The 572,083-nt window shown below is 41.2% G+C and overlaps 28 protein-coding genes, 2 long non-coding RNA genes and 1 other non-coding gene across 68 annotated transcripts; 20 read left to right on the plus strand and 11 right to left on the minus strand.

The window, feature by feature from the left end:
- Window positions 1–28,618: 28,618 nt before the first annotated feature.
- On the plus strand, window positions 28,619–37,574 carry lbh (LBH regulator of WNT signaling pathway). The gene is made up of 3 exons (XM_075447681.1): window positions 28,619–28,888; window positions 33,367–33,469; window positions 35,814–37,574. The coding sequence occupies exons 1-3, from the start codon at window positions 28,860–28,862 to the stop codon at window positions 36,027–36,029; spliced, it is 348 nt and encodes a 115-aa protein (XP_075303796.1). The 5' UTR covers window positions 28,619–28,859; the 3' UTR covers window positions 36,030–37,574.
- A 5,877-nt stretch (window positions 37,575–43,451) lies between these two features.
- Window positions 43,452–56,741, plus strand: lclat1 (lysocardiolipin acyltransferase 1). Its single transcript, XM_075447680.1, is given in 7 exon segments — window positions 43,452–43,767; window positions 50,535–50,702; window positions 51,139–51,337; window positions 51,779–51,904; window positions 51,907–51,924; window positions 53,310–53,426; window positions 54,328–56,741. Coding segments are annotated over 6 exon segments (1,155 nt in total). The 5' UTR covers window positions 43,452–43,767; the 3' UTR covers window positions 54,855–56,741.
- A 2,001-nt stretch (window positions 56,742–58,742) lies between these two features.
- On the minus strand, window positions 58,743–63,642 carry LOC142366298 (protein yippee-like 5). Its single transcript, XM_075448134.1, has 3 exons — window positions 63,489–63,642; window positions 60,896–61,074; window positions 58,743–60,782 (listed from the first exon to the last, which is right to left on the minus strand). Exons 2-3 carry the CDS (start codon window positions 61,034–61,036, stop codon window positions 60,558–60,560), a joined length of 366 nt encoding a protein of 121 aa, XP_075304249.1. The 5' UTR covers window positions 61,037–61,074; window positions 63,489–63,642; the 3' UTR covers window positions 58,743–60,557.
- Window positions 63,643–67,094: 3,452 nt separating this feature from the next.
- plb1 (phospholipase B1) lies at window positions 67,095–80,355 on the plus strand. Its single transcript, XM_075447925.1, has 41 exons — window positions 67,095–67,146; window positions 67,285–67,348; window positions 67,503–67,537; window positions 68,948–69,014; window positions 69,113–69,161; window positions 69,338–69,403; window positions 69,498–69,563; window positions 69,656–69,711; window positions 69,841–69,913; window positions 70,015–70,122; window positions 70,253–70,306; window positions 70,681–70,749; window positions 70,889–70,975; window positions 71,059–71,119; window positions 71,216–71,274; window positions 71,606–71,679; window positions 71,791–71,834; window positions 73,321–73,429; window positions 73,533–73,584; window positions 73,684–73,764; window positions 74,075–74,140; window positions 74,259–74,359; window positions 74,438–74,519; window positions 74,687–74,791; window positions 74,885–74,980; window positions 75,053–75,124; window positions 75,203–75,280; window positions 75,377–75,437; window positions 75,524–75,582; window positions 76,050–76,117; window positions 76,206–76,249; window positions 76,383–76,482; window positions 76,584–76,635; window positions 76,764–76,844; window positions 77,587–77,652; window positions 77,772–77,866; window positions 78,217–78,298; window positions 78,391–78,495; window positions 78,634–78,729; window positions 78,875–78,949; window positions 79,051–80,355. Exons 1-41 carry the CDS (start codon window positions 67,095–67,097, stop codon window positions 79,303–79,305), a joined length of 3,165 nt encoding a protein of 1,054 aa, XP_075304040.1. The 3' UTR covers window positions 79,306–80,355.
- A 1,032-nt stretch (window positions 80,356–81,387) lies between these two features.
- On the plus strand, window positions 81,388–92,467 carry ppp1cb (protein phosphatase 1, catalytic subunit, beta isozyme). Its single transcript, XM_075447572.1, has 8 exons — window positions 81,388–81,469; window positions 84,628–84,759; window positions 88,888–89,118; window positions 89,208–89,312; window positions 89,421–89,492; window positions 89,747–89,898; window positions 90,368–90,502; window positions 90,615–92,467. The coding sequence occupies exons 1-8, from the start codon at window positions 81,418–81,420 to the stop codon at window positions 90,717–90,719; spliced, it is 984 nt and encodes a 327-aa protein (XP_075303687.1). The 5' UTR covers window positions 81,388–81,417; the 3' UTR covers window positions 90,720–92,467.
- Window positions 92,468–92,710: 243 nt separating this feature from the next.
- On the minus strand, window positions 92,711–121,255 carry LOC142366478 (uncharacterized). The gene is made up of 5 exons (XR_012766830.1): window positions 120,998–121,255; window positions 114,141–114,198; window positions 111,338–111,395; window positions 93,070–93,227; window positions 92,711–92,970 (listed from the first exon to the last, which is right to left on the minus strand). It is a non-coding gene; the product is annotated as an uncharacterized LOC142366478 (long non-coding RNA).
- On the plus strand, window positions 93,655–99,085 carry manea (mannosidase, endo-alpha). 2 transcript variants are annotated; one of them, XM_075448108.1, is made up of 5 exons: window positions 93,655–93,790; window positions 94,854–95,469; window positions 95,913–96,022; window positions 96,147–96,223; window positions 97,065–99,085. In XM_075448108.1, the coding sequence occupies exons 2-5, from the start codon at window positions 94,956–94,958 to the stop codon at window positions 97,696–97,698; spliced, it is 1,335 nt and encodes a 444-aa protein (XP_075304223.1). In that variant the 5' UTR covers window positions 93,655–93,790; window positions 94,854–94,955; the 3' UTR covers window positions 97,699–99,085. The 2 variants fall into 2 exon arrangements, with proteins under 2 accessions (XP_075304223.1, XP_075304224.1); XM_075448109.1 differs by lacking the exon at window positions 93,655–93,790 and adding an exon at window positions 93,809–93,918.
- Window positions 102,364–130,907, plus strand: fut9a (fucosyltransferase 9a). The gene is made up of 4 exons (XM_075448373.1): window positions 102,364–102,677; window positions 121,237–121,472; window positions 126,939–127,156; window positions 127,427–130,907. The coding sequence occupies exons 3-4, from the start codon at window positions 127,057–127,059 to the stop codon at window positions 128,512–128,514; spliced, it is 1,188 nt and encodes a 395-aa protein (XP_075304488.1). The 5' UTR covers window positions 102,364–102,677; window positions 121,237–121,472; window positions 126,939–127,056; the 3' UTR covers window positions 128,515–130,907.
- Window positions 130,908–154,108: 23,201 nt separating this feature from the next.
- On the plus strand, window positions 154,109–158,451 carry fhl5 (four and a half LIM domains 5). The gene is made up of 6 exons (XM_075448359.1): window positions 154,109–154,218; window positions 154,394–154,574; window positions 154,789–154,963; window positions 156,894–157,063; window positions 157,436–157,622; window positions 157,740–158,451. The coding sequence occupies exons 2-6, from the start codon at window positions 154,413–154,415 to the stop codon at window positions 157,889–157,891; spliced, it is 846 nt and encodes a 281-aa protein (XP_075304474.1). The 5' UTR covers window positions 154,109–154,218; window positions 154,394–154,412; the 3' UTR covers window positions 157,892–158,451.
- On the plus strand, window positions 157,933–161,180 carry LOC142366702 (transforming growth factor-beta receptor-associated protein 1-like). The gene is given in 8 exon segments (XM_075448657.1): window positions 157,933–157,954; window positions 159,486–159,669; window positions 159,671–159,771; window positions 159,774–159,912; window positions 160,048–160,253; window positions 160,337–160,422; window positions 160,424–160,534; window positions 161,097–161,180. Coding segments are annotated over 8 exon segments (933 nt in total).
- A 20,165-nt stretch (window positions 161,181–181,345) lies between these two features.
- Window positions 181,346–186,235, plus strand: col10a1a (collagen, type X, alpha 1a). The gene is made up of 3 exons (XM_075448069.1): window positions 181,346–181,436; window positions 181,805–181,928; window positions 183,758–186,235. Exons 1-3 carry the CDS (start codon window positions 181,431–181,433, stop codon window positions 185,590–185,592), a joined length of 1,965 nt encoding a protein of 654 aa, XP_075304184.1. The 5' UTR covers window positions 181,346–181,430; the 3' UTR covers window positions 185,593–186,235.
- A 3,083-nt stretch (window positions 186,236–189,318) lies between these two features.
- Window positions 189,319–192,231, minus strand: marcksb (myristoylated alanine-rich protein kinase C substrate b). The gene is made up of 2 exons (XM_075447675.1): window positions 191,859–192,231; window positions 189,319–190,870 (listed from the first exon to the last, which is right to left on the minus strand). The coding sequence occupies exons 1-2, from the start codon at window positions 191,952–191,954 to the stop codon at window positions 190,307–190,309; spliced, it is 660 nt and encodes a 219-aa protein (XP_075303790.1). The 5' UTR covers window positions 191,955–192,231; the 3' UTR covers window positions 189,319–190,306.
- A 2,574-nt stretch (window positions 192,232–194,805) lies between these two features.
- Window positions 194,806–212,812, plus strand: fyna (FYN proto-oncogene, Src family tyrosine kinase a). The gene is made up of 12 exons (XM_075447624.1): window positions 194,806–194,959; window positions 201,913–202,176; window positions 204,114–204,210; window positions 205,558–205,656; window positions 205,861–205,964; window positions 206,241–206,390; window positions 206,500–206,664; window positions 208,172–208,351; window positions 208,680–208,756; window positions 209,448–209,601; window positions 210,760–210,891; window positions 211,298–212,812. Exons 2-12 carry the CDS (start codon window positions 201,930–201,932, stop codon window positions 211,504–211,506), a joined length of 1,614 nt encoding a protein of 537 aa, XP_075303739.1. The 5' UTR covers window positions 194,806–194,959; window positions 201,913–201,929; the 3' UTR covers window positions 211,507–212,812.
- An 836-nt stretch (window positions 212,813–213,648) lies between these two features.
- On the plus strand, window positions 213,649–218,329 carry LOC142366544 (E3 ubiquitin ligase TRAF3IP2-like). Its single transcript, XM_075448457.1, has 8 exons — window positions 213,649–213,751; window positions 215,137–215,278; window positions 215,395–215,600; window positions 216,243–216,331; window positions 216,430–216,498; window positions 217,089–217,193; window positions 217,509–217,583; window positions 217,697–218,329. The coding sequence occupies exons 1-8, from the start codon at window positions 213,739–213,741 to the stop codon at window positions 217,865–217,867; spliced, it is 870 nt and encodes a 289-aa protein (XP_075304572.1). The 5' UTR covers window positions 213,649–213,738; the 3' UTR covers window positions 217,868–218,329.
- Window positions 218,330–219,283: 954 nt separating this feature from the next.
- Window positions 219,284–252,739, plus strand: LOC142366043 (uncharacterized). 21 transcript variants are annotated; one of them, XM_075447826.1, is made up of 38 exons: window positions 219,285–219,704; window positions 222,022–222,219; window positions 222,317–222,400; window positions 222,485–222,589; window positions 222,681–222,836; window positions 223,008–223,151; window positions 223,280–223,423; window positions 223,864–224,007; window positions 224,099–224,218; window positions 224,360–224,479; window positions 224,600–224,644; window positions 224,760–224,807; window positions 224,902–224,928; window positions 227,856–227,939; window positions 228,023–229,048; window positions 230,353–230,505; window positions 230,744–231,148; window positions 231,239–236,467; window positions 236,904–236,990; window positions 238,977–239,033; window positions 239,122–239,190; window positions 239,289–239,336; window positions 239,543–239,584; window positions 239,687–239,755; window positions 239,898–239,945; window positions 240,216–240,266; window positions 240,747–240,797; window positions 245,035–245,067; window positions 245,663–245,725; window positions 246,349–246,395; window positions 246,619–246,670; window positions 247,904–247,966; window positions 248,589–248,635; window positions 248,859–248,910; window positions 249,796–249,837; window positions 249,978–250,019; window positions 250,245–250,274; window positions 250,384–252,739. In XM_075447826.1, the coding sequence occupies exons 1-38, from the start codon at window positions 219,695–219,697 to the stop codon at window positions 250,467–250,469; spliced, it is 9,321 nt and encodes a 3,106-aa protein (XP_075303941.1). In that variant the 5' UTR covers window positions 219,285–219,694; the 3' UTR covers window positions 250,470–252,739. The 21 variants fall into 21 exon arrangements, with proteins under 21 accessions (XP_075303936.1, XP_075303947.1, XP_075303941.1 ...); XM_075447816.1 differs by having other exon boundaries at window positions 230,744–236,467; window positions 246,349–246,396; window positions 246,629–246,670; XM_075447815.1 differs by having other exon boundaries at window positions 230,744–236,467; window positions 248,589–248,636; window positions 248,869–248,910.
- A 1,822-nt stretch (window positions 252,740–254,561) lies between these two features.
- Window positions 254,562–255,764, minus strand: LOC142402551 (fatty acid-binding protein, brain-like). Its single transcript, XM_075488079.1, has 4 exons — window positions 255,623–255,764; window positions 255,351–255,523; window positions 255,157–255,258; window positions 254,562–254,881 (listed from the first exon to the last, which is right to left on the minus strand). Exons 1-4 carry the CDS (start codon window positions 255,693–255,695, stop codon window positions 254,831–254,833), a joined length of 399 nt encoding a protein of 132 aa, XP_075344194.1. The 5' UTR covers window positions 255,696–255,764; the 3' UTR covers window positions 254,562–254,830.
- A 583-nt stretch (window positions 255,765–256,347) lies between these two features.
- On the minus strand, window positions 256,348–269,980 carry usp40 (ubiquitin specific peptidase 40). 2 transcript variants are annotated; one of them, XM_075447560.1, is made up of 31 exons: window positions 269,300–269,980; window positions 269,154–269,221; window positions 268,941–269,054; window positions 267,852–268,016; window positions 267,531–267,677; window positions 267,274–267,417; window positions 267,047–267,175; window positions 266,749–266,865; window positions 266,527–266,634; window positions 266,224–266,418; window positions 265,933–266,068; window positions 265,646–265,727; window positions 265,273–265,444; window positions 265,109–265,193; window positions 264,953–265,023; window positions 264,436–264,845; window positions 264,208–264,358; window positions 264,020–264,080; window positions 263,191–263,244; window positions 262,867–262,955; window positions 262,619–262,705; window positions 262,476–262,512; window positions 262,232–262,296; window positions 261,703–261,777; window positions 261,414–261,605; window positions 258,939–259,057; window positions 258,764–258,829; window positions 258,437–258,647; window positions 258,237–258,332; window positions 258,042–258,136; window positions 256,348–257,852 (listed from the first exon to the last, which is right to left on the minus strand). In XM_075447560.1, exons 1-31 carry the CDS (start codon window positions 269,493–269,495, stop codon window positions 257,768–257,770), a joined length of 3,822 nt encoding a protein of 1,273 aa, XP_075303675.1. In that variant the 5' UTR covers window positions 269,496–269,980; the 3' UTR covers window positions 256,348–257,767. The 2 variants fall into 2 exon arrangements, with proteins under 2 accessions (XP_075303675.1, XP_075303674.1); XM_075447559.1 differs by having other exon boundaries at window positions 265,933–266,071.
- A 460-nt stretch (window positions 269,981–270,440) lies between these two features.
- On the minus strand, window positions 270,441–277,879 carry LOC142402575 (thrombospondin-type laminin G domain and EAR repeat-containing protein-like). The gene is made up of 13 exons (XM_075488111.1): window positions 277,513–277,879; window positions 276,163–276,386; window positions 275,410–275,726; window positions 274,948–275,038; window positions 274,692–274,848; window positions 274,467–274,598; window positions 274,310–274,380; window positions 273,818–273,979; window positions 273,534–273,729; window positions 273,198–273,430; window positions 271,601–271,779; window positions 271,345–271,446; window positions 270,441–271,082 (listed from the first exon to the last, which is right to left on the minus strand). The coding sequence occupies exons 1-13, from the start codon at window positions 277,595–277,597 to the stop codon at window positions 270,929–270,931; spliced, it is 2,103 nt and encodes a 700-aa protein (XP_075344226.1). The 5' UTR covers window positions 277,598–277,879; the 3' UTR covers window positions 270,441–270,928.
- Window positions 277,880–279,242: 1,363 nt separating this feature from the next.
- Window positions 279,243–283,682, minus strand: sumo3a (small ubiquitin like modifier 3a). The gene is made up of 4 exons (XM_075488112.1): window positions 283,537–283,682; window positions 282,125–282,253; window positions 281,893–281,964; window positions 279,243–281,726 (listed from the first exon to the last, which is right to left on the minus strand). The coding sequence occupies exons 1-4, from the start codon at window positions 283,555–283,557 to the stop codon at window positions 281,664–281,666; spliced, it is 285 nt and encodes a 94-aa protein (XP_075344227.1). The 5' UTR covers window positions 283,558–283,682; the 3' UTR covers window positions 279,243–281,663.
- Window positions 283,683–286,188: 2,506 nt separating this feature from the next.
- On the minus strand, window positions 286,189–294,139 carry pttg1ipa (PTTG1 interacting protein a). Its single transcript, XM_075447988.1, has 7 exons — window positions 293,902–294,139; window positions 293,133–293,185; window positions 292,726–292,834; window positions 289,785–289,887; window positions 288,923–288,988; window positions 288,456–288,502; window positions 286,189–286,890 (listed from the first exon to the last, which is right to left on the minus strand). The coding sequence occupies exons 1-7, from the start codon at window positions 293,981–293,983 to the stop codon at window positions 286,853–286,855; spliced, it is 498 nt and encodes a 165-aa protein (XP_075304103.1). The 5' UTR covers window positions 293,984–294,139; the 3' UTR covers window positions 286,189–286,852.
- A 612-nt stretch (window positions 294,140–294,751) lies between these two features.
- On the minus strand, window positions 294,752–342,036 carry myo10l1 (myosin X, like 1). The gene is made up of 43 exons (XM_075447967.1): window positions 341,523–342,036; window positions 330,088–330,186; window positions 319,935–320,093; window positions 316,231–316,418; window positions 315,785–315,919; window positions 314,984–315,108; window positions 314,811–314,824; window positions 314,605–314,689; window positions 313,977–314,083; window positions 313,575–313,704; window positions 313,357–313,475; window positions 313,095–313,241; window positions 311,978–312,078; window positions 311,795–311,861; window positions 311,560–311,652; window positions 311,378–311,446; window positions 311,203–311,285; window positions 310,707–310,809; window positions 309,064–309,144; window positions 308,847–308,971; window positions 308,565–308,682; window positions 308,340–308,446; window positions 307,961–308,243; window positions 306,925–307,752; window positions 306,613–306,736; window positions 305,076–305,214; window positions 304,321–304,425; window positions 304,111–304,206; window positions 303,927–304,020; window positions 303,672–303,727; window positions 303,389–303,531; window positions 302,867–303,061; window positions 302,453–302,610; window positions 302,233–302,353; window positions 301,889–302,037; window positions 301,555–301,703; window positions 301,258–301,465; window positions 300,799–300,935; window positions 300,545–300,668; window positions 299,795–300,145; window positions 298,430–298,606; window positions 298,134–298,325; window positions 294,752–297,766 (listed from the first exon to the last, which is right to left on the minus strand). Exons 1-43 carry the CDS (start codon window positions 341,541–341,543, stop codon window positions 297,662–297,664), a joined length of 6,210 nt encoding a protein of 2,069 aa, XP_075304082.1. The 5' UTR covers window positions 341,544–342,036; the 3' UTR covers window positions 294,752–297,661.
- A 9,422-nt stretch (window positions 342,037–351,458) lies between these two features.
- On the plus strand, window positions 351,459–361,781 carry atg9a (ATG9 autophagy related 9 homolog A (S. cerevisiae)). Of its 3 annotated transcripts, XM_075447771.1 has the most exons (20): window positions 351,459–351,664; window positions 351,955–352,062; window positions 352,820–352,964; window positions 353,072–353,115; window positions 353,233–353,297; window positions 353,461–353,610; window positions 353,738–353,879; window positions 354,024–354,164; window positions 354,290–354,410; window positions 354,564–354,739; window positions 354,829–354,951; window positions 356,284–356,471; window positions 356,801–356,954; window positions 357,472–357,651; window positions 357,753–357,959; window positions 358,066–358,289; window positions 358,476–358,593; window positions 359,522–359,792; window positions 360,140–360,282; window positions 360,380–361,781. In XM_075447771.1, the coding sequence occupies exons 3-20, from the start codon at window positions 352,862–352,864 to the stop codon at window positions 360,386–360,388; spliced, it is 2,559 nt and encodes an 852-aa protein (XP_075303886.1). In that variant the 5' UTR covers window positions 351,459–351,664; window positions 351,955–352,062; window positions 352,820–352,861; the 3' UTR covers window positions 360,389–361,781. The 3 variants fall into 3 exon arrangements, with proteins under 3 accessions (XP_075303886.1, XP_075303887.1, XP_075303888.1); XM_075447772.1 differs by lacking the exons at window positions 351,459–351,664; window positions 351,955–352,062 and having other exon boundaries at window positions 352,857–352,964; window positions 353,077–353,115; XM_075447773.1 differs by lacking the exons at window positions 351,459–351,664; window positions 351,955–352,062; window positions 353,072–353,115; window positions 353,233–353,297 and having other exon boundaries at window positions 352,875–352,964.
- Window positions 361,782–361,955: 174 nt separating this feature from the next.
- On the plus strand, window positions 361,956–362,028 carry trnak-uuu (transfer RNA lysine (anticodon UUU)). Its single transcript has one exon. It is a non-coding gene; the product is annotated as a tRNA-Lys (tRNA).
- Window positions 362,029–362,829: 801 nt separating this feature from the next.
- pcnt (pericentrin) lies at window positions 362,830–397,803 on the plus strand. Of its 6 annotated transcripts, none has more exons than XM_075448401.1 (61): window positions 362,830–363,021; window positions 364,348–364,377; window positions 366,960–367,136; window positions 367,653–367,802; window positions 368,813–368,962; window positions 369,063–369,970; window positions 370,095–370,448; window positions 370,874–371,291; window positions 371,419–371,835; window positions 371,924–372,139; window positions 372,273–372,368; window positions 372,479–372,622; window positions 372,814–373,069; window positions 373,245–373,324; window positions 373,418–373,706; window positions 373,881–373,981; window positions 374,165–374,276; window positions 374,498–374,624; window positions 374,831–374,950; window positions 375,041–375,107; window positions 375,251–375,355; window positions 375,445–375,556; window positions 375,665–375,705; window positions 375,809–375,943; window positions 376,084–376,294; window positions 376,370–376,520; window positions 377,331–377,784; window positions 377,948–378,145; window positions 378,256–378,327; window positions 378,761–378,865; window positions 379,170–379,322; window positions 380,181–380,327; window positions 381,962–382,122; window positions 382,411–382,553; window positions 382,729–382,910; window positions 383,013–383,175; window positions 383,355–383,597; window positions 384,028–384,260; window positions 384,485–384,592; window positions 385,164–385,184; window positions 385,536–385,772; window positions 385,868–386,041; window positions 386,346–386,498; window positions 386,683–386,862; window positions 386,965–387,990; window positions 388,824–388,994; window positions 389,109–389,298; window positions 389,462–389,790; window positions 389,904–390,006; window positions 390,515–390,687; window positions 390,768–391,046; window positions 391,247–391,395; window positions 392,350–392,479; window positions 392,571–393,362; window positions 393,510–393,698; window positions 393,855–394,070; window positions 394,214–394,437; window positions 394,541–394,620; window positions 394,695–394,815; window positions 394,952–395,079; window positions 397,355–397,803. In XM_075448401.1, exons 1-61 carry the CDS (start codon window positions 362,974–362,976, stop codon window positions 397,384–397,386), a joined length of 12,474 nt encoding a protein of 4,157 aa, XP_075304516.1. In that variant the 5' UTR covers window positions 362,830–362,973; the 3' UTR covers window positions 397,387–397,803. The 6 variants fall into 6 exon arrangements, with proteins under 6 accessions (XP_075304516.1, XP_075304517.1, XP_075304520.1 ...); XM_075448402.1 differs by having other exon boundaries at window positions 394,698–394,815; XM_075448405.1 differs by lacking the exon at window positions 388,824–388,994.
- Window positions 397,804–398,537: 734 nt separating this feature from the next.
- Window positions 398,538–405,597, plus strand: senp2 (SUMO specific peptidase 2). Of its 2 annotated transcripts, none has more exons than XM_075448214.1 (17): window positions 398,538–398,874; window positions 399,704–399,765; window positions 399,868–399,980; window positions 400,082–400,148; window positions 400,250–400,331; window positions 400,452–400,626; window positions 401,512–401,618; window positions 401,737–401,819; window positions 402,110–402,158; window positions 402,247–402,319; window positions 402,438–402,590; window positions 402,679–402,810; window positions 403,394–403,618; window positions 403,747–403,826; window positions 403,931–404,015; window positions 404,099–404,194; window positions 404,675–405,597. In XM_075448214.1, exons 1-17 carry the CDS (start codon window positions 398,699–398,701, stop codon window positions 404,735–404,737), a joined length of 1,821 nt encoding a protein of 606 aa, XP_075304329.1. In that variant the 5' UTR covers window positions 398,538–398,698; the 3' UTR covers window positions 404,738–405,597. The 2 variants fall into 2 exon arrangements, with proteins under 2 accessions (XP_075304329.1, XP_075304328.1); XM_075448213.1 differs by having other exon boundaries at window positions 398,539–398,874; window positions 402,435–402,590.
- Window positions 405,598–406,241: 644 nt separating this feature from the next.
- On the plus strand, window positions 406,242–410,762 carry LOC142366258 (transformer-2 protein homolog alpha-like). Of its 2 annotated transcripts, none has more exons than XM_075448090.1 (8): window positions 406,242–406,467; window positions 407,653–407,786; window positions 407,865–408,024; window positions 408,201–408,389; window positions 408,469–408,584; window positions 409,600–409,803; window positions 409,934–409,998; window positions 410,134–410,762. In XM_075448090.1, the coding sequence occupies exons 1-8, from the start codon at window positions 406,453–406,455 to the stop codon at window positions 410,142–410,144; spliced, it is 894 nt and encodes a 297-aa protein (XP_075304205.1). In that variant the 5' UTR covers window positions 406,242–406,452; the 3' UTR covers window positions 410,145–410,762. The 2 variants fall into 2 exon arrangements, with proteins under 2 accessions (XP_075304205.1, XP_075304204.1); XM_075448089.1 differs by having other exon boundaries at window positions 406,242–406,423.
- Window positions 410,763–411,476: 714 nt separating this feature from the next.
- On the plus strand, window positions 411,477–416,059 carry LOC142365936 (obg-like ATPase 1). Its single transcript, XM_075447686.1, has 11 exons — window positions 411,477–411,573; window positions 411,883–411,980; window positions 412,070–412,213; window positions 412,322–412,449; window positions 412,601–412,776; window positions 412,889–412,969; window positions 413,293–413,390; window positions 413,513–413,656; window positions 414,230–414,326; window positions 414,699–414,821; window positions 414,957–416,059. Exons 2-11 carry the CDS (start codon window positions 411,883–411,885, stop codon window positions 415,056–415,058), a joined length of 1,191 nt encoding a protein of 396 aa, XP_075303801.1. The 5' UTR covers window positions 411,477–411,573; the 3' UTR covers window positions 415,059–416,059.
- Window positions 416,060–417,306: 1,247 nt separating this feature from the next.
- On the plus strand, window positions 417,307–424,340 carry LOC142366573 (transcription factor Sp3-like). Of its 3 annotated transcripts, none has more exons than XM_075448505.1 (9): window positions 417,307–417,475; window positions 417,758–417,855; window positions 418,468–418,698; window positions 418,803–419,402; window positions 421,350–421,604; window positions 421,692–421,896; window positions 421,994–422,183; window positions 422,410–422,606; window positions 423,016–424,340. In XM_075448505.1, the coding sequence occupies exons 2-9, from the start codon at window positions 417,787–417,789 to the stop codon at window positions 423,264–423,266; spliced, it is 1,998 nt and encodes a 665-aa protein (XP_075304620.1). In that variant the 5' UTR covers window positions 417,307–417,475; window positions 417,758–417,786; the 3' UTR covers window positions 423,267–424,340. The 3 variants fall into 3 exon arrangements, with proteins under 3 accessions (XP_075304620.1, XP_075304621.1, XP_075304622.1); XM_075448506.1 differs by having other exon boundaries at window positions 421,395–421,604; XM_075448507.1 differs by lacking the exon at window positions 417,758–417,855.
- A 1,148-nt stretch (window positions 424,341–425,488) lies between these two features.
- Window positions 425,489–451,685, minus strand: uggt1 (UDP-glucose glycoprotein glucosyltransferase 1). Of its 4 annotated transcripts, none has more exons than XM_075448502.1 (41): window positions 451,624–451,685; window positions 448,614–448,752; window positions 448,269–448,348; window positions 447,845–447,975; window positions 447,647–447,759; window positions 447,378–447,552; window positions 445,876–445,972; window positions 445,681–445,759; window positions 445,318–445,418; window positions 441,821–441,920; window positions 441,641–441,701; window positions 439,231–439,322; window positions 438,566–438,716; window positions 438,108–438,227; window positions 437,941–438,026; window positions 437,469–437,604; window positions 437,195–437,326; window positions 436,072–436,236; window positions 435,107–435,227; window positions 434,589–434,687; window positions 434,354–434,377; window positions 433,199–433,290; window positions 432,554–432,760; window positions 432,281–432,412; window positions 432,068–432,198; window positions 431,872–431,967; window positions 431,559–431,661; window positions 431,360–431,439; window positions 431,089–431,278; window positions 430,422–430,580; window positions 430,174–430,259; window positions 429,962–430,046; window positions 429,333–429,421; window positions 428,905–429,009; window positions 428,687–428,771; window positions 428,242–428,424; window positions 427,792–427,952; window positions 427,568–427,682; window positions 427,156–427,272; window positions 425,952–426,096; window positions 425,489–425,871 (listed from the first exon to the last, which is right to left on the minus strand). In XM_075448502.1, the coding sequence occupies exons 1-41, from the start codon at window positions 451,652–451,654 to the stop codon at window positions 425,852–425,854; spliced, it is 4,614 nt and encodes a 1,537-aa protein (XP_075304617.1). In that variant the 5' UTR covers window positions 451,655–451,685; the 3' UTR covers window positions 425,489–425,851. The 4 variants fall into 4 exon arrangements, with proteins under 4 accessions (XP_075304617.1, XP_075304616.1, XP_075304619.1 ...); XM_075448501.1 differs by having other exon boundaries at window positions 433,199–433,293; XM_075448504.1 differs by lacking the exon at window positions 434,354–434,377.
- Window positions 451,686–460,274: 8,589 nt separating this feature from the next.
- hs6st1a (heparan sulfate 6-O-sulfotransferase 1a) lies at window positions 460,275–511,148 on the minus strand. The gene is made up of 4 exons (XM_075488123.1): window positions 510,285–511,148; window positions 465,621–465,843; window positions 464,446–464,694; window positions 460,275–461,680 (listed from the first exon to the last, which is right to left on the minus strand). Exons 1-4 carry the CDS (start codon window positions 510,782–510,784, stop codon window positions 461,357–461,359), a joined length of 1,296 nt encoding a protein of 431 aa, XP_075344238.1. The 5' UTR covers window positions 510,785–511,148; the 3' UTR covers window positions 460,275–461,356.
- A 32,140-nt stretch (window positions 511,149–543,288) lies between these two features.
- LOC142366186 (uncharacterized) lies at window positions 543,289–544,400 on the plus strand. Of its 2 annotated transcripts, XR_012766738.1 has the most exons (3): window positions 543,289–543,472; window positions 543,549–543,608; window positions 543,999–544,400. It is a non-coding gene; the product is annotated as an uncharacterized LOC142366186 (long non-coding RNA). The 2 variants fall into 2 exon arrangements; XR_012766737.1 differs by having other exon boundaries at window positions 543,549–544,400.
- Window positions 544,401–572,083: the final 27,683 nt, after the last annotated feature.

Below are 572,083 nucleotides of genomic sequence, written 5' to 3' on the forward strand. Positions count from 1 at the left end.
TAAGGCGTTGGTCCCTTTATCGGATTAGCTGTATGATGACAAAAGCAAACCCACACTGTCATATATTTCAACTCGACTATCAGAAATTTGGCCCAAATTGTATCCTACAAACATATAAAAACAGCTAAATTCTCGGCTGTGAAAAATTGTTGCTTATCTTCAATGGAAAGCCAAAAAGGAAAGGCCGTAGTCATTTTTGTAACCTCACACACAATTCCCCCCCTTTATGCACCTCTATCTCTGGGGTGCTGAGAGCAGAGATTTTGGTCCATCATCAGTGGCTGCAGACAGGAAGTGCTAGCCCATCTGTTGAAGTAGTTGTACTGTTACTACTGTGTACGGTGTTTTTTAACCGCTGTTTTAGTTGCCTAAAATTTAAGACGTTATTTTTCAGTTCAGCGCAGTTCAGTCCAAGGTGTGCTTTATTGGCATGATAGAATAGATGACATGCATATTTGCACACAAGAGGTGGGTACAAAATCGTAAGCATCTGCACAATCTATGCAAGCTACTACAACTGCTGTATTTGTGAGGCTTTCTAATGTTGATTCTTTGTGTCTATGGTAACTTTTGTAGGCAAAGTCTGCTGTTGTGTGGGATTATATAACGCGCGCTTTACTCAACTGACACATCTAACTATGAGTTGAGTAAACACAGAATACCTTTACTCTAAAGCAAGGAAATAATATTTCGGGGGCAGCCATGCCGCATACCCCGACACCACAATGAACTCACACACATACACAGTCAATACGCATGTACATAGACTTCAAAGGATGCAGAAATTATAGCCTGCATACTAACTGGGGCCTGGCATACTCTCCTTGGCTTTCTCCTTGGCTCTCCTTCGTCTGAAATAAATGCACCCACAAATACAAAACAGGCAAATACGAAACCAGTGGAACACATGTTTTCTTTACGGTCCAAAGCCATTGTTTTTCCATTCATTTCTAAAGTAGATGGGAGAATTTGATTTTCTTTTAAAAAAGGTAAAATATGCACAATTCTCCCTCTGATTTATAAATTGTTACACGCATACTCATATTTCATCCTTTAACTTTATCTTGTTAAGTGCCAGGATACCCACATGCTTCAGGATATCTGACACCTCTGCTTTACCTTCTGAGATTAGCAACATGCATAGTGCCAATCCTACATGTTGAAGACAAGATAACAGCTTGTGAAGGTTCAAGCTGCGCTCTTACCATCCCAGGCCTTATCATTCCATTGCAAAACGTTACTATCGCGTTTCGGTTCTTAAAATTTGATAGAGTGATAGTTTCACTGTGGGTCCTCTCAGATAGCAAGCAAATATGGGCATCATGTTTCCAAAGATCGTCATAATATATTATATTCTCCCAAGAGGCAAAGTTTAACACAACCATTCCAGGGATTCCTGTGCTCTGAGTATTATCTATTTGGACCACCATCCAAGAGAGCAATAAGCAGGCAACCTATAACCTTTTAAAGATGAACATCTAAGCATTTGGAGCCACACAAAACATTTTTGACTTGTAAAGTGAAAACCTGAACCTAACAACTGGGAGGACGCTATGTTTTTTGGTGCAGTGAGTTTATAAAGTACATCTGCTTTCTTTGTTTAGAGAGAAATGTTCTCTCTCATCTTTTTCTTCCGCTATAAATCAGAAACCACAATGGCACAGAGAATGAAAGTCAGGGACAGGCTGGCTCTGTTGTACATCTTAGGAGCAAAAGTAAAGTCTCTGTTTATGCTTTCATACATTTGTTTGTGCTGTTTCCTTGTCTGTCTGTCAGCCACATCTATTCATCATTTAAAATGTCTTTGTTTTCAAAACACTTGCTTGCTTTAGGAAGAATCTCGCTGCAGTGGAGTGATGGGGAAAAGCATGCACTTGGTAGTTCCAATGATTACATTCATTCTCCTTGTTAACCAAATGTTTTAGAGAAATTGCAGTGGATATCATTAATTTACCCTCAGTCATTCCTCCTCTCTGACTTTGAACAGTTTGCCCCTGACTGATTGGTATTAAGACTGCGGAAAGATGTGGTAAGCTGTTATTTTGGTAGTTTCTCTCTTCTCCTCTTTTTCTCACAAAGGGCTGTTTCCAGAATAAATTCTCTTACAACTGTAACCAAGTCTGTTCCACATACAAACACACGCACAAATCGAGCTGGATGAGGCCCACCCCGCAGCCTGATCTTGTTAGTGGTGCAATGGAGAGCGCAACCACACCTCAAAAGAAATGAAAGAAAAGATGGGGCAGAAAGAGAGCAGTGCTCTGGATTCGACCCCATGTTTCTGTCACGTTATGCTCATGCATGGAATGAGACTGTGGGGTTTCTTTCTCTTTTTGACTGCAGTGTTGTGAGGATACCCCCCAGTGATCAGAGTCATCCCCTCTGCCATAATTAGGCACAAAGTGTGCATGCTTCGATTCACTCAGATTGCTGTCTATTGATGCAACATTAAGACAAACAGCTTCTTTTTTTTTTTTTTTGCTTTAAACTCCATTTTCAGAAAGGTTGGAAAGTTTTGAAAGGTAATAAATACACTGTCATTTTCTCATTTGTTTGAACCTTTATTTACCAGACAATACAAAGGAATGAGCCTTCACTGCATTTGACCATTTTCATTGTATTGAGAAGATGTAAACAAACCAGAAAGATATTCAAAAAGATTGGTAACACTGTGCTGGCAAATTCTTCAACCAGCAGTTAAATTGGTGACAGGTGAGGGTGTCAGGATTGGGTATAAAAGGAGCACCTACCAATGACTTTGTTTTTACAAGATGGATTGGTTGTGGCTCATCGCTTCACGTCAAACCCGGTAATAGGATCATAAAAAAGAAAAAAAGAAACTCATTCTAACTGCAAGATTACTAAGAATGCAGTTTGTTGACATCTACAGTTGGTAGTGCTGTTAAAGCAGCACTATGCAACTTTTTCATGGTCATAAAATTGCTTGGCAATCATCAGATAGCTTGGCTGACCCGTTCTGATGAAAACGGTGACATTTCCATCTCCATCTGGTGGCCCTAGCCCGAAACAGCGCTTGCAACTTTGCCTGTGGCGCCGCGTGCTTTGTTTACCTCTGGAAGTCTCGCGACACACGAGAGCCGAGAACTACTGCTTCACGGCAGGTCTAAAGGGCTCTGAGCCGAGCCAGGGAGCCTGATAAGACACACCTCTCTCCATTAGCTGTCGACGGCTAAATTGAATGTGGTTAGCTTCTAGAGTAGTAATATATAATATGGCTAGACTGTCGCCTTATTTTCTACGGAGCTCCCCCTACAGCTTTGGGGTGTGTATTGCATGGTAAACAAACCCCGTATTACTGAAAGTTGCATAGTGCCGCTTTAAAAGATTTTCAATGTGGAGGTTTTAGCTTTTGGAGAGATCAGCTGAAAACTTGCCAGAATTTAGAAAGACAATCCAGGCTGTCACCACCAAAAGGTGCAAAAGCCTGTGCTGCGAGGGGTGCATCAGTTCCAATGCCATAAGTAACTTGTGTATGAGTAAAGGTAACACTGATGCAGTGATGTATATATCAATCCAACACAACTACCATGGACTGTTGAGCAGCTGAAATCTTGAAGCAATACTTCAGATTCCAGTTCAACCTTAGAGTAGAGTAATACATTTGCATCACAAAATCGTTCATCCAGAAAAAGTCAGACCTCACAATCGCTTGGCGCTATTTCCTCTCCTTTCGTATCACTGCTTGCTGTGTAGACCGTGCAGACTGAGCAGTCCCCTGCTTCCGAGCAGTGAACACCGTAACAGGCGCGGCTATCGACAGGTGGCTATCACTGAGTGATACAAGGGAGAGAAAATAGCGCCAAGTGATTGTGAGGTCTGACTTTTTCCTGGAGAACGATTTTGTGATGCAAATGTATTACTCTTTTGAACGCATATTGTTTTGAGAAGCAATCTGCTTTATTTTTGTGGCCCCAGCCAACTAGCCGGACTACTTTCGTCAACACCAAAACGAGGCTGGAACTCGGCTCACAGGACGCAGCGGGGGGGGGGTAAGTCAATGTTCATAAATTATATTGCTAGTATGGGATGTCATACAGCTTCATGTCAAAAGAGGCGAACTATCCCTTTAAGTACAGATCAGATTTGCCAGTTTACAATGATAACTTTAAGTATCTTGCGTCTGACTTCTATGTCAACATGACTACTGTGAACTACTGGAATGACACACAAGTGCGCTAGAATATTTTTGACATTTGTCTTTTTTTCAACAAAAGCAGAAAATGTCAGGAGATTAAAGCATAAAGAATTCTCAAATGGAAGATTTTGCAACAAATCTGTGGAAAACATTTAGTTCTAGAGGACGGCAAAAATTTGCAGCTATGTATTTGCAGCTATGTATGAAAAGATTGAGAATGAAATGACCAGCTAAACAGCTAGCTTTTCCAGTTTTAACGACTAAAGCTAGCAGTGTTACAGTATTCTGCAGGCGTATATCAAAACCAAAACTCAGCCCATGCGTAGAAGTAAAAATGAGCCTCCTCACACATATTCCATGGTGGCGTATTGGATAATTCACTAATATAAGACCCTATACTGAAGTGACTTGGAAAAATCTAAAAATCGTAATGAGTTCTCTGTCCTCATGCCCTGAAAACATCAAAAAAAAGTCACATCAACGGAAAAAAATTTTATTTGAGTCACTTTCACTCATGTGAACTCACACTAAGTCTACAAGTAGTTTTACAGACCGGATTTCCCATCTGCAAAGTCAGAAGGTCTCACAAGGACACACTGTCCTTTAGACATTTGTTCTTCATTTGCTTTGACTGTTTGGAGAACCGTTGTGTTTTGGAAGCAACCCGAGCTAGAAAAACAACCAATAAATTTCAGTGTTAATTAACTTCATCCAACCAAAACTAAGTGGCTAATGTTAGAGAAAGACTGCTTGACAGGAGGTGTCAACACTTTGTAGCTTGCATGGCATTAATCTGGCTCCATATCATACTTGTCAAAACACAGGACCTTTGATGCAAGCCTACACACCAGTGGCATCGTTAAAAATCTTTGTATCTGTCTTATTTCAAAGCACCAACATGCCTCCACATGTTCATCACAACTTCTAACCACCTCTTATCTTTGTGTCACATCCAGGTGGCACACTTGCACTGACGCATCGTTACAGTGGCATATCTTGCAGTTGAACACTTACGTTGTAATTCCATTGGAAGTAAAAAAGGTAGATGAGTTATCTCGTGATCTTGTGTCATTACACAAGAAGAAATTGCGTATTTTCAGAGCCAAACATGATCATTGTTATGCAAATTTGATGGGTTTGTTAGAAAGGACATTTTTCTATCATTTAGGATAAGTTTGACTTCGTATAAACTAATGTTATGGCACTCTGGAATCTCTTTTCTCACGTCTCCCCATAACTCTGAACAATATTAATTGCAGGTATAGAATTGATGGCCCTAGCTATAAAAACAAAACTTAAGTTATAATAAATTAGGGATTTTTGGGGAGATTGTGTGCCTTTCCAGCAATGATAGCAATGCTGTAATGGCTGTGCTTTGGAGAGGGAAGAATTATTTGCATGACCACAAGAGGACGCTTTTCAAGAAAAAAAACATCTTATTTTCAGTGTCTGAACAAAACAGGCGCCGCTTTTGTTTCTCTGGAAAGGGCAGTCTCCTTAGCGCATGTGTAAGCATAATTTACAGAAATCTGATTTAGATTAGGCTGCATTAATGCATGCAGGTTACAGTGGAACACAGCAGAGAAACATATTGCCTGAGAGGGGGGTAGAAAGGGCTGGAGGTAGTGCAGTGTAGAGTGTGTGTGCGTGTATGTGTGTAGGGGGGTGGGCTGGTGCAAAGCTCACAGCTGGGAGAATGGTGTGCTAACTCTGCCAAAGCCTCAGCACATGACTCCCACCACTTGTCAAAATCACCATGTGTGCAATAATGTGATTACAGTCTGGTTACTATTATGATTTAAAACAACAGCTTGTGTGGAATGGAAGAAACGCACTGCCCCACAGAATGTGTGTGTATGGTTTGGAGGGTATGAAGGGGTCTGGAAACGGAGGGGGGGGGGGGGGGGGGGGGGATTTATGCCATCCCTGCTTTTTCCCACCTATGCCCTGCAGGGGGACATTAGGTGGGGGGTATCAGGGTGACTGTCTGGGTGTTATCATGGATATACAAGTCGGGGGAACACTATATATTGTTTTCTCCCCCTCTGTTGCCCCTTACACCGTCCACAGTCTCCCCTTCCTTTCATTTCAGGTTACACAATCACTGTACTGCACAAAAGGGGTTGTCATCACAGGTGCAGCCGAGATTGGCCAGGATAAAGGAACACTTCCAGCTCAAGATGTTTTCCCCCCTTATTTTTCTTTTCCCTAAACCAGCTCTTTTACTCTTCTCTCTTGTTTACCCCATTCTTTTATTGTGTATTCTGAATCTTCACAGTTTCAGTGAAAGTAAAACGTTTGCGTACTTATCATGTTTTCTCGAATCTAATGCTTTTTTGAAAAAAAAATTTTGTCCCTTTAATCACATCAAGTTTGTACTTAACCTTAAAACTGCTTTCCGTCCCGTCCAACTGAACCCCTTTCATTCAGGAACCCAGCCCAAACTTGTATTTGAGTCTTAATGGTGCCTGCCCCTTGGCTGACTTCAGGGATAGGCAGAGCAAGGTTGTGACATCACCAATTTGCCGAGATTTTAAATGTTTGTACGTTTGTAATTACACAGGAAGGTCTTACCCACAGAGAATGATGAGCCTCCTTTTTGGTGGTACAGCCTAGGCTGGCAGGCCAGATGGAAAAGGCAGAGGGAGGGAAAAAGGAAGGGAAAAAGGGAAGGAGCAAGGGTGGAGTGTAAACTGTAACCAGACAACGCAGCATGTAAGAAGCTGGACCTCGTCCACACGATGCCAGCCGGGCATGAAGGCAGCTCTAACAATTCCCTCCTGGGCATCTGGAAGTGGGAGAGAGAGAATGAGTGGGGCCTTGAACCACAATGCCACCCATCTCGGAGCTCAGCTAAGGAAAACAAACGAGAGAGGAGTCACAGAGAGGGGATTTCCGGTTAGAGTCACCTAATACCTCCCTGGAATCTCTTAGTTTTGGAATCCAGAGTTGTGGAAGAGCCCGGGCCGCTATAAGCCGCAAAGCAGCAATGTAATTCCACTTTTGGGTTTCACCTCTCTGTATTAAACTCGGCTTAGTGTCAAGCTATATCCCTCTATCTGCCAGCTTAGCTCAGATAAAGGAAATAACAGAGGATTTTTCTTACAAGAACGGAAAGATAAAGTAAATTATTCAGTTTTATAAATGAACAAAGGCCCCAAGCATATGACTTACTCTCTTGCATTTCAAGTAATGCTTTTCTCATGATTGATCCTCATTTGTAATAAGTTTGGGCATTTTTCCATCAACTCTTGGCCAGGCAGTTGGCACAACCTTTCCTCCTGAGACAAGACTGCAGTGTGAAGCAGGTCAGGTGTAGAAGGCCTCAATTCTTGTTGCAGGACATGCATGATGTGTGTGAGACCTAAGCTGCCCAGGTGGCGCGTCCACTGCTTGTAAGCACAACGGTTCAGTAACCCTGGTAGCCAGGAACTACATCCAGAGCCCCGCCTTAATTCTTTCACCAAGTCTGTTTTCACAACAGATGTTGTTAGACAAACAAAACCCAGACTCCTAATAGAAATAGTTTCAAAAAATCCCTGTTGGCTTTTTAGGAAAAGAACTGACTGCGAGGCATGTGCAAGGTCGTGTGTGCAATGGGTTTTGGTCCAATAGGTTTTATGACCTCTTTTGTGTCTTGTGATAAAACATCTGTTCAGATTTGAGGACAGACTGCAGCTGAGAGCACTGGGTGCATACATGTCTCGCGTGTACTAGGTGTGGCCCGAGCTGTTTAGATCTTAGATGGAGTTCGTACGGTGTTTTCACCAGCGTGGTACATTTCCTGTGAGTACTGCAGCCTCTCTCGTCTCGAAGCACTTCAGTCAAAGGTTTACGAGTTCCAGGGACCCTGCGATGAGACAGCTGTGCGAAGGAGTGTGCGTGCACTAAATGAAAAAAAAAAAAAAAAAAAAGGTGAACATGTGAGCAGGCTGCCTTGGTGCTGCTCATGTAGCCCGTGTGAACGATAGCCCTGACACTGTGTGACGGTGCGAATGAGCAGGGTCACCGGGCGCTACACCCTGATGGGAGTTGAAGAATCTGTCTGCTCTGATGAATAGCAAGCACCTGCACAACTCACAGCAACCAGCAAGACTGAGAGACGGAAAGGGAGGGAGCAAAGAGACCAAGTGTCTAGCTCGGAAATTGGCAACAAGAGACCTCACCTGCTACAAGGCATGGAAGAATAAAAAACAACCTCCCTGCAAAACCCCTTCTTGCCCCCTTGAGAGCTCCAGGCCCCAGACACACACACACACACACACACACACACACACACTCACTCTAGCAAAACTAGCTTTATTTGAGATGTTTGTCTTGCTAATGTGCAGTGCCTCAGGGAGAATCAGACTTAATGCAAGGAGAGCACAAACTCTGTGCACTATGGACTTAATAAGGACTAACACTCGCTGAGGTTGGCCACAGCTGGAATGGGAATCCAAGGGGAGAGGACCAGAGAGAAAGGAGAAAGAGAATGAGTGATGATAAAAAAGAGAGTGCGGGATGGAGGAAGGGAGCGTTCGGGATGGCAAGAGTGAGGGGTTGGAGATTGTTTTACAAACAGAATTCCTTTAATTAATCACCCTGTTTGAACAGCTGGCCTTCTCAAGACAGGTCGTAATGGGATCCCTTCATGGAAGTGCGGATTACAGACGCGGATTTGGCAGAAAAATATTAGCTGTCAAATGTTGCAGTCGAGAGGTGCAAGAGAAGGCCCCTGTTTCCTGGTGCTGAGAGAGCCACAGACAGGGGGGGGTTGCTTAACATGGTTCCCCAAGGACCAAGGCTATTCAAATCAATTCATGGGCCTGTGGAAAGAGGCCAGGGGCCAGCCACCAAGGCCAGAACTCATCCCATAGGACTAAGACCAGTGCAACAGTCTGGGAATGGGGTTCAGTTTTAGGGGTCAGGCTTCCATAAGGACTAGAAACCTGCAGAAACCCAAGCAGGCATTTATTTACAGGCTGCACATAAACAACTGAGAGCAGCTGTCAAGAGAGAATGCAAAGTCGTTGTGGTACATGTTTATTATCAATGTCCCTGTAGAGGGCTTGACATCATGGTTAAGAATGTGGCTGTGAAATAGTTGGCTACCTACACTTTGTAAATAAATATATTCTCTATGTAGGTCAGATTGTGGACAGGTCATTGGCATTCTGAAGGAATTACATTCATTCACAAATATTCGACTGTGAATGTTTTGCATTCATCTCTGAGGGGTCCATTCTTTGCGTCTTTTTTAAAGGTTCAGTTCACAATGGAATACATGCAGGCACCGTGTCAGACGGTAGCAATCAAAAGACTATTTCTTGCCAGCAATGAATTTCTATGTTACTTTTGCACAGGGGTCATTTTTGATCAACTCTGTTATCCAAAAATAACCCTAAAAGTGCATTTTTGTTGTGAACTGGGCAAACAGCACAAGCCACTGCAACAGTAGTTAGAATTGTTTTAAGAAGAAATACATTTCTCTGAGTGACTTCACCGTGCATCTGTAGTTTAAAACTGGAGAACTAATATTTACTTTAGTCAATGCTGACAGTCAAGAAGTCAGGTTCTCAGTCTCTGCTTAGAAACCTACTTAGGAAGCAAATGTCAAAATGAATAGTTTAGTTTTGGACAACGCGACAGCTTTGATTGGATGAGAAAAAATGTCAAGTTTTTGTGTTGACTTGGTGGGTGAATCACACGAAATGAACAACAGTTCAGGAACTTTACAGGAGCTTTAGGAACAAGGTGCATCAGTCATGTACAATAAGAGCCATTCTTCTGCTCTAATTCCAGCAGTCTTTAACCTATTCTCTCTCTGACAGTGTAAAGGCGCTAGCATGGTTGCCGCGTCTGTCACGGCGGTGTCGTACCGTGACGTCAAAATGACATTTCAGGCATGGCGCTTGCCTTGAAAAGACGGCACAGCGCGTTGTCGTGCACCAGTCGATTTTTGTAACTTGGCTGCGCCGAGAACAACGAACCGGATGGACCGATGTGAGACCAGGCTCAGTGAGGAGGTGCGTTTGTACAGGCAGCTGTACGAAACTGCAGTGAAACAGCACAGGGAGCACGTAAACTCCCAAAACTGGTGCACAGAGATTGGCAGAACTTTGGGGAAAGAGGGAGAGTTCTGTAAGAATGTGTGGAAGAAGCTACGGGACAGATACGTGAAGGCAAAGAAGAGGGCAGAGACTCTGTTGATGCCGGGGGCTTCAAACCTTCACCTATATTAACTGAATTAAAAAATTAAAATGATCCGAAAACTGCAGCAGTATCATTAATTACAGTACCGGTATTCTTGCTCTGAACAGCGGCATTGTTTTCTTCTCCACTTTCGTGGTTGTAGAGTAGAGGTAACCTTCGCGTAGCAGCGCCACCTCTGTGACGGAGAAAATTGCAACTACTGGCGCATCGACTTGCGCTGCTTGCGCCACTATACATGGCGGGCACGAAATCGTGACGTCATCAACACCGCTCGCGCTAGCAGGCGCGGCAACCATGCTAGAGCCTTAACGTATTAGAGCCCTTCTTGGGTGCACGAGTCCACAAACAAAACAGCTTTTCTGCCTCCCAACGCAGATACCATAGAGCAACAATAACCTGGAGTCCTTTCACATATGTCTTGCAAGGTGGAACTAATGTGTCTTCATTTCATATTGGTGTCATGTGTGATTCACACTCTGGTAATTCACACATGCCAGACAGAGGTGAGCAACCCCGCATTGGTGGGTTTTAACACACATCGAGCCAACATCATGCAGGCAGGCAGAGTGAATACAGCTACGTTGATAAGAGTGGAGAGATCTACGCTGCCAGCTAGCCCAAAGCAGTGGCTTAGTAGCCCAGTTTCTGCATGAAAGGTGCCACAGGCAAATGTCATGGAAAAACAGGGACCCAAGTGAAAATTTGGCCTGTCTGACTGGGTATTGTAGAGGTGCTGTGGTGAATGGCATTGTAACTGTTAACCAGGCAGGTATTATCTGACATACCTCACAGAAGAGACCCAAAAGAAGACTTTTTTTCCCCACCTTCCCTCTACAGTACTCAACAGATACCTATTAAACGAGTAGGAGTTTTGTTAATTGATCTGTTTATCTGAATTCAATCTAAATCCAAGGCTAACTCTTTTTGTGACAGATTTTTTTTTTTATCTCTTTCATAGGTTATTCTGTTTGAAAACAGGCTGCTGCCTCCGCTTCCTCTGTTTCAGATTTACATTCCTTTTCCCAGTTTCTCATTCTCTCACTCTGCCTGAGTCTCAATATCTCATTCCATAAAGTTGGCAATGGAGGAGAAAAGGGAGTAATGTTGCCTCAGGTGCTTGATTGTCAGAGCACTCACTTACACTGTATTTACAAGTAGGGTGAGGAGGAAACAAATGTTCTCCGACCACACACACACATGACACAGCTTACACACATAACCAAGATGTATCACTCTAATTGTGTAAACAGCAATATTACTCTCAGACCTTTCACCCACCTCCACTCCCTTTTCTCTCATGGCCATGATGTAATTACCAAGGCACTTAATTAGTCATTGGGAGACTTGGAGCGCGCAAAGCTAACAAATCTGATTTACAACTTCATGAGGCTCAACCAGAACCATATCCTCTGATTTAATGAATGCCAGTCAGAAAACAGCCATTTTTAGACTGCAAAACTGTTTTAGCAGTGCGGTATTTGACTGCAAGGTAATTCACTTGGTGTATCCACCAGAGAAAGTTGATACCTGTCTGGACAATCAAAAATTTGAAAAAAGGAAAGGAAAGAAAAAACCTTTTTGAACATCTGTTGAACTTGCCTTTGAGAGCCCCATAAAGTTTGACTACAGAGTTTTGTGGTGATTTTCCGGTTTTATCCCATGTATCCCAATAGGAAGGCAAGGGAGGCAGCAGATTATTCAGTGAACCATGTTCAGTTCAAAGCACAGAGAGGAGTCTGAGGAGTTTCTGGAACAATGATGTATTGCAAACTGGACCACCAGGTCTGACTTTGGACAGATATATATATATGTATATGTACAAAGTCAGACCTGGGAAGGACCAGATGATTTCCTAATACGCAAAACCTAAGAAATAAAAAAACAAATGAAAGGAGATGGGCTTTTTTTTTCACATGACTATATAAAGACATTTCCTCCCACAACACACATGTGTCCACCCATTACAAACACATTAATACTATTGTTCAGTAAATGAATGGGCTTTTGTAACAACCAGGTTATTAATCTAATACAGTCATTATTCTTCAGTGCTTGTAAACGTAATCATACATGTTTGTAATCTAGCAAAGATTAGGGGCAACAAATACAACTAAAGTTGTCATGACATGCAGCATTACATCATACTGTCCACATTAACACTGAGAAAAGACCAGGTTCCTCTTTTCTAAAGCACTGTTACCAGTGATGTCATAACTGTGCTGCATGAAACACCCTAAAGTCACATTTTCTTTCTGGCTTATCGAACCTGTGATGCAGGAGTGGTGAGAGGAAAGATATCATTTATATCATCAACTGGAGTGAAATTAATAGGACACGAGTCAGATTTCCTGGCACAACGTCACCTACTTCTGAGGTTCCTGGAGAGGGAAAATAGCCTAGAGAGAACAGAACTCCAGCAAAACTTGTATACTGTATATAATCAAACGCATTGGTTGTTTTTATGTTTTATGATGAACATGAAGAAGGCCACAAGCTCCAACAATAAAGCTTTTCAATGCACAGTAGAAGTGTTGTTGGAGTTCTGACCTCTCTAAATCAATTTTCTTTCTCCCGCTTTAATGCTTAACACTGACCAAAGCTCAGAGTTGAACATCAACAGCATAGGGTGAGAAAAAAAATCACAATCTGTGTGTGGTCTGTTTACTAACAGGAAACAGAATATAAAGCTGTAAGTATGTCACCAAAGTTTGCACAAATATGTACCTAAAGAACACCAGAGATGCTTTAATGTAAATAGGAGCATACGGTCCCAAGGGTCCTAAACCAGATTTTAATCTTTATAGAAAGTCAAATAGCCCATTTTAGAAAAAGACCAAGAGCGACGTAACTCACATTCCCATGATGCTTGCATGAGACTTGATATGTTTGTTGTCTCCTCCCTGTGCAGGGACTCGAGTCTGCATGCTCTCATGTTTTGTGACCATGCATGATGTTGACTTGCTTGCAAACCAGCGCAGCAGAGCAAACTTTCTCGTAAGAGGAAAGCAACTCCGTATCCACATCTGTGAGTATCTGTGCAGAATGTGCACAGATACTCACAGATGTGTACCGTATGCATAAGCATTCTTGTTTGTGTTATGTTAGCTTGGTCAAAGCAGTTGTATGGGTGTGTCTTTCAACTTAGAGAATATGTGTGCGGTGAACGCATTTCTCTCCCTTCTGTCTCGCACTACATACCTATTTGTGTTTGTATACTCTTGAGAAATATGACCCCAGGATAAACTTGATAAAACAGTTACAGTAAAACACATGCATGTGACGTACAATTTATAGAGAGGGGGTTAAAGGCAAAGTCTACAAAATAAACTGAAGTCAAAACAAAAGGTAGGATCAGCGAAGACAAAAGACTTCGAGGTGTGATGAAAATGTAGAAAGATGGAGATCACTTGAGTGGCTCATGTGGGAGACTTAAAGCGCTCCCACGTCTCTGCTCTCTCCCTCGAACGACCCTGCTCTCCTCTGTCGGCGTTGGGAGAAAGGAAACGGACGAAGGATTTACTGTTGGGTCCTGACTTGTACACATTCCTGGTGTTGTTTTTCTCCCATCGGCCCCTGGGCCATACCAAAGGCCTCTAAAACAACAGGCTGTCAGGTTGTGACAGCTGGCTTCAAACAGCTCCTACAGCAGCCCTGCACCCAGGTTCCCAGCCTCACTGTGAGACTGTGTGTGCGTGGAAGTGTGTGTGCCTATGGTTAAGTGTTTGTTTGGTCTGTACATGTGGATGTATAGCAGCTTCAGTTGGTGTCTGTGCCTATCTATCAATTTGAGATGAATGGGACTTCAGTTGCCGCGATTTTACATTTAAACCTCTTTGGTGTGTGTCTGTGTGTGTTTGTGCAAGTCAGTTTTTTTGTGAGGATGTGACACACCTCTCCTTATTCCCAGCGATGAGCCCAGGTGGCAGGGTGGCTTTGAAGCGCAGTGAGCCCCCTTATGATTCCCCTGGCCATCCAGGTGTGTGTGGGCTGGTCCGCCTGTCTCAGCCAGAGAAGGCCCTTTTTGTCTGAGCTTTGTCAACCAGGAGAAAACCATTGATCCCCACAACCCCCTCCCATTAGACTGCTGCCACACCTCCAAGATACTCCCAGGCTTCAGATGTGGGAGCTGGGAGAAACCAAGACTGTCTGGAGGATGAAGGAGTTGTGTGTGCATGTGTGTGTGTGTGTGCGTGTGTGTGTACGTGCGTTTGGTGGTTTGAGGGTAGGTGCAGGAGGAGTGGGCGGGCGGGTATAAGAGCTTCAAGGTAAGCAGGAGCAGTACTTGAGACTGATGAGATAATTGTCTGCACTTCACAGGTGCTCACCGTCCAAATGAGGTCACAACTCAAGTGTGGCTCTTAAAATTGGGAGAAGGTTTGAATGCTTTGGCTGAAAACTGGCAGACGAGAAGCTCTCAATAAGTGAAACAGATCATTTGAAAGAAATATGACATGGAGCTTATGATCTCAATTTCCAAATTGTGCAATAGCTTGCACAAATAATGCACTCTGTGTATGGGATGAAATGGGATGAAATAGTTGACTTCTTCAACAGTCCATTCATGTCCATCCATTTTATATTTATTAGGCTGGAGACAGGGTATAGCCTGAACAGATCGCCAATCCATCACACGTCCACACAGACAAACGAGACTACCATGTGCACTCACTCCTGGGGTCAATTTACACACACCAATTAACATCACATGCATTTTTTTGGACAGTGGGAGGAAGCCAGAGAGAAACATGGACGGGGAGAACTCGCCATCTCCACACAGAAAGGCCCCAGCCGGGATTCGAACCACGAACCAACCGTATTTTTGGTTGTAAATTGTTTTCAGGTTATTTATGAAATTTTTCAATAATGCAAACATTGTATTGAATATCATCGTGGACAGATTTTAAGTAGGTTGTTCACACCGGGAGTCAAATTGGGGTTTAAGAGGGACCAGTATTGCCTGCCTGTACTTAGAAGCAAATATACCCATAGCATCTTTTCTGGTAACCCTAACATTAGAGGTCAGAATGAGCTGTGCCACAACACTGTTTATCAGCTGCACGATTCCAAACATACCATACATCATACCGAGATACATGTTGGGATCTTGTTAGGAGCGCATTATCTTGTTTGGCTTAAAAGTTGGTGAACAGTCCAAACTGAAGGTAGAAGGCATGAGATTGTGAGAGGAAAGAAAGAAGATAATAATGATAATTATAATGATAATGTTGGTTATTGGCAGTATCAGGGCAAACTAAGCACAATTCATTTTATAAATCTATATGAGACTCAGAACAATGCTGAATCACTGATCCCAATGAACTACCTTATTTAAAGCTGCAGTCTGCAGGATTTGTTGTTGTCATACGTAAAGTCCTACTTTTTGGCATTTTAAGAGTTTACATGATCTATCAGAACGCTTGAAGTTGAAAATGGTGACCTCCGTAGTCGCAAAATGCAAGAAATGCTTATTTTTTAACCGAAAAATAAAAAGTTTTTCAACTTCCTGTCCCGCCCCATCAAAACACATGAGAACTCGTGCACGTAGACGTGCACGCCAGATGCGCTTACACGATTCCTCATTCATCAACTCACCTGTCATTTGCGATCATGGAAGACACAGTAAGTAGCCCGTTCATTACTAGCCTGTAATGAAGTTCAATAGTCCAGATAAATAAGCGTGGGGACGAGCCTACCTTGTATCGCGCGTGCACAATCGGTGATTGACAGGCAGCAGAGCCTAGCTCGTAACCTGATTGGTTACCTTTTACCGGTCCGGTCTGCAATTTTGTAAACAAACCTGCTGGCTTTGGAGGGACCTAGCGGGACAATAGGGGACCTAGAGAACTCATTTTTTTTGTATTGGGGTATTTAATGTACTACTTTCAGAATCCCCGGACAGTTCCAGGCATTATGCTTGAAAAAGAGTTGCAGACTGCAGCTTTAATAAAACCACACATTCCTTTGAATCAGCATTGGGGTTGAAAACAATCCCACTATTGATATCAAAGGTTTGCAACATTCTCACATATTTTCATTCATTTATTGTCCCATTCATTTTCCACACTCACTTTCACTTTTTCCGAGATATGGAGCCTCTTCCAGAGGAGAGATACACCCCGAAGAGGTCGCCAGTCCATCAAAGGGCAAACACAAAGAGAAATGATTCAAACAGCCATGCAGCCTCACGCTCAGACTCATTAAAGAATCACCGATCTTCCTAAAAGGCATGTTTTTGGTCTCTCCCACATAGGAGAACAAGAATGACCCCACTGTTCTTCCCTAAAGTTACATACATTAAAACATTAAAACTTAAACCAGTAATAATCCTTCCAAGCAAATGTCTGTGTTACTTTTTTGTGACTGCTATATAGTACGTAGCATCTCATGTGCTTCTGAATCACTGACTGTGTTTATCCTTTACTGAATTTTATTTCATCCACATTTTCCTATCTAGAAATCTTAAAGGTTAAGAAAAAAAGTGTAACCCAAAGTGATGCCTGTCGTTTCTCTTGTTGTTCTCTTGTATCTTCTCACACCGATTACATAAAGGATATTTCTAATGTAAAAAGAATCTTGTGTTTACATGCAACAATAAAGAAACTTTCAAGTAAAACAGAAGATAGGTAGCTCTGGAAATTTTCACTCGGGCAGCCAACTCTCTGTGATCTTAGTTCTTAAATCTCACTTCACTTTCCTGAAATGTTTCAGCTTTGACGGAAGATTTCACATATAAATAGCTGTTATCTGAGGAAGTATTTTCCTCATATGTTTGATTGTAAGAATGAAGCCTCTTCTGTCTTCAATAGGTAAGGACTTTTTAATATTTTCATTGTCTCTTATGTCAATTATTGCAACTCTGATACACTTATCAATGCCTCACTGGTCCAAAGAAAAAAAGTCCACCTTTTCTGTTCAATAGTGTCCCTCCACTTTTTCTTTTTACCAAATTCTCAGATTTTTTGTCTTCCCTCTCTCATCTCCTCAGGAAGTATTACACACTCAGACTCTTTCTCATTGTCAGTGAAAATTCAAAGGTGACTGAATTTGCCCCGTCATTGTCAAATGTTCCCCATTCGTTACAACTTTGAAATCCAGGCCAGCCATTCACTGGCCTTTTTAAAATGTCACAGCAAGTATTCATCCTTTGAATCATATCTTTATAAACTCCCATTGTGTTCAGATCTGCTGTTCTGTATGCATTTGGATACAGGTTGTTTAGGCCATTGGCGTTTAGGCCGCAGTCGTTTAGGCCTCCCTGCAGTCGTTTAGGCCGACAGAGGAGTCGTTTAGGCCAGGCTACCAGAGCAGCTGAAATCTTTATTACTGTACATTCGTTATTATAAGATATAAGTCAGCTCTACTGGTCTGTCTGGGTAGCCTACATATCTATGGTAAATTATTTAATAACCAACTTTAGTGTGGAAACGTTTTTTTTATTTAATAAATGGTGATTTATAAATTCATAAAATTGTGGAAATAATCATCCGCATTGCCACATTCATTGGACAATAATGCTGTATAATACAAATTCGGTTAGCTTAACAATGCTAAATCGCGATCATGCTAACGAGCAGAAACGGACATTTTAAAGAGTGCAAATACACACCAGGAGCAAGAAAACACTCAGAAAGGTAAGTAACATGTACACATTCATTTCACATCAGTATGAACATAACTTACATCGTCAGTGACTGCCGCACCGGTGTAAACATGTCGAGTGGTGAACGTGAAGAAAGGAAGAGGAACTGCACAAACCGTCTTCAAAATAAAACGCCCACTTCAAATAATAACGAATGTACAATAATAAAGATTTCAGCTGCTCAGGTAGCCTGGCCTAAACGACTCCTATGTTGGCCTAAACGCCAATGGCCTAAACGACCTGCTCCCATGCATTTCGCTTTCTCTCTGACATATTGTGGCAGAATATCAGTGCATGACTTTTTAGATCTCAGGTGAACCAACTTTTTCAATTACTCTGCTCTCTCCATGTCTACTAATCTGCAGCTGAATGTGACAAGTTTTGGAACCTATTATGGTGTAGATGGGAAAAACTAAAATGGGAAAGAGTGTGGGAAGAGAAAAAAATCAGACAACACAATTAACTGTTGTTTTTACCTAAAGTCAGTAAATAGTCGTTTGTTATTAATTCAACACAATACCACTAAAGCTTTAAGTGGTATTGTATGGTCTTGGCTAGTAGATGAAAGTTACCTAGCATTAATTATTGAATTATTAGGTATTTGTTTCATACTCAGAAATGAACAACACTAATCCTAGATGTGCACAGGATAACTGAGAAAAGACTATCTGCTGATGTTGAATAAGTGATAAATGAGACTAGAGGTGGAGAGGCCGACAATGTGAACCCTGTACACACAATTATGTCCGTAGATTAGTATTCCACAAAAGTGACATTTACAAGATTTGTTTTAGTATTATCTGAGGTGTTTTTAAACTCCATACTACTCAGAAAAGATTGTATTTTTCTCTCTGTCCCTCTTGGCACTGGGGCACTATAAGTTCACCTTTAGTGCATTCAGATTTGTCTCTTATTGGTCATTAAGCTGTGAGGGATTTTATTGCTGTTTTGCAGCGCACTGTTTTCTCAATGGAAAATCATATATTAACTTGCTCTGCTGTCCACAAAGAGGTCAAAGTCCCAGATCAGCTTGCCTGAAACTGTGGATGGGATTATGTGTCTTGCTCATTGACACTTCAGCAGGGCAGACAGGAAACAATTGTACCTTAAATGTCTACGTTTCTGCAGTAATTGTGCTTTAAAATGTGTTTAGAGCACAGGAGGGCACTTTGGAAACTGTATTTCGGAATTTAAAACAAATCTTAAGGCCCATCTCTCATCTGAAATAGGCTCGATGCCACTGAAGTCACAATGGGAGACATCACAGAGTCACGGCCTGTAAATGTTAGCTTTAGTTTCTTTTACATCAACAGTTTACCCATCTCTAATTGGAACATGGCCCCCCTTCCTCCTTGCTCTATCTAAACACATAGGCACGCACATGCACACGCACACGTATACACTTATACATTCAGATATACACTCCTGCCTTCACATACACGTCCAGTGGAATTATGCGAACATCTGGAGGAGCTCATCCAATGCACAGACAAACGTTTCCTGGAGAGCACCAAAAGAACCATCAGAGAGGCTTCAAACAGCCCGCCACTGCTAGCACAAACACCCACACAGAGAGACACACACTTCTTGACTGCCAAGGTAAAGGCCAGATCAGATGAGCCGAGGGAACAAAGAGGGTCTCTTTGCACTCCACGGTATTGCAGCACTTAAGGTTAACTTTCCGAGGACAAGGGCTGGCTTTCTTACCCAGCAGTGTGTCATCCACACATCCTCATATATATGTTGCCCTGTCAGGGTCCCTGGCCCATCAGGACAAAGAGAAAGCCAAGTTAGCTTCTTGTGAAATGATTTGAGTCTCTCAGGGTCAGGTTGTCTGGCCTCTGACAAACATCTACGACACCCAGAGTGCAGCGTAAAAGGATAACTAGTGTGCCGCATGTGGATATATGCTAAGTAGCTGTTTATCATCCTCATCCTCTGCAGGAAACTTGGTTAAAGAAACGGAAGTGAATTTCAAAATCAAGACACAAAGGATTGAGCTGATGATGTTGATTATAATTGGGATTAATCTAAAAAAAAAAAAACACATTTGGATATCAAAGAATTCAAATTTGAACCATGTTGTGATGTAAACTGTGAAAAAAGGTTGTTTTTTTTTCTCTCAAATCATATGTTGAAACTTAAGAACTAAACAGATATCCCAAAAACATTGAATAAATATTTTCACTTATTCCATATATAAACAGTTGTGTCAATTATACAACAAGAAATTCTTTATCCGAATGAAATATTTGGAGTCAAAATATTATGTTTTTGGACTAAGAAAAAGATAAAGATAAACTGCTGGATTGAATATCTTTGTGTACATCATTGGCCATGTTCAGTTCAGATCGGTTCCCGTTAATTCAACAACACTTTATCTGTCCTTAAACTTTGTGATTTTTTGTCATTTTAGTGCATTGCCAAAATCACAAATCAAGTTTTTCAAAAGCATTCGGGAAGAGACTAACTGCGCATTCACGTGTAAATGCAAGCATACAGTAAAATGCAATATTTCAGATTGAATTATTTACTCATCCCCTTTGTCACCATGGCAACCAAACAGGTTGACTGAATGAGACTTTAAAACCATCATCTACTCAGATCAGGAAGATGTTTGAACAAATTACTGCAACAACACTGGCTTCAAAATGAGTCACTTTGAATGTTCTTATCCCCTTTCCTGTTTTCTCCCTCTCTCTGTCAGAGGTGCCACAAAACCACAGTTTATCATTATCACCCCCTCTCACCTGAGACCTCACCTCTTGTCTCCCCTCTCGCTCTACTTCCTGACACCCCCTCGGTCCACCCATTCGCCCCTTTCACCCTTTCTCTCCCCTGCCACTAGCCATCTCTTCACACATTCTCTCCCCCCTCCCTCCCCCACCTCACCTCTCTACCACCTAGTGAGCACATTTCCTTACTCCCTCCCTGCCAACAAAGGGGAAAAAAAGCTTTTACTCATTAGCGGATGACCCTTGCCCTTAGGCCACATTTTAAGAGGCTCTACTTGACTCCTGACATGGCCGTCAGCAATCAAAACATGTGCGTTCAGTGCATATGGACCTGGAAAAGAGGGGGAGGCCTGTGTGTATTGATGCTTGCCCCGATGTGTCCATGACAGCAGTCTGACAGCAGACAGACAGGTTCGCTAACTACTGCACAAGCTCTGCGGTGGTTCTCCCTGTCCCGGGGCTGGACCCTGGCGATAGTTACCCACAATGGAGATGGATCACTCTCTGTCTTACTTCTCGTGTGGCTCGTTTGCAGGAGTCCCATTAGCTTTATCGCCAATGTGTGTGTTTACTCGTTGGGAGAGGTGAGGGGTTTTTAGGCATAGCGTGTCAGAGTCAGTATGTAATGGCGTTGATTCTCCTCTAATTGCTCGCAGAAGTTGGATGTGGTAAGCTTGTTTAAGAACTGATGTGTTTGTGTTTCTAATTTCTCAGGGAGAATGCAAACACACATATGCTGTTTATCTCACTGCTGGCCTCTCTCCTTCTACCGCATTCACACACACACACACACACACACACACACACACACACACACACACACACACACACACACACACACACACACACACATTCTGCTAAACCTCATAAAAGTCAAATATTGTCTTTTTTCATTTAACAGCTAGAAGTTTTGTTAAGTAACGACAAGCTAGGAAGAGAATAGGCATGAAAATGTAAAATGTGAGCAAACCTGAGGCTCTCTCCTGCACAGGTCAGTCTTTTAATGAGGAAGCTGACAGCATATTCCCTAAGGCAAGGTGCTGCTACTGTAGTAATAGCCCTTCATTGCTGACAGATTCATGCACTCTAATCGTTTGATGTGGCTCTCTCCTTCTGCTTCGACTTCAGCTTGTCTGCATTGCAAAAGTTTTCTTTCAAGCAAAACTGAGCTTTTCAAAGGACAGAAACTGAGCAATTAAGGTCCTCTTTACCCGGTTTTACAGTGTGGTAATGTGACATACCTTTGGGTGTATCTGACACTGACATAGTCGTGTCTGCTCCAAATATGGTAGGAGAGGGCCTTGCTGTTAAACAGAGAATTACTCAAAAGTAATCTAATTGATAATGATGTTTCAAACCACTCTGAGGAATTCCACACAGCCCTTTCTTTACATTGACCATATCAAGCCTTTGGGTTTTGCCCTTTTTTTTTTCCGGTGTGTTATTAAGCTGTTTTGTGGGAGCATACAGGGACAAGAGCTAAAATCAAGTGTTTCAGACAAGAAGTAATGCAGCAATGTATGCTATGAAAAAAATATATATTTTGAACCTGTGAACACATCAAGGGCATTTATTCATTTTCTATTTTCCCATTTTCATTCTTCTATTGCAGTAATGACTGCAATGTACAATACATGCACCGTTATCACTCAAAGATGGCTTTTATTCGAAATCTTAAAACTTTGCTCTTTGAAAGATTCTCGAAAAGATCATGTACTGGATTTGAAGGGCGTTCAGATTACTGATCTCTGAAATATCGAACTACAGCATCATCTTGTCTAATTCAGCCAGTGGCATTTGATTGTTGGGAGGAAATATTGTGAAAATGGAAGTGCAGGGCCAGAGGTCAGGGTCGATGTTTGACCCTGAAGAGACCAAAGCTGGTTGGATCAGGAGGAGGATGTAGATGGAAACCCCATCTGCGGCCTGTCTTTAGCAGTCCACCACCCAATCCCTGTATTTGGAAAAGGTTTATTTCTAGCCCCTGCGTTGGTGTTTAACACAAAAGCTTACAATATCCAAGCACTGAGCAGCAACGGCGACATGTGGCCACCAGACTCCTTCACTCCTCCCTCCACCCCCCCCCCCCCCCCCACCCCCCCACCCCACCCTCTGCTGCCCCTGCTGTTCTCCCAAAAACACAGTGTCCCATGGCATGAGCAAACACGTTAGGCCATCTCTCCTTCGAACCTGGAAAATGGCTGGACCCCCCTCTTCGTAAAGCCCATAAGACATCCTGACTGCCTCTCAGTTCAGCTCAGAACTGTGAGAAAACAAACCTTGAAGTTGGTTTTCTGTGACCTTTTAGAGGTATTTTAATGGCCCTAGCTCCCCGCTATTGAAATATGTGTCAGGGAAGGGTAATTTTATCTGTGTAGGTGGAAAACATCTAATCCTGTTTGAATAGGCTACCCTCTAGTGTTTGAAGTCATTATGACTCGCTGCAGTGCTTTGAAAGTCATCTCACACACTCACTGGGATTAATCGTTGCTCATTTAGCGCCACAAAACAAACACTACAACACAGCTGCATCTCGGAAGGTACTGTCACAACATTAAGACCTGTTGCTGCCTGAAGGGAATTGCAAACTGTCTAACTTTCACAGGGATTTCTTTTAGTATGTTACAGATGGAGAAAATTGAATGATTAATATTTTACAACTCACTTTCTACTAAAAACATTTTTCTAACCTTTACCTAAGCCTTGCCTTAAACAAAACCGGTTTGTATTGCAAATGCTAATCTTGCTCAACATTGCTCTCACCTTAAAGCATCAAACTAAATTCTATTCAAGTGCGCAGCAGGCAGAATTGCAAATCTCCAGGCAAATAGGATCCTTCTTATTAGGAATTATACATAAAAAATAGTGTTGAAAGTGATCTCAGGAGAAGACAAAGTTGAATATATTGAAGAATGAAAGTCATGGATAGAAGTCTTCATACTCTCTGCTCCGTGTTTGCTTTGGTCACTCTCCCATGGATGCACTCTCCCCCGGACGCTGGATGGTTGTGTCACACCATCTAGCCCCAACTCTCAATCCAGGTGATGACAGCATTATGGTAGTCAGGTCCCCAAAGGGTTATGGTCAGTGTGTTAAAACATTATATAGTCCTTGACATTCGAGGATTGAGTAACAACTCTTTTCACCTGCTCTCCTCAGCACAGTCTTTGGAAGCAGCAGACTCCCATGGATGTGTGAGGTCTTCATTTGTCTCCCTCACCACTGATAGCTCAACACAGTAAATATTTCAGAGTTATTGCTGGGATTGGATTAATTACATGCAATCTTGAGTTTCTGCAATGCGTTCTTTGTTCCCAGAGAAGTCACACAACATTAATAAGCTGTCAAGCTGTGAACTGACATGGTTTGTCTCAGCGACTTGCTGTTGTTTCACCTAACATTCTGCGTGTGTCTTTTCCTGCAGCTACGTGGAAGCACAGTGTTTGCAGCGTTTAAGACTACACATTTCGAATCATGTCTTGTAATTTTCATGTCCAAAAGGTTGAGTCTGTGTAGGACAGATAGAGAAGTAAGGAGGTGGGGGTTTGGGCAAAGGACTTGGGGGGGGGGTAATGGAGCTTGACTATAAACCTAGTGCTTGTACATAAATTGACATGTGCAATTAGGGAGATGTACACAGTCCCCCTGGTCTGTTTAAGATCTGGAATAGTTTCCTAACAGTTTCAAGATGCCCTGTTTTGGCTTTGGTTTCACATCTAAATCAGGTTTGACCTTGCTGAATAATGGTGCTGGTGAAGTTCCTTCTGTTCTCTTTGGCTGAAGGCCAACCCCACACTACACATGACAGCAAATACAGAACATGGTTTGGCTTCATTGGAATCTGATGAATGGTGAAGGAAATTCTGACGTGAACTTGATTTCCTAACATTGGATTTTGCAAGGTGGTCATAAACACTTTTGGTTTCCTGTTTATATGGTGTATAAAGGCAAAGGGGGCACTAAAACTGTTTGAGCTGAGGGTTTAGCTTGCATACTTAGTCTGGAATCTCTCAAAATAAAATGCTTTGGAAAACTCATGCTGTTTTCTCCTCTCTCTTTTTCGTCCACTTATTTCTTGACTTCTCTTTTCTGTGGCTGTCCCTTTCTCTAAACATGACCCCTTCTGTTGGTGAGCCAACACGTGCTGCACGATCATGCTAAATTCTGGAAACTTCCCCAACCTTTATCAGCAACTTTTAGCGTATTACATAGCATTTTACCGACAGAGTAGCATTTCATGGGTTAAACACAGCTGCCAACATCTGTGGCTGTGGTTAGCTTTTAATTGTGAGGCCCAGCAAGTGAGCAAGCAGCATGGTGGAGAGGGGCCACATATTTCAGTGTTCACAGAGCAGCTTTCTGGCCAGCCATGTGGACTCAATGATGGCGTCCAGGGGTGTGCTGTGCTCATATGAAATATTAAATCTGCTCAGCCCCAAAGCGTGGACAGACCACCTGCAAGCAAGCGTGGCGTGCAGTGAGCCCAGTGATCAGATATCCCTCAGCAACGCACATGCACAAACATTCACTTGTATGCATGAGGCAGCTACATACTCACCCAAATCTCCACACGGGGAGAAACCATGGGCCTGCATATGCTTACACTGATTAACATAAACACATAAAAGAAAAAAAAATTATGTGAACATGGAAACAATCAAGTTGATGTATGGAGAGAAAAATGTATTTCCCAGTTGCAATAAATGGTGCTGCTGCAGATTCTTAAAGAATGAGAAATATTAATAGAGCTAATTTTGTTTATGTATGGTGCCTCTCCGACATAGGTTTCTGTTCAAAGCCATGTTAAACGGCAGCAAAAGCAATGAACCCTGATGAAAATGAGGAAGAAAACAAACATCATGATGGATACAGCATTGCATGGTAAAATCGCCATCCAAGAAGAAACTAAAGCCTACTTTGATTAGCAGCCAGGAGGACAGCGGGTGCTTGTCGACTGCTGTCCCCTTCAGGGCCTCATTCATTTACACATTCTGCAGTCGGTCCTCAGCCTCCCCTCTGCTCCACTGAGACATCCCACCCTGTCCAGATGTGCAGCTGTTTGTGTGGAGCAGTGATTTAAAAAAGAAAAAGCAGCTGGCCTGCACGTCTACAAAACGAACAGATGAGGTCACCATTTTCAAGAGTTCTGGTAAAGATAGAAACGTTTACCTCCCTAATCCTTCACCAAGAGCCCAAATTATATAGGATTGAAATAATCATCGTGACATAGCAAGTGGTGTTTCAGGTCACTTTTAGGGGATTACAAGTTTGAAATCAATTGGAAATTTGGATTTCTCATCACAGGAAAAAGAAAACAGAATTGATCCGTGATGTACAAATAAAACACAATTTCTGAACTGAAATTACTCCTTGATATATCAAAATGTCTTAAGTACAGTCAAAAATCAGGGGTGAACAGGAAAAAGTGATTTTGATGTTATCAGTTGTAAATAAAAATCTATAAACTATCCTGAAATGTAATATGCTGAATACATTCTTGTTTTGCAGGCATTTGAATCGAAATAGCATGGCAACATCCATCATATCAGTCTCAACTTCGCCTCAGGCCTCGCGCTGAACCTCCTGGAAACTTCTTAGACGCTGGTGACATCCTGTGGACAGCTTGTGTCAATGTATTTTTCAAACTCTGTTTTGTTGTTTCTCCTTTCCTCGTAATGGGGGCGCTACAATGCAACCGGCAGCTCCTGGTTTGTGGAGTTGTTTGACAAGGGTACCAGCTGCTTGTGACATCATTATGACACGATGTGATGATGTTGCCTGACTTAATCAAACACAAGCCTGCTGCTAACAAGCTGCAGGGACACTGAATGGGAAAATGTAATGCAAGAGCATCAGTCACAAATCTCCTCCTACAAAATGTCGCGCTGAAATCATTGTCAAAGATAACCTAGGCAGCATCTGTGTGGAACTACATGGAAAATAGAAAAATAGAAAAACTAAATAAGCAGAAACACCAGTGAAAATAATCCTATTTGTATTTTCGATTGGTTTAAAGTGGAAATCAATAGTATTTCATCTGTATCTGGAGAGTTTGTGTCTCAGATCCCATTCAGCTTAAAATGAGAAAGGGTCACAAAGACAAATTTGCTGTAAAAAATGGAAAAAAAGAAAGCGTTTTTTTCTCCTGAGGCAGTTTATTCTTCCTTTGACCTGCATCGAACAAACGTTCTAGCAGCATTTCTTTGTCCAATGCAGACTGGTGATTCATCACGAAATATCCCTTTTATCTAATCATCCACAGTCCACGACTGCTTCTCTTTAGCCCATTGTAACCTTATTTTCTTCAGTTTGGGTGTTCATATTCAGCTTTTCTAGATGTTAAATCCCACTTCCTGCAGCTGTTTCTTTTTTTGTTTTGGCAGTTCAGACACAAAAACTTACTCCTGTTTCTGTCTATTGCTTTTTCACTTCTTATGTCTTGCTTTCACTATTTTCAGCCATATTGCTTTCTTGTTTTTTTTTTCATTTTTTTTCATTTTAGACTTTAACAACTTCAGCCTCACTCCAACCTGAATTACCATCTTGAAAGAGCTTTTTTTTTCTTTCTTTTTTTAGCTTTTCACTTGATCCACCTGCAGTTCTCTTGTTGGGGCCAAGTTTCCTGCTAATCAGCCTGGTGCAACAGTTGGTTAATGTCAGCAAGAACTCCCTCTTAGCTGCAGACTCACCAGATATTTGTTTCAGAGATGAAAAATGTTTTCGTTTTTTTTCCTTCACTTTATTTTTTACATTATAGCCTGAATTTTCAGCCATTTAGATCTTTTTTTTCCTTAAATGAAGCGGTTGGTTTTGTTTTTTGTTTTTTTGTTTTTCACCACTGGAGAGGTTGCCATCCAAATTACACAAACTCCCCCAAAGCATCAGTTTGTTCAAGTACACCATGCAGATTGAACTGAGCAGAAATAACAGTTGACTCCACGGTGTGACTGATGTCACTGATGGAAAAAACTAATAACCTCCTTCTGAGCTCCATTTTGATTACATCATGTGTTAATTAATGCAACAAGATGGAGGGGCACGGACTCACTTTTTCTAACTAATTTAATGAAATATGTATTGGCCATTTTTGGTTTTGCTCTAAAAAAAATTGACACAACTGAGCATTTAATCTTCGTCACAAGGTGGCAGTGGAGGCCTGCCTGCATTTTACTATCTGCCCCTGCAGGCTGTCCTGTGCACCTGCTTTTACAAATGCACAGCACACGATATACAACTGTAGGCCTACATCTTATGCGGTGTGAAGGTCAACTATGCACCAGAGGTGCGTGACAGGGTCGAGTCCTTTAAAAAAAATGCACCCGATTGGACTGTCAACAGTCTTACAGTCAAAACGGGTGAAAAAAGAAGCCTTTTGTAAAAACAGTTTGAAAAAAAAGGAATCTGTGATGGACCCATGTGCTTTCTTGCTTGCTTTGTGCATGCATTGTTTCATATACTTTGAAAGGCCAAACCCCTGTTTCGTCACTATTCATTGTTGCTGCTACATGCAGGCATTGACTTGCCCTTGGAATAAATTTGTGAATGAGTCTAGGCAGTGAAGCTCTCTCTCTCTCTGTCTCTTGCTCATTTGGATAAATGTCACCGATTACCTAACGAGCGAATCGGTGTGTTTATGTCATTCAACGGGGAGGTACGACAGTCATTTTGTTGCCTTGGAGACTACAAATCAACTGCATCTTGCGGTTTCTTTTTGCCCATTCCCAATACACAGCTTCTGTCACAGTTGTCGTCATCAGAACTGAGGGCGGAGGGGGCCCTGAGTCACCTGCGCTCCGATTGGCTCCTGCTGTTAATGAGTTGCCATTGAGGATTTTTGGCTCGTGCAGAAGGGGAGGTGTGTCTCTGGCTGAGCGAGTGCACGCCTCTCGAATAAATGCTCTGCACAGCTGTGTCTGTGATCAGACGCGCTAATTTGAGGAGCAACGTTCTTTGTTCGTTCAGTCTGACCCGGTGCACAGTTACTTTCAGTTTGCCCGAGTGAGCGTGCTGTTTCTGCGTTTGTGACGAGGGGCGAGAGGACAGAAAAGTAAAGACGAGACCAGACAGTGAGAGTAGAAAGAAGTCAGTGGCAGTAATCAGATCCCTCAGCAGAAGTGACAGCAGGTGTGAATTCATGTCTGTATTTTCACCGCAGGTATACTGGTGAGTATCCCCATCTTTTCGTATGTCACCTGTTCACATTGAGTTGGCTTTTATTCTTTTTTTTTTCATTTTCTATATTTATATGTATACATAACTATTTTTGTTTTCGTCCTGTATTGTGTGTGTTTTTTTTTTTTGTTTTTTTTTGTTCCGCTTTTCGCAATTCCTTTATAGAACTTGGTTAACTCGCATATCAAACATTGCATGTGTTGGCTTTGTACCTTACAGGAAAGAGCAATGACAGATCTACATGTGGTTTAGTTTGCTTGGTGATTTCCCTCTGAATCAGCCACCTTTTGTTGCTACACCCACTCTTGTTTCCTTTGAGATTTTCTGTGGGGTGTTGCCCCTGAAATTGGAAAATTTCGGGGCACACGGATTGGAAACAAGAACACTCAAGGTCTCACCACACATACATGCATGAATGCATACATGCGTGCGTGCATACTTGCCAGGATGCACCTCAAAAAAAGACTGCTGCATGTGCCAGTTTAAAGACGGCCACATTGGTCTCGCAGTATCTTAATTTTCAGACTGTCAATTAAGGGATTAATTCACTTTTTTTAAATTGTAATACACCCCCCTAAAATCAGTTTTTAGTCTGACTGTTCCTTATTTTTGTCCAGAGTTAACAAGTCTTCTGATTCACTTGCTTCTTGATAAGGAAATGAGGAGGGAATTTTTGTTAGAACATTTCTGCTCTGTCAATGGTTTCTTTTGTCTCGGGTAGAGAGGACATGCAAGCTGCTTTGAAATCTTGTTTTTGTAAACACTATGAAAACCCCAGCAGGCTTCTGCATGTCTCTACCAGGAAACTCAGAAACGGCCTCTTTACTGTAACCACACTTTATTTTCTTGCCTGTGCTTGCTTACAGCTGGTACGTTTGTCTTTTGTAGTATTATTTCTGAGAAGTATGTTTTATTTTCCCCTCAGAAGCAGCCCCACAGTTTTGGGTTTTATTTTTGCAGCACGTCTGAGCAGAATTTCATTGAGAGTTGCATGCTCGTTGGTACACATTGTCGGTTTGAGCAGGAAGCCTGGTTTCCTGAGACAATCTTCTCATATCGCTCTCAAAATGCATCTAAAGATGGGAAAGCAAGTTTGTGGTTTTTAAGGAAAGCAATCCACAATGGGCTTTCATGGACCAAGTTGACCCACAAGAATCTGGATACAAACTAATCATTCCTGTTTGCCCATGGGGGGGGCCTCTTACTCAGTCACTGCCACACCACCACCACTACTTGCATATCTGCAGAGCTGTGACTTGAGTGGTATAAAGCACAGTGCTTTACTGGAACATCAGCAGATTTGCCATGCTACCTCACAGGCTGAGATTTATGATGGTTGTAGTAGGAATTCGGAGTGGGGGGTGGCAGTGGGGGGAAACGATGTCGATTATGCACAATGCTAAATCCGTTGTACAGTGATCGTTACAGAGACCACCTGAGTGTCTTTCTGCAGCAGTACAGAGCAGCCAGACACAATAGAAAATCTTCCTCATAATCTTGATCGGTGATTAAAGCTGCCATCTCACTATCACTATGAAGACTCGATGCATATTTTAAAGATGGGTTTGACAGTCGGGTCGACCCAAACAAGTGTCTCCTGTTAGTGTGACTAAGTTGAACTACAATGTGGTCACTGGATAATTCAAAAGGGAAAAAATATGAAGCAGGAAAATTGGTAATCCATTTCCATGTAAACTAGTCAATGGTGCTCAAAATTGAATTTAATTAATAAATTTTGTTTTTAAGAGGGGCATGCAACTGCAGCAATCCCCTAATTAGTCCATGTGATATTTGGTTCAGCTCTTAACTGTTGTAATCCACATTTTCGGATATGTTTCGCTGTATACAACCCTCTCATGACTGTGTCTATGTTCTGTCTTTGCCCTGGCTGGCTTTGGCAATAGGAAGTTGGCAGGACCAGGTATGCTTCTGTTGACGGGATAAGGAGGTAAAGAGATTTATTGCCATCTGCCCCACCAGCCTTGCCTGTAAAGCAGCAAGGTCATTTAACTTAATGTGTCTTGCTTACAGATTAGTCTGGCCATTTTAAATGTTTTGGGTTGTTGGCTTAATAATTCCTGTGTGCAACAGTTGAGCTTCTCTCAATCACAGGTTGCCTGTTTGGAGAACTTAAATGTGTCCTTTAGGTGTTTTTAGTATCCCACTAAGGAACACTTTGTTAGTCCATCTTTGACGCTTGAGGCAGTGTTAGCTGTGACTGTAGTTGTTGCATGTTTGTTTCCACCCAGGTTGACTTGTTACTTGTGCATTCCCACTTCCTCCTCATTGTGCCCCCTTTATGTTTTATTAGGCCAATGTTCTGTTATTCTTAGCCGAGCAGGATGTTTATACGATCCCCGAACAGAAATATGACTGGCAAGGCCTAAGTGTTTATCTTTCTTTCCCTTCACTCCCTCCCTTCCCCTCTCCTCCTCTGCTCAGGTCTTTTGCTGTCATTGTTCATCCCTCTGTCCTCCTCCTGCTTTCTTGCATGACTGCCTCACCCTCTTCTGCACTCCACACATTATGAAATAAGTTCACTTTTTTCCATGCTGAACCTTGAATATCCTTGTGTAAATATATCAAGCCTCTCCACTTTATTTTTGAATATCCGGCTATTGTTCCAAGCATTCAGCGTAGAGTATCTGGTGCAGGGAGAGTTACTTAGTTACTTTTCTTTTTTTTTGTCTGAAGCTTCTGAATTTGAACATTGCAAAGCCACCCCACACTCTGTTCTGATGTCAGTGTTTGCTTGTGAGTGAATTTGGTGATGGGAAAAATTGATAAACTGCCTTTGGTGTAGGTTTTGACCTCCTGTAATTGAGTGACTCGTGTCACATGTTCCAGTCCTCAGGATGAATGTGGGTTAATTTGGCTTAATCTGTCTGCAATTTATTTTATTTTTTTTAAATCAAAACTTGATTGCCAGTCCCCTAGAACGTACAAGATAATGGTTAATACTAAAATGCGGTGTGACGGATCACAAGTTTCATGGCATTACCACAGCAGCATGATTGTTTAATTTATGGCATGTAATTCATAAGCCTGTCGTGCTCCACTTTCAAAATTGTGAAATTCTGCCTCCATTTGGTATGCAACACGTTTGTTAACAATGTATTTTTTTTTTTCAGTTTGGAGATGTACATAAATGCTAAGAACACTCAGTTTTGTGAGTCATGAATGGAGACAATAACAGAACTGCGCATTACTCAGGAATTCCACAGAGTATGTAATCTTTCATGTTGTAACTGCAGATTACGTGAAAGTGGCACAGGCTTCGATAGTTTATTTCCAAAGAGGAATGTTTGTGTAACTTAAATAGAAATGTGTGCTCTGTTCTTCTAGCATCATCCAGTGGACTGTAGTGCAGAGGTGTTGCTGGACTGTGGCAACTAGTAAAACTGATTTAGTTGAAAGCACTTATTTTAAGAACTTACTTTAAATGCTGCCTTTGTCGAATTGTTCACGTTAACCGCTGCATCCAGAAAAATAAACGTTTTGAAATTCACTTGGTCAAGTGAAGCCGACGCATCGCGTCCCAGAAAAATAAACGGGTTCACCTAATCGGATAATGTGAGGATACAAGCATCTTGTCATGTTCTGTTTTCTTTGTCCCAAATAGCCAGTGACCACACAAACCACAAGCCTCTGGCCAGTGACGACCAGTCGGAAAGCTTTAAATATAGAGCGTGAGAATGACGCTCGGCATCTTGTCTCAAGACGGCTTCATGTCAGTGCTGGGACATGCTTCAAATCTTTTATTTATTTAATTTTTTCCCCATTCTAAGATTTAATATGACAAAATACTGGAGAGAATGCACTGGGCATGGAAAAACAACTTTATTTTACACTAGTCTATAATGGAAACTTTGTCCAAGCTTTGATGCTGCCTGGTGCATCAGGTCCCTTTCGAATACCACAACGTGTTCCCAGCACGCTCTCACAATGACTGTTCCCTGGTTGCAACTGCAAGAGCGCACTCTGTATTTAGAAATGGCCACCTTATGCAAGCCTTACCATGAGCTGTGCAGCTTTGCAGTGCATTAGTACAGTTGAACAGAGACTTGATGGATGTTGTGATGTGGTCAAGATGCACCAAGTATAAACAAAACTTTAACATGTGCAGGAAAGAATCATTGCACTCGCTCTTTGACTGTATGTAGAGCATCTGTGGCATTTGTGTTTTTTTTTTTTTTTTTTTTATTCCAATGACCCATTTAATCTCATTTAGTTGCACCAACTGTATTCACCCTTACTGTAGTAGAAACCAAATGCATTGCGTTCACATTTATTTTAATTGTAGTGTTTGTTTGTTCTTCAGTAAAATCTGTTTTAATGTTGCACTTCTCTTTTTAATGTAAGGCTTACATGGAGTGACTTTTTGCTTCTAAATGCATCTTTCTCATCGCAAATGTGCAGCCCTCATCATTGTATCCAGTTACATAGCCTTTTGTCTTTCAACCCTGCAGCCCAGTGTTTGTGCCCAGCCGAGATATGACTGAGGTGATGATCAGCAGCACCCCCATGGAGGACATGAGGCTCAGCCCCAGCAAGGACAGACTCTCCTTCCAGGTAGGAGATGCAGAGAACAGTGACACATTTGCTTCTCCATCAAAACACCCTGCCCCTCATTTTTAGGTGGCATTAATGGTTCAATTATGTGGTCATCCATGTTTTTTGTCATTTCATCTACAAAATTTTTGGCCTCTTAAATTTTTATTTTATTTTTTTTTCTTCCCCCATTAAAGGACATTCATTTTGCTAGAACAACTAAAGATGTAAAAAAAAAAAAAAATGTTTCCTAGTGCTTTAAATATTCGAGGGATTGGGAACTTCAGATCATAGCGGTCACAACGTTAAACGGGAGGATGTGTTCTGGAAACCCTGTAGATTCCCAAAACTGACAGGAGTAGCCATCAGGTGGTCTTGACAAGCTGTTGCCAGCAGCTTTGTCTTAATTCCAGCACGCCAGGGTCCTCTTGGACTGTAAACAATTAAAATTCACAGCTGCTTGCCTCTTTTTGGTTTCACATTTGAAAAGTGAAAGGGTTTTCTGAATATTTAAACTCCCTTCCTGTGTGGGCGTGGTGAGGAGGGGGAGTTAAACAAAAGCCATTTTTGATTTGGGCACAGGAAGATGGATGAGTTGAAGATATCGCAAGATTAATCCTTTCATAATTGGTTTTAGATTAATTCACTTTTTTTTAATAAACTGTATACAGCAGCCTGTTCATGCCGTATGCAGAAAATAGACTGAGAGGATGCAGACTGACCCAGAGGAAAAGACTTGCTTCCTCTCAATCCTCAGTTCACACCCCAGCTGTGAGCCTGTCTGAGAGGACAACAGCAACGGAAGGAGAGGAGGCCAAGAGAAAAAGAGTTCGTGTGCCACTTCTCCGCTTTTTCCATTCCCACTGTTTATTTCCTCACCTCGGCCATTTGCCCAAGGTCCCAGGCTTTCCTTAGAGAAGTATGTATGAAGTGGTGATGCTTCATTAGTCACTTCCTCCATCAGGGACTTTGAGTTGAATTAGATGACCATGACATTCCAGATGGTCTTACAAAAGGTAGTAAAGTGAATGTGACCCGTAATACTACAAGAGGAAATTGAGTAGATGGATGTTGAATTGCTAAGTTTTTCTCTCAAAAGGCAAGGTCATGATTGAGCTGCCCCACCCCTCTTTGCTAGAAGCGAACTAACTCATTATGTGTACTCTTAATGTTTGTCCAAAGGCAAAGTCGCTTGCTGCTCGACTCCCTGTGGTGCTGACGCACAGTGAGCATTGGTTATGCAGGTCAAAAATGCAGATACACCCAGGCATTAGACATGCATATTTACACTTGATGGTGTGCCTTTTTATGAGCAGTAGGGTTTGGAGAACTTAAAAGCTATTGATGACTCATGCATGACTAAATCACCTGAGGAAAATCTTCTTTACAAAGCATATCTATAACCTTTTCATCGGACTTTTATGGAATTCGTGGTAACTTGGACACAGCTGCATCTCTTTGCTTGTCATCTCTCCGTTTCTCTCTCTCCTGCCTCATCGAATGCTTTTTCGCTCGGCTCTTTGCCCAGACAACGACATCGCCCCCTCCCCTCCTTCCCAGTGTCTTGAAGTGAAATATGCAGGTCTAAAAATATTCATCTACTTTAACCAAACAACAGCAAAAAATGCTGTTCTTGGACCAGAAGTGGCAGACTTTCCTTTTCCCGAAGGGCTATTTTGCCTGTTCCTGGGAAAGTAGGTTGATGTTGAATCTTGTCAGGATGGGGAATGCTTGTAATCTTTCATACACAGCAATTCAGATCCAAACCTTTCAGTCACAATTTGCTTATGGCTCGAACAAGTGGAAGTTCTCTTCTAAAAATTGAGTCCTTGCATAAATGTGCAGCGTTTGCATGGGGACTATGGCATATTGTCTCAGGAAACCTTATCCTTTTGTGCTTTTCCCATGATTTACACATTCTTCCGAGCAGTACGTAAATTCATACTACAGTATTCAGATGAAATGTGTCACAGGCTGTAATTCTTGCTAAGAATGTCTCATCTACCTCACGCACATTAATGCAATCTGTGTTTGTGCAATTTGTGGGTGAGCAGCCATGTGGAAAACTAGAATAGTGACTGAAAGAGGGATGGGCAGGAGCAGGTATGTCTTTTGGATTGTGAGCAACTTCCTCTTACAGATGTGTAGTCTTCACTTCCTTCAGTTTCTTGTGCCTTTTTAAATATGCCTGCAACTCTTTATGTTCTGGTATCGGAACAGATCAGAAATTGGGCTTTTTTTTTTTTTTTTTTGTGTGGGACATCTGACACTCATCTTGAAACGGCCTGCCTTGCATGCGGGATATTTTTATATGAACTCTTCTTGATAAAAGTTTAATAGGGTTTTAAATGTCTCTCCTTTTCAGATATTTCCAGACCCTTCAGACTTTGACCGCTGCTGTAAGCTTAAAGACCGCTTACCATCCATCGTGGTTGAGCCGACAGAGGGAGAGGTCGAGAGTGGCGAGCTTCGCTGGCCTCCAGAGGAGTTTCTGGTCAGTGAAGAAGAAGAGGAGGAGGAAGAGGAGCAGAATGATGGCAGCATCCCAAATGGACAGCCAACACAGAATTCTCAGCAGTAGAAGTTGTTCAAGCATCCATACACTTTTTTTTTTTTTTTCCTTGTTTTGTTACTGATGGGTTCTACCGTTCACACACTGGTCACTTCACCGGAGCACTCCAGCAGACTTGACTGACACATTGTGTCCCTTGATGCTGACTTTCTTTGCCCATGGCAAGCCCCCCCACACACACACATACATACATTCTCGCACATTAATCATCTTGTGCTGAAATCCACCTAAACGGAAGTAAAAAGCTACGAAAATGCACACATAGTTCTAAGCGCATCCTCCACCATGTGTCTCAAGTCAAAGTGGGCGCCCTATTAGTGAGCAGCAGCTCAGTGCTCCATGGACAGCTATTACTCTGCAGGGGCCCACTGCTGCTCTCTACCCGACTCCAAAATGGCTGGCATCATGACCCCAAGAGCTTCAGACATGGGTACAGAACCCGAGTGGTACCTGTGGGGAATTATTGTACAGTACACGTCCATGTTGTTTCCTTGATTGCTATAACTGTTTTTGCCACTGCTGCGATTTGTCTTAGAACCGAATGTTGTAACTGTTTCTGAGAAGTGGGTATATTGTGCAAAATGTCACTGGGATTTTTCTTTACACAGGATTTGTCTAAATTATTATTTTGTGAGCTTAGGCATTCATGGTCAAAGGGCAACCGGGGGGGTGTAGCGGCGGCAGCATGCTATACTGTGCAGTGATCATTCACTTTAAAGGCTTGTTATGCACTGAAACCAGAGTTATGCTATTCTTATCTATGTGACCTCTTTGGAAGATGAAGCAAATTGAGGATGATTTAACAGAGGTTGCTATTCAAATGGGAATCCTGAGAGAAGATAAAAAATTGTGTTTTTGTTTTTTTTCTTTTTTTCTTCTTTCAAAAAGCAATGTGCAGCACAGACCCGATGAAGGCTGTGTAAATGCATGTTCCCAGTGAGCCAACCTCTGAGGTCTTGTGGTTTGCTGAATTGAAAGTTGACAGTCTTCCGGTTTTTCTTTTTTGAAAACAGCCATAGTTTTTGACGCCATGAAGTTCTGGTTGCAGAAAATACACGGTGTGGGACGGAGTTTGCATTAAAGAGCATGGATAATACCTGAAACTGTACTCTATATTCACGAATGTGACCTATTTGCCAAAAGCTGTTTTATTTTTTTTAATTTTTTTTCTATCAATCGGTTACTAGAGTCTTTTTATTTGCCTGTATACAATATCAAATGAGGTTCTTCTTCCACCCATAATCATGAAAAACACAAGTTTGGAACAAATCTATAGAAAACTTTTTGTGGACGGTGTGATGTTACCATTGTAGAATTATGATTAAGATGTCCCTTTCCTTAAACTTCTAATTTGAGTGGCATTAGGGCTTTGTACAGAACATCTCTCTTCCTGTCGCCTACAGGTCCCACATTGTTTTTGTAAAGCTCAGGGAGATTAGCCGCCATACTTCTCTTGCTGTTTTGTCTTTGTTGTTTTTGCCTTTTTTGTATTTAGACCACTTTTCTCATTGATAATTGCATAGACTGTAAATAAACATTTGAATTTGCTATAAATCTGTGTGTCTTCAGTGAGACAAAGTTGGCTTTTTTTTTTTTTTTTCTCTTGGTGCAATAATTATGCAGTGTTTTTTACAGGGGTAATCCTCCAGTGGAATTGAAGTAGTTTCCAAGAGACTTTAACTCAGTTTAATTTTCCTTTATAACCCCCCACACAGAGACACTCACTTCACCTGCAGTGGTTAGAGAAAAGCAGTGTTGCTTCCTGCTCGGCATCTTTCACATACAGAACTTATCTCTCCCTCTATGAAAACAGATGCGTCAAGTACGTGTAAATATAGAAGCGAGAGCAGGCCACATGCAGCTTCCTGTCTTCAGCTTGCACACAATCTCTTCTTGTTGCAGCAAAATCTTATTCCTGAATGCTGAACATCTTGTTTTTTTTACAGTCTGTTCTTTAAACGGTCTGAAATATCAAATTGAACACAGGTTTGACCTGGCAATCTCTGAAAGCTTTTTGAAATGCAGATTAAGCAATAGTACTGAGTATAAGCCTGTGGAAGCATTGACTCAAGCTTAAAGTTTAAAGTAGGTGACTTAAGGGGGATTTTGAGGAAATAAAAAAAGCTTTCTGATTACTGTTACAATGGGAAAACGGTGATTTAAGCACTGTATTGGAGACTCTTAAGGTCAAGTTCTATTGCCCGGTGCCAGGAATTGTCTGTCAGATGCTGATATAACCTGTGGTTTAAGGGCCTGACATATAGGCCAAATTGCAAGGCTTTATGGTCACTTCCTGGAAGGGAAACAATGAACTGCAACCCTATCTTATTTCCTTCTTCCTGGGAAAAATTGAGAATAAATTTATTAATATCCCACAATTGATAATGGTGGTCGGCAACAAAGTGCATGTGCGTGCGGCCCAAGGAGCCGGTGTGTGGTACTGAATAAAGTAATGAATGCCCTTTGTGACTTTCTGAATGATGGTTCCTTGATCTCAGTGGAAAAAGTAATGAGATCATGGAAAAAAAGAAATCACAAGAAGACAGAGCAACCGTTCTTTAGAAACACACACTGAACTTGCACCCAGCTACGCAATCGTGTGACGTCGGCAAGAGACCTCTGAACTTTGCAGTGTCTTTCGAATATTGCAGCGGAAAGTAATATACTGCAATTTTAATAAAGAATGGTCCTGTGCCTCAGAGGTTAGGGAGATATGAAAGGGAGCCCAGCAGCATCTCTCTGTAGCATTTTGATATCTTTGAGTAGCTCTTGTCGTCAGATTTCTTCAGCAACATCTCGGCATATTAAGTTATCTTTGCAGACAAGGAATCGTTTGCTTATGTAGCAATAATGTTTTCAAACCAAATGGTGAACTCAAACCTAAGATGTAGGAAACTAATGGCTGATATTCAATCATATTAGCATTTTCTATCTGAACTGGTTAAGGTTTAACTTTAGGCACTTCAAAGGCACTGAAAACATCTTTCCTCTGTCTCCTTTTTTTTTCCTTTTGTATAATGGGATTCTGTTTCTGAAACAAAATTAGAAAGGTTAGGGTAAGATGGATAACAGAACGGCACTTATTAGGTTGTTTCCTTGTGCTCCCAAATCAGTGCCAAACAAATATGATTAAACCACAGCTTCTCAGACTTGATATGGCACAGCTGTGAAAATCAACCCATCAGCTTCTCTAAAGCTCACGAGGGTATCACATCCTCTTTGTTATACTGCAAAAAACATTTACCTTCAACTACCAAATCATTTACAGACATCAGGAAAGGATCAGTGGCCCTCTGTAACTTTCCGAAAGGTATGGGACTGTTTTGTTCAATTTAGATGAACAACCCTGAAGCACCATGACTTCATGTTTTTAAATGACACTTTTTTTATAATACTGAAGGGACACTTCACAAACCACCTTTCTATCTTCCATCTCTCGAATTGCAAGAAGTTCTGTCCATTGTAAATCTTTTTGTTAACCACCCTGCCAGTGGTTAGAGGTGTCAGAAAGTCATTTTGCAAACATCAAGATGAGGTTTCAGTGAGAGTCACTGAGAACCACTGACACAGGGGAACAGAGTGCCTCGCACACCATTGCTGGCATGAGATGCAGTATCTTTAAAAGTGTGAGAGAGCGTTTGTGGTTGGCTCTGTATTAAAACTGTTGTCCTCTGAGTGAAGTCACTGATAGCTCTTCTAGCTCATTCTTGGAATTCTTTCCAATGGAAACAATCCCATTGCTGATCCCAGTGTGTCAGCAGAGTCTGACCTGCCAACCCCTGAATTCTCCCCGACTCCCAACTAGAGTCCACATTTACACTGTTTCTCTGTGGCTTCTCTACACTAAAACTCACACCAACCCTTTAATTTACCCTAACATTACCCCTCTTTATGTGTCACGAGGAGAAAAATAATCTTTCTCTCTTTTTTTCTTTCCAGTTCCTCTTCATGTCTAACTTTTTTCTCCATTTTGGTTGTTTTCTTGTTCTTTCTATTTTTTGCTGCACTAGACTTTTACCCTGTTGTGTTGTTTCAGTAAGTTTCCCATACTTAAGCAGCACTAGAAATGTACTCTGCATTCCCACAGTGCAGGTTATGTTTCACTGTAAACACAGTCCCTGCTCTTATAACCCTACTATTTCAGCACTGCAACCTTAAGGTATAAGCCACACATTTTATTCTGTGTGTTCTTGCATAACTGCGTCTGTGTGTTTGTGCTAAGCTTGCAAACAGACGGATCGCTTGGAGGTTTTATGTACAACCATGTCTGTTATTATGAGGGCCATGTGCGTAAGGGAAAGATTCTTTTCCCATGGTTCCTCCAGTGTGAGAAGAAAGTAGAGCTCTCAGGACACGAAGCAAAAACTCTGATAGTTATTTTTAACCTGTATGGAGTTTGCCAACCAAGCATAGACACATATCTAGCACTGTCAACAAGAGAAGAGCTGGAATAAGATACGCCGAGCGACATATGACAAGAAGGAAGGATGAAAAGATGCAGTAGTGAAAAATGAAAACATTGGATAGATAAAGTATATTAACACCTGCGGTGTGTCTTTGCTAAATCATAGGTTTAAAGAAAGGTTCTCTTTCATGGTGGCCACTTCAGATAAGGCTTGGTGAGATACGGTAAACTGCAACCAAAGCAAGATTGACACTTGTGTCACTTCAATGTGTCATGATGCTCCAATTGAATTTAACCAATGTACTTTCCAAATGACACAGCAAACCACAAGAATGAAAAAGTAAAAGATAAAAAAAGACAAATAGCACATGACTGCTGTAAAGTGACGGGGATGCTCATTTTGGCATCTGTTCTTTCCGTGAATTCTGAGTGCATTTGACATTTGAAAACCACTCAGTGACACGTACTGACACAAGTCCAGCGCAAACAACCACCAAGCAGGGATCTGAATTAAGAAATCTAAAACAAGCCTTTCACTGTTTCACCTGGAATCAAAGTCAAAATGCTCTGTTCATGTACCCACCAAACAAGACATAACACACCTTTATGATTTGCATCTTCAGTGCAAACCGACTGACGTGGCTGAGCAACTTGGGACTCATTCTCAGCACACCTGGGTGGTGTGAGTTGCATCTCTGACTCATCCTAAAGCTATTAAAGTTTTGATCGAAACTAAAACGCTGGCATCTGCTTTGTGCGGCATGTTTTGTGTGTTAATGTGCGAAGCCACAAGCGGCTGCTCTTCCATACGCTGTTGTTGATATAAATAGTCAGCCTTGTGACCCCAGCACTCTAATCCTCATTGCCTAGAGACCAGGGTGGAAAAATTGAGGAAAGAGAGAAGGGATGGAACTGGGGACACATACTGGGAGAAACACACAGACGTTAAGATCCAAAAGTGGACTTACACCAACGTGGATGTGTTGTTACAGGTGCAAAACTCAGACATGAAGAGAGAAAAGAGAGGACTCAGGTTTAACCATCCATGTCCTCTCTTTGAACTACCAAAAAAAAGTACAATATGTTATTGGAAGCAAGAATGTTAAGTACAAAACAAAACAAATCCTCATTTTTCTTTCTAGCAAAACCTCATTAAAGTTCTATCAATAGACTCCATTAAAAATAAACCAAAACACGGTGTACAATGGATGAGAAAAGTTCCTCTGTCTCTCCTGCCTGGGCTTATGTAAGTAGAATGGTATGTCTAACATAAATTCATGTTATTGCTGGTGTCGACATTTATCAGTCAGTTTGATCTCAACATTCATTGTAAAACAGTTGCTCTTAGCTTGGCTTACCTCCCAAGTCGCCTTTTATCTGCAAACGTACATGTGTGTATTGTGTTTTTCTTGGATTTAAACCTGATTTTAACCAGAGAGCTTTAATACTTGGAATTCTATAAAGGGAAGGGAATATGTTTAAGAGTACCCGATCAGATTACTCTTCTTAAATCATGTTGGACCATCCTTTAAAGGTGAGTTGGCAGCAAACTGGAAAAAAAAAAAAAGTGAGGTTGTTACAAAGCAAGATTTTTCCGTTCTTCCGTCAAACGCGTTGACCCTCGAGGAGTTTACACTGATAAAGCCATACAGTTCACTCAGTCTCTCAGATAGAGTGCATGCCATGGGGAGCAGGTCATGGAAAAGTCTTGAGTTTGACTAAGTGCACTCTCTCTTTTACCCTGTCTGTCAGTCCGTCTCAGCTCACCGTGCGCTCACACACACACACACACACACACACACACACACACACACAAACACAAGAGAGCACACGTCCATGCTCAGATACACTCAGACACATTGACCAGTCTACGCACACACATCACTGAATGCTGAGGTAATTTGTAACAGTAGAGCAGCTCATAACTGTGGGTAAAAGAAACAAATGACACATGCTAGGATTTACACTGCTTTAAAAGGTTATGTTGGAGGACTCCAGTAAAGGAGTATATCATCAATACCATGCTGAATGAGTTTGGATATATTACTAACATAGGGGTCTTGGGGGGGAAAACACTGTAACATGAGAAAAACCTCTCAAGGCACAGACAGAGGATTAGTGTTCACAAAATTAGTTACAGAGGTACACATACCTTTCGCCTGGATGTTTATTTCAGCAAATTTAACATGATTTAAAGGCATTTGGACTGTTTCAGAGGTTAAACTTCCTGAAATGAAGTAGGTAGAGTTTGTTAAAACAATGCACAGTCTGCTGCTTATTTCCTCTTTAAACACCTCAACTAAGGGGCGGGATGATGAATGTTTTGACAAACTCTTCAGTGCATTGTTGTAGATCTGATCTTTTCATTCGTAACCTCCATTAATAATTGAAAGGGCGATATTTAGTTTGGTTAATCTGATGAATGAGTGTTAGAGAATTTTTCCATTCCCACCTAGTTATAACAGTTAGCGTGAATTATGGTTCAAAGATAAGTGACTTTCTTTTCACCAGTGTGGATTTGACAGTCGACTGAATTTGAGGCACATCAGTGGAAATTTTTCCCCATTAAGATATTTGCACGTTATGCCAGTCTACTACTTCTATTTCCACGTTAGAAATGTTACAAAAATCCTTGTAATTCTTTAAAAATGTGATGCATTGTACCTAACAATGCTGAGTAAAAAGTATTCAACATGGGGTGTTGAACTTTTTTGCAGAAAGTAACATGAACTGCATGCGTTTCTATCTTTTTTTTCATTGCTTATCTAAACCCATCTTATCAAAGCCTCATTTGTGCAAATATGCACATATGTTTCTACTGTACCTGTAAAGCGCTTTGTGACCCTGGTCTGCGAAAGGCGCTGTACAAATAAATTACTTACTTACTTACTTACTATGCGAACTGCTACTTGGGCTATAACAAAACCACAGCATTCAGTGTGAGGGCACAACATTAGCTTCTCGTATGGAAGTATATTGTACAAACAGCTCCCCCTGTCGATATATGAGTGTAAGGACAGGTGAGAGGTAACAAGTTGAGAGGTCGTCGTCAGTGCGGCTGCACTTTTGCTGCAATTGCTCTACTCAACTCAAAGACGGTGGGATTGTCTTGGCTCAAAAGTTGGATCAGCTGCCCCCCCCCACGAAAAACAAATCTGGTGCGCAGCAGCCTCCACACGCTGCAGCTCAGAGGTGTGATACGCTGCTGCTCATGAGATTTGCTTGGCAACTGACGTTAGCTATCTGCTAGCTTGCTGGCTACTATGTGGCAACCAAGTTGCTGGGGCTAACTTGACAGGCACACTTGAATCAGACTGTGACCGCAGGGGAAAAACACGAAAGGTGCGTGCTTTTATTTACAGTGTGTTGTAGCCCAACAAAGGGAGCTGCATTAACGTGAGGTAACCTGAGCTAGTTTGTCATTTGTGTAGCATTTGGTTTGCTAAGTTAGCAGTTAGCATTCATGCAGTACATGTTAGCCTGGCTTTGAGATTACCTGCACTGCAGTCAAATACACTTGGGTTTTACTTGATTAAGTTTAATTGAAAGCAAAACTGAAGATGGAAATATTTGCTTTTGGCCTGCTTTTTTTCATTATTAGTTGACGTTATGTATCTTTTTAGTTGCATCTGTGCTCAACTGTCAAGGTTCACTCTTAATTTTAGCTTTGGCAGACAATTTGACAGTAGTCAAATGCTTCTTTGCATAAGAGAAGTGTCTCATATTTCTCTTACACAGTAATCTATGAAGGGATGATACTTGCAGAGGGAACATGGCATGGCTTATAGGGTAAAGGTTAACTGGTGAAATCTGTCTGGTTATTCATGATTCATCATGCACTGCCTTAACCGTGGATGTGGAATACTTTAGAGTTAAAGTGGCTTACAGAAGTATTTACCAACTTAACGTTTTTCCTTTTGATTTTATCTTTTTATTTTGCATTACAACCTGTAATTCTTTCTGGTTTGGAGTGGTGAGATTTCATGTAATGGACCTACACAAAATAGTCCAAATTGGTGAGGTGAATTTAAGAAAACGGCTTATTTTAAACAAAAAGCCGTGCAGGCATATGTATTTACCTGTTTTCTTTTCCTTTAAAAAGGGTCTGGTGCAACAAATTGCCTTCAGTCACATAATAAGTAAAAAAAAGAAAAAGGTCTACCTGTGTGTAGTCTGCGTGTCATTATCTCTGTACATACACCTGTTTTGAAAGGCCCCAGAGAGGTATAAATCAGGACTGGGTTATAAAATTATATCAAAAACTCCTACAGAGCACAATTAAATCCATCATCACCAAATAGAAAGTATATGACAACTATACAAACCTGCCTATAGACGTCAGTCAACCAGAACTCACAAACCAGTCAAGGAGGACATTAATTAATTCAGTCGCAATAGAAACCAAAGATTACCCTTTGAGACTGGTGTATCTGTCCATTGGACCACTACAAGCTGTATGCTCCACAGAGCACACAGCTTGTAACTGAAGAGTTGCCAGATGAAAGCCATCGCTTACAGAGAAGTTCACTAAAAGGCATGTGGGAGACGCCCCCAAACATAAGGGAGAAGATCGTCTGGTCACATGAGACTAAAATGAAACCTTTTGGCCATCAAGGAAGATGCCATGTTTGTCGCAAACACAACACCTCTCAGCACCCCAAGAACACCAGCCGCTCGGTGAAGCATGGTGATTGCAGCATCATGCTGTGGGGGATGTTTTTCATCAGCAGGGACTGGGAAATTGGTCAGCGGTGAAGGACCGATGGATTGTGCAAAATGCAGGGAACTTTTGACCTTCCAGCAGGAGAATGACCCTGAGCATACTACTGAAGCAACGCTTGAGTTGTTTAAGGGGATTTGTCTCAGTGTGTTTGAATGGCCAAGTTAAAGCTCGAGCCAATTGAGAATCTGTGGGCATGAGTTAAAGGTTGCTGCAAACCAGTGGAACCCATCCAACAGGAATTAGATGGAGCAGCTTAGCTTTTGAAAAATCGGCAAAAATCCCAGTGGCTAAATGTGGCAAGCTCATAGTCTCAAAGAGAGTTGCTGTTGTAATTGCTGACTTTTATGGTGTGGATACTTATGCATGTTCAAGGTTTCTTTCTTTTTTTTTTTTCTTTTTTTTTTTTTTTGCATTGTTTCTTGTTTACCTCTTATCGGTCAAAATAGTATTGCAAATAAAAGGATTTCAGGCTAACTTAATCATTTCTATTACAAAGCCTCGTTGAGTATCAATCAAGCAGTTCCTGGTATGTGATTAGTTGCCAATAGGCCTTTTCATAGCTAGCTTTCTGACTTTTTAAAGCAAACAACAACAAAAACTGGATGTAATGAGAGTTCAGTCCCATTTAATGATCCTGTTAACCGTGAACCAACAACAGCTGAACCTGCTCTAAATGGCATCTTATCATTAACACTGCATTTCCTGCTATGACCTTCTCAACATCTGCCAGGAAAAAGGTCTGCATGCTTTTTTTGGACAGCTTTATAAGATAAGTAACTCCCACCTGTTTGGACACTTATAAACACTAGTGTGAGGCTTCTCACCTTGTAAGTGTTGTTTACACAGGATTCATTTTTAGATTTCCTTGTCGTAATAAATTCCGAAAACTTCCTCGCCGGTGTGGATTTGAAAGAATGCTACCCACATCTTCCTCCCCAGACAATATTAATCTAGATTTTCCACTACATTCCACTCTAGGTTAATTTTTTTCCCCCACATATATATATATGCCTCTTGTTAAATTGTCACTCTCTTGCACTTTAATATTTTATTTTTTTGATGGAAAAAAAACAAGGGAAACTTATATGGAATCGCCGTCTACATTGCATTACTAAAGCAAATACCGAGCAATTTGAAAATTGAGCATGAGTTCGGAATTCAGAGAGTGCTTGCAGAGCTTAAGTTGCGATTATGCTCGCTGCATTGGAAATTGCGCAATCGAATTGTTACGCCAACACAGTGCCGTAATTTTTTACATTGGGCTTCTCCACTGGGCCAATGGTGTATCAACGCCACAGGAATAGCATCAGAAGAAGTCATACAGGAAGTGTGATATGCATGTGCAACAAACGTAACAGTACAGTTTCAACTTCTTTGTTTCACATTTGAGCCGCTTTTTGTAACATTTGCAATAGATTAACCTTTTTGGGTTTTGATCAGGGTGGTACAGATGCCTGTACAGACAGACCTGGTCACACAGTCTTCCCTTGCCGCTCTTCCTGTTTTTTCAAATTCACCCGTCGGGCTGCTCTTGCCAAATAACAAGAATTGAGAGATGCATAACCGGCTGAAACGACACCAGAGTGCCAGAAGTGCCAGTTGTTGTCAATTTTGGCGTGAAGCATCGACAAAGGCAAGAATAGCTAGCATAAATGAAGCATTAAGAAGCTGGAGAAGGACTCTAAAGCATCTTCAAGAAGGTAATTCAGCTTGAAGTGACAGAACGTTAACAAACTGACCTAAGGATATATGATTTAACATCCAGAAAAGCCAAATATTAACTATTGCTAACAAGAAAACAAGGTTATAGTGACATAAAGGAAGCAGTCGTGGACTGGATTACGGAATAAAAAGTGATATTCAACAATCTGCCATTCCCATTGGAGATGATGCTGGCACTTTTGTGAGGTGTAGGTCTAATAAAACGTATAAAGATGACTGCCTGGGGGAAAAAAAACAAGCTGCTTTCCACAATCATTGATGATATGGGGTTAATTTTGCTGAAATAACAAGATGAACTTTGGACACTTCTCATTTTATTCCATCAATCTAAAGGCGGTTTGGAGATGCTGAGGTCATTGTTCAGAATGATAACGCATCTTATCAAAGAGCATTAATAAAATGTGTTGCTTTCAGTCTTTCCCAGGAATCGTAGATATAGAGCTGGGTTTGCTTCTAGCAGCAAGTTATGGAGATCGAAATCTTTGGCATCACCTTTTTCATTCCTCTACTTTCTCTCCCCTTTTTCCTCTGTTTCTTGTACAGACCCATACATACACACACACACACACACACCACTTAAGCTCGTTGTTTAGCCGAGACATGTTTGACCTCTTCACTCTGTTTTGCTCTGTTGGGATGTCTGGTCTTAGCTTAAAGTTAGGAATGCAAAAGGACTGCCAGAGAATTCAGACTTGGACGAGGAGGAGTATGCTGTGACTTGTGTGTGTGTGTTTGTGGTGTATCTGGGAGAGCGCTTTCAGGACCATTTCTATGGTGAATAAGTAGATTTAAAACCATCAAAATGGATGGGACTAAATAAAACTCACAAGCAGCTCTAGCCCTGCTCTATGACAACAAAGGTCTCAGTGGATGCCTTTAAATAAATATTGATGAGTCCCTGGTGTTCACTCCAAGCAGAAGAAAAACATGTTTATTGAACACTTTAAATTTCATAATTCCATTTGCCTCTTATATCCCTGGCTCCAGGTGTGTCACGTCTAATGTTGTTTTATGAATAGGCTTATCTAATTGTTTCAGCAGCCACCCAGGAGGTGTTTTTTTGCATGTGTTGGGACACAGCCCTAATTGCGGCAATTGTGCTGAACACGCCTGTTGTCCTCACCTCTCATGGCTCACATTTTCCGTTGCTAAAACCAGTAACCCTTAAATCCTTATTAACAGCATAATCATGCACACAAATAGTCTTGCATTGGTTAAATGCATCTTTAGACACTGGTCGCTGCCACGAGAATTGCTGCGTAAGGGTCCCCCTGAGGATGTGTGTAAGAAACATGATGAGCATGTCGCCTGAACCAAAGGCTTCTACAGTCGCGAGAGTAACTGAGGTGGAAAGTTGTGAGCTTAAGTTCCTATAGGTGAGGAAAACATCTGTTGTAGGATATAGCTACCTGTGGGATCAGTTCAGACTTCATGCGACAGCAAGGTCATGGCCTGGATAGATACCCTTTATATTTTCTTTAAACGTTAGACTTCAGGGACTTGCCATTAACTGGTTTTAATGCTAATAAAGGACTTTTTAATTTGTCAGTGATGTTGAAAGCTTTGGATGAAACACTGCCTTGGGTCCATTTACTTTTTCATTCAGCCAGATATATATTACACAGCTGATGTGACATTTTTCCCACATTATGGGAAGAGCCGGAAACGCTTGGGGTCGACTGCACGGAGCTTCTTGTGACACGTGAGGACTAATCTCTCCTCAGCTGAGAGCTTCAGTTAAGGTTGCTGCACACACTCAAAAAATGTGTCCTTTGTTGAGTAAAAAGTATTTAATTTATTAAAAGGGTTTTTTTTAGTGAAACTTTTAGTTTCCATGGTAACTGTTATCATCTCTTGTAAGCAGCGCAACAATTATTTCAAACAAATTGTAGAAAAAAATAAAACAAGAAAATCTGATTTATTTTTTAATTATTATTTTATTCACAAGCTAACTGGATGTTGATTTGAATGTTGAATCTTTCTCTTAATGAATTGATCTTCATGTTATACAAGCTCTTTAATCCCGATGCATTTTCTGTCAATTACCCCACGGACCCTTGGGAAGCCGAGCGTGCAGCTGTCTCCTCTTCTTTTGTAGACTGAACTCTACTGCGGTGTTCAGCTGACAGGTTGACTGACATTCAGTGACTATTGTGGGGCACCATTTCATTGTGGACATGCATTTGCTTGCCAGTAACTCGGTGGAGAGATCCTGCAGCATAAACCGATCATTAACTGACGATGGCTGAAAGAGCATAGCTGTGGAAAGTAGATCAGACTGTAAATGACTGGGCGACTCATAAATTATGGGCCAGTAATTTCTGTAATCTAAAGCAATCACTTGTTATCATGTTGGGTCCTGGGTCTTCTCTGTGTGTGTGAGAGAGAGAGAGAAAAAAAAAAAAAAAAACAGTAAAATTTTTTATTTAGTTGTAATGTGCTTTTATGAGATGTGACTGTGTTGCATCCTGTCCATGTGAGAATAGCTTATTTCCAGGAGTTGATGATTACTCGGTTGCTATTTAGATACAACCTGTAAACTGAATGCACATCAGCAACGATCCTCTTCACACAGTGGAGCTATTCTACGAATTCCATGAGGTCAAAGTCTTTTTTTTTTTTTGCAAACGAACGGGCAACAAAAGAGGTGGGACACAGCGAAAGGCAGAGTCGCCGAGATTTCAACGAAGCCCACGGTCTGAATGAGAGGTCGGCGCGTTTCATGGTTTGTGTCCGCCAATAGCGGTGGAAGCTGAAGTGGTCACCTCTGATGTAATTTAAATGACAGGGGATCCCCTCTGGCATGTTCAGATGAGTCATTTTAACCTATCAGATGTGTCATGGACGATTGAAGGTCCTTTGGTTTTGAATTTCACTTCCCTCAAGAATACAGCTACAGACATGAGCAGTATTCGACCTCCTGATATGGTTTGAATCAACATACGTACTTTTTTGTATGACCTTTTATGTGAAACCAGTTACTACATCAGCTTTTTTTTTTTTTTTTTTTTTTTTTTTTTTCCAGCACTGCTCAGTTCTGCACCCACGTTACAGATAGCCGTTGTTCAAGCTTGGAATAAATCATAAGGATAGTCACTGACAAGTTGTTTTCAAAGCATGGTGAATTTAAATTTTGGTTTAATAGAATTCTCCTCTATTTTTTACGAGTCGTTTTAAGCCACTAAAAGCAAGACTTTCAGCTAGAGCAACTTGTAACAGCATGGCCGGCCACTCTTGAGTGACAGTGCACCCACATTTTATCGCCCACCGTCGAAAAGGTTCCCCTATTTACATTCCGTGCATGGAAAATGCCTGCCCTGGATTTTCCATTGTTTGTGGGGAAATATGTCAATGGAACAACAGAGCAGTCGTCTTAGTTATTGATAAGAGTGTCAATTATCACATCTGTTTCATGTCGCAGATATTCTGCTTCACTGCTCTTTTCTATAAAGGAGATTCACTTTAGGAGTCCTCAAACAGCACGAGTGGACACATTTATTTTCAATGGGAATATGTGTCCAAACCTTAAACTGGTGCTGTGTGTCATAGTTTATCATCTCCCATATTTCATTTTACAGCCTTTGCTTATTCTTCAACTGCCCGGGCCTGTTCTTTATTCATTTTGCTTTGTTTTGGACTAATCTTGCCTGTTTTTCTCTCACAGATGGCTGTCTCAGTGCGAGGCCTGTACTTTGTCGTTACCCTATTTTTGGGTAGTTTCTTTGGAAGTGTCTTCATGCTGGGTCCATTCTTGCCACTCATGCTGCTGTCTCCTGCTTGGTACCGCTGGATCACTGATCGAATCGTTGCTACCTGGCTCACGCTGCCCGTGGTGCGTACACCAGCTTTAACCTTTACTTCCCCTTCTAATGTGCACACCGGGTGGTCTTAAGTCATCTTTGTCATTAAGTCATAATTTGCATCATCTAGACTTTATTTAGGCTTCTACATTTAATTAGATTTAATTTTGTAATAGTTACACCTCATTAATTCAGATTATACTTGAACTAATCAAATACAGACTTTATGTATAATAACGTCCAGATATGATTGCTTCATTTATCTTATTACTCTTACAATCTCTCCAAATTCTGTACACGTTTCCTCTTCCCAGTCCCACCTCGCTCTCACTAAATTGTTTTTAAACTATTACTCTTGTATCTCCTTCTTATCCACCTCTCTACCTCTGTCTGCCACTCTTGCAATCCTTCCCATTCTTCTTTCTCTTGCACACTCTATTCTTCCCACTGTTCCTCTCTCCTTGGTAGTCTTTGCTGGAGCTTGTGTTTGGGGTGAAGGTGGTGATTACAGGTGATGGCTTTATTCCGGGGGAGCGAAGTGTGATCATCATGAACCACCGCACCCGTCTGGACTGGATGTTCCTTTGGTGTTGTCTGCTCAGGTACAGCTACCTTCGTCTGGAAAAGATCTGCCTCAAGGCTGCACTCAAGGCTGTGCCCGGCTTCGGTGTGTATGCAGCGGGAGTTCTTTCCCACACACACTCACAAGCACACTCTTAGATATGTCATAACGTATGCTTTACAGGGCATTTCAGGGCAAAGGTATAGTTGCTTTGGAATTTACTTTTGAGCAACAAATGAAATAATCTTGTTTTAACTGAAACAGTTTGAATCTAAATATAAACGAGGAACAGTGTAATGCAGATTTTTTGTGATGGAATGGTATTAAAAGCAACGATTAAGATTACCAAAGAAAATCAGCCTTTGAGAAGACGCTGGTTAGACGAGCTGTAGTTGTGTAGTAGTAGGTATTAACGAAGGGAAGGCCGAATGTTGGGTGTTTTTCCTGAGAAACACAGGCCAAGTCGAGTTTGAAGATTTGCAGAGCCAGTTAAAGATGAGAAAGTAATCAGTTATACATAATTTTGGCTTTATATGTACTTTGCAGGTTGGGCAATGCAGGTGGCCTGCTTTGTCTTCATTCAGCGTCGCTGGGAGGCGGACAAGAAGCATTTGGGAAACATGCTGGACTACTTTTGTGACATCAGGGAGCCCCTGCAGCTGCTGCTGTTCCCGAGGGGACAGACCTCACAGGTGAGAAGTGAAGATTGCAGCTCTCTGTTCATTCATGGGACAGATTCCATTGTTTCATTCTCAGAATGTGTAACCCAACAGCTAGTTTCCGGAGCTCAGTGTGGCCCCATGCGTGTTTTACACCTTTGGACTGACACCGTTATGCAAATATGATTTCGAAGTGCAAAGTCATAACTAAATCTCTCTCTCTCTCTCTCTCTCTCTCTCTCCTCTCTCTCTCTCTCCTCCTCTCTCTCTCTCTCTCTCTCTCTCTCTCTCTCTCTCTCTCTCTCTCTCTCTCTCTCTCTCTCTCTCTCTCTCTCTCTCTCTCTCTCTCTATCTCTCTCTATCTCTATATATATATATATAATATATATATATATATATATATATAGTAATTTCTGCAAGAATGCTCTGAACTGTCAGTCCAAGCAACACAGACACCAGTGCCTAAAGCCCCATTGGTTCATAGTTAAGCTAATCAAAGTCCTGGGTTGCTCACTACATGAAGGCGTATTGTCTCTTAACACATCATGTCATGATGGTCCAGTGTACTTGCAACATAGATGCTCTGTTTATTTAGGGTTTTAAATATTGTTTTGCTGTCCTTTTTGCACCCTGCATTATGTCTATCCATGCTTGCATGTACACACGTTTGTATTTAAACCTCCTAAACCCAAAGGCTTAATTTGACGCATGAAACCTAGGTATGTGTACACTATGTTCTGGTGTCTTAAACGCAAGTTGTCATGTTTATTACTCCCCTTATACTTTATTCTAGAGGCTAACATGCCGACTCCCATCTAGAGGATGGCGTTCAGGGTTCACTTAAGCTTAGAACATTTCCATGACTCCATGTGAAGCTAAAAGAACCTGTGAACTGAATGGAAGATTGTGTAAGAGTGACAAGCCGCTGTGTTGTCTGAGAGCAGGGGCCTGATCTTCTCCAGTCTGTCTGTAGTTCTTTTGTTTTAGGAGTTTGTCTGAATCAGCTGCTTGTTACATAATATGACCGATGAGCCATGATTGAGTTTACATGTTCCTTCAACAAGTTACTTAGGAATGTTTGGTTAATAAACAGTTATATTCCCTGTGCAGTCATATCCATTAACAATTGTCATTATTGTAACTGCAGAATTTATAAAAGTGGACTACAATTTTGTTTTGTAGCTTTGTTAGCCAAGTTTTGCTTTTGCTAGTAAGAGTAAGTGGCTTACAATCGGCTGTTTTAACTGTATTACCAGTTAGAAATAATGATAAGTGTAATGAATTAGGATTAAAGGTTTATGTGGTACTTAAAACAATCACGACTACACAATGTGTAGACATACTGCATGTGTGATATGATTTGATAAACTTAAAGGGGAGTGCCGTTGCCTGAGGTTTCTTCTATGTGTCACCTGCAGAGAACACGAGAGCAAAGAGTGATGCGTTTGCTGTACAGAACAACCTACCAAAGTTGGAGTATGTGCTACATCCTCGCTCCACCGGATTCACCTTCATTGTGGACAGACTGAAAAAAGGTCAGCATGATCCACATCACCAGTCTCTGAAATTATGGAATGTGTACATTCAGCATGATGACTGTCTATTTACAGTTGGTCAGACAACAGATACGCACATTTTTGATGATTAATGTTGTTTGTTTGAGTGAGCGTAAGCTGGACTTAAAGCCTGACATCAGGGTGGAAATATTGCATCAGCGAAACCAACGGAAAATGATATGTTCGCACGATGACTGTAGTTATTCCACCGACGTTTGTGGAAGAGGCATCATACCTGTTATTCTTTCAAGTCCTAGACCTATGCTTCATCCCGCTGCCAGCCATTACAGCTCCCCAGAGACTCTCCTGTTTCTGTATGAGCTAATTCTGGCGGTCCTCCAGAGGTCTTAAATACCACCTCTGGCCCTGCTGTCTCACCCACATTCTCCCTGGATGCTGAGCATAGCATTAACTCTCCAAGCAGGTGTTGTGAATCAGTGTGATATCATCAGATTAATACTCATCCCCTTCTCTCCGCACCACCGACTGACACGACGTACATGTTCTCTTTGTCCACGTCTACTATGCCCCTCTCAGCTCTATTTTTACCATGGTAGAGCTAAGCTGTGCGGGAGCAGGCACTGGCAGGTGCCACTCTGTGCTGCTGATATTTCATTTAGTTCTCCTTGTGTGTTATAAAGGCACTGCGGATTAGTGATGATGGCTCATGGTAGTTTTGAAGCAGCAAGTCCCTGGATAATTAGTTGTGTGTGAATAATGGGGTGGATGAAATGGGATTTTGAACGGTGCTTAGCGTAGTTGCAATAACCAGTGTGGGTGTTTGAAATGTCAGTAGCATGACTTCACATTTTGAAATTGGAAGATTTTAACAGCCAGAATTGTCCCCTTGGTTATGTAAATTTCGTGTGCCTTTTCTTAGGAGACAACCTGGATGCCGTCCATGATGTTACAGTGGCATACCCCAAGAACATCCCTCAGACAGAACGTCACCTCATATTGGGCCAATTCCCACGCGAGATCCACTTCCATGTCCGACGCTATCCAGTGTGTTCACTTCCCACCTCTTCCTCTGACCTAGAGTCTTGGTGTCGAGAGCGTTGGGCTGAGAAGGAGGTTCGTCTGCGGGACTTCTATTCAGGCCAGCCCCGTGGCTTCGACAGGGACGGGGTCGCACGTGTGCCACCTTGTAAGTCAGAGCTTCGAGTGGCTCTGATAAAAGCTGCCTCGTTGCTGTACTGGAGCAGCTTCATTGCTTTCTGTTTCACTGGCCTGTGGCTCTGGGCTCCTTTTAGGCTGTATACCCTTGTTATGGTTGGAGTATATATGGGCCAGCAAAAGCTAGCTGGAGGGCTGGAGCTGCTGGAGTTGGCTTGCCATCGATACTGGAAGTCCAGGGGTGCCGACATGGGTGAGAAAAAAAAGGAGCTAGATGGAAAGATGCAGTAAAGCACGCAAAGCAGTTTTAACTCGACAGTGAGACCTTTCCACCCATAACCAGCAAGGACGCTGAGGTAGATCAGTTGTCTTGACCTGTTCAGACCAGAGGGCAATGGGGATCCCTTTGAGGAACCCAAGGTTCCATGCCTTAAAAAGAGAGTAACAAGTGCACCTTCTGATGTAATGCATGACCTCAGTAGAGAGCTTACATTTCTGTCAAAGAAGAAAATTAGGAATGTAAAGTATATGTATCCTTGCCGGGTACAAGGAATTCATCCAATGTGATGTTTCACTTGCTCTTTTGTATATTTCTCTGTACACAATCACAGTCATTTAGCTTGATGTTTGTACATTTTATCTTTTTATGTTGTTTGTGTTGATGGTTGGTCACTCTGAACCTCAATGTCGACATATTGGTGTTTTGGTATACTCTTGTCATATCTTAGGAACTGGTTTTATTGTATTCTATGTTGCCCTTAGTTTTATGTCATAAATGGAGCAGAGCCATAGTACAGGCCACCTGTACATGTGATGACTTCACTCTAACCAATACTCAAATTAGCACTGCTAGCTGGATTAGACATTCAACCGTTTGATTCAATCACTTTCCATTAGCGGTCTCTATAAAGGACAGAAAAGGGTTTACGTAATTCCCAGAGAATTACAGCGGAGTATACAGGTATATACAGTCTGTGTGTCTTTGTTTACCTCCACTGGGTATAATAACCCTTTTTATACAAATTGGAAAAGTAACTTGTTTCCAGTCAGTCCATAGAGACAGCCTGTGGTGTTCATTTGGTCATGTTTGCTCAGTTAGCTTAGATTTTGCACATAAAAACCAAAGTTGAGAAAAGCAGACATGATGTTTTTTTTTGTTTTGTTTTTTAAGAAGTAACCAAACAGATCGTAGTTTTTCTGTTCAGGAAGAGGTAACTTTGTACATTACAGGAAAAGAAACCTGCAGCTTTACTGCGGCAATCCTCGCAGTATTATCAAATCAAAGATCAAGGTAAGATTGTACGTCTGAATAGTTCTAAAAGTAGACGAGCTTTGCTCCCTTTCTGGGAATGAAGGGATGGCTTGTAGAGGCAGGATGTGGGTGGTGCTGGGTGAAAGAATACCCTGTTGGGACAACATTACCCTTCAATGTGCAGGGGGGCACAGAGAACCAGACTTGGAGTGGAAAACTGCCCCTGAAGTCAACCTAATCCAAAAAAGCCCTGTAATGCCCACCTCTGCCTGTGTCCCTCTCTGGAGGACTGGCACCGAAGCTCCTGCTAAATTCAATTAGCGAGGGACAGCTGAGAGAGCCACTCCAATTGTGCCAAAAAAAAGGACAGAAATGAAACGAGTCAAGAGCATTACTTTAGTCGCACTTTTGATCCTCTTAGCAACTTTTCCCAATATTATTTCAGACGCATCACTTCTGTGGGAAAGGAAGAAATGTGTCTGAGTATAAATCAATTTCTGTAACACTGTGTGATGTAGCTGACCTCTTCAGCCTAATTTTATAAGACAAATCTCTGTCACAGTCACCCAAACAACAAAAGTGTCTTTTATTTTTTATTTTTCATGTTTATGCAAATCTGGAGCTCCTGTTGTTTAAGTGTAAATGAGTTGATTCCAGCCACTGTGATGCAGCTGTGTTAGCAGTTTTCTCAGCATGTAGTAGTTTACCAAACATGGTACTGTTTCTTGAAAGCATTTAAAGCTCCTGAACCAGCCAGAATCCCTGTGTGTTCGTCTTTCAGTTGTGTTGTTTTGAGTTGCTCACTTCACAATTTCTCGTTCACGCTGGACCTCTTCAAAGTCACTGTCCTCAGGTAAATACATTAAACACTTGCAAGTCTATTAAAGGAAGAAATGTATACATATAAATAAATATATATCTCATTATTAAAGTGTCCAGTTATTGTTTTTGGTCTTGTCTTGTTTGTTTGGGGTTTTTCAGATTTTGAAGGAATTTTTAGGTGTTTTACTCAACATCATTTCCAATATATGGTGTCATGTTCAATGCTTTCATTTTTATCAGCTGCAAGCCACCCTGTGTGTGGTCTCGGCTGCCCATTAATCTATAATGTACTGTAACAGTCACTAAATTACAATGAATGAGTCAACAAGACCATGAATGCTTACATTACACAACACTAATAACATGGTTTGCCTTGCCTGTTTTGCACACACACACACACACACACACCAACCACAGACCACAAAAGGTCAGAAGATTTGAAGGTGAAGTGCAGTCGCCATAGTAACTCATGTTGACTCCCCTGTCTCCTGGCAACGGGATGTAGAATGATGTCAATGGAAAGCATGCTATTTTGTCCTGGTGACAGAATGATGTCACTCCTGACTCCTGGTGGTGGGGTTCTGAGATCCTGTCAAATTAAAGAAAGACTAGCGGAGAGGATAAACTGAAATAGCTGTCTCGGGATGATGAACCATAAGCCAATTAAGGGTTCAATTATGCTTCCCTTTTTTTTTTTCCCTTGAACAGGTCGTCCGTTGCAGCTGAATATAACTTCAAATTTTGCTCTGACAGATTTGACAGAGGGTGGACAGATGATCCACAAAGACTTTGTCACCCTATATGAGACACAAGAGAGAATCTATGAGTCAGTTTTCTCATTTGTAGAGATTTGTCCTTAAAACAAACTCTTAGTCGTAGAGCACCTGCGTGAAATGAGTGCATGAGATCAAACAACGGGGAATTTGAGGGTTAGTAGAAATGCAGTTTTGTATACTTGCACACTTGTGTCAAGACTGTTCCATCTAGGCTTGAGCCACGTCCATCCAGTTTCATGCAGACTAATAGGATCAACAAGGCAGTTAATTACCCTTATCTGGCCAGATGGCTTTTTCAATAAAGACAGCGGACAATCTCGAGATTATGCAGGGACAAAAGCAAAGATGACAATGAACTATAAAGTATCTATGAGTTCTCTGGAGTAAGAGCTTCCTTCTTGCATCAAGTCATGAGGGGCATTTAATTGGCTTCAGGCAGGGTCATGAAAACAGTCTTCTCAGTCCAAAAATGCCCTCTGTGTCTCAAAGAAGGAGAAAATCTGCAGTATATACAAAAATAGCTGCAACGACATCAACTTATCGTGTTCAAGAACAATATTTGTGAGCTCCAAGAATGAACACAGAAAAGCAGACAAGTTGTTGATTTACCCCTCGGTGACACAGACACACCGACAAAAAAGCGCCTTCCAGCAGCATCTGAGCTATAAATAACTCTACGGCAGCACTGCAATATTAGTGGGTGGATTAGGGGTGAGTCGTCATTTCCTATTTATAAACCAAATTCGGTCAAACCACCTCTTCTTGAATGATTCACAGTGACTGCTGCATAGCTCGGATTAAAACTGGACTTGGTTTTTAATCTGGTGCACTTTTGCTTTTGTTGTTAAATCAGATGCACTGTTTGCAGACGGCCATTGGCCCGCATAAGGTATTTACTTTGCTCTAAATAATTGATGAGACTTTTCCTTTAATTTGCTCCAATGCATTACATTACTAAAACATCTTTGCAGACTGCAGTAAAACCCTTAAAATATTGCCAAGCAGGTTAACGTCAGAGGCAGGCTGAGATTCTGCACCACCAGCATTTCCATCTCAGCATCTCAAACCTGATTCCCAGTACTCTGCTGCCACCTAGAGGTTCAGGGTTTAAAAACATTTTTCCTCCCCATCATCATCCTGTAGTTAGGCCAACTAAACGCCACACAGTGTGGTTTCAAGTGGAGAGAAAGAAAAACAATAAGGTTACTGATAGTGACCGTAGCCACGTGTGTTAAAACACATGTCCCATCTTATTGACATTAAGCATTTTCCCAACACAGTGTTTTTAGGTTTCAACAGTATTCATATTGATCAAACAACAACTTGGTGTAAGAGCCAAACCTGGCAAGACGACATCTTTATTTAGAAATCACACCGGAAAAAAAGCTTGTCATAGCCACAGAGGATAACTTTTTTTTTTTTTTCCAATTCCCAAGTCAAGACATTTTCAAGATAAACAAATCAGTCCAAATATCACTCGTATAATGTATGATAAAATCAAAACAATTAGCCTGTGAACAAAATGACAGCGAACACACACTGCACAGACTTTGGAACAAGAATGGTGTCAGTGTTTTGTATTTATTCATCTTATATCTGGTAGAAATGACAACTCGTACCGCCTTGCAAAAATAATGAAAGTTGGACCATTTTGGAAATGCCACGAGGGATTCTCACCAACCCTCCCCCCCGTTACACCGGGACTGCAAAGCGGTGCGATAAACTCAGTCCAAAAACCAATCTCAACGGGTCATGAAATTATTATTTTTTTAAATCTTACAATTTGATCATATAAAATTGAGGCTCTCTTCTATTCTACGCACAAGGCCTTGACTTTAAAGAAAAATACTCCATTGACGTTCACCTCGCGTTGTGTTTTTAAAAAAAAGACGAGTCATTCTGCTGAAAGCAGTTCACCACGTTCAGACAGCATCTGCTTCGAACCGTGTCTAAATGTACATATTATGGTCGAACGCGGGCAGGATTTTAATGTATTTCCAGACTTCCATTCCATTCACCGAGGGCCCAATGTATTCTGTTTTTATAATTTCTGTGTTATTAGGACCATTTTGAAACATGACCCATCCTCTCATAAAGCTGTCCTTTAGTCAGTCAGCTGGCAGCCTGAAAATGCGTCCGTCACCGCGGCAGCGAAGACTCTTGGCTGAAAGATACAAGCTTCTGACAAGTCACTGAAGGGACATGTTGCTCTTCACACAGCGCAAACAGGCACAGAATCCATGGTAACAGATGTGTGTTGCTGTAGCTGAATTAAACGGCACAACTGTTTTCTGTGTGGGATATCACTTCCACAATTTGGACAGTAGCAACTGGACTATTAAACCACTTTGTGTGCATTTGAAAAAAATGATAGATCAATAACAATGCATGCAAGCAAGATAAAGAAAATAAAACAGCTTAATCATTGTCATGCACAACAACGAATACTTAAATATGACATCAATCTGTGCAGTCCTTGTGGTATCATTTGGATGAGAACAGATTTTAAACTTTAATACACCCACTAAACAACAAGCTAAGCGAATGGAACCAATGGAGAATTGGCTGCTATCTCGGTGTCTTGTTCAGTGCTAACCAGGGACATACTGTGACAAAGTTCACAACACAGAAGCACAACTACCACAAAAGCAATATGCAAGTGACATCTCAGTTGGGGCTGGTTGCTTTGCCTTTGTATGGACAGCGATCATACTCAGCCGTCCACTTGTATAGATAAATAAAATAACTTGGTGAAGATATTAGATGTGACCTGTGTAATCTCGTGCTTTTATTTAACTACCATGAAAGTGTGTTGTGCACCTCATGAAGCGATGAAAATTCTGCCCGATTGTGCTCACACTTGAGTGAAGGTACAACTCCCTAACAATGTTCCCAGCTGTGTCGGGGGGGGCTGCCCAATGACATATGAATTAAGGGATATTTTGAGGAAGCCTACTCGGCGAGAATAGATCCAGCACGCCAGTCTTCGAATCAGCAAAGGTTTGTGGTCATATGCCAGAGAGGGAAGGGTGTGTGGGATTGAAGTCAAAACTTCACTGGCCCCTAAGTTTGCAGGTGGTGATGTGCAGCGAAGAGGCAAGGGGTTACAGGAAAGGGATATGAGGGCATGGCAATGTCCAGCGCTCAGGAGTTGTCTGAGGGGACATGCTCTTCAAAGCCCTCACTCTCCCTCACCAGAGCCCTCTCCAGGATGACACGTCCCTCTTTGTAACGCTGACTATCCTCAGTGGCAAACTCATAGATCCAACCCAACTTGCTGTTGCAGTTCTTGCAGCTGACGTCCCTCACCATGTGTCTGCCGGTAAGCATCACTCTGTCCTGGACCTCGCTATATTGGAGGTTCACCACCTATAGGGGTTGATACATAAGCTTGATACACCTTCTGGAACATGAAATTAGACATCGAACATGTATACCTTGGATTTAGGAGTGCACGTCACAGCTGGCCCGTAACACCGTACCTTATTGAAGAGGAAAGCTCTGCCCGTAGCCCCTGTGAATCGTGTGGAGATGAGCTCAGATCGATTAGTCAGGATAGTGTCGCAGTTGGCACAAGAGAAGAGGCGTGTTCCGCCAATGTGGTCCAGGAAGATGCGTCCCATTGTTCAATCTCCGTGAATTAGGGAACTATAACCCTTTCCTTAAAAAACAAAAAGGGAAAATGATTAACTGTTTAAAGCAGAGGTCTTCAACAGGGGGTCCGCGACCCCCAGGGGGTCCGCGGAGGTACTGCAGGGGGGGCGCGAAATCTTTGGTTGATTAGACGATTTAAAAAAAAAAAAAAAACATTTAAATTTTTTTTTTTTTTTTCCCAAACAGTTTTTTTCTCACAAATTGTGTGCAAACATGTGCCATCCACAGATGGTTTGAGGATTCATTGTCCCATCTACATGCAAACACTCTGGAGTCTAAATCCCGCCGGCGGGATTTTTTTTACACATCTCCAAAAACACATCTGTAACTCTGTGAGTTTTTGTCATTGAAACATATAAGTGACACCATTAAAAACCTTGAAACTTCTAGTTTTCAAATATATATATATTAAAATAAATTATATAGGTGGCCCTTTTAAAGAGAGTGAACAGAAATCTTTGGATTTTCTGTAGTCTCAGACTGCAGCAGCTTCCTAGGCCACACATATCACTATTCACATGTAAAGTACCAGGTGATTGAGTGGCTATTCACAGGTGAGAACATGCCCCATTCAGCCAGCATGTGGGGGAAGGCAGCAATGTCCTGCCAGTGACAGACAATTATCACATGGAGAGTGACAGGGGGGTGGGGTGGGGTGGGGGGAATCAGGGGTGTTACACACCCATCTAATTAGTATTCAACTAACAGAGACACTGCCTTGAGTTACAATTACTTTTTTACAGTTTGTGTGAAAACAAAAAAACATTTCTGACTGCACTTTTTACTTTTATGCAGCCAACACTTTTGTTTACAAGGTTCAACCTTCAAAAGTCTTGGCTAGATATATTTATAGTGTGTTTTCTTGCACTGTTTGAAGACCTCTAAAACTTGTTTTTTTGTACAGTTGTGTTTCCCCTCAATTTAAATAAAACTTGTTTGTATTACATTCACTTCAATCTCATATTGTTTTTTGTTAGGCTTTTCAGAACACAACCATATGTGTCACTTTTGCATAGATGTTTACAGTTAGTTGAAATACTTGAAAATGTCAAGGTGGTGACAACTGCCTCAGTCTCTGAAAAGCCTTAGACTCCAGGGGGTTAAAGTTAAAATCTGTGGATTATTTGAATAGCTCAGTGTTGTATGCAAGATGTTTGTTTATAAAAGGCAGTGGCACGGCCACCCTGTACCTTGCACATGTTTAAAATAAAAACATGAATATATTAACCTGTGTATTATTTGAATAGCTTAGTATTGAATGTACAATAACAGAGGACCTATGTTTATACACGGCACTAGGCCCCGTTAAATATAAAACACAATTGTATGCCATATAAATAGTAGGGGGTCCCTGCTCCAACTCTCCATCAGTTTGGGGGTCCCTGGCCTGTAAAACGTTGAAGACCCCTGGTTTAAAGCATAAAATAAAAACAAGCCCTGACAAGAAACACTATAGAGACAGTAACATCCTACATAACAGCCTCGGGTTGGCCAACATAAGACTGTACATCAATTGGCACAATAGGTTTGTAAACTCTAAGAGGTTTAGAAATATTGTTGATGAAATTGTAACTATTGTTGTGACACTAGGTAAAAGGCCTGACTTAGTAATAACAGTGAAATAAAAAAACATTTGATTTTAGTTAGCCTACTGTCAGGTTGTGCTCTTTTGCCCTTTCTTCCCTTCTTTAACTATTGTTTTTAAAGATTTGATCAAAGAAATCAGAAGAGGGAAACCTCTTCTGAAGGATTTTTTTCTGGAGGATTTTGCTCCAAAGCTTTTTCACTGCCTGATAAGCTTAACTTATCTCAGTTATGCTACCCCTCACCCTCCACCCTTATCACATGTGATGTAATCATTGGCGGATTCTCTTATTTTCACAAAACAGTTTGTCTGAAATTGTCTCAAATTTCTATGCTTGAAATGTTGGGGATTCACTGTGAGGAAACCAGATACGATAAGAAATACCATTCAAATAAATGTATCATAAAGCTCATATTGATATTGGCTGAACATTACGTGGAAGCGCTCTTGTGCAAGCCCCTCCCCCACAAGTTTAAAGATTTTAGTGATATCATCAAAAACAGTTCCTGACTGACTTGCCATGGGTAATGTTGACTGTAGGTGGCAGCTGGGCTTTATACACAGCTCATTATAAATGCCACGATGGGAAATACTTGGGAAAAAAAACTATTTGAGAGATATAAACGATGTCCTGCCTCACACGAAGAAACAATTTGGATTTCTGTTTGATTTGAGACCATTTAGCTATCAGGTGGAATTAAAAAGTCACTCGGACAGAAAGTCCGACGAAAATAACGTCAGGCTAGCCGCTCAGCTAACAACGACAACAGGCTCGGAGAAAGAGAACGACAACAAAACGCTTTTTTTCGGCTTAAATCCATATGAATGTTCCCTACCTTTGTGAACTGTTTGAAATAATGCACAGCCTGTCGTCCAGCAATGGTGTCACCAATATGCAAAGAATAACTTGAGCGTACGACTGTCGTTTTCTCGTCGTCGTCGGAGCTTTTGTTATTCTTTTTCAGCTGTTCCTGCCTGAGCTGCGCTTCAAGCTAGTATCAACATCCGGTGGTGACGTAGCAGCCTCTGCTGCAGCTTCTCGTGCTTGCTTCGGTTCTCCGCCAGGTGTCAGCAGAGCGGAGCCCGACCCGTTCACCGCGGAACAGAAGCACATAAATTCGGGTTTTCGAAAGCAGAAGTCGCAGGCATGGACGGGATGTCGAACGTGCCAGATTTGAGCACAGCCCCAGAGGTTTTTATTCCAGAGTTTCATGTCCCACAAAAAAAGAAGCAAAACAACCATCATTGAAATCGCTAAAGAAATATAAATGAAGAGCTATAACGGCAACAAAAAGATGTAAACTGACCAAGGTGTGAGAAATTAATGACTAACCTAACTGCAAAGGAAATCAGACCTCAGACCTCCACCAAAAGACAGAATCGGACAAGATATGAGTAAATAGAGGCACGATGCAAATGTCTTTGATACAAAACAACTGCACACTTTGTGTTTGATTTGTGTGTCTTAGGTTTTTGTAGGCTTGGGAGTGGTTTTGGAGGATTCGTTTCACAATGCAGTCATGACTGCAAGAAAAGCACTGTTGTAACAATTATGGCTGCATGGCAATCAGCAGACATTCTACCCCTGCAAAGGTTGGCCACAGTCATTATTACTAGTAACGCATGGGCTTTTGAACTTCAAGCAGATCAAAATGTCTTCTGTGAGAGATATAAAGTTTAGAAGAAAAATACAATTTACACTCAGACATGTGCTGGTAATCACACACCGTGATCATAGAGTTTCAGCAGTAGTCATGGCTGTCGCTAGCAGTCCCAAGAGACAGAAGCTTCAACAACAAGGGCTGTGACAACTAAGAGCACCAGAGGCTGAAGGAGATACTGGAAAGTAGTGGAATTTGTTTTCCCAGTGTGGCTGCAGCAGATTGTCTTCAGTGTTTCAAAGATCTCCAAGCGCAGACCCCTCAAACTCCCAGTCTTTATGCAGAAATGCATATTCCCGATATTCCGATTGCAACATGCCATGTCATAACACCCTGTAAACATTTTGGCTGCTAGATTAAAATCTGATAACTACAGAACATCAAGATATATTTTACACAGCATTGATCGGCAGGGTCAGGCTATCTGCAAAGTCAGCCTCAGGACAAGGTCATAAAATACAGAATATTGCAATCTAATCCTATCTCAAAACATCACCAAAAAATAAAGCTGTCTGGTTTTATTGTATCAATTCTTGCTAAGATGTAAATATATAACCATGGTGAGATAGATTCAATGCCAGGATGTACGTTTTATGATCAATTGTTAGGAATTATCCTGCCAAGACTGTCCATTCAGAGAAGTACTTAAACAACTATAAATGAGGCTGGACCCTGTATAGATAGATAGATACTTTATTAATCCCGAGGGAAATTCAAATGTATGCGACCCTTATAGTTTGCATAATTTTGGAAACATTATCAATGTTATACGTCATCAAGGGAAATCTGCCTTGAAAGCGAGAGAAATTAGATTGTAAATTCTGATGAAAATCCATTTGATTTAGACTTTTCACCTATTTAGAATTTTATCAGAACCCAGAAAATTCCCTGGAAAATCACTGTGTGTCTTCCATTGTGTCCAGTAATGAATGTGGAACAGTAATAAATCAATCAAATAAAATAAAATCACATCAAATTTATTTGTGTAGCACATTTCATGTACAAACAATTCAAAGTGCTTTACATAAAATAAAAGCATTGCAGCAGGGAGTGGAAGAAGCATTAAAAATACATAAAAGAATATAAAGAGAAACAAATAAAATCATTTAAATTAATTTAAAAACAAGCAACAGTCCAGATAAATTCAAAGATATCGTGCAGATTTCATGCATAGACACATGAGAAAAGAAATGTTTTTAACCTGGATTTAAAAATGTTTAATCTCCACTGGCAGTTTGTTCCACTTGTTTGCAGCATAACAGCTAAATGCTGCTTCTCCATTTTTAGTCTGGACTCTGGACTACAGACTATTAGACAGACATACAAAACTATTGATTTTCTTCTTCTTCTTTTTTTTACGACAGTGTAAGTTTTAGGTTGTTGATGAAGGATTGTGTGTCTTTCACCCATCAAATTAGCCATGTTATTCATAAAGTGGTCATAAATGTTGCCTAACATCTCACTACCTTCATACTGTGTCAGTTTCCATATTAGTATGATAGTATAGCTGTTTCATTCATAGAAAACCGCAGCTGTGAAGAGGAAAGCTTTAGAAAGAAGGCGATGTAACAAACTCAGTTTATTGTTATTTGGGAAGTATAAGAAGACGAGAAATGACGAGAAAAGATTGAATAAAAAACACAGAGGTGAGATTATCAATGCGCATGTTTTCACATAAGTAGTTTACCTCTTCCCAGTAAAAACTTTGCCCTCTTGGGACTCATTGTCTTCTCCACCCCCTTCACAGGTACAGTGTGTTTTACAGTCAGTGAGAAGTTACAGTCATTCTTCCTCTGAGGCTGAAGGGAAAGACAAAGAGGAGGCAATAGCACAAAGCCCTCAGTGTGGAAAATACTCTGTACCTCGCAGCATCATGAGTAGATCGGCACTCTTGATTCTGGTAGTTCTCAGTGGATCCTGCGCTACCTTTACAGGTAAATAAAGAGCATGGTAGTATTCATAAGTTTTGCCCAAATTTGGAGCACTGAATTGCTCTGCACACTTTAGGACTAGAGGTGCCAAACAGCTAACCCTAACCCACATGATGAGATCAGAGTGATTTGTTAACTAAACAACCTATTGCTATTTCACGGTTTTGTTATTGACATGTTCACACTGTTTGCTGATGCAAGTTAGCAAATAATGAACCATTTACCCAATTGTGAATGGAAGACTGTAACACATTCACCTGCACAGTAGTTGCGATTTTTTACCAGTGCAATAAAGAGTTTAGACTCTCACCATTGTTATAAAATATCTGGCCTTTACAGATGTGCACAGTTTAGTGTTAGTTTTATAGTGTCTTTATTAGTTAGACATAAACGTCCATGGACTTTTGTCATAAAAGAAAGACAAAACCACACTTATCATTTCTAGCGCTGTTGTTTATTGCACAAAGTCAGACACAAGCAATCTGCAAAAATGAATAGCAAAGTCACTGCTTCGGTTTGTTAAGAAAATGAAAGGATATGTCTTTTTTCCTTCCCGCTAACTTTTTAAGCTTCAGTAACTTTTCGTATCATAATCTTAAACTCACAATTTTCCACCATGAGTTCATTTCTCGAGTTCATTCAAGTGTTATTTGTGTGAATGTTATTTTTTGGCATTTTGTCAAATGTAGACAATGTTGGAGTTGATGTGCACGGAAATGGAGTTGCAACAGATACATCTCAGAAGGTACTTGGTCTATTGATATTGTATCTCTTTACAATGTACGTCATATATCAACTCTTTGCCAGTGACAATCTGATTTTTTTTCTCACATTGTAGACAGGAGATTACATGCCAATACTCTGCTCACCAACACCTGCCCCCTCGTCCCCAACCTCATCTGGTAATGCACTCTGCAGTCATAACTAATGGGCAGATGGAACTGTTGTTATATGAGCGTTTGGTTTGTTTTGGATAAAGATCAGTGCTGTCATTGTCTTGTGATGTATTCTGATTCATTTCCTTGTTTTCTCATCATCAGTTCATGCCCTCACACCTGCTGATATCGCAGCTCTCTACACGCTGGGAATTCCGTTCTCACACAGGTACACAGCTGAAAGTAACGGGAACAAACACACACATGCTCGAACTGGCAACACATATATATTGCCTTCAGGTTAGATTTGTAGATCATTCTCATACATTAAATCTTCAATCAATTTTTGCAGTTTCTTACAATGTGTTTTTTGTCATTGTCAGGGATGAAGCATCCAGAGTTGTCAGTAGACTTGCAGGTAAGCTGTGATCTAAAAAAATACGTTTTTTAGTATCAGCAGGAATTGATCAACTTTGCTCTGATTATACAGGCATTTTTTCTCACCTTTACATATGATCATTGGAAAAAAACTAGGTAGTTTTCCTCTACGTAATTACACAGCTTCATGAGATCATTTGTAACAAGGCTCAGGTCAAATTCATTTACAAAACACCTTGAAAAGCAACAAAGTTGACCAAAGTGCTTCACATTCAAATCAAAATGTACACATTAGTAGCCAATAAAATGTGGAAACCCAAGACAAAATGATTAATTTGGATATTAACTTTCATTTTGGTCAAAAGCAAAGGTGAAGAGCAGATTGAAAATGTCTAAAGACTGAACGGTATATGTAGATGTAAACTCTTCAACAAATTCAGGGCAGCCACTGTCGAAGCTTTATCACCCGTCTATCTTTCAATCTTTTTCCTGGAACATCTGAGAGCTTCGACTGATTGACCACAGTGCTCTTACGGTTATCAAATGTGAAGAGAATGAGTTAAAATGTAAATAAGTTTTAAAACTTTAAAAATAAGTAACAAAATCTTAAATCAATCCAGAAACGGAGAGTCAGTCAGTGAAAAGAATGCCAAGATCAGAGCTACGTGTCCAAGCTTGTTCACGCCAGTTAGAAGACAAGCTCCTGTGATCTTAACTAACAATACGGAGATTATTGATATAAACTGACAAAGTGCATTGCAGTAGTCCAGTCAAGAAGTGATACAGGTGTGAAAACCTTTCTCCAGGTGGAGTTAAGGCTTCACCTTGCCACTCTTAGTGATGAAAAGCTTAATTTCACAACTTTCTATCCACCTTAAAAAACTGTAGAAACGTCACACACACATTTGTGTGTGGACCGTAGAGCCACCAACACCTGCCCCCTCGCATGGTGGCAAAGTGCCAAGAGTGCCAGCTGAATTGCAATTATCTTCAATAAGTTCTTTATTGGATTTTCTTAATGATTTATCTTTTCCACTAATGACTCAGTCTTTTAATAAGCTTGAGTGCTTTTTTTTTTTTAAAGCAGGCAGTCTTTACACTTTTAGGGGCTCTTTGTGATTAAGAATTTGAAATAGAATTAGAGTTCAGTTAAAGTTCAGACCATATCGCATACAATTCCAGATTAGCACACACTTTAAAGCAAAGTTATCAAACCAATAAAGTTTCAGTTTTGCTGATTATATCTGTAAGGATAAGATACGTGGCCATAAACGCAGCATGCCGACCTTCATATTATAAATGCACAACTGACCACATGAATGAAGTTGCTTTCACCAGCCCCCCTGCTAACAATTTGCAATTATCTTATGATGAGCATGATCTGCAGGGTATTTGTGTTATTATGGATTGTACATGATATGCACTTATTAAAGACTCTTTGTCTGAACAGAGTTGCTATCGATGTTTAATCCTGAGGTGATCACTCAGCATGTGGATCAAACCTCAATGCAGACCAGGTAACACACACACACACACACACACACACACATGCAGTATAGAAGCTGCACGAGAAATCTGTTGCAGCATCCCTCATACGTGAATAAATGTGTTGCAGGAGCTTATTACAGGAAGCTGAGGACATGTCTGTCTCAGTTTCAAATCAGGTGTGAACTTTTTTCTCTTATCATTTTTTACATGTTCAATCAAAGACTTTTACTTGTGTTTATGTGGGTTTTATCTGTGTGATCTCCATGAATTCATGTGTTGGGTTAGATGGATATGATATCTACACCAGCCAGCTGAAACATACTACAAGTGCACTGACTTTGTGTTCCTGCAGGTGACAGACTGGAAGATTGTTCTGTTGTTTCTCCCAGCAGATTTGATGTGTGCCTGTTCACCAAGTGTAAGATTCGTTATTTCACATCTAAAGAATCCTGCTTGCCGTGATACTTAATACTGGATTTCTGAGGGAGTGTCACTGTGTCTTTGCACTTCAGATTGCTGCAGACATTAAAACCTCAGTGCAGGAAGTGGAAGCTGCTCTGCAGATTCTGCAGAAAAAGGTACTATTCATATTGTAAAATGCAGTTTTGCCACATACACGTCGTAGAATGTTAAAATAATAACTATAATAACACGCTGTGCATGTGTTTAGTTGCATCGCACTTTAGTTCACGTGGCGGTCTGGAGTGGATATAACCAAGAAGATAGGTGAGTGCTTCGACTGAAAATCTAGCAAACATATCCCATGAGTACAGTATGGAAATGACAGTATGTTGTTTTATTAGTTTGTCAATTGTAAAAGCCCATTAAACTTATATGTTACTGATTATTATTTAGCAGGTGTGAGTGTATGAGAGACGAAGCTGTAAGCCAAGGCCTGCTGAAAGCAACACTTCTGAAAACACTGCAGGTAAAGTACTGATCAATACATGACCTTTGTGTGCACTTTAATTTGCACCTAAACCATGTTTTACTGCTTTTTTGACAATTGCGCATTTGACTTGCTTTCAGGACTCCCTGAGTCATGTTTCGGAAAATCCAACATGGCACAGCAAAGATGGAGACTTTACTGTTGTGCTGCAGTCCTCCCCAGTTATCCTGGAATCCAACTCTGATTATGTAAGGAAAAAGAAACTAACCAGCTATTCCTATCAGCTGGAAACAATAAATCCTACCTGCCAGTAACAATGCATGAAGAAATAGATGTTAATGTGTAACGTTATAACGTAATGTGTGTGTTTATTTAAAGGAAAGCGCCGGGACGATGCTTAACCAATTAGCTGTTCAGCTATGGACAAATCTGGTAAGCTCCCATGAATCACACAGTGACACAAGACAGATGAAAAGGCCAGTGTGTGTTTTTACAATGGGCCGTGTGACAAAGCAGAACGCTGTACATCAGTGTGTTCTGAAAAAGCCATTATGTTGTAAAATGGGTCCGGAAAAAGTCATCATGATTGCTCAAATCAAACGTAAGATCTAACAAAGATTAGATAAGAGATGGAAAGATTAACCCCATGACATCAAACTCAGGATGTGTTTCTCCAACATTGCTCCCTGTATATGTTCTTGCTAACAGAACAATTGTGTAATCACTAGTGTTACACGGTGGTCGGCTGCACAGGCCGATCCCATGTGACCCTAAAAGCTTAACTCATCATGCTATTCTTCTTTCAGCTCCAGCCATCAACAAGCCATGCAGAAGTCACAGATTGCAGCGTCATCACCATTCCCTGCCCCACAAAGGTGAGGCATACCAACAAAGTCAACTCAACAGTTGCCCTCAAAGTTATCCAATGTGTTGCTGCTCTCCAAATTACGAAGCTGACTTATTTGAATTCTACGAATAAAAATGCTAAAAATTTGCACTTTTCAATCCTTCCAGGAGTGGCCGTTTCTGCGAACACAGATAAACTCCCCCACTGAAAGAGAGCCAGAGGTTCTCAGCAAAGCCTCTGGCTTAAGGGATCTTGTGAGAGTCCTTCTTTGACAAGCTCAGTTCAAGATTTACCAAGTTTGTGGTTCTTAATATTGGAGTATTTTCTATGTTTTCAGGTTATGGGTACTGAGGTGCCATGCACAACTCGTAGCCCCTCTCCCACCACACCCACGTCAGGTAAAAGAATGTCTTTAAGCTTTGTTGACAGGTTTCTTTTTGGGAACATTGTTCAATTTAACCAAGCTCAACCAAAATGTTATTTCACCTGTGTAGTTCATGAGGTCAGACCAGGAGATATCAAAGTGATTGGTGCTGTAGGAGACTCTCTGACAGTGAGTGCTTTCCCTCTATTACCGTTTTCTGCTGATGGTCAGATTATTTCCATGAACCAAGACCTATTTACATAAGAACACAAGGAATTCAGTAACTGCAACAAACGCATGAAATATGTAAAGCCATATTTCTATTGTGTTTGTGTCTGTGCGCTGATACACAAACACACACTGTGATCAATTTTAAAAATCTGATACTGAAAAAAATGTGCTGCTGCTTTTAAATGGCCTCGTTGCAGTTGCGACCATTGCACATGATATGGGTTTAAATAATATCCTCTGTGTTTCTATTGGTTCTACTTGTAATATCTGAAATGTGATGTTTCTGTAGGCAGCCAATGGTGTGGGTGCAAAGACGGACAACATTTTATTAGTGATGAATCAGTACAGAGGTTTGTCATGGAGGTAGGTGGCTCACTTTGTGATAGTGTGGGAGAATACTTGAAGAGTTGTTTTTTGGGTGTTTTTTGCGCGCTGCGTTACAAACAAACTAAAGACTTTTTCTCCAATTTTCAGCATTGGTGGGGATGAAAACATAACAACTGTGACCACTCTGCCAAGTATGTCTATCTCTTATTTTATATTATCTTTTTAAAAGAAAACATTCCGTGTTATACAAATGCTTCCATAGCTGTAGAGTTTATCAGATCATTACTGGCAATCACATCACTGATAACATCTAAATTACAGCATATCTTCATCCACAATAGATACCTTACAGCCCACCACACCTGCCTTGTGTATCAGCTATAATGACTTGAATAAAATGATAGACGCTGTGTAAAAAAAAAAGTATTTTTTTAAGTATATATTGTTTATATATTGCAGTGTATATTGCTCCAAAACATGTACAAGTAGTTGAGAGTTTATGTTGCTTTGACGGTTATCCGCGCCATTTGCACTGATACACCTGGAAGGCCCTTCTCTTCTTCAGCCCCTGACACACACAATATGTAGAGCAAATTAAAAATGCTGATTCGTCGGATCACAGGAAAGTTTTACAGTTCAGCTAATGCAATCTGCAGTGGATACAGTGATGCACAGTGTTCACTGATAAAGATTTTCAGGGATGTTCATAGGCCATGTTGTAACTTCAGTTCTGCCTGAGATCCTGAGGATCACACTACTCAATGTTTGTTTTTGTTTTTTGTTTTTTGTTGGGGGGGGGGGCTTGTTTCTTGTGCACAGAAATGTATCTTGATTTTCTGAATCTTTTAATAATTTCACATTCTGTAGTTGTTTAAATGTCCAAACTTCTTGCCATTATAAGTCTAAATGTTCAATTAAATTAAATTCAATTAATTTTTATTTTTTATAGCGCCAAATACAACAAATGTCATCTCAAGGCACTTAAATAATAAAGTCCAATTCAAGCCAATTGGAATTCAATTAATTGTAATCATAATTATTTACAAAATAATCCAATTCATGTTGTGTCCAGTCTTTCTCTGAGTTGTGAGCCCGTCTTTCCTTCTGATATAACTTCTTCTTTTTTTTTTAAACAATCGCGTTTGCCAATTAATCTGATGTAGAATGCTTTTTTTTTTAAAGTTTTACAAAAATCTTTCTACTCTTTTGCAGCCTACACTGAATTCTGAGCACATGTTTTCATTAAAAAACATTACAATTCCTCAGTTAACATTAGATTTGCACAAACTCTTTGTACAATTAGATGTTGGGTTTAAATGATTTGCAAATAATAAATACTCTTGTTATCTATTTAGACTTTAGAAAGCATCCCAAATTTTTTGAAAGATGGATTCCAACCGTTTTTGGTGTTTCTGAAATTGAACCAGACATGCACCAGATCACAGGATAGAATCACAATGAGGAGATTTTTTTCCATCAGAAACTAAATGAAACTAATTCATTTGCATATTAAAAAAAAACAAGAATCAAAACAGTCAAAATGTTACTTTTTGTATTTATGGAAACACAAATGCTTATCAGTTGAGAGCATCTAAAACAGAAAGCAAAATATACACAATAGGATGTATTGGTTGAATGTCGGTTTTGGTTTTCTGACCTCCCAGTGATTGCTTACAGACATCCTGAGGGAGTTTAACCCCTCCCTTACTGGATACTCAAGGGGAATTGGTAAAGAGAACAGTCCAGGAGCCTATCTGAATCAGGCTGTGGCAGGAGCAAAGAGTGGGTCAGTCCTACTCAATTTAGAATTATAAATTCATCTCAATTTAGCAGAAGTTATGGAGCACCACAAAGAATTTGTAGCTTGACAATCCAAATCTGTTTCACAGTGACTTGGTGCGGCAGGTCCGCGCTCTAGTGGACAAAATGAAAAATGATTCGGTAAGGCAGAGATAAACTGCAGCAGAGACACATCTATACATATTGTCATATAAACATTTTCTCAGTCTCATGTTCACATTTACATCTTCTCCCCTTCAGAACATCGACTTCCACAACGACTGGAAAGTGATCACCATGTTTATCGGTGGCAATGACATCTGTGACTTCTGCACAGACAGTGTGAGCACTCTTTTTTTTTGTTTTTCTTCTCCACATCATATATCGCACTTACTTTGGTTTTACGCATTTGTTCACAATCCTCTTTATAATGTCATTCGCATTTTAAAAGCCACGATCAACCGAAACGTGATATATTTTCATTCTGAAGGATTTCTCAATAAAGACACTGAAAAAAAAACGGACAAAATTTCTTGATTTGCTTTGAAATTCATTAAAAAAAGATCTGGACATTTTGGGGATATTTGGCATTTTGCATGCTGATTAATTTGCTGATTAACATTTTAATTGAGAAGCATTTTTTGATCTACAGGCCCTCTTCTCAGCCAGGAACGTGGTCATTCGAATCCGTCAAGCTCTGGATATACTCCATAGGGAAGTATGTTTTAGTCTTCTTGTCCCTTTGATAATACAAGCAACAACTTTGTTGTGTGTTTATATTGTCAAAATTATCATCCAGATTACAAAGAGCCAACAAACTGATGTGTATCTTCCAGGTGCCTCGTGCCATTGTCAATCTGATTGAGCTGTTGAATATTGTACCTCTGCGGGATTTACATAAAGATAAATCTTTGGGCTGTCCCACCTGGTTTGTGAAGTAAGTAATTTACTATTTAATGAAAAACAAATGATAAAAAAAACCTCATGATTTAACAGTTTGATGTTCATGTTTCAGTTTAGTTTGTCCCTGCGTGCTGAAGCCTAAAGAGGGAACCCTTGAACTCCAAAGAATGAGTAACATGAACAGAGCTTATCAGGTACAAAACAAAGAAATATCAAAACTGAGTCCTTGTTTGTGTGTGTGTCATATGTCTCCATGTGTGTGCAGATATCAAATGCACCTTTTTCCTTATTTTAGACACAGTTTTCACTGTAAAGTCAAATACTTCTTACGACTGTTTTTTCTTGGTGTTTCTACTTTTAGTATGCTATGAGGAAGCTAATTGACTCTGGGAGGTATGACACGCACAACAACTTCACTGTGGTACTCCAGCCTTTCTTCAGAGAGATTTTCCTCCCCCTGTTAGAAGTAAGAACAAGTAGATGGAAAATACTCGTCTTTTCAATGAACCAATTAGCTATTTTTTCAACGTATTTCCTCTACTCTTTTTCTTCCCTGAAGGACGGCCGACCCGATCGTTCATACTTCACACCTGACTGCTTTCACCTCAGCCAGAAAGCTCACACACAAATGGCTCGAGCACTTTGGAACAACATGGTAGGATTTGCTTTATTTGAGAACATTTTCCAATGTAATGATCTTAAATCACTGACCCTCGTGATCTTATAGTTAGAGCCAGTTGGCAACAAAACCTCCGCACAAGACTTCACAGCTGGCATTGATCTGAAGTGTCCCTCAGAGGTAACAATCTACCAGAAATTATTGATCAAATATGACTATTATCTTGTGCATATATTAATTTTGTTATTTCTTCACTAGACCAACCCATTCTTCCGAACAGCTGTCAATAGCAACTACACCTTTCCAGACCCTTTACCCACTAGTGCTCCAGTAACAGTAGGTTATATTTCCTAATTTTAGAATGCCAAGATTTACGATTTAGGCATGCTGTTAAGAGATTATAATTAGAAAAATATCTTTGTCATTGTGTAGAACTGGGGCAGTGACTTCTCCTGTGTTAACACAGCTCCATCCAACTCGGTGCCCACTTCAGGTAAGCATCCAGGTGACGTGTGGTTATCAACCTCAGCAGAATGCTAGTGTTAGATGTAAGATATGCTCATAACGGCCTTTTGTCAGCTCACAGAGTACGGCCAGCAGACATCAAGGTAGTGGCAGCCCTTGGAGACTCTATAACGGTAGGTTTTATTCAGGGGTACAACCAAGGCTGTGACAGATGCAGATCCTCAATATAGCTTGGCAAAAAAGAGAACTTAGGCTACATTTGTCCTTGTTTGACACATTTTTATTTCTCCCTTAGCAGCCTTTAGAAAGATAATTTGCTTCTATCACCGCTTTTGTCCAAATATTATTCACAGATGCATATTTAGTCAGCACATATATAACTGAACACTTTCATCTCCCTTGAATGATTTTCTATCCATCGTCTGTGCAAGATCCTCACTCTCGTATCTTTTGGGTGACCACTAGAGCTTGATATAAAGTTATGTGGGTTTGACTATTGCTTGAAGTGGCAGGATGATATAGGCCCCTGTAAATCATGTTCAAGCTAGGAGAGCCAAATCAGTTTTAATGCACCAGCAGGTAAAATAGAAAAAATAAAACTCTTTAAGTCTGTATTAAAACCGATTTTTCCTACATGTAGGCTGGCTTTGGTGCAAAGGCAAAAAATCTGCTGGAGTTAAGTACTGAGTACCGAGGGGTGTCATGGAGGTGATTTACATCACACACAAATTACATCATCAAATTCATGTATTTCCTCAACATTTCATGAAATTCTTGTCTGTCTTCCATAAATAAGCATCGGAGGGGATAACACTCTTGAGACTGTCACAACTCTCCCCAGTAAGCATCAAACCGCTCAAGTCTTGAAGTGTAACGTAAATTAGCACCACTAGATGGCAGAGATGGTCCGAGCAAAGCTCGTGTTCAGTCCTCCGTGCTGTAACATCTCTTTCATTTCAACTTTTGATTTCAGATATTCTCAAAAAGTTCAATCCTCATATCAAAGGAGTGTCAATGGGGGAAGGAAAAACACAGACTGGCTTCAACATGGCTGTCTCCGGGGCAAAAATATCGTCAGTTCAATCATTTACCCGTTATTAGCCACTGAATGATGTTGTCAGCAATTTATGCACTCATAAAAACGGATTACTTTATTATATGTAATTGTGTTCAGGGGAATCCCAGAGCAGACCCGGCGTCTGATTGATACCATGAAAAAGGACTCTGTGAGTTTTAAAGTGAAATTCATTCAGTATCTGATTGCTTTGATGCCATAAATATATATTCTTGCCAATATTTTCCCCATCTGTTTGTCTCTCTGAACCCTCCACCTGCATCGATTGAATGGAACTAGACGGTGGATTTCCAGAATGACTGGAAGCTTGTGACCCTCTTCATTGGAGGCAATGACCTGTGTCAGTACTGCCATGACCGGGTGAGCTGTTGTAAAAAGTTGCCATCCCCCTTCCACTAAGTAAATGAATATCATGCACAAGCAGAGTGGTTAAACATCCCTGGGTGTTGTGTGATGCCCTGTGTAGAGCTGTCTCATGATATTACTTCTCAAATGGATCCAAGCACTGGAGCAGAATAATGAAGCTTTGTGAAGGGCCTTCCCGTAATAGGTTTATTGTGTCAGAGTGAGATGAGAGCAGACATGGTTTCTTTTCAATGGGGACATTCTGTTGCTCTAAAACAGATCTCATCCCTCCCTCCTCGATCTCAGCCTCTGTTTGCATTAAACAAGCACAGGTTGCACAGTGACAGGCCTTGTTCTCCGAGAGGCATAAACAACGCAGAAGTCAACCCAGACTCTCTTCATCCTGCGTCTGTCTTGCTCCCACCTCCTCCATCTCATTTTGCCTCGTGTTTTTCCCTCTCTCTCCATTACTCTCCTCATGCTTCACCAACAGAGTGCTCTATCTTGTAATGTTTGTTCTTTGAAGTGGAATATCACAAAGCAGTGTCAATTTAAGATGAGATCTGACACAGTCGCAGTGATAGCTTAGGGTTAGTTAGAGCTTGTATGGTCGATATGTGATGAGATTCAGTGTTGGACGCCTCATTATGCCTCTTTTCTCTGGTCACAACAGAGATGGAAAAAAAAAGACATGAGTAGATTATGAGTTAACCGTGAATTAAGTTGAGTCATTGAGTTATTTTTCTCAAAACTGCAGGCCACTTATTCACCTCAGAACTACAGCTATCATATGATGACAAGCTTGGATATCCTGTACAAAGAGGTGAGATATGCATTAAAATACCAAGCGACATTTAAGACCTTCAGGGTCTTGTTTCTTTTAAATTTACTTAAGTTCTGATTCATCCATAAAACTAGTGTCTTATGTCTCTCTGGCTGTAGGTTCCAAGAGTGTTTGTCAACGTCTTGGAGATCCTGGAAATTGAAGGCCTTCGCAGGATCAAAAGGGACAGTATTGGGTGCAACCTGATACAAAAGTATGCCTATCGATCCTATCTTCTTAATAAGCCAAGACCAATGTAGACAGATCACTCTTTTATTCAAAAACACCTTCATAAAGGCACATTCTCTATCTATATATGCATTTTAAATTCAGTGAATTCTACATGCTCCACTTCTTCTTCCAGCTTCGTGAATCTTAGCCTGTATTTCTTTGCATAATCTTGCTGAAAATATTTTGCTACATCGTAACAAACTGCCTCATTCCAGAAACAACTATGAATCTGTGATTTTTTTTTTCTAATTTGCAATAGAAAACATTATGTTGCAGTCATGAGGTATTTTATCTTCCAAAAATCAGCCGTTTACTTTCATCTTCGATCCACAGGTATGTCTGCCCCTGCTTTTTGCTACCTGGAGAAGATTCACCAGAGCTGGCTGAAGTGAAGCGGATCAATCGGGAATTACAGGTTGGGAGACGGGAACAGTGAGACCAAAATGTGTGTGTTTACATCTTTTTTTTTTTTTTTCCAGTAATGACATGAGCATTTACCTCTGTCAGATTGAGACAGAAAATCTGGTGTATGGAAGCCGCTACGATGGCAGAGAGGACTTTGTCGTTGTTGCCCAGCCTTTTTTCAAAAACTCCATCGTTCCTTTAAATTCTGTAAGCCGGCTGTGCACCCCCCACTCTCCACTGCTGCACACCATATGCATAAACATTTATCTACAGGACCCAAGCATTCATATCTCCTGAGAACACATGATACACACAAACAGTGCAGTTGTATTCACTCTCCCGCAGGATGGCATACCTGATGAGACCTACTTCTCTGAGGACTGTTTCCACTTCAGTGAACGGGGACATGCTGACATGGCTGCTGCTCTGTGGAATAACATGGTGAGTCTGGCAAGGAAAACAGGAAAAGGCTTATTGGAGGGCTTGAGATGAAGTCCTTTGAATTTTTTACATCTCAATGGCTTTTGTTCGTGTAATGGGCAAAGATACAGTATATTTCTTCTCCTTCTTTTTTTCTGATCTCTAGTTGGAGCCAGTGGGAAAAAAAAAGCCATACAACAATTTCACAAATGTCAGAAATAACATCAACTGCCCTAGTGAGGTAAGAAAGCTGCCACGCATGCTGCTTCTGCTGATCTAGTTGTGCACAATCAAGTTGCTGTAAGTACATTTGGCTCAGTTTAAAGCCTTTCTGTGTTGCAGGAGCATCCCTACATCTTCACGAAGGTGAACAGTTTCCCCAGTTTGACCACAACCACAGCACCCACGACACAGGGCACAGCCCAGCCTTTCACCTCGGATTGCTCAGGCAGTGTGCCAGCATGGGTCGCTGCTGTGCTGGCTGTTGTTGGTCTTCTGGTTGGCTTGGGCGTCACCTGGCTCTTCTTCTCCTGCAGAGCAAGAAAAAGCAAGAGAAAAATGAATGCTGGCGAGGAGATGAAGGGCACGATGTTTTAAAGTGCTACTCATTGTGCTTTTGCACTGGACAGTCCAACAGGCTAAGAAATGAAGAATCACAGCTACCGAATATCATCCACAACTCAGAAAGCATGTATTTTGTGGAAATAATAAGGTTTTTCATATTAAATATGATAATATAGCTGTCAACTATGACTAGAGATATTAATTACTGTCCTTGAACCACAAATAGTTCACTGGATGCAAAGGTTTTAAAAAGGTGTGGCTGTCTTTAGTGAGATAACTAAATGAAAGTCCTGCATGTAAACTCCCAAAAACGTCGAAAACGATCGATTGTGAGGAATGATTTCCTTCAACAGTTACACGTTGCATTTAACTGGTAAGGCATGTTTAAATGTTGTAGCTGGTCTAACAACTAACATGATAAACCAGTAAAGTCACAGACCAATGCATATGAGTAAAACTTGTGTGCAAACACCTGCTGTGTTGTCTTATTCAAATTAAAATAAATGTATTTTAGAGTTATCGGTTAACGTGGAGTAAAATATACAACACACAAGTAAGTGTAAATGTATATTTCTAAGATTGGCTGGTTATTTTGTGCTATCACTCTTTTTTTTCCCATTTGTCTGTTGAAGAAAATATTCTATATTTGATTCTTGCCTAAACTTGTGTAACTTCTCAGTCCAGATCTGATATGACGTAGCCAGTTTTGTCTTGGAAATGATTAAAGGTACAGAATGGCACCATTGATAAGACAAACTACTCCTACGTGCAACCATATGACTTATCAATACCAACAGTGATATTGCTGATAAAAACATACAAAAGGATTATTTATAACCCTACCACGATAATGAAAGCAACTGACAGCTTCTGCTAACGATGTCACAAACTGAAAGGAGCTAAAAGTACATTCAGTGAAATACTGAAGCCTGACTTTGTCATTTTCTGCTTTTTAACCCTTCGACTCCCCAACATTTAAAGTAGAATGTTTTTAAATTTACTGCACTTGATTTTTCAATAAGTAGTTGCATTTTTGGCAGTGATGTGGGCTGTATTTTCAAATGAATAAATAGATAAAATAATTAATAAGAATATGAGCAATTTACTGTTTACCATGAAATATCTTTCTTTTCATTCAAGTCTTCAGTAGAATTTTAATTAGAGTGACAAGTCTGTAATAACCTGAATAATGATTGGTGCAGTGTTTACTGTACATTTCACACTGATTTATTATGAATTTCCACAGTTGTAAAGTGTGCTAACAGAGTGTATTCATGCAAATTTTCACAATTTGAGCACATGTTTTATGCTATTAGGAGGGGATGCATTTTCATCATCAGACACTTTTATTCAGCAGAGTTGGGCTACATTACTTTGAAATTTGGTTAGTTACTGCACACAAACTACATTAATTCATAGCATAATATATTATAGAATAGAATAGAAACATATATATACATCTATAAATACTTGTAAAATTGTAATGTTACTGGATGTATATGTTACTCAAATCAAACACCAAAAACATGCATGTACTCAAACTGCATACAGAAATGAAATTTTGATTTCCTCAGATATTCCTTTATAATTCATTGAAAAAGTGTATAAAGATTTCAGTGCAGACAAAAGGCGTTTCACACATATTACAAAACATTTAGTGCTGGTCAAACCAAATTACACTAACAGAAACAGTTTAGGACAAACTACATCAGCCCTGTCGATGTAGGATGCTGTTTGATTTGTGCATATCTTTGCAGTCAAATTTCCATATAAAACCATGACATACACATACATAAATGTCCTTTACTGATTAATTCGTTTCAATATTTTGCTATCACATTTTTAGAAATGTGAGCAAAATGACACTGGTAACTGTGGCCTATGCAATGTAATTGCGTATTTTGCAAGTGTAATTTTGACATATATTGACAGCTGCACCCACTTGTTATTGACGGATTAATCATTGAATCTATTCATTTAATCTATCACCACCAAACCAAATCAAATATCATAAAGGCGGTTCAACTGAATGAATGTCAATTAATCTTCACATCCTGCATGGGGTTTTTGGTTTTCCCCTCAATATTGCCCCCTGGTGTCCGTGGTGGGAATTGAACTGGTGGACGCTACAACATCAGTGTAAAAATGGCGGAGGGTGAATTGAACGTGGATAGCCTCATCTCTCGGCTTCTGGAAGGTACGCAATTTTATGTTAAACAGAGGGAGAGGTTGGGGCTCTTTTATTTGGAGCTAAGATTTATTTAATTGTCACCACGGCTGCATCACTAAACGCAAGAAAGTGTGAGATAACAGGGCCAATGTTGGTAACGGTATGTGCGCGGCTAGCGTTGGCTAACGTTGCAGTTAGCCGCCTGGCCATGTTTATAAACACTGTCAGCAGTGAACGCCTACGTGTCTCACGTAGCTCCGTTCACTCTTGATAACTATTATATCAAACGGTGGTCTTTACCTTAGCGTGTAATTGGCTGCAATTGCCTGCTTGTTTGCGGAGTTGTATCTCATTTATTTGCCAAACGTATTGTATTCAGAAGGAGGGGCAGGGACGTTCTTCCTATTCATTGAACATACAGTTAATTGTAACGGTAATGACAGATTTGAGGGAATTGGTTTAAACATAGAAAGACAGGAACCGGGGCTTATCAGCGAGTCCTTGGCTTTAAACATTGGTAAAAATCAGGCCAAAATGCCCCTATGCTAAGAGTAGTTACAGTTTAGGTTTTAATGGTGACCCGAATCATGTAGAGAATGAAATCTTTTGACAGATCAAACTAATGGAGAGGAAAATAAAACACAAATAAATAGTTCATCCGTTCCAGTTGATACTGGGATACTGGGATACTGCTCCAATTAGTGCTTCATAGTTTGTATATCTTTGTGTCTTCCATCTGGCTTGTAGATGATCAGTGGGCAGGTTAATGTGATTCATTGCTCTAAATTTGAACTGTCCATGCGTTAATTCAAGTCAAAACACGAATGTGAAGCATTTGTGTTTTGATACTCTAAAACTACAATTGAAGGTCAAGGAAGTGATCGTTTCTTTGACCTCTACACTAAAATGTTTACATGCACAGCATGGATCGTGCTGTGTCTCTGTTTTTGGAATCACGTCCCTGCTTTTGTGTGTAGGACCTTTGTTGGTGTTTGAGGACCAAATGTAAGAAAAGCAGAAAGAGGGATGTTCAAATGTGGTTTTGTGTTGGCAGTCCACCAGTTTCTGTTCCCACGTGAGATATTCTGAGTCAGAAACGGACCACTAGGGCAAATTCAGCTGTCCTTGGCATACTTTATTACAGATTCTGTGACTCCTCTGATGTTGGATGAGGTGGCAACTTAGTTTCGAACAGAAACTGACAATAGTTTTCATACGAGCAAGGTTAATTATTCAACTCGTGTGTTCTGTTGATTTATTTGACAATCACTTTAAAATTTGTTGTGGTTGTTCTTTTATTTATATGTTTACACACAGACTTCTTTTTTTTTTTTCTGAGAAGTCAAACAAATCTCAACTGGTCTCTTCTTTTTCATTTTGGTTTGCGTTAAAACCAAAATTGCGCCCTGCATCATCCTGTGATGTTAACTTCACTTGATGATCATTTTAAGGGGCTCTGACAGTAATTTAAAGGGGGATATCCCTCAAGATAAGCAAGCGGTGCCATTTAACTACAGCAGAGGACTGAAGTTCAAATGAGGCAGAAATAATATTTAGAAATACGACTTTTCTGTTAGTTTAATCCACCCGTTTGGAGTGAAATGATGATGCCAACTGATTACGGTCAGCTCAAAAAAAATCTTTATCACGCAACAAAAGGGGGTTTGATGTCCAGTGACAAATGATGTTTGTTTTTTTTGTATTTTTATCTCACTGGCTAATAATAAGTGTTTTGCTCTGCTTCTGCGGGCCTTGTACCATAGGGAAAATCCGAGCAACAGTGACCGTACTTATTCATTCCAATTAAAACTCACAGTACATGGTGTCACTTGAACCGGACTCATGTGCAGTCTCACAGCTTTAAATACCCGCACAAACAGCTCTTTGGTTCTTAATGGTTGCAAATCCTAGTCAATGCTTCATTTCAGCCTTTGCCCCTCAGTGTTCGTAAGAATGTAATCTCTTTTAAAGTGCCGGCCTGCAGAGGGCCAGAGGAAACGGTGAAAAGGTCCAGTGTTAAAGCCGAGCAGGCTGAGCATCCAAAATAAACTCACTCTGCTCTGATGAGGCCTGGTAAGGAGCCCGACCTCTGCAATTTCATGCTTCATTCGGTGCATGTCATTTGGACATGGAACAGATCGGGGATAAGAAAAGTTGGAGGTGAAAAGCACCAAGGATGACGGAGGTCTCATACTTTTTGGCAGTCAGATTCATCATCTGCTAATATTGAAATTTCTCCGTTTCACTTAACTTCTCTCTGATTTGGTTGGATTACGTGACTAATGAGACTATTAGCAGTGCATTTGAACGCATTGTGTGTGTGTGTGTGTGTGTGTGTGTGTGTGCTTCTAAATGCACAAAAGTAGCGCACTCTAAGTTTTTGGAATTTCTTACTAATGGATCATTAGGCCATGTTAATTGCTCCTAGTTTAGCCATTTTTGTAAATTGTCATTCCTCATGGAAAGAAACCAAAAAAGTAACAGAGAAAAATAAGAAGGAGAAAAAAACGGGCTAAGATGCTTCTCTAGACTCGGCAACCCTTTATTAAACCGTTAAGTGGGCGTTTAGCTTTAAGGCAATAGGAGAATGGTTAGTCATTACATAATTCCTCACTTGTGAATTTCTTCATCCTTTTGTTTTCATCAAAAAAGAGATTTTTCTAAAAATCCAACTGAATTGAAATCACTGAAAACTAACATGTCCAAACCTGAAAAAAGATACAAATGTCAACTAGGCCTTATTTTTCTTCTTACATATAATATCACTGTTTGTTTTTGCTGTTGACTGTAGGATTTCTCAGTTTTATTATCATCGTAAGAAGATAAATCTGACGCCTTAAAGTAGGCTCAAGCTAACAGTGGAACTACACAGCCAATAAAACCCACGCCACTGCTGAAGATGCAAGCTGTTCTCATAGTTTAAGCAGTGGGTTTCTAAAGCACGGCTGAGACTGAGCAGCAATGAGCTACAGTATCATTACGCCCACAGTTCATCAGCGTGTGCATTGAGATAGCTATGTGGTTCTTGTAGAAGTCTTGTTCTTCCCTTTGTTGGAAATGATTCCATCATGGGCGCATTCTGATGAACCGCGTGGTGCAGGGGCTTTCTGCTGTTGTTTCATAAGAATTGATGGATTTATAGCAGTTTTCAATAGCTCTGACAGTGTCTTTTCTCTCCTATCCAGTCCGAGGATGCCGTCCAGGAAAGATAGTCCAGATGAGCGAGGCAGAGGTCCGGGGCCTTTGCATCAAATCCAGGGAGATCTTCCTCAGCCAGCCCATCCTGCTGGAGCTTGAGGCGCCTCTGAAGATTTGTGGTCAGTATTTTCCATCTCTGCCCTTCTCTTTCTAACCATTTCATGCCTATTTTTTATTTTTTTTACTTGCTTGTGTGTATTGCTTTCGTATCTTCCTCTTTTTAGTTACCCTCTGTGCCTTGTAATATACTCCCCTGTGACCTTTCCACGGAGAGTACGTCCGATCTGAATGCTTTACATGGAGTCAAGTAGAAAGAATAATCTGGAAATTGTCCTAAACTGAAGCACGGTTAGGACCTGTCAAATTTTCCTCACTGCAAGTGGATAATCGTATGAAAGCTAAAAAAACAGAGAGAAAAAAAACCTCCTCACACCTGAAAATAAGCACACACGCTAAAGGAAAAAGCTTGTCGTTTTCTATTTTCTTTCTCTGTGGGTCAGTTATTGATTTCATAAGTACTATATGTTTTGAGTGTTCTCGTACGGCCCTCCAACAAATGTCAAACCACATAATCAAAAAATTTAAAGTGCAGCTCATGCAGACAGTTACATTTTGGCTCTGAGGGGTTGGTTGCACCGATGGCTAACTCCCACTCTGCATCGCACAGACCACAAAGGCCAGCGCAGCAATCCATTTCTTTATGTAACACTGCCACAGCCTTGGTCATATATTAAGTCTCTCTTGCGTTCTCGACTCAGCTGCCCAGTGTTTATAAAGAGGGATACATATAAACACAGATTGTGTATCACTGGCACACAGACATTATAATGGAGCTGGGTTGAAGTCAAGCAGAGAATCCCACATTCACAAGAGGGCTCCTGCTATTAACTGCTGAAAAAGCTACTGCTGTCTGTCTCCAGCTGGCTTCTGCATATCTAATCTGACTCCTGTGTACTTTATCTCTTCCCACCAGTGTAGCGCCGCAAACTCTGAGCCAACTAATGTATGTGCCATTCCTTAAGAAAACAAAAACTATCCTGTCCGCTGAGTTTTCCATCATTTGAAATGATCGTTACGTAGGTCTGATTCTGTACCAGCATCAGATCGTTTGATCTGTATTTGTGAGTGGCAAATACTTGTGCGAAGTAGCAATTTGATGAGGTCCAGTTCATAATATTTTTGGCAACTGAATGCAACCGAGTGATGGCATCCATATGTTTGATGCAAACAAGCCCCCTAGATCCCTCCAACCAACCTCTCTGTCACATGCTAACCCTAACCTATTTCTTACTGATGTATTTTTGTCCAGGCTGGCAGTTTTTTATGATTTAGTTGAGTGAAATTCTAAAAAAAAAAAAAAAATCTCTTTGTCCGATGTAACAGAGGGCCCACGTTTGTGTCTTCTGTACATTGAGTGAGTATGAACTGAATAAGATGGCTTGAATGACTTTTAAAGGTGGGTTTAGATCATGTTTAAAGGAGAGTTCCGGCATTTTTACAAACATATTCCATCTGTTGGAGACCAAGGAAAGTTGGCCAAAGGGAAAAACGCGAGAAATTTTTATGCCCGCTGCGCAAAGTTGTCCGATGATTTCCATGAAAGCGGGCTCTATCGGGCAAGCTTTTAACCTTTCCTGAGGCTCTTAACGTGTATCAAAATACTTTTTACTGAATTGGCCGTGGTGTCAGTAGCAATACAATTCAACCCAGGGGCTAACCATACCATTAGCTAGCACAAACATTATACATTTTGAGATTTCAAAAACAGCGTACTTACCTTTCTCAGCTTCCGTGTTCCATAGGCGTGCGCACAAATTAATCGATCGCCGAAGTCATACACTATAGTATTCCAAAGTACTGTCTTCCTCTGTGGTCATTGCAATACAATGTCCACATCTGCACCACCATGTCTCCCCAATGCGTGACCTAGCAGCAGCTCCCGTTTCTGGATTATCGTTTTGAGCCATCCTCGCCGATCTTGTGCCAACAACTCTTCATCAGTGTATTCTGGTTCAAAAAGATAACCCCGACCATCAAACTCGTCAAACTCTTCCATCCCAACATCAGAATCTGACGAACTATCCATCTCGAAATTGCTTCCAATGAAATCCCGAGGGTTCTTATCTCCCGCATCTGATTAATGGGCGAAGGTGCACTCCTTTAAGCAGTCATGTGACACATCATGACATCACGGCGAAAATGGGTGTTGAAACGAGTCAGCTGTTCGATAGGAAACAATAACAAATATGGCAATGTGTAGTTCGGTTCCCGAGGGTCGTTTTTGGTGGACAAAAAGACAATTTTGGAATACTATAGTGTGTGACTTCGGCGATCGATTAATTTGTGCGCATGCCTGTGGAACACGGAAGCTGAGAAAGGTAAGTACGCTGTTTTTGAAATCTCAAAATGTATAATGTCTGTGCTAGCTAATGGTATGGTTAGCCCCTGGGTTGAATTGTATTGCTACTGACACCACGGCCAATTCGGTAAAAAGTATTTTGATACACGTTAAGAGCCTCAGGAAAGGTTAAAAGCTTGCCCGATAGAGCCTGCTTTCATGGAAATCAGCGCAATCGGACAACTTTGCGCAGCGGGCATGAAAATTTCTCGCGTTTTTCCCTTTAGCAAACTTTCCTTGGTCTCCAACAGATGGAATATGTTTGTAAAAATGCCGGAATTCTCCTTTAAGAAGAATCAGCTATAGTTTACAGAATGATGTGGAATCCTCCCATGACCAAAATGACCCATGTTGTTGCTATCCTCCCATGAGCACTGAGCATGAAAAACAGTGTAGGTAACTGTAAAGAAGAATCTTATCACCACAGTGGAAGTTCTCCGGCTGCAATGTAAACATTTGTGTGTGAAGTGCAAAATATGCTGACCACGTAGGTTGAAGTAGATTCCCAGAACCATCGGACAGAAAGCATTTAATGAAAATGCCGCGTTTCAGCAGTCAAACAGCGACTCGTAGCCGGAACAAGAAGTCTTCGCCTTGAACGGAGTTTGGATAGTCTTATGAGTGTGAGGGGTTGTCGAAACATAACCATCCCTCGTACTTGCATTAAAACTCTATAGCAACCGAGGGTTTCGTGTCCAGTGTTGAAAAAAGACAATTTAATAGAAGAATAAATCTGAAAAAACGAAAAAGATGGTGAAACTCAGGCCAACTGGCGAAGGACATCAGGAGCTCTGCGTACAAGTCAGAAAAAGACTCTCCTTAAATCATTCATTTGCACGGAAAATATGCTTATGCAGACAAAAGTAGGTTTCGGCCTGGAGCCATGTCGGTTTTGGTGCCAGTTGTGGTTTGGGTTTTGGTACATGGAATACAGATGGGCACCACAAAATAGGAAAAAAATATTGCCAACCGGTTTCATGACCTCAATATACTGCAGCCAGTTTTGTTGGTCATTTTAATCTCTGGGCCAGGCAGCTGCATGGCTTAACAAGGACTATCGCTTCATTTTAATTTGTCCTTGGTGCCATCGTGTAATGGAGCGGAGCCACAAGAATAGTGTGGCACATGCATTTACTTTCCTTTTTGGTCACCATAAAGCCTGTTGTTATTGTCCTGCTCTGGTAGGACTCTCCTCAGTCAGCTGTGCCTGGAGCATTTAACCCAAATTAGAGCCACTCTTTAGTTGGTGCAAGAGGATATAAAAGGAAGCAGCTCTGGGCTGGGTGATGAAGTGACTCCCCACTGCAGAGATGGTGTGCTTTGTTGAAAGTGACTCCAGCTCAATGTTTCCTGGCTGATGTCAAATATAGAGGAGGTTGACCCCACATCCTGGGAGAGCTGTTCAAATTAAAGTTAGTTTGTGTGGATTATGTGTGTGCTTTGCGTTGATTAACCTAGATCACGACTGTTCATGGTAGTCCATCTCCTTTTGCCACAGCGTGGTTCTTTTTTGTATACATATCCTTTTGCATGATGATAGAGCCACAGTCATAGCTCTTTATCAGTCTACATATCTGGAATCGTTCTAAAAATAAAAAAAAATACCTTCAAATTGTTGATAAGAGCTGGTTTGGCAATTAAAATGTGGTTTCTTTTTTTTTTTAGTAATTTCCTCCAATGGCTTTGATGATATTTTAGTATATTTTGATGCTCTCTACATCCTCTCCACTAATATCTCTGTTTTTACCCTTTTTTTTCTACTTCCTCTTTGTTATTTTTATGCTTAAATATTGCCAAAATAAACACTTTGTCTTCCTTCTTGCCCCTTTGCCTCCTGTGTTCTTTTTAGGTGATATTCATGGGCAGTACACAGATTTACTGAGGTTGTTTGAGTATGGCGGCTTCCCTCCCGAGGCAAACTATCTTTTTCTGGGTGACTATGTGGACAGAGGGAAACAGTCCCTGGAAACCATCTGTCTCCTACTTGCCTACAAGATCAAATACCCAGAGAACTTTTTCCTGCTCAGGGGCAACCATGAGTGTGCTTCCATCAACCGCATCTATGGGTTCTATGACGAGTGTAAATAGACTCAAATTGCACGAAAATACACACAGACACCTCTGAAACGCATGCGTTGGTTCTGAAAATGTGTGTTTCTGCATTTCCAGGCAAGCGCAGGTTCAACATTAAGTTGTGGAAGACTTTCACCGACTGCTTTAACTGCCTCCCCATTGCTGCCATTATCGATGAGAAGATCTTCTGTTGCCACGGAGGTGAGCGCTTGCTCTGGTCCCCTCGTCCAGAATCCAAACTGTGGCTTGTCCATGAAATGCATTTGTAGCCTCTCCAATCAAAGCCAGTCTCTTTGTTTCCTGTTTCAGGGCTTTCACCTGATTTGCAGTCAATGGAGCAGATCCGCAGGATCATGAGGCCAACAGATGTGCCTGATACAGGTGCTGTTCGAGTCTGCATGTGCATGTTCACTTCCTCTCGATCACTCCCAGGGATTTATGTTTGAATAGGAGAAAAACAGCCTCCCTCTTTCTGAGTGAGAGATATTCACATCAGAAGATGTTCTGTGTTGTATCAGCAAAGTCAGCTAGATTTTTAGCACAGAGCTCCACTCCATCTTTATGCTGCCTTTTCAGCGCTTTCCTGCCGTGAGTGTTTTTATCTTCCATCTTTCTTCTTCCTGTGCATGTTTCAGGTCTGCTGTGTGACTTGTTGTGGTCAGATCCAGATAAGGATGTACAGGGCTGGGGAGAGAATGACCGTGGAGTCTCCTTCACCTTTGGGGCAGATGTGGTCAGTAAGTTCCTGAACCGCCATGACCTGGACCTCATCTGCAGAGCCCACCAGGTAATTAGAACTGCAATTAAGTTTGAGAGCCTGGATGTAGCACACGACAAACTGACCATTTTCATTTTTCTTCTGTGCTTTTTCTTCTTCTTAAAGTTGCCTTCAATTCACTTGAATGATTGCTGAACTCCATTTTTGATTACTTTACTGAAAAGAAAATAAAGACTCCGTAACTAAACCACACCGTAATAGCAGCTGCTCTTCCTGAATTCCTGCTTTCATTTCTCCTCTTCTTCCACATGTGTCACACGTACATGAACTCTTGCTTTATTAAAATTGTATTAAGCAAAAAATGCACTTCGTGCTCAGGAGTCGGTAAATCAGCCACATCTATTTAAACTCTGTATCAGGTGTTTGAAATTGATTCGGGTGTTGGTGTAGCTGAATGCTCAACCTTCATAGCAGAGGTGGTTTCTTAAACTAAGTATTGATCGCTGTAGGTGTTGAAATAACGCGTGTCTTCGAACAGGTTGTGGAGGATGGATACGAGTTCTTTGCCAAACGCCAACTGGTCACACTTTTCTCTGCTCCAAACTACTGCGGGGAGTTTGATAATGCAGGCGGCATGATGAGCGTGGACGAATCCCTCATGTGCTCCTTCCAGGTAGTCCATGAAAACCAAAGGGGAGAAGTGATGTTTTTCTGAAATGGAACGTTACCTCGGAGGTAGTAACTCGTGTATCTTCTCTTTGTTTGTGTCTTTCTGTGTCTTCAAGATCTTAAAGCCGTCAGAGAAGAAGGCCAAGTACCAGTACGGTGGTGTAAATTCTGGTCGGCCCGTGACCCCACCCCGCACCGCCCAAGCCCCCAAGAAGAGGTGAACACTCGGCTTCGGCCCTCCCCTCCTCTCATCTTGTCCATCCCTGGTCTGCCGTCATGGCAACCCCTGTAACGCGCCCTGTAGAGTGAAGACATGGGGTTATCTAATTGCCCGACTCTTTCTCCTCCTTCTCCCCCACTCACCCAACTTCTCCTCAGCTCCACTGACAGCTCTTTTTCTTAATGTGTATGTGTACATAGATTTGCTGTGACCGATCTGTTGTTTTTTTTGTTTGTTTGTTTGTTTTTGCTTGTTTGTTGGGAGTTTTGATATTATTAACAAATATTCTTTCTGGTGGCTTTACTTCCGATGCTGTTTTGACGTTTTCTGGGGGTTTTTTGTCGTTTTTTTTGCTGTGTAAGGAAATGCCTTGTAAGTAGCGGCAACGTGACCAGGTTACAGGACACCTTTTTCAATTCTTCAGCAAAACTAGATGGAGATTGAACATTATGTTTGCCTTGACCTCTCAAAAAACAGAGAGAATCCTTCCGATGCTTCATATGGGACCGTTCCAGTGCAGAGCTAAAACCACAGACACACGTTTGACTCATTACAACATGTGTGGTGTACTTTGTAAGTTCTTGTGCCCACACGTATTTTGTAGGTTTAATCCCCCCCGCCCAGTTAGTTTAAATGAATGTGAACAGACCAGTTTGAATGAAATACACGAGCTAAAATCAGACAGTGCGTGCTGTGGACACGATCCGAACACAAGGTCCTCTGAGCATCAGTTTCTCCACTCTGTTATGCCTCCCTGTCCCTCGGCTCAACTCCAACACAAACGCATTCTGCTTCTCAAACAAAGCTGGTATTGACCTTTTTTTCCCCGATTTACTTATATTATTATATCTTATCATCCCTGTAATTTCCCCAGTAACTAATCCTCTTGTTTTGTAGTCAAAGATGGGACATTTGATTACACTAATTTGAGTGAAACCACTATAGATGTCAGCATGCTGACAGTATAAGTGTTTACTGAATATGAATATTTGTAAGGAGGAGATAACAATTTAAAAAATGTCGAAGCACGGATTACAATTTTGCATGGGTCTACCTTGTCTAAATTTAAAAAAAAAAAATTTTTTTTTTTAAAGTGTTACAAAACAAGACTCCCCAAGTCCCCGATAATGTTTGAAGTGTTGAGTGTGCAAAAGGCACCCTGAAAAGAAGTTTGCTTTTGGAACCGTTTTGGAGAAGCGATAGCTTTCTTCCTCTGTTATCACCCAATCTGTTGAGGTACAGGGTGTGAAAGCTGGGAGATAGGGAGTGGGTGGAAGGCTCAAGCAGTTTTAGCATTTCTGTGGGATTGTGTTGCCACCTGGTGTATAGATACAGCACTGCTGTGCAAAGTCCTGCACGTCCCGTGTTGTAAATTTCCAAAGCGATCAGGATGGAGTTTTCATCACATTGCCAGTGTCAAATGTGGTTTCTTTTTCTGCTACAAGGTACCACAGTTGCACTGGCCAGCAGTAAGTCTGGTTAGTGCTGCGCATGAGATGCAGTTGAAATGTTGTGGAAAACAATTGCCTCTTTTCTGCCGTTTCGTCCGTTTTTGCCTTTTTGTTTGATTATTTCTTGGGGTTTGTTTTTTTGTTTGTTTTTTCTTCAGCGATATTGTTTACTTTTAGTCCATTTAATTTATTTCCTTCCAAGATAATGGAAAAAAAAAAGTGTTACCAAAAGCTGTTTTGCAATTTGTATAAGTTCGTTTGAAAGTCAATACATTCAATAAAACGGATGGAACCAAAAGTTGCTGCTGTCTTGTTCTTTACTTGATGGGCATTCACCTTGATAGTGCCAAAAATCTGCAATATAAATATTAGACTCTGCACCTTCTTGTCACAATAAAGAGTTTGTATTTGGCATTGTTATTGGCCTGAAAAAGGAAAAGGCCAGCACAAAGATTAAATTAGATTTAGTGATCTCATTAGGAGTCTCAATTCTGAGGTAGAACTAGATGTAAAGCAGAAAGTAATGAAAAGTTTTCCGCTTTGATGATGTTTTATTCCTCAAGTGTATGCAGTTGACTCGATGCAAACAGTTCAGATAGCTTGACCCCTGAGACGCCTCTTAGCCCAGGACAGAGCGGTCTGCATGGGCCCTGAATACAACCAGAAGGTCAGCGACAGGAGAAAACATGGAGCGCCAAGGTGGAGGTGTGACAGGATCCAGGCGAGGAGAATCCACAGTGCCACTTTCATAACAAGGAGAGTGTAGTAGAGGATGTTCTGAGAGCTGAACATTGAGTTTTCCTGGGAGAGAAATTCGGGAGAGGAACTAATCATACTTAATTTCATAAAAACTAATTATACGGTATCTTGTGTCGATGCACTAAGCCTCTCTGGACAAACCTGTTCAGCCTCCATCTTAAAGTCTTCACTGTCCACAGACCTCAGGTAACAGGTGTCATCAGAGTGATGCCTTCTTTTGTCCTTTCTTTTGTCCTTTCTTTGCCCAGATGACCGTCGTGGTCGTGCTTCCTCCATTGTCAAGGTGAGTAACCTCTTATCTGAGTATCGAACAACAGGATTATGATTATTGAAATATCATAAACAGACACAAATCAATCTGTTGTTTTCCCATAATTATCAACATTACATCTACAAGCTAAGTTTCATGTAATTACATTGTGAATACAATGCCAGATAAGTACATTGAAAGTACGAAAATAAATATATTTTCAATTCAGATGCAGTTTCAGCCTGCTTTACTTACTGGTGCTGTAGTACTGTGCATTAATATTATAAGCAAAGACTGCAAAGAAAAACTCAGAATGTTTCATTTTGAAACAAGAATAATAATTCTATTATAAATACATTTTTTTTCAAATGGAGACGGTTACATGTAATACACCCTCCAGACCTGTGGGGGCGATATTCCCCCCCCCTGGTTCAGGTAAACTGTTGTTGGCTGCTGAGGACGCGTGACATCATCCTTGTACGTTATCGGCGAGTGACAGCCAGTGGTTGGTGTTTCACAGAGCTGGTAGAAGCTCTTTAATGTTTCCCCAGAACAAGCTGCTGACCTAGAGTTGTTGTCAGGATAACGAGCCGTTCAAGCTATAAAAACTGGGTGTGTTTGATGTTAGATATTAGACTGAGATAGCTTTGTCGCAGGCACAGCGAGCTGTTTGCCTGTACGGTAATGCTAATGCGCCAACCTTGTCATGACTGGCTGCTGTTGACAAGGCTGAAGTTCAGGTAGAGTAGATAAAATAGAGACCTCAAACTCCGGTCCTTGAGGGCCGCTGTTCAACACAACTGATTCAGATTAAATGGATCTCTTCAAAAGATTGTTGAATTCTGCAAAAAATCGATCTGAATCAGGTGTGTGAGCAGGGAAACACCTAAAACCTGCAGGACAGCGGCCCTCAAGGGCCGCAGTTTGAGATCTCTTGAATTAAGGTGATTTTATTAGCTCGCTGATTGTGTTTTCGCGGCATTTTTTTTTTTAGCTGCATTAGATGGTTGAATATTCACATATACTCTTCATGACTTTTGTTCAATGGCAGCATAGAGTAACACAACATATTAGCCAGCTGTCTGTATTATTCCATTGCATGTACTTGTGTGCTCTTTACGTTCAATAAATAACGGCAGGACATCGACTATTTCAGTCATTTATTTTTTTCAACGATTGCTTACGCTAAAACACAGTAAAAACATTGGAAATTTTCGAGGCATGCCTTAAAATGTGACAATTTGCTACTCTTTATGTCTTGTCTCAGTGAAAGTGGAACAAAAGCAGCAACAAATGGTCATTTAACTGGTTAATATCTGGTCATGATGTAATTGTGTTAAAATGAACATCAACAATAAGGATTTTCAGACTCCACAATGCACATACCGGTATACATAGATATACTATATTTTTCATTCTGGGGAAATTGTCTGTGATTCTGATGATACTGTTACTAACATTAGCTGCCTCCATTGTTGTATTATATTTTAAAAAAGGAAAACAGCATATTAACAAGTAGCACATGCTACGTAAATCATAACCCCAAATTCCACACAATGCTGATATTTCACATAAAGTTTATTACCCATATTGAGCATATTATCCCACTGCACAATTGTTAGTTGCTGCCCTTTTGTCAAACACTCACATCTCTTGTATATTTAAAATTTTCCAGGCTGATCCAAGTCTCTAAGTTCCACCTGGACCGTGTCCAACACCAATCCCACACTGCTGACTCAACCATGAACTATGGAAAGCTCCAAGCTCTAAGTGAAGAATGGCAAGGCTTAGACGCAAATCTTGCATCACGTTGATCGCTTTGGTGCTGCTTGTACTCATCGTAACAGTGGTTCTAAAGGCGCTCACACCTGAGGATTCTCCTTTCAGCAGCCCTGAAAGTGTGGAGCTGTTTCTAAACGGAAAGAATGAGCCACGGATCCAGAGAGACGACAACGGTCACTCTGACAAGACCAAAATGAAGGACTCCGTTCAGTCGGACAAGGATTCGGAGCTGGAAGCCACACTGAGGAAGTTCCCTCCTCCGAACTACTATCTTCATGCCTTCTACTATCCATGGTATGGTAACCCCGAGTTTGACGGCAAATACATCCACTGGGACCATCCACAGCTTCCACACTGGGACTTTAAGGTGGCTCAGGGATATCCACAAGGAAGACACACCCCCCCTGATGACATTGGGTCCAACTTTTACCCCTCCTTAGGGGCTTACAGTTCCAGGGATCCCTCTGTTATAGAGGCGCATATGCAGCAGCTGCGCACAGCAGCAATCGGTAAGAAAAACACGACTCATGAGACTCCTCAGAGATTAGAGCCTGTTAAATCTCTCAGATAAAAGATCTGAATCTGTTTGATTGTGATATCATGATGAGGCACAAAATGATACTCTATTTCTGGAAATGTACACCAACAGTAGTGGAAAGTAGCACATCAGATGTGATGGGAAAGCTATAGCCATATATAACTGATCCCACCGATGTACAAGTGGTGAGTTAGTTGTGTTTTCATGAAATGTTGTAAGATATAACGACAATAAACAGCAAAGTGGTTGCACAGACATTAAGCATCAAAGTGGTCAGCTTATTAAATCTTCCACTTCACAGTGTGATGCAACGTGACACTGCATGTAAAACTGCTCATCATTTGTTCATAAAAGAAAACCTGTCCATTTTTTTTTTTTTTTTCGAAATGTACTCTCATCTTAACATATTCTCAGGTGTTATCGTTGTTTCCTGGTATCCTCCCAAGATGAAGGATGACAATGGCGGTCCATTAGATGAGATTATGCCTTTGCTGTTGGAGATGGCACACAAGTACCACATTAAGGTCCGTTCTGTGATCAGCAGTTGCTCAGCTGTAATGGGTCCCGTGAAAACGTCATTAATATTTTAAAGATGGAGTTAAATGCTTGATGTGGAGCTTTTTTTTTTTGTCCGCTCTCTTTTTGCAGGTTGCTTTTCACATTGAACCGTACAGAGGGAGAGACGAAGTCAACATGTTCACTAATGTCAGATACGTCATTGAGAGGTGAGTATTGATGTGTTTCTTCAGTCTTCGTCAGATGTCAATACAATGATCTTACTCTTACTCTCTCTTACTCTTAAGCCCTATTCGGACGGGACTAGTTCAATGGGGGGACGTATGGTAATGTTGGTTAACCAGACGACGCCAGGGAGAAGAAATGACCAATTCGGACGGGACAAGAAATCCCTGTAATATTCATCTAACATGGGAGGAGTTTTCTTGAATATAAAGCATTCTGCTCCAAAATTATTGTATACAAACGCAGAAGACTTTTTTGTTTGTTTACCTGAATGATAAGTATTACTAAAACGTATTGTACAGTATAACAGAACAGAAGATTTATTCATTTTTGACCTTAATGTAAAGTACTGTCCACCAAAAGTTTTGCTCAGGATACTTATTTTACCTGAATGTAAAGTATAGTTTAAAAAAAGGATTGCACAACGAAACTTAAGTGTCATTTTCTATTTTACACCTAATTGTTTCTCTCTTTAAAAGGATGTGACGATATATTCCGTACTTATTACCGAAGGTCGCATTCGCACGGGATTAGTATTACCTATGGTAGATACTCCGGACCGTTTCACAGGAGGTAGAATTCTCGGCAAAGTTTACCGACATACTCCGCTATCTTTACTGACATGGCGCGTTCGGACGGGACTAGATTTCCCGGTTATTATTACTTTACCCCAGGTCCCCCCATTAAACTAGTCCCGTCCGAATAGGGCTTTACTCTCTGGAGTCATTCTGTCATGACGCATTGTATTCCTCAGTAATGAGATTATTTGCACCAATTTTACTATTTAACATCCACATTTGTATCTCGTTCATCTCTTCTCCTCAGATATGGAGAGCACCCGGCATTTTTCAAGTACCAGACAAACACTGGCAAACTCCTTCCACTTTTTTATGTGTATGACTCGTATCTGATGAACTCAGAGCAGTGGGCTAAACTGCTGAAACACACAGAGAGCAACAGCATCAGGGATACCCCGTACGACGCCATCTTCATCGCCCTGCTGGTCGAGGAGAAACATAAGAGGGACATCCTGACTGCAGGGTTTGATGGTGTTTACACCTACTTCGCGACTAATGGTTTTTCCTACGGCTCCACTCAGCGTAATTGGGACTCTATTAAGGCGTTCTGTGAAGATAACAACCTGATATTCATTCCAAGTGTGGGCCCAGGATATATTGACACAAGCATTCGACCCTGGAACTTTCAGAATACTCGAAACCGGATCAACGGCAAATACTATGAGACTTCGCTGAGTGCAGCACTAAAAGCCAGGCCGGATTTTATCTCTGTCACATCTTTTAACGAGTGGCACGAGGGGACTCAGATTGAAATGGCAATTCCTAAAACAAGCCAAACAGTGTACCTGGACTATCTGCCCAATAAACCAACAATCTACCTGGAGATAACGCGCAAATGGGCAGCGATTTTTGGGGGTGAGCGACGAAGATGGCAGGAGTGAACATAGCACATGTTCATTAATGGAGGTGGAAGAAAAAGGAGTGAAGTTCCTTTTTCAGAATGTGTAAATGAATAATTGTGTAAGAAAATGATTTGCAAAGCCACAGGGCACATGGTGACTACTTGATTGTCTTAATTTTGGTTTCAGGGATGAATGTTAGTTTTTGCTTTAGGGTAAATCACTGTAAATATTGGTCTTATTATAATTTGTTTACACTGCCTCACACTTTTGGGTTTTCACAAATAATCTGCATGCTCTATAAAACCAGCCGAAACTGCAGGCTTTTTGTTATTTATTTTTTTTGCCTTTCTGTTAAACCCTAAATACGAATAAGTTGTACCATGTGTGACAAAGAGTGGTGGAACAAGGACACAGGTTCGGGACTGAGGAGGCAGAAACCGTAGCTTTAAATGAGAAAATAAGTTTATTGAAATGATACGACCAGTAATCAAAACTAAACTTAGATGAAATGAGGGATAAAAGCTGCTGGGAACAAAGAAAATGCAGACATAAAATATAAGAAAGGTCATTTTATTCACATAAATGAACTAAAATCTTATTTGTAACAGAAGACTAAAATCAGTGGGCTGGGGCCTCAGTGGGAGGCAGACTACTGGGAAAGTGCCCCTCCTTACCATCCTGGGTGCAACACTACAAAGCAATGGACTTGCATGGAGATGTGAGGTCCTCACCACGGTGCCCAGCCTCCCACCTGGCGACACCCAGTCCACACTGACACTAAAGAAACTTTAATTTTAACAAAATTCAACGGAACAAACAAAACCAACAACCCAATTGGTAGATAAACAATATCTCAAACCTACACACAAATAAACACGACAGGAAAAACTGGCCAAGGTAAAACAGGGTTCCCACCTTCAGGGACCAGCAAGAGAGAGCTCTGGAAACTGGGCCAGGTGAGGCATTAAATGCTGCACCTGGGCAGGGGGAGGAGCCTAACGAAGTTTGTTCATGACACCTCACTACACATGGGAAGGAGAAAAAGACACAAGTAAATAAAAAAGCTGTTGCCTGGCTTCGTTTTCAGCTACTCCACAGCCAAAAATACACTAAGAGACAAAAAAAACCTAAATGGTATTTCAAAGGGATGCCAGTCTAAAATATTAACATTAGTCATAGTGCTACAAACAGCAAAGGCATTCTTATTAAATGGTCTTTTACTATGGTTCGTGTTGCCAGTTGGTGTCAATGTGCCCAGACACGTTTGGACGCATTACACACAAACAATGGAAGAGTGTTTTTTTGTTGTTGTTTTTAATTAAAGTGACGAGTAGCCTACCAGGTTTCATTTGAAAATATCAAAGTGCTGAAGAATTACAGCCATTTTTAAGGTCTCTTCATTTTCACAAGCTAATAATTATAATAATTTGACTTTTAGCTGTTTGTTAATTTTGCGTTTTACATGCAAGTTTCAAAACCAACATTCCTTTTGAGAGTTTGTCAAAATAACTTTTTCACCCTGTAAAAACTGCTGCACTTCAGTTATTTTATATTGCTTCACCCCTTAGATTAGAGGTGAACGTCCACACCCCAAACGTATTTTTGAAATGGCTTCAGTTCATTCTATTGTGTCAGTTCTAAAAGGTTGTGCCATTTTGCAAATGCTTAAAGCTGCAGTCGGCAAGTTTTCAAAATTGCGAGTCTAAAGTTGGAAAATTCGAACTGATACAACTTTCAGGTCCCTCCCCCAACCTCTAACAAGCTCCGAATCGCCCCCCAAACCCCTCCCCCTCTGTGGACGAGGTTGTGCACGTGAGTTCACACCAGTGTGAGCGCACACAAGCTGGGGCAGACGCCTGGTTTATAGTCGGTAACGCAAGACGCAACGCAAGACGCAAGACGCAATGCAAGCCCTTGCGCGGTTGCAAGCCCCCCCTTGCGTGCTTGCGTGTGTCACCTCAATTTTCTAAACTTTACGCAAGACGCAAGCACATGCCACTGGGTGTGTTCGAAACCGCCTACTACTTGAAAACGGCATACTCATCGATCTGACAGTATGCAGAGCGTTTACACACAGTGCACTTCACTCCTGTCCGAGCCCAAATCAGCCAGCCTGAAAAGCTGATTTCCCTTAAGCTATAAACTCTGTAAATATATAACTTTAGCAACATTTGAAACATTTTCAGGCGAGAAAGTAGTCGTTTAGACCCCCAAGGTGTTGAAAATCTGACAAAATACCGGCTATTTACAAGAAGAAGAAGCATGAATCCACTCGAAGAGGTCCTGGCGGTGAATTTCCTTTAATAGTAGTAGGCTTGTCATTGAAAAAACCCGCAACTCCACCTACTGTCCTGGCGGTGAATCGCCACACAGCACACGCAAGCGCCGGCAAAGCAAAATTAAGTATAAACGTCTCAAGCCATTAACATACGCGCAAGACGCAAGCGCAAGGGCAGTTAAAAGAAGTATAACTCAGCCTTCACGCTCAGCAGCTGTGCACAAGCTGTGATTGACAGGTAGGATTCCTCCACCCTAACTTGATTGGTTAAAAACAGCCGGGAGCGCTCGGTTTTTGCAAGCATGATTACAGGCTTCAGAGGGAGCTACAGATTTCGTTATTTTTCCTAAACAGCCTATTTAATATTCTACTTCCAGAATCCCATGACAGTTCAAGCTAATATGACTAAAAAAAAGTTGCCGACTGCCGCTTTAAAGGCAGGGTAGGGGATCTTTTTCTGGAACATTTTTTTACATATTGCTTGAAATACTCTTCACACCCCCATTGCAACCAATTAATTAAAAGTTTTGACACAAATATGAAAAGTTTTAGTGGCCTCTAGAACGTACAATCTAGGAAAAACAGTATCCAATCATTGTGAACGGACCGTTCACAATGATTGGATTCTGATGCCGTCTATCAAACTGCAATCTGCTCCTCCCTCCCCCTCCTTCCCCCTGTGCGCGTACCCTGCTCCGTGAACGAAGCTTGGCAGGAAGCTAAACTAGAGCCAGCTTGGCTAGCACCTAGCATTATTAAACGTATAGTTAGCATAAACTAAATACTAAATGCGGCAACGATCGATGCTTGCTGTCAGAACAGCGCTCGTGCACCTTCGTGCTCGTGCGCGTTCATGTACTCTAGAGGCGTGCCTTCGGGGGGAAAGTGAAGAAAAGGGTTGGGACTTTTTACCTGTGTATACAAAATGCAGCTTCGCTGGACTCAAAATCCAGGATCTCCTACCCTACCTTTAAGGGCACGGCCATCTTAATGTATTCATGTTAAATTAATTCAACAGAAAGCAGGCCTAAAAAGGGAACCTGCATATTCTTTGGGAGATTTGAAAACTTTCAAACAGATTTCACACACAGCAAACTGTCTTTGTTGATTCTTTCATTCTCCAAGGCCATCAAAGCAACATTTATTCAATCAAGCTCATGGTATGTTTCACCTGTGTTAGCCCGATTCTTTCATTGGAAGCCCAAGAACAAGCTGGAGAAATCTTAAGTTAAACAAAGTATTTATTAGTGGTCACATGTGAAGTATAGCAGCGCTGGACTCGGAGTGACAGAGCCCTGATATCTGGAAACATTTCATATTTATGTTCACCTTTACCTCACAGAGGTTGTACTTGTACTCGACAAAGTATAATTGGACAGTTGTTAGTAACATGAGCAGGCCATCCACCGTCTTCGCCATGTTCTTTGGATGAGATAAACAATGTGTGTGTGAGCGTTGTTTTAGGCGTGTATCTACTGTACCACACCTATCTGTCCAAATAGAGAAGCTTTATCTGTCCCAGTTATTTCATCCTGCTACGTCATCTTAAAGACTTGAACTAGGAACATAGATTATTTAGTAAACTACAAAATATGAATACATAAAGTCTAAGAACAAAACCAATTATAACAACTGGTACCAGAACTGGCTCCATACACCACTAACAAATCGCCTCGCCTTGCTGTTATGAAAGGCTGCTTTTGGTAGAGAGGTGACTACTGACAGATTGAGATATATTTTGGGAAGATCTGATATCTGAGCTCAACTCTTACTGTTGAGAGGTTTAAAATTTGGGTTATTTCATCCACAGTTTTGATCATTCATTTTTAAATGAGTCTACGTGATCTTAAAACAGTGCCCCTACAGATGTTTCATTCATGAGCTTATTTAAGGTCCAATGGTGCAAACCACATTTGTAAGGCCTTTTGTAGGCTATAATGTATCCTCCCCTGCTTAGTGAGGCGTTAATCGTTTTTTGTTGTTGTTGTTGTTGTTGTTGTTGTCGGGTTTGTTATCCCCTCAGCTGATGTGAATAAACTCATCACTGAACTCTGTGAACTTTTGCATGAATTTACTATTTGTTTCAGGCTGTGTTTTTAGAAGGTCCAGGTTACCTTTCGGCCACATCAGTGCGCGAGCCTGCCGTTATTTGCACGAGGCTTCATGAGCTGCAACGATTTGATCCCGTGCTTCTTTGCAGCAGAAATGATTCACCTGTTTATCCAAATGTGAAGCCGAAGCAGATTTGCTGTTAAATGCACGGACACTGTGGGCTACTCAGCATCCCACACGCACACACATGCATGTACACGCGTGCTGGAGGTCTGCCACAGCCTGCAGTAGCATCAACGGTAAACAGAGCAAGGTAGCGCATGGGCAGCCAGCAGGGAATTATTCCCAATAGTGTGCACGCTAACTAGATAGCCGCCTATTTTTTTTTTTTTTTTTTCCCAATATTTTTCAAATTCGCAAGCATCGTTCTCTGTGTCGGGGTACGACAGAAGGGAAGATGCAGCGCTCACTGCCAGAATAGTCTCGGTATTTATTTTTTTCATTTTTTTTGGATGAAGACAGTGGATGCGGACTGCAAGCACAGCGGACGAGCTCCTCTTTTTTTTTTTTTTTTTTTTAAATTCCAGGCGCATCCACATCATCTGTGTGTTGCAAGTTGTCTTTAAAAGGGTTATGAACCTCTGGGGGAAATGAGAAGGGAAGCTTTTGCATCACGACTGTCAAGATGGTGAGTAAAATGCATGGCTGTTTATTTATTTATTTATTTTCCTTTCTCTTGCAGTCCAAGATTTTAACGGCAAATCGGCTAATTAGCCACGATCCCCGCTGAAAAATAACGGATATCCACTGAGCGGTGTTTTCACATTTCACTCGGTGCATCTTTGACTGTCTGTGTACCAGACAGTCTACATCGTCGATGTTTCTCACCAGTGAATAGGAGTGATATCCAATCTTGCAATCTTAGCTTCATCCTCCACGTTATTCAAGCTATTCCTGGCGTTGTGAGGTACGGAAAGGGGTGTCGTATAAGTCGGTATCCCTGTGGATTTGCCACTGCTCATCAACTCCAATACAATGTCATGTTGTAAGACAACCATTTTAACGCTAAAACGTGTCTCCCCTGTAGCATCACGTTAAAATGACCTTCAGTGTTCAGTGGTTGCAAATTAGTTTTCACCTGGGATGGTGTGTCTGCACAGTCATTTGATCTTCCTGACACGGTTTTAAGCCAAGGTTATATTAGCTATTTGCTGCACGTGGGCTCAGCCTCTTTCCCTCTTTTTGTGTCCCTGTTACCAAAACTACATCTGGGATTTGAAGCACCTCTGTGACTGGTGCAGCCAAAATCGGTGGCTGCAATGTATTTCTTTCTTTCTTTCTTTTTTTTTGTGTGTGTGGAGCCCCACTGCAGACTACTCACTCATGCGGCTCTCGTGTCCCAAATAAATCAAAATGCATTTCCCAAAACCCGTGTTATTTCAGTTGTGAATGGGTGACTGGGCTGCACGAGTCTCTCTGTGGTGTCGTTTTGTCTTTGCAAATAGAGAGGGAGGGAAAAACTCCAGGCAAAAAAAAAAAGAAAGGACAGAAAACATTTTTGAAGGAGTGAGGAAAGCACAAACGACCTGATGGTTAATGCTTTGTTTATGCGTGTTCTACTTCAGCAGTTTCTAAAATCTAAAACGATAATGACTATTTACCAAAGACCTAGCCATTTCGTTAGGTAATGACCACATTGTTCCCTAAATACATCATACCCCGCTTTCTTCATTCAGTCTTTCCTGTATCTCTGTTTACTGAGCTACTGCTACTTAATTAGTACTGAATTGTGAATAGTTCCAGTTAAGTTATATTAATAATATTAATAAGTATGATGATAATAATAATAATAATAATAATAATAATAATAATAATGATGATACATTCATTGTGGGATGAAATGACCTGACTGAACACGCTTTCTCATTTTAATACATATGTAGCTCAGTGGTTAGAGTGGGTCGTTGGTGGTTCGATTCCAAAAAAAAAAAGATTGGTGAAACTGACAACTCAGTCCACCTCCTTGTCACGGCTAAGGTGCCCTTGAGCAAGGCACCGTACCCCCATGCTCCCCGGGCGCTGTGGATGGCTGCCTACCGCCACAGTGGATGGCATCTGTCTCCATGAGTGTGTGACCGTGTGCACGTGTGTGTCAACAGGTGCAAACCTGGATAGGTTGAAAGCGGAGGACAAATTTTGTGTGAATCCGATCTTAATCTTAGTTATGTAGAGGGTGTGCATGTTGTGTCAAGTGACTTGTGCAGCATTCCTCTTTCCATAATCCGATCAGAAGGCTCCAGAGCATTCCCCAGCACAGAACCAGTCTTCTTTATCAGTTTGATCAGTTTCTTTCACTGGCTCTAATGCTACTAACCCAGCAGATTTCCTTCTACACCACAGACTTGTGAAAGATGTGCAAGATCTTGGTGCAGACATTGAAGGACCTTAGCTTCCCCAAGAGGTTGAGCCTGCCATGTCCCTTCTTGTAGATAGTGTGAATACTCCATTTCTAAAGCCCTATTCGGACGGGACTAGTTCAATGGGGGGACGTATGGTAATGTTGGTTAACCAGACGACGCCAGGGAGAAGAAATGACCAATTCGGACGGAACAAGAAATCCCTGTACTATTCATCTAACATGGGAGGAGTTGTTGGTTACGCACAACCGTCACATCATTTCACTTCCGTAAACCCCATCTGTAAACAGACATGGCGCCGACCATGCGTGCTTGCAAGCAGCGCTTCATCCAGAACCTCCATGTTTGCAAACAGACACACCTAATTGTTTCTCTCTTTAAAAGGATGTGACGACATATTCCGTACTTATTACCGAAGGTCGCATTCGCACGGAATTAGTATTACCTATGGTAGATACTCCGGACCGTTTCACAGGAGGTAGAATTCTCGGCAAAGTTTACCGACATACTCCGCTATCTTTACTGACATGGCGCGTTCGGACGGGACTAGATTTCCGGGTTATTATTACTTTACCCCAGGTCCCCCCATTAAACTAGTCCCGTCCGAATAGGGCTTAATTCAATCAATTGTCCAGGTGAACGCTCAGGTGTTTGTAATTCTCAAACACCTTCCAACCCAGGAAAGAATAATGTCTGGCTTATTCATGGTCCTCCTAAAATCCTTAATCGCCTACTTTGGCTAGATTATAATTCAAAATGAGGTGATTGTTCACACACCATGTCACCAAGTGTTCAACCAATACTTAGTACCCTGTACTCAGCCTCTTGTCCATCAGTGATACACCCAGCAACTGCAGAGTCATCTGAGTATTTCTGGAGGTGACAGGACTCAGAGTTGTACTGGAAGTGTGAGATGTACAGAGTAAAGAGAAATGGTGACACATAACCTTTAGAAATTCTGGTCTCTGGTCCAGGCAGCTGTGTTATTTCACTTATCTTCTCACATCGTAGAACAGACAGAATTGTATTTAAAACACAGGAGAAATCAAAGAAGCTGATCCTCACAGTGCTCACCTGCTCAACTGCTCCTCACCTGTTTTGTCCAGATGAGAATGTGCTTGTTGTAGTAGGAAAATATGCCATCTTCATACCAACTTCCATGACATTAAGCAAACTACACAGACCTTCAAAGTTTTCACTTGCTTTCTTAGTTGCGCCATTAGCAGGCTCTCTAGTATGCTCATGATGTGGGATGTGAATTCAATTACATTCATCCATCTTTTGACAGACAATACAACTGTCGTTATCATTGGCTGTGTTTAGTTTTTTAGCCAATCACATGGCTGGAATAGAGCCATGCCAGCAGCTAGTCGTGGAGTGTTTGTTTGTGCTGAAAAAAAGGGAAAATGAGTGCTCCCTCGGAAGAAACAACGGAAGACACGGTTCAAGGCGTAAGGGGTGAGATTGTTGATGACATTGTTGATAAGAAGGGTCCCGAAAAGTTCGGTGGTGTGGAGGTATTTTAAATTGCAAATGCAAAATTATGTTGAGCACATGTGGGAATACCACTTATCTTTTTCATCACCTGAATTAGCGCCACCCGTTTCAGTACGAAGAATGCAAACTAGCTGTAGTCACAGAGGACAGTACAAGGCAGGATATCTTCCACAGCAATGACACTTTTTCTTGACTCAGGCTAAGGTTGAGGAGTAAAATCCAACATAGCTATTTTACACAGGCCCTCAGCACTCAGACTGACACTATCTGGACCTGCAGCCTTGTTCCAGTTCAGCCAGCTTCTTCTTCACCTGACAGCTGGAGACAGAAAAGCCAGAGTGGGAGGCAGAGGAGAAGTTGGTGAGACTGTGTTAAGATCCATAACTGGTATGCAGGTGTGAAAGCTGTGACAGGGAGAATGTGGGTTCAGGAAAACTATGAATGTAAAACCAAAATCTGTAATCACAAATTCCAAATAAAAGTCTCGATTAGGGATGTCACGAGAACCGATACTTCGGTACCAAGTCGATGCCACAATGCTAAAAACGGGACGGTACTCGTTTTTCTACAGTATCGTAGGTACCGGATGAAATTCCTCCGGAGGTAACGTGGGCACCATATACACCTACAAGTGTTCTAGTGTGCCGTTAAATTTCCAAAGGAACACGGAATATGGCAACTGCAGCAACAGTTTCGCCTTGACTCTGGAAGTACTTTGCGTTTGAGGTGGATGATCAGGGATTAATCATAGATTTGCAAAAACCTATATGCAAACAGTGCCAAAGCACTTTTGAGATGAAAGGAGGAAACCCTTCCAGTTTAGGGAAGCACGTCAAAGACAGACATCCAGATTCATTCACAGAATTAAAGGTGACTGAGTTTCAAGTCATGTTAACGTTCACTTTGCAGGCAAATTCACACCCATTGTTCTCCGTTGAACGAATTCCCCATCGCATAGATATGAAAGGCATATCACAAGAAAAAGTGGAAACAGAGCTTTGCAAAGAGTATCTGTACGTATACCGAAATAATCACGTTGTGAAGATAACAAACAAACGTACCCTTTGCCGTACCCTTTCGGGTATTCTGGCTTCCTCCCACCATCCAAAAACATGCATGTTAGGTTAATTGGTGTCTCTAAATATTGTCCTTAGGAGTGACTGCGAGCATGTGTGTGGTTGTTTGTCTCGTTTGTCTCTGTGTGGCCCTGTGATGGATTGGCGGCCTGTCCAGGGTGTACCCTGCCTCTCGCCCGATGACCACTGGGATAGGCTCCAGCTCCCCCTGCGACCTGACCAATGGATTCAGCGGGTATAGAAAATGGATGGATGGATGGTATCGAAATTGGGTATCGAGAATCGTGGAATTTCACTGGTATTGGTATCGACTACTAAATGTCTGGTATCGTGACATCCCTAGTCTGGATCACAAGACTTTTGTACATTTAAATCATGTTTTTTGCTATGAAATATGAAACTACTGTTGTCATCCCTTTGCTTCGTTTTGAATGCTTTTCATATGGGGTGGCAGGCACAAATGATGAGATGAGGCTTTTGTGTTTGAAGCTTGCACTGCAAGAACTGGTGCCCCAAGTCGAATTGGCCAGTATTTTAATTCTTTCTGCGCAGTCCCTGGGGTGATGCCTTTTCAAGTGAATAAACACATTAGTCATGTTTCCCCTTTTGGCGTTCACCAACCAATGATAAACTCTGCACATTGTCTTAATCTGTCCTTCGTCCTTTTTACTCAATCCAGACCTTTTTTGTCAACTACTTTGACAGTCTGGGAAGATAATGCAAGGTCAGTTTCAGTCTCTACCCCACCTTCTTGGCTCTTTTCGGCTAGTCCCATTGTCTCCTATGTAGCAGTCACAGTGCCGTGTGGATTAAGAGTTTTTCAAACTTTGACAAAACCAACATTCCTGTGGGGGATGTTTACGTATGTGGATATAAACCAGATCTTCATTTTCTTTCCACAAAGGAAAAAGAGACAGAAACTGCCTAATTTACGTTAACCTTCTACCCTTTTGAGAGTTTTTGGGGAGTCGAACTCGCAACAGACGCTCTCCATAAATTGGGATAAACTCGAATGAACAAAGAACCTTTCTGTTGGAAATGTTGGAGACTTACTATCTTATCTTCACCATGAATCGCGGTTGACATTTTAACACCCTCTCCCACCAGAGAAAGAGACCAGATGGCTACACACAAACTGAGAAGACTTCACTAAGACTCACTTTTAGTCGAATCTTAGAGGACTCAGTAAAATGGACAAGATATATCCAACTATTAACTTCTAACGATGTCCCTTCGGTATCTATTTGGTATTTGTTTGGTATCCCCATTGTTAACACAGAAAATTAACATTGTGTGGTTCACTATTCATATGTCACGATTTCATAGATATTCATCTGAATTTTGAAAGTCATAATCATCAATTACGTTGTGTGTTATTTTGATGTCTTTATATTGCAAGTCTATGTTATATCTTTAATCTGCATATCTTAACAAGATGTAGTGTTTTCAGAATCACCGAGACAAATGTTCTATGAGACAGAGTAATGGAGAAATAAGAGTTTCTTTGTCTCATCCAGAAATCCCCACGTAAAACAGATCATCTTACACAGTTCAGGCATATCATTGGCTGAAAGAGTAGTGTAAGCTTACGTCACGCCCCGCCTCCGAGAGTCAAAACCCGGAGCCCGCGAAAAACACAGCCTCTCGTCCTCTCGTTTTCTGGCTCTTGCTTCTGGCGTCTTGTTTCTGGCTTCATGCCACTTGTTCCAGAAGAGTTTCAACCCAGAGTTTCAGAAGGAGATTTGAGCAGAGAACAGTTGCTCAGAGAGATTTGGAGATGGTTTGAGCAGAAGAGAAGAGCTCACCAGAGTTTGGGAGTTTTCCCATAATCTCAGGAGAGAGCGGAAAGACAGAGGATGAGCGATGCAGAGGACGACCGGAGGAAGCCCTCCAGAACCCAGTGAGACCCCGGAGAAGAGAAAGAAAGACCCGAACAAAGATAAGAACAGAATGAAGTTTTCCTACCCAGAAAGCCAACTCCAAGCAACCTTTTATTAATCTTCTGTGAACTTAAGTTCACTTCATCAGAGAAGCAACGGACCAACTGACACTCAGAAGATTCGATCATCTAACCACAGCCCTCGGCACCATCGTTCCCGTTTCCCGGTGAAAAGAAGCAACTGAGAAGTCCGCTAAAGTCAGCCACCACAACCAGGAAGGCCCAGAGAGCGGAAGAGAAATCCCCTCGGACCCCGCGTGGCCGCTGCCGTGTTCCGAGCTGACTAAGCAGAACTTCAGCACAGTAAGACCGACCCGTTTTCACCTTAAAGTGGGTTTGATGGATGTCTCGAGGCTTTCACAGAATGATAAATTAACCCGAAATGTCAGTATTTAGCGTCAAATAGTCAGCCAACCCAAACTATTTGAATACATCCAGTATCTCCCCATTCCCCATATTTTATTTTCCATTCACTAAGTGTTTTATATAATCACCCATATTCAATGCATCTCCTGTTTGTTTTAAAGGTTCATGTTTTGGTCATATCATTTTAATAAACAGTTCATATATCTAGATATATATATGTTATAATCACAGATTGTGTCGTATGCTTTCTTTACGTAATGTCTGTCCAACCAAACGAGAACTTCACGAAAGTAGCGAGATATGAGACTGATTATTAATTGATTATTAAATTGATTATTAATTTAACATACCAGAATCGTAATATTTTAACAGTTTTCCTACCTGACTGTCACTTAAAGTAAATTATAGGTAGGTGGTGCCCTTAATTCGAGGTTTAAGATAAATCCTTATATTTGATATATATAATTGCCCCGAGAACGCTACATATTTTTGGTGCGCCGTGCGAGGCGTTTTACGGTAGACTGACTTACGTGAAGGAAAGCATAAACATGATATTGGCTGGTTCATTATCTGTGTGTGAGCAATGCAAGCAGTGGCTGTGTCTGTGTATAAAACTTAGAATGACTTAAAAGCACTTTATCAGAGTAATCGTGGACGCATGATAACTCTCCAAATCCGTGGGTGCGCAATATTAATTGCACACCGCAGAAGCAGCGCCAGCCCCGCTGTCGCTGTCTCCTCCCAGAATAAAGATTGCATGCACAGCGCAAGAACGCTGAATTTAAAGGCCTGGCCGTAGTTGCGAGTTTCCAACACGGTTGATTTGATTTTTTTATGAGTATCACAAATTCTGCCGCGAGTCCCGGCGAATTTAGTCAACTCAGAGCCTCCTCAAACACAGGAGTTTTGATCCGCTGTAATCTTGCAGCTGGACCTATAAAAAAGGCATCAAGGTGCTATATTGAAACCCCATGAAGTGGGGGAGCGAGTTTAAACGTTGTTTAACGGAGCGTTGTGAGCGGTCTTAAAATAAAGTAATACAGATTACTTATTGAAAGTTAAAGCTGCTGAGCTTAACCCAATGAATCAGAGCCGTCGCTCCTGAGAAAAAATAAATAAATAAATAAAATACACACGGTCACAAAACGTGATCGCATGAATGACTTAAACAATCAATTGTTTTTGTATTATTAAATAAATGACCGGAACGCCGTGTCTGTTGAACCCAGTTGAAAGAAAAAACTGAGGGTGTGTTTATTTTTAAAATGCTTACAAGCCCTAACTAAAATAATATATGGCAGTAGTGGACAGACCAATTTTGCTGCAGAAAAATTGAGTTGATGACTCTATTCGTTGTTATTATCAAAGTTGGTGACTTTTAGAAGAACTCTGAACTGAAACCACCGTGTCTCAAGCATTGTGAGTTTCGCAAAGCTGTGTTTAAAAGTTTGTGAGCAAACTGCAACATCGCTTGTGCACTGTCTGTGAGAGAAGTTAACCCTCTCATTCCCCAGGGGAAATGAGGCGAATTCACTGAATCCTTGAAGGACTATTGGTGGGCGGTGCTAGAAATCGTCACCAGTGACGTCACTCCTTCCTCCCTTCTCTCAAACCCGCCCACTTGAAGCTTTTGACATGTGAGCCGCTTCGGATCACATTAAATAGGATCACAAAGAAAGCTGATCATTTTGCTTGGTACTAACGACTACCAGCTATATTTGAATATTCTTTAATGCATTTGAATCAATTGTTTGACATAAACAATACCAACTTTGTTATTTGGAAACATTAATTGAAGCTAATTTATCTCAAATGTGTGTCTTTCACCAAATCAGATTACCTTAACAGGAACTGAAAATAAGACACTAAGGCTTAAAGAAAACAACAGCCAAGAGCTTGTATGTTCCCTTTTGTGTTAGCATTAATGTTTTCCCTCTTTTTACCATAACGGTTAATGATAAGCTTCTAAATTAAATGCATTTCTGCAGTTAGCAAACTAGCTTAGAGACACATTACCACCAACTCGTGGACTGGAGTGTTCAGCTGGCCTTACCAGTTAAGGTGGATGGCCTTCCCCACTGAGTCTGGTTGCATCCAGTTGAGTTCTTTTCCTGTTAAAGAAAAAAACAAAACAATTTCCTCCTCTTGTGTCATCAAATGATTCTCAGGCAGAGTTGTAAGGTGACTCCATACAAATGTTTGGAGATGATTATCTTGTTATGGACGGGTATTGTATAAATAGAAAAAATTTTAAGGGAGGGATTACATTTTATACAGTTTGTCTGGAACATATTTAACACAGTAATATACAGTTACACCAGTGTGACAGGTTTGTTACAATAAAAAAAGAATACTTAGACATTGAATGTGAAAAGAAAATTATAGAAGTCAATGGCAAGATATCGGTTCAAAAATACAGTGTTGTATAGTAACAAAGTAAAAATACTTCACTACTATACTTAAGTATATTTTGGAATACTTTGTACTTTCCTCGAGTTTAAAATTTTTTGACAACTTTTACTTCACTATATTTCCGAATTTAATTGCATACTTTTACTCCAATACATTTTCATTGTTGTTGTTGTTTAGTTACTCGTTACAAAAAAAAGAGAGAGAGAGAGAGAGAGAAAAAACGCAACAGTGTTTTGACCCCATGCATGTTATGCCTGCCCAAAGACGTGGAAATTCTATCTTACAGAAACTCCCCATTTTTAGGTTTTAAGGTAGTTTTACAAAAAAGGTCTTCCTCTTCAGATGCCAGATAAGCTTCAGTTTTCTCCTATTTTTTTCTTTAAATTTTGTTTATAATGATGGCAATAACAGTAGCAGCCTCTTTTGTTTCATTTTTTTCTTAATGGTGTAATGTACGCCTCATTTTCAGCACTGACCTTACTTGAAGAAGAAAAACTTAAAGGTTCACAAAGTTTGTATTTTCTGTCTAAACCTGGTCTAAATTTTGCCTGCACTTGGAGCCGTCGCTCCTGAGAAAAAATAAATAAATAAATAAAATACACATGGTCACAAAACGTGATCGCATGAATGACTTAAACAGTCAATTGTTTTTGTATTATTAAATAAATGACCGGAACGCCGTGTCTGTTGAACCCAGTTGAAAGAAAAAACTGAGGGTGTGTTTATTTTTAAAATGCTTACAAGCCCTAACTAAAATAATATATGGCAGTAGTGGACAGACCAATTTTGCTGCAGAAAAATTGAGTTGATGACTCTATTTGTTGTTACAGTGGAAACCGCTTATAGTGATCACGTTGGTCCAGAGCCAATTTGAACACTATAAGCGGTTGATTACTAAAACCGAAGTTGCATTACAGTACAGGTATTTCACTTATTTTTTATGGAGAATATCATCTAAATGCCATTTGTATCGTTTTTCAATGAGAAAAATTAAATAAAACGGATAGCTTCAGCATTTACTGAATTTTATTATCATGCAAGTTTAATTACAGTACTGCGCAGTGCGCAGACATACTGTAGGCTAACTCAAATACAGTACGTTACTTATTTTCTGCTGTGCCGCCGGTGCATTTTTTTTCTTACAAGTCAGAAAATAAAGTTTGAATTCAATCCGCCTTTCAGCACCCCTGCTCGGATCTATGCTCCTCCGTGCCGGTGTTCTGTCGATTTGTGCTACTTGGTGTGAAAACGAAACTTAGAAAATCGGCTTGGCGCATGCGCAAAACCACAAAGTAGCAATTCTCGACAAGTAGGAGAAATCGAATGAACACCGGCCTCCCATCTTACAAGAACCAGCCTGGAGCTTCCAGCGGTCACACGCGCATTCAATCCGCTCTCCAGCACCCATCCTCGGACACATGCTCCTCCATGACTTCCTTTTTCCAGCCATGATTCGCGCGCTTGCTGCCCGGTGTCAACTCGTTACGTTAGCTAGCGAGGCAGAAGCAGACGTCCAGAAAAGAATCAAGGGAGTAAAAAATAAAATAGCTACACGTAGTTTTAAAATTATTTTTGCACATGTTTACATTCATAAAATGGCCAAAAATGAACATTATAAGCGGATTTCTTGATCACTATAAACGAATTATTTAAACAGCATTTGTATAGAAATGATTCCGTCCCAAGCCTTTTGATCCATATAAGCGGTTGATTACTATATCCGTGACCACTATAAGCGGTTTCCACTGTATTATCAAAGTTGGTGACTTTTAGAAGAACTCTGAACTGAAACCACCGTGTCTCAAGTATTGTGAGTTTCGCAAAGCTGTGTTTAAAAGTTTGTGAGCAAACTGCAACATCGCTTGTGCACTGTCTGTGAGAGAAGTTAACCCTCTCATTCCCCAGGGGAAATGAGGCGAATTCACTGAATCCTTGAAGGACTATTGGTGGGCGGTGCTAGAAATCGTCACCAGTGACGTCACTCCTTCCTCCCTTCTCTCAAACCCGCCCACTTGAAGCTTTTGACATGTGAGCCGCTTCGGATCACATTAAATAGGATCACAAAGAAAGCTGATCATTTTGCTTGGTACTAACGAATACCAGCTATATTTGAATATTCTTTAATGCATTTGAATCAATTGTTTGACATAAACAATACCAACTTTGTTATTTGGAAACATTAATTGAAGCTAATTTATCTCAAATGTGTGTCTTTCACCAAATCAGATTACCTTAACAGGAACTGAAAATAAGACACTAAGGCTTAAAGAAAACAACAGCCAAGAGCTTGTATGTTCCCTTTTGTGTTAGCATTAATGTTTTCCCTCTTTTTACCATAACGGTTAATGATAAGCTTCTAAATTAAATGCATTTCTGCAGTTAGCAAACTAGCTTAGAGACACATTACCACCAACTCGTGGACTGGAGTGTTCAGCTGGCCTTACCAGTTAAGGTGGATGGCCTTCCCCACTGAGTCTGGTTGCATCCAGTTGAGTTCTTTTCCTGTTAAAGAAAAAAACAAAACAATTTCCTCCTCTTGTGTCATCAAATGATTCTCAGGCAGAGTTGTAAGGTGACTCCATACAAATGTTTGGAGATGATTATCTTGTTATGGACGGGTATTGTATAAATAGAAAAAATTTTAAGGGAGGGATTACATTTTATACAGTTTGTCTGGAACATATTTAACACAGTAATATACAGTTACACCAGTGTGACAGGTTTGTTACAATAAAAAAAGAATACTTAGACATTGAATGTGAAAAGAAAATTATAGAAGTCAATGGCAAGATATCGGTGCAAAAATACAGTGTTGTATAGTAACAAAGTAAAAATACTTCACTACTATACTTAAGTATATTTTGGAATACTTTGTACTTTCCTCGAGTTTAAAATTTTTTGACAACTTTTACTTCACTATATTTCCGAATTTAATTGCATACTTTTACTCCAATACATTTTCATTGTTGTTGTTGTTTAGTTACTCGTTACAAAAAAAAAGAGAGAGAGAGAGAGAGAGAAAAAACGCAACAGTGTTTTGACCCCATGCATGTTATGCCTGCCCAAAGACGTGGAAATTCTATCTTACAGAAACTCCCCATTTTTAGGTTTTAAGGTAGTTTTACAAAAAAGGTCTTCCTCTTCAGATGCCAGATAAGCTTCAGTTTTCTCCTATTTTTTTCTTTAAATTTTGTTTATAATGATGGCAATAACAGTAGCAGCCTCTTTTGTTTCATTTTTTTCTTAATGGTGTAATGTACGCCTCATTTTCAGCACTGACCTTACTTGAAGAAGAAAAACTTAAAGGTTCACAAAGTTTGTATTTTCTGTCTAAACCTGGTCTAAATTTTGCCTGCACTTGGTTGTGTGTAGATTTTAAGTGTATTTGACCTTCAAAGTTTACCAAAATATAAAAAATGTCATTCAAACTGCATTTGCCTTGTTTACTTTTTACTTATACTTTTCATTACATTACTTAAGTACATCTATTTTTACAGTAATTCTCATACTTAATTACAAGACATTTCGGATACTTTAAGACTCAACTCAAGTAACATTTCAGTCAGTGACTTGGACTTTTACCAAAGTCATATTTTGGAGGGGTACCTATAATTTTACTTGAGTGTGAGATTTCAGTACTTTATACAACACTACAAAAATATGCATTATCTTACTCATAGAGACATACAAGCAATGATAAAAACCGATAAAGGAATACACAATGGAATCACCACTCTTGGAACCCATAGAGATACAATTATCTGAGTATTATCTAAAAAAATAAATAGGCACCCTATAAATAAACATTTTGGGTCAGCAAACATTTCTTGATGAGGCTTATTTTACAGAGAGTGCTAAATGTAAATCTAACACAAAGATTTTACATCAAAATACTGCTAAATGAATGAGCAGGAAATTGTTATCAAAATGTAAAAAAAAAAAGAAGTCAAAAGTCTAATTTATTTGTATACCACATTTCATGTACAAAACAATTCGAAGTGCTTTACATTAAAAAAAAGCATTGCAGCGGGGAGTGTAAGAAGCTTTAAAAATACATAGAAGAATATGAAAAGAAAGAAATAAAATTATTAAAATGAAATTAAAATGATTAATTAAAATCAAGCAACAGTCTAGATAAGTTAAAAGATACCGTGCAGATTTCATTCATAGACACGTAACATAGAAATGTTTTTAACCTGGATTTAAAAATGTCTACTGTCACACCCATGGACTTATGGTTTTAGTTTCATGTTTTAGGTGACGTTTTTTAGTTTCAATCCATGTTTAGTTTTTCGGTTCATGTCTTAAGCCCTATTCGGACGGGACTAGTTTAATGGGGGAACCTGGGGTAAAGTAATAATAACCGGGAAATCTAGTCCCGTCTGAACGCGCCATGTCAGTAAAGATAGCGGAGTATGTCGGTAAACTTTGCCGAGAATTCTACCTCCTGTGAAACGGTCCGGAGTATCTACCATAGGTAATACTAATCCCGTGCGAATGCGACCTTCGGTAATAAGTACGGAATATGTCGTCACATCCTTTTAAAGAGAGAAACAATTAGGTGTGTCTGTTTGCAAACATGGAGGTTCTGGATGAAGCGCTGCTTGCAAGCACCTGCTTCGACCTGGTCGGCGCCATGTCTGTTTACAGATGGGGTTTACGGAAGTGAAATGAAGGGTTAAAACTCTAGCAGCAGCGTTCTGGATGAGCTGCAGATGTTTAATGCTCTTTTTGGGAAGTCCAGTTCAAAGAGCATTACAGTAATCGAGTCTACTGGAGATGAATGCATGGATGAGTTTCTCCTGGTCTTTTTGGGAGATGAAACCTTTAATTCTGTTGTTTCTGAGGTGGTAAAAAGCTGCCTTGGTGACAGCTTTGATGTGGCTGCTGAAAGTCAGATCTGAGTCTATCAACACTCAGAGGTTACGAACTTGGTCAGTGATTGAAAGGGCCCGAGTCTCAAGATATTTACCAACGCTGACCCTCTTCTCTTTGCTACCAAACAGAATGATCTCAGTTTTGTCTTCATTTAATTGTAGAAAATTCTCTCTCATCCAGGTGTTTACTTCCTCCAGACACTGACACAGTACGTCTGCTGGGCTGCAGTCGTCCGGTGACAGAGACACATAAAGTTGTGTATCGTCTGCATAACTGTGATAATTGATGTTAAAATTCTGCAATATCTGACCCAAAGGGAGCATATAAAAGTTAAACAGAAGAGGTCCAAGAATTTACCCCTGGGGGACTCCACAAGTCATGGCCACTCGCTCAGATTCACAGCTGCCAATTGTAACAAAATAAATATTTTAAGTAGGACCTGAACCAGTTAAGGACCGCTCCAGAAAGTCTAACCCAGTTTTCCAGCCTGTGCAACAGGATTCTGTTATCTACAGTATCAAACGCAGCGCTGAGAACAGAACCAGGACTGAAACACAACCTGAATCAGTATTCAACCTAATGTCATTTAACACTTTGACCAGAGCTGTTTCAGTGCTGTGATGACGTCTGAAGCCTGATTGAAAGTTATCAAGACTTCCACTTTCATTCAGAAAGTCGTTGAGCTGGTTAAATACAACTTTCTCAATAATCTTAGATATAAAAGAGAGATTAGAGACAGGTCTGTAGTTGTTCATCATAGAGGCATCTAGAGTTCTCTTCTTTAGGAGTGGCTTAATGGCAGCTGTCTTTAGTGACTTGGGAAAAATGCCTGATGCCAGTGAGCTGTTAACTATTCGTAGGAGATCACTTTCTACTGAGGTAAAAACAGTTTTTAAAAAGTCAGATGGTATTATGTCCAGATTGCAAGTTGTTGATTTCAGATGCCAAACTGTTTCCTCTAGGATTTTTAAATCAACAATATTCAATTGTGACATAACATCCGAGTTATTTCTAGGTTTTAAAGACAGATTAGTTTCCTTGTTTGTCTGTGTTGCGTGAATGCTTTGTTTAATTGTTTAGATTTTTTGGCTAAAAAAAGTTGGTAAATTCGTTGCATTTCTCAGTGGAGAGGAGGTCTGGGTTTCACTGTTTTCTATGAGTTTTTCAACCATAGAAAACAGAGTTTGAGAATTGTTGACATTCTTATTAATAATTTCAGATAAATGCAGCTGTCTGGCCTTGCACAGCTCATTGTTATAACTAAGCAGGCTTTCTTTGTACAGCTCATAGTGAATCTGAAGCTTTGTTTTCCTCCACTTACATTCAGCACTTGTTTTTCTCATTTATGTACCTCTTCTTAACTGAAAAAGCTGGTTGTTTGAACATTCTGAGTGATCAATAAATCAAGTAAAATACAAAAATGGTCAGACAAGGCCAAATCAATAACCACAACAGAAGAAATATCAACACCTTTAGAAATGACCAGGTCCAGAATGTGACCTCGAAGGTGGGTTGGTTGTTACATGTTGCCACAAACGAAACATGTCCAGCACAGAAGAAAATTCTTTGGCATTACCATCCATCATATTATCTATGTGAATTTTAAAATCCCCGGTCAAGATAAAATGGTTAATATCAGTTGAAATAACAGACAATAATTCAGAAAATGTATCAATAAAACTTGTACAGTATCCTAGAGATCTGTAAATAATTAAAAACAGAATTTTTTTAGATCTAGTTTCTCCTTATGCTTCTGTCATGTTTTGACATAATAATGCATTTACTTTTTATAGAGGGGAGGAGAATGCTGAGTGTTCTGTCCAAAATTGCATTAGTCTTCCTCACATTGTTTTACTGGAGTTTGTCTTTCAGGAATTTTTGTATATTTCCTAGCTATCTCTTTTTTTCTTTTTCAACTGTTTCTGTGCACTCCTCAGTAACTCCCTGTGTCCCTCTGTGAAGGCTTTCTTATTCATGCTCAGCAGCTTTTTTTAAGGTCAGTGGTGATCCAGAGTTTATTAGTGGGGGAAGCACCTCATCTACTCGTGGGGATGCAGCCCAGTCTCATTAAAAATCTTGATATAGCCAGGTTTAAGAGAACTATGTGTTTGTGCTTACAAATATGGAATCTGTATGTTTTTGTGCTGTCCAGCACAGCAAGTAATATATAAAAAGTAGGACAAGAGGCAATGTGACCAACACATTTTGTTCATTTAACTGAGGGGGCAAGACGTGGCTGCCAGTAATCCAGGAAAAGGATATTTTCAGGTGATACATTGTTATAGAGTAAGTTGCTATGCAAGCCATGATGTTTTCCTAAACTTAACCATTTCATTTTTAATACCCAATCTTAACCAAGAACATTGTTATAGCTAACCATATGAACTAGGGCTGAACGATATGGACAAAATTTCATATTTCGATATTCATGCCAGATATGTCGATATCGATACGATGTGACTGTGGATTCAGTGAAAACTAAGCATTTTTCTGAAAAATAAAAAACATAATACAAAAGAAGGACGTCTGCATTCATCGGGTCTTGAGTTGGAAGTTTGTTGTTATAAAATGGACCGTTAAATTGATGTAAGGTTCAGTCGTCCGGCTCGACCACAGGTCTGTGGTTGTAGCAAAACGTTCAATTTCACGGAGTTCGGATTCAACATTCATTTTACATTTGTTGTAGATTTTGGAACGCCCACTTGATTAAAATATGTTCGGGATGGTATTTTGTAACGTTTGTCCAGCGTCTGAACCATTCTGAAAGCCCTCTTTTGTGACGGTGTACACGGGCACCATGTCTTTTGCATGTGGTTTGTTATAGCATCTGTAATGTCTTTGTGCCTGGTGGACGTCGACTCATATGGCGTAACGCTACTGAACGCATCAGCAATCAAACTTTGCTTGGGCTTCACTTCTCCGCCGTTTCTCTCATTGCAATGCACTGTTCATGCAGCGTTGGTGTTGTTTCAGGTGGTGGAACATGTTTGTTGTGCTGCCTTACCTCGTCGTATTTTTTGCCAAGCACAACCTGCACAACACCTCGCTCTGGTTCACATCCTCTTTTCTGAATCCAAAATATCTCCAAATGATGGAGAATGACTTATTTTTTGCCACTAAATCCATTGAATGCGCAGATTCTGCGCCGGCCTTATCTTCCGCACTCATGCTTCTCTTTTTAATTTCCCCGCTGTGAATGTAGTTTGTGTGTCCCCGTTTCCCTTGCTCCCTCCCTCGGATGTTTGTCATTGGCTGAGTTCAGCTGTACATGAGGGCAAGCGTTAAAATGATGTTTGCGACTGCCTGAGCTGCACATGCGGGGAAAATCTAAATCGTTGATATCGTTGAATTTGCTATATTAATATCTTGAATGTTCATATCTAGATATTGATACGATAACGGTATATCGTTCAGCCTTAATATGAACCACTAAAGTTTTGATACATGGTTTCATACATACTTCACTTCTCAAATCCAAGTGTGCATAAAATAATTCCAGGTATATGAACCTATACTTGAGAAGTTATTGTGGTCACAAGTTGCTGACCCACAGGGATCAGAAGGGTTGGCCATCATTTTTAACAGTAGGTTGTTTATGAGATGTTGGGGTCACATGAGTAATGAAACCTCCCAGGGAGGAATATACAAATGCTCTAAAATTTTATATGCACTAAAGCTTTATCTGGAGTAGACAAGAGCCATTCAAAGTTTTTCGTTTTTCTTTGTTTTTAACTCTGAGGATGTTTTAAAAAGGTGCTTGATAATAATAACTCTGCTTATGTCCCTCTTTATATTTTACATTTGGCCTCTCTAAGGTTTTGTTTACTTATACTGACAATAAGATTCTGAGGTCCTCTGATCAGAGGTTATTTGTGTCTCCATCTTTGCTCATAACCAAAGGAAACCATACTTTTGTGGCGGTTACTCTTTAACTGTCACTGTCAGAACCAAGCAAAAGTGGAAGTGGAAAAAGAGAGCTAATCAGTTATTACTTACCGACAGCAACAATAAAGCTAAAATCTGCATCTGTCTGTCGTCCTGTTTTTTTTCTTCTCTGAGCTCTTTTCAGCAGTAAAATGGAGCCTGGTGTTTACTCTTGTCATGTGTCTTGCTTGCCCATGTTCTCTTTGTCAATCAAGATAAGAACAAGCAAATAGAAACAGTGCTTCAAAAATAAGTCATAAGCATAGTTTTAAGGGTAACAAACTTCACCAGTGCTTTACACTGCAGACACCTTTAAAGAGCAACTCAACATCCATTGGTTTAAACTGGCTTTAATTTGTTTTATTCTCTTTCATCTTGTCATGGCATGTTTGTATCTGATCTTTTTTTGGTAATTTGTATAGTTTCCAAAGCATATTGAGTTGCCTGTGGTATCAAATGCGCTATATAAATAAAGATGAATTACCTTGACTTGCCTTACCTTTCAGTCACACTGTGCTTCCTTATCAACAATGAAGGGAGTGGATGAAGCAAACAAGCCAAATATGCTGCAATTGCACTTGGCTCCTTCGTAAGAGATGTTACTGCCGAACTGCCATAAATGTAAAGTTTAGTATCTGATTATTCACCCACAACCACAAGACACTCAATGACTGCATTTTAGTACAAATGATACAATTTAATATTTTGTCTCTGCTATTGTTCCAATTGTGCTACAAGGGGCTGAAAAGGCATTCATTCGAGGGAGGTTCCTATCAGGTAGCTCCACTCCTCTCCCATTTCCCTCCCCTCTCACCTATTGAGTGTGGACAGAGATGTGGATAATCATCACAGATAATAGACAGAGTTCCATCCTCCGCACGGACTCCAATAGACAGACCTGCTCAACAGCTGCAGAATCATCAAAGAACTTTCTGAACAGCAGGCTTCATCTCCTCTCATCTTCCTCACAGAAGGTAAGACAAGCTGCGCACTCTTACTCTTCCACTGGCTCTTGTATCGCACGGCACTGTGCACATACACATTTCTGGGATTTGCTAAATATTAGAGAGAATGAACAGGTATGTGCATAGAAGCAGGTTGTTGAAGCTCATCCACCTTAAAAGTTGCAATGACAGTTGAAGGATTGCGTGGAAACCCTGCTTACAAACACACACACACACACACACACACACACACACACACCCAAGTTAGCCGTTTGTCTTTCACTTTCAAATATGAATCTTTATAACAAGCAGACTGTAATTTTGAACATTTCTATATTACTACTAGAAATTATATTGATTTTTCTCTTGTCTTAATCTTTTATAACAAAAATAACAAAACAAGAAGGGTCAATTTTATTTTTATTATTTTAAATGATTAAAATACATAAATTAGTCAATTATTTTATTTACTCATGTTATTAACTTAACTTGTTATCAAATGTTATTTACTTATATGTTTATATCACTCTTCAATTTCATTAGATTGCTACTTAATGAATTAATCATTTATTTGTGTTATTTCCCTACTAGATAAACGTATTACACTTTTTGAATTAAAACTTTTTTGGCGTCAAAACTAATATTTACGCTTAATTTGTCAAACAGAAAAAAAAACATGTGTACACTGCAAAAGAAAAAAAAAGTGAGTGGACATAACAATCACAGGACAGTCCTGTACTCATACATTTACCTTGGTTACTCTGACTTAAAATCAAACCAATAAGCTCACTGACTGAGCAGCTAACGCGAGTGTGAAGTTAGTCTGTGGAAAATTCATCAAATAAATTGACTGATTTTCTCGCTCTCAGTGGCGTCAGACGAATCTCAATGTTTATAGACTGTTGCCACAAAGCATCTTGCCAACTTTTTTCTCAAGTCGAGCTTCTTTTAATTGAATATATATGTAATAGTTCTGCCCACATAGTGGCGGTGTATAATGACTACATACATACAGATTATGTATAAACTGGCATTTGTTTCGTCAGACATTTTAACTTTGGATAACATCTAAGCCTGCTTTGAATTGTAAATAAGTACTGACAGAGCAATTTCTCATTTGTTGTCGATTCAGCTCAAGTTGTATTTACTCAAATTTAAGACTTGTTAAGGACCAGTAGAGTTTTTTTTATTATGTTGTTGATACACAGTGTTAAACTTAAGAATCTAGAGGTTGTATTTTCTTTTTCACATGATTGTCTTCAATCTATTCCAGTACACCTAATGCAGTATATAATAGTACAGTAAATACAAAATATATGAAAACCAGAAGAACACACTACAACTAAAAACTAAACATATCTCAGACTCTGACGGGAAATTCCAGGTCATGACAACATTCTGTGGCCAGCAAATAGTATAAAATCTCCCCCTAATTTGCATAACACAGGAGAACTGAATGTGAAAATTTTAACATGGTGAAGTTAAAACGTCCATCCATCCATCCATCCATCCATCCATCCATCCATCCATTATCTTCCGCTGGTCCGGGGATCGGGTCGCGGGGGCAGCAGCTTGAGCAAAGAGACCCAGACGTCCCTGGCCACTTCCTCCAGCTCTTCTGGGGGGACCCCGAGGCGTTCCCAGGCCAGCCGAGAGACATAGTCTCTCCAACGTGTCCTGGGTCTTCCCCGGGGCCTCCTCCCAGTGGGACGGGCCCGGAACACCTCACCGGGGAGGCGTCCAGGAGGCATTCTCACCAGATGCCCGAGCCACCTCATCTGACTCCTCTCGATGCGGAGGAGCAGCGGTTCTACTCCGAGCCCCTCCCGGATGACCGAGCTTCTCACCCTATCTCTAAGGGAGAGCCCAGACACCCTGCGGAGGAAACTCATTTCGGCCGCTTGTATTCGCGATCTCGTTCTTTCGGTCACTACCCACAGCTCGTGACCATAGGTGAGGGTAGGAACATAGATTGACCGGTAAATCGAGAGCTTCGCCTTCTGGCTCAGCTCCTTCTTCACCACGACGGGCCGGTGCAGAGCCCGCATCACTGCAGACGCCGCACCGATCCGTCTGTCAATCTCCTGCTCCATTCGTCCCTCACTCGTGAACAAGACCCCGAGATACTTGAACTCCTCCACTTGGGGAAGGATCTCATTCCCGACCCGAAGAGAGCATTCCACCCTTTTCCGGCCGAAGACCATGGTCTCAGATTTGGAGGTGCTGATGGTCATCCCAGCCGCTTCACACTCGGCTGCGAACCGCTCCAGTGAGAGCTGAAGGTCACGGCCTGACGACGCCAACAGAACCAAATCGTCCGCAAAAAGCAGAGACCCGATTCTGAGGTCGCCAAACCGGACCCCCTCAACGCCCTGGCTGCGCCTAGAAATTCTGTCCATAAAAATTATGAACAGAATCGGTGACAAAGGGCAGCCCTGACGGAGTCCAACCCTCACAGGAAACATGTCCGACTTACTGCCGGCAATGCGGACCAAACTCTGACACCGGTCATACAGGGACCGAACAGCCCATATCAAGGAGTCCGGCACTCCATACTCCCGGAGCACCCCCCACAAGAGTCCCCGAGGGACACGGTCGAACGCCTTCTCCATGTCCACAAAACACATGTAGACCGGTTGGGCGAACTCCCATGCTTCCTCCAGGATCCTGCGGAGGGTATAGAGCTGGTCCACTGTTCCACGCCCAGGACGAAAACCACACTGCACCTCCTGAATCCGAGATTCGACTATCCGGCGGATCCTCCTCTCCAGTACCCCCGAAAAGACCTTACCAGGGAGGCTGAGGAGTGTGATCCCCCTATAGTTGGAACACACCCTCCGGTCCCCCTTTTTAAAGAGGGGGACCACCACCCCGATCTGCCAGTCCAGAGGCACTGCCCCCGATATCCACGCGATGCTGCAGAGGCGTGTCAACCAAGAGAGCCCCACAACATCCAGAGCCTTGAGGAACTCAGGACGGACCTCATCCACCCCCGGGGCCTTGCCACCGAGGAGTTTTTTGACCACCTCGGCAACCTCAGCCCCAGAAATGGGAGGTCCCACGTCCGAGCTCCCCAACTCTGCTTCCTCATCGGAAGGCGTGTCGGTAGGATTGAGGAGGCCCTCGAAGTATTCCCCCCACCGACTCACGACGTCCCTAGTTGAAGTCAGCAGAGCCCCGCCCTCACCATACACGGTGTTGACGGTGCACCGCTTCCCCCCCCCTGAGCCGCCGGATGGTGGACCAGAATCTCCTCGAGGCCGTCCGGAAATCGTTCTCCATGGCCTCCCCGAACTCCTCCCAAGCCCGAGTTTTTGCCTCAGCAACTGCCGAGGCTGCGTTCCGCTTGGCCTGTCGGTACCCATCAGCTGCTTCCAGAGTCCCACTGGCCAAAAAGGCCCGATAGGACTCCTTCTTCAGCTTGACGGCCCCCCTCACCACTGGGGTCCACCAGCGGGTTCGGGGATTGCCGCCACGACAGGCACCGACCACCTTGCGGCCACAGCTCCGGTCGGCCGCCTCAACAATGGAGGCACGGAACATGGCCCATTCGGGCTCAATGTCCCCCACCTCCCCCGGGACATGGTTGAAGCTCTGCCGGAGGTGGGAGTTGAAACTCCTCCTTACAGGGGATTCCGCCAGCCGTTCCCAGCAGACCCTCACAATACGTTTGGGCCTGCCAGGTCTGACCGGCTTCCTCCCCCACCAGCGGAGCCAACTCACCACCAGGTGGTGATCAGTTGACAGCTCCGCCCCTCTCTTCACCCGAGTGTCCAGGACATACGGCCGCAAGTCCGATGATACGACTACAAAGTCGATCATCGAGCTGCGGCCTAGGGTGTCCTGGTGCCAAGTGCACATATGGACACCCTTATGCCTGAACATGGTGTTCGTTATGGACAATCCGTGACGAGCACAGAAGTCCAACAACAAAACACCACTCTGATTCAGATCGGGGGGGCCGTTCCTCCCAATCACGCCCCTCCAGGTCTCACTGTCATTGCCCACGTGAGCATTGAAGTCCCCCAGCAGGACGAGGGAGTCTCCCGGAGGAGCACTCTCTAGTGCCTCCTCCAGGGACTCCAAAAAGGGTGGGTACTCTGAACTGCCGTTCGGTGCATAAGCACAAACAACAGTCAGGACCCGTCCCCCCACCCTAAGGCGGAGGGAGGCTACCCTCTCGTCTACCGGGGTGAACCCCAATGTACAGGCGCACAGCCAGGGGGCGATAAGTATGCCCACACCTGCTCTACGCCTCTCACCGCGGGCAACTCCAGAGTGGAAGAGAGTCCAACCCCTCTCGAGGAGGCTGGTTCCGGAGCCCAAGCCATGCGTCGAGGTGAGTCCGACTATATCTAGCCGGAACCGCTCAGCCTCGCGCACCAGCTCAGGCTCCTTCCCCAGCAGAGAGGTGACGTTCCACGTCCCAAGAGCCAGCTTCAGTAGCCGAGGATCAGACCGCCAAGGTCCCTGCCTTCGGCTGCCGCCCAGCTCACATTGCACCCGACCCCCATGGCCCCTCCCACGGGTGGTGAGCCCGTAGGAAGGGGGACCCGTATCGTTTCTTCGGGCTGTGCCCGACCGAGCCCCACGGGCACAGACCCGGCCACCAGGCGCTCGCCGGCGGGCCCCACCCCTGGGCCTGGCTCCAGGGGGGGGCCCCGGTGACCCGCGTCCGGGCAAGGGAACACGGCGTCCAAAAGTATCACTCATCATAGGGGTCTTGTGAGCTGTTCTTTGTCTGGTCCCTCATCTAGGATCTGTTTGCCATGGGTGACCCTACCAGGGGCTTAAAGCCCCAGACAACATAGTTAAAACGTAAAAAGAAAAAATGGGTTGGGAAACTAGATAGGGAGAGAAAATGCAAAGGGAAAATGATGGATGAATGAATAAAATCTATTTGATGATAATAAAAAAAATATTAAATCAAAATTAAAGAAATGAATAATTGAGAAAATAAATAGATCAATACAATGTAAGGGAAAATAATACAGATATTAATACAGAAATAACAAATTAGCAAAGAAAGAAATTAAATTAATTCCTAATAAATGACCAAATAAAACTGAAAACTGAGTGGCAAAGTCAATATATAGCAACGTTAACACATGCTGAAATGAATGCAGTTTACTATTAAAGCAGAAAATGTAATTATTTCATATTCTGTTCAATTATTTTGATCAACTTTAATTAAATTATTTTGGTATTTAAATTTTAGTCGCATTTATCACCATATAAACATATTTATTTAGCCATTTATATATTTTTTTGTATTTATTTCGGATTATGACAGTTGTAGTCCTCCATATAATTGTGGGTTTGGCAACTCAATTTGTTTGGATTATTTTTACTTAATTTTCTACCAGTTAATTTGTTTTTTTGTAGAGATACATGTTTAAGTTGATTGTATGTAAAGGTCACACATGTCATTGAAGACTCGTTTTGTTTTTTTTCTCTCTTCTTGCTTAATTGATTCTCTCTCTCTTTCATGTACAGGAGGCTATATTAGGAAGACCTGCTGATCAGTACACCGTTAAGATCACCGATCATTCTATTATTCTACACATTAGCAAAGAAACAGCTGTTACCTGAGACCTGAAGTTTTTTTTTTTCTATGATCACACAATTACATTGGAAAGTGATCAGCCCTGTTTTCACTCAAATTCCCACAATCTCTACTCTTGAGTGGATTTTCAGCATACGGTCAGATCCAGGTTGGTATGACACTGTCATTAAGAAACCATAACAGCTGATTATTGAGTCACACTGTTGGGTTCATTATGTATACAAGGGTATTTATTCGAGCTAACTGTATTAAAATGAGGCAGAAATGATATTAAGAGTTTATTATCTAGTTTTATAATCATTATTTATACAGCTTAGTAAAGACCAAAGACCTCACATAATTTTGTGACTGGTGTTGTTGCTGAATCTTGCTGATCTTGGCTTAATTCTTGCTTTTCTCTATGACTTACCTTTCTCAGGACAGAGCATGTCATCGGCAACTTTTCACAAAATCTTACGACCCCTTCTGTTTGCTACTTTTATTCTGGGATGCTTTGTGACTGTGTTTTTGATGTATTTTAAGCCATCCACCAGCTGGTTTTACACTCCGGTAGATTCAACAGTATCCACAGACAGGGTCAAGAACCTCTTTTCCTCCAAGACCAATAAAAATGTAACCACTATGCTGGTTTGGCTTTGGCCCTTTGGACAAACCTATGACCTGAGTCTCTGCAGTTCTCTCTTCAACATCGAAGGTTGTTTCATCACAGCAGACAGAAACCTCTACAACAAATCGGATGGGGTCGTCATACATCACCGAGACATCTCCACTGACCTGTCGAACCTGCCGCCGCTCCAGCGACCATCATTCCAGAAGTGGATATGGATGAACTTGGAGTCACCATCACACTCATCGCGCCTTCCTGGGATTGAGAACTTGTTCAATCTGACTCTTAATTACCGTCAGGATGCTGACATTGAAGTGCCTTATGGGAACATCATAGCAGCAGAAACTGAGGAGGACTTTGTACCACCTAGCAAAAACAAGCTGATCTGTTGGATTGTGAGTAACTGGAACCAGGATCATGTGCGGGTGAAATACTACAATGAATTGTATAAATACATTGAGGTTCATGCATATGGACAGGCCTTTGGGGAATACATAGCTGACCAAGACTACAACCCCACCATGGCCAGCTGCAAGTTCTATTTGTCTTTTGAGAACTCAATCCACAAAGACTACATTACTGAAAAACTGTACAACCCAATGTTATTGGGTACAGTACCAGTGGTTTTAGGCCCACCTAGGCAGAACTATGAGAACTTTATTCCAGGAGACGCCTTCATCCATGTGGATGACTTCTCCTCGCCAAAGGAACTGGCTGAGTACCTGCTGCTCCTGGACAAGAATGAGGAAATGTACCTCAGGTACTTTGTATGGCGGCGGCACTTTAAAGTAAAGAAAGCTCATTTCTGGGCAGAGCACACATGCCTGGCTTGCGATTACCTGAGAAGGCACAAAGAGTACAAAGCGTTCAATAACCTTGACAAGTGGTACTGGGGCTGATAGTCCTTTGAAGGGCTATCGTGCCTTCATCTCCTTTCCGTGTTTTCATGAATCGATATACAGCACACGTTAAAAAATGTGGTGGGTGAACATGAAGAAAATGTATACTGACTATTTAAGTGCGGCATTATGATAAAAAAAAAAAAATAATTAAAGTGATGTGGTCACCTATGCATTGTACTCAACTCAAATGTGAAGGTAATTCAGTCATGTCATTGACATATTTTGAATTCTTTCTTTTTTTTCCATATTTTCGAAGTTTTCGCTTGCACTACTAATTCAACTGATATCTGTTTTTACACACGTGAAGGAAGATAGACAGGCATCGTATTGGATGAAGGGGACATGGTACACGCATTACCTCAGTAGTGTACCGCAGCAAATTGGACTCTCCTGAGAGAGGAAGTTACCATTTAATTACGCTGTCAATTGTTCATTGTCACTGGTATTGTGTATTGGTACATAATATAGTGTGGAGCTATTGCACTAAATCTGAAGTCCCAAAACACCTCATAATGATAAATCTGTTTTGTTTTTTGGTCATTATATAATTTTGCTGCTGAAGGTAGTTTCTTTGTGGAAGAGGGTGTAATTACTGTGCTTTCACTAACTATAAATCATCTCTATGCTGTGTGAGCTGGTAATTTGTTGGTTTGCTACTGACTACAGACGACGGCGTCCTCGTCTTCTGTTGGCTCCAAGGCAGACTGGACATCACAGTCACGTGCCATCAAGTAGCACAAAGTAGAATCACAGAAAAGTCTGGTATGCCCCAAAGGTTTCTCAGTTTATCTCGCCGGCATAGTACATACGTGTCTTTGTATAACATCCCAGGCATAGATTTTGTTCATTTCTGCTGGTAACTGTTGGTGGATTTTCATTCTTTTCAGAACTTTTTTTTTTAACAAATAATTTTTTTTTGATTGACTAGAAAGCGCATCTGCATCACATAACTAAGTTATTTGATTGAGCTATTTTCTCATGTTACATTATGACCTCAAATAGCTACTCAAATCTTTTTTTTTTTTTCAGCAGATGTTATATCTTGGGTAATAATGACGGTTAATTGAATTTAAATGATCTTGTTTGGGATGTTTTTGAGGGGAAATTAAGTGAAATTCATCTTGAGATTATCAATATTCGTCTCTATGACTTGTCTGGGAGTCTGTCTGAACATGTGTTCAACATCACAGCATTATCATCATGACATCAATTTTTTTGACCCAAAAAGCAGAACTAAGCCACATTAACATTTTATGTATTCAAGATGTGCCACTGGTTTCTAGGTCAAAGATTTATTTTGGGTCATCATTTTGTAAAATTCACGGTAAAAGGAACCAGCATATAGAATAACGTGGATTTTTTTTTCGGCTCTTTTAAATGCGATAATGAAACCTGTATAGGAACCTTTTGGTGAACTGATGCTTAAGCTGGATCAAACCAGCCTGCTAACTGAGATCATTCCAGTATGTAGCAGTTTGAAGGAGCTCCAACTCTGTTTACATGTATCAAGGAAAAATATGGTGTGTTGTATATATTCTTGATGTTCAAATCTCTTTATCACGTGCAAATGTTGTCAGGAGGTGAATGGGATTCCATTTTATCTCTGTGAATTTTGCCTGGTGTTTCAAGAAGCTGCGAATCAACGTGAAAAGCTCTTGAAGTAGATAAACAGGTAATGCTGTGAATGTCAGGACAGCCAACTTTATGTTCAATTAGTTCTTGTATCAAGCTCTGTTGGTATTAGGTAACTGTGAAAGTTGTGCCAAATTGCAGCAGAGATTTATGACTTTTATTTATGTGAAGATGTGTGACTCACTGTGTGTTTGGCATCTTTGTTGGAGCTGTTGTGAGTTTAGATATTATCATGCAAGACCATGGCTTTTCCCACAGGTTAGCAATGAAACCCCCCCGCTCATGGTTTCACAGTGTATCGTCCTAACTCATATGAAAACAAAGCTTTCTTGTCAAACATATGAAGTGACTTTGAACAGCAGAAGGGTTTTTTTTTTTTTTTTTTTTTTTTAACTATTGGTGATTGTCCCTCTTTCATTTTTTCTTCTTTTCCCTCTCTCTTTTTTTTCCACGAAAACAAATATGATGAGCTGTGGCTTCTCTGTCCCCCTGCCCGAGTCTGTGAATGTGTCACAGCACCAGAGAGAACAGGAGGTCTCCAGATATTGTATGTCCAGACAATTTATTAATGCTCTTAAAAACACTTTATATGGAGTGGGATAAAATCTGTAACTGGGGTTTTTCCATGAATGCAAATGTTCTGCCAGTTCGCTGAAATAATCAGTCAATGCAAGTTTTTTGCCAAATCGTTGTATTTGCCAAATGTTATGTTTTAAGTTTTGGTGTCTGATAGTGTAAAAAATAAAAGATATGGACAAATGGGTAAACATGAGTGAAGCATATTGTTCTTTTTGTAAACACTTGGTCAGTGACGTACAACTACTGGTAATGATGTGAAAATCAGTTCAAGTCAATCTTTAACTGAAAACTTTTGAAAGCTGATTGTGGACTTGATATTAGCAACATGTTTTCAAACGAGGGGGGCGGAGGCAACAGAAGAGAAGAGAAACCTGCTCGCACAACTGACAATTAATTAGGATGGGAACATGATTGACTATAAAAAGACTATCCCAGAGTGGCTGAGTGGGAGGAGTTCACTTCTCTGTGAGAAAATTGATGGACTAATACTATAACACAGAATATTATTGAAAGATTCAGAGAATCCAGTAACAAATGGCATAGACAATATATAAGGCAGAAAATCAATACTGAAGGTTCATGTTCTTTGGCTCAAAACAGTAAACAGTGGTGTTGATACCACCAAGACTGTGGGGCACTCTGTTCTGAGAGCAGACAGTGCTGACCTCTCAGAGTGCAGCTATCATTCTCATGCATAGGTACAATATTTGCAACAAAAGCAACACAAGCCCTCACCCTATGACATCTTGAACAGACTCCCACAGACAAGAGCTCACTGATACTTGATACAATGTCAATGCATTACATTACATTACATTACATTACATTACGGTCATTTTGCAGACGCTTTTATCCAAAGCGACTTACAATAAGTGTGTTCCACATTGGTAGGCAAAAGAACTTCAGGTCACTAGAAATCATAAGTGCATTTCCTTCCAAAAATTTAAGCCAAGCTCTGCTGCACCAAGACTAAACAGTTAATTATGTATCCTTTTTAAATTGACTGTCTCCATATAATCTAACAGATATTCTCAACATTCACATCCCTGTAAGAGCACCGTGGTCGACCAGCCAGTTTGAAAGAAATTTCACGACTCAACTTGTTGCACACCTGGCATCCTATCCTGGCATCATTGGTCTCCTAGACCAATGATCCTCGCGGTACCACCCTGGAATTCTCTGAGCTCCTGAGAACGACCCATTCTTTCACAAATGTTTGTAGATGCAGTCTGCATGCCTATGTAGTGGACCCATAGGTCTTGAACACAACCCAGGTAGTCAACCTGTAAGCACCTCCCTTAGCTCCTCCCCATGCTGTATATAAAGCCTCAAAATGGCTCCCTTCAGCCTCTTGCTGAGCTGGTGTGGTGACCTAATCCAGGTGGTGAGTAGGGTCCCTGTTTCATCATGCATGTGTCATGCAATCTTTGGTTCCTACTAACACGTGTTTTTGTCTTTTTAGGTTTACTTGCTGCTGTGCTGTTTTGTTAATTTGTTTGTACTGTTCTGTTGTGCAGTTTTGTTTGGTTTGTTCTACTTTTCTTTTGATTGTGTAGTTCTTTGTCTTTTAGTTTGATTATTGATTTGATTATTAGGTTTGTTAACCTTTCCGTTTTTTTGAGTTTCCATGTGGCCTGGGTGTCATCAGGTGGGAGGCTAGGCACTATGGTGAGGATCTCACTTCCGTTTTGGCATGCAAGTACACTGGGAATATTTAGCGTGTTTGTGGTGGCTTTCAATTGTAGTGTTGCACCCCAGCTTAAGAGACACACATCCAGTAGTATGCCTTCCACTGAGGCCCCAGCCCACTGATTTTTAATTCTGTTATTTGGCTTTTAATATGGTTATAGCCGGCCTTTTAGCTTTCTGTTAATAAAAATATTTTACTAAATTCGTCTTGTTTAACCCTTTACTCTCGTTTCTTCGCAGCAGCTATACTTAAGTTTTATTCATAAATATTATCTTCAATAAATATATTTTCTTTACATCACTGTCTCTGCCTCCTCAGTCACGACCCTGTGTCCTTACAGCAATTGGGTTTCAGTTGTCATATCCTGGGGTGCAAGTCCCCAGGTGGTGTTGTTGGCTCTAAAAAATTTCATCCTTTACTCCGCTCCTTGCCACACCTAGGTGCTTGAATTTATACACCTGTGGCCATGGAAATGATTGGAACACCTGAATTCAATTATTTGGATGGGTGAGTAAGTACTTTTGGCTATATAGTGTATATTTATCCACACTAATCCCAGTTAGTTCAGTTGGATAAACATAACCAGGCTTCGCTTTGAATGTTGCGACTGCAAGAAATTGTTGGACAGAACGATCTCTTTTCTTTCATAAAAAATGGTCCAGTGTGTCCTATGCGAAAAGAGATATTGAAGGAAGCCTTGAAGCTTCTTTCTTTTGAATTTAGAGAATTCAAACGGCTCTTATCATGACTGCGACTTAGATACTTCTGGGCAGTTTCTCTCAATTGGGAGCCTTAAGCTAAAAGACTATTTGAGAAAGTATTCAGATTCGCTTAACAAAAATAGAAAGACTATAGCTCACTGTGATACTTGCAGAATAGGGAGAGAACATTTAAATTTTCCTGTGTTTTTCAGACTGGAATTTTCAGTCTTTAGAAATATTTTGTAACTTTTAATCCACATCTTAACTGAACAGTTTATTAAAAGACCAATGATTTTCTCACCTTTCCGTTTGAGTCTATTGTGAAGCAGATGGGGATCAGACAACAAAACTAACTGAGCTGCAGAAATCTTGAATTTGGCAAAAATTAACTGTATGATGTGAGTATCATCATAAGGAAGAGTGATTTGTCGCGACTGTATCACGGTTCTCTCCCGAATTTTGTTGAGTGTGCTGCTAACAACAATTTACGTGACTCGTTTATATTTTTCAAATACAATGAAGTTGGCATGTGAAGACACCGGAAATCAGTTAATTTGTACTTATGTCTCTTAAATAGAGGTTTAAATTATTCAATTATGAAATGGCAGATTGGGTTATTACTATTAACTACACCTGTCCTCACTGGTGTTCAGCCTCTATTTCTGAGAAATAGAATAAATTGGGTGACGCTCCACCAAAGGAGAAAAAATTTTAGTTTTTTTTTTTTTTTTCTTCCATGTACTTCTACAATGCCACAGTAGTTGTGACCATTCTAAAAAGTTTGGCCTGCCTGTATGTCATTGTCCAATCAGTATTGGCCCATGCTTCATAACTGCTTTTCTGGGTGATTTCAGTCAGATTGAAAAATTGCCTAAACTGCTCTCATAAACTCATTAGCCCTGACAGTTATGTGGAGTGAGTCACATTCAAGGTCAATATGAATAATGCTGAAGCTAATCCATCTCCCAGGATCTCCCTTTAATCGTTGTACTAGCGAAGATTAATTGGTTAAAAAATAAATAAAAATTAGGACCTTCAAGACCAAATCTGAACATCAGACAAGTTTCTACCAAAGACTGGAAATCATTTAATCAAGAATTTTCATGGAGTTGGTATGAGTGAAAATACTTGCAAGAAGAAAGAAAAGGATGGAGGTAGATGGAAAAAAAGCAAAGACTGTAAAGAGGCCTGTGACACAATCCTGACTCATACCAGAGAGGTTTTCCTGCACGTTGTGCTACTAGCAAAGATGTTTGAGCAACATTGCCATACATTTCCCACTGAGGCTCTGAATGACTCTGTGAGGGTATATCCCATGCTGAACAAGGCAATGCACCTCAATCCTGAATTGAAAGGCTGCTGTAGCGCACTGGTACTGTAAGGCAAGGCAATTTTATTTGTAGAGCACAATTCGTACACAAGGCAATTCAAAGTGCTTTAGGCTCGACTGAGATACAAACTCCAGAATACATTTTCTGAGACTGCGGCTCGGTTGAACATCCTTGGGACCACTACCATAACAGCTGAATGATGTTTGAATAGTTGAATGAGATGTTTCTCAACATTAAAGAGAAATTCCTGAAAATGCAATGGACCAGGAATGTCTCAATGCACTGGCCAATGTTTTCTGTGGAGAGTTAACTATGCCTGACCTCAATGAGAGGGTGATTGATCACATTCAAAGAGAGATGAGTAAAATTTCAATCCAGGTAATGTAATTTAGTGACACACATAAAATCAGTTAGCATACTATCTCTCACAGTGAGCATTAAGACTGCATGTTATCATTGTGAGATAATGTTGTTGTGACTTCTATCCACTTGAACTGCCCTGAACAACCCAGGATGTGAACTGTGATATGTTACAAGACAAAGGCAATGCAAGAATGCTTGTCTTTCTATGAACACACATACAACTGATTCACTGTTGATGTTGATTTTTGATTCAACTCAATTCAATTCAATAATACTTTATTAATCGCCTCGGGGTCCCCCCAGAAGAGCTGGAGGAAGTGGCCGGGGACAGGGACGTCTGGGTCTCTTTGCTCAAGCTGCTGCCCCCGCGACCCGACCCCCGGACCAGCGGAAGATGATGGATGGATGGATGGATGGATAATCCCCGAAGTGAAATTATATTTCTGCAGTCTTAATTATTATTACATTTATGCTATTGTTAAAGATGGATGATGAAAAAAAAAAAAATTAGCTGACAAACATGCTTCATCAGTCAATGTGTTCTTCAGTTTCTTCGGTGCCAACCGGTCAGAGACTAAGAGCGGCATTTTTTACTGTGTGACCACAAAGAGCCACATTATTTAGAAAAATGACCGAATTCTCTCCGTTCCATCCGTCTGTTCTTGACTCGCTCTCGTCTCGGTCACGTGATGCATCAACGCTGATATTAAACCCACGAACCGAGCAAAATGAGTCAAAAACAGGCGTGTTTGGAAAGCTTCTTCCCAGCGAGGAGACAGAAGAAGAGGCTGTGACCACCAAGAAAAAGAAAGCTGCATTTTGAAAGCATGTTTAAGCGTTACCATAGCGACCAGAGAGCGTTAGGAGGCAGAGAGTCGTTATGTCAGGAGGACGCTGCTAATAAAGTTACATACAAGTACACAGTGGATTCAAGTTTATTATTATAGTTACTAAATACCACAATGTCTGTATTGGTCGTATCGTTTTATTTTGTAGTATTTATCCGCCACACCGTGAAAATATTGTCTGACATTAAACCGGTCCATGAGGCAAAAAAGGTTGGAGACCGCTGCCGTATTGAACTCAAACGAAGTGAACACGCATATTAAAAAAAACACACAAACACAAATGTTGATATGAACGTAAGAGCCACATGAAACCAGACAAAGAGCCGCATGCGGCTCAGGAGCTGCGGGTTGGCCACCCCTGCTATATACATACCTGTAGATGGCCACCCAGGGGCTGGGAGATAAATGACAAGTAATGTCATTTTTATCTTGAGTATTGAGAAGCTGAACTCTGAACAGGTGAACTCTATCAGCAGACAACATGGATAGGAATCCACTGCCAATAGTTCAACATCTAGGGTACAGAAACACTCCTTTTTGGTGACAAGTTCAGGATTACACCATCTGTTATTAACAAGCTCTGTAATCCTCCTCCTTTACTGTTATGCCTCTGTCTGCAGTCTCTGTCTTAAAGTTGAATAGAGAGGGTTGTTACAGCCCCCATGTCTCTTGATATTCCTGCTGTGTCTTCAAGGGTCAAAGCTTGTCCATTTTATCTGCCAGTAATCTCACACTTCCCAGGATTATCAAGGGAGGAAATGGTTTAAACTTCTTCCTCCTTTCTCTCAGTTTTCTTCCTAGATCATCTCTTCAACTTATTCTCTACATTATTTGGGCTTTGGAAAGTTAATTTACCTGCCCCAACTTTCCTGTTGCCATGGTTGTGCATCATAACAGATGTAAAAAAATAAATAAACTAGAAATGCACTCAGAGAGTGCAGACCTCCGCCAATGAAGCTTTTTTTTATGAGCGCATTTTTTTTATCCACCCATATATTGTAGTGAATGGTCTGAAACGATTAACGTCGTAATCCACCACGTCCGAGAGAAAGCGATGCGTCTCCTTAAAGATGAACTGAAACGAATGTTCATCTATCATTCAAATGAAATTTTTGTCTTTTTCTAAAACCATCAATCCAACTTGAACTAAATTTTCCGGGCATAACTTGTTAAAACGGCCATTTAAAAGTGTGAATTATGTGGCCTTTGGTGCGAAATTGGCCACATGAGCGTGACGTCATAGGGTTGACCTTATTTGCTAGTATGGCTGGCTGTGAAAACAACATACATTTGATGGACTTATATCTCATAAAGGAAACAAAATTCTGATACAAACATCAGCAGGTCGAAAGAACACACCTCTAACATTATGTGGAAAAACTTTCGTTGAATTTAAGCCACACAAATTGATTTAATATCTATATTGTAGAGGCTCTCTGCACCTCCCGTATGGGTAATGGAAATGAAAGTTACCATTTTTGGTACAGGATCGGCGGGCACAAAACAGCCATCGCTCCTACTACACGCTGATTATTATTAAGATGTTATCAATCAAATGACACAATAGTGTATGTTTGCTGTGGTAAACTGGAAAAGATTTGAACATGCCGGTTTCGCAGATATGACATTCTGCTGCGCTGTCTTTGACACGTTGAAACCTAACGAAGGGGCACTTTGAAATCCAGCCACTTAAAAAAAACATATGTGATAATAACATGGTTTTAATGTAAGCTTAATAAACAATGGCGTGGATTAACGGGTCGGAGATCCTCCAGTGCGCGGCCCCATCTGCGGATCCTCACGGGTCGGCGGCAGGGAGATGGGCACCCGGCCTCGGCACGACTGACAGCAGCCATCGGTAGGACTGATCCACGGAGCCTCGGATGTCGTAGCCGGCGCAATCACCGGAGAGACCAGACAGCAGATGGCGAGCGTTGTTGGTGGAGGGCAAAGCCAGGTGGGCTTTCACCCGGCATATTACTCCACCTCTCTTTCCACGTCTTCTGCGACGGCTGTTGCGTGGCAACCGACCAGGTAGATGCCATAGGTAAGAGGGTACAGACGCCAAAACAGGTGGCGGTGGCTTTGTCTGATCGTTGACGTGATCGATATTATGTCCACAGAATCTCTGATTTTCAAGAGACTCAGGCGATCATGCATCAGTAGTGATGAAAACGATAAAAACATGACAAAACACAAAAAAAGCTAGCAGAGGTAGACAGCCAGCCACTCACAACGTCGCCAAATTATAGCTGGATATGTGTGTAGACCGAAGTGCAGACCGAGCAGTCCCCTAGCTTCCGAGCAGCAAACACCGTAACAGGTGCGGCTATCGGCAGGCGGCAGCAGGCAGTGATACGATCCACCGTGCTCTTATCTTTGCCTTCTCCTTGTCAGCCTCAGTTCCAGTATTTTTTAGTTTGGGAAACATGTGCAGAGAGATGCCTTCAGTGAAGCTGCTATTTTTGCAACTAACACCATTGGCCCTCCAGCAACACAATATTTTCCACCGTGCTTTGATGTCTTAGCCATAGACGCCGCCATTACAGTTAGACTACTAGAACTTCTGTGTCAACCCTATGACGTCACGCATAAAAAAAATGAATTCGCACAAAAAGACAAAATGTGGCTCCTTTTGAGCCCGTTTTAATATGACTTCCCGGATAAATTATTATCCAGACAATATCTCATTTTAATCGCAAGGCTTGGAACCTTTAGAATCAGCAGCAAAAACTGTGAAATTCCAACAATTAAAATTCGTTTCATAAGTCCTTTAAAGTTGTGCATAGATTCAGCTGGCTCGTGTTCCGATTGAAAAGGTTTACAAAGTTAAGATGCTATCTTTCAGATGCGACTTCTCAGAAACGGCAAAAGCCTGGTTTAAGCCTGGTTTATAGTCGGTAACGCAAGACGCAACGCAAGACGCAAGCCGCAACGCAAGCCCTTGCGCGGTTGCAAGCCCCCCCTTGCGTTCTTGCGTGTGTCACCTCAATTTTCTAAACTTCACGCAAGACGCAAGCGCAAGCCACTGGCTGTGGTCGAAACCGCCTACTACTTGATCGATCTGACAGTATGCAGAGCGTTTACACACAGTGCACTTCACTCCTGCCCGAGCCGAAATCAGCCGGCCTGAAAAGCTGATTTCCCTTAAGCTATAGGCTAAACTCTGTAAATATATAACTTTAGCACCATTTGAAACATTTTCAGGCGAGAAAGTAGTCATTTAGACCCCCAAGGTGTTGATAAATCTGACAAAATACCGGCTATTTACAAGAAGTAGAAGCATGAATCCAGTCGAAGAGGTCCTGGCGGTGAATTTCCTTTCATCATAGTAGGCTTATCATTGAAAAAAGCCGCTACTCCACCTACTGTCCTGGTGGTGAATCGCCACGCAGCACACGCAAGCGCTGGCAAAGCTAAATGAAGCATAAACGTCTCGAGCCATTAACACAAGCGCAAGACCCAAGCGCAAGGGCAGTTAAAAGAAGTATAACTCAGCCTAAAGACGGCTTCCATTTGTGTTTACCTTCCCCCCTGCGCAGTTAGTGTAAGCTTTCCACCTGCGCACCCCCTCCTACCCCTCCCTCAACGACAACGAAACAACCAAGCCAAGCCACCTTGTGGCAGGTCGCAAGATTGCAGCGAACAGACGAACATCCAGACATCCAGACGAACATCCAGACAAACAGACAAACTCGGGCGATCACATAACCTCCTTGGAGGAGGTAAAAATTGCCTGAGTAACCAAAAGAAGTCATTCCAGCAGCACAACATCCAAACCAGCACAAAAAAAATGTTTCAGAATTCTGTTTTCACAGAAGAATGCTTAGTAGAAAATCTCAAGATGCAATGAAAGACACAGTATATTCAGAGCTACCGAGCTGCTTCCTCTAGGGTGGTGCTATTTGATACTAACCTTTTCAGTCAAATGCTGTTTTTAAGGCAATACTTTCATCAACGTTCATATTTGCTCATAGTAATTTTATCGATTTTTACAGGTGTTTGTACAAACCACTGTTTCCCTCTCTAAGAAGAACGATTTAGGCTATACAACCCACATTTCTATTCTAAAGCCACTATTCCCTCATATTAGCTCACTACATACTTAACTTAATCATATATTATTATAAACCAAATTCCACAAAGTTTGGGATACATTCTAAAATATAAATAAAATGCATTGAAAATTAATCTTGAATTTGATGACGGTGACGTGTTTCATAAAAGTTGGGACAGGGCCAGGTTTTCCACTGCATAGCATCCCCTCTTTGCTTGCAACAGTCCATGAATGTCTGGGAACTAAAGAGACCAGTTACTGGAGTTTTGGGAGAGGAGCGTTGTCACATTATTGTCTGATATAGGATTCTAGCTGCTCAACACTCCTTTATTGATAAGTCAAATGTTTGCAAGTGGTGAGAGGTCTGAACTGCAGGCAGGCTAGACTTCTCCTATAAAGCTATGTTCAATTCAGTTCAGTTAAATTTATTGATACCTTATTTTTATGCATTAAAGTATTATTGCAATGAAGTATCAATATGCAAAACAGTACCAACAATACAATTATTGATTGTCTTTTATCTAACTTTAATAGATGCTGAACGCATTTCTAGCATTATCTAGCTGAAAAATGCAAGGCCTTTCCAGAGAAAGATGTCATCTTTCTCCCGACATGGAGGTTGCCAGTTTCATAGAAACTAATGTACCCACGTACCATCAAAATGCAGGGTTTTCATCTAAATGCCCATAATAAGCTGGATGGTCCGTGTGCTCTATTTTTTCCAAAAAGCATTTAAAATTTTGATTGGTCAGACCAACTGATTCCATTTGCATCAGTCCATTTTAGATGAGACTGAGGGGAAATGTCTGCATTTCTGGATCATGTTCACATATGGCTTCTTCTTGCATGATAGAGCTTTATTTTGCATTTGTGGATGGTACGGTGAAGAGTGCTTACAGACAATTATTTCTGGTAGTGTTCCTCAGCCCATGAATAAAAGGACAGAATCATTTCTCTTTTTAATTAAGAGCTGCCTGAGGGGCTTAAAATCAAGTGGAATCCAATATTGATTTTCAGCCTTTCCATATACAGATGTCTCCAGATTCCTGGAATCCTTTGATGACATTAAAGGCGGGGTAGGGGATCTTTTTCTGGAACATTTTTTTACATATTGCTTGAAATACTCTTCACACCCCCATTGCAACCAATTAATTAAAAGTTTTGAAACAAATATGAAAAGTTTTAGTGGCCTCTAGAACGTACAATCTAGGAAAAACAGTATCCAATCATTGTGAACGGACCGTTCACAATGATTGGATACTGATGCCGTCTATCAAACTGCAATCTGCTCCTCCCTCCCCCTCCTTCTCCCTGTGCGCGTACCCTGCTCCGTGAACGTCCAGAAGCTTGGCAGGAAGCTAAACTAGAGCCAGCTTGGCTAGCACCTAGCATTATTAAACGTATAGTTAGCATAAACTAAATACTAAATACTAAATACGGCAACGATCGATGCTTGCTGTCAGAACAGCGCTCGTGCACCTTCGTGCTCGTGCGCGTTCATGTACTCTAGAGGCGTGCCTTCGGGGGAAAAGTGAAGAAAAGCGTTGGGACTTTTTACCTGTGTATTTTCAAAATGCAGCTTCGCTGGACTCAAAATCCAGGATCTCCTACCCTACCTTTAAGTACCGTAGATGGAATATTCAAAGTCTCCATTTTACATTGAGGAACATTATTCTATATTTGCTTCTCAATTTGTTGCTGCATATTTTTGATGTTTGCTAAATCTATGCCCATCCTTACTTCTGTGAGACTCTGCCTCTCTAAAGTGCTCTTTTTATGCAATAAAAGAGCTTTGACCTTTTTCGTCTAATTGGTCAATGGCAAAAGCCAAAATTGTGTCATGAGTGCAATAGAGTTGTTTTCGTTACAACCTGGAATTTTGTAAGGTAATGTAATATGTTTGCAATGCTTTGCTGTGTAAGATAATTTATTCATCTGTTCATTGTTTTATTAGTTTTAGGTATGGTATTCAGCGCCAGCAAACACCTAAAAACTCACGAGGACTGGAAAAGATTATGTAGAGGTAAAAACCACTGCAATCATAAGCTTTGAAAATTGCTATTTGAACATCTTAATAACAGTGAATTACAGTAGTTTAACCTAGATGTAATAAAAGGATGGACTCTTTTTTTTCATCATTAGGAGACAGGAGGTTCCTCATTTTGATAATATTTTAAAGGTGCTATATGTCTATGTAGATGTGTATATTTATACGTTTCTGTAACAAAAAAACAATTTGGTCGTCGCCGCCGTCGCGCCACTGCTCATTTGCATAAAGTTGAGACTTCCTCAACCAGAGCGACCACAGGCGATTTTGTCGCTTTTGGTGTGAGCGCCCAGTAAGTGTGTGAAGGAGAGGTATCGCAAGTCCTTTGCTCCAGCCGCAGCCAGACTGTACAATCAGCTCTGCTCTCAGTAGCCCCTCCCACTAAACATGAAGTCATTCACTTCACTTCACTTCACTTCACACTTGGACTATCCTTGATTTGTTGAGTCTGAAGTCATCAAATTGAGGACTGGAGTCTGACTCAAATCCAAGTCATGTTACTTGAATTCACTCCTCTGGTAAACAGTGGTAAAATTTCAATGGAAAATAACGAAGTAATTTAACATTAATTATGGATTTAATTAAAGTTGCATTTAAGCCCAAGTCCAACACTCTGAGACTCTGCACTAAGCAGGTGAAGGGAGGCCAGGAGCTAGAGAGCATCAGAGTTACTATCCAGGATGAAACAAAGTTCAGAGAATACATCAGGAAAATGGCTCCCAGTAATGAAAAGCTGAGACCCAGTAAAGTAGAGGAGGTAGAGAAGGAACCATCACGGAAGGATAAGCTTCTACATGGCACATACCATCAACAGATTGTAGAAGTGGCTGATATCAGGGGAGTCCCATCAAAACAAGCGTTGTCTGAAAGACTGCGCAGAAGCACTAATCATGGCAGCTCAATACGGCACTGAGCTCAAGAGCAAGAGGCCTGAGTCAACCAAACCAGACAGGACCCCGGGTGCATACTGTACAAAGAGGCCTCCAAGACAGTCTAGCTCCTAGTAGTGGGATGTAAGATGCAGGCAGGTATGGCATACACAAACTCCATAACTAAGAGGTGGAAATAGTGTGAATGAAAGTCTGTGCAGAGTATGGGTTGGAAGTCCCAAATTTAGAGTGGAAGATACCTGGAAAGGCGGTGGAGAATGACAGAGCCTGTGGGACTTCCAGATCCAGACTGATAAACTGGTGATGGCTAACCAACTAGACATTGTGGTGATCGATAAACTACAGAACAAGGGAGAAGATATAGATGTAGCTTCAAGCAAATCAGTTTCTGCGGAAACCTTCCTGTGGATAACTCACCTCAACAACCTATCTGCCTGCTCACCCTCCTATGGCTCCTGGACCCACCACACAAGCAGTGGATCCCCTCGAAATCCCTCTGAAAACACAAAACAGTAAGACAAGCTCTCCCATAAAAGTAACTCTTCTTGGATTCATCCCTGGATACTCACCTGCCTTGAGTGCTGGAATTAACTTACCTCTCCTCTTCTTCAGAGACTCAAAGCTCTTATCTGGACCAGTCCCCGGATCCCCTGTCAATACAGTTTACAGCATCTTCCTAAATAGACATTTTATACCCTTACTTGCCTCCATTGGTGTCTGCTTAAGAGTACGCTCAGTACTGGCTTTATAAGCTGTGACTGTCACAACTAGTGAAAGTAAAATCTTAATGAATCTTACTGAAATAGGAAACTGTTGGTGGGGCTGAAAGGCAATTGCTGCATTTTAAATTATTTTTTTTATTTCAGAGTCAAGACAAACCTCTGGCCTGCTGGAAGTTTTCTGTAAGCAGTGGACTGACAAGTGTCTTTAGCATCATTATTTACATTTGTAGTGAAGGCGTCAAAGATTATATTATGGACGGAAGAGGAAGGTTTATAGTGTTCCCCATTTGACATAAAGAATATCAGCACCTGACTTGCTGGTTTTGATATAGATCTGCCTAAACAATGCGAGAGACAAGCAAAGCTGCCTTTCAAAGTTTAATTCTGGGTTTCGCAACTAATTCTGCTTGGATGATTTATTTTTGTATAAAGCAGTTGTGGTGAACCTCACATGCTGGGGGCTTGACTTGCTGGGGGCTTTCTAACTCTCCTTAGCCTTAAGATGGCAGCATTATGTTACCATACATAATATAAGCCAAAAGCAATATCATACAACTTAAATCCCAGCTTCAGTTTAAACTATCAAATAATACAAGGATTAGCTGGATATCTTTGGTATTTTTTTTTCATTATCTACTAGTTAACTTATTTGTTTGTGCAGCTGAAGCCTAACTGTGCATGTTGATTGCATATAACTTCTAGACATGTAATTCAGTGTTCGTTTGTTTTACCTCCTCCACTTTCTTAATCAACTTTCTCTTTCTTTGCTCACTTAAAGGAGGCAGATCTGTAGTTTCAGTTTCAAACGCACCTCATTAAATCACTATGGATCACGGTTATTCTGCTAGTCTTGGTGTTGAATCCTGTTGAACATGACTAATTTCTTTTTTTCAGGGCAGAGCATATCACTGGCATCTTTTAACAAAATCCTACAACCTCTTCTGCTTGCTACCATCATTCTGAGATGCTATGCAATGCATTTCATGCTGTATTTTAAGCCACCCACCAGCTGGTTTTATGGTCCAGTAGATTCAACAGTATCCACAGACCAGGTAAAGAAACTCCTATCCATTAACACGAATAAAAACATAACCACTGTGGTGGTCTAGCCTTGGTCTTTTGTACAAATCTATGACCTGAGATTGCAGCTCTTTCTTAATCATCGAGGGCTGTTTCCTCACAGCAGACAGAAACCTCTGCAACAAATCAGATGGGGTCCTTATCCATCACGAGATATCTCCAGTGATTTGTCGAGCCTGCCGCCGCTCCGGCAACAATCATTCCAGAAGTGGATACTACAGTGAGACGTCCAAAAGACACAACGATGGTGCAACTTTTTTCATTAAAGATCTTTTTTTTGTCTTTTATTTTGACCGACAAGAAAGAGCATTGAGGCTTCACACTACCAAATAATTTTACTGAACTATTTTCCTGTGTTCTTTACTCTCATCTCAGGATATGACATCAAATGTTTACGCTCAGATTTAGCATCTTCTTCCAGCAGATGCCTCATGGATAAAGAAAGGAATTTATTAAAAATTAAATAATAAAAAAAAAAATTCTTTATGCATGCTGTAGGGGGGTCTATCCTCTGTATTCTCTTCCATCTTGCATTTGTCACAAAGGGACGCGATAAAGACTGAAGATGGGCAAGGATGAGGAGAAGTCTTCCTTTGCAGGATGTGTTGTGTACAGCCCACTGTGTTGCTGCTTTTTCACTATTCTGTCCTCCAGATGCGTGCCTGCGCTGCACCAGTTGACAGATAACTAAACAGTCAATAGTTATAGGTGGAACCAGACATGAGGACTAAAGTTTATTATCCTTTACTTGTGTATATTCTTTTTAGATAAACATAATTTACAGGCAACACATATTAACGAAGAATGCGAAAACAGAAGTAAACATGCTTTCTTGTGTCACAAAATGGCTGATTAGAATGCATTAGTGATGGGTCATGCGCACAAGCATCGGCTCTGAGAGTAGTGAATCAGAAGAGCCAGCTCGCATCGAGTGAGAGCCGGCTCCCAGTTTTTTTCCATTCGCTGTTTAGGTTTCTCTTTTAGTGCTCGGTCCCAGCTCTGGTTACGACAGAGCTTTGTTATGTTTGGCCAGCATGGCGACCAGCATGCGGTATTCACGTGAGAATTACGCTAGTCGTCCATTGTTCCGTCAACGCAAGCCGTATCCAACGCATTCAGTTCATTTTCAATGAAATCCGGCCGATCGTTGTCGCCGTGCTCGCAAAGCATGCTGGGATTCCGGCACGGCGAGCGGCGGACCTGCGGCACGTCAAAAAGTTGGGCTCGCTCAAAGTTTATGCAAATTTGCCACGGCAGACGTAGTGCGTTACCCAATGACAGTAGATCATCTAGTTTTTTTTTTCCCCTTTGTTTATTCACCCCTGAACGTTTCGGGTATTGCTCATGTCATTGCTATTGCGGGCAAAATGAACAGCAGCAGAGGCCAGTATGGCTGTGCTAAAACGATTGTAGGCGAATAAACACACCTAAAACATCAGGCAATTGTGTGAGCATCTCCACTTTTGCAGTAAAGTAATGACCATCAAGGAATAGAGGTTCAATCCAGTGCAAAATAATGTTCCATTGCTGACGATTTATACACATTAATTTCCCTCCAAAACTCCGAAACTTCAGTTGGTTAAAATCACAAGTTATTTACTTTCCCCCGGAGCCATTCTACCGTATGTTCTATCTACAACTTTGTATACACGCCTAGTGTAGTAGCAACACGGCGACACTAGGCATCCAATCCGGCGAGTTAAGTTGACGTGACGGAACAATGGACGACTAGCATTAGGGATGTGTAAACAGAGAGGGGGGCGGGGCAGACACGCCACTTGACTCCACTGAAAGTGAGGAGCTACCTTGAGGAGCCCCTCATCCAGAGAGCAGAAGACCCACTGAGCTGGTGGCAGGCCAAGGCCTCAGTCTTTCCACGCCTGGTGAAGGTGATGGAGGGTATGTATTGTTGCCACATTAGTTCCTTCTGAGAGATTCTTCTCTCACGGATAGGCGAAATCGTATCAGCTGTTAATTTGTGCAATAAAAAAGTTTAATTGAAATAAAAAAATGTAAGAGTGGTTTTGTCACAGAATAAATGCACAGAATTAGGCAAGGTCTCTCATAAAAACACTGAAAGTAAAAGGGTTTTCAACACATAAACCATGATTTTTTTTGCAAAGTTAAGGTAAAATATAGGCTACAAAAGAACCATAAATAAAGAGCCGTTCGGGAGTCGAAAGAACCGGTTCTTCTTTGGGACCCGAGTCAAAAGAGCCGGCTCTCAGAAAAGAGCTGAACTTCCCATCACTAGAATGCATCTAAAGACCACCTGACCACACTCAAACCAATGAACTGGCGACCGCTCTCAGACCAGGACCTGACCACAAAGTTATGTTAAGAATGGCCAGCATGTGTCACTATAAACACAGAACAATTGAAGTGTCAATGACTACATGACAATCATGGGGGATTTTTAAGGAAAAAAATGTAATTAATTGTAATTTTTTTTTAATAAATATATGTATATATATATATATATATATATATATATATTTATATATATATATATAAAAAGGGGAGGAAAGGGGACCCGGGAGGGAAAAATGTAACAAAACTATGTATTTTAAATAAAGGCGCGGCAAAGCCGGAATTACATAAACTGATACGAGGACAACAAAATCAAAACGCTAAGAAAACATTAAACAGATGTTGTTAATATTCTAACATTGCTTCACTGTAAAAGTGGTCAATGTAAAATAAAACCAGTTCAATTATTTCTCGGACACAATCGGGTCCATAAATGCCACGATGAAACCTGTATCAACTGAATCAAACGAGTCACCAAACCAAAATCCTTCTTGTGCGTACGGCAGTTTGAAGCAGCAGAGGGAAAAATATGGAACGTTAATAGTTTTAGTGGTCCAATATCTTTATTAAATTCAAATGTTGTCAAGTGGTCAGTTTGATTTCATTCTATATTTGATAGAAATGCCGTTGTGAGAAGCTGTAAATCAGTGTGAAAGGCATTAGACTCTTGAAGTAGATGACCTTCGAGGTCACATTCTGGACCTGGTCATTTCTAAAGGTGTTGATATTTCTTCTGTTGTTGTTACTGATTTGGCCTTGTCTGACCATTTTTGTATTTTATTTGATTTACATATTAATCAGAATGTTCAAACAACCAGCTTCTCAGTTAAGAAGAGGTACATCAATGAGAAAACAAGTGCTCAGTTTAGGGAGGCCATAGTTATGTTACCAACAATGAGCGCAGAGTCGGTTGAAGGAATGCTGGATCATTTTAACTTGAAAATTTTTAATGTAATGGAAGCTGTTGCACCGATAAGAATCAAGAGCACCTTGATCAAACAGAAAACCCCATGGAGAAACACCACTACGGTCAAAAACCTGAAAAGAGAATGCAGGAAAGCTGAACGTAAATGGAGGAAAACAAAGCTTCAGATTCACTATGAGCTATATAAAGAAAGCCTGCGTAGTTATAACAATGAGCTGTGCAAGGCCAGACAGCTGCATTTATCTGAAATGATTAATAAGAATGTCAACAAGTCTCGAACTCTGTTTGCTATGGTTGAAAAACTCACAAATCCTCCTAAACAGTCAAACCCAGACCTCCTCTCCACTGAGAAATGCAATGAATTTGCCAACTTTTTTAGCCAAAAAATCAAAACAATTAGACAAAACATTAACGCAACAAAGACAAACAAGAAAACTAATCTGTGTCTAAAACCTAGAAATAACTCTGACGTTATGTCACAATTTAATGTTGTTAATTTAAAAATCCTAGAGGAAACAGTTCGGCAGCTGAAATCAACAACTTGTTCTCTGGACATAATACCATCCGACTTTTTAAAAACTGTTTTTACCTCAGTAGAAAGTGATCTCCTACGAATAGTTAACAGCTCACTGGCATCAGGCATTTTTCCCAAGTCACTAAAGACAGCTGCCATTAAGCCACTCCTAAAGAAAAGAACTCTAGATGCCTCTATGATGAACAACTACAGACCTGTCTCTAATCTCTCTTTTATATCCAAGATTATTGAGAAAGTTGTATTTAACCAGCTCAACGACTTTCTGAATGAAAGTGGAAGTCTTGATAAGTTTCAATCAGGCTTCAGACGTCATCACAGCACTGAAACAGCTCTGGTCAAAGTGTTAAACGACATTAGGTTGAATACTGATTCTGGTAATGTTTCAGTACTGGTTCTGTTGGACCTCAGCGCTGCGTTTGATACTGTAGATCACAGAATCCTGTTGCACAGGCTGGAAAACTGGGTTGGACTTTCTGGAGCGGTCCTTAACTGGTTCAGGTCCTACTTAGAAGGCCGGAGTTATTTTGTTACAATTGGCAGCTATGAATCTGAGCGAGTGGCCATGACTTGTGGAGTCCCCCAGGGGTCAATTCTTGGACCTCTTCTGTTTAACTTGTATATGCTCCCTTTGGGTCAGATATTGCAGAATTTTAACATCAATTATCACAGTTATGCAGACGATACACAACTTTATGTGTCTCTGTCACCGGACGACTGCAGCCCAGCAGACGTACTGTGTCAGTGTCTGGAGGAAGTAAACACCTGGATGAGAGAGAATTTTCTACAATTAAATGAAGACAAAACTGAGATAATTCTGTTTGGTAGCAAAGAGAAAAGGGTCAGCGTTGGTAAATATCTTGAGACTCGGGACCTTACAATCACTGACCAAGTTCGTAACCTCGGAGTGTTGATAGACTCAGATCTGACTTTCAGCAGCCACATCAAAGCTGTCACCAAGGCAGCTTTTTACCACCTCAGAAATATCAACAGAATTAAAGGTTTCCTCTCCCAAAAAGACCAGGAGAAACTCATCCATGCATTCATCTCCAGTAGACTCGATTACTGTAACGCTCTTTTAACTGGACTTCCCAAAAAGAGCATTAAACATCTGCAGCTCATCCAGAACGCTGCTGCTAGAGTTTTAACCCGGACTAAGAGATCTGAACACATCACACCAGTTTTAAAATCTTTACACTGGCTTCCAGTCAGTCACAGAATAGATTTTAAAAGCCTGCTGATGGTTTACAAATCCCAGAATGGTTTAGGCCCAAAATACATCTGTGATATGTTCAGAGAATATAAACCCAGCAGAGCTCTTAGATCCAAGGACTCAGGTCAGCTGGTCCAGTCCAGAGTCCAGACTAAACATGGAGAAGCAGCATTTAGCTGTTATGCTGCAAATAAGTGGAACAAACTGCCACTGGAGATTAAACTTTCACCAAATGTAGACATTTTTAAATCCAGGTTAAAAACATTTCTTTTCTCATGTGTCTATGCATGAAATATCTTTTAACTTATCTAGACTGTTGCCTGATTTTAAATTCATTTAAATGATTTTATTTGTTTCTCTTTATATTATTTTATGTATTTTTAATGCTTCTTGCACTCCCTGCTGCAATGCTTTTATTTTATGTAAAGCACTTTGAACTGTTTGTACATGAAATGTGCTATACAAATAAATTTGATTTGATTTGATTTGAAACAGCATTGTAGACAATATTTTGATAGTCAGAACTGTCCCACAGATTAACTATGAAACTCATAAAAATATTGACATTAACCTTTTAATGTCTGGGTCTGCCATTTGGTACATACAAAAATTGGTTTTAAATTGTGACAAATTATATGGGGCTTTATGTACAGCTTAAACAAGACAACATTGGCTATTGGGTTACCTATTTTCAAGCTTTATGGTCAGCTACTGTTCATATTCATCACAATTTTTTATTCATTTTTTGCATAAAACCAGTGTTTCCCAAAATGTAAAAAAAAAAAAAAGTTCACAGATTGCAAAAAAAATATTTAGAAATGAATACTTTCAGTATTAAACTTATATTTCTTGCAAAGAAACAAAAACAGACAAAAAAAACATTGATTCAGCTCACTTTACTACCATATATTTGATCTTGTATCATGAATTTTCATTTATTTCCATATTCGCCTCATTTATTTCAAGGTTGCAGGGGGCCTGGAGCCCATCTTAGCTGCCATCAGGCTAGAGGCATTATACATCTTGGACAGGTTGCCAGTCCAGAACAGAGCCAACACCGAGACAAACAAGACAAACACACACACAATCGCTGCTCAAAATAGAATCACTAACTAACTTAACATACATTTTTTGGACGGTAGGGGGAAGCTGGAGTATCCAGAAAGAACTCATACACAAACAGGGAGAACATACAAACAAATAGAAAAGTCCTAGCTGGGATTTTGAACCGGGAACCTCCTTGCTGTGAGGTGCTGCTACCAACCACCACACCACAGTCCAGCCCATCTAGGATATATCAAATGTAATTTGCTCAGTCATTGCCCTTACACTGAAATGAAGGCATGAGTATAAATAGCTATCCAAAAGCCTTGATAAGTGATTCATGAGTGAGGGAGGGGTATGTTGTCAGGGTTACAGGTCAATTGTAAGGCTGTTGTTGGTTATCTCATATCCTTAATGGCACGTAGGTATTTACGGTTGTACCAACATGCAAAGGTAGCATATCTTTGTCAAGGGCTTTCTTTCACTTAACAAGTCAAAGTATGTGATAAGTGTGTGTTGGACAAATAGTCCATCGATGTCATTTGGGGATTAATGTGAAAGTTCAGATGGCAAGGGGGTTTAATCCTCCTGTTTGTGGAAGCTGAGACAGAGCCACATACGAGATCATTGCCATCAGCAGCGGACTGAGAATTTGTTTGATAAAATGCAACGCTCATAACTGTAGTCCAATTGTTAAAAGTGCAGCAAGTTGCTCTTCTGTTCAACTAAAAAAATCATTTAAGCCAGTTATCAGGTAGTTTTAAGGTTTGTGACATTTCCAATTCTCAATAGAAATTGCCAACGATGTGAGAATCTGGCGATTACTGAAAAATTAAGCTTGTTTACCTATTATACGCTATTATTATATAGGTGTTTCACAGAAAATAATGTCACTATCATTAGTAACTGAAAGTTGGATAAAAATAAAAATCTTTATTTTGGGTACGGGAATATTTTAATTTAAGCTGATCATTTCAACCAAAGGTCATCATTAACTTTGTGCATAGATTTTCCAAGCACCACCAAATTTACGAGGCAAAGGAAAGCATATTTGAATGGGTACATACCTTGGAGTAGACAACTTTCTCTCCCCTTTTGCTGTGAAAACAACTATATATACCATGACCCATTTTAGTGAGAACTGACGGGAAGTGGCAGGCATCGTTGGTGGAGGTATTACCAGGGCACTCATGAGGCCTCCCTGAAGGGGTCTAAGGTTTTTGAGATTGTAGACTGAGATGATTGTACCTCATTGCCCCCTGCAGCCCTCTGTGTAGCTATCCTGTTCACTTGAAAATACTGTGTTGAAAGCAAACTCTCCACGTTACAGAAGAGCAAAGAGGCCAGCAAGAGACAGGTTTGTGAGAGTCCTCTTTTTAACTACCAGAGCTACCCCTCATCCAAACCTAATGGGCCCTACTTATGTTGTCATCATCATGCCAACCAGCTGTCAGCTTTGGTGCAACAAGGCTTTTGTGCTTCAGAGAGATGTGACTGTGTCGTGTTGATCTGTCTCAGTCTACAACAAGTCACCACCTCACAGGAGCCACCAAAATAAAAGCCTCTCTTCTTCTCTGAGATCGTTTGATTAAGGGGAAAAAACAGCTACTGACACCTTATTGTATAGCCTGAATACATTAAGATGAGAGGACACCCGAATCCAGGTCAAATAAAGGTCTATTTATTGGGGCTAGACAGGCTGCATACGAAATCTGTTGGCAGCTGTTCACTGGTTGACTTCAGAGGATTAAGCAGGCAAAAAGGAAAATGCAAGATCAGCATGGTTTTTGCTCAGCAGAGTTGGCGCTGCCTGCTGTAGAAGTTGATAATCCGAGAGACAAAGACCAGCACCTGTAATCCATAAAATCCACATCATATATGTGTCACAAAATTGCAGACATGCCAGCACTAGTGTAGATTAACATATGCTAAACTCAGATAATCTCCTTTGTTGACATGTAATTTACAGTTCATGACTTTCATTTACATGGTTCAATAGATAAGAGTTTTTGTTTGACGGAGAATTTGGGTCAACTGCTTTCAGCCTGGATGACAACAAACGTGTAGCAATGTGACAACAAAGATTAAAGGAGACAGTGACTACAACTGTCTATAAATTGGTTCATGGTTGAATTCATTTAACCCTTAATGTCTCTTAATCTTTTAATGAAAACTGTTTGATTGAGATGATTGAGATATCACTTTCTGGTAAAAATATCGAAATGGTAGAGATGACTCAGGCTTGCTTACTTTCACACAATTTTTATCAAGATACTGTACAGAGATTTACTAAATGATAGAGCAGAATTGCAGGCTTAAGGTCTTCATGGCTTTATTTTATCATTCACTCATGTGGACACCAGGAGGGGGATTTGAAACAATGGGCTGATCTTGTAATCCAGATCAGCGAGTTTCTGGGTGTAATCCAGTGGAACTGCCTACTTAGAAATGAGAAGAAAACAGAATGACTTCTAATCAGATAAGGCTATTGTGTTGACTGTCTTACATAACACATATCCTGTTGGTCAAAATGATATATAGTCCTACATCATCCCTCAGAGGTTTGCAGATACCACATACAAATCATGTTCCTTCATAACTGGTTGATTTAAAAAATGGACTGCATCACAAGGGTTTATTTCTTGATACTTTTCTTTACAAGGATTGGAAGTGAAGCGAATGTAGAGAGAAGACAGAAGGGAAGAGAGTTCATGAACACAGATATGCATTTCCCTCAGCCCCATCCCGCTCATTGACCTTCCTGTGTGTGTATGGGAAGGATTAGGCCTGTGGGATGTGCTGGTGGACTTCCCATGCTATTTTTATAAAGATGTCTGCTGCCTTGATCCTTGTGGAAAACTGATATGAGCACATGTACCAAGATTTAAATGTAATTAGTCACCTGTCAGTCAAAGATGCAGATGAGTTTGAGCATTTGATCAGAAAGACTTTTATTTTTTCAAACATGTTTCATTCATAGAGCTTAAGCTACTGAGCCAACAATGGTTAACGTTAAAAAAACACTCCCACTACTAAATTTGAATTAAGCATTAATCAGTACCTCAATCAGGAAGATGGTCGACATCTAAACTGACATTTAGACAGATAGATACACTTCAACCACAGCTTCCTCTTTCTGAAGTGTTGCCATGTTGCTCTCAATAGCCACTGTAATATAGTTCAGTACCTTGAAACCACAAAGCTGCTGGCATCTTCCTCTCACAAGCCATCTGCAACTGCCTGTGTGCTGCAGGCACTGACAAAGACCACAAGCATCCCCAAACATGTCATGGCATTCAAGTTGTCTCTGCTGTAGCCCCAGTGTTCAAACCGTTGTATTCAAATCACCCTGATTTACCTCTTGAGAACTGGCTTTGTCAGATAGTGGGCTGCCATGTTTCTGAATAATAATCTTCTTTTCACAAAGCTTTGACTCTCTTTGCCTTTTAGCATTTTTGGGATTTAAAGAAAACAAAAGAACACAATGAAATCAGTTCTGTAGCTTAGTGATGTGAGCCTCGTGAGCTACCGTAAAAGGTCCAGAATGATGCAGTGGTGTATGTCCATTTTCTCCAGAGATCACCACTAATGAGAGGGCACATATTAATAGAAGAGCCCCTCAGTGGATACCCCATAATCCTGCCTGGCCCCTTTTTATCCCTGCCACATCCCTGTGTCTGGACCGCTCACCCTGCAGTTCCAGACTTCATCCTCATTTCTTCCCCATATCAACTGAGGTAAAAACTTTGTTAATACAGTACTACTTTTTGGAAAGAAAAAAAAATGCTTTGGCTCGTTACTTGCTTGATGAGAGGGACACAAAATTGCTCAGACTATTGCACTGCTTTTTTCCATTTCTCCTATTCTTCCCTAGTGTTCAGGTTTTCTGCCTCTGCTCTCTTTGACCTATAGATAAGAGAAGCAAACAACAATGCCCACCAGTGAGCATTTTGACTGCCATTACTGCAAAGACTCTCTGCTGGGAAAGAAGTATATAATGAAAGAAGACACACAGTACTGCACAAAGTGCTATGAGAACCTATTTTCTAACTGCTGTGAGGTGTGCTCTACACCTATTGGCTGTAACTGCAAGGTAAGGAAGCACAGTGATGTAAAGAGTAATGGTTTCTTCATCAAGACTGTTCTGTATTTACTTTAAACTGACTACATACAATATCTTCTGGTCATTTACGTAATTTATGACCTAAAAATTGTGAATTGTGAATGTTTGAACACTGATTTTATAAAAGCTTTCAATTTCATACAATGTCAAAAAATGTCTTAATTAATGTGCTGAATGTTTACAGGACCTGTCTTATAAAGATCGGCACTGGCATGAGCAGTGCTTCAAGTGTGCAAAGTGCAGCCGTTCGCTGGTAGAGAAGGCCTTTGCTGCCAAGGAGGACTTATTACTCTGCACTGAATGCTATGCACAGGATCACTCCTCCAAGTGTAGCACCTGCAAGAAAACCATCATGCCAGGTACATGTTTGGGACGAATCTGGTTGAACACTGAAATAACCATAATACTGCATGTTATCAAATTTAGTTTATTGCCATATACCTGCAATACATTTAATGCTAAACCTTCCTTTCGTGGTCCTTTCTATGTGGAGTTTGCATGTTCTCTCTGGGTACTCCGGCTTTCTCCCACCACCCAAAAACATGAATGCCAGGTTACTTGGAGATTCTAAAATGAGCGCTGAAGTTGTGAGCATGGATGGTTACTTATCTAATTTGTCTTTGTGTGTCCCTGTGATGGACTGGCAACCTGTTCATGGTGTAGCCTGCCTCTTGCCCAATGACAGCTCGGACAGCCCCTGTGTTGTATTAAGAGAGGGTATAGAAAATGTTAGAACAAGAACAAAATAGAACTGAGGTAAGACAAGACTGAAGAAAATGGCAGCTAATCCAGAGCTTTTTTCAAGCGACTATTTTGATATTGCGCACTGAAGACATAAAAGAGCAGTGCTGTTCTTGAGTTGAGAATAGATCACAGCTTTTCCCCTTGGGATCTCTGTCAGGTTCGCAAAAGCTCTTGTTGGCTGTTGCTTCTCAGTGATGTTTTCTTGCTAAATGTTATCATGATCAAATGCCACCTTAATCTTTCCTCTCCCCTTTGGTGGTGGAAACGTAAATCTCAGCTTCATTTGGAAAGTTAATTTAATTGATTATTAAAACAGTAGTTAGTCATAAGATATAGTGTACTCAGGTACCAAGGTCATTTTGTGATCTGCTCTTTCTGAGATCAAAAATAAACTTACAACCTTAAAGTGATACTCCGGAGTAGATTCAACCTGGGGTCATTTGAACCGTGATATCCAGCTAAGTAGCCCACCCGCAGTTTTTTCGATATTGACTGAACATCAGCTGAGTTACAGAGTTATCCCGAATAGCATCGTACAAGGGTTAATGGATCCTGGTCCGTATCTCCAAAATTACCACACTAAAATCACATGCCATGACACCAAACTTCTACAGGAGTACAAATATGGTCTGTACTCAACAAACGATGCATTTGGAAGTTTGAAAATAGTCCAGGAGTTTATTATTATCAACACAAGCCTGATAGCTTCTCTGCAGCTAAAGCTGCGTCGACGTCACTTCAGAGAGCTGGGAGCTTCAAAATAAGATGAGGGTTGGTCTACTACTGTAGACAACTAAGTATATGCTATATTCTACATGCTTTTTTTTATGAATTTTTATGTTGTAGAGTTGTGAAGTTATTTTATCAATGGAGAAATTGAGCAGCCTTGCTTTGTTGTCTACAGTAGTAGATCAACCCTCATCTTATTTTGAAGCTCCCAGCTCTCTGAAGTGACGTTGACGCAGCTTTAGCTGCAGAGAAGCTATCAGGCTTTTGTTGATAATAATTAACTCCTGGACTATTTTCAAACTCCCAAATGCATCGTTTGGTGAGTACAGACCATATTTGTACTACTGTAGAAGTTTGGTGTCATGGCATGTGATTTTAGTGTGGTAATTTTGGAGATACGGACCAGGATCCATTAACCCTTGTACGAAGCTATTCGGGATAACTCAGTAACTTGGCTGATATTCAGCCAATATCGAAAAAACTGCGGGTGGGCTACTTGGCTGGATATCACGGTTCAAATGACCCCAGGTTGAATCTACTCCGGAGTATCACTTTAAGTGTAACTTACAAAATGCTCTTAAAAGTGTAATATTAACAAATATTCAGATCATTTTCTATCAGGATTGATTATGTTTGAGTCTTTAGTATGATATAAACATGTTAAGGAAACTGATTTCTCTTCTCAAAAGTTTTGAGAAGTTTATCTTAATTTTACTGTTGCCCTCCTACAGTAAAAGTTGGACTATTTTGGTAGCAGTGTATTTCTGTCATCAAGGTACCATATGCTGACTAAGCTTCTCTTTCCCTCTGTGCCAGGTTCCCGTAAAATCGAATACAAGGGGAACAGCTGGCATGAGACCTGCTTTCTGTGCCACCGATGTCAGCAGCCAATAGGAACCAAGTCCTTCATCCCTAAAGACACCGGCTACTTTTGTGTGCCCTGCTTCGAGAAACAGTTTGCATATCAGTGCTGTGCCTGTAAGAAGGTAGGGTTACAACTGAGTGCTTCACATGTACTGACCACTTATTTCTTCTTCTGCTTTCGGCCTCTCCCTTTATTAGGGGACACCGCAGCGAGTCGATCTCGCATCATCGATTTGGCACATGTTTTACGCCGAATGCCCTTCCTGACGCAACCCTTTCCATTTATCCAGGCTTGGGACCGGCACTAAAAATACTCTGGCTCGTGCTCCCCAGTGGCTGGGCGCTCACACTCACTACTGACCACTTATTTAAATGCCCTGATTTTGGCACAGTACAGTAGTGTTACTCAAACTGTGACTGCAGAGACAATGTACTAATCGCTAGACAAATGGTGCACCTTCCTTTTTTATCTTGATTGTTTCTTTTGTCCTTAGGCCATCACAACTGGTGGTGTGACATATCAGGACAAGCCTCTGCATCGGGAATGTTTTCTTTGTATTGGCTGCAAGAAGCAGCTATCAGGCCAACGTTTCACCACCAGGGAAAATTACCCATATTGCTTGGGGTGTTTCAGTAACTTGTATGCCAAGAAGTGTGTTGGTTGCACCAAGCCAATCACAAGTGAGTTGGTGGTTTTGTTTCTATCTACTCTGACATTAATCGCATAGTTTCACACCACATCTTACACATCCCCATGTAACTGCCAGGTGCACAAGATGAAATGTGTTTTGTGTACAGGTCTTGCAGGTGCCAAATATATCTCCTTTGAAGAACGGCAGTGGCACAGCGAGTGTTTTACCTGCCTGCAGTGCTCCGTGTCACTGGTGGGACGTGGCTTCCTCACCCAACGCGACAACATTTTGTGCACTGACTGCGGGAGGGAGAAATGACTTTTTTTTTTAAGGAGGAACAACAGCTTTATTGCCCTGTGATGGACTGGCGGCCTGTCCAGGGTATACCCCGCCTTTCGCCCATTGACCGCTGGGATAGGCTCCAGCCCCGCCGCGACCCGACCGACAGATTCAGCGGGTATAGAAAATGGATGGATGGATGGATGGATGGATGGATGGATGGATGGATGGATGGACGACAGCTTAATTCAAAAGACAACTACTGCTCATATATTTCCTTTTATGACTAGAACATAGACAAACTCCAAATGTGAAAGGCTTATTTTGCTGTAATATATATGACCATAGGTTCGATAAAATGACCCACACATAAACTCGCGGGACTTCACTCACACCTGAGATATTATCAAAAATGTTTTAAATTAGGGTGCCATTTGTGCCAATTGTTGAAGAATTATGCTGAAAATGTTTGTTGGTAGTAGCCTTATAAACATCTTGCACAATGATAGATAAATATATAATCTCACTAAAGAATTAAAATTATATGCATGACTTTTGCTTTATATGAAACATTGCTCAAATAAAGATTTTCTTAGACATGTTTTTACTTATCTTGGTATTTCTTATGGCGATCAAATATGCAAAAGGAAAGGAGGCCTCTTGATATCTATCCGAAATTCCTGAAACAGGACAGAAGATACAAAGTTTAGTGTAAGAGATCTTTTTATACTTTCTTTCTTTACACAATATCCCCTCTCTGTAATGCTTCAGACAGCAATAGCAGACTACTGACTTCATCACACTAATCTTGTGCAAATCATAAACAAACTTACAGCGACCATATTCAGTTTGATCTACAGATCATTTGCTCTTCTACTTGTCCATTATCCACTGACCAAAGCCGCCACTTTATTTAGCCCTTGCACATACCAACAATACAAGAGACTGTGACGGTGGCCACCACAAAATATCCATCTTCCTCACCAGACATATTGTTTTCATACTTGTAAAAGATTATTTCCTCTTGCTGAAGCAGCTGGATGAGTTGTGTAAGTGTCCTCCCATGGCAGGAATGAAAGCTTGAATCGAGTTGCATTTGCCTCATTTACCAACCAACATCCATTTAATGATATTTTTGCAATGACTTTCGCCCAGCATTCACCCAGGCACATGTCTATGAAAAACAAGGAGTCTCAAAAGAGAAGAACAAATCCAGAGTCTGGTGTCTAGACTGCTATGACTGAAATCTGTATAGGGGGACTGGAAATGCAATAGTCCTGCAACTCATTCTTACCAGAAGTACAAAAGGAGACCTGAATCCAGGTCACAATTAAACCAGAGATGAAAAAGGCAAGACAACTAGCTTCACGCAGGCAGGGCCGCCGATAGAGGGGGACAAACGGGTATTTTGTCCCGGGCCCAGGAATGGGGGGGGCCCCAAAAAAAAAAAAAAATAAATAAAAAAAAAGGAATATGCGCATTAGTCCACAAATATGTCCAAATGTTTCAGGCACGCACGCCAATCAGGCTGAATTGATTTGAGAATCATCCCCGGTCAGCTGAATGACAGCCAGAGTAACGCGGCTCTGGTTTAACCTTATTTTGCATTAAGAGAATTTTGTCCCGGGCCCAGCCAAACCTGTCAGCGACCCTGCACGCAGGTTTGTAACCCAACTGAGGACAGTCCCACTTTTCAACCATCTCCTAGTCCTGTGGGACCAGAGTATAATTGTCCTCAACATGTTCTCCCAAGAGTCTGTTCATGCTCTAAAGAAGATCTAGCATGTGTCTTTGTTAGGGGTGTTCGACTCATCACTCAGAAGCTTGTGTGTAGATGGTGGAGTCCTCAAGCCACGCCCTTCCAATTGTCCATCTCACCACCTGGAGACAGGTGAAAGTACCTCTGCTCCAAGATCCTGTGACTTTGCTGTAAATGTTGCAAGTCTGTGTGCTGCTGTTATTGACAGGTAAATCATGTTGTAGGACATTCGTACAGGGAGCAGTGAGAAGCTTTTTCTCCAGAATCTCAGTAGGCAGCTAGTCATTGTTAACCCAGTAGAGTGAAGGCTGGCCCCAAATACTTGGCTAAAAGCTGCCAAAATGTCCCAAAGGCTGTCGAGCATAGAGTTCATGTATCAGTGTATGTTTATTTTCCAAAATACCACTCAAAAACCATAAATATATCTCGCCGGGAGGTATTTGTTTTTGCCAGGAAATAATTTCCCCCAATCTCATCCCATAGGCATGTTTGGGATGCAAACTGGGACATGTCATCACTCTCCTCTGCAGTGGCCTTGGGAGGTCCTAACAACCAGCATATGTTACCCTTACATCCTTACCCCGTAGCTCCAAATGCAGTCTATTTACTGCACGCAAGATCTGCATCACAAACAGACATCAGGTAGACCAGGCAACATCAAATAAACAGCTCATCTACGTTGATTCAGTCAATCATTCTCACACCAACTGGTTATACCCACTAAGTGATTCAGAGTGTCTCCTCAGATCATATGATAGTGTTCATAGAGAGAGACATTTTCAGCCTGAGCCTAGTGCCATTTGAACAGCAGAATGACACTAGGCTCAGTGGCATACTTATGCCTGGTAGGACATGAGAGGGTTTAAGAGGCCTTATCACTGCTGGATCGAGTTCAAAGCCATCATCCACTTGACACATACAAGGTAAAAGGTGATTTTTGTGCAGGATGCAAGCATGCCCCTGCCTTAATATCTTGGTAAGGTATTACAAGGTTGGTCTTAGAAGCTTTTTCTCTTTTATCTGAACTGGATTTATTTTATGTAACTGCTGTCTGTTTGTATCAGCTAGTATTTATTGCTAAAAGAATTCCCTTTTTTCATAAATTCATTAGATACTGTATGTAGATAATGTTAAAGCATTGCAAACCATGAATGTGGTGTGTTATAGTATTTAAATTTAAAGACTTATCACTTCAAGATAGCTTCATCAAGCGGTGGACTAATTACATTAATTTGAGTTCATAGTTTGTTCCAGTGGGATGAATGTAACTGAGGACAGCAGATGGTGTCCGACATTTATTTTAATTTGTGCTACACCCTAGGTTACAGGTGAAGATGTGAAAATAAACATACCAAAAGATGGCAACGTATCATAGGCTGTTGTCATTTTGCCTGGTTTTGTGTTGATATGTAACATATTGGCCTCAAGACAGAGACAGTCAATTATACAGTTAATATATTGGTGCCTTTTTTTTGCTGGTATGAGCTGCAGAAATCCATCACTTGCCAGCTAGATGTGTCCATGTCTACCAGGAGGGTTCCACACTGGGCCATAGATCTGTACACATGAGAGTAAAACCCTTCTAACATGACACTCTGAACTCAGAAATAAATCTGAATACAGCTGTGACTCAGAGGTGACTTTCAGTCTCACCTTGATTAAGCAAACATCTCCAGGTGCTCTGGCAGAGAGTTTCGATGTTTTAATCGAAACCTGGCCTTGCGTGGGAATTTTGTCATGACAGTCCAAGAGATCCAGCAAGGCTTTGAGTGCAGTAAGGAGGTGGACAGCGCTCTCCTCAGGCTGTATGTAGAATTGAAGGAAAAATGAAAATTTGCTGCAACCTCTGGCTTTTCCAATCAGTGCAGCCTCGACCACTGTGTTCCTGTTTTGGAGCAACATGACAGGTGAAAATAAAACACAATATATTACACAAATATATACAAGCATAGTTTGCTTAATCTACAGACATTGTTTTGGTTTTTAAAAAAGTCTCTTTTTGTTTTTATGTTATGTGCCAGGTTCCCTCTTAAAACATCAAGGAGTGCCAGCGGATGCAATTAAAAGTATTGTTTCAAAAGACATAACTCATGATTGCATGCATCCAAGAAGTGGTGTTCTGGCCTCTTATAGGACTCCAGACTTGGGTGATGATTGTGGGTGGCTTACTTACACAAATACCCCTCCTGCACTAATATCTCTGGGCGCATAGTAAGGACGTTATCATTTGAAAGACAGAGAGACTGTGTGGGCCTTTTCAGACTGAACAGCAAAAAAATGGTGGTGCTTTTTAAAATATTTCATCTTCTTAACTCCAACAGCAGAGGGCAGAGCTGCACAAAAGAACTGTTGTTCTACAGATATAAAAATAAACTTAAACGCCTCCCTTACATAAATTGCCCTATTTATTGATCTATTTGTTTATTCGTCCATTTGTTTATCTGTTTTAATCTAACAGCCACGATGTTATCATTTATCTAAAATGGGTGTTTAGATTTTCACCAAGCACTCATCAGATCATAAATTTGAGACACACGATTAGCTTATTTTCTCGGAAGAGTTTCCAATGACATTGCTTTTGTATCTTGAGATTTTAATCCATGATTTGACGTCTGAGGTGGTTACAGCAGTAGTTTATTAATCAAATCGCCTGACAATTTTATTAAATGCACAAATGGTTGAATGACATAATCTGCCCTCAGGAGGAGAGCTATCAGAACCACCTCTCCAAATAATTTGAAACCTCTGTTATGTATGGTGTGTGGATCCCTTTGAAAAAATAAATAAATCACAGAATCACTTTTTTTCTTCTATTGGAGCTAGTTAAAGTTAACATACCTGCACCTAGGGAAAGTCATTCCCCCTGGTTGGACTGGTGAACAATCTCAGGCAGAGACCTATTGCTGCAGGTCTGCACAAGGCCAGGACTCAAAGGTCAGGCAGATTGTGCTTCTCACCCTGCTCCAAATCTGCTTATGCTCCTACAAACGCTGTCCTCGTTAAGCTCAAGAACCATCCTCATGTCTTTGACTCCTGATCTGTTCAATTAGTCTGACAATCCTTCCTTGGTCCCTTCAGAGAAACCTTCCATCAGAGACCGATGGCAAGGTTGCTAAAGATATTGTTCCAGGCAGAGCTCCTAAAACACAAGGTCACTTGGGTGAGTTTAATGAAATTTGAATACAAACATTATGTGTATTCTTGACTCCTTTCTGACACATTATGTTGCCTCTTCCCTTTCCACTGCAGATGCAGGCCTCAAAAACAAAGTTCAGAGTTCAGGTTTGTCACAAAAATCTGGCAGAGCCACAGTTTTCCTGTAATCTGAGAGGTGAGCTGATGCACACAAGCTGCACTGGCTCTACATTGTGAAGATATATTGTTTATATTTTTGCAAACAAAAATCTCTTCAATCACATCAATTTCTTAGTGGATAAGCATTTGCGTAGCTAACTATTTCTTCTGTACAAAACTGAATCATGTATACCAACCTGCCACAAGGACTGAATTGATGGACTTAGGAACAGCCATGCTCCCTTATTAGATTTACATTGTGTACACAACTGGTCTCAAATTGCAAAAGAGCTAGTAGTGCACTTTTCCAGGGCGACATGTCTGAGCCATATCCACGAGACTCTGTGGACATAGCCATAAAATTAATTGAGGAGGAAACTCTGGGGAATATAGTCACTGATCAGACAGTGGCGTTTACATGGAAACCAACTGTGGTCAACGTGATGACCAGACGGAATTTGACCATCCTGCACCGCTGTATATATACATCTCCACCACCATGGTTTCCTCTGTGTATATTTGTCTGCATAGAACTGGAAATAGAGTAAGAAGTGAATTGCTGCACATGAAAGACTACTTCCAAAATTCTTCTCATGTATTAATATACATTTACGACCCCATGAAAGGAATCATTCGATTACTGGGTTAAAATACAGATGGAAAATGGGCAATGAACTAAGATTTTGGATAATTCCTTTTGTTAAACGATTTAACCACAAAATGATGATGTCTGTGCAATATATGAAAAATAAAACCAAAGGTGCCAACATCTTCACCATCATCTTTGAGCATCACAGCCATAGATTCCAAATAACACAGACTCCAGTGTATCCACATGACCATTATCAAAATCTTCTAAATAAACATGAATCGTTAAGTCAGACAACACCAAACTGATGCTGTATTTGTCTGTTTCAGCTGTAATGCTGTTAATAAGACTAAGTATTACAAATTCACCATGATACATTTTGAGAAAGAAAATGGTTAAGGGAACTGGAAAAGTAACTTTGGCTGGACTGCTTGTGAGGTAAATGTAGTCACATAGTTAATCAATAATATGCATGTTGGAATGGATAAGCTCTTTGTGTTTCCTTGAAAAGTTTTCTTCAATTTTCTGGCTTAAAGAGATTTCTGGGGAATTTTTTTGTATATACCTCTTACGGACAATTGAGGCGTGTCCTTTTAATGTTCCACAATGTGGGTCTTATTTAAGAATTTTGAGGGTACAAGAACCACATGTAGAATGCACTTGACATACTGTGAGATTAAATTTGAAATTTCTCACTTTGGGTGATAAATTTAACGTCTGACTCATAAATGCGCTGACTCATAAGACCCTAGACAGTCATCCTTTCCTCCTTTGTGGCTAGAGGAGAATTACCGCATGTACTCTTTTAATTGTATTCTCAATCATTTAGGATTGTAATGATACTGTACAGAGCAAAATACAAGGCATCCACAACTTTACATTTAATGTTGACCGACAACTACGAATGAACAAAGGGAAAAAAATACATGGAAAAAAGAACTGACAAAACAAACTAACAAAAAACTCCTTATGCATGAATTAGTTAACTTCAGAAGTACAACTTTGTTCATTCAAATGGTTTAAACTGTGGCGCATCTAACAGAAAAGTTTAAGTGTTTGTTGACCCTATGTAAATAATATGATTGTCATGTTGCACATAAAGGCAACGACCTGGTGTAAGCATCAGCAGTTATGGAGGAAAGTATGGTAGGTATCCAGACATTGGTCTCCTATTATAAATACCCATGCTGCCACAGAGTCAACACTAGGAGGGAAAACAAGAACATTTTCTTCTTGTGCTTTTCTAAATTTAAGGGGGGAAAAACCATTTCTGGTGTCTGGATGGTAGGATGGAATTGTGTACATGTTAAGACAGTTTTGTTTTGGACTGAAAATGAATGTCATAAAGACGTAATGATAATCTACTTTGATACGTTTTTTACAGTTCAAGTACATACCTAAGATCATTTCATCACCTTGCTACTTAAGAATCTGTCATAAATTGGATTTTTAGATGTTCTTTTTGCAACAATATAGCATTGAGAGATACTTTATTAAGACCATATAAGAGTCATCTCCTAAAGCCTTTAAGTGATCAAAATTTAAATTTTTTTTCTTTTTTTTAGAAAGAAAACAGTGTGAGCTAGATGATGCTTCCTAAAAACCTGTGGCAGGTACCTAACTAAACAAAGCAATGGAGAAAATGAGTACACAATGCCTCTCTATGCATTTTGCATCATATTTATAGTCAAAGCCACAAATTACCATATCATGTCCCTTATGACGCATTTTTCAGTCTAAGCGGTTGTAGACAGACAAGGAGAATCTTAATTTGCAGCCCTTTTGGTAGCAATAATGGTAAGGTAGAAGAAAACCTACATGATTGAACTTTAATTCCCACTCTCCCCCGCAAAACTAATTCTGTAGATAAAGCGGAGCTTGTATGGGAATAAATAGCCAAAGAGGATGATCAAAACAGATCTTTTTTTAACTCCTAAGGCAGAACTCTCATTTTCATGGATTGCTACCTCTGGGTTTGGCAGAACGCCACTGGGAGAAATGTGTAGGGTGTCCCACTGGAGACAGAGAGAGCAGAGACGGTGACCACAGACACCCACCCTGCCCTGCTGCACTGAGGCACGAGTTAAACACATCCTACTGTAGGGTACAGAGAGTGAAACCATTTTGAGAGTTGTGTGATATGTCTCAAATTTGTTCCTAATTCCCACTTTAAGGATAATTTTGTTTGCGTCAGCTATTTGCCTTCCAGATAATTAGTTGCAAATTAGTGTCAAATGATATAATTACGGTGCAAATATGGTTAAAGTGCTTGGGGATAGTAAATAAATGATTAGGGAGAGCAGGTGTGGTTGTTTGTCATTTAATGACTTTCCAATCACATCTGCAAACATGTTCCCCATTCATGGGCAATTTAGACTCACAGAATTTATATTCCATTTTTCCACAAACTCAGAAGATTTTACAGCATTCGCATTGGTTAATATCAGTGCCAGCTAAGCTTTCTTTCTTCATTTACACATCCAGTTAATGCAGAGACATTGTAATTTATATGAAGTGGTGCCTATGTTCACTATACAAATCTAAACCCAACATTTCCTTCAGGCTATCTTTCTGGTTTCCAACAACTCCAAAAAACAAAGGGTTCTTCCATTTATTGCTCCCTCCACCTACTGAAGATGAGGTTTCAGTAGGTGGAGGCAGCAATCATTGTAACAGCATAAAACGAAGAATGAATTTCAAGTGGAGCAGGGGGTTAAGTCGTGGCCGTTGATTTGTCGTTGCTTATTGTTAAGGCTTGTGTCCGATTTTAACATTAAGCACCATCCATCTCTGAACTGCTTCACACAAAAAAAACAAATGATCAGCTTTGTAACCCAAAAGGTTACTGTGTCACTGTTGTCTTTTTCGAGTCAATAAACTTAATTCTCCATCTGTTGAGTCCCAGACAGAGGTTAATTTAGCATTGTGCAATTGAATATATTCCCATAAAGATGGCCCCATGGTCTTTTCTATGTGAAAGAAACATAATTAAAGCTCTTTGAGGGGAGTCTATGAGTACGCTGCACCACTGGGGAGCTTTATCTGTGAGACTGTGCCTCATGTGGTGTTTGACATAACTGATTACAGAGCATGTGCTGCATTCAGTTACTGTTACTGTACCCTGGGAAAGTCGAAAAGTAGGATGATGCATAATTAGACATTTAGCGCCAATCCTCCCCACAGATGAACACACCCTTCACCACAACAGATAGGCCGAGGAGTTATAAATGTGCAAATGCCCACCAAGAGCTGCAGCCTGAAACACCCTTCATCTGCTATCAAGCACTGAACTCACTGTAACCTACACATTAAAGGCCCAAGGGGGAATGAAATTGAGAAGTAACCCTAAAGGACCTCATTAGTGCTGTGACTGCAAAGGAATCTGTATTGTCCTGCAAAAGTAGCCCCAATATTTATCATAAACGTGAACATATCAATCAAAGCTCCACTCAGAGAACAGACATAGAAGTGGGACATTGTACTCAAGCATAAAACTAGAATTACACAACAGATCGAAGCATCTAAATAAGGATATTTTGAAGCTTTCAAGAACACTAACTACAACAAAGTGCAGAAGAACAAGACAATTCTTGACTGACAGGAATAAAAAGCTCATACTGTGGTGTATTTCACCAGTAACAAGGCATCGCTTTGCATCTGAAAATATTACCTGAACAATTTTCAAATGTTTTTTTCAAAAGATTTTTTTATATTATTGTAATGTGAACATGAGAAGTTCTAAGTTTGTATATATTAAACTTCCTTTGTGCTCATTTACTATTTGAATTAAGTTATTAAATTAAAAATGCATTTACTTGAGCAAGTGACCTGCCTTCCTTTATCCTGATTGGTCGGGAGACATCCTTCCAGGGGGCAGTACTGCAGTGTAGCACTCTCACCTTACAGCAAGGTTGTTCCTGGTTTCAGTCCTCAACTGGGGCCTGTGTGGAGTTTGCATGTCATCGCTGTGCTTACACTGGTTTTCTCTTTCTTCCTCCCAAAGACATGTACGTGAGGTTACTTGGAGATTCCTAATTGACCTTAGGTAGGAGTGTTTATGTGCATGGTGGCTGTCTTTGTATTCATCTTGCGATGGACTGTCAACCTGCCCAGGAGTCCCTCACCTCTCACACAAAGCTTAACACAATCTCACGACAGAACAAAGGAAAGTCACTGTACAAGCTACAAAGGTGCATGCCATGAAACTTTGCAGTTTCACAATAAAGACTCAAACATTGTACCAGCACCCCATTTTCCATGCTCATTTTTCTTTCTTCTATACAGAGCCATTGTTTTCGAGATGATGCATACGGTTATTGTCTACTCACTTTCTCGCTCCAAGATGAGGTAAACATGAGGCCACGTGTCGCTGCATGATGACCTCGATCATTTTTTATTTCAGATACAAGGACCATAATTGACCTGTTGATTTGCCCAACAGAACAGAATGAGAACAGAAACAGAATCGAGACCCACCAGACGTGTTTTCAACAGGCCTCTCACTTCTCTACTGCACTCTAACTTCACAACTCACAGTGTTATCCCATGGCAGCTATCCTGCACAAAACAAAAACTATATCTCACAATTTGCAATCTTGTATTGTGACATTACATTCTGGACAAGAGAGACAAAAAGTAACCAATATACATTTTCTTGTAAAAACAGGACTGCTAAGGCAGCTGGGGCTGGTTCCAGTCCTCCTGGTGTTATTATTTTAGTAACAGACAACTTTTTCAGTCTTATTTTCATCACTTTCCTATCAAATTAAAACAAAACATTTTTACTGAACTTAAACTTGTGTTAACAGCATTTGGTATGTTGTCTTTACACTACATTTTCAGTTGGGTTTGAATGATTTCTAAATAACTGCAGTTTTTTTGCAGCTTTACTTATTGCCACAACTTTCTGGGAGTGGGTGTTTGGAGTATAAATTCTACCTAAAATACAGTTATAGGATAGTGGGTTCACAAGAAAATTAATTTCAGTGATTAAACCAAAGGCTCTCAAAAGCTTTTTGGTTTGAGAACCAGTTTCTTGTCAGCAGTTCCAACAAAAAGAGATTTTCCATCTCAACTCCTTTGTAGTTTCCTGAAAAAAATAAAAAAAGATCAATACTAAGTCGTCAGCTGAAAGGGAAGAGTATAAAAACAAACAATATGTCTGTAAAGTTGGATATTTTTATGCAAAGTGTTACTTTACCTTTTAGTGAATCTTTCAAGTACATTTAGTAGATAATGCCTCTATAATAATAGTTCTATTTCAGTAAGTTTAGCATGCAAAACATCTGATACATATAACGAAGTGTTGTTAGTCTCAGTTGTAATTTAATACTTAAGTATAAGACTTGAATACTTCCTCCACTGCTTCTTAGACTGACCTGTTGCTGACATACTGACTTTGTCTGTGATATATTATTTGCTGACTTACAGTATGTGTTCACCAAACTTTCAGCATGTGTTCAAACCCCGTGGGTCTAGATATAGCAGTAAATCAAAGAGCAGTCGTCATTGTGGCAACAGCACAGTGGATCACAGCAACCATAAGTAAAGCTCTTTAGCTTTCCATTGTCTAAACACCAAAAAAACCACTCTGAGCTCTATAACATAACCTTGTGTATGCTAAACATGTTGCTCAACAAAGCAACAAAACCATAGCAACAGACACTGTCATATGTATGAATAAACCAGAGCAGTTATGTTCTAAAGCCCATAAAACCTGGGGAAGTACTTTTTTGTTTTAAAAAGAAACCTCTTTCTGCATAATTAAACTGTATTGAACCATAGACCAAAATATATGCATGCACCTAAAATTCCCTGTTAAATCAGAATGTCTGGGATTTTGTTGTAAGTATGTTGCCTATTCTTAAACTATAAGACCAATTGGTTGGTACAAAGTAAAATTTGTACTGAATTTGTATTGTGTTTGGATGCAAGTTGAGTATTGAATATATATTATTTCAGCCATATCGAATTAAATGAGAAACCAGTTGTTCCACATTTAAATCAAATGGGTTTGACAAATTGTGTATTTGTGAACCTCCGTGTGACCGCAAAAATACCAGTCTCGTCTCTTTATCCCCAAGCGATTACTGACATTTACAGTTTATTGCTGCATCTCATCTCAGAGCAGAAAGTCTAAAATATCTCAGAGCTCAGTCTCCGGTTGGCAGCTGATGTCAAGCTGGTTCTCGATGTCTAGCGAGACTGGCCTTTCAACCGTCAAAAAAAAAAAACTCCCCAGCTTTTAATGTTGGGTTTTGGCACATTTCCGACCTTTAATTTGAAGAGGGTGTTTCGCAGTCATCAAACCTGACAAAGATAATAGTGTGTGAAAGTATAGCTTTCAGTGATTGCGCGTGTATAGGCGTGGAATATAATTAGCTTAATTTCAATGAGGCAAACCACTTATCTGTGAGGTATAGAGGGGATCAAACCTAACAGAGGGGTTTCACTGCATGTTTAAAGTGAAAGTAAAGGGCTTTGAAATAGGTGTCCAAACATGAAACTATCTCAGGCAGATTTTAAATCTTTTATTTCGCAGAGGAAAACAGCAAATGTATGCAATTTACAGTGGCGTAACATCAGGGCAACAAAGGAGGACAATCTTTGAGAAATACAATGTAATACCCGATTACAGACAGAGACTAATAAACCTTTACCTCAGTTTGTGTCCTCTTGCATGCTCCAACTCAATAGAAAGCAGAGACAAACTCTACGTTACTGAATATTTTAGAATAGAATTGTTAATCTCATCGTTTTGGTTTTGGTTGTTCACAACTCTTACCAACTTTGTTCCCAGTTGCAGCAGATAGCTATTTCAAGTGAAAATGTCTCATGAAACTCAGTGCTTGCTAACAGCTCAGCACTAAACATCAGAAAAAGTTGGTGACTAGCAAGACTGTTCTCCCCAAAAACTGCATCTAAGGTGTAAGAATGGGTGTATTTTTGCCCTAACCATGACTGTTTTCATAACGCCAACCAGGTAGTGTTATTGTCTAAACCAAACCAGGAAGTGACAAAAATGGCTCAGTGGAGTGCTGTCGTTTTATTGACTGGACATAACTCAGAGGTGAAGAAAAGATCTAGTGTCACTCAAAGGTATTTGGTTGAAAGCCCCACACACACCTGCTCCATCCACCCTGTTCCTTCCTCCTTTTGAGGACTTTGTGGCTTCTTGAATGACAAACTTGAAAATGACATCTGGTCTGATGTGGAAGAGCTAATATGACTCATTTTTCCTGTGTGCCATTTGTAGTTAGTGCTTAACAGGACACTGCTATGGGCCTGTTATGGGCATTCAGGGTAAGAACCAAAAATCTGTACAGCTGTGTCAATTAGAGGACATGTTGGGATGACCTGCAATGCAAATTGCAGCTGCTAACCCATCTACTAACTCATTCATTTGTTTTGTTTTTAAAAATCAATAAACAAAAGAGGGTTATGTATCTCTTTATAAAATGTAAAACTTCAGCATCTAAGCAATTCATACTGTTACCCATCTTTCCTTGTGGATTTAACCCTATTGGCTGACATACATCGGTCAACCAGAACATTATGACTACCTGCCTAACTTCAAGTAGATCATCCTTATACCAATAAAAAAAGCATCCAAGATCGTTCTCCAAGAAAAAAAAAAGAAAAAATTAAAGCAGATGAGCAAGAGAAAGGAGTAGAATAATAGAATAAACATAGGATTACATTATTGCTCAGAGAGAGCTCAGGCAAAAACAAAATAACTGGGAGATGCAGAGAATACTTTGTTATTGATGAGATTGATGAGTAATATTCGATTGTGTCTCCTTCTTGTTTGGATTTGGTGAACACATTGATTTTTAGCCTAATAATCATGACAAGATTGCAATCATTCCTCTGTCTGCTCCTTCTTGGTCATGAATCAGTGGTTTAAGCTGTGGTTGGTGTTTTTATTCTCAATACATTGACTTTAGGGTTTTGTATCATGAAAAACAGCAAATAAACAACATTAGGACAACAGAATTGATTGGTATTATGTTATTCATCAAAAATTGTTATGTAAATGATAACTTTGTCATTATGCTCCTTGCCTCACAGATGAAGCCGAAGGGGGCCTAACATCATCAACATCTAGTATGTCTTTAAAGGGCAGCACGTTTCACATAAATACTGGCCAATATTTCATTTGCAAGCACATTTCTATGGTCCCTAAACTGGATTTTCATTGCAGATTATGATACCCATTTACTTTGGATGATTTTTTGCCTGTTTTGAGAGAGACTTGCTATGCATTATGAGGACTGGGTACCACATTGCATTTCGCATTGAACCTTGAAAAGATTTAAAATTATGTGACAGTCCGATCTGGTAAACATCATGTGATTGACCGGATATAAAATACACCAAATATGAAATATCCCAGATATTCCCAGAGATTAAAGTAATTCCTGAAGAAATAAAGGGAGCTCGACCACAGCTACTACAGCTACTTCTTCTACTGAATTACATCCACGAGCTTAGTATAGAGCCTATACTGCCACCCTCTGGTGACGCCGTGCAGCCAAATTTATTAGCTGCAGACGAGTTAAAGCGGCAGTAGGCAACTTTTTTTTAGTCATATTAGCTTGAACTGTCATGGGATTCTGGAAGTAGAATATTAAATAGGCTGTTTAGGAAAAATAACGAATTCTGTAGCTCCCTCTGAAGCCTGTAATCATGCTTACAAAAACCGAGCGCTCCCGGCTGTTTTTAACCAATCAAGTTACGGTGGAGGAATCCTACCTGTCAATCACAGCTTGTGCACACGCTGCTGAGCGTGAGTCTTCCCCAGCTTGTGTGCGCTCACACTGGTGTGAACTCACGTGCACAACCTCGTCCACAGAGGGGGAGGGGTTTGGGGGGCGATTCGGAGCTTGTTAGAGGTTGGGGGAGGGACCTGAAAGTTGTATCAGTTCGAATTTTCCGACTTTAGACTCGCAATTTTGAAAACTTGCCTACTGCAGCTTTAATAGAAACTTGTCTGATTTGATTCAAGTATCTTTTTGTGGCTGTTCAAAAGATTTCTTCATATTTGTTTTGCTAGTGAATAGAAACCCAGCTAGTGCCACCATTTACAGCCCTTTTATTTTTGGTTGCAAACACGAAGAAAACAGCAGGCATAAATCATGTACTTGTTACTTTTACACCAATCCGCATGGAAAGAAATATGTTATGTGGACATAACGAATGAGGGTAAAAGAAAAGTCTGTGCAATAATAGTATATTGCCAGATACCCTGTCTAAGACAGGGATAGACAAGGAGGTCAAGAAACAAGCAGACCTCTGGAGCCAGGCCTGCAATTTAAGTTTACTGGTGAGTGCTTTGTAGCCACGATGTTATGGTTATATAAAACTCCACATATAGTGGATTCAATAAAAGAACAAAATGAATGTTTCCTTTAATTGTAAAACAATTAATAATCAGAGGAAAAACAAATAGTTTTGAATAAAAAATGTATTAAATAAAAAAGTAGCAACTACAACCAAGGTAGTGACAGCCTGGAAAAGGTTGGCTTGGTTCACGAAATAAGATGCTCACAGTAACACAGTATGTTACTGAGAAGTAGTTTCTATCTGTGCGAAAGCATGCTTGATCAAATGTTCTTTCCCTTTATTAAACAACCACTTGAGAAAGCTGTTGCCTGTTAAATGCTCTTGCAATAGTTTCCAGACACAGTCCACCTGTCTGTCTGGCACACGATGGGATTCAAGCACCAGAACCACAGTTTTATCCAACCACATGCTGTTGCAATCTGACCAGAAAGCGACTAGACCAATGTCAACACAGCAGCAGAAAAAAGTGCACCAGTATTAGGACTGTAATTCTCTCTTCCTTTACCACAGGACCTCAAACTTCCACTTTTGGAGATTCAGTTTGAAATACAGGACTGTAAATAGATGAGAAAAATACCGATCGGAAAGTCTTTTAAGTCTTACATGCCCAATTCAACCATGGTGACAGTCCACCTTGTGCAACCATAAGCTGTCCAGCGCCAGTTTAGTGCTACAGTGGAAGTCATACACTTAAAGGTTTTAGATGTGCCTTGAAAGCAAAGCCCATAACCTTTGAAAACGGTATTTACGGTAACTAGAGTATCCACGGCAAAAAATAAGAGAGATTTGCGAGAGGAATCATTGAAGAGATTAACAGAGGCTCTTTGTCGGGAAAGAAGGTCAGAGACCCAAAATAGTCATCAGGCCTGTTCTAGAAAGATCTTCCAGCAAGCTGTCATTGCAGTTAAACTTATACATGCTGCTATTGAGGGCGAGAGCTCTGGGAAGTAACATTATAATTATTACGTTAAGAGGAAGGGAAAGTTTTACATGTGGATCAGACCGGTTAACAGGTCTGCAGTCGTGGTCACTTAAGACAGCTGCAGTGTGCCGAAATTACAGAGCACAATGACTCACACTCTTTCTGTGTTTAAGACCTCTTGGCTCTGCTCGAGGTGGGACGAGCCCTCCCAGTAAAAACAGGCTCTCCACAGAAAAACTGTTGGTTCGTCAAAATAACAAACTCTTTGTTCTGCTTTGCAACATCAGCCCTGCAGACCACCTGGAAGCAGTAATTATTCTGTCATTTGTTGATCAACTCTGACAGCAAAGTGAACTGAGCATTTCAGGGCAATTCTGATATTTTTTCTTTTAAGTGGGATGAAAAAATAAATCATCTAGAAATCCCATTTCCACATCTTTCATTTCTTTCAAGGAGCTTCCCTGGACACCTGGCCTGTAGTTCAGCAAAAGGAAAATGAGAAAAAGAGTGCTTTTAAACAAGTCCTTGGAAATCTTATAAGGTAGAGAATTCCAAATGCTCACACATCCTGAACTCCAAAGCTACCTGCTCAGAACCGGGGGTTTTAACAGCTCATTTCACATAAATGCAGGTCTAATAGTTCCTTTAGAAATGTGCTTAACCGTGGAAATAAAGAAAAGTTTAAATTGCTTGTAATTTTACTGCATCGTTCAGTACAGCATACACTAAAGTTCAGTCACTGTGTCGAAAACATTTCAAAGTAAATGTCCACCAAACACAACACAGTCAAATTTAGAGTATAAGCTTTTTTTTTTTTACATTTCTGATTTGTTTTGTCTGAATGTCAGGTAGAGTCTCAGATTTGTGGTTGGACACTTTTAATGCCCTATGGTTTCCCTTGTGGTGGGTGATCAAAAGATACACATAAGGCAAGTAATACCTTGGACCCAGTCTATGACAGAAAGCTTCCTCTGTCCACAATCAAAGGCCATGTGAGGCACTGGACAAATTCATATGACACAAATGTTTTTGCACTCCGTGTCTATTTCTGGCCAGTCTCTTCAAAATATTTAGCAAGTATGAAGTTTGGCCCTGTAAACTCCTTAAACAAATACAATGGGAAGCCAACTACCAACAAGCAAACCAGACGGAATGAAACTCCAGTTTGTGTGTTCCTCTTTTGATTTATTATTGGATGTGTCTGTGGATCAGAAGGAACAAGCTCAAAAACAGCTGCAGTGAGAAATTTGCCTAAATGGTTGTTTTTAAGACACCAAGCCAACCAAATGCGTGAGTGTTGTTTTTCTGGGACGACTTTAGACTATTTGGTCACATCTGAGTGCAATTGACAGACCAACAGCATATTTGTCATTTCTAAAATATTTTCATTTTGTGTAGATGTGTGCGTGTATGGTTTTGCTCGTAATTGGTTTCATTGAAGTTTTAATGACAACTTGATGAAGTGGTTTCAAAATTTTTTTCCAATTACAAACTTAAAGCCTGGCCGACCAGAATCCAGTAGCACACAGGGCAACCAGAGGGGATGAAGCTACCTACGAAATTGTGTTGTTGCTCAGGAACCCCCCCCCCGCACACTATAAAGTATCCTTCGGCAAGAAATTGAACCCCACTTTGCCCCCAAATGTGTTTCTCACATGTAAGTTGCTGCAAATAAAAGTGTCTACTAAATAAATGTGATGTCATACATTTCTATATATTCTTGAAGCAGGTGGCAGTACATACTACGAAGATGTTCACCACATCATTTCCAAGTTCTACATAGTTATTATAATCTGCTCTCAACAACAGACTTACACCTAAAGGGTAAAATGCAGATGCTTATGTTAAAGTTACCCTGAGTGGCTCATGACACAGAGTAACACTATGGAGCAGGGTTTTGAAACGTGTCAGCTGTCATTTGTTCTCACATGTAGAGCCACATAAACAAAGATGAACAAGTATGACGCCCTTTCAACCCCAGCAAAAATAGCAAGTCAGTAAAAATACATGTGCGACTGCCAAAGAGGATAGTAAGTTTCTCCGAGTTGGATTACCTCTAGGAGAGCTCCATTTTTTATTTCTACGGTTCATCAACTCCCCCTAGAAAAAAAACATACAAACCAACCAAACAGGAATTTCAAACTTAGAAATGACAAAAAAAAATCTTTATGTATTTTTATTACTGATAATATGTTATTAGTAGAAGTAGTAGGATGACATTGTTTATGTATATTATATAATGTGGAATGATTCCCAGTATGACACAGCTGGACCTACTGTTTCAAGCTGTATTCAGAGTATCAACCCACACGGTGTCCATCAGCCATTTAAATAAACCTTCAAACCACACCGGATTGAGCCTTGGTCCCAGCATTGTGAAAGACACACTGTACGTTAAACTCCATCTAACGTCTTTATATACAAAAAAACGACACATGCTAAGATATGTGTATTGTGTGGGCCTTAACTAACAGGTTAGCGCCATTGCTTATTTTGAGACAGACGTGGCTCTCACCAAATAGTGTACAGAAACAACGCTTGTCCTTTCTTTCTAAGAGTCATCGTGGTGCAGCGCTAACTGTCCTCTAGAGCAATTGAAGTGACATTGTGTTGTGTAAATGTTGTTTGTTGGTTGTCACATTGGTTTAAAGGCACAGACTTTGCAGCAGCAGTTGGCACTCGAGTCAAATGTAATTATGAACAGATGAGTCAAATATAAATCCACCCCCCTTTCCTCATGTCTTTCACACTCCTCCTCACACACTGACAGTTTTTTTTCAATTTCTTTTTCCTTTTTTTGGTACATTTTGACTGTTAACTGGATAACGCTGCCAGATACAGACAGGGAAACCTAGAATTTTCTCAAGCTTGATGTCGAGGATTTGTCATTATCCTTAAATACAGGACTCTGCCACCTACGCTTAAGCGTAAAAAATACCATTAAGGTGGTTTTATTTTGCTTTGAAATCTTTAAATGATCCCACAATGAGTAGATACTTGTAACAGTCTGTCTACTGTTTGATGGTTCTTTATTTTTTATTTTCTTTCTTACTATAAAGCAATGCGGAACAGAACAAGATGAGCCAGATACCAAGAGAAAGTTGAAAAATAAAGAATGACTTGCACACATTTTTTCTTTAGTTGAGGACAGAGCAAGATAAACAGTCTCTGTCTATATTCTTCTGACCTTTTCACCTTTGTAGTATTTTGTGTGTGCGTATGTGCTGTTTTGCAGCAGCATATTAACTGTCTGGCTGAGCACTTCTAATTGTGTTCTTTTCAGGCTGCTGCAGCTTTGAAAGTCTGATTTCCTCAAAGCAAGAGTAAGAAAGTTGCCAAAAGACAAACAGCTGAGTCAGTTCTTTCCAGAAATAAATGTGCAGCAATCTATGGGAGCACAAAAGATTTAATCTGATAAAGTGGTTTTGGTTGACTAGCATTAAGCAAGTGCTAACTTTCAGAAGTGTGTGAAGCAGCAGCTTCGGCAGGCAGCCTGGTGATAGCATCGCAAGCAGCCAGCGGGTACAAAATTCCAGCAATTTCCAGCTTATCAGTTTAATTGCATAGGAAATTTCATGTGTTTCCACAATTAAAAAAACATTAAAGTAAAAAGAAATATACATATGTCGGCATATCTGCTGGGGAAGGCTTTTATGTCAACTACATGTATCCTAACATGGGAGGTAGGAAAGGACACTCAGCTGTTTCTTTCTCACCTATTCTTCCATTTTCCTACCATCCTGGGTTTGAAACTGGTGATCTCCCAGACTCCAGCCCCGATCTCTCAGTTACTTTGCTTTACTCTTCCGATTTCATTTGGGTCCATGTTTGTTTTCAGGACCCTGTAATTTCCCCACCAATCATTCACAAGGGCCCCCATCAAGTCTGCCATTCATGAAGTTTAAAGTAGTTCTTAGTGGTCCGTGGAGTTTATTGAAACATTAAATTTGTATCCAAGCAGTGATGGTGTATCTTTAGCCATTGCCTAACTCACGTGCTCGGTTAGGTCTCTTTGCATCAACCGCCAATTATGTTCTTCTCTTGGGTGTGGGTTGAGCCTCGGTCAGCATGGCAAAGAAACCAGAAACATCAATTCCTGGGCAGTGAAGCGAACAAAAACAGAGAAAATGCGAAAACCTTCCTTCCAAGCACTGTTATCATTGTAGAGTACAAGCACAAACATCACTAGCATTGCCAGTAACACTGTCCAGAAGCGCTCTCTGGGGAACTTTGTTAAATCCATGGGCTGTTGTTAGATACAGATGAAGGCCTGAACAACAGATGGGACCTCGAAGTGCCAGCTGCAGCAGTGAAATACGAAAAAAGTTTGCTCTGTCATGGCTTCCCATGCTTGTTCTGATGTTTCTTTTCAGTCTATTTCTGTGGTGCATTTTAAGAACTGAGTAACGCTCTAAGAGGCACTTTCGGTTGAAGAAGCTACTCAGATCTTGTACATCAGTAGCGGTATCAGTAACTCTCACAAAGTGATCTGTTAAAGTTACACATTCAATTTGTCACTTAAGAAGGGCATAAGTATAAGCATCAACATATATTAGCATTAATAATCTGTATCTGCAAACATGATAATACAGTGAAATAAACAGACCAAATTTCTTTACTTCTGCAGAAAACAAAGTGTAGATTCTCATGTCCCTCATAGTTGTGCTAAATTACATTACCGTAGCAAGTGAAATTGAACCACCGCTGACAGGTCACATAACCCACTTGTGAAAAAAATCTGTGAATCCCTAAAGCAGGAAGCTTGTCACCCTTTGTCTGCACTCACTGACTTTGGGTGTGTTTGTAATTAGCCATGTACTTACTTTACCGAATTCAGTAAAAGCCTTTTATGTCATATGTCGAGTGTGTGAAGTGATATGAAACTCAACGCATGTGTGTATTTTACAGTGAGGCACTTAATAGAAAAGCAATATAAAAGCAAAGCAACGTCACCACCTTCACTTTTAGGGCCGTTAACCTAATTTCTAATGGTTATTACGAAGAGGCTTGCCAACCACATCAAGCTGTGGTGGCTCTGTAATGAGCAGAGCAGAGAACACTCTGCCATGCGCTTTTACAGCCTTCAATTCAGCACCATACGCACAAGGACAGAGTCCTTCTCAAATAAGTGCAGTGGCGTGTTTAGAAATCCTAAATCTGCTGCAAGATTATAAACAACATCCAAATTACACTGTTAATTCAAGTCTTCCTCAGGCCAAAATACACTCTGCTTCCAAGGCTCAGCATGAATGTTTATCTCCTCAAGGGCTCGCATGCAGATGCAGATTGCTGTTTTTCTCTGCATAAAGAGATGAATCACTGTTCTCCGAGCGTCAAACTAAAAACGGAGAACCTCTTTTGCAGTGGTTTAGTCATGTTTGAAAAACATAAATACACTGAAATAAACTGAAACTATAAACATATAAATCCTAACTCCACCCTTTCTAGCTCTGTCATTTCATCTAAATCTGACTAAAGCTGAAAAAGGCTGGGCCTCTTAGGATGTGAGCATAAAGAGGTTTTGAAATATAATAGCACAGCTAAGAAATATCAAAACGGCTGGCATGTTTCTGCTGCATTCACCAGCAATTTAGCCAAAATAGAAAAAGTGCTGAATACATAAGTTTCCACAGCTGATAAAACAAGACCAAACATGTATAACTAAAGTGAAAAATATGGCTTGCGCGGATAACATTGGCACGAATGTAATGTCTGCATCTTTGTTGTATGCTGTCTCTCCCACCGTGGTTATGAACAGATTTTCAAGCATTTGGAAATTAAGAATTAAGAAAATAAGAATAAGATCACACGTTGCATTATCTTTTATTTCACAGGAAGAGCAAACTTAAACAATGCTTGCCAAACATGATTTAGTACTTTAAGCCAGGGAAGGTAGCACTTTGGAAAATTGCAGATAATTTGGTCTAATTTACACAAAAAAAAGAAACTAGGGTTGGGGGCGTTCAAACGAGCCATGTTGTAGAATCTCTAATTAAACGTGGTGAAAGACGCCTGTCACAGTCACACGTGTAGGGTAGCTGCCTTATATAGAAACTTAGTAAAGCCCTAAATCATGCCATTCATCATAATTTCTGAAAATATACACGTGTTTCCAGTATGATGTATGTACATGAAAAGAGGACAAGAACACCATGTACCATAAATGGATGCGTGGTCAGGAAGCTTTTGGGATGGGACATGAACTACCCTACACATCGTTTATGGCTACTTGTGTGTTTGGGAACATGTGATTATTTGGGTGTATGCATTTCCTATGTGGCTGAAGTGAAACTGAGAAATTACAGTTGGAAGAACTCAAAGTAAACAAGGCAAGGTGGAGGGTGAGGGAGGATAACACTGTAGGAGAGAGCCGATTGAGGAAATAGAGCATCATGATAGCAACCAGCTTTAATTGTAGGAATAGGCCTGAGAACTCTAATGATGTATGTGCACCAAGGGGGCCAAAAATAACACGTGACCGCAGGGGTTGTCTGCTTCTCCGCAGCAGCAGAATCTCTCTCCATGACAATGTGTTGTATATAAGTAGAAACATGCCCTCTGCTGTCTAGATATGGGTACTGCAAGTGATAGGTGTGACACTGGGTTGCATTCAGGAGGGGGCACAGAGACGAGCCCAAATGTCTTTCCCAGCGGTTCTTTATATAGCTTTATTAGCTGTTTGGAGGGCGAAACACTTGCAAGAATATACAAGTTAAGAAAAAAAATTCACCCCAAAATAGAGAGTGAAATCAAAACCTCTTTGTCCTAATCCACAATCACAATCTGACCAAATAATCCTCAGGAAATTAATACTGTATTGAACTAAATTAGGGGAAAGTTATAATTTTTTCCTAATTACTAGCTTTGCACAAGTTATGAACATTATTATTTGATTCTGTCTGAGGCACTAAAAGACCCGGTCGATCTCATCCACAGGAATCTTTCCCCCCCAACTTCCCTTGTTTATGTTTTTTGTTTTTGTTAATTGGCATGAAGGTGCCCAGACAGTCAAGAAGGTAAAGGCGAGTTTCCTCCAGCCGGCTGGACAAGATTTAAATTTGGAGACAAATCTATCCTAACATCCTAAATGCAAGCTTTGTGAGGCACCAAAGGTGCCTCTACAGATGCTCCTGTTTGTATTTCATAGATCAGATTTGACTATTTTGAGACACTCTCGTGTTTAAACACTTTTTCGAACCAAATAAATACAAACTAGTCATGGTGCAAACTAGAGGTTGCTGTTGAGCAGCAAAAATAAAGGTGAAAAAGTGAAAGTGAAAAGGCGTCATCAGTTAATTCCTCCGCTTGTTTTTGTGCCTTGTATTAATTTATAACTTCATTTTGAATTATACATGATCATCTTCTTGTTCAGAAAAAGACTGAAATAAGTGATAATCATGTGTCTGGATATGCAAGACATGGAGGCACCCTGATGTGACATGCCTGCTTTGGGCAGATCTGTCTGCTAATTACACCCTAGCTCTGAGAAGGGAGGTACTTGTGTGGTGGGGGCTTTCTTTTTTTTTTTAATGATGCGAGGGGTAGATATGGTATAAATACTCACATCATTGTACTGGAGGGCAGCATATCCTCAGTTGTGCTCCTACCCTAAGGATATACAGAAGCACCAGCAGCTGGTGCTGAAGAGATTTGGTTTCCCTGTCATTGGATGCTGGTATGTATGATTTCTTTGCTCTCCCAATGGTTCTATAGTTGGTGAAGTGTTGTCAACATCTAGGCTTTGTCGAGGCCTTCTGTAGGTACTGTGACAGGATAAGGAGATGGTAGAAACTTTGGCTGTCTTAGTGCTTTATTCATGAAATTCAGAGGGTCCTAGGCTCTCCAGGATGCTCTGACTGAGAAAAAAAAATCCACTTTGTTACTCTAAAGTATGCTTTCTAACTTTCCTTCTGGAGAGTTTTGGTAGCTTTGTGCTTGGCATAGAAAGTTTTTAAATATTTTAAATTTACACAAGAATGTAAGAATACCGGAAATGTTACCTTTGATATGATTATATTGACAGTGTTCTTCTCTCTCCTGCAGGTTGGATTTTCCATGATGGACATTCGAGTGGTGAGCATCCTGCTCTTCATCGCAGCCTCTGCAGCAGCCCATGGAAAGGGATATGTGGTGAAGAAGGTGGTGCCCTTCCCTGTCAAGAGCCACGGTAAGAAAATGCAGCCTGTCTCACACTTCATATCCAATCTGTTTATGACTCTAAAACAGTGCAAGCACTGCACAGAAAAGAAGACCATGTCTTCCCATGCAAAGCCTGTGAAGTCAGATTTTTCTCTCTAAATGTAATCAAGCAGCATTTTGAGGCAGTCTTACCAAACCTTTAGATCTTGACTGAGGAAATAAGCAACTTTGTTGTGGCTAATAGGAGCACTGCAAGCAGCCAGACAGAAGCAGGCACCTCTAGCATGAGCTGAACTCCACCTTACTCTGGAGCAGACTTGTGTTCTGATTGGTTGCAGAATTTTCCCTGCTTCTCCAATCATAGTCCATGTAGATCTCATACTGAATTGTCAGTACAGAAATGGATTGTACTGTGTAGTTTGTTTGTTCTTTCTGGTGCACAGAACTTATTGTTTGATTAGCAACATTTATGTGTTTTTGTGATGGTTTACATTACTAAATAGCTACAATTTTGAAAAATGTAAACCCAGAGAACTACTATTCAAAATATTCCTTTTTTTTAGGTGTTTTAGCTTAAATGTTGCTTGCTAATTTTGCTTTAACTCAAAATCATGAAGGAGTAACTGCATTTTCTAAATAGTCCTGTTGCAAAACAGGAACCAGATCCACATTTCAAATATATTCAGAGTGCAACAAAAACACTTTGAACATATGACTTCTGGTGAGATTTTTCATTCTTTCCTAAAGTCCAATGCAAAACATGAAATGTTATGTTTGTGTGCATCAACACACTGCTATATCTCTTGCGAAAAAGTAGCTGTTTGTGGATTATTTTTAGTTTGACACTGACAATTAAGAGTCCAGTCACCCAGCAGTGTGGTTTGCCTGGGTGTGCCTGCTTAACACAAAAGTAGAAACATCTGTTGGGCCTTTTTCAAACTAATCCAGAGCTAGTAAAGGAGTGAGCATTTTACACTCAAACACATGTGACCACATTAAGGCAGAAAAAAAAACTCCTCCAGCTTATGTAGCCCCACTTCACCACAAACAAGTCACATAAACTCTCTTAAAATTTTTAACTTGTGCTTTGTATTAGAAATTGTAATGAAACAAGTTATATACTGTCTTTTTCTGTTTACATTCTCTAAATTACAATTGAACACTACACAAAAAAAAAACTTTTTTTAATTACCGTACACGTTTAAAATAGGAGGGTCAATTTTCTACATTTATCGGCTAACAATATATATGTGAATATATGTATAGATATACATTAAACTGGGTTTTGAGATTCTGAATCAAGCAGTCAATCCTGGAAAACTATTTCACTGACTCGTGAGAATAAAAGCTGACCCTCCTCCAGGAAATGATGAGATGGGATGATTTAATTTAATGAGAATATTTATTCATGAACTTATTCTTAAAATTTTTTTAATCACCTCATATTCCTTTTTCTCAAACAGACTAAGACAACCAAGCACAACCACAGACTTACACTAAAGTAGATTTAATTTTAGGTACTGGAGGTACCAAGTAGACCTGAGATGTCTTTGCATGAATATGACAAACAGGCTATTACAGGGTACAAACAGACTAAACAAAATGTTTTGAATATGTACTTAAACCTACATACTATACTGGATCTAAGCTGTACTGCACCACAAATATATTTGAACTTTTAAGATATTAAAAGATATATTTTAAGAATTTTGGAAGAGACAATGATTCAAAACAAAACAACACACTGTTAGTGAGTGCTTCCACTTTAATACTTTGTGTCCATGCTTGTTCTAATGTTTTTTGTTTATCATTTTATTTTATTTTGGAACTCAAGATTATCACTTTTGTCCTCCTCAGTGGTGTCAGTGGCAGGTGAGCCTGGTCCTCCAGGTGAGCCTGGCCCCGAGGGACCTGCAGGGCCATCTGGCCCACCTGGGCAGGATGGTGTAGGTCGGCCCGGGCCACAAGGACCTCCTGGACCTCCTGGATCTCCTGGTCGCTCCATTGCTGGCAAACCTGGGAATCCAGGTGGATCCGGCAAACCTGGCTATAATGGAGCACCTGGTGAGAAGGGAGATACTGGTGCTCCTGGCCTTCAGGGACCTAGGGGAGCCCCTGGAGCTTCTGGAAACCCTGGACCTGCAGGTCTGTCTGCTACTGGCAAGCCTGGTTCTGCTGGTCTTCCTGGACCAATGGGACCCAGAGGAGAGTCTGGTCTGAAAGGACATCCAGGTGTGCCCGGTCTGCCAGGTGCAAAGGGTGATAGAGGGGTGGGAATGCCAGGACCTCAAGGTGAGACTGGAGCTCAGGGTCCTATGGGCTCACCTGGAGCACCAGGTGCAGCTGGAATTGGAAGGCCAGGGAAACCAGGTTCACCAGGTGAGGCAGGAAAGTCAGGTATGCCAGGTAGAGATGGTGATTCTGGTCCCATGGGCCCACAGGGACCTAAGGGACACACTGGTGCACCAGGTGTAGGTCTTCCAGGTAAATCAGGTGAGAATGGTGCCCCAGGTCTGCCTGGTGCTACTGGGCCTAAAGGCCACCAGGGACCTGCTGGAGCCACTGGTGCCCCTGGAGTCCCAGGATATGGAAAACCAGGTGCAAATGGTGAGAAGGGAGAGAGGGGAGCATCTGGTAGTCCAGGTGCCACAGGTTCAAAGGGTGAGCAGGGTGCAACAGGATATACTGGTGCTACTGGCGCTACTGGCCCCACTGGTCCTACTGGACCTCTGGGTGAAAGAGGTTTCCCAGGTGAGCCTGGTGCTGTTGGCCCTAAGGGTGACACAGGTGCAAGTGGACTTCAGGGACCTAAAGGACATAAGGGAGATCAGGGAGCACAGGGTTTCCCAGGTAAACAAGGTTATACAGGTGCAGCTGGTCCTCCTGGACCCAGAGGGGCCACTGGACCTGGAGGTGACAAAGGTAACGTAGGTGCCCCAGGTACTCCAGGTTCCCCAGGTATTCCTGGCCCTGCTGGACCCAAAGGCCATCCTGGTCGTGCAGGTGAGACAGGTGCCTCTGGATCTGATGGCGCTCCAGGTTCCAGAGGACCCTCTGGGCCACAAGGTCCCGCTGGTGCTCCTGGCCTCAAGGGACACCCAGGTCTCCCTGGTGCTCCTGGCCCTGCTGGTTTGGCTGCTAAGGGTCTCCCTGGACAGCAGGGTTCCCCTGGTGTGCCCGGTGAACCTGGAGCTGATGGAGAGCCTGGCCCAGCTGGCGCTCCTGGTCTCCCCGGACCTCCTGGTGAGGTTGTGTTTGAGAAGGGCATGGGAATGGGTGAGATCATGGTCAAGTCCCCTATGTCTGCTTTTACTGCAGCTCTGGCAACACCTTACCCTTCTGCTGGCACCCCTATTAAGTTTGACCAGATAGTGTACAATGCGGAGAATCACTATGACCCTGAGAGTGGCATTTTCACTTGCCAGATTCCTGGAGTTTACTACTTCTCCTACAGCATCCATGTTAATGGAGCTAATGCCCTGGTGGCTCTGTACAAGAATGGCCAGCCTGTTATGTTTACTTATGATGAGTATAACAAGGGTTTCCTGGACCAGATGTCTGGTAGTGCTGTCCTTTTGCTTGATGAGCAGGATACAGTCTACATCCAGATCCCAGACGATGAGGCCAATGGTGTCTTTGCTGCCGAGAATGTCCACTGCTCTTTCTCTGGGTTCCTCATTGCTTCAACGTGATACGTTGATACAGTAGTTCCCAAAGGCCGCCAACTAATTTTGCGATCTATTTCTCGAAGTTAACTCCCTGTTTATTTTCCTCAATCCAATAGACAGGCAGACATTCTTTGAGGAATAGTAGCATCTCGACTTGAAAATGACAAGAAATAGGTGCTGAGAAGAAGGAAAACTAATTTATGAAAACAGGTGATCAGGGATGGGGGGAAGCAATCCACAATGTTCAAGTGAGCTTTTGTTATGGAAACAGCATGTGAAATTGAGGCGTTATAACTGTGTTGTGTCCTGACTTTTTCTTTTCCATATTGCGCCTTTTATACTGACTTAAACTGGTGACTCTTAATTTAGTGTTTGTCTGTTTTTGTTTGCTTTTGTACAACCTTGGATTTTTTCTTTTCTTTTTGTTTGTTTGGGTGACCAATAACCTTTTAAAAACTACACAATTTCTTTTCTGTGCAACTTGTTGTAACTAAATGTGACTTGAAAATGTTGTGAAATGGTAATGGTCAAATTGACTGTTGTAATGAAATAAGTCACCTGAATACTGTTATCAAAACATAAACTGTTTAACAGCAACATTGTTATAATTGGACATGCATTGTGTCATGTAAAGCATAATGACCAAATTAAATGATGTCTTAATGAATGTTTTGTCTCAGAGGCATTTCTTCAATGGTAATATTTGTCTAATTACACAAATTACTTGGAGCCTTATATCAATCAACCAATAGCATATAACATAACAACGCATTTCAAAGTACTGTACAAGTGACTGACGACGTGGGAAACAAGCGGACACAGAGACTAATGCACGCAGAATAAGCTGACTGAATTAAAACAACAATAACAACAATAGGTGATAAAACAAATGATACAAACAATAAAACAATATATTATTTAGCATTATGCAAATGCCATGATGCTAACCAATAACTGGGTGATAAAAGAAAAAAAAATTATTAGATCATCTGTAAACCTAAATATATCATAACAAAAAAAAATTATTCAAATACACCAAAACCAGAACAAAATCAATATTTTTTAACGCCTCTCACGTCCTCTTGGAGGCTGTTCCTGCAGTGTGGAGCATAACCACTGTTAATCAGCAACACAAAAAGTTTTAAACAGGTTTTGAGCAGCTGCACAGTCAAAAAGGTGAGTCCACTTTGCCATGGTACCGCAAGCACAGTTCTTCCTTTTGACACAAACAAAAGGTTAAACCCATTAAACGTTGTTGCACAGCAATGGATAAGATTACATCACTGTCAAAATATAGAAAACTCGTAAAAACTGAAATGATGATATTCATAAGGACAAGACTGACTCCTGTACAGCAGATATTAACCCCAGATAAGAACAGTATGCTGTCTCCATTCAAAGAAAGCAGTGTCCATTTCCTGCTCCTCATATCGGAAGATCGTAAATTAGTTTGCATTTTAGTGTTTAACATCACCGGGTCATTTTTTCAGCTGTTTCGGCAGCTCATATGTTTGTGAACATGTTAATCTTAATCTGCAGGAGTGACAGATTAGGTAGAATAAACCTCCTCATGTTACATATAGAGTAGTGGAACTATACAGTAACAACAATGGCAACATTGACTTGACATACTCTTATGTTGCATATTGTTCTTATGTGGAAAACTAATTATGTGGAAGACAAACAGTAAGGTTGACTAGGACCAGCAGGGGGGTATCATTAAATCAATAACTACCTCTTTCCTTCGAAAAGTACTTCCCTTTTCTCTCTCATGCCAGAAAATTAGAAAAAGCTCTTGACTCTTTCTGGAGGTGTGAAAATAAACACATAAATAACTTTATAAAGAGAGCCTGCATTGTATTAGATGAACATAAATTGAAACCACTATGGGGATGGGTTTAGTGTAACTTCAATCTTGTAGCTTTTAAAACTTTAGAGGCATGTGTATGGCATCTATAGGTGAGGCACAAAGAGCTACTCTTGCTTTGAGACTTTCCCCCTCAAATCCTGTATGGCCGGATTGTAAGTGTATGTAACCAAAATGATAGAATTTTGTATCAATTTCAAATAATTTGATTCAACAGAATTTTCTCTTTGCACAATATCAGTCACACAGAATTTTCTTTGCCAAAACTAACCTGACCTCTTTACTTCAGAGTACCTTAGTAGTTTGATATCCCTTCAAAATGTGCAATTAATCATTTACTTTGACCAAGTGAAAGTCATTAGATATACAGTACAGTCTAAGTTTAGCTTGGTGAAAAATTAATGTGAAATCTACACATAATTCATTACAGCACTTGAGCACATGTATATAGTTGCCACTAATCGCAAGTAGAAGCTTAGAAGGATGAGATTAATAAAATATTCATCTTTCCTGACATGATGGCAAATGGCTGCCTGCTCTGCAGCCAAAGTTTACAAAGGCAGCGCTGCCATGAAAGTCTGAGTGCGGGTGTGCTGAAAATAGCTTGGGTGTGGGATGAGGGACAGGGATGGTCGTTTGGCAGGGCAGCGTGTTTGTGATCTTCCTTGGGAGAGAGGGCGAGACGGTGGTTAGGTGAGAGGCCCAAGGAGCAGAGAAGAGGAAGCTGGTTGAACCGCTGGGGATTGCCATCTGAGGACACTGCCACTCAGACGTGAGCTGTGGTTGGAGCATGAGGTGGGACAGACAGGAGTACAGATGGAGGGCTGCCGTTGGTCAACTCCAGATGAAGCACTCCAAAATGATCTGCATACATTTGACATACGGAGGGCTCACCTGGCATATCATTGACACATCTGTGCACTTAAAAAGAAAAACAAATTTAGAGAAATAGTAGGTAGTTTTGATGAGGGTGGTGTGGCATGATGGGATATTTGTGTGTGTGAGGCACCCTGAGCAGCAAATGCCTCAAAAATCTGACCAAGCTGGAATAAGCACACCAGGAAGCAGAAATAGAACTATTATGTGTAAAGCACGCCCTTCTTGCGGTGGCCAGAGCTAAAGTACACAGGGTTAAACTGGGTGCAAAAAGAAATAGGTGGTTTGCAATGAACATGGACACAGCTGTGGACCACTAAAAACACCCTGGAGAAGTCTGCAGCAGTCTCCACCACTTTTTAAAAAGAGTCTGGTGTTTTGAGGATTCATAGAAAGGATCCCAACTTGCTGATGGAGAGCACAGGCATCTGTGCTGCAGATACTAAACCTCTAGATATCTTAAAAATGCCCATTTCAAAGATTTTTATCTGGAGAAAAAACAGAAGCTGGGAGTGATTTAAACAACTCATTCTAAATGTCTTGACATGTGTGGTTCCTCAATCTGTCATTTCCTGAAAAAGTACTGTTCAAGCAACAAACTGAAAATCAAACGAATTTTAATAGACGTGCCAGAACCGTCAAAAGAGAAGGTTCAGCTGTTTTTGAAACTACTTTTGATGCAGTTGAAAAGTTTGAATAGAATTTGATGTGTGGAACAGAATCAGTTTTTAACATTTCCGCTTGAGAATTTCAGACTTTTCTAAGCTCGCTTTGGTGTGTATTAACTGACAGATGCTGCCTTATTCCTCCAGTGCTCCACATGAGGGTGCTGTAAAGCAACAAAAAAAAAAAATCTAATTAATTCAGTGAGGTTTCATCTAGTTATCGATCTCATCACTGTAAACGACTGAAACACCCCCCCTCCATCTTTATCAATATAAACAAATATAAAAAGGCAGTTGAGATGATTTGCTGAACCTTATGAATAAATGAGCTCACAATGCCAATTCACATTTCATCGCTTTATTCTTCAGCAGAACTCACAGAAAAACTGAACACCTTGTTACCAGTTTGCAGGCAATGTTACATTCCATATTGAATAAGGTGAGCCTCATTATATACAGAAAGAAATGCCGTTTGAAGACTGCATCCTTAACTCTGACTGTGCTTTGTGTAGATTTGAAGTGGTTTTGTAGTCATCACAGCTTGATGCAAAATCTGCTTAAAACATCTCCCAATTTTATTCAATCTTACAAATGGTGAAAAAACAACAAAAAAAAAAAAAAAAAAAAAAAAAACTTCATTTACAATGAGTAATCAGTTAAAAACTTCAGTCATTAGGTACATCTCAGTCATAAAACCAGTAATATCAAAGTCTATACAACGTGCATTACTACAGAATAATGAGATGGTGGAATCTAATGGAGTGATGAGCACCTATTGTTTTGACAGGAAACTAAATCTAGTTCAGGAATGGTTTGAGTCCACAGGAGCATTGAGCTTGAAGAATTGTAAACAACTGTGCACTGCAAAGACAACATTTAAGACTTGGATAAGGACTTTCCCTTTAAATATCACAATGTGTCAGATATTGCAGACACAGCTTTAGCTGCTACATCCAATTGCCCAGCACCAAATACTTTGATTAAATATGTTAAAGTCAGCAACATGTCATGGTATAGTGTAGGGAAAAAAGAAAGGACAAAATAAAAAAATAATTAAAAAAAAAAATCCATTCCCACTCACAGTCGCACTTTCACACTCACCCATGTCACAAATGCAAGCACCAATAAGCAGTGAGGAAGCAGCACACACTCTGCTGCACCTCCTTTCCGTCACTGCCAGGGACACTGCAGTCATTATGGATGAGATGGTTGCAGAGTAGTAAACAAAAAAAAGGAACAAAACAAAGATTCCCTGGTTTTAGACAAGTCCTCGCATTCCTTCAGACAGGCTACGTCATCATCCTTCATTCCGGTTTCTCGTTCAGCAGGACTACTCGGCGGCAGTGGCGGCGGCAGCAGCCTCTGGACTGGCGGCCGCCTCAGGCTCAGTAGGTGAAGCTTCAGCTGGCTTCTCCTCTCCAGCAGCAGCTTCCTCTGCCTTTGGCTCCTCAGCTACAGCCTCGTTGGCTCCCTCCTTACCACCCTCAGCTGGCTTGGCCTCTTCTGTAGCTGCATCCTCCGATGCAGGCTTCTCCCCCTCAGCTGGCTCGGCCACTTCTGCTGCTCCGTCCTCCGCTGCCTCTTCAGACTCCTTCTTGGATTTCTTGAAAGAGAAGCCGCTGAGCTTAAAAGAGGGTTTCTTGAAAGAGAAACGCTTTTTCTTCTGCTTGCCATCCTCGCTGGTTGACGGAGTGCCTTCCTCCGGCTTGGCGGAGGTCTCTCCGTTTGTGGCAGCCGGCTCCTTCTCTCCGTTGGCCTCAGCAGCCTCTACTTTCTCACCCTCTTCTTTTGGCGCCTCTTCAGTAGGAGTGCTTCCATTGGCCTGCACATCAGCTTTATTGGCTTCCTCCGTTGCAGGGGAGGCATCTCCATTGGTCTTGGCATGGCCATTCTCCTGAGAGGAAATAGCAAAAAATGTTATTCTTTAAAAAGTACTATATATTATAGGCGTTAGGCACTCTCGATTAACTGAAGCCAGTTTTCATTCATATTTGCAAGACTACTTCACGCAAAATCTGGAGTTCAGCGCCATTTGATCAAAAGTGCAGAAAAGTGGCAGCCAATTAGAAAATAGCCCCAAAACTGCTGCAACATCTGTTACTAGGAGAATGACGACAGATCTTTGGCTTTCAGCAGTAGGCTAGTTTGTCAGACTGCAGTACAGTCTGGATCCACTGGGGGGCGTGCGGCGTGGAGGCGGTGGAAACAACATAGGAATTTGTTTTTTGTTTCAATTTTCCTTCGTTCCTTTCATTGACCCATGAAATACACATATGTGCGTTCTTCTAATTTTATGAAGCTTCGCCATTTTTTTCCTCCATTTGCTCTTCACATTTTCTTGATTTGGGAGGGGGGCTGGGGATGCATCTCAGCAAAAACGTGGCTCTTTTCTTGAAACTGGCAACAAAGGCGTGGTACCGTTTTAAAATGGCCATGCCACAGTGAGGCGACCACAAAGCCCTGCTGCACATATTTAAAAAAAATCTAATGTGCGAAAGCAGCCGCAGTTCTGAAGCCACAATACAACCCACGATTATGTTATTTTAAGTGTTATTCAGCATTTGAAATATTCCACAATAAACCTTTTTTTTTTGTCGAATTAGTTGTGCAGCTTAAGCAGTAGATTTCTAAAGGATAAAGTGTTTACAGCTCGTGCGTCAATCGAGAGCTTTTAAAGAAAATCTAAAACAAAGCAGTTAAACTGTAAATGTGCACTCGTTTGGAGAACATGGATATACATGTGGCCACTTTCCCTGAATGCCGGTGAGCGTGTGGCTGCGCTAGGGAACATGGAGCACGCCATTGACGCAACACATTGCTAAATTGAGACGAAATTCCATTTGAGCAGTTACGACTTGAACAATCAAAAAGCACAGTTTTACCTGCCCGTTTGTCTTCGATGCGGCGGCTGCACCTTCTGCCGGCTTTTCCACCGCGGTCTCCTCTTTTCCAGCGGTTTTGGAGATTTGTGCTCCCATGCTTTTGTTCCAACAAAGGAACCCAACCGATCAGATGAATGAACAAAGACCGCAAGCTTCCTCCCCAAAAACTCAAGGAACGCCGACGCCTCCCTGTGCAAGCGAAGACGAGGAATAAGCTCGAAATCAAAACGACCGCAGAGAGACTAATGAGCCCTTGGAAAAAATATCGCGAAGGTGCGAAAGAAACGCGAATTCTACCAATTTTTTTTTTTTTTTCCTCGAGCGGAGTTTGTAGATGGAGAAATTGGCCCCGCCGCAAATGAGATGCGGAGTACAACGCCCAAGTCCGCCGGTGAATGGGCACTGGGGTTATGACGACAAAGCCACACCGTCTCCACCAATCATAAGTCCGGAATCTGAAAGTGGGGAGGTCACGGAGCGGGGCCCGTGGACAATAGGAGCGACACAACAATATGGCCTACAACTTTCTATCCCCGCGACAGAGTGCCGAAACTTGATTTGTGGCGTTTCATATTTCACAGAGCTCCACAATCTTCCAGACACGACTGGACGCTAATTCCAAGGCTAAGAAACGTGTGATCGTCACAAATTGAGCCGCTGATGGTGGCCCTGTGATGCAAAAACTTGACGACAATAAAAGCAAAAGCACAGAAAAAAAAGAGAGAGAGAGATGAAGCACAGGAGTTCACGAAAAACTACAACAACATGAAAGAGAACAGTTTGAAACACAACAAAACCAAAATCCTGACATTTCAGAAAACCAAAAAATCTCTTGTGTGTGTGTGTGTATGCTCATGGATTATTATCAGGGCACCCTCCGGACACATGTCCCACTGAATAAACAGACCTCCCTGTTAACCATGAGCCCCAGCACCCATAACTTCGCCAGCTCTCTTCTTGCATAATAGTGTCTTGTCTGCTTGTTGCAGCTGGAGCATCCCAGTGACCCAGATATAATGAGTTTTATGGCCCTCTGCTGCTTCTGCTGTCTGCCCCGCCAGCCTGCAGTGCTCGAACGCCACCACCAGCCGCAAGTCGCAACTCACTCTTCCATTATTGCATGACCCACATCTCCATGGCAACCAATCCAAAATGGCTCCAAGGAAAAAAACTGCACATTTGCTGGTGAGGGCTTTAGCGATTGTGACCTCTGGCTAAGGAATTGCAGGGTGAGAGTGAGAGCATGGCAACACACAGCAGACTGAGGATTAGGGTGACTCCTTTTAACCCCCTACCCTCCCTTTCCCCCCCAGCAAGCTAACTAGGCCACGTTCATTGTTATGATATTCTGATTACATGCAAATCTGTAATTACTGACGTGAGTTGCAATTAATATGTAAACCTGGGGACAAAGCCAGTGGGGCATTAAGTGTTTTCGAATAAAAACAAAAAGGTTCAACTAAAAAATAAAAGAGGTATTTTCATGCGCAATGCTTCAAACAAAGGGAGCTGAATATGATACATAAACATAAAGCATTTTTAGGATGCTTTGAATAAATGATTCACTTAATTGTGAAATAAATTTCGACATCATCTTTGATGTGAAACTTTAAATCAATAGGACAGTTTATTATAGCCTTGTTAAGGACCCACAATAGGCCTACAGAAAACATCAAAGTGTTTCTGACACTGGCGTCAGCCAACCCCAAAATGTCTGATATTTAGCTTGGGGACTTAGTTATCTGGCGGAAAATGTGTCAGAAATGTTGGTAAATGAATTAAACGCTAAAGTTATTCAGCATGATTGAAAAAAACTGGAACTGGAACTTTTGGATTTCCCCTATTTTGAACCATTATTGGAGCAGATTTGGATTTGGGTTGGTTCAGACATCAGATTGCACTTGTACTGTGCAGTACTATAAAAAACGGTGTTAAATATGGTTTCTGTGTTACATATTATTGAATGATGCGGTAAATCTGGTAACTTTAATAATAATCATCCTCTCTTCATCCATAACATGTCAGAGTTTAAAATAGGCCCACATTTAATGTGTTCTGATTCGGGAAGAAGAGAAGCGTTCGTCCTTCAACGTTGCGATTTATGTTTCATGTTGCACCCAGGATGTTGTCAGTGTCTGAATTTTTCTCTTTCACTACCACTGAAGGACAAACGCGGCTTTGCAATCTAATTTTCTCCACTGGGCTGTTTTTAATCATGCATCGTTGTTTTTAATCATAGTAAAAAAAAAATAATAATTAAAAAAGGCAGCGGCTGATTTCCCTCCTTACTAACCCTCCGAGTTAAGAGGAAAACTCCTGTCCAGAGTAATTGTTGAATATGCCTGACAAATAGGAACAACGCGCACATAAGAAAAAGTCCTGCGCACATTGGACGTGTTTTCTTTTGAGTCTGCGCGGAAAATGTATTTCATACATCAAAAATATACAGCGTTGGACTGTACCGAGAGCTCCCAATGACTTGGACAAGAGCAAACTGTCAGCGTTGCCCTGTTTCGCAGCTCTCAAAGAAAGGAGAGGTGCGCCGTTATCCATTGTAATCTCTCATTGGAGGAAAGAGGTGTCAATCAAAGCGATTGGTCGGTGTGGATCCGCATCAGCTGTACGCAATAACAGCTGCGTCAAAACAAGTCGAAGACGAACCGGATTTTCACGCAGCCTTTTCTAGTCAAAATAAAACCACAGAAGGGCTTCGTTTTCCTATGTTTATCAGCGGTGCTCATTTGTGTCATTGTGAAAGCTGAGGATGGATTTTTTTTTTTTAAATGTACATTTGTCGTGAAATACAATGAAATAGTAGTTATATTCGTGGCGGTTGTGGTAATAGTAGGCTAGTTTTATCTTGAAATCTATCACAGGAAGTGTTTATTTTTTGCTACTGCAGTAACTTGACGGTGTTCACCATCGTCATCATCTGTACACACGGCGGCGACAGCTTCTCCGGAATCGGCAGGGTCGGGTCTCCCACCGCTATTCTCCCTCTGTGCGAGGAAAAGACACAATTAGAGAGGAGGAAAAACATCAGCGAATTCCTCCGCATACGTCCCCCGGGAAACTCCGATGGATTAGTCTGATTTCCTGCGGTAAGCGTGTTTTTTTAGTTTTTTTTTTTTCTAGCGTTGAATTCCAATCGGTGCACCCGCCTTGGCCCCTATTTTTGCGCTGTGGGTTGAATCCATCCCGGGAGAGAGCAGAGGAGATAAATAACACATTTGGAGCCGCCGTAATCAAGTCATTTGCTCCTGCAGGCTTTTTGCAGGTGCATATCTGTTTTTATTGAAAGATAACTTTGGCCCCGTGAATGGAAAATATATGTTTGGTTGGGGCTTTTTTGTTTTTTAAATTGTGGGTGATGTTTTGCCGTGCTGCGATTCTCGTGAGGGGGCTCTTGCGTTGCAGCAGCAGGGATGGATGCGTTGCAGAACAGAGCTGACCACTGAGGCCGTGCACACCACGGCCAGACCGACCCGCACGCAGCCTTCTATTGATTCACCTCCAAATTAATGATTGTATTCTTTCAGCTAATTGTATTGCCACGTTGTTAAAGACCCCGGTAAAGCTGCTTAAATCGGGTTATCTGTTCTGTCTGGAGGTACAGCCATCCATCTTGTAGGCAAACACGGGGGACGATGAGCCGTGTGGGAATGGCTGCGAGCCCAGTGTTACCCATGTGCGGTAAGTTAGGGAATAGTTAGTGCGTTGGCTGGAAAAGGTTCACTCGGTACCCTGAAGCTGTGAGTGTTCAGTCTGTCCACGAGTACGGTTGTTTCGCGTGATATGTCCCATTTGAATGAGAGTTGCGTAATACGGTTTATGCATCATGTCCTCTCTGTCCATTAACTTAAACCTACACACAAGCTGGTAGAACTACTACTAGTACTGCTGTTGTTGTCATTATTATTATTATTATTATTATTATTATTATTTTTATTATTTTCAAGTCTCAGCAGAGTAGGCCTTGTCACTTTAATAAATAAAAAAATCTATTGATTTACAATATGGTAGGTCAACAAATGTCAGTCATACAGTTGCCACTTGGGACTGTTTTTGTTTTGAGCTTTAATAATCATTTTGTCAGTCAACAGAACAGCCAGGAAACTTAAAAAAAATCCATCCTCTACAAGTGTTTTCTTAATCAGTTCAAGCATGAAACCATTTTTGAAGATGCTTGTGCTTCGAATGATCAAATGAATCTGGCAGTAGAGCAAGTTGGTCAATAATCTTAGAGATGGCAGTTTGGTTGGTGAATCCTTTTTTGAAATATTCATGTCTTCTTCTTTTTTATGCCAAACATATTTTACTTATAGTTTTATATCACTGAGTTGACAGCAAATCTCCACAGTCTCCAAAACCGTCAAAAAAATTTGCCATTTATCTTTTTTTTTTTTTCTGGATCAACTTCAGCACTTGTCCACTTCCTGGCTCATGCCTTGGTTTGCATTTTTACGTCGCCTCAAGTGTGATTCCGTTCAACTAAAACACTTGGAGCACAATACCATGTCATTATTTCCACTGGACTTTTTGCCCTGCACTTACACATGAAGAATGGAAGGAAACATTTAAACCTTAGTTCAAACTCTCGGGCAGAATCTGCTTTTGTTTCTGGAAAAAACGTTTGCTCTAACTAGCTCTTTTCTCCTATTTGCAAAGTGTTCATCTCCGTGCTACAAATCTCACTAACTGAATGAATATTTACAAGGGCCTGAGTGATTTAACACCATGACTCAACACACTCAACTGTGAACATTGTGACACTAAAACGCAATTGGGCTTAAACCCGCCTACTGTATGAAGCTCAGCTGTGGGTTTTATAACTGGCTCTGTTCATTCAGTGCATGAAGAATGCTTTGAAAGCTTTAACACTACATTTCATTGTGCTCATAATCTTGTAGCAAAGTGCAATGTGGCCATTGTCTTGTTGTTGGTATACTGAATGAACTTACTTGTCTGACACAAGCAAATGTTGTAACTATTCAGAGAATGGCAGCCATAAGGAGGAGACTGTCAGTTTTGTACCAAATCCAGTAAACAGAACAGTGTGCTTCACATGCATTGAAATGGCACGCAACTGAAAACGATACTCTTTTGCATCCTTCTTTGTTGGATGAACAAAAAGTCAAATTTCTGTCTGAGATAAGGTCAATGCAAGTGCGATGTCAGTGGGTGGGGTGTGGGACGTTCAACCATGACATGTGCCATGTCAGTGATCTGAGAGTAAAAGGCCCATACATCAAATTAAACAAGGCTGTCCTGTTTGAGAACTGTGTTGAATTGCAAAATGATCGTATTCTGGAGGGATTAGTAAATTATGTGTGGTTGAATATTGAAGCCATTCCAGATGTAATAACTATTTGAGCATGGCCTTTCTTATCAGCCAAATTCCAAAGGCTAAGAGACTGTTTTATCTTTTTAATTCTTAAATTTAACCCTAATTTCGCATCACTAGAATAGGTTAAGCTTGTTACTAAGTGGGTATTCTGCTCCCATTTTACCAAAAACATCAAGTATGGGAAGTGATCAGATGACCAACTGAAAGTAAGAAACAGCAACTACAGATAGCTACTCACTTCAGACATTTCAGTGTGTTAGATAAACTCATTGTAAGTTTAAGATTGTTTGGCGGATGTTTTCTAGTTTTGAATTGGAATTTGAGAGAAAGGATTTTGGTTATGTACAAAGTTTTAATCCTAGTCTTTTGGAAAATGCATCAAGCTGCGGATTAATGGATAACGAGAGAAGCAGTTGGTCACCGCTGTTGTTTCAATTGAAGTGTGACGAGACGAGATTTTGTTCGTCCTCAATGAAAAAAATGTTTTTCAGCATTTTGAAAATCCTAGTCTTTTGATGTGAAAATAGCATACAGTACATTCTGATGAAATAAATTCCGTTCTTCAAAATCTAAGCAACACTGATTTATGTTAAATGCATTTTATGAACTGATAGATGTTATCAGTATAGCTGTTGATTTTTTTCCCATCCATTTATTGATTAGTAATTAAACAGTTTAAGAACTTATGGACAATTAAAAGCAGTGCCGCTGATTGTTTCAACCTCAAACACCTTTTTTTTCTCTTCCATAAGACTGCACGTATGTCCGTTTCTCAGGCCTCTCGGACCATCTCCTGTTTAATCAATCAGCCACACTGAATGACCCTGACATTCACGTCCTTTCAATTTACTTTATTGATTGTAGCTTTTCTATAAATGACCCATTCTCTCATTACGGCTCCCAGCACTGTGAGTGTTATTATAGATGATTAACGTTCGTGCCTGCATGGCATCAAAATGCAGTCATTGTGGTAAATTAATTTCCAGTCTAGCCCAGTGGTTGAGATTGTCGCACCAAGTCTATTCCTGCCACGTTAGCTAAGAGTATTCAACAGATCGAAAAGAGGAGATTTGATTTTTATAGCCCTGACGACTCTATGTTTTTGTCTTAAAGTCAAGTCCTCCCACTCTTTCATCGTCTCTGCCATTTGCTGATAACTCTTTTGCAGCAACTACCCTGTCCCCACAGGACCTTCCTTCGTATCACGCCGTTGTGGCCCTCTTTGAGGCAAGCTGTTCATTTGGGGATGAAAATAGCACAATGATTGTTCCTGCTGAGGCTGAGGTGGTCATGCGATACCCAAGGAAAGGAACAAGTCCCGAGGCTGCGATACCATCATCTTTCTTTGGGGGTAACGTGCCGCAGGTCAGGCACTGAGCTGCGCATGCTACCATGTGTCTGTTTGCGTCTCCGTCATGCCGAGAGAACTCTGACCTAAAATCTCATTGTTTCATGGGTTCACCATGGCATTTTAAAATGACACATGGTGTTTTGTCACGCATAATTTTGTAATTTTGTTACTGTGAAAATGTGATAACTCTGCCTGTTACTGTTGAATCCTCTTGATAAATCTGAGTTATCGTTTCTGTGGTGAAACTTCTCCTTGTCCAAAGATGGCTAACTCCAGCCTCAAATCACAGTGCGCACTCACATGATTCATGTACTTAGAATGCGTATTTACAAAGGGCCGAGATTCTGTATACCAGAATGATTTTGTATATGTCAAAGCTACAGAAGTCCCTGGCCTTTCTACCTGAAGAGCCAGAAGATTTTCATAATCCCCACAGGCAGCACGAAGACATGAGATCTCCACACATTCACTCTGCTCCCTCCAGGAGTGAGGCAGTGCTATTTCAATCACTGCAGATACACCAGAAAAAAGACCGTATCCACTGTATCCCAGTCAGCTCAGAAGATATATTAATGCCTTATTCATTCTTCAACAAAGCAGTAATGTTACAAACTCTGTATTCACTAATGGAAAGACTCGACTGTTTCACTTCATTCTTCTACTGTATTCTGCTGAGTGTTGTAAGGCTCATGATTAAAAATGATTATTTTGTCCATTGATTCACAGAGTCAGTCGTCAAAAATTGCCTATAAGAGGTCAGAAACACAGTAAATACCTTTTAGATGCCCTTATCCTCAAATAACTTGTGAATGACAGTCAATCAAACAATCGTGTTTTATAAGCTGGAAACAGTTTGCAGATATGGGCTCTGTAAACACCAGCAGATTGGAGATGTAAATATTAATGTCAAAGAAGATTATTTGATATCTTTAGGATTACTGGAGAAGCTGGAGTTATCCTTCTTCTCTTTCTTTATGCAGTCTCAGCTTTGGTCAGGGATCATACTGTAATGCTGCTGCTATAGCTTTGTTTCTTCTTCTGGGTATTTTATGGCTGTTTTATTGGCAGTCATGAATCACAATGATCTCTTTCTCTCTGCAGTGGCTCCCTTCTTGTTAGTTAAGCAGAGCAGAGCAAATATTGTCCTGCCTGGAGGAAAAGAAATCCTGCACAGGGGGTGATTTTGAAGTTGGTAGGCATGTGTTTTCTGTTTCAGAGTCCCTCGAGGTACAGTGGTGGTAGTGGGCTGCAGATAACGCAGCAGTGATTTGTAGCTGTCATTCGATTTGCCAAAGCTATCATTTTCTGTTATTGCAGCATGTTGACAGAGAACAGCCACATTAAAAGACAACAGCAGTGTTGATAAGCAGAATTTACTCAGCAGTTTTGAAGCAATCATTCTTGACTTGAATGAATCCGTTTGGATAAGATGACAAGACTCAAAACATTTTAAAAAACAGTCACAACAATCATGTTCCTCAATGTGATCCTTAAGAGGAGATCTGGCCTTCAGCTAAACAACCCCTGGATTAAACATCTATAAAAAAAAACATAAACTAGCTCCCCTTGACCAGCCACAATAATAAAATGCTACTTATTTTTGTATTTTGTATTAACAATCTAATAGTATCGGCTCATAACAGTTGTAAAAGCAAATAAAAAAAATTGTATTGTTATAAATACTCAAATCTTTAAAACTGAGTTTGCTTTCACAATGCTCTCACCTAAGAAAATGACTTCTTCCACCAATTCACTTAGCCTTTATCAAGATGAGATAAAGGCTTTGAACTGAAAAGCTAATGTGTAGTGTTTAAAGGAGGGCAGCTTAGACAGGATACTCTTCTTTTTTCCATCTAACATTGCTTGCTTTGCCTACAAGGGCTATTCTCTACTCCAACAAAATGTGAGCAGTAATGATACCAAATGGAAACCTTTTCATTTTCCATTTGCCTTTAACATAAAAGGCTTTCAAATGAGTCCACATGCTTAAATTTCATCCTCAGCTACATGTAGTGCCTCACTTTACTGGAACCCTGTTGCTCACAGTAAACAGCGATCGACACATCTGTTCGTACTTTTTTCCTTTGTAGGCATTTAGTAGTAAATGTAAAACAGGCCTGAAGGACTTCAGTCACAGTCTGTGGAGCTTTGCTTGTGACCATTAAACTCTAGTGCTTCAAAACACGGCTCTGATTCCAGCTCATTTTGGGGACCCAGAAGGAGTTCCTCTTTCCAAAAAAACATCTTTTTCAGAAATTTCCCTGGTTTGCTGTGTTGTCAGTGAAAGTAAAAGGTTCTATCTAAACAAAAAAAACTTTTTTTGTATAAAGGATTATTTTCATTTTAATCTCTGTTCATGTCATTGGCAAAAACTTTTTTGTGTGTGTGTGTGTGTGTGTGTGTGTGTGTGTATGTTATCCCTGACAGACACTAGACATGCCCTTTGAGTTCACCAACCATGTTTTATTTTGGAAAGCCACGATTAGAAGAGATGTTTCCCTTATCCTAGCTGCAGGGCCACCAGCACCACCTCTCTCCACCCATAGACACTGTAAACAAGTATGTTTCCAATTAGCTGTGTCTGAAGTCGGCTGGCTGCTAAAGTTGATGAAAGACGACGCTGCTGTCAATGTTCTTTTCCCAGCCATGTTTTTCCGGCTTTCAGAGCATAAAAGGGGTGCACCTTGAGTCTAGATGTTCATTAGTTTAACTGGGTCTATAAAGATGGTAAGGCTCTTTTTAATTGACATTGCAGATTGCCTTACTCGTTACAGAAACTGGTTTAGCTTTGCTTTAGTGAGGTCAAATCCTCCATCGGCTCCCCCTCATGAGACCCAGAGTAGTTCTAGGGAGCAGTTTGCTGTTGTAGGGGCATTTAGTTTCAACTCACTGCTCAGAATCCATAGATGTGTGTGTGTGTGTGTGTGTGGCTCCTTATAAAGTAAACTAAAATAAAGTGCATGCCACCTTGTAAATGCAGCGGATGGGTTTAAATTCCTTTCGAATGTGGTCATGCAAGCACACCATAATAAGTAGCGCTGTTAAATTCTTTTACGGCAATTTAAACTTTAAACTATTCTCAGCCTAAAGTATTTTACTTCCTTAGTAAAGTGTACAATGGTTATATTAGCTTAGCACATACAGCTCTGTCACATTATGTTCCTCTGTTTAATTAGTAATGTGTAAAGTATCATTTTTAATTTTAGCCTAATTGAAAGATTTTTCAGATGGCTCTTTAACTCTCAGAGGAAACTCTGAAATAATGGCACATTGAATGATGATTTCCCCAGCGGAGACCGCCTTTGAGCTATTATTGCACCTACGTTCATCCCGTCTCTGTGTCTTCCTCTCTCCAGCCCACAGACAGTAGAGAATGGGCTGTGTCCAATGTAAGGATAAAGAAGCAGCAAAACTCACTGATGACCGGGAGACCAGCCTTTCACACAACACGGGCTACCGTTATGGGTCCGACCCCACGCCACAGCACTACCCCAGCTTCGGGGTCACCACCATTCCCAACTACAACAACTTCCACGGCGCGGCTCCACAGGGAGTGACCGTGTTCGGAGGGGTCCACACGTCCTCACAGTCTGGGACGCTTCGGTCTCGGGGAGGGACAGGTGAGCTGGAAACAGTTTGTCCAGGATGTCAGCTGTCTGAGAGTCCATGTGCGATCTTTAAAATGACACGGCAGGGTTTGGCTAAGCCGGGGTTCTGTAGGCTGTTGTTACTCTGTGGGGGGAAAAAAAATTGTGCATCTTAGAAGACACTTCTTTTCAGTGTTAACACTTGCAACACTTGGACAGATAGTATATTGTTCATGAAGTTAAATTATTGTTTTAGCCGTATAGCCACAGTTTTTTTGTGTCTGTTCTGTCAGTCTTGTATCTATACAGTAAATAATAAAGATATGGATAACAGGCACTTTGCTAAGAGCAAGGTAGTTTTAGAAGGTTAGTGCTACCACTGAAGGAACACCTGGAAAAGGCGAGGATAGGAAAGTTTTCAGTGGTGCCAGCTAAGTGGATTTGTTGCTAGATTTAACTAAGACAAACCTTAGATATTTGATAGAGAAGAGAGTTCAATGTAGCCCTATGAGGGCATGATCTCACAGCTGACAAGTAGACATTTACATGTCCATTTACCGTACAAACATAACAAAGGTCAAAGGCAAGAAATCAAAGAACTGTATTGTTTATTTGCTTTCTTACCAAACAATTCTGAAATGTATTGCTGTCATTAAACTAATCAAATTACAAACTGTTCGATAAAGATGAAAATATCTGCTCACTTTTGGTTTTTAATATCCGGTTTTCATTAAATATAACAACGGCTATATATTTTTTTATGCTTCTTTTTACAAAATAAACACAAGATCTTTAGCTTTTGTATGTGTATATATATATATATATATATATGTTGTCTTGCTTTGATAAATGTATCTTTCTGTAGAAGATATTCTTTCACAGTCTGCAAGTCAATGGAAAACATGGTGACCTAAATTATTGCCAGAGCTTACATCTGACAAGCAGAAAGACCAGACACTGAGCTGAAGAGTTCAAAACTGCCTCCACTGTAGAGGAACTGACTTTACAGGCTGCCACTTAAGATTTTAAAGATACATAGGATATGTAAGGAATATACGAACAGCCTTTTTTTGCTTTGATGTAATTTATTTTGGGTCTTTAGTCTCACAGTACTTCCAAGCTAGTCTGTATCAGCAAGGTCGCGCTATCAACTTGTATGAATAAGAAATTACTCCCGGAGGGCAGCTTGAAGAAAAATTTTGTTTAAGATTGTTAAGTGAGGACTTGTGTCTTAGAAAATTCAACCAAGATAGAAGTTGAGCTTGGATGGAGGGCATGTTTGGCTGACACAAAAGTCGGGCCCTGTTGGAGCATTGTAACTCTCGTTGAAGGATTTAGATCAAACAAAAACATTTAACAGTTTCAAGCTTATGAAATAAAACATGCAGGAACTGGAGACATCTGAATCAATTAAAAAAAACTGTTGATTTTCTTCTTTCATTTACATGTTTTAAAGAAATACAAAATAAACCACTTAAATAATCCATAAAAACTTTTTATATTCATTTCAAATTAGGAAATGTCGTGACTTTTTTGCCAATCATAAACGGTGGCTAAGGTCTTTTAAGTCTCTGAAGAATGTGGCCTGTTTTTTAAAATCTTAAAAAGGAAGTTTCTGTGGTTTCTACTCTGAAGACCTCCTACATTTCCTCAGCAGTTCGGTCTGCTAGCAAGATGTTTGGACAGCTAAAGGCCTGGCATTTTCTGGGTGGTAAATCTGTGACCGTTTTAAAATAAGACACAGAGTTGTGTGGAATATTTCTCTTTAAAAAAATGCATTCTAAACAGTAAAATAAATAAGCAAAATGGCAGTAGCTCTTTGTGCAGTTACATGAGAGGCAGCTTTAAGGGTTGGACAGATGAGCAAACCCAGCAGAAAAAGCACAATGAAAAAACAGCATAGATTTAATCTGTTTCATTCTCTCTACTAACTCCACCCACCACATGTAATGTTTTGTATTCTTCTCCAGGGGTGACTCTGTTCGTGGCTCTTTATGACTATGAAGCCAGGACCGAGGATGACCTCAGCTTCAGGAAGGGGGAGAGGTTCCAGATCCTCAACAGCACGTAAGTGTGAAACAATCTACATGACAGCATTAAGAGGGTGGTGGTCGTGTTTCCCTCCCCTGCTTTTCGTCTGTCATCAACGCCTGATAGTTGCATTTGGGAGGAAATGTTGCCACACAGGCGCAGATAGAGGAGCAATAAATGTGTTAAAACTTTGTCTGGCATATGGCAGATTCAGTCTTTTCCGAAGGTGCTTCTTGTAAGTATTTAATTTTGAAAGGGCAGTTTGCAGTGCAGTTTTCTTTTACTTTATTACTTTCCTCTCTTTAGCTATGCTTACTCTACCTTTAACACAGGCCTTGGGTTGCACTTGCCTTTTAGATATGAATGAGCCATCCTTTGCCCCCCTTTAAAAAAGAAAAAAATCCCTCCATGTCTGGTGTCACCCTGTATCTTGTGAGTCTGGCCAAGCACAATTAGGGACACCCTTTGGCTGGCTGCTTTGCAGCATCTGAACCATCAAAGTAGAGTGTTACATTACTCAGACAAAGATTTAAATACATGAATTTTTTTTTATTCAGAAATCACGATAGGCTGTCTTTACATGCACTGAAATCCTCCTTGAACTATTCAATTAAAATGAAATGTGCATTTTCACTTTCTCTGTAAGTAACAGTACACTACAATTAATATGTTGCTGTGTGTATAAACACTTTAGAAACATGAAAACAGAGCTCAGTGTAGGTGTTGTGTTACCCATGGCAACGGCAGAGTGACATTTTAGGAGGAAATGCTCTGCCAAATACTGTTTCCTTGTCAAAATGGGCAATCCTCTTGAATAAAACTGAACAGAAAATTTGAATTAAACTAGTTATCGCTGCTACGCCTAACGAGAACCACACCTGACCCTTAGCTCATGACACAAAAGGGAGGAACTGCAGTATACATATTTTCATTCAGGAGGAAAAATATATGAAATGTATATGAAATGTACTATATGAACACAGTATCTGGTGTTACTACAAATGTACACAGATTGCACTGCTTCTCTGTCTCTGTGGATGTTTTGGATTGAAGTAAACTCTTCTCTCAGTACACTGAGTGACACACATGATGTCCCCAGTCTAATTGCAGTGCCAGATGGTTAATTCCCAAAGTGATCTATAAATTAGGAAAACTAGGTTTTAGAATTTGACTTTCCATTTTTTAATCTACTGGGGCTTCAAATAACTGCTAGAAAACAGCTGCTTCGAATGTTGTTAACACAGGTGCCCTCTTCTCATCACCCTGTAAATCTGTGTATCCACTAAAATGCAATTGTTTTTTTTTTCTATTATGAGCAAATTTCAATCCATCTCTCTGTTCCAACATGCATCTTCTGCCCACCCTTTGGCGCCCTCCTTTCAGCGAGGGAGATTGGTGGGAGGCTCGTTCCCTTACTACAGGTGGAACTGGATACATTCCCAGCAATTACGTAGCTCCTGTGGACTCAATCCAAGCTGAGGAGTGAGTGAAACTTCTTCATTTGAACATGGGGCCACATACACGGCCGCATCCTAGGAAGTACAGTGGCATAATCAACAAAAAGCTTATGATACATATTTAGGAACTCATCTCACTGCCTTTTGTTTGGTCCAACATACTGACACAGCCACTACAAACAGAATATTTGAAAAACATCCAAAACAAAGTCTTTTTTTTCCTCTGCAGTTGGTACTTTGGTAAATTGGGTCGAAAGGACGCAGAGAGGCAGCTGCTTTCAAACAGCAATGCCAGAGGCACTTTCCTCATCCGTGAGAGTGAAACAACCAAAGGTACTCAGACCGAGCAACGCTGACATGTTGAATGCTTTTAAACTTCGGGGAAGCAGACAGATGTATTTGTGAATAAATAAAACTTATGCATGCATGCATGTGGCAGAAAATTACTTGTCAAAAAACCTGCAATAGTCATCAGACCAATGTCAGTAATTTTGCTCCTTATCCATTGCGTTAGGTCTTGTTCACAAAGCAAGTAATATTTCTCACTCCTGCATTGTAAAGCACCTTTTTAAAAAGCAACTTGGTTACTCTATGTGTTGTCTCTTGCAGGGGCCTACTCACTCTCCATCCAGGACTGGGATGACGTCAAGGGAGACCATGTCAAACACTACAAGATTCGCAAACTGGACAGTGGGGGCTATTACATCACCACCAGGGCCCAGTTTGAGACACTCCAACAGCTTGTTCAGCACTACTCTGGTGAGACTAACACTAATTATTAGTGCAAAAACATCCTGACATGACAATTCTAGGTCTTCTATCTTTCTTAGTTGTACTCACAAATGTTGTTTCTATACATTTTTTCCAGCAAGGGCCGCAGGGTTGTGCTGCCGACTGGTCGTGCCGTGCCACAAAGGCATGCCTCGTCTGACCGACCTGTCGGTTAAAACCAAAGACGTGTGGGAGATCCCGAGGGAGTCGCTGCAGCTCATTAAACGCCTCGGCAACGGCCAGTTTGGAGAAGTCTGGATGGGTGTGTATCTTTTGGAATGAGAGAAGATTTGGACAGCTGTGGGAAATGTTGCACAACAGCTGGATGTGACAGACATCAGTTAGAGGAGTTAAAGGAGAAGTGCGTTTTTATTAAACCTGCACCTTATTTCTGGCCTAAAATACGTTCATCTACTCGCCGATAACAGTTTGGTGAAAGTCGGTGTCCTTCGGAAGATATTTAGATTACTCGAGATCCGCGTATATCCATATAACGAGCAAGACATAGACAATACAGCCTCTAAATAAGGCATTGTCTGTCTTTATTTCACCAATACTTTAAGCCGGCACTGTTAGCTCATAGCTGCCATGTTGTTGTTATCCAGGGCTATCATGGGGCTTATAGGGGGCCTTCTACACACGCGTCTAGTGGGATGACGTCATCAATGTGCCGCTGCAGCACAGCTTACTTACTCCGTGCTCTGTGACAGTCGGCTAACTTCTCACGGAGTTTGCTACTACTAGTTTGTGCAACATGGAAGGATATTTATCAGATTTTGACGACGTGGATGACGACTTTGAGTATGATGGACGTCCTTACCAGAGTGAATGAGCTGTGCTGCAGCGGCGCGGCAATGAAGTCATCCCACTAGACGCGTGTGTAGAAAGCCCCCCGATAGCCCCGGATACCAACAACACGGCAGCTATGAGCTAACAGTGTAATAGTAGGCGTTCATTCATTCATGCGTCTTAAAGTATTGGTGAAATAAAGACAGATAATGCCTTCTTTAGAGGCTGTTTTGTGTACGCCCTGTTCACTCCCGTTATATGGATATATGCAAATATCGAGTGATCTAAATATCTTCCAATGGACGCTGACTTTCACCAAACTGTTATCGGTGAGTAGAGGAACGTATTTTATGCCAGAAATAAGGTCCAGGTTTAAAAAACCGAACTTCCCCTTTAATGGTTTAACTGTATTAAGCGGTATCCATTTGGACTGAGGCAAGATCTTTGAGCAGAATGTAGTATTTCAAGAGGCCTTTAGACTAACTTGCAGTATAAAGTTTTTTGTGATCTAACCTTGGTTTAGACACATGCTGTTTTAGTTTTAATTCAATATAACTAATTTTATGGAAAGGGTGTGTATCAACTTGATTTGCAGAGTATGAATTTGTCCAAATATTGGTTAAGCCAAATCCTAGCCTGAAGTCTTTATTATAACATTTTTAACCTTAAACATTTTAGTCATGCTTAAAGCCAAAAATAAGTCAATAAATATTTCTAGCATTGGTATTCTAGCAGTGAGATGTCAGTGTATTTCTCTTCTTTAAAGTAACAATGACCATATGAATGTACTGGCAACTGATTTATTTATTTTTTTTGGTAGATTTCAATCACAAATTGAACATTACTTTCATGTACAGTAATGTCATTCCATCTATCTTGTTCGGTTTTGTTATTATATTGTTCAAAAGATTAACAACCTACCGTAGAAATAAGATCCTGATCCAAAACAAACCTGCAACATCAATTGTTCCTTTTGTCAGGCACTTGGAATGGCACCACCAAGGTGGCGGTGAAGACGCTGAAGCCCGGGACCATGTCCCCTGAATCCTTTTTAGAAGAGGCTCAAATCATGAAGAAGCTCCGGCACGATAAGCTGGTGCAGCTCTACGCCGTGGTGTCTGAAGAACCCATCTACATCGTCACAGAGTACATGTGCAAAGGTGGGGTCTGTTAATATTAAATGCATGAATTCTTGTTCACATCTACACAAGTTTTATATGATTTATGGGTCAGACACTATGCTGATTGTTGCAAAAAGTCTGTTGTTTTGATCCAGTGAGGGTCGCAGAGGAGTAATTTGTCATAAGCAAAACAATAACAAAACCATGGTGATAAATTATACTTATCACTGTGATTCAAGTAAAATGCGATGCAGAAATTGACACAACACCAGCTAAAATGTGATCTGAGAGTTTTAAAGATGATAGATCTTTAAAAATTTGATCTAAATGTTTCAACATTTAAAAACTTTTTCTTTTTTTCTTACAGGAAGTTTGCTTGATTTCCTCAAAGATGGAGAGGGGCGAGGCCTCAAACTGCCGAATCTAGTGGACATGGCAGCTCAGGTGCACTAATATTCACAGCATCTTTGTTCCACTGGTGAATTCATTTACCAACCCCACCTGTCTCCCGTTTGTTTGATTAGTTTTTTTCTTCAACAGCCATTTTCCATACGTCTATCATCCATAGTTTGTGATTTAGCCTCCCTGTTGGAATATTTTGACGAGTTGACAATGAGGTGTTGTAGCTTATGTCTCATTCTGTAACTTTGATTCATATCTTTCTGTGAGTTGACCGCTAGTCATCACTGGAGTTTATCTTGCAAATATGGAAATCTGTTTTTTTATTTAATAGGTATAGACTAAGCAGGGTTAGTGTTAAGTTCCCTTGTGTTGCCAAATTAGCCCATTGAAGCACCTCTGAGGGTGTATTGGGGTTTATGGGATCAGTGCTTATAGGTCCTGAGGGGATAGGCCAACATAGGTTTGGTAGCTGAGTCAACACTTAGGGTGTCTGTCATGTTGAATGCAGCAATGGCCAGAGGGGTTGTAAATGTCAAAGTAACATCCACAGGAATGCCACAGCCCAAGCCCTAGCACAACAATTTCTCTGCCTTCACATGTTAGTGGCTTTAATCTTGTGGTTCACTGATGTGCCTCTCAATTGTTGTCATGTGTAAGACTACATAGAAATCTAATGACCTTGAAACTGTTCAGACATATGATGTATAATGAAAGAAATAACCCGATTTCTCAGGTGGCAGCAGGAATGGCGTATATTGAGAGAATGAACTACATCCACAGAGACCTGCGTTCTGCCAACATCCTAGTAGGAGAAGGCCTCGTGTGCAAGATTGCTGACTTTGGTTTGGCCAGGCTCATTGAGGACAATGAATACACAGCAAGACAAGGTAAACCTGCTGCACTGGGTTGCACAAGCTTTTCATACAAGTTGTTAATTGCCAGTTTAGAAAGAAATGTTTTTGTCATATGAAAGAATAAGTAAATGTTTAAGAAATATTTGTACTTTGGACCAACTACATGTCAATGTACAGGATGAATTTGATATCAATATCATTTCTACAATATATGTCTGCGTACTTATTATTATGTTGTGATCCTTCTCAAAGCAATCGTATCTGAACATCATTATATTATTATAGGAAGGACATTTTTTTCAAGTCTGCTTTGAAATGATTGAAAATAACTCCAACTTGCAGCTACACTGCAACCACGAGCTGGTAACATCTCACCAGTTTGCCTAATGTCAAGAAATACAAAGTTTGTGGTTACCCCTATAATCGGGGCCAGTTTGTTGACCCTATTGTGTAAGGTTCATCTGTTGCTGTGTTTGGATGCTCACAGGTATTATTTGTCTGAGGTTACATAAAATACTTTTTTTTTTTTTTCTAAAGATGTCGTAAGTATGTCAACTTTTGATATGGGTACACATCTGTTACTTTACTTTAATGTTTCCGTCATATTCTCTAAGTCTCCTCAAACCACAACATCCTCTGAAAATCTTGCCGTCAGAGGAAAAAGTTGGTGGGTTGGCAGATCGAGGACCTTAAAATGAGCACTATTTTGTTTTAATGAAACCAGTGTTTCATGGTGCAGGATTCCAGACAGATAGGTGCTGGTAAAAACACCTTTCTGAAATGGAAATCAATCTGTCAATGCGATTGTTTTCTTGATGGAAGAGGAATAGGCGATCAAACTCTGGTTGACATTTAAGGATTGTTCTGTCATGAACTACACTTGGAGGACTTCCAGACTCTATTTGTCACAGCTGACGCATTCATTCACTCATTTGGTTCCAATTTAAATGTTTACTTGCTTAACCTGGGCCAAATGTAAAGTGAGACGAGGATAGATAATGGAATTGTTCAGTTATTTCTCTAGTGGGATGCTTTGATGTCTGCACTAATGAAACCACAGATGAAGGAAAAATATCCGTGCAGTGACAGCTGACCTACTTACTGAGTATTTCTGCAGGAACTGCAACAGGATAACAACAAATATGTTGCAGCAGTTTGAGAATTAAATGTCACCCATCTGGTTGGTTTCAGGCGCAAAGTTTCCCATAAAGTGGACTGCTCCTGAGGCTGCACTCTACGGGAAATTCACCATCAAGTCAGACGTGTGGTCATTTGGCATCCTGCTGACAGAGCTGGTAACTAAGGGCCGAGTGCCCTATCCAGGTGAGATTGTTGGGCTTTATGGGTTATGTAATCACTTGAAAGTGCCAGTTGATTGCTTGTGTTTGATTAATGTTGCCTGTGGAAGTGTTTGTCTGATGAGAAAGTAGGCTCAGTCTGCCAAGAAAAAAGGGGGAAAAAAGCACCATGTAGCATAATGTGCATTACTGATCGGTGCATTTAGCAGAGAATTGTTCCCAATGGTTGAATTGAATCTTATAATAACAAGAAAATATTCCCTGTTGATTGATAACCTTTAAAGAGAAAAACAAGAAAAAAAAGTCATGGTGACAGAAATATTGTGTGAGCACATAAACACTCTTCTGTGCAGTTGGCAGCTACAAACGAGGTCAGTTCGAATGAGGCAGGAATGTGAATTATTTATTTATTTATTTTCTCATTTCCCAAGGCATGAACAACCGCGAAGTGCTGGAGCAGGTGGAGCGAGGCTACCGGATGCCGTGCCCACAGGACTGCCCCACATCCCTGCATGAGCTGATGGTGCAGTGCTGGAAGAAGGACCCAGAGGAGAGGCCAACATTTGAGTACCTGCAAGCCTTTTTGGAGGACTACTTCACTGCCACTGAGCCTCAGTATCAGCCAGGGGATAATCTCTGAGCGCCGTACCTCTCATCTCATGTAATTTCACTGGCTTTCCACCAGAGGGAGCCAGACAACATTTCTTTCTCATAATAGAAAAGCTCATCGATTGACTTCTTAACTTCCAAACCTCAAACAAACATGTACGTCAAACGGACAGCAACGAAACGACGATCAAATCACAGGATTTAGGGGTGGTTGGGGGGGGGGGGCCGCAGGTCAACAAATGACTGCCGTGGATGAACGACATGAATTGTGTTGTGCAATTTGTATGTAATGTAAATATAAATTGCTTGTTTACTTATCTTTTTTTGTTGGTTTAGTTTGTTTAACTTCATATTACTTTTGATAATTTGGGAACATGTGGACTTTTCTTTTTCTTTTTTAATCAAAGGCTAAAGATGTTTCAGATTTGCGGCTCATAAAGAAAAGTGTGATGCTCACAGTTGGTGACAAACCTTCACAAGATAGTTACCGTTGGTAATGGTAATAGTTCGACAGCATGGACAGAATTTTTCTGGGAGTTCACTGACCTTTTTTATGAGGTTAATATACCAATGCTTCTCTCCTCTTCTCAAGGAACTTAGCTGTACTATAACACCTGTTTTTGCCTTTTCATGTTTAGTAATATTCTTATTATACAAGAGAATGCCTTCATGCTTTATACACACTAACTTAGCGCATCATGGGCTCGTCTCCCCAAACCGAACTGTATGGTATCTGCACTGATATTATGTGCATTCATTGCATTTCGGCTTTCATATTTTTAGATCGGCTTAAAATAACTTTTAGTTCAGCTTTATGTAGTTGAACAGGGGGTACACCCACCCCCCCATCTTCAACCGTTCTTTAACTGACTGCTTGGTATAATGATGATAATTTAAAGTGTATGTTGCATTAATGTATGGCAGCAGGCTGTGTCAGAATTTGTCCTTTTGCTTCAGCGGCCAAACAAACTGCCATTGACATGATGGGAATGAAGGATGTGTACTTGTATTTGTCTCTCCATTATGTGTATTTTTGAATAACATGTCGTTTACAAGACCATTTCTTAAAAATATATATATTCTCCCAGTGTTATATGTTAATGTTTTGGTTGTTTTTTTCTCTTTTTTTTATGTCAAGGGAAGTCTACTGCTTTGAAAACATTTTGCCATCCTAAAGCATTTCTGTGCACACTTGCGTTACTTTCCAAAATCCTTGTTTTTGTATAATTTCTTTTACCCTAATTTATTTGGCATTAGAAAAGTTTTTTTTTCCATTATTTATTGTCTGTCTGTTACTTGTACATAGCTGGTTTTGAAATAAACAGTCTTAAAATATTTTCTTGGTGCATTCAACACTGGTTGAAGCTTGTTTGGCAGGTAACATCTAGTTAACACTTGGTCTCCCCCCAATGAGCAAGTCACACCACATTCTTTGCTCTGATTGGATGCGGCTGACGATAAGAAACATTTGCATATAAGAGACTGTAACACACATGCCTCTGCACACATGAGGAAAGAATCCACGAGTGAACAGATAGGTCATTGTTATACCTTCAGACATTTCATAGATAAATACATTTTCCGTATGTAGGTACACTGATGTGTGAAATTAGTATTTATGTAATATTATTTGGTTGACTCTTTCCCTTGCAGGACTGGTACCATGTTGAAATGGAGAAATCTGAAAAAGGACCAGAACTGAGAGCATTTTCCACCACAGAAGAGTCTGAACATTTCTCCCAGCTTAGGAGCCCTGAAACATCAGCAAATCAAATCTTGCCTGTTAATCCGCATGACGATAGAGTAATGTCAACCTGTTGCATGGATGTCTACAAGTTCTGTCGATGCCCACGCACAGGTAAACACCTGAACAAAGAGTGGAAGAGACGTCCTGCTGACATTTTGCAGCATGTAGAACAAATGCTGCACACAACTTTTGAGGGCTCTTTATTCTATCCTGCAGGAATCATGCAAAGTGGTGCCAGAGAAGAATGCAGTTGTTGGGGCTGTGGACCAGATAAGTGGGAAACAGTTAAGCCTTCAAACAGAGAAACAACCAGGTACCAGAGGAAGCTCTTAGTGTAAAAAAAAGTCCTCATTAATAGATTATAAATTGGTTTTTTTCCCTTTAACATTCAGAAGGGTGGATGAATACTGTCCTCAGCCTCAGAGTGATGTAGAAGAGGAGCTTGAGCCTCCTTTGCCACTGAAAGCCGATGATGAGTGGCAACATCAAAGTCCTTTTGTACTTCCTCACAACTACATGTGCAACTACAGTAAGTGAAATAGCTTTCCCTTTGGTTTGCCACTTATTTTCTTTTATTGGAATCATATGGGACATGACCTAAAAAATATGAAAAAGAATTGATTTGACAAGTAAAGAAGATCAAATAAAAATGCCCTAACCTAGTACCCACAGTTCTGTATGCAATTTAATTTCCAAATCAAATAAAAAGGAAAACAGCACAGAAAGCTCTGAGCCTTTCACTCTTTTTATGTTTCTTGCCCCAAAGACTGAGGGCAAAGAAATGATCATAGCACAGAGATGAGTCCAACAAAGACAGCAAGAAGTTGGAGGAAATGTATTCCTCATTAACTAAATAAAGGCTGAGAAAGTTTTTTTTTTAGTGATTGTATAGAATATATATATCTATATCTATATAGATATAGATATATATAAAAAGAAAATCTGAAATGAGAAAGTGAGAATACACTGACATTGTCTAAAGAGATTTAAATAATCTTATAACATACCCATGTGTAGCCACGTGTGCCTCTTTCAAGGAATAAAACTGCCTGTGTAATGGAACGCAATATGGATTTTAAAAAAAAGCACCAGACCTCTCTTTCTGTTAGGGTAGTAGTGCCTTAGTGACATTCCTCTTCAGGAATGACAAAAATGTAGAAAAAGCGGAGACTAGAGAATTCTAACTTGAATTATGACTACTTCTGTTTTAATTATTAGAGACCAAAGGTCAGATAGAAAGAGCATCAAACAGACATAAGCAGGCAAACTGCTCCAGTATCTGTTGCATCCCCTTGGTAAAGGATCAAAGTGTGGCCACATTCAGTTTTGACATCTGGAAGGGACATGTAATTACCAGTTTTCAGGGTCATACCATAAAAACTGGCAATCACTTTCAAGTGGAAGTGATTTCATCCCTTTAAATCTGACATTGAATAAATGGGCTTTTGTTAATGAAAGTCCTTGTTAACACTATGTCTGAAAAAGGTACTTATACTTGTATAGTCGGGCAAGAACACAAACTATTCGCAAATGTTGCTTGATTTGAACAATTATTAGTATTCAGATCTTATTTGACAAATGAACAGAGCATGTGTGCATGCATGTATCTCAATTCTTAACACTCCAGATGTGATATGTCCGTATTTGCTTGATAAAGACATTTTTACCTTGGTTCCTTGCATCTTATATTTGATCACCTGACTTATTTGAGATAGACTCTTTAAAAAGTGCGTCTCACATCCATCACTTTGCTTTCACAACACTAGTATTACTTTGTCATTTAATTTTCTTGTTGAAACTTGTTTAACACACAAGTTGCTTCCTCTGAATCCTGTTTGAAAGTTGAGAGAAAACTCTCATTCGGTTTTTCTCTGAAGTCACTAACTTGTTGAAATGGTAACAATGTATCCACAGACCTTCATCACATGATGGATGCTAGATATGACTACTCTGCAGAAGAAAGGCAGTACGGCCTCAATCCAGTCAACAGATACCCTCCTCAGTCATATCCCCACGCAGCTACCTCCCATCTAAAATGGAATGACCCTGAAAACTGGTAATCACAGATCACTTTTGAGTGGATCACATGTAAAAATGCCACCCTCCCATGGACTTGAAATTGTGACTTTAAGCTGTGTGACAGTCCTTAGCTTTCGTTATTTTTCTTTCTAGCTGCTTCAGCCTCCACCAACATAACAGCCCTTTGAGTGACAGCGCAGCTCAGGGTGGCGTCTCTGTCAACGTGCCTCAGTTCTCCGTCCCGCCTGTGCAAAGCTTTTCACAGGTTAGCGTGCTGAAGCTGAGCCCGGCAGCTGCCGAGGAGTCTGTTCCTCACACACAGGAGAAAAGGAGAATCATCAGTTTGCCTGATGAGTGTCGTGAGTCACTTTAATGTTTCATTCAAATGAATTTAAAGGAGCAGTGCCATTCATTTAGTAATTGAGAAGGAAGTTATCCCCAAGATATTTTGTGTGAATGCAGGAATGTTAAATGTAGGACACTTGGAAGTAATTGTGGGTATCTGAATTGTGTCTGGGAATTTTATTGATCTTTTATTGAATTTTATGACTGTTATCTATATCAACCTTCTAAATCTGTCTTGGCTTCTGTTTAGGTGTTGGAATAGCTTGGATGTTTATTAAGATTATTTCCCATGTAATTTACAGCTGTCAGTGCAAAGCACGTCATTAATAACACCTCTGGTACTTTCAGAACACTAATTTAAATAATAACTCCACTTTTTGTTTTTGTTGTTGAGTCTGTCGCCTTTTGAAATGTTGTACTAAAATCAGTGATAAGTTCAGTGTAAAACATTGGATGCCTCTAAATCATGCAAAGCAAAAGGAGGAAACAGTAATACTGTGAAAACGTCCACTGTTACTTTCAGAAGAGCAGCAGGAGTATGGAGCTCCCCAGCACAAGATTAATTCTATAATTATCTGTGCACACTCTGTATAATTTGCTGAAACCTAATTCTTTAAATCAACCGATCAAGTTTTTATGATCTCATCTCTCCGCAGGAAATGTTTTTATAACTTACTCTTTGGACGTGTCCTCGGAGATGGCGACCTTTGCAGACTTCCTCACAAAGCAAAGCTTTCGACCAGCTGTAAGCTGTTCCGTTCTAACACAGATGTTTCTATTTTTCTTTCAAAACCACATAAAGCACTCAACATTTTGTGAACAACCGCAACTTTGATTTCACAGATTGACTTGTTAGACAACCCCGTTAGATGCATGGACATCAGTAAGTGGACAGCCGCTTACCTAAAAGATGTAAGTAAATGCACAGATTAATTTATTCAATTTGCTTTTTTGAATTTAAATTAGATTTTTTTAAGTCCTTTTTCATCAACATCAGTGAGCTCTGTGAAAGCAACTGGACAAACACCTGGCAGGACATTAATCTAATGACTTGATAAGCTCATTGCACTTTCATTGAACTGATGACTGCAAGATATCAAAGAAATGGTCTGGTAGCAAACCAACAAAAAGACTACTATGATTGTTAATGCTCTGAGCCTCTTAGTCCTGGCTGATAATTGATCATGTGGTTTTCAATTCACTTAATAAAATTAAAGAATACTTTATTCACCCCAAAGGAGATTGATAGATGATTCTAGAATTGATTAATTTAGTGCCAAGTCATAGAACAAGACATCCACAAAACAGATCAGGAAATGATTGTAAAACTTTAACTAAAAAAACAACAAAATAAATCCAGAGCATGATTAAATGTGGATTTGTACTTTGAAAACTAGATCATTTTATGAGTTTGATTATATCAGTTAATTATAGAATTATATAAGTATATCTTTAAACAATGTCTAATGTGTTTCTTGTTGTCGTTTTTTTATCCTCTATAGCCATCAACCCTGATTATCATCGCTATCAGTCCCAAGTATAAGGAAGATATTGAAGGATCTGTAGTAGACAATCATGGTCTACAGACTAAATATATTCACACAATGGTGAGAAAGAGTCATTGTGAAGGAGGTATTCAAATTAATTACCTCACTAAAGGTAGTAAGAATATTACTGTGCGAAAAAAGCCTCATTGAAGGTAATGTAAGGTCAGTTAGAATAAGTAAATGTACCTGAGGTAATGTCATTTTTAATGTGTAAACTAAATTGTTTTCCACATTTATCCAAATGTCTGCTGATTTCTATCTCCCTTTATGCATTGTTTAGTTTTTTTAATTCCTTTCAGTAATTGGAAAATCACTTCTTGGTTCTGAAAATGACAACGAGAAGCCAAGCTGAAATTGTAAATCTGATTTTGCCAGATGCAGAATGAATTCATCCAGCAGGGCAGCCTGAATTTCAGATTCATACCGGTTCTCTTCCTCAGTGCAACCCAGGTCAGAAAACACGTCAATAGCTAAAGAACTTTCCCGCAAAATGTTCTCCTTGTCTCAGAGATTCATTTCTGTTTGTATTTACTTCATGAAATGTCTCTGCACACTCCACACAGAAGCATGTTCCAAGTTGGCTTCAGAACACGCGGGTTTACCGCTGGCCGAAGGACACTGAAGATTTATTACTGCGGCTGCTAAGAGAGGAGAGATATGTCCCTCCTCCAGTCCCTATGGAGCTCACCCTCATCATCAGGCCTGTGAACATGAGTGCTGCAGCTACACTGTGATGACACACCAAAGTTTTTTGCTTATATGTTTGTGTGTTCTGTTTTCTTTACATTCTTATCATTTCTGTTATTGGCATTTTTTTGGTTCAAGCCAAAAAGAGTCTGTTTGTGATGTTTGTAAGATGTTTCTGTGTGTACCAGTACTCATCGCACAGGCATCAGCCTTTTGTCCTTATGCAAAACACCAATACGTGTAACTGGTGCGTGACAGTGTGTGTAAGAACAAACACTATACGAATGTGTGTGTAAATGAGTGAATGTTTCTCATGGTGCAAAGCTGTTTGAAAAAATAGCATAGTAGTATCAGACCAGATGCAATAAAAATCCATTTGCGACTTAATACTGATCAAACGAAGGAAAATAACATGCAAAATGGAACTGGCTCATCTTTTTTCATTCCAGGTTGTAAGCTCGATGAAAATTTACTGGGGAAATTAAGGAAAAATATTTTTTTTCGATAACTTAAGAGGTATAAAATTTTAGGTTTTAGCAGCACTCAGTTGTTGTGACTTTGTTATGTGGTTATGCTCACTACTTACACTGCTTTACACAATATTTCCAATATTGTTTCAGTTAATAATAATGTTCATGCCTTTTTGTATTCTTTTATATATAGAATATATACATATATATAAAGATGTTATATATCTACTCTAACTTGCATTAGACTATGGATGGAAGTCAGTCTATCCATCAACCAATTTAGTTGATTTTGATTTAAACTAAAATAATTGCATCTGCAATAACCTGGAAGCCAAATTGTGTTTGGAGCTTATTGGCAAATGTAAGCAAGCTAATTTCCAGCTTTGATTGAGGTGATAAAAATCAAACCTATTGTCTCTAGAGTGTACAATCCATGAAGCATTCACAGCAACAGTAACAAAGTGGTTAAAGCTAATGCACATTGCAAAAGAGTCGCAAGATGGGGCTGCATTAATGCAACTACTGGACCTCACTTTTCCGTCCATTGTTGAAGTGACTGATAATTTTGCAAACAGTTTGCTCTCACAACACCTCATGCCATCAGAAAAGTTATAGGTAATCAAAATCAAATCCTGAACATAATAAAAGAGCTAATTAGTATCTTCTCTCATAAAAGAATTGGAGGTGACCTCAAATATGAGAATATTGTACTGAGCAGCAAATTGAATAAAGACGATTTCCCTCTATGTTGTTGTCAAGTCCTGATTTTGTTCACAGAATTTGTTGTTTGGAGAGCAGATTTTGAGGGCAACCAGTAGGGGTGCCCAACTCAAGCAGCTGATCTGATAGCACACACCCTTCACACGCCAAAAAAGGCCTGTCGGAGCAGCTGGTGTGCCGAGCTCCCGCTAAGAATAACCTGGGCCTTCTGGAGGATAAAGTTACCATGAAGTTCTGTGGTCTCTGCGCTGACCTATACCCATGTGAGGTGCCATTAACACTGGGTGGGATACTCTGTCGTTCCCCTCACCCAACCCAACCCTGTGCTTAGCTTGGCTCTTTCATCCCCTGCTTTGCTTTGCTCCACCGCCCCAGACCCCCTTCTTCAACGCTGCCGCATTGGCAGCTCTAAATTTTCCAACACTTGCGAGCTTACAATATATTCTTAATTTTCCATTTTCTTATATTTTCTCCGAAACCTTCATTTGGATAACATGGGGAAGGAAACAGGACAGTGATTACCAAGTGGAAATGGAATAATTTACTAACTGGGACTTACTTTTACTAACTTGTTTGATAAGTTGGTGCTGATTGGATATACTGAAACTGTCACCGGTCAGTTCTGCATGAGCGGGCTTTGCCCCCAGCTCAGAGGACCTTACCTGAAATAGTTCCCACATCACAATGGCAGAAGGTAGGATTGTTGTACATGTATTATTAACCACTGCTGGTCAAATTAATTAACTGTAAGTGAGTGGTACAACTCCAAAACCCTCACTAAAACAAGCTGAGCGATAGATAAACTGCAATATTTTGATCAGCTGAGGCCTCCTTTGAGAATGTGTTGAAAGTTAGTTGCTATTAATACAAGATATCATGTAGCAAGAGTATTAGCATTGCTGTCCTGTGACGGGCATGACTGCTGCTGCTGACGTCTGGGTTTCCAACTCTGGAGGAGGAAGCATTTTTTTTCTTTGCTTTAAGAACCAAACCCCTCTTGTCATAGTACCCTTTTATATCTAAAAGTCCCACAAACATATATATATATCTAAAGCAAAGATGTGATGTCATCATAAAGTGTAAAAATGAATTGAATAGAATTACTTTTGTCTCGAATATATTCTCAAAAACGTCACTGCTAAGTGATTGAATTTGCACTTTGTGAGTGCATAAATTATTTTAATCTGTAAAGTGGACATCAACTAAAGCATTCTTCTGTATATGTTCAACAAGTTGTTTACTCCAACCTTTTCTTTCCTGTTTTGGCCTCAGGATTTGAACTGTCCCAATAAGACGTGCTATTACAAACTGCTTTACTTCAGAAAAGATGCAAATGTCGAATGTTCTGAGAAACTGATACCGTCTGTACCTCGTGGATATTTCATCTGAATGAAGGGAATTCGTTTTGAGTATTTCCACAGGCTACCATTTAAATATGTGTAGATGTGTCAGGGCATGCTTCCTCACAGTTTGAAGGTGTCTCTAACACCTTGAGAGTCTTTAAGTACAGCAATACAGATACTGTTACGCTCTGTTAACTGAAGGGTGTGAGGATGCCATTAAATGTCACCAACATTCTTCACTTTTCTGAGCAGGAGGAAAATATATGAGAATCTTCCTTTGAACCTGGAATGGCATGGGTTTTCTGCTCATCAGATGTTTCTAAACAGATACATCATATAAGATGTTGATAAAAACAACATAAATTACTATAAAACAGAGGAACGAGTCTACATGTGAATGCAATTTAAAAGTATGTGATGAGATTCAGTGAATGCAGAAGCTAAACACACTGTCTCCAATATGGAATGTGTTAATCAAACAGGAACTAGCATCTGTCATGATTGGCTGCTGTGTATAGATAATAAGGCCAGACAGACAGACATTATTTTCCACAGGAACTTCCTCATTAGATATTGGACTAAGCTGTGTCACTAGTTGAATTGTTGTTACCAAAAGAGTATTGTGAGAAATTTGAATGTGTTAAAAGCTTGGAAATATTCCTCCTTTAATGTGTGAAACATCTTGAGACAACATTCAATCTTGACAGCCTGAAATAAATCTACGAGGGTCTTCTGCAATATGAATAAGAGCCACTGTCTACTACTTCAGAATTGTCTGTATTTTTTTATTTGGTTCTTGGTTTTCTTGCTGATTTGAAGTGGGTTTGGCTCAGATGAATATACAGGATGAGTCATGAAAACCGACATCAAGAAGTTGTTGTGTTTATACTTGAGATGAGGCAGATGCTGACTCAACATTTGCATCATTTTGGAATATTACACTCAATAGGAACTCGGTGTGTGCCAAAGAGAGACTTTTTTTTATGTCTTTTGTTTCCAAGATTTCCAACTGATTATGTCTTTCCAAAGGTGAACAAGTTTACAGAATATTGACACACCCGACTGGTTTTAGGAGATGTGTCTCCAGGGGAACACTTTAAACCCATCCATCCATCCATTTTCTATACCCACTTAATCCGTCGGTCGGGTCGCGGGGGGGCTGGAGCCTATCCCAGCAGTCATCGGGTGAGAGGCGGGGTACACCCTGGACAGGTCGAGAGTCCATCACCACCACACAGAGATAAATGAAACGAACAACCACACACACACTCACACTCACTCCTTTATATTTTATATATATTTATTTACCCACACATACACGGGGAGAACATGCAAACTCCACACAGAAAGGCCCCAGCTGGGAGTTGGAACCTGGAATCCTCTCGCTGTGAGGTGACGGTGCTAACCCCCACACTACCGTGCAGACCCCACTTTTAACCCAAAACCTAAAAATATCAACTCAATGCCATCTGGTGGACAAACTGTGTCATCTTATTTTTGTGATATATTTATGACGCACTCATTATACTCATCAGCAGGCATCATGATGATATACAGAAATCCCAAAACACTTTAAGACCCAAAACACATTTGACTTTTTTATCTTTTTTTTAAACTGTTATATCCTCCCAGCGTGACTTGTGTATCAACATGTTTTTCTACATCCAGGAGCCACATCCACTGCAGCCAGTGGGGCCTCCAATGGAGCAGCAGCACCACAGACGAGCTCTCTCAAATCAAAAGGTCTGGGGCTCCTCAGGAAGCTCAAAATGTCTGTGGAGCTTCTGATTGCCCTGGCTGCTCTCCTGTCCTGGGTGGTTGTGGGTGTGGTGATGTTTGACTTTGTGGAGTACAAGGCAGTACCTGGTGAGTCTCTCTACCTAAAAGTACATCTGCTTTGCTGCCTTAGTCATTTTGGCTGACAGATATGTAGAGTTATGAACCTGTTTCCCTTTATTATCAGATATTCAACAAATTATAACGGACCCTGTTCAAGCTGTAAACGATGCTGTTGATGAAATGTCCAGTCTGCTCAATAAGTTCCAAGGTACACAAGTGGGACATTCAGCATGACATGTTTTTCTATGTTTACTCTTGTAAGACTGTGATGCATATCTCGCTTCTCTTCCAGAGTGTGCACCTGATTTAAGTGACCCTATGTCTGCTGCTACTTATGCAGCCGAGGAAATAACAGGGGCAAAAGATGGATTTGTTCACTATTTTTCTGATGAGGAAGGTATGACAATTCACTAATTCTAAGAAAAAAAAAATCACAGGAAAATAAGAGTTTAGTAATCATTTGAGGCACCCATCTTTCCGGACTTCAGGAAACTTCTACCTCAGCTACGTTGATCCTGTGGTCATTGGTCGAGGAGTTTTTCATTCAACCAATGACTTCATGTCTGGAGTGGTGGGCTTCCTCAGGGACTCACTGTGTGCTATTGTGGATTATTTATTGGATATGATACTGGATATAAGAAAAGGTGTGTATGTCATTTTCAAGTATTATTTTCTAACTTGTTTAACCAGTTTCACACATAATCAAACAACAGAAAGACAAATCTTTTGGCTTTTTTCACTAAATATTGCTGCCCTCTAACAGTCTGGTTGAATCATTGGTGAATTGTTTTGAATCTGTTTCTCTCTTGTCCCAGGAAAACTTGATCTTAGCTACATTGACCCTGTTGTGATAGGCAGAGGTGTCTTCAGTGTTACTAATGAGTTCATGTGTGGAATGGCGGGCTACATCCAGGATGTGCTCTGCCTCATCATGGACACTATGATGGGTGTAGTGCAAGGTATTTACTCTCTTTTTTTTTTAACCTGCAACATCTTAACAGTTAAGATTGAATATTCCACAGGGTTTACCTGATTTATCTTTCAAACTGTAGCTGTGCGTATTTGTTTCCTGTTTGTGTTTATTCAGGAGCTATTGATATTAGCTTCATTGACCCGGTGGTCATCGGTAGAAATGTCTTCAGAGATACAGATGACACAGTGTCTGGAGTAGTGGGCTACATCCGGGACACTCTCTGTGCCATCTTGGACGCAATACAGGATGTATTCAAAGGTACATTCTCTTTATTTTTTTTCTCTCTTTTGTATGCTGTTCAGTGCTTACGTTAAACAGGCAAACGAAAAATAATTCAATCTCAAGATTTAATTTGATTTAGTGTAAAGAAAAATAATCAATAGGATTTCAATGAAAAATCAGCTCAGGATTAGAAGGGGAAGCAGTGCTTCTAGATCTTGCTTATAGTATATGTAGAATTTTAACTAAGACCAAGATACTTTTCAGAGGTGTTCCTGATAAAACTGAGAGATTTCCACCGTACAATTTATTTCAGTCTTTAAGAGCATGTCTATTTCTTTTTTGACAACCATGTTTTTTGGAAACAGGCTCGTATAACTTCACATCCATTTTGTTTAACATTTATTGTCGACTTGCTTTATCTATATATCTGTTACAAATCAACATCATTTGCCTTGATTGTGTGCTGTTCTTCTCAGGGACAACTAGCATTAACTTTGTTGACCCTGTGGTCATTGGTCGACATGTCGTCAGTGTTACTAATGACTTCGTGAGTGGAATAGCAGGATACATCCAGGATGTGCTCTGTGCAATCTTAGATGTGATACTGGATACATTAAAAGGTATATATTAAAATGCAAACTCTACTGTGGCTTGTTAGTTGGAGTCTTCACAAACTTCATGAATGATTGCTTTCCTTTTTCTGTCAATCAGATATCCAGCAGGCTGTGGGATTTAGTCCCATGTCAGTCCTGAAGACAACAGCAGAAATCACTAAAGAACAGATAAACATGCTTGTGAGCTACTTCTCCACAACACTGACAGGTGAACAAGGTCTGTTATTACATATCTTGTGACAGAATATATTCACATCTCATAATGTGGCCATTCTCCACTGTGTTTTTCAGAATAGAAGGATACGATGGCATGAAAAGAAAGGATCTTTTATTCAAACTTTCATACTTTGATTTTCAGGGATCGTGCCTGAAGCGTCCGTTGACCCAATGAAAGTAGTTGAGGAAGCAGTGCTGGACTTAAGTGATAAGAAGGACTTGTTCTTGGGTTACATGTCAAGCTTGCTTGTTGGTGATCAAGGTGAGATTGTTTGCATAAATTAAATACTTCTGTCTCGGGTTGTTCAAAGGTTTCGATCTGTATGTGTAGAATTAAACTGCCAAAAGTACATTGTTGCATACAGAATTTGTTTTCTTTTAGGCGAACCAGTTCCCTCGCCAGTTGTAAACGTGGTTACTGAAAAAGGTAACTTTTTAATTGTTTTTTGATACACCTTGAAACATCTAATTGCTTGATTATTGTCATGCATTTTACAACTGGCAGTTCTTTAAAAAAAAATTTAAAAATTCTCTCTCTTTAGATGAAACTGTAGCTTCTCCATCTGATATCAATTTGGTTAGAAGAAAAGGTATGTACACCCGTATTTACCTGTTTTGATTGCAATAATTCAGGTAATCAGCCCTTTAAAGGCAAACGTCTTTATTTAAATCTTTTAAACACAGGTGAATTTCTACCTTCAATCGAAAAAGGTAAGAAAACACCTCCTTACAGCACGTTTAAGCTTAAAATGTATTATGCAACAGGTTCAATGTGTGTTGAAAGCAACTACAGTACACAGACTTGCCAAATTTATTGTTTTCCCACTTTCCCTGCATGCCTGCACTGATTTCTGTATTTCTGATTTCCTGCCACATTATGCATGATGATAATGTGGTCTCCTTTATCAAAATGCCTTACAGTCCAGTATAATACAGCAACTCTGAGGCATTTTGAAAGTGTGTGTTATTTTAAGAAACTCAATGTGTACATTAAATTGTGGTATGGGCCAATCTTCATCATAACCATCGTTCATCATTATAATGTATAATTGTTATGGATTTAGGGACTGCATTCATCCATTTCTTTGTCTTTGACTGACTTTATGTTGTAACCTTTTCTAAAACTGTGAACTAAAATGTTTGCCAAGTTTCATCCAGCTGTGATGTTTTGTTTCCATGAGAAAAAGTTTGTCCTTATAACACTGCATATGAAAACTTGTCTTAAAGGGGACATATGCAAAACTCACTTTTTGCGGGTCTTTGTGTTCATATTTGGGCCTCTACTGTTCCTTTAAACACTCCAAGCGCGAAAAAAACCCATCCATCCATTTTCTGTAGGTCAGTAGAAAGACTTTGGTGTCAAGAAAAAAATGCTGCTGTGAGCCATTTGGATGGCTCCCCTATTGTGACGTCACAATAGGGGAATTTGCATATACCTGTCGAGTCCCCACCCTCTACAGCATCGAGCATACATGGCTACGAAAGGAAAATCACACATGAAGTGTTGTGTTGTTGGCTGCACCTGTGATGCGTTTCTGGAGACCCAGGTGTCCAACAGCAGCTCCAGTCTCTGCCGGTGATACCTCCCGGTGGTTTCCACGAACAGGTCAGCCTGTGTGAGCTGCTCCACCGGCCGAGGGGGAGCGCTCCTCCGCGCCCGGCCGCTCACCCTCTCCTCTCCCGGGCCAGCTGCCTGAAATAAGTTGAGAAAACATCCGCGCCCCCTGCAGCCGGCAGCTCCTTCTGGTGTCCGCCAGTGAGCACGAGCATCCCGGCCACCAGCAGACAGGTGACCGCGGCGACAGCAGCGCAAGGTCCCGCTGTTGAGAATACACTTCTTTTCTGTCCATAAGTGAAGTGGTGAACCCATCCACGCAGTGAACATGTGGAAGCCTGCCGGGGGACCGAGGCTCGCCTTAAGCTCAGCGGGACCTCGCGCTGCTGTCGCCGCGGTCACGTAGATAGATAGATAGATAGATAGATAGATAGATAGATAGATAGATAGATAGATAGATAGATAGATACTTTATTGATCCCGAAGGAAATTCAAGCATCCAGTAGCAAGACATAATAAAGCAATAAAATGTTTATACAATTATAAACACTCTAAAAACAATCTAAGAATTTAAAAAAACAGTTTAAAAATACACTATCAGAAAATAAAGTACAGAATTGTACCTTTAGGGGTACAATGGCTTGTCACTGGGGCAGAAAGGGGTAAACAGTACACGCAGCCGGAGGCTTCTCATGAGCGGGGCGGGGCGTGGTCAGCAACAGCTTATTTGCATAAAAGTGACAGAGCCCTTTAAACGGCTCAATTTGGGAGAGACTGAAATTGGCAAGAATAGAGCTGGTGAAATCTCTTTATGTGAGAGTGATTTTGTGCAAAGAACTTCATGAACATGTTTTGTATAGCCCATAGACCAATTCTAACTTGTTTAAAGAGGTAAAATATGTCTCCTTTAATTCATCGATTAATGTGTCCTTATGTGTTGCATTCCGCTGTTTGTGTTTGTTTCATGCATATTTTGTATAACTGACTGACTGTCACCATTCTAAATGGATGTCATGTGTACAATTGAACCTGGAAATATCTAAACAGACACAACTTTTGTTAGTCGAATTCCTGAATATTGGGTTTAGAATGCAATTAATGGATTATTTCCACAGTAAAAAAAAGACAAACTGTTCACATCATCAAACCAGAAAACAAAACTCTGCAGAAAGGTATATTTATTCAAGTAAAGCAAAGCCTTAGTGTAAACAAGTACAGAGGGTTCACCACAAAACCAGAAACCATAAGCCTCAGGAATACAGAGGATGGATTAGACTTCACCAAAGAACATCTTGAAAAGCCAGAGCAGCTCTGAAACAGCATTCTTTGGAAAGATGAAACTGAGTTCAACCTCAACCAGAGTGACACGTTGAAAAAAATATGCAGAAGGTTTGGAGCACGAAATGTGCATCTGTCAGCATTGACACCAGGTCACTGATGTTTACTGGTGATGCAACAGAAGACTTAAGCAGCCAGATGGGTTCTGAAGTGTATATTGATATATTGAAATACTGTGTGCTCACATTCAGCTGAACGCAGCAAAGCTGACGTGACAATGCTTCAAAATTCATGGGACACAACCCATACTTATAAATACTCCGCTGTGCCTATATAATATGCCACTGTGTCTGTAGATTTCCACACATGACTGCATCTATTTTGATTGCCTTAACTGGATTATGTGGGTGTTAACATGGAATATTTCACTTGACCTGCGCATGTAATTATACCAGTCTCCACCACATGTTTGATACATTTGAAAGAACTTGAATAAAGTATTCTTTAGTAATGAAAGAGATGAGAAATCAGACTTTGGTCATTAAGATTAAGACTTTGGTCAATCACAAAATTAGTTACCTCTATCAGTATTGATATTAAACAGGAAAAGACACTAATTGGAAGATGTGGTGTACACTATTATGTGTGATATTATGAATTATCATAGCCACTTGCCGTTTCACCCTAATTTCACCCCAAAAATTCAATTATTTGTACTCAAATTCAGATTTTGAGCTGCATTTTGTTATGAATTGCCAAAGATGTAAATGTCACTTTAAAGTGATGACAAGGATTCAAAATACAGTTACAGAGATGATGCATGCTGCGGAAGATGAAGCTACCCGAGCTGCCGGTACAGCGCGAGTGCCTGAGGCAGAGGACGACGAGGGTTTGTTTGTTTTTTCATTAATAGTTACAATAATAAGATTGGAGATCAATAACAGGTTCTAAATTCACTGCTATCATCACTAGTGAAACATGTTGAAGAAACGCAACCTGAGCCTTCACTGAGTGGGGACGAAATCCCAGATGATGACAGCAGGGAGGAGGAAAGGGGAGAGGAAGAAGATTCTGATAATGAGGAAGAAGAAAATGCAACAAAGGAAGATGCAGAACAGCTGAAGCAAGAAGAAGAGCAGAAAGAAGAGGAAGGTGATGGTAAAGAGGAGGAGGAATTCAAAATAGGGCAAGAACAAGAAGAAGAGGGACACATTAGGACAGATCAGATTGTTTTAGAGGGAGAGGAAGAGGAGAAACATCCAGCAGAGGGAGTCGTAGAGCACAGCGAGTTGGAGGAGGAGGAACCCGAAACTGAAAAAAGAATTTCAGTTGATGAGGATGAGAAGGAAGAGGCAGAGGAGACTAAAACTGATGAAGTAATACATGATCAACAGCAGGAAAGAATAATCAGTGAGGCTGTAGAAGATGAGGAAAGGAAGGAAAACAAATTGAAAGAGGATTTGGAACTAAATATGAAAGAAGAGGAGGACACCAAAACAGATGTACTCGAAGAAGATGTGGAGAAGGAGGAAGAAGAGGAAACAAAAGCAGAAGAAGAGACAAAAACAGAAGAAGTGGAAATTGAATATGGCGATCTCCATGCTGATGAAGCCAGATACGAACAAAGCACTGATATACCTGGCAGTGATGTCAGAGATCAGTTTGAAAAAACTGATGAGGAAGATAAAGATGAAGACAAAGAAAAAGAGTCCTTTGCCCAAGAACTTGATCTTGAAATGATGTTATCTGGAAAGCTTGAAAATGACAACGCAGTACCTGAAACTAGTGAACATGAGGAGGAGGAAGTCGAAACAACTTCACCACCTGATTACGAAGAATTTGAGTTCACTGGCATAAGTGATGATCGTGATGAAAATAACAACAACAGTGAGAGCAGAAAGACTGAAACTGAACAAAAGAGGAAGGCTCGCAGTCCCTTCAGGAGGCTCAGAAAAGTCAGAGTGTCACATAAAGAACACGGGGATAAACATGAGAAAGGTATAAAACAGTAGCCCTTATCATCAAGCATTCAACATCCTGTTACCCATAAAGTGTTGATTAATAATGAATTCATCAAAGGGAGTACCGAATGCTCCTTAACCACCTTGCTGTGTCATGACTGAAGTTATTAAGGCATAACAAATATCTGTTTGATGGTTGCTGTTTCTTGACTGTATTTTAAAGTTTTTCTTCCTGGTGTTCTAACAGTGTAATTTGTTAATTGGTTGTATGACTGCTAATCAATAAGCAGAGCATCAAGTCTTGTAGCCTAAAGTTTATTGTTTAGATAATAACGTAGTGGAAAAAGAAGAAGATTTCGACATTTAACAAAACACCTGCGATCAAAGGTTGACATCAGCAGCTCGTATCAGCTTGTAGTTTTTTTTTTTTGTTTTTTTTTTGGGGAGCACATTGTATTTCCTTTCCTTGTGAGATGCAATGTGACCTTCAATTCTGATTTGAAAAAGAAAAAAAAGTCTGTTTAACAGGCACAGAGGATTTAAATTGACAATGATCGTGGACATGAAGTCAGAGTGTTGTCAGGTTTTTACACGGACAAATCACACAGATAGTTACAACTGGCAAGGAAATTGAAGGCAAAAAATAAATATGATAGGGTGAGGTTCAGATTTGTTTAGTTCATCTTGACTTAAAAGTGAATAGCTCACTGGACATACATGGAGCTAAAAGGCTGAGAATAGGTTTCTGCAGCATAGATATTTTTTGTCAGTACATTTTCAGTACTGAAGAAGCATAGTTTTGAATGATTCAACAAATAATTAACATAAGCTTGTGGTGTGTTTTTGCTCTTTGAGATTTTATTTATTTATTTACTTTTTTTTTTTTTTTTCTTGTCCTGTCCAGCATTATGGCAGCAGAATTGTAATCTGAATACCGTTTATGCTAAACACATTTGCTATGCCAAGGGAAGCTTTATGAATGTAAAGCTCCCCTTGACGCCCATCAACTCCTCATTTTTATTTATTTATTTTTGTTACAATATTTAACATGATATGATATATAATAGTGCCGAACCGGACCGGGGGACAGAGAGAGCTCTTTAAAAATTTAAGAGAACTTTGCAAGCACGACTATTTGCAATGAGAGTTATTGTTGCGGTCAAATAAATGGCAAGAAATGCATGTTGCTTTCAATCATATATTTTAGTTCACAAACTGGTGAAGGAAGCAAGCAATGACAGAAGTTCCCTAACATTTTACTCACTTGCACTGATACAATATCAACATATGTGATCAATACGTGTGACAATCATGCCTTTAAAGATGTGTTGCTACTTACAGATCTCAAAGTTCCAGGGCCTGAAAAGGAGGACCAAAAAGAAGATGAAGCCAAAGAAGAGGAAACTGTAGTTCTAAAATTAAAAGAAGTGAAGCCAAAGGAGGAGGTTAAACCTGAGATTAAACCCCATGACAAGTTACCTATAAAAGCAAAAGGTAATGACATTACCATGAAAAATAATGTGGAAAATTAATAAATTGATCAAATATAGATACATATTAGGTCAAATATCTTTGTTGCACGTTAAAAAAAATTGTTGTATGTACAGAATATGAAATATGACCAAAAAAGTGTTCTAAAACTTTCTTCATATAAACTATACTTGATGTGTTGTTCAGATGAAAGACTTTCATTTTCAGGTGTTAATTTTATGATAATCATGATTCCTTTTAGAAGAAAAAGATATGAAAGAGGAGGCAAAGCCATTTAAAGAAGAAAGAGAAGAAAAGAAAATGCCAACAGAAGATAAGGAAGAGGGAACACCTCCCATGGAGGAAAGACAGGAAAAGACATTAATAAAAGACAAAAAGGCTGAAACCATTTTGAAGAAAGAAATATTAGAAAAATTAATCAGAAAAATTAAAAAGCGAAAGGAGAAAAATATAGAAGTAGAAAAAGATCTAACAAAAGAAGAGGAAATAAAGAAACTCATAAAAGATGAAAAAGAAGAAAAGACATCTCCCAAGGAAGACGTAGAAGTAAAGAAACCTCCAAAAGAAGAGGTAGAAGTAAAGAAACCTCTAAAAGGAAAGAAAGAAGACACAAAACCTCTCAAAGAAGACGTAGAAGTAAAGAAACCTCCAAAAGAAGAGGTAGAAGCAAAGAAACCTCCCAAAGACGAGGTAGAAGTAAAGAAACCTCCAAAAGAAGAAGTAGAAGAAAAGAAACCTCTAAAAGAAAAGAAAGAAGACACAAAACCTCTCAAAGAAGAGGTAGAAGTAAAGAAACCTCCCAAAGAAGAGGTAGAAGCAAAGAAACCTCCCAAAGAAGAGATAGAAGTAAAGAAGCCTCCAAAAGAAGAGGTAGAAGTAAAGAAACCTCTAAAAGAAAAGAAAGAAGACACAAAACCTCCAAAAGAAGAGGTAGAAGTAAAGAAACCTCAAAAAGAAGAGGTAGAAGCAAAGAAACCTCTAAAAGAAAAGAAAGAAGACACAAAACCTCTCAAAGAAGAGGTAGAAGTAAAGAAGCCTCCAAAAGAAGAGGTAGAAGCAAAGAAACCTCTAAAAGAAAAGAAAGAAGACACAAAACCTCCAAAAGAAGAGGTAGAAGTAAAGAAACCTCAAAAAGAAGAGGTAGAAGCAAAGAAACCTCTAAAAGAAAAGAAAGAAGACACAAAACCTCTCAAAGAAGACGTAGAAGTAAAGAAACCTCCAAAAGAAGAGGTAGAAGTAAAGAAACCTCTAAAAGAAAAGAAAGAAGACACAAAACCTCTCAAAGAAGAGGTAGAAGTAAAGAAACCTCCCAAAGAAGAGGTAGAAGCAAAGAAACCTCCAAAAGAAGAGGTAGAAGTAAAGAAACCTCCAAAAGAAGAGAAAGAAGTAAAGAAACCTCGAAAAGAAGAGGTAGAAGTAAAGAAACATCCCAAAGAAGAGGTAGAAGTAAAGAAACCTCCAAAAGAAGAGAAAGAAGTAAAGAAACCTCCAAAAGAAGAGGTAGAAGTAAAGAAACCTCCAAAAGAAGAGAAAGCAGTAAAGAAACCTCCAAAAGAAGAGGTAGAAGTAAAGAAACCTCCAAAAGAAGAGAAAGAAGTAAAGAAACCTCCAAAAGAAGAGGTAGAAGTAAAGAAACATCACAAAGAAGAGGTAGAAGTAAAGAAACCTCCCAAAGAAGAGGTAGAAGTAAAGAAACCTCCAAAAGAAGAGAAAGAAGGAAAGAAACCTCGAAAAGAAGAGGTAGAAGTAAAGAAACATCCCAAAGAAGAGGTAAAAGTAAAGAAACCTCCAAAAGAAAAGAAAGAAATAAAGAAACCTCCAAAAGAAGAGGTAGAAGTAAAGAAACCTCCCAAAGAAGAGGTAAAAGTAAAGAAACCTCCCAAAGAAGAGGTAGAAGCAAAGAAATCTCCCAAAGAAGAAGTAGAAGTAAAGAAACATCCCAAAGAAGAGGTAGAAGTAAAGAAACATCCCAAAGAAGAGGTAGAAGTAAAGAAACCTCCCAAAGAAGAGGTAGAAGTAAGGAAACCTCCAAAAGAAGAGAAAGAAGTAAAGAAACCTCCAAAAGAAGAGGTAGAAGTAAAGAAACATCCCAAAGAAGAGGTAGAAGTAAAGAAACCTCCAAAAGAAAAGAAAGAAGTAAAGAAACCTCCAAAAGAAGAGGTAGAAGTAAAGAAACCTCCCAAAGAAGAGGTAAAAGTAAAGAAACCTCCCAAAGAAGAGGTAGAAGCAAAAAAACCTCCCAAAGAAGAAGTAGAAGTAAAGAAACCTTCAAAAGAAAAGAAAGAAGTAAAGAAACCTCCAAAAGAAGAGGTAGAAGTAAAGAAACCTCCCAAAGAAGAGGTAAAAGTAAAGAAACCTCCCAAAGAAGAGGTAGAAGCAAAGAAATCTCCCAAAGAAGAGGTAGAAGTAAAGAAACATCCCAAAGAAGAAGTAGAAGTCAAGAAACCTCTAAAAGAAACGAGACTTCCAAAAGTAAAGAAAGAATTAAAGAAACCTAAAAAAGAAGAGGCAGAAGTAAAGAAACCTATCAAAGAAAAGAAAGAAGACACAAAACCTCCCAAAGAAGAGATAGAAGCAAAAAAACCTCCAAAAGAAAAGAAAGAAGAAAAGAAACCTCCCAAAGAAGAGATAGAAGCAAAGAAACCTCCAAAAGAAAAGAAAGAAGCAAAGAAACCTCCAAAAGAAAAGGTAGAAGACAAAAAACCTCCAAAAGAAAAGAAAGAAGTAAAGAAACCTCCCAAAGAAAAGGTAGAAGCAAAGAAACATCCCAAAGAAGAGGTAGAAGCAAAGAAACCTCTCAAAGAAGATGTAGAAGTAAAGAGACTTCCAAAAGAAAAGAAAGAAGTAAAGCAACTTCCCAAAGAAGAGGTAGAAGCAAAGAAACCTCCAAAAGAAGAGAAAGAAGCAAAGAAACCTCCAAAAGAAGAGGTAGAAGTAAAGAAACCTCCAAAAGAAAAGAAAGAAGTAAAGAAACCTCCCAAGGAAGAAGTAGAAGTAAAGAAACCTCCCAAAGAAGAGAAAGAATTAAAGAAACCTCCCAAAGAAGAGGTAGAAGCAAAGAAACCTCCAAAAGAAAAGAAAGAAGTAAAGAAACCTCCCAAGGAAGACGTAGAAGTAAAGAAACCTCCAAAAGAAGAGAAAGAAGTAAAGAAACCTCCAAAAGAAGAGGTAGAAGCAAATAAACCTTTAAAAGAAAAGAAAGAAGTAAAGAAACCTCCCAAAGAAGAGGTAGAAGTAAAAAAAGCTCCCAAAGAAGAAGTAGAAGCAAAGAAACCTCCCAAAGAAAAGGTAGAAGTAAAGAAACCTCCCAAAGAAGAGGTAGAAGTAAAGAGACTTCCAAAAGAAAAGAAAGAAGTAAAGAAACTTCCCAAAGAAGAGGTAGAAGCAAAGAAACCTCCAAAAGAAAAGGTAGAAGCAAAGAAACATCCCAAAGAAGAGGTAGAAGCAAAGAAACCTCTCAAAGAAGATGTAGAAGTAAAGAGACTTCCAAAAGAAAAGAAAGAAGGAAAGAAACTTCCCATAGAAGAGGTAGAAGCAAAGAAACCTCCAAAAGAAGAGGTAGAAGCAACGAAACCTCCAAAAGAAGACGTAGAAGCAAAGAAACCTCCAAAAGAAGAGGTAGAAGTAAAGAAACCTCCAAAAGAAAAGAAAGAGGTAAAGAAACCTCCAAAAGAAGAGGTAGAAGTAAAGAAACCTCCAAAAGAAGAGAAAGAAGCAAAGAAACCTCCAAAAGAAAAGAAAGAAGCAAAGAAACCTCCAAAAGAAAAGAAAGAAGTAAAGAAACCTCCCAAAGAAGACGTAGAAGTAAAGAAACCTCCAAAAGAAGACGTAGAAGTAAAGAAACCTCCAAAAGAAGAGGTAGAAGTAAAGAAACCTCCAAAAGAAAAGAAAGAAGCAAAGAAACCTTCAAAAGAAAAGAAAGAAGAAAAGAAACCTCCCAAAGAAGAGGTAGGAGTAAAGAAACCTCCCAAAGAAGAGGTAGAAGCAAAGAAACCTCCAAAAGAAAAGAAAGAAGAAAAGAAATCTCCAAAAGAAGACGTAGAGGTAAAGAAACCTCCCAAAGAAGAGGTAGAAGCAAAGAAACCTCCAAAAGAAGACGTAGAAGTAAAGAAACCTTCAAAAGAAGAGGTAGGAGTAAAGAAACCTCCCAAAGAAGAGGTAGAAGCAAAGAAACCTCCAAAAGAAAAGAAAGAAGAAAAGAAATCTCCAAAAGAAGACGTAGAGGTAAAGAAACCTCCCAAAGAAGAGGTAGAAGCAAAGAAACCTCCAAAAGAAGACGTAGAAGTAAAGAAACCTTCAAAAGAAAAGAAAGAAGAAAAAAAATCTCCCAAAGAAGAAGTAGAAGCAAAGAAACCTCCCAAAGAAGAGGTAGAAGCAAAGAAACCTCCAAAAGAAAAGAAAGAAGAAAAGAAATCTCCAAAAGAAGACGTAGAGGTAAAGAAACCTCCCAAAGAAGAGGTAGAAGCAAAGAAACCTCCAAAAGAAGACGTAGAAGTAAAGAAACCTTCAAAAGAAAAGAAAGAAGAAAAAAAATCTTCAAAAGAAGACATAGAAGTAAAGAAACCTCCCAAAGAAGAGGTAGAAGTAAAGAAACCTCCAAAAGAAAAGAAAGAAGCAAAGAAACCTCCAAAAGAAAAGAAAGAAGACACAAAACCTCCCAAAGAAGAGGTAGAAGCAAAGAAACCTCCAAAAGAAAAGAAAGAAGAAAAGAAATCTCCAAAAGAAGACGTAGAGGTAAAGAAACCTCCCAAAGAAGAGGTAGAAGCAAAGAAACCTCCAAAAGAAGACGTAGAAGTAAAGAAACCTTCAAAAGAAAAGAAAGAAGAAAAAAAATCTCCCAAAGAAGAAGTAGAAGCAAAGAAACCTCCCAAAGAAGAGGTAGAAGCAAAGAAACCTCCAAAAGAAAAGAAAGAAGAAAAGAAATCTTCAAAAGAAGACATAGAAGTAAAGAAACCTCCCAAAGAAGAGGTAGAAGTAAAGAAACCTCCAAAAGAAAAGAAAGAAGCAAAGAAACCTCCAAAAGAAAAGAAAGAAGACACAAAACCTCCCAAAGAAGAGGTAGAAGCAAAGAAACCTCCAAAAGAAAAGAAAGAAGAAAAGAAATCTCCCAAAGAAGAAGTAGAAGCAAAGAAACCTCCAAAAGAAAAGAAAGAGGTAAAGAAACCTCCCAAAGAAGAGGTAGAAGCAAAGAAACCTCCAAAAGAAGAAGTAGAAGTAAAGAAACCTCCCAAAGAAAAGAAAGAGGTAAAGAAACCTCCCAAAGAAGAGGTAGAAGCAAAGAAACCTCCAAAAGAAGAAGTAGAAGCAAAGAAACCTCGCAAAGAAGAGGTAGAAGCAAAGAAACCTCCAAAAGAAGAGGTAGAAGCAAAGAAACCTCCAAAAGAAGAAGTAGAAGTAAAGAAACCTCGCAAAGAAGAGGTAGAAGCAAAGAAACCTCCAAAAGAAGAAGTAGAAGTAAAGAAACCTCGCAAAGAAGAGGTAGAAGCAAAGAAACCTCGCAAAGAAGAAGTAGAAGCAAAGAAACCTCGCAAAGAAGAGGTAGAAGCAAAGAAACCTCCAAAAGAAGAAGTAGAAGTAAAGAAACCTCCCAAAGAAAAGAAAGAGGTAAAGAAACCTCCCAAAGAAGAAGTAGAAGCAAAGAAACCTCCAAAAGAAAAGAAAGAAGACACAAAACTTCCAAAAAAAGACGTAGAAGTAAAGAAACCTCCCAAAGAAGAGGTAGAAGTAAAGAAACTTGCAAAAGAAAAGAAAGAAGTAAAGAAACCTCCCAAAGAAGAAGTAGAAGCAAAGAAACCTCCAAAAGAAAAGAAAGAGGTAAAGAAACCTCCCAAAGAAGAGGTAGACGTAAAGAAACTTGCAAAAGAAAAGAAAGAAGACACAAAACCTCCCCGAAAAGAAGGGGAGGAATTCATGATTACTACGAAAAAAGACAAGGAAGCTGTGAAGAAGAGAGCTACGAAGTCAGGTAGGTAAATGCCAACCTTCTATATGTTTCCAGCATAGAAACTCAGACACAGTGGGGCATCATGTGAACTACTTTAGTCTTGACTTTAGTCTTTAGCTGATGGGAAAGCAGTGTTGCAAATAATAGTGAGCTTAGTGAGACACTGAATGACCAAAGTGTAGCATTTCACCTCAAAAGGTTACCTGCTCAAGAATAGTTTGTTTTGGTGAAAAAATGTGGACTGTGTGACCTCTCAATGATCCTTCCTTGAGAGGTATGAACTGTTTTCAGTACAGATTGATGCGATTTAACTGTTGTCACCGATAGAGTTTGTCAAAAATAAACCCAACCGGAGCCGAAACAGTTCTTAATAGGCTTCCTCATCTCTGTACCCTCTTCATTCCTTCCAAATGTATTTACAAGACTGGTAAATAAGTTTTTCTTCTTTTTATACCAGATGCCGAACCAAAAAGGAGAATCAAAGAAGTCAAGCAGGAGGTCGCTTCTGTTCTGAAGAAAGAACATCTTAATGTTACAAAAACAGGTGACACAGTACGCTGAAATATGAACCACATGTTTAAATATAAAAATATAGTTAAACCACTTTGAACAACAATGTAACCGCTTTACTCAGCTGCGGTTGTTTCCTCACACAGTTCTGTAATACATCAAAGATGCTACTATCAATCCATTTTCATGGACGAGCCTTGACCTGGGGGAGGGGTCATCAGGTGGTCCCCAACCTTCTCAGAGTGTTTCGACCCTTAACCACAACACTCTCCAGTTGGCGGGTCAGCAGTGCTTGGCCAAGTCACTGCCCCCCTCCTCCAGGCTTCCAGCTAGTATCCTCTCTCTTATGCCAGAGCCAACAGGAGGCTCTCTCAGCCGCTTCTCCCAACCTACGAAAGGCTGCTTTCCTCAAGTGGCCTCTCAATCCCACCTTTGTCATTAGATTCCACGCTGATTGAGCTGGGAATCCTCGACAACCCACTTCCACTGTCATCAGCCATGTTGTCCACCCCTTGTCCCGGCAGTCCTGGACAAGTTGTTGGTACTTTTCCTTCTTTCTCTCTGCCGCCTCCTCACAGTTCTCTTCCCACGGGACTGTTAACTCCACCAGGATGATCTTCTTACCCTCTAGAGACCACATGATAACATCTGGTCTCAGAGTTGTTGACAGTACCGCCTCTGGGAAGTGGAGTTTCCTCCCTATGTCGACCTCCAATCCCCATCCCTGGACTGTCTGCAGGAGATTCTGCTTTGCTTGGCCTTGGGCGCCTGGTCTCTGTCCCTCTTTTACAAAGGTGATGGTACTCAGCAGCGGTTTTGTTTTGGCTGGGCGTTTCTTCCCCCTCTCTTGCTCCAGGATATCTGCGAGCTGTGCCAACACCTTGTCATGGCGCCACCTATACCTCCCCTGGGTCAATGCTGTTCTGCACCCCGATAGGATGTGTGCCATGGTTCCTTAGCCTGCACAGTGGGTCCTCCCTCATTCCCCACCTGTGCAAGTTGACTGGGGTGGGTAGGGTGTCGTACACTGCTCGGAGCATAAAGGAGATACGGAATGGCTCCAGCCGCCACATCTCGGTCCACGTGATGGTCCTTTTGGGAAGGTTCCACCTTGTCCAGGCACCTTGAGTTGCGAGCTCAATGGCTTTAACTCTTCTTCCTTCTTCCTCAAGGCTTCGGACTTCCTCCTGGATCGAGGTCCTCTTTTCCCTGGGAGTGGACTTTGACCACTGCTGGAAGTGGGATGTTCCTAGACCCTGCCTTCCAGTGCAAGGGTTTCCAATGATGTCTCTAGTCCTCAGAGAAGATTCTGCCTGGTTAACTGCAGTGCTGGCGCCCCACTGCCTGTCGGATCTTGTTCTTATTCCTGCTTCCCTGGTTAGTTGGTTTTCCGAGTCCCTATATGTGAAGGAAAGTCTGCACTTGGCAACTTTAAACTCCTCAACAACAGAGGACAGGGGGAGCTGAAGTTGACCTGACCTTAAGTAGAGCCCCACTGATGTCAAGCTCGGGGGTATTCCCAACCATCTTCGAAGGTGCTTGTTGAACTTCCTCTCCATCCCTTCAACTGCTGTTATTGGCACTTCGTAGATGGTGAGAAGCCACATAAGTCTTTGGAGTAGGCCATGTTGGTAGATCCAGCACTTATTCAGTCATTACATGTTGCCTGATATAATGCTATTTAGCAAGAATATGGATTTTATGTTAAACTACGACCGGCTAATCATTTGTAATTTTTTTTAACGTACCTCCACCACAGAAGAGTTAACAGCCAAACCAGAGCAGGCAAAGAGGTATAAGGTGTCTCATCTCCACTATTAAAATCAATTATGGAAAATAAACTCACATTTCGACATCAGATGGTCTCAATATGGATGTCTCTTTTGTGCACCACTGACTTTAATCATCAATATGAACAGATTAACAGTTTTACTATGCGAATGTCTTCAGTATAATCTTTAGAAAAGAACTAATCAAGAGGCAATGCTTTGCTAACACGATGCCCTCTGTTGTGATTTAGAAGTACCAAAGGAAAAAGCCAAACCAGAAAAGGGCGAACCGTTCATCTTGACAAAAGGTAAGCCTAATGCTTGACTTGATATATGTCCTCTCGATTATTAACTACACAAACTGAATCGATTTCATTCTCAAACTTCTGTTGACAGAAGAAGCAGGCGCCCCAAAAAATGCATCTCTGGTGAAGGAGAGGGTGAAAATAGTGCCGATAAAGAAAGGTGTTTACTCTTTAATCAAATTTATCATCAGTTTCTTTGGTTCCAGGGTCACATCTTAGCCCTTGCTTAATACTACTTGTTTTTTTTCCTTTTTGCAGAGGTCAAGGTACCAAAAGAAAAAAGCCGAACAGTCTCCGCGAAGACAAGTATGACCCATATCATTTTATATTTATGAGACCATCAGGATGTTGGTTTGATGATCGTGATTAATATTGTGTTTAGCTGCGAAGGTTTCAAAACAGAAGTTTAAACTGCTCTTACAAAAAACGTTAAGAACGAATGACTTTTGTGCTTAGCTTTATACTTAAAATTGTGTTTTCTGTGTTGCTGAATCTGAACTGTGTGTACTCAGAACCTGCTCCAGTCAAGACAAAACCACCGCCAGCCGTTAAAGGTAACGTGAAATAAGTGTTACGCTCAAGTTTAAGTAACTACAGTATATATATCCGAATGTGTAAATAAGTTTTTGATTTCCACTCTCTTTTATTTCTTACAGAGCTAGAAGTACCAGACAGAAATGCCTCTTTTACAAGAGAAAAGGCAAAGGCGATACCACTGAGGAAAGGTACATCTTTAACCCGATTAATTTTTTTCAATTCTTTTATGTACCACCATACATCTTTAATCTAAATACGTTATAATTGCTTAATATGCACTGTCGAGTGTTGAATATTCTCTGAATGTTTCCATTGTTTTATCTGCTGTAGTGGCTGTAAAACCGAGAGAAAAGGTCAAACCAGCGGCAACCAAAAAAGGTATTTACAATTAATCAAATTTAAAAAATGAGCCAAATTCACTCAATTCCAATGAATGTTTTCTTGGTATATGTGTTATTGATATGTCCAAGTGTTTGTATTTCCCATGTACATTTGTTTTTTTGTGATCCAGCTTTGCTGCTGGCCGATGTTTGATGTTGCATAGTGGGAATAAATTGCATCATTTGTTGCCGTGATAACATCACACACATTGATGATTTTTTTGCAACCACAGCTGGAATGAATTGTTGTTGCTATTGTTTTCTTTAGAAGCCGTAGTTCTCAAGGAGAAGAGGGTCGAGCCAGTGTCTCCCAAAAAAGGTGTTTGAGTTTTTTCTCATTCTCCTTTTCCATTCATCTCAGCACTTTGATATGAATAGAAGCCTACAGTGGTTCAACAATTTTCTTTAGAAATGGTTCCATATTTTGGGGCGGTCGGTGGCGTAGCAGCCGCCCCATGTACAGATGCTACAGTCCTCGCTGCAGCTGGCCCCGGTTCAAATCCCGCACTGAGCGGCCCTTTGCTGCATGTCTTCCCCATCTCTCTGCCACCTGCTTCCTGTCTCCCTTTCCAACTGTCTATCCATTAAAGGCATAAACCCCCCCCCCGCAAAAAAAGAAATGGTTCCATATTTTTAATGTCAGTTATAAGTATCTTGATTGTGCCATATTTGTGGCAGTTCCTCAATAGGCTTGATTTTGACACTTTTACAACACTGGAATTTTGTATCAACCACTTTTTTTGTTTTTGTCATATTCAAAACTGAAATACACTTTGGGTTATTGTTTTTTTTTTTCCAGCACATGTTCCGAAGGCGAAACCAACACCTGCTCCTGCTGAAAAGAAGAAAGGTAAAGAGCGCAAATGGTTGTTTGAGGTGCTTTTTTGTCTAATTATGCATTGGCCTTCATGTTTAGAAAAACAGTTGTTTTTGTTGGGATTGCGTATCTGTTGGTATTTCAATCCAATCTGGTACAACTCAAGTCATGACTGGTTCTACTTCTGTAGCTGCTGGCAATGTGCTTCAGTGACTAAAGATAATGACTCGAGTAGAAATGCTTCAAATATCCTTTACTGGTTTATTTAAATGAAGAGATGACTGAGTTTTAAAGCTGGTCATTTCCATCTTGAAACCTCAGTCTTTGCATGCTTGATTGATGTCAGGTTGAGGGTGTGGAAGGGTGGACACGGATGCGGACTTCAAAAATAAGGAAGATTTATTAATTCAAAAACAGAAAAGTCAAAACAAAGCGCGGCTGAGCTGGATTACCAAAACTAAACTGTGACAAAACAAAAACTTGACTATGAAAACCAAAAGACTTAGCTTGACATGACATGGAATAAATACTTAGTTTTTCTGGCCTCGTGGAACATGGATGGAACCAACAACAACAACAACAAAGATCCGGCAAAACTGGAAGGGGAGGCAGGAAACTAAATAGGGAGTGAGAGTGATTGGGGAGTGAGTGCAGCTGAGGGAAAAAACACAGGTGAAGTGAGTGAACTAATAAACAGAGTGCAGGGAAACTAAGGCATGACAAAAAACCTAAACCTGGACTGAAAACAAACATAACCTAAACATGAAACTAAAAACGTGAGTCCATGGGTGTGACAGAGCCCCCCCCTCAAGGGGTGGATCCCAGACAACCCTTAAGAAATCCGAGGGTGGGAGGGAGGGGCTCGAAGCCGGTCAGGCTGGGGACCAGAAACGGGTATGTGGTACTGGCTTCGGGCAGCAGGAACAGGCAGTGGTCTGGCGGACGCCCAGACCGCAGATGGCATAGCAGGAACAGGCAGTGGTCTGGCGGACGCCCAGACCGCAGACGGCATAGCAGGAACAGGCAGTGGTCTGGCGGACGCCCAGACCGCAGACGGCATAGCAGGAACAGGCAGTGGTCTGGCGGACGCCCAGACCGTAGACGGCATAGCAGGAACAGGCGGTGGTCTGGCGGACGCCCAGACCGTAGACGGCATAGCCGGAACAGGCGGTGGTCTGGCGGACGCCCAGACCGTAGATGGCACAGCCGGAACAGGCGATGGTCTGGCGGACGCCCAGACTTCCGTGGGCGTGGCGGCAGGAGGTGGCCCGGCGGACGCCCGGACCCCCGATGATGTGGCAGCAGGCGGTGGTCTGGTTGGCACCCAGACTTCCCTCTGCGTGGCGGCAGGACACGGCCCAGCGGACGCCCAGACCCCCGATGACGTGGCAGCAGGCGGTGGTCCGGCGGACGCCCGGACCCCCGATGGCGTGGCAGCAGGCGGTCTGGTTGGCACCCAGACTTCCCTCTGCGTGGCGGCAGGACACGGCCCGGCGGAGGCCCGGACCCCCGATGACGTGGCAGCAGGCGGTCTGGTTGGCACCCAGACTTCTGTCTGCGTGCCGGGAGGAGGAGCCGGGGACCGTCCCACGGTCAGCCGGACCTCCGACGGGGGGGGAGCCCCCCCTTCAAGGGATGGATCCCAGACATCCCCAAAGTCTGGGGGTGGGAGGGAGGGGCTCGAACCGGTGAGTCCATGGGCCCCATGGGCTCTGAGGCTTGGTCAGGCCCGGAGGCCTCTTGGTCGAGGTCAGGCCCGGAGGCCTCGTGGTCAGGCCCGGAGGCCTCGTGGTCAGGCCCTGTGGCCTCGTGGTCAGGCCCTGTGGCCTCGTGGTCAGGCCCTGTGGCCTCGTGGTCAGGCCCGGAGGCCTCTTGGTCGTGGTCAGGCCCTAAAGCCTCTTGGTCAGGCCCTGTGGCCTCTTGGTCGTGGTCAGGCCCTGTGGCCTCTTGGTCAGGCCCTGTGGCCTCTTGGTCAGGCCCTTAGGGCTCTTGGTCAGGCCCTAAAGCCTCTTGGTCAGGCCCTGAAGCCTCTTGGTCAGGCCCTGTGGCCTCTTGGTCGTGGTCAGGCCCTGTAGCCTCTTGGTCGTGGTCAGGCCCTGTGGCCTGTGGCCTCTTGGTCAGGCTCTAAGGCCTCTTGGTCAGGCCCTAAAGCCTCTTGGTCAGGCCCTGTGGCCTCTTGGTCAGGCCCTGTGGCCTCTTGGTCGTGGTCAGGCCCTGTGGCCTCTTGGTCAGGCCCTGTGGCCTCTTGGTCAGGCCCTAAGGCCTCTTGGTCAGGCCCTGTGGCCTCTTGGTCATGGTCAGGCCCTGTGGCCTCTTGGTCAGGCCCTGTGGCCTCTTGGTCAGGCCCTAAGGACTCTTGGTCAGGCCCTAAGGACTCTTGGTCAGGCCCTAAGGCCTCTTGGTCAGGCCCTAAAGCCTCTTGGTCAGGCCCTGTGGCCTCTTGGTCAGGCCCTGTGGCCTCTTGGTCAGGCCCTAAAGCCTCTTGGTCAGGCCCTGTGGCCTCTTGGTCGTGGTCAGGCCCTGTGGCCTCTTGGTCAGGCTCTAAGGCCTCTTGGTCAGGCCCTGTGGCCTCTTGGTCAGGCCCTGTGGCCTCTTGGTCAGGCCCTAAGGCCTCTTGGTCAGGCCCTGTGGCCTCTTGGTCGTGGTCAGGCCCTGTGGCCTCTTGGTCAGGCCCTGTGGACTCTTGGTCAGGCCCTAAGGACTCTTGGTCAGGCCCTAAGGACTCTTGGTCAGGCCCTAAGGCCTCTTGGTCAGGCCCTAAAGCCTCTTGGTCAGGCCCTGTGGCCTCTTGGTCAGGCCCTAAAGCCTCTTGGTCAGGCCCTGTGGCCTCTTGGTCAGGCCCTGTGGCCTCTTGGTCGTGGTCAGGCCCTGTGGCCTCTTGGTCAGGCCCTAAAGCCTCTTGGTCAGGCCCTAAAGCCTCTTGGTCAGGCCCTAAAGCCTCTTGGTCAGGCCCTGTGGCCTCTTGGTCAGGCCCTAAGGACTCTTGGTCAGGCCCTCTGGCCTCTTGGTCAGGCCCTGTGGCCTCTTGGTCAGGCTCTAAGGCCTCTTGGTCAGGCCCTGTGGCCTCTTGGTCAGGCTCTAAGGCCTCTTGGTCAGGCCCTAAGGCCTCTTGGTCAGGCCCTAAGGCCTCTTGGTCAGGCCCTGAGGCCTCTGGAACGGCTGGGGCCGGGGCCAGCTCTGGAACGGCTGGGGCCGGGGCCGGGGCCAGCTCTGGAACGGCTGGGGCCGGGGCCGGGGCCAGCTCTGGAACGGCTGGGGCCGGGGCCAGCTCTGGGACGGCTGGGGCCCTGGACTGGGATGCTGGAGTGGTGAGGGAGGGTGTGTACAGCGCAGCTACCTTCTGTGGCTCCATTCCAAAGATCTCCAGCATAGCAGCACGCTGTACACACCTCACCTCTGCCCAGATGTGCGTCACTCCTGACATGTGCTGGAGGACCTGCTTTTGTACAAAAAAGTCAATTAGGTCATTGGCAGAGTTCAGTTTCTCCCAGGGGGTGCAGCTCGATGAGAGGCAACAGAAGTCCCCAGCCAGCTCCCAGAAGGCTGAGTAGTCCGACGCGTCCATATCTGGCCGGATCTTTCTGTCAGGTTGAGGGTGTGGAAGGGTGGACACGGATGCGGACTTCAAAAATAAGGAAGATTTATTAATTCAAAAACAGAAAAGTCAAAACAAAGCGCGGCTGAGCTGGATTACCAAAACTAAACTGTGACAAAACAAAAACTTGACTATGAAAACCAAAAGACTTAGCTTGACATGACATGGAATAAATACTTAGTTTTTCTGGCCTCGTGGAACATGGATGGAACCAACAACAACAACAACAACAAAGATCCGGCAAAACTGAAAGGGGAGGCAGGAAACTAAATAGGGAGTGAGAGTGATTGGGGAGTGAGTGCAGCTGAGGGAAAAAACACAGGTGAAGTGAGTGAACTAATAAACAGAGTGCAGGGAAACTAAGGCATGACAAAAAACCTAAACCTGGACTGAAAACAAACATAACCTAAACATGAAACTAAAAATGTGAGTCCATGGGTGTGACAATTGATAAGTTCATTTTCTAAGCTTTGATACTTAAAGCTTTTCAGATAATGAATACATTTCCCTCTCTGTTTTTTTTTTTTTCTTATGTAGAAGTTATTGCAAATGACAACAAAAAAAACCTTGGTTGTTTTTCTTGTCAGTTGTTCTTTTGTTACTGATCAGTCAAGTTTAAGAAGTCATGTATTCTATCAGTCATCGTGACATTCATTTTCTCTTTTTTCTCTTGAGAAGCTGAGCCCAAACAAGCTTGTGCCAAAAAAGGTAATACCTATATAATCCATCATTATTGTGTTTCGTGAAGCAAAGGGGGGAACTCACAATTTTTGTGTTAGTCCAATGAAAATCACACTTTTAAAAGGCATGCATAATCAAGCTTTTCAAAATCGGACTCGCACGCCCAGATAATGCAGTAGGCCAAACAAATTATGCATGTATAGACTCAGCTACACATAAATGGGCCTTGGCGCTCTGTATGTGCTCATAAGTTCCATCTTTTTGCATGTTTTTGTAAAAACAGTGAAGAGTAAGCGTATATTATCACATTATTACAGCCAAATTCCCTCAAAATCTGCTCACAGTCACATATTATCTGTTTCTTTTGTCAGACGGCTGAACACGTCAGAAATTGTGACTGAAAATGAAAATTCATTAAGACTGTGTTTCAACTCACTTTCCAGACTGTCATACTCTGCTCTAAATTTTCTGGTTTCATAACCAAAGCGTCATCTGTATATTTGATATTTAAGTAATATGTTAATACATCACACATGACATGACATATGCTGTATTTTCTCTACGTATTGTGCACACAATAATTATGAAAACGCTGAAAAGTGTTATTTGTCATTCGATTTAGCTTCTTCTAAAAGAGAGGCTGAAAGAGAAAAGGAAAAGTTCAAATCACTGCTAAAGAAGAAAGGTAGCCTCCTACTGCTGTCCGCCTGCAGAGTCTGCTCCTGTGTTGTAGCTTGCAAAAACTATTATCATCCAACGCTTTGCAACATAGCGCTAAAGCAACAACAGTATACAGCACATGACACCAGAACTAGATACTAAATTAACTACACTTTCTTTCTCAAGGTCTGGTCATGTTGAGGGAAAAGAACCAACCAATCCATGTGCTCCTGTAAAAGCTAATAGACGAAAAAAATATTTGTAATGTACAAGATCAGGCTTGTCCACCAAACATTAAGAACGTGTTGTAAATGTTGACATTTGGGGAGCCTATCTGACAGCTTCAAGGTCTATGAAAGACTCCATCAAGAAGAAGTAGAGCGATATAACATGAAGCATGTGTTCACAAACCCAGAAGCATCAAAAGCGGTCAAACCAGGGAGTGGGTTGCCCAGGCAGACTTTAAGATTTGTCAGTAAAGCTGTTTTTAGTGAAAACTTTCAAGAACTGATCATAGCTTTTTAGTTATAGATGCCTCACGCTCTGCTCGCTATGCTGCTGAATTCAAGTTGCTATCAGCACTGTTGGAAAATACTGCTTTTTTAAGTTCTGTATGCCAGTTGTTCACTTTTGATTTTCGCTTTACAGAGCTGGAGACCCCCAGAGAAAAGGACAAAGCTGCTGCGGTAGAGAAAGGTGTGTTGCTCTTTAAGCTATTTTCTCACATCACTGAAGGTCACTTTATGAGGCAAAGGCATTACTGATACATCACTGGTACAATGTGTCGACAGTCAGCAAATCTGATAAGAATTTGTGTCTAGATGAAGATTCTATGTTCTGTTGAAATATGCCGAGTTGTTATTGCCAGAAATCTTTGCCCAAATAAAAGAACTGTTTGTTTTATTGACTTTTATCCCTGGTGGCACAGCCATGTTGAGGGAAAAGAGCAAACCAGTCCGTGCAAAGAAAGGTAAAATCCTGGTGCTTCAGCTCAGACAGCACTGCTAATCTGATTACAATTTGTAATCTGATTACAACACGCAGGCCACTGCAAACCTTAAACGTCGTTTTTTTCCCCAAGTTATTCAAGAGAAATCAGATGGAAAAAAAAAAGCACTAAACCTGCTGCTAAAAGCTGAGAATATTTCCCTGCTGGAAGTGAAAATGGTCTGGATTAAGTTTAGTAAATAAAATCTAAATTTATGAGTAAGTTTCCTCTCACCAAGGGAATAATCTCATGTTTATAGACAAGACGAATAAGTAGAATTGTTTTTCTGAAAAAATAATGATTTATGGATTTATGTATGATAAACCTATTGATAGCACTTCTGCAGTAATGTCCGTGCTATCACTGCATGCTAGTAATTAGATCAACTCTGAGTTGACCAACCGCCTTTTTCTAATAACGGCCCATTTATAAGGGGTTCATAAGTCAATTTTTGTGATTTTCTATTGATTAAAAGACAAAGTGGGTCTTCATAAGCTTTATTATTCCCAAATAAGTTAGGATTGATTATCTTTAAGGAGTATTAGAAAATATTAGCTATTCTTTGAACCCTAAACTACGACTTATAATCTTTTTATAAAGGTTTCTAGTCAGTAAATGGGGCCGAGTTGAAGCTTATTGCTTTCGGATATTTATCTATTTAAACATTTATTTATTTATTCATTTATTCATTTATCCATTTAATCTAATTTATCCTCTCCTGGTCATCTGCATGTTTTTTCTTAACAATCTTATGATACTGACCTGGAGGATGGATTGAGTGAAGTATCTGTGACAGAAATAAGAGTTAGTTTTGCCACTGCATCACCCAGATAATGCTGTACGCCAAACAAATCATGCATGTATAGACTCAGCTACACTCAAATGGGCCTTGGCGCTCTGTATGTGCTCATAAGTTCCATCTTTTTGCATCTTTTTGTAAAAACAGTGACGAGTACGCATATATTATCACATTATTACAGCCAAATTCCCTCAAAATCTGCTCACAGTCACATATTATCTGTTTCTCACTTTCCAGACTGTCGTACTCTGCTCTAAATTTTCTGGTTTTATAACCAAAGCGTCACCTGTATATTTGATATTTAAGTAATATGTTAATACATCACACATGACATGACATATGCTGTATTTTCTCTACGTATTGTGCACACAACAATTATGAAAACGCTGAAAAGTGTTATTTGTCGTTCGATTTAGCTTCTTCTAAAAGAGAGGCTGAAAGAGAAAAGGAAAAGTTCAAATCACTGCTAAAGAAGAAAGGTAGCCTCCTACTGCTGTCCGCCTGCAGAGTCTGCTCCTGTGTTGTAGCTTGCAAAAACTATTATCATCCAACGCTTTGCAACATAGCGCTAAAGCAGCAACAGTATACAGCACATGACACCTGAACTAGGTACTAAATTAACTACACTTTCTTTCTCAAGGTCTGGTCATGTTGAGGGAAAAGAACCAACCAATCCATGTGCTCCTGTAAAAGCTAATAGACGAAAAAAATATTTGTAATGTACAAGATCAGGCTTGTCCACCAAACATTAAGAACATGTTGTAAATGTTGACATTTGGGGAGCCTATCTGACAGCTTCAAGGTCTATGAAAGACTCCATCAAGAAGAAGTAGAGCGATATAACATGAAGCATGTGTTCACAAACCCAGAAGCATCAAAAGCGGTCAAACCAGGGAGTGGGTTGCCAAGGCAGACTTTAAGATTTGACAGTAAAGCTGTTTTTAGTGAAAATTTTCAAAAACTGATCACAGCTTTTTAGTTATAGATGCCTCACGCTCTGCTCGCTATGCTGCTGAATTCAAGTTGCTATCAGCACTGTTGGAAAATACTGCTTTTTTAAGTTCTGTATGCCAGTTGTTCACTTCTGATTTCGCTTTACAGAGCTGGAGACCCCCAGAGAAAAGGACAAAGCTGCTGCGGTAGAGAAAGGTGTGTTGCTCTTTAAGCTATTTTCTCACATCACTGAAGGTCACTTTATGAGGCAAAGGCATTACTGATACATCACTGGTACAATGTGTCGACAGTCAGCAAATCTGATAAGAATTTGTGTCTAGATGAAGATTCTATGTTCTGTTGAAATATGCCGAGTTGTTATTGCCAGAAATCTTTGCCCAAATAAAAGAACTGTTTGTTTTATTGACTTTTATCCCTGGTGGCACAGCCATGTTGAGGGAAAAGAGCAAACCAGTCCGTGCAAAGAAAGGTAAAATCCTGGTGCTTCAGCTCAGACAGCACTGCTAATCTGATTACAATTTGTAATCTGATTACAACACGCAGGCCACTGCAAACCTTAAACGTAGTTTTTTTTTCCAAGTTATTCAAGAGAAATCAGATGAAAAAAGATAAGCACTAAACCTGCTGCTAAAAGCTGAGAATATTTCCCTGCTGGAAGTGAAAATGGTCTGGATTAAATTTTGTAAATAAAATCTAAATTTATGAGTATGTTTCCTCTCACCAAGGGAATAATCTCATGTTTATAGACAAGACGAATAAGTAGAATTGTTTTTCTGAAAAAATAATGATTTATGGATTTATGTATGATAAACCTATTGATAGCACTTCTGCAGTAATGTCCGTGCTATCACTGCATGCTGGTAGTTAGATCAACTCTGAGTTGACCACCCGCCTTTTTCTAATAACGGCCCATTTATAAGGGGTTTATAAGTCAATTTTTGTGATTTTCTATTGATTAAAAGACAAAGTGGGTCTTCATAAGCTTTACTATTCCCAAATAAGTTATGATTGATTATCGCTAAGGAGTATTAGAAAATATTAGCTATTCTTTGAACCCTAAACTACGACTTATAATCTCTTTATAAAGGTTTCTAGTCAGTAAATGGGGCCTATTTAAACATTTATTTATTTATTAATTTATCTATTTAATCTAATTTATCCTCTCCTGGTCATCTGCATGTCTTTTCTTTACAATCTTATGATACTGACCTGGAGGATGGATTGAGTGAAGTATCTGTGACAGAAATAAGAGTTAGTTATGCCAATGCATCAAATCAAACCAATTTATAGTATATCCTACTGCACACCGGACTCAAAAACTTCATGGACAAAAAATGATTTTGTATCGTTTTAGGAAAAACTGCTGAGAAGACGGCAGCTAAAGAAGAATCTGGAGGTAAAGTGTGCAACCGCCTTTGAAACCTAAATGGTGTTGAGTGTTGATGTGAAGAAGAACCATTAACAGTGGTTAAACAATCAAGATAAATGGCTTTAATATCTCCTTGAAATGTTTTGATGATCTGTTGCCATTTACAGAAGATCGGGTTCTTAGAGAGATACCGGAGCCTACAAAGAAAGGTATTGAGTTTTTTAAGCAATTCCTTTCTGAGTGTTTTATAATACACAGTATCAGTGGAGCTTTATTAACTTGATTGATTCACAAAACTGCTGTTGTAGAAAAAACTGTTGAGAAGAAAGTTTTTAAGGAGAAGGCGAGAGGTACTCGGTAGGCCTAGTTGCTGTATTTTCAGTTTGCTAATAAAACATTTTAACGTTCTGTTCTTTTGTTGTTGTTTTTTCCAGAAGAGCCGGCTGACAGCTTTTTCATGGATGGTAAAAAAAAATTCCCTTATTAAAACCAAAGTATACATTAGTGTGCAGTTCATTATCAGTCTCGTCTCAAGTGCAAACACTCTTCTGAACTGTCTCACTGCTTTTGCAGACGAACTGCCCTACTTCCAGTGTTTCTTTGTGGACGAGGACGAGGCCCAGTATCCATTTTATGCCTTCTCACCTCTACAAGTTTGACACTTCAGTCTGAAGCCTGAGGTTCTGAGGTTCACCATTTAGTCAATCTACTGATAATGACAAGGTCACGTCACACCCTGTGCCGCAGAAACACGGCTGCAGCTCCTCACTGTTTGCCTCCAGCAGGATATCCCTGGACAGCAGGAGATGATGGGGGATTTCATGTGATGGGACTTTTTTATTTCTGTTTCCAGAATTGGTTGAGCTCTCGCACCAAACTACATGCAATCAGTGTCATTCCTTTCCATTTTTCTTTTCTTTTATTAACTTTTTTTTTCTTTGATTTGATGTATTCAGTCAATTTTTTAAAAGTGACATTGTGGGAATATTTTGAATGGAACAATCGAGTGTATGAACTGCAGTTCATCATTCACGTTGATCTTAAGGCAACGCATCGAAATTTCTCTTCACAGCTCACTTCATTTTGCTGTAATTAGTCAGTTTAAAAATCCTGTGAGACTGTATGATAATGTTTTTTGTTTTTGAGTAGCATCAAGCACTCTATGCAGCTATGCTGTAAACGGGGTACAAAAAAAGCCAAAAAAAGTATTTAAGGTGGACTTGGATTCAATTCCTCTCAGCCCACATTTACTTGAAAAGTTTTTTTTTGTTTTTGTTTTTTTACATTAACTGTAAACCTACATTGAATCTTATTTTCTGTCATCGCCAAAGCTTTTAATGCTCTGCTTGGATTCATGGTGTTTGTTCATATTTCTTTCTCACAACTTTTTTTTAAAGAAATCATTATTTTAGCATTTGCTAAGGTAGTGCAGGAAAGCTTTTCTTTTCTTTTGTCCACTGTTTTAAGGAATGACCATGCACTGTATATGAGAGCTCCCAAACGTACAGGTGGAACACCACCTGAAATGTTGAAAGTCTTATTTAATGTAACCATCTGGATGTCTGCACCAGCTCCTCATTTATAATATTGGTGCTGATGACAAGCATTACATTTCCTGAACTCTCAAAGTGAGGTTTGAGTTCAGTTTTATTTTTGGATTATTTCTACCATCAGGTGTCAGATTTATTCTGTAATTCCTTGATTGACCAAACACACACTGTCACTGACTTTGTCGCTGACTGTTTATCTGTGTAAAGGAGGTAGAAACTTGACATATTGTGGGAACTTTTGAGAGGTTCTTTTGTACAAGAACCCAAGTAACATTGTCTATTTTATGCTATACGCATATATTACATGGATGCATAGCTTCTGATGGCGTCTCAGATTAACTGTGCTAACCAGAGGTCATATAATCAGGATTTTTTTTATCTGAGCATCCTGTTCTCGATAGGTGCAGTGAGGGCTGAAAATGATATTGAATATTGTTTCTGGTCTTACTCTAGTAGCCAAATCATGCATTCAGGGCCTCTGAAAACCATTGCTGTAGTGGTTGAGAGTCGAATGTTTTTAAATCGTTGATTATATCAGCACATCCTGTGGTCATGCTCGCACATTGCTGTGCAGATTATTTCAAAATGGAGAACATTGTTTCTCAGTCACCTGCCTTTGTTCCATATGTTGTTCAGACGAGAGTTCCTGTACAGCTCGTGGCACTGAGACAAATGGAAATCCAATTATGTTTTTAATGTGAAAGGATAGGAACGCACTCTTCATCAGTCCAGGAACGATGCACACGTGTGCAGCTCTGAGCGAGCTCAGGCTTCAGTAACTAAACTGTTACAGCTGCAGATTTATGGTGATGCTCCCCTGACTGAGGAGGATGTGGGCAGTGCACTGTTCTGTCTTTAAATATCTGCATGAGTTATTGGAGATGTGTGAAAAGATACATATTTGTTTCAAACAGAACTATAACTAAAGACTAATTTTTACCTGGTGAACATGTGCAATACTTTAGTTTTAGATTATCTCAGTGGTTATCGTGCTTTTTGTCTTATAGTCTTTGAATGATCAGTGCATGATATGTGCGTGTGTGTGATTTATGCTCTGAAATGTTTATGTGATATTTTCCTCTCAATCTAAATTTCATGAACGACATAAACACTTGAATCAATGAAACAATTATTTGATCCTTAAAAAAAACCCCTCATGTCTGTCGATGTTTTTGAGACGTCTAATATCATTTGATTACAATTAACAAAAAATGATTTTGTTGTAAATAGTTTAATAAATGAGGGAAAATTACTTTTATCTGAAACTATTACTGCTGAAACTCTTTATCGGCAGTAAAATGTCATTATGGATCATTTTTCAATTATATCCTCAATGTTTGTGAATAGAAGCAATTCAGCATTAAACCATAGTATTGCAAGTATTTGTCTCTTCTTTAAAGCACTGATCCCAACATCCCTTACACAAAGTGCCATTCAGCTTCTCCTCCTTGATGACAGTAATATTTTGTGGTCAGTGTTAAAAAAAAATCCCCCAAACTGAGTGCCATTGGGTCTAGAATCAAGAGACGAATGAGCAGGTTTCTCAGTCCAGACATTATCAGTTATGGAGGACGGGTCAGTTCTGGGGCCCGTTTAAATTTTTTATTTTTTTTTTTCAATTTGCTCACCAGAGGGCACATCTCTTATAGCATTACTTGCTGTGTGATGAAAACACACAGCTTCCTCTTAGGCTCACTGATCATGGCCCTCTGCGTTCCCTAACAACTTCTTTCATTTCAAAACATGGATTTTCATCCAGTAAAGCTCTGGCCTACCTGGGGAAATCAGGCTGAGTCGGAAAAGCATTATAAAAACCCCAAAATGCTACAATACCCTGATACAAGAAAATGTTTCCTGATAGCAGATATACAATATATCGTCTGTGGTTTAAAAGCCTTTAGAGAACTGAATTTAGCTAGCAACGTGTAAGTTTTTGCCACTTATTGTTAAATAATTTAGTATGGTTTATTTTATACAAATGACCCAGATGTTGTCTCATTATTCTGACTGATAATCTTGATTTCGCAATCTGAAGTTTGAGAATCCTCCACAGCTGAAGATGGCCAGGTCATCTTACTCCCCAAAGAGGGATTAATCTAGGTCAGCTTACACCACTGACATAGATTCCTCACAAAGAGGAGAGTCCTGCTGCTCTACCCAGAAGAGCAGGTACGCTGAACTGTTATCTTTTACTGTTCCTCTTACAGAGAGGGTAAAAAAGCTCCCTCTCTGCATTTCAATGCAATGATACCTCTGAGAAAACTGTGACATAACTTGTCTTTTAACTATGTGCAGCCCAAATGCTTATGTAAATGGTTTTGTCAGCGTCAGGGCTGCTATATCTGGAGCATAAAGACCGATTTTAATCTAAATTAATTCAACTGGCAACTATCAATGAGTTCCACTCCAGTTACCACAGTTTCTTTGTGCCACAGACTATTCAGAGGTGGCCAAAAACTTGGCAGCAAGTGTGCTCAGATGAGTAGAATGGCCACTTGTAGTCACAGTGTTCAGTAGGCTCATCACAGCACACACAGGGCAGGGCGGGGAGGCTGTACTTAGCCTTTCAAAATATGGGAAAAATAAATGAATTAATGAACACTGAGCATTAAAACAATTTGAAATACTCTGTGTCAAGGATGTAAAGATACACATTTGAAGAAAGATTTATTGACAGGCTTTAAACATCTAACCGCTGAAATTAGATGAATGCAAACTGCAACATTCCTCATTGTGTCCTCGCTTATCATCATCTGCTCATCTCGGTAGCAGAAGCATTCAGTCCGGGTTCGTCCACACACCTTCATATGATGCCTCACGTAATGACACCACAACTTAAACCGGATTATCCCGAGGCGGGTAACATCAGCATCCACACCCTCCCATCCCCTAGCTCATCGCCTCAGACCATCTGTGGGTTACCAGAGGGCATTCACTCCAGTGAGTTCAATGGTCACACTGGCTGTCGCTGCTGCTGCACGGTCGGGTCTGGCCTGCACAGTCACCCTGCAGCTGTCACCTGGAACGGACCCATCACAGGGAAATCACTGTTCCCACGGCTCAGGCTGATATATCTGAATAGAAATGTGTGACTACATACAAAGTTTCCCAAAGAAAAACTGAATGTAACTGAGAGACAAAGGCGTTATAATGTTGCACTGACGACGTTCGGTAACAAATGAAATGTCTGAGACATTAAAATAAAGTTTAGTTTAGCAGTTTATTAAACAGTTTTTTTACACTTAATACAAAGATTGAAACACTTCATTCAGTTCCATCCAAATTTCTTACAAAGGATCTTACAAAAGGTTCCCCCAAAAAGTTGATCTCATGTTACAACAAGAGGTCCAGTGCAAGCCACTGGATGGAGTAAAAACAACAAATTCTGTTTTTAACTTTTTGTAAAAAGTGGAACACGCTGATCATTCACAGGCCCGGGATGATAGGCGCTCTCAGGTGGACGCTAAAGTTTAGGCTTTCTCATATGTGCGGACCGCTGTGACTCCCTCAAAGCTTAACGTCTGCAAGCAGAGAAGAAATAAAGCAAAACACAAACTGTATTACAGGAAGGTCACAGTAAGCTGTGAGTATTTTGGAAATGTGAGGCAAGTTTTCATCTGCCCATCTGAATACAGTTACTTCACAACTGCAAAGACAGATCTGTTTGAACAGCACCCTTCAAGAGTGAGTTTGTATAAGCCTGCAGAAATTTAGCTTTTAAATCACATTTCTCCATAAACTGACAAATGTAAGCAAAAAAACTGGCGAAAACCTCAGAGGCGTTGTTTAATCTTACCATCACCAGCTTTCCATCCTTGATCTCTCTGACAAATTTGGTCTCTTTGCCATCCCACTTCTGCACTTTCACAAATTTGTTTCCCTCCATGGTAAAGGTAGACTGCATGAGAAAATTAAACTCAAATCAAAGCCAGAACAGAAATATGCTTGAACAATACCAGAGAACATCTTGCAAACTTTAAACAAGCTTACTTTGACAGTCCGGTCATCAGGTGTGGTCTCATCAAACACTTCTCCCAGTTTGGCAGAAAGCTCGGTGTTCCTGAAGGTGCTCGAAGTTTTTTCCACCACTTTCTCTCCATCTCGGCCGATCACCACCGTCACTTTGGCGACATTGCCCACTTGTCTTGTGGCAAAACTAACGCCTGAGAAAAAAAAAAAAAATCATCTTAATAATACATTACGCTGGACAGTTCTACTATGAGTGTCTAACTGCAAGGAGAAAACAAATGCAATTTACTCACCAAGTGCTTTCATATAGTCGTCAAAGTTCTGACTGTCGACCAGTTTCCATGTACCGCAGAAAGCATCAACCATTTTTGCAGTCGTTATTGCTCCACTCAAGTATTAAACTGTTCACCTTATTCCCGCTCTGCGCCTTCTCCGCATCCCTCAAAGCGTTATCAATTTAACCCTGTGTCAGTAGGCAGGTCAGCGGCAGCGCGGAGAGCTGATTGGATGTTCGACAAGCTGCGTGGGCTGTGATTGGTCAAAGCAAAATATGCTGTTAAACCATCGTAATTACACGAGGAGGAATTATTACACGAGGGTGTGGCACTCATTTCACAGTCTATTCGATATGTTTCACTAATGTTTCATCCTTAGGTGGGTGTTAACAAGTAATTCAATATAGTCATTAAACGTGCATTTGATACACTTTACAAAGCACAATGGAGAAGTTACTGGGATTGATTCACTGCAAACCATACTGTGGACTTCTGCTTCTGCTCGTTTCATTGTTTAGGCAAGCCCTGATCTAGACAGAGTGGTGAAGCTCTTTGTAGGGTTGCATTTATCTGTAGACATCATCTGTGAACCTTTAATGTTTGTGCCAAATGTCATGGTGAGTCGCTGAATAGTTTTTCTGGAAAAACAGAATCCCAAAAAGCCTTTGCAATCCGTTTAAAACCAAGCTCCTTTCATAGAGAACGCAGAGAATCTGTTTGAGCATAAAGAACATGACAGATCGTTGCGTCTGTATAACCTTTATTGTTCATAAAATACTTTCTGCAAATACAATCTGGCATGGATAACAGCAGATCAGTCATGATCAACAACACCAACAATGTGATTGGTAACAAGTAATTGAAACCATATGATACAGAACAAAATCCCCCTATTACTGAGTATATCATCAAACTGTTTTCATCTATAGATTATATTTCTACAAGCAAATTATTGGCACTTATCAAGGCCAGATTCATATAACAAAATTAAATAACTCCCCCCAAAAAAAACCCTAATTTATACAGTTTTGAAAATATTGAGTTTAAATTCCCTAAAGGTCACACAGTGCATGCAATAAAAACATTACAGAAATCTCAGGGATCTTTAACTTGCACATAAATCAAGTTTTACAGTACAGTTCCGGGGCAGAGGTGAGCTCTGAATTCATCTGGCATCTTAACCGGTCACATAACTTTATAACAGTTTCAGCTCCAAACTGCTCTTTCTTCAATGGAAGATGGTGAACTACAGTGACATCCTGCTTTAATATATTGTCCTCTAAAAAGGCTGGAATTAATTTACCCAATATATCCCAGTTATTTCATCATGGCTCATCCAGTGTTAAGTGCACAGGGTTAAAACATTTAGCAATGTTTTCAACGTTTCACCTGCTCCACTATTTATTCCAATAAATAGCAGGTGAAAAGCAAAGGACTGGAAAAAGTCATCGGCAGGCAGGTCAGAGGAGGTAGAGGAAGAGAAGTGGGAGAGGTTGAGAGTGAGGTAGGGAAGACAGAGCAGCACCGTAGCTTCTCCACATTAAGGCCTATCTCTCCTCTCCCAAGAAAACCTAAAACAAAGCCGTCAATAGAGCCGGTGATCTGGAGCAACTTTCAACCATAATGCAAAGTGAAACGTTTTGTCATCAAAACAGTTACTTACTGTACCTTTAGAAAGAATATGGGGACTTAGTGACGGCAATTCCCTGCATGGATTTAAGCTAAATCACTTGAAGAAGGCAAAAATTTAAAAGCCACTGGATAGTGGTCTAAATCCAATTTCAAAATAGAAAGTCAATAGAAACTCCAGCAGGTAATTGTGTCCGTATAAAAAAAAAAAAAAAATTAAAACGTTTATCTCAGGATGTATATGCATAGAGAAAAGAAAAATGATTACCAGTCATTACAAAGTAGTGAATTAAAGAACTTCTCTTCATTCATCACTAAGATGAGAAGCAGGAATTAATTTAGGATTTCTTTTTTTTTTTTTTTACATTTGAGAGATTTGGGGAAGGTGACAGTATGCAAACAGTTCTAGAAAAACAAACAGCCCAATACTGATTTGGTTGGAATGTCCTAATTTGCAGTGTTGCATCTCAATGTGTGTGCACATATGCTGTTATAGAAGTCCTGATTTGTCCATACACCAGTGGAAGAAGGATGCTATCTGAAAACACCGACACTGATTGACAGCGGCACCTCTGGCTTCCTGGATTTGGTTCGTCCGGCACCGTCAGCGGTCTGCCCTCTGAAAATAAGCAAGTGTACAAAATTCACCAAAAGGATCGTGACTAAAGAGTCAGCTAGAAAAAAAACAATCTGCATGTATTTTCTTTATGGATCTTTTTTCCTCGTTTCTTTCTACTGTGAAGCCATAGAAATAATCAAAAAGTTGTTTTTCCAGCGGCTGCATGTGCAAAAGCTAAGGGGCTCCCACCCTTTCCTGCGCTGCTCTGCCTGCTCCCTGAGTCTCTGCTGTCCCTGCTCATCCTCCATTGTGATGAAGTCCCTGTTGTTGTCAACCAAAAGGTTCTGGGGAAGAAAAAGAAAGAGACAAAAAGCTTCATGAACCATTTTGGAACAACTCAGAAAAACAAAACTGTTTATTAAATAACAAGAACTTTATTATTACCTTGGCACCAATTATGTCTCCGTCTTTGAGGTGGAATGGAGCTCCTAGCAGCGATTCTGCCTTTTTCTTCTTCTTCTTTTTGGATACTTGCTGAGTCTGACAGTAAAAGGGAGTGAGAATGCAAAAATTTAGCAATAACGGACCATCCTTAAACCCCGTCAAAAAATAAGTTATTTTTCAAAAGTGACTCTTAATATTACCCAGTTGGAGATTTCTTCCCAAACATGTTTGTCTGGCTGGTGTTTGGCTAAAAGCACAGAGTCAGGTGAGAGGCCAAAGTGCGCAGCCAGACATGTACGTAGAGAACGAGGAGATGAATCGTGAGAAGCATCCCAGATCAGCTCCTTTGAGGGATAGTAACATCTCTCCCCAGGTATTCCCATCTTAACACTCAGCAGCACTTGCTTAGGCCTTTAAACCAGGAATAAATGTAAGCTTAACACATTAAATAGAGGAAAACTAAGTAAAAAAACAGCTTTAAAAAAAGAAAGACAAAAAAAAACAAAATGTAGGTACCCAAAACTTACCCAAGATCCTCCTCTTTCTGCAGGAGCTGCACACAAAGGTCCGTACCGCTGCTCAGCTTCAACTTCCTGGAAAAAATGAAAACAACAACTCAAGGTTCTTCATCTATCATTACTTTAGTCCATCTCTGGCCAAGAATGTACAACTGTGAAACTTCTGAGAGGACAGTGTTTAGACCTGAGCGTGACTTGTTGTCCTCTGAGAATACGTGCCAGCCTTTGTCCCTCCATCTGCCACAGGCGCAAAAACCCAGTGGTTGGCACACACACATCCTGAAGTGACGGCAGCGTCAACACCTGAAAGAATTAGAGGAACGTTGGAAAGAGAGCAACTAAAGAAGAATGCACCAATCCATCCATGATCTATATCCGCTTTATCACATTCAGAGGTGCAAGACAATGGAGTCTAACTCTGTTGTCCCTGGGAGAGATGGTGGGGTACATTCTGGACAGGTGAACAGCTTTAAGGTTGCTGATATAGACTTCCAATAGTAAGTCAGTCATTCAACAGTATAACATAAGCATTAAAGTAGAGACATTTTGTATATTACTCAAGATCATTTTCAATAATCAGTTCAGAGAAAAAGGTCCTTCTAAGCATTGAAAAATACTGGAATTGTGCAATAAATCCTTCTGCAGGCCACTGACGCCACTTTCTCTGAGCCAAACACCTATGAAGATGGATAGAATTCTTTTCTTTTACTTGGTTTTAAAAAGAGAAAAGGATCATTTGACTTGTCCTCAGCAACTTGCAGATCTATGAGGAAACCTGTGAGCCTAAATAATACACACAGGTTCTAGAGCAAAAAATCTTGATTACAACTTAGAAACCTCCTATCTAGATCTTAATGAAATTGGTGAAAAGTTTCAGTCTGGTTTTAAATTGCATCACAGAACTGAAACAGCCCTTTTAAAAGTTTTTAAGGACCTTCTTTTAACTGTTGAAGTGGGGAAATCAGTAGTCCTTTTACTTTTAGACTTGTCCGCAGCCTTCGATACTGTGGATCACAGTATCCTTCTGACCCTCCTGGAGACACTTGTTGGTATTAAAAGGTACAGCACTCAATTGGTTTCAGTCCTATATCTCTAATAGGAGTTTTTCTGTAAATCTTGGACAGTACTCCTCCTGTACATCTCCTCTGAACTATGGTGTACCCCAAGGGTCGATATTAGCACCTGTTCTTTTTGTCCTGTACATGCTCCACCTGGGTTCCATTTTTAAAAAGCACAAAGTCCTCTTTCATTGCTTTGCAGACGACGTTCAAATTTATCTGCCTGTAACCACCAATGACAGCCAGTCTGCAGTAAAAATGCTGCAGGATTGTCTTGGGGAGGTACAGGCATGGTTGAAATTGAACTTTCTGAACCTAAATAAAGATAAAACTGAGATTCTGGTGTTCGGAAAAAGTAATCCCCTGCATGGACATGACAGTGTGATTGGTCCTGTCCTCCTACTGCCGTCCTTTTGTTAGGAATCTGGGTGTGATGGTTGACCCCCTGTTTAAATTTGATAAGCACATCAGTGCTGTCATTAAGGCCAGCTTTTTCCAGCTGAGGACTCTTGCAAAGATGAAATCTTATCTTCCTCGGGCTGATTTTGAAAGAGCAATCCACACATTTATAACATCGCGTTTGGATTACTGTAATTCTTTATATATAGGGTTGGACCAGGGTTGCAGCGTCTGCAGGGCGTCCAAAACGCTGAAGCCTGCCTGCTGACCAGAACTAAGAGGCGCGAATCCATCACCCCAGTCTTGTGCACCCTTTATTGGCTCCCTGTCGGCTTTCGGGTGAAAGTTAAGGTTTTATTGATTGTTTATTATTGTTTATTAAGTGTTTAAACTCCATGGGCCCGTCTTACTTAAGTGAGCTGCTGCAGCCCTACACTCCACTCAGAGCATTGAGGTCAGCTGACCAGCTCCTGTTGGCTGTTCCCAAAGCCAGGCTAAAGACGAGAGGCGATAGAGCCTTCTCTGTGGCAGCACCCAGACTGTGGAACAGCATCCCGTTGTCTGTCAGGTCCTCAGTCGTTAGGCCAGTTCAAATCCAGACTGAAAACATATCTCTTTTCCCTGGCTTTCCACTAGCTGAAATGGAGTTTACCTTGGCTTGCTACTTTTATTGTTGTTTTATTGCTAATTTTATCTCAAAATTTGATTTTACCTGTGATGAAGTTATTCTTATTGCTATTTTATTGATAACTCTCTTAATATGTGATACAGTTGCTATGTGAAGCACTTTGGTCAGCTGAGGTTGTTTTAATGTCAAAGTCAAAGTCAGGTTTATTGTCAATTTCTTCATATATACAAGACATAGGCTACAGAGAGATCGAAATTGCGTTCCTAACTATCCCACGGTGAAGACATGTGCTATAGAAATAAATTTTTGAACTGAATTGAATTGAACTTATTCTCTGTAGAAAAATGAAATATTTATGATACGAGTTGCAAATTCAGGTCCAATATGACAGAAACATAATCGTTTCCTGGTCGTGCATGTGGTTGTTTAAAACAGAAACATTTATCGCTCAGTAATGAAGACTGAAATCACCTGAATGGAACATTTAAGGATTGTCCTGAAAGAAGGAGTGAATAAATTAAAAAATAATTTAAATTTTTAAATAAAATTTTTTTTAAAAAGAACTTGAAACTACCTGAGACTTGAGATCCTCCAGAGTGGCCTCATCTGATATCTCAACTTGTCCCACACTTATCAGCTCTGCCATGTTTCCTGCACTCTCCCCTCCCAGCCTTTGTTCTCTGGCGGAGCCGTTGTCTGTGTGATTAAAATCTGTTGCCATATTTTCTGGATCCACACACAGCCACACAGATAGCTTAAGAAAACCCTGAGGAAAAATATATAGACAAAAAGGGGCTGAAGAAAGAAGCTATGATGCTATAAATCATCATGAATCTAGAGCCACACTAAAAACATTCATGTACCTTCGGAGGTAAAAGTCCCTCTGTGACAACCAATGTCTCTCCATTTAAAAGCTTCAGCTCTGACAGAGAAGCATCCTGGGAATAAAGAGGGTGCCGTTACTATGTGACCACAAAGGTTTAAGGGTCATCTGATCAACGAATATACATGTAGAACCTCAGAGAGGTACACAATATGAGGGCAAGCTAAAATCCACATGAAGTAGCACATGTTTCGCATTATTTTCATGGTTATTGAACCTCTCAAGAGATGGGACATGAATGGGACATTTTCATCCTGGAACAGACTGCTCCCATCTGGATAGAAATGTTTTATTACAGGATAAAGGTTATCTCTAAGAACAACATTGTATCAATTTACAGCGAACGTTCCATCTAAGAGGACAAGCAGATCCAGAAAATGCATGCAAAAACACCCGCCTTACGCAATGGATACACCAGATCCCTTCACTGCAAAAGTTAAGGTTGCGGTTTTACCAGGAGATGTTTGCCTGGAGTACGTGATATCGTTAAGAACCAGCCAGTGACTTACCTCATCCATGAGTGGCTCTCCAACTTCTTCACACCAATCTAGTCTCCTCAAGTGCCAACATGTGCCTGGGAAAAAAAAAAAAAAAAAAGAAAACAAACACTTATCATGAGTGCAACAACAGAAATGTGTTGAATTTGTGACAAAAGCAGAGATCATCTTAGAAATTCTAATTTCAGAAAAGTTGTGTTCATGGTACGTGAACAATACAAACGGGGGGGACACTACAGAAAGAAAGAAGTCTTACCATCAAGTCCAACAGCATCCAGCATCGCTTTAAGACACTGACAAGAAAATAAATTAAACAAGTCAAAAACAATGGCATATTATTTTTTAAAACTACACATACATCTAATGGGAGCAAACTGTGACTCGTTTCCGTTTCCTCACCTCTTTGACGGTGCAGTTCTTCTCGACAATTATGTCCATTTCCGTGCCAGCAGAGGGAGCTGAACCCACAGAGAAGTACAACAACAGCTGCAAAGTACGGAGGAGCGAAACATCAATCAGGCATAAAACACTCGTAACTCCTGGATTTGTTTTATTAAAGGTTCTGTGGCTTTCATCAGTGCAGGTGCAATGGAGAGAAAGAAAAAAGAAAAAGAAAAAGATTTTACTGAAGAAATAAAAAGACACACCTGTGTAGCCTTGGGGCTGCTTCCCGGACAGAGAGTCAGTGTGGTCATGAGTCGCACTCCCGCCTCCCGAACACTCACCTCCTCACAAACTGTTAGGCAAACCAGGAGAAGGCGAAAAGGAGCGAACTTTATAAACATGCTCTAAGATTTCAAAGGCAGATGATAAGAAGGAAAATTACAAGCGGGGGGAGCACCTATTAAACATTTTTGGTAGGACAGTATAAAGGAAAGTGTTTCTGATATTCTGTCGAAATGAGGGGGATTTCCAGCTCTTAAGTGATCTTCGTGGCTGAAATCACCCCCAGGAAACAAATGACACGGTACCTGGAGGAAGGAGTTTCCCTGTGCAGTCGACCTGCCTCAGACAGAACTGTGCACCTGCAACACAGGGGAAACAGCAGGTTTAAGAGCGAGGCCAATGAAAACACTTTGTGACTCTCCTCAAGTGTGGCAAAAGAAATACATACAAAAATTAAACTTTTCACGCTCAGTTTTAGGTCTACTTGAGCCTTTCACTGATACAGCACATTAACCACTGAGTCGAATGGATATAATGAAGAGGGCACACAAGTCTGTGTCTACAGGGTTCCACAGCTGATGGTGCATGCCAGAATGCAAGCCAAACAATCTAAGATGGAATGGGAAAAAATTCTGTGAAACTCCTGTGCTGACCCCGCACAGCACCACTGAAGACATGTGAATATAGCTGTGCACGGTTTGCAGGATGATTACCAAGAAAACAGTGCTTCGTTGAGTTATCCTTGGAAGCATTGGCACCTTTAAGTGTTAGGGTTACTCCAGCCTAAGTTAGGGGTCTGAATTCTTATTCAAATATGATTTTTTTCAGTGAGTCGTTTTTTTATTAATTAGCAAATTGGATCGTATCATATCGTCTTGCTTGAGAGCTTACATACTATATACATATGGTATAGAAAAAAACAAAATGGACACCCTCAAAAGCCTAAAAAGCCTCAAGTTTGAAGTGTTTGAGTTAAAAAAAGTTTTTGTATCCCCTTCTTATTCATTTTACATAGCAAAACCCTAACTTACATACAGAAACTAGATTCGTTGGACAACGTTTGAAGCACTTGTACTTTAAAGACTACTTCTTATGCTGCAGTTCAGCAGCTATGGATAAAAATGTGCATCTTGCCTGAGGGAAGATCCTGCAGCTGCAGCTCCTCTATGGCCCTCTGTTTCACTTCACATAGCAGCTGTACGAAAGCAAAATTAAACAAAAACCCAGATGATCCTTATAAAGAAGAACATGACACTTAAACTGACAGATAAAAAAATAAATAAAGAAATAAACACCACCGGAAAAAGACATAAATTACCGACCATATTTCCTGTGGCTGGAACCTTGACTTTCTTCCTCTCCTCCTCTTTTTCCTCTTCCCCTCCTTTTAATTGAGGCCGAAATTCCACCTGGAGCCAGCGGCAGTCTGACGGTGTGGTCACCGTGACAACGTCTCCATATAGGGTGAACACACTAAAGAAAGTCAGGAGTACAGCTTAGACCCAAGCAGAAAACCCCTCCATGCACACAGAGTACCTCAGAGATCCTACCTGCTGTCCAACGACTGCGGCTCCAGCACCAACAGTGCGTCTCCGTCTTTTAGCGACAGCTCCTTGAGAGTGCGCTGCATGTCGTCAGGTGGGAAGACCCTCCACCCGCTTGCGCCCCCTCCCTCCCCTGCCCCCTGCTCTCTTCCCTTTCCCTTCTTATGCTCCTGGCACAGCAGACTCTCCTTTGGTTCCCCCAGTGCCTCCCTCACCTGCCCAAGAGTAGAGCCACCTGCAAACCCTCTTGCTTCCCTTTTAAGTCCTGGCTCCCCATTTTCAAAATCCGCCCTGCTCCCATCACATTCTACCCCGTTCTCCACCTCTTTATCCACATCTTCACCCAGAAAGGGACGGACAACAGTCAGCAAGACTGGCTCCCACTCGGCTCCCGCTTGAACAGTTGCTCCAAACACCTGAAAAGGGACAATTAAGAAAAAAAAAAAGCATTTGAACAACACTAAGTTAAACCACAACAAAACAGAAAGAGGAAACATATGAGCTAAATGAAGCATTTCCTCACCTCTCTGCCATTCCACACAAAGAGCTCAGTGTTTGTGTGGATTCCTGCACTGTACAGGGATACATCGTCATCTGTAAAGAGCAAAAAATAAAGAAATATTACTAGAAAACAAAGTACTCACTCACAATTTCCAGTTAGTTGTTTATGGTGTCTCACCTGTAAGAGTGTTGTAGAGATGTAAACCTGCTGGAAGACTCTTGGCCACGGTTAGAGCCATATCTCCTTCCCAGAGTTCCTGCATCTAAGTGGGGAAAAAAAGAAAAAAGGGTTACTTTCGTGATTTCAAAACAAAGTGGCTGTTGTTTTTGAAACTACAATACCTGATAGATAGTGATGCGCAGCTCCCCCACGGTTTTCCTCCGGTCAAAACTGAGAGCAATGCACCCATTTGACTCTTTGTTAACTGGCTGCAGGGCTCCATTTTCTAGCCTGTATGAGGGAGCCAGGTGCAGGTGCAGCTCCACTGTGTTATTCGTGGCTTCAAACTTTTCACTGTAACAGAAGAAATGCAGTCTTATTAAATGCAACAAATGTTTCTTCTTTTTTTTCTTGGTGTAGTTAGGGTTTGCACTTACTATACGATCACTCACTAGTTTGAGTAATGTGAGACACTCGTGTATTCTCACGACTCTGAGTTGGATCGTACAAAAACAATGGCGGCGTGTTATGTTAAGTGTGCGTTTCTTTCTATACCGCATCTGCTGCACTTTGATGCTCTCCTCCTGAGCCGTCTGGATGAGGTGGGAAGGAACTTTATATTGAGGATTGTTCAGAGCTGGAAAAGAGAAAAGAAAAAACTATTCAGTAAATAATTCATACATCCTCTATTTAGTTATCGGATCCAAAAAGTATGAATAAACTACAAAAATGAATGAAAACCTTTTTGAATGACTGTATTCACCTCTCCTCCATTTCATCCGCCAGCTCAACGAAGCAGATGTAATCTTTCCATTACAAATGCAAAATGTGGTACTCATTACCTTCACTGGGCCTGTGCAGCTGTGTTTTCCTGTAGAACAGCATGTAGGCGCTCTCTTTGCCCTGGAACTGCTTCTCTATGTCCGACTCCCTGATGGAAGTCACCGTGGAGTCATTAAGGTCAAACCAGTGGCTACCCTGCTGACAGACAGGAGGGCGCACCGTGAGAAAACATGCATCAAAGGAATCACAGGCTTTCTATCGAGAATTTAGATAAGGAGACAGAAAACTACAAAAGCTTTACACTTAATACATTTTCATCTAAACTCTGAGATGGGCTTTTGCTCCAATACCTCTGGTTTTGAGTTGTGGTTTGCTTCTAACTGTTGTTCAGGAGCTCCTGGCTCTGGAGCCGTCGAAGGATCATAGCTGATGGTCGTCTCTGCTGGGTGAGGAGGCTCAGTCACTGGGCTTGGTGGATTTGCTTTAAGTGCCACTCGAGTACCATTGGACACCAACATGAAAACATCGTTGTGGGACTGCAGGAACTAGGAAAAAAAAAAAAGCATGAAAACTGCATTATATCTACAAAATTAATGGAAACTGAATAGAAAACCAAAAAAAGACCTAAAAACTAAAAACCCAAACAATGATACCTTTCCGATGGGACCATAGGGTTTTCTGAACTTTTTGCTCCAAGACGAGCCAATTTTATCCATCAGTTTCTGACCCAGCTGGTCCAACAGAACACTCTTTGATGACTCCTAGTGGACAGTAAAAGAACTGCAGTGTAAACTTATCACAGATAAACAGTGCCTTCGTCTCGACAAATAAAAAGTGACGCAAGAAGGTCAGATGTAAAATAGTTCTATGTGTACCTGAGCAATTATAGCAGTGAGAACAGACAGGGGGTCGTCTTCTTGTACTTTTGGCTCACAAGACTCCTTGACCTCCTCCTTGACTTTTTTCTGAGTTTTGGGTTTGTAGTCTTCCACCTGACAAGACACAGAGGTGCTGCTTTTCCTGACGCATATATCCAAAAGCTTGAAGATAATGATAAACTTGAAAAAACATGATAAATTTGCCGGCAGGAATAACAATCTAAACCAACTGCTACGTAGTTTGAATCAAAATATGTATCTCTTTACTATACAGTCACCCATGTTGTTTTCTTACCGGTGGCTCCCAATGGCCGAGTTCATCAATATCCTTAATGTAAACGTGGTAATGGCCACCATAGCAGCCGCCCTTATGGATGATGACAGAAAACAGCTCATAGGTGAAATCAGAGTCCTCTCCATCAGTCTATGAAAACAAAACAGTTTTCAAGACATCTTAAAGAAGCAAAACATTTGTGTCAATTGCCAAATTTGCCTGTTGGCAGGGTCAGCTCCCTCCAGTACCTGTTCACAAAAAGGTCGCAGGTTGATGGTGAGGGGGAAGCTGTAGCGGCCCGTCTCCTTGTATCGCTCTAATTTGGCAAAGTCGAAGCTGAATCTCAGCAAAGACATGGTCATGAACGGAGGCAACTTCTTTAGCTTGGCAGACTAGACGATAGCAGATAACACCATTTCAATAAGAATAATCATAATAATAATACCATTTCAATGTATTTAAACATCTGTTACCGTGGTAGCACAGTTTAAAAACTGGCACCAACCTTGGCAGCAGTGACTAATCTGTCACACTGAGCACAGCGGTACAAGTTGTTGCCCTCAAAGAACTCTTCCTCTACAAACATGTTCCACAGAGCCTCCTCCAGGCTACATACACCGCAGACACACGCGGTCAGGTCCAAGAAGTCCTCCTGGAGATGAAACAAACACACGTTTTAAACAGAACTGGGATGAAGAACACTAATCTAAGTGAGCCGTAACTTATCCTTCTACTGGGATGACTAAATCTTTCTTGGCCAAAGTGACAGCTTCCTCTGCCTGGGGTCAGAGAAGCCTGCGCCAGGTTTCCACAGGCACACACACACCTGTCTCTGGCTGACATTTCCACACTCCTTGCAGACGATGCTGTTAACAATGGTCCCATGATAGAGGCGTTGGATAAATGTACTGCCGCTGGTGCCCACAAGAGAGTGCTCCAAGGCACTGAACAGAATCCTGTTCAGCTCCTGGACATCATGCTGATTAGTCCCCTTTAAAGAGCCAGAACAAAAAAGGATCAGTGTCGGGAGGGACGGACAGAAAGAACTTTTCAATCTAATCAAATATTAAAACGACACTTCTGCTTGATGGGTTAGGTATACTGCATGTTTGTTAACCAGCGTTAGTCGCTTGTGAGAGGTTGGACTGGAAGATGTGTAACCTCGATACAACTTCCCACTTCAAAAGTTCATTTTGAATGCATTCATTCATGCAAAAAATCTTTTTTTTTTTTTTAGTACAAACGTAACAGACTTGCAGAAGAGAAGGTTAATCAAATCTGAAAAATCTCAGCCGACCCACTTTTTTATAATTCTGCTGATCCAAAAGCTTATTCTGATTTTCCACCGCTTCCTAATTGTTTTGTTAGCGATGAATGCAAAGTGGGAAAATAATGTACCGACAGAGTAGAATTAATTCAGTCACTTTATTATCAGGAACACACTGTAGATATTGAAGGCCTAAATAAATCAGGTCGTTGGAAATTGGGACACCGCATGTCTCCCCGTTTTAAATGAGTAGTTTACAACTTCTCAATGTTTTTGTCAGTTTTCCTAATAGTCTCTCTTATCTCCTCCACTACACAGCAGCTTGATGGTTTTAGAGCACTACTTGTAGTTTAAAGATATCGCTGCGTGTCTTTTTTAAGAGTAAAAATAGGTTACAATGCCTTGTGGCAAATTCTGAGCCTGTTTCTTTCTTTCTTTCTGTCTGTCTGTCTTCCTTGTCTGTGTATTAACTTGGCGTGAACACAGCTGTACAGCCTGCAGTGGGATATGGAATTTCGAGAAGGTTAATGGCCTGTCTACCATGCAGTAAGTGTGACAACAAATTTTTCTTCATTACAGCAACCACTGAAACGAGAAAGGTAACTTGAGCCTCTCTTTCTTTCTGTGTCACATATAATGAGCACCGACCTCGCTGCTGTTCCAACCAAAGCTGCCTGTGAGGTCAGCGGTGGAGGCGCTCTGCTGGTCCACCAGCAACAAGCGGGCAAACAATCTCTGCAGCTCCAGTGGGATCACTCTGACCTAAGCAAAAAAAAAAAAAGGATGGATTTCATCACACTCCGCAAAGTCAGTCACTGACTACACTGGTGGTTACCACAAGAGACAGCTTGCATCCCTTACTTTCGCCTCTGGTTTGTCTTTGTCTTCAAGACATCCCAATTCTTCTGGCCCCAAACTGAACAGCTCCTCTGCGAACACACACCAACAAATGAACACAAGTTAACTGCCACTCGGTGTCGCTGGTTGGGAGAGTCACCTGTCCGTACCTCTGAACTCGGGGGTGAACAGCAGGGTCTGGAGCAGAGAGTTGAGGTAGCAAGTCCCCCCCTGGTTCTTGATGCCGCACAGATTGCTCCGTCCACGAGGTGGAGGGGGCTCATCTCCACTTTTAACAAGTTTCCCCGTAGTTGAGGTCGAGGACAAACCTTCGTCCCCCTCTTCTTCGAAAAGATTCCCAAACATGTTGCGTGGGGTTTTAATTGCTTTGTTTTCTCTCAGTTATGCAGGCGGTTTGGTCTCCCAGTGAAACGCTTGATAGCACTCCGACGTGCCCTCTTGCTATCTCATCTTGGTCTTACCGAGTTCTCGGTTGACAATGGCCGGACTGACTCTGAAATAAGAGGACTTCACGGGGCTAAACATTGCGAATACTAACCGGTGTGTGTGCGCTGAATTCGCGGGTGTGTTGTTAAGCTAGCTTAGCACGCTATCAACGGTAAATCTAGTCGCAGCGACTCACCGATGAGCGGCTCGACAGCTCAGCGAAAAAAGGCGTGAAAAGGTTGAAAAACAGCGCTATCTCACAGAAACTCCAAGTAATACTTGGATTCAACTTTTACTCAGAATGGCTTCGGATACAAGCTCTTTCTTCCACAGTTCGCATTGGAGCAGAAAACAAGCGAAATGTAAATAAAAATACCACCGCTGAACAGTAGGCAGCCATGTTTCTTCCTAGAAGAGCATATAATGATGCATTGTGGTACTTGTAGTGCTTCACTTGGTAAAGCTGCCCTCCTAAAATTAAACAGCTGAAGATATTTTCAAAATTGAACAACTAACTTGTCTGTAATCTGCTATCACCCCATGACACGGTAATAGGGTAATGTCAAAAGCTAAACATTTCAACGTCAATAATCACTGTCTGTAAAAATAGACAACTCTCCCGAGATTGTCTTTTTTGGTTTTGTAAAGGCATTGTGGGACTGGTAGTCTTTTAAGAGCCAACCATGACAGAATAGTTTTTGTACTGATTTGACACCAATATGTGGCAAGGAGCTGAGAGATGAGTAACAATACAACCAATCACAAAATCAATTTGACAAAATTACTAAATTAACAAAGCTGGATATTATCGTATGCATAAACAACCAACAACTTTCATTCCAAGTTTAGTTTAATAAATTTCAATAAGTTACTGTCACTTTTCATTTGTAAATCTTCTACTCTGAGACAAAACGCAGAAGTCCAGCTCAATATCCCCGAGGGGACACATTTCCTAGCTAGTGAACAAACTGTCAAATGATTTTTAATAATACACATTGTTACATAAAGATTTTTCATTTTAAAGGGGCTCAGCTGTATTCATTCCTCCCATGTTTGTTTCAAAATGAGGTACATCAGTTGTTAACATAGTACTGTATGTCGGTATACATGGTTGGTCACTGTACCAAATCACACTTTAGCCAAAACCCCTGTATAACTTCTAAGAAACAAATAATCATTTTATAACATTTCTAATTTTAACAGTTTATTTGACTGTCCCATGACATTTTTGTCAATATTATATTCCTCCATGAAGGCTTTAAAATCTCTTTTACGCTACAAGGATATAAAAATACAGACAGAAACTAAATCAATCATACAAATTAAGTATATTAAGCCACACAGACACTTCTCTAGTAGGTTTTCAGTTTAAATACTTTAGAGAGCGGTGTTTTGGCACTAGAGTAGATAAGATATGACTCTCCTTTATAGCTGAAAAACTCCCAGTCACTGCACCCAATCGTCGGGAGCCAGTGAACAGGCACAAATCCTTCATATCCCTGCCACCTACAAACAAACAAACACAAATGAATCACATTAATGGACAATTAGCATCTGTTTATCAATGGATAAAGTGCCTGTCTCAAGTTATTGTTCACATGACAAAACTGCCAGGATGCTGTATCCTATCTGGCTCATAGTAAAATTCATCTACATATCAGCAGGACAGTTGTATGTTTTTAAGCTGGTGTCATGACGGGTAACACATAACAAAAAGGACTGATGAAAGATTTTGTATGGAGAGGGGAGTCGTTGACAAGTTGAATACCTGTAGAGAATGCTGTTGAGAGAGTAGGATTCTCCATTGTAGGAGTTAGCAACAACCAGAAAATATTCCTCCCTGAGGCTGAAGAACTCCCAATCCACAGCACTTGAGGGGAAGAGGAAAGGTAAGTGGTGATAATAAGTGAGTAAAATGGCAGCAAACATCTTTAAATCTATTTAAATGTTAGCAAAAATGCTTGTATGGCCTGTGTTTGTGCCATATATCTGGTATATTTCATCTGGTGACTGCACATTAATACCTGTAGGTGACAATGTCCTGGAAGCGGACAAACAGCTGTGCAGTCATGTCCAATTCATAGATAGTTGAGTTGATGGTGTACTGACTTGGTCCATTACCATGGAGTCTGTGTCCATTAGCAACAACCAAGAACACCCTATTGCCAATCTGGAACATTTCCCAGTCTGTTGCACAGAATGTCTAAATTGACAGACAAAGAGAGTCAATCAATCAATCAGTCAGTTGGATAACTGATCCCTTAGGGGGAAATTCATTGCATACTGTAGTGTAGTGGATGTGTCTACAAGTGTGGGCATGAAAGCACAAATATGGATGGTGAATAACTACATATTGAATTGTTTAAAGGAAAAATACGAATACAGAGGTGTGAGAAAGACAATAAATCTTCCCCATAAGAACACAGCATTGTGCAAATAACAATCATCCTCTGGCATGTATGATAATGCTAAGCAAGGCCAGAAAAGAAAAACCCCTGACCAAGGCGTCATTTAAAAACTTCTTGTTGGTCATTAATTTATCACTTCGATTTAAGCGAGACCCGAGGTGGTCAGTGCATACAAATATGTGCAAACATTAGCATAATAACATGCTCACTGCCATGATAATGAGATTCTAGTGATTAGAGGACAAAATGTTTATCAAAATCACCACCTTTTCTAACTTCGTTGAGCTTATTTTTGCTAGTTAGAACTAAATACGTCCCATATGGCAATGTGAGAATTATGTGAATAGTTCTGTCAGACTAATTAAAAGTGCTACAATATACGTAAAGTCTTGGAACCATCAAAAGTTGAGATATGCATGGGGGGGTGGGGGACTATAAATGTCTGTACAAAATGTAAAAGTATTCATAACATAGATCAACAGACTGACATTACATCAGTGAGCCTCACAGCTAATGTACCAAAAATGTCCAAAGTCTGTATTCTCACTCTTCTCTGATGATTTCAGGTAATTTATTTCCACCAGCCCCAAGGTGTTCTTGTGAATCTTCACATCTACCTGCGGAGTTCCCCTTAATCACACATCTCTCAGTGTTTTGTCACGTGGCTATCAATGTGTCAGCACGCCCACATCCAATGTGACAAGATTCAATTAAAGCATTCGCTATCAGTTATAAAGCACTGCCATCGCTCAAGCAAATCATGCCAAACCACACAATCTATTTTTGGCCCTGCCTTGAATGCATTTACACACTTGTTCCTTGACCCCCATCTCTTTTCCCTTTTATCTTTGTATTCCCTTCACTCTATCTTTGCAGACAAGATAGTTTTTCATACTCATCTCGGAGATACAGATCTCATCAGAGGAAATCAAAGCCCAACTGCTGAGAAGATGAATGGTATGGAAATCATCTAGCAAAGTGCTACCTTAAAGTGCTATGAAGACTAACTCCCTCCTATGCTCAAACAGCCTTCAGATTTGCTGTCAACTGTGGTGGGGTACTAAACACCTGCTTTGTAAAATGAACAAATTAATCATAATTGCAGCCTTTTTATATATATATATATATATATATATATGTATATATATATATATATATATATATATATATATATATATATATATATATATACCATTACATTCTCACCACAGACCTTGATTGTCTGGAAAACCTGGAAGCTTCCATCAACCCAAACATAGATAACAGAGTCTACAGAAGTGGTCACTCCGTCAAAGGCATTTGCAACCACTAAGAAATGATATGGTCCAACAGTGAAGAACTCCCAGTCGTAGGCCCCTGAAGTTAGCAGCATCTGGTGAACCTCGAAAGACTTTGTCGATCTGTTCCACTTGTATATCACACTGTCTATAGTGTGATTACTGTTACCTGAAAGACAATCCAGTATGAGACAGAATGGAGAAGTTTATTCATGACATTCCAGAAACCGTGAACAGTAACAGGAGGTGTTTTGTTAGATATTTCCTTTTACCATGTCTGTGATTGGCCACAGCAAGATAGGTATGCTGATTGATGTTAAATGCCTCCCAGTCTCGTGCACAGTGGGTCTGCAGAGTCTGGAACCGCACAAACCGTTTTCTTCGTTGGCTCCACTTGTAAATGACGGAAGAGTCTGATTCTTGGTTAAGTTGCTTATCGGCCCCAGAATTAGACACCACAAGAAATACCTACATCAAAACAACAAAACAATGGGAATGTAACTTCAATTGGAACTTCCGCTGAGAATTCAGTGATCTTTCCAATAAACAGTCATACCCTTTTTCCCATGATGAAATGTCTCCAAGCCAGAGCTCCCTGTGTGCTAATATTCTGGTAGTGTTTGAAACCTGATTGGGTCCAAAGATACACAGCTGAGCCAGAGGCTAGAGACCGGTGAGCCATAGCAGCCATCAGACCCACGCCAGGTACCTGAAAAACCTGGAGAGCAGATAAAAAACCATTTGTGACATGACAGTGAAAATTAAGACAAAACAAAGGCATATTAACAGCAGGTTTACGTACAGGAAATGTCATCAACAACTAACATCCGTTTTGTTTGCGATCCTATACATAGAGCAGCTCTGTGGGTTGAGCAGTTTGGAATGGGCGATTTTAAAGACCAATCACTAATTTTAAGCTGTAAAAAAGGAAAAAAAACAAATAACTTCTTTCCTCCAGAAAAAGAAAATAGTTGCGTTGGCTACCTTAGTCTTGAGAAACACAAGATCTATATCAGTTTTAAAGTGAAAAATACACAAAGGTGAATACCTCTATATCATGCGTCTCTGAGCTGGTGGTGAGGATCTGATGTTCCAACACATAGTCCAGCCTTTTATGATCTGTGTTGATGAAAAGGCAATTTATTTTTTACTTTTCAGACTAACAAGAGGAGAGACTTCCTCATATGCAGTTGTTGGTTTCTCACCCTCCATTACAGTGATCCATACTGAGCCATCACAGATGTAGAGGCCCTTCTTGAGCGGATTAAACCACAGCTGGCCTTGTAGCAACCCCGAGCATGGCCTCTCCAAGCCCACTGACACTCTCATCTCAGATTCTAGTGCATTCGTAAGACAGAGAAGTCACAGATATAGTTTCTTGTTTGTGCTCAATCAAAATGTCTTGCGAATTAAATGTTAAAAGAAATTACCATAGGAGGTTACTTTTCCATCACCCTTCTTCCCTTTGACAGGCAGATCTAGGAGCAGTGGCGGCACTGATAAAGTTGCTAGCTGGGGCTGAGAGGAAGGGCAGATTTGATGAGTGGCATCTGAGCCCGGCACCAGAACCAGCTGTCGCAGCAGACCCTGAATATGGAGCAACAGGTGAGATATTCATTTTCGAATGGGTTGAGGGGATAGCATAATTCTCAGGAATATTATCGCAATTTAAAATGTGCAGCTTACTGAAAATAGGCCCTTCCATCTCCCGCGACTACCAATGTGGAATCTGGATCCCTGAATGTTGAGGTCTGAAGGGAAAGGCCTGGAGGGAACGCTGTTTACCATAAAACATCATTACTTCTAACAGAAGCTATTTTTCCTCTGCAAATGGGCTGAAGTCCCTGCAATTAAAGTTTTTATCTCTGTTGTGTTTATGGAACTGAAACATTGTAACATGAGACGTGAATTGTATAACATTCATATGTGATCTTGCACCCTTCTGTGCGCCAAGAGGGAGTTTCCACTACAAATCATCTATCGCATACTGTCAAGACACTGTGATATGGCTGCGGGGGGCAAGCTGATTGGGAGCTGTAGCATTTTATTGTGGTGAAAGATAAACGATGCTTCAAGGAAACTGAAGAGATGATGGTGTGAGACAGAGATCAGAGAAGAGCAATGAAAAAAAAAACAAGTTTAACTTACATTTCTAGTGGTGAGCTGCAGTCCACTGTGAGCCTCATATAATTATGAGCTACAACTAAAACAAGAGTGTGCCACTGGTTATCAGCCAGCCGGATGCCTCGAAACACCCAGTGCTCCACAGCCTCTCCATGACCTTTAAAAAGAAAATGTAGGCGTTTTCGTGAGACCTTCAGTCCAAGGATGATCCGCTCGGCCTCTCCATTACTCTTGACTTGCTTCTCTCCCATCTGCTGCTCTTTTTCGGCAAAACTCTTCTCTTTCGCGGCGTTTTTTTCTGTGTTTTGTTGTTCCAGCAATGAAAAGACATATTCATTTGTCTGTGAGAGAAACAGAAACCAACCTTCAGACACATTTGGCACTGATGCAAAGTATCAAGGTACATTTACTCAAATACTGTATTGAACTGCAATTTCGATGAAGTTGTACTTTGAGTATTTAAGTTTTAAATCGGTTTTGCAATTTCGATGAAGTTGTACTTTGAGTATTTAAGTTTTAAATCGGTTTTCCTTTTTGAAAACAAAAACTACAGTAAGCCAAGCATACATTACATATACAGCATCAATACTTTAAATTGGCTCTACGTGAAAACATTGCTTGCCTGAATATTGCCTAAAAGTAGCTTACTTGCATTACAAATACTTTTTACCTGATATTGTTTCCATGTTTGATTTCAAATGCAAGAATTTCTACTTTAGCAGAGGATCATCACACTCGAGCAATCATCTAAGCTGGTATTTCCTGACAGACGCTCACCTCGGGTGCACTGCGAGTGACTTTCAGTGTCAGAACAATTGAGAATTCTTTAGGGAAAAGGTGGCAGTTTGGCAGGAGCTGGGAGGAGGGAAAGCTCATGGATGTATCAGGGCTCAAAAAATGAACACCCCTCACCCCACCAGCCTGCTTCATGCGCAGCCCAGGCACAAGTTTAGAAGTGTCCCGCTCAAGAACAAAAGACAGAAGATCCAGGGGAAGCAAATCTGAGGACGGTAAGAAAATAAAGAGAGACCTCAATTACTGAAAAACACCCCATAAACCAGTGGTTGCCAACCTAAGGGGCTTAGAGCCTCTAGGCTGCAAAATAAACAAGATGGGGCCCTGGATTGATTTAATTAAATAATTAAATAATTTAAAACTCCTGAGTTTCTAAAATATTATCATCATTGGCTGTGCTAAATTTAGAGGTACTTTTACTTTACCCGAGTATTCTCTTTCATGGTCCTTCATGCTTTTTTTTTACCTCTAGAACTACTACTGGTGCATCTAAGACTTCATTATTACTTTAGTGCATGATACTATTTTTATACTATACATCTGATAGTTTTCAGCTACAAGTTTAAGCCTACAAAACATAGGATAGGTTTTGAAATGAAAGGGTTTGCAACAGATTAAACTACCCGACAGTATTTATAGATAGAGCTGAAATGTATTATGATAATAAATACATAAGTAAATAAAAGATGTAAGGCTCTTATATTCTTTACATACATATTTCTGATTATGTTTTTATTCTTTTTTATGAAAAGAAACTCAGTTTCAGATCTCAGATACTTATCACTTTATTTTTAATTAGACACAATTCAGAAAGGGTGGGAGCTACAGCTATAAAGTAATAAATACATTCAAAGGCCCCCCACCTAGTATAGTGTGTGAGAAATAGCCCCAGGAGGTGGTGGACCTTGGTGAAATTTGGGTGCGGTTGTTGTTTAATGTGACTCTCGGTAAGACTGAGACTAATTCAGAAGAAATACTCTCAAGATAATAAGACATAAACATAAACATTCCCCTTCCATCCATTTTAATGTGCACAGGATTGGAGTTTAAGCCTAACCACATGCAATGTCTGTACTTGCTTGTGGATGTTAATTTAAGTTAATATGACACACACATCTACACGCACACACAAGCACTCCCACTATGCAGACGCAGACAGCTGGAATTATCCAAAAGAATTTTGGCTGCAGGGGCTTCCCAGGTTTCAGATGAGACCATAAACAGTCCACTGGTTAATCATTAACCGTACATCAATTGTGTTGAACTGAGCTGAGGTAATAGAGTGTAAAGTTGAAGATGGAAGAGATAGAAATGAATAAAAGTGTTTCATACCTGCACACTGTCTCCATGTGTTGGTGGTTGTGTTGGAGACCCATAAACCCAGGAGGAGGAACAGCACAGATATCAGCACTGACATTGTGGAAAATCAGTTTGCTTCAGTTGCCAGTGACTAAAAGTGTCCTCATGTTGAAGGTCTTTTGCAATTGCAGTGTATTGCTCTCTCTACCTTAAGTTATAATCGACATAACAACATTGAACATCCGTCATATTGATCCCAGTGAATATTTTCCAAAGAAAAGTATCCAGTCAAAAAACGTGATTGGAAATGGCCAAAGTCTTTCAATTGCCTACTTGATTCACATATACTTAAGTAGCAGAAGTAGAAAGTATCCCCATCTGTGCTTTGAGAAATCCACTCATCTGTGAGGAAAATCTTGCACCTGCAGCTCCTTTTAAATGCCTGAGATATGCAAATGACTAACCAGCCAGTCATCCTCCCTCAGCCACAAATCTGACAACACAGATCTGCCAGAGGGGTGATCTGCTCCACTGTGTGTGTGCGTACCTCAATGCAACACCCTGACTGACAAACAAGCAGACAGACACAATATCTGACTGCATCTGTAAAGAAAAAAAAACATCTTTTAAATCATTATCCTTAAAATACAACCAAAAACCAATAATAAAAGACATGACCCTTAGACCTCAGTATTTTCCTTAAAGTTGTAGAAACATAATATTTTGAACCTAAATATGAAACCGACTCAATTACTTGAGATTAGTTTTACACTTATAAGGACAAAATACTTTGCAAAGATCGTCTTTATTAAATAATTATTTCAACTTACTGCAGACAGTTTTAGGGAAGTGTATGGATTGTAATTTCATACAGTCTCTGACATGAAGGACTTTCAGATGTAGTGTTACCCAACAAATTTATGGAATTATCTAGAGTTGATAGACTTTGGTTTCACAAGGGGATGGGGCATTTCAGCTTGTGCCAGATCGCTTTCAGAATCCCACCAACCACCGTATTTATAAGGCAAATGCTCTCCGGCTCTCTTCTTCACATCCATATTTGGATCACAGACAACACACAGATCAGGTTACAAGATATCGACTCCGAGCCATTTTCTTTATCCATTCATCAATCTTTCTTCCTGCCGGTTATGACAGGACGTTCTTTTTTAGTTTGCAGAAAAGTTGATGTAGATTGTGCGCACGCTCTTTTCCTTATTCCTGGTTTGACTCATCAGTTCCACGACTAATCTTATCACTGTTCCATTTGTACTTAGTTCAATCATGCAGTTTTATCAGAGATCAAGGATTTTTTTTTTTTAATTAGGAATGGGAACAAAGATGAATAAAAAGATGCAAACATAGTTTTATAGTTAAATATGCAGCCACAGTGTTTAGTTTAATGCTAAATACTGAATTAGTTTGTTTTGTGTGGGAGTAAACTGCTCCACGTGTCCTTATATTAATTAAATCCTTACCACAAAGGCCAAGGATTTCCATGGCTCAGTTGCGCCATCTACTGGTCAGTACTTAACATATGAACATCCTTAGCATCAATGTTATTTTTGAGCATACATCTAAGACACGGCCCCAGCAAGAGCTGAAATGACATAATTCATACGCCAACTAAATATAGTTCAGTAACATCCAAAAAGGTTGCAGTGAGGTTGACATTGAAAACAAGAATAACACCAAAGCATTGGAACATTTTCTTTGTTTCCCCACTTCTGAGTACACAAAATTATGATGCACATGGCCGCAAATCTGAGTACCAAACTATATTTATTGTATACAGTAGTAAAAGACCACAAATAATGTACAAATCAGTAGAGAAACATAACATGACGAGACCTGGACCCCGTTCTTCATACATTACAGTGTAGTTCTGCTGAATGCCAAAGACCGCTGTCCAGCTAACTCAGTTCTTACAATGCAGGTGGAAGGCTGATTTGTTGGCATTTAAACTGTGCTCTTATTTTGTGGGAGTAAAGCTGAAATCACAATCATTACCTGTGACTGTTTCGTGCAGAGGCAAGTGGCGCAAAGACTTAACACGTCTCTGTGCCACACAAGTTTGACAAGATGTTTGTCAACGACTGAGGAAGGATGGGAGCTGGGGTCTCAGATAAAATGCCTTTCCCACTGGTCAAAGTGAACTGCACAACGAAGACTGACGGCAGGTATGTATTCATTAAAAAAAAAAAATGTCTGGATACTGGCATTGACTCAACTATTATATATAATGCATACAAAAATACAGCTGGAAAACATGGATGGAAGATAGTTTGCTATACGAGCAGAAAAAGGACTGCACCTTCCCAACATGGCTGAGGACACTGTAAGGTGAAACAACTGTTTTCTTTATTGATCATATTCACCGTTTAGGAAGTGTGACTTTATTCAGCTCTTAACCTGTCCAGTTACCACAACACTCAACTGATCAGCTGGTACCTGAAATGAAAGGTGCAGTCTTTTTTCTGATAAGCGTAACAAACTTCAAGACAAACTATCACGATCCAACTCACTCGAAAAAAGCTTCCATTTTCGCAGGGTTTTTTTGTTGTTGTTGTTTCTCTTTTCTTTTTTTTAAAATATTAACGACTAGTCGTTTCAACCACAGACCTTTTACTCTAAACTGACAAATCCGAGTTTGTGTCGGACCGTATAGGATGAAATAAAGCCAACTCGGATACCCCACATATGAAGAATGACGCCCTGTGGGCACAGAGCACTTTGTCTCCCGACCCCCATTAGCTGATCTTCCACGCTGTCCTGATATGCAACAAAACACATGCGTCTCCCTTCGATCCATAAAATTGCAAAGACACTCAAACATCTGAGATATCTCCACTGTAACACTGCAGCAAAACATTTTAAATACACACGCCGGCAACAAATGTCTCAGCAGCTGAAATAGCAGTGAGAAGTGTCTGATGTGTGGTTCTGTTGGATATCCTTGCTCAAACAGAGCTGCTCATCTTCGGAGCTCATCTAGAGGCAGTTGGCTGAGCAGTCCACCTGTGCAACAACAATACAGAGGCGAGACAGCTGACCCCAAAACAGTGCTGAGCAACAACTTCTCAGGGACAAGTCACTGGCCAATTCAATCATTAAATATACAGAGTGGATGTGTTATGTACTCTGATCAAAAGACTATCCTTACAACCCCCCCCCCCCAACCACTCCAACTAAGGATGTAGCTTAATGTTATAACTTTGTCCTCTAAATGAAGATTTTATCTGCTTGTGCATGTAGCTATATGCCCCACGGATACCCACAATTAATCGTTCTCAATTACTAGCTGTGGAAGAAGAAGCGAAATACATTGATGCAATTCAGCTTTTAAACACCTTGAAGTCCAACAGTTTTGTACTTGCAATTAGCTCCGAGAGAGATGTACATCAAACATGAAGCTGACGCTCTTGTCTTTGGATTATTGGTCCAAGCCCCACAATTTTTTTTTTTCTTTTTTTATCTAACACCCATACCAATACTTCTGTACAGAAAGAAAGAAATTAAATCCACAAGCCCTGTGGGTGTTAGTTTTTAAAATAAGAGGCAAAAGTACAAAAAACAATGCATAAGCACCTAAAATGCAAAGACAATTAAAATACATTTTTTGACAGGAAAAACAGGAGTCTTGATTCAGACAACAAAAAAGGAAAGCAACGTGAAATGATAAGCAGGCGTGTAGTAAGGTCAGATAGTGCTTCCACTTCAAAACATTTTCGTGCCCACCGACTGTGAACCCTGGACAAAAAACTCGCAGAGCATCACACCCCGATGGATGAAGCCCATGGATAACCTACTCGATACTAAACTTTCACCGGACAGTGAACCAGAAGTAGCGGGAAAAAAAACCAGGAGGAGTGGATGACGATGAGCTGTTGGTCCAATTACAGCCTGCGGGGCCCCAAGAGGAAACGGTTGTCCCGATTGGCCGGCAGAAAGACTGTTGACACACACAGAAGTTCAGTCCTGACTGAGACGGTACATAAACAGCTACCTACACCCCCTACACGCCTGGCGAAAAATCATGACGGACATCTTTAAACTGAGGAAATAATAATAACAATAATAATAATAATAATAATAATAAGCTGAGGGGAGCGATGGGGAGGGAGAGACAGTGAAGGTGGTTGAGGGTGTGGTCTGAAGGTGGCCGTCAATGAGGTGGGTAGGGTTTAGCAGCGCCCCCCAGTCTGCTGCTGGAAAACATCTATGGTGTCTTCATCTTCCATCTCCAGCTGAGAAAAGCAGAAGAACGGAAGGGGATTTAATGCGAGTCATCAAACTGTGAAATCAGTGTTACATAAACTGAATGAAGGGCTTTTATAATCCGTTGCTACTGCATCGGAAGGCGTTTTCATTAGGGTTAAAGGCAAGGATAAGCTGACTAGCACATAATCATACCTGTGCGGGTGTATCCGTCTCATTGATAGGCTGGCCATCAAACCTGAACCTGATCTGCCTTATTGAGAGACCCTAAAGACAAAGAGAAATAAAAGATGAACCCATGTGCACACAACCTTTGGTACAAGAACAACAAACCGAGTAGTGCAACCATTCAGCAGGCCTTGAAAATGTACTACAATACATGGTGTTGGAGGAATTTAAAAGCCACCCAGGCTGGCTTTCAGCTCACCTGTCGTTCACAATACGCCTTCATTAGTTTGCTGAGCGGCGTGTGTCTTTTGATTTTGAACTGGACCACTGACCCATCTTGCCCTGCAACCTTGAGGTTGATGTGATCATTCTCGGTCTTTACTCCCTCCTGCAGAGGCAAACATGTTTAATATTGTGAAAACCAGCACACAGTATAACCCAATAATAAATGAGACACCGTAGTCTGGAGCTTACAGTCGAGTCCTTTAATGTTACGAACAGTTTGGGACATAAAATGTAACTTCAAAGAAGTCAAGATGAGACACTGACATGTTGAAAAAGAAATGCCAACCTATTCAGAATATATTCTAAACAAAGCCAACTTGCACTGGGAGGAAAAATACAATATACTGGTTGAGTTTTATGGCCCAAACACGACAGACATATAAGCTTTAACGTTATTACGTAAATTCGTTAACATATCTTTTTGATTTGTTGCCAAAATGTTGCTTCCTGCTATTACACGCTGGAACAAATATTCAATACTTTACCAAAAACCAAATGATATTCAGATACAAAAAAAAAAAAAAAAAACAACAACAACAAAAAAAAACAGGGTCTTAAGTTTAGATGACTATTAAATCAAACAATGCGTATGTGTCCATTTCAATCGAATAAATCTATTTTTGACTTTTTGTGTTACAACCTCATCTACCACAAATTTTGCCGTTTATTTGGTTGACCATGTGCAAATGCTTCAAACTACATAGTACAACGTAAGGAAATGGGTAGGAGAAAAAGCAGAAAGTATTATTACGTTGTATTGAATCTTAATCAGGTCACAGAGCATTAGGGGGTTCCGTTTGTTTCTGGCAGTCCCAGATGCTAAAGTTAGCACGATTAGCTCCGGGCTACAGTGGCAGGCACGCGAGCCCTTCAGGACGGATGGAGAGTTTCGCTGCCGGCTAACGTTGCGAACAGCTTTGTTTTGTTGTACTGCGGTCAAATGAGCATTGGCTTTATAAAAAAAACACGACTAAATTGTGCGGCCACTATTGTTTTAAAACGAGTGCGTCACCTCCATTTGCGCACTTTTGCCACTGCGGCAGTTGCAGCGTTGCGGACATAGCGTGGTCCCGTTTCGACAAAGGGAGAAAAAAAAAACCGCAAATGACAATCATGGTGCAACTGACGTTTCTTCCCATTACCTTTGCAACACGATTTAGCGGAACAACATATGTCCAAATACCATCAGCTCTGAGCAGTGTAAGCGTATGCAAGGCTAGCCACGGTTGTGCGGGAGCCCATTCATTTGCGAAACAAACATTGCGCCGATTTAGAGAAACGTGCAAACCAGGCCATTTTAAGATTGCACATCTGAGAAACGGTTTCACAGGAGCCCGACTCAGCCATCGTACCAAATAAAGAGCTCTTTAGGCGTCAGTAGCTTACCTTTGGCTTTTCCTCCGACATCTTTGCGGTATTTTGTGTTGGGAGTTTCACAATACTCAGTTACAGGGCTTTATTTGTCCTCCTGCCGCCTTCTGTCCTCTCTTCTCCCCCCCACTTACGGGTACGCGCACAGGACCGCTGTTACAAATACGCGATTGGTCTGAAAAATCCACGTGGGTTTCCTGTCGCGGGGGCGCGGACGCGGGAGCGCGCATCTATGCAAAATACTCGATCACGCGAACTGAGGAAGCAACGCAGGTCATTTTGAAGGCTCTATAATTGATCAAAAACGCTGCATGTGGATTCAATAGACACTTTAGTTAACACTCACAGAAGTCAAAGCACATGACTGCATCTCAAAGCAAATGGTCTACATGTAACTTAGATTCACATACCTTTGGATTACAGGTCAATTGGCTGAATGCGACCATGAATTTTTGGCATACTTAACCTTTGCTCAGGGTCAATTTTTAATAAGCCAGGTTTGATCTAATAAATGCTGCCACTTTTGGTCGGTTTTGGGGTGTGTGCTTTTGGCTAGTTGGACTGAGAATTGGTACATCTATTTCAGCACAATGGCACGCTCAAACTTGTGCTCCAGAGGATCAAAGGTTCCTCCGAACCAGCTCCTAAAACTTCTCCGGGTGTGTTGACAGCCAACGAAGCAAGTAATGTGATCTGAATTTGGCCGAGATACAGACCTAGCTCAGTTCCTGTCTATTCTGAAACCTCTGTCATGCCTTTTTTGAGCAAAGTATTCTTTCTTGCCTGTCTGGGGCCATTATGTGAAAAAAAAAACAACATTTGGGTGGTTTTCAAAAAGTGATGTTATTTCAATGATACGTAATAGTCAACTTAAAGAAAATTCATATGGGATGAAAAAAAAAAAGACTTGACCAAAAAGGAAGCACAAAGTAAAATCTTGACAAAATTATACTAAATACTAAATAATGAACCTTAAATTGTGTGCATACGACTTTTGTTATGAACAATCCTGGCATGAAACTGCTCTAGAGAGGGCTGAGATATCACAGTTCACCACACTATTTTTGCTTTGAAGTCACTTATATTTTTGTGGGCTTTTTATGGTGTCTTTGTTACCTCTACAACATGCCAACAATTTCATGCGTATGGCCATACATTTGCAGGGCTCACACTGGGATCTGTTTTGACAGTGGTGTTATATCCCTCAACTCTAGGGGCAACTAAAGAGCAAAAAAAAAAAAACCTAACTTCACTGGTGTTACTTTAAGACATTTTTGAGGTGCCAGAGAATGGATTACCTGGATATGTAATGTTCTGCTGACAAAAAAAAAAAAAAGGGTTGTACAACTGTATTTTGTCATCCATCATAAAGCCCAGGCCATGACTTGATATGGTCAAAAGAGCCATAATATCTATTGGGCTGTGTTTTGTGTTGATAGCTGGATTGAAGGACTGCCCACAACCAAATAAGTGTAATGCTTTGGTTTTAAAAATTGTGGTAAATCATGTCATATTTGATAACACATAAAAATGAAAACCCTGTATTTTTATTGATTACTACTTAAGTGGGTCAAGTCAGCTACTGTATAAGGTATATTTTAGAATAATAATTTCAGGTGCTTGATAAGAAGTTTCCCATTTATAAAAAAAACAAAAATCAATCACATCTTTAAATATTTGATAATATTCATAATTTTATTATTGTGTGATTTGGTAAAAACCTTCATCTTATAAGCATCACATTGAATTTATCACCAAATAGCAAACAACCTGATTTTCCGAAAGCCTCCCTTTAAAGAGTGATAGCACCCAGCTCTACAAATTATATGACGAGCTTAAGGTTCGGTTTCACCATCAGTTTTGACTCAAGCTGTGAGATACTGCTCTACTTGTATAATAACTAGTAGTGTTTTAAGATTGTGTATTGCACCTTTAAGTTTTCAATAGGTATTTCAACGCTTTATTTCTTCAGGTAAAACTCAAGTGCTGCCTAACCCTGAAATGACCAAAAAATGATTAAATACCTTTGAGACAGATGCTTGAATAGCAAAGCTATTAAAATGTAACCACAAAATACATTTTTGCATAACACATAGCTGCCAGAAACCCATTTTCCTCCAGTGGAGCAGAATTCTTGAACAGCAACCTAACTGGAACGTCCAGAAAATATGAGGTGTCAGGTGCTTAGAGATATGGCTACGGCAAAGACACAACCAGTGGTGTTCAAAAATAACTTTTATATTTAGGACATTGCTCATCAATTGAGGTTTTTGCCAGTGTTTTGAAAGAAGTGTGGTAATGTATGTAAAAGACCCAAAATCCTATTAGGAAATCTTTTTAGGCGTTTTAAAATATTCATTCAACAAAATCTAAAAATGTAGAGTAAGCAGGTGAGTTAGGAGAACAACCCTCTGCACTGTAATAGTTGTTTAATGATTCTCCATATATAAATATGGTCCTCAGAGTAATTCGAAAGTCACTTTTGCAATGTTAAAGATTTGGATTTGAGCTTCAGTAACTTCCTGGATCGTCTTAAAGGGTTGTATTCGTGTGGCAATAGAAGAAATTCTGAGTACTGCAGTTTCCCTCACAATGGGTGGAGCGTAACGCAGTGTGCAACCGAAATGAGGAGATTCAAAAAAAGTACACTACAGGACACAACAGATATATAGAATCGGTCTAAAATCTTTTATTCGTTATGAGTCTTCACAGGATACATATCCAATACAATTAGGCTAAAGTTATTTATGATTATGTAACAATCACGGATGAAGCCTTCATATTAAGGTATGAACATATTCTGCAGCTACGTGTTAAAAAGTCATTGCCGTTAGATGAAAATGCTTCAATAAAAACTGGCTTTAGAAGTTTGAAACAAGAACAATCACACAAATTACGAAAAAGAAGCATTGAACCCCTCTAAAATCAGCTGCAACTCAGCAGCAAAAGCAATATGAGAATGTTTAGTTACAACAGATTTTCAAGAATTTTTCAGATCCTAAACTGACATCTACCAATTCCGTGCAAATAAACTAAAAGACAAATAAATAGCACAAGTAGATTGATGCTATAGGAGCCATATGATCATTTTGAAGAACACTGCAGTTTCTGGTTCCAGCCTCTTGGGTTATGACAGTGCAGCATTCTTTGAATGGACATGTTCATCGGCTGTATGATGCTGGAGGCTGCCTCTACACAACTACTATCACTTGCTAGAGATTTCCATAGTTACAGTTTACATTTATTATTAGGTCCTATATATTCTCACAACCAAAAGACAGGCTGCGGTTTATCAGCTGTGTCCATGAAGTAAAATCTCAGGTCATCAATCTCATGCAAATTTGGAGTATGGATTTTGCCCACCCAGACCTAGAAAAATAAAACAATAAGTAAGACAAATTTGCAGAATTTAAATGATTAGTTAGACATTTTGAGATATGTACATACTGGTTTTCTTGCTTAGAATTAGATTAAAGGATCAACACCATCAAGAGATGGTTAGCTTAGTATAAAGACTGCAAAGAAGAGGAAACTGCTAATTTCAAAGGCATTTTAGATAAAACATGATTACTGCTGCATTCAATGGGCTCTGCATCCTTGGAAGTTGGAGTAAAATAAAAAAAGTTCTATTTTTTCCTCTCCTTAATTTGGAGGAGACGCAAATAGAACCACATAATCTCTTCCTAAATTCTATTGATCATGCGGGTATTTGTCTTCGCACTCAAAAGTTCAGCTGCGTGCTGCACATAAGGTGTACACCGACACAACAGCTTGGTGCAGAGCTCTGGAAGCCCCATCACTATGTCTGACGGTAAGAAAATCCACCTATAAGCAGCTGTTAATGTCATTAAGTAGTTTGGTATATCTTGTTTCATACATGAAATTTGTATTTGTGATTTTGAAAAAATATATTTATATATAAAATCTTGGAGAAGATGGAGTCAGCCCAACAATTTGTTTTAAAGGGATAGTTCGCCTCTTTTGACATGAAGCTGTATGACATCCCATATTAGCAACATCATTTATGAACATAGACTTACCCCCTGCTGCGTCCTGTGAGCCGAGTTCCAGCCTCGTTTTGGAGTTGACGAAGGTAGTCCGGCTAGTTGGCTGGGGACACAAAAATAAAGCGTTTTGCTTTTCAAAACAATATGCGTTCAAAAGAGTGATACATTTGCATCACAAAATCGTTGTCCAGGAAAAAGTCAGACCTCACATCGCTTGGCGCTATTTTTGCCTCCCTTGATATCAATGCATCCAATGTAAACTGTGCAGACCGAAGAGCAGACCGAGCAGTCCCCTGCTTCCGAGCGGTAAACACCGTAACAGGTGCGGCTATCGCTAGGTGGCTGGACGCATTGATATCAAGGGAGGCAAAAATAGCGCCAAGCGATGTGAGGTCTGACTTTTTCCTGGACAACGATTTTGTGATGCAAATGTATTACTCTTTTGAACGCATATTGTTTTGAGAAGCAAGACGCTTTATTTTTGTGGCCCCAGCCAACTAGCCGGACTACCTTTGTCAACTCCAAAACGAGGCTGGAACTCGGCTCACAGGACGCAGCAGGGGGTAAGTCAATGTTCATAAACGATGTTGCTAATATGGGATGTCATACAGCTTCATGTCAAAAGAGGCGAACTATCCCTTTAAGTCCTCGTATTAAACGAAGATACCTGCCTGCAAGGTATATTGTTGCATTTACCATACAAACACAGTATCACCACACAGTACAGTTATTTTCTCATGTAACTCCAAGCAAGAAAGCAAATAAGCACATTTCCCACAATGTTTTAATGAAAGTATTCCTTTCTAAGGAACTGAACCTTGTCAAGTGTACAAAACATTTCTCATTGTGTAGCATTTATTTATTCTCTCACATGTACACACGTGCATGTACGAATATGCAAGTGTGATAACAATGAACAAGGCTCACCATATTTCTGCCTGATTTCCTGATGTCTTTGTTTCATCTCAGCCCTCCTATAAAGCAGAGAAAAAAAAATCCTCCCATGAGTCAGACTGAGACTTATATTTCTCACTTCCAGGAGTCATGTGGCCACAAACCCGTTTTGGCTGATATGACGTGTGCATTTTTCCCTCGTCCGCATGATGTCATGAAAGGAAAAAAAAATAACGACTGGCAATGCAACAGGGGCCGCAGGTGCTAAACACGGTACACATATGTAAGCCCCATAGTTCTAATTGTTGTGCTACTGTACGAGTGTGTCAAGTTAAAGTAAAGACAATGGTGTACTTTATTTACCATGTTTTTGCAGCAAAATTGAACAGATATAAAGATGTCTTTGTAAATTATATTCATGCAAAAATCAAAAGCAGTCGCGAAAGAACAATGAACTTTGTTAGAAACTCTATGTTACTTTAAACTATTTTAATTCTCACCTTTCCTCCTGCTTGGTTTTCGTTTTAGTCTCCTGTTTCTGCATTTTTGCATCAAATCTTTTGGATCTTGAACACACAAACACAAGATCAGTTTTAAGCAAGGATTCATTGAGGTCCAAAAGAAATGCACAGCATGTGTCTCCAGTGCTGACATGTTAACCACACCCAAGCTCAAAGAAATAAGTAGTTTGTAGCTGCATTTGGAAACAGACATGAACGGGGTTGAGATGGGATCAGGATCAATCTCAAACTATTTCAACTACTCCTGAGTCCCAACTGATATCAGGACAGCTGAGTCGCTACCCATCTTTCGCCGCAGGCTGAAAACCCACCTCTTCAAGGAAAACTACCCTCCTCTGTCCTAGTTCCTTACGCACTTATTGTTTCCTCCACCACTGGCACCCTCTATATTTTCATTACCCCCTACCTGAACCAGGGTTTGAATCCCATTCCTGCTTTTCTTACCTCTTTTATTTCTCCCCCTACCCAAACCAGGGTTTGCATCCCCACCCCGCTGTGACTGGTGTGCAGTTGGTGAGAGGCTGAGGTATCTGACTTATCGCACTTACTCTAGCACTAGTTATGCTCTTAGCTGTTTGGTATTGGAAGGAAATGCACTTATGATTTCTTGTGACCTGAAGTTCTTTTGCCTACCGATGTTGAACGCACTTATTGTAAGTCGCTTTGGTTAAAAGCGTCTGCAAAATGACCGTAATGTAATGTTATGTAATGTGGAATAAATTCTGTTAAAAATTCTACACACTAAAAAAAAAAGTCAATATGCAAAAGTGTTTTTGTGATTCTGTGCATTTGCTCCTTGTAAATGAGATGTTTCAAATGAAGAAGCACACTGGACACTTACCCAAACCTTTCACATTTGCAGCAGCAGAACAGACAGACCAAGAAAGCAATGATAATAACTCCACCAATCACTGCCAAGGTAATTATCAGCGTCTGGAAGTTCACTAAAGAAAGAATGGCAAAGTTATGCAGGAATGACCAAAAACAGATTGACCTTCAAGATACAAAAACATGTTCTATGTCCTCTTATTGCTCTCATTTTAGTTTCCTCCTGTGCATTTTCTCAGAGTCATTCGAGAGCTGTAAATGTATGTCTTCAGGGAAGTTAGAAATACCACACTCGTGTTACTTAGTTCATTCAAAAATAAAATGATTGAATACAAGGGGAGCATTAAATTGAACATAAAAACATTTCCATATTTGCTACTTAACATCCAAAAGAAACTTGGAACATTTTGAACAGTCACAGTGATAGAATTGTTGTGCCTTCGCCTCGATGGCAGCAACAGCTTTTAATTCTTTCTAAAAAATCTACTTAACAGCTGGAAAATGCAAAACTTATATTATTGGTGAGAACAGGTAAAACATGAAGTGGATTATACTGTTGCTGCAGAAGTACAGTCATGGAATGATTGGCATTCATTCACCTGACTAATCTGTTCTACTTTAGCTGGTCTCATGCACACTAATGGCTTCTTCCCCCCCAGTGGTTTAATCAGCCATGGTGGATATGAGAGATAGCCTTTCTCATATCGGTTGCAGCTTATTGGTCTTTTTGTCTTTAGTAAATCATACATGCCAGACACAGGGGAAATCAGCCCTGCATCAGTGTGTGCTTACACGCATCAAGTCAGCAATGTGGAATCAGCGGTCACTTAAAGCATTTCTACACTGTTGCTCGTCTCTACTAAAATCCTGATTTTATCCACTTTTATAAATAAAATGTCTACGCAGCAAATTTTGGCTATACTTAATGCATTTTAGAACATTAAAAGCGTCCGAATGTTTAACGTTTTCTCACACAGTTCACAGTGTGAGACATATTTTAGTTAATAACTCAGTTCGGCTCCGATGCATACAGTATATGCTTTTACAAGAACAGTGGTCTAATCAAAAAGCCCAGGGAACTCTTAACCGTAGCCCCATCCAAAAGTGCATGAATCTGTGCTGAAAGTCGTGTTTATACAGCACACCATTGTCTAGAATGAGCCCAAACAATGACAAACAGCCACAGACCAAAGGTAAACTAATGTAATAGGAGAGAGACTTTTATACAAAGTGAAGTTCCTGTGAAGACTGGTATGTGACTGAAGCCAGCCCATTAAAGGTGCTCTTTATAAAAAGATTAAAACCCCATCTAAAATATAAAAAAGAGCCAAGATATCCCACTGAGAAACTGTAGGGGCGAACCAGATTTTCTTGTAATACAACTTTGTACCACTAGATAAGACGTAAACCACCTCAGTGTCTAGTCTGCTCTAAATTCAACAGACAAAGAAGGGAAAGCAGCCCCCTGCGCTGTTGGACGCACACAAACTAACTACGAACTTTACCTTTACCTGTCCCAACATTAAAAAAATAACTAATTCAGCACCAAAGACACAAAATGAGAGAAAGAGAAAAAAAAAGCAATTACTTTTTTTTTCTTTACTGATGCCAGCTTCTATTTTGGACAGGCAAAAACTAGAATCTAGTGCTGAACTTTCAATACTTTTTCTGCACTTGTAAATATAAAACTTGTGCTGTCGACTTTGTAGACAGCTTATGTTGTCGCTATATATTTTGAGCCGATTCAGCTGGTTGGCTGCATGTATTCATACAGAGCTGAGCTGCCTCTGATATGTGTGAAGAAACAAAGAAGAACAGCAGCAGGTAAATGGGGACATAAGTCAGAACCCATATGTGAAAAGGGCTACAGTTTTTATAAGTTTGCTCACATGTTTGTGCTAGAAACTTAGCTAATCGTGTACTAGCGTACTTGTGTAAAGGTAACGGTGTTATTATGACCAGCCCACACAGTGACAGCAGCATGATTAAAATTAGTACATGTTCATCTTATTGTTAATCGTTTGTTGGCTGTTCCTCTTGATAAATTCTTTAAATTTCTCTAAAATTAAAGGAGGCAGAAGTAATCAGCAGGCAACAGAGCCAACGATGAAGATATATTCAGTAACAATGAGGTGTAAAACCCAACAAATAAAAGGTTTTTGTTTATATTGCTTACTTTAAAACAAAAACAAAAAAAACACAGCAAACAAGTCATTTAATACGAGCCAGTATTGTTGTTTTTTTTGATAATCCATCCATCCATTTCCTATAGGCTATCCACTTTATACTATTCAATCCTATTGAGAGTTGCAGGCAAGAGTCAGGGTATGCGTTTTATGTTTTTCTTTTTTTTAAATAATATAAATATGTCAACCTTTAAAAAACTGGGGCCAGTAAATCGAGTCAGTCCTCACCTTAAAACTAAATATGGAAAGTAAATCAAACAGATAATTCAGTCATTTAAATATTCAACATATTAAATTCAATCAGAACTAGGACTTCAGTGTAATGGACAAATGTAATATTGCTAAGTGCAAGCTTGTTTAACTTGTTTAGCTTAAGATAAGTACAAAGATACAAAGCAATCCTGATTAGCCGCTCTACATTAGAGCCACAGAGCTGACACAGTTCCTCTGCAGTATACATGACTTGAACACTGTCTCACACGGTCTACAGTGTGGGACATACTTTGGTCAATAACTCGATTCGTCTCCCATGCTTGTATTCAAAGACAGCGGTCCAAGTTAAACTGTCAATTTTAACTTTAACCATAGTTTGATTCAGCTGTGCATTTGAACACAGTGTTTTGTCAAAGAGACTGATCAAATGCAGATGTTAGTACCAGAACTTCAAAACTGCACTTCAGTGCAGTAATCAATAGAAGGACTCGTAGTTGTCATGGATATATGGTGCGATAAGCTGCGTGTATGTGTGAGTGTGTAAGCGTTTCTTACTCCAGCAGTGCCCCCAGCGGGCGTCATTCAGTGGGCAGAGTGCATGGGGCGGAAGAATGGTCCGCACTGGATATGTTACACATGACTTAGTTGTGATGCACCATAAGCACTGTCAAAAAGAAACAAAATTTGAGATATTCAGGCCAAGTGTTAGATGAACTGAATGATGAACAGACAATACAAGACGGGGGGGAAGGTTGGGAGGGGATGTCGGATCAGTTACTCCTCAAACCAGTCTAACAGGTGTAGAGGCAGAGGAGAAGCCAGCAGCTACACTTCCTCCACCAGGGCCACTTTTTCCATTCACACACACACACACACACACACACACACACACACACACACACTGTATGAGACCAGAATGAGATCAACTGAGCAGAAATAAAAGGCTTTCTGCTTGGACTTACCGACACATTTCTCAGACATTCCTCACAGCTTGTCACATTTTTCTCCTCACACGCTGTAGGAAAAAAGTATGTTCAATAAGGGGAAAAAAGTGGACCAATTTAATTTAAGACGATTCCTTAAAACATACAAACACATTGCCTTCTTAAGGGAAAGTACAAGTGACTTTACTATAGGACAAATCAGCTGAAAACTTGAGGGTATGCGAGTGTTCGGTTTGCACTTTTTTGTAAGCACTGCTAATCCTCCTGGGACGTTTTCTATGGAGACAGAGCACAGTAAACACTTACAGTCTGGACCAGTCATATTACTTCCAGGAGGCAAACAGCTGAGTTTGTGTTAATGCAGCAATTTCTATCTGTAAAACAAACAGCCCTCTTCTTTTGTGGTCATTTTGTTTGTTGCTGCTTCCTCTGCTCTTTTCACTCTGAAACAATTATATACCCAAAGGGAATAAGGAGGGGCATGAAGAGGCTCATTGTTCAAGATAATGTTTACTTTGTTTTTATGCGTAGCTTTAGAAGCAGAAATGAGAAATTTGCCTCGTATTTTATCAGTCCCATTAATTCAGACACAAAGTTACGGAGCAAAACTGCCAAATGAGAAACTGTAAATCAATTCAGGGTCAAATAAGAGACAATAAAACTATGAGGATTTAGTAGCCTACACCTTCATTTCTAGAAAAAAAATCTTGAAGTCGATAAATGCGCCCAAAGGAAAAGGAGAAGTGATTTATTTCCCGTCACCTGCCACCACAGTCCCCATTCCTACCTTGGCCAGGTGTCGAGTCGGCGAAAACAGTTGCCAAACCGAGGACAAGAAGGAGAGCAGGGAATAAAATCCGCAAATCCATTATCCAGGCTCTTCAACGACGCAGGTTATTCTCGATGTTGTTCCTCTTGTTTTCACACTATGTTTGCGAAGCTCTGAAAAACACGAGAGAACGAAATGTTTTGGCTGCCCGGATCGACGGCAGAAACTCGAAATGCAAACTTGCCGAGAAGGAACTGAGCACAATTTGTGACGCACGCTCGTTACGCACCGAATATAAAGGCGTCGTCAGTGGTGGAAAGCATTCTTTTGAAATACATCATTCGAAATATCTGAAGAAGTGTTTAATAATTATACTTAAGTTAAAAAAAACTACTCATCGTTCTCTGCAATATATATACTGTATGACTTTATTAGATTGGTAAATATGTAGCCTACACTTTTCTGCACTAGTTGAGTGAGTATGTCTTAATCATTTTAAAAATACAGCCCACACCTGTGTTGTTATATCGTTTGGTTCCCAGCTGTGAGTTGAGCTTCCTGAGGCTCAGATTAATCTGATGGCTGTGAAGTGAGATGATTATTTGGAGAGGAGTTTTCTTAAAAACGTTTTATATTTATTGTATTTTCTATTTCATTTTTAGGTGGGTTGTAAAGAGAACTATAATTTGTTTAAGATCGGGAATTTTTTTTTAAATTAATCTAAACTCTTCTTAGTGTGAAGGCATACCTGTTTCTACCTGCTTTTGTGCAGTTACAGCTGCCTACGTTCAGAAAAGTGGGAAAGCAAAGTTAAACTACATCTCCCTCTCTGCTGACCATCAAAGGAAAGGAGACATAAAACAAAGGATTGAGTTTTCAATAATTTAATAAAGCATAATTTTGTAAAGCCAGTTACAAATAAAAAAAAAAGAACAACACACATATCTCTCTCTTTCTCTTTTTTTCCACAAACACAATTATTTAGTATGTAAAGATGATAATATGCACAACATAAGATAAAAAGGGGCCCCACTCAGGCCGCCTGCGGCTCATAACAGGACCCTCCTATGATGAAGTTGCCCTTGAAGATAGATTTGTGATCAAATACTTTGAACTCTTAAACTCAGTTTACTCTCAGCAACCTCATCACATTTCAGCAGCAACAGGGCAAGTTCTTCTTACTCGTTATAATATCAGTGACAGACAGAGCCATAGAAATAGAATAACTAGAACTGACTCATTACTTATGGCTTATTAACTAAATATTTCCTTGTTTTTGCACATATTTCAGCCCAAAGCAAAATTTTTAAAACTGAAACTTTGAGTGAGTTCCGATTATTCTAAGTCTGTTGGCAGGAACCCAGGGGGCTGTAAGTTCTGATTAAAAACAATGAGGTCATTTTAGTGGTATAAAACCATTCACATGGCAGATAGTTTAGGCTATTTCTATGTTGTCAGAATATTTTTGAGTATGAAAATGTAACCAGGCTTTATGAAAACTTTTGTAAGTGTGTGTATTTGATGTGTATCAAAGTCTTTAGCTGGGTGGTGTTGAGGATACACAATCCCAGTATTTCCAAATTGCTACAGCCCTTTACAGAATGTGGTACTCAAGATAAACAACAGAAATGCTCAGCTCAAGATGTTCAACTTCTCTTAAATATCTGGTGTGAAAAGCCCAATTCTAAATGTCTTTGGAGTCAAATCTTTTATTGCCACATAAACTAGTTTCAAAACCTGAGCTAAACTTAATCAGCAAATTATTTGGACTATATGATAACATTAGAATGGAGCTGTCATTGTTATCCAAGTATCCTTGATGGATATATGACCTGTGGAAACGCTTGTCAGGACACAGAGCTGTTTCTCCACTTCTCAGTCCGAAAACACACACATACACACGAAGCAGTGTTGGCTTTTAGCATTCCAAGTGCACAACTAAACCATTTCAGAGCCCGTATCGTCAGTGTCTCTTCTGCTCCTCTTACACTGAGACTGGAATAGTCCAGTATATTTTCAATCCTCTCAAATAAACATTGCAATGCATACAGTACAATATGGAATAAATAACCCATAACCCTCCCTTTGCCTTTAACTCACAGTTACACCATTCTTCGCAGGTATTAGTCATGTAAATACATCTTATCTCTAAGGAATACAGTCAGTAAAATCATTTCTCTTTTCTCATTTCCATTTTCCACTAGTTTGCAGTACATCATAAACACACTCACGCACACAGCAGCAATCCAGACATCACACTAACGGGTGGTTAAGATATAGGGGGCATACAACAATAATAATAATATCAGCAATAAAAGTCTTCATGTTCATTAAGAGGCCGGAAACACAGAAAAACTGGAGCTTGTGCACATATTTGCCGAAGTCTCCTGAGTAAAAAAGACAAGACAAAACAGCTTGAGCAGACACGGATAGACATTATCTCATGGCTCGGAGTGTGATTCCAGCAGACAACAACAATGATAAATTCATCAAACACAGTGAAAACGTGACCACGACAGCAGCCACTCTCAGCATAGGCTGTGTTTCCACTGATTCTTACTTTTCAGTGAACTCACATTTAATGGCATAGCCAGTGAATGATGTGCAGTATTGGCATCATATTCACACACACAATGGGCATTATTAACATCACTCCCTTGCATGTATTTTACATGACATGTGACACATTGCTTTTAGTATGGCATCTATAGACTTTACAGAGCAGTGGCCACCAAGAATTTAAATAACCTTTCTCATAGTGCCTGATATACAGTACAAAACAATACGTCTGTTTAATCTATGTGCACAAGTTTGTGTCTGTACAGATTTATGCAGGTTGTGTTATAAGTACATATAAATGGGAAATGTTTGGTCTGATCTCGATGATATCAATCACCTTGGAGAGCCAAATGAGGCTCTTCACCATGCAAGCTGAACACGAGTAGAGAACCACCAAAGTAAAACCTCGATTCTCTCTTCTCAGTAATATCCTTTGTTCACAGTATTTCAAGCCACAGACTTGGGTTGTATTTTCTTCTTGTGGCCACACTGACAAGGGAGCAAGTGAGCACTGGTTCGGTGGGCAGCGCCCCGAAGAAGAACCGCCATTTCAGTCGGGTCCTTTTGGTCAGATGTGAAAGTGTTGACGTTACAGATTGAAGACAGAGAGAGAACAACAGTGAGAAAGCAAGCAAGAACAATAGTTAAGCATTATAACTTAATGGCAATAGAAAAAAAGATGCAGCAAGAGCAAAGAGACATGAAGAGAAAGAGAGAGATTTTGAAATTGGAGGAGGAGTGAGAGAAAAACAAATTCATCTGAGAAAGTGTGGCTTTCTTCTGTCTGGCAGTGCACAGGGGGGGCTGGAGGAGCCACCTGGGACTGACCGGGACTGGGCAGTTGAGTTGTGCTTGATATTACTGAATTTCCCTTGTTCCGAAAAGGAAAACGGAGAGAAGATTGGAGTGTGCTTGAACATCTACATGCAGGACTACAGCTGAAGGTTATGTATTAGATGTGACAGCCCCAAAAATACTGGTTGTTTTCTTTGTCATGCTCATTTTTAAGTGAAACCGCAGCCAGTAGAGTGTGCATTTGGCTTCTGTGTCCACTTCTCCCCATTTTGCTGTTGACGCTCATCCACCGCACTTGATTCTACTTGGAGGATTAGCTGGTTGATGCGGCTGCCTTCATCAAAACCAGCCAAATGATGCGGCTGGCCAAGGCGTCTTGTGGAGCTGGATGGATGAACCGAGGGCTTTGATAGGTTGGTGGAGATCACCTGGCCCAAGAACTGGTCACACTGGTCACAGACATGATGCTGCAACGTTTCTTCACCACCATGTTAATGTAGGCCTTCATGATCTTGGGGATCTCTCCAACCTTGAGGGTAAAAAAAGATAAGTTAGTGCGATCCAGGTTCCCAAAACTGCTACCGTGACTGTAGGATAGAAGCAAAATATTTGTTAATTTGTTTACTCAATAAAGAAAATAATATAAGAAAGCCTACAATGATAGAATTACATGGATAATGGATCTGAATTTCAGTGAGATGTGCTCACAAGCCTAAACAATTACAAGTAAGACTTGGTAAAGGTGAAACTATTAAACAAATAATCAATTGGTCACTAGTTGTCAGTGCTTCATAGGTCAATAAATCAGATAAGGATGCCATCGGTCTACCCTTTAAAAATTCTTCCATAGTCCAAAAAGGAGTGAATGACAAATGAGATGAATGACGAACTCTTACCAGTGGCGTCTCAAAGAACATCTCCCTCTCATCCACGATGATCTTATAAGTGCAGGACTGAGAAGCTCCAAAGAAGGTGATGTGTTCGTACTGGAAGGTCTCCAGTGGTTTGGGATCACCTCGTTTATACACAGACACATTGTCAGCACTCACGCCCAGCCACAGATCATGAGGGAAACCACCTTCTTTACACTATCAAGACAAGACGTGTAAGGGGAGGGAAGGGGTTAGTCGTCAGGTATTTCATCTATACATATCCCCGAAATCCCCATTGGCTTCTTTTCTTATTTTCTCACCTCCACATCAAACAGAGTAGATCCGTACCCAGGCCACTCCTTAATAATGCTCATATATTTAAGCATAGCCTGGTGCTGCGGCATTCCCTGCAAACGGGTCCACTTCTCCAGTACGCTAGTGCGCGTGGCGGACGTCTCTTCTTTTACCCACATCTCCAGCATCTGCTCCTCCTCCACCTGAAGCAATCAGTTAATCCTCTGTTAAAGCGTCAGTCAGTCAGACAGCAATCCGGTCGGCAAACAGGCTCGCCTCTCATTTAGTCAAGTGTGTTAAAAAGGAGAGTCATTTCCCTGAACTTATGTGAGTGCAGATATCAGTGTCATAAGCAAAGTTTGCACTGGGGTCACCACATGGTTATGATGAAAAGGCAATACATGAGCTTAAGATAAATTTAATGTTTAAAATCTTTGAACACTTTGTGTTATATACTGACCGTTTACCATTTGCATTCAACATTCCCACATTTACATACCTTACAGCCAATCTTAGCTTAGCTGTATACAAATTACACACACCGACATCTGGAACTCTAACTTTAAAATTTGAATCTATGTCTGTACTGTACAAGTTAGGTTCATTTACTGTGACAAGGGATCAAAAAGTAGTTTCACGTAAAAAAAAATCTAGTCTACTGTTAGCCCCAGATGAGTTTAAATCATCTGTGTTATTCAGTGTGAAAATTTGGATCTCCCAGTGCTCCTGTCCTCCACAGTGAAATTTTAGCTCCCGTCACTAAGGGGCGCCATTGGTGAGGTTTTGAGATGAGCAAATGTAGTAGCTTCAAAGACTTCTTCCAACAAAAAACAGGTTGTTTTTTCGTTTTGTGTTTCCATAAAATGTGCCATTTAGAAATGTGCGTAAGAAAGCTACCACAAGCTGTTTGTTAACATTAAAGAGAGCTGTGAGTTTTTGAGCAAAGCTTGGTTGGGAAGCTCCGCCCAGGCAAATGATAGAGATGGAGGCAGGGCTAAGTTGCACATTCACAGATCAGATATTAAATGAGGCGAAGTTGTAGAGTTACATTCAACCCATTTTAAAAACAGAAGGGGGTCATCTTCATTCTTCATCAACTTTGATATATTTCATTTGTGATAAACAGAGTTTGTTTATTTGTTTTCTTTCAGGGGAAATAGATAAAAGCTGAGGTTTAAGTAAAGTCTAAAAATAGATTCTGTAGTTTTGAAATAGTTAATTGACAGAACGTTTTGAGCACTCGGGGCAGCAACAACAAAGTGAACACTGACACATTAAAGTAATTCTGTTGTTTGTGTTGTTTTGCCTGCTTTAATTTTTTTTAAATAAAAATGTTGATTAGAGAATCTTTAGTCAAGCAAGTCTTTGCTTTTTCCTCCTCTATCACTGACCTTCTGCTTTTTCAGTGAACCTGTTTTGAAGCTTCTCCTGAGTGTGCCGTCGAGGAAGCTGGGAGTCTTTCGTTTCTCTGTGCCTTGCCCAATAATGCCCTGTGCTATTGTGCCAATTCCATCTCCTGATATTCCGCTCCCTCTTCCTCCACCTCCACCTGCCACGCCCATGCCCGGTTTGGTGGAGTGCAGGATGCGATTGCGAAGACGTCCAATAGGATATACGTTTCCCAGGCTCCATCCGGCCCGAGCTGCCCCATCACCATGGAGATACTGAAGACGTAAAGCTGCCAAGTGCTGCAAAGTCTCCTCCGAGGCTGGAAAATGACCACTTATCAAAGACTCATGGGCCTGAGACAGAAGCAGAGCGACGGCACAAAGACTTACATTTTTCGCAAAATAATTGATCAGGATTGTATATAAACACAATTTGAGTCTAGGAAAAACGCTATTTTCCTGACATACTGAAAGAATAAAACTTTCTTTATATAAACACAAGCTAATGTGTTGAAAGTTACATTTCTGGATATGAACAGAGACTTTAAGTCACAAATCTGATACATAACACTAATTTGTTTAATCCTCCTGGAGCTTTGGCCCTGCTGAGGAAATGCAAATTGCAGAGTGCTAGAGGAACTTTGACCCTTGGGAATATTTGGAAAGGTCAATGAATTAATGACACAGCGGAAATATAAATGCTTTCAACCTCTTGGTCAATATTTAAATAACGTGTTTGTCAAGGAAATCTACCTGTTCAAACATAAAAGCAAACTCCACTCCCTCTTTTGGCATACTCTCGACATCCAAGAAGCAGTACAGTTTGAAGTAAAGTTTCCACTCTCCCTCCTCCTCTTCCTCTTCACTGCCCGCCAATCTGAACGGATAAAGCAGACACAGAGTTACGACACAGATCAAAATGACCTCAGTGTAGTTTGAAAAGCAAAGCTGTGGTTAAATACAGTAGACCACTAATTGCAATTGTCATTTAATGTCCAGAGAGATACCTCTCAAATTTAGCCAGAACATCTGCCACAATCACCCTGCTCTCCAGAGCTCGGTCTGTGAAGGCATTGTGTTCAAACAGGGAAAACAGGTTCTTGCTCTCCTCCATGGCCAGACCTCTGATCAGCTTCTCAACAACCTGCAGCGACATTAAAAGCAGATTTTTAATCTAATTTCTATACATTTTGCTCTTTTTTTCATGTATAATTTAGTCTCTTAACCTAATTATTGGTCTATTTTTACTTAAAAGCCACCATACAGATTTATCTGATGACTTTTGACCTCATTAATTATTACTTTCTTTTTTTTGTGATTTCATTCGGTTCAATAAAAACGAAACTATAGAAAAAAAATCCTTTAAAATTTAGGGGGGGAAAAAAATCCCTGAAGAATATTTGAAAAGGTGAAAATTATCTACAAGATGAAGAGGATGGCATGTCAGTGTGTATGCGTGTGCGCACCTCTCCAGCGGTGGTGTGTGAGTTGATGGAGATCTTGCAGGAGCCTCCTCCATGGCAGTACACGGTGGTGCTCATCTCCTGTCTCACCAGCAGGGCCGCGATCTCCTCCTGAGATGGAACAAACTCACGAGTCTTGGTCTTCTTCAGGGATTCCCCAATGAAACTGGCATAACGCTCGATGTCTGTGCCGGGATAACGCTCGCGCACCCTGATTTGCAAAAAAACACGTTGTGCTTTCAGTTCGCATTTGTTTTAGGGATGATCCATCTAAGAAATATTCATATGAAAGACATCCACCTCTTGAGATGGAAGCGTAGGTATCTGAGGATAACTCGACTGGGTAGGAAGGTGCAACTCATGCAGGTGAGCAGGTGCCAGTGTGCCCGATTGGCTGGGCTGTTAGGCTGAGGCACGTGATTGGTCTGCTTGATCACCTGACAATAAACCTTAGGGAAGAGAATTTTAATTCAGTTTAAAAAAGCTTAAGAGTTAATCAAAGTCATAGGAATACTCATATCATCACCACATAGGTTATGTTAACTCTAATACTTTCCAGCACGTGAGACTGTTGAAATAACCTTTTAATAATTTTTTCTGTAGGAAGAGGAACTTTTCTGCACATCAAAAGTACCTCATCCCTGAGAGGACGTAGGTCGTGGCAGGTCTGCAGGATGCCCTGAATGATAGGCACAGTGTCTGCCAGCGTCTCCATCTCCTGTAGAGAGTTGAAAACTCGCACCGCCTCATCCTGCAGACTGGCATAACCTTGCTGCCTTTGTACTGCATTGAGGGAAATGAAGAGAGAACGGGTCAACATAGACAGAAAAATGGTCACTGTAGGGACCACAACAAAACAAAAGACGATTGTTGTGGTCCATATGTGAAAGGCTACAAGTAGCATAACCTACACGAATGCCCAGGGTGATGAAAAAGAGTAAAAGGATGGAAGAATGGGAAAAGGAAGAAGTCACTCACAGCTGGTGACCTCTCCGTAAGGGAGTGGCAGCAGAGGGGAGTGCAGAGGATGCTGAGTGTATCTGAGGATGGGGTTCCTCCTGTACATCTGCTCCACTATGTCTGGATTCACACTGTTCTCCTGATAGGACACAATAGGGGGCGGGGACTCATCATGAATACACATTTCTGCTTTTGTATTTAAACTCTCTCTTAATGTGTTTGTGTGACTACATTTTACCTTGATGTCTCTGATAAGCTGCAGAGTTGGAGTTTCTATCGGTGTCTTGCTGTCTATGACTCCTTGTATGGCAGCTGTCCACCTCATGGCGTCATTCAGCATCTTAGTGTAAAGGCGGTAGGAATGCTTCCTCCCATACACTATGATGTTCCAGTAGCCTGTGAAGACAGGATCCAATCAGCATGTATTACATAAGACTGAACCAAGAAACATTTTCTTTAAGAGGATGATCATGTCTCATGACTCACATATGATCCTCCTCCTTAACTTAATCCATTAAAACCCATTAATTGGATTTTTTTTTAATTTGTTTCATAGTGTAACAAAAAATCCTGCATTTATCCCAAACAGCCTGTGTATAATTCCTGATTAAACGGGCCTTTTCTGCATCTTCCCTCAATTTGTACTCCTCACCTGTCTCCCTGTGCACCCGTTCATCTGGCTGAATGACAGAGCAGAGAGAGTTAAGGACCAGAGTTCCCATCTTGGAGGAGTTTCGCTCTGAGCTTTTGTAGTAATCCAAGGAGTTGTGGGTTAAAACAAACCAGCGCTTCTTCAGCTTCAAGGAAGTGCTCTTAGCATTCGTCTTCATCTCCTTTTGGAGCCAGCCTGAACATGGTGAAGCACAAGTGGAGGAAAGTGGGAGAATGGATTTATGAATAAAACATTTTATCAAAAGCAACAGAGAATGTAGAACCATTGTAAAAAAAATATATAGTATACATATATATATCTGCTGAAAATATTACAGACAGAATATTACACCATGATCAGTGCAATGTATGCTTCAAACTGACCTAATTTCAAGGTCTCACCATCTATAAATATTTGGTGGCTAATTTTTTTCCCCAAAGTTCCTTCAAAGCAGTGAAATCTGACTAAGGAAAAGGACGAAATACATACAAAATCTTACAAATATTTCATAGAAACTCTCACCTCTGACAAGGAACTCCTGTCCATCTATCCTGGCGTCTCCTTTGGGCTTCTGCAGCAGACTGATCCAGTGATGCATCTCCTCTGGTGTGTCACTGTTGCAGTGGATCACTCGGTTGGCCGTGATGATGACAAAAGAATTCGGTCTGCAAAAGTGAAGTGAAAGAGTCACTCCGTCCACTTTGAGTTCTCATGAATTCGTAGACCCCTGTAGAAATTTAGAGCAAAGCATGGGCGCAACACACAAAGTGATACATATCTTCACTTTTTTTCTGATCAAACTTACCGATCAGGGTTGTCCGACGCACAAACAGAGTCAATCAATCCCACATCAAGAGTTCCCTGAACAGAGATGTAGGAGGAGTTGACAAAATTAGAAGTCTCAAATTGTTCTAAATCACAACTCTATGCACTCCTTTCTGTATTGTTGTTGTTACTAGAAGCCCTAAAATAGTAACCTCTCTCATGAGGCCTTGCTGGCTAAAGTGAAACATAACTTTGGCTCAGATCAAGTTAATGGTTTACATGTTTGAAGACTGACCACAGCATTTTTTGGGTTGGCCTGCTCATGGGACATCTCCATCAGCTGCTCAGGAGTGCACACTCTCACCTTACTGAGTACATTAAACCACCCACTACACAGACAGAAAGAGATGTTAAAAAGAGATTTTGTAAACAGGAGCTTGTTTCCATTTTCCGTAACATCACAGAGGACTCTGTCATACCTTGCATCCTCTGGCGACTCGGCAAACACTTGGTACGTCCTCTCATCTGTCACAATGTTCAGAGCGTTCTCCTTTTCATGATTATCTACAATCTCCCTGCAGAATCGCAAAGAGGGCAGAGAAGTCTGAGAAGTGCAGCTACAGCCATAAAACGACTAATCAGGGAATAAAGTTGGATCATTTAAGATCTGGGTGTAAGATCAGCCTTACTTGGCAGCTCGGATGTCGATGGTCCCTTTCAGTTTCTCCTCACTGTCGTTGTCATAGTACATCAACTTGTTGTCTCTTAGTACAAACCAGCGCATTTTCCAGTTCCTGGCGTTTAAAAAAAAAAAAAAAAGAAGAGACCATGAGAACGAAGGCTAAGATCGCTTTCTCGCTACATTATTGAGGTTTATGTGAATCTGGTTCTGAACCTCTGGCATGAATGCATGTAGCACAGGGTGAAAGAAAGGCTTGTCAATTTACAGTGCCATTTTAAAAGTTCTTTTAAGTTTTTCCAGTCTCGTGGTTCTTCTTTCATCTCACATCTTCTATCTTGCTGTATCTACTTTCTAACTGAACTTAAAAAGATCACAAAGGTGTCGTCTTTCCAAAAAAAGAAAAACTCTAAACTCTAGTCTAAGAACTCTACGGACAGGAATATGACCAATTAAGTCACGTTTCAGCAAAGGCACAGCGCATCAGCTTCAGTGAAACATTTTAGTGTGTCACTTCCCTAAAGGTTTTACTGCTTCAAGTTGGACAAATACCGAAATTCTCCACCATCACTCAGGACTGTGTGAGAATCCACTAGAATCATATAAATACATTAACAATGACAAAACTCTCCAACTGAGGTATTCTGAATAACTTAATATAATTTTTAGATCATCAGATTGTACAACATTGTACTTGAAACAGACATGGATTGCGGGATTTGATTTTATTAGCATGCAGCTTCACTCAGTAATAACTACAACAACCTCCGTGAGAGAGTGGAGAGGCCTCCTCCTTTCTTGTATAGCCAGCCAGACTTCAGGGACTCTTGCTTGGACCGGAACCACATAAAAGTTTCATCCTTCAACACGCACCAACGCCTCCTCCATGGGATCATCAGACCAGCTGGAGGGGCAAAGAGGGACATAATAACATTCAGGGACGTAGCCCTACAAATTAAACTTGGTGTAAATGGTTTGACAGGATCATCATTCATGCTTTTAAAATTAGTCAGGTGCATGCCTAGGTACATTCCTGCCTACCTTCCTCTTTGGCTTTATCTACCTCCACTGTGTGGGTCTCTGACTAGGTGGAAATAATTGACTTTTGTTCTGTGTGTATGGTTCTTACATGCCAGCAGATTACCTCTGGATTGTTGTCGGAATTTGTTGTGTCGTATGTACTCCGTGAACTAGTATGAAGGATTTGACATATCATCATTATCTACTGGATCTACTGGTTTTACTAGATCTCAGTGCTGCATTTGATACAGTTGACAACAATATATTACTGAAACGACTGGAAAACTGGGCAGGTCATTCCAGAACTGTACTAAACTGGTTCAAAACATACTTAGAGAACAGGAAGTACTTTGTGTCAATAGGTAACTTTAGATCTGAGCACACAAGAGTCACATGTGGAGTTCCCCAAGGTTCCATCCTGGGACCTCTTCTGTTTAACATCTACATGCTCCCACTGGCACAGATTATAAGAAACAACAAAATAAAGCATAGCTATGCAGATGACACACAGATATATATTACAATGTCACCAGGAGACCGAGGCCCTGTACAGGCTCTTGGTAAATGCATTGAGGAGATTAATGACTGGATGTGCCACAACTTTCTCCAGCTAAACAAAAACAAAACTGAGGTAATTGTCTTTGGAGCCAAAGAGAAACGATTACAGGTCACAACAGAACTTCAATCTATACACCTAGAAACTACCAACCAGGCCAGAAATCTGGCTGTAGTGATGGAATCAGACCTAAATTTGGAAAAACACATTAAGGCAGTAACAAAGTCAGCCTACTATCACCTTAAGAATATATCAAGGTTAAAGGATCTGATGTGTCAGCAGGACCTGGAAAAACTAGTCCATGCATTCATCTTCAGTAGGCTTGACTACTGTAACAGCATCTTTACAGGTCTACCTAAAAAGTCAGTTAGACAACTGCAGCTCATTCAGAACTCTGCTGCTCGAGTCCTCACTAAGACCAAAAAAGTGGACCACATCAGTCCAGCTCTGAGGTCTTTACACTGGCTGCCTGCCCATCAGAGGATAAACTTTAAAGTTCTGATGTTGGTCTATAAAGCTCTGAATGGTCCAGGACCAGAATACATCAGTGACCTCCTGACCCAGTATGAACCTTCCAGAAAAATGTATGTCTATACATTTACTCTGATGTTTGCATTAAAAATCATGCAGCAGTAACTACAGGCAAACTGGATTAACAAAGGCCCAAAACTGCAGAAAAGTCTAACATCTTTAAAAAAAAAAAAACACTTGGTAACATAAACGCACCCTTCATGTAAAGATAGCCGTGGAAATATGGTGGTCCATTTCCATTAAGCAGGGTCACTCTGCCGTTTGTCACCTCTTCATCGGTGTCCATCATACCATCATGTTCATCGTCACTATCTGCATACTGCAATATCACAGAAAATATCAATCAATTACTTGTACATACTTAATTAAAGAATAAAAAGTTTGAAAAAAATCATAGATGATTGGTTTTTCAGAAGGGGGAGTAAAATGTTAAAGATGTCACTGTGTAGCTGCTCATGCATGTCTGCGTGCACATGTGTGACTATGCGTGTAAGTGTGTATCCTCACAGAGTCAGAGCTGCCTCTGTAGGACTCGATACTGGCGTTGGTGCAGGTCGACTTCCTCGGATGCTCCTCATCTGTCACGGTGGTGCTCCCGCGGTTGCTTCCAGACACAGAGCCGTCGTCTCCAGCGGTAACGGACCCCTCTTCCTCTTCCTGGTCGTAGTCTGACTCTGTGTCAGCCGGCATGCTGTAGATGGGCTCCTCTCCATCCACCAGGCTCTCCACCATGCTCACTTTCCTCTCCGGCTCTGTCTTGCCTCCCTTGTTCTTATCCCCCTCTCCTGGGGGAGGTGGTGGAGCTAAAGGAGGAGGTGGAGGGACAACAGCGCCATCTCCGGGTGGAGGTAGAGGAATTCCATCATGCATGCCATCTGTGGGTGCAGGGGGCACTGTTCCTTCTGCAAAGGCAGGTGGGGGAGGAGGGAGGTGAACAAATATGTCCTGATCCAGAGGAGCATCTGACTCAGCAGGAGGAGGGAAGTCTGGCAGAGGGATGCACTCCTCCTCAGCATGAAAGCCTTCATCTACTTCCTCTTCTTTAGATGCACCTCTGGTGGTTCTTGCCTCTTTTGGAGCTTTCACCTCTGCGGCAGGACTGGTTCCGACTGCTCCCAACGAAGGATCCACGCCTCCAAAGTTCAGAAGGTCGATGAGCTCCGTGGCTTTGCGTGAAGCTTCCTTTTTCATCCGTTTGAGCTCAGCGTCCCGGCGTAGCTGCAGCTCCTGCTTGGAGGACTCGCAGAGCTGTGACACCTCATCCTCTCGCTTCTTCTGCAAGCGTTCAATCTCTTTCTCGAGTTGCAGGATCTCCTCCATTTGACGGGCTTCATCCTAGACGGGAAGAGAGAGGATTAGAATCAAATCTTGCCTCGAGTGCCATTTTACAAACATTTTTTGTTCTGTGAATTAAAAAGAAACAAAATGAGCTGCAATGCACTTGCTGAAAGGGAAATTTGGTCGGCTTAAAAGTGGTGGGTGGAATTTCATTTATTTATTTTTGACTATTGACAGAAACCCCCCCTAAAAATGCAGCACTTGCCTCTGACGATTTTTCTGCATCATCTTCGTCTTCATTCGCCTCTCCCTTTTCCACTTCACCCATCATTTTCTTCTCTTCCTCCTCTTTCTTCCTTTGCTCATCCTCCCTCTTCTTCTTTTCCTCTTTGAGCTTTCGCACACGAGCACGTGCCACCTGACCTCGTCTGTGCTTCTGAAGCACCAGTGCCGCCTTGCGCTGTTTAACAAAGCGTCTGTGTTGAATGTGCTTCCGGAAGTGTTTCTGGAGGGTGACGACGCTGGTGCGTACCCGTTTGAAATGCTTCCTGTGGGCGAAACGACAAACCACACTGAATTCGAACCAGCACAGGTCTTCATCCTTGAACCGTGACCCTTAAAACATGAATGAGGACGAGTCCTACTTTGCAGAGAAAGTGAGAAGATGAGCTCGGATTATCATGGCAGCTTGGCGCCGCACTTCATCCCTGTCCTTCTCCAAACGATGTTCCAAAGACTCTTTCATGAACACCTACAAAAGAAACAGCAGCAAGTGAAAATGAGGGAAAAATTTACAAATTTTCAGGTCTCACGAGCAGCATACAAAATATTTTATTTATATCTGTCTTGCAAGCGTTCCTTAGTCTTACCTTGGTCTTGCCTAACTGCCACTCTGTCTTGGTCTTATCATACTTGGTTAAAAGGTCTGTGCTTCTTTTCTTATCGTCTCCTGCTGCTGGCACTTTGTCTTTCAGAATGATCTTATACCTGAAACAGAAACAGGACAACAGGAGGGTGAGATGACAACCAAGACCTCAGAGACACAATCTTAAAGGGTAAAAAGTGGCAAAAAAAAACCACACTTGCACTTTCATAAATCTAAAAAAAAAAAAAAAAAAGTAGATAAGTGTATATGATGTAGAGATGCTTGCCGTGAGAAGAAATCTTTGAATGTCCTGCGAACGGGAAATCCAGCACGGCGGATCTTCACAGTCTCCAACATCCCAGAATATCTAAGCTGGTTTATGACGACCTCAGGGTCAAACACGTTTGGATTCTACAAGAGACAAGAGAAGATTTAGAGTTCGAGATCCTGTGCATTCATGTTCTAAACGAGGGGGATTAATGAGAGATACAAAACAAGCTGACCTTTTTCATGTTGGGCTTAATGCAACGAATGAAAAATGGATTGGATGCACTAAGAGTGGCCATGAGAGCATGAAGGGAATCCTGAGGGGACAAAGAAAAAGAAATGTAATATTTCCATGGTGTAAGGACACAATAAATCATCACATACTTTAGAGTTAGAGACAAAACATGAACAGTAAAAATAACGAATCGAAAACAAATGTCGTGCAGCTTAAACCTTTTTCGTACTTCACTACAGGCCAAATGTTTGGAAGCAACTTCAAGTTTCTGTTCGCAATGCCTGTCCTAAAAAACAGTATGAGCTCCACAGATTTTGGGATGTATTTATTTCATGATCAAAATTTGTTTTCATTGATTTGCACCATTTTCCTCAGTTACATTTACATTTAGGTAAATGTAACCAGACCATTACCAGAGGTTACCAGACCATTGCTAAATAAATGTTAACAAGAAAAGAAGGGCTTAGTTTTAAGGTTGAGAAGATTTGCAAGAGTCACGACGTCAGTGCAAAAGTAGAAAACAAATCATAGTTTGCATTATTGGCTTAAGCTCTCATGTACAGGTCTGGAATAAAAAGGGTTACTACAAAAGCAGAGGATAAACATGTCATTGTCACCAGTGAAAGTGACAACAAATAAGGAAGGAAATCAATATGACAAGGTCAAAACCCATAACCCTGATAACTGTGAAAAGACGTTTGAAGGGTTGGGCATCAGCAAAAAAAAACAAAGCACTACTTCGTCCACAGAACAAGAAAAGGAACAATATGCACACAAAAAATTGACCTATGATGACAGGAAACAAGTTCTCTGGACCGACGAAAGCAGGTTTGAACTATTTGGTTCGAATCGCTGAGTCTACGTCCGCAGACAAACTGGTGAATGTCTTAGAGCACCACGCGTAACACGGTAACATGTGTGTGGGGATGTTTTGTAGGTGATAGAATAGGAGATTGGTTTGAAGTAAAAGGTATTATGAAGAAGGAACAATACCACTCCATCCTCCAGCATCATGCAGTTCCATCTGGACTAAGACTTGTGGGTCGAAAGTTTGTTGTACAGCAGTTCAATAACCCGTAAGCATTCTTCCAAACTCTGTCAGGGTTACTCAGACAAAAAAGATGAGGAAGGTGTTCTTCGGAAAAGATGTTTTGGGCCCCCTCAGTCTCCAGACTTCTCTCCAATTGAGCTTGTGTGGGACGAATTGAATCAGAGGAGCGCACCCCACGAATCAGCAGTCTCTCACTGATGAACTTACAAAAGCTCGGAATGCAATTCCTGGCACATAAAAACCCTGTGAAACGAATGCCTCGTTGATGCCATGCTGTTGTTAAACCAGAGGAGGTTACTTTGAAGAAAGAAAAGTCTAGGCAAGAAAAAAAAAACTAATTCCTGATAATTATAGTAAAAATGTATTCTGATAAATGACTCTTTATATCATAATCATGTTTTTTTTGTTCTACCAATGAAAACTATAATTGTTTTTTTTGTACAATTTTGATTTTCCTTCCAAGCTTTTGGCCTGTAGAGTATTCATAATCATCCTCTCTGTGGCCCAGATCCATTTGTTATTAAATGCCACTCATGAACTCTGTGAGAGCGTCCTCTGTTAAAGAGTGGAAGAAAAAAAAAAAAATCACTCACCCTGAACTGGGAGCTCACTGTGGGTTTGCGTCTGGCTGTTCCCATCTTCTCCTCATTGTTCCTGCTGCCAACCTTCTCAAACAAGTCATAGATGAAGTCCAGTCTGTGAAGCAACAGTAAAGCCAAAGGATGGAATAGCTTCTAAGTTGTGCCAGAGGAAATAATGCAGTAAAAATACGTGTAAAACTCGTGACTTAGTAGGATGAGATAAGGCGTTTTTAATACAGTATAGCTTTCTGAGTGAATAAATGGTTCCTTTAAAAGCCTTTAAAATACTTTTTATTCAATGTATTTTCAGTAACTATTTTGAATATTTTTTTGCATTGTGGTTTTCACCACACTGCAAAGGTTTATTTGCATAATTTCTAATATGTGGAATTAAACTGAAACAAAAATTTACATCAGCTTGAAAAAATATAAAGAACCCTTCCTTAAGGGATGACTGATCAATGACTGATTCACAATTATCCATTGCTTATGTTTCTGACTTAAATACCTGCTGTCCTTGAGCATGTTTAGGATATCGTCTCTGAACGTGTCTCTGTTCTTCTCCAGGATTCCTTTGACGTCATAAAGGACCTGTTAAAGCACAAAATCAGGATTTTGCACTTCAAAAGATTAGTTATATACCGTTTGTTGACATAAAAGCTCCTCAGCTATCCATAACCCACCTCTCCAGCATAATGTTTGATACCAAACTGATGATCAGCAAGTCTTGGCTTGACATAGTAGGGGTTTGTCTACAGAAAAAAAAAAAAAAAGGAGCACAAAACGTTATGAATTGCAGCTCAGCAGCATGGCATTTTGTGATTTACAGAGTGAGTTTTTGTGAAAAACTGCGTAAATAACTCACTGAGTGTCTGCTGTGCAACTTCTCCAGTAGAGTGAAGTCTGTTCCTTTGGGGAATCGGCTCTCTTCATTCACTAGAGCCAACAAGCCAAGTTTCTGGAGCAAGGAGCAAAAAAAGACATTATATCACAGCATTAACATTAATTAATCAGCTCCACTTTCTAAGACATCAAGTATTAGATGAGTTTCCAGAGAGACTCTAACCAGAAGCAGGTTTGTAATCAGTAGTAATTCAAACCTTCTCTATGAGGTCAAGACACTCTGCATTGTCCATCCAGTCAATTGCATGCCACTGAACACCTTCTCTGTAGAAAGAAACCCAAGCGTACATCAACAAAACGATTAGCACATTAGAGTAGAGTTTGACTTACTACCAGATCTTTAAGAAACATTGCACATTGTTCTATAGTCACATCTTCACCTGTTGTACTCTAGCTGCTCCAGGGAGAAGATGTGCTTGTTGAAGTACTCCTGAAGCTTCTCATTGGCATAGTTGATGTTAAACTGCTCGAATCGATTCACCTGCAGGCAGGGTGACACATACTCTGTCTTACAAACAAATCCCATTCAGTTTGAAGAGTGTGAACCCACAGTGAACACAGGCATATGATGTATTTCAAAAAGAAGATCGAGACCAGTTGTCTAGCCTGAGAATTTAAATTTTCCACAGAGACTAGTTGATCTCCTTAGGAATATAGAAACTATTATGAACAAGTAATACACGTATTACACCTGTGGCAAAGCTGAGAATCAGACATCAGTTCAATAAATACTCAGCGAGTAGAGTCATTTATTAGGATGGAATGAAAATCTCTGATCCATAAGCGTATTGTTTTTTTCTTCTTATATGTCTGCGGGCTCTGTAATTTGTTCTTGCTGTGATTCTGTAGGAAGGATAGTTCAGTTTTTCATCAGATGACAAGTTAGCTACATGTTTGGCTTCTGACTCAGTTTCTTGGGTGGGTGTTAGATCGATTCTTTCAATGGAAGCTCAAGAACAAGCCTGAGGAATCTCAAGTAAAATAAAGTGTTTATTGGTGGTCACACGTCAAGCATATCAGCGCTGGGCTCAGTGGAACAGAGCTCCCGCAGGAAATCCGTCAGACTGAGCCTCGATTTCTGGTTATCATTTGCATTTATAGCCTCATAGGTTGGACTCACACTCGACCGAGTATGATTGGACATGAGTAGGTCATATTCTCTGGATCAGCCAAACAATGTGTGTGTGTGAATCTGCACCTGCTTTCCCAGGCTATTTGTTTTGTCTTCCCATTCCTGGATCACTTTAGGTCATCGTGAAAAAGTACAGAGACTATTTCATTCATAATGTCTAAGAACAAAGCCAATTTTAACAGTGGGTTAGCAACAAAGTTTTCTGACTGACCACAGATTGAAGCAAATTAATCTTGTGATGTTGGAATGCCTCATTTGAGCCTGAAAATAGCTGCTTGAGCATCTATGCTACATAGTAACAGAAAGAAGAAGATGAGTACTCAAGAAAGAAATGAGCAAAAGAGAGCTATCGTCAGAAATCTAACCTCAAAGTTTTCGAAGCCAAAGATATCAAGAATGCCGATGGATTTGAAGTTTTCCTTCCCTTTGATCTTCTGATTAATCTTGAGAATGATCCAGGAGAAACACTGGGAATATAACGCCATGGCAACAGAGTCCCGGGAATCAATGGCCTACAACACAGAGAGGAAAACCGGAGGAAGGGTTGGGATAGGTGTGTGAGAGCACAGGGAAATGGCAGAGATAAATCAAACGGGGGGAAAATAAAATGTGCGTATTTATGCTGACCTGCTCGATAGTGAGAGGGGAACAGATTTCCTCTCCTCTGAGGATTATGGAGCGCTGAGTCAGGACCTCAGACAGCTGGAAGGCATCCAGGCCCAGCAGCTCACTGGCATTAGTGACCACTGAAAACACAAGCAAAGATGTGTTAAACTTCTGCAATTCATCTGTTTAAGTTTTACTAACTTTTTGTTTTGACTCATTGGACATAAGCATCGCCTGACTTTGCTTTGTGGTGATCTGGGCTCCTCCTGCAGTCATAAACTCGGTGTTGCCGAGCTGCAAGACTCCTGACAGCAGCTTAAACATGTCTCTGATCTCCTCTTCTGTAAACTCTAAGACCTTCAGCGCCTCCTGCACAAAGACAAGTACAGGAAACAGATAAGGTCCCGCTGTTATAATATTTTTCTTTCAGTTCTTTGCTAGCAAAGGATCAGTGTTAAGTCAGTGCAAGGGAAAAGACAGAATAAATAAGCTCCCCAGGGTTTGATGAATTGCTACCGATACCATATTTCCCCGTTGTGGAGGTGTTCTTCTCTCAAGACCCCTTGTCTTTCCCAACAGTCATTTTGGTTTACAAATATTAAACACTGTCAAAATGAGAGAGGAAAAAAGATCACACTGACCATGACGCTGTTATATAGCTCTTTATCATTCAGACTTTTGTCTTTCAGGCATCCTGATTGGCTGAGGTAGTGGAAAGATTCAGCAGGATCCTCCAGGAAGTTAAGACCTGTTCGATAGAATAGACATTTACATTGTACCTTTAAGCTGTAGAGACATAGTTAGTTTCAGAGAGATGTGCTCATTAATGTACATTTTACACACTACACAACATTGAGTCTACATTGCAGGTAGTATATAAAAGATGGACTTGTTCAAAGTAAAACTTGTGCAGAAGTGCATTAAAGTACAATCAAGACTCCTTACTCCCTCTGATCAGCCTGTTGGTTCTTTGAAAAATAATAGCATTCTTAAACAGCTATTAGGGCACAAATAAATATATCTTTATCCAGTAAGGTTGTTCTCTCCATCTTGTTCTCTTATGGTTACATCCTGTTCCAAAAAAGACCAAGGTGGCAACAGCCAAAGGCAGAAACCAGAGGATGACATTAAAGTAGCTGGGTCCATTTCTTATATACAAGTCAAACATATAAAACAATCATTTTTGATAAAAAAGTATAGGCGTTTGAAGGTGTTTGAAGAGAAAGAGCAAAAAGAAAATTAACAATCGTAGTTATGAAAGACGTTTACTTTTGTGCTCTTTACTCGCTCCCGCCAGCAGCGCATAGAAGATGTGATAGTTTCGCTCCCCCGGGTTTTGTCGCACCACACGGTTCTACAGAAAAATCAATGTAGCAGAGCAGCTATTAACATTTACATAGGAGTCACAATGCTAAACTGACAAAGCAACTCTCAATAGATCCAAACTTTTCAGAAGAATAACCAGGCACGCTTACCTTTTCCAGCAAGTCTGTAAAGTGAAGAGTCAAGGAAACAACAGCTCCTCATTTTTTCAACAATTGATAAAAAAAAAAAAAAAAAACTTGTACCTGTTTATTCTTATATACAATTAAGACTCATGCACACATCTGATGCATATATTTTTTTTTCTGTCAAGATAAGAGGATACAATCGATGACACAGCCTCCTTGGATGTTGCCGCCCTCAGAGAAGTGAAGCTGGATGAACTTCCCAAAACGACTGGAGTTGTTGTTGTAAACAGTTTTAGCATTTCCAAATGCTTCCATGATCGGACTACAAGGAAAAAAAAGAGCTCTTCACAAACACATTTCTTTACCTATCCAAGAAAGTTTGAAAAATATTTTCTAATCCATTAATCACGGCTCTATGGCACTTTGTAAGAAGTCCTTGGTCGGTTTGTAGACCCGCCAAAAGTTTCCTCTGCTAGTTCCCAGGTAGGCCTGATTTCCAGCCCCATCTAGTCTGGCTCAAGGTCTCCTGGCTCGGCCTTGCTCTTCTGTTTTCTGCAACCAGCCTTACTAGATTGTCCTCAGCTTCCTAGCGTCACGTGTCATTTGTCCCTCACATTGCATGCAAAACAGCCCCAACCTGGAAGTGGTCAGAATTGGTTGGTGCTGGTTCCTCTAAATAGTTTATGTAGAACATTTGGGCTGTCTAACCTCACCTTTCTGAGACTTTCAGTGGTGCTCTGCAAATTTAAAGCAGAAATCCTAAGCCATAGCCCTGATTGTTGACTTTGTTCGTGATATGAAATGAAACACTCGTAAAAAAAAAAAACATCTAAGAAATGTGTTGCAAAGTTTAAAAACTTGATCTTTTTAAGCGAAGGAGGACTTCAAGACATTCTGAAATATGCAAACCAACATATGTCCAGGATTGTTTGACCTTTGCTTAATTGAAACAGTAAACAGCTGGAAATGTTAAAGTGTTTGCACTCGCCCATGCGTACCTGCTCTGCACGATGGCCTGCTCCACTCTTGTGGATTTCTCTGATGGAGTAGTCCCAGCTGAGTTCTGGCTCATCACCGACAGAAACTGCAGCAGCAATTTAGTGCTCTCCGTCTTCCCTGCCCCTGATTCCCCACTGGAGTGCACACACAGACACACACACACACAACCCAATTCAATTATGAACATACTGACCTTCTCTGACATTTCAGTGCCTCACAGTGGTCTGGCTATCTAATTGATAGTGAGGTTTGATAGCTTCAGAGATATTTCATTAGAACCCGGTCTCTCTCAATTAAGACATTGAATGTGACAAAGGATAAGTGAATCACAGTGAGCTGCAGACCTATCCCAGGATGCATGAAAAAAGGACAGACTGTTTTTTGTATTTTTTTTTAAAGGATTGATGAAGGGCACATGGATCAGTATTTTGAATCCTGAACTCACCTGATAAGGACACACTGGCTGTCATGGCGTTTCCAGATGCAACGGTAGCATTCATTGGCCACAGCAAAAATGTGTGGGGGGAGCTCCCCCAGATGATGCTTGGAATATAAGTCCACTCTCCCTAAGTCATACAGACCTGGGACCTCTTTGTAAGGATTGACAGCTGCCAGGATGCTGCCGATATTGGTCTGAAAACGGCAATAACATGACATCTCATTTTTGGGCATTTCGAATCATTTATTTATTTAATTTGCTTATTTTCTTTTTAGTTGATATCAGCTTTTTTGCACTTTTCTTTCAGATAGCCATAAACAACAGAATGACAGACACATTTATATAAATTTACAAATTGCTCTCAGCAAGATATACAGCAGGTGCAAGTCAAATATAAAAGCAGCCTTGTTTCCATGTTAACCTGAAATAGAGGATGAATAACCACAGCAAGGTGGATAAATGACACCAAAGAGAGAGAGGAATTTTTTTTTAATCTCAGAAAGCTGAGGTCAAATCAGTGAGATGATGGAAGGGGGGTGATAGATTTTCATTTAGAACTATTTTTTGCTTTGTCAGTAACCTTCTATCCTTCTGCAACAGGAACAAAACAAAAACCTCATCAGCCCCTCCATTGTCTCATATCATTTTGTCTGTGCACACAATGACTGCACACAGAAATCTGCACTGAAGGACACACAAGGTACACACATAAACGCATGGCTACACAGTGACACAGAAAGCTCACACAGGAAATTCTTATGATCGGCTTAAGGGAAATCCGTAAAGGACAATATTTCATCATCTAGATTAGGTCTCACCCAGGCGGACTATCCAGTAATCTTCCAGGTTTCCAGGTTTGTTTGTTTGGTTGTTTTTTAAATGATATCTTACAATAGAAGAGATAGAATTTATCCAGCTTTTTGTCTTGACATATTAACTTTACAGCTACATAAAGAGACTCTTGACTCATCAGGACACATGGGTACCGGAGTCTTATTAACAACAGCTCATGCATCCATTCATTGCACTTCATTCATACACAGAAACAAATTACTGGCTCATTTTATATGTGTTGTGGTTATGAGTCAGTTATGGGATGTGAAAAGAATGTTGATGCTACACATAATTAGATTTACTCTAAATGCCACAAGCAAGTGTGATCAGGTTAACAGTGGGTAAACAAAGAATAAACGTCTGTGACATCTTTAATTTAGTTGTTGCACCAAGTCATGAAACTGAAGAGCATCACTGTACAAAACCATTCAGTTGTTTGTTAATAGTAAAAAGATTGTATGCACAGGAAAATCCCTAAAATTATCATAACATATGGACTCAAATTAATATTTCTGAGGGCAAAAACAAGGAAGCTTTAACTTGCAACTGCAAAACTGATGCAATGTAGTCCAAGAGCAAAAAGTTCACGTGACATCAAAGTTAAACTGTTTGTTTTTGCCACTAATAGGCTGAGATTATTGCTTAAAGTATATGAAAACCAAATGTGTAGAAATCCTGATGTAAATATGTTTATTCATCGTCTAACAAAGGCGTTGTTCTGAAGTGTTGTAGGAGTTTGAGGAGAATTGTCCAAAAAAAAAAAAAAAAAAAAGTGGCGTAAGGTAACAGAGATAGAACACGGAAAGTATAGTGTTTTGTTTTCAGAAAGAAAACTGATTCAGAAACACTGGTTTGGATCTCCGTGTCAGAGCTCCATAATCAGCAAACCTCTCAGAGACTGACTTTGGACTACTGGGATGTGCTGCATTTGTGGTCAGTTGTTATGTCTTTATGTTCCACACCATGATGTTTACAGTGAATAATTTGACATGGATGACTGCAGCCAGTCAAATCTGCATCTTTTCCCTCCTGCAGAGGGGGAAAGGGGTCATTTTATTAGCTAAACTAAACTTTATTGACCTGGCATCCGTACACAGGAAAACTGGCAGGCTTATGGCGAAATAGGCACATATACTTTAATGTGGACATTGCAGCTGTTTGACAGCAGCCAGTTTTAATGTTATCACTCAATACTGTACTGATTACAAATATTTTTGTCCCTATTAATGATTTAGATCCTGTAAATAGCAGAATAGGGCCACATCACTAATGAGGCTATTAAAGTCCGAGAAAAGCAAATGCAGAGATTTGCATGAAATCAGGGTTCTGTGATGCAACAAACTAGTATTTAAGATGAGAAAAAGTTAACTCTGCCCCCAACACTGTAATGTTATAAAAAGGTCATTACAATGCATTACCCTCAGATGAGCAAACCATGTAATCTTCCTCTGACTCTGATAGCTAGCTAACTGTTCTGCCTTCATTACAGAAACACATCTTCCCTGGATGCCAGAGTTTGCAGAATAATTCGATCCATTTAGTGAAGAGCAAAGTTTGAACTCTGAACAGCAAAACGTTTAATAGCTGCACTCCAGCTCACAAAATACAATTGTGCTTAGTGGACTGAAGGGTTAGTAAAACTAACTCTCCACTGGTTGCACACAGTCATAGGGCGGAGAACACTGCTCGTTTTCTTATCACCCTGAAACCTAAGCTTACATACATATGCATGTATGATATGAACAATATGAATAATATCCCTTTGGAAAATTACAAATCACAGCAAATTTCTTTATCAGGTTTGAATGTATAACATGTCGAACCAAAGCATCTCATGACTAAATACTGGCCTCAGATTTTTAGTACCTTTGTAGCATGTTTTCATATCTGACAGACATATCTAAAAGGTATTAGACATTGCTCAAGTTGTTGAAGATTTATTTTTTAATTGTCTTTTTCTTTTCAATTTCTAAGTCAAAGTCAAATTTATTTGTATAGCACATTTCATGTACAAAACAATTCAAAGTGCTTTACATAAAAATAAAAGCATTGCAGCGGGGAGTGGAAGAAGAATTACAAATACATAAAAGAATATAAAGAGAAACAAATAAAATAATTCAAATGAAGTTAAAAACAAGCAACAGTCTAGATAAATTAAAAGATACCGTGCAGATTTCATGCATAGACACATGAGAAAAGAAATGTTTTTAACCTGAATTCAAAAATGTCCACTTGTTTACAGCATAAGAGCTAAACGCTGCTTCTCCATGTTTAGTCTGGACTCTGGACTGGACCAGCTGACCTGAGTCCTTGGATCTAAGAGCTCTGCTGGGTTTATATTCTCTGAACATATAACAGATGTATTTTGGGCCTAAACCGTTCTGGGATTGATAAATTTAAAATTTCCCTTTGAATCAAATTGGATGACTCAAAATAAAACTTCAATGGTAAAAATAATAAATCTAAAAAAGTAACTAAGGCCCTCTATGTACTGCCTATACGTTTTGTACAACAGTCCAGCTGAGTGTACGATGTATATAAGGAGACAAAACGTAGCTATGGTGGGCCTTTTTCTTACTTCAAACTAGTTCAGAAGCATGTAATTCCAGTTAACTCTGCTGACACTGTATTACTCTTGACTGATGGATTGGCGGTGATTTGCAATCGGGCTTTTCATCAATCTAAACATGATAGGTATGTGTATGTTTTCAGGTACCGAGCTCCTACTCTGTAGTAGTTTTTGCATATTTAAGCTTAATCTAATCTCACAAAGAATTGTGTGTGAGGGGATAGGTTGACACCGCCTGCATTCCCTGCACCGCCACACCCCTGCTCACGCACAAACATAAAGACGTGTGACGGTGGGACGCACTTACATAGATGTTATCCTTCTTGTAGCGCTGGTACAAGTTGTGCATAATAGCAGCCTCATGCAGCTCTGCCAACGCCGACATGTCCTCAACCCCATCGATGCTGGACTGGTGCATAGCGTACACCCGCTCCCTTGTGACCTCGGCCTGCTGCAGGTACAGCACCTGTTCGGAACAAGACATACAGACTTGTCATCACTTTAGGATGTTTCTAAGGTCCATAAGCAACTGTGCAGTAAACTGTTATGAAATTGTGTCACTTGTTGTCAAAATGTGCCCTTGTTTACATCACCCTGCAGCAGCTTTTCCTATTTCTGAACCATTTCTTGCCATGGCTTTTAGTAGTACTAAGTAAAATAATGCTGTAACTCTGTTTTTAGGTGTCAAGCTATTTGTGATGCCAATACTGATCCTGTTCAGAATAGGGAGCAAGTCAGTGTGTTCACACCAAAAAAAAAAAAAAAAAAAAAAGATGCAAGGTTAGCTAGATCTTTCCATTTTTAGCACAAACGGGCTAATTGTCATGCACCATGACGGAAATTCCCATGATGAGGATGCGGAGCTTCATAGCTCTTCTTTCTTCTCAGACCCCCATCTGATTTTTTTTTGTCATCCATTGCCATGGCAACTGGAGAGTAGGGGAAAAGACGGGTGGCGAGCGGGGTTGTGTGAGGGAACAAAAAAGAAGGGAATGCCAGAGCGAGGAAAAAAGCAAAGAAGAGCAACCGATCTGATGTGGCAAGACCCGACAGGTGAAAGTAGCTGGATGTATAGTCAGGTCACATGCTGCAACTACAATCTTTGTCTCTTTCCACTGTGTACAGTCCACATAAACACACGTCGGAGACAATTGTCATTCTTCCGGGATTTTAATATTTCAGTCTCACAGACGGCCTCCACTCAGTGAACAAGCGAGTGTGCTGCTGGAACAGATGTGGTGGAAGTCTGTTGAGAGTGGCGGAGGGGTTTGCTGTAGGCGCTCAGCCATCCTGTTCTTAAATGAATATATTTCACTCCAATAACACTATTCTGCACTACACAGAGCTGTTGCGTGCAGACAGCTCTCTCAGGGCAAAATTGCTCAACACAGTATCGTCTTTTGCCAGCTGTCTGCATGTACGATGTTGTTAGCGTCCGACGTGTGCAATGTGCCGAAGTTTGCGTACTCTTCTTCTACTTCTTCTAAAAGTGAAAGCAAAGAAATCTTGAACACTCAGTTGGTAAATGCTGATGAGGGTCCAGTCCAAAAAGTCAATGACCTTTCTCACTCAGCTGTGACGAAATAATCTAATTATACCTCATCTTTCATTGGACACGGTAAGTCACACAGGCTTAACTCTGTCCTTTTGAGTTTTTGTCTTCACCTTTTGCAATCGTAGTACTCATATGAATATTGCAGCCGAGGTGATGTAAGGGCTATATTTGTAGTACAACAGTTCTTTCCCAATGTTGATATTCACAAACATAATTCTGAGACTGCTCCACAATTTTTTTTTTTGTACGATTTTTTTATTGATCTCACATTTGCAGTAAACAGTACATTCAAAGACCCCATACCCATCCCAGAGACCCTTCAAACATTGTATCAACAGCATAATATGCCAAATCAGTTTTGGATAACAGAGCATACTTGTTCAAGGTAAATAAATAATCCAATACCAAAAATATAAATATCAAAAATAGTAGTGGTACAAAAAAAAAAAAAGAAAAAGATATGACATAAGTTGTTTGCTACCTGCGTCTGCGTGTTTCAGCTGATAAGCTCACCATTCGTCCTAGAATCAGGGGGACATTTCAGCGGCAGGGAGTTTATCGACATAATCCAGAAGTAGTTTCCAGGGTGAATAGAATTTCTCAGGGCGGCCCCTAAAGCTGAATTTGATCTTCGCCAGTTTCAGTAGAAATAATAAATCATGTAGCCATGATTTAAAGAAAGGTGGCTGGGAAGACTTCCATAGAAGAAGAATTTTTCTACGTGCAATCAGTGACACAAAAGCTATAACATTTTCCTGCAGGGATGTGGTTACAACTTCATCAGGAGGCACCCCAAAATCTGTTGTGAAGGACTAACAGGTATACCTAGGATGTCAGAGATAGATCTACAAATCGATTGCCAGTAACTCAACAACTTAGAGCATGCCAAGAACATGAGAGCATCTGCCACGTTTCAGATGTTTTGTCTGGATAAAATTAGAAGAGTTTGTCTAATATGGTGCAGCCTAAAAAGTACTTCAAATTGGATAACAGACTGCTCCACAATTAGTAGACATAGTTTTTTGTAGATTGCTGAACCTCTGCCTAGCTTTATTTCTGAGAGACTCTGAGGTGCTCTTTTTATACCCAGTCGTGTTACTAACCTGTTGCCAGTTAATCTAATTAATTGCAAAAATGTTCTTTCAGCGTTGTATCACTTACATTTTGTACCATTTGATATGTTTTCAATGTTATATTGTGAATAAAATATTGGTTTATGATGTTTGCAAATCATTGCAATGTGTTGTTATCTATACGTCAATCATACATACAATGTGCCAACTTTGTTTGGAATTGGGGTTGTAATAACATGACTGAGAATGAACCTTGAAGTTATATTACTCTGAATTACTTCAAGTTGTTATCATAAATATTATAATATAAATAGTGTGTTTAATAAGATAAACAGAGCAAAAAACCTCCCAGATCACTCCCGTGGTTTTCAGGAAATGAGAAATACTGGAAAAATGCAGTCAGCAATTATAGTACATTTAATCTGCTAAAGAGCATGAGCAAGTGGAGAGTGTGAATTTTGGACATAAGTTCACCCTCTAATCATATGTACTTATTAGTGTCTCATCTGCCTGAGACACATGTTTATTTGAGAGAGGTGATGCACTGACATGCCTGTTAGTCATGGGCTGGACGGTGTCACAGACAGACCGTATCCATGTGTCTGTGAGGACAGGAAAACAGAAAGTCTATGTAAAATGTATCTAATTCCATTACTGTTGGATAAGTCTTTTCCCCCTTCTCTTTCATACTTGACGTTACATCACGCTCCCCTGTTCTCTTTCCTCGTATAATTCTTTCTTCACTTCTGCTCCTGTCTCAAACATCACCTCTGTGTCTCTAATCAGTCTTTTTTCTTTTTATGTCCCCCCTTTCCCCTCCCCCAACATTCGCTTCTCATCTCCGTTCTCTCATCCGTCGCTCCTCTCACATCACCCTGCACTGCATTTCTCACATTTCAGCCTTACGCTAATTAATTTTTATTCCTGCCTCTTTTCCCCCTCTCTTTTTCTTTTTATTGTTAATTACCTTTCTGGTGGCTTTCTTCCGTTAGTCTTGCTTCTTTGCTCAGAGTCTTTTTGAATCATTTCTCTCTGTATTTAATGTTCATGCCTTTTAACTGAAGCCTCACAGAGAGTCATTTTAATCAGAGTAAAGCAGGGCTTTCAATCCAAGGTTGATTACATTGACTCAGAGGGTAAGGCTTCACATGCACACACAACACACACACAGACACACACTAAACATCATATCAGCACATGTGTTAAGTGGGGGGAAAAAAGACACAAGGACTGTCAAACCTCACAGTCTATACTTGGGTTATTTTGACCTCATTTAAAGTTAAGAACTATCAAACTGATAACCCATTATTATTTCAGAAATAATCATTTTAAGCCAAATGCATCACACAATGGCTTCATGAATGCTTATATTCTCACAATCACATTTCTGTTCTGTGACTGCTTTCACAAAAGTTCAAGTTTTCGTGATGTGCTACTTTATTTGGCCATTTGTATGCACTGTATTCAAGAATTTGCCATGAATATTAAGAATATAATAAGACTGACACTGGAGTTATTCATTGACTGCGTAATTTACATGAAGAGAAAACTATGCAAGAAAAGAGAAACTTTTATAGTGGTACCATGCACCTTTTTCGGTTGTTTTTTTTGCATTCTGCTAATGTTTGAAATTAGTGATTTCTAAAATGTACACTTTCAGATTCAATTTCAACAGAGCCTGAGTTAATAATTGGATTAACACTGACCCTAAACTTCACATGCGACAACACAACACATGAACATGTCTTTCCAAGTCCATGAACCCAGTTCTAACTCCAGCACTCTGTTTAAACACGTCAGGGATAACCCTTAAGACACCATTAGGGTTATTTTCAGTCTTTAAAAGCATCCTGCAGAGTTAAGGGATACTTAAACAAGAACCAAGAACCTGTGTACACATGTCTTTGGTGACATAATCTTTTGATAAGGTGCAGGTGTAATTGCAGATCAGATAGAGTGAGTATGGCTTGAGCTCTGCTTGCTCAGGCCGCATTCTGAGGTATTTTTGGATGCATATGGCCACGGTTCTTTAGCAAAATGACAGTGACTGTGTCCCGGGCCACAGGGAAGGGACCTCCTCAACTCAGATGCCTCCCACCAGGGGAGAGGAAACAACTCATGTTGCAGAGTTCTCTACCGTGTCGGGCACAGCTTTTATCTGCCATTAATTTTTCATAGGATGTTGGCCAATTGCACAAGTAGAAACAAAGCACTTTAAAGTGAGAGACCATGTAGCGTTGCGTTTAGTTTCAGGTCAAATTGTTGAACTCATAATAACAGGTCGCAGTGGGATTGTCCTCGGAGAGGCAGTTTCAGTACTATGGAATTCTACGGGTTGAAGTTTTCAGAATAGGACCTGTGGAGGACTTCAGCATTTAGAAATGGAAATTATGAAAGGTATATATTTATTTGCATGTAGAGCACTTTAGTGAGAACTAAACACATGTATCTATAATCACCACTTGTGATGCCAAGCGACACACCTCCAGCACAGTACCAAAGAATACTCCACATGACAAGTCACCTGTAAGTTTGATGTGGAAGGCTCTTTTGAAGAAAGACTTGTCTGCAGTGATGGTGTAAATGAAAAGCATCTGAAAATGTTCACTACAAGAATAAAACTTGTGCCTCTCAAGCAGAAGCAGATAAAGCACGGACAGGAAAACCACTTGGAAGGCACCATAAGCAATATGATTCTGAGAAAGTAGTAACCCTACAAAGTGGAAAAGTATGTCAGTGACTGAAATAAAACGCAGCTGAAATGGGAGATAAAAAAGGGTTTTGCAAATGTCTTTAACTTCTCACATTTGCCCTCCGCTGGGTTTTAACACACATTCTGTGCGCGGCTCCTCGCTGCACATTAGCATCGAAAAAAAAACCACAAGAATGTTCAAACTGTGCTGTATGGGATGCAGATGTACGCTTGATAGGTTTGACAACACAGAACGTCCAAAATGGAATACTTCATATTCAGTAATTCATTATTCAAGAGATGTACAGAAGAAAAACATTGGATTAATGAGAGAAAAATTGAGAGAGTAAAGGGGAGCACGTTTATCTACTTCTGATTTGTCGTCAGTTGTGCATCACTCACTGAAGAACCAGCCTGCTGTTGCTCTCTGTTCTCCTTTATTGTCAATACTTCTGATAAAAGAATTTACAAAAAAAAAAAACTACAATGTATTTCATCATCAATGCGTACCTATATTTATCTGTGACCATCCCAAGCTCATACGGAAGCTGCCAGTCTTTAAAATGAAAATCATAAATATGGTTGTAGTTTTTTGGCAAATTTTGTGCAATGGCCAGATGGGAGTAATGAACGCATATGTTGAGGGTTATTTTCAGGATAAGTTCACACTTGCATGTATTGCGACTGCATGTGACTGCACGAGGTCAAAACCTTGTCCTTTGTCTTCCTATAATTTAGCTTTGACTCCTGTTTGATTTTGTAATGGCTGTGTCCTTGTGCATTTGGTAGAGTTTAACTTTCCTTCCAGATCCTACTTTGTTTACTGCCACTCATCTGCACTGTGCTTGTCATTATCTTTCTTGGTATATATATATATATATATATATATATATATATATATACTCTCAGGTTTCCTTTGTTCAATGCCAGACCAGCAATTTGGTCCAAACTAAAGTCTATATTACTATATGTCGAGTTTTCTATTTTCTTTTTCTTTTTAGCAATGATCAAATGAATTGAGTAAAATGGGAACGTGACAGACAGGCATGAGACGGATAGTTAAAAAAATTGGTTGTCGAAAATATTCACTCTTTTTCTCTTTCATCGTTTCCTATTTCTTCTCTTTTCTTGCAAAACCGTTTCATATTCAACCTGCTTCATGGACACACTTTTGCGTGCGCATATACAGTGAATGCACTCGCTCTGTAAAGCTCTCTGATGTCTGAAGCTGCTTTGCATGATTCAGGAGCAGAGCCAGGGGAGACAAGCCTCTTCATCTGACTTCACATATTAGCTGCAGCACAAGTGAGGAAGGCAGCCAAGAGAGCTAGAAAATGGAGAGACAGAGAGAAGAGGCCTGTGGGCACAGTGACCTAAATATTTTGTTCACCGGAACGGGCTACAGTATCACACATTACTGTACACACCTGCAGCTCTCCTTTCTGACCTTGGATCTGATCTGTCAGGCTTCCGTATGTCCGATTAGGGGGAACACTAAGGTCTTTGGTGCAATCTGATCCCACAAGTACAGAAGTCTAGGGCCATTTGAAGGGAGAAACTGGCTTGTTTCACAAACCACTGACAGGGCTACCAAGCTTAATAAATTGGATTAAGAGAAAGATGTTGGCAACAAACATCAAGAATGAACTGTGATTACATCCTCTGCCCCACAGCACCCTCTCATTACCAGGGAACATATCACATTTAATAAGTAATCATCCTTTTTGGAGTCTCCTCACTGATAAGGGGGGCTGCTAAAAGACAGGAGACCACGCAACTACATCGGTTTGTTTTTCGTTGGAGAACCAAACTAAGATTGTCCTTTCTGCACTTTTCTATTAGGTGCATTCAAAGTGCATCTGAGTATATGGATATGGACCCTGCTGCAACCCTGCAGCGTTTTCTCTACTCGCGTGAGCTCTCACTGCAGCTTGTACGCTAGCTATTGAAATTCAGGTCACATAAAACATAACTCATCACATAGGTTACCTGCGTGTGAGCATGCATGTTGCGGTAAGTCTGTGCATACTGTGCAAGTGTAAGGAAAGCACAGCTAAGAAAACAAGACTGCACAATTAAAGCCTTAATCATATCGCTAGCAACAAAACAACCAGAAATAAGCAGACAGAGAAACATGTCTGGTTATTATTAACTAGTTGAAAATAAGTTCTAATTTGACCAAAATTATTTTGTTACAAGAGCAAACAATTAACTTATAGTTTTTATGCCTTTATATTATCTAGAGTACTATCTGCTCCATCTTTATCTACTGTCCCGTTCATTGCTGACCCAGTTTCACCACAAGTTCATTAATTTTTTCTTATCTGATTTAATCTAATTATATTCTCTACGCTTTAAGCTACACTCAAGTGAAAAAAAAAGGTTAAACCTTGTACCGAGGATGACATGTTTCCACGTGTGGAATTTTGTCAACCCAGGGACACAGGTTTAGATCTTGATTCTCCTGTAAAATAATCCTCTAACTCTCATTTATGATCATGAGCTTTAGGTGCTGATATAAAGAACAATACTGCAACCAGGTGTCCTTCTGAAATGAAAATGTTCTGTTTTTTGACTATTTCACATTTTCCTGTGAGGCCGGGCTTCTCGGCCAACCATACACAAAGTTTGTGATAAGTTTGTCTTGTTATTATTGTTTTGATTTATTTTTTATTTAGATTTTTCCCATTCAGGGTTCTCTATGTGTAAACTAAAAATGAGCATGACAACAGACATCTAGAATAACTCTTATGTTGTCCATACGTCAAATAGCACCGACATGGTAACACTATATCACACTATGATGTTGTTAATAATGGCATTGGGCTTCTCTATAACTTGACAACATTACTACTCGAAACAAAAATTCTTTTCACTCCAATACCTTAAATGAACTTGCAAAGGCTCAAGGAAGAGATTCATGAAGGACTTCTAACTCACTAAAGTGTTCACATGGGACAGAGAACTCTTGGATTAGATTTGAGTTACAAGCATGAGTAGCTGTGTCTTGATTTAGATCAGATTAACAAACAAACTGAAATTGTTAGCATTTCACCTAAACACAAATGTTTTGTCTAGCTCCTGTAGGTTAGTACTCGCAGTTGGAGGAAAACTCAACGTTAAGAAAAACTGATGAAAAGTGCGGCGTGCAATCTTGTGAGCTCTGCGGATTTGATATCAAGGCTTGCAGTTATGATGCCAAAGCATTTGTAAGCTGGAATAAGTAATGTTGTGAACTGGGTCAGTGTCAGTACATTACAGAACCACGGTGACAGAGTAGCAGGAACAACTAGGAGGAAATGGGGAGTGAAATAAAACAAAGACCTAAAAGCAACCAAATGCTGTCACAGTTCATTTTTAGCTGTTTTACTCTTTCACATCAAAAATGCCTCCAGCATTCATGGGCCTCAGTGGTCGTGTATCTAGGACCATGCAGGAGACCATAGGCAGAGCAGCAGGGATGGATGGGGAGCCCGGGATTGCATTGGTCAGATGCTGTTGTAACAGGGTATAGTCCCCTCATCCTGCTGTTTCTCCATCAAATATTCACCATCTTCTGCAGAGCTAACATTTAAACACCAGCAGCTAGCAGAGAGATGGCAGGAGGAGGAGGGAGAGGCAGAGCTGGATGGGGGTTGGGAAGTGGCTCATAATCCAGAGCAAAGAGAATGCCTGCTCCTATAACCTCTATTTTGGGAAATGCCTGCCTGTCCCTGTTGTTTCATCAAACAGGAACCCTGTGGCAGCTGCATCAAAAGGGAGGGGAAGCTTTTAGAGCAGAATTTGAGCAGTTCATATCTAAAAGGCCACAAAAACCATTAATTCATTGCACATCATTGAAAGAGAGTCCAGATGTTATTTGAGGGTATAAAGGCAAGACTGGGACTCTTGAATTTTGGCAAAAGAACCGAGTCTATAATTAGCTCCTTCTTTAAAATCTTCCAAATAAAGTGCATGGGCAAGTGTGTGCCAAATACATCAGCCATAAAATATATATATATATATATATATATAAATATATATATCCAAAGAGCAATGTGTGCATGTCTTTGCACTGATACAGATTATATCAGCACACATACATACATACATTTAACAACATTTGAAACATTCAATTTCATTATTCTGGCAGGGGATGTTGGATTAAATAGCTGAGCTTGGCACAGATACTAGGTTTTGGTATGTAGAACTATTACAGGTAACACTGTCCTCACATCTAAAATCCTGAAACAAGCATGTGCATTTGTTCTCTCATAACGCATTCTATCTATTCTTGCTCTCCTCTGAATGCTGAATGTGTGTCAGAGAAGAATTTTGAATATGTATGAGGATAAAGAGGAGGAGAAGGAAAAGGAAGGAACTGGAGCAAGAAATTGGAGCATCATGACCGCAAGTTTCTATTGATCCGCACAGGAGACGATGAACCCGCACAGCTGCTTTACCATCACAGTGACCTTTCAGTCTATACAAAATGCAAAGTGCAGATGACAAATTGTGTGCAGCCACTGCAGTTCTCACTGACACTGTGCACTTCACTTATCTTGTTTAAATTCATTGTTAGTTTAAGTGAAACAGCATTTGTATCCTGGTTCCGAATCACAAAATATGATATTTCTGAGGCTCTCAAAGTTTGGCTCATCTCTGTTGTCCAGCAAAAGCCTTGTGCATATTTATTTCAAATGATCACATTTCTATCTGGACCCGTCCAGGGTGTACCCTGCTTCTTGCCCAATGGGATAGGCTTAAATTGGATTAAGCAGGTATAGGAAATGGATGGATGGACATTTCTAACTGGAACTTTGCTGCAGGTTGTTCCCCATTCCTCTTGTTGCTCCCACCAGAGTGCCTATATCCAAAAAAAACACCTCATCTATAAACCCAGTAATGAAAAGATATAATGTGATCCCAATCCACATGCATTTTATACATAAAACATCCAGTTCTGTAGTTCAGTTAGGCTTTCCTGTACACATATGTGTGACAAAGTGTGAAAGATTGAGTCAGCAGTCACAAAGCTGACTTTGTGGAAGGTCTCAATGATGTCTCATGTCTAATGTTGATTGTGTATGAAAGATAAACCCAATCAGAACACATAGGTATGAGCAGTTTTTTTAAGTGTGTGTTTTCCTACATCACTTACCTCTCCATAGTCAGTTGTGACCACAAGAGTTCCATCGCCGCAGGAGTTGACGGTGGCGGGAAGCAGCTGCTCCTTCTCTCTGACCCAAACTCGGGCCCCCTGGATCACACAAACACACACACAAATACCGTGGTTATGTAAAATCATACTTGATCGTGTAGAGTAGCAATCCCTATGCTGAAAAGAGAGCCTTGAGCACTCGCCAACAGAAACTATGGAAGGCAGGTTAGCAGAAACAACTTGCATATTACTGTAGGTTTGATGATGATAGAATAAATACAGAAAAGGGTACAGGGTCAGTAGTGGTAACTGACAAAGTGCAGGAAGGTGTCAGAGTGAATGTGATGACTAAGAGTAGGTGCAGACAGATGTGGGAAAAAGAAAGACACTAACATGTGGTGAATCACTCAGGGTTAGAGGATGTGTATTCTTCCCAAACCCTTCAGCACAGACAAAGCTCTCTTTCAGAAAGTCACTGACCTCTGCCCTGAAAACCTAAAAAAAGGGGCACAACATAATAATGGAGGCAAAGAAGAGGGGGCCAAAAAAGGAAACATGAGTCAATAGAGCCACTGAAGTACTGTAAAATATGCCAGAGGACCACCTGTACAGGTGCTGCCCCAATACTGTATCATTTATGCTGCTTAATCACTTGTCACAAATCTGTCAGATAGTTTAAAGTAAAGATTTTAATATGTATATATGACCCTGTCATGTTTTTTGAGCTCTTCTTATGCAGTTTTTGTGACAAATGTTCTGCTTGAGCAACTGCTACTGTAAAGGAGAAACATTTTTATGTGCAGGGGGATGCAGGTTTCCCATCAGAATATTGCACAGGAACAAGATGAGCAGGGTTTCTTTACATGTGGCTGGTTTTGATGTTATGACCGTTTGGTGAAGTCATCTTGTGTCAAAAGTGAAGCTGATGCAGAAGTGCCCTCAATTACAATACAACTGGTTGCCACTAGGCACTGGCTGCAAAACATCTCTGGCTCTGACAGACTTCCATTCACAAAGCGTGAACTTTTTCATGTTATAAAAAAGCCAAAGACGTTTTAAGTCATTATGGTGTTTTAAATTTTCACTCATTTTGATGGGTGTGATGGTGATCTTAAGATGATTCTATATTGAGGTCGATAATATCCCTAAAAAGTCAGTGTTTGGGGCTGTGATTGACATAACAGCTAGGAGGCAATGGGAGTAATTGACAAGCCATGTGGATGAAACAGGCCCCAGGACTGACAGTTACATTCTCACAGTTTTGATTCAGGACTTTTAGACACTATTGACAATAGACAGTATTGCTGTGCTAGATTGTTTCACTCAGTTTTTGGTTTACAGTATTTGTGGCTTGCTCTTTGGTCCTCAACGGATTCTTATATCCAGTTTATTTCCTCTTTTTTTCTTTATCTGGTAAGATTTTGGATTCCACTACTGGACCCCACAACACAAGCCAGCCAGCTTGACAATAGGCATTGTCATCAAAATATGGCACTTTTAGCTACAAGAACTCAAAGATGGCATGGAAAAAAAACGTGGTAATATCAGTATGTTCATCTTTTGTAAACAGTGTCTAATCAGGACAAAGCCTAAAAGCATAATTTTGCATTTTTGCTTTGTCAGCTGAATGCATGTAGATTTGCAAACAGTTTGCACTTTTCTAACGGCACAACTTAATTCAGTGGGATTGCTGACATAAAACTAATTAGGTTTGGCTGTATAACCTTAACTGATAATCAATGTCACTTACAAAGAGAATATATAAACAGGAGGATATTATGTGAAAAGCTTTTGAAGGCTAATTAAAAAAAAAAGTTCAGACACCGTTTCCTCAGGCAGCAGCAGTGCATATGTTACCATAGTGACCTACCCAGGGTGAAAAAGACCCACCTTCATGAAAAATCTAGCTCTACACTTAACATACCTCACTAACCCATGAGCAGGACACGAGTCTGTTTTAATATACTGAGACTTAAACAATTTTGCCATTAACATTTTTATGAATCAACATAAAAATGACTCATTCAATTTACATTCCCCATGTTCAGCTTCTAAATAATGGAAGTCTGCTGCTTTTCTCTGCCTTGTATTATTGTAAAATCAAAATGGGGGCGAAAAATTTGGGAATTTTTCACAATTAACAGTTCTGACAATTTGTCCAAATAATCAGACTTGCCATGAGGATTATCATAGATGTTAGTCATGTTACATTTATACATAAAACAGGATGAGTATGGTAAAGAGAATTTCGCTCCTTATCTGGTTTATATCAGTGGATTTCTGTATTATTTTCTATGATCATTATCAGTGCACTGGCATCTTCAGTAATGTATGAGTTTTTCAACTTTCCGGTTTGAAGCCGATGTGGAAACCATGCACACATGCACACAGATTATAAAAGAAACCCAGTTGTGCTCCAGGCCATGAAGTTAACCAGGCAGAAATCAGTCCCACACACAAACAGTGTGCTATATATACACAGGAAGGGATAGCTTAAGGTTAGGCTTACGGATAAAATGTCTGGGTCTCTTTGGATGCAGGTATTATCACTGCTGGGTTTTAACAAACATAAACTCTGGTGTTTTTGTATTGCATGTGCTGTCTGTTGTTTTTTCCTTGGCAGTTCTCTATTTTTAACCAGCTCATTGCACTTCTAGGTCTTCTCTCTCTCTCTTTCTCTCTCTCTCTTTCTGCAATCAGTCAGCCTGCCTTGACATTACCTCCAGCTTGTCTGTTAGATTCCAGCACAATGGCCCATTATAGAGACCTGATGATCTCCTCAGCCTGAGGCCAAATGTTCACAGTTCGCCAGTACATCACTACATCCTGCTTGAACTGATAAACTGACCTCTGACCCTAATAAACCTCTAACACTGGTCTTTTAGCAGCAGCAGTTGAGCACATTCATGGTAAAGACACGCACATGCATCTCCAGAGATCACAATGCTTGCTTTAAACCAGAGTTTAGTGCATGTTTCTGATTTTCATCTCTCTGTGACTGTCTCTTCAGGTGAATTGGTCTCCATTTCCAAATTGATGTTCTATCTCAGGCTAAACCATGGTGAAGGGGAGACAAGGTGTTATAAATGACCTGCCAGCATTACAACATACACCCACCCACACCCTCACACCCATCCTCTCCTCCTCCTCTTGGTGTCCTCCTCCCTTCCCCCTTCTATTACAGATGCAGACAGACAGGAATGGTCATGTATTTCAATAAAGCCACATCCTTTCTGTGCCCTCAAAACTGCAGCTAAAATACCATCTCCCTCTATGCTTCCCATTGTTTCTATGCTATATGAAATACACACCAGATTAAAAGTCAAACTCCGGCCTCCAGCTCCATCCATCTCCTTCTTTTCAAGCTCCATTAAATCTGGTTCAACCTCCATTGTCACTTTAGCCTCAAACGTGACCCCTGACCTCCATCCAACCAGAGTTTAAAGAGTGCCAAAACATCCTGCTAAAGGATGATATCTTAATGAATTCCTTTGAGCTAGTTAGAATAGTTAAGTAGGAGTACAAATAAACTAAGCTATGTAATAAAGAAATACACTTATAGAAGACATTAATCTTTTTCATAACTGATAGTATAGCTGTTCTGGTGTTCATTTTACATTACTGTACGAATCATTCTTAAGATTCAGCCATACCGATTTAAAAACATAATCTGACTAGAGACCTCTATATCGCTTTTCCTTGAAAGACAGGATATTCATTCTGATCCTATTTGAAGTATACTTATACAATATAAATCCACCACAAAGATATGACTATCAGTTAAGGGTTCAAAACTTCGATGTACTCGATGAATGGCTGAAAGAAATTGTGGGACAGCATCATCTGTTTTCCTTTGCTAAAGTCCGGTCCATTGTATCACATGCAAAAAAAGAGAAGAAAAGAAGCTTAAAGCACTCATGTCATGGCTGCCTCTTAGATACTACCTGGTCATACTTAGTTTGTAACCCTTTAGACATCAAAACTTTTTGATCCCGTACATCAAAATGTCAAAACAGCATCACCACATGACAATAAATCCTTCCAGTCTCTCCAGCCTGTTTTTAATAATGCATAAGCTGTAACAGAGGCTCACGTGTATATGGGCAAAATAATTTCTCAAAGTCACCAACCCAACAACTCTTGAAATAAAATTTGCTACAGATGAGCAAATATTTGTTGTTGACACTTAAACAACACACTTTTATAAAGCGTGCTTTTGAAATAATTTTGCTGTTGCAGGAAAGATATCAGAGGGGATAATCATTCCAAGACAAAAAAAATGAAGAAACTATTAAGAAAACTCTGACCATCTTATTATCTTTAATTTATGAGCATACAAAAAAAAAAAAAAAGAGTTTTCAGCCAAGAAGCTGGAACAGTCCTGTGTGTGTGTGTGGGTGTGTGTGCGAATGCGTGTGCATGTATGTGTGTGATAAAAGTATTGTTTCTGCTCCGGCAATTACATGGACGCCTGTGCCATTTGATTGTGCACTGCCCTGAGGGTCGCCTCTGATGAAGGACCCTCCCTGTGAGAGATGTTCACATCGAACCAGAGCAAACTCTGATGAATCCTCAGGGAAACATACAACCAGAATTTGCTAAACCTCAGGAACTTCAAACTGTGAAGTCGACAGTCACTCGTGGCCCTAAGCTGACCATTGATAAGCCTTATTACAAACAGACATACACAGAGTAAAAGGGCATGTGCAAACGTCACTCCTAATGATATGAAAGCAGAAAAGAAAAGTTCAAATGAAGGTAAACAGATAAGACACGACAATTCAAGAGCTCAGGCCAAGTTTAACCCTGTACAAAGAAACAAAAGCTTCCATCTAAAAGCAGCCGGAGCCTAAACGAACACCAGCCACTTTTCATTCAAATTACCCATGAAATAAAAACGGTTAGAAATGAAGAAAAATAATAGAAGAAACATGACTGATGGAAACTTTTTTAACCAAGGAAGGTATTACAGGTTGGGAGTTCTGGACAGACAAGAGAGAGAAAACAGGGAACATATGGAATCTGAAGATGACACTAGGCAACAGGTTTTAGGTTTAAAGTAGATCAGGCTGAAGAGGACTCAGAATGACAGAACTGAGAAATAGATGAATAAATGGTGACAGAAACAGCTGACCAGTCAGCAGCTAATGGAAGAATATTAAAGACCTTCTTGAAGGTGGACACTCTAGCATTTCTGACTAAAAGTCAGAGATACACAAAGACATGGCTTGTAATATGTGTTCAGAGCAGGTAACATATACAAGGTCAAATTCAGTATGAATCTTCAGTCCAGACATGACTGTGATAAAACTCCCTGATCTTTCCCGTCAGGGCACTCCACTCTGCGTCAGAGAACTAAACTGTGTCAGCAATATTCCATTAAAGGTGATAATACAATCAGGACAGCGAGGATTTAAGCAGATTATGGTAGCTGGAAGGAGAGCAACAGCTGTTTATGTGTGGGCATGCATGGGTGGCTGTCACCTGCCTATATATAAGTCACATCTGTCACTAAAAGAGATTATGGTGCATTTTAACACTACGGGTTAAAAAAACATCTCGGGTCAAAAAAAAAAAAAGAATGAAAAAGACTGTCACAGATGAATAGAGCAAAACTAATTTATTTCCCAAAGCTTATAATTATCTTTTGATGTAGGGCTTTATAGGATGGCTCACTTTAATTTAATGGAATGTTGCAATATCATAACCAGCACTTTAAAGGGGGCAGAGACTCACATCCCAAGAGCAGAATTAAGTGGGGGCTGGAGCCTATCCCAGCTGTCATTGGGCGAGAGGTGGGGTACATCCTGTACAGATCAACAAGACAAACAGCCATGCACACTCACTCCTAAGGTTAATTAACTTAACATGAATGTTTTTGGACAGTGGGAGGAAGCCGGAGTACCCAGAGAGAACCCACGCATGTACGGGGAGAATATGCTCCACTCCACACAGACAGACCCCAGCTGGGATACCAGAAACACTCTTGCTGTGAGGCAACGGTGCTAAACACTACACCTCTGTGCAGCTGTTTAAATTCATCAAACAAATTTATTTGCAAAATTAAATCAAACGAGGAGCCACTTTTTTCTATAACTCCATAGATTAAGATGAAAACTTGAAAAGACTTAAACATCCTACATTCGAGAACCCTGAGAAGTGGATAGTAACAGCGATGAAAACTGTTTTTTACCTACTAGGCTACTCAAGGTATGTCTGCATTTTGGATACCTCTGCTTCTCCGACAGCTGATATTGACCAATTGCAGCCCCATTTAAAACCCGATCTCACAGAAATACATGTGATAAAACATTTTCACCGCATCACGTGCTGGTGCATAAAGTTGGGAAATGATATGCCAGAACCACAGCAGCTTTGGCATGGTGTACATACAAATTCACTGGTTCAGGTAGTCTAAAGACAGACAAGAGCAGCAGGAGAGTAGGTGAAAATACTGGACTTTCATCATTTGGCGGCCTGAAAACGTACAGACATTGCAAAATTTAAATCCTAAAGTGTGTTTTTGTGATCACTCAGATGTCGACTTTCAGTCCCAACTCATATCAAGTTCCCCTGGTTTATGCCACACATTCCTCTAAAATGTCAGATTTGGTTTCATTCCATTTCTTAACTGTGACTTAACTAGAGCGATAACTCTAAGTGACTTCTTTTCAAATCAACAAAATGTCCCCTCCTTCCAATTCCTGTGAGAACATTTGGCTAATTTGGCACACAAACCCACACACAGAGAGCAGCCATATTGGGTCAAAGCTCTCTCTTGCACAGCTATTGTAATGCACGTCAATTTGAAACGCATATATAACGCGTTCTGTGTTCCCATTTTAACTGCTTTATCTTTTACCCTGGGCTGAATTTCAAAACAAACACATAAATGATTTATCCAAAATTTACAAAAAAATCTGCTGCAAAATTTAAAGCAGGGATAATAGCAGCAGATATAAGCAGCTGTTAGCTGTACTTTGTGGGTGTGTATGTGTTTGTACAGTGCAAATCCTCTTTGAGAATTCAGCTTATTATCACGTTCTTTCTCATCTTTGATTAAAATACAGTCACACACCCCCACCAACACCCTGGCAACAAGAATCCACAGCAACAGTGTGGAGACAGGACACCATGGAAACAGCATTTATCCTCTAAGTACTGGTGGATGCTGGGAGTTGGTGTTCAAGCATACAGAATGTGCTGTCCTGGATGATTTGATCTAATTTCATTAACAGTTGTTTTTGCATCTTGTGTATGTGCTACAAAAATTGAAATTTCCAAAAACATTCCTTGAACTCTGTATAACTGAAAGATTCCAACTAAAGCTGTCACTACTATTCATGTCTTAGGATCAGAGTAGATTATGAGCATTTCAACTATTTGCCTTTGTTGACCTTTATAAGCACCTAAAAACATAGCACATGCATGCACTGCAAGATATTTACTGAGTATTTTCTGGCCAGAAGGGAATTCAAACCCTCCATCCGTGCATTGTCTAAGAACATGACTTGAAAACTTCCAACGGATGGTTTGCTACAAACTGTCTCACCCTTGAGGCACAACATCGCATGAGCAAAAACTGCTTTGTGTGTGTGCATTTATAAAAAAAATAAATTAAAAAAATGAAAGGTTACTAGAACAGTTCAGTATTTTGGTGACAATGTGTGTACTATAGAGACTATTTACAGTCTTAAGTTAACATGTTTTTTTTTTTGTTTTTTTTAAAGATTATATTTATATTGTATTTAACATATTCATACTTTTTTTTTTCTTTTTCTAAATGAGTCACTTTTTTGTACTGAGAGAACTGCGCCCTAATTTTGTTGTACAACCTTTCATTGCTACAATGACAATAAAGAGATTCTAATTCTGATGATTCTGCTGTGTGGATGCAGGGACTGGAGTGCCATCTTGTAAGGATTGTTGTCCCGTTATTTTTTGTTTGATTTGGCTAAAAGCGCTTTAAACTGGTGGAGAAGAGAAGAAATGGAAAAGGTTCAGGCCTGAAAGGTCAAATGATGCATTTCATTCCAGGTTATAATGGATCAAATAAACTGTATCAAAGGTAATCCCGAAAGGACAAACAATAAAATAGCCCCTTTTTCCAGTCTAGTACCTCGTCTTCTTGACTGGCTCTGCCTCTGAAGTATGGCAAAAGGTATGGTAAAAAGAAAGAAAAAAAGAACACTATTGAGATGCCAGCCGAGGTTGACTCCTTATCAAAGCCAGCGACAGATTATCATTCAGCTAATGCCCAATGATAAACCGATTTTAGTCACAGAAAAGCCAGCAATATGAAATGAGTTTAACATTTATGAGTTTAACCCAGTAACCTACTGCAGCTACTTGCCCTCGCTGGGCATTAGCACGCCTCGGCTAACAGGCATGCTGGGACTCTGGAGAATGGCTCTTTATATAAGGAGTGAAGCTTGAATACTCTATGTCCACACATTTTTTTCCTTTTCATGCAAGAAGAAGTACTTCATGTGTGTGATATGATGTTGCTACTGCGCTCCAGTAGCAGTGTGTTTTTGCAGATTGCATTCGGTGACTGTCAAATGAGTGGTTTGCTATGTAGCCAAATTCCATCACTGCCTTTTTAATAGACAAGTTGGATTCTGGGTGGGGTGGGGTGGGGGGGTTCAGTCACACACTGCTAAAAAGTTTTAATGGGACTGTACTGAGGTTGAGCTGCAAAAAGAAAAGAAAAAGAGGAAATATAAGACAGAGAGCTGCCAGAAGGGGGAGGGAGACCAACAAAGCAGCGTTAAGAGTGGTTGGTTGAGCAAGATGGAGTTGCACCAAGAGAGTGGCTGCAGGCAGTGACAGAGCATCAGAGGGAAGGGGAAAGAGGAGAGAGAAAGAGGCAGAGAGACAGGCAGAGCTGATGCAGCTCCTGAGCAGAACAAATGTGTTTGGAGCAGCAGAATATAGGTCACACATCTCCAGTGACTGCTTCCTTACCTCCACTGAACCAGCTTCTTTGCAATTTGCGTTTCATAAGAAACACTACATAATCTGGCCACAAGGTATAGACACGGGCTCTGCTAAATTGCACAGAACAAGGGAGAGGGTTTACATTTTTGCTTAATTTAAAATACTTACTGTTGTTCAAAATCACACAGTATATGCTTTGATTTTTGCTGGTCTGTTTGCATGAATGCTTCACCAATCCTATATTTAAACAATTATTCCATGTGCATCGAAATAATCAATATTTTACTATAAATCAAGTAAATCAAGCATCAACAGTCATTCTCAGTGTGAGAAAGCTTTTGATGCTCTACAACGATCCTCACTGTGGCTGTACGGTGGTAAATTGATTTTTATAGCTTGTTGGGTTTCACAGACTCAAAGGAGAAAGACAGAAAAAGAGGAAAAGACTGTTGATTTGAACATCATATTGAATGTAAACAGGCAGCTATGACAAGTTTTTCTTTCTACATTCACTGGTCACCAGTTTTAGTTGAAAGTGAAGAACAGTACCGATGCATGACCAGCGTACCAAGCAAGGACTTTAATGTTGGTGGAACCCAGTCCATGTAGTGGGACTAAATATAAGTATGTGTAAAAAATGTATCACTGGATCACGCTGACGCATTATTTCTATAGTATCTTTAATGCCCACTTAGGTTTTTCTAAAATTCTTAAATCACCATTAGCTTTTTCCACTGTGGTTTTAACTGTTGTATCCAAAGTTTTGGATTCTTGTTTGCACATACCGTCACTAAAACTGCCATATTTTACAGCTCATCAACCAAATTGAAATATACGCATTTCATACAGTAGTCTAATGCCACATGACATTTCATGCTTGGCTGATCAGCCAGCTACCACGTTTTCTGCCTGGGTTGAGAGAGCGACAGAGAGAGAGGGGTCAGCTGTTCACTCTTTGGGTTTTAGGGGATAGTGCTGCAAATGGAGTAATGCAGGAGTGTACGACTGAGAGATGGAGGGATGAAATCAGTTGAGGAATGAAAATAAGTGGATACTGGACAGACACCTCCCAGGAGGACTGATTACTCAGTGCTCCACTGGATGAAGTCAAGCTTCTGGGTATCAAATATGCAGTTTATGCAGGACTGGAGGGCCTGAGCATCATAACTCAATAAATCACTCCATTTTCAGATCTCACAGAGGCTTTCATTGTGTGCTGTTTGGTGCTGCGGGGCTGCTTATACGGGGTCTGTGAATCAATAATGTGATCAATGAATTACAGACAGACTGATGGTAAATGAAGCAGGAAAGGTGTTTGTTGCATTTTGCTGTTGTGTGATAATCCGAAGGTTTATGATGGTTAGTTATGTTGGATTCCCCAGAAACAGCAAAGAAGGACCTCGAATGAAGAGCAGCAACCTCTTTGGCCCTTTTTACACCCACATATATCCACCCAACCACTTGCACACACTGATGAATGACATCATTGTCAGTGTGAGGTGCATTAAAACCCATATCAGATTAACTAAAGATGGGGGAGAATAAGTAGCTTGGACAGGAAAGATACTGGTATCAAAGTCAGAGGAGAAGACTGTGCTTCGTGAGATTGTGGAGAGTCTACAGATCGAGGTATGGTGGGGGGAAAAGACAGAGCAAGAGGTAAGAGGCTTGCATCTGCTGAGGGGGGATGTAAAATGAAGGCCATAGATGTTCACCACTCTGGATTTTTTTTTTAAAGAACTGATTTTGTTATATTTAAGGCAGAAATTAAATCTAAATAGGCCTCTAATGAGGTTTACCCACCAGAAAATGTTAACTGAATTGATATGATACCAGTTGTTGATTTTTCTCCCTCTTGGCTCACATACTCCAGCTACACAAATATCCCTCATCCTGATCCTCCTCCCACATCAAGGAGCCACCCTCCTCCTTCTCCTTTACTCTCCTGTACCGGACAATATACAAACCCATGGATTCCATCTCCATCCCACTCACAGTGCAATAAAATCGGCTGAAATTGTCTCTCCACAGCAGCATGGAGTGGGATGGCTGTTGCTGGAGGCCAACACTGCCTACCCTCCCTTAACAGATTGGCTTTAATCCGAAAGCCAGCCTTATGGATGCAAAAACCCGTGTCAGCCCTCGTTTGGCCAATTTTTCTGCGGCTCTGCTCGGAATTAATCCACCAATCCGGTAGCCAGGCCCTGATGCTCTGCAGTGATAATGAAATAAACGGGGTGCTTATATGTATAATCGATACACGTATGTACTTTCAATGAAATCATTTCTTGTGTTTTTGTTGGGAACGGTGTGAAGCCGACTGTGGTAAATCAACACCTGCCATGACCTCGACGTGCATCAAAATGATAAATCGTAAAAGCTTAATGCAGAATAGACGTGCATCGGTGGAAATCCAGGCTTTATCAAGCCATGACTGCCTCATGTCTCCTTAATGTTTAGCTCCGTTACTGTGACACATAACATCAATGGCTCACCTCTGTAAAAAATGACTCCATCCTGCCTACTCCTCCCAGAAGAAGCGCACCCGGCCCGGCAGAGAGCAGACACCGGCACCGCTCTCAGGTGTGCAAATCTCACCAGCGGAAAGGTGCGCGTGTTTGTCGAGATGGGAGAGGTGGCGGTGGCTCAGTGTTCCCGTTTCCCATTCAACGAGCGTTAATTTTCAATCCCTAAATGGCTCAGTTGCTCAAACACACCTCAGCAGCGTCCGGGCGCTATGCGCAAAGAAAAGCACATGAAGAAAATCCGGGGAGGCTGTGATGAAAAATTGAAAATGTCCACGCCAGGGATCCGTCGGAAGAGCTCTAATTAAAGCGTCCAGTCTTTTTCAGGTCTGCGTCGTTTGAATGACCCAGTATACGTGTGTTTGAATGTGTGCGGATGCGTGTGTGTGAGGCTGACAGTGGACCAGTCCGGGGTAGAATCAGCTTGACGCTGCCCACCGCACACACCGACGGGGTGGTGCAAACACAGCCTCCTCCAATACAAAAAAACACACACATGAAGCTCACACATAGCTTTACTACTTACAATCCGACTAACATCTGCGTCTCAGTTCCATCAGTCACAAAAAGGCTCAGCTCTCGTGTGAATCAGTGACCTTGATCGGCGAATCAGAACAGATGAAAGCCGCTATCCCACTTACCCCAATTACAGGTGTGTCCAATTTTGACACGAGCCAGAGAAGTGCAGCAGCACCATCGTGCCAGCTTTCAAAATATAAAGATCTTTTGCAAAAAAAAAAAAAAAAAAAATTACCAGAAGAGCAGAAGTAAAACGAAAAGTAAGTAATAATTCAAATAAAGGATACAAAGTCGAAAGGTTTCTGTCTGGAGTTGGAGGGATTTGGTCGTTTAATTTTGCGCCAGTGGGGAAGAATCAAAAGTGAATGTCATCTAAAGCACCTTTTTACGCAAACTGCATTCATTGTGTTAATGTCTGGAGAAAAATGAATGAGTTGCCATTTATTGGTCCTTGTGATATCTTTTTTCATTAGATTTCAAAGGACGTCTTGATCTTTAATCTATCAGGGAAGGGTTTTAAAGAGCATCTTGTTCAAAAGTAATTGAAACCATTCCAGCTCAATTTCCCTTAAGTGGTGCCAAAGACGTTGTTGTTGTTATCCCCATGTAAGTTATTAAAAAAGTATTTTAAAAAAAATCCACAACCTGTTGATAGAGCAATTAGTTATAACTTCAAAAATATCAGAAAGCCATGCAAAATTATTTCCGAATGTGTGGTTGTGTGTTGTCAGTAGAAACTATTTTGTCAAAGGACAAGACAATGAAGTTATAAATATGAAAAACAATCAAGGAAGAAATCCCTCTGGCAATTAGTTGATGTCTAAATCAGCAAAGTAGCAACAGCTGTCTGGAGTGTACAACAAGGAGAGGAGAGTGAGAAAAAGAGAGTTAATCCCTCTGTATAATAGTTTCTATATATATATATATATATATATATATGGGAAAAAAAAAGAAATCTGTCTGTAGAATCTGCCAAAACACCTTCTGGGTGAAAAATGTCACTGCATACACAAATACATACAGGACCGGAGCAGTGATGGTAATCACAAAGAAAAAACACATCGTGTCCCAAGAGAGAAAATTTTGTCAGACTGAGGTGGATAGAGAGACAGCTGGTCCATACGATGCAGAGCATGTGTGGCTTAATTCTTCTTTTGAGAGGACCAGGCTGCGAGGGCCAGGTGCAGCCATCAGGAAGCCCAACAGGCTGAGGCCTCTCTGGGGTTGAGTATTGTGATGCTCAGCCTGTGTCCTCTGGAACCCTGGAGGTGCAGGGGAGGAGGTGGTGGGGGGCTTATTCTTGGAAGTACTACTTAGCTGCATGGGCACTCTTTATTCCAATTGAATACCGGACCTAACATCCGGGCACTTGCTTTGTTAGAAACGCAAGCAATTGTTTGACTGTGTGTGAAGGTGTGTGTGTATATATGTGTGTATATATATATATATATATATGCACATAGACAAATACGCAGGCAATAACATCGAATCCTTATAAACATTAATGTGAACTGGCCTTTACGTGCACCCATGAAGTGCTTCTGTTTGCAGTACAAACCATGCACATCACTCAGGTTCACTGTATTCTGTGAACCTGAGACATTATCTTCACACTTAGCTGTCAAAGAACTATGATAATAACAGCTGTGATGAAAACTGTAAGAACCTATAATTAAAACAGTCCACCCACAGTAGCCCAAAGCACTGTGTAAATATCAACGGAGGATAGATCGACTGAAACAAAGAATGTGCTGAGGACAAGTCTCAGGAGATGATTTAGTGTTTCGTGACAACACGTTGAAGTTCCAGAACCATGTTTGCTGACACGAGTTTGACAGAAGTTACATGTCGACTTTAATCTCGACATTTCGACTTTATTCTCTTTCAGTTTGACAGAGTGGCTTACAGCAACACAACAGAAGATATGATTTACATTCTGGCTCCATCAATACTGCAGCGTTTATGACGTTCAACAAAAAATAACTCCACTTTCCATGGTTACATGTCAACAAGCCACCAGCTCAATAAAAGTGCCCTATTCATAGAAACACACACAGGCTGATATACAGAGAGTCTGTACTTTAAATTCTCATTACCATGACAACACGGAGGCTGAGTGACCCTCAGCACTGAATTGTGTTTTAGTCAGAAGAAGCAGGACACTGCTTACTCATCTGGCCATAGCTCTCCCATTCTCCTTGATGTCTCCTTCTCCTCTTACTGTTACACTGAATATGTGTGTCGGTGTGTGCTGTGGACAGATGATCAATAGGTCCTTTGGTACAGACCACTGAAGAGCTGGGAGCCGAGCGCTCTCATCCATGGTGCTGAGCCTCAACCTTCATGTACATATTTAGCAAATAAAATGTGACAAATAGTACAGTTAAGACAAAGCATAGCAGATAGCACATATGTCTAAATGATGTGAGTGTGTGTATGTCATATGTTGCATGTGCTAAAAGGCATCACTCACAACGTCACAGCCAATCCGTTTTACGACCGCAGTATCCATAAATCTCTTTTCATTTATTACCCTCTTTCTCTTCCGGGCTCTCTTCCTCCGTGACCCTCCTCTTCTTTCACTCCAGACACATCTGTTAATGGCTGTGAGAGGAGACACTCTGAATCAAAGAGATGCTTAGAGCCAAATGTCTGGATTTATCATTAACCGTACACTATGGCGGTTAGGTGGTAAAATGGGAAAATCCAAAAGAGCACCTTGGGGCTTAACTTGGTTCTCAGCAAACTCTTTTACTGGACATGCAGGGACAAATACAGATCGAAATAAGACAAATAAGCTCCGTTGGATTCATATCTGGCCAAATTAGTTACATTTGTAGTATATGTATGGATATAAATACTAAGGTCTCTTACTGTTGAAATAACAGAAAATGTCAACATGTCGGCGTTAATAAATTGTCAAAGTCACTTCTCTGGCAGTAGATTTTCATTCATAACTGTAGTCGCTGTCTATCGTCAATCTCAATCATGGCTTGTATGGTGTGCAACAGTGCACACGCTCTTGCACACAGTCAGGAGAAAATGACGTTCTGAAAATCTGTGGCTACTTTGTCTTTCTAATTTGATTTGTTTTCAATCATTTAGCAATATTAAATCATAATATCATAACAGAGCAAATGTTTAATTTTTATTGGATCTCTCAAATACTCATCAATATGAAACGACATTAAGAAAATATACTACACATAAGCCTATAAATAACAACCAGTCTGAGGCACAACTGACTTTTTGCTCGCGCATCATTTTTAGAATAAACCCTCCCATCACATAAAACACTGAAAATCTCAAAATCCTTTTGAATGACATGGAATGATAATACAGTTGTTAATCTCAGGCACAGTTGATGATTGTTCGGCCAAAAAAAATCAAATTAAAAGAATAAAGACTAAACAAGCTGATGGCTGGTGTCAGGGTGCATTCTTTGTGGATAAGGACACTGAGTGATAGAGTGCACACTTCGCCATAAACACAAACACAGACACACACACACACACACACACACACACAAGGAGTGACATATATGAGGTCACCTGATGCGTATGACTCATCCAACATTCAAAATGAACATTTCTGTGGCTGAAGGACTCACAGCGTAACAAGGTCATTTTGAATAGAACTTACTGTTGGGATTTCTTAAAATTCAAAATGAATTATTATCAGCAGGTATGTTACTGTGCAGAGATAGCAGCAACAAAAACACTACAGAGACCGATCTCTTCAACAAGACCCAGCTTTGAAACCACTGCTACAAATTTCCCTGTAACCTACAAGTGTTTTTTTCTTTATAATGCAACCATGTGATCAATGTTTGTATCTTTTTGGGCATCGTTTGCAACTAACAGAGAGCAGGTTCCCCACTTATCCTCTACATGGGAAGATGAAGGCGGAGGTTTAGCGATGTCTTTGTTCAAGTGGTCTGCCTTGATACACAAGTAACACACACACTTCACATGGACACATGTCTACAAACACTCACACACACACACACACACACACACACAAATCTAACCTTGTCAGCTTCCCTTTCCACATCTTGAATACAGACAGGAAATTGATATCAAACTGATCCAATGTCTCTCACTCTTTCTGTGTATGCATGTGTGTGTGTGTGTGTGTGTGTGTGTGTGTGTGTGTGTGTGTGTTGAATGACATGAGAGAGGACCGAGGTTGAGATACAGTGATAAATATTACTCACTAAAGACTTTTTATTACCACCAGCATGTGTCATGTCTGATTTTGGACATTGTTTTTTATGTGGAGCTTCTTAAACCATTGATGAAATCATAAAGAGTTTCTATAGTTTATATTTCTTCTTTTTAATTGGGAACATGAAAATAATTCATAACAAATATAGTTGTCTCTGGGCACTTTACACAAAGAAAAATCCAGCAATGCATTTTGAGCAGAACTTGACAGCAATGGGGAGAGAAAGATTCCCTTTTTTGACATGTAAAAACCTCCAGCAGAACCGGATGAGGCTTGTGTGGCTGTCTGCCTTGACTGTTTAGGGTGAGGAAAGAGCAAGAAAGACATCCCACAACTAAACAGTGAGCAGGTTGGTCGAGCTAGGTGTCACAAATCAGAAACATGCAGCTCCGAAGCCGGAGATGCTGTAGAAATGTACAGACAGAAAAAAAGGACATACTATAGAAAAAGAGAGACATAAGTTAGTTACACAGGATCATGTCAAATACTTAAAAAAGTAATAAGAGAAAAGGTCAAGTTTTAATGCTATTCTACTTTTAGACTTCCAGGGATTACAGACAAACTTACAGTCTGAGAGTGGAGAGCTCTATTGGGTTAATATGACGCTGAGGGATGTTTAATGTTACAATGTAGTCATCTAGAGCTATATATATATATATACAGTACAGACCAAAAGTTTGGACACACCTTCTCATTCAAAGAGTTTTCTTTATTTTCAAGACTTTGAAGATTGTAGATTCACACTGAAGGCATCAAAACTATGAATTAACACATGTGGAATGATATACTTAACAAAAAAGTATGAAACAACTGAAAATATGTCTTATATTCTAGGTTCTTCAAAGTAGCCACCTTTTGCTTTGATTACTGCTTCACACACTCTTGGCATTCTCTTGATGAGCTTCAAGAGATAGTCACCTGAAACGGTTTTCACTACACAGGTGTGCCCTGTCAGGTTTAATAAGTGTGATTTCTTGCCTTATAAATGGGGTTGGGACCATCAGTTGTGTTGTGCAGAAGTCAGGTGGATACACAGCTGATAGTCCTACTGAATAGATTTGTATTATGGCAAGAAAAAAGCAGCTAAGTAAAGAAAAACGAGTGGCCATCATTACGTTAAGAAATGAAGGTCAGTCAGTCTGAAAAATTGGGAAAACTTTGAAAGTGTCCCCAAGTGCAGTCGTGAAAACCATCAAGCGCTACAAAGAAACTGGCTCACATGAGGACCGCCCCAGGAAAGGAAGACCAAGAGTCACCTCTGCTGCGGAGGATAAGTTCATCCGAGTCACCAGCCTCAGAAATCGCAGGTTAACAGCAGCTCAGATTAGAGACCATGTCAATGCCACATAAGAGTTCTAGCAGCAGACACATCTCTAGAACAACTGTTAAGAGGAGACTGTGTGAAGCAGGCCTTCATGGTAGAATAGCTGCTAGGAAACCACTGCTAAGGACAGGCAACAAGCAGAAGAGACTTGTTTGGGCTAAAGAGCACAAGGAATGGACATTAGACCAGTGGAAATCTGTGGTTTGGTCTGATGAGTCCAAATTTGAGATCTTTGGTTCCACCCGCCGTGTCTTTGTGCGATGCAGAAAAGGTGAACGGATGGACTCTACATGCCTGGTTCCCACCGTGAAGCATGGAGGAGGAGGTGTGATGGTGTGGGGGTGCTTTGCTGGTGATACTGTTGGGGATTTATTCAAAATTGAAGGCATACTGAACCAGCATGGCTACCACAGCATCTTGCAGCGGCATGCTATTCCATCCAGTTTGCGTTTAGTTGGACCATCATTTATTTTCCAACAGGACAATGACCCCAAACACGCCTCCAGGCTGTGTAAGGGCTATTTGACCAAGAAGGAGTGATGGGGTGCTGCGTCAGATGACCTGGCCTCCACAGTCACCGGACCTGAACCCAATTGAGATGGTTTGGGGTGAGCTGGACAGCTGAGTGAAGGCAAAAGGGCCAACAAGTGCTAAGCATCTCTGGGAACTCCTTCAAGACTGTTGGAAGACCGTTTCAGGTGACTACCTGTTGAAGCTCATCAAGAGAATGCCAAGAGTGTGTGAAGCAGTAATCAAAGCAAAAGGTGGCTACTTTGAAGAACCTAGAATATAAGACATATTTTCAGTTGTTTCACACTTTTTTGTTAAGTATATAATTCCACATGTGTTCATTCATAGTTTTGATGCCTTCAGTTTGAATCTACAATCTTCAAAGTCTTGAAAATAAAGAAAACTCTTTGAATGAGAAGGTGTGTCCAAACTTTTGGTCTGTACTGTGTATATATATATATATATATGATCTGATAGGGAGCCAAAGTAGACAAGCTAAAATTGGAAAGAATACAGTTCACATACCAAAAAAAGTTTGACAAATGTGTAAGAAAAATCAAATCAAATCAAATCAAATTTATTTGTATAGCACATTTCATGTACAAACAGTTCAAAGTGCTTGTTCACACAAAAATCAATCTAAATTGAATGTACTGAATTTCCCAGTAGAGACATTAAGAGAAACTGCAAGTTAAATAGTGTTTTTAGAATCACAAATAGTCCATTAAATGTTTTTTAAACTTTTTTTATTTGAGAGCAGAAAATTAACAATAAGGAAAGCAAGTATTTATTTCTTTATCTATATGGCTCTGTTAATATGTCAAGATACTCTGGACATCAAATCATTTATGGTTTTAAAATGGTCCCAGAACGATATAATGCCGATAGATAGAACCGGTGAGATTCTCCTCTATATCTGTACAACCCTAAAGGAAGTGGGGCAATTAGGGCTACCCCAGAGGTACCAGTAAGGAGAGGAAGCAATGGTTACATATTAAAGGGAGGTTTGAGGGTGTAAAGACACACACATATAGGCCTTGTGAATTTTAAGTGTCCCTGTGTATGGACAATTCTTACCTGCTGTCTTTGGGTTTACATGGTTGCATTACAGGAAGGGGCTCAATCTTATTAAACTGCTCTAGAGAGAGATGACCTCATCTTCATTGTCTTATCGGTCTCCCCACTCAGACCCCTGCACAAGCACCCCCACCTGCCACACCCTGCCCCCACCCTTACTACCCCTCGCACCACCCATGGGGTTGCACAGCACCATGACTGTCTTTGGACCATATTAGCTGTGAGTGCAACCCCTGTGATTCCCAACAGGGAATGGGTGGTAATTCAATCAGTCAGCTATTGCCTGAGGCACAGCCCACATGCCTCACAGGCATACAGCCAAACAGATCAGAACTGCTTTTATTATCAATAACCTATGATTGAAAAAAGAAACAAAACTTCCCATCAGTCCATCCACTACATCTTTAGTGTTACTCTAACTCTCATGTCAAGATATAGAATTTAACTTCTCAAATATAGCTTGACAAAAAGAGAAGATTGATCAGTTAAACGCAATGATTGGCTCATATTACAATTTTTGAATACAGTATAGTACTCGTGGATTTGATCTCACTTACTGTTAATGGGTTATCAGCTCATATGTATTGTTGTGACAGACTTTGTCCAGTGGATTAAGTTGAAAGAGGCGTAATCCTAATCAGAACAGATTGAATTACCCAGATCACTATGATACCCAGATCCCTATAATAACTGGACACTGGAAACTCAAGACACCTGTGCTCTTTTTAATCACTCATGTTCTGGGAAATGAAATTTCTGCAAATTACAGTGGAGATACAGTGGAGTTATTGCAGAGGTGTAGTGGAACAAAAGAGGTAGAAAAATGTCTGAAAGAAGACCGAAACAGTGATGCCAGTGGTTATTTGTCCGTATCTTTCTGCCACATGGTCTGGGAGATTGATTAATGAAGTCCTCAGGTTTAATTCTAAAGGGTACAAAAACACGCAGTCACTAATGTTAACAGTGTAACTAAGACAGTGACACAGTGGACAAAAGCCCAGCTGTCGCTCCCAAGGCTTAACAATCAGATATGAATATTCATCAAGGCTGAGAGCAACAGAAGGTGAGCTTGGCTTTGCAGAGCATCATCTTGGTACTGTGGAGTCAGCTCCTGCACCTAATTAACTGTATGCTCATTGATATACAGTGCACATTTAAATAAGAACTAAGAGACAATGTAAATCCTTTAGCAGCAGCATGGACAATGAAACACATGGTTATAGGACCTGAGAGGTGCAGATATCGGGCAACATTGAGCCTTTTTGTTTTAAACCCCATATGCTTTAATTCAAGCGGGCATACATTTCTCATAATCTTGCAATTGATCGCTTTGTTATCCTTTTATGGTGGTGGAATAGTTTGTTTGTTAAGCCTTTTTTTATTTTTGCAAGTCTAGTTTACCTTCTCTGCTACTGTAAAGGCTACATCAGCTGTAAATGGTTAGATAGATGCATAGATGGACAGATAGATCAGTATCTCAGTGCACTCATTGAAGGATGAGCTCCCTTACAAAACAAAGTCTGCTCATAGTCTTCTTGTACAGAGCATATGTCCTCCAGTCTAGTCTGTTGTTCAGATGTATGTTAATCAGCTTAGTCAGAGATCACGTCCTTCCAAAAGTTGACTTAAATCTTCCTGCTCTTGGTGACATTGAGGAGCAGATTATTCCAGCAATATTACCTCATAAACTTGACCAACAAATTAAATGGTAAATCTCTAATACACCCTCCCTTGCAGAGTCATCAGAGAACTTCTGCTGGTGGCATGACTTAGAGTTGTAAAGAGAATCTGAGGTGTATGGTGAACAGGAAAGTCGCTTGTGTTGCTCTGATATTCATAACCACTACATCAGACAGGGGGTTTCCCAGATAAAGATTCTTAAGCTTACATGAGTGGCTTCTCTCATTGCTGGTTGGATGGTATTCAAGGCAATGGACAAATAAAAAACTTGATCTTCACAGTGCCATTACTTCCCCCCACCACCCGACTTGAGATTATGAATAGCTCGCACGCTTATATTGACAGTTATCGACGTCTCTGGTTGTTGTAGTATTACAAAACTACCAGAAGGTGGTGGTAAATAGTCGTTTAAGAACATAAAGAAGTGAGGGAGAGTCGCTCATAACAGGGCGTGTCAGCTACAAAGCAACACACTCTGGGCCCGCCTTTGTTCACATTTGATTGGCTATTTCTTTTCAACGCCAGCGAAATCCTTTTCTGATTAGATAAAGCTTCTGTCCGTCAGCCGTGACATACGTCACATTGTTAGCTGTTTCGAAAATGAAACTGGCTCGTGCCTGACTTCGAGAGAAAGGCCGAAGAAAACGAAAATAATAGTTATCAAGAAAAATAGATAAATCTCCAGACATTCACTGTTACAGACCGACACAGTGGAGGCACGAGAATCAGACGGCTTGACTTCATGCTACGGGATTCAGGAGGTGACATATTTTTGGTGAGTGAGTGAGGCGGGCCTTTCATGTCAAAACACGAAAACAACACCCATCTGAATCAGTTCTGTGTTAACTGTGTAAGCTGATGTGTCACAGATAATTAATATTATCGAACAACCACTCGCCAAAATGCAGTTATCCGTGACGTTTACTGGCCTTAGCTCTGTGCTGTTGTGTTTGTTGCAGTGAAACACTGCCTTCTTAGTCACTGTCTTGTGTTGATGTCAGACAAGAAGGCAGCAGTTTTAAGAAGAAAAAAAAGAGATCTTCTACATATTTCATTTATTTGCAGCTGGAAATGTTGAGCAGCCACCAGAGATGCACGGGACGCACTGTACTAAAATGGATGGAAGTCTGAATTTCTGCATTCACCTGCCTTGAATATGAGGGCTCACGAGAGGTATGAGAATGCTAATCTGAGGGAGTAGTTGTTTTTTTTATTACAGTTAATATTGTAGTTCCTTAATGACTTGTGTCTTTATTTTTCCTCGTCAAAATTCAATTTAATTATAGTTTCAAGGCAAAATCAGAATGCCATTCGTGGCTTTGTGTACTTCCTGTTGTATTATCATCAACCCAGAAGCTCTTGAGTGTGTATGTCATAGCTGTAACTTAACCAGGCATTTAGACAGAACCTTTGTCAGTATATATAGTTTTACCGTAGTTTAATTTTATCTGTCGATTTTAGTTTCTTAGTCACAGGGGCATGTATTATAGGATTACTCCACAATTGTTAGCATTGCAAAATGCTTCCCCTGGCCATGTTTTACAGAAACTAAGCAAATGTAGGGTTCTGACACTTTTTATGTTTTAATTTCTTATTCGAGTGTATTACGTGAAGCTACTCGAGTGTGTGCATGTTTGCGTATGGAACGAGGACAGTGAGGATGTTGTTGAGGATGCCTAGTTTTTATCCACATTGTCAGCAAGAATCTCAGCGCGTTACTGCTGTGATACTCATACTAACTGTTCATCTTTCTTTGGCAGGGTCAGGAAATGTTGAGTTTAACAATAGAATCGCGAATGCTGTATCCTCCAACATGCACAGTGTTACAATCAGCCGTTAATGTAAACCTAAGGTGTAAACCCTTATTATTATTTTTTTTAACACTGCTCTTCTTGTTCTCATCCGTCTTTCATTCCACTCATCTCTCCAGTCTGTAGCAGTGGCTGCTCTGTGAGACGGTGAAGCTGTCACTATGGCACACTTTGACACAGAGTACCAGCGCCTGGAAGCGTCCTACAGTGATTCTCCCCCTGGAGAGGAGAACCTGTTGATGCATGTGCCTGAAGGAACCAAATGTAAGGCGCGCACACACAAATCGCAAACAAAAACACCGGCTCGTACACAAGCACACCCCCGTGTTGCCTAACAGCATCTGTACTGATCTGAAATTAATCTTTTTCAGCCCAGTGGCACCACATAGAAAACCTGGACCTGTTTTTCCAGAGAATATCCTTTTATATAATTTTGCCATGGACTGCTTGAGTGCTGTGTTTTGAAACTGTACTGTCTCTGATTTTGAAATAGATTCTTGTTGCACTCACAATTTTCCTTAATTTGCATTACGTCTATAACCTTCACCAGAAGAATGGATTCACCTGCATGCTAATGGCAGAGTTCTTTGAGCTGGTGTATGTATATAATCCATCATAAATATCAATTTTTAGGATTTCTGGTAGCCTATATGACTTGCATCTGTGGTGTTTAACGCCCCTTACACGTATGCTTTCATGCTTTCCATTCCTCTCTATTTTTCCTTCTATCTGCCTCTTCCTTTTTCCTCTCTCTGTGCAGCCAGTTGCTGTTTGTGGTTGGCTTCACAGTGTTCCTAGCTAACTGTGTGGATTATGACGTCCTCTTTGCCAACAAGTTTGTAAATCACACTGATTCATCTAAAGTCACCTTGCCTGATGCATTCCTCCCAATGGATGTCTGCAGTGCGCGGTGAGTTTGTTGCTGTGTTTGGTAGATTTGCACCACAGCTCCATTATCTATGTTAAAGCACTGTTGTCAACGATGCTGAATATAGAGTTTGTCTGCGAATGATACGAGTACATTTTTCCTCCCCCAGTATCCGACACAATGCCTTTATGATCTTTGTGCTGACCATCTCGGGGGTGTTTTGGCTACATCGCTTAGTCAAGTTCATCTACAATGTTTGCTGCTACTGGGAGATTCAATCCTTCTACATCAATGCCCTGAAGATGACCATGGTGAGACAGACCAGTGAATGTCAGCTTGTTGTTATTTTTTTCTTTTTTAGCAGGATGTTGTTCATGTGAAAGCTCGCTGTGTTGACATTAAATACACCCACTAACGTTTGGTGTATTCACAAACGATGTGTCTCTGTGCTCCAGTCAGAGCTTCCCTATGCAACATGGCAGGAAGTTCAGGCCAGGATAGTTGAGATCCAGAAGGAGCACCAGATATGCATCCACAAAAAAGAACTGACAGAGCTTGATATTTACCACCGCATCCTCCGCTTCAAAAACTACATGGTGCGTACATTTCCCATGTTATGTTGATGTGACTGCTGAGCTGCTGAGCTGCTTGACACAGCTCATTTCAAGCTCAAGTAAATGCTGTGACCTCATACCAAACCTTTCTTCCTGCTCTTTTCTAGGTTGCCATGGTGAATAAATCACTCCTTCCTGTTCGCTTTCGGCTTCCTGTACTTGGGGAGTGTGTGTTTTACACCCGGGGTCTAAAATACAACTTTGAGCTCATCTTCTTTTGGGGGCCAGGTGTGTTTGAAGTGTGTGTTTGCTTTGATTATCTCTTACAGGCCCATGTCTTGCAAAGGATTAATGATCTATGGTGTGCTTACATATGTGCACATATACTTTACCATCTCTGCGCATGCCTGTGAGAAGTTTTCTTTCTTCTTTTATCTGTAGGTTCTCTTTTTGAGAATGAATGGAGTCTGAAACCAGAGTATAAAAGAGGAGGCAACAGGCTTGAGCTTGCAGACAGACTTGCATCTCGTATCCTGTGGATTGGCATTGCCAATCTGCTGCTGTGTCCAGTCATTCTTGTGTGGCAGATTCTTTACGCCTTCTTCAGTTACACTGAGGTAAATGGCTCACACACGTATCAAAACTCTTGACAATTTCCTTTTGCTTTCATCAGTCATGACAGTAGAGTTCATGTGCGTGCATATAGGTGATCAAGCGAGAGCCTGGTTCTTTGGGGGCGAGATGCTGGTCTCTTTATGGCCGATGTTACCTGCGTCATTTCAATGAGCTCGACCACGAACTCATGTCACGCCTCAGCAAAGGCTACAAGGTCAGTGCATCACCTCATTTCCAGCCCATTTACCATAAATCAGGCTTTTTCATAAATCATAAAGAGAGAGATGCAGAGTAATCTTAAACAAGGTAATGCAAATTTAACCAATACTGAGTAGGGGTGTGCAAAATAATTGTCATGACGATGCATCGCGATTCTAATTTTCGCGATTTACTGCATCGATTCTGGACGCCAAGTATCGATTTTAAAAAAAAATAAATAAATAAAATAATTTTTTTTTTTTTATGCCTGTAATGATAGGACACATGTAATTGATACATTTCGCTGCAAGGGATGTTTGCAATATATATATATATATATATATATATATTTTTATAGTTTTATAAAGCCTATGCACTTTTTTTGTCTGTACTGATCATCCCTATTTTGTTATTTTAAGTTTTATAAATCCTATGCACTTTTTGTGATGAGTGTGTCCAGTAATAGTAATATTTGTGTCCAGTAATATTTGTTTTAATGGCAATACCTCCAAAAGTTGTTTCAATAAATACAGTTATGAATTGATTTGCTTTGAGTTATGTATCAATTGAAGACACTATCCAGATCATACACAGCCAGTCAGCCACTGGTAATGGCTGTATTTTTTTTTAACTCTTTCGGTGCCATTGACGTCTATAGACGTCAATTGCGTTTTTTAACGGAGCGGGCTGGGGGACAATCTAGCGGAGTTCGTCACTAAATCTTAGGCTTGGAAACACTAAACAGAGAATATACTGGCAAAATGCAAGGTGGCAGCAGTGCCACTTTGCACAAAAAAAAAGCTTGTTTTCTCCATTTTTTTTTTTTGGTCAAAAACAGCTGTTTTTGGTGAAACCAACCTATGTTCTACTGTCTATTACTAAAGGACTGAAAATGGTAGAAACAAACTTTTTTTTCCTGATCAAACAAGAGAGTCTACTCTTTCTTTTGGTAATTTCGGTGTGTACATAGTCATAACACACACTTTTCTGTGGGTCTTGGAAAATCAGTCAAAATACTGAAAAACACTTGGCTGTATGGGTGTCTCTGCACTGAAAATGGCTGGCAGCCAATGAGTTAAGTATGTTCAGTGAAAATATCGCAATGCATCGAGATGCATCGCAATAATTCAAGTATCGTGATGCATCGTGATAGAATCGCATTGTGGCATGTGAATCGTGATTCGAATCGAATCGTGACTTCTTTGCCAATACCCACCCCTAATACTGAGATCGTTCTGTGTTATGCTTTTTATGTTACGGCCGTGCACTCGTTCATTGTCTGCAGAGTTAATTTTAATGCCGGGTTCCTCATTGTTTCTCTCTTTGTCACCTGTTTGCATTTTTCCAGGCTGCCTCCAAGTACATGAACTGTTTCCTTTCACCTCTACTGACAGTGGTTGCCAAAAATGTAGCTTTTTTCGCGGGGTCTCTCCTAGCAGTCCTCATCGCCCTAACAATCTACGACGAGGATGTTCTCGCAGTGGAACATGTTCTCTCATCAATAACGCTGCTTGGAGTGTGTATCACAGTGTGTAGGTGAGAAACGGCGCAATGCTTTATCCCAGTTATTGTCATCTATCAATATCCACATGGTCATAATCAATTGAATTACTTTTATTATACCATTAGAATGGCTCGCTGAAGCTAATCACTGCAACTTTATGAACAAAATGTATGAAATAAAATCACTGTTTTTCCACAAATATATTCCATCTTTATAAAACTGATGTGTTTAAAGGTCAGTTGCAAGTAGAAAACATGTTTGTCATCGACCATGAGCTATTTCTTTATTGTTCTTTTAAAGCTGCCCGGAACTGTAATTACTGACTTGAACTTGTTGGCCTCATATCTGTGACTCTCCTCAGGTCATTTATTCCTGATAAGCACATGGTGTTCTGTCCTGAGCAGCTGTTGCGGGTCATCCTGGCTCATATCCACTACATGCCTGACCACTGGCAGGGCAATGCACATAGATATGAGACCCGAGACCAGTTCTCACAGCTTTTTCAGTACAAAGCAGTGAGTAAAAAAATAAATATATTGAATTAAATAGCTTGTAAAACACATGTTACATGTGATAGCAGCATCATATAAGTTACACCAGCATAAATATATGACTTATTGACAGTAGAATGCAACCAAGTCATCAGTAAAATTATCAAAACCTGTGCAGCTCTGATCAAAGTACCACCATTAAAAAGCTTCCACTATACTATCATATCTTTTCTTAAATTCTACTGACATTTAAGTTTTTTATACATTTAATACATTTTATCCATTTAATACTTACATTTCTTTTCAATAGAACGTTGTCTGAGTACAAGCTGCATTTTTCACTAATGGACTCACTGTTATTTGCATTCATATCTCACTGAGACTAGTGATATTACAGTTTTCTGCCCTGGATTTTCCACAGAAATGGTGAAGGCTTCAGTGCCAATTTTTGTAGGAAGATTTACCCTCTGCTGTCCTTTTCTTAACACATTTCAGTAATACTTTTTGTGTGCTTACGACTTTTTCACTCGTTTGCTTCCAGGTGTTCATTCTAGAGGAGCTACTAAGTCCAGTGGTGACTCCCATCATCCTCATCTTCTGCCTGAGGAGGAAGTCTCTGGAGATCATTGATTTCTTCAGGAACTTCACTGTGGAGGTCGTAGGGGTTGGAGACACCTGCTCTTTTGCCCAGATGGACATCAGGCAGCATGGACATCCAGCGGTAAGGGACTGACTCGCAGTTGAACACACATTTGCAGGCAAGTACTTATGTATGGGCTGGTATTGCAGATGATTGATTAGTGTTTGATCTTCGTTCTGTAGTGGATGTCAGAGGGGAAGACGGAGGCGTCTATCTACCAACAAGCTGAAGATGGGAAGACGGAGTTATCACTGATGCACTTTGCCATCACCAACCCCCACTGGCAGCCTCCTTTAGAGACCACTCACTTCATCAGCCAGTTGAAAGAAAGAGTTCACAGAGAGGCCACAGGGGCTGATACACATTCGCCCTCCTTGTCAGAGTCTGAAGTAGGGCGATGCACTAGGATTCGTGCCCAACTATCACAGCGGTCATATCTTACCCCTTAAGAGTTCAAAATTGAGTTTACTCTCTTGTTCGCTCTCTTTCTTGTAGCCAAGAAGTCTTGTCGCAAACCTCATGGAAGGCCCCTCCACACTGGCTTCTGTACATTTTGGCCGCGACAGCTCTTTGACCAATCACGCAGCAGCTGGTCTAAGCGATGGAGCGTCTGCCTTGCGCTCTCTTTCCCCAATCAGCAGCAGTCTTCATCTGAGAGGCAGTTTGAGTGCTGCTCATCGAGCCGGCGATATAAGCAGCAAAGCAATGACAGGTTCTGGGTAAGTTGACGCCCTCTCTGAATTGCCTCGGCGCCCTTTTAAGGCTACAACGTCTTAATGGGGTGCCGGATGAAAACAGATTTGATTGCAATTTTAAATGCAAAATTTAGATTTTAGTTTTTCACCTTTCTCATCCCCTCCTTTTGGTGTTGTGTTTTCTCTTCATTTTTGCTGTCTTCCCATAAGGACCGATGCCCGAACTGTGAGCTCAGGCAGCAGTGCGTGGGAGGGTCAGTTTACCAGTTTGGTCTTGTCAGAGTATGCCTCCACTGAAATGAGCATCCATGCACTTTACATGCACGAGGTAAATCTGTGTGTGTTTGTAATGTGAAATATTTGAGAGTATTTGACATTCATCAGCAATGTTCCCTCTAATTTTTCATTTGTCTGGGCATACACACAAGCTCCCTGAGCACACTGAGGACCACTGAGCAACATCAGATGTGCACGCTATGGCCACACACCAGCATCACACCTGTTCAAAATCTTGGATCATAGCAAGTTACATGGCTTATTAAAAGAATCAAATCACAGCAGCAATTTTCATTAGTTTACTTTTAATATACGCGATTTGGCCCACTTAAAATGAAAAAGACAAAAATCTTGTTGTTCATGAGATGTGTAGTATGTTATATGTTATATATGAGAGTCATGCTTTGGCCATGGGAAGAGTCATGCTTGTAGCCTGCATGTTTTGCAGAGTAGACCTTTCTCACTCGAAAAAGAAAAAATGTCACCCAGTTTCACCTCTTGTTCTTCTATTTGCACATACTCAGACAGCCATTCCATCCTAAAAGAACCGCATTTCTTTTTTACTTTGGCTTGGTGAGTGGATGTGTCGCTGGCGCTGCCCATTCGTTTCGCCATGATAAGGGGTTGCGTCTCTTAACTCCACAGCACTGTTGTTAGCTAGCTAACCTGCACGGCGCGTATGGGCAGGGCACATATGAAAGCACTATCCATTCTATGATTGGCTGCATAGCATAAGTAAACCGTATCATTGACTGAACACCTGTCACTCACTGCGAAAAACACATCATTGGTCTAATTAATTAGATTAGATTAGGTCTAGTATTAGATATTAATTAATACGTTTATGGTGAATTTTATTTTATGCGCTGCATAGATTTTCTTGTGCGCTGAGAATGCGCGCGATTGCACAGGCGCGCAGCTTAGAGGGAACATTGTTCATCAGCCCATTCAACTGCCCTTTTTTTTTCTTTTTCCTGAAGCTCCATAAGCAGCAGTCTCGTGCCGAGCTGTCCCGTCACACGTGGCACAGACGGGAGAGCGATGAAAGCAGCGACAGCATCCCAGATGAAGTAAGGAGCGAGCCCAATACTCGCTCGAGAAACTTCCCACGCTCACACACTTTCCCCACCACGGTTCCCAGTCCAAGTGCCATTCCAACCTCAGCCTCAGCCTACAGCGGTACCTCCGCTGGCAAGGAAGGGGCGAAGCCACCGAGCAGCAGTCAGCGGCGCCACAGTGGACCCACCACAGGTGTCTTTTTTTCTTTGGAACATTATTGCTTTTTAAAACTTAACACAATATGTTTTGTTGTTCTCTCCGTGGGTGTGCACTCCGTGTTGCATTGCTATCCCTACAAATGAGTCTTACTCCTTCAAAGATGCAATACCTTGAAAAAAGATGGGAAATATGCAAAAACAATAGAAGTTCTTTAACCCTAGAGTTTCGATCTCAGCGGATCTCACACTGGCTCAGAAGAAGAATCCTCAGTTGTTTTATAGTTGTTTCTCATAGTTGGGGTTTGGCTCAACAGGTGCGATACAAATCTGTCTTCAGTTTTGATCTTTGTGAATCGCTTTGTGTTTGCGTCTGGTTTTCAGACCATTTTGCTGGAGGAAAGGTTTCAAGGTTGGCCCGTGTGCCCATGGGTGGGTGGGCAGAGGACGGTCAAGCAGCACCGAAACACCACGAGCCTCTTCCAGAGGAGAGTTCAGAGGATGAAATGCCTCCTCGCATACACAAGGTGAATGATCTTTGTGTGTGACAGGAGTAACATTGCTACTTTGTTTGTTTGTGGTGTAAGGTAATGGATATATATGCTTCTCTTTTTGTCACTTCAGGTTGCATAATCAAGCCATGTGAATAGATATCTGCAGCCTACCTTCCACAGATATTCAAACTCGCATCCTCATCCTTGTCCAAACCCTTCCCCTGGAACGACCCAATCCTCACACAGATGAAGATGGAACTGTGTAAGGGGTTTCATGGCAATCCCTTCAAACACTCAAGTAGTGAAATCATCCGGGTTATGACATCCATAAATCATTATATGACTTTTTTTACATGCCTAAACAGGCAGACAGGGTAAACATCTGGCTGGAAGAGGACCTAGAGGATCAAGTTATTTCTTGTAGCCATAAGGAACATCACATGTTTATAATTAACATGTTTACAATGTCAAAGGATTGCAAAATGAAAGTGCATGCAATGTTGCTCCACGAAGAGTGTGATGCCAACAGTTTGGCAAACATGTGCAAATGAACAATGGCTTACACACGGACTTTCATTGTGTATATCTGTTCTTGCGCTAAATAGCAGGAGAATGCATATTACACCTTGTGATTTGCATTTTGCCTCTTTAGCCGAGGGCTTCAAGTGACGAAAACATTCAGCTTCTACTTTTAAATTACATTTTGTTTTAATTTTCTCTGCATTTATTGCTTTAGAAGTGAATTTTCTAAAAAGTTCTCAAACCTTTTTCCCTAAATCTGGTTCGGTTTGCTCAGATAGATTTGTGTTTAAAAGGTAAATTGTACAGATCAGCTGCTTTCTGCATACACACATGCACTGTGAAGAGTACTGAAATGATCAGATTCTCACAACTGCAAGGCCAGCATTCCTTGATGTGTCGTAAGAGAGGCTATATTTAAACATATTTTAATCTGATGTCATCCAACTTTTGCTTGTTTACCGTTAATTTGTTTTAAATAGACTTCCTTAAAGGGTTCAGTTAAAAAAGGGAGGCTGTTTTAACCACGTAATGTTAATTCTCTGCCATATAAAGAGGCCCCAAATGCAAGTGCATGAACATCACCTACGCATTCCTCTAAAGAGTTTAAACTAGATCACCACATGCAAACTAATCACAGCATGACAGTTCTCTGTTTCCATATCAGTAAGCCAATTTGTTAAATGACGAATTATGCACTTTAATAATTTGTTAATGCAGAGGGTTCCACTTGACTTCGATTGTGCATTTTCTTATATACATTTTTAAGTTATTTTATTTATCAAAGAGATGTGCCATGTTGGGAATCAAGCGTGTGATTAACGACCGCACTAAGTGTGGGAATGGGATTGGGATTGAGAAATGCTGTCATCCTTCTGAACGAATACAAAGATGAACGATGCAGGGATTCAGCGCAGTAAATTTTAGTGGTTACTGTCGATTTGTGTTATGCAGATTCTGTATAATACTACTTTGTACAATTGTAAATTCATCTATTAAAGACACAGCAATCATTTTGTGTGTAGACTGTAAACTTATAAACAAGCTTATTATATTGACTGTTTATCTATTGGGCTACGATTTATTTATGACTTTAGGATTAAGATAAATCCCTATATACCTTTTCTCACCTGCTACGTCGTGTCAACAGCACATTTAATTTGCGAATAGTGCGTTGATGTCGCAGAGCCCGGATAGCTCAGTCGGTAGAGCATCAGACTTTTAATCTGAGGGTCCAGGGTTCAAGTCCCTGTTCGGGCGGTAACTTTTATTTTATTGTGAAGTCCTGTAGAAAATTGAATCAAACTTCTTGCCCCAAAGCTAAGTGCCACTGACATTTATTGTTTGACTTTTAGTAATATGTATACTTTTTCCGAGATCTGCACTCACTTGCGGTGTCCTTGGATTGTGCAACATATGAAAAACAGAATACGTCTTATGTAGCTGAGACGCCACCAACTTCGATAACAAATAAACGTAAATGCAATCGGTGGATATCATAATAGCACGGAAAATCTTTGCCAAATTCAAGGGGTGTATTTATTCCATGAGTTTACATGTTGACTACCGTGGCCAGAAGGGGGCTCTAAAGAGGGGCAATACTGCTATAATTCTTCCTCGTCTGTTTCTATAATATGTTGTCTTACAAACTAACAAACAAATGATGTGACATTTCTGAAAATACAGCATTCCACAAAACAATATAAAACAAAAACAAGATTAAAAGACCACCGTCGTTGCCCAGGATGGAAACCGTACTGGAAACTCCTCAGTGAAAGATTCTGTACATTCAAAACACAGGGACAGATAATTACTGAATTTGGTTGGTTAAAGGGGATGTCAATCCAAGAATGCCAGCTTGACGCAGGAATCTAATTGGTCAGCCACATTCTAGCTTTGATTGATGGACATGATAGGCGGTGCTTATGCTTATTTTCGTCCAGTTAATAACTAACTGGACAAAAATTCCATTGGCGTAAGGTTTTGAACGTCACGATTTCATTGGACCGTTTATTCAAGTAAACTCGATAAGGGCGGAGTTGAACAGTCTTGGCGGCCATATTGAATGTTATCTGTTGACAGTTGAATCTAAGAGGTTCAAAGATTTTGTTTCAGCTAAGTTTTTTTTAGATTGTGTCTTTTGTGTTTTACAATTTTGTTAGGACATGTATATTATTCTTTTGACGGCTGTATTCAAAGCAAGTCATGGATGAAGATGAACGGAGAAGGAAAGTAGAAGCAGGGAGAGCCAAGGTTTGTTGCTGACAATTAACGCATGCTAACACTTAATGCTATCAGTTAGCAAACTCTTTTGTCATAGCGTTGCGTTTGCTCCCAGCTAACTGCATCCATTTCAGACAACAGTTTATGTTTCTCGTTTACTTATATTCATGCTGGGTCACTTATAGGTATTCGCATAGCAGTCTGCCGCAGTTTGATTACTTCTCCAGGGTAGCAAACGTGATATATTCAAGTAGGATGGTGGACTAATACATCTTATCGTCTGTCATATGAGTTCTTATCCAGTCCATTAGTGACAGAAATATTAACTTGATTATAAATATCTGTTATTTTCAATCATTTTTTGCTAAAGAGTATTCAAATGGTAAATTATTTAACAGCCAATATTACTCTTACCCACAACGCCAGTTCATCGCTACATAAACGTGGTTTGTGACTATCCATAGTTATGGCAAAGCCTTTAAAAAGATTAAATAACTTACTGAGAGTTCCCGCTATAAATGTTGGACATTGGCCACTTTATTATTAAACGTCTTCCTTACGAGAACTGTCTGAGCAAGTAGCATTAAGTTGAGTGACATATTTTAAGGGGGAAAACTTGAACTGGTCGATTGAAGGGGCCTTCCTGTTGCCGGGTGATGTTGGGGTGTATTTTGCTAAATGGTCTACGTCCACTTGCCATGTTAGAGAGAAGGGTCCCTGCAAATTTGTTCTATGCAAAATTGTTATAACTTTCATCTCATCCTGTTCTGGATTTTCTCTGCCTCCATCGACGGGGGGAAAGAGTCCGTGGAAGGTTTGAGGATGAGAATTCAAACCGTATAGCACAACCTGTTTGAGCTCATTGGCCAACGTTTTAGACCCCATCATCAAAGTAACGTCTTGGGTAGGAATGGTGTTTAAGATCGGTAAAATAGATGCCAAGGCCTATTGAAGCTGGCCAGTTTGCACACGGTGGCTTAAATCCACTTTTTGTTGTGGTGCTTTTAGTTCTTAGGGATGTTCACAAGAAATGATGGGAGATCATTACATTGAGACCGTACAATATGGCGTCTTCACTGGTGTGTGAAATTGTATTATGGTGTATTTAACAAGGGCAAACCCAGTGGGAGGGCATATTAGTAATGGGCCAACAGTCAAGAATAACATGTGCTGAATTGATGACAAACCACATTTTTCAAAAACCTACCTATTAAACATGGTCACCTGTTCAGCTAATTAGGTTTTAGTCTATTTCTATCTTATAGTGCAACACATGCAAAATATTAGAACAGTATATACGTATGATGCATAATATCCACAGACAACTCACTGAAATATTTATATTTCTTATAACAGAATTCATCAAACATGCCTCGAAGCCAGTCGGTAAGTATTGAAAGTGGTGACTGGCGGAGACCTTTGGCATTTTGTTGGGATTGTGGGTTGCTGATACTTTATTACTTTGTGATTTATGATTTCTGTCTTCTTGGGTTTTATTTTTCCTCTTGTGTGTAGGCCTGTCACAATAATGATTTTTTTTTTTTTTTTTTTTTTTTTTTTTTTCCCCATCATATGATGTTTCAACATGACCTCAGTAATTGTTGAGCTTAATTTTGTACATTGGTGTCTGTTTAAGACATCAATGTACAGTAACAGTGTCTGTTACAGATGTAAGTTATCTGACATTTTGTTGACGTTTCCGGTTGACTGGCTTCTCTCTCTATTCTCGCATGCTCTTAATTTCTTTTGGAGCAGAGAAGCTGATGTGCAGACTTTAATAGATCTGAACATTTTTAAGTAAACTAACTTGTCTTTGAAATAGTGCACTTGCTTTACAATTTTAAATGGCATCGTTGAAATCAGTAGGTATTGAGATGACATAGTTGTTGTTGATTGGATTTATTTCTGGGGGGAGTACATTGTCCAAACAAAATGTTTTGGACAATGTTTGTTTTGACAGGCCTACTGGGGAAGGCAGTTATGACTCTTCCGCTTTTCTGCACCACGTTGCGGTCGTTATCAACGTTTGACGGGCCCGTCTCTCACGGAAGAATCACATACTGTTGTGAATCGTGCATTATTGAATTATCAACAATGTCAGCCTGGGATGTATTTTTCAGTACTGATTGTGAAAACCTAAAATATGCACCCTGTAATGCTGGTCGCAGGCCATCAGGTGGTGTACTGGTCCCATGAGATTTAACAAGGTTGACATTGTTGTGCTTGAATCTCACTGATGATGTTGCTATGGTAACGCAGGGCTGTCAGTTGCCCAGTCTGTTTGCTTCTTCGGATGGCTTGATTTCTATACGACAATGAACGCATGGCACATGTATAAAGGCAAAAACTTAAGTGACCCGTTAAACTCTGCTGCATATCATGTCTCGATGTTGACATGGTTGAAAACATTATAGCAGCATACAGCAGCCAAATTGCATCTGATTTCACTAGTCATCTCCAGCTAGCTGTTTAGTCAGAATTTCAGAAGCACACAAGTGGCCTTGGGGTAAACACAGCTCATCAGGCTGATTTCTTTCTGAGAAGTGATGTTTGGTGGCAGGCGGAGGCGCCGAGTATTGTGGTGGGTGGGGTTTGAAGTGAAGCAAAACCTACAATGTGGTTTTATGCCCGAGCATATATTACAATCAGAAAAATCATTGGTGCACATGCACACAATGAAATCGTGCATCTTGTATGTGACTCATTGCACAAAGCAACAAGTGGGTCTTCTGGGACCATGTGATCTCAAATTGAATTGAGCATGCACACTCTGATGCTGCTTGCCACCCAGAGCTCTCTCTCCTCCTCTCCATGTGAATGCATCTCACAGTCTCCACCCTCTATGCTTGGTTTAGACATATGTCATCCTCTATACAGTTTGAAGATCCCTCTGCTCTGTTCGTTTGCTTAACAGCAAGTTTTAGACTCAGAGGTTGGGCAGACTGTACTGTTGCCGGCAGACTACAAGAATCTACATTTGGACCACTGAGAAACTGGCTTGATAAGGAGGAATTGACAGATCTGACCACCAGCAAGAAGAGAAGTCAATCTCTGATTGTCAGATATTGATTGAGAGCTCCGTGTGAGTCTCTTATCACAAAGAGAACTGCTGTACGCTTATTTATCTTTTTTAAGCTGCTTAAAGAGGAAACGGTCGGGGAGAGAGAGGCAGCAATAAAAAGAGGAGTGTGTTGCAAAGGGATGTGGCCGGAGGCGAATTGCTACTAAAAACGATCCCTCTGGAGTTTAAGCTAAATAACAGCTTGATTTTTAATTTTTTAAAATTTTATTTTTCTTAACTGTGGAGTAACTTCTCAGTGCAGATTCTGGGTATTTTTGTCCTAAACGTTCCAGTCAACCAGTGTGTATCTCTGATTTTGACATTTCTGCAAGATGAAGAATGCAGAGTGACAGATGTACTTCTATTTTTCCTGTTTTTAAAAAAATATATATATATCTTTTTCTTTTTGCCTTGCTCGGTCTTTGTTCTGCTGAGGTTACCCATGACTCATTAAAATCTGCATTTCTCATGGGCGTGCTATAGTTCTCTTGAGGTCAAAGAATTTTTAGCATCCTCGACCCATTTTGAACTTTATCTCCACAGGTTATCGTGTAGACTATTTTGGGTTTCGGTTTGGGATTTCTTCTTGCTTCAGTGGCTTTCTTTTTTCTTTTTTTTTTTTCCTTCATAACTGACTCATCAAAAAAAGTGCTTCCAACTCTTATTCCTGTTTATACTGTAGACTATCAACAATTTCTACAGTGTATAAATACTATGCTTGTTGGTGTCATGGAAAGTAACATATTGATTACCTTTTTTATAAGTTTGTTTTAATCTTGATAAGATAAATCTGGACTCGAGCCCTTTTGCACCTCTCACCCCTGAGCTTCACCATGCTGGTAGTTTGGTGGTGCTCTGTGGTCCTGACCTATGTGTCCATCTACCTCTCACTGTCCTTCCTGCGCAGCTTGCTAGTTTCAGACAGAAGCGGGCGAAAAGCGACAGCGCGGGGGCGGCGAAAAAGACGCAGAAGAGGAAGGGTCAGACTGTCCCAAAGAATGACAGCTCGACGCAAGATGGACCCATAGATTCAGCTCTTCCATCGGCCGAGGCCACAGAGCTGAACAGCAAGACCAACCATGAGGTATGCCACTGATTGCATAGAGATTATCAGCCATGGGTCAGTGGACTTGCAGAGAAGGTTAAAGAAATTTGATTTCTGTAGCTTTAGTGGTTTAATTAAAACTAGTTTACAGCACTTATTTTGTGCTGTTTTGTATCTCAGACAAATTTATTTGCCAGTCGCTGTAGTTGACTGACCTGTGTTTGTCTTATTCTCTTTGCGCTGTGCATTTTTTTATTTATTTTTTTTGTTTAACATGTTGTCCAGGCCCCCTGTCTGATAAACATACATTAGAGAACTGGGTCACTACCCATCACATTGCCTGTAGGGCATGTTGCCATGGCAACCTTGTCAGGATTAACTAAAGCACTACCATCTGCCTTTTTTTTTTTTTTTTTTTTTTTTTTTTTCTTTCCAAAAGGAAAGGTTCACAAACTACATGTTTCCAAAGCTACAAAGTTTACATATTTGCAGCACATGATTTGTGTTGACATTGATGAAGTAAAGGGTTAATTCTAGTGCGGGTCGATCCTCTAGGAGGCCCGAAAGCCAGAGAAATCTGAGGATGAGCAGAATGAACACGGGAAGGATCGGTGCCCCTCCCCTGAGCGAAGCCCATCTCCTGTGGAAGACCTGGACTTGAGAGAAGAGGAGCTAGCTGCACTCACTGGCAAAGAGCAGCTGAAGGTATCAGTAATAGGATATTTACTGTTAAAATCTTTATATAGGTTTTTATGGGAATTTTTTTTTTTTTAAATTTCAATGTGTAAATTAAATGACGGGTAAAAATTGCTGTTTTAAAAGACACAACTCAGTAATTTGACCTTGCAAATAGTTCCTTTAGACTTTAATTCGGGTGTTGCTGCTAAAACCTCTACTAGGCTTGGGTATTATTATTACAGATGTCTAGCTAAGAGACTTCCATGCAGTTAATTCTGTAATGTACGTATAATTGTTAACCTTTATATGGGGACTTGAACCATTTGTGGATTTCTCATCAACTCATGGGGAATGTAACAGTTTCCTTCTGCTTGGCTGCTCCAATCTGAAAGTGCAGCATAGTTTATTTATAATATGAGGTTTATGTCTAGAAGGATAAGATTACAGGGTGTATGTGTAATGAGCGTAAATGGGCTTAAGTGTAGTTTGAAATGTTTCACTTTGGTTTAATGCTGTGGATGAAAGATTTAGTTTCTTCTATTTAACCTATGTTTTCTGATTGCCCAACGATGGGGAAAAAATATGGAATCATTTTTGTTTTTTTCATTTTTGCGCTCATCAAGCCCTGGGTACACATTGGAGTGAGAGCAAAGTTGTCTTGGAGAAGGCTGTTTGGCGGTATCCTACATCTGAAACAGGTGTTAGGTGTTTGCAAGACGCAGGCTGTTGGTGACGAGTCATGGCAAATGTGACTGGATGTGCCCCCATGTTTGGTCAGAGATTCTCTATGGTCTACATTTTCTTAATGGTATCCTCCAGTAGAGTGCATCAGCAAGTGTGTGAGCAATCCTGCTTATAACATGGCTGGTTTCCTGTGTGACCAAGAGGTTAAAGAGCAACTATACTGTGGGTCTATGAAGGAGAAATGTATGCTTTATACTCTGTGTATTGCACAACCTATTGCAAAGCACGTGAATGTATGAGAGGGTTTGTCTTGTTTGCATATAAAACGGACTCCTCCACTTTTTTACTTGCAGCAATTGCAGCAAGCTGTTGAGAAGCGTAATGAAATAATTGCCAAACTCAGCTCCAACCTGCAAGAGGCCCTGGCAAGTAGAGACCAGGTACAACTGGAGGCACAATCACTTGCTGGACAGATTCAGGCACTGCAGAAACAGCTCCAACAGGTGTGTGTCTCACAGATTGACAATAATTAAATCATTTTTATGTATTTCCTTATAGCTACTGCACCTCCATATGCTTTGTATTGTTTTTTTTTCCATACAGACCAGTTTAGAATTTCTACGAATCAGAGGTGAAACAGGAGCTGAAGTCCTTAACTGTCGGCACCATCACCATAGCCAGTCCCAGGATACAAACATCGATCATAATGAGGCGCCATCAGATGGATCAGGAAGCTCTGGCTCTCAGCCAGGTCCTGAAGGCTTCAGCATGGACAATAACACAAAGATGGACACTATTCTGCACAAGCTCAGGTTGGAGCTAGAAGAAGAAAGGAAGAATAGCCAGCGCATATGTGCCGAACTAGAAGAGGAGATGAAGAAAAACCAACATGTTCTATATTTACTGGACAAGGAGAAGCAAGGGAGGGAAGAGGAGCAACAAGAAAGGGAGGCACAGCTGCGAAACCTTCAGACCCAGTTAAGCCAAGTCCAAACTCAGTGCCTTGAAATGCAGAAGTACAAAGAGGAGAAAGAGCAGCTAAATGGAGAAGTGCTGGAACTGAGGAGAAGACTTCAGGAAGAAGAAGATTCCGAGAGGAGATTTGGTGAAGAAGTTGCAAACTCTGCCCTACGTCTCGAGAGTCTTGAGGAGGAAAGACGTAGACAGGAGGAGGAAATGAAGAGGCTCAAAGAGCAGCACAGAGAGGAGATTGAATGTGTCGGGCAACTGTTGGACGAGAGGGAACAAGAGCTTAAGAAGAGGGAGGAAGACCTCAAAGCTTCAAAGAACCGTCAGAACCAAGCAAAGGCTGGCTTTAGCTCTGATGGGATGAGTACAGATGAAGCCAATCATGAAAGTGGACCTGATCAGGGCATTATAGATGCATCAATACCTGAGGATATCTTGATGGAACGTTATTTGTCTTCAGTCCCCCTTGCACTCTCACAATCTTCAATTGTAAATGAAAGCCTTGAACACTGCAGTCAGCTGGATATATCTGCAGACTGCAGGTGAGAGAAATTCCATCTCTATTGTGATGATTTCTGTATGTGTCATCTTTGCTTATGAGCTTCATTACTTGTTATTTTTCAGGCATGTAATTAAATATCCTAATATGTCTGTGTCTCTAAACAGTTTTGAATTAAACAGTGAAGTGTTTGGAGATCAGCCTCTTCTGTCGATTTCAAACCGTCCCTTTGAAGAAACCGACAGCATTCAAAACATAACCAGCTCGCAGTACTTTGCCCCAGAGGCGGGTGACTCAAGTCCTCATTCTCTCCCCCAGTGGCCTCATAACTCAAGTTCTGATGAAATGGAGTTGAGTCAAATGTCGGAGCGGCAGTTTGAGGAGACGGACTTGGAAAAAGAACTGTTGAATCAGCAGTGTGGGGAGCTCCGTGAGGAGTTGGCTCTTAAGGAGCGGGATTTGAATGTGTTAAAGGAAGAAGTACTCAAGAGTGCAGAAGAACTGGAGGAAGCAAGGAACAGGTAATGAAATCAATGTCATTTTTAGGATACAGTCATGGGAATAAAGTGCATCCTCTTTCAATTCTAAGGTTTTATGTATATGGACATAATGAGAAAGAAAACCTTCTCGTTTGAAAACAAACAAAAACACAATACAAGTATTTCTTCCACAGATAATAGATAATTGACCATCAGAAAGTGTGAGGGCCTCTGTAAAAACACAAGTTTGGTTTTTGGTTTAAGTGTCTTCAGTATTGGACTACAATAAAAATCTGTTGGAGCCAGATTAAGTCTTTCTTGAATGAATCATTTTCATTCAGAATAAATGATATAAATATCTTTATTGGTGTTGATTTATACTCCTCTCTTGTTTTGCTTGGTTACGTAAAGCTATTGATTGATTCTCTGATCAGTGAAACCTTTTGAAATGATCCCTGTACGTTTAGGTGGGCCCAAGTTACAGAAGAGCTCCGGCAAGCTCTCTGGGAACTTGAGGAAGAGAAAGAAAAGGCTCGACTTATGGAGGAGGAGCGGAACTCGCAAGCCCGTGAGCAAGATGGCCATGAAAATGAACTCGGTGCCTTATTTGAAGAACGAGAAGAGGACAATGCAGTGATATTGATGGGACAAGGAGCTGAAAGGAGTGCCGAAACCTCCCTGCTCGTCTCTGATCATTTTCCATCAGAGGAGGAAGATAAACTGGCAGGAGAGCGAAGGGAGGAGAAAGAGGAAAGAGCTGCTCTCTTCTCTCATCAAAATCAGCAGGAGATGCAGGTATCGTCTCTGCAGGAGATAAACTTGTCTGCAGATTCTACCAAAGAAAGCCCGAAGCTCAACGATGACATCCAAATGCAAACATCACAGGTATTCTACTGTAATAATTTTGTGTTAACACCTTTGTTACAATATAGATATTCCAGAGACTTCAGTCAAGTAAAATTTAGTGTCTTTTCAATAAATGTCTTTTTCCTTGCTCTTTCTTTTTTCAAAGGCTCACTGTAAGCCTCTCATATCGGAGTTTGAGGAGACGAAAATGGAACATAAAACCTCGTCAACCCTGTTAAGTCAAAGGACTATCGAGCTCGAGACCCTATTAAAAGAGCTCGAAGCGACACGTGTGCAGGTTTTAAATGCCCAAACAGAAGTGGAGAGACTGCAGCAAGAACTATCGAAGAGCAGTGACAGTCTGGACTGTGTCAGAGAAGAGAAAAACAAACTGGAATCGCAAATGTCCTGTCTGAGACAAACCCTGTCCCATTTGGAAGAGGCCCAGGCTCAGTCTGTGCAGCAGAGGGAGGAGGACAAGGGAAAAGAACAACAGATGGACGAACAGATCAAAAAGATGGAACAAGTCCTAGAAGAGGAACTTGAACAGTTTGAGCACATGCTGAAAGCCAAGGATGCGGAGGTGGGATACGTCATAATAACATGATTTGTTTTCCTGTTTGAGGTTGCCATGCCTATTGATTAACACGATGTACAACATTATATTAAAGTTGGCTGAGGAGAAGGAGAAATGGGAGGACGAGAGGCAGGAAAAGGAAAAGCTCCTTTCTACAACTCGTCTGTTGGAGGAGCAGATGAAGGAGAAGGAAGAGGAGGTGAAGGCTCTCCTGGAGAAGCAGTTCTTAGCTGTGGAAGAGGCTGCAGAAAAACTCAAAACTTCCCACCAACTGGAGAAAAAAGACCTGATGGAGAAACATCAGCAAGAGGTGGGGTTTACAAACTGTAACTATTGTCCTGATGCGATTTGAGACATTATGTATTCCAGTATTTTTATGACGAAAATAGTTATAGGGCCTTGCTGTAGGTGTTTTGATGTGTTGTTCCTGTATGAATGCCTAGATATCTGCGTTGCATGCTCACCTGGAGACGGAACTGTTGAGGCTGCAGGTCACAATGGAGGAAGAACAGAAGCGGCAGATCAGCCTGATTAAACAGGTATCAATTCGCCACTGCATAGCTCATTAAGAGATATCAAGTTTTTGCATGTTATTACAGTCTTCTGCATAATTTCTTTTTCTTTTAAATTTTTTTTTTTTTTTTTTAAGGTAACTGAACGTGAGCATGAGAGAATGATATTGGAGCTGACTGCCAAACACAACGAGGAGCTTAATCAATTGAAGACAGAGGTGTCCTTGGAGCTGAGGGAGAGCATGGAGGCAGCTCACCAGGCCGAGCTGCTGCAGGCACAAGTACGTTACACACAGACAAACACACACTTGAGCACACTTTTATCATGCTTTGTAGTCCTCACTAACCATTATTAGATTCAATTTATTTTCGTTATGACCTGTAAAGCTCCCTCCTTTACTGAGCAGTTTGCCACTAACATATAAGACTAAAGCTCTCACACAAACTACAAACTGTACTTTGTTGTGTTTAGGCTCAGAAGACCTTGGAACTTGAAGCCTTGCATCTGAGCTTAACCACAGTCCACATGTCCCAGCTAGAGTGCTCTCAGGTAAACCTGGAGCAGGAGCAAGAGTCTGCTTTTAGCAAAGTCCGGTCCTCTATGCGGGAGGCATTTGACCAGGAAAGTGCGCTCCTGCACGCCCGTCATCAGTCGGATCTAGACGAGATCAACCGGCAGAGTCGGGAGGAGCAGGAGAGACGGCATGAGCTGCACCTACAAGAGATGAGTGAGTTCCAACGAGAGTGGTTCTCAGTTCAGTGTTTTCTCATGGAAGCATTAGGACTTTGTGTGAATTATTCTCATTTCTTAGTAGGCAGCTCAATAAAAGCAGCGCGGAATGATGGATGTTGCCTTGAAATTCTTGGACCTGATGAATCTTTTTTTCGCGTTTGTATGTTCAGATGATTTGACGCAGCAGTGGGAGGCTCGTCTTGCTCAGGAGAGGGCTTCCATGGACAAAAAGCAGACCACAGATATGCAGGTATAAACTTTATTGCATTTCGATACACGTGTTGCATTTCTGTCCTGCAGCCCTGTCACTTGAAATACTAAAAGATATTGCAATTTTTCTCAGGCTCTAAGAGAACAGTGGGAGACGGAGGCTGGGGCAAACTTACAAAGGTCTCTCTCAAACATCCAGAACAGTCTCACTGCCACCCAGACAGAATTGAACAGCACCCAGGCCACCCTCGCAGAGACCAGCAAAGCCTTAGCTGAAGCCAATGCAGCTCTGTCCCAGACTGAGTCAAAGCTGCAGGGCACACAGGCAAGGCTGGAAGAACTCCAAGCTTCCAGTATGGAGCAGGCTCAGAAACTACAGGAGGAGCTAAAACAAGCCTGGGCTGATAGAGATTCTGCTGTCTGTGAGTTTTAATCATTTTTATTTTAATAATGACAACTGTTTTTAATCTGTCTTCTGCAGCAATATTTAGCCTCCCCTCCAGTCATTGCCATTTCTAGTTAACATTAGTCACTGTATTTTATGCATATGGGTTTTAATTAATTCATTAATTTTTTTCCTTCTACGTGCTCATCAGATTCTTTGGAGGAGTTGGTTTGTAGTCACAAGACAGTGCTTCAGGAAAAAGAGCAGCAAGTACTCCACCTTGAGGAGAAAGAACGGCAACTGCAGCAAGAGGTCAGTTTATTCTAACACATAACATCTGGTTATGTTGTGACTTGGTTTTTTTGTCTCAAAACAATGAACACAATGTTCCCTAAAATGTAAAGAAATATTTTTCCTCATTTCAGTCGTGGGTCAGGGAACATGCAGTTGAGAATCCTGATGAGTCATAGTTTGAATTTCCCACTTGTCAACCAGGTTTTGCACCTGGAGGAAGAGAAGGCCTTGCTCAAGCAGAGCTCAGAAGAGGAAGTGGGACAGCTGTGGACCCAGCTGGAGAGCATGAGGACTAGTCGTCGAGAGCTGGGAGGTGAGACCAGCAGTGTTAATTTAAATTCTCAGCTATGATTAAGACTTGCATATTTATTCAAAGGCTAAATTGTGCCTTTTATTTTGTTGGCATTGGCTGTTCCCAATACAACACTGATGAAAATAAGTCTTAATACTAAGACGTAGAATGATTGTGTATATCCAGTTTTTTTTTTTTTTTTTTTCTTACCATTTATTTTTCTGTGCTGTATTATCTAACAGAGCTCAAGGAACAACTGCTAGCTCGGACATCTCGTGTCGACGACATCGAACGCCTCAAGACAGAGTTTAATGAACAGAAACGAGAAATCAAAGAGCAGAATGAGGTGGAGCTAGAAAATCTGAGGAGGTATGAGAGCACAAGTAGACACCTATGCTTGAATATAAAGCCTTGATGCATGAATTGTCAGTGTTATCGTTTTTTATTATTATTTTTTTTTTTAAATTTAAAAACTAATATCTGTATTATATTGGATGTTAATGAAATTGTTTTCTTTGCACTGGCTGCAGTTTACTTGCTCAGTCTTTCACGAAGTATGTGTATTTTGCCTTTAGGTATTTTGAAAAGCGGTTGCATGCAGCAGAGGAGAGTTACAAAGAAGAAATTGCTCTGCTCCAACTGAAGCTAGTAGAAGGTGCCTTGGAGGAATCTATACTTAAAACCACAGATGACAGGTTGGTCAGTTGATTGTCATGCAACATGAGATTTATACAGTACAGTCTTAATTAAATGTCTTAGAATGTTTGTGCTTTTGCGCTCTTCAGTACCCGAATTCAAGTTGAAGAGGAAATAGATGATACTTCTGTTAGTGTCAAACTGGTGAAACGGAAGGTAAGAGGTGCACATAAGTATCCTGTTGTTTGTACTGTGTCAATATGGTTGTGCTTCATAGATCCTTTTTTTTTTGTGTTTGCTTGATTTGCTTCCTTGCTCTTTTCACTGGATCTGAGGTATCATGCTACTCTCTTATCCAGGAAATGCTCGACACTCTGAGGCTTCAGCTGGATAAGAAACATGAAGTGGATCTCTCCAACCTGCAATCATCTTTGTCGCTCTCTTTTAACGAAGAGCTGCAGCAGGTCAGACGCCAAATTAGATCTTTAAGTTATTGGCACCCAGCACCTTTACCCTCTTGTTTACAGGTTCTGTACCATTATTTGTATATCAGGTGCGTTCAGACCTCACTGACCATTACTACAAAGAGCTGCAGGAGATGAAGACTCGTCATGCTCTGGAATTGGAGAAGCTCAGAGCCAAACTCTCTGATGATCATCTATTAGGTGCCCCACACTCACGCTTTTTTAATTGGCCATAAACAAACATTCAATTTGGTGTTTAAAAGTTTCTAAATTTGAAAAAAAACAACTCTTCAAATATCTTTGTCTTAGAGCTTACCAGAGTTCATTTGGAGGCAGCAAGAAAGGTTGAGGTGAGACAAATAACTCGAAAAATTTGACTTGGGCCAGTAATGGAGTGTTCTTTTTTTGATTTTATTTATTTATTTATTTTTAATGATTGTTTCTCTTAATTAGGTTGAGGTAGAGCAGAGAACGTGGTGTCTCTCTGAGGAGCTGCAAACCAGGATGACAATCATCCACACACTGGAAAACAGACTGGCTGCCCTGAGCAAACGGCCTGTGGCAGATATGCAGCTGGATACTGAAGAGGTACATGTATAACTCTGCAGATGATAAAAACATACTCAGAGAAATGATCAAATTAGCCCAGTCACAAGAAAACGCCTTTAATCATACGCTATGGTGCTTTTTATACCAACTTATTAATATGTTCGCTTTAACCGCTGCAGGTCGCCCCTCTTGAGGAAACTCTGAATTTGGAAAGGGAGACTGTGCATGACAACATAAAGAAGCTGAAAGAAGAGCTCGAACAGAAACATAACGGTGAGATCGCTGCACTGAGGTCAGACCTGGAGAGGGAGAGGGCACAGTTTGAAAAAGCACTCCAAGATGAGAAGGAGAAGTTGAAGTCTCTACAGGCTGCCCTGGACAACGATGAAAGTGAGATCATTTTTAAAAGATTTCCATTGGACTTCAGTTTTTGAACCAGTTTCTGAATGATCGTGTGTCTTTTAGGCCCACAGGTCATAATAATGAGACAGAGATTGGAGGCTCAGTATGACAGCGAGCTGCAAATGGCAAAGAATTGCATGTCTGTTGAAATCAAGGAGCTCACGGTTTTACTTCAGGAGCAGGGTGACGAGAGACTGCGCCAAGCCCAACAGAGGTGAGATCTCAAGTTCATGCCATAGGAGTGTCATAGGATCATTGTGTTCTTCAAACAGTTCCAGCTTTCACGCAGAGGACTATTTGCAGTTTCCCTTCACAGCTTTTCTCTTGAGTCTGTATCCCACGCAGAAAATGTCAGCGAGACATTGGTGTTTTTTTTGCCAACATTTAACTTTTAACATGCTTATGAATGCTCTTTCCAACGCCAGCTGGTGTTTTTCAAATGCTGACTGGTATTCATGCCACTACATGTGGGATTCAATATATAAACAAGAGATGGTGACAAATAAAACCTCTTGACAATGTTAAGAGATCCATCTGCAAAAGCTTATGGTAAATCCAGTTTAAAACTGTAAAAGCTGAAATTGTGAACGCCACTCCAGGGGTAGCATTGGACAGTGTTTTACAAGTGGGACGTTTAAACATTAAACAGAAAAAATAGAGTAACACTGAGCTCGTGTGCTGACACCGCTGCTTCAGCTTCACATCCATGTTAACAATAACCTGTGAAATTGAATTGTGCACATTAGATCCCACTCTGGCTCTAAACTTTTACACATGGTGATGATGACGTTTTAGTTGGTCTCAAAAATGCCAGCCACAAACTCTGATATAAGCAGCTCCGGCCCAGCTCAAAGTTGGTGCTCCTGTTGCAACAGTGTTATAAGTGGTTATAATGCTGCTGTCATGGTCTGAAAACAGATTGTTATGCAGTACCCTAAATAACTAACAGTTTTGTTGTTTTTGGTTTCATTTAAATTGCAACAAAATCATACTAAAATCTACTATTTATTGTCTGTGTGGTCAGATTTCAAGAGGAGAAAGCAGCGTTGGAGCAGCGGTTGGTTCAGAAATATGAAATGTCTGTGGCGGAGCTAAAGAACAAACATAAAGTGGAGCTTGAACATGAGAGGGCAACACTTCTAAATAAGCACTCCCTAGAGATGGACGCACTCGGTGCCAAACACAAAGCACAACTGGATTCACTCGGTGCCAGTCACAGAGATCAGCTTGCAGCTATGGGCGCAGAGCTTGAAACGAAGCACAACGCTGAGTTTGTTGCCTTGGAAGCAGCCCTCAATTCCAAACTTAAGGAGGACCTTCAAAGTCTGGAGGCTGTTTTTCAAGAGACCAATCAGGCACAGTTGGAGGCTTTAGAAGCAGAATTGTCTCGCAAACACCAGGAAGAGAGGGATGAATTGGAAAAGAGGATGCTGGGTAATATGGACACTTTGGAGGCCACTTACCTGAAGGAAGTGCAAGTAAGGACACACAAGCCTTTAAAGTAAAGCATAATGTTTAGTTTCTGTCTACACGGTGTATTAAAGTCTTTGGAGATCAAGAAAACTAATCGGTACAGCCACTGGTTAGTTTTCTCATTTTGTAAATGATCTTTAGTTAATGTATCTAACTTCTTGATCTCAGGCACTACGTGATGAAATGGTTCACCTCGAGGAGAAGCAGCGGCAAGATCTGATTTGCCTGAATTCAGAACACAAACGGCTCATGGAGCGTCATGCTGCAGAGCAGCTGTCCATCAGAGAAGAACTGAGAAAAGAGCTGGCTCAGGTACACATGGGGAAGTTTAAAGCCATGGCAGCCGAGCTCAGCCACGTTCACAAGGTGATAAATTCAGATTGGTGTTGGCCCAGGCCAACATAAATGAATAATCCATGTGAAGAGAAAAGGCTCTACTTTTAACAAAATACCTTGACATGATTTGTTCTTAACAGACTGAGTTGGCTGCTCAAAAAGAGGCTTTAGATGCTGAACACTGCAAAGCTCTGGAAACCCTTAAGCAGCAGGTACTTTCACAGTCGTCGCATCACATTTACTTTTTCCAGTGTGAGCCAAACATCATAATGCCTTCTTATTACTTTTGAGTTTCATGTCTTTACGTTGTGGATGTTTAGTTGTGGCCTGGTTTGAAGTCTACATGCTTGCATACGGCAAAACTTTAGATTTTCTAAAGCAGAAGTGAAGAAGCATTTATTTAAATTCACAAATGGGTCAAAACATTTGCTCTTGCTAATGGACAACAAATTGATTATTTTGTTTAAGCATACAATTCAACACAATTGTCACTTCTCCAGCTTGCTTTCATCATGTTGGAATGTGTTAAGATGGACTAATAAAATCCAAGGTTTTAAGTTGATGTTTCACTCCAGTATCGTGCTTTGAGTTGAAAGTTTGATTATCTTTTTTTTTTTTTTTTTCCTTTTCTCTGCTTTCTTTCAGGTTTTGGAACATGAGCAGCAAAATAGCACAGCGCTACAGGAGCTCTCACAAACCTACACAGCTGAAAAAGAGCAGCTTATCAAACAGCACTTACTCCAGCTTCAGGTTTGTGTTACTCTTGGATGACCTTTGTCTTCTTCTTCTTCTTCTTCTTCTCGCATCTTCCCTGGCCTTTTATGGAGTGTATCTACATTTAAATCTCTGAGTCTCTGGAGTTTCCTTTAGTGGTTGCTACAAGAGTTCTAGTGTCGGTTCTTAGAAAGAGGGGATAACACTGAGTCATTGTTCATCCTTTGTAATGGTCTATTTGTTTGTAGTGACAGAGTATTTATTTGGATTGATTTTTATCACTGAGCAGCACCACAGTTGTGATCATTTTACCTTAAAGAAATGCACATTTCTGCTGTAGGAGCTGAGGGGAACCTCTGCACGGGAATTGGAGGCTTGTCGGAGGGAGCTGGAAGTGGAGTCTTCAAGGCAACGGCAGCACTTCCTAGAAGAGGTGGAGCTCCTTAAAGTCCAATCTGAAGAGCGGCTACAGGACAGGGTTAATCAACTGAAGGTAAAGGCAAATATTTTGGACACTGTACTAAAAGATGGGTGGCTCAGTCTCATTTTGACACACGAGGTGTGATTCCATGTCATTTTTAGAGAAGAGGCTTTCACCCTTCAACCCTTTCAAACAAGCTATACTTGTTCTATGTTTTTCTAATTGTACCGTCCAATTTTGGCTTAATGACATTATAATATGTGGTGTTGCTGTTCGTCTGAGGTTGTATTTTTTTTATATATATATATATTTTTTTTCCCTAAACCATTTAATCCTTATGATACTTTATGTGAAAAAATACAATAATGTTCTTTCTCAGTTCAGACTTGCAGTGATTTTTATACATATTATGCAATAGTGGTGGATTATTTCAAGCTTCAGTGTTTCAGAGTGGTGGCTATGCCATCCCTAAGCTGCGGCACCAGTTCAGTTCTAGGGATAGTTCCCTCGCTTGGACTGTGTCCCACTTGAGCTTTATTCAAACCTAGTTTTCTCATAATCCCACCGTCATATATGTAGAAGTGTTCACATCCGCCTGTCTCTGTATTCTCAGTCTGTGTGCTTCTGGGCTTTGCATGCGTTTCTACTTCTGCCATCTGAGCAGTTGAGAAATTGGATGGATCTAAGCTTTTTATCCACTGAAGGTTGAAGGTTATTTTTTTTTTTTTAGATGGACATTTAACATTTGACCATACGAAATGTTAAAGCCAGTAGTCGTTTATCTGGCATGTTCACGGTCTTATAGCTTTTAAGACTGAACATAGCTTAGGTCTTATAGGGACGTGTGGACCTATTGTGTCATGCAACTTTTCACGCTGGTGATCTCCATTTATTTGATTCAATTTTTCCACGCCACTGCTTTCTTTGTAGACGGAATTTAAAGAACAGAAGGAGGCAGAGCTTGAAGACCGTAGGCGGAGCTTCACATCAGAACAACAGCAAAAGGAACGGAGCTACACAGACAAAATGAGCCAGCTCACTGCCCAGCTGCAGCAACTAGATGCTGTGGTGGCCCAGGTACTGGACACACACCTACATAATTCTTATTGTCCACACTTCTTGCATGGATTTACATTCAATGGTGCATAATGCTTAAATGGAGTGTTGCATATTGTTCTACTCTGAGGAAGCAAGAGTAGATGGGCCCAAGTGTAAAGTTGTTATATTTATAGTAAAGAACAAAATCGGTGAGGTAGTAATTTGGAACCTCTTGCCTGTGAGAGGAAGTCTGGGTATTAAGAGTAAAAGAATATTTCTATTTAAAAAAGGTGCATCCCGTAGGCTGGATTTTCCTCTTATCCTTTCATCAGATTACAGCTTGTAAAAGAGATTAGAATATTAATGAGTTGCTGAGTAGTCTTGCATGTATATCGGTGTTGTGTGGTAGTTAATATTTTCCTTAATCTTTGAGGTAAAAACGATCCGATTTTACCCAAAGGGCCTCTTTTATTGTGTTTTTTTTCTTTAAGAATAGAATAGAAAAATGCTGCCTTTAGTGGAGTACATATTTTACTTAAGTATTGAATAAAAGAAGAGATTACATGACATCCTGGATTTATGGACATTTAATTTAATGGACTGATTTTTAAATAAATAAATAATATGGTTGGTGGCCCTGGTTGTAATACTTTTGTTTTTAGTTCTTCTATTAAGTTTTTTTTTTTTGGGGGGGGTGAAATAAAAGCTGAAACATGTTCATTTACTTTCTTCCTTTTGATTACCAACAAGGCAGTTGCTCTAACCCTGATTCTTTGAATGTATGAGTTCTGCCATCATGTTCCTCAACTGATTTTATAAATCCGTGTTCGTTCTTGTAACGGTTGGTCATGTCTCCCGTGCTTGCGTGTATTTGTTTCCATGGCACCTGTCCAGCTTGACTCTTTATAGTGAAACATTAACATATGCTCAGGTCTCCATGAGACTGGATTAGAGGGCTTTGAGCGGTTGGGAGGAGGGTGTTGTCGTGGCAATGGTATTGTTTTGTTGAGTCAGGTGGCTGCAAGAGATGAGTGTGTTGCAAGGGAAAGGCAAAAAGGGAGAGAAGACATGGTGACAGAGGGAGATGATGAAGAGGTGGAGGAATTGAAGGTAATAGAAGTGACTACAAAGCTGAAAGTGTGCTTTTTCAGCACATGTGGGAGTACATCCAGTGGCCGTCTTTCATCACTATTGCATTTACTCTGTACTTGAGCAGAGTTGTACTGCCTAAGTTGCCTGCCAATTACCGTGTGTGTTGTGCTTTATGCTGGCTAAATGAATCCTGTGTTTGGTGACGTAGGCATTTTCAGTAATGTGACGGGATGAGATGCTTCAGTGGCAGATTTAGGGTTTACTCTGAATCCAGAACATACAAAAAATGTTCATCATGGATTTGGACCTGATGAGATGTTGGGGAAGATGTGTTTATAGGAAGGTTTCACAAACAACAGAATACGATGACGGTGAACGGGTGTTTTTGGGAAGACCTTAATATTGTACTCTTCAGGTTTGAATATCATGCTATGTTTCTTTTTTATTTGATTACTTTGATTTCTGGGATTTAGCTGTTCACATAGATTAATCCATAGGTTAGGTGGAATGGAAAGATATTAAGTTTGTCAGAGATGAGGGTGTAATTCCCAAGTTAACCCATGTTAATTTTTTTTTTCCAGTTGCGAGCTGAGGTTGGTTGTCTGCAGGGAGAGCTACAAGGAAAACATGCAGAGATGGAGACCCTGGACACACTCCTTCAAAGAAGGGAGCGAGAGGGTCAGGAGGGGGGCAACCTTCTGAAGATGCTCACTGATGACTTACAGACCGCTAAAGAGGAAAAGTAAGTTATCTTTTTCAAGTGTGCGTCATTTCACGTACATAATTAATGTAGATGGGTGAATTCTGGGGTGAGAAACGGTGTAAAATAAATGCTGCAAATTTTGCTCAATCATTGGAAAGGTTGTCAGTTGAATTGGTGACATTTAAATATATCATAAAATGTCTTTATTGCATTAAATGTAATGGATTTTAGTTTTATCAAATTTTTCCTCATGCTAGCAGATTTCTAATATTATCATGAATTTATCCTGAGGTTTGTATTTGAGGGACGTTTTCCTCTTCTCTTTAGGTGTAAACTTCACCGTGCAAATGAAAAGTTTGGTAAGGTGCTGATTGAGATGCTCCGCAGTGTCATAGCAACAGAAGAGCTGATTGGGCAAAAGATCAGTACCAGAACAAGCTCCACAGGGAACAAAGATTCCCAAGAATCAGGTCTGTTGGCTTCGGATTTACTTTGTTTGAGTTTCAATAATACAGTAGTTTGGCTGTGATTAACAGGCTTCTGTTGGGGATGCTGCTCCTTAATTGAGTGGCTGATTTTAGTCTGTTAGGAACAAGGACTTCTCCGTATTTGAATTGCTATATGTTTTAACTTGCTCTTTTTCAGGTATTTCAGTTGCAGATTTGTCAGCTGATGACTCGGAGCTTACCCAGCTGCTCTGTGAGAGTCTGCTGGTTTCAGATACTCAGATCAGTCCCGAAGGAGAAGAGTCGGCTCTGAATGCTTGCAGCAGACTACGTCACACAGTCGACACACTTCTGGATCTGCTCAATCAAGCAAATACACAGGTAAAGAAACCATTCACACCAAAAACCTTTGTTTTGTTTTTGGTTTCTCCTCCCAACAGAGTTGTTGGCTGTCAAATGATTGAGAGTTTCTCTTTACTTCAGCTGGAGCAGACTTGCAATGTCCATCTTTCTCTGGAGGAAAAGTTCTCCCAGGGCAGAGAAGACTCCGCCCAACTCCTTGAACAGCACAAACTCTTATTGGAGCAGCTTGATCAGGAGGCCAAGCAGAAAAGTCAACTTCAGGTGGAGCTCCACAAGGCAGAAGGTGCGCACTTTCAAAGTGAAGTAATTGATGCTGCAATTGACTGTAAAGACGTGATATTCAACCTTTAATTCTATACTTGCACTGAAGTTTACATTTAACTATGATGATAACTGATTTTTTTTATTTTTATTTTTTTTTATTGCCTTTAACAAAACCCTGCATTCGCATGATGTGTTCAGGTCTTGTGGAGGGCTACGTGGCTGAAAAGGCTGCCCTGGAGGAGTCTCTGCAGCAAAAGGAGACTCGGGAGGAAAGGCTTGTTGAGGAGCTGGAAGACCTGAAGGTGAAGCTGCACCAGATGCAGGGCCTCACTGCGGAGCTGGACAGCCTCAGAGTGAAGCATCAAGAGCTCAGTGAGGAGCACACAACTCTGCTGCGCCAGAAGGAGCATCTCTCTGCTGGACTCGGGGAGAGGGAGAAAGGTGAGAAGAAAATGTTTCAAATTGTGAAATTATGTGCCTGCATAGCATCTTACATGACCTCTTTTTTAAGTGAGCTTGACCATACACTTATATAATATCTGTGCTCAGATGTGCCTTTTCTCCGTAGGCCATTGGTTCAATTTAGATCCTGATGCAGGTTTGTGGGTCAGAGTGGAGTTATGAGTGTGTGGTGGGGGCTGGGGATGAATTTGCAGTGCTGTGAGTTTGCCGTTTGTAATGCTGACAGTACCCGCTACTTTTTTTTTATTTTACAAATCTTATTGGAGTGCAGTGTCATTTCTTGTTGTTCTACTTCTTTAAGGGCATTATGTGTAACTGTAGGTATCTAAAATCCCCTTTACAGTCATGTCAACTTTAAAAATCTTTCTGTTTTGAATCGACTAACAAACGGTCTTTTTATTTTCTTAAGCTTTGCTGGCAGAGACGGAACGTCTGACCCAAGATAGGCTGCATTTGCAGCGTCAGGCAGAGAAAGACCACAAATCTCTTTCACTGCGCCTCAGGACCCTGGAGAGAGAGCTTGAAGAGCAGGAAACTAAGGGCCTGGAGACAGAGCTGCACCACAAGACCCACACTGAAGACCTCAATCAGCGTGTACAAGCCCTTGAGAAACAGCTGAAACATGACAGGCAGTTTATAGAGGTAGGTTTTCTTTAGAATTGATTTAAAATTGGAAAATAAAACTTTTAATGTAAATGCTATTCTTCAGAGATTTGGTAATTTGCAGATTTAAAAAGTCAGTGTGCTGTTATTACACGTTTCAGTTGAATTGAATTCTTTCTAAAGCTATTTAAATGTCAGACCTTCTCCACTTGCTGTTAGATGTAAAGGAGAGTCTTTCACAGCATTTGTTCTGATGCATGTAGGAGCAGGCTGTGGAGCGTGAACATGAGCGAGACGAGTTCCAGCAGGAAATCCGCAGGCTTGAGGCTCAGCAGCGACTGACGGCTAATGTGGATAACAAAGGACAAAGGGTGAGGGTCGTTAACTTTAATAGACTGTGTTTGTGTAAATATGAGTGTCACAACTTCACCATTATGTAGCTAAATTTCTCAAACTCTGTGATTGGGTCCCGAGGCTGTGGTCGGTACTGATGTGGTCCGTTGGGGAGATTTGTTTGATTATTAATTTTGAGAGAAGAACGGAATTTAAATTGAGTTTAACATGGAGAGTGCTGTGTGATTGAACTGCAGTGTAACTTGGAGATAAGGTTACAAATAGGGCAAAAGTTCACCTTCAGAGTATTCGTTTAGATTTAACCCCCGTTTCATACAGAAGGATGAAATCTATAGCCAGACCTTATTATAGAAATGATTTAAATTTCTGGATACAGTACATAAAGATAAAATATGTTTCATTTGGAGTGTCTGTAGGCTTTCTACATGTGTGGGATTTCTCATTGTTCTCCTGACTGAATTTTGAACGAGTTAACTAAAGCATTTATAGTCCTGCTTACAGAAGTTGAAGTGATGAATGCATTGCTTGTTTACTAATGAGCCTGACTGTTGCTATTTGTTTATCCCTATGCTGAATGGATTGCTGTAGTTTGAGGACTTGGTTCTGCAGGTATGAAATCTAACTGTAGCATAGCTCTCATCTCTCCTCTGACTGTCGTGCATGATGTGAATCTCACATTTCATCTATAGTTTTTAAATGTCCATATGGGCCTCATATGGGAGTCATTGTCTTTACCATCTCATCATCCATTTGGTAATATTTACTGGCTTTTTTTTCCACATCTCTTGTCTTTTTTCTCGATGCTCCATACAATGGCTTTTAGTCGTAGTATGATTGGCTGCAGATTTGGAATGGCTTATTTACCTTTGAATCATGTAGTTTTACGTTTGCAAATTCAACTTTTGTTCCTGAAATCCAGGAAACCTGTTGTTCAGACTAATGTTCCCTCTCTGTTCGCAGGTGGAGAGTCTACAAACTATTATCAAAGATAAAACAGAGGACCACGCCTCTTTACTCGTTGCCCATCAGCAAGTCCAGCGCGATCTAGCTGAGCGTAATGAAGAGATAGACAAGCTAGCTGGTCGAATCAGAGAGTTGGAACAAGCGCTGCTTAACAGCTCTGAAAGTGTTAGAACCGTCAGTCAGCTGGAGCAGGAGCTGCATAGAGCAAAGTTGAGAGAACAGGAGCTCACACAAGTAAGACCGAAATGCACTCTTTCAGTTTAGCCATTGTTGGCAGTGGGCACACTCGATTTATTTGTTTATTTATTTATTTTCTCCTCCTCTGTTAGGATAAGCTTGCGCTGGAGCAGCAGCAGCTGTCCAGCAGGCTTCAAATCTCGGCTCTGCAGTCCAAACTGGATGAGACGAGGCACTGTTACCATGACAACGCGCGTGACCCCACCCAGGAGCTTAGGGATGCTTTGGACGATGCTCAGCAGAACTTGCGTAGCAAAGAGCAAGAGGTTAGTCAGATTTCATGTAAAGGCACTTTGTGTATGGTTGAAGCAGATAACTAACAGCGGTTTATGTCCACGTTTGACTGCAGTGCCACCTTCTGGTACAAATATGAATGGGGATCAGATCTATTGGGTCATGTTTATTCTCACTTGTGGTTCATTTTAATCACGATACAGATTTTTGCAGTTCGCTACATTTTTTTTTATATATATATATATATATATATATATATATATATATATATATATATAAAAACTTTTAGCACTAAGTTTTGTTTGTCTGTTGAATAAACGCTACTTTGTCTTTTAGGTCGAGGTCTTGCTTGGTCAACTGGAGGCCGTGCAGAGAGACTTTAGCCTCAAAGAGGCTGAACTGAAACACCTTACACTTCAGCTGGAGTTGGTGACCAATAAGAACACAGAAGATGCTAATGAGCTCCAAGAGCAGATTTCTGCTCTTAAGGTAAGAACTACCATCTTCACATCGAAGAGGATATCTTTTCTACTTGAAAGGTTAAAAGATGTCACATTTCTGTGGTTTGACTCAGTCTTCAACCTTTTAATCAATCCTCAACCCCCTGTCATCTTTTCAGCTTGAATGAAATATAATTTAATCTTAAGTAAATTGGGTATAAATCTGATTACAGGAGAACGTGTCAGCCCTCACCATACTCAATGAGGAAAAAGAAGACCGCAGCCAGGTGGAAGAAACTGAGGAAGAGTCCCTCCCCTCAGCACTTCTCCAGGAGAAAAACCAGGAGATCGACCATCTCAATTATGAGATCCAAAGACTGGAACAGGCGCTGGAGAATGCTGGAGACGATAAGGTCAGTGTAAGCATACACACAATGTAAACAACACTTGTGTGCACATAGTTGAGTCTTTATATTAATATACTAATGCTTTTTATATACTATTTTACAAAAAAGGCTCTGGAGGTGGAGCTTGAGGATTTGCGCTCCCAGGTCGAACATCTTCAGTCTGAAATCACAAGAGTGCGCCATGACAAACAGGAAGAGGAGGAGCGCCTTCACGAGGTCATCAGTACGTTGCAGGCAGAGCTCGCCACCTTGGGCCCCAACCTGCATGAAGTCAGTGACTCTCAGGATGGGGACAGCATTAATCCATCACCTGCTCCCAGCCCTGAACCTCAACAGTATGCCATCCTAGAACAGGAGCGGAAGGGACGGCCAAACAGCTTGAAGCACGAGCTCAGCCTCACTCATTCCGCCACCTCTCGTTCTCTTCGATCTCGTCTCAAGACACTTAAGAGTCAACTTGAGACTGCTGTGGTAGAGAAGGAGGGACTGGAGCGCTTACTGCTCACCCAGGAAGAGGAGTACAGGGGACAAGGGGAAGAGTTTGGAAAGAGGCTCAAAGCTGAGAGGGAAAAGTCAGAAGAAGTCCAAGGTCTCCTCAAGCTGAAGGAAGCTGAGCTAGAGGAGGTTAAAGTCCAAGTAGAGGAGGAGAGGGAGATGAGGAAACTGTCAGATAAAGAGGGGGGCAGTTGGAAAATTCAAGCTGAAGAGGCAAGCGCCCTGCGTGAAGAGAAAGTCAATCTCAGCTCCCTGGTTTTGGAATTGCAAAAGGGAGAACAGGAGAGAGAGCGAGAGATTGAAACTCTAAAAACTAAGGAGCTGGAGATGGAAATGGAAATGGAGGTCCTCAGAGAAGCCAGTCTTACTCTTGAAAGGCAAGTCCAGGAGATGAGAGCAGAGATGGTGGACATGGAGGAACTGGTTGCTGAGGGAAGGGCAAAGCTTAAAATCCTTGAAACTGTGAAAGGAGAGCTTTCTGCTGAACGTGAAGTGCTGAGACGGAGAGAAGGTCAGCTGCAACAGGAAGCTGAACGGCTAAGACAGGAAGTGACTTCAATGAAAGCCCTTATCCAGGATCTGACAGTTAAGCTAAATGAAAAAGAAACTAATCAGGAAGAGGTGCAAAAAGAAGTCCTGGTAAGTGTTAAAGAGCCCTCACTATGCTTTTTCTGGTTAGATCATAAATCACAATTATTCATTTGAAAGGGATTGAGTATTATTTTCCCAGATAACTCTGGACCTGAGGCTTGTTGAAGCAGGTTTTCAGAGAAGAAATTTTCTCAACGTTTTTTTTTTTTTTTTGTCTTGCGTACAGCTGTGCTAGCGGCTGCAGACAGGAGCACATCTGGTTGTAGTTAGGGGTGTTGCTATTATGACGTGTTACAACACAGAGACTGCAGAAACGAGCTCGCTCGGAGGAAGTTGCATTAGAATGAGGAAGCAAGAGGAAAATCTTTGCAAGTCTGGGTTTTAAAGTTTCATTGCACTTTAGTTTGTTTTTAATCGTTTTTGTTGTTTTCAGTATTTTCTGCCGTGGCAACATGTGGTAAGGAGCAGTTGTGGTATTTGAGATGACTGAATTCCCCGAGTTGGGTTGTAACATGTCTGATTTCAGCTGAGCTCTGTTTAGCTGTAAAGCTAAGCTGCTTTTGGCAAATGTATCCATTCTGGTTACGATGCACTGGAGTTTTTTTTTTACTTTTCTTTTTTGTAGTAATGAGTGTAAATGATTGCATAAGTTGTTTTTAGTTGCAAACACTGAATGTGATTTTTACTATATGGCCATTAAAATGCTGCATGCTTTGTTACAAATCAAAACATTCAGCTCTTTCTATCTGATGCTTATTTACAACTGTTTTGGGGAAAAATTGAAGGAAATGAAAAGTAAGGAACGGGAATGCTTTTACTGCTACACTGATGCTGATCATTACTGCACATATATATATATTTTTTATTTTTTTAAATCTCAGAACCATGCAGATTTGACCCTTGCTAAAGCAGATGCTGCTTTGAGACAGAGGGAGGCTGAATTTTCCAGGCTGAGGGCAGAGCATCAGGCTCTCACAGCAGAGCTAACTGCAGTGAAACAAGGGCTGAGTACCAGTGCAGAGAGGGTTGAAAAACTTCATGAGGAAGGACAGGTGGGAAAATAAAAGCGGAGCGCAGAACATTGGACATAATCATGTGAATGAATCCATTTGTTCTGAATATTATATTCTTGACAGCTCAATTTTATTTATTTTTTTTACTTTTAGACCAAAGACCGTGCCCTCGTTGACCTGGAGACTGACAATCGGCAACTTAAGGCAGAACTTCTACGTCTTCAGGAGGACCTGGCTGTACAGGAAGAGGAACTGGCCTATCGGCAAAACGAGCTAAAGCAACTTCAACAGCAGTGCCGTCAACAGAATAAACTCCCTCGCCACCAGGAATACCCGCAGAGGGGTAAGCACAAATTGCATTTATGTGGGAATGGTAAAGTCAGGTCTTTCTTTTATTTAGTGAAATGCGAGACTTATTAGTTTGATAAGGTTCAGGTGAAAGGTAAAAATGTCTTCACATTATAACCGATGCTTGCTCTCATATTTTTCATTACTTTATCCAACAGATATTTTTCACGGAGCTTTTGAGGATGCCGTGACTGTCTCTCGTGACGAAGCCTCTCTGAGCTCTCCAGAGGTCCTAAGGAGACTTGAATGCTCTGAGGACAGAATCCACGAACGGTTCCACGCCTCGGTTCTAGATTCTCGTCTTTCGGAGCTCAGTGGTCTGAACATAACGGGCGTCGATCACGTCAGAACCTCTCCGAGGGTTATAATGGAGCCTCCACACTCCAGGACCATCACCCCAGAACCAGCAACTCAAAGTACCCACTCAGCAGGCTCTTTATCGGTGTCTGACAACTTCTCTGTACTGGATTCCCTGGATGTTGACAAAGTATGCTGTCTCATAAGTTCATATCCATACAAGGTTTTCTGAACCACTTTAAGAGAGTTAAAGTCTCTTGTTTGGGTCAGATATGGTTTAATTTCTGTTATTCCTCATCTTAGGTGCGTGAATTGGAAGAACTTGACCTAACGACCCCTCCATCTCCATTTGGCTCCGCCTCTTCCCTGTCATTACATGAATGGGCCAGTGATGGTTATGGTAGCAGTAAGTATTTCCAGAGCCTGACAGTTGTAGGAATGTTTAATGTGTGGCTTATCAGACACCTTGGTCATGGTATATTTTTGATATTTTACATGAAGGCAACTGGATTTGCTTAGATTGGAATCCAAAAGCAGCTATGTAGGCAAGGCAAGTTTATTTGTACAGCACAATTCAACTACAAGGTGATTCAAAGTGCTTTACAGATACATTAAAACAGTAGAAATAAAAAGCATGATTTAAATTTTAAACAAAAAAAGAAAGAAATAAGAACAATAGATAGGATCAGATAAAATCAGTAGTTAAAATGTGATTTAAGTTTTGAAACTGAAATGAAAATTAATATTTAAAAACTAGACGGATGTTTTTCAAAGTAGGAGATTTGCATTTTCAGCCGTGTCAGAAAATGTCAACTAAACGTCGGGTTCTGTCAACCAAGACCATGGCGCACAGTGCAGCACATTGGTTTTAATATAGAACAGACTTGACCCTCTTCTCTCCGCTCCTGTTGCAGATGTGAGTTCAGAGCTGGGTGCGCGGCTGAGAGTGGAGCTCGAGCAGACTGAAAGGCTGGATGCTCAGTTTGTTGAGTATCTCCGCTGCAGAGGAATGAACCCCACAGTTAACACGGACAGTGCTGCCGGCAGTATGAGCTACAGTGATGACTTTCTGTCGCCTGAGCTTCAAGTATGCTTTTGCAAACAACTGATAGTAATATTAGAAACACATTGAGCGCGAGTGTACTTAGTGTGTCTGTCTTCCTACAGGGTCTGTTGAAAAAGGTGTATCAAGAGAGCTGTAGAATTCTCACTCTGAGCCAGAGTCGTGGAGCTCCTTCAACCCAACGTCACGTTTCAAACCTAAAAGCTTTCTCAATTAGTCAGACACACCTTCATGCTGAAGATGTGTCCACTCCGCTGGACCACGGGGATAGATCGCCACTGGCCAATCCACCCATGAGCTGGCAGCAGGAGAAGAGGGCACTGCAAGAGACTGTGATTGCTCTGAGAGAGCTCCTCTGTCGAATGGCACAGAGACACACACAGGTTACTTTCCTTGGCTTAAGAACTTTAGTCTAGTAAAAAGGAGCATTTGTTTTAGTTATCTTGCTATTTATTTGGATATTGCAAGGTCTTTTTGCTTATATTTTCATTTGGGTTTAGGATGAGGAAAATGTAACTTAATATTTGACCCAGTCTTATATGCGCCACCTATTGTGCTAATGACGTTCTTATTTGTTTCTCAGTCTGACTTCACAGATAACTGGCACAGAAATCAGCTTCAGACCGATCACATTGAATCCCAATTGAAAGCAGAGTTGGAGGAGAGCCAAAAGCAACTGAAATGTGCCCATGATACTCTGCAAGAGCAACATAACAAGATACTGTCGCTCAGGTACAGCACATGCTCCTAGAAGCAACACTCGCCCTCTTCAAACCTCAACATCATGGACAAATATTGATTTTTAGAAGGCAGTTTAGAGAAAATATTTGTTTGTTTCCACTTGAAAGCTTTAAAAAAATGAGAAAAAATAAAAACAAGGAGCTGAACTTTACTTTCATTTTAACCTTTATTTCAAATCCTCGTTATTAGCTTGACTTGTCATTTTTCTACAATGCCATATTAATCTAGATTTTGTCCAGAGTTTAATTATTACAGTGGATCCGTATCACTTTAAAATCTGTTCTGAATTCAACTGGACAGAAACGCCCCTGTTCGCAGCAGAGCTCTTATTGTGTAAGAGATGCATCCACGTGTGTGCGACCGCTTCCCGTCTTCCTCACAGCTCAGCCATTATAAGCGGCCTGGCTTTTAATTGAATCCCGGTTTTCATTTTAATGAAATGCAGCAGAACGTTCCCTACAGAGTATTCGTCTCTTCGTTGTTTTATTTTAGTTGCTAGTGATGCTGTTAGTAGAGTCTAACCACTGCCCCTGAATGTTCACAAAGTCCAGTGTCGGGATTGGCTCCCTCGCTTAAAAAATAAAAAAGGATCATATCTCATAGCAATAAACATCAACAGGTGAAGTACAATGTTATCGCTCTGGAAAGTTATCACAAACTAATTTGTGTCATTGTGATGGAATAAAAATAAAATATGTTTGAGGCACCCGATGTATAGAGGCCATTGTTATTAGGCGCGGCTGGCCCAAGTTTGAGTCTGGGCCTAATACCCTTTGCTGCCTTTCTTCCCCCTTTCACGTCTCCCTGCTGTTGAATGGACAGCAGTGCCCAAAAATACCTTTTAGAAAATGTACATTCTGGCCTGCCTTTACTTGAATCACTAGAGCAACATCTTTTTGAATGGCATTTTACCTTATTAACCTTTTTTCTTTCTTTCTTCTTCAGGCTGACTGTTGAGGAGGATGAGGAAGCTTTGAAGAGTGAGCAGGCCAGAGTCCAGGAGCTTCAACAAGAACTGGAGCAGGAGAGGGCTCTGAGTCTTCGTAAAGATAAAGAGGAGGAGGAAAGGAGAGGGGTAAGTTGAGAGTAAAGTAGAGTAAATAAAGTCTTTTTGAGTTTCTCCTCTAAATTCTGAAAGATAAACCACCTCTCACTCTTATTTCCAGGCTGTCCAAGTATCCTCTGAGAAACATAGGTCTGAGATCATGTCTTTGAAGGGCCAAGTGGAGCAGGAGAGGGTGGCCTCCAGCAACCTGAAACAAGAGCTTCAGATAGAACAGTCCCGCAGTGTGCTGCTAGAGAAACGCCTAGAAGACACCCAGAAGGTGCTCGAAGATGAACGCCAACTTCTTGCCGACCAACAAGAGCTCAACTTGCAAGAGAAAACTCGCATTGAGCGCCTCTTGAATGAAGCAGAGACTCGCCTGGCTGAAACTCACTCGAAGCTTGCAGATTCTCACAGGAAGCTTGATGAAGAGAGAGACCGTTGGTCCAGGCAGGTGGATGAGCTCAGCTGCAGATATGAGGCTGATTCCACCAGAGACAGGAGGTTTATCTCGGACCTGCGCTCGCAGCTAGAGCAGGAGCGAAGTCAGGGGGAGGAGCTGGCAGCTTTGATGGACAAACTGAGGGCTGAGCTACTTCAAAGCAAGAGGAAATGGGAAGAAGAGGATAGAACAAGGAGGGAGGAGCTTCAGAGGGAGCAGGAGGTCGCTATCAGACACAGAGTAAAGTTGGAGACTTTGAAGGAGCAAAAACGGGACATCGTCTGTGCTTTAGATGTAGAGCGGGAGCAGTCCAGACGTCAGGGGGTTGAACTGGCAGAGCTGAAGGAGAGACTTCGACTGCTGAAGGACAAAGAGAGAGAGAGGGACGAGCTGTTGGAGAGGGAGAGGAGAAGGGGAAAGCAGGAGCAGATGGAGAGAGAAAGGCGACAGGAGAGGGCCAATAACAAACTGGTGAGTTATCATCAAGCTACATCCTCTCTGATAGATGTGATGTTCCTCTTTTTTTTTATTTTTTTTTTATTTTTTTATTTAGATTTACTTAGAATAATTTCAGATATTCACATACGTACATCAGCGTATAAACATTTCTTACTTTAGTTGGAGTTGGAGTCACTGAGGAAGCAGGACCAGCAGCGCATGCAGGAGCTGCAGCGCACTCTGGCCGAGCTGGAAAGGGAAGAGAGGGAGATGGCTGCTCAAAGGCTGTCTGGGCGAACCTCAGGACAGCAACATAAATCTGCTCTTGCACAGCGTTCTCACAGTAGCTCCCAAGCTGATGGAGCCCAGGTAGGCGTCTCACAGCAGCACCAACAGGTATTTGAGTGTTTGCTGCTTCTGGTAAATTGAACTTGTATTTTATTTTATTTTTCTTTCTTTCTTTTTTTTTTTTTTTTTTTTTAAGACACATTTGAATTGTAAAATGCATTTTCGTTCTCGCCACAGATGCCGTCCAAGTCCTCATCCGACCTGTTGGAGACCTTACTGAAGGAGAACTCTGAGTTATCAGAGCGGATGGCTTCACTGACTCAGGAGAGGGCCTCCTACAAACATAGACTCGCCTGCCTGGAGAGACAGCTGCGGCGCACGGAGACTGAGCTCGCCAAGGTCACCACAGAATCAGAAAACAGACCAGTCAGTGACGTCACCAACAGCAGCAGGGTGAGTCCACATCCCATCAAACATGCATAGAATTACTGTAGCCTGACTTGACTGTACAAATGGGATTAAAATGCAACAATTTTGAGCACAGTGATATAGTACGGTTATAATAAAAATAAAAAAAGGTCTCTTTGTGTTTGCAGCTACAGCGTTATTATGAACGCTACCTGCGTGCTGAGAGCTATAGGAAAGCTCTGGTGTTCCAGAAGCGTTACCTGCTGCTGCTGTTGGGGGGATTCCAGGATTGTGAGCAGGCTACTCTGTGTCTCATCGCTCAGATGGGAGCACGACCCTCACCCCTTTCCTCCCGGTCCCGACCCCTCGGGCGATTTAGGACTATTGTTCGAGTAGTCATAGCAGTTTTAAGGTAGGAAATAAGTGAGCATATGATTGTTGGAAACCCCAGCCTTGTATGCAACTTAAATGAGCCCCAAGCTTTTTTTTGTTTGTTTGTTGTTTTTGTTTTTCAGAATGAGGTTCCTCACAAGGAAATGGAATCGAGCCATCAGAAGGTTATCATTTTCTGGGACTGTCAACGGGCATGCTCAAGGTCGGCTCCGCATTTCCGATTTATTTTAATCGGCTGTTGGTGTATAGATATGATTTTAACTGTCGTGTCTCCAGCAGGGCCAAAAGCTGAAGTTTTAAGGCAGCAGCCATGGTCAAATTCTGACTCTACACAGAACAGAGACACCGCTACCACTCTCATTCCACCCAGCAAATCACCTTTCAGGCTGCACAACAGGTTTGGGCTCCTTTTTGGTGCACTTTTTCTTTTTTTCTCTCTTTTTCAATGATTTGTGATAAATGTAGAAATATGTCTGTTGAATTGCAGCATTTATTCTTGTTTTTTTTTTTCTCTTTCTCTCCTATCTTTTAAGGTCATACTCCAGTACCACTTCTGCCTCGGTTCATTCAGGCGGAACGTCACAGGATCCCGAACGATCTCTCACAGAATATATCCATCATCTGGAGAAAGTCCAGCAGCGGCTGGTGGGGGCCAGGCAAGGTGAGCGGAGCTGAGTACAAGTTTTCTTCTTCTTGGTGTACACCAGGTGTATTGAAGCTTCACTGGTTGTGGAATTCACGGTCATCTCCCATTTACCTCTGCACTCTGCTCCATGGTACACTGATTGGTTCATGGAGCAGACAGAATAACTATGGTGTATCTAAGCATATTAAGCCAACTCCCACTGCATTATTAAGCACCTTAGCATCTTACTGGGTTCTGACTTCAATAATAGCAAGCACTGTCACTGGGAGTTTTTCAGGCCATTGTTTTGTTTTTTGTTTTTTTTTCTTTCTTGCTCTTATTCAGATATAAAACTACACAATAATTGGTCCAGGTGAAAGTTCAGGTTTCACCTGCATAAAACAATGTTTGCATACATAATGTTTCTACACGTGGTGCTGTCAGGAAAGCTGCAGTTTAGTGTAAAACAAGTAACTGAGATAAATTCACATTTTTTGTGTGTTGTGTGGCCGGATCACTCCTGGGACATGGGTAGAAAACGTGTTTCTGGATTCCACAAAACCTGTGTGCTCTATTATCTCCCAACATAGTAAGCAGGACTCATTTAGCCCAACCCCCTAAAGAGGAAAGGAGGATACAGTCAGCCTGTTCCCCTAATATGATTGGTTATCGGCAGCGCTGGCTGCAGGAGAATGGAACGTGGCTGTACCTGAGCTGCTTGTCACCTCTTTACCTGTATGGTCCAGGTGAGTGTGAGTGTAACATACTCACCCCACCAAACTAATCGGTGAAGTGCACCTCCTGGGACTGACCTGTCTGATGTCGGTGTACAGTCCCTAAGAGGTGTTAACACCTTTACATTTAATTCAAGCTCATTCTCTGCAAAACAGAATGTTTTCCAAAGCGTACTGTTATTTGTTTTCTAATCCATGTGTCTGTTATCCAGGTAGCCATTTGTCTCAACTTGTAGACTTGCACTTTTATATACCTTCAGTACCAATTGGTTGAAAGCTTTTTCTGTGGGATGGCCTGCTGCAGTGCTTGGGGAAATTCCGACAGCAGAGATGTAGGCTTTGATAATCACTGTGCTCAGAGGCTGCTTTCAGAAATATGAGCTTTTGATATTTGAGTCAAATCCTCGGGCAGAACACTCTGCTAAATGATTTGTTCTTTTAATCTTTAAGCCTTTTCCTGGTTAAATAAAGGTAGTAATGATAATGACAATAACTGGCAAATTGGCTGTTAATCCAATACAGAACATCTCATCAGCACGATATATGAGCCAAATGCACAGCTCAGTTTGTCTGGAGTGACCCATTTAACCCTGAAGTTCCCTTAACTTTGTGTCTGTGATTTTATTTGGGCATTGTTATACTAGTCGAAACCTAATGCACCTCATAATGACGCAGACATTTTCCAACTCGGGATGTTTTTTATGTGTTTATAGTATTTTTATATTTATAGTATTTGACATTGTGTTTAAATGTGTTTTATACATTAACTGTTCTAGCAGTGCAACATCACTCTAAGACCAGAGTGTGACGGCCCTGATGAAACTCACCATTTCTATCTGTTTTTTCAGTTCAGTTGCATTTTTGTCATTTCCTGTTGGGTTTTTTTGAGAACTGAATATGTTGATGTTGGATGTGCCAACAGATTTGTGTGGTGCATGAAAAATCTAGGTTATCGAGGCTGTATGTGGTACATAAAATCAGCCAAATATATATTTGCTGACTTTTGCTTTCATATTATTCTATTTGGGGTGGCGGAATATTTTGTTCTCAGTACATTGTCCAGTGTGTAGACAAACTCTTATCGGCCTTCTGAAAGAAGAAACACTGTTTCCTGCCAGTACTGTGACTAAAATAAATATATTACCTTTGGTCAGGCCATAAGTACTCTGACAAATACCATATCAATATTATGTATGACAGCAGCAATGTATCCTGACTGCTACATTAACCCTCTTAGACTTTTTGTTCATTGGCATGTACATGTATTTGTGTGTGTGTGTGTACACATGATTTGTCTGTACACACACAGGCTGACGAAGTTCTTTTAAGAAAGTATGTGATTGTCAGGCTACATATTGAGCTCATAGGGAAAGTACATTGTTTTTGAAAGATGACTAAATGTTTAAGCAGTTATTTATTAATGTTCCATACATTTTAAAACCAATTAAGTTTTCAATGGAAACCAGTCGGCATTGGCAGTGGTTTTAACTGCACCTCGGTTAGGATTTATATGATGGTGAAGCCTGAAGATGAAGTTTTTGCTAATATTGTGTTTTTCTGTGTCTGCATCCTGTTAGGTTCGTCTGCCTCCCAGCCTGACTCAAAGTAGTCCAACCACTGAAAAACTGAATTCTGCCTGCGTATTCTTCCAGAACCGTCCATGCCTTATTACCCTGTCAATGAGACGCTTGTTTAATATTTTTTTTTTATTGTGATTTTTAAACAAATGTATAAATTATTTGGTTTGTTTTCTAATTAAATGTGTGTGTATGTTCAGTATTTGAAAAGTCATTGTTGTGGTCCTGTAAGAACAAGTGTTTGTCATAATTTTAGATGGAGGTCTTATTTTCCACAAATGTATCGTTGTTCTTATGTAAATAGGACTGATGTTCGTTGTAAATCTCTCTAAATGTGTGATGGTTTTATACCAGAAATCAAACTAGAGTGTATTATGTCATAAAGATGACCCTTATGTGATTTTTGTATTGACTTTTTATCATAAACTTATTAAAGATTTTACATTTGATAGCAAATGAGACTTTGTTCATCACATGGCAAAACATAATTTGTCCCCTTATTTTAGCTCATGTTTGTGTGCCATTTAGACACTTCTTTTTGGCTCATGTGTTCAACTAACACTGTGGAGTATAACCCAGTGAAGGAGGCCCGAGACTTACAACCCATACAATCATGTCAGGAACAGTGTAACATGTTGTTTTAATTTTATTGTCCATATAAAACCAAAACTTGTTTTCCTCAATCTTCCTGTTTGTATCGCCCTAAATGGATGTATTATATAATCCCTGTGAGAATTTTTCAAGAGGCTTTTATTCTTATTATCATGAAAGTGAGGAAACTTAATTAAAGATTAAAGTATGTGATGTTGACAGCTATGCATCTAAAACTCCTAGCACTCAGTAAAGCTTAGCCATATAAGATTTTAGTCCTACAAAGTCATTTGTTCGAGCTTTCCTTGTATGTTAACTTGGACTTTAGGATGCAATGAGTTCATTAATTTTCACTCAGTCACTCGTTCCGGTTAATTGATATTAGGTGTTATGTAATAAATAGGCATTGGAGCAGGACGGCGGCAGCCAATGAGCGTCTATTGTGCAACCGACATATTCGTTTATTATGTCAGAGGGTGCCGTCTGTGCTCGGGCTTCCATTCGTTGTCTCTGTTCAGTTGTAATTTAGAACTCCGCCCAACAGTCATCCGGCGCCGTACAAAACGTTCGCACTTCGTGCAACGCCGACGCTGAGTGACGTAGCCCTTCGCAGTTCAGCACAGTTATGCTAACGCCGAGCTAAAGTAACAGCAGGACGTTGTGTCGTAGATCGTTGTTTGACATCTTACCTGTGGATAATCCGTCCTGGCCCGCGTGGAAGACCTCGTTACAGTTTTCTCGTATTTGTCTGGGATGTATGGATGGATCGTTGACGGAATTTCGTCGCTGTTCGAGCCCATTAAGGGGCAAAACTCCACCGAGTGGCCCGGGAAAAGAAACTTTAGCGAAGAAGGACTCACGCGAGCAGGTGTGAAATTGGCAGTACGGCGGCAGAGCCACGGAAGACCGGCTAAACGGAACTACCAGAGGTCTGTGGATGAAGATACCATGTCATTGTAGTAAATGGTGCCTTAATTGTTTTTGCAGTAGCTCGGCTTTGATTAGGGATTTGGTTACGGGAGGCTACATTTCATCTAACAAGCTAACATTTACTTAGCTAACATGTGTGAACAAACACTTATAACTCAAAGATGTGTATAAGCATAAAAATAAAACGGTTTTAATTCAACCATGGTTATTTTGTGAGATGAAATTCACCTTTGTACTTTTACACTTCCATCAGTCACTAAAAGTGTAGGAGAAATGCCATATTTGAATACAAGTAGCTCAAAGTTATCAATTTCAAGACTTGCATAGATGCACTTGATTCAAATTTTAGGATTTATGGAGGTGAAATCATTAGTCGATTTACCAATTTACTGATAGATCCCTATTTTGCAACTATTTAGATGACTTCAGTCATTTATAACTGACTAAGCAAAGCCTCAGAGGCTTTGGTCTCAGCTACTCAAAAGTATGAAGGCTGTGGCACTTTCCTGTTTTGTATTGTAGAGACTGAGTATCTTCAGGTGTTGGACTGAAAAGACAGATGTTTGAAGCCATCAGCTGTGGTGATCAGCATTTTGTAACTTTAATATAATATTCTGTGCATGTGTAAATGAGAGGTGGCATCAGAAAGATGTCATCACAGTAAAAATCAGTACAAGTGCAAGGTTCTACTAAATATGGTCTAAAGCAACCTGATCACTTCCAAATGAATGAATAAAATGGGTTTGTGATGATTTGTTATAGATTGTTTACATTTTGTAAATACAAGAGGAAACGGAAGAAGCCAAAACGCATGTTCTTCTATTACAGTGTGCATGTTGCAGATGGTGTTTGTCACAGCGACCAGGTAGAGGCGAAAAGACGTAAGCGAGGTACGTTGCATGTTTGACGAAATGTTTTGTGGTTGATATCAAAAAATCTCTTTGACATGAATTTCAGCGATTTGTTGACTTGTAGCGTCTTGTCTCTCACAGATGTAGTCATCAGCTTTGTGAAGAAAACTCTAGCTGGGGTAGCGGGTCTGCTCAGGCTGCGGAAACCTCTGACAACCAAGTGTGAGAATCCACGGCAGTATGAAGACACTCAGGTAGATGCTGTGTCCGCTTCGCTCAGATGCAAACATTTGGACGTCTGCTGGTGTAGTAAACTGATTGCCTTGTTTGTATTGCCTGCTCTCTGTTAATCCAGCCTGTCACTCTAATGGGCATAGATGAGCTCCATACATCGTGGCTGAGCGGCACTGAGTGGAGAATGGGTAAGCGAGGACAAATCAAATGGATTTATCCCACAGAGATAAATAAATGCTGCAGTAGTTTATTGATGGTCTTCGTGTATATTTTTGTTCTCTCCTCACAGACAAACCAGTCGGTGGAGTGAATGACAGAAGTGGGAAGAATCCTTTTCAGAGCTCTTTACCCCCTTTAATGAGGAAATACAGGCAAGTGCTCCAATAGCCAAGACTTTCCTCGTTCTTTTGGACCCAGCTAACGCGTGAACATATAGGAAGCACCATTGGCAGCGCTCCATTGCTAATGCACTTGCCTCATTTTAAATTCAGTGGGACAGCACTCCCTGCAGGGCTCCCAGACAGAGCTAAGGAAAGAGAGAGGAGAGGCTCCCTCCAGCTTCTGCCCTCGAGGCCTGCTGTCAGGGTGGGAACTGCTAATCCTGAACCAGCATGCAATGGCTTTGGACACAACCGCTGCTACAAGCCCAGTCTTACTGTGGAAGAGGTAAATATAGGTTGATGGGAGGATTAATCCAAAGTTGCCTTAACTCTGCATCATGTGCAACCTTTTTTAGATGCATTGAACAGTATTTTGTTTCTATAATGCTCTCTCTTTGCATACAGATTTAAGCATTACAGTTAGTTAGCTTATTTTATAGCTAGCTGATTTTTGGGGTTCTGATCCCATTCCTATACTTGAATTTAGATATCCTCTGATATATACCTATACCTTCCGATACCAGAGCTCTTTTACTTGAGCTATCCCATAATTTGGATAAGACTATTGTTCATTTAGTCCTACTGTGGGACATTAACATGTTATAGCAGCAAGATGGTAGCAAACAGCAGCACCAAAAAGTCCCAACATGAATAGAAAAACAAAGTAACAAATGGGGATTAAACGTAAGCAATGCAAAGAAGGTAATGAGCGATAACAAGAATATCTCCAAAGTTAACATTATCACTTCTTTTTAAAAATGTGTACATGCAAATAAATGTACATACATGGGACTTTTGGTTTCAAAAATTGGTTTATTGGAGAGAGACCTGATGGTTAACTTGAAGTTATTCTTTAACAATTTGATTCTAAGTTTAAACATCCATTATATTATAGGCCTGTTATAGTTTGGAGTCTGGATCCATATGTGGATCGAGACACGGATCTGTGGCATCAGTCCAATATATAGGATCTGTGAATGACAGCAGTGTAAGAGCCCGATACTGACGTTGGATCTAATTGGTCCAAACTCTTATTATTTTGTATGTAGTAGTTGTATGAAATTAGAACCGGTTGCAATGACCTCGTCATTTAATCAAGCTTTCACAGCATTTCTATTCTTAGTTCTTTCATTTATAATCTCTTTTTTTTTTTTTTTTTTGCTGCCTCTAGACCATAAAGCAGAACAATAAGGAGCACTACCGGCGCTTGTTGGAGATGGTGACGGAGAAATACAGTAAAAGCCAGCCACTACCTTTCAACCAAACAAAACCACAAGGGTGAGTGCTGCCTTTCATCCGTGTAGAACCTGACATCTCCAGCAGGTTGCTTTTAAGGACGTCACCTGTATGATATGAGCTGGTTAGTTTTTCAGTTTGTTTCCTCTTTTGCTTCCAGAGAGTTGTTGTCACAGGTTGATCACAAAACTGCTGCTTCAGGAAAAACCTTTGAATCGGTGTCCAGGAAGGTGGGATGCACAGGTGAGATGTGTGAATGGATGTTAAAGGTCAAAGCTTTTCAAAGCTACAGGTCCTGTGTGGGTCGGTGCCAAGGGTCACAGACATTGTCAGTTTATCTATGAGTTTAAATGTCCTTAGGCCCAAGGTTGTGTCTTCAGATTGCCTGTTGGAAAACATCTGTTAATGAATAAAACAGGTGTCCAAATGATCACAGATTCCCTTGCTATTTGCTTACATTATTACAGTAACTGATGCTTGTTTGGGATCTTATTTTTAGAAGATATCGAATGACTCTCTTCTCTGCTTCACAGCTGCACCAAGTGTGTTTACATACAGAAATGTGTCTGCGAGTAAAGACAGGTTGGTGTTGTACCATTTTATGTACATGTGTGTCGCGCATAATCTTTCTTGATTTTTATTGAGTAACTTCTACTTAATTCCTCTTCAGGTGGAGCGGGTTTACCTTCAGCAAGTCGTTCAACGGAGCCCTCGAGGATGCACAGCCTGTTAGGTACACGAAGGTAACCATTTCTTTCATTCTTTTCTGACATTTCAAAGTGTTCATTCAGTCCCTGTTACAGGCAGTAAGATAGGTATGCATGTGTATCCTGTGAGTAATGTTGACGTGTGTTACAGCAGAAACAGGCTACAGAGGTAGACCTTTCTACAGAAGTAGCAACTCGCCTCAATCTAGTAGACAGAGAAACTACTGCCGCCGGCCTTTCTAGCACACAAGCTGCCTACACAACACAAGCAAGGCACGGTGATGAGGACATACCCAGGCTGACCAAGGTGAGACTAACATTCAAAGTTTAACATTGAGAGAAAAAAGCGCAGATTCGGTTTAGGTCACCCGACGCGTTTTCTTGACTTTCTGTAGGAAATGGCTGCGGAGGTGAGTGGAGCTCTCGCTCAGAGTGATCCCAGCCTTGTTCTCAGTGCAGCTTTCAAACTTCGCATCACACAGCGAGACCTGGCCACGCTACAGGAAGGCGGCTGGCTCAATGATGAGGTGAGATCAAGTAGAGACTGTCAAGTTTCAGCAGGAGTTAGAAATTTTTGCACGTTTTAAAATGACTTTTAAGGGAAAATGGAAGGAAGTCCGGGTTTGCAGTGAAAAGTTGAGATGGGCAGCATTCGTGTTTCCTCATTTTAATTGTAGTGTCAGGATTGTTTAATTGGTATTGTTTTGTTTGGGAACTGTTTTTTTTTTTTTTTTTTTTTTATTGATGGTGGTTTTGCCTGTGGGTTTCTGTTGTAGTTTTTAGACTTTTGCTACCTGTGCACTTGGCTCGTCTCAGGGACAGCACATGAAAATGAGCGTTAAGCTAAATGTGTTGAAGAAAGAAAATGGATATGTTGGATAAGAAGGTCGATTCACTCTTCATGAAGAGGACCAACTGAGTCCATTGTCCCCATGTCTTTCGTGGATTCGCAAGCAGTGTTGTGTGAGATTAAGCTCACGATACTGTTTATGTACTATTTAGTTTCTGACTACTAAGTTACAAGCAAACAGTTCGGACTTCATGCAAAGTCAGTAAGAAGAAACCCTGAATTTCTGAGCGCTTTGTAACGTGCTCGTTTTTCCCACCAAGGTAATAAACTTCTACCTTTCCCTGATCATGGAGCGGTGCTCTGGAGAAGCAGGACGATTCAAAGTCTACTCCTTCAGCACCTTCTTTTTCCCAAAGCTGCGTGGTGGAGCAGGTGGGCAGACTGGCGGACACGTCGCAGTGAAGCGTTGGACCAAGGCTGTTGACCTCTTCCTCTTTGACCTCATTCTGGTCCCTCTGCATCTTGGGGTCCATTGGGCAATGGCTGTAAGTCAGCCTCGTGAGCTTTATCTCTGTGGATTGATCATTAGTTTTGTTGATCGTCACTGAAGTTGGCTGTTAAACGTGTTTAATAGGCCCTGCATGCGTTCATCGCTTCCTCTGCTTCTTTTTAGGTGATAGACTTTAAGTCAAAGACGGTGAAATCGTATGATTCGATGGGGCAGAGACACGATGACATCTGTAGTCTATTACTGTGAGTCCACATTTTACTTCAAGCTCCAGGCTAGCCATCATTTTTTCTTTTCTTTCATTCCTTTGTACTGTACGATGAGTGCTCTCATTGTACTCCTTTTCCAGACTCTACCTGAAAGAGGAGCACAAAGTGAAGAAGGGAAGAGAGCTCGACGGTGCCAAATGGACTGTTGGAAGCTTGAAGGCTGGTGTACGTTAACTGATGAATAACATAACACTCGGAACATTTACTTATTCATTGTGTGATTATTTACCTGTTTATTTTGCAAATAGGAAATCCCCCAGCAGAAAAACGGGAGCGACTGTGGTGTTTTTGCCTGTAAATATGCTGACTATATTGCAAAAGGAAGGCCTCTATCCTTTAAACAGGTACGTACATTCATTTATTTAAAGATCCCCGTGAAGGGTTTTTTTTTTTTGTAAACAGAAGAGCTGTTGCTGGCACAGGGCTGCATGTCTTGCCAATCCGACTGCTTTTCATCAATAAAGTGGTGTGAGATCATTTGCAGGAAAGTGTAAACAAACCCTTTTTCCGTCCAAAGTGATTCCAGTGCGAGTTCAGGGCTGTTGCCATAGCCAATTCCAGTTTGAGTCCAGCTAAGAGAGCCAAAACAGAGCCAAGTCATTACATCACTTTAAACATCTGTTTCAACACATGTTTGACCCTCTCCAGTGTGTTCCAAATGATCGTAGATGAGCACAGTGCAGAGAGACGGGTTATCTTCACAAAAGCAACAACAGTTGCTGTTTGTGAACCAGCTCTACAACTCCACAAGGATCCTTATTAGTTGTATTTTTAACATTGTTTTTATTCGAACTGAAAATGATGTCTTCTCTGTTATTTTTCAGTGCCACATGCCATACTTCAGGAAGGTAATGATGTGGGAAATCCTTAATCAGAAGCTGCTATAGAGGATCGCCGTAACGGAGACGCCCTCAGCGGGAGCCGTACTTGTGCACAATGGTCTCGCAAAGAAAGAACGGGCCAAAGACACGGACTCTGTTCACTGAAATCTAACCCAGTTCTGGAAAAATTAAAACACTAGTCTTAAGGCTTATTTATGTCTCATTTCTTGTTGGGGACATATTAACAGTTTGTAATCTCTGAGTTGTATTTGGAGACATTATTGGGATGGAAGATTCGTGTGTATGTTACCCAAACTTTGGCACTACTGACTGAATGGCTTTATACTGACGTAGGATTGGTGGATTAGTTTGATGTTCTGCTTGAAGTGCCTTTTGCCCTCTCACACTGAACTCAGCTTTGGAGCATGGTTAATTATTTTTTTTGTGAAAATCACTTGGTTATTTGCAGCTCGACATCAGTTTAGAAGAACTTAACTTAGAAATTCAAGTAATTCACTGTTACAGGTCATAATATCTGCATTCCCAGGTTGATCCAAGTGGATGGAAAATAACGAAAAGAGAGACATTTAGCTATGAAATGCAATCTTTTTATGAAAAGTGAAAATTTGAAATGCCTCCTGTCCAGACCTTTTTGTCGGTCAAAGTGCATGTATGTATGAATGCTTGCTGTAATATTGATTGTTTCACCATTATTTATGACTTGATTGGATCAGAATGTGTTTTTGGAGTGTGTGTGTGTAAGGTTTTTCCTTCATGACTGAAGTATGACAGGTTATGTTCTATTTAGGGCTGTTGCAAAGACTTATGGTATGGGCCATAGTTAACTACTGTACACACATGCATGTTTGTGGTAATGTTAAAAATGTGATTTCCCCCTCCTGTATTAAAGTATTTCTTTTTTGTAATTGGAGTTTTATTTTTTTGCTGCCATACAACACCTGAAGTTACCCAAAAGCTATGTTTCGATTTGAATGATTACATTGCATTTATAAAACCCCAGAGTAGTCTGTGACATTAGGGATTGCATGCAGAGTAATGTTCAGAGCATTTTGCCAACAGAATCTGCAGTCATGTAGTTAGATTGTGGTTATCGTGTGGTAGAAGTCTATAATGTTCTTTTAGATTGGTTTGGTAACCTTTTGTGGCGTGTTTATTATTATCATCAGCTAAAAAGAATACAAACATACAAACGAGTGCAAAAACTACATCACAAAACCAACTTTGGACAGGTGCTGTATTAGTATGTAGTATTTACAGGGAAAGGATTTACAAAACGGTGTATCGTGTACGCTTTTATGAGCATACACAAAATGCATTTGTGTATATTAATGTTAAATATGAAGATTATATCAGACACAAGGGGCCATGCAAAGATGTCTTTTAAAAATATATATAATTTCTTGCTTGAAATATAGTGAGGGAGATTAAACCAATGTATTTCTAATGCATTTTCGTTATCAATACTTTCAGTTTGATCAAATTTCCTCTGATTTGGGCGATATAACGTCTTTCTTCTTCGGAGAATAAAACCGGAACCGGAAGTGGGTGTGATCAGCCGCAGAACGTCGGAGAAGGCTTCTGTTGTTTGATAGCGCGGGTCGTCACAGACTCCTGTGCGGTATATCCAGCTGACGATTGAGTTCATTCAGCCGTCACTTTACACCACACTTTGTAACAAAAATATTAGATTTTGCTTAAATGAGTGACAACGAGAAAGATTTCCGTGAGCAGGTGAGTTCGTATTGCGAGAAAGAAAAGAAATGCCTCGAGTGACGGTAAGCTAGCAACGGCTAGTTAGCTTAGTTGTCTGCAGCATCGTGTAATCTGTGATTGGATAAGCATTAAACATAAAGGCTTAAACGCTAAGATAACTCTGCTCTTTACAAGACAAAATTGTATTTTTTTGGCTGTTTTGATGTATTTGTCTTTTTAATGGTAATAAATACAAGCAAAATGTCGTCAGTGTCTCAATCGATAGCTGTAATTATTGCTAAGCTCCACCATGCGGCCTGTAAGACGCCGCATTCGGAAAATGTGGCTGCCGCTCGCCAGGGTTAGCTGACGTTTTTCATGTGAATTAATGCCACTATTGAAATGATACTCAACCAGCGCCAAGAAATACAACGTAATATCTATTATTTGATTATCGATTTGTCTCAACGTTCAGCTTTGTACCATTGAGTGATAATTGAAGAAAAAGACCATAATGAGCTAACTTAATTTGCAGCCATTTATTGTTTTCCTGGTTTTGTTGTTTTTCTTTGTCTATTTTGGTTTAAACAGAAACCAACATGCCTTATCATCCTTGTTTGTTCTTTGTCAAGGTTAAGGTTGGAAGAAAGAAAAAGGCGGAAGAAGTTTTTTATGTTTGAAGCTGATGGTGTTGATGCATGCTAATGTATTGGATGCTGAAAAGAAGCGATCAAGATCTGACCCCACTTCTAGTGTTGTAATGGCAGATGGTAAAAGGGGGAAGAGGAAGAGGAAAAAAGAAGTCAGAATTTCAAACGGAAGAAAGAAGAAATGAAGGGTTGTTATGAAGTAATGAAGTAAAAGAAGTTATGAAGTTAAGATCAGAAGTATACATGGGTATGGGTAATTTCCTAACAATATGCTATGTTATTACTCTTTCACCCTGTTTCTTTCTCCTTAGCATGCTCGTTTTTTTCCTTCTCTATATCAGACAACACTGATCAATCCCTCCATTGTTTAAAAATTAATCTTAATACTGTAAATGTCAGCTGAATTATTACATTTTTGTTTGAAATATTTGTTGCAATATATGATTTTAATTAAACAATTTTAAAATAATTAGTTTCAAAGCTGCTAATCGGCATATCATGGTGACCTCCTTCTGAAAGAGGCATTCAGGCGGTGTGCGCCATCATCTGTCCCTTTTAGTCTTGTGTAATACCTGTAGTTGTAGAATGTTTCTGACCCTCGTGTCTGGTCTGCCCCAGGACTCACGGGGTGGCTCACGGAGCGCATCCCCGCGGGGCTCGGGGAAATCCACTAGCCGCTCACCAGCGCGCTCTAAAGATGGGTCTCGTAGGTCTAGGTCCAGGTCCCATTCTCGATCCAGGTCCAAGTCCAGGTAAGACAAGTTTCCGAGGGGTAAATCTACGTTATGGAGTTGTTGTTTTCCAGCTAAGAATTGAGTTTTTCCTTCCAGGTCTCGGTCCCATCGAAGCTCACGCAGGCACTACTCCCGGTCTCGGTCCCGCTCCCGTCGCAGGCGTTCTAGGAGCCGGTCTCGTAGCTCAGACTACCGTCGGCGTCGGAGCCACAGCCGTTCCCCTATGTCGAATCGCCGCAGACATATTGGCAACCGGGTATGGTGCTGTTTCTGTGACGTTAAGGAGAAAAAATTTTTCAACTTCCTGTTGAAAGTAACTTTGCATAGACGATAAAAGTTTAATTTAAAACGCCTAATTCGTTTATGAGCAAAATATTTCCACATTTTGCATTCTTTGCTCACCAATGTTTTCGTGCTTGTTTACTCTCGCAGGGAAACCCAGATCCCAGCTGCTGTCTTGGTGTGTTTGGTTTGAGTCTGTACACCACTGAGAGGGACCTGAGGGAGGTTTTCTCTAAGTATGGCCCGCTGAGCGATGTCAATATAGTGTATGACCAGCAGTCGCGACGCTCCAGAGGTTTTGCTTTTGTCTACTTTGACGCCTCTGAGGACGCCAAGGAGGTAAGGGGTATAAAATGGGGATTTACATTTGGAAAAATTGAAAAAATGGTGGTGATGCTAATCATTTTGCATGTTTTAGGCCAAGGAGCGAGCCAATGGCATGGAGCTCGATGGACGCCGGATCCGTGTGGATTTTTCTATTACTAAACGAGCCCACACTCCCACTCCTGGAATCTACATGGGACGTCCCACATAGTAAGTACTTGGCAGCGACAGTGCGATCAGCGGTTTCTAAAAAAGGCTGCTCAGAATGGCCGAGTGTTACTATTGTTTTGAAATGATGAGGAGACGTGCCATCTCAAGCAAAGCACGTTAAAGGGGAAAGCAAGAAGCTGTTTCAATTTCTGGGTCAGATCGTACTCTCACTCAAACATTGGTAGACGATCCTGAAAAAATATCAACTGCAGCATTTGTCAATAACATGGTATCATAAACAGAGGGTGGGCAAGTTATTAATACTCCACAACCTACAAAATAAACTCAAACAGTAAAAAATTAGTAGTGAGTGTGTTATTGTCTAAGGGTGATTTAGATGCACCTGTTGTAGATCATCTCTTAAAGCAATACAATGTAACTTCTCAAAAAGCCCATTATGGGGCTCCCCCTACAGGCTTTGAGGTAATGTACGGTTACACTGTCGTAAATACAACACCCTTTCGCTTTCACGGTTCACGTTTGTTGACGAACCGGCAAGGAGTCAGAAGGTGCAAGCTATGTCGACCGAGAAGGTAAGAGTAATCAAATGTACCTGGGAGCGTGAGAGGGGTCTATTTGTTTTTGCGGTAGGTGTGCCAGAAAGCAAGTCGAAGTACTTCCGCTCAGCTCCCGGGCCGGTCCAGCAAAGTTACACAGCGCAGTTTTTCCAACTCAGTCCCCCGAAGGGCATAGGAGACAGGCCAATCGTAATATTAAAACTCATTCTAGCCGCACAATTTTTTTCAAGCTGTTATTTTAAGGTAGAAATGTTACATGGTATTGCTTTAATTTGGTACTTAGATCATTTTATACGTATGACGTACGAATGTTATTAGAAATAGTGCATTGATAAATAATTTAACATTATAAACCAAAGGCTTGAAATACACCATGTGAGTGGATTGATCCTGCCCCCAGTGATCAATAGTGAGCCCCAAAAACCCTGTTGGCAGTTATTGTGGATGCTAGCTGTGGTAATAGTAAAGCGGGTGCTCTGTTCTGTGTGTGCTTTCAGCGGCGGAGGTGGCGGTAGTAGTGGAGGCGGTGGTGGAGGAGGAGGAGGAGGAGGCGGAGGAGGTGGCGGCGGTGGTGGTGGTAGTAGTAGTGGTGGTTCATCACGCCGCTCCAGGGACTATGACAGGGGGTACGACAGAGGCTATGACCGAGGATATGATCGTGATTATGATCGTTATGATGACCGAGAGTATCGATCATACAGGTGAGTTTCCCACGTGATCGTTGCAGCTGGACATGTTGTAACTTGAGATCACGTTTCGCATCCAGTTTACAGGATTTGAGGTAAAATGATGCATTCTAACAGTGTGTCTGTATTTGCTTTTCCCCTTTAGACGCAGATCCCCATCTCCGTACTACAGCAGAGGCTACCGCTCCCGATCTCGATCATACTCACCACGTATGTTTGAATCATGTTTCTGCCATTCTGACTGTAGTGACTATGATATTGACTCATTGATTGCTTTGATATAATTCAGTCATTTATTGGCTTTTCACATATTAACTTCATCTCTCACCCTGTAATTTTTCACAGGTCACTACTAAACAGCGACGATGGAGTCAACAGTGTTACTTTTTGGATGCTTGTTTTCCTTCATGTTTTGACCAGATTATATATGTGTATAGGATTTCTGAATATGTTCATGTATTGGAAGTGGAACAATTTTACCAAAATAGTCTGTGTTAAGGCTTCAAAGTCAGTGGTGGATCACACGTTTAAAGGAAGAATGATAGAATGGGGAGAAATAAACTTTTTCCAAAAAACAAGTTGTCAGAAAATCACAATCGCTTAAGTGGGAGTAGGCATGTGTGTGCACTGAGTGTGTATCATTTTGTGCTTCTTTTGAATAAATAATTGTCTTCTTTCGGATAATCTGCTGGCGTAAGGACAGGAATTCAAGGCCCAAACTGTATTCCAAGAGATGATGCCGAATTTCTTTGTAAAGATAGGCTTGACAGACTCGTTTTTATCGAAACAGGATTCTTTTGTCATTTTTATTGGACATTTTTCGTTTCATTGTATGTGCTTGACTTCTTGAACTGTCATGATCCTAGTTTACTCTTTGATACATTTTAAATTCCTTTTTGATTTAGTTTTTGACTGGGTGGGAAGTACCATTTTTGTTGGTTGTATATAAACAATAAAACAATACTTGGGTTATATCTGCTTTGTCCTGTTATTGCAAGCACTCTACAACATAGTGGGCACTTTAATGATGTTAACACTCCATATGTAGTAAGCAGATGAGCGGACTCTAGTTTTAGTTATAACTTCAATATACCTTGTGGAAATTAAGTGACTGGTGCAATAATATAATTGAGAAAGTATTTGGATTACTTTTGACAACTTCATAAGAATTATCGAATTTTGTTTTAAGTCACTGGTGGTTTCAAATGTTCTTTGCACAAAACCCAAATATATTCACTGGGTTACACCCAAACCAAACTAGACTTAATTATGGAGAATATTACCAGGTTGAACTCGGATACGTACAGTTTTTTTGTATATTTAAAATGAGCTATCACTTCAGTGGCATATCCACCGTCTCCTGCATACGAACAGCCATATTAAAGCACCTCTACGTGATGGCTGCGTCGCCCATTACTTTTTCTTTCGTTTATTTCCAGCACAGTTTGTAAATTGGTGACCTCTGGTGGTGAGTTGTGGAAAGACTGACAACGAAGTAAACGAACACTATCAGCTGAATCCCTCTCGGTATCTGCTCAAATGGAGAAAAGATTCATTTTTAATATAAGTGACATTAAAACAGTACTTATACTGTCTGTTTGAGTGTGTTGGTTTGTGTGTCTCTAACGTGTCATTCGAGTTATCTCATTTGACCAATCAGAGACCTTTTCCGTCAAAACACTTCCGCTTTGCTCTCCAACCTGCCTTTCCACTGGAGCGCCCGGTGTGAGCAGATACAACAGGAGTGAATACCACGTAGCTCATAGGCTAAGAAGAGACATAAAGGTAGCAAATCAACTTATTTCCTTAGCTTAAAAGCTTGTTTGTTGTGTATAATTAGAGGAAGACGCAGATATGACTATTTGTTCCGTAAGATATTCTCACTGTCAGATGGCATGGGGTGGTTCCAGTTAGCCACGAGCTAACGCTAGCATGCTGTGTTTGAATGAGCATATGACTGGATCTGCCCCACACGTTTCCAGGAGAGCTAACTCAGTGGAATGGAGCCATAACTTAATAAATATCCCGACTAAATGTTTGGAATGAGTAGACATGGGTGTTATTGTGTAACCAGCTCGTTTTTATCTCCTCTAGATGCCACCAAAAAAGACAGAAGCCCCCAAAGCGCCTCCTTTAATTGGACGATTTGGAACATCTCTGAAAATTGGAATAGTGGGATTGCCTAATGTTGGGTAAAAAAAAGTCATGTGGAAATTTACCAATAATGGTGTGGAAAAACTGCTTGATTTTTGCATCACCATTGTATACTCTTCCATTGCAGGAAATCTACCTTCTTCAATGTGCTGACCAAAAGCCAAGCAGCTGCCGAAAACTTCCCATTCTGCACAATTGATCCGAATGAGAGCCGGGTGCCAGTTCCCGATGAGCGCTTTGAATTCCTCTGCGAGTACCACAAGCCAGCCAGGTGTGTGTTTTGACAGCTTCTCATGAAAAGCTGGTGTTTTCTTACCCATCACCCATGGACTTTAGCCTCACTTTTGATCCTCCCTGTCTGGCCTTTTTGTTTCCTCAGTAAGGTTCCAGCTTTCCTAAATGTTGTGGACATTGCTGGTCTGGTGAAGGGAGCTCATGCAGGGCAGGGACTTGGGAACGCTTTCCTCTCTCACATCAGTGCCTGTGATGGTATCTTCCATATGACTCGTAAGTAGCATCTGCTGAAGAGCGTGCACAGTTGATGGGAGGTTGTTGCGAGAGCAGTAATAACACATATTTTATGGAACAATTTTTTTGCTTCTCCAGTTTTGTTTTTATTTCTGTAACTGTCTGCTACTCTGCTCCGTGTGCTCTCAAGGTGCATTCGACGATGAGGATATTATCCACGTGGAGGGCAATGTCGACCCAGTGCGAGATATTGAGATCATTCACGAGGAGCTGCGGCTAAAGGACGAGGAAATGATCGCTCCGGTCATCGACAAACTGGAGAAAACCTCCGTCAGAGGAGGAGACAAAAAACTCAAACCTGAATATGTAAGTGAAGTGCTTTTGTGTCACTGCTTGGATGGTGTCTGCTGTCCTGTTTCACATTTGAGTCATTATCTCAGTCTATGCACACCAGCTAACGTACCTCCTGTTGCTTCAGGATATCATGTTGAAGGTGAAGAGCTGGGTGGTGGAAGAGAAGAAACACATCAGATTTTACCATGACTGGAACGACAAAGAGGTAAAACCACGTATGCACTGACTTGGGTTTGTGTGTCATCTTGTGTTGGCATGTGTTATGAAGTACTCCGCTGCTGGTCCTCGTTATGGACTCTACGTATTAGAATAACTGGGTTTCAAAGTTGGTTTTAATAAGCGGTGATTGCATCCTCGTGTTTCATTCTGTAATGTTAACTGAATTAGTAGATTCTGAAACTTAGCGGAACAAGACGCTTGTTTTGTTCGGTAGAGCTCTTCTCATCGGATCACATGCGCACCTGGGGAATATTTTTAAAAACGGTGTTTTCAGAAATAAACTTTCTCCCCTTTAAATTCTCTCTGCAGATCGAGGTACTGAACAAATACCTGTTTCTGACATCAAAGCCTATGATCTACCTGGTTAATCTCTCAGAGAAAGATTACATCAGAAAAAAGAACAAGTGGTACGTTTCCCTTATCTACTCTACAGTTGTTGCGTTATTTTTTTCTACTTTTTTCAGTCTCGATAACTTTCCTTGCTGCCTGTTGTTTTTTGTTGTTGTTGTTGTTGTTGTTTTTTTCTCAGGTTGGCAAAGATCAAAGAGTGGGTAGATGCTCATGATCCTGGCGCTCTGGTCATTCCCGTGAGTGGCGCAGTGGAGTCTAAACTGCTGGACATGGAGGAGGAGGAGGAGAGGAATAAATACTGCGAGGAACAGAAAACACAGAGGTCAGACAAACATATATACATCACATAGAATCTATTTGATCGGGCTAGGGTCAGCGTATCGTATCCCAGTCGTTACGATTTGATATTAAATCCAAGCATCCTGACATGCTGGTGAAAAATGTGCTTCACAATTAGTCAGAGCCCAGGGATGTTTCAGTTAACGGTCCTAAATGCAAAGAGATCCCATTTTCGAAAAACAATTGAAGCAGCCAGAGTCGGAGCCCATCATTTTTTTTATTCATGACTGCAGTCGGACTATTTACTCTAGAAACAGGTACATTAGTTTCTCCCAATTAAAGAGCAGCAAACTGGCATCGAGCAGTTTACTGGGATTACTTGTTGATGGATGAATATACACAATATACTGAGGTGCTCCCTAACATCGAAATTACATTCAAAATGTTGCACATGTGTTGTCCCTGCTATCACAAACCAAAATGGCTGATAATGAATAATTAAATAAAGCTCAGGCCAAAACTGTTGATTATTATGGTTAATATCAGCAGGAAGTGTATTTCCTGACCTGCTTCATCGTGGGAAATGAATGAATTATTTTTTTTTGTGCGTTTCTAGTGCGCTGACCAAAATAATAAAGACGGGCTACGCAGCACTACAGCTGGAATACTTCTTCACTGCGGGACCAGACGAGGTGCGAGCGTGGACCATCAGAGTGAGTGCTTTAATGTGCACAGATTTGCCTTGAAGTTTTCTGAGGATTTTCAGATTCTACACTCAGATCTCTTCTCATCTCAGCATTAATAGGCTCTCGACAAGGCTGGTACGCTTCTTTACTTGTACACATTTGTTTTTAGTTTTGTCCACTTTCAGAAAATATTTCACGGTTATGTTTTGGTGTTTTAAGGCTTTGTTTTTGCAGCCGTCCTCCACATTTGTGTAAAACCAAATTGTGCGGCTATTTCTGTAGAGCTCCAGATTTAAATGGTGTTTGACACATTGGTATCATATCACAGTGCTACATGCAGTATCTTTACTACTCGATTACATTCTTAAAAGTTCCAATATATTTATGTGGCACCAACAGAAAGGGTCCAAGGCTCCCCAAGCTGCAGGAAAGATCCACACTGACTTCGAGAAGGGCTTTATCATGGCTGAGGTGATGAAATACAGCGACTTCAAAGAGGAGGGCAGTGAAGTTGCAGCCAAGGTGTGTGTTTCTGTTGAGATTAATAATGTTGGTACACAGCTGATTTTTCTGTGAATGACTGTGGGGATTCTGAAAAACACTCAATCCCATTTGTTTCTTTTCTTTCCTCTTGATTTCATCCTCTCTCTCTGTCAGGCTGCTGGGAAGTACAGACAGCAGGGCAGGAACTACGTCGTGGAGGACGGCGACATCATTTTTTTCAAATTCAATACCCCCAACGCACCCAAAAAGAAATAATGGGGACCATGCAGTAAACAGGGGAGTCACTCAGATTGCAGTTCAGCCAGGCCCCGTAGAGCCGCACCGGCTGCTGGTTTTCATTCTTTTCTTTTGAATTTTGAGAATGACCTTTTGGTTTGAGTGGCAACAGTTCTCACAATGAAATGACGCATTCAGCTTTTCAAGCCAGTCCTTTATTTGAACAAATTGTGCTTCATTATTTATGGAGTCAAGGAAAAATAGATGTAACTGAGGTGAAAAATGTATATGAAACTGCAACAGAATGCAGACGTACATTTTTCTTTAGTCATGATGCCACTTTTAGTGCGTTTCCTCTTACTTTTGCTTTAATTGAAGTATTAGTGACAACATGACAGGCTCTCTGATCCCAGTGGGCTACTTGTTTAGTGCTATATTATTTTCCTTTTTTTTTTTTTTTTCCTCATAAAAGTGCAGAAATCAGTATTAGATACTATTCTGCTGCACATGAATGATTTTTATTATAATATTATTCAGATCCTCTCCGGTTATTATTCTTCTTGGTATTTACAGGCCTGAGGTTTCCCAAAAGCTTCTCACTAACTTGTCTCCCTTAAAGAATAGAATGAAAGCCATCACTCCGTGCTTTGCTGAGGGCAGAGCTGTGCTGCACTATGAGCTGGAGTTTTATAAAAGAGCAAGGCAGGCCTCGCTGACAGTGCCTGATCAAGCCCCTGAACTGAATTCATGTTATATAAGCTGCTTTTATTGACTTTGTTTGGGTTGGTTTGAAAAAAAAAAAAAAAGAAAAGGAAAGGGATACCACACATTGAAAAGTTCACCCTGCATTACGATTGTGGATCATCCGGACTGTACACCTTGTACACACAGTTTCACCTCCTCACTGCATCCATTATTTCACCCCAACGTCTGATGGCACACTGTGGACTACAATGAAAGATCTTTTAACTGAACGGAGCAAATCAATGACGAATGTCATCCTCATCAATATGCACGTGTCAATAAAAGGAGAAAAAGTCTGTCGTTGGGTTTTATTTTTCCAAAATTCTGTTAAAGGGTAACGGGCAAGGATATGTAACCGTGGGATGTGCTTCCACGGTTATTCTACATTTTAAGAGCTCAATTATAATACATCTGCGGCGGCGACGAGTTGATGATGATGGTGCTTGAACTTTAAAGTTTAAACTTTGGAGATTCCGTTTGTTTTCAACTTATTTGATGAAAGATAAATTTTAAAGGTAAAGCCATAACATAATTTCTGCTAAATTGAATCTGCTGTGGAAGACTGATCGCGATCAAACGTCCCAGAACAGCCACCACATGGACCATTTCAGTTTTAGCTGGGTGCATTCAGTTCTATGGAAATACAAATTTAACATTGTTTATTTTCTAAAAAACTTCATTCAACAAATTAGTGGTTCTGTGAGACATTCCAAACCCAGCTATAGCATGGTTTCTGAACGTTGTGTTAGAAAGCAAATATGTGAACTTACTTAAAGCATTTCCAGCTGCCAGCAGAGCTTTTTACTGCCTACTTGTTTATAGTAAGCTGACCTTGACATGAGACTGACTTTTATATGCTTCCAATGTAAGACTTGCATATTCTGACATTATGAGGCCAGTTGCGACACTATGCAGCAAACTATAAAGGCAGAAGACTCAATTTTAAAAAGACAAAAACAATATGAACTCATTCAGGTTACTGAATGAAGCTGATTGTTTATTTAAATGCCGCACAGAAATGATCTCATTGTGAGGACTTTAGGGAATTAAATTAAGTCGACTCCAAGCCTGGGGGTGTAATATATATTTTCAAACGGCCTGCTTGTGGTGAGTGAGGCCAACTGACGAATTACTCCGAACATTAGTTTCAAAATTGAAAGACTAATTTTCTTCGTCTGTCTACTGCGGTCCTCAGGGCTGAGCAAAATGCTGAGTTAAAACAACATTGAAGATGTGGAATATGTAACTTTATTTTATGTACGATGGTTCCAAAAGAAAGGCAGAAAATTTCGATGCGCCTACTGTTGTTTTCCCAAATATTTCTGGTGGGATTTCGACAACTGCATTCCTTCTCCGGAATCGTTCAACAAACAGGAAACACACGTTCTACAAAAAGGCGACTGGCACCTCCGTTGGCCAATAACGTCTCGCGAGAGCCCGCACTCAGCCAATAGTCTTAGACAAGAAGGGCGGGATGTCCTGTAATGTGATGCAAATTCGACGGTCAAGCTTGTTAGTCCCACCTTTTTGTGTTTCCCGCACCGTCAATCAAAATAGAAAAAAATCGACCCGAATTCACCGATCAACACTAGCCCGCCTTTGATAAAATAATCATGTTCGGAGTTTAGTTGATCTGGTAATCCGCCCGGTTACTACCAATCACGCTATGACTGGTACGTAAACCTTTAGCGCAACGAAGCTGCAACTAATCGGTGAGTTTGAGAAACCTGCAGCGGAGCGAGCTGCGTCTTTTTATCGTTAGCACTGCTAACTAGCTAGATATGGTTAGCTAACTGGGCTAGCTGGTTAGCCTCGGAGTTGACAAAGTAAACAGTCGGTCTGGGCTGAAATCGCCCCACATTTTCCGCTGCAAAGTTGAATTTCGCAGTGAGCTCCTTTTGGACTGGAGAGTGGGGATGCTTTGCGGGCTTTTCTGGCAGGCAGGAGTTGAAGATTACAGAGTTTTGCTGAGTTTCCCCCTGTCTCCCTGCTAGCGCCAGAGCAGCCTCTGAAACAAGGAGAAATGGCGTCCGCGGACGTGGACAGCAGTCAAAGCGAGTTTCTGCAAGCCGGTGGCGCAGCTGAAACACAGGTATCCCACATTTTTTAGCTCGCTCGCTATCGAATTCTGGATGTGTTTTTGAGAGCATAAAGTTCACACGTTTTAAAATTTTGATGGCATGGGGTGAAAGCCGTACACTTCCTGTGTTCCCCTCAATAACGGCCACCCACTTTACCCCTGTAAAACCCGCCCATAGTGGGTAGGACACTGAAGTCAGTCACTTGGGTCGGCTCGCTGGAAGATAGCCGGTCTACCTTGGGCTCGGAGGATGCAGGGATGTGATAATGTTGCAGTAGTGTCTTCCATAATCATAACAGTAGCGTTCAATTGTGCTGTAACGGCCACCCATCCCCCACTCTCTGCTCGCGACCATTTCTGAGCCTGTTCCCTTCACTCTGTGTGTTGGTGGCTGCTTCTGTCTCGTGACTGTCCGTTCTTTGCATCAGAGCAAAAACCTGCATGATCCCACCGCTGTACTCTCTCTGATGTACCAGCGCAGTCTCCCGAATCATAACTGATTTACAGACAATAGGCAGGCTTGTTCCCTTCTCCTTTGATGTAATCTGAAGCTGAGCTAAATGACTGCCACCTCGCAGAAAGCTGGCCTGTCTTCGTTAATCTGAGTGTTGATTGTACTCACAGACAACAGATATGTCAGCCATTCAGCTGACGGGTTCGGACCGATGGGAAGTGTTAACTCCAGTCTCAGCTGGGAAGGAAGACCAAGGAGTCGTCCACATTCCAAACTCGGGTATTGTCACGTCCAACGGGCAGTACGTGCTTCCAATTGGGAATCTTCCCAGCCAGCCCATTTATGTTACAGCATCTGGTAGTGAGGCTGCAGCCAACGGAGTGTCAAGCATTCAGTATCAGGTAAAAAAAAAAAAAAAAAAAAAAGAGACAGAAACACATTGAAAACACCATTGAAACTCCGCTCAGGTAATAATCTTTCTCCCAACCGCCAACCTGTCTTCCAGGTCATCCCGCAAATTCAAAATGCAGATGGGACACTTGCAGGTTTCTCAACACAGGGATTGGATGACGGTTCGGGGCAGATTCACCTCCTCCAAGATGGCAGCCACGGCAGCATCGGAATCAGCTGCGCCACGACAGCGACCACAGACCTGCTAACGCAGGCGGGCCAAGTTCAGTCAATCCAAGGAGTCTCGTTGGCTGGAGGCTCAGCGTACACAGGCACCGTACCTGTAGGGCTCCCCGGCAATATAACATTTGTCCCTATTAATAGCGTGGATCTGGAGTCGCTCGGGCTGACTGGAGCTCAGACGGTCCCCATCGCAACGGGGGTAACGCCTGAGGGCCAGCTAATCATGAGCAGCCAGGCGATGGAAAGTCAGGGCCAAGACGGCATCTCCAAACAGTCGCTGGTGACGGTGAACGACCCTAACACCAACCAGGAGCTCTATGTGCCCACCACCACTTCCTCCGCCAACCCCTCTCAGCTCCCTGAGACTATAGATGGCACTGGGGTTCTTACTCAGGCTACCGCTGTGTCTGCAGGTGTGTCTGATCCCTCCTCAGAGAACTACAACTCCCACAACCACCTGCAGCAAATCCAGGTCAGCAAATAAGTCTTTTGACCCTATGTGTGTGTGTGTGTGTGTGTGTGTGTGTGTGTGTGTGTGTCAAGCCTGTTTCTTCACTGGAAGTCTTATCAGTCACAAGATCATAAGTGATATGAATTTTAAAACATTTTTCTTTTTTCGTATTGATCGCCTTGACGGGTTTAGACAACTAAAATCAAATTAGATTCTTGAAAATCAAATGGGGTAGGGGGAAAAATAATTAATGTGGTCCACGATAAGGCCATAACTGATTGTTTGGTATTACTTTATGGGCACTGATCCGACGGGTGAACTTTCAGTCGTATAAACATCTAAAAATTCCACTTAAAGCAACAGTGAGCAATAATGACTGTCATCCCCACAGTCGTCTAGAAGGGATCCATCTCAGATGCAGCCTAGCATTAAATTACAATCTATATCGGTAGGTCATAGCACCCAGAGATGGAAGGCGAGCGAATTCAGCATCACTTGGAAGACTTTTATTCTTTATCTGTGGTTTTCTGTCTTCAAAAAGCCTCCCCGGCGTTTGTTCTGGTTCTCCTGGCGTCCCTCTCCCAGACGCCGCTTTGCACCCTCATTCTTCTGCCCGCGTACCCTCAACAACTACCTCCTCCTATTCGTCCTTCTCTGTTGCCCTCTGAACCGAACTCTTCTTCTGCACCCCTTTTAATGGCATTTTGTGCGTTTGTTGTCCTGTTTGGAAGGACCCTCTGCCATATGGATATTAAAAGTTAGAAAGAAGGACGTAAAAGTTTTTTTTTTTTTTTTCCTCTCCCTCTTAGATCTTGGTCATTGTGACACACTGTAATTTTACCGCTTGCGTCAGATTTCATGAGCTTTCACCCCAGCTTTATGAGGCACCCACACAGCTGTTTACCAAACACACAGAAAGCCTTTAGAGTTGGGAGCAGTTCGATCCTTAATCGGTATCAGGTCCTGTTACTGACGTCATTCACGGGCCAAACTGTTTCCAGATCCACATGTTATAATGGGGGTTTAAGCTTAAATGTTGTTGCAGAATTAGTCTGTCATTAGTTATCTATCAATAATTAAATTAGTCACCCACTAATCCTATTTATACACGTTTGTCTGCAGACATACTTGAATTTCCTCAGAGTCTAGGCGCATCTATGAAAGCAGAGAAAGCCTGTTATGGAGCTCAACGTGTTCTTCGTTTGGAGATCTTTTGAGTGTCGAAACAGAGAAAACTTGTGTGTGTGTGTGTGTGTGTGTTTGTGTGTGAGGCAAACAGTCTGACACATAGAGGTTGGCTTGTATCCCTAATAACAATCGAGAAGAAAAAACTCTTCCAAACAGCAGATCCTCGCTGATATTTTCTGTAGGAGCGATGAACGTAGCAATAAGCCGCCATCTGTCGTGAGAAATGTTGGATTTCACAGCCTGCCGCAAAACTGAATTAAGGTGGGATTTATTTACCTTCCTGGAAGTGGAGACAGACTTTGAATTAGCTTCGTCACAATGGGCCTCTGAGCCACTGTTAAAAGATGTCACAGAGAAACTTGTGGCTGTGTGTCCCACTGTCACACCCCCACCCCCCGCAGACATGGGGCCTGGCGTCCTGTGATGGGAGCATTATTACAAGAATTAGGTGAAAATAGCTGGTACATCCGACAGTGCTCTGTGGTAACCTTGCGCACTATAAGTGTTCAACCAAATACAGGTTATTCACCTCAATTATAGTGTTAACTTTGTCATGTTACTGTTTTCTATAAAAAAAGAATATGCTTTACACTTTATCTTTATTTATTATTGTTATTATCTTGTATTTCTCTTCATATGTGACTTTTTATGCTGCTGTTTTCTGCCCTCCTGCCGCTTTAACTAAATAAATGATTATATTATTCTGTATGCAGTGACATCATGTGCTTTTAAGGCTTGCTATCGACCTCACGAAGTCTGACACGAGTGCTGCTTTTGTAGCCTTTGTTCTTTAATAGGTCTGCTGTGCTGTCCCCTGCTGTGCAGGTATCCTCCTCCAACGCCACCACTATCTCTCAGCCCATCCTGCATCTGTCTGGGGACGGCCAGGCCCAGGTAGCCCAGGTGGCTCAGGGCCAGGACCTGTCTGGAGCAGGTCAGACTCTTCAGAGCGTGCAGCTGGTCAACCCGGGGACCTTCCTCATCCAGGCCCAAACTGTCACTGCTACCGGACAGATCCAGTGGCAGACCTTCCAGGTAGAGTCGTGTTTCAAACCGGCGAATCGCTGAAGAAATTGCGCGGCGAAATATTACAGATGACCGATATCGCCTTTTCCTTTTCAGGTCCAGGGTGTCCAGTCACTCCAGGGCCTCCAGTTGCCCCAGGGACAGGGCCAGGCCCAGCAGTTGACCCTGGCCCCGGTCCAGACCCTTCCCCTGGGCCAAACGGGTCAGGTCAGCCTACCCAACCTCCAGACAGTCACAGTTAACTCTGTAACACAATCTGGAGTCCACTACTCACAGGGAGAGGATGCATCCAGTCCAGCTGGTACGATCACAGACAGAACTCTTCATTTTTATAATAACTCCTCACTTATTGACGTTCTAAGTCCTCCCCATGTCCACCCACTTCTCTCCTGTTTTAGGTATTCAGATAAAGGAGGAGCCCGACTCAGAGGAGTGGCAGCTGAGCGGAGACTCCACGCTGAACCCCAGCGACCTGAACAACCTGCGTGTTCAGATGGGAGACGAGGACATGGAGACGCCGAGCGGGGAGGGCAAGAGGCTCCGCAGAGTAGCCTGCACCTGCCCCAACTGCAAAGAGTCCGGGGGAAGGTGGGCCCCTGAAAACAACACACACTACAGCTTCAGATAGCTGGACGTGTAGCTTTTTAGCTCATCTTTGTCTCACGGAACAACAAATGATACGTTCCACAGGACAGATGTCCTAAAATTTCAATTTATTTGATTGTTTTAAGTATTAATTCTCCATACCCTCCCGTACTGATCCCCAATGATATCCACGCTCACTCAGCATTTTTTTTCCACTTTTCACTTGCAGAGGTTCAGGAATGGGGAAGAAGAAGCAGCACATCTGCCATATCGCCGGCTGCGGGAAAGTCTACGGGAAGACGTCTCATCTGCGAGCTCACCTGCGCTGGCACAGCGGAGAGAGACCCTTCGTCTGCAACTGGATGTACTGTGGGAAGAGATTCACCAGGAGCGACGAGCTGCAGAGACACAGGAGGACACACACAGGTAAAAGCACTCTCCGCACACTCGCAGATCGAGCGGGTCCATGGCCTAAAACTCGTTTATTCAGATATCTAACCTGCAGCCCCCTGTTACCAGCACGGGGGGGATTGTGTGCATTCATTAAATCCTCTTTAAACCAACTAAAACTACACATTGATCAACACTATTGGAAAAATAAGTCAATTGTATGAATATTTCTAATTTAAAAGCCATGCGAAGGCACTTTAAGAACCAAAACATTCATGTAGCATGTAGGATGTTTGTTTGCTGGACAGATGGGCTCTCAGAACCCAGTGAACAGACTTTACAAAGTTTTAGAGGCTTCTCATTTAAAAAAAAACATACGCACTCACGCTGGTGTAAAATGGGCTTTTCCTGAGCCACCCTGTCTGGTCTGTGTTGGTCCCGGCAGGAGAGAAGAAGTTCGTGTGCTCGGAGTGCTCCAAGAGGTTCATGCGCAGCGACCACCTGGCCAAGCACATAAAGACTCACCAGAACAAAAAAGGTGGGGTTCCCTCCTCCACGTCTCCGCCCACCACCGACACCGTCATCACCACGGACGGAACCACGCTCATCCTCCAGACCACCGCCCACGACCTTGTAGCCAATCAGGAGATCCCTCTGCAGCTGGTCACCGTGGCGCCCGGTGAGGTCATGGAATGAGGGGAGCAGGGGGGGTGACAGGGGCGAGGTGGCTTTTCTGAGAACTGGCCAATCACAGGGACCTCTTGGGCTTTTCTCTCCCCCTTTTACCTTCTTTATATTTTTGTTTTTTTTGTTCGTTCATTTTTTTTTTTTTTTTTTTTTTACATATGAATATATACGTAAATATATATGACAAATATATATATTTTAAGTGAGAGTTATCTTGACTTTATGTTTGTTTTTGCAGTCTTTTTATAGTAGGGTGGGGGGGGGGGCAAAAGAAATGACAACAAAATGTGGTTGCTACGTACACATGTAAACACACACAACCCCCCCCCTCACACAAATTAACACTCAAAACATGACATGAATACTCAACACGATGAAATGCCTTATTTTGTATTATACTCTTGTATAAAATGCTGGAGGTGCATGTGTTTTTTAAGCTTTTGCGGATGATGTAACTGTAACGGAGGTAAATGTGTTTGTGAAGAGAAGGAAGCAGCGAACCTCTCTGGGATGATCGCGTTTTTTTTTTGTTTTTTTTTGTCGCGGGAGAGTTCTGACGAAACTGAGCGCTCTGTTTGAAGCAGCGCAAACGCTCGCAGTGAACTGTCGCGCCGCCGCCGCAGAGGACGGATGTGTTTGCTTTTAAAGGAATAGTTCAACGTTTCAGTTGACCAGCAGTCGTTTTTTTTTTTTTTTGGTTGTTGTTGTTTTTCCCCGCTTTGACACAAAGACTGAAAACGGGTCTGATTTTTGTCTGCAATTAACAAGATCTACCAAAACCTCAAAAGTTTAATCGGCTTACATGTTGGATCTTGGCAAACGGCAGACTCCAGGAAGTAACTGCTCCCAGCCATGAAATAGCCTGGTACCGCATTAGTCGCGGTTGTGACTCGGTGTTGCCTGTTTACAGTCTTTATGTTAAAGGCAGCTGACTGTGAACGGTGACCTCACACCGAGCGCGCAGAAGTGACTTTAGCCAGACTTCACCCAGCAGGGCTGTGACACCTTGCTGCTACAAGCAGAGCGCAGGTCGGCTCAGAGTAGGACGACAGTGCCACAAGTTCATCGAAGTCTCCACCTCAACTGGGTGGAGGGGGTGGAGGGGGTGGGGGTTGGGGGTTGGAAACGGATGCAAGCCGCTCTGAGAAGGAGCAACTTCTTCCAGCATCTGGTCAGTCTGAGCAGAACGTCCCATCTGTCCTCACGAGCACGCCGTCCGCTGTGCTTGTTCACTTATTTAAAAAAAACAAAACAAAAAAACCTGAAAACATACACCCGTTTTTCTTTTTTTTTTTTCTCTCTCTTTGCATATTTTGTTGTAAAACTCGACTTGTATCTCAGTTTCCCACGCCTCTGTGCTCATCTGAATCGGAGCGAACATCGAACATTCCAGCTGGATGATTCGGGATTGGTTTCATTTAATTTTTTTTTTCTGCTCTGCTGGTCACTCTTGCCAGATGCCACCCAAAAAGGAAAGCAATCATGCCATTGTTTTTATTTTTAATTTCTATCCTAATTAATGTAATCTTTTCCTCAGTTTGTCCTTTATGTTTGTAGAATTCATTTACATGTATATTATCTTATTTTCACTTTGTTTATAGAAGCCATTACTTAGTTAACTGAATTTGTTGTATCAAAACCTTATTTTAAGTGATTTTTTTTTTTTTTTTTTTTTTTAAAGAATTGGTGTAAAAATTGAATGTTACCTTTTGTAAAACCTTTTTTCAAATGGATCACAATAAAAGTCTGAAACCTTCCAGCAACAGGCTTTGTTTCGGGGGCTTCGTGCACATTTAGATGCTTTTTTTTAACAATTGGTTCCCCTTGAGAGAAATGGCAATGAAACAAACACTCAGGCAGACGTGGACGGGAGGATTGTGTGAATCTTTTTATTCAACAAAAATATCAGCCAGCCAAAAACAGGAAAATGACAAACCCATGGATTTTTACAGAGAAACTGAATTTTTTTTTATTTGATTCTTCTCCAGCCAAATTGTTACGGCTGCTTTTCCCTTACAGGTAAACTGAATTATTCAAACCCTCCTTCTTCTGCTTTGCAACCCACGCAGGCTTCTTTACCCGAGGGTCACAGTGACCATAATATCCTGCAAGAATCTGGGGATTCAATCAAATCTGCTGGTTTTAAGTGTTTAAAGTTAAAGCTCTGGCCTTTTATACGCACCCGTATCCTATACTACATGTTTTTTTTCCCCCCGATTAAACCCCCCCCACCCCACCCCACCATCGGATGCTAAACTCGTTGGAGATGAACACCAAAGTCCTGTTTGGTTTTTTTTTCATGTGCTTCAACCAGAATCAGTGCAAACTAACAGCCCGACATCCATCACAGGGAGAAAGAAATAGCATTGATATTCTCTTCACAAAAATACATTCTCGCTGCTTGTACCCACACGTACACAGAAAACCTAGAAAAAGAACAGAAACATTGTTTTGAACCAGTGTGTGCTGGTTTGTGGTCAGTCTGCCAGCAGTCCCCGAGGCAAAAGAGAGAGAGAGAGAGAGAGACCTCTTGGTGAAGAAGACTCTTTAAACAGAGTCCAGTTCACTGGCTCATCGCAGCGACCGGCAGATCCTCATAACTCGGTGTGACCGTCTGACAGAAACGGAAGAGAAACATCAGTGTGAGTAATGCAGAGGCTGAGTCTGTACGGGTCGGCTGTGAGTGCTGAGTACCTGTGCTCTGCTGCCTCGTCGTGTGGTTTAATCCCTCCTGGACTCTCGTCTGCATGCGTTTTAGCTCCTGGTCGTAGTCTGTCCACTCGGCCACGATCCTCACAGCAGCCTGCAGCTTGGGCTCCTTGGTCATTGGGTTGTTACACTGTTGTAAACGGAGGGGAGGGGGCAGTTAATAGCATGCTATTGCTCTAAGACTATGTTAAGCGCACATTTCTCATCATCTGCCTTCAGCGTTTGGTCTGTCTCAACTGTCCATTTCAGCCAGTGAGGGCAGCCATGTCCCAGAAAGTTACAAAGATTTTTAAAAGTTTGATTTGAGAGGACCTCCACAGCCTCTTATACTGATTTATCTCAGTGAAATACATGAGGTTCACACATGACAAGGCATCCACGTGGTTTTTTTTGTGTACCTATTGTTCATGCATCTGGTCCCAAGTGTAGTTTGTGTGTGGCTTTTTCCATCGCTTGTCCTTCGTCCCACAAATGGAGATGATGCTCCACTTTTCTTTTCTTTTTTTTCTATTAGCTTCATTTTCAAAAGTTACCGCTGGAGGCAACACACACGCACTAGTGAATCTCTTTGGATGCTGAAGGGCCTAATCTGTGAAATGCAGTCAGTTGGGTTTGTTCATTGTTCCAGATATTTAGGAACAATGAACACAGGCACACGTCCCAAACAGTCCAACAAAAACCTACTCTGTCCTACATTTGTTTGGTTGGGATCCGGTCGCCCACAATAAAGTTGTTTAGGTCCTAATGTGTTGCTGTGGTTCAGTCGTTCTATGACTGTCAGGAAACCGACACCAAATGCACGAAAAGTTTCATTTTCTGTTATCATGGTTGGACGCTCGGTTCAAAGGCAACATGTTAGATACGCTTTGGGAACTCCTTTGGACTCGCCTGAGTACCGATGGAGAGTTCAGCACTTGTCGGGTTTTTTTAACTATCACTGCAGCATCAACGTGCTCAGGTTGTTTTTGAGTTGTTGGTTGTCATTGTTTTTCTATATATAAATCCTTACATTTCTCTTTAAAGAACTCATTCCTGCTGTTGCTGCATTTCCTCACAGTGAGCCTGCCTGCCCTCTCGTGGCTATTAGGACACATTGCAAACCCCCCACTCCTGTACATATGTGTTTTGTCTTCTTTATCACATCGGCCTTGACGCACATGCACGCACACGCACACACGTGCTCCGTTACCAGATCTATAGTCTTGGCGCTCTTCTTGGAGCTGTTGTCACACCAGGTCTCGCACCACAGCCACTCCTGAGGCAGAGACTTGATGGGCACCTGGTGGATCATGTTGTTGGGAAGATCCTAAAAACAAAAAGAATGCAGAAACCGCTTAAAGAGGCACGGACAGGAACACGTTGAGAATTATCTAAGGAACAACACCATCTGATCAAAGGAAGATAATCAAAATGAAGGTGTGAAAGTGGGGCCATTATGTTTTCTGTAGTAATGCAGTTACTTTCTGAGGGAACTATTCTATTTTATTTTTTTAAAGCTTGCTCTGACAGAGTCCGAGACTTTAATGTCTGTTGTGATCATGACGTGCAGCAATGCAGCGTGAAAAAAGTGAATAACCCTCAGAGTCAGATCTCACACACACCTGGTCGAGGTTGGACAGGCTGTTGGGGTCTTGGCTGAGCCCCTGGTACTGTCCTCTGAGACGGTCTCCTGCGGCTATCTTCCTGAACTTCTTCAGGTCTACCACATACAGGGCGCTGCAGAGAACACAGGCATGAGAGATGAAGTGGAAAAGGAGGCGAAAGCAGCTCATCTGTGAGAGCGTCTTCGGCTGAGCCGAGCCGAGCGGAACGGAGCCGAGCGTACCTGATGTGGTATTTGCGTCCGGCGAGGTGGCTCGCCCAGTACCCTGACTTCCAGAAGCGATAGCCGTCCATCTCCCTGCGGCTCTCGCAGAACGGAGTGTACCCGTATGGAGCTCCCTCCAGGTCGAAGTCACGCAGCTCCTTCAGGTCTGTGCGCACAATCTGATTGAGCGCAGGATACAGTGCAAAGAATTCAGACTGGCTATTAACGATTATCCTTCCACTGAGCTCTCCTTTGTGACAAAACAACTTAAGCTAAAAATAGATATTATAACACAGGTGACTTCCAACGGTCTGTGCCACTACTTCACACCAAAAGTGAATTATAGCCAGAATTACAAAGAGCACAGCAGAGCACGGTCCTCCGTCATGTTCTCGTTTAAGATGGAAGTTTCTATATACCCAGAAGGAGGATGAATAAAAGTGTTGGTGCAGCTGAATATGAACGAACCTGGTCGGCGTCCACAAACAGAATTTTATCGACAGCGAGAGGAAACAGAACGTCGAGGAAGAGGATCTTGTAGCCCCAAATGATCCTCTGCTTCTCGGTCTGTTGGTGTAGCCATCGGGGCCATTTGTACTGGACCAGCTCATACTGGAAACCGTATTCCTTCGCCATGTGAGGGATGAACTCCTGTAAGGTGGGCAACACACGAGTGAAGTCATGCATAAGGACAAACTGAGAAACGGGCTGATAAAAAAGCAGCAACGGCACAAAAGAAAACACGGACATCAAGAAGGAAACATCTCTCTGCTGCTGCTTGTTTGATCTCAACACTCAGAGCTTAAGTTTTCAGTCCGCACAGTTCTGACGGACAGAGGAGAGGAGAACATTTCCGCTTCAATGATGAGATGTGAGCTGGCTCTTAGACCCCCGGGGGGGAAAGAAATCCTACCTTGAAAGTCGGGGACAGGTAGTTCTTCAGGAACCAGAACTTGACAGGAGTTTTGGTGTTCTTCAGAACTGACAGCATCATAATCCTGGAAGAGAAGGAGTAGAATAAAGATGGCGACAGGACTGGGAGATAAGAAGGAACAGAGTTCAATAAAGTCTGTTCACGTAAGAAGTTGGGATGGTAGTTTTCAAGGATTTTTAGCAGATATGAATCCCCACCTGAGGAATCTCTCATACAGATGGCCCGAGGCCACCGAGAAGATGTTGATCACGTCGTCTTTCTCCTGCTTTGGCTCCTCCGCCTTCCCTCCGCCTGTGAAACCTCTGGGACAAAAGATTAGGTGTCAGATCTCGACGTGAAAGACTTCTCAGAGTCACAGTAAATGATTTGCAGTGCAGTGCCACAGTGAGCAAAAAACAGCATCTTATAGAAACATATCATGTTTATTATTAAGTCAGTCAAAAATGTTCCACACACAAAAGCAGCAATTCTTCACTTTTGGCAGGCTGGAAGCAGAGCGCGTCGGAGCATCTTTTGGCTCATTTAACGAGCCGTGCTCTCAGGACTGAGCGACACCACCCAACGTGTTGTTGCACATGCAGGCATTGTGACAGCAATAACTAAATCATTTTGATCCGAGCTGTACCGTGTTAGAGAATTCCAGAAGCCAGTGTCAGTCTCCTCGGTCCCGTCGCTCAGCAGCTCCTCGTTGAACTTGTCGGGCTTCTTCTGGACCTGATCGACACGCAGGTTTAACACAGTTGATCAAAAACAAACAAACAAATAAACAAAAAAACACTCCTAAAAATAGAAACAGAGGTCTGTCGGACCTGTTCCTGATGAGAAGAGTCCGCTCGTGGATACTTTCCATCTTTATCAAATCATTTACAACTTCAAAGTAATATCAGTTATTTTGTTACATGCTCCATCAACAAGGTTAAAAAAAAAAAAAAGAAAGAAAAAAAAGGTAAAAACAAAGAGGTGGGAGAGTTTGAATTCAGTTTTGATGTCCAATGATCAACAACAGGACTCCATGTGCCCACATCAAAAGTTAAAAGTAATTGTTTCTTTTACCCAACTGATGAATTCTACTGTATATTCAGCATGGGTAAAAAATGGTTCGACACAAAGCACAATCTGTTCGGCTCATTAAAACTTTTTAAAAAAAGCGAAGGTGGTGTCCAGTCTGGACGCTCGCCATCTTTGAGTTTTGGGATTTCTGTGAGGTAAACAGCGCTGATGGGCAGATTCCCACAGCATCACATCTGGACTGACCTTGACTTTAATGATTCTGCTCTTGAAGCTGTTGAGCACGACAATGATGTCATCCGAGTCTGCGGGGGAGTCCGTGCCTTCGTGACTGCGGGAGCGGAAAGAGAGGACAACAAAGGCACCAGAGCGGAGTTTATGACGTGCTCGTAGAACCAGAAGTAGAAACGTCTCATCGCTGGGCTTGAAAAAAAATCATTTCTCCAAACTGTTCTCACCTGTAAATCTTGTAGATTTCATCTGAGCGTCCTTTCCTCAGCTTCAGCTTCCAGGCGCCCGGGTTGGCTTTGAGCTGAAAGTAACCCTGAAGAGAACAACGGAGATTTACAGCTCGTTCTTCAGATAATAAACAGTAACGAATAAAAGAATAAGATGTTTATTAAGCTGGGAAGCATCAATCAGCTCGGACAAAACAAGGCTGGATTAGCTGCCTTATGGAAGCTCTTACTTTATAGTTAAAACTTACCAAGTTTGCCATGACGATAGTGTCCATAATGACCGGCTCAGATTCAGTTCCTAAAGTGAACTGGAGGCCTCGCGGAGGCTGACCTGAACTGACATCAAAACAATGGCCCTCCAACAAAAGATGCTCCAACTCGTACTCCGCTGCTACGATGTTCTCCACCTGAGAGCACGGGGGTGTCGGAAAGTACAGTTTATTTGGAGCGAGGCTGGCGTCCGAATAGAGACGCACGAATGGATTGCAAACAAGCAGAAGGTTTCTGTGAAGAGAAGAAAAGCCCTCCAAAATCCACAAAGTCAAAAACGGAAGAGGAAAAACCAAAGGGAAATCATCAACCCGCTGGAAGAGCTGGGCAACAGCAGGAGGTCAAAAGAGGAAGGAAAAAGTTTAACAATCGGAATAGAAGTGTCTGATACGGGGCTGAGTGAACTATTTGTGTGCTCGGAGCAGGTTCAGCCTCAAGTTTCACCTACAGAACAACTGGGACGTCTCCAGAATTATTTATGTTTTTTCTTCTAAAGCCTCGGAAACTCAAAAACTCAGCATCCTCCCTTCAACGTGTCAAAAGTTTAAAAAAAACAACAACTATACACAGTGAGAGTGTGTTATCTTAAAGAAAACAGAGACTAATAAGTGAATTTTCTGAACCCTGACAGACGCATAGCCGTACCTCCTCCAGGTAGATGTTGTCCAGGTCATAGCGGGTGCGCACCGACTCCACCATCCAGCTCTCAGGGGTGTTGAGGTTCAGGGTGAAGAGTGGAGACTGAGGCATGTCCAGGAACTTGGCCATCGGGCCGGGGGAGAAACTATTATCCGCCTGAAATACCACCTCCGGCTCCAAAACGTAACGGTAAAAACTGGAAGACAACGCAGAGGGGTCGGGAAGTTAGAGTTCACATTCTGCAAACCGCTCGAGGAGTCTTCGGCAGCTTTCTCACCTCTTCAGAGGAATTTCCGACAGCTTGGACTGGCAGTTCATGAAGACTCGTAAGTTGACGTTTACCAGCTGCTTTAGAACCTACGCAGAGATGTTTCAGGGGACAAAGGGAAAAAGGCGGGTTAGAAATAAGACGGGGACGATCAGGGAAGAAGTGGAAAAGATGTCACAGAATCCAATAAAGGACCGTGAAAAGCTACCAGAAGAAGTGGAGCCAGCTTCTGAGCGTCCCTCGTTACCGGATCCACCACAGCAATGACATCAAAGTACACATTTCCCTCTTTAGGCCGGATTTTCACAGCACTGCGGACGGACAACAAAGTAATGATCGACGTGCAAACAAAGATACTTTCCATGTGATTGTACTGGCTCACTTTTCGCTTTCATGATCATTTCACAATGGAAGCAAAACTAACTCATTGCCCTGAAACAGACAAATCATTTCAATCGAGCTGGAAACCAAACCCTGGATCTACTCACTGGGTAAATGATGTGCGAGTGTTCCAACTTTACCTGTGGCGGTCATCTGCAAAGCCGTACTCTATCCGCGCTTCTCCTTTGGGCTGAGAGGAGAGCAGAGCGTCCACCTTCATCACGAGGTCGCTGGCCCTGAGGGGAACGCCGCGGTAACTCACAGAACTCTGAACGCTCGGGAAAAAAAGTCCCGAAAGAGTCGGGAAAAAAAAATCTGAAAAGTCGAATAAATTACCTGTCTTCCTCGATTTCCAACTGCTGCACTTTGCTTTTGATGCGCTCTCCAGATGTTTTAAGGATGATGTTCTCCAGAAGAAGGAAGTCATCCTGGTTAAACACCTCTTCGTCCTCCAGTGGACCTATGATCTGCAGCAGGAATAAGCATATCAGCGGAATTGGCTCCAGGAGCTGTGGGGGGGACTGTGCCCATATTTTGACGGTGACTCACTCTTCCATTGCTGATAACTGCTCTCTGGCCTTTCTTCAGTTTGAGCACGTCTCGGCAGTATGCGGCGTGGGAGAGCAGGAAGTCATATTTGGAACTCTCATACGCACTTCGGAACAACAACAAATCCATCCCCTGAAGGCAAGAGCGATTGGTCAAAGGACAAAGTGGGAGTTAACAAAAACAATGTTCAGTCAATGTCACGGGCCGTCAGGTTTGAACAATTAGAAAAAGAAAGGTAAAGAGAAAACCGCAGCTCTGCGTGAACCTCCTCACCCCGACAGCAAACTCTCCGATGTCGACGCCCCTCTCGATGGCCGCGGCAGTCTCGTCCTTCGCCATCTTGGTGATGAAGTTCTTGGCGTTGTTGGCGGATTGCGTCTGGATGGCGGCCCAGATTGCTCTGGTCACGCGGCTCGTTTCGGCCGACGGGTCGGATGAGGGGTTGTTGATCATCCCCAGTCGGACATTGTTGCTGGTTTTCTGTTGTGGAGCAGGCGAGCGACACATTGGGCCCGTCAGTTCAGTTACTCTGGTTGTGATAACTACCACACAGCTACACTTCAACGGTCAGTCTATCCCACACTTTTCGAGACTTAAAAGATAACGGCTTCAACTGATGTTGCTTGTTTTTAAATCACACTTCTTTTTACTATCAGACAGAAGCAAACACTCAAGGGAACAGTTTGACATTTTGCTACTTTCTCTCCTTCTAAAAAATGCAAAAAGACTGATATCACTCCAATATATACATAGCAAGGCATATATGCATGCTTCCAAAAAATGGGAACCAACTGTCCTTTTAAATCCCTTTCTTACCCACAATTTTTCTTGGAATCAGGAAAGCATATTTTTTTTTCCCCAACACATCACATTAAACCATCACCTTTTATCACAGACCCATAAGAAAAGATTTCACACCATGTGTCTGATGGCATCATAAAGAAGTTGGCGTCCTGAGGCTTTGTCAAAGTCGCCGACCACCCAGAAGGTCACGGGACGGATGTATCCATCTTCTGACGAGCACAGAAGGAGAAGAAGAAGAAGAAGAAAGGCAAAGGGTTAGAGTCGGGAGCCGAGGCTGTGCGACACGTCGGGTTCTTGCTTACAAACATTACCGGATGTTCGTGCATCTAGGAGGCGAAACAGAGGTTCCCCGATCGATGATTGGAATAAGCTCTTTTAGTAAACATCCACTTACATTGTTTATGCTGATTTGAGCTGATTTCATAAAGAAGTATAATTCAGAAAATGCTGTTTGACAGTTTGTAATAAAAACTGTGCATTTCATCACTTAATTCACCCTTGAATATGGTAGAAAAAACCAAAGCATTACCAGATCGCCACGGTATTACTGAACAAACAGATTTCAGACATGTCCGAGTGTATGGTGACGGCCTCAACTACATTATTGAAACAAAGAAAGCAGCGTTTTGGATTTTGAGACACAAAGACACACTGCAAAGTCTTTCATTCAGGACCACCAGCCCACCCTGGTAATTGCCTGGATCCACAATTTTCTTCTGTTCTTAGCAAAGAGACGTGACCCTCTCACTGTACTGAACAATTCTCATGCATTTTCCAGCTCAGGAGGATGATTAGACCTGCTTTCTGCCCCCTAGTTGCACACAAACACACACACACACACACACACACACCTCTATGATGTAGCTGCTCAGAAACCAGTCAACACACATGAATTCATGAGGTAAAGGAGACAAGCCACTTTGTTTTATAATGATTATTATTACTAATATTGCCGTTCTCCTATCATCGAACCCTTAATACTCATTTTCCATGCAGCTAGTGAATGAACCGTCATGCACTCACTAAGAGTAACAGAAGAAAATAGGAGAACACTGAGCTAAGTAAACACGTTTTAATATTTGGACCCTGGTACACCCAATAATCACATGCGTAATTAGTCATTTGCGTGTTCTGAGAAATGCAACACAGATGGAGGAGGTGGTGATGGATCCGCAAATACATCAAAACACTGCCAGACAAGTGCAAGGAAAACTGAAAAAAGACCAAGAGAGGAGGAGAGGGAATAACGTGGAGTAAAAGAGTGATTACCATGCCTGTTGGTGGTGGTCATCCCTGGTGCAGGGACATTTTTAAAAAAAATTTTTTTTTTTTTTTTTAAACCACATGAATAAGAAAAGGAAGGGAATGAGGAGGAGAGAACAAAAGGAGAACACACGAGGACAGTTTAGGAGTGAAGATGGCTTCATTATCTTCAATAGAAACAACAAATAAACTCCACAGATGTGCCCTTTAATCGGGTTTTTGGTGTCTTTTATGAGCTTACCTTTCTTAGTCATGTAGTTCATGCTGTTAGCCACAGCAGTGCTCCTCTCCTTTGTGTCCAGGGTCGAGAAGCGAGCATAATCATCTATAAAGTGGTTGTCTGCAAAAAGGGAAGAAAGGAAAGGTGATCGGTTTAATTAGTTAAGATGATCAATAAGTTAACAGAAACACATATAAACAGATCTACTGAATATATCTGACATATGCATGGGTGGGTCCACTAGCAGGAGCTGTTAGACCATTATTTCTTGTCCCCATATATAGTCTGTTGTAACGTCAAGCTGTCAGAATAACACATTTTTGTCTGTGTTTTATGTATTTAACTACAGGTAAATACGGAATGCTAACCAAATAACTCCAAACTGAGTCTAAAAGAAAAAAAAAAATCTGTGTAACATAAAACAGAAATGAAACTGAAGCTGCTGAAACTGCTTTTCAGGCTGATGACACTTCTGCAGGTAATCCTTGTTCAACAACCACACACTAAATTAAGAACAATAATTCCTTATATGCACTCACTGGTGTCAGACAAATCGAGGTAGGTTCTGCTGGTGGACAGCACCCGGGGGTTGATGCGGGGAACAACATTTGGCTGATTCATGATGAAGTCCACCACGTCGTGATCTGTAGCCAGCTCCCCCTGCAAGCCACGAGAGGAAGTGCGTTTAACGCAATAAGTCTGAGACCACATTGTTCAGCGGTACTGCAGAGCCGACAGAGATGCAGGGAGTCTTTCTCTGCGAGCTTGCAATGGCTTCCAAAGAGCTAAAAGTTTTCTTTTCTTGTAGAAAGTTTGGATTCTACATTAAAAGGACAAAAATGGCTGATGACGAACACTTTGTCGACAAGTGTAACTGTTGAAACAACAGAATTAAACGCAGCGCACCGTGCTCAAACACCCGTGGAAGCACCAGTTGGCTCTGATGATTGATGGGATAACATTTAAAGGGAAAATATGACAGATGGCACGTTCGCAAACACCGTGCCAAAGGAAGAATTTATTTCATGATTACAATCCCAGACACTGTGCAAATTAAGTTTTAAATAGATTAACTTGAAAGAAGGAAGTTATCTAAAGCTCTGCTGTTCTTCTACTTTTAATCCTTAGTTGTTCTCTCTTTTTTTTTTTTTTTAAATCACACTACATTTTGTGGATAAAATCCAGCAAAGACAAAAGGAAATTAGAAAAACAAATTAATACTTTATCAGAAGTGCATCTGCAAAGCCTCAAATGAACAATGGGAGCATTAGCAAATCTTTTCTTTTTTAAATGAGATTAAACCTAATTTCTTCTTAAAATTAGAAATATATTCACTTCTTGGCGAAATTAAAAAGAAAACTGCCAATCTGAGCTCACTGCGCTGTAAAAACGGAATTATTCTGCACACATTTTGATCTGTACATCGTCCATGCAGTCAGAACAGAAGAAAATGAGTGTGTGTGTGTGTGTGTGTCTGTGTGTGTGTGTGTGTGCTGTAACTGACCAGATAGACAGCTCTCTGGTAGAAGGAGGTGGTCTCCAGGATTTTTTGCATGGTGACAGTCTCCAGTTCGTCTGGGTCCAGCTGTTCGCGCCGGTAAGGTACGCCATTGTACATGACCACAGGCAGCGGGCCCACTCCTGTCTGCTCATAGTATGCCCGCCCCTCCTGAAAGAGGACATGGAGGAAAATTTTAATCTGACCATCTGTTAAAGACAAAGCGGAAGACCGCCAAAAGGTGGGTCTTTTTTATCAAATACAAGCGGAAGAGTGTTTAATTGTGCCCTGCGAGACACCAACAAAGCAGACGTGAAAAGCAAATACCAGATAATGAGGTATTTGCCTTAACCACTTAAAAAGTCAATTTTCACATTAAAATGGTCTCATTATGCAGCCAGCAGCAGAGGCAACCAACATATACGGAATACCAAAATCAGCGCAGCTGTGGGGACTCGGTTGGAGGTCAGACAAGTTTAGATTTTTTGTGCAGAGAAAAAAAAAAAGATTTTCCGACTTATTTTGATTGAATAAAATTTTCAAGAGCTGCTGACACTTCACATCGACGCCTGAAACAGACAAATAAGCTTCGGCGCTGCCCAACACGGACCGTGTCTAAACCAAAAACTATTTCTAAAACTTTACCCACAAAGTTATGGAAGTTGCTCATTTAAAACCAAGCTGAGGGGAGGTTATCCGGCTAAAAACAAGGTGAAATGTTCAGTGACTGAGAGAGCTCAATGTTTTAAAAGGATGACCGAGCCGCAGATTAACAACATTATCTGCGAAGGAAAATCAGACAGCATCCAAAACAAGCAACCATGCATCAAAAACCCACAACAAATGCACAGAATCACACAGAAACATGGCAAACGTTGGTATCAGCTGATATTCAGCTCGCTGACTGTAATTATCTTATCAGAAAATAGCCGGCTATGACACACATATGCACAAGAAGCAGATAAATTACACCAATAACTTCATTTGGCAGGCAAAGGATAATCAAAAGACTGAGGCCAAGTTAACAAATCTCTTCAATGATATCTTAATCGTGTCAATGAAGATGTTAAAATACACTGAAAAATCCTGTGAGCATCCAGCACACGATGGCGCAGTCGACCTGACTCACCTTCCTGTTGCTGTCGTAGGTGGAGTCGGCTCCAAGAACACTGCTGACCTCCACGTAGGGAAACTTCTTCTCAAGAACTTTAACTACATCTCCGACGCTCAGCCGTCCACCAACTGGCAACCGGTTGAACATCTAGTGAGAGAGAGCGAAGGAGGACAGGCAAGCGTCGACGGCAACGGTGAGTTACTTTTTCAACCGCGCTGCTTATTTTTAGGGTAACAGCAATCTTAAGATGAGACATTTCCGTAGCTCAGAGCTTGTGAAACAGACTCACTGAAATGACAGCTTCAAATGCACTCTGACTGTCCACCTCGTCACTGATGTAGTTATAGGCTCGGACAAGCGCCACGCCTGCATCCTGCATGCCGTCAATGTCGTCTTCATCCGACACGATGAACACCAGCCCGATCCTACACCGCAAACAGAAACCGGATGAGTTCGCAGTGTGTGCTGCCTGCTTCATCGCCACTAAAACAAACTGACCGTCCCAGGATGGCGAATGCAGGGATGCATTAAAGGCCTTTCAAACTTGCCTGGCAACACTCGGAAAACTCAAGCAGCTTCTATGTGCATGAGCTCAGCTAATTCTTACAGCCTTGCAGCCTCTTTTTTTCCATTTCTCAGAGTTATATACCCATTAAGCCCTGATGCAACTTATGGGTAAACCAGTTCCCATGTTAAGACAGTGTATTGATTTTAATTGGTTACAAAAGTTGATGGTCTACCACTCTCATGAGAACACCAACCTGAGGGGGATATTGTTGGCGTAAAACATCTCAGCCACACTCAGCAGTTCAGCGGTGTTCTCCTGGGTTGGGTCCAGTATGATCACCTACAACAGACATTTGGTGGTAATTGTCTTTTCATATTCACGTGGATTCACTAGGGGCTGGCGAATCAGCTGCCGACTTACCAGATTGTGAAAGTTCTTGCGGATCTGCCTGATGACTCCAGGAAAAGTCGGCCTGAGCAGCTCCTGCACGTTGTAGGGCCACGAGCTGTACCTGTGGTCCGTCTCCAAGTTGTTAATCCACTGAAAAGAGAAAGAGGAAATTGGTTGACAGGCGGCATCAAGAAAAAAAAAAAAAAAAAAAACTGAGCAGACAAGCGCCAACAAATAATTACATTTGACTGCTGGCACGCTGAAAACCAGGGCCTTAATTTGTTAGGCTTGAAACGCCTCCAAATTCTTTCACATAGAAAAATGATTGTATTTTGAGACACAAGAACACCGTATTTCTTTTCTTTTTCTTTCTCTAACGGGTATTTTGGGTAAACTGCTCCTTAGCTGCAACATTTTCACATCTTGACGGGTTGTTTCTCAGTGCGTGATCATCTGTTGGAAGAAGGACGTTGCGTGTGCGCTCTTACACAGATGGCAGGGTGGCGGATGTCGACAGCATAATCGGAGTCAGAGGGCTGGACGTTCAGCTTCAGGATGTCGTGAATGTAGGGCGTCTCGATAAGTAGCGAGCGCAGACCCTCCATTACTCTCGCCTCACTGCGCAGTACCTCAAACACACTGCAGGTGACAACAGGGCAGAGTGAGTTAGCGTGTGTGCATCCGCGGCTCATCCTCACCGAGTGCTTCAGTAGGCGTGAAGCCTGAATGTATCAACATGACTGCTAACATCTAATTATCGCAAAGAGTTTCACACTGAAGGCTCATTATCATCTTATTATAGATTTGCTGCAATTATGAGTCATTTAGTAGATCAAAAGAAAACCACAGTTTATTAGAGCCCATGGTGAAATCTTAGAATTACAATAACAACTAAATATTCAGTTGACTGAGAAATACTTCACCAGATCCCGTATGTTTAAGAAGTTAGAAGCATTATTTGTTTGATGCTGAAGTATTCCCTGATTTTAATATTCTTTTACTTACCTAATGATGTCATAAACTTGTTTTTTTCCAGCTCTTAAAAGAGTCATTCTAAGCTCTAGGCTGCATTACAACCCAAATGTAACTCTGTACTGCAGGCTCAACGCTCTGATAATAAACTCCACATTCAGATATGATTCTGTGTGCCTACCTGAAGATGTCTTGTGTGTCCAGATCTATATGCAGCCCATTGAGGAACAGGGCTGAATCCCCTGGCTGCAACCCTAGAGTTCCTTTGAAGAACTATGGAGAGAGAAAATGTCAAAATAACTGAAAGTCAGAGTCACATCAAACACTAAAGCTCCTTATACAATGCCAGCTGAGCAAAATGGCCACATTGTGCAGGATGAAACGTCAAAGCCTCTCATCGCGCAGTCAATTACACTGTAAAACTAGAGGCAACGATCAACACAAAGCTGTAACAGGGTGCTCTGACAGCTCCAAATAAGCACCGACAGCTCTGTTCAAAGTCGGTCTGTTTAGAGCAATCAAACCCCACACTAAACAAATCTAATTATCAGAGAGAAGGGGGGGTGAATGCGTGCACGGATACGAGAAGCTGCGTGCGTCTGCGGAGGCAAAAGGAAAGCTCAGAGTTGTTCTGGCGCAGTCAAATCTCATTACAGAAAGACAAAGATATCAGATTAATCATACTCCAGACACTGCAATTACAACAAGACATGATTAACACAAATATTGTTCATCCCACTTAAACTGCGCGCGTGTGTGAGAGAGAAAGGAGTATCTGCATGCGAGCGCTGGTGTCCAAACTACTTCAATCAATAATCATTTCTCGCCACAGGACTCTGTGTGCCTGCTGAATGAATCACCGATTCAGTAATTAGGACGTCTGTCTGCACACCCCCACCACCAACCTGATCTCCTGTCTTCTGCACACAAAGATAATATGAACACAGAGGAGCAGGAGGAGGAGGAGGAGGGAAAAAACATCCACCAGAAAAAAGGGCTGAGTACCTGTTCCATTATCAGCTTGGCAAAAGCCAAACAGATTGTCAAACCTGAGTACTTTTGAAGTCAAATGCTGTTTGTTCCTCTCACATATTATTATGTGATAAATCATAAACACTAACAGGAGGGGCAGTTCTCATTTTTGGAGATATTTCCCTATAGGCTGCAGGTAGGAGGCCGAGGAGCTGTGGTTGCAACGCCGCTATTTGGTTTTCTTTATTAGACCACACCGGTAAATACTCAAACCTTAATTATTCCTGACCAGACAATCCAATCAGCAGGGGGGTCACGAAAGCACAAGCAGCCCAGATAAAGAAAATATTACTTTTTGTGCAAACATCATTATTTCAGAGGGATTGGTTTGAAAAATCTGCTTTCGAAAAACTAAAACTCGGCAGCCGTTTTCAGCAGCAGCGTCCTCAGTTATGCACTGAACACGGCATCGGTGGTCAGGAAAAAAAGACAAAACCACCAACAAACTGATGCTGCTAGTTCTTCCTGAATGAAAAGTGGAGGTGATGGACAGCTCATCATTTGACCTGCATGCAGAGCGGCTCAGCTTGGCCTCTTGCTGCTCTACTGACCAGGAAACTGAGCTCAAGGTTTCAGCTTTGAATAAAACATATTTTGGGACGTAAAACTCCTGTCTCCGTGAGAATCTTAATGCCGTAGTGCTGCTGTATGACATCACAGGGGAAGCATATGAAATACTGAAAAGTGAGACACTGTGACCCACAAACAGATGGGGGGTTATACTTTAGTTCTGTTGAATTGATTAAAAGGTAGATATATCTGTTTGTTTTGTTCTTTTTTAACGCTGCACTGGCTGGAATGTGTTTTCATCACAGTGAATACGGGCACCGCTGCCTCCTTCCCACATGGTCACGGTCCCTCGGGCAGACAAACGCGTAAAAATCAAGGCTGACAACAGCTCAAAGCAGTATGAAGTCCAGTTTTTAAAAATATTTTGCAACAAAGCATTTCCTTGTGGCTTCGGGGAAAAATGACACAACCTCATTCAAAAAGCTTCTGGCGTGATGTGACAATCGCTGCTACCAACGGGCCCCTTTCAGTTACTGTGGAGTGACGGGGCCGACGCAGCCTGGTGGAATGCAGGTTAAGTTAAGTGTTCGGGCATCAGCGAGTCGACAACATATGTTCATGTTTTACTCCAAAACACTAGAGCCGAAACCAAAACAGGGAGGAGGGGAAGGGGACAGATGGCTTGGTTTGGGACACTTGGCATGAAGATCGTTGACGCTGGTCCAACTGAAGCTGAACCAGCTGAAGCTGAACCAGCTGAAAAAAAATCGAACTCTTGGCTGTGCCAGACAACCCATGGTAAGCTTTATCATGTCGGTCTCTTCTGAATCTTAACTATAGCAAGCAAACAAAACTTTGAGCCTAACCGAAATGTGTTGCAAATTAGTCTTTCATACAGAAAATAGAATTTATTGGCAATAAGGAAGAAAGAGAATGCACCTCATTAATGAATGATTATTCATTGTTTTAATGGTGTAAAGAGTGAAAGAAGGGATGAAAATGACTGATGAGTCTGATCAAAGATGGTGAAAAGGTGGATGAAAGTGTACCTTTTGGTTCTCGCCAATTTCTTTGCGGATCTCAGAGTTGACCACTGTTTTCGTGATGGACCTGTGAGGCAGAGGAGCAGACTGAGCCGCGAAGCCTCAAACACATCAATATGTACACAAACTCAAACGTCCTACTTCAGCTACCGCCTGAGCGTGCGTGTGCGTGCGTTTCTTCTCTACCTGGCTTTAGTGGGGAAGTTCTGACTGAGGTCCTTCATTACATTGAGGGCATCAACAGCGGGAGCAGCAAGAATGCGAGCTGCTGTCTGGAAACTCAGATCTATAAAAGAAGATGTGGGTGGATGGAAGGGGTTGGTAAAAAGGGCAGAAAAAAAAAATAAAAAATGGGAGAAAGATGAGTAGAAAGTAGAGAGAAGCACAATAAACACGCAAGAGGATACAATGAAAGAGAATCAGTTGCACCACAACTTAAAGCAGTATGAGAACTTGTCAGAGTGTATAATCCAAATAAAGTTAAAGTGTAAGGTGAAACAAAGAATGGCAAAATAAGATTTAACATTCAAGCTTGAAGCACTGTGAGGCCAAACAACCCACAATACAATGCTGTAAAATCCAGAATGCTTAAAAATATTGCCTATGACAGACAGCATCTTGCTCAACCATAATGATTTTTGCCAACAGAGTAAATCTGAGAGTGACGTGACTGTCATTACTCAAATAATTAATTTAGCATCAAACATAAGGGGCCGGATACATACATAAAGAACACATGTATGCATTCACCTACACACAAGCTGGTACTTATGAAGTGGAACGTGCACATCTCACACATTCTTCATACTATGTGTGCACATTATAAGACCAATTCGAGAGAAGTATTCACAAATCTTTTGGATTTTCCTTTTTGGCTTCAAAGACCTCTCTACATACGTGTCTCCCTCCTAATCATCTCATCATAGGTCTGTGTACTGTAAAGTCTGCGTTCATCCACTGCAGATAAAGCAAGAGGTACCGGTTAAAAGCTCCGATTTAGTCATTGTGTGGGCGGGTGTGCACTTTCTCCTGTATACAATCTAAACATCTCTTTGCCTGTAACGGAAGGGAGCCGATTGTTTTCTACTCCGTCGGTGATTCCACAACTGAGACCGTCAAATGAAACAAATGGTATATTCTCTACTTCATTAATGAGTTTCTTAGTCTTACATCTGAGTAAACTCCGCTGCTTCTTTACGATATCATACAGATTTTTGTTGAGGTTCAAAAGTGTTTTTATATGCACACGATTAATTAGGCGTCTGCATAAATCCATGGTTAAAACGTTTTGAAACATTTCATCCTTAAACATATGGAAATGTATGAACATTTCCACAACATGCTGTGTAAATTTGAGTCTGCCTTTTATGCATTTATTTCTTGCTAGAAAGGTCCTTCAGTCATACGGAAAGCATGGCAGTCTGCGGAGTCGGAGACAAAGGGCTGCAGCTGCAGGGAGTCTTTATACACATGAACTGGGCACGATGACACAGTTTTGCCATCAACGGTACCGTGAGAAAACGCTTAGCTCACACAGTGTTCTTTGTCGAGCTGAGACAATCACACTAATAAACCCACATTAAGAGAGCTGTTTAATATCGCCATCTTCGTGTGTTAAAGAAAACTATCCTAAAGCAATTAAAGCTCGATTAGAATGCTAACTGGAATGTACATATAGTTTACAGTACAAGTCCAAGTGTGGAAAAGAGGAGTTTTATAGAGCCTGGGTATCTGAGGAAAGAGAGAATGCTGTGAGGATTATTCTAATGCAGCGAGCATCTCTGTAATGGTGTTGGAGCTTGTGTGATGATTAGCCCCAGGAGGTGCTCCTCTCTTTGTAAACAGGCTGAGCTAATGAGCCCCAGTGGGTTCGGAGATAAAGGCAGGCCCCCACATGTCAGTCTGAAAGTCAAGCTCAGCCCCCTCATCCCTCTCGCATCCTTTATTTGCTGCAATCAAACAAGCTCCGTGCTCACATCCTGACCACGCCTGGTGATGGCTGAGAATTTCTTATTCGGGGAAAAGACACGCTATCAAGTCTGTGTGCGGTAAAAGCAAATAATACAAATGAAAAAATGCACCTAGAATTATGTCTGCGAGAGTGAGATTGAATATGGGACCCATGAATAATGTAATCCTAATCAATTATGCTCTCATATCTGGAATATCTTGTAGGTCACGTGTATCAATAGGAAATGGATGAAACAGAATCAGAGATCTACACAAATAGATTTCTTGCTGCAAGACTGATTCACAGATTAAATAAGATTAAGTAAGAGAGGTCATTGCTATTGCTTACAGGAACTGGTTAACTTTCAGGGCTGGAACTGTGTCAAGTGCGGCGAGAGAATGAACCAAACCTTTCAAACCCAGCGTAAGAAGGGACTTTAAATTCAAGTGTTTAAAAAATTGCTGGCAAAAAAAGGCAAAAAAAAGGAGAAATGTTTGCCTTTTGGTGCTGATTTGGTGGTTGATTTTCTTTTTTTTTATAAACAAGCAATAAACCACAAAGGAATAACCACGAGGCTACCGAGAGAGTGATCACTGTGACAGTTCACACATAAGGAAATCACAGTCTGGTAACAGACAGGTGGTGATGAGGTTTTTACTGGGTTTTGTGCATCAATTCATCTTCTATAGCAGTTCTCATAAAAATACTGAAATATGAAGACAGAGTGACACCAACGCAGGAAAAAAGTGATGTCTTGTTCTGTAAAATACACAGCGTGGGAGCTACATTTCATTTAGATCAAATGCTAAATTAAATGGGGTGGGACAGAAGCTCAATACACCTCTGGTGTAACTATTTCAATCAGTTTCTGATTACCGTGGCAAGGCGGTTGTATTCTTGTGAGATTTGCAAGCTCATTATCATAAGGAATCCATCTTTTTTTCCGGGCCTGAAGCCACACGTTTGTGGCCAATCTATAGCAGTTTGGACCAGTCAGCTGGCAGCTACAGGGGTGTTATAAGTGTGACAACTATCAACAACCGCCACCGCTAAAGATGTTAGCATCAATACTGCTACTGGAGGATTTCCTTACTGAAAACCAAAGCAACGAGTGATGATAAAGACAGTTCTCTAGAAATGTATGCTTCTTACGATTTCTTAAAGGCCGCTTTCTGAACCGCGCAGTCAACAGAGGGATTTAATATCGATAAAAGATGAAAAAAGGTGGACGTTACACTGGTTTTCATTACTTACAAAGTGTGCAAAAGTGTCTAAAAGCGTCGTTGTCATCAGATATTTGTGAAGTTATAAAGACGTAAAAGGCCCCCTTCAGGCCATGGAACAATTGATCTGATTTTGATGGAGATTAAAAAACGTGGGATTTTTGCCATCAGCCAGAGCTGACGAAACTCGGTTCCAGTCCTGTGGGTGTATTTTCCCGTTGATAAAAATGGATTCCTTGAGAAGTGACAGTAATAATACCTGCAGCTGTTCACTGTAAGATTACACAGTCTCGCGGCGTATATTTGCTACCCCGTCAACATGCTCTGTCACCCAGGATGTGTTTGTTTCAGTCTGTTGGACAATTATTCACCATAAGGCAAACAATTGCTCCCTCACATGGTGTGTTTGTACTAACAAATCTTGTCATTTAACAGAAACACCAGAAAAAAACAGAAGAAGAAACTGCTGATGGCTAAAAGAGGAGGACATGATTTGGAGAGAGGCCCACCTTGCATCTGCCAGACTTTTAGAGGCGCCATTTCATTGGTACTTTCTACTAAATGCTTCCTCAACTCCTTTAATTGTTCCTTCAGTTCTGGGTAGAGGGTCCTGTGAAGAGACAGATAAACAGGTAGAGACTAAATGCACCTGCTTAATGAATACACTCCTAATTGAGAGAGAGGGTGGTTGAGTTCACAGATTGATTTGATTAGTTTCGGGTTAGTTGAGCAGAGATTGGGTTGGTGCTTCAAGGGGGAAGAAAAAAAAAAAAAAGGAGAAAAAGACTTGGCTATAGTGAATGTGGTTGGTGGAGTTCTTGGAACTAAGCCAAGCTTTGAATTTTTTATCATGGCCAAACAGAGTCACTCACTTGAGTTTGCCAAAAAGGAATCCTTGGACCTCATCCACCGGATCATTCTCTCCAATCACTGTAGCATTCACCTCCTCCCCTGAAACCACAATCAATTAACTTGATATTCGTGTCAGGGCTCCTCTGGGATTACATCAGCGTGGGTCGTGTGAGTATTGACAGTGTGTAGTGCTGCGAGTGTGTGTGTGTGTGTACCTTGGACTTGTGTGTCATCCTTTGCCTTGTACTCCTGGTTTTTGATGGCCAGTTCCACTCCATACCCCGACAGATATACTTTCTTTCCGCTTGATTTCTGGAGGGAAATGAGGAAACGTTGTAGGAGAAATGTAGGAGGGAGAAGTCCCGCCGCTGGAAGTTGCATTTAGAAAAGGCTGAAATGTATGAACGCTTTCTAAAGGCTCTGGTTGAGTCTTTTCGACAGCCATCAAGCTATTTCACTAATGTTGCATCTTAACTAACGACTAATGCAATATTGTTTTGAGTTGTTAAAGACTCCGCCGACCCCGTCTACTCAGCTCATCTAAAGGCAATAAATATCCCCTGCCTTACCTACACATGCTCTTTAACTTCAGTGACAGCTTTAGAGTGCAGACAACCAGCTGCTGCCTGCTAAGTACAGAAGACTGTCACTGTGCCTCGACTGGCCCTGAAGCTATGAAGTAAAGAGTAAGAGCTGCAACCTTTTTAGTCAGGCATAAAGACTTCATGCTTATAGACAGCTGGTGAGAGAAATTTAACATAATCGGGGGGGGGGGGGGGGGCGACCAGCTGTATTTGCATCTGAAGGGAGAAGCAACCTAAATTCAACTTGGAATAAGAAGGTGGAGAAACATATTTTATCCCAGGTGTGAATGGGGAGGCCACTTAAACTGCAGAAGGATTTTCAGATGTGGATAACTGAGCGGGAAAGCACCCTTAAATTATCATTTTGTCATATGTTCAATAATATAGACGTCTCTTAAAGTTTTACGTGGTGTCATTAAGATTTTATTGGTACTGCTAAACATTACTGCTGATCAGTCTATACTTAAACGGAATTATTATTATTGGTGCCGTTTGATCTTCTCCAGAGAATAATAAAAAAAAAAAAAAAGACGGTCAATCTTCAATTCTAAGAAAATAAAACAACTGCAGGAAACATGAGTTTTTTGTTTTATATACATATATTTCAATTCACTTGAATTTTTAAAAAAAGTCAATAAAAGAGCATTTTTGTGCGTTTGACTGCAAAACCCTGCCTGCTCCGAGCACTCAAGACACTGAAAGTGCACATTTCTGACTCCATACGTGGGCTCCAGATTACACGTAAAAAACGTAAGAAAAAACAATAATTAAAAAAATCTATGTGCACTACTGAACCAATACAACTGGAAATAATTCATGAAAGAGTTGCAAAGAGCACTGTCTCCGTGTCTCGGAGCCACATGTACGGTGCAGCAAGTGGTGCAGGAAGCAGCGCCTCCACCCACTCAGACAAGCTCTGACGGGCAGATCTCTATTCTAGATTGGCTTTATAGACAAATGTCTTGAATAAAATGGGAGTATTTATGTAGTGGTAGTTTAATTCCAGGTTTTATTACCGATCCATGTGTCAGTGCTTCCAACAGAATTAGATGACCGTTATTACATTCATCTCAGTTTATCTTATCGTCTTTAATGGACTGTAGCGAGGCTGCTCGTGTGTGGGAAACACCTACGGCTACGTAGTGACGGAGAACATAAGTCGCCGAGCCTTCGTTGACTTTGGATGATATGACTTGGTGAAACCTTTGGAAATCTGGCTTCCCAAGCTCAGCATAGAGGATGACAACAGGCACATCTGGATTTGATCCCGGGTATCTATGATCACCTTTGAAAAGGTATGGCTTCGGCCTGAAAGAGAGATGGTGATGTCACTCGTGCGACCAGTCATTATTCGACAGATTTGTAACTCTTTAACGCTTTACTTGTAAGTGCCTGTCTTTACCTTTCTGGCGCAGTTTTCAGCAGCGTTGCCAGGCTTCCCAAATCACATGTCTTCTCTCCGTGGATGCTAATAAAAGCTGAGCAGCCGGAGGGAGGAGGCTCAGTGGACGCGATCTACAAATATATTCACAACAGCAGCATTAATATGATTCTTCTGACTTGCCTTCAAAATGAAACCTAAGTGTCATTCTGGTGTTACCTGCTGAAAGGAGTGTACTGTGGCAGAGTAGACTCTCAGTGAAAGGGCAAACTTCAGCATGTTCAACTGGATGGAGCTGAGCAAAGCACTGGCTTTCTTCAAAATCAGCTCATAATAAGCTTGATCTGTGTCTGGATGAGAACAGCAGACACACAGAGGTCACGAGTCAGCACTATACTGTCTGACATTTTGAACAAGTCCACTCCCTTTTAATTTAAATCAAATTACTTCCTTGATTCTGTTACAGTAGTTATGGTCGAACTGGCCTAACACAGAACAAAAAAGTACAGTTTGCAGCTTGGCCAAAACAGGGACACTGCAATTACTGCCAAGATGTTGCTTGTACATCATAAATTCAGCTGCTTCCAGCAGAGAAACTAAAAGTGAAATCCGGTCTTGAGAGTCTGAGGCAGTTTTAAATTACCATCATGCTCTCCTTCTATGTTTTGATTGGCCTCCACAAAGTCCCAGAACTTGTCTTGGCTCTCCTCAGCAAGGAACTCACTGAGGAAAAAGAACATAAAAGTGGCAGTTTAATGAGCTGACATGAACTGACTTAAAACATTTTCATTCTACTCCAAACATCAGAGAACATGCATCAAATGCTGTGAAGCAGCCAGCGTCCTGCTCGCACATCTATGGGTCAGCTGTCTAAACTAAGTCTAATGGGCCTCAGAGCACTGATTTAATTATTATGCGATTTAAAAGGTCGAGTGTCAGATAGCATTCAGCTAAAAGACTGTTACAGTTCAGGAGTGCAGTGTCATACCTGGCCTCCAGCAGCAGAGGAGTATCTGTCCATTTGGTTGTGAGAGTGGTGGTGACAGCCTTTGAGTCAGCATCCCCAAACACAGCAGACAGCAGAGAGAGCAGCAGCACACTCAGGAGCCACATCCTCAAACCTACACCTGAAGAGGGACACATTAAATAGGAAGTGATGGTAAATAAGACGAATAATTCAGGTTGAAAACTCCTTTTTTGTTCCTCCTTTGAAGCCATCAGACTAAAGAGTGCGAACTCAAAAGGGACTGTAGCTCACACGACTGTCAGGAAAATCTAATGAGAATCTGATGAGAAGCAATAAAGTCAATAAAATGAGTGAGATCAAATAGTGCTTTGAAAAAGAAATAAAACCAGAGAAGGCAGAATGAAATGTGCGCTGAAGAGGTAAGGCAAAAATCAGTCAAATACGTATGCATTAGCCATAAGCCAAAATCTAATGAAAATCAAATGAGACACATCTAAAGATGTTCACAAAGAGAAAAGTTGTCAAAGGAGGTCTAAAAATGAGCAGAACTAATATGAAATAAAAGCTGACCCAAACCAGAATTTTACAGCTAATGCTGAAATTGACTTAGAGGGAGTGCAGCTGACGCCACATTAATGGAAAGCTAAGCACGGTGCACGAGAGTCAAGCCGCGGCATTCTGTGCGATAGGAAAGGGCTGTAATAAACTGAACTTTGATTCTGGTGCAGATCTCTAAGTCATATAAGAGACTGGCTGCAAAGTGCAAATTAAATGCCAAAGAAATAAAATTTTAAAAATGAAATCTGTCTGCTCTGAAGTCCTGTAAAACCAGTACGGGAAACCGTTAGAAGTGATACATTGTTACCAATACACCAGCAGCCAAAATGGGGTTTCTTTAGGAGTTGGCAAAGGTTGGCATAATAAAAACCTACTGTAAGAGATCCAGAGGTCCAATAATTGTTTTTTTAAGCAGCTTAGAGGGGATGATATCAAGCATTATGTTACAATGTGTCCATATAACAGGGCTTTATCAGCTTTCCAGTGAATAATATAACTATGATATCTGATTATCCCATCAAACTGAGATTACAAAGTATAAAGTCCAGTCACATTAAAAAGAAAGTACATCCTATTTCAAATCTAAGGTTTTACATAGTAGGTCAACCTCAGATAAACATCAACGCATTAAATATTACAGAATAACTATCCATTTACAAAAGCAGTGTGTGGAAAAGCCAACTCCACCCTTACTGTCTCCTTAGGAAATAAGAAAGTGAGCGGCAGCCAGGTTCTGCTTATCAAATGCATTTGATGAATTGAGCATTAGCAAGGGTGAGCTCCTCTATAAAAGCAGAGGTTGAGTCAGTTTGCTGATCTGTTTGGAAGGGTTGCCAGAAGAGAGCCTCGTCTATCTAAAAAGAAGTTGGGCGGCACACCTTCGGTTTGCAAAGTTGCACCTGAGCGAACAGCAGGACTTCAGAACCATGTTCTCCGGACAGACGAGACCAAAGTGGAGCTATTTGACCATAATGCAGTGTGCTATGTTTGGAGAAAACTAAACGCAGCATGTCAGCGCACCTCATACCACCTGGCAAACACGGCAGTGGAGTGGAGTGGTGATTTGGGCTTGTTTTTACAGCCACTGGAAGAGCGCACAATGATGTTCTTCCATAACGTGAGAAACTGATAACTTCATACAGTGAATCATTGCTTCAAGTTACTGCAGCCAAAGGTGGTTCAACAAGTTTTTGAAACATGAGTTGGACTCAATTTGCCAAACACAGCATCATTGATTCATGATTTAAACGTTTATTCTTCACTGAATTCGCTGAATTCTTACGCTGAATTGAGTGTTTGCTTGTATAAAACTGCCACATTTAGCAAAACATTGCAAATACTTCCATCACCATGACTGTAACAGTTACATTAAGGATGCAACGTACAGCTATTTAAATAAAGATAAACTCATAACCATTAATATTATCATTATTAATATTATGTCTTGCTTCTTAACAGTGATTTTAAAATTGGGGAGTGGGCTGCCCCTTGGAGCAGTGGATAACCAGAGTAAAAACATGGAGTGAATTTATGATAATAAAAATGATTAACACAGAAAATATCAAAACAAAAGAAGAAAAGAACAAGAGTTGACTGATATTATCAACTTGTCCTCGATTTGTTGACTTGTTTAATTTCTTAATTATTCATTGACAAGATGATAAAAAAACATGATAAAACAATATATACTAGCCATAATTTGCTGATAAAAGCACAGCCAGGAACGAAATACACGTAGCAGCCAGGTTCGCTAAATCGTACTTTATAACAAATTGTCCAATCAACAGTGATCCTGTACCTACATGTAATTACTTCACCACACTCCATGCAAAGGCAGATGACCAGGGACATGTCAAACGCTGCTTATTCTACATGTTGCAAAATCTGAATTAATGTCGATCAAATGTCTGAACGAGAGCAGAAATTAGTCGGCCACTTCGGACAGAGAAGTAATTTCAAGACGTAATTTCAGGTATTCTACAGTTAAAAATTATGCCCTGCAGCAGCAGGAATTTTTATTAGTAAACAAAGAGCTCCATGAACTCTGTCCAATAGAAAACTTCATCGTGGCTCCTACGTCCAATGAGCAGACAGTTTTCACATCCGGACTGATTCAATGACGATTCTCGAAGCCGTCACATTGGCGTTAATCATGAACTAAATACAAACCCCATAAACCACCATAACTGCTTTTATAGTATTCTATAATGTCGGATGCCAAGTACATCCATAGCCAAAGCACGTTTGTCGGAAAACACTCAGCGAACTAGCGCTACCTGAGCATTGATGCTAGTTTAAGGACCGCAGGGGCTAGCTAACGCCTCCTGGAAAAAAAGAAAAAACACCCCCTTTTCACAAAGTTATGTTTACTTGCAGACAAGTAGTGTCACTGTCTCTATGAAAACATTCCAACAAACCCCTAGCCACAGTCTTCTAAAATTTCATGATGTAAAAATGCACTATTTATTCTCACCGAAGCCGGCTCCGTAGCTTCCTGTCTCCATGATCCGCTGAGAGTGGGTGGGTCCTGTAGACCAGATTAGGTGACTACAATTGTGCCTGGTCAAAATCAACAATGAGCAACTTAGTTTAGCTTGCATGAAAATACCCTTTTAAGAACTAATCATTTTAGAATGTATGACATCTATGGAATATAGTGAAAAATAAAGAAAGAGAGAAAGAAAGGAAAGAAAAAGAAAATATACAGTACAACTATAGACGTTTATGGCAGAATTTTCCAAGGGTAATTTCATGTGACCAATTTTAAGTTCTGAATATGATCTATGGTGTATCAAAGTCTCTTCACTTTGTTTACTAATTTTGTAAAATAATCTTAAAAAACATTGGGCCTCATTCAAGAACCGTTCGTACGCACATATTTGTTTTTAAGTCGTGCGTAGGAGTGATTGAAGAGAATTTGCGCATTCACCAATCTTTTCGTATTTTACGTTTTCTTTCAGGTACGAACAGAATTTACGAGTGATCCAGAGCTGTCGTCAGCCAGGCTAAGCTGTCGTAGGAGTTTCGTAAAATAGTCCGCTGTTATTCCAATCAAGTTTGCTTGACTAATGGATTGTATATTTAATTACTTTGAAGAAAACATAAATAAATATACATTATACCCCATAATTATGCTGACATTATTATGTTTGACTTAAATTGTGCACTAATTGAAGGTTCATTTGAATCTGTAACGGGAAGCTCAGCGGCTGACTTGCTACTTTTGGATGCCTTAAGGCCTTAGTGCGTCAGGCTCTTGGAAGAGACCGTGTAGATATCCATGTGGAGACAGACGAATGGCTGACATTGCGATAAGATTCCCAAGGACTGTCCTGCTGCAAATATGCAGCTTGCTAGAGCCACGACTCCAGAGAAAAACACGCCGATCAAACCCAATTCCACCACACGTCCAGGTCCTCACCACCCTTGGACTTTTGGCCACTGGAACCTTTCAGAGGGAGATTGGAGACAGATCGGGTGTGTCCCAGTCCTCGATGAGTCGTGCGCTCCCCTTGGTCATCAAAACTCTCATCAGTTTATTACCCCTGCTACATCAGATTCCCATACGCCGCTGTCCAACAAGTACAAATTAAGAGGGACTTTCATCCCGTGGCTGGACTGCCAATCATAATTGGAGCACGAGACACATATACGCATCAAAACACCCGTGCTGTCGTGGAGCGCACTGAGCTGAAGGCCAGGTGGGTGTGTCTCCATACCTCCATGAACGAGGGTCTCCACCTGAACCAGCCCAGGCAGACCAGAAGGTGTGGTGCCAGAAGACCCCCCTCATGGACCACCCCATCAAAGTGCCATCATGATGAGGCAACAACCGATTGCACGGCTTTAGTTGCAGTCATCGATCGCCTGCCCAGGGCGAGACGTTTTTTTTAAGCCATTTTCATATCAAACCATTTATTTTTTTATTTCGGTGACATGGTATTAATAGCGCTCCTAATTGCTTCCCACTTCTTCGCTTTAGCAGGTCCCGTAATTCCACAGCTGACACTGCTAAAAATGACAGATTTTCCTTTTTGGATCTCTGGAAGCAGAACTTCCATCTCAAAGCCCCTAAAGTTGTTCTTTTTGCGCCTTGATGCCATTCTCATGACTCAACACTTCCTGGCACAGGAGCGAGGAAGCACAGCCTTATATGGTATCATTTAGGGCGTGGAGTATGCAAATCTACTATCCTCGTGCACGTGAACTTAGATACGCACAGGTGTGATTCATCATTTTACGTTAGTCGTTTACACACTTTTTCCGAAGTTAAGAGCGTTTGTTGAATCTGACGTGGCGTGTTCGTACGAGACCTTCTTACGAAAAAATTAAGAGAAATTTAGAATAAAAATACGAAAATGTTCTTGCATGAGGCCCATTGTTTTGAATTTTCAATTCACTGGACTTTTGGTCTTCTTAAGTAGCATGAAAATAGAAGAAAGACCTCTACAGTAGGCCCAAGTGCTCCGCTGAATAAGAGAAATTCAATCTTTTTTATTATTATTGTTGTTTTCAAGCTGTTACATTAGGAAGAGCAAGTTAACCTCTTTACAACCCTGCAGAAAGGCGTCTCATTGGCATAGTATGTGCAAAAACAGCAGAAGAGCATCTTCATCCCGTCCACTGTCTACTCACTGCTCTTAGTTTGCAGGATGTACTGTGGTGCATCTTTGCTGCCACGGGCTTAATGAACTTGTAAAGACTAGTTTGTTGGATCGTTGGGTCTATAGCGGAAACACATAGTATGAAAGCATGTTTTAGCTCTTTGAAAATTGTGAGGAAAAGGCACCATGGTCTTGTAAATGCTGTATGATCAAAGTACTCTTTGTTTGGATTGAAGATGTTCTGATACGTTCACATAGAAAAACAAATATTTGAAGAGCTTATAAGTTGAGGTGCAATATTTTCAATGTTTGACTTTCTTCATGTACTCCAGAATTGCAACATTAGATCACATTTTTCCTGTTATCCAGTGCATTATATTGTCAGTCAAAAATATTTCCTTTTATTCACTTATTGACACAATCTGCACATCTCACAGAGAAAAAGCAAAAGAAGTGAAGAATAGGGATAGTGAAAAATGCAATTAATTCTACAATTCAACCTCTGCCTCGAAAAGCAGAAAAAATTTAGTTTCTTCTGGTTCGATATTTTTTTCAGGTAATCAACTTTAACTGGCACCAAACTTTCTGACAAAGAAAAAGGTGTTTACACAGCATTTACCCCTAAAAATGCTGGCAAGGTGAAAAAAAAAAAATTACTGGAAGAAAAAAAAAATACCTATGAAAGTATTTCTGCCAAAAAAAACAAGTACAAAGCCTTCTGCACTGCCTATACTATACAAAACGTTGTTGATCATGAGCATAGTGGAAGAGAGGAGTCAATGGAAAGCAGGACGGCGTGCTGATGTATTTAGCACTGCATTCATTTCTGAAGCAGCTCATGCAAATGAGCTTTGTAGGCAACATGGGGTAACAGCCAGGGGAAATATATTCTTCGTTCAGAACAAGCCAAATCTGTCTCTTGTTGAAGGTATTTGCGACTCAGTTTTGAAAAAGTAAAGAAACTTAAATCCATCCTTTTTGTGAAAGAACACCCGGGATCTTTTGGTGAATCTTTGCTTTGAGTTTGTGTGATATCTGCCGAATAGCATGTCCCTTTGGGGCAGATGGGTGAAATGCGAAAGACTCCCTGTCTACCTGTTGTGTGGTCTTGATAAAAAAAAAAAAAAGAAGTAAAAAGATGAAAGGTACAGAGACAGAGTCCCAGGGTGCAGAGACATGGCTCTTGCTTTTTCATTTACTCGCTCTGTAGCCTAAATTAAATTGGACAGCTGATCCTCCAGAGGGAGCAGTTCCAAGGTTTGATTTAACTTTATATAAAAAGCAGCGACATTAATTATCCTGCTGGATTTGACCTTCACTTTGACGTACACGTGTGGACACCTCACACATGTAGATGCCTGCACGCATGCACACACGCACACACACACACACACACACACACACACACACACACACACACAAGATCTAACACAATCAGTCATATCCCTTTGAGGACTGGCCGAAACGTCCCAATGAAAGAGTCCCCACAAGTATAACTAAACCTCGCCTGTAACACCCCCACACACGCAGCCCACAGCGCCTGTTCATCTGTCAAGAAGGTGACATCTTCAGATGAATTATGGGAGATGGTTGTCATCTTCTCCGGGGTCACATATGAAATGCCGAACCTGGGCTCGGGGCCCCCTCTCCTCACACTATCACACGTCAGCCATTTTAGAGGTTGAAAGCCTCGACAGGGGACCAAAACGACCTCAATTAAACCTCCATTAATATTAATACATTTTGTCGTTTCACGTGAGTTGCTGCTAATTAAATGTGTCCCTGGCTGTATAATGGGGGTCTGTCGAGGTCTCTTACATGAAGCTAATTCATACCACGTTACGGCAACCAAACACTGGGCTGGTCTGAGCACAAGTCTAACATCCAACAGGGAGAGGAAGGTGGTTTTGTTTAGCTTGCTGTTTTTAACACCTACGAGCATAAATAAACAGCCTTTTTTTTTTTTTTTTTTAAAGTAGAATGTGTCACTTTTTTGTGCACTGCAATATCTTATTCCCGTGGTCCCCTGTGCGTGCATGTGTCAGTTTGTGTGTATAAAAACAATATATAACGCCTTTAACAGCCTCAGAGTTCCTGTTTGGCCCTGAACTGTAGTTTGTATTGCACTACATTTCTCCAACATCAACATTTATCAGACTTTTATGTTGAGGTTAATAAGTTTGCAGCAGATCAGCTCTTTTATGAGCTCCTGGCCTTTAGCCCCACACTCTCACTCGCACACTAGCACACGCAAACATAATAAACACACATTTTAGACCTTAATAGGATTGGAGGATTCCTCAGATTGGACTTCCACTGGTGTTAGCCAGCAGGATACTGCCTGGGAGGTTGCATTCTTGTATTCAGTTCTGTATCATTACTAGAGATGATTTGGTGTTGACCTGGGAGATTAGCCAGACCCTGAGTGGAAGGTCAGATAACGGCCCCAGATGTCCAATCTAATCATATCTATTTTACTGCACAAGGAAAAATGTGCACTCCTACAAGGGGAATGCACTCTGTAACTGCCCTCTGCATTTACTGAATGACAAAACCGGGTATAGGAACTCTGCAAATCGTGTGTGTGTGTATTGAAATTTATCCACATAGTGTATTTGACGGTGAGGGTCTAAGTCATGCCATCTGCTGGAAGCGGCTCAACCAGAGACAAAAAGCTAAACTCCATCGTGACCGCTGCCAGCGCCAATAAGGCAATCCTCCAGAACTACAATAGCTGGTCTCTGATGCATGTAGGGGAGGCACTCAATATGACCTTATCAGCGGAATTCCATGACGAAAATAAGCAACAATCATGCCAGCGCTCCTTTGTTTGCATGAAAATGAGCATGGGACCGGCAATGAGGAGGAGCTGCAGCCAGCTTGACCTCCTAATAATGGACTGCAGCCAGAGCTCGTACAATCACTCAGAGCTGGATTCCCACCGCAGGAGCGAGCGAACACTTTCTCTCAAACACTCACATGCACATGTTCACCTCGACAAAAAGCTGTCCAGCCCTCTCTGCAGAAGCGGAGCCATTATTGTACGTTTGGTCCAGCTGCACTTGAAGTGACAGGGACCCAGAGCTGTGGGGAGGATTAAAGACCACGCTCAGTCTAATATGCGGTTTCCCAGCTGCCAGAGAGGTCGCCCAGCTCTTCTTTTTATCCCCCCGCTTCCCTCATTTCCCTCTTACTCTCTGTTCATGTGTCAGACACAAGAAGCATCCTCTCTTTTCTCCCGTCCAACTGAAAGACCCACTTGGGTTCATCATTTCCTTACACTTTTGCTCCTCTCGGAGCCGTCTGCTTGCCTTCATCTTCCTCCAGACAATTGCCTTTGACCGTCACTGTTCCGGCAAATGATTTTCCTGCCCTGCCTCGAGGGGTCAGAGTTGACAAGGTTACCGGTGTGTTGATGAGACAGGGTGAAGGCCTGCGCTCTGCTTTTTTTTTTTTTTTTTTTGCATCCAAGGACAGGACATTATATTTATACCAGTTTGCCGTTGACAAACTCCCACCTGCTACACCAGAGGAAGAGGCATTTTTGTATAAGTGTATTCAGCAGGCCCAGAGTGTCTGCAGATTGAATTAGGCTGTAGATCACAGCTGACAGGACAGAGGCTGTCATTATAAGGGGAACAGGCTGCTTTATGGGGTCACGGTCCTCTGGTTCGTGTGGGCGAGGGGTGGAAATGTCCTCTAGTTACAGATCGGCCTGTGAACGGAAGCGCAGAAACCTGCGGGGTGAAGCGTCCGCGCAAGCTGTCAAAACAATCACAGAACGCATCTTTAATGAACATGTGTCAGGTTTGCAAGTTCTGGAAATCAGATGCAATTTCCATCATCGGACATAATCACGAACGACAGACATCAACCACCACGACACAAGTCAGGTCTGTAAAAATGAAATATTTTAATCGGTGGTTTTTGATGATTCATTTCTGCAATCATACGAAACAGACCCAGAAAGATGCATACAGGAGGATGCAGAGACAGACTGCACACCAATTCAGAAAAACAAATCTCTATCACACTCCGTTTAACACATCTTTTTAAAAAAATGATGATGCTAGACACCTGGGTTGCTTCATTGTCACAAAGGAAATGCTGTTAAGACATCAGATATACATAGTGATGAAACAAAATACTTGAGTTGACCTTTACAGTATCAGCTTCTGGAATCATGTCAGTGAAAGCTTTTTTTTTTTAAATCCGAAACACTGCTCAGGTACGGAGAGCAATTTTGACCGCTTCGAGTCCGATTATCATTCAAAACTGGGACCACAACCACAAATGCAGAGCAACGCATTGGTTCGGAGCCCAAAGACCGACTAATGCGAGCCCGGGCCCGAAAAATGAGTTGTGGGCAAAATGCCTGGTGCTGCAGTGTTTTCAAGTCACCAGTTTCAAAATTACAATGGCAGGAGGCTGATATGAAGAGTGAGGACCTCTCTTCCAACAGCCATGTCAGTGTCTCTATTGCATTACCTTGAAAGCTACACAAAAAGAAGCATATGGACTCTGGATGTGCACCAACACCTTTCATCATCCTCCTTGTTCTTTTCTCCTTACCATCATGAGTCATTCCTGATTTAAAAGGAACTGATCACAGCGCGACAGGAAGATCCAGTGTGATTAGCTGAAATTTAACAAGAAAACGGTCAGCTGCCAAACTGTTTAGACTTTTTAAAAATTGGAAAAAAAACAAAAAAACCCAAAAAAAACAGGCTGGAGACTACGTGCGTGCGTCATCTGTTAACAGTTTAAACTGCCTTCTGTTTGTCGAAACTGTTGGATTTGAATCAGACTCAAATCCGATATTGAACCTGAATCCTTTTCGAATCCCTTATTGCAACACTTGCAAGTAAAATATGAACTATCAAACACTCCGAGAAAGATCCTCTTCGGTTGGAGACAGATTCTTATTTTTCACAACCTGCAAATGCAGCCGAAAAACAAGATTAACCCTCACATATTCAATTTTCATTTGACAAAGAACACGTGTAGCTTACTTTGTTTCCCTATTTTTACACGGGCAGATTCCCCAAACAGAAATGCTGTTTTGATCTGCTCAAACACTGATCAAAGGTTTCTATTTGTACCATATTTGCAGCTAAACAGTTGAGCCCACTTGCAGTTACAGGGACATGCAGCGTTCTGACAATCAATCAGTGGCAGAATACAAACAAATGTCATGAGGTTGATCTTAGCTGTTATGGATTTAACATGGATTACCAACAGCTGACAAACTGTCAGAGCCTCATCTGTGACTTCACTCTGAACATTAGTCTGTGATTAATTCATTGTTTCCTACACAAACCCTTGTGGGAAAGTGAAATTTGACTTTGATAGATCTGTTATCCAGGAACAGGTTGCATCTCCAAATATCTAAAGCGTCCGTTTCCTGCACAAAATAGTCAAATGTTTGCCCAGGGCTGGACCAGCTACCCAAGCTGTGCTGACAGCCGGTAGATTCTGTGGAACCGCTTTGCCCTGCGCAAACATTTATCTGTTGGTAAACAAGCCGACTGCTCTGGGATCCCTTTGAAAATATGACCAGTGGCTGGGTAACAAATTTGTAAGAAATTAAGTTTTCATTTCCCTTTAAGGCTGACATATGGAAAGCTGCATGACCGCATCAAAGAGCGACATGCAGAGCAGGTGCGAACAGGATTCATAACAGAGTGTGCTAGATGTTTAGAAATGTAGATTATGGTTTTGAGTAACTGTTGCGATACAGTCCTTGTATGTAATCATGTCATGGGAAGGAGACAAGAAAATGGAGAAGGAAAAGGACTAAGGGGGAGTATTATTACTGACTTGCATCACTTTGATGGTCACAATGCTGTGCCATGCTGTTGGAGGAACTTTGTTGAGGTGTTCTCCACCACCAAAAAAATAGCAAGGTAATTGGTCATGAAATCATTCACTCACAAAACTCATCAGACATCCTGTCAGTCAGGCACACTATTTACAAAGGCATACACTTCCACCAGTCAAAGGCATACTGTACATACTATTTACACACACACACACACACACACACACACACACACACTCTCCCCCACACAGACTCATGAGTAGTCAGTGAAATTACTGTAGTATAATGCAGACAAAATATCTGGCAATAATTATTTTGACTATGATCCCAGTACATAGAGGCACTGCTACCTCGCCCCGTCCATTCTTCAGGGTGAAACCAGTTAAAACGAAGCTCACACTAATGAACCGCAGGTCACGAGTTCCGTGTGTGCCCTTTAGGTGGGACGGAGGCTTGTATGAGATTGCTGCTTTTACAACGCAGTCAGAGGAGAGAAAAAGAAAAAAAAAAGAGAAAGAGAGAAGCTAAAAATGCCACCCACTACATTAAGAGCTCACATTGCCATGGTGACCAGTAGTTCCACAGCTCACATCTCAAGCATTTGTCTGAGTTAAGGCTTCCAAAGCGCTTGCCGCTCATGCTGCACAGTTCCTGGCAACAACCTACAGCAGACTCCCCCCCCCTCTCCCCCTTCCCCACCTCTCCCTGCCTTTGATTATTTCACACCTATGTTAGATTCAGCCCTGTAATTGGCTGCCATTCTCTGCAGGACTGAGACCCCCCAAAAAAAGCCAAGAGAAGGAGAAATAATGAACTTGTTAAGCGACAGGAGCTTTGGGAACCTTTAACAAAAAAAAACAACAAAAAAAAAAAAAAACAGACAACCCCCCCCGACCCCAAGAAGCAAGGCTTCAGTAATGGCTATGGTCCATTGTTCATCAATCCAGTCCTTTACCTTTTGACTTATAAAACAATTCAAATGAAAGAAGTAAAGGAATCACTTTTCTTTAGGCAGCAATGTTGGTCTCAGTGTTATTACAATTCTGTTTTTAACAAAGCATGAACACAAAAGGAAAATACAAATGAAATCATCGTCAAAAAATGAGAATAAAAATATTTCCGGACCAAAGCTTGTTCATGGATGAAATGGCTGATTTATGTAAGCAAAAAGCTTTTATTACACAACTGAGTCCAACTTTTCTCCACGTTTCTTTTTCCCTGGTACAGTCTCACACGTACTCCCATCATTTTCTTTGTCCAGCGCAGCCATGAGGGCGCTTTTCATAGCCTTCCGGGTTCATTTGAAATCGGAGCAACAGGGTGCTTTTGCGAGAATAAGTGGGAATTCACAGACTTAATTTCATTTTCTCATGCTCCACATCAGGCCACAGAGAGCGCGAGGACTACAGGAGGAAAAGTGGAGGCGGGCGAGTTGGTTGAGGGACTCGGTTGTCAGCAACTTTTAAAAATGATCTCCCCGCTGCTTAGGATGTAATGATGATGGGAGAGACAAACGCAGAGAGGGGGAAAGGGCAAGCAGGTGCCAATAACAACTGGGCAAACCTTAATAACAAGAGCTGATGCAATTGAACAGGCTCAGGTTGCCATAGCAACCCACTTGGACTCCAATTCCCGCAGCCCAACTCTCTGGTAAAGTCAGTTTGCCAGTCGTTCGGGTCTTTGAAGCAGGCGCCACTTTCTGTGGATGTAACCGTGTGCGTGTATACGAGTATGTGTTTCACATTACATATTCATGTCTGTTATTTGTTCTCATTCTGTTGCTACCAGCGGTTGATAATCTGGTTCATGTAGTCCTCAGTGGGGAGCCGGCTGCCCGCCTCCTCCGTTCTGCCTCCCTCGTCTCCGTCCTCCCGCTCCTCTCTCTCGCCGTCCTCTTCCAGTGTTGATATCATGCTCTGCCTGCCGCGAGGGGGCCACAGGCTGACGCCCAGGCCCAGGCCCTGGTGGCTCTGCTGCATGTGGTTCTTGATGCGCTGCTGCCGCTTCTCCTGCTGCCTGGTGAACTGGTAGCGCTGCTGGAACAGGTCCCTGGCGTAGTCGTAGAGCTCCATGTCCAGTTCGTTCAGCTCCTCTATGCGCTGGACCTGCCGGGGAGGGAGCAGAAGAACTGTTTAGATCGCGTCAATCACAGGAAGGCAAGATGGCTGAGGAAGAGGAGGAGGGGTTAAACAGAACAGACGTGAAAAACTGACACAAAGAAAGGTCCCATCACAGTTTTGTGTGTAGCATGAATACGCATCAAGTAACTCGCTGTCCCATCTCAATCATGAACACCTATTTGGAGCATTTCATCCAACAATAAATCAGTCTGACAGCCAACCAGCTGATTCAGTGCTGTAAAGAAAAAAAAACAAAACACGTCATAGAAGGTTATTTCATACCGCAGGGGGTTTTTTGTTGTTAATACTGTGACTGTTTAAGTAGTACTTTTTTGTGTATAAATGACAGAAACTGAGTTTTAAGAGCCACAACTGTGGAAAACATCAATGCAGGACCAGTTCAGGACCAGTTCAGGACCTCTTCAAATCTAATCTAAAAACCTACTCATTTAGGATTGCTTTTAATACCCAGTAGTATGATGACACTTTTATCTTATTTGATTTTGTTGTATTTTATTGCTTTCACTGTTCTTTTATTGTTTTTACTTATTCTTCTCTTTATTTATTACCTACTGTAAAGCACTTTGGTACATCGTAAGGATTGTCTGTAAAGGGCTGTATAAATAAAATACATTCAAATTTGCATTTACAGTAATCATGATTGCAATAAAACCCCACATGTAAAAAAATAAAATAAAAACAACTCTTTAACATGAAGCTTAATGACGGCTGCTGACACTTTAAGCAGCAGAGTCTCGAGGCAAACTACAAAGCTTGAAACCCTTCGAGCAGTTTATCGATATCTCTCTCGGGAGAACCGGAACAGTTTGATCATATCCCCATCACAATGGCCCCCCATGAGGCCAAAGAACTCATTTTGTCAGGGAATCAAAATCTGGAAGTTGGCTTGCTTTGTACTGTGCCTCACATGCGCACCATCCACAGTGGCTGCCACATCCCAGAACTTACGAGCGCGCATTAGCAGACTGACAGAGGGAGAGTGATTGCGATCTCAGGGAAGAAAAACACAATCACACTGCTATAGCAAATATTGTTTGCTGCCATTTTAAGATTCTAAAACGTTATATATCCGACCTTTAAAAAAACAAACAAACAACTGAGTGATGGCGTAAAAGCCGAGCTTTATATTGAACCCTTATAAGATAAAGAAAGTATAGGGCAATTTTGGCTCATCTGTCAGCCGACACGGCTGGCTGACAGAAAAGAAACCCTTGCAGCAATCCGATTCTCAAGGGACCTTTTTAGCCTCCAGTTACCTTCAGGGTGTCCCCAGAACTGTTTGGGCAGAAAATGGTTTGTGCGCAGGTTGGGCAGAGAGGACGACCCAGCCTTGATTAAAATGATCCTGCTCAAAACCGGGCAGGCTGCCTCTCTTCTAACGTTCCTCAATAGTGATGATGCCAGCGCGGTGCAGTTAAAGCTCCCCTGGTGAGCTTCAAAAAGTTCCTCTTATGAAACTAATATCACCCGAAGAAGAATTACAGCCTAGCAGTTTTAGGAAGAGGACGGAATTAAGACGCGTCCATGAGGACGGACGAGCGACACAAGGACATACTGCCCCTGGCTACCAGTGACGCAGAGGCATAAAAATGCTTCTGCGGAGAGATGGAGCTGAAAGAGTATTTTGGTCCCGCGGAGACAACAGAAAGACGATTCATATCTGCCCGTGTAATGCAGCTGGCTTTGTTGGAATTTCTCATCTTCTGTGTGCGTGTGTGAATCCAGTATGAAGGGGGGGGGGGGTGTGTGTTTAATTAAGAGAACCTCTTTGAAATCTGTGATTGCGCGCTGGATGCCATTTGTGAGCAGCGCGTGCGACAACAGAGGGAAGCGACACGATGTTAGAAAATTAGAGATTGTGATCAGCAGCACGAGGCACGCCAGCACGAAGCCAGGAGGACAGCGCCCCGCTCAAGCCGTCAGCACAAAGGCTTCATCTATCAAAGAGCGGCCATCAAATCGTTCAGAGGCCGGTTTCAATCAAGAAAGACTCGCGGGGATCTTTAAGCCGCGAGGAGCCGGAGTGCACTTTGAACAACTTCACAGGAGAGTCGAGAGTAAATATTCATCTCAAAACCTGCTGATATAGTTTTTTTAACTATCTTTTAAAAAAAATCTAATAATGTCAGTTTCCCACAGCGCCGTCAAAAATTGGATTTCAGATGAACACTGATGTCGTGAACTATGCAAAATGCCAAATACAAAATCCCACATGTCAGACTCGAACAACACTCTCTTTTTTTGAGATAATAACCATTGGTGCACCTTTTCACAGTGTCTGGCAGCAGTGCATATTTTATTTTCTCTGCAAGCGACTGGGTTTGATGAATAAATCACCAGTCTCTGCTGTGTACTGGAGGGTATTATATATTTTTCTTTTTTTTTGCTAGGAAATTGAGCTTAAGAACTCCCACACTGCACCAATCAAAGTGTGAAGAACATGTTTGAAGCCGCTGTCTTTTAAACGGCAACAGTCATCCCAACTCATTTCACAGCAATATGAGACCTGAGTGTTTATCCCCTGCGTCTCTCTGCTGTCGTTTTATTGCATTTAGCTCCTTTTCTAGGGACATTTCTTTTCTCCATTATTTGTGAAATCCGAATTTCTTTTTTTTGACGTGTCAATAGTAAGCCAAAAGCGGTGGGGAAACCTCATAAAGAACAGGCTCCCCAAAGCACCGAACCATCTCACGTGTCTTTACTGTTCATGGGTTTGTTTTTGCACCGACCGTAGCATTGTCCAGGTCCACCCCTGCAGCTCGCGTGCTGTTGTACTGCACGAACGGCCTGATGAAGCGCAACCTGAAGGTTCGTTCAAAAAGGAACTGGGTTTTCCTCTGGTACTCGGTGAGACCGAAGAAGGCCATGTCTCGCAGGTTCTTCTTGGCCGACTCCAGCAGAAGCTGGGCCCTCTTCTTCTCCGGAACCGTTGACATGTTGTAGCAGCCAACGAGACTGAGATCTGCTAACATGCGAACCTGTGGATAGGGGAACAAAAAAAAGGAAGCGGGGATAAAGTTTCAAGTTTCACTTCGCCTCGAAAGTAAGGAAGTGAAAACAGCCAACAGACAAAAAAGAATGAGGAAAAACAGAGCAAATTTAACACTAATCTTTGAATCTTGTACATAATGAACTTATTTTGTTACTCTAATACATCAGTATTGGAACTTCCCTTTAACATCCTTTGATTGGAAGCTATACACAGTAAATTACAGTATCAGGTTTGATCCAAAACAACACGTCCCAGCATCACAGAGTGAATTCAGGCCAAAGAAAGAGGAACTTTCAGATTGATTTAGATTCACAAGAGTACACCTCACCACCAAGCCTGCTGGTCTATCATGACACCTTACACGGTGTGTGTGTGTGTGTGTGTGTCATATATAAGTCATAGGACCCTTAGTAATAACACCCTGAGGCTCAGAGGGGCTAAGCTGGTCAACACGCTGAGGTGGGAGACTGAGATAGCACGAGAAAAGAAGGTGCAAATTTGCTGTTGATGACCAGCAGGCAAACTCCTGACTGTGTTGGAGTAAAGGTGTGCGCTTGTGTGGGAGAGTGTATTCGGACAGTTATACAACACGAAAAAACCTCTTCTCACCTAATAAGAAATTATTAATACATTAAAAAAAAAAAAAAAAAAAAAACATTCTTTAAGGCTTAACCTACAGTTTTTCTGCAGGGATGAGCTCCCTGTGTTGATGGTGTCAGGTCAGGTGTGGATGCTGAAATATTCTGAAACATTCTGAAATCGGCTGGTTTTTTTAGTTTTTTTTTTAGAGCAAAGCTGAATGGCTGAGGGACAGTGTGACAATCATACAACACATTGGCCTCTCGAGGCTTACTCTGCACTGCTTTACTGTGTCAACGCTGCAGCAGGACTTTATCACACTTTTCTCTGTACCTGTCTGTTGTTGGCCAGGTTGTACGGACAGTCCATGAACTGCTGCAGGGTGCACCCCGACCAGTCGGACCCCTCGTAGCAGGAAGGTAGCTCCTCGGGCGTTGGGGTTCGTCCATCACACATGTGCAGAGATGTTTTCCACGTGGCTCCCCGCTGCACGTGCCTCCACTCGCTGAGGTAGCGAGACACGGGGTCCCTCAGCAGAGTGATGTAGTAGAACTTTCTGTTGGGGGGGGCAAAGGGTTGGGGAAGAAAAAGAAAGATCGACGTTAAAATTAATATTAATCGCACAGAAAATCGTAAATGACGGAGGCCTAATCGTTTAGTAAGGAGGATAAAATGTGTTAACCTGATGCAATTAAGTGATTCAAGCTTTTTCTTTTAATAAAAATCAATGAGTGGTGAGAAAAATAGGAAAAGTTTGATGCAAAAGCAACACTTAATCACATGTAATTCTCCAGCTGACCATGTGGTGGCACTGTTTGCAATGGTTTATAGCAACAGTTCATTCTACATCCTGCAAAGTCAGGGCAAGAGACTGAGGTTGTCAGACTGAGCACGTTATTATTTGCATTTATTGCAAGCAGCTCTGTGATCTGCTATGCACAAAAGAGATCTTGGTGGAGAAACTTTAAATGAAAAGGAGGAGAAGGAAGAGGAGGGGAAGGACGGAGATGATTTGTAAAGCAGACGATCAAATCAGCGTTGGGGGCCACACTGTGCAGGAAAAAGAAACTGCTGGCACAAGCACATATCCCTCTGCGACACACATCCCCACGTCGCAAACTTCCTTCTGTCTCAGACTCCGACACACGTACAGTAAACATCCTCGCTCTCGCTTCACTTCGGCACCCAATATTAGTTCTGCCTCAGAGATGACTCATCCCGCATCCGAGATTTCGATGGATCTGTTTCCATGGCGTGTGTGTGTGTGTGTGTGTGTGTGTGTAAAGTAATGGTGCATAGCACAGTTCAATGTCTCTCAAGAGGGGACACTCCCACTTGAACAGAAACCTTTCCAGGCCTTCACACTTCGGCTAATTACTGCAGTCTAATCAATCAACACATCCTCTTTAACCACGCGCGCATACAACCAACGTGTGCTTGCTCATGTGCGACTCTGCACTTGCAGCGTGTCTGAGAGCGATGGCATGGATTTGTGTGGGCATGAGACGCGCACCGACTGTGAAAAATACACAGGCGCATAAGGCTGCCCTCCTCTCTTGCTTGCAACGCGTCAGAGGAATGTTTGCAGAGTGAATTTTGTGTGCTGACAGGACTCCGCGAAACCGCCTGCTTCACACAGTCCGCCTCACATGCACACGGAGTCTCTTTGCTTTCATCGCTAAATCTTTGGCTTCACACTACAATGCTCGCCTGGCGAGAGAAGAGGGGTTGCTGGGTGGACACAAAGCCCAGAGTATCACACAAACAGTAGCAGTGTCTGGATATCAAAAAAAGTAGCCAAACCCCCCCATAATCCAGCAGCAGTAGGGAGATCCTGGACAACAAAGCAACTAAAGCCCACATCTAGCAAGAGTGAAGAGATCCTGGACAGTTGCACAGCCCCAAAACAAATTTCATTTGGCAACTCCAGCGTAACAAAACAACCCCACCCTGATTTAGCTGCAGCACAGACTGATCCCTGCAAATGAAACAAATCAAGTAGCAGCCGGGGGATCACGGACAATAAAACGACTAAACCTTCAATCCAGTGGCATCTGGGAGATTCCAGGCAGCGAACCAAACAGGCCCTCAATCCGATGGACAGCAGGGGGGGGATCACAGCCATGGACACAAGTTTCTCAACTCCAAATCCCATCAACCTAAACCTAAAATCTCGCCCACCCCTCCCCTATCTAATCAAAAACAGAGCAGAGGCGCAGTCGAACTGGAGCCTGCAGGAGACCGGGCTACATTATGGAGATGCCTATGATGACATTATCAGGATTCCTAACACTCCCCAGAGTGCCGTGTGTGTGTGTGTGTGTGTGTGTTTGTGTGCGAGTGTGTGAGCCTGTTGTGTATTTCTGAGTAAGAGTATGCCTATTAAATCAGTGATGACATTTTCCCCCTCTTGGCTCCCATTCCACAGCAAAAAACATGGAACTGTTTGGGCCCCGCTACGCAGACAGGAAGGGAGACTGAGGGAGAGGGTGAAAAACAGAGCGAGAGAGAGAGAGAAAACGAAAAAAGTAAGGATTGGAGGGGGAGAAAGAGCGAGGAGGAGGCGGAAGAGAATTTCAATTAGTTTTCTAATACTGTGAAAGCAGTAAGGGCCCTGAGCCCAAGTGATTTATCAAAGTTATGGCTCTTGCTATAATGAAGGCTCGGGCATATTACCAGGCTAAAATAAATAAATAACATGCACACAAACACACAGACAGGATGCAACACGCATAGCAACCCTCACGAGCAAACACGCAGCCCAAATAAATGATCTTAAACGGCATTCCTGCCTGTCCCCGTCTGCTGGGTCAGGCAGGCTGCCTGGGAGACTCTCTCGCCTTTAAGCCTAAATGCCTGGCCGTGCACTCAGGGTAATGATGTCACAACACGACTCACTCACCAGCAAGCCCACTCCCCTTTACACACACTCTCACAGACCGACAAACACACACTCCGTGCCTCCAAGGCGACAGAGCACTACATCAGGACCCCCCCCCCCCCCCCCCCCCCCCCCCCCCCCCTATATTGCTTAGAGTCGAAGCACTTGTCAAATTAACTTCAAAGCCAATACAAAGCACTCGCTTTCTCACTGTCCAGATTCAGGAACATCCTCCTCTGGCAGAGAGCGTGAATCTGCAGTCTGAGCACAACACCCTGAAGGGCCCTCCCGCTGACTACATTTACGTGCCGAACATTCCTCACAAAATCTTCAAGAAAGGGAAGAATACCTTCAGCGCGACAGCAAAAAAACCCAAAACAAAACGATGGAAATTCCACGTATCAGTTATTAAACGTGCTACTGTGTCTAATCAGACCACGGGTGTGTGTGAAGCGGGCGGGCGAAGAGAACATGAAAAACAAACCCCAATTCAGCACTGAAGCTGTCAAGCCGACTGGCTGACAAAGACAAAGAAGGAAAAACGCACCACACAATCTACTCCGTTTCTCTCCAGCAGGACTTCTCGCCCTGCTTTTTCTCCCCATTTCACACACGCATTTCTGAGTTTCCAGGCGCTTTAGAGAAGTGAGAGTACAACACCTGTAGGCTTCTTACCGCGCCGAGACTATTTCTACGGAAGGAATACACATGTAACTATCAACATTTGAAACTCTTCCCATTCCAAAGCGTTATCAAGAGGAAACACGCGGCGGCAGGTCCTGTTATGCTCTCTGAGAGCCCCAAGAAAATGAGCCCGTTTCCTGTGGGTCACAAATCACCACTTTTACCATCTCTCTTTAACCTCACTTCCCTTCCGTTTAAATCTTTCACTTTGTGTCGTTAGTCTTCTCTTAGTCCCTGCCCTCGCTCTGCTCTCCCTCCGTCGCCGAGCTGGGTCCAACCTTCTTGGAGTTCCTCTAGTTAAAATTCATACCAGAAATTTGAAGCCTGAGAGGATCAGATTTAATGAGGAAAAAAATTGAGAAGATAATTAGGTTAGCCTGCATTTGATTACTATTTTTTAAACGTCGATGCTTGTTTGTTTTGGAGCAGCAGAAATATGGTTGGCAGTTTGAAGCTCCATTACTCAGGAGACACTAAATCTTTTCTTCCTCAAGAGAGTGCAAAAAAAAAAAAAAAAAAAAAAAAAAAAAAAAAAAAAGGGCCTTGTTTAAATATAAGGTTATGGTTTGTAGTGTGATTTATACACCCACATGTAGTCATAAGCGCCCAGACACACAAACACAGAGACGCCAACTGCACCCTGCTGGGCAGAGCAGCCATGATTTATTAATAGTCCACGGATGTTTGTTAAAGACAGAGGCGCTCAAAAACACAGCCTCTTCCTACTTCTAATAATGGATTCCGGACTCCGCCGACTCAAGGGTAAAACAGGTAAAAAGAGGAAGAAGAAAAAAGGAAGCATGGAAACAGGCTTGTCACCTGAGGAAAAGGGTTTACCAACATTGAATTGAAAAAATAAAAAATAAAAGGAGTCGATAGGAATGAATTTCTAAATTATTTTTACACACTACATTTGGAAGCATGCATTAACTGACCTTTAAAACAAAAATGTCTTCCCGACTCTGGATGTCTTTGAACTTTAAATATAACTTGGCAGAGGGAAAACAACAACAACAACAAAGCGTGCTACTTCAGACACCCATTTTCCATCAAAGTGGCTCCAGTACTGGATCCGAGTCGGTGCTTAACCAGAACCAGTTCCCTTCTCTCCCTTTCCGCCGCCAAAGCACCTGCTGTGGGCCAGGAAAACTGGTGCTGCAGTAGCACCAACTCAACACTAGTCCGAAAACAAAAGAATCTTTTAAACAGGGGGGCCTGGGAGCAGCGCCATGGTGAATAACCGGTCCAAAAAGCAAACATGGTTGCGTCTGCCATGTGTAAAACTGCAGAATCGGAGCCACGAAATAATGAGCTTCATCGTGGACGAGCTGAAGCAGCTGTATAAGCAACGAGCGCTCGCTGTTTATGATTTAAATTAACTTTTAACTGAATCTATGAACAGGGTTTGGTTTTTGGTTTGTACACATTGTCGGGTATCAGCTGCTGTTTATGGCTTAACGCAGCGTGTATAACTCTTGTTTGCAGCTCTGTTCTGAAGTACGGGTCAGCGTGGGGAAACGTCTCCGTACACTCTCCTCTGCAGAAACTCATAATATGCCTGCGGGAGGTTCGAGCAACATGTTGGAAGACTTTCACTGTGATGCAATAATGTGGCTCTGTAGGAGCTCTCTGTCTGTGGGTACGGGAATAAAAACAGAAGGTTCTTTGAAGGTTTTAAAGCCGAACCAGATCTGATTAGGGCTTTCGCACCAGCACCCGATCAAAGAAGGGAAACTTCGTTAGAAATTGTGGGGACGTCTGGTCGTCTGTTTGGGAGCGAGGCCCAGCCCAGGAAGTGTTTCTCATCATGAAGCTCATCTTAAAAGAGAAGCTGTCAGATTTCGCTCCACCGGCCCTGAAGCCACAGGGAGATCAGCAGAGGGCCGAGTCTGCCCCCAACGACCAGCAACACCTCTGCAGTTCACCTCCGAACCAAGACGGGGTCCAAAGACAAAAGAGGGTGTGATTCTTGACCGGCGGCAGGCAGGCATCAGTGAGCCTAATTATCCTTCGGATGAGTCAACTCGGCCAACGGAAACCTCGTTACAAGCTATTCTTCCTCTATCCAGACTGATGACCTAAAGCTCTTTTGCTGTCATCTTGGCTCAAGTTGAACTAAACATGCTGCAACCTGACAGGTAGTTAGGGAGTTTAAAAAATAAATATGAAAAAAAGAACGCAATGGCTTCACATCACGAAACAAAAATGAGAACATGACTGTGAAACAGAGAGCAGCACAAAAACTCTTTTAGCTCGATCTTCTTCTTTTTCTTAATAGCCGGAGGTCAAACCTAGAATTGAGGCTAAATACATCACCGCAACAGATCCCATAAAGGAGTCACATGGTTGGCTGCAGAAAGAAAGACAAAATATTTGCACAACACAACAGCATGTACTAAAAGCCTGCTGACATTTGTCTACCTTTCTTTTTTTTTTTCTTGGGAGAGTAGAATCAGATTGGAACTAAGACCCAACACTATTCTGGGAGTAACCAAGATTTGTGGGTGTTTGCACTTACAGGGAAAACCCTGGTAGGCCTGGCATGTGTCAACACATGTGTATGCCGAGAAAGGAATGTACCCAAGGAATGTACTTTAGTTGGAAATGGAGACGATATCAGCCATCACTATGTGTGTGTGCGTGCGTATTAGGAAACAGAGCAACATGTTTGGACTTGAACCTTGGTAGACTGCCGCTGAGTCCTTCCTGTTCCTTTTTTGCTACAATGCACGTCATCTTTCTGGCACACACATACCCACACAGACTGAAAACAATGGACCGTCAGGTTGAACATGGCAAGGAACCTACTCGATGGGAGCTGACGGGCTTCAGGCTACAGACAACCGGACCAGACTGAAAATATCCCATTTACATCTCCGTGTCTCTGAGAAGATGACCTCTCAAGCTTAAACTTCACCCTCTGGCCTCCCTCCTACTCCTGTTCTCCCCTCCTCCGCACACCATTGGTCTTTTCATCCAGTTTATCCTGGATACTCTGGCCAATAATGACACACTGAGATGGACAGAAATAGAGCCTCCGGTTCAGAAAATCATTGCAGGCATCTTCTTTGCTGACCGTGGCTCACTTCCTCCCTGCACTGCTCTGTTTGTTAGTTGATCAATAACAGCCTCGGGATTCAGACAGGCTTGCCTGGGTAATTTGGACTTTAAACACCGAAGACGTATAAGAGACGGGGTAAAAAACAAAAAAAAAAAACTCAACAAAACAACAACAAATAAACAAAGACAAAAACGCAGAGTCAGAGGGAAGAGGAGACAGCGACGGAGGGATGAGACACTGAGGGGGCATGAGGGAATGAACCAGATATCCAAGAGTGTACGGTTAAATAAGAGGTCAATACTCTGTTCTCTCCTCTGAACCCAGTGAGTGCCAAGAAGTTATGGTTTCGGAATATTTCTGATTTAAACAATCCATATTTTCTGTCAAGCAAAACCAGTTTCCGTTCCATCTGATGTGTGTGTGTTGATGTGTGGAGGTAAATGTGTCGGGGGTAAGCGGGCCGAGTCCAGCGTTCGCTATGAAACATCATCCCATGACCTGCAACTCACTATTATTGTCACGATCAATTAACCTGCTGGGTTTTTTTGTGCTTAGTTGAGTGTATCTTCCAACCGACTCGCTGTATATTCACATTTAGCCATTTAGCAGATGATTTGCCATCATTCTTATTCTGACTAAAACAACCAAAAACATTGTCAAAGTCCTAAAAGCTGCGAAGTGGAGCCCCTAATTATCTGCCTTGTTTCTCCAGCACATCTCACAGATGCTCAGTCAGACTGAGGTCTGGGGGCTTTGGAAACCCAAATGGGAGGGGCGCTAAAAGTCCAAACATCCACACCGATACATGGAACCAAGCTTTCCCGGCAGAAACAACAACCCCAGAGCATCACATGGCCTCCGCCCTGCTTGCATTCTTCCCAGCGCATGCAACCAAACATCCACAGGGTGTAAAAGAAAACATGATTCATCAGGCCGAACCATGTTCGTGCAATGCGCGACGGAGATATTCTGCTACGGGACTCAACGTGGGCAGCCCGACTGCTCTGTGGCTAAAAAAGCCTCCACACAAACGGTATTTCTTTTGCGAGATTGAGCAACAAGTAGATTAATCTGGCACCCGGGACACTGGTGTTTGCTTCACAGTTTGTGCCCTCCCCCCCCGGTCCACTTTTGGTATGAATCACTGCATAGTTGGAACGTCCCACAAGACCCGTGGCTTTGGAGATGCTCTGACACCCATCATTTAGCCATCACAAATTCACCAACAAGTCATTACACATGACCACATTTTCCCACCACCAACACATCAACTTCAGGGATTTACCACTCGCACGCTCTCAAACGTAACGGATCGCCCTCGAAAGATGCAAATGTTATGAAATAACAGAACACTCTGCAGCTTTACGGTTGCAGCTGATAGTTGTACGGACACAAGGTCTTCACACTCTCCTCGTAGTTGGAGTCAATTTTCTCCAGCAAGGGAAAACTAAATGCAGTTTCCTTTTCAAAATCCCTTTAAAAACGGTCTCTCTTTTCTTTTGCAGGAAGGTTTCGTATGATTAGGGAAGACTTCTCCTTCATTTCTGTCAAACATAAATTTGACAATAAAGGCAAATTAAAACACTGATTGCAGCACCACAATCCAGTCACAACATGAAGTATTGTCGCTATTACCAAGATAAATAAAGCAGTGGCTGGGGCCAGCTTCTTAAATGTGACCCTTTTCATATTCATTCTCTCTCTCCATCCCTCTTTTTTTCTTAACGCGTTTCTGGGGATTTTTTATTTATTTTTTTGTAGGAGACAAGAAGTCGACTCGGCTCCGGAGCAATAATGTTCTAAAAACGTTTCATTGACAACTGAATCAGCAAACTACCATGAATTCATCTTAAGAATGGAGCAATATAATCCAGTCTCCAGACCGAGAAAATGACACAAATCCTCTCGGGTAACATTTTAATCAGCGTCAAATCTACTGTTTCCTGGTTCCCAAATGGATTCCTGAAGTAGCACTGAATATGGATCCCAGACAGACTGTTCAGAGACCCCGCTGTCAAAGCATTCGGACGGGCATCTCGCTCCATGCAAGGTACTCTTGACGAAAAAAAAAAAAAAAAGGAAGTTGGCAGGGGAAGTGGGAGTTGCTGTGCAACCACAAGTAAAAGGAGCGTGCGAACACTTAGCTTATGCCATGAGTGCAGAACAATGCACGGTTTGCTTGCAGTTCGGCACAAAACCGTCCCCTCGTCGATTACAAGAGCCGAGCAGCAACTAAACGAGGAGGAGAATGGAAGTGTAGCCCATGGCACACGGAGTTGGATGTTACAGTTCAGAAATGTACGAAGACAAAGAGAGGGCAGAAGAGAGAAAGACAGGGGAGGGAATCCCCCGAGTGCAAAGCTTCAGCAGGAATGCACAGCCGCCTGTTCTCTCATGTAACTTGACTGGCAATAACCCAGATAAGTGTCGAACATAACGACAGACACGGAGAGAGGGAGTGGGAGGAAATAAGATGGATTTGCCGTGAGGGGGAACTGGTGGAGGACGTGGAGGGCCGAGCACGTAATCGCTACTCATTTTTTTTAGGTTTTTTTTCACCGTTTCAAATTGAGCGACCCTGAAAAGGTTACGTGTCAGCAGTTGTTGCGTTTTAAAAACATTTAGAAAGGAAATCATGCTGTGATTGATTTTACCGTTTGATTAACCAGAGAAAAAATCTTTTCTCAAAAATGTTTTGCCAACTTTAAGCAAGCATGTCAAACATTCCCCGATGCAACTTGCATCTTTACCGTTAAAATCTAAAGACGTGTGTATTGATATTGATATATTGGGTATGCACAATGAATCAGCAGGTCATTCGTCTAAGCTGACAACGGGTTTGCATTAAATCCACAGTTTACAGCTTTAAAATGGTACATAAAAGCAAACCTGATATGTTTGTCCACTAAGCTAAAGTGGCAGTCTTCTACAGTGGGCAACATGAGACTCCACGTTCGCTGTAATTAGGTGGAAATAGTATCTGCAATAATATCACTATCAGCAATCTGCCAAAAATAAATAAATACATTTGAATATCAGCAGAAATTCCACACTATGCATCCCTTTGTTGTTGCCAGGCTAAAATCGTTGTCATTTATCAAAACATCTTTCTGTACATCCCAGAAAAAATTACATGTTTTTTTTTTCTTTTTCACCAAGTTCATTTTCAAACTTTTTCATCGACGTGAGGAAGAACAGTTTTTGCACTGCAGCCCTGGAATCGTCTCAACATTACGCGCAGCAGCTGTGTGTGAGAATGCAGATGTTCACATCGGTAGGACTGGGCATCGTGTAGACTTTCCCCCGAAAAGCTCCAGAATCCAAAGTGAGTGTCAGTCCTGACTGAGCTTATGTGAAAATTCAGACCTCCGAGGTGTCAACTTACAACATTCATGATCTGACCATTGCTGAGCCAGTGATGCTTAAAAATGAGACGACGTCTATTTGTTCGACTGATCGGTGGAGGTTAGCGCACCACGTTTGGCTCTAATCTGCCAAAAAAAATCCAAAAGAAAAAAGTGACCAGACAAATCAGTAGCTAATCTAGCTAGCCTTGCAATGATATTAAAAAGCAAAGGTAGAGGAGTTCCAGCAAGATGCAAACCTTGGTGTGCCAATCGCCACCCATGGAAGCTAAAGTCCAGCTGAGGCAGCCGGCAATCCAGATGCCAAGCGATTTACCACCTCCATCAAATGAAGTGTGCTCTCCTAATTTCTCTCCACCAGCTTTTCAGTGGTCACATAAGTGGCTGGTATCTGCAACCCATCGCCAAGTTTTCAATAATCCAACGTCGTGTCTCCACTGCTTCATACATCGTAACCAAGTAAGATTATATTATAGATATATCCTTATCATCATCCTGTTGACCAAGGCAAGAGTTACAGTTTGAGAAGGCGAGCGCAATGACCCATCCTCAGAGAAGAAAACGCCCATCTGAAAAACCTCTGTTTTGAAGACATAGCACGATAAATAACTGCACATACTATGCCCAGTTTGCCTTCAGGTTGTAGATGCATCCCAAACTGATAAAGAAGTGAAATCTGACTGAATTTGGTACAAAATAGACCGCAATACAAAGACAGAGAGTGAAAAATGGACTGTCGGAAGCTTTGAGCAATACTGTGCTAAAAAAAACAACATAAAGAAACGTATGCTAAATGTATGCTAAGCTGGCTGTAAGAAAATCCAATAAAAACAGCCTGCAGCAGTCTCCTTAAGCCGGGACAAATGATCATGATTTTAAGTTTGAGCACAGTAGAAATAAAAAAAAAAAAAGAAAGAAAAGAAAAACTGTAATCAAAGTCCTTTTTTTTTCTTAATCAGGAAGCTATTTAGGGAGAGCAAGGGGTAAGAGGGCTGGGAGTGGAGAGCAGGTTGTTAAATGTAACACAAATCAACCTGATATCCCCCTGTGTGTGTGTGTGTGTGTGTGTGTGTGTGTGTGTGTGTGTGTGTGAGTGTGTGTGCAGAAATCCCCTCCACCCAGCATCAACTTCATATCCCTCCTGATACCGAAATCAAAGTAGTCACTTCCCTAATATGCTGACGTATCTGCTATGCTGCACTCACCCGAGCCCACCTCACGCGCACCTGCGTGTTGGGACATAATCCTTGCCATATGAGGTGATGTCAAACTATATATACGTCCCAACAGCTCCACTTAATACGATGAGGAGAAATTGCCAAGAAAAAGGAAGGGAGTGGCAGAAGAAGAGAAGAAGGGGGAGGAGACGTGACGCAGAGTTTTGGGGGCAATTAAAAGGCTGGGTAACGAGGCTAATGAGCAGACAGGTGGCCCCATTAAAGAAGCAGCTGAGCACACTCATTAACACACTCAAACACACAAAACCTACCCCCTGGCTGGGATTAGTGTGTGGCTGAGTGTGTCTATGCGAACCCCCCATTTCCCCTGCTAATCAGTCGTCACATACGAGACTGGAGGCAACAGTGTGTTTCTGTGAGTGTGCACTGTGTCTGTGTGCGTGACTCCAGGCCAAGGTGTGAAATCGGAGAGATGAGGCAGTTAACATTCAAAACCTCCCCACCTGCCCAGTGCAACCCCACCAAAAACACACGGGGAGACGAAAACACTTCAGGGGCAGTTGCTTTCTCCTCGCCACTCCAGCGCTACACCTGTATATACACGCGTGTGAGAGTTGGCATTTGGATATACGACTAAAACAGGATAATGAGACCTTGCTGAGCCAGAAACTGTGGTGGATAGCATGTTTGGGCCTTTGAGAGAGCACCAGATTTTCTCTTTCCTTTGAAGAAAACACTCTCAAGGTAGTGTCAAGTGTTTGTTTGGGAGAGAGAGAGAGAAAAAAAAAAAAGATTGCCTCTAATTACACAGACTTAAGGTGAGGGTTCACATTTACCCAGAGAGCTCAGCAGATGCACACATGGAGCGCAAACAAACATAAGACGGGAGTGTCACATGAGGATAACTCTCAATGTAGCAGCATCCTTGAAAACTGAAAGCAAAATAAATAAAAAAATTTAAAAAATCCCTCAAAGAAAAAAAAAAAGAAGAACTCTCAGACAACCAAAGAGTTTAGCTGCAAAAGGGCCAGAGATGGCGAGCGAAAAACAAAGATGAAGAGGTAGAGGTAGAGGAAAGGTAGGTGGAGAGCTGCAGAAAACAAAGAGAAAGCCTGGATGTGGACGAGCTCACGAATTGAACAGCCCAGTGACATTTGGGGATACGTCTGCATATCAATAGAGCTTTTACGGGTAGTGGTTGTTATTATCTTTTGACAGGGATTGGAAAGGGGGGGGGGGGTGTCAGTCTGTGAGTGAGATAGGCCTGGAGACGGGCCTGAGGCTGGATTTTTGCTGTCTGGCCCAAGAGCCACAACCTCACCCCAGGGAACAGAAAGGGGACAATTGGCTCTTTAAGAATGGAGGGAAAAGTGTGAAGGGAGGGGTACATATGAGGTATGTATGTATGTGTGTGTGTGTGTGTGTGTGTGTGTGTGTGTGTGTGTGTGTGTGTGTGTGTGTGTGTATAAGCGGTCCTCCAAGCCCAATTAAGCCTGACTGCATGTCGGAGGGCTGTGCCAAACATGCCCCACCTGTTTAGAAAGGGCCAAGGGGCTAATGAGCACTGCCTGGAGGGAGGGAAAATCATGAGTGAGGCGGAGAGGGAAATGCGAGAGAAAATTCCAGGGTATTAAAGAATAATCATGACATTCCCCAGTTTTATTCCCCCCTGCTCTCTCTCATTATGCAGCCACAACTCGGCTAAACCAAAGTCACAAGGATTTCACAGCTAAAATTAGCCTTTGTTATCGTACGCAATCATATGGTACAGGCAAGATACAAGTGACAAGGTAAGTATATAAACACACACGCACGCACACACACACACACACACACACACACACACACACACACACACACACACACACACACACACACACACACACACACACACACACACACACACAGAGAGCATCTTATCAGACAGACAGAAACAAGCAGCCAAGAAAATGAAAATCAGAAATGGCTGAAGAGGCAGGAGAGCAGGAAGAAGGGGGCACAATGTAATAAGAAGAGCCAAATATTGTGCAACAGAAGCGACAACAGTTTTTGAGACAGAACGCTTCTGTGTTGAAAATGTGTGTGTGTGTGTGCATGTGTTTCTGTGTCAGACTGTGTGCGAGTTTGGGTTGAAAGAAGCCCATTGTCAGGCGGCGTAACTCAAGCTCACGGCTCCAGATTTGACTCAAATGAGCTGTGAGGCTGTGGCATCCTTCCTGCTCTCCCTTCTTATGTCCTTCTTTCAGTCTGTTCAGACAGAGTCGCGATAATCTTCAAGGAATAGTTTGACACGTGGGGAAATAAAACTATTCACAATCTCGCACGGAGTCAGATCAGAGGCTAACTGATAGGCTCTGATATACAACTGGCAAATGAAAAGCTGCAGCTTAGTGCAAAGTCTGACAACAGAGCGAGTCAAGCCCGGTCGGAAGGTCACAGAATCCTCTACCTCTAAAGCTCACTCATTAACATGTCATATGCACTTGTTAAATAGGTAGACCCTTACCTTAAGACCTTTAGTCTCTGCCGACATACATTATAGTGTGCCATGAAGCCCTCACTGCTTCGTAACTTTGGTTGTGTTTTAACTGAAACGGAAGAATTTTCCGGCCGCTGTGTCCAAACAGAGGTCACTTCGGGAAATGACTCGTCATGCTCATGAAATATTGCCCCTTTTCACCCTTCAGTTTTGTGGGGATCATCAAAGGTAAAAACAACAAACAAGTCAAAATGAGCTTCAGAGACAGTGACAGATAGATTTCCTTTTACCAGAACCTAAATGTGTTAACCAGCTGCCGACTGTAGACTTATTCTTATGCCAAAAGTAACAGAAGTCTCCTCATAACTCTCGTCACGATCACGCAGACCTTCTATAGTCTCAAACTGCTCGTTCATTTGGCCAGTGGCTTTAAATGGAAATCAAAATGATGACGATGACCAGAGTGTTTCGCAGATTAAAAACTGCTTACTTGATTCTTCACACAAGATCACACAAACACATGTACGCTTACATGCCGCGCACACGCACAATCAACTGGCAGCTGCTAACCCCGAGATTAAGGCCACTGTGACAGACGTGATTTCAGGCTACATCTGTGACAAAGAGAGAAAGAGAGCAGAACAAACACACTGAGAGCAACGTGCAGCTAGAATACACCGAGCAGCAAATTGTTACTGACTAGTGGAGAGGAAAAAAGAAAAACAAGAGGTGAAAAAAATAAAAAGAGAGAGGCAAAAGAAGAAGAAGAAAAAAAAAAAAAAAACAGGATAAAGGAAAAGCAGCAGAGCCACGCACCATCTGTTGGGTACATATTGACTGCGCATTCAGAGAACTACAAGACTGTTAATTCTGCACAAAATCCAGCATCGAGGGCAGGACGAAAAAAATCCCGGATGCTGCTGTCAAGTAATATTTTGAGGAGAAAAAAAAAGGAGAAAAAGAGGAAGGCTAGAGGAGAAGAGTGCGTGGGGAGGGATGAAGGTCCATGCCCTTTTCAACGTTCTTTCTTGGAACGAAAAGAGGAAATGATCTTTAAAAAACTGCTGGATTTGCGTTTGACGCAGCTTTTAGTAAAGGAACCTGGCCTTTGGTCACAGCTAAAATTGAATTAGATCTCCATTTAGCCTGCCACAAACAGCTCTGCACAACCAGCGCCCATATTCTCCTCTGCTCTCAGCTCCGTCCTCTCTTCTCTTCTCGCACTCTTAGGCTATTAGGAAGGACACCGAAAAGAATTGAAAAGCCTGCTCGGTCTGCCTCAAAAGTCCAAACCGGCTTTTTAAGAAAGGCATGGATAAAGGGATACAGAGAGATAGAAGAGAGTCTGGAGAAGAGAAGTGAAGAGAACAGGACACATTTTTTTGTGGGGGGGAGGACTGAGCTGCTTATTGATATGACAGTTTGATTTTCTAGGCTCTGCCATGAAGCAGCTTAAGAGGGCATCCCTCTATTATAAGGCCTGTGACATCTAGCCTCTCTAGCTCTTCTTCTCCTTTTCTTATGTGTCTGTGTGTTTGAAAGCTGGTGCGCGTGAGGCTCTAAGTACATGTTTTACACTGTGTGTGTGTGTGTGTGTGTGTGTGTGTGTGTGTGTGCGTGCGTGCATCCGTCCCAGGCAGACGCTCCACTGAGTTTCCAATCTCGGATCACATGCAGGGGAATGTGGAGCTGGAGCAGCTGTCGGCCTGGCAACGCTTCTCGTCAACCAAGCAGGATGGAATGCTACCAACATCAACACCCTGACATTCAACACAGCAGAGGACAGGGTACATGCAGGGTGAGTTTCAGCTGCAGTAAGTATTTATGCTGTCAGCAACTATTACGCATGGAGCGGGGGACACCACACAGGATGATTCTGCCGCAAATTCAGAAACATTACAAACGCAAATGCTGGTGTTTCAAATATTTCCAATGAGTCCGCACTGAATACATTTCAAGCCTGGCAGCCCGAACCGGTACCCGCGGCGCCTTTCAAAAAATTTGTGCCACCTGGTTGGATTTGGCAAGAAATCCACTCACTCGCCTTTAAAAACCAAAAAGTGGCACGAGGAGGCTGCTCTTCCAGAACAAACTGAGACCAAGCTGTGGGATTTTCTTGAAATGGAGGACGCTGAAGTGGAAAAAAAACAAGAAGAAAAAAAAAAAAAAAACAAGTGGAAGGCTTGTGGAGTGAAATATACATCACAGCTGATGGGTTTATCCTTCCATTTGAAATTAAAGTAAACACAGGCGAAGGGTCAGCGCAAGAGCGACTCCCTCTAGAGATGCAGGAAAATAAAAATAAAGTAAGTGAATGTTCCCTTTAATGGTCATGTGGCAGCCTAGTCCAGAGAGGAGTCTGTTTTAAGATGACCGCATGATCAGGTAACAGAGGTACTGTTTCAGGATTTTCTTAAAGTCGTCATTCCTACAAAACGTGTGAAAAGTAAAGTTTTAAAAACTTTCCCAAACTGTTTAATGAGGTACAGCCAAAACCTGCCCCGGTGTGAACAGTGGGGCTAAGTTTTCCCCTCCCAAAACATCCTACTCTGCAGGACTGTGTTTCACCTACAGCTGGGCATTAGATCATAATAGCTGAGTCTTGTGATTTGGAGTGGGTATAATTCAACTCATTTTCTTCACAAGAGTAACAGTAGTGTCAGTGTTTGTGAAATGTGTGGCGGCACATTGTGCTCTCTCCAACAACAAGACTTTGTCACACTGGAAGATTGTAAAGACTGAGTGGGTGGAAGGTGATATGTAATTATATGCATGTGCCCGGCCAGGAGAGACACACACCAAGATGAGCACGCAAACACAAGGAGAAAAAAAAGGGGAGAATCAGGGTGAATCCAAGAGAATCCCAAACAAATCCCTGGATCAGATGCTGTGGCAGGGGGTGCAACAAAGGGGGGGGGGGGGGGGGGGTCTACACTGGGTGCTTGGGTCACGGTTGGAGTTCATATGTTCATGTGCTGGTTATGAGAGAGTTTGTTCGGGTTAAACTCACAAGAGACCATGTGCCAGGGGAACAATATACTATGCAAATGAGACTCCTCCATATGGTGAGTCAACAGAGCACTCAGCACATTCACACACACACACACACACACACACACACACACACACACACACAGAGAAACACGTCTACACCGAAGAGCCAAATGCTTTCCCTCATTTTCATGCTAAAATCTGTAAAAGCCCCGTAACGGCCATCTCTGCTCAGTCTGCGAGGAAGAAAAAGGAAATGAGAGGAAAACAGAACGAGAGGAGAGGACAAGAGATGGATAGGGAGAGAAGTGGCAGATGCTCAGTAGAAAAAAAAAAAAAGAGAGAGAAACAAGCCAATCTTGTCTTCTGCCCTTCCTGATTAGCATTCTGTGGAATTTGGAGGAAACAGTTTGCAGTCTGGCCCTTATCAGAGCCGGCCTGCACACCTCCCACACTGGGTCACTGTGCTGAAAGCTCACCCTGTCTTTTTCCAGTGTCTTCTCACTGCCTATTATCTGTTCATCCACCCACGCCGGTTCATCCCAGTGTGGCAAGAAACATTACCCACTGCTGAAAAAAAGATCAACCTTGCGACGCACGGGGAAGGCTAATAGCTCCAAATGCCTGCAGGACAAGTCTGTTTCATCGAGCCTACGCCACGTTGCCTCGCCCAACAGCAGGGCTGATCTACCTACACAAGGCTTTGGACAGTGACTCTGGGACTTTGCAACCTCTCCCAAGTAGGGTGGTGACAGGAAAAACAGGATGCGGAAGAAAAACAGGGTTATTGGAGGAGGAAAATATGGAATTATGTAGAGGTCAGACGTAGTTCAGCACCGAAAGAGATGCTCCTGTAATAGAGGGATTGTGCCAAACCTGTACTAATTTTGTAGCATTCTCAAGCAACCTCAAATGTACTCCTAACAGCTGGCAAGTGCTTCAGACTCACAAACATAAATCCTTGTAAAAAAACTAAATAAAACCATCTGTAAAGGTTGGAGGCAACCACACACAACAGCTGGGGGTTAAATTCCCCCTTAAACTTTTCCCCCTTGATGGTCAGAAGGCCGAGAATGTTCCGATGGAATGTGTGTGTTGGAGGGAAAAAAGGTAAGCAGGGGTGGAATGATGATCCAGTGATTTCCCCCGGGGCCACATCTGCCCTCACTGAGCAGGCCGCCTCGAAAAAAAGCCCCATTCGACATTCCTGGAGAATTCCAGGGGCATTCATCACTCGCTCCAAGATTTCTCCTGAAAACCCCCCAGACACCCCACGCTGTGTGCACGTCTTCCTGTCTACTTCCACTACGATCTCTGAAACTGGATCCAGAACTGTCCAGAATGTGTGCCGTGAGACTCACCAGAACCAGAGCGTGATCCCTGCTGCCCTCCCTGCTGCACCGGGGTCATTGTTCATTCCTTATCTATCGCTCACTTCATCGCTTTTTCTTCCTCTGCAGGGATTTGCAGGTCTCTAATAGAGGCATCTACCATATCCCACTAACTGCTTGAACAGCTGGAGCTTGGATGGATGCAGAGTTCTGCACATTATGTGTGTGCATGTGTGTGGCGGGGTGTAAGACTGGGCGTGCACGGGCGAACATCTGTGCAGAGAGGAGCGATGGGAAATGATGTTGCAAGCGCACAGCCAGGAATATCTGTCACACTCTGACATATCAACGCCTCCGTCTGCGTGCACACACGAGCCCGCACAGCTGAGGATTGCGGTGCTCAAGATAGTGGTGCTGATCAAACACCTTTTTTTTTTTTTTTTTATCATGTGCCATAAATCACCCATCTTCTAATTGTGCCCGACTTCCTTGGACACTGACAATCTGCTGCTTGACAACCAGCCCATAAAACCCACAAACGGTGCCCTCGACAGCCGTTGTCCTGGGCAACCGGGGCGTTTATCAGGGGCCTCCACCCCTTTTTTGAGTGGTTTCTGCTTGGCAAACCACTGAGAGTTTGATGAGGTGATGGTGGGCACCAAGCTCCATATTTAGCCACTGCTGTCAAGTTCTGATTTATCACCGAAGGTAATTGCAGAGCGTCACAAGGAAGCAGGCAGGAGGTGAGTTAGGGGTTTGGGTCGGACAGAAGGAGGAGCGGGCTAAATTATGTTGAATAGCACTGCAGTGATATCCTCTTTTGCCGTTGAAACAATGCATCGCCGGCGACTACTTTTCATTCAGACAGCAGCATCAAAGCAAGAATAATGGATCCTTGCAGAAACCTCAGCTCGATAGTTTGGAGAAACAAAGCTCTCATTGTAAACTCCGTGCTTCTCCCTCCTCTTGTGCATTCATCCCGGCTTTAATCCTTTTCACATTACTCTGACTCTACTGTAGGCCATTAGATGACAAGAATAACAATTCGGCGGTAGGTTTCCGATCTGTTCCATCCCACTTTCGTCCCCATGTTCAATCAGCGCTTGGCAGCAGAACAAAAAGAAAAGCTCAAGGGATCTCCAAAGAAGTTAAAGACAGACACATCAGTCCAAGATCAGATTGTTCGTGTGAGGCAAAATGCATCGAATATCAAATAAAAGGCCACGTCACAGCACACAATGTTATCTCGGAGCTCGTCTCGATGGAACTTACAGGAAAGAGATATTAAGTTTCTAAAGCTGACATTTCAGTTTGAGGGAAAAGCCAAATCTTTTTCGTTTGGACTGATGGGCAGTTCATTTTTTGAGATAAAGAATACTTCACCTGTGCTTTTAAGCTAACAGTAACAACCAATTAAAAAAAGAAATTTTAAAAAAGGGCACCTATTCAATGGCAAGTGGAAAAACTGCAAATGAATTTCATGTGACGCAGACAAAGATTAAATCCAGCTTTTATCAAGCAGAAGAGGGAATTCTGTTCACGCTGCAAAAGCTAAACTCAAAGAGGCCAACCGCTGTGTTCCATCTTCTCACAGCTACATTTCTAGAATACCATTAAGATAAATGTCTGGAAATATTGGGAAATAATGAATGAATGCAACTGTAATGAATAATTAGAATTACATTCAAATGTTAATGCATGCATTTGGATTTAACCGAACGCTGGTCAATGCTGATGCCTCGAGACTTAAAAACGAAGAAAACAGAATCTCAATCGATACACGTAAAAGCAAGAAGTCTATATGGTTAATGCTGTGACCGCAGTGCTGAGAAAGAAGTGGCCGCAGATACAAAAACTACAGGACGCTATAGACAACAGATCCATGGACTGGAATGAGCCAGTGGGGAAGAAGGCCAGCTGGAAAAAAAATTGATAGGAAACTGTAGAGTAAAGCATCCCCTGAGCTCCTGGGGGCTTCAGCGATTACGATCATGATGGACTTTGCAGAGCTTCCCGCATCTACTGTGGCGACACAGACGTTCCAAACTCAGTTTTATGGCAGGGTTCAAGCTATTGTTTTCACAGTGGGTTTTTTCTTTTTTTGGGGGGGGGGGGCTAACGAGTGTGTGTCTGGATGAGTGTGCACAGAGACGATAAAAATCAAGAGAGACGTAATAAATGGTAAGGCTGAAACAAGGAGGCCATAACAGATAAGCGTGTCCCAGTTTGGGAAGTCTATATTCCCCACCTGAGCTCATAAACCGAACACTTAAGGAAAAGTTTACGAACAAAGTTTGTAACGGAAAACAGCTCCGCAAACGGAACGTATTAAGTAAAAATACAAAGATTTACTTATTGATTTGGTTTTGCCTAATAATGTTCGCCTGATGAGATCAGCGAGACCTGAGTAGGGGGGGGGCAACATAATTCAAATGTCGATCAATCAACAGAGCGGCAAGGAAGCTCCAGCTAAGGCGGCAGACATTTAGTCTGAGAATTCAGACTCACTTGTCTGCACTGGGTGACCACATTACTAATTTCCCCTGCAGGAGACATTTAAAAAGCTCGAAACTATCATGCAGCCTGAAGCCTACAAGCCACCGGCAGCCATTATGTGATTATTAGGGGATTCACAGGTCTCCAGGGGCAACAATAGGCCTGTCTCCGAGGCAGCCAGATATAGCCCAAGGCCTTCAGGCAGATGTTTTGTGATGTCTGTGATACATACTGGTATCTAGAGGGTCTGAAAGGGCTTTGTTCAAGGACACATAATTGCTTACTTTGGAAAGAGGCTTTAATGCCGCACTGGTCTGCTCCTGTGTTCGACAGACTCGGATCTATTAAGGCTATTCTTTCATGGCCACGTTATGTGTATGTAACCTACATTTTCGATAGAAACCTTCACCAGTAGTAACTTCAACCCGGGCAACTGTTAACTCTTTTCTCACCAGCCAAAAGTATGGACACATCATTTACAGTTCAAGAAATTTACCAGCAATAGTCGGTAGATTAACTGATCGCAAAAAAAAACCACAACCAGCTATTTGAAGCTATAATAATCTTATAATTTCTTCAATCAATGAGATTTCAGATGGAATGGTGGCGTCCATAAATCCACCTTTCAGCTTTTAACCCAATGTGATATAAAATGTGTTCCGTTCCTGTGAACCGTGCGTTTTGTGGTGTCCTTTTCACGCTGAACTCGTGACTCAGAGCAAATAAACAGTGGATTCTGAAGGCCGAGGGGGTGATGGGGGTGGTCATTTTTGTTTGATTTAACTGTCAGATAAGTCCATGATTGTGTAACTCTGTAATGTTTGTTATTTTGGCCGTGTCCCACCCTCAAGATACCCTCCCACATGAACAAAAAACTAATTCAGGGCTTCCTTTAGAAGCTTCAGTGATTGCTTGGTGCAGGGGAAGTTCATCATATTTCATATGGGGAAAAACATCAGTGACTTAAGTTTGTTGAATGCTACAATTTTCAAGCTATTCTTTTTCTTCCTCCTCTCTTTGCTTTATCTGTTCCAACCTGCAGGGTGCTCGACTACAGGATATGTCAAAGTTTGGCACAATCACGCCCCCCCCCCACTCCTTTATTCTACTCTGCTGCTATCTAAACACAGTCGGTAAAAATGCGACGATGTGAGGTCACTTTCCCAGCTTCAGGAGAAACCATTAGCTGCCATGCTCTTTCTGATTGTATGAAAAACAGACCAGTCTCCGCGATATGGTCTGTGAGCGCAAACATGAAGTCTTAATTCGATTTAGCCTGCGCTGCTCTGTTATTGTTATTTCACTGGGCCAGGGCTGAGTGTGTTCAGATGACTGCTGCATCATGTTACTCTGCTTACTGTCAATTGACTGACAATGACAGGAAAAGTGAGGTCTCTGCCAGGAAAGAGTCCTGAAAAAACATGATGGGATCTTGCAAACTATCAAACCTGTTTTCTTATTTGGACGATAAGTTCGCCAAAACAAATGTACTGCGTGGGGGGTGTCACTTGATTAATGTACGGAATGAAATTCAGCTCAACTTTAACTTTTCAACTGTGTTGAGTTTTTTTTTTTTAACAGCTGCTTCCCAGAAAATGTTCAGACATCAAACAGCGAGAGATTCATTTCACCCAGTATTGGAAAAATCTAAAAAAAAAAATCCCCAAAGAGCTTTTCTGATACCTGTAACTTACTCCAGCTCCCACAGGCAGAGTGAGCGAGGTCTGATCTGGTCTGATCCAGTTCTACACCAACCCACTATGCAACAGAGGTCAAGGGCACCCCAGTGCAGCCTCCACCTGTCAGCGCAGGTCAGCAGGGGAGGGATTATGGCGAGGCGCGGGGGACAGATTAAAGGGCGACACAAACAGAGATCTGGAGTGCCAATCTGCTGAGCAGTAGGTGATCCCACACTTTTAGAGCACCGCAGGACGAGACATGATGGATGTCATGTGTGCGAGCTCACACACATCAACAAGAGCCAAAAGTCATGTATACATAAACATGCTCAGACAAATGCCTCACGGTTGTGTGTAGATGCGTAATTCAATTTTAAAACCCTCCCTCCCCGCAACTTCCAAGCCTGTTCCGTCTCCAAACAGCCCAGAGTCAGGATGAATAGAATCATCAAGTAATGCCGACACAAACTTTTCCATCTTGGCTTTAATGTGTTGCAGTTTCAAGGCAGCGCAAGGAGGAATAAGCCTTCGGGCCTAGATGTGTTGTCTAGGCTTCTGAGCCTGAAGAGCACGGGCTGAGAAAATTAGCGCCAACTTTGGACCCACTTCAAAAATGTTCTTTTCACGATAGACAGTTTTGGTTTGACTCAAGCTTTGTTCTTAAATATTCATTTCCTGCAGCCACGCTTTTAATTCCCACCTTGCAGTTTCATCTACTAATCGTAATTGCTTTCTTTATTCCTTTTAGTCCTCGCCTTTTTGTGAAACTGTTAACTGTGAAAAGGGCAACAAATGTGAAGTTTCGTGTAATTCATTTGAACTGGGATTCGTGAATACAAGAGGAAACATTTTCATGTCACCTCCGCTGCTGTCTGACGGCTCAGCGTGGCAAAGAGCCCAATCAGGAGCAGGATGACACAGGATTAATGCAGGTTGGAAAGGAGGGAGAGCATTTCAGCGTAACACCTTTCACTATACACATGTATCCAAGTGCTGACGTCAGCAGAAAATGTGCACGACCCGCACTTGCAAGTCGCAGCTTGGGGAATGGGAGGTTGTTGGTGTTGGAAACTGTTCGAGTTAAACTCACAATGGAGAACGAACTCCACATGAGCTAATAATGCTCTTTGAAAATATACACATGTGTGTGACACAAATACTCATGGCCACACACGCTGACAAACACATGTGAGCACACAGAGCCTCGTTATGTCCCGTGCCCTTATCGTTCAAGACGCCCGTCTTTCAGCAGGCCCTCATATTCCCCCGCTCTGTCTCTCTTAGTTCCTCTTGCTGCCTCCCTCCCGATGTGTTGCACCCATTCAGAAAAGCAAAATGTGAAAAACACGCACACGCCTACAAACACTGATTTAATTAGCTGATTTAATTAACTGATTGCCAAACTTCTATCTTGTTGCTATAAATGGCAGTCAGCATTATTAATCTTTATAGTGATACTGCTGCACTTCCCACTCACCGCCGAAGCGTCTGCACTGAAGCGAACGGGACGGATGCCCTACTTAAACACTCCGTGTATATGTGCTTACAATCAAACTGATGTAAAATTCAAATGCTCTCAGTATAAGTGAGCGCGTCCTCGATCCCACTTTGGTTCGGAAACTGTGCCACTAGTACCCATAAGCTGTCACTTCTTATCTCCTGCTGGGTTTAATTCTGTGAAGGTGTGTGAGCAAGTGCGCATCCAGGTCTCGTGTCGCCTTGTGTCGTCATTCTCTAACAAAGGAAAAAGAGGGTCCCAGTTAAATTAGCAAGGTTCATTCCATCAATGCTCATCATTATTTCATGGATTCCTGAATATTTTATTCACTGGGTCTGTGTGTGAGGGTGTGTGAAAGGATGCTTACGTTGCTTTGTATGTGGGTGTGCACACCTGTGCTTGGGACCGTGTTTGCGTGTGTGCGTGCATGAGTGTGCGTGCATGAGTGTGCGCGCGTGTGTGCTGGGACATTAAGTATTAACTGAGCTTGGGGGCTCAGAGATGAACGTCCGGGTCCTCTACAATCCCAGCATGCTCCGCTGCTCTCCTGTCTCGCCTTTCCAGGATAGGAGCCTGGGGAGCTGTCAAGATGCACAGAGCAGCACAGCTTTCTGTGACTTAGTGTGTGTGCGTGCATTGTCTGAGAATGGGAGGCAACCCATCTAAAACCCAGATGAGTTAATAATGCTGTTTGAGACTCCCTCTTCAAACACTCACACATACACTCTCAGAAGGAAAAGTGCCGGCTTTCAAACACACACAGACAAACAAGCACACGTGGGGCAGTAACTTGCACCCTCCCAGCATGACATAATCTTTTGTGTCCCCTCCTCTTCCTTTTATCCTTATGGGTGGTGGGATAGGAAGAGAACGCACAAGGAAAGAGAGTGAGTAGAGAGAGGAAAGAATGTGTTTTGGAGCGCTGAAATGAAGCAGGTGTCACCAGTAAAGTTCTCAACAATCATCCCTTCTCCTCCCTCTCTCTCACAATCTGTTTTTCCTCCTTTTTACTTTGGCAGCCTCTCTGTTCCTCCTCATTCATTCTCCACCTATCTGGGTCATCCTTTCTTTTATTTCCCTACGGGTGTACAGTAGGTGCAGAGCGAGGCGAGGGGAAAAAAAAACAAAACGAAACAGGGATAAAAAAAAAAAAAGGAGAGCTTCTGACAAAATATAAAGAAAGTCCCGCCCCCTCTAAATTCTCCATGGATGCCATCGACTGATATTCTACCAACTCCAAAAGCCGATACAGTTAAATATGTCTGAGCCTGTTTTCTGGCTGCCAGCCTGGGGAGCAGCGCGGCAGGCTGTGGCCGCCTGTGTACCGGCGATGGCAACGAGATTGATATGGCTGCTTCTGTTGACCTCCTGGTTATTCAGAGAAGTAAAGGAAAGAACTGAAAAGAACACATAAAGTCATCGGATTGTGGTCGATGCCTTTACCAAGCAGTCAAATTAAGAGTAATTTGGGAGTTGTTCGTCATCGGAGTTTGGAGTCTAAAAATACAGGAGGAATGCCGCTTGAATTATTTATTTGTGATTTAGAGATATACAAATGAAACTCATCTGATTTGACTTTGTTAAGCTTTTTTTTTCTTTTTCTGTATTGGATAATGAGTCATTCCATAATGAGTCACATAAAACACAAACCTGCAATTAGGACATTCAACAAGCGATGCAATGATTTTTGAAACAGTGGTACACACATTCGCTGTCCCTTGTGAACGTTTGAGCCAAATCCAGAGTAATTCTTTCTAGATGTCCCTAAAATATTGCCTTATCCAGAAGGATACACAGAACCTTAAAAAGCATACAGTGTGCACTCGCGGTTGGCAGCAGCGCAGAGGTATAAAAATGGTAAGAGAGAAGAATTAAAAAAATCCTGCCTGATGCTTCATTGACCAGGGGAAAGATGTGCATACACACTGCATCAACGCAGGCAAACATAAACCCCCTTAGACGTGCAGGAGGAAGCAGGGAGCTCAGGTGGAAACGCAGATTTCCAACAGATTGTAAGACTGAAGACCTGGGGACCGAGGGAGGAGGCAAAGAAGCATGAGGAGATAAAAAAATGAACTGGACAAAACAGATGAATGGGCAGTGGAACGGGGAGAAACACCTTCCTCATCTTCACCAGAGCGCACAGGAAAACAACGCGCGCGCACACACACACACACACACACACACACACACAGACACTTGTATACATGCAAGCACATAAAGCAGGTTTGCACAGGTGCTGTTTCAGGGCTTGGCTCGGCTGCAAAGTTGAGATAAGGGACTGGAGGGGGGGTGGATGGCCCGAAAAAAAGGGATGGAGAGAATAAAGAATGACAGGAAATTTGAGGAAGAGGTGCTTCAGAGGCAGGAGAGATCATAAGAGACCGCTCTGGGAAAACGACATTCTGCAGGGGGTGAGACCGGCACACTCAGACTGCGCAATATTCACACTTAGAAAGAAATGACACAAATACAAGAAGTCCCACAGGCCGCTTCAGTGGAAGGAAGGAAGGAAGGAAGGAAGAGGCCGATCCCATGTGGCATAACTGAAATTTCCCAACAGAGAGATGACACACACACACACACCCTCACAAACACACTACGAAGGAGAGCAAACACAGACACAAAGCCCTTCAGCCCTTTAAAGTCAAGTTAACATTTAACTAGTTTAATAAATCAACACACATGGAACTTAAGTGCATCTGTGTGTGTGTGTGTGTGTGTGTGTGTGTGTTTAAGACCTTTGATTGTAAGACAAGCAAAGTGTGTATGCCACTCAGGGACAAGAGATTGTGCTTGTGTCTAAAAAGCCACAAGAGCACCACAAACTGTTTGATGAACAAACCGGTACGACGCAAAGTTAACTAATTTGCGACAACACACGCACACATGAAAAGGTCTTACCTGTTCCAGAAGAGTCCGCGAGGAGAAGGACCAAGGGACCGCCATGAAAAACAAAGAGACAGAGGACAAGGAACATAAATAAAAGATTTTCATTGATTAAGGGTGACACGATGCATCATGTGACCTTGTGCAAACATGAGACAGCCACATAAAATCCTAAAGCGAGCACATATTCTGGGATAAACGGCTCAAAATGCACCTTTTTGATTCATTTATGGAACACAAAAACTATAATTTGACAGTCTGGCATGTGAGACAAAATTAGCAAGGTAGAAAATAGGTAGAAATGCAGTGAAAGAAATGCATTTCAGACAGGGAAATCGATAGGTTGAGGGTCTCTACTTCGAACAAAAGGAGTGACAGGCAGGACAGCCAACAGACTGGCAGACAGATGTATAAACTGGGAAAAGAGAAGGAGATGGACAAGTCGACATACAGACACGTTGAAAGTGACAGAAACGGCATGCCAAAAGCAGGGAATCTGTGCAGCCACATGGACAGGAAGGCTTGACACCTCATTATAAATGAATGGGAGATGCATGCTCAAAGAAGCTGACGCTCAGGGGAGAAACACAAACACACAGTGAGAAATCCCCTCCCCGGAGAAGGCAGCCAGATGGACAGGTAGAAAGAAGAATAGGTGGAGGAGCGAATCCCAGCTTGCTTTGGTCCTCCTCCAGATCTTGTGCCGGTTAGGGCCCAAGCTTTCAGAAGGAGATCCAACTTGGGACCCAACACTTACTGCCAGGTAGGTACGCTCAGAGGGAGTCAGACAGAAGGATGGAGAAACTACGAGGGATGGTGACAAACATGGTGGAAAGTGTGAAAAAGGACGAGTGGGTTAGTGTGCATGCGTGTGTGTGACAGTGCCTGAAATAAGCCTGATGGCAGCTGTCGGTTTCTATCTGATGGAAGGCAGGAGAAGAGCAGGGGAGAGATGCAGAGATGACAGAGTGAGCACAAGTAAGAAAGAGAGAGCCAGGAAGAGAAGCACTGCGGAAGAAAGATAGATGGAGGTGAGGAGGCAGAGATGGCTTCACTTATCCCACAGGTAGCAAATCCCACAGAACATATCCACAGCAGTCAACGCTGTCAGAAACCATCTGCCAATGTGTGTGCATGTTTCCAGTGGTAGAGTCGCTTTCACCTCAAAGGGAAATTAATCAAAAGGAGATGCTGCAAAGCTGACACCTAACGCGTGTATGGTCATACATATGTATCAATCCATTAAAATGCAAAAGTTACTATCAAGCCAACAGACCAGCTCGTGCACAGAGATCGACGGATACTAGAGTCAGGAGCCTCGACTCGGTGTGAAAGTGGAGAGTGCAGCTGGGTCTGAAGCGGCTAATAAGGCACTTCCTTCTCTCCTTTAACACTCTTCTCGTGTGTTCATTCAGTTATGATGAGATTATTCTGACCAAAGCGATTTTCAGAATATGGGAACAAAGCAAAAGAGGAAATGCTTTTATAAAAAAAAAATAAATAAATAAAAAAAAACAGCCGACAGATAAGATAGAGAGCTCCACAGCTGCTGAAGATAAAAGCCAAACAAATGGAAGCAAAATGCTGGTGGTAATTTCTCATTTCAGCGACACAGATGAGAGCTGGTCGGCAAACTGCAATAAATGATTAAAACGGACAATTTGGCAGTGGCGGTAGGTGGCCACACATATTTTGAGGGCAGTATCGGTATTCTTATTAAAAGGTTGTTTTTAGGTTTATCGACTTTGGGAGAAACATTTCAGCACATATTGCAGGTTTCGACAACGTCCCAATTGCACAAGGACAAAGACTTTCTTTTTTATTTTCCTGTAATACTTTGCACACAAAATTTAAAAAAACTTTATCGTTGAGAGTGTTTCTATAGAGTAGAAAAACCAGTTTAATTCAAAATGAAGTAATCTCGCACCACTGCAGTCCCACAGTTAAACTTTTTCTGCTCTGGATGTGTTGAACGCATTTAAATCCTACTTATATGACTTTTGTTGCCTTTATTGCTTCCCTGCATTATTATGATCATTCAGAGGTCACGATTTCTACTATGGGCTCTTGTACAGTAGAATTGCATCTTCTAAAGTACAAAAAAGACCCAAACTCGCCACCTTCTGTCGGATATATTTGATGGTAACTCTTATTCATTTAAGGCTTCATCCAAAAGGGTCCAGTCGACTCTGACTGGTCAGCTGATTGGTCAGTGACTGCGTAGGAGGCGACTGCTCGTTTATAGTTTGAGACGGGCCAGAAGGGCTAACAGGCAGCCATTATGCAAATTAGTTTCATGGTGATGCCATGAAGAAGAGGAGGAGAGGGCATTTTCAGCAGTTCAGAGGCAGAGTTTTCAGTTAACTCCCTTTGTTGAAGACTTTAAAGGGATAAGGGGAGAAGCCAAAAAAAAAAAAGCTTAATATACCTTTAACACAGCTGTGATCAACAAAAACAGAAGATCACTACGCTGCCTCCCACAGTCTCCCAAGAGTATCCCATCGTTTATGAAACAAGATTGGGAAGAATTAGATCATTCCACGTGTCTCGGTTCTACAGCTTGAATGTTCGCGCAGTAACTGAACAATCAGAAACATTTTCCCTGGACTTCGGTCTCATCCGTGCGGCTCAGAGACGGACAGGAACACGACCTGAGCCTAACCACAAACCATTTTTTTTTTTTTTTTTTGCCCCTTCGACAAGGTCCTACTTATATTGTCTTGGTCCCAAGTGGAATTACATGCCCCAGTTTCTTATACTGCCCAATAAACTGAAAAGCACTTTCACTTTGAAAAAAGCCGTTTCGACCAATTTAACTGTGAAAAAATTACCCCGGCTGTGGGAACAAACAGAAACTGGCATTCTGTGATGAACTAGTGACCCAGCAAATATGGATTCCAGTGTGAAATGCATGAAATACGTTGGTGAGAGATGAGGAACCCGAGTAAATCCAGTCTTTCAACATGAGGGGAAAAGTAGCTTTTTTGCATTAGGCTAAATCACATTGTTTGTGGCTCCCCACCACAGATATTTACTCTGCATCATAACAGAAATGTAATTACTTAGTTCCACTTTGTTGTGCGCATCAACTAAATTTCGGTCAGAGATAGAGACATAGCTGTTTATCAGACGACTTTGATCACCGTAGCCTTAATAAATCATTTGCTAGTGTTCCTGAGTGTTTAACTCTCTTGAAAACTCTGCCCAAACAGCCTCAAAGGACAACTCTGGTTTGCAGTGCGTAAATTACAGTTTTCAAGTCTCGAGCTTGCCTCTCAATTAGGACCGCAGAAAGAGTCATATAAAAGACAGGCGACTAACGAGTTCTGCCATTTCAAATGGCTCGACAGACGATGCCGAGCAGCTTCTTCTGCAGCTCAATCTGCTGCGGCGAAGCGGCCTTCTGGCCCACAAAGATTAGTTTATTTGAGAGCAAAATAAAACATCTAGAAGCATCACTGTTTGACAACTGCACTGTAGAGAAATATGAGCAATACCAATTTGTGCAATTATGAAGCCAGAGAGAGAGAGAGAGAGAGAGAGAGGAAAAAAAATAAAGTTTAGTCAATACTACTGAAGCCTCACCCCGAGGCCATCGCTGCCCTGAGATAACCGAACACATGAAGACATGTTTTATTAAGCTGCCGACTGCGAGGCGCGCTTTAAATCTTCTAAATCGAAGACATACTTTCACAATTTAGCCAGTCAGTGATCGCCTACGTACTGTGTTCACCGCAGGTATAGCGACTCAGAGTTGGCATTTATATTAATGAAGCCCGGCTTGTTAGGTCCGAAAGCTGCACTCGGAAAATAGCAAGCGGGGGAAAAAAAAAAACAAAAAAAACAAAAAGAGGGAGGGGAAACAGCCCGTTAATGCGGTTGAGACCATCAGAAATATTTATTATCTCTCCACAACTGGATAGTTAATGTCTTGATCATAAAGATTTCATACAGTCCCCCATTATCATAATAACTTTATGAGCCAAAGAAATGTTAATGCACATTTTGTAGCTGGGAGGGTGTTGTGAGGACAGTTGTAAAAGTCGTTAGAAGAGTCCCGTGTCTGCAGTTGTTCACTTCAGACAAGGCTCCTAGTGGCCAGAAAACCACGGCCGACCTTTTCACCCCATCACACACACACACACACACACACACACACACACACACACACACACACACACACACACACACACACACACACACACACACACACACACACGCTCTGAAATGCTCAAAGGGCTGACCTCTTTGCGCTGATTAACATTCCAGTAGAGGAGGAGGGAGACACGAAGAGACACTTTCCTTCACCTTCTTGTCCCTTGTTTTCCTCTCTTTTACTCCTTCTCTTCATTTGTCTTCTCTCCTCTGTTGACCCAATTCAAGGCAATTATCGCATCCTTCCAGCTTCCTACGCTGCAGCACTTTTATTAGGCTCTGTTGCCGACCCTCTACTTTCACATCCATTTTCTGCCCTGGCTGCGTTAACACGTGTGTGCAGGAGTATGTGAGTGTGTGTCTTGTCGAGGCATGTTGTGGCAGATTTATTAGGCAGCACACAGGCTCCAGGAGCTTGTAAGCTCACCACACAGGGCTGAGTGTGTGACTTATACAGGCGAATACTTGGCAAACTCGTTTATTTACTTGCGTGCATAGCTTTTTACACATAATCAGACGCACGCATTTCCTCAGTATGACGATCCGAGTAGCACAGAAAATAACTAGGTGTTTCATTAACTATTCCACAGCTCCACGGCTTTATTAAGACCTGCGACTCACATGTCTCCACATCTGCACCGTCAAAGCTCTCTGTGGCAGTCTGCCTGAGAAGGTGAAGCTCTGCTCTATGAAGACTGAGCACAAAAGGATACGTGAATCAGACACATTTCCATTGTGGCATCGTCAGGGTGACAGCATGGGCTACGTTGCCAGTGGTTGTAATTCAGAAGAAGTAGCGGTCCTTACCAGAAACAAACCTTGAGAAAAGAAATGGAGGATTTTTTTGAGGAATCACTCACTTTACTGTGGAAATATATGGGATGCAATATCATGCCTGGGACGGTCACGTAAGTTGATCGTTCGACGTCTCAGATCCGGAAAAAAAACCAGCTTGTGAGTCACACATCTTAATCTTTTCCCAGATCGGACACAATCGACAGAATTGTCTCCATCTCCTCCCATGCGTCATTTCGAGACAAGCAAAAAAACATCTCAAATGAATGCGTTAGCTTTCTTTACATTTGAGAACCAAAAAAAAAAAGAAAGAAGATTTTCAGACTTTTACCATTTCCATTCAGCTTCTCTCATTCACAAAACTTTGTTTCTCTTGATGTGTAACGTATGTAAAGTGTAGTGTAACTAGGTTACCGTCACTGGCTGATTTTCAAGTCATTGTAGGAGATCAAAAAACATAAATATAAAGCACTCATTTGAGGCAATACTAATCAAACTTTGATGAACAAATATTCCACTTTCCAGAAGACAAAAGTGAAATTCAGGTTCTTAATTGCCTTCGGCATTCTTGCATAAAACCAAACCCAAAAAAACCCTGCTTGTTGCATTGAAAAGGTTCATTTAACTTGGAGCTCACATCCATATATGACCCACTCACAAACAGGGTGAGTCATAAAAACAACCTCCTTTCCCTTCATCCCGAAAGTGAACAACCACAAAAACAGGCCGAGGCGAATGGCACGCAGAGCGTGACGGACTTTCAGTTATGACTTATTACTTGGGGGAGAAACACAAATAAAAGGTGGAGTAAGACAACATAACAGATGAAAAGGAACCTGACACACCTGCCAGGAAAGTATCTTTACATTGAGGCAGCCGCGCATAAAAGACCGCACGACGCATCTACACGTGCAGATAAACCTTTTGCACAACGAGAGAGTGGGACGAACAATCAGACGATGGACGAGTCCATATCTGTGTGTGAGAGTGTGTTTGTGAGCCGTTGAGTCCAGCTGGGAAACAATGTCGATTCCCACTGACCTGAAAACTAGCTGGCCGCCACCTCAAAATACAGAAGAACAGAAAAAAGACTGAGAATGTCAGTGAGCACGGGAGAATGAAATCTGCAGAAGGTGAGATTGAGAAATACTGGAGAGGGGATGTAGAAAGGATTCAGAAAAAAAAAAATACACACACACTCACATAAATATGTATACACGCATGTTCAAACACACCCAGGTGTGCAGTGAGAGATTACAGGAGGGAACAGCTTCCGCTGTCCCATTGTGCTGCCGGTGTGATTGAAAAGAACGACGAAAAGACAAGAAAGAAAGTGCAGATGGACAGAAAAGTGAAGAAGGGATCATGTATGAAGCGTCTGCACACACCCAACAGGACAAAAACAAACAAACAAAGACTGAGATAGTGTGTTTAAGTCTCAGCAGACTCAGTGTGGGTGTGTGGTTGTGTGAGTGTGACCCTTCTTTTCTTTTTTTTTGCTTTTGTGACTCTTGAGGTCCCCTGCGGTCAAGAGCGGATCCTCTTTCTCTCTTGTGCTCCCTTTTCATACACTCGTCCCCCCCCCCCTTTTTTTAATACACTCACTCTTCGTTCCCTCCCTCTCTTTTAGCGCAGCGCTGAATGGCCCCCTCTTTCTGATGAGTGACTGATGAATGAAGCAGCTCTTTGAAGTCAAAAGTCACAGCAAGGCCGGTCAAGCGTGAAGAGACGCCGGACAAAAGACGGCCGAGAGCGAAGGGAGAAAAGGAAGGAAGGGAGGAAGAGAAAAAAGACGCAAGAGGGGGGCACATTCAGCGAGAGAAAACGCCAAGCGGAGAACATCCATAAAGTCTGTAAGGGATGGAGGATGAATGCGTGTGGCAGAGTGTGTGGGAGCGCTGTCTGCTTTTTTGCATGAGTACATACGAGTATTTGCATTGTGACGCAAGAACCAGAAAGAAAAAAAAAAAAAAAAAAAAGGGCCAACATAATGCAAGCGACAAATAACAAAGTCACAACGAAGTGACATTTTTCTGGACTACAGGGTTCGCTTGGGGCTCCTTTGGGTTTTTATTGACCTAAAAAAAAAACTTCCCTTCTTCTCTCATTGCTTTGGATGCTTAGATGCTCGCATCTGGTGAGCTTCTGGTTTAAAACAAGAAATAAATATCAACATTACTATTTAGCCCTGCCCAAAAGTTACCATACTTTTGTGTTTAATCCCAGCAAAGTGCCATATGAGAAGTCCCAGAGGGGCGGTTGGTAGCTGCCCTAAAAGGGCCCGCCAGTTCCCGCAGGTGGATTAGTGGGATATTAGGTGGATTGACATGACCGAGAACACTGGTGTCTCAGAAAGAGATGGATGGATTACGATGCAATTTGGAGTCTTCTCTTTGGAAGCCTTTGTGATCCCCCGAGTTTTAATATGATTATTAATATGAATATGAGTTTTCATTTGTCCACTTCGTGACTGAAAATCTTTTCGCCTCCGTGGGACTGGGCTTTCCCTTTCTTATAAACTTTAAACAGCCAATTAGTGCGCTTGTGAGAACAACCTCAGGCAAAATCTGAAAAATGGATACATTTTGGATCTTCTTCGTGTACTTGCCTTATAAATGTCACAGCAGTGCTCTCTGCATGCATCGAGGGCGCCTTAAGGAGCTTCTATACATTCATCTGAATTGATTTAACAGTAAAAAAAAAAACAAGAACTAAAAAGAAATATATACACCCGGTTTGAATGAATAGGACTGAAACACTCAAGCCCTGGACTACAATCAGCTCAAGACCACCAGATTTTTCTGTCTATGCGCACAGGGGGGGGCAACCCCACACAAAAATAAAATGAGTGCTTCTCTGTTTCGCAGCTCCCCAGAGTAAGAACACGACACTCCTTCCGTGTTTATCTCAATCTCACGTCAGCTCAGATCACTGGCAGATAAAGGCACATCCTGACAAATCACTTCCTCTCTCTGGAGGAAGCCGACACGCGCCGGGGACCTAAAGCGGTGGTGCCGATGAATAAGTGACACTTTGGACAGAAACTAGCTGAGAGAAAAAGATGGAGGAAAACAATGCTGAGGCGGGGAAAACACACACACACACACACAGGTAGTGAGAAAGGTGAAACCTACATATCTGCGGCCCGGATCCACAGAGCTGAGCAGGGTGAAGAGGAGAGGAGGAGGCAGGGCGGCCAGAGACAAGGAGGTGAAGAGGCACTAAGAATAGTATAACTGGATTAGCTTTAACACTGACCTTTATTCAGCAGGGTGGCACTCGCACTGTCTCTCAATTGCTCTTTGCTGCCGATACAGGAGAGGCTTGTCCTACTTTGGAACTCTTACACTAGCCTCAGCTCAGGCTGCGTATGGCACAGATTGTAGTAAAGATTACTTGGGTGAGTACTGAAATCAAGATGACTATTAATTTTATTACACATGGTAATATAATTAATAACCGCAGTGCCTGCCAACCAGTCTCACTAGGAAAAGGCCATGTTAACGGATGGGGATAACGAGCGGCCCGGGTAGCGTAGAACTACACAGAGTCCACTGAGAGAGCAGCAGCCAGTGAGCAAAACACCAACACGCGACAGCAGCAGTTATATCTGGAGACAACAGGGACCCCGCTGCTGTTCTTCCACTAGTTCATTCACACAGGTTTTGTTCCAACCTTTACAGTACGTCATCTACTTTTGTCATGTTGGCTCCAGCCAATAGATTTTCAACACCTTGGGGGTCTAAACGACTACTTTCTCGCCTGAAAATGTTTCAAATGTTGCTAAAGTTATATATTTACAGAGTTTATAGCTTAAGGGAAATCAGCTTTTCAGGCCGGCTGATTTCGGCTCGGGCAGGAGTGAAGTGCACTGTGTGTAAACGGTCTGCATACTGTCAGATCGATGAGTATGCCGTTTTCAAGTAGTAGGCGGTTTCGAACACAGCCAGTGGCTTACGCTTGCGTCTTGCGTGAAGTTTAGAAAATTGAGGTGACACGCGAGCACGCAAGGGGGGGCTTGCATTGCGTCTTGTCTTGCGTCACCGACTATAAATCAGGCTTAAATGTGAGCACCACTGCAATAGCGCCACAGTTGGCATTTTCATCTCAAATATTTCCTTTCTCACAAGTGTTGGAATTCAAAGTAACTGAAAATGAAACCTAACTATAACGCCAGACTCGAAAGTTAACATCTCTCTGTTGTGTCTAACAATGCCCCCCCCCCCAGTAAACGTAATTTGAAGGTTGCACACTGTGGCAAAGTCTACCAGCTGTTTTTAATTATGACTAATTCCTTGAACACCTATTCGTGTGGTTAGTCTGCTCTCTACGTGATGAAGTCTGTACCATTTCTAATCAGCTAGACAGAGACAGAGGCACCACTCACTGACTAAACAAATACAAATCCATGGCAGGGAGGTACAGACAACAGTGCTAGGGTCATCATTACCACCAAAAGAATGTCTGTGTATTGTTTTTTTCATCTACCGAATATCACTTTTGACTATCACTTAGGGAATGACTGAATAATGTCAAGTCTAACTCAAGGAGCAACTTACCCGAGTTTCCTGTTCTTTAAAAAAAAAAAAAAAAGAAACCAAGGTGTGAGCTCAAAAACAAGAAATTTTTACCTAAAGAAACCCACCATCTCAAAATCTGCCTAAAATCTTTGCTGCACTCTTCAGCCGCGTCTAAATCTGACAGACTTTGACTTATTCCGCGCCCGTGCGTGTAACGGTGGAAAGAAAAAGCACAACCTGAATGAAAGTGTTGGGGTTTTATCTGGTAAATTCTATGCAAAAAAAAAAACAAAACGTGGTTTTCTGCATCTTGTTCTCAGATAATTACATAAAACAATCACATTCAAATCACATGATCGATATTTGTCAGGAAAGAGAGAACAGAACGTCCACAGTGGCAAATATACTCTGTGGATTGCTCAACACACACACACGCACACACACAGGCCACACATTCACACGAGACGCATGCAACCTGCGTCTGAATGCACAAATGAAGGAGGACACATACAGCTTTTTGTTGAGGACGTGCAGCTCTACAGCTATGCCCTTGAGGGGAAACAGACAAACCAAGTGTAGCAGAACGAGGAGTCTCAGTGTTTCTTTTCTTTCACTCTCGTCTTTCCACAAACCAGAGGAGCCATCAGCTCTATAGTCCCTGTGATGAGACTCTCTCATGCACACACACATGCACACAGACAATAGACACCAATCCTGGGAAGGCCTGATGGGCAGAAAAACAGAGAGGCATGATGGGAAAAGGCATGCGCAGAGACAACAGTGTTGTTCATTTTCTTTATGGGATCTGGTAAAAGTTAGCCCACCATGTGTGTGTGTGTGTGTGTGTGTGTGTTTGAGTGCCCAAAAAGGAGACTGTCCCAATGAGTTGAAACTCCTCCCCTTGATTCAATGAGGGAGTGCAAGATTTGCATATTTCCCACAATTCAATTAACACGCTTGTCAGCCTCTGCTCTCCATTCACAAGCCTCCTTTGGCCATCGCTCCCTCACACACATCACCTTCGTATTACTTCGTAAATTGATGCATTTGTTTGTTTGTTTACAAACCAATGAGAGAAGTGAAAAGGGGAAAATCTTTAAAAAAAAATCCCGAGCCACACCGTGACACTCGGGGACGTGAAAAGTCAGTGTTGTAAATGGGTGCAGGGAGCAGTTTCTCTCTGTCATTCTCTGTCTCTGAAGAAGGAGGAAAGACATAAAAGGGGAGGAAAGATGAGGAGTGCAATCCAAGAATAAGGCATTATCAGGTGAGGGTGACACTCAGGGTCGATGAAGCGCGGCGAGCGAGCAGACAAAGCTGAACCAGATTTAAAAACCAGGAAGAAGAATCTGCCCCCGACGCACTCGCTGCTGTGAGACCAGCTAATTACTTCAGCGAGTCTCTTGTCTGATTAATAGACTGTAATCCCATTCTCATGGATAGCATACCATAGCATTCCGCAGCGCCACCACAGAAATGCCCACTAATCACTCAGTCAGTTTTAGCAAAGCTAATGCTAGGCTAAGATAATCAATAGGATGTAATCCTGTTGGAGGAGCTGCTCTAGCGTAGCGGCCTTAATTACCAGCCATAGAAATGTCTGCTAATCATTCACCGCATGCTTATTTGTCCACAGGGCCACAGAGCCGACTCCGCGGTGGCGGTGGCGGGTTGACATTTGACAGTCAGCTGCAGAGGGTGGAACAGATAAAGTGACACAGAGACTAACGGAGGCTGTGTAATGATTAAGAAATACATCACTCTCGCTTTTCTGGCCCCGTCTGTCCTCTATGTTGAGCATACATCCAGACTGTGGTGGGAAGACAGTGCTACATTAGTGTCATTCAAGTTTTATCAATCAATGATAAAACCCTCTCCGATCCATAGCGACTAATCAATAATGAAGGCTTGCAGGCAGAGCAGTGATAACCCTTCCCAGAACACCAATGAAGACAGTCGTCAGCACTCAAGCGGATCCCCTCCTGGTTGTGTCTTTAAAATTCACTGAGGTGAAGCAGCCGAGGCAAATCAATGTCTCCAACAGCTTTAACTCATCTTGATCGTACTCGCTTGTGTACTGGCAGGTTGATTCTACAGCATAATACTCTTACTTATAATACCTGTCATTAACACTTTGGGGTTTTTTTGTTTCCAAACACACATAACCAAGCTGTTGTCTGCTGCAAAATGTCTGCAGTCAAACTAAAGCTCTGCACGTGAAGCGAGGGGCCCAACAGAGGCCTCTACATACACTCCGTGGGGATAAAGTCCAAACTTTGGATCGTGAGGGTGGGTTATATGTTACGCTGACCTGCGGATGAACTCGAGATGAACTCTTGTAGTCAAGAGGTAGCGGCGGTGTTGTTGAAAAAGACCTGTCAACACTCACCTCGAGCTACTGAAGAAGAAAACACAGAGGGGACACATCTATCTCACCCTTTTATGTGTGAGATAGCGTGTGAGTCAGCCATCCTTTCAGGATATTGTAAAGGGCAGGGCGTAAAAAACTCGAAGAGCAACTTGCTCCAGAGTATCATTAGCTGCCGGCACCGCCTAACAAGTATTGAATTTAAAGCCCAAAGTTTGATCTGTGGAGCCGCTCGGGTGAGAGATATGCCGCTGTCGAAATAAGGATTTTTATCTGTGGAGCTCTTCTTGGAAAAGGAACAGGAAGTGCTTCACAGACCACAAAAACATCCAAATCTACAACTCCGCTGATAAAGTGAACTTCGGCTAAGTTGAAAATTTTGAGGGGGCTGCGTTTGTATGTTCAATCGATCGCAAAACAGCTAATTTCATTTGATTTACAAAGCACCAATTACCGAGAAAAGTCAGGGCAAAAGGACATTCACAAAGGTCAGGTCACTTTAAAGAGAGTAACCACAAGTTTAATACGAGGACAACTTGATACAGTTCGATTCGAACCAGTTGATGACCAAATAAATCCAATCCATTGTACTGCGACACAAATTCGTTGTGACTGTATTTGTGTGAATTACAAAAACATGTAGTATATAAAAGTAACATACAGTATATAAAAGTTGTCTGGCTAAGGAAACCAACAGATTGTGTTGAATCATCAGTCTGATTCAAGCCCGAGTCCTGAGTGTGCGAGGGGGCAATCGCCGTGCAGTTACGTCCCAGACGGTTACCCTCATGTTGGGAAAGCTCTGACTGTGAAGCAGGAGCAACTAAAGACCCAATAAAAGGAGTTCCATGGACTAAACTGCAGTTTCTGCAAGATTGGACACAAAAAGATGGGCAACTCCCTCCGATACTCGTAAGGACAATGAAAATGCTCCTGCAGCCCAAAAACGCCTCATGTGTCTGAGATGCCGCATAGGAACAAAAACCCTCTTTTGTATGTGCTGTTCTCGGTGTGGCCCAACGTTTGTGTGGAAAACTAGTTTGTCAACTTCCCAAAACAACCAAACAACAGCCCGATGCTTCGACCATGATGAACGGATCCAGAAACACCAACTTGCCGATCAGGGAATTAATCTACATTTTATACAATACTTTTACAAAAATCATTTTTTCCTTTTGAAGTATTTTTCTTCCCTATGAAATAAAAAAAAAATCTGTTCTAATATTCCTGTAGAAATAAATCATTTATCAGTGTTGCAGTTGGGATGGCAAATTATTAAAATATTGTTTTGAAGTGGTACTCCAGTTCAACCAGTGGAAAAGCTTGGTATGGAGCCCCCTTCCCGATGTTGTGGACTACGCAGACGGACAGAGGTGATTACCCTTAGACACAACACAAGTGGAGATTGAGGACTTTCATTTCTTATTTAAAACCTAAAACTGAGTGGTTAGGGTGCATACCAGATCAGCACAAATGCATTTGGTGTGTACCTTTACTGCATCTCATTCCCTTGCTCTCTCTTTCCACATTTCCTGTTCATCTTCATTCTAGATTTCTAATAAAAGGAGGGGGCAAAAAATGTGAGCCATAATTGCAAATTTGCATCATCTGAAAGGTCCATCAGCCTGCTAATGTTTTCAAGACACAATGTGATCACATTTCAGTGATTGATGAGGTCACAAAATGCTCTTGGGGGCCTCTTCCTGTATCTCGGTTCCTCAGCTTTAACCCAGTAACACCTGACGCGGCCTCCAAACAGAGGGCCTGGAATACCTGTATTTTCAAGCAGGTCAATACAGATTAGATACAGGTATTGAGTCACAATGGTAAACCCCGTTAGCGCCTAATTTTCATTAAGACAAGCAGGTTAAGTGATTGGAGCTCAATAAACATGAAGAGAATAAATGGCTGGAGGCATGTGCGAATGTTTGTTGGGAATGCTGGAACGTAGAGCCGCCACAGGATGAGCGGACGTAAACGGCTTTGGAGTGCCTGGCCGCCAGCGCTTAAACCCGCTTAATCTGATTGGATTAACACCGACCGGCCTGAAAACACACGAGCGCCGGCGTACACGTACGCACACAGACGTGAAGACACGCGCGCGCAACACGATTACGTTTGTACTATATGCCAATCAGCTGGGGCTGCCTCTGCAGCTTCCTGGAGTTCATTTGGATTCTGGGTTGCTCTGGCTGGCTGATGGCATCACACATGGCTTCCACACGCACACGCATCTCCTCTCACGCCCCCCAAACACACACGCACACACCCAGTTACTCACAAAGCCATCCTAGAAACGCGCTGATTTGTGCTGTGAATTTGAAACAGACCTATTGAAAGAAGAGGAATGCCCAGTGCTTGACAGCCGTGCTAATTGACTAGCCCCCTCCCCAGCAATGAAACTAAATGTTTTCACTGTTTGCCATCTTTTATATGTTCAATCACTCCCTGGCAGCACCCCTCTAGTCCCACACTCATCCCATCCTCCTCCTCATATCACTCTTCATCGCCTCCATCTCCTCCCTCTCTCCTGCCCCCCCTCCATCCCATGTTCATACATGTAATCATTCATTAGAACCAAGGCAGTTGTCCATTAGGCAAAGCAGCCATTTTGGAAATTGCAGCAAATCTTCCATGAAAAGACATTTCCTCTAATGCGGTAGTCACGCTCAGAGGGAGAGGGAAAGAAATATGGCAAAGGAGGGAAAGAAAGACAAGGGGGCAGAGATGGAGCGAGGGGAGAAAAGAGTGAGAAAAGTGAAGCAGCGAGACAGAGAGAGAGCCCCCGGCCATAAAGCCACCAAGTGGAAAGCAAGCCTGCTGTTTGATTATAGAATGACACCATCATGGATGGAAGGAGGGAAGGAGGGAAGGAAGAAAGGAGAGGATGGGAGGGGGCGGGAGAGTGTTTTAGAGGCGAGCAGAGGGGATGAGGAAGAGTCGAGAGAGACAGAGATGAAAAGAAAAAACAGAGTGATTTGAAAGGGGACCGAGAGAGAGGCAGTAAAATTAGGCCCATCATTTTACTTACTATGATGCGCCGTGACACGCAAGGATTAAAAACAGACATGCACACAGTAATGTGACGTGTGCACGCAAACACTTGTGCAGGCCAGATGGTGCGCCCCCCCCCCCTCTCCCATCCAAAAGTGGGGCTCTAATTTGAGTAAAGTGATAGGAACCTCCTTAACCAATTACAATTCCCATATCTTAAGGACTGCATTAGGTTCTGTTTGTGTCACACACTCATTAGTGTGCGGGTATGTGCATTAGTGTGTCCCATGACATCAGTAAAGAACATTAAAACTGATAGAAGATGTCGAAAACGACAAATCCTCTCACCCACCCGCCCCCACCCAAAACGCCACCGTTCACCTCAATCTCATCTCATCACCAATCAAAGACAGACCCGTCTCTCCAAGTCGCTGCTGCTCAGCTCGTCGCCGCTCGCTCCCTCTTAAATCACCTTCCAAAAACCTGACACATTTACCTCCAGACCGAACTGAGCCTAATCCACTGGAGCGTTTGGCTCTCCCAATTCAGGATGTGCTGCGATTTCCAAAACCTCCACATTCAGTCTCATTTATTCAGCCTCTCAGGCAAAGTTGTCGTGCTCCGCTGAGGGCAAACATGATCTGAAGAAACTGTGCAAAAGATGCACCTGTGGAATCAATAGCTAAACAAACCATAACAGCTGAGCATGGAAACAAGGCTTTTGGTTTTAAATTCAGAGATGCTTTGAAAATAAAAAAAATAATTGTCAGCATTCAGAGTGCAACTGGCTAGCTTATACAGGAATAGTAAGTATTCTATATGGTAATCAAACATAAAATCATGAATTAATCAATCAGTCAATCATCAAATATTTATAGAAATTTGAAATAATCTATCCATCATTAATTTTTGACAAGTTCCCATCAAAGTCATCAAATGTGAACATTTACCGATTTCTACTCAGCACATTCAGGTTTTTGGAGTGAGGGTTAAAGGGAAAAGGACAGCCGTTTCTAAAAATAATCACCTCTCTTGCATCTCAGCCACGCGTAATCCCAAACACACCAGCAAAGCCGCAGTTCTTTGTTTTCATCGTCAAGTTCAACATAAAGTGCAACTTACCCACTACTGATCAATGTTCAAACATTTGGGGCTACTCTAGATTTTCTTTTCTGTTTCTCTTTGTGAACGTGTGCGTGCTGTTCTGATTTTTTATTTATTTTTTGTCATTTACTCTTTTTTTCCCCCCTGACAGCCAGGCATTTATGGGCCTCAATCTATCTGATGGAAATCGCCCTAATTCCCACTTCATTTTTCACGGCATTTGAATCGTTTGTGCAAAATTCACTTGACAGCCAGATAAGAGCGCAGCTGCACAGAGAGACGATGGATCTCAGCACTGCTGTTGTGCAGTTGAACTTTTTTTTCTGTGTGAGTGCTCTTTTCCTGTATCTCACGAGTATCCGTTCAACTCCATAGCACTTTCGGCAGAAGGTGAGCCGATGTATGTGCGTGCACGTGTGACACAGGCAGTGCATTTTCACCACACCGACTATATGTAGACGCAGCTGATCCGAATGCTGTGCGTAAAACGACGCGCCTCGCAATCCCTCACTTCTGCTCTGCAAACACATATCATCTTTTATCGCACTTTTGCTGCCTACATTGCCACTCTTGGCACTGCCCTAAAGACAAATGCTCCTCGCAATGAACACAATGCCATGACAGAACCCAAACAGCGAGCACTGCGAACAAAAAGCATACAGAGGACAAAATGAGGAAATGAAACAGAAAAGAGAAACAAAACGCGGTTGTGACAGTGAGAGGAACACGGAGGGTTTCTGCTGGGGTGTTTTAAGTAACACGAAGCGGCACTGTTTTTCTTCAGGGTGTTATTAAGCTTATAGTTTCTTGTTGCTCTTGTCAGCACTGATCGGGCAGTCGATTAAACCCGAGGCAAGAGATTGTCTCTGCTGCGCACGCACCCACGCACCATGCATGCAGACCTCTCTCTTCCACTCCGCTTTCCTGTCTCTTTCTGTTACCCTGGCCTCCCCAGGTGCACACATCCGCAGAAAGGCACACAGCTGCACACCCAAACAAGCTCAGGCTCTGAAACAGTGCTCACAAAGTGATGAAAGGCCGTTTATCCTGCGTCCACTGTGATATCTCAACTCACCATGCAGAATGGCCGAACGCGTTATCACCTCTGACCGGAGGGAAACCGCAGGAGTCAGGACTGACGCCAGCAGCAAATACCAGCCCCAGTGTGTGTGTATGTGTGTGTGTCCCAGCGGTAATAATCACCCGGATTAGAGCGGAGCCAGACCCCCACAGGGTCCCCCTGTTCTACCCCCACCTACCAGCCCAGCCCAGCCCTGCCCAACCAGCAGCGCTGATCCCCAGTTTGAGCTGCCATGGGAAGCGGAGCAGCCGGCCTGGCATCCCCACGGGGTCTGACTGCCAGACAGACACATTTCCACGTTTTTTTTTTTTCCAGAAGCCCATTTGTCCTATTGATCACTCACAGCAAAAAATAAAATATTGACCAAGCTCTGGCAACACAAAGGCACAAACCCCATTCAACAAGCGTAGCCTTTGGCCACAAGGGTGCGGTGAAATGGAAGTTGATACAGCCGTCAATATGTCTGTGTGAGGGATGCAATATGGGCTACAACAACGGGGAGGCGTGGGGAGGAAAATGGGTTACACCTTAATAAGAATCTGCTCCGTGTGTCTGAGTATCTCGCAGTCAAAACAAGGGATTATTACAGAGCGGGGAACGCTGCCTGGGTGTATTACACGCTCCTGATATGAATTCAGCCAAATCTCAGTGTGTGATTCAGTGGGAGGGCACCCCGATATTGGCGCCTATCAACAAATGTCAGAGGCCCTGTTGTGCTTCCGTGGCATTTGTGACAGCGCGGCGCAGAAATGTCAATCAACATTTGTCTCCCTGGATCCATTATCAACCCTCTATTTCGGGAGGATGCACACAATCATGTCATTCTCCTTTCATCTAAATACCCCTCTGCTGTCTGGTGCAGAGAAAGGCTTTGTTTCAAGTTAACATGATAGTTGCACCCGTTAAGAACCAGGGAACATTTGAAAGTGTTTGTAGTATTTAGTTACAGGGCTAGAAACACCATTAAATGACACTGTTTTAGTATCACAGAAAAGCATTCTTGGCAATAATGACTTCATAGTGGCATAGATATGCTATGCTTCATGTGAATATACAATTAGATAAGGCCCACTAGAGTGGCCGCAGGTGGAATAAGAGGCTCTGCGTGGACAAAGATATTCAAGGCTGCCAAAATTAGATTCAAAACTTTCATTTTTCATTACATGCAATTCGCTTAATTTCATTCCTTTAATTCAAATTCAATGTGATTAGCCCTAATCACCTCACCCTATCCAAGAGAAAACACAACGTGAAACTCGGGGAGTTTATAATGACCTTATCGCACCGTGAGTGACATTAAAAGAAAACCTGGTGGAAAAGTTTCAGTGGTCTAAATGTCAAAAAGTTCCATCGCATAATATTTTGGGCTACAGGTTATGAGACGGTAATTACGCTTGAGCCTCTTAAAAAACAAACAAACAAACAAAAAACCAATTTCCCAGTTTTACCTCAGATTTTTCTGTTTGTTCTCCTTCTTGTTGAGGACCCCGGGCACACAGTTGGTGAGCTCGGTCCAGTCGGCGTGCAAGCCGCAACTCCAGCCGGTGGAGAACCGAGAGAAGAGCCAGGTCTCCTTGCGGTTCGGCCGGTAGCAGGTACACTTCTTCTGTCCCGGTCTGCAGTCGCAGGGAACCTCAAGACGGACATTCTGGACCAAGTGCCTGCCGAAGGTAGTCCCTCCGGTCTTCTGGATGTGCAAAAACACGATCACGTCCTCCCCTTTGATTTGGAAATCGATCGTCCTCTCCAGGTCCCTGACGGGAAAGTAGTATTTCTTCACGTAGTGGGGGTCCGGAGTGGGGAAGATGTCCCCCTCGTCTTCCTCCGTGAAATAACCGTGCGGGGAGCCAAAATTGATCACCCCCGGAGCTACGTACTGATAGAGTATCAGCATAAAACACACAGATCCGACGACGATCAACAAGAATTTGCTGCTCCTCTCAACCATGATCCTTCCCAGTGCGGTTCTTACAGCACGCTACCATTTCCCAGTCAAGCCGACAACAGAGAGCACGGCGCTCGGCTTCTTCATTTTCGCTCTCCCCGCCAAGAAGCACTCGTCTTCAGGGCTCAAGAGTGGCTCATTCCGCTACGAGACGACCGGCGAAGTTGACTCATGTTTCTCCGAGACCGTTCAACACCGTGAAAGACGCATTGTAACTCGCTGAAAGCCTCCCCCCGTGATAGACCCTCCCCCGTTTACTTTCCTCTGGTTACCAGTCAACACAGCGGGCTCACTGCATCACAGCGGAGCTATGTACCCAGGATGCAGCGCGAAACCCACCTTTTCAACCTCTCTCGCTCCTTCTCTGAACACCAAGTGAAAGGGAGAGTCGCTTTAATTTATTGGTTGAAACGTAACGGCCGCGTCAGTTACGTGCAGCCAATAGAAAGAGGCCACTGATGAATAGTTAGAGGATGGCGAACTGCTGGTTCTAAAACTTAACTAGAAGAAAACTACGTTAACTTTAGTGTTGCAGTCGGATTTTTTTCTTATCTTTTCAATATCTTTTTTGGATTTGGTTGCCACTGTCTCGCTTTATCTGGTCTCACAACTAGCTCGTGGTGGCTTATCTTCATTTTCTATTCCTGTATTTAAAGTATTTGTTTATATTTGCATTTCAGGATTCATACAATTGTTAGTCGTGATTGTCTCTGATAGTCATTACATGTGTGCCTGGTTAAATTTTTTTTTTAGAAAAAATAATAACGTTATTCTACTTCTTTGACCCCAGGTCTAGTCTTTTACACAATTTAAAAGTAAAGTGAATTTAAAGGTAGGGTAGGAGATCCTGGATTTTGAGTCCAGCGAAGCTGCATTTTGAAAATACACAGGTAAAAAGTCCCAACCCTTTTCTTCACTTTCCCCCCGAAGGCACGCCTCTAGAGTACATGAACGAGCACGAGCACGAAGGTGCACGAGCGCTGTTCTGACAGCAAGCATTGATCGTTGTCGTATTTAGTATTTAGTATATGATAACTATACGTTTAATAATGCTAGCTGCTAGCCAAGCTGGCTCTAGTTTAGCTTCCTGCCAAGCTTCTGGACGCGTAATTCGTTCACGGAGCAGGGTACGCGCACAGGGGGAAGGAGGGGGAGGGAGGAGCAGATTGCAGTTTGATAGACGGCATCAGAATCCAATCATTGTGAACGGTCCGTTCACAATGATTGGATACTGTTTTTCCTAGATTGTACGTTCTAGAGGCCACTAAAACTTTTCATATTTGTGTCAAAACTTTTAATTAATTGGTTGCAATGGGGGTGTGAAGAGTATTTCAAGCAATATGTAAAAAAATGTTCCAGAAAAAGATCCCCTACCGCGCCTTTAACAAAAAAAAAATCAAATGTTTAACAAAGGACAATCAAGTTTTTTTCTCGTGTTAATAATTGTTCCTCTACAAAACTGGTAAAAAATCAGTTCAAAACTCACCTGTTTATTCTCAACTTTCCACATAAGTAACATGTTTTGGCATTTCAAAACTATTCTTTGCTTAATACACAGACCTCTTCACAATAAGTTCTGTGGGCCTTTCATGCACAGAGTTGGACAATAGGATTTGAGTTTGGCGACATAGAGGTCAATTCATTATTTGGTGGTGTTGAGCTCTGCAACTCCACTACCTTTTTGCAGCAAAACAATGGATTGCCCAGCGGTCCCTGTCACTTCCTGATGTAACTCCCCAGTGAAACTCCCACATGCGCTACAGCAAACAGAATCTGCCCCTAACCCTTGCACTGGTAAAGAAAACCAAAGTTTCTGTTGGTACAGATGCACATCGGCTATTTGTAACTGCTCTGATGAATTTTCTAACTGATTTTCAAGAGATTTTATTTGTTATTTATGGTAGATATTGGATACTGTGCTGGTTACCATTTGGGGCTTAATTCATTTACTGTGTGAATCTGTCATAAAATTATATAAGATAGTCTCAGTCTTCTTGGCTTCTATTTAGTATTTTAGCATCTATGAGTTCCTTCAAAAACCAAGAGCCCATGGGCCTGATTGTACAAAGAAGAATGCGGCACAAGTTCATGAACATAAAGAGCAATGCTGCCCACCTTCGACATAACATGGTGCTGAAATAACTGGGTGTGTTCATCAGAGGTTTCCTCACAGAAAGATACAGGTGGTCAATCCTGCTAGCAACAACCACACATAAATGCACAAAGTTTTGGCACAGAGAGACTAGAAATAATGCCATTCGTCACAGAATTTAATATCAATACAAAAGCAGTATCCAGATTTGATAGATTACCCCACCCTACATCTACATTAGTGCTTGCGAATATGCATCTCACACCAGGCAGAAACTCACATTAGATGGTAAAAGTCCCACCTCGATAATCCATCTAGATTGAAAAAGGTGTTTCAAAGATGTTTTCATTATCAGATGAAAACCCTTTTTTTGGTCCATTTTGTGTGAGTTACTAAAGCAGTTTGAAAACTGCTTGTGCATATCTTCCACTTTATCAGGCCCATTTTTAACTGATTCGCACAGGACATATTAGAATTTCTTTTTACATTTAGATTAATTTTAGCTTCAGACTGAGCAATATTTATAGAAGCCACCAGCCACAAGTTGGCAACCTTTGGCTACAAGAGTAATAAGTCATGGCAACAAGGTAATAAGGTGTGGAAAGGAGATATTAAAGCCCCTTTCAGACAGGTTATACATAATGTTTCTGCCTTCTTCAGTGATGCAGTAATCATTCAGAAATAAGCCACTTTAACATTAGTGTTTCTTCTTCATTCAGACATAACCATGACAGTGACAGACAATACATTAGGTGAAACATGCACATCAAGTATTCATATGAACACACTTCTGACATGTGAGATTAATGGAGTTAATGGAGGCATCATTTGTGGTCACAACCTTATTTTTTATCATGTGGACATGACTATTACTGTGAGACCAGAAAGCATGTGGAAACCGTGAGCCTGATGTCCATTTTCCTAACCCTAAAGCAGTTTCAGTTCTTTGGAACTTCATTCTGTTTAATGGCCAACTCCACTTAGCTGTGGTTGTAGAAGCCCAGTTGGACAAAAGTTCATTAGCGAAGGGCCAGACTTCTCACATGATTTGTTACCTTAGTAAATATTTTCAAAATTAGTTTATTTTCCATACCACTAGTTTCAAGTCTACCAATTATGATGTTCTTTTTGTACACTGTGGTCTCATTTCAAGTAAAACAGCGCCTTAATGTACACTCTCGGAAGAACAAGATGGCTCTGGCCAAAGTGCTTAACTCAGGCCCTGAAAAAAGATGCAAACACACCAGTGGGGGATCACAGGCACTACGGTCTAAGACTGAAAAGTGCACAGTTTACCAATACTGGGCGAGCAGTCCTTTTTTCAAAGATCTTTGTCATTCCGGATCGTGATTGATGAAGCTTACAACTTCCACGACAAACAAACAAAAAAAGCCAAAAAAAACAGTAAGCATAACTACAATAACTACATAACTGCTATATTTTATCATCATATTATTTATCAAGATTATTAAAGATATCGAATTAACAAAAAACAAAACTAAAGCATTAATGCTTCGAACTGTACCCGATTCCACGTCCACACATCTGAATAACTACAAAAACACAACTTAGTTATGTGGGGACACAAGGTAAATAACTACTTATTGCTGATCTCCTGGCCACATGTTGCAAACCTGTGGCATCACTAACTAAGTGGCCACAAAATAATATTTTCCCAACACTTTCACCAGAGTGTTCTGTACACATTGTGCTGTGCTAGAACACTTTAGTAACTGATGTTACTTTGTGAGTTTGCTGATCTTGGGACTCCTCTGTGCTCATATTGCTACACTACAACTCCTGGAAAAGAAACATAATTCCAGTTGTTTGTAAAGGCCTTAAATGGCTATTATCCCCTTCTGAGTTGAGTGTTAGGGGTTTCTTTTGTTTGAGCATTGTCATTTAACAACTTTATATTTTTACTCCGTTACGAAAAGTTGTTGAAAGCTGTAAAAAAGAAAAAAAAATGTAAAAAGATAACAGGTATTGTAAAACTTTATTAAGGGAGAACGAGACAGAACAGAAATCACCCACAGCAGGACCATGCAGAGACACAACATGGCCTTCATAGAAAGTTAAAAACGATAAACAATAAAGTAAACACATCACGATTAGACTGTATTAAATACTCACAAAACAAAAAAAAAGAGGACATATCCAGTCTTGCTCTTTCTGTTCCTCTCTTGTACACAACTTGTGGGTGCAAAGCTCCGGGTCTAAATTATTTTACTAAAGAACTTAAATGTCCGAAAACCACGAGACCAAACAGCTCCCTGTTGCTCGCGCTGCTTCTCGCGTTGCTCCCGCTGGTGGTCAGCAAAGAGCCCTGCTTTCTCTCCTTGCTCTTCATCTCGGCCAACTAACTTGGCGGGTACATAAATGGGAATCCCAGAGGCGATTACTGGCGAACACGTTTTGATTAATCACCTCTAGGAGTGCAAGAGAGAAACATGTTTAAACTGCTGGGTGCAGCTCAGGTGAGGCTGGCTCCACCTGAGCTGACTGTGCGATTCCCTAACGATGCCCCCGAGGTTTCACGGCATTTTCTCAGACATTTGTTATTGCCCATGTTTACCGTGTGGATATAGGTTTTGTGTGTGTGTAATATTGCTCCCAGATACTGATCCCCACATCGTTGCTACACGAGGCACAAATCAGCACATCAGCCCAATCAGCAGGCTTGTGGTGTAAAAACAGCAGTTTGGGTTTGGCTGGTGGGAGAAGAGATGAGGGTATATTTTCACTTTGAGTGCTTTGGGTTGATGATGTGATGTGTGTTTAGTCAGGCTGTAATTGCCTGTGTGCTTTTCCACAGTTTCAGCTTCCATGATTTCCCAGTTGGATGTGGATCCCTGAAAGCCTGTCATAGTATGAATTATGTAAGGTGGGTTTTTAGTTAGTTAGGCCAGGTGTTCACAGTTTATAGATGCAGTTTCTTTATTTTTTTTTTATTACTTTTATTGCAGCAATACTTTAAAACGTTCTATGTAGTTGAATTGGAAACAAATACTTTCTCTTTCATTTCCAGTCTTTTTTTTTAAACAAGGCTTTACAAAAGCCACCACTTTATAACATGTCAGCCTTACTAAAGCATGGCTAAGTAACAGCTTTTAAAAATGGATTCTTGACAGTTTAGTTCAAATTGATCTGCTTTTTGCGGTGCGAATGCAGTTGCAGTTGTCAGTGTTTCGTTATTAACAGCTCATGGTTTTCAATTTGATTAATACTCCGCCATGTTCGAAGCTGTGATAAATTTGTTAGTGCGGATTTCTTGATTCTTTCGCGAGGCTGTTTGAGAGGCTAAATGATCCAGTCGCCACCTTTCCTTATCTATTAAAGAATTACAAAAAACAAGCCTCAGCTTGGGCTATTAACAGCCAGAGGCATTTTTCAGAAGCCAGTCATTTTTCATGAGCTTGCAGTTAAAGAGAAAAACAAATTAAAAAGGAAATTGGTGATTTTTTTTTTTTCCAATTTGTGAACCTACAAGGTACATCTCATTAAGCTCTTATATAGAGTGGAAAATACATTCATTCTCTTATTTATTAAAGTTCCAGTAGCTGAGATATCCAGGGCAGATATATCATGTGATATTAAGACAATGCTTTGAATAACACAGAACTGTGCAAGTATGAGAAAATATGTGTTTTCTTTACCTTAGAACAAACGATGTGCACTTTACTACGTTGCACAGTACAGAACACAGAGGAACCAAATCACCCATAAACTCTACAGTTGGGCTCGCACATTTTTCTTTTTTGTAGACACCATAGTTCTTCCGGCATAACCGGAAGGTTTTGTTCATCAATTAAAAAAGTCACCACCCCTCTGAGGAGAGGCGCCTACAGTATGCATCTGAGTTTGAAGAAAAGCCAAGAGGGACTTCCACTATTTATAAAGCAGCTGTGCTTTTTTTTTTTCCTCACACAGCCTGAATTACAAAATGCTGAAAGGTTAATATGATCTTTTGTAGCCGATGACACAGAAAGAAAAAATACTGCCTACCTCCGATTTAAATTTCCCGAAAGAGCTTTAGGAGGAATGCTTTATGCTGATTATTTGCTCAACAGATATCCACCAACAACTGAAAACCAACTAAAGAGAAAAGCTAGACTGATTTATACATATATATATATATTTTTTTATTCCTGGGCAAAATAGAATCCTTGAAAAACTGATGGCACAACAATTCATTTATCCGGCTGCTATTAAGTAACTCATCACTTGTCAGTGGAATTAACTGAATAGAGACATCAACATTCCCCCGAAGACTGAATATTTATCAGTATGCATGATATGGGAATACAATGAACAATTAGTATAAATACATATACTCAGAATGTGATGCGTTACATGTCAACGCAGTCTCATTAGTTTGTGAAACTGGGACGTTATTAAATCTTTTCATTTGTGGACACAATCTAATCATTTTAAAGAGCAAATGCTGGTGAATAAAAGGATTTAATGTCGTATTTCTTTTAGGATGTGATGAAGTTAGAACATTATCAGGTAGGAGGAGGAGGCGTACACTTCACTGTCATTTTCCACTCGTTAGTTAGGTGAAGGAACATCACCACACTGGTTGTGTTTATGCTTTAAAGGTGGGGTATGAGATCTTGGAAAAACGGTTCCTGCAAGCTATATTTTTGAAAATACACAACTTTGCTTCTCCCTTCAGCCCACCCCTCGAAACCACGCCTTCAAAACACATGAACGAGTCACGAGTCTGTGAACGCGCAGGGGGGAGGGGGGCTGACGGTTGATTGGCGTGTCAGAATCCAATAGAAGTAACTCTCATCATTACTTCTATTGGTCAGACATTTCCTCTTGCTACACCCTCTACAATGGACTAAAAGATTATTTTTTTTCCCAAACATTCTATTTTAGTGGATGCAATGGGGTCGTGAGGAGGTTTTCAGACAATATGATAAAAAATGCCCCAGAAAACATCTCATACCCCACCTTTAAAGTCTACTAGGCTTAGCAAAACATCTCGATTCTCTTCGTGCCACGTCTGCTCCATGATTCGCCACCAGACGAGCCCGTTCATACTGACAGCTGCTGGCATTATGACGTTCTCGCTAATCCATGGAAATGTTCAATGAAATACGTGGTCACACCCAACACGAGGCTGTTAGGTCATCTCCCACAGTTCCACCACATCTCCTCTGAGCTTACTCCGGCCTTTTGGACGCCACATGCTCATATCCATGTCCTCCCAAATTCCTGAATCATGTCACATGAGGTAACTACATTTGTTGAATGTTAACATTCCTGCCTGGGTCAGTCTCGGCTTGGACTTTTTTTGCACCTTGATAGAAGGACATTTTTTTTCTTCCTGTGATGATCCCAGAATGATTGGATCTGAGCAGGTGAGGCCAGCTGACATGTGTGAGCCAGTCTCCATCTGCAATTATTCAGCCTGCTTATTTACACGGGCTTTACTTACATTGAAGCTGCATCTGCCTGTCGCACTGCTGTTAAACACCGTTGTGATTATGACTTCTGCTTTGCCCCTGGCATTACGCAGTTGTATTAAATACCAGGAGATTCTTTGGAGCGAGTGTGTGTGTCTGACAGAGAGAGGGAGCAACTCAGAATATTAACACAGTGTGTTTGTAAGCGTTAACTTGTGTCTGTTAATGATTGTACGCTGTCTAGTATGTGTGTGTGTTTGTGAGTTTTGCTCCCCCAAATGTGTGGTGCTTTGCTATTATGAGCTCTGATACTTAAAGAAGATGGATGTCACAGAGTGTGTTGCCCTCTGGCTCGAGTATAGAGATTTGACAGTCTGTTTATCATCAGAACCAGTTTATTGTTGCCTTTGCATAATGATCCAGTGTAGACGGATACTTCCTTAGCGTTTACAGAGGCTTTGACTTGTGTATTATGTCCTCCTTCAAGGTCTCTAATGCCGACATTGTATCTCTTTGTTCCTATTACACTTGGAATGTATTCTAATCACACCTTTTATAGTGAGGTTTTCCTTGTGATGGTGAAATAAAAGTCACATATGCTTGTTAGAAGAAACAAAAACAAGTGGACGGACACACCCACGCGATAATAAATAGTTACTCATGGCGGAGAGCCGTGAAATGCTCAGCAATAAAAAAAAAAAAAAATTCTGTGTACTCATGAGTAAACAGCTGGCCAGTGGATTATAGCTGGTTCTCATGTTGACACAGCTTTAACCAGGTTCATTCATGGTGCATGAGTCTTTGTCCTGACATTATCTTGATTTGTAGGAATCTGCTCGGAGGTCCTAATGTCTGCCCCTCAAACAGACACACAAACACACACTCCCATGTCCAGACATGCACCGCCTGTTTGTGCTTTATTTTTCATTCAGCCAGCAGCCAGGACCAAATACCTTTGAGTGTGAAAAACACAAAAACAAGAGCAGGGAGGTATTAGAACACACACAAACACTCACAGAAAGTATTTTTCCACCCACCAACACACACAAGCCACTCACATTTTCGTATTGAATTCAGCAAGCGGATTTGTGTGTTCTTTATACATAACAAGCAGGAATGACGTCAAAAGAATGGCCAATCTGTTTTCATCACGAGGCCCTGAAATGAATTTTTTCTAGAACCTTCAGAGTGTTTCAGACACAAATATTTTCTTTGGACGTGCCTAAGGGGAAGTGCATGCTGTAGAAAAAAGACAAAACTGGACGCCGTATATTTCCTTACATTCCAGAGTCTGTAACTGTTTGAATGTGTGTGCTTGGGAAAGTCGGCACAGCGAGGAAGTTTCGGAGCGTGTGCACGTTATGTGTTTACACAGGACTTTTAGGTTTAAGTTTGAGCACATCTGCGTGCAATCATGTGAATACAGGTGTGCGTGTGTGTTTTTTTTATGCTGGCGCTTTACACGACCTGTTTTGCCTGCGAGCACAAGTATGCATTTGTTGAAATGATTATGTATGCGCCAGTGGCAGCTGGAGGCCGAGAGAGTGTGAAGCGTAAAAGTGTGAAACACGTGTGGTACTGCGTTATTATACCCTCGTGTTGGAACATTCTGGAAAGTAAACCTGAAAACTGAGATTTCTGGTGAACTCTGGGCACAGAATGGGACAAGTTGCAGGGTTGAAATGTAACAAATAGCTTTCGCGGGCATGAAAGTACGAAATAAACACATTTGTTATTCACTCGAAGTAGTTAGCTTTCAAAATAAGATTTTAGCCATACAAAATGCACAAAGAGCTTCCGAGATGTTATGTCGTGATTACTGCAGATTGATTTGATAATAGAAGTAGAGCTTAAAACTGATACTCTAACGTTTTATCTAAATATGAAGAATTATGCCTCCAGGTTTTGTTTTTTTTGTGTGTGAAACTGCATTTATTGTCAGTAATTTTGATGATTTAGAGATTTGAGTTGTGCTCTCAAAAAAATTGTGATGGAATCACCATCAGCTAAACAATAAATCATATTATTGACAAAATCAGAAAGTAATCATCAGCCTGATATCTAGTTTGTCTCCAACTCCATCAATTTAATATCCTACACACACACACAAATAAACACACACACACACAATGTAATGATATGATTACAGTAGTACAAGTATCCTTTATTTTTTTGCTGGAAGTACTTTAAGTAAATTGATTCATTTTTAGAATTCTAGCACTATACTTTTATTTAAATAATACTATTATTTGTACAGTATTGTCTTCTATTGCTGACAAACTGCTGAGTTAGAATCAGGAGACTGATCGGAGACACCGGTGCTGAAGGCGACTGGTCTGCCATCACATTTAAAGGCAATTCACAGTGTCTGTGGCTGCAAGGCTGCAAGTGATCCAGAAAGAGGAAGCTCTGAACCTGGGATGAAAAGGTCACTTGACCAATCACAAAAAAGACTGCACCTATTAAAATCCATTGGGCCATGGAGCATTAGACTCGACGTGCTTCACGTGATTTTGATCTCGGCCTGTTTGAGGCCCCTGTTTGTAAATGAATTACGTTAAAAAGGATCTGTCCAGATAATATGCAGCAACACAAGCAACTGTATGCAAGCAGACAAAGCTTAACTCCATGCATGACACATCTTTGCTCTCCTGAATTTTGTTTTTATTTAGCATTATTGCCTCACCTGCATGAACGGACAGGCCACCTGTAAAGTATACTGTAAGGTTTTCTTTTATGATTTATTGAGCAATTCTGTTCTTTTGTGGCCTCTTTGCCCCTCCTCCTGTCTTTCTGGTGGTTTTTTTGTCCTGTAAAATAATCTTACATATCATCTCTTGCACCACGTTAGTTTTGGGCTCTCTTTTTAGAAGCTTTTTTTCTTTCTTTAGTGTCTTTTCAAACATTTTGGGATTCTTTTTGAGTTGCTTGGGGCATTTTCTCATTGGTTTGCATCCCAATATGGGGTATTTAGGTAAATCTGTATCTCCTCTTTGTGCTATTTGTTGTTTCCATCTGTTTTCTGGTAATGACAAGGCTTATGCTGGCTGCTTTGGACTCATTCTGCATACATGACGTTTTCTTATACTTGAAATGACTTTTCAAGGAATTTTACAGCATTGGGTGAGTCGATATGATCTGAACATTAATAATAGTGTACGTGTCGAGGTGGGTGTTCTGCTGAAGGTGTCAACAAGAGACTTAGAAATGACATTCTGTGATTTTCAATGTATGTGTGCAGCTCTGCCCAGAGAGCGGCCCCTTTCTTGATATACTGTCAGTGATTGCTTGTTAAATGATGGATCATGACATGTTCAGAATGTTTGTAGGTAACATGACGGCCACGCAGCTTCATCTGTGTGTAATTATCGTACATGGACCTATCGTCAGATTAAATTTTCTAATGAACTCTTTTATCAACACAGCTGTAGTACATTTTCTATACAAATGTATCATGAACCAACTCGTCTATAGAACTAAATGTATGTTCGAATGACTTAATGACTATCCTCATGAACTTTTAGTTTGAGCTGAATGAAATATAGTGTCTTTCTGTCTTTCCTAAGCAGTCTTGTGCCTGATGTTTTGTCTTCAGGTCTGTTCATGGAATAAACTAAATGGTGGCGCTGGGGACCAAGTCGAGGGACTGCCATACTCATTACAATTTAGCAACTCTCGCAGCAGACTCTACCAAATTTGTTTACGTTGTGCACACTGGACCACATAAATACTTTGTAATCCTTAGAGCCACTCCACTGGCATGGCTAAAGCCAATTATGTTGACATGAATGTGGTCTCCATTACAATATTTCAAAAATGAATTTGCGGTTGCAAATTAGTTGTGTATAACCCTTATCTCAAGGAAACCAGGCTGCTGTGGGTTAGTTTGACTGCGTTCACCAGAGGCTTTAAAATATGTTGGTTTTCTCAAGAAACGACTGCCTACACTGAAAAAGAGAGCGCGCCCCATTTTTAATTCTATGGATTTACGACATCATGGTCCTTGCGAGACAAATACGCCCCCCAGTGAACAACAACACATAACCTAGTACACTCGTCATTAATTACTTGACAAGTTCTAAGCCAAAATGAGGTAGCAGTGAGTAAAAAAAATAAGTTCAACCCAGGATTCATCCATCCATTTTCTACACCCGCCTAATCCAACTTATTAATGTTTTCCATCGGACCTAATCAGTCTCGCATTGTTGTTACGAAATTTTGGCCCTCTCTTCTTTACAATGTTGTTTCGGTTAATTGAAGTTTTTGGTTATTTGTACACAGTACTTCGATCGGGTGAAAGACTGGATTTCTCCTGGGCCAATTCAACACCTTGATTTTTGTTTTGCTTTGTGTTTTTTCAGAATGTCTGTTCTGTTAATTTGATGCTGTGCTGAGGATCATTGTTCCGTTGCGTGATTCACTTTCCATTGAGCTTTAGCTGTTGCACGGAGGCTTTTTGCTGGCAAACGTTCCCAACAACCCATGCCATACTTGTTCAATCTTTTTCTAATTGTACAGTCATGAACTTTAACATTTAACATACTAACCAAGGTCTGTACTCTGAGATGTAGCTCTTGGGTATTTCGTAATTTCTCAGCATTGCACAGCCTGACCTTGGGGTCAGCTTGCTGAGAGATCCACTCCTGGGAAGATTGGTAACTGTCTTGAATGTTTTGCACTTGAGAATAATCTTTCCCACTGTTGAACGATGGACTCAAAATAGTTTGGAAATGGCCCTATAACCAATTCCAGATTGACAGGCAGCAACAATTGCTTCTCTGAGTTCATTTCTGATGTATTTTCTCCTTGGCATTGTGTTAACAGACGCCTGAATGTTACATCCCCACTTGTTCATCTAAGGTAGTATTTACCTAGTTTTATGGCCTGGTGAGGACAAGATGATTATTTCATTATGTACTAAATCATAACACCTTAGAACTGAAAGATGTTGCAGTTTCTTTTTCACTGCTCCCGTCATGGGCTCAGTTAAAAAGGAGAACCATGAGAATCCTACCACAATTAAACAAGCTGTGATGTAAGTGCAGAAGTGAAACTACAGCGGCAGCACATTAGCTTCTTTGTCTGTTGGGCTCTCTGTGTGGTGTTTCATCCATACAATATAAAATGTTTCCTCATTACAAAGGCCATTATTATTAGAAAGGATAAAAAAGCCACAAAAGTAAAATATGTTGTGAGAGGATGATCTTGCACACCCTCCTCTCCTCATGTTCATCTACATGAATGCAAATTAATCTGTTGTATAAAAATCACTGAGCCTTGCTTTGCATGTTGCAGCAGCAACGAGCAGTGGGATGGTATTATGTCCTTTTATGAAGGATGGCTTTGTGTTCCTTGTGTTAGAGGTGATAATAAAGGAAGCACTGAAGCACATTCTCTTTGCATCTAGAGAACTGGACCGACAGTTGTGATGGCTGCCACTTCGATACTCCTGGATCATTACTCACCTTACTCAGTTAGGAACCTTTCTAAGCAATGACACTGTTTGACTGCATCCAGATTGTCGGAGTCCCGTTCCTGCGAACCTTCTGAGCCAGTTTATGCAGATGTGAGGGTGAGACAGGAGCTGAACCTCTCATTCAAAAGAAACAGTTTTTCTGTCGCCCTTGTTTGAAAGTTATTGCTGCAGGTCTTTCCCTTTTCTTCAAACACATAGAAACGCTTGCCTTTAAACCTGCTCCGACCTTAGACTTCCACATGTCATCAGTCTGAAAGTGCTCAAACCCTTGCCTGTGTCAACATTTTCGAATGCCTGTGCATGTACGCACTGTACTTTTCTCTGTGCAAGGCTGTTATTTTTGCAGTGACAGGCTGACTTTGGAACCTTTTTCTAGAGGACACATGTTTTCCCTGGGTGTGGCAAGTTTAACACTTAATTCTCTCACAGAGCCATGAGGGATTAAAGTCTATAGACACCTTTCTGCAGGGAATTGGATTGTTTTGTGTTTTAAGGCAGTAGTTAATCATTAGGGGTTTATTTAACATGCTGTACATAACCACTGCCCACTGCTTACTGGCCACTGTATCGATTTATGGAGATAACTTGGGCTTGATGGCTTTAGGCATGCAAGCAAGTCTAAACAGAAATCTGTCAGGTAATTTCTTAACCAAATTACACATTTGTAAAGGCTGTGTTCTGTGTTTTAGGTAATGGCTTTCGAAGCAAGTTTAATTCCTTACAAATAGGTTTTTAATTCTCAGTCAGTGTACAGACGCTGAGTCCAGTCATCAAAGATTGCTTAACTTTTGTGAAGGAAATGTCTTGTGATTGGTAAAGAATAATATTGCACTCAATATCAATTTTCCCTGTCAACATTTGCCTTGGGAAATTTAGCTGGTACAATGGCAAAGGACTCAAATGACTAAAGCTCTTTGTTTGAGCGGGGTGCAATCTGATCCAGCTGCTGCTCCAGTTCTTGGAAGACAACGGACGGCTAATGGAAGCCGCGTAACCTCACACGCTCTCAGTCTCTTTTGTCCTTACTTACTACCTTCTTTCCTTCTCTCTTTCTTTCCCTCCTCTGCTACTTTGCTTTTCTCTCTCGCCGTTTCTCCCCGAACTACGTCGGTCCTTCCTCTCATTGTAAAGCACCTGGCGTCGGGTTCTCACAGAAATCTACACAGTCCTTTGTCACACTGCTTATCTCCTTTGAAAGAAATGGACAGCAATTTCTGTGCCTTTGGGGGTTTTCACGTCACCCAAGTTCACTTCTTTCCTCTTGTGTTTCATCTAAGCCTCAGCCTCTGTCTTTCCCTCTTACTCAACTACCACTTCATGTTAGTTACACATCATTGGCATGACTGATTGGCAAGAGCAGCGTTGCTCCAAAGATAGCTGCAGAGTCTGGTATTAGGATTGTCTCTCTGCCACGAGCAGATTGCATGATTGTAACTGAAGCTCCATTTCAATCATGCAATGAATCTGCCAAGGTATCATCTCAGGACATGACAAACAAATACCCGCAGCACTGCCATATCAGTGTGGTTATAGTTGATTAGAGTCATTTGTGATCGCTGCCAAGATGCAGGGCCCTAATTTGAGGGCGTTCCAGAAATGTTCGTGCCAAGTTCAGATGAAGAGGAGAAACATTTATCATCCTTAATTTATGTAGTTTGCCTGCTGAAATATTTCTGTTTGCACATTCAAAGAGGAGACATAATCTCTTAACTGTAAAGCTTCATATATTTAGGTGAAAACATTTTCCAGTAAATGCTACAAACACAACAGGGGGTAAGCAATATAGATTAACAGACGCTTTTGCTCAAAGGAACCTGCTATGTAGTTAGTTTCTGAATGTGCAGACATGAAATCTGTAGTTGGAAATCCCTAACTGTCAACAGTTTGGCTGTGCATCATTGGAATATGCAATCAAGTGAGCAATATGGGTTGTTTCTTCAATCCTCAGAGGATGCTATCCTGGATTGTTTTGGCATTTGTTAAACATGACAATTGGCTTTGGAGCAGCTTTGAATAACTCCATTGATGAGAATACAATCACAAGCAAAGACTCAAAGCGCTGTTCAACAACTGACTCTAAAATCATGTTTTTCAAAAGCGCTCGCCTGGGAGCAAATCGTCACACAGCGACAAGATTATTTGAACTAAATCACTGTACTGATCCTTTTCAGGTTCGGAATTTTATTTTAGGATTTTTTTCGAGCGGTATCTTACATCCATAAGTGTTCCAAAACCACAATATTATCTCCAGTTGAACATTGCAACAACACCTCTTGTCTGAAACACTTTGTTTTGGCCTCTGTCTCTATAAGCCTCACCTCAGGGAAGGCTCAGTCAGCTCTGATTGTGCAGCTGATCGGTCAAATGAGGAGTTAGAGGATGTTCAAGATCAGTATCTTCTGTGGGAGAGAATACCTCCAGCTGATGTTGACTTAAAGAAATTTGCCAGCCCAGAATCATGAAGTAGGGTAATAATAACATCATGCCATGTTACATGTCATGAGTATGCATTTTTTTGTTATATTGTACATCTTTTTTCAACAGGTCTCCCTTGAAAATGAACCTTGTGTGAGATTACATGTACATATATATTACTAGAAGGAAGGTGCCGTTTGGTTTAAAAAAAGACATGCACTTTCATAAATCTAACAAAAATGATGGTGCACTTAAAGAAATATCTGGCTGTAGTCTGATGCACACAAATACCTCCTTTAAGAGAAGTACAGTCTGGAGTCACGAAGGCCCTCAGTCAGCCTCTGGCTGATGTCACCACGAAATCACACAAAATACAGCAGAAAATGGATTCTGGACTGCAATCATTTCCCCTTGAATCATTCTATTTGTTTTTTTTGTAGTGCTTCTCTTTTATTCTGTTTTTGTCCGATGGACAGGGAAGATAATGCTGATCTCATGATGGATTTGAAAATATGGAAGCCAGAGTGCAGAGCTCCTCCCCTGCCGCCTCTCCTGCCTCCTAAGTATAAGCAGATTAAAGTTAATGATCTAAAGTGAATTAGACATTTAATCATCTTATCATCTTAGCGTGGTCAGGTCATAACTCTGCGCTGATCTGAAATCCCATCTGTTTGACAGCACACAGCAGGAGCACAATAAGCTATATTCAGAGGTCAGTTTTGTAGCCTCCAGTAGGTTCCACTAAATCAGTTTGGAGATTGAGAAATTAAGTTCCCCTCTTATGATTTTTTTTCCCTGGCCTTTCCGCTTTGGCAAGATTCAAAAACTGTGTGATTGAGGACAAACAGTCCACAAGTAATGGAACAGAATTGACCCCAAAAGATGAAAAATAATCTGAGAGACGCCTCCATTGATTCATATAATTTCCTTCCTCCTTTTTTTTTTACACTGCTCTTCTGTCACCCTGTAGCTGAACTCTCACTGATTGAGGTGTGAGCACTGTGATTTTGCACGTTCGGCTGCCCCTCACACACACTTACATTCCCTTTTTCTTGCAATTTTCCCTCATCGAGTTTCTCTGTAAGGCACCCTCTTCAGCAGGCACTTTTTTTTTTTAGTTTTTTATACCTGAATTAAATTCCATCTGCTCAACATCTACTATCTTTATGCCTGCTTTTCCTGAAGGTTTAAACAATGGAATACGGTTGTATTCATGTGCACTGTGCTTCTGTATCTTCTCGTGAATTCTAACCCCCCAGAAAAGATAAATAAAGAAATAAACAGAAGGCTGCCATGTTTGCGATGCTCTGCTGACTCATGTTGCCCCTTTAAGCTCTGTGGTGGCAGAGAGGAGTGAGATGAAAGACATGCAGACTTAAAGCAAGAAACACAATACTGATGTGATTGCAAAGAGATAATGGCCACAAAAACATAATATGTCCCTGTAGGTTTTGTTCGAGAAATACTGTTTTAACACAATCACAAAGAACACAAACATCAAAAGGATTTCAGCTTGTCAGCCAAGCGCCAAAACAGCCTGTGTGTGCACCGAAAACAGAGCCTGTACACCTCACAGTAAGGCAGACTGTAAGCCCAATTTTAAGCACACGCATATGCATATTTGAAATAAAAAAAATGAATAAAAAAAAGTCACGCACACACTCCCTGAGCCGTAATTGCACACATTCATGCACAGTGGGGGCAGAATCCTGCCGGTGCATCAAGTTAGAAATTGTTTAAATGTCACATTACTGAGGCAGCCACATGCGCCTTTCCTCAACAGCCAGTCAGATGAAAGCTGGGGGAAAAATAAAAGAGATGATAGAAAAGGTGCTTTGGAGCGAGGTGGGATAGATACAGGAGGTAAGCATCCACAAAGAGAATCAGAGGAACGTTTTCTGCAGGGTTGTGCCTCTGCAGTGTGTGTCAATGGTACCCTCGTGTTTCTCACTTCACAGGTGGGTGTTTGAGATTTCACGGTCTACATGATTATTTTAGTTTTTTTACAATAAAGGAGGGGGATCAAATCTCATGTTAACAGACTAGATGTTTAGCATCTAGTCTGCAATCATCATAATATTAATAAAAAATGTGTCTTACTTCATAAAACAGCAAGAAGCTAGATTTTTTCATTCTGAAGGCAATAAGGAAATAAAACAGTGGTGCCCCTGTAGATAAAGTAATGAGGTTCTTTATTTTCACAGAGTGAAATTCATTTAAAATAGATTAAGCTTTCGTACAAGATGAAATACCTTGTTTGGTCAAAGTTAGTTGTTTGTTTCCCCTCATATTTTGCACTGATTCGCTGAAAACAACAACTCCAAACATGCAGTACATTCTAATGGATTTCAGTATCTTTCCATGGCTTCAAGCAGGTTGCCGCACATGTAAATAGAAAAAAGCAATTCAAATCAAGCCTTTATAGTGGGTGATTTTACTGGTAATTTGAAGGTATGAAGTGTAAAATAAGTCAAATTGTTTGCCTTCAACACTACTCCACAGAAATAATCCCACTTGTGACAACACATCAGTCCCAGTTCACCCATCCGTTTCAGTTGGAAACCGTTTGCCCCCCCCCCGCCACGGGCAGAATGCTGCACCTGGCAAATGTTTTTGGTGCCTGGTTTTAAATTAAACCCCATCCTTTATCATCTTCACACATGTGCAGTTTTGGTTTCAGTAACTGCACCAGTGATATTCTGGGTCCACGAGTCAACTGCTGGTCATTTAGAATCACCCATATATCCTCATGGCCTTTCATGAATCTCTTATATGAGTTGGGGTTTTTTTGTCTAAAAATGTACATCTATGATGCAGTGAAAGGAACTCTGGGAATAAACTAATTTAGCCTTTCGACTGTAAGTAGATTCAACATTTAGTGCAGTCTCCATTGGCATTCAAATTGGATAATTTGGACTCAACTGTGAAAAGCTAAAAGTACTAATTAAACTATTTTATCTCACCAAGATGTTGCTACAGCAACAAAAAAAAATTACTGAAAATAACCAGTTTAAATTGTTCTCCATATAAATTCACACTGGTCAGGCATGTTTTGCTTAATCCAATAACGTGTTGGAGAAAATTAAGAAATTTCTGCAGAAATGTTTATGCTGCAGAATTGTACTTTTTTGCTGTGTGCTGTACATTCTTCACTTGGTTTCTAAAGGGTGTTTCACATGTGTCCGTGTGTGTGAAGTGCCTTACTGCGAACAGATCAAAGAAAAGATCATTTCTTGTAGCTTTTTCTAAAATAGCAAACACTGAAATTGATTTGATAAAGATAAACCAGCCGAAAGCTGAAGGTTAAGTCCTCTCATTGTGCCAGCAGTCAAATTACTACAAATGCTCTGTTGGTGATAAGCGGGTAAAGGACAAATTTGATTACAGTTGAGCCCTATGTAAACACAGGTGTTATTGACGGTGACATACTTTCTCAACATAACTTCATCCAAAAACAGGTCAGTTCAGCCTCTGACTATCCATTTAGGTTGTGCTAGGATCGGAGCAGTTGGAGTTATTGTTGTATTGTTGTAGTAAGGCTTCGATGCTTCTGTTGCCCGACGTGCTGTATCTTGTGTCCTGTTTGGAGAATACGTTTCTGTCATTTCAGCACATCACTGTCTGGCGTTCACTGGTTTCACAACAGCGTGCCACGGGACTGCAGTTGGGCGTTAGCCAGCTGGCCAACACAAGCACAATTATTGTTCTACCTAATGAATAGACAAAAGGAAATGAACATGAATAGATTTTTATTTTGTTTTATATTTTGCTTGTGTATTAGGTCACCTATGTAATTGGTATCCGTCTAATTAGGTTGAATGGTGATTGCTTGCTCAGTGCCATGTAGCAAGTGGCAGTGAACATGATTGTCTGTGAACGATGACCATATTTATTCATTTAATAAGAGGTACTGCTGGCGTTCATCGTCACCAAAATGCAAATCCTGCCGATTTAGGTGATCTTCTACTTGTCTTGAGGTCGACCTTTGTTTGCACCGTCATGGGTTATGTTTTAGAATAGAGGAGCAAGCTTTGTTATGTCATCTTCAAAATTTGAATCAGAACAAATTCCAAACAGTTTGCACGGATGAAATGGCTGTACCCATGTTAGCTATTGCCTATCCTACCTGTTTATTTCACACACAGATGATGGTGTTGTCTAAAATCAATAACAACACTCTTGTGTAGTTGTATTGTTATATAGAATGAATAATCATTACTTCAAAAGGAGATTCTTTTAACCAACATTATTTTAAAGCAGGGATTACTTTAATGTACAACTGAGAAGATAATGTTTCGGAGCGACATACAGAGAGTGTAGCATGTAATTTGACAGGGAGACAGTCTGTCTGTGTGCTGACAGTCTCTTCTTTTTACACCACAGCAACATTATCGCTGATGTATTCGATTGTTTCTGCTTGAGGGAATGGAATGTGGCACGAAAGCATTTGAAAGGGTCAAAAACGCAAGTTTCATGGTCAATCTAAGAGAGTTGGCAACCCTGTCAGACACATAACACTTAAAAGAGGTGTCTACTTTCCAAACTCCCATGTCCAGTAGTCAGACAGCTGGAGATGGGAAATAATGCCCTGTGGGCCAATCAGGTTCGTTATATATTTATACATATATATGGATAGCAAATGATCAGTAAAGTGTTGAACTGAAGCCACTGAATTGTGACGTTACAGATGCTTATATAGGTTTTATAAATAAAGATGATCTAGGTGATTTACAAAAACATTTTTTTTTCTAAAAATCATTATTAATATTGGCTATTTGAATTTAGTCACTTAACTTTTTTATTTTCAAAAAGACAAAAAGGCAAGAGTGGCAAAACTGTTCAACTGAGGATGGGGATGCAGTTGTGCCACTCGTTCCATTGCTCAGTTCCCTGCTTTCACATTAGATAGATAGATATTTTTTTAGATAGATAGATTTTATTTTTCGAACATGTATAAAAAAATGTATGTAACTATTTGTGCGTACAAAATAAAGAAAAAGAGAAATTAAAACACTTTCCTCGAAGTGTTCCTGTGCAACTTTTTGTAGATATTTAAAGTCTCTATTAATTTCTGTAGTGTTACTTTTTTAGAGCGACTAATTAGATTACAGGCTTTCTGCCACTAAAAAGTAATTAGTTCCGTTGCTGCAATTTCTGTGAAAAGTAACTCGATGGAGTACTTTTGCATTCGGAAATATAAAAACCCCTTTAGCAGTTCCCAGTGCACTTTGGTTTTAAAGTCAGACATTTACTTCTACCTCATTAAATAGCCTATATTCTGGGGTTAACAATTTGAAGCCCTGCAGGCTGATAACAGAGATGACAGATGCAATATCCCTTTCACAGAACTTTATTAACATTCACAGTAAGAAATTGTTTGGGGCTGAACATATGTAGCTTAACAGGTTATAAGGAATAATTTAGTTATTAATTAGTAATCCTACAGACTTAGAGAAACTTCACAGATGCTTGTGGATTGGAATCTCCTCACATAACCAACAACTTGTCATTAACTTCCCTCGGAACAACAGCTTTAGCCGAGTTGAACGCTAGCTGTTGCTAGCATTTCACAGTGATTACTTTTATTTAGTTCATCCACAAATTCAGAATGATATGAGAACTTCCACAACAGAAATGCTGTCCTCTTTGCCCTCTCGCTGGCTGAGTGAGCTTCACATGCCCACTCAAGTGTGCAGGACCAACTGCCTGCTGAGGAGCAGAGGAGTGCATCGGGGGTTTTCTTTTTCTTTCTTTCTTTCTTTCTTTCTTTCTTTCTTTCTTTCTTTCTTTCTTTCTTTCTTTCTTTCTCTTTTGTTGCAACAAAACACACAGGCTGACACAGTAAATCGTTACCGCTAACGGGTTGCTTCCTGGGCAAAAAGTGTGGTAAAGGACTTTTTTAATTGCAAAACTAATGCGCAACATTACTCAAATACTCCGATTACTCTAACTACTACTTTGTAGTGCATTAACCCCAAACACTGGTTCCTATATATACTTTATAAAATATCACACAGCTGGTAGCTATATAATTTGAGATACCTTTGTGTGTACTCCACCATGTAGAACTCTGTTTTCACAATGTACTTTTTTTCAATGTACATTAGTTTTTGATGAGGTAGCAGCTAAAATTGTACATGACCCGACTGCTCTAATAGATAAACGTTTACAACTTGTCCAGCGTCAGACTGCACATCTGATGCTTCAGGGATGAAGACATTTGAAAACACCAAGAGATGGGAAACACACGTAAGATCAGTGCTTAAGAAAAATCTCTCCTTGTTAGCTATATTGCTAACGTTGCATTACCATCAGTGCTGACGATGTGACCTTGTGTCAGCTGACCACTAGTTGGTGGTTGTTCCTGTACCACTAATGGCGCATTTCCACTAGCTCGGCACGGCTCGATACCGCTCGGCACAGCTCGGTTTGGTTGTGTTTCCATTACAACCGAGTATCACTTCATGCCTCCTCGACGTGGGCGGGGTCGTCGTAACACGGCTGCGCGAAACCTCTGTGACTTAATTTACACGGCGCCGAGCAACGTACAAATTCGGAAGACCAGAACAACAACAACAACATACGAGGAGGATAGCATGGAGGACATCGAGGCGCTCGTGTTGCTGCTCACCCTGTGGCTTTTTGTCGCACAGAAGGCAAGAGAGGAGAGCCAGAGAAGACTCCTGGCCGCCAGACAAAACAGTATTGAAAAGTGACGACACTCATCGGCCAATCAATGGAAGGCAGTCGGCTGACGTCACGTTTTAGTTACGCTTCAGCTTGCTTGGAACCAGGGCTGAGGTGATACCAAAAGTATACCCTGTTGCAGGTACTGCGTGCTAGTGGAAACACGCAAATAGCATGCCGAGCCATGCCGAGCTGAGCCGAAGCGAGCAAGTGGAAACGCGCCATAAGAGGCCAAGATGGTCGACATCGAGATGGCTCTACTTCATAGTGTGAACCCATGCATCGATGGGAAATAAGTGTATGAAAGCACAAAATTTGGGACAAAGTATAATATGCGTACCTCCCTTAATACTTGATCAAATTTAACAAGCACTCTACCATATAACCTCTGCACACATGGAAAACTTGACATAGTCCAGAGGTTCCTTTTTATCACATTATGCAAAACAGGAGATTGTGGTCAGACACATTTTAACTGTTTCCAGGATGTGCAGTAGTAAGGGGGAATGGTGTCCAGTGGCTTGCTGGGAATTATACACGGCAAGCACATGGACATCAAGCCAAATTGCATTGAATTTACTATTTACTCATAGGTTCAGCTGGACACAGAGCCGGCAGCATTAGGTATGATCTGACAGATTCTGATGTTAATGTTCCCACAAAAGGCTCCTCCAGATCATGTTGAGAGAAGGTAAGGGTTGCAATAGTTAAAAAAAAGCTTATATCTATTAAACATGAGCAGTTTCACATTAACATGGTACCAAGTTTGCATCCAAACAAGCTCACATCATGAAATAAGCGTTTTATTTCTGTACCCAAAGGTACAGTTCTTTGAAAGGGAACCTGGAAGGTGCAGAACTGGTCCTTCAGGGGAATACTGTGGATCCATGTTTAATTTCTAAGGTACAAAATCATCAGCGGCAACTAAGTGCAGAAAATTGTACCTTTAATAATTTTGGGATGTAGGCAAATAGGTAAACTAAGCTCTGGTGGTGGTAAGCACTGTAGCATTGGACTGTTGGTTCCTGGCCTGAATCTTTGCTGTTTCCTTTCTGCGTGGAGTTTGTATGTTGATCCTGAGCCTATGTGGGTTTTCCACCAGGATTGTGGCTTCCTCCCACAGGTCAAACAAGCATTGAAACTGTAACAATTCTGCATCACGATAATTATAGATAAGATAATTTTTTTATCACTCACAGTGCAGAATTGTTCTCTTCAAGGTAAAGTGCTTCTTCCCTACTAGGATACAGTGTTACTAAAAAAGAATGTCCACCTTTTTGGGAACATTCCCTCACTCTGATTTATTAGTGGGCAGAACTGCTAGCATGGTATTGATTCATAGTTATTGTTAAGTCAACTGCTATGGAAGAAAACCAATGAACTTTTGTACTTTTGAAAGTGTTGTGCGTTCACTTGTCAGTTTTCGGCCATAGCTGCTATGAGAGAGCTGAGAGAGCTGCTATGATGAAGCGTGGAAATCGAACAAAAAACGAGAGTCATAACCTCCATCAATGATCACCCTGAGAGCGGCTGTGACTGCGTTACTTTATGTTTCCACTATCAATAATCATTCGGCACACTAATGGTGAGAGAGATACATCAGGTCAATGATTACAGAGAAATAATGATAATGTTCGAATAGCCAACATTAAAGATACATTGCACCAGTATTGCAGATGCTTTTTTCCCCCCCTGCAAAAGTGGGAAAAAAGTGCAAGTAGCACATTTATAATTTGTGCAGCGGTTTTCTCCTCTCAGCATGATCTCTAGTTCACTGTGTCGGTGACTTGTTTTGATTAGTAGTCACTTTATGACCTCTGTGTCCCTGATGTTTGTTATGTTTGCTTCTGCTGCTCTGTGAATTATTTCTTTCTTCTTCTTTCTTTCTTTCTTTCTTTCTGTCTCTGTCTTTCATTCTTTCTTTTTTTTCTGTCTCTTTTTCTTTCAGTTTTCCCCTGATTTCTTTCCTTTCTCTCCCTCTCCATCTTTCTGTGCTGTATGGATGAGTAGTCGCATCATTAGTATGCCATTAGCTCTGATCATTGATTCCTCCTGCAGATCCCTCCCTTCCTCCCCATTCGCTGACACGGAATTCTGAGGAGATCCGTGAACTTTATCACCTTCAGCGTTCTGGTTTCCTCCACAGAATTCCCACTGGATCAGCACTTTCCTCCCCTTCAGACCTTTTCTAATTATCCTGTTCCTGCTTTTCAATAAATAATTACAATAAAGGTCATCAATCAAAACCGAAACATTGATAACTGAAGAGAAAGTCCAATATCCCCTTGGCACAGTGGTCCTGCTGTCATAAATGTGATGACAGACTGTGTGAGTTAGTGTGCGTACATCCTGGTGTGCTTGTGTGTGTGGGTTTGTAGCAGCAAATAATTTTCATATAAATCATGTGCTATGAGATAGATGAAAAGCTCCTGTGAATACAGTGCAGACATGGGCTGCTGTGATTAAGCTTTGTCTGTTTGTCTGAGTGCAGGTCTGTGGGTGTGTGTGTTGGTGTGCAAAGTTTTCAGATGATAAGGGGTTACAAAAGTAAACAAAACATGATCAAACACTACAGTTTGACCAGGAATTAAGCTCAGGCTTAGCCCACACACACAGCACACTGAGAACCTCTATCGCATTTTGATTAGCACACACAAACGCACGCACACATATACCTGGATATGCTAATGTGAGTCTGCCGAGAGTGCCTGGGGGTGGTGTCTTTGGTGCCAGTGATTGGTTACTATCTGTCTTGCCTGGAGGAACGGCGAGGCAGCCAGGCCTCCCGCCAGGCTCAGCCCAGAGGAAACTCTGATAACGGAGTGAAAATGTGAGCCCTCTCCGGCATCAACCTGGAAGAACTGCTGCCTCTGGCCTCTTCTGAACTGACACTGCAGCCTAAATGAGTTTCTGTGCCTGTCAGCTCTGCAGAAGCCAACACTGTTACACGTTGTTGCTCTGCACAAACACACACACACACACACACACACAGTTGCACATGCGAATCTGCACTTGCTCTCACCCGTACATACACCTGCTCGGGCACTTACAGAGGGAAATTAGAAAATCCGAGAGGAGTGTTGTCTGTTAAAAGAGTAAACACACTAGTTGTGTTTGAACGTGGGAGCCCAAATGCATTAATTATCCTGTTGCTTTACGGAGGCTTTGTGCTCTGAATGTCAACACTCTGCCACCCCCATACACTCATCATAATGCAAAGCCAATCACACAAACACACATAAACACTCAGCCTCAGTGATTTGAAAAAAAAAAATAAGGAAATGATTCCCATTGGACTTTAGAATATTCTTTTCTTTTCCCTCTCTTATCCGTCTCTTTCACTTTTGTCTAATTGGTTCAATACCTTGTCGGTGGTGGCACAAACCACCCTAAATTACATTTCATCAAAACACAATCCCGCCTGAATTCCACCTGCAAATGTGCCGAACAAACAAAGATAAAGTGTTTAGGCTTTTGTAGAGATGATGGCTGGGGAGACTCAGATTTGCTGAAATGGAGATTTTTTGGGGGGAGGGTTGTTTGGTGAGAAAACAAGTTTCTATTAGAAAAAGGTAATGGATAGAGCTAGGTATGCCTACAGGAGAGTAGCTGGAAAGAGAGAGGGTTTCTGAGGCGTCGATGAAGAGACAGAGCATGAAACAGTTTGCTAGGAATGTCTAAAGATAGAGAAGAGAGCTGAGAGGGACGGGAGGAGAAGGTTGGCTGTGGGTGGTTAAACAGCCGATAACGCTGCGTTCTAAACAGGTGAAAAATGCGTCACCCAACTGATACCCGTCCAACATGATGATGACTTCTCATCATAAGTCACTGATGCAGACATCCTATTTATTGCAAAGCACCGTCTTTGCAATAAATGTTTCTGGTAAGATCCATTATGGCCCCTCGTGATTGTTTCTTTTTGTCAGTCTGATGTTTTTAACATAAATGTGTCTCAAAAAACCTCCAAAGGCAGGATTACCAACCGATATATAGAAACTTATGATTGTCAGACCCCCATGTCTACATCACAGTTTTACAACTTAGCAGGAATGCTAACTGAGTGCAGTAGAGAATTCAAGACAAATTAGTATACAATTAAAGTTCCTTCTTGACCACACTAAAAGTACTTGACTTCTCAAGAGCCAAGTGGAAGCTAATCTGACAAAAAGATTTCAGTCATTATTTTTTTTTGTTTAATTTCCATCTTGAGCAGTTTTAAAATGATAAAAAAAGGAAAAAGGGCCCACAGCCACAACACGTTTTCTTAATTCTTGTTTTACTCACTTCATTTTTGGATGCTTGTCAGTAGCAAAAAAAAAAAAAATCACCAATAATTATAAAAAATCAGAACAATAAATGAATGAAAGAAAAGGCAAAAATGAGTTTGATTCCTTTTTCTTCACCTGATCATTGTATTCCAGTATGATGTAGAACGGGCACAAATTTCTTGTCATCATCCATTTTCCCCTCTATATTGTTCTTCTTGGATTTTCACTTAAATGTTGTTAAATGTTCCATATCACACGTTTCTTTGACAATTTCCATCCGTCTTGTGTGGAGTTCTGCTTTGCATCATGTCTGTGCAGCTGTTCTTTTTTTTTGTTTGCAACAAATATCTGTCCTCTTTTCGTTCTATACTGTCTCTTATATTTTCAAAGTAGAACACCATACAGTGGATGGAGCTGCCAAGTTCAGCACTTTCAACCACAGGCCTTTGTGTGACATGAAATGGAGAGAAACTTACAGTCTGAACATTACAACACTTTACAACATGGTAAGGTCTAAAATGATATTGTCTTTACAACCTGATAGTCACAGTGGATGTCATTTTTCTGGTTGCCTTGGTTACATGTTAAAAAAACGTGCTGTGATGAAATATCCCTTTCTGGTTGGCTTTAGAAAATAACATCACTTGCTTTTGGATATATATTAAAAATATTTGGGCAGGGATATAAAACATTCATGGTTTGGGCCAAACTACTTTCTTTTTATAGCCCGACACGGACGTCAGAGATGCCATTCTTACCCTTCCCAAGCAGCTGCTCTCACGACCACCAGAGGTCTTATTATCCTATTTTAAATGCAATTATTAGCCATATCTTCCTGCATGAACAAACACCACATGGGTACATTTTGGGGAGGAAGACATTCTTTGTCTCCAACATGGTTGTACTATTAAAAGATATTTATTCTTAATGTAGCTGTTTTAAAGAATCTAATTAGAGTCTTCCAACAGTGTTCTCTTCAATTGTGTTGGGATGTTGTACCCTGTTGTGTTCTCCAAATATGCATCCAGTCATTATCCGTAATCTTCATAACCAATTTGATCTGCCCCGATTCTGTTTTATGTGTAAAGCGTTTCCTGTTGTCTCCATGGGTTACTTATATGATAACAGTATTCCTGTAAATTTACATTGTACTTTATTCATTTATTTAATTTATGAATGTCAGAAAAGTTTCTTAAGAGTAAATACCTGAGATGGTGTTGGTTGCTCTCTTCTGTTTCATCCCCTGAAAACTTGTGACATTCCTTTCTTTAATCTTTGTGCATATTGCTGTTATATCTACTCTTTTACTTTAGCTCTAACCTGTATTTTCCTCCCATATGAAACCACAGCTCTGCTGCAAATCAATTGAAGGAATCTAAATATTCAAGTAGTTCCTTTGCAACACATTTGTTTCCAATAAACCCATGGATTTCTCCTCGTAAAAATCACAGTTCATTTTAAACTGTAATCCCCAGTGCACTAAAAATTGGTCTAATTTGTGCTGCACAAAACTTTTCCCTGAGGTTTGACTTTGCTTTTCCGATCTGTAATGTTCTAAATTATACTCTTGGCCCTTTTTCCAGTCCATCTATACCTTGAAATAACTTTATCCCAGGCTCTGAATTGCTTCTCTGGTATTTCAATTGGAAATGACATTGACCAAGAATATGTGGAAGTATGTTCTTATTGTCTCTATTCACATGCCACGGTCAAGTGGAAGGACAGCTTATCTCTCCATATCTTTCCTGATATAAGGATATATACTCCTGGTTTATCTTCCCAATCCAATTCACTACGGCTGGCTTTGTATAATTTACAGGTTTCTGTTATAGTAACTCCAAACTATTTCATTGTTTTAGAATACCTACTGTTGACTTTGTGACTTTCAGATAGACTGCACAGTGATCTCATACACTTAACTGTTCAATTTCACACTCGCTTACCCCGTATAGATCTTCTGTATTCATCCACTTCCTTCCAGATATCAATAACACCTGATTTTTTTTCATTAGGTCTTGATCTTCATTTTTGTAATGTGATTGGTATCCCTCCTGTTGCTGGTTGTGTTGTTCTTGCAAAACTAATATTCCCTCTGTTTCCAGCATTACAGCATATGAGTTCAGAAAAAAAGGGGTTTTTCACTCTTTGGAGGGACATATCAGTTTACCAGATTCACAGTCTCCTTTTCCCTTTCACCATAATATAGCCTCCTTCTACATCACCAGTTTCTTTTGGAAGACTTCCATTTTTACTGGAGAGTTGGAAATGAGTATGGTCATAACTCTCTGAATATGATGCTGCCCTGACATCTTATTCGAAGATTTTTGATCATGTTTAGATTGGTGGACTGTGTGGCCCATAGAAAAACGACCTTGAGTTTTTCCCTCCTGAGGCAGTCAATTGGGGATTTAGAGGTATGTTTAGGATCATTCTCCTTTTGTAGAAGCTATCCTTTCTTCATCTTCAGTGCGATGTTTGTCTCCAGAATTTTGTTCCCTCTAGAGATAAAAAGCGCTTCCAAAATGCATAAGCCTTGTAAGGATGCCAGGTTGGCTTTTTTTAAACTGATCGCTCTTCCATGAAGGTCATATTTGTGTAAGTGTCACCCCAGAGTATAAAAGTGCACCACCACTCCATAGTCTGCCAAATCCTCCTGAGACTTTTGCAGTCAAACACGGGATTTGATTCGCCCATCTAGCACTCCTAGTACTTTTCTGGGAAAGTTTTCATGGTGTTCTACTTTTTGTCCTGTCCTCGGCTATCCTTGTTGTTTGACAGTTCTTAATTACATTACAAGCTGAAGCTGCTGAAAAGCTTTAGTGTTATCTTCTTATAGGCCATTGCTGCTTTGTGAGCATCAATTGTTTTATCTTCAGAGTGTTAGGCAGCTGGTCAGAGGTCCCCCGGCTGCCTATCATGCTCTTAGTTTGAGGAGTACGTAGAAAGCCTTGACATTAGCATGATTTGGCCTTTCTTGATGAGCAAAAAGTTTTTTTGAGAGCAAAAAAACCTTAGGTAAGATGCCTCCACTTTTTTTAAATTTTATTTTTTTACCTCAAGCTTGTTAGGAAAAAAGAAAAAGAAGACAATAATGCACTGATCGCGTTTAACGCTGATCTTGTTAACAGGAATGTTCCATCTTTAGTTTTGAAACATTTGCACAATACTGTATGAGTCTCCTTCGTTGCCCCTTATTTGCTGTTGATTAGATTTATTCTGTTTTGGGTTACTCCTCTTAATTTAGTTTGAGTGTTACTCAATTTAAAGTAAATATTTAGGTATGTATGCCCTTCTTCGCTTTAATTAAGCTCATGTGACGTGATCTAAAGTCAAGCAACGCCTGATCACGTAGCAACCCAGCCATGAGGAAAATGTGTTGCCATTTTACGATTTACCGCAATTACACACAATGTCTACATTCCTTGAAGTTTTATTTTCTTTCTTTTAGGACACACGCATAACCAATCTTTTAATGACAACACAACCGATAGCTGTATCAACCCACAAAGGATCCTTATTTGTGGGAGGACAGGGTGGGGGATGGCTCCAGTGCATCTGCTTTCCCTTGAGAGAAGTGCACTTTGGTGTTTGGAAATAACCCTGTTCTTGTTTTAACCTTGTGAGAACTTGCCATGTTTACATAACTGTTTACATGTCACAGAGCACATTCTGATTAATGACTCATGCTCACAATGTGACCCCTTAGCCAGTGCAATATTTGAACCCATCCAAAGTCCTCATTACAGCCGCATCCCTTAAATCTTCGGAGGATTACTCTGGCTTCTCCCTCAGCATAACATGGTATTTTCTTTTCGCCTATAGCCACCATGTTTAATACTGATTCTGCCGGATCCTACAGCTTGAATCGTTGAAGCGGCAATGAGTGCTATAACGTGGCATAAACACTCCAGTAGGACCTAATGCTGTGATTAGGGTGTATACACCTCTCCGTGATATGACAAATATCGACATATAACACATTGATTATTGTTTACTCTGAATTCGACCGTAGTCATGTCAGGGAGTCAGTCTTTTACAGACAAAGGTCTTAATTGGGTTTTCATCAGACTGTAATCATTCTGTTTTATAATAACTGTGATAATATTTCTTTTCTGAAATTTGTAATGGCAAAATATTTTCCCGGGGAGTGGTCCGGATATAATCTAAAACCTTGAGGACAGGCGCTACATAGATTTAATGTGAGGTTACCCCGGCAACCGAGTCCTGAATATGGCATTTATTGAAAAAAAAAAAAAAAAACCATTTCAGGAAAGGTAATTCCAATTTTCAGTCAAGTACAAGGTTTTGTTTAGTTGGGTTTGATAAAAAATGGATCAGTTTAAACTAAGTATAACAGGTGAGATAAGAGAGAAACCTACAGGAGAACCACTTACACAAAGTATTATTGTTGTTTCTGTTTGTAAGCATGTGAAAATAACGGCCTTTGGAGGGATCTCTATGTAAAGGATTTTGGACATTTTAGTGTAAGTATGTGATGTTAACTTGCATGCCTTACCCCAGTCTCTTCTCTGCTCCCCCACATCGCTGACTGTGTGCAGTAGATAACATTGTTCTGCTGATGTAAAAAAGAAATATAAATGAATAACTAAACATCTTGCAGCTCATAGTTAAACACAAACTGTATAAAACCTGTCTGGCCAAACAGAATCATGACATCTAAAAACTCAGGCTCAGCAGGACCTTAAATTCATGGAAGGACTTTTTGGTTTTGGGGGTTTAAATCGAACCGAGTCAAATTATACTGTAGTTTCTAAGTAACTTAACCTCTTTTGACAACATGATGCTGTCCAGTCACATTTGAAGTTTTCATGTCATGTCTGCGCTTTATTTTCTGTTCGTGCAATCTATGACGGCTGAACATGTACGTGTATGAACAACAGAATACTAGATGCAGTTCACTTAAATGGGGTTTTCAGGAAAGTTACACTTTGAAAATGTAATTAACATATTTCCTTTTTTAAAAATAAAAAAAGATAAATAAATAAACTCCATTAACCTGAACAACCAAAGAAAGAATATTCCTCCTCGGCCATACAGAGTGGGCAATTTCCTACATTTTCCTGCACTGTATTGCATATATTATAAAGTTAAAATCTGTTTTATATGCAGCTTTGATGTAGTTGTTGTCATGTTGATTCATTGTGAATACAAAGTGTTAATATTTCCCACTGTAGTTACGTGCAATCCCAGCTTCTTGTTCTTGATTTGTTATTTAAGTAGAGCTGCCATGATTGGTGCAGATGAAGAAAAAAAAACATGTTTCCATCTAATTTCCTGTCCTGATTTACTGCTAAATGACAATGTCTCCAAGTGTCTATTTTCACAGAATAAAGTGAGGATAAATTGCCTCTTTCTCAAGGTACCTGCAGACTGTTCCTTGTAAACAAGGATGAGTTTGTTTACATTGAGCATCTTCCAATGGAACACAGTATGTTCGATTTTTTTAAGGCTTAAAAAAAACACAATGAAAGTATCTTTCTCTTTATAAAACATTCCTCTCATTTTGTGGTCTTATTCATTATTAGCACATTACCCTTTTCGGTGCACTGTCTGATTATTGTGCTCTGCAGTTAGCAGAAACGTCGACTCGGGGTATGAATTTGCATCCATTGGGCATGTGCAAGTAAAATGCAAGAACCTGTTTATTATATGCTGCTAAACGGTGTTGTGCAAAAGTTGTGAGCCTCTCCTCATATATCCTCGAGTTTCTTGCAAAGTTTTGAGTCTTGCTGCTTTCTGAATGTCTTTCAAAGCGTGTCTTTGGAGACTGGCTGCTTTTCCATTTATTTCCAGTCCAATTCGTTGTTTTTTTTGGTTTGTTAAGCCATTTAACACTGACCTATTAATCACTTGTATACACAAAAGTAATCATAATTACTTTTGTGTATACAAAAATAATTATGTATACACATAACAGCAAACTTTGCAAAGAACCACAATCTTGGCAATTTCGAAGAAATGAGCAGTGCTTGCAACACCATTGCACAGTATCACATTAATGTGACACTGAGCAAAAGTTTGACGTCCGTTCCGTCTGTTCCAATAAGTGCTGAGGAGATTTGTCATGTAGATGATAAACCACCTGCCAGAAAATGATCGGTGTAACCCACATGGTTTTCATATTATTTTTCCCCTCCGTATTACTTTGCCCCGTTATTTCCTTGTCTCTGCGCTGCTTTTACTCTGAGCCAATCACCGCGGTCCTTGCTCACATGTTGGTCATTGGTCAATGTGGCCAATCAGGCACAGTCTTAAGGTTGCCACAGGTGTTGTCAGGTAAGAGCAGTGGGGAAGCCAAACGAGAGCAGGTTGCAGGTCAGTTCACTATTTGCGCTGTTTAAACACTTTTAATGGCTGCTGGTTGCTTGATCTCAACTCGTTCACATTTTAGGAGTCCCCTGTATGAGCAGACAGCAGAAAAGCCTTACGGGATCGGTTAAAGACGGAGCTGGTGAGTCTGAAGCGTTAGCGATTCGCGTTAGCATTAGCCGCTCTCATTCATTTGTATGGGCTCGGTTAGCCTCGCTTAGCTACCTGACTTGTCGGGTTCAACTACAATTTATGGTTACACCAAACCACTGATCGTGTCCACGTTTGTGTAGTATGTAATGCTGTATTGTATGTACATGTGCAATTGTTGTGTGGTGTTTATGAATGCACTTAAGCACTTTAAATCTCACTTTGCATTTTACATTTTTTATGTATTTTAATTACAGCTAACAACCTTATTAACTTCTCTGATGTATTATAGTACAACCCGTGCTATTTAATATGAACTTGTGCACACTGATATTGAGAATGTACATTATGATTTATTAGGAACTCTGGTGCTTTGTCACAGGCCAGGTTCCAATGTGATGGCGAGCTAAAGGAAGGCCTAGCCTAGAGACTCTGCATCGTCCTCTCCTGCCGGGCTGGTAGGGGGCTCCTTGTGCCCAGACCCATAACTCTCGCCCCACACTCTACCTCGGGCCTTTGGCCAAAAGCACACGGCACTTTAACATCCAAGTCAAAACTCAGACGTGGGTTTTTATGGACTTTATGAACTGAACTGTGGGCTGTTGGGAGGGTATTTGTGTTTTTGTGTTGCAATGGACTTTGATATTTGCACTGCAAGGTTTAAACTGCAGTTGCATTGTAATTTCTATTAACTGTTACTTTGAATGGCCATTTACTTGAATTTATATTACTGTACATACAAGCACTTTGTGGAAAAAAATATATGGTACCAACAAAAAGCAAACTTCAGTCTCCTGTTCCTTCCTCTGAGAGTTGAATACTAGATCTCTGATACTAGCCTATACCTATATACTCTTCACACTATTTCCATTTTATTAGCATACCTGCTACATCAGTCAAACATTTCTTGTTTCAGGCTCAGCTGCGGCTTTTCTCGAATAAAGTTAAGCTGATTATCTTTAGGATCTTATATTCCAAACTACAGCATTAAATGTTCAAATTAAAAGTTAACAAGTCGACCAATGAGTACAGTATAGGAGAATTTCCCTACTTAATCACCTTTGCCTGGAAATCCTCCCAGTAGGACATTTGAAATCATTTATAGATAATTTCCAAATGCAATTGAAATGAAAGAGGTCTGCTTTTAGAGCAGGCTGTATTCATTACAAAGCAAGGAATGGCGCTCATTTTGATTGGCTTTTTTTTTTTTTTAACATTTTTCACGTTTCCTGCATTTCATTGCAAAACCCTTTGTGATTTTTATCTCGGAGGTGGTATATATTTACTTTACTTACTTCTGAAACACACTGAAACGACACTGAGGCCCCTGAAATTGCGAAAGCCCACCAGCAGACCATCAGCTGTACTCGATGCAGCTTTGCTGTCCACACAGGTTCTGTGTATAAGCGGTTGCACAGCTGGAAAACTGAGATTCTTGTGATTTGATTGATGTAAGGCTAATTTACAATACGGTGACCACAGTGGGTGGGGTTAACGCTAATAAATAAATTACAGGCAACCGTCTTAGCTTGAAGCCTCTTTGCGGGCCACTGATATACATTTTTCCAACAAAGGGTCCCGATGATCAGTATTGTTCGCTACATATTCCCACAGATTGTCATTGTATCATTTGCAGCGAGGTGGCAGATATTTCTAACATTTGATATATTCTCTCGTATAAGTCCAGTTTGCTTGTAAATATTATTTTTTAGAAGTTTTTTATTTGAAAAATAAGTTAAAAATAAAACCAAAGTTTCAGCCTCTGTCCATGGATGCATGTCAGCACCAAGTCAGAACAGCCTCTCAGATGGAGGCCTCAATTCATGTCTGAAAATCTGGCTCAAAGTTCTTTGTCAAATGACTCATGAATTCATGAGTCACATATATGGATTAATTCATTATAAATCCACCTTAGTGTGATCAAAACTTCACTGACTTTTTTACACTTTCACAGATACAAACAACTGAACAAACTAAAAACTAAAAAAAATGGTGAAAAAGGCCGGTTCTGGAGTCGGCAGAAAGCTAGACCCTCTCAGTGCGGTGGTGGAGCAACGGATCAGGAGGAAATTATATTTTGTTTTGAAGAACGATAAACATCCTCTCCACAGCATTTTTCTATTTTCTATTCTAAACAACTTAATTCAGTCATCAGTGTTGGTGAACGTAGAGCTCCAACAAGGCAGCTTTCATTTCCTGTTAACTCGTCTTATTCACACTTAGGGAAAAAAAGCTATTAATGCTGCTAACTGCCATCAGACATTAATGGCTTGTGTGTGTGTGTGTGTGTGTGTGTGTGTCACACTCATTTAACAAGGTCTAGGCCAGTTTAGTGTTTACAGATGATTATACTCAGACATCAACAGTGATTGCAATAAAGATATAATTGCTCCCAACAAGCTAGGGGGGGAAGTTCTCTCTCACACAAACAGACACACAAACATGTCATATAAATTCATGTCAAATTCTTGATCATGCTCATCTGCATTCCTGCCTCTCGCACACCTCTTCAACTCTGCTTCATCCAACGTTTCCTGTCTTCCTCTCAAATCCCAAAGAAGCAACTAACACCTGTCATGATGTACGTAAGCGGTTTAGGATAATTAATCCGACATTGCGGTAAATGTCACAACATCCACATGTGTACGTACAAACACAGGCAGATACACACACGCAGAAAAAGTGCTCTTATACTTTGAGTAAATAACTCTTTGCTGTGTTGCTTTAGTTATGACTGAGTCATTCTCAGCCTACAGACTTCACTGACTGTGTAAATGCACTCTATTGTAAACTCATGAATTACTTTCCCATAATGCATCCTGTCAGTCCGACCTTGGAAAATAGACTTTGTCCGCTGCCTTGCAAAGAAGGCGGTAATGCTGGGCCTGTCACAAATGCAACACAACGCAGAGAGGGGAGTACATTTGGAGCAAAATGGCAAGTGTGAGGAGAAGAGGAAAACAAGGAGAGCTGAGTGACAGAGCAGAGACAGACTGGATTGCAACAGAATTGGATTTTTTTCTTTGCAAAATGTAATAAATAGAAGTAAATGCAGTACAGTTAGTACAGCAGAGCAGCCACAGTGCACACTCACTGAAAGAGACATTAGCTTAGCTGAACGCACAATTTGTGGTGTTTTGGAAGAAACAGTGACAGTTTGCCACATATTTCTATGCATCTTAGATCATATGTATAATCAGCATCATTATAAGTGCTAAACATGTTTTCAGAGATTTCATGTCCAATCATGGCCAACTATGGCAGAGCAGCATAGTGTGCTTCTTTCATCTTTTTACTTTAAAGCTGGCGTCGGCAGGTTTTCAAAATTCCGAGTCTAAGTCGGAAAATTCGAACTGATACAACTTTCAGGTCCCTCCCCCAACCTCTAACAAGCTCCGAATCGCCCCCCAAACCCCTCCCCCTCTGTGGACGAGGTTGTGCACGTGAGTTCACACCAGTGTAAGCGCACACAAATTGGGCCGGACTCACGCTCAGCAGCGTGTGCACAAGCTGTGATTGACAGGTAGGATTCCTCCACCCTAACTTGATTGGTTAAAAACAGCCGGGAGCGCTCGGTTTTTGCAAGCATGATTACAGGCTTCAGAGGGAGCTACAGATTTCGTTATTTTTCCTAAACAGCCTATTTAATATTCTACTTCCAGAATCCCATGACAGTTCAAGCTAATATGACTAAAAAAAAGTTGCCGACCGCAGCTTTAAAGCTGCAGTCTGCAACTCTTTTTCAAGCTGCAGTCTGCAACTCTTTTTCAAGCTGCAGTCTGCAACTCTTTTTCAAGCTGCAGTCTGCAACTCTTTTTCAAGCTGCAGTCTGCAACTCTTTTTCAAGCATAATGCCTGGAACTGTCCGGGGATTCTGAAAGTAGTACATTAAATACCCCAATACAAAAAAAAATGAGTTCTCTAGGTCCCCTATATGTCCCGCTAGGTCCCTCCAAAGCCAGCAGGTTTGTTTACAAAATTGCAGACCGGACCGGTAAAAGGTAACCAATCAGGTTACGAGCTGGGCTCTGCTGCCTGTCAATCACCGATTGTGCACGCCCGATACAAGGTAGGCTCGTCCCCACGCTTATTTATCTACGCTAATTTACTTACTCAGTGCATAATGTTTGAAGCAGCAGGTTGGAAAAACAAAGCGCTACTCGCAAAAAGGCTACTCGCACATTAAAAAAAAACTAATTTTATATCTATGTGCGACTAGCCTGGCTGACGCGTCCACAATCTCGATGAGATGGTGGTCTGGGAACTAGGTGTGCATTTTCTCGTATTTGAGGCGTGGTTTACGAATGCCTAGAGCCGTTTATTGGGCGCTACGAATGTCTATCAAATGGCGTCTGGTTCTTCCCATGCTGCTTTGCGCGCGATTCATAGCCAATTGTATCACTTATACCAGATGACGACAGAAATTCGACGAGGAAGAAGAAGAAAAATAAAAGTAAACTTGCGCTCTAAGCTACTTAAAGTGATGGTTCGGAGTAGATTCACCCTAGGGTCATTTGACATCCAGCCAAGTTTTTCCGATATTGGCTGAACATCAGCCGAGTTACTGAGTTATTCCGAATAGCTTAGTACAAGCGCTAATGGACCCTGGCAGTATCTCCAAAATTACCACACTAAAATCACATGCCATGACACCAAACTTCTACAGTAGTACAAATATGGTCTGTACTCACAAAACGATGCATTTGGAAGTTTGTACATAGTCCAGGAGTTTATTATTATCAACACAAGCCTAATAGCTTCTCTGCTGCTAAAGCTGCATCGACGTCACTTCCTTGATCTGGGAGCTTCAATGTAAGATGAGGGTTGATCTACTACTGTAGACAACAAAGTATATGCTACAGTGCACAGTGAAAATGAGTACACCCCTGTTGAAAAGTAACATTTTGAACAATATTTTAATACACACACAAGTTATTCCCAAAACGTGCATAGAGTAAGTTTAATACAACATCTGTTCAGCTTACAACAGAAAAGAAAGGTCAATAATATAACTTAAATGACATATTTGTCCATTTTTGTGAAATTATGCTGGTGCAAAAATGAGTACACCCCTATGTTAAACTCCCTGAGAATAGGCCGTGTTGGCCCGAAATGAAAAGGCATTAAAAGGGAGGTCATCGTTGTGCGTTTCATCCTTGCCTTACATTGAAATTTTACATTTTGAGTCTGCACCAGGCTAAAAGAGACGTGTGTGAGATTTGACTGAAATCCTATGGAGAGTATCATGATCTGCTTCAGTAGTCACAGTACATGTTGACAAGCATGTTTCTTTTGGTGAAATTCAGCTTCCTACTGTTGATGGCATCCATACAGCCCCAAACCATGTCACTCCCACTACTATGCTTGACTTTAAGCATGGGGCACTTTTCTTTGTACAAATCACTTTTTACCACCACACATGCTTGACACCATCGAAAGCAAATTTGTTTATCATTGTCTCATCAGAGACAAACAAACAAAGGATATGGATTGCTGGAACCATGTCCTGTGATCTGATGACACTTAAAACATTTCATGAGGCATTTATAAAACTCCCCAAATTCCCCTCAGTTCTTAAAAAAAAAACATATTACGAGGTTTATTTTTCCTTGACCATAACCCATTTATGGCTTAGGTATAATTTGACAACAATTAAACAACTTCTGCTTCTATCTTAACAACTTCTCTGGTTGCAGCAGCTACCGCTCAACTCTACCCAACTTGAACTCTTTGGGATGTTGCTAAATGCTCAAACATTGTGCTGACTGCGTATTATGCACATATGTTCTAGTAAATAACAAAACTATCGTATAAACATGTCTAAGTGTAAAACAATGGTAGCTTCTGGTGATTTAGGACTGTTCAAATGTACCCTCTTCAAGGGCTTGATAGGAGTGGACAGAAAATGTTCACGTAAAAGTTCGCCAAAGTAGAATCAGGCATTTGTGCAGACTTTGTTAATCTGCATGAGAAAATCTGAGGTACATAAAGAAGTCATTTAAGAGGAGAAAGCTGAGAGCCTCACTAGCTGCCGTAAATGTAGTCAAAACCTGGAAATCATTGTTTTGTTCAGATGTATTCATTCAATCTTTATCAATCAACCTTTTGCGCGTGCCCTCTATTACTCTTCAGTCTGTTTTGTTCTCCACTTCTCATTGTCTTTGTCTTTGTCTTTCTTTGCATTTTTTTATGCATAACTCCTTTTGTTGTGTTTTTGATTAATATTGATTTAGCTCTGATAGTTGGGCTACGGGGAGCCCACATTTCAATAACTTCTAATTACACGCACACTCACACAAACACACTAACCTCAATAAATCTAATTGCAAGCTCCACTCATAACACCCGCGAGTCCAGGCCCACAAATTCCAACAGCAATCTGACATTGTCAATAAATATGGGTGCCATTATGCCTGACTGAATTCTTGAGAAATGAAAGATGCAAATTGATTTTTGAGACATTTTCTTTGATCCACTTTTTTCTTCTTGTTTCGGGCTTTCTGCCTCCTTTTTTCTTCCCATAATTTTTTGTCATGTCCCATCTTCTTCTGTTGCAACCTTTCTTTTGTTTCAACTTCGTTTGATTCAGCTGTTGATTCAGCATCAATCACAGCGAAATCTAATTTGTCAAACCTTGGTCTAGCAAGGCCCTCAACCCCATGCTGCTGTCTGTTTGTCTGGAGCCCCACAAATGAGATGTGTGATAAGGCAACAGAGGGAGTTCTGCCGGGAATAAAAACAGACTTTTGCACTTTGAAGTCAAAGCAGATCAAAAACAACAGAGAACTCTTTGTGGTACAAAGAGAACGATCTCCCCTTCATCCATCTTCGCTCATTTCTGCACCTTTTCTTTGCAACCTGCCTGTCACTCTGAGCTGTCACATATTACAAACAGACCCCCAGCCTGGCCCACCTACCCGCAGTATCTAACTCTGCCTACCGCATGGGAAGAAATCTGACCGGGTGCGTTTACATGTGCGTGTGTCTCTATGTATGTGTACATTTATATATACACACATATATACATATGTATACATATGTATATGTGCTCCTTGATGACGGGTGGCACTTGGAGCACTTTGCGAAGTCTGTATGTTGGCAGATACCTCATACAAACAAGGCAGTGTAGTCAGTTTGTCTGTTTGTTCTTGTATTTCTGGGTCGCATGCTTTAACTGTAGTTACACTGGCAATCTTTCCCGTCATTATTCCAGCAGACTCAGGCTTTTTTGTGGCACTCCTCTGCTGTCAAGTCTGCGAAGACTTCGCTACTGTCAGTGCGATGTTAGGGTCATATAGTATATCTGGTGTCCCATCAGCCCAAAACTACCTTTCAGCCCACCATCTCTTCCACCCTCCTTCCTGTCAGTTCCATGTTCCTGACATGGGAGTCATTTGTCTTCACTGTGTCCGCTGCAATGATGTGGGATAACGTTGGGGGCCAGTGAAGCAGACAGGGGAGTATTGGAATATCGATCCTCCTCCTCTCTCCCTGTCTTCCTCCAGGAATTTTTTTAAGGCTGTGTGATAAAGTGCCTAGTGCTCATGGGTTTTGGCTCCATACATTGTTTCTTGTACCTTTTTTGAGCTTGTGTATGAGTGCAATTTATTTGTGGCAAGGAGGTGTTTGTTGCTTTATTGGAGTGTTCATGTTCCAGTTAACTCTGCTCTCCCACCTTCGAACTCATTGCTTTCAGTGTCTGGTCACAATGCGCTCAAATAAATAGAAAAGCAAGCAAGATTGTTTTTACACCGCAAAATCTGTAGATGGACATTCAAACTTCAAATCACTACTAGATATGGTAAAAACAGGTGCATTGGATGATGAATGACTTTGCAAAATAGAGCAATGTTTTAGTGACCTTTTCTTTTATAACAAAAACAAGGTATTTACCCCAAAAGATAAATGTAGTGTTTAAGTTTCAGTCTTTTTGATCTAACTTCTATGAAGGTGTATTAGGGCCATTGCAGGAAAAAAAAAATAACAGAGGTGGAGGATTGTAGTAATGTTCTCTTTATGTGATTAAAGTGGTGAATTTACAAGAAAAACTCACAATTGTATATGACAGAAAAAAACTTCAAATGCTTTTTAAGAATTATGTGGCATTTTTACAAGAAAAAAACTCCCCAAACTGATGAACTTCTAATATGAATCTTATCAGACCTACTGTGTATTATGCCTGCAGTGTTGGACTTAATCAAATTATATTTTGCAATCATACCGTTAAGGAAATACTTTTATTTCAGCCTGGAATCACCTCAACATGTTATTACATATATTGAAAAAAAGCTGTGAATTGAATGCGAATCGTGCTTATTGGGAGGAAACAGCATCCTGTTCTGTGTGAAATGATGATGCAGCCATGTTCCATGTTGCATCTCTTTACTTATGTGTTTGGCATTCCTTGTTTATATGTGACGTCTGGCCTGTGATTGCCTTGTTTCAGTTCATTTCAGAGTTTATCACAGTTCTATCTTATTTTTTTATTATCTTTTGGGGATTTTATTCCACTTCTATCTAATTATTGTTTTGTTTGTCTCATGTAAATCTGTAGCCTTTTTTCCTCGATATGTTCTCATTTTCAAATGTGCACGCGTCGTTTATCGGATTCTAATCTTGTTTTCTGTGAAAATGTAAAGAGTATTCACACACCGGTTTGGAGTTGTTGCTCTTGACAGCAGAGGAAGCACAACCCAGCTGCATTTTTTCCCCTTCTTTCCCTTCCCTAATTGTTTGTTTCGACTCTGCACCCATCTGTTTTTGCATTTGCATTATTTTGGCACTGAGAACTCCAGCTTTAGGCATCTCTGAGGCAGGAGACTGCAGCCCAGACATCCCCTCCTCAGCCCCTCCCCACAACACGTTTACACGCTTATCCACTATTTTTTAGCACGTTCAAAGTATTGCAGTGGATGGAGTTGGTCTCAGAGCCAGTGTATTAAGTATTTTCCATTTTCTGATAAGTTAGTTATCTAACTTGCATCAACCTCTGAACAGTCAAAGGAGATGTGGGCATAGAATTTTATTTAACACTACAATTATTTTCAACTAAACTGGGGCTCGTTTAGATGGATATTGAAATGACCCTAAAGAAAAGGGTAGCTAATAAAACATTAATGCTGCAATGCAATACACCAAAAATTCCTTGTGTTTTATTTGCTGTTTATAGTTTAATGTCTGTGTGTCCCACATCTGCCCATGGAATCAATGTATGGACAACAACGACAACAAAATATCAATAATAATCAAATGATCAGGACAAAATAAGCATCTACTGTACATCCTCCACCGTGACCAAGTGTTGCTCCTAAAGCCCTTTAGTTTTATCATTTGCCAGGTGTGTATGTATGTTGAGTGTGATTGTTTTGTTTGTCCCTCCCTGTGGTCTCCAAAGAGAAACCTTCCTCTGGCATAATTATGTTGAACGATTCCTCATAACACTCTAATTGATTTATTGGTGTTTGCTTAAATAGAAAATGCCTTATATAACTTCCAATTACAAGGAGCATGGCAGACTGAATAGAAATAGACTGTCAGTTCTAATCATCACAAAGACCTTGTTATTCTTTTTGGCTTGAGTTTTGATGTTGTGGTCAGAGCTGCTTACTGTGGCACTCATGAGGGCCTGTCACTAAGTGACTCCCGGTTGTTATGGAGCTCAATAGACCCGCATGGAAAGAAGCGTCTGCAAAACAAAACACGCACCTGCTGGGGGACGTTTAGCACATGATAAACGAGGAGGGCTGATAAGAACTGGTGTGAAAAGCAGAAGACTGGCACACAACTGCACACAGATAAGCGCACATGAGAGAACACATGCACAAGCACACGATTCACAAGTGCGTCGTCGTCCCTTGAAAAGTGCGCATCATCCAAATGTTGACTTTTCATCAGACAAGAACAACAGCCATGCTTTACCTCGATGATGCATTTTTCGAAATATTGTTTGTTTAACTTGAAAGGGTCCTTCCTTGGAAACATTAAAAATTCCCCCGAGGATTTTACTTGAGTCACTGCTAGTAGTGGCTGAAAACACTTTTTGCAGAAACTGTCGGTAGTTAAATTGCGTTGTTGGTAGGGTAAACAACAACAGAAAAAAGATTAAATCTCTGGTCCTGCTGAATCAGTCATGATGGTAATCTTTTTTTAAGACAAACTGTGATGTCTTTAACACATCCAGTATATCTGGAAATGTCTCCAGATTATTAAAATTTTTACAAGACATTGACAAAAGATTTAAACATCAAATTGTGCTTTGCGTGTCTACTGTATAGGCATTCACCTATACACGGCAGCCCTGAGATTTTGCTGTTTTTGAGAGACTCCATGGGAGAATGTTATTGGCTGCGACCTTCACTCCTAATTTCTTGAAGTGATTAGCCGACAGGATGTTTATCAAGAAGCTCAAACCATCAGCGAGTGCGCCAATACTGTGTAACATAGAAGTCATCCAACCCTCCCGACTCCGTGTATCTTTCATTCATTCCATTCTCATGAATGAATTGAAAAAATCAAAACCCCCGAATCAAAACCGCCAAAAGTGTTGCGTTATGTATCTATTTTTAACTATGACCAAACAAGTTCAACACAGCTTTGGACACGGAGCAGTGATAGCTTCCAGCCTTCATCTGTTTTTTTAATTTCTTTTTGATGTTTGATCCGAGCACAAAAAGGGAAAACAGATAAATGGAAAAACAAGTTTTGGCTTATTTTTGTTTTTATTTTGAAGATGGAATAAACAAATGATACTTGGATTATGCTGCTAGCCCTAAAAACTATGAGGCTAAAAGTTTTTGCCCCATAAATGACACCGAAGTCTGTCAGATATCATCACGGAACCAGTAATCTTGTGCGTATATATCATAAACTTTTTCACACACCAGCATTTTCTGCAGAACGTGGGCACCATTTGGTCTGGACTTGTTGAGCAATTGCTGTTTACACATACCCGCCACAGCTAGAGATTTTAAGCAGGAGATGAACTTCTCGCTGCTGGAAATCAGAGGGCATCTGGTTAGAGTGCGAAGGAAATGTACATTAGATGTGTTCACTAAGGATGTTTACACGAAGCTGAAAAGAAATATGACTGTGCTAGACTTTTAAAATGTGAAAATGCAATGCCGACCAAAATTGTACAAACTCGAGCTTCTCATGTACAGCTTCTCTGTACAAGCTCTGAAGTTTCATCTCATGTCTTGAAGCCAAATTCCTGATAATTCCACTCACATTCACATATTTTCATGTTTTTAAAAAAGATTTTAAATTATTATTAATCTTTAGTCAGATAACGCAATGCATCAGATATAAGAAGCCCATCAAGGCCACGCGTCAACTTGCATTAGCTTCAAACATACCCAGACTATTGCCCTGCTCTCTAAATTCAGATATACTTGCATGTAAAAATGTTCTCCCACAGAGACAGAAGCAGCAGAATGTCTTCAATGTTATCTTACATTATGTTATGTTATCTACATACTTCAGTCAGTAGCTCGATTCTCCTTCCGTGCATGCATACTGGGACAAGGATGGTGCTCCTATTAAAGGTAAGGTAATGTAATATTATAAAAATATCATAAAGCAGTAGCATTTTCTCTTGTTAGGCCTGTCTGACAAGCTATTTTTTTGTGTTTTACTCTTCTTGCTTATTTGTTGGATTTAGGCACCTGCAATGGTTGTAAACCTAAGTGAACTGGTTTGGTTTAGGCACTTAAAGGTAGGGTAGGAGATCCTGGATTTTGAGTCCAGCGAAGCTGCATTTTGAAAATACACAGGTAAAAAGTCCCAACCCTTTTCTTCACTTTCCCCCCAAAGGCACGCCTCTAGAGTACATGAACGCGCACGAGCACGAAGGTGCACGAGCGCTGTTCTGACAGCAAGCATCGATCGTTGCCGTATTTAGTATTTAGTATTTAGTTTATGCTAACTATACGTTTAATAATGCTAGGTGCTAGCCAAGCTGGCTCTAGTTTAGCTTCCTGCCAAGCTTCTGGACGCGTAATTCGTTCACAGAGCAGGGTACGCGCACAGGGGGAAGGAGGGGGAGGGAGGAGCAGATTGCAGTTTGATAGACGGCATCAGTATCCAATCATTGTGAACGGTCCGGTCCGTTCACAATGATTGGATAGTGTTTTTCCTAGATTGTATGTTCTAGAGGCCACTAAAACTTTTCATATTTGTGTCAAAACTTTTAATTAATTGGTTGCAATGGGGGTGTGAAGAGTATTTCAAGCAATATGTAAAAAAATGTTCCAGAAAAAGATCCCCTACCCCGCCTTTAAACAAATTAGTTAGGTAAGATCATGATATGGCAATGCTAAAATAATACTGAACAGTACCTTGTCTAAACTGTCTGACACAAAGGGTGCTCTGACAAAGCGACGGCACTTGGCACATTGGGAGGCGGGAGACTGAGCTCCCATTCTTCATCCACACATGCAGGCCCTCACAACACACTCAAGATGCAAATCACATACAGTAAAATGCCGGTACAGTGTAAGCTTTGATTTGGATGTGTAGAGGCGGCATGTGGCCAGAGTTGTTCTTAACACATAGCACGTCAAAAACAAAACAGCACTTCTAATCTATTCCCACCTTCCACCTTGCAGAGCCAAGACTGCATATCATTTTGCTGGCCCTGTGCCGCTTCACACTCGGTTTCTCCCTCCCTCGCACACACATTCACACACATCACTACACACATGTGTGCATACACGGCCGACCAATCCACTCCTCAACACCACCAAAAGTAATTTGTCAAGTTCATGATAAATTATATCCTCTCCAGTTCATAGCCTGCAGAGATTGGAGGGCAAGAGAGAAACCCAGAGAGTAGGTGGAAAGAAAAGGAGAGCCAGTTGTTTACCGCTGCTGTCATTTGTATTCGGTGCTAAGATCTACCAAATGAAACATGACAAAGTATGGTAAGATGAAGGGGTGTTCATGTGTTGTGTGGTTACCTCTCCACGGTATTCGGAGCTGTGGGTGGTAAACCGTGGGTCATTTACACGGTGGGTTTATCTGACAGCTGAATTTGTCGCCGCACTTTTCAAATAAATCAAACCTTGAATAAAAATGCCAACAATCACAGTCCAGTTGAAAGGAGAAGCACACCGAAATTACATAGGAATATGCCATCTCTGCTCAAGATAATTTTGTTATCACAGGAGAGATTTGTCTCCCATTATTATTGCGCTTTTGTTGTGCTTATAGTACTGATTAGACACATTGAGAATTTCTGTGAGAAAAATGGTCTGTCGACTCGTCTGTCGTCTGAGCAGAAGCACAGGCTGTTTCTCAAAAACATCAATGCAAAGCCAAGGACAACAGTGAAGTATCTCCAACCTGATTCTTTGGACATTTTCAGAGCTTATGTTTGGCGAAAAGAGAATGACATTAAAAGAAGAGTGCAGTTTGAAGCATCAACTATATGCAACCTTTTGATTTTGCTTTCTACAAAAAAAAAGAAAAGGAAAAAAACACAGTCTTGGGCTTAAAAACTCGACAAATGGACAGTAATGGTCTGGCTCTTCCTCCATACCAGTTGCAAAGGTACAGCAGAGTTTGTGCAACTGTCACAAGCCTTAATTAACCCTAAAACACTAACATACAATTTTGTAACACCATCAATAACGTTGGGTGTATTCTACCCGATATACTACACCGCCCAAAAAATACTACTAAAAATAAATATTATATAATATATCAAAATATATTAAAACACGACAATACATGGCAAATTTAAGTACTTCTTTTATTTCCAGCTATGTATTGCCTCATAAAACAAATAAAAAAGGTACCATGTGGTGACCCTATAAAAAGGCTCTGAAGTTAGTGAAAACTAGGGAAATTGTTAGTTTAGATTCATTAAAAAAGAAAAAAATGCAGCTGGGAACTTATTCTTCGCTCCACTCGTTCATGGGACATCGCATGGATGAAAATCCCCCAACGTTAGTGTGTTACGGTTAATTGAACTGTGTCCCAGAACACAATTTTCTCCTTCTTATTTCTTCATTTTTTTGTATGTCAACACAGGAATAACTGGACGCCGTGGCATGAAACTCTCATAAAAAGAGAGATAATCAGATCTTGTGGGATGGAAAGTCTGGAGCTCAGAAAAGTTTAATTTAGGATCTCCGAGTTTGTTTTGTGTCCAACCCAATGCTTTTCAAACGTACTTTACTTTGTAACCGTATGTATTTGTTTTATTCCATTTGAGCTTGGTTACATTTATCCACTGAAAAGGAATTAAAGGAAAGAAAAAGGTTTATTAGGCATTAAAAATAACTTTGTTTAGGTTAGGGAATCATGATTTGCATTAAAGACTGCCATAATGGAGACCTGCCACATAAAAAAAAAGATCTATATATATATATCTATATATATATTATAGTCTCATGCACAAGGACACTTCAACATGTGGTCTGTGAAAGCCGGGAATCGAACCACCAAGCTTCCGATTGGAAGACGAATCCTACAGCTTCCCCAACCAGAAGACTGAATGTTAAAAACTTCCAAATAAAATTGAAATAGGCATCCAAAGTTGATTTAAGGCAAAAGAAACAAACTTGATGAGAATCACAGAATCTCTGTATGCATGTGATTGGCACAAAATTGCACCCCCTTTAAGTTCATGTAGACCAGGAGGAAGGTTTGAGTTCAGCCTCGGAAACAACTGGTCAGCTGAGTTAGTTTCAACTTTTTTTCCTGTTAACTGTTTGTTGCTGTTTCCGTTGTGATCATGCAGTTCTGTAACACAGCACTTTTCACATTTGCAGGCATAACTGCCACAGTGTTTTTGAACCCGCCTACCTGCAGGAAACAAAATCTGCTTACTGTGATGTTTACATGAATAGTGAGCGCATGGTCAGCATGTCTGTTATTATTTTACGAATGCCTAATATGTACTTTTTCTGTCAATATTATTTGTTATTAATATGGAACTGTCATTCTGAAATACGCCATTTAAACAAACACGTCTCCTTAGCATAAAACATCTAAATTAGAATGACAGTTGATATGAGCACTGATGGAGTTTTGACAGCCACGTCCATCACTTTAATGGACAGACAAAAAAGATACATAGCTGGTCTCACCCCTTCTGCAAAGGACAGAAATTATGTTGGGTGGAAGAATAAAAATATCACCAGTTATGTCAATCAGCACAAATAAACAAAATATGTTTTGCTACAAGATCACTTTTTGCTGTGAGACCAGGTTGAATGAGTCGCTAAAGGATAAAGCATTGGTAAAAAAAAGGCAAAAATCTTAGAGTATGGGTGGCTTATTGCACATTTATCGACGTGGCTACTTTTTTTGTGCTTCATCACAAGACAATCAGACAACAAATAGAGAAATAAATTAATAAGAAATTGAAGAAGAAATGAAAGAACTTTCCTGTCTGTATGTGACCGTTGGAATACCCAGAACAAGCCCACTAAGCAATTGATTTAACAAAAACAAGCTGTAAACAGTCTCACTCCCAGTCTCAATTTGAAAAACAACACATGTACAACCTAGCTACAGAATTTATTAGTTGTTGGGAGGAAGGGGGGGGGGGGGGGGGTAAGGGCAAATCTCAGAATAGCCTTACACAGCATGTATATTTATGGAGGTTGAATTCCCACAGGACCAGCCTGAACCATGGATAGAGACACAGCCAGGAGAGAACTCATCTGTTCCTTGGCTCTTAGCTGTTCCAACACTCATAATGCCTTCCCTCCCCTGGGTGGTATTGCTCTATAATAGCCCGAAACTATGCTGCATTGAAAAACAACCTTGCTAATTCTCACACACTCCATGAGGGATAGACCCACTGATGGAAACAGAGGCTGAGAGAGTGAAAGTGATGGAGGCATCCTCTGCTTGTATCCCCGCATCCTACAAACTGTTTTTTTATTTCTTTTTTCCAGATAAGATGACTTACACAAGAAAATGCTGATATCTCCTTGATGGAGGGTAATTATAAAGCACATATGGGATATGGGCATGTGTGTTTACACATAAACATTCACACAGAAGCTGACATGTCAACAGAATTATGTTAACTTCTGTCTCTCATCTTCATTATCACCTGAGGGCTTTGTGCAGTCAGGGTCACTGACACCATTATCCTGTTATATTAGATTTAATAAAGGGGGCAGAGAGAGGCTGTGAGAGAAAAGAGACGGGGAAGAAAAGGGAGTATATTAAAAAAAAAGTGCTCAGGCTAACAGGAGCATCTTTAGGTACAGTGAGAAGGATGTGCAGGAAATTCAATGGATTCCTCTGTGTCTGCCTAGAAATTCCACCTCAGAAACAGGTGTGTGTATGTGTGTGTGAGAATATGTTTTCCATGTAAAGACGTGTCTGAGAAGAAAGAGAGATGGGATGAGTCATGTGGAGTGACAGTGAGAGAGGAGGATTTTTAGAGTGAACTCTGAAATACGTGTCATATATTTTTATCTGCATGCCTCAGGGCGAACCGTGACGAGCTCCCTCCTTCACTCTCAGCCATGACAGACTGCACTGAGTATGTCTGCATACACAGGTGTTCACATGTGATGCATACGCTGGTGCATGTGTGTAAATCTGGCTTTGATATATGTCGCTGCCGCATTTTTTTTAGGAGCCGGAACGGCTGTCTCCTAAAAATGCAAATAAGCAAACATGTTTTGCAGGAAATGCCGAGCTGCCTCAGACTAATAACGTCCTCTCTTCACAGCTGACAATTAACTCGATCATTATTATGTAAAGGAAACCAAGAGTTCTTGGTTGATTACTGACTTTGTATCATGTATCATCAAGAATTTTTGCAATTCTACCACAGTTATTTTGATGATAAAATGTACCTGTCCAACTATAAAGGCATTTCCCACCAAGGTCCCACCCTGATTGAAAAATTTGCACCACCTCTGAACCAAGTTTCATTATATTTGACTTTTTCTTTGCATATTCTTAATTAACAAACTAATGGCAAACAACACATACTGTACATCATCTCTTGGTTCTATCATCCACTCCCATAACTTTTCCTACCACTGCTATGCAGATGACACCCAACTGATTCTGTCTTTTCCCCCTTCTGACACCCAAGTGGAAGCACGCATTGCTGCATGCCTGGCAGACATCTCGGGGTGGATGTCGATGCACCACCTTAAGCTCAACTTGGACAAGACTGAGCTGGTGTTTCTCCCGGGGAAGGGCTGCCCGTTCCGAGACCTGGCCATCACCATGGATGACTCCGTGGTGACGTCAACTCGGACTGCGAGGAATCTGGGTGTGACCCTGGACGACCAACTGTCGTTCTCGGCAAACATCGCATCAGTGACCCGTTCCTGCCGATTGCTCCTCTACAACATCCGGAGGATTCGCCCTTTCCTCACCGACAAGGCAGCGCAGGTGCTCATCCAGGCTCTTGTCATCTCCTGCCTGGAGTACTGCAACTCGCTCCTTGCTGGCGCCCCGGCTTCTGCCATCAGACCTCTGGAGCTGGTTCAGAAAGCTGCTGCTCGTCTGGTGTTCAACCTCCCCAAGTTCTCCCACACGACTCCCCTTCTCCGCTCTCTACACTGGCTCCTTGTAGCTGCTCGCATCCAGTTTAAGACTCTGGTGCTAGCCTACAGGGCAGTGGAAGGAACAGCTCCTTCATACCTCCAGGCTATGGTCAAGCCCTACACCCCCGCCCGACCACTTCGCTCTGCGGCCTCCAGGCGCCAGGCTCTCACTCAGGGGTCCCTGCGCACGATCGACACGGTCACTGTTCTGGCACCCCGATGGTGGAACGATCTCCCGACTGATGTCAGGACAGCTGAGTCGCTGCCCATCTTTCGCCGCAAACTGAAAACCCATCTCTTCAGGAAACACTACCCAGATCCGCCCTCTTAGGACATCACCTGTTTCGTCCTAGCTTCTTACGCACTTATTTGTTTCCTAAATCGTCTTTGTTTTCTAAATTGTCTTCCCATTTGTCTAGGTACCTAACTTACCGCACTTACTCTAGCACTAGTTATGCTCTTAGCTGTTTGGTTTTGGAAGGAAATGCACTTATGATTTCTTGTGACCTGAAGTTCTTTTGCCTACCGATGTGGAACACACTTTGGATAAAAGCGTCTGCAAAATGACCGTAATGTAATGTAACGTAATGTACCTTTACCTAGGTCCCAACCTGGTTGGAAGAATCAGGCTGATATAACATCACATGACTTGTCAGCTGCTGGTTCTTAATGTTGCAAGACTACCATTACACTGTATAATATGTGATAATCTGTGTGAGTATTTGTTGTCTCAACCTCATGGGAATGAAATGGCTTGAGGAAATAACTGTGTCCTGCCAAGGATTTGTCCTGCGCCTAATTCGTATAATACAAATACTGTTTAGTTTTTGTGGATTTAAGAATTTCAATTAAAACATATTAATATGTGTGCCTTGCAAGAGGCTTACTAACGCTCAATGAGAACACTGATAACCTATTTTGTCAAAATGTTGAACCTTTGCTTTACTGCAGATGTTGGCAGTATGAGAATGGGACATATCCTGGACTGCAGAAAAAAAAGTAATCTTAATATGGGCAACCAGCTGAAGCTAATAAAGTAAATCAGTAGCACATAAACATACTTTTTATTAGACCAGGCTGCTCAACAGCATATAAATTCCTGCAGCACTATTTACTGAGTGTGTTACATCTGTGCAAGTTGTATGAAATGTGCTCAAATTTCACAGGAGGCAATCAGAGGTGAACAAAACCCAGAGACCAGGGTGAGAAGAGGAAGGAAGAGGTGTGCTGACAGATTCCAGAATTTCTAAACTTCACAAGTTTTTCTTTTTTTGTGTTTCAAAAGAAGGAGAAGAAAATGAAGGAAACAGGTGAAATACTGAAGAAAAGCAACAATTCTTAGGTGTCATGAGTGACATGCCCCAAACCTGACGGATGTTATTTGGGTGAAAAATGCTTTTAGGTTTAGCTGGCATTCTGAAGATGGAAGTGTTCAAGAAACTATTTAAAAACTGCTAACAGCTGACATCTGATTTCTTTTTGCGCTTTTTCATACTGATGAAAAGTGGAAACACTCGGATAAATATAAATCACCGCTATTGGTGGTCGCTCAGTAAGGAATTGTGCAGAAATGTTGAGGAAAAGAGCTCCCATTTGATATCAAACATGACTCCATGACACGTTTTTGGATCTCCTATGAGCTTTTTCTTTTTTTTTCTTCAGTTTATTGACACCAAAATTTGGGGTCTTGATTTTCAAGCGCAAAAAGGGGACAACGATAAAGAAAAAAAAAGAAAAACCTAGATTTATCACCGGCTCTGTTGTGAAATGCAGTTCACATCCCAAGCTCCCCTGAATACAGTGCTGCATGACTGCGGTCCAAAACAAAAACCTCCTTCACTGTATCCTTGAGGCAACAACCCATAATGGTTGCTCTTGATGACAAGCCCAGAGAACAGAAAACACCCTTACAGTTAACTCTCCTGACTGGCTGCTTGATGATGAGTTCTGACAGGGCTGCTTGCCCCAAGGGCAGCAGGTAAATGGGGCAGGAAGGGTGTACAGTATCCAGCTGTGTTGCTGGCCTGTTTGACACTGTGCTCAGTACATTAGAATCAGCTTAGCCGTCACTCGCAGCCTGCAGCATCCGTTAAATCAAATGATCTTTTCTTGAATGCCATTCCCCTGGAGAGAAGACCTGTGTGTAGAAGAAACATGTAAACCCAACGTCTGACGCCCTGCATCTGCCTTATCAAACGCCACATGGATAAAGGCCTCAGCTTGTGTTTCCGAGTATGTGAGAGAGCAGATCAGCAATGCAGAATACTTGAGCTGCAGCGTGAGAAATTCAACAATTGATCGATGATAATTACTTCTTCCTGAAGATCACATGATAGGGAAGAGAGAGAAAGGGAAAGATAGGTGCAGAGGAACAGCGACACAGAGTAATAAAAGGCAGAGGGGAAGCTGCAAATGTAGAGGGTGAAAGGAAAGAGTGTGGAGGATGGAGCAAAAAGGTGCAGAGCACAGGAGGAGGAGGAGGAAGAATGAGGGAGAGGATGTGAGGCGATTGGGGAAAAAAATAACAGGCCATCTGGTGAGAAGGAATTCTATTAGTGATGCACATACAGCCCTCACGCTCCTCTCTCATTGACACAGCACAGGTTGAGATGGTTTAGTGCATGTATGTGTGAATGCACATGTGCCTTTGTGTAATCACTGCGAGCGAGGGTTTGGCCTTGAAATTTGTATCCTGATTCAAAATCCCTTTTCCCACATCAGGCATTGATTCACTCCAAAACTCTTATCTCTCTCATTACAACACAATAAAACAGGTGAGGTATCCATGCACATAAATGCTTGTCAGAAACAGAAAAAGACATTAAGGGGGCTGAGGGTGCCTAATGTTCACAACTATTACCTCTCATAAGAGCTCTCCCACATTCTCATTTATTCAGTGCCGCATGCATGAATAATCCAATACAGGCAAAAGTGCAATATTTCCACCAAGGCTCCAACTAGATTAGCAAAGGGGGCTATGGCACTGTCTCCCTGAGGACTCCCAGGCCTCTCTCAGGAACACAGAGCAAAAGTAATCAGACACAAGACACATCTTTCTTATCTCCTGCCCACTCCTAACAAGCACATAATTGCTAATATCTCTGCTGAGCTGGAGAATGAATACCCTGGAGACTGGCTATGCATACACACCCTGATAGAGAGATGAGGACGGGTTGCTATAGGAACAAGAGAGCCTTAATGTGTGATATTAGGGGGCAGTAGGGGAGGTGAGCAATGTATGATGTGAGGAAGGTTGAAAGACCTGAGGAAAGCAGAGTAATCTATGTGTCCCCTTTAAACTTTTCCACATTACTGTTTTACAGCAGTGAAAAGACAATCAAACTTTGCAGCATTCTGTAAAAATTGTGTCTATGTTTACTAGATAGAAGATGAATGACTAACAAAGTATCAGCTGTATTTACTTTGATAAACTTAATTAATTGCTGACCCAGAAGGCAGTGGTTTATCATCAGCAAAGTGGAGTTCAACATTGTATAAAAGCCATGTTAAAGTTAAGTCCAAAAGAGTCATGGACTTTCAACAGTTTGAAAAAAGATTTGCACCTAAAATTTGGGTGAAGTCCAGTATACAAAATGTTAAACTTTGATACAAAAAGCTGCAAACAGCTACTTGCTATGTGAAAAACTGTGGGATATTGATCTTCCTTTTGAGAGCGTGCAGATTCTTAGTCCCTTAAATTTTCAACTTTTATGCCTTTTTTCCACACTTGTGTGTGTTTGGTCTGTAATTCTGTCTGAGATATGGACTATGCCCCATAATGTACAATGTAAGGAAAGGCATTTCATTTAGCATGGCTGAATACTTCGCTGTATCAGGGAAGTATGCAGTTTTATGCGTAAAGTCATTAAAAGATCTATGAACTGTGATGCATGCAGTCACATGTAACACAGCTTCAGTTCAAGTAACTTACAACTTACTTAATTATGTTAAAATTATAGACATTAGTTTGACTGTTAAGCTAGTTGCATGTTGGCTTGTTAGCTACTCTATGCAAACACCTGCCATGTCGTACATTTTCTCTTGGACATTCATTTAACATTTGGGATTTCCTATTATATTGAATACACTTCCCAATGACTCGTGTCAGTTTAAGTCAATTATAGGCATCATAAGATATTTCATGGGGTTTCAAATTTAGCTTTGGCTTAGTTTGTTTTTGAGTCATTGTTTTGTTGCACATTGAGGACAAAGGGACGTCCAGGCAAGATCCCAGATACGGTTCATTTCTGAGGCACTGAATATCACATGATGATTGAACATTTTTCCCACTGCTTGTCATAACACTGAATTCTGCTAAAGTGTAGAAATAGCTTACAGTTTTGGTGCCTTTGCTTTTTTGAAAGAAATTCTCTTAGTACCCCTAAAAACCGTATTCATAACTATTACAACATCGGAATAAACTATGTAAATTGAAGCCACTTTAGCACATAAACTCAATTTGCTGAATGCAATTTCAGGAACGTACTAGACATCAGCAGATTTGCCATGTGAGACACGTTTTCACAGCTGGGAGTAACCTGAAGGGATGCCTTGGTAGACCAAACAGGAGGCAGAGCATGATCCTGAAAGTATGCAACAGAAATCCAAATCATTAACGAAGGCGCATAAGCCTGCCCATTTATCAGGAATTCTAACTGTTTTGAGTGAATATCAATGCCATTTGGACACATGGGGAAAATGCAGCCATTTATCGGCTGGATTACAGTGATGACAACCATGGCAAATGCGGTGTCCTGTTTGTTGAGAAACATGCAAGTTACAACCTGGAGGGAATGGAGCATATCAACAGCAACCCATGAACAAAAAAACTCTGGGTTTTTCTAAACTTATTTGCTAACAGGGTAAAACTGAGGCCAAATTCTTGGTAGGGCGGGGGTTGTGTGTGTGTGTGTGTGTGTGTGTGTGTGTGTGTTGGGGGGGGGGGGGGGGTTGGATCCGTTTTAATAAGCATTTTAAACAATGTAAAACTTCTTTGTTTTTTTTGTGAGCATTTCTATTCTGAAAACAACAAATTATAAAGATGCAACTAAAGCTCATTCACTTATCATCTAAAACCACATTTAACTGTCTCCCACTAAGCCTTTAACTGGTGTTGCCCATGCCCATTTGGCCAAACACCCTGGAGAGGATATGAGAGAAAACAGGTGAGTTAGCACATCATAGAGACATTAAAATCGCATCGTGCGTCTCTATGCTTTTTGCACCTTTAGATATTGCACAAAGAACTCATATGTGCTGTCAAACCAAACTGTGGTTAATCAGTGAAACACGGGGAAGCTGTGTGGTTTGTGGAACACAAGAACTACATGTAGATCGTTAAAATGTGCAACAATCATTCAATAATTAAGACGTGTGCAAGGGTTTATTTCTCCCTGTGCAAATGTATGCGTACTTCTAATGCGATTAAATAAAATGCCCAAGGGTTTGCACAACTGAACACCTTTCACACACCCAGGTAACAAAGTGTTCCTTTGTTACTGTTTTGTCTACTACATTGACAAAGGAGTGGAAAGCAACACGCAGGGGGCTGAAAAGACAGCGAGGGAGAAAATGTCGTTGACAAGTTCCTCTTGTATTCAAAGTCTCAGTTAGACATTACCTGCACTTGTGCGGTAGGGTGAAAAAGTGATGTGGCTTTTGATAACATGTCATTTCTGAGTTACTATATAATATAATGTATGAAGTCCTATCCATTGTAGTTTAACTCGGGAAATAAACATGTAGCTTTCTGTACAACAGACATGCGTGTTGGTCAAGCATTGAATCAAGTGCAGACTTGTCACACAGCAGAGTTCCATAAACATCATCATGTATAAACTTTGACAACATTTATACAGAGATGGATCATTTTAGATGAAACACTGTGAATCAACTTTGTGATGCCCTCGAGCTGAATTTGAGTTAGATTATCATATTAGCCTTGACTTGCAGTTAACAGAATGCTATCATATCAGCAACAGCTGACGTGGTCACTCATTGTGGCTTTCAGCTCGCAATAAAACATTAGAACACCGTTTGAAGCCACTAAAACATGCTGGTAGAAGCTTACCTGTCCAGGAGAAGTGTTTGCCAGCTCAGTCCAGTGTAATTGCTGAAATTTCTCTCAGTCACTGAAATTGTTTACTGATGTGATATGGATTTTATTCTCTGTCTCTGCCTCTGTTTTGACAATTTATCTCCCTTTTTCCTGTTCTTTTCCATTTAGGCACCTGTTGCCAATGCTGGGATTGTGACTCTCCCTGCAGGTACAGTCGCCACTTTGCCCAGCCCTCTCTCAACTCCAAACACATGCATGCACATCTGCCTTTGTTGAGCAGTCAGTGGGAACTCCTCTGGTTGAGAGGACCTGTGTCTTGACAAACAAACCCGTCAGTGTGAACGTTTCTGCAGGCTGAAAAGGAGCCTGCAGGAGATGCAGTGCTCTTGTTGTACTTCCAGACCATTGAGGTTGTAAATTGCTGCAGGATGATTATTGATTCATTTTACTATTTGAACAAAATGTTTCTGCCTACTACAGCTTTAACCGCAGCATTCTAATACCATGAACACATGTATTTACTAGTAGCACTTCATATGAGTTTTGAAGAAATAAAAGCACCTGGAAAGAGGAGCTTGATAACAGAAAATGTCTTGTGCTGCTCTAGTTTAGTTGTGATGGAAATTCATGTGAGGCTGGAAATTGATACTCAAAGCAGTTACTGTGTGTTCAAAGAAACCTCAAGAGACCATGCGTATGTCTTAAAAAAAAGCAGGGTTTATTGTTAAAAGTTCAGTCAAGAAGCATTGAGACCAGCAGACACTAAAATAATACAAGTAACCTACATCTTAGAGACACTGAATTTCAATCCATCCATCGGGTTCACACATTATTTAACCCAGCACTCATCATGTGTATAGACAAGGTTATCTCTATGTTTTAAGACCGGGGCAGAGGGCTTCCTCAACTCTTCCCAGCCCTGTTTGTGGTACTTATGGATTTGTTTTACCATTAGGTGAACTGTGTGACACACCGCTCTCAAAACACATCATCATTATATGCGTTGAGCATATAACTTTAAACACTGAACACTTTTATCCAAATAACTCATGATAAATCATGATATTTACGATTATTTTAGAAATCTAGATTACCATCTTGGCTTTTCCTTTGCAACCACAAGGGAGAAAGTTAAATTTATGTGGAAAACCAGCTTGTAAACAGTCCATCCATTCATCTTCATGGCTATGGCAATAGCCCTCCAGGTTAAACATTCCTGTTGTGAGCATCCCAGGGAGTGTTATAAACGGTTGTGACACAAATGCTTCCAAAGTGAGAGTGCACCAGGCATAGAAGATAGGCCAACCTTCAAGTCTCTATTCCTTCCACCACCTGCACTTGTATGTGTCATGTGAAAAAAGGATGAAAGTTTTCAATGAATATGATCAGGAAGATGACACAGAAGATCTGAGAGACTGTTGTTGCATTGAAAACCACTGAGCCTGCCTGCTCAAGCATTAAAGCGTCCATAGACCCATAAACCTCCAAACGTCATCCTTGCACCAGACTGAAGGAGGAAGACAAAAAAAACTTTAGGGACACTGAGTGTAATCGCCATCTCCAACACCTGAGGATGCACTCACGACACAGACACACAGCCAAATCATGCTCTGGAACTATGGCCCAGAAATATGACTTGCAAGGTGACCTGTCAGATGACAACCTCAGCATCTCTGACAACAACTCAGAATATGGTTACAACCCATCAGGTAACGAGAGTGTCTCTGATTGCTTTCTTGCCTCCGGGTACATGCCACAGCCCTTAGCCACAAACAGAGCTCTATAGCTTTTACAAAATTCTATCTTACTGTTTTAAAGGAGAAGTTGTTTCTGATCACTGTCTATGTGTATTGTTATAACTGCTAGCTGCAAGTCAGTCAATGCTCTGCTTCATATTCTTCACCTTATTCTATTGTATCTGTCCCACATTGACACATACAAACCAGTAGACACTCAAGACTGATACTGGTGCTTTGATATTAGTTCCTGGTTTCCGGTGATAGTCATTGATTGTCAATAATTTGATTGAATATTGATAACTGTCCCTGGACAATGATTAATATTTGTTATTAACAAAGTTAGCTCCTACTCCCCCTCGACATGTGCATGATGGTTGGTTACAAAGTCATTTTGAATCTGTTTGGAAAAGGGAAGGTTTTCAGAAAACATACTTGGATGAAGCTTCTTTCTACCACCTCCATGAGTGAAACGGTGAAACAAGAAAAAAAAAAAAAAAATCGATGGTAAAGTGTCAGTTACAGTTCACCAACAGAATTAAGAGAGAGTGAAAGACAGGCAGTAATTAGGAAGCAGAAATAGAAACAAAGTCAGTGGGAGAAAAGCAGCAAGAAAAAGACAGAGTGCTCAACTTGAAAAATGGCAGCTCTGAAAATAAATATTCCTAATTTAAGTATCTTTCAGCTTCCGTCTGCTTTACGTGTGCTGCTCATAAAAATGTTCATTTGTTAATAGTCAAGAAAAGACATCAGTGAGGCAGTTATTGCACTGAAATTCTGCACCAGTCCTACAGTGTATTACTGGATTAACAGCTAAAGTAGCTATCTGTAATGTCAGCTTTTGTACTTTGACATGAAAATAACCAAAGCTGTAACTTGTGTGTGTGAGAGATCACATTATGCTGGCCTAACTCTAATCATTCTTTGATGCCAGAGGCGCTTCATTCAGCCTCCCCATCTGGGTTTTTATCAGTCTCCGTCTCTCTATCTCCTTCTTTCTCTGCTCATGTGTGTTTGTCTGTTTCTTCTGCTTTTTTCTCATTTTACTTCTCTCCATTTGTCCGTAATGGTATTTCAATAGGACAGATAGCCACAGGAATCCAATACGCAGAACATCTAATTGAGAATTTAATAGGCTGTCTGATGTCTGCTTGCTGTTAGTTCACACTGAGAGATACAGAGTCACACTTCAAACAGCACACCACTGCCAGCTGGACTCTTTTGGAAAGGTCATTCTACATGGCAGGATTGATGTGTTGTTTGCTAATTATGCATGCTAAAAAGGATTTTGTTTCTTTTCTCATCTGGACAAAATGGTTTGGTAAACTTTACACTTCATTAAAATAAACACCCACGTTAATTTTTCCTCCAGATAAACGATGATATTGATGTTAGTCCTATGGTAGTGTTAAATAGCAGATCAATTATTTTGTAGTTTAAATTGATATATAACATGATCATAAGTCTAAATGATAACAAATACACCACAGATTGGAAAATGAAAATGTATATTTTGCCTCCAGTTCATGAATTAGTCTCAAGTTAGATTAAGTTCTACAATGCAACAGCATTAGAGGCTGTTGCCGAACTGTAGCTCTGGACATGTTCTGGAACATTTGTTGTGATGAGTACCATGCCACAAGTTTTCACGTGTGGGATCAGCTCATTGAGATTTCCAAAGGGGGAATCATGGGAAATGTGTTATCATTGGCAAACAAAGTGAACAAGGTTGGAGCACTGATGAAGACACAGTGGGACTACCGGGAATGAAGTATTTTGTTTTTCACTGAGATGCACGGCCACAGGAACATATTCCAGACTCAACTGCCTCTCCTCCTGCTGCCAAATTTTATAGGCAGACAGAAAGCAAAGGAGGAAGTGTTTGCAGTGATTGTAAAGTACAAATAGTATAACCCAGATATTAAACTTTTGACTGAGTTTCTGTTCATGTTGTCTACCCAGAGAGTTCACCTGAGTTACCTGCCAGTGTGATGCCATAAGCTCGATCGATGCCAAGCTGCAGACACAGTACCCCAATTGCAATGCATTAATGGCTATGTCTGGATATTTTAACCACGCTTGCATCAATAATTCATACTGCATTCACACTGTTCCATTCACCATTCTATTCAATACCACAATTTTCTCATGGTTAAACACATGTGCTGTTGAATGTTTTCACCACAAAACAACACCATATGTAACACCAATTTTATATATTTTCTTTTTCTTGCACTGGTGTAACAGTCTCACAATATAAGGCTGTCAAGTTCATATGTTGTTTAGTTCAGCCACTATAAATGATTAAATGAAAATTCGAAGGATAAATATCTAGTCTTATTGTTTTTCTGCACTGTAATGCCGGGTATACATTCAATAGACTGTGAATGAGTGAACAAGAAAATGATAATAATACATGTGGCACTACCATGTTAGCTATTTTTGCATTTTTTTCTGTGATGATGCAACTTTGGTGCTAAAAAATGATTATGGCGGATGGTAAAAGTAATTCCGATAAAATCAATTGTTGAAGTCAACATAGTCTGTAAGTGGAGCTGGAAATGTTTTGCACTATAAATCTAATCTTAGTGGGTATGTAGCATGGTTTGTCTATTGATAAAATCCCAAACAAAAGTTAATCAGTTAGACGAAACATCCATCCTTTTTTTATATTGTTTTTTTTCCACAATTCATGGTCATCGAGGGCTGGAGCATATTGCAGCTGGGTCCATCACAGGCTCACACAGAGACAAATTAAACACACAATGCACCTTCACTTTTATGCCTATGATTAACTGTGAGTCACCAGTTAGCATGCTTGTTTTTGGACTGTGCGAGAAGGCCGAAGTACGCGAAGAGAACATGCAAACTCTGCACAGAAAGCCCCAAGTCAATATTTGAACCTGGAACCTTCTTCCTGTGAAATGACAACGCTAATCACCCAACTACCAGGCACCTCGAGACAAAACATAAAGAACAAAAAACAATATGTGGATATAGTTCACAAAACAAATGAGAATTTTGGTCTTTTCCTGAAGAAAATTTCAAGGCAGCCCGCAGGTTCCATGTTTACCCAAAAAAGTTCAGACGTAAAAAGTACATCCGCTTGTTTTTATATAACGAGGATGACTGTGAGTGAATG

Source organism: Odontesthes bonariensis, chromosome 17, assembly GCF_027942865.1.
Source record: "Odontesthes bonariensis isolate fOdoBon6 chromosome 17, fOdoBon6.hap1, whole genome shotgun sequence".
Classification (NCBI taxonomy): Eukaryota; Metazoa; Chordata; class Actinopteri; order Atheriniformes; family Atherinopsidae; genus Odontesthes; species Odontesthes bonariensis.

What these genes read in the sequence shown, in the direction of transcription:
- lbh (XM_075447681.1), top strand. Translation starts at nt 28,860, where the DNA reads ATGTCTGTATTTTCACCGCAGGTATACTG. An exon ending in TTTTCACCGCAGGTATACTG is followed by an intron (nt 28,889 to 33,366) that starts GTGAGTATCCCC and finishes TCAACCCTGCAG; the next exon opens with CCCAGTGTTTGTGCCCAGCC. An exon ending in AGGACAGACTCTCCTTCCAG is followed by an intron (nt 33,470 to 35,813) that starts GTAGGAGATGCA and finishes TCTCCTTTTCAG; the next exon opens with ATATTTCCAGACCCTTCAGA.
- LOC142366298 (XM_075448134.1), bottom strand. Translation starts at nt 61,036, where the DNA reads ATGGGACGCATCTTCCTGGACCACATTGGCGGAACACGCCTCTTCTCT. An exon ending in GAGCTTTCCTCTTCAATAAG is followed by an intron (nt 60,783 to 60,895) that starts GTACGGTGTTAC and finishes CAACCCCTATAG; the next exon opens with GTGGTGAACCTCCAATATAG.
- plb1 (XM_075447925.1), top strand. Translation starts at nt 67,095, where the DNA reads ATGCCAATACTCTGCTCACCAACACCTGCCCCCTCGTCCCCAACCTCA. An exon ending in CCTCTGGCTTAAGGGATCTT is followed by an intron (nt 70,976 to 71,058) that starts GTGAGAGTCCTT and finishes CTATGTTTTCAG; the next exon opens with GTTATGGGTACTGAGGTGCC. An exon ending in TGTCCCACCTGGTTTGTGAA is followed by an intron (nt 74,360 to 74,437) that starts GTAAGTAATTTA and finishes TTCATGTTTCAG; the next exon opens with TTTAGTTTGTCCCTGCGTGC.
- ppp1cb (XM_075447572.1), top strand. Translation starts at nt 81,418, where the DNA reads ATGGCGGAGGGTGAATTGAACGTGGATAGCCTCATCTCTCGGCTTCTG. An exon ending in GATCTTCTGTTGCCACGGAG is followed by an intron (nt 89,313 to 89,420) that starts GTGAGCGCTTGC and finishes TTCCTGTTTCAG; the next exon opens with GGCTTTCACCTGATTTGCAG. An exon ending in CCCTCATGTGCTCCTTCCAG is followed by an intron (nt 90,503 to 90,614) that starts GTAGTCCATGAA and finishes TGTGTCTTCAAG; the next exon opens with ATCTTAAAGCCGTCAGAGAA.
- manea (XM_075448108.1), top strand. Translation starts at nt 94,956, where the DNA reads ATGGCAAGGCTTAGACGCAAATCTTGCATCACGTTGATCGCTTTGGTG. An exon ending in GCTGCGCACAGCAGCAATCG is followed by an intron (nt 95,470 to 95,912) that starts GTAAGAAAAACA and finishes ACATATTCTCAG; the next exon opens with GTGTTATCGTTGTTTCCTGG. An exon ending in CACACAAGTACCACATTAAG is followed by an intron (nt 96,023 to 96,146) that starts GTCCGTTCTGTG and finishes CTCTTTTTGCAG; the next exon opens with GTTGCTTTTCACATTGAACC.
- fut9a (XM_075448373.1), top strand. Translation starts at nt 127,057, where the DNA reads ATGATCACACAATTACATTGGAAAGTGATCAGCCCTGTTTTCACTCAA. An exon ending in CAGCATACGGTCAGATCCAG is followed by an intron (nt 127,157 to 127,426) that starts GTTGGTATGACA and finishes TACCTTTCTCAG; the next exon opens with GACAGAGCATGTCATCGGCA.
- fhl5 (XM_075448359.1), top strand. Translation starts at nt 154,413, where the DNA reads ATGCCCACCAGTGAGCATTTTGACTGCCATTACTGCAAAGACTCTCTG. An exon ending in CTATTGGCTGTAACTGCAAG is followed by an intron (nt 154,575 to 154,788) that starts GTAAGGAAGCAC and finishes GAATGTTTACAG; the next exon opens with GACCTGTCTTATAAAGATCG. An exon ending in TTGCACCAAGCCAATCACAA is followed by an intron (nt 157,623 to 157,739) that starts GTGAGTTGGTGG and finishes TTTTGTGTACAG; the next exon opens with GTCTTGCAGGTGCCAAATAT.
- col10a1a (XM_075448069.1), top strand. An exon ending in CTTCCCTGTCAAGAGCCACG is followed by an intron (nt 181,929 to 183,757) that starts GTAAGAAAATGC and finishes TGTCCTCCTCAG; the next exon opens with TGGTGTCAGTGGCAGGTGAG.
- marcksb (XM_075447675.1), bottom strand. Translation starts at nt 191,954, where the DNA reads ATGGGAGCACAAATCTCCAAAACCGCTGGAAAAGAGGAGACCGCGGTG. An exon ending in CATCGAAGACAAACGGGCAG is followed by an intron (nt 190,871 to 191,858) that starts GTAAAACTGTGC and finishes ATTTCCTCTCAG; the next exon opens with GAGAATGGCCATGCCAAGAC.
- fyna (XM_075447624.1), top strand. Translation starts at nt 201,930, where the DNA reads ATGGGCTGTGTCCAATGTAAGGATAAAGAAGCAGCAAAACTCACTGAT. An exon ending in GTTTGGAGAAGTCTGGATGG is followed by an intron (nt 206,665 to 208,171) that starts GTGTGTATCTTT and finishes TCCTTTTGTCAG; the next exon opens with GCACTTGGAATGGCACCACC. An exon ending in CACAGAGTACATGTGCAAAG is followed by an intron (nt 208,352 to 208,679) that starts GTGGGGTCTGTT and finishes TTTTTCTTACAG; the next exon opens with GAAGTTTGCTTGATTTCCTC.
- LOC142366544 (XM_075448457.1), top strand. An exon ending in TGGAATGACCCTGAAAACTG is followed by an intron (nt 215,279 to 215,394) that starts GTAATCACAGAT and finishes TTTTCTTTCTAG; the next exon opens with CTGCTTCAGCCTCCACCAAC. An exon ending in AGCAAAGCTTTCGACCAGCT is followed by an intron (nt 216,332 to 216,429) that starts GTAAGCTGTTCC and finishes TTGATTTCACAG; the next exon opens with ATTGACTTGTTAGACAACCC.
- LOC142366043 (XM_075447813.1), top strand. An exon ending in TGAGGCAGAGGACGACGAGG is followed by an intron (nt 227,940 to 228,022) that starts GTTTGTTTGTTT and finishes TATCATCACTAG; the next exon opens with TGAAACATGTTGAAGAAACG. An exon ending in AAGCTGCTGCGGTAGAGAAA is followed by an intron (nt 246,396 to 246,618) that starts GGTGTGTTGCTC and finishes ACTTTTATCCCT; the next exon opens with GGTGGCACAGCCATGTTGAG.
- LOC142402551 (XM_075488079.1), bottom strand. Translation starts at nt 255,695, where the DNA reads ATGGTTGATGCTTTCTGCGGTACATGGAAACTGGTCGACAGTCAGAAC. An exon ending in CGACTATATGAAAGCACTTG is followed by an intron (nt 255,524 to 255,622) that starts GTGAGTAAATTG and finishes TTTTTTTCTCAG; the next exon opens with GCGTTAGTTTTGCCACAAGA. An exon ending in CTGATGACCGGACTGTCAAA is followed by an intron (nt 255,259 to 255,350) that starts GTAAGCTTGTTT and finishes TTTCTCATGCAG; the next exon opens with TCTACCTTTACCATGGAGGG.
- usp40 (XM_075447559.1), bottom strand. Translation starts at nt 269,495, where the DNA reads ATGTTTGGGAATCTTTTCGAAGAAGAGGGGGACGAAGGTTTGTCCTCG. An exon ending in CCGCAGTCGTTGGACAGCAG is followed by an intron (nt 264,359 to 264,435) that starts GTAGGATCTCTG and finishes GACTTTCTTTAG; the next exon opens with TGTGTTCACCCTATATGGAG. An exon ending in GGGAAGAAATCTCCAACTGG is followed by an intron (nt 258,333 to 258,436) that starts GTAATATTAAGA and finishes TTTTACTGTCAG; the next exon opens with ACTCAGCAAGTATCCAAAAA.
- LOC142402575 (XM_075488111.1), bottom strand. Translation starts at nt 277,597, where the DNA reads ATGTCAGTGCTGATATCTGTGCTGTTCCTCCTCCTGGGTTTATGGGTC. An exon ending in ATGGATCACTGTAATGGAGG is followed by an intron (nt 274,381 to 274,466) that starts GTGAGAAACCAA and finishes TCATCAACACAG; the next exon opens with ATCATAAAAGGCTGGACTAT. An exon ending in CAGAGACGCATGATATAGAG is followed by an intron (nt 273,980 to 274,309) that starts GTATTCACCTTT and finishes TCTGCTCTCCAG; the next exon opens with GTTTTTCAGGTACCTGGCGT.
- sumo3a (XM_075488112.1), bottom strand. Translation starts at nt 283,557, where the DNA reads ATGTCGGAGGAAAAGCCAAAG. An exon ending in TGTCGGAGGAAAAGCCAAAG is followed by an intron (nt 282,254 to 283,536) that starts GTAAGCTACTGA and finishes TTGCCTCTGCAG; the next exon opens with GAGGGAGTAAAGACCGAGAA. An exon ending in AGACGGATACACCCGCACAG is followed by an intron (nt 281,727 to 281,892) that starts GTATGATTATGT and finishes TGCTTTTCTCAG; the next exon opens with CTGGAGATGGAAGATGAAGA.
- pttg1ipa (XM_075447988.1), bottom strand. Translation starts at nt 293,983, where the DNA reads ATGGATTTGCGGATTTTATTCCCTGCTCTCCTTCTTGTCCTCGGTTTG. An exon ending in AATGTCTGAGAAATGTGTCG is followed by an intron (nt 292,835 to 293,132) that starts GTAAGTCCAAGC and finishes TCTTTTTGACAG; the next exon opens with TGCTTATGGTGCATCACAAC. An exon ending in AAAACCAAGCAGGAGGAAAG is followed by an intron (nt 288,503 to 288,922) that starts GTGAGAATTAAA and finishes TCTGCTTTATAG; the next exon opens with GAGGGCTGAGATGAAACAAA.
- myo10l1 (XM_075447967.1), bottom strand. Translation starts at nt 341,543, where the DNA reads ATGGAGTCATTTTTTACAGAG. An exon ending in GCGTCGGACAACCCTGATCG is followed by an intron (nt 303,532 to 303,671) that starts GTAAGTTTGATC and finishes TCACTTTTGCAG; the next exon opens with ACCGAATTCTTTTGTCATCA. An exon ending in TACGTCCTCTCAGGGATGAG is followed by an intron (nt 301,704 to 301,888) that starts GTACTTTTGATG and finishes CTCTTCCCTAAG; the next exon opens with GTTTATTGTCAGGTGATCAA.
- atg9a (XM_075447771.1), top strand. Translation starts at nt 352,862, where the DNA reads ATGGCACACTTTGACACAGAGTACCAGCGCCTGGAAGCGTCCTACAGT. An exon ending in TCCGCTTCAAAAACTACATG is followed by an intron (nt 354,165 to 354,289) that starts GTGCGTACATTT and finishes GCTCTTTTCTAG; the next exon opens with GTTGCCATGGTGAATAAATC. An exon ending in CCTTCTTCAGTTACACTGAG is followed by an intron (nt 354,740 to 354,828) that starts GTAAATGGCTCA and finishes GCGTGCATATAG; the next exon opens with GTGATCAAGCGAGAGCCTGG.
- pcnt (XM_075448401.1), top strand. Translation starts at nt 362,974, where the DNA reads ATGGATGAAGATGAACGGAGAAGGAAAGTAGAAGCAGGGAGAGCCAAG. An exon ending in AACGGCAACTGCAGCAAGAG is followed by an intron (nt 373,982 to 374,164) that starts GTCAGTTTATTC and finishes CTTGTCAACCAG; the next exon opens with GTTTTGCACCTGGAGGAAGA. An exon ending in CTGCGCCAAGCCCAACAGAG is followed by an intron (nt 376,521 to 377,330) that starts GTGAGATCTCAA and finishes CTGTGTGGTCAG; the next exon opens with ATTTCAAGAGGAGAAAGCAG.
- senp2 (XM_075448213.1), top strand. Translation starts at nt 398,699, where the DNA reads ATGTATGGATGGATCGTTGACGGAATTTCGTCGCTGTTCGAGCCCATT. An exon ending in GGCAGTATGAAGACACTCAG is followed by an intron (nt 399,981 to 400,081) that starts GTAGATGCTGTG and finishes CTGTTAATCCAG; the next exon opens with CCTGTCACTCTAATGGGCAT. An exon ending in GCGGCTGGCTCAATGATGAG is followed by an intron (nt 402,811 to 403,393) that starts GTGAGATCAAGT and finishes TTTCCCACCAAG; the next exon opens with GTAATAAACTTCTACCTTTC.
- LOC142366258 (XM_075448089.1), top strand. Translation starts at nt 406,391, where the DNA reads ATGAGTGACAACGAGAAAGATTTCCGTGAGCAG. An exon ending in GCAGACATATTGGCAACCGG is followed by an intron (nt 408,025 to 408,200) that starts GTATGGTGCTGT and finishes TTACTCTCGCAG; the next exon opens with GGAAACCCAGATCCCAGCTG. An exon ending in CCTCTGAGGACGCCAAGGAG is followed by an intron (nt 408,390 to 408,468) that starts GTAAGGGGTATA and finishes TGCATGTTTTAG; the next exon opens with GCCAAGGAGCGAGCCAATGG.
- LOC142365936 (XM_075447686.1), top strand. Translation starts at nt 411,883, where the DNA reads ATGCCACCAAAAAAGACAGAAGCCCCCAAAGCGCCTCCTTTAATTGGA. An exon ending in TGGTATCTTCCATATGACTC is followed by an intron (nt 412,450 to 412,600) that starts GTAAGTAGCATC and finishes TGTGCTCTCAAG; the next exon opens with GTGCATTCGACGATGAGGAT. An exon ending in GAGGAACAGAAAACACAGAG is followed by an intron (nt 413,657 to 414,229) that starts GTCAGACAAACA and finishes GTGCGTTTCTAG; the next exon opens with TGCGCTGACCAAAATAATAA.
- LOC142366573 (XM_075448505.1), top strand. Translation starts at nt 417,787, where the DNA reads ATGGCGTCCGCGGACGTGGACAGCAGTCAAAGCGAGTTTCTGCAAGCC. An exon ending in ACCACCTGCAGCAAATCCAG is followed by an intron (nt 419,403 to 421,349) that starts GTCAGCAAATAA and finishes CTGCTTTTGTAG; the next exon opens with CCTTTGTTCTTTAATAGGTC. An exon ending in TGCAAAGAGTCCGGGGGAAG is followed by an intron (nt 422,184 to 422,409) that starts GTGGGCCCCTGA and finishes TTTCACTTGCAG; the next exon opens with AGGTTCAGGAATGGGGAAGA.
- uggt1 (XM_075448501.1), bottom strand. Translation starts at nt 451,654, where the DNA reads ATGGAGACAGGAAGCTACGGAGCCGGCTTCG. An exon ending in GAACTACATGACTAAGAAAG is followed by an intron (nt 434,378 to 434,588) that starts GTAAGCTCATAA and finishes TCCCTGCACCAG; the next exon opens with GGATGACCACCACCAACAGG. An exon ending in GCGCCAAGACTATAGATCTG is followed by an intron (nt 426,097 to 427,155) that starts GTAACGGAGCAC and finishes CGTTTACAACAG; the next exon opens with TGTAACAACCCAATGACCAA.
- hs6st1a (XM_075488123.1), bottom strand. Translation starts at nt 510,784, where the DNA reads ATGGTTGAGAGGAGCAGCAAATTCTTGTTGATCGTCGTCGGATCTGTG. An exon ending in ACCTGGCCAACAACAGACAG is followed by an intron (nt 464,695 to 465,620) that starts GTACAGAGAAAA and finishes CCCTATCCACAG; the next exon opens with GTTCGCATGTTAGCAGATCT. An exon ending in TGGACCTGGACAATGCTACG is followed by an intron (nt 461,681 to 464,445) that starts GTCGGTGCAAAA and finishes CCTCCCCGGCAG; the next exon opens with GTCCAGCGCATAGAGGAGCT.